The sequence below is a fragment of the Balaenoptera physalus genome, assembly GCF_965194825.1.
Source record: "Balaenoptera physalus genome assembly, chromosome: 5".
Classification (NCBI taxonomy): Eukaryota; Metazoa; Chordata; class Mammalia; order Artiodactyla; family Balaenopteridae; genus Balaenoptera; species Balaenoptera physalus.
The window spans coordinates 31,730,845-32,255,952 of NC_138884.1; the positions used below are offsets into that span (position 1 = coordinate 31,730,845).

The 525,108-nt window shown below is 39.6% G+C and overlaps 4 protein-coding genes, 2 long non-coding RNA genes and 1 pseudogene across 19 annotated transcripts; 5 read left to right on the forward strand and 2 right to left on the reverse strand.

The window, feature by feature from the left end:
* The first annotated feature begins 42,047 nt into the window (after window positions 1-42,047).
* Window positions 42,048-67,649, forward strand: LSM6 (LSM6 homolog, U6 small nuclear RNA and mRNA degradation associated). Of its 2 annotated transcripts, XM_082463491.1 has the most exons (5): window positions 42,082-42,190; window positions 43,615-43,717; window positions 55,303-55,418; window positions 64,564-64,677; window positions 67,247-67,649. In XM_082463491.1, exons 3-5 carry the CDS (start codon window positions 55,325-55,327, stop codon window positions 67,279-67,281), a joined length of 243 nt encoding a protein of 80 aa, XP_082319617.1. In that variant the 5' UTR covers window positions 42,082-42,190; window positions 43,615-43,717; window positions 55,303-55,324; the 3' UTR covers window positions 67,282-67,649. The 2 variants fall into 2 exon arrangements, with proteins under 2 accessions (XP_082319616.1, XP_082319617.1); XM_082463490.1 differs by lacking the exon at window positions 43,615-43,717 and having other exon boundaries at window positions 42,048-42,190.
* An 18,420-nt stretch (window positions 67,650-86,069) lies between these two features.
* On the forward strand, window positions 86,070-117,274 carry REELD1 (reeler domain containing 1; the record flags this gene model as incomplete). The annotated part of the gene is given in 10 exon segments (XM_082463177.1): window positions 86,070-86,217; window positions 88,072-88,234; window positions 90,150-90,388; window positions 93,114-93,336; window positions 95,163-95,326; window positions 98,220-98,553; window positions 99,989-100,052; window positions 101,211-101,448; window positions 101,451-116,579; window positions 116,618-117,274. Coding segments are annotated over 9 exon segments (1,938 nt in total). The 3' UTR covers window positions 101,816-116,579; window positions 116,618-117,274.
* A 9,319-nt stretch (window positions 117,275-126,593) lies between these two features.
* Window positions 126,594-378,520, reverse strand: SLC10A7 (solute carrier family 10 member 7). Of its 12 annotated transcripts, XM_082463437.1 has the most exons (12): window positions 377,878-378,519; window positions 371,920-372,002; window positions 365,615-365,751; window positions 360,196-360,271; window positions 302,329-302,367; window positions 203,211-203,246; window positions 184,938-185,021; window positions 175,017-175,182; window positions 173,812-173,863; window positions 164,536-164,609; window positions 129,611-129,756; window positions 126,594-126,891 (listed from the first exon to the last, which is right to left on the reverse strand). In XM_082463437.1, the coding sequence occupies exons 1-12, from the start codon at window positions 377,975-377,977 to the stop codon at window positions 126,862-126,864; spliced, it is 1,023 nt and encodes a 340-aa protein (XP_082319563.1). In that variant the 5' UTR covers window positions 377,978-378,519; the 3' UTR covers window positions 126,594-126,861. The 12 variants fall into 12 exon arrangements, 11 of the variants coding, with proteins under 11 accessions (XP_082319563.1, XP_082319567.1, XP_082319569.1 ...); XR_014264085.1 differs by lacking the exon at window positions 164,536-164,609 and having other exon boundaries at window positions 377,878-378,518; XM_082463441.1 differs by lacking the exon at window positions 302,329-302,367 and having other exon boundaries at window positions 377,878-378,520.
* On the forward strand, window positions 247,737-256,908 carry LOC309661659. Its single transcript, XR_014264147.1, has 2 exons — window positions 247,737-255,694; window positions 255,819-256,908. It is a non-coding gene; the product is annotated as an uncharacterized lncRNA (long non-coding RNA).
* Window positions 378,521-378,555: 35 nt separating the features above from the next.
* LOC309661619 lies at window positions 378,556-394,863 on the forward strand. Its single transcript, XR_014264102.1, has 4 exons — window positions 378,556-378,994; window positions 388,701-388,836; window positions 389,126-389,206; window positions 392,628-394,863. It is a non-coding gene; the product is annotated as an uncharacterized lncRNA (long non-coding RNA).
* Window positions 394,864-459,014: 64,151 nt separating this feature from the next.
* POU4F2 (POU class 4 homeobox 2) lies at window positions 459,015-460,880 on the forward strand. Its single transcript, XM_082462035.1, has 2 exons — window positions 459,015-459,471; window positions 459,925-460,880. The coding sequence occupies exons 1-2, from the start codon at window positions 459,187-459,189 to the stop codon at window positions 460,864-460,866; spliced, it is 1,227 nt and encodes a 408-aa protein (XP_082318161.1). The 5' UTR covers window positions 459,015-459,186; the 3' UTR covers window positions 460,867-460,880.
* Window positions 460,881-475,372: 14,492 nt separating this feature from the next.
* Window positions 475,373-483,919, reverse strand: LOC309661587 (DNA primase small subunit pseudogene; annotated as a pseudogene). The gene has a single exon. The product of its transcript is annotated as a DNA primase small subunit pseudogene (transcript).
* Window positions 483,920-525,108: the final 41,189 nt, after the last annotated feature.

The window sequence follows — 525,108 nt, forward strand, 5'->3', positions numbered from 1 at the left end:
CAGAAGGCCCTGAATAGCCAAAACAATCTTGAGAACAAACAACGAAGCTGGAGGTATCATGCTCTCTGATTTCAAACTATACTGCAAAGCTATAGTAATCAAAACAGTATTGTACTGGAACAAAAATAGACACAGAGATCAATGGAACAAAATAGAGCCCAGAAATGAATGTACATTTATATGGACAATTAATCTATGACAAAGGAGGCAAGAATATATTGATACAATGGGGAAAAGACAGACTCTTTAATGAATGGTGTTGTGAAAACTGAACAGCTACATGCAAAAGAATCAAACTGGACTACTTTCTTATGCCATATACAAAAATAAACTCAAAATGGATTAAAGACTTAAATATAAGACCTGAAACCATAAAACTCCTAGAAGAAAACATAGGCAGTTTTCAGGAAAAAAAGCATGCTCTTTGACATCAGTCTTAGCAATATTTTTTGTATATGTCTCCTCATGAAAGAGAAACAAATGCAGAAATAAACAAATGGGACCATATCAAGCTAAAAAGCTTTTGCACAGCAAAGGAAATTCAACAAAACAAAAAGGTAGCCTACTGAATGGGAGAAGTTATTTGCAAATGATATATCAGAAAATGGGCTAATATACAAAATATACAAAGAACTCATACAACTCAACATCAAGAAACAAACAACCCAATTTAAAGGTGGGTAGAGGACCTGAATAAACATTTTTCCAAAGAAGACATAGAGATAGATGGCCAATAGAGACATGAAAATATGCCCAACATCACTAATCATCAGGGAAATGAAAATCAAGCCCACAGTGAGATATCATCTCACAACCGTCTGAGTGACTATTATCAAAAAGAACAAATAACAAGTGTTAGTGAGGCTGTGGAGAAAAGGGAACACTCATGCACTATTGGTGGGAATTCAAATTGGTACAGCTACTATAAAAAACAGTATAGAGTTTCCTCAAAATAATTTAAAACAGAACTGCTATATGATCCAGCAATTCCACTCCTGGGTATTTTTCCAAAGAAAATGACAACAGTAATTTGAAAAGATATATGCATCCCTATATTGATTGCAGCATTATTTATAATAGCCAAGATATGGAAGCAATCTAAAGTATCCATCAATAGATGAATGGATAAAGAAGATGTAACATATATATTTATATATAATATATATTTATATAGTTTTATATAATGGAATATTACTCAGCCATAAAAAGGAACGAAATTTGCAACATGTGAAACTTTTTTTTCAAAGGGTCTCACATTGTTTATAATTTCTTAAACATTTTATAGGTCTTAATATCTGCCTTCACCTTTTTTTAAAAAAAAAATAGAAAAAGTAAAAATCTTCCCTTCAGTTTGCAGTCTCTTTTTCCCAAGACAGAAATAACCAAAATATAAGCGCACTTTTAACACTGTAGAAATAAAAATGAAATCATCTGAACTAATGTCCTAGCACCTAATATTTTGTTCCATTTGCAATATCAATGGACTTAGAGGATATTATGCTAAGTGAAATGTCACATAGAGAAAGACAAATACTGCATGATTTCACTTATATGTAGAATCTAAAAAATAAAACAAATGGGCAAACAATAAAACAGAAACAGACTCATATCAGAGAATAAACTGGTGGTTGCCAGAGGAGCGGTTGGTGGTTGATGAGTAAAATAGGTGAGGGAGATTAAAGAGGTACAAACTTCCCTTTATAAAATAAATAAGTCACAGGGATGTAATATACAGCATAGGGAATAGAGTCAATAATATTGTAATAACTTTATGGTGACAGATGGTAACTAGACATCATATTGATGATTTTGTAATGTACAACAAAATTGAATCACTATGTTGTACACCTGAAACTCATATAATATTGTAAGAAAGAAAAAATATGCTGTGTACAATTAAAAAAAACAATATCCACCCCTAGTTTTATATTATCTTGCCTACTGGAGAATTTTCCCATAAGTATGCCACCATTGGCTACTCTCATTACCTGACTGATGAAGGCTGGCACCAAATCCATTGAATCTGTCTCACATAGCACTTATGAGGCTACTATGAAGCTACCACAATTAAGGCTACTATTAACAGGATTCCAAGCAGCAGGATGAGGGCAACCTACAGTGCTGACTTCAGCCACGCTGCCCAGAGTGCTGGGCCAACCAGCTTAACAAATCTCGTAAACCATCAAGGTCTACCTTAGAAAGCCAGGTGTCTTTCTCCTTAAGTTTCAGTATTGACCTTTCCACTTGGCCCTGGTATTACTCCAGGTACAGCAGAATGTATTAGTGATTGCACAGATTTCTCTTTGGCCCATGAGGAGGAAGTTTACGGCAATTCTATCATCCATAGCAGGTCTGACCTACATGCCTTCCAGGGCCTGGGTGGTGTCATTGACAATTTCAGCTAAAGTAAAGGACAAATTTTATACTACCTTTTCTAATTGGATCACTCCCATCTCCTATCATAGAGATTATTGCCTGCAAAGTGTGCATAAATAAGGAAGGAGACATCTGAGAAGCAAGCCCAAGTAACCAAGCCTAGCCTTGTTTTGGACAGGTCTCTCCAGCCATCTGAAGGCATTATGATCTACTCATGATACTGAGAATTAAATCCCGTTAAACCAACACTCCTGTGAGGTGCTCTAGCTGAAAATGGCAGGGATGTATGTCGCCTGCATTTTAGTAAGAGGACTTAAAGTGTTAGATCCTCAGTTCTCAACCAGGAATGGTTTCACTACCTCCCCTCGCTCTCCCCAGCCCACCCGGGACATCTGGCAATGTCTGGAGACACTTCTGGTTGTCACACTGGGGAGCAGGGGAGTTGCTCCTGGCATCCAGTGGTTACAGACCAGGGTTGCTTCTAAAGGACAGCCCTCTCACACAAAGGCTTAGATAAAAAGGGAATTTCATTGATAGTGTCTGGGCAAAAATTATTTGGAGGAAATACCCTTTGAAAAACACACACAGACACGTGTTGTGTCACCACCTCTTCTTCAAATTATGCAAGTGTGGGAGTTTCTGGAAGGAACAATGGAATCCTAGAGGGACCTGGAGCAGCCTGACTAGAGGGTTGGTCACCTTGGGGTGCTTGAAGTACAGTCAGCACCTTGCTTAGTCAGGTCACCCGAAAATATAGTGTTTCCTTAAACACTTGAAGGTCTCTTGAGACGCCCCATCCCTCAAAGTGCAAGTCATCATATTTTGGGAAGGGAAGCAAGTTAATGTCTGACTTCCACACAAAAAGTACAATCCTGAGGATGGACATGGTACCCTGGAAAGGAAGTTTTGTTTACAATTGTTGGGGACCCCCAAAGGGGACCTACATCAGTTGGGGGCACAGGCTGATAATGTTTCTAACGTGGACTTCTAGCCAATTGGTAAACCTTAGAGGCCACAGTTCAGTTCAAATAATTGAGTCTAATCCTTGTTTTTAGAGGAAAGACATCTATATATGTATCTGTTATCTATATCTATAGATACATAGATACATGATGTTGAAGAATTATCCATCTACCCTTGTTTTGTTAAGAATCTTGTTTTGCCCAGAATATATTTGAACTTGATCAAATGTTTTGAGCATCTGTAGAGATAATCATATGGTTTTTCTCCTTATATGCAGTAATATGGGAAATTACATTAAAGATTTCTAACTATTAGGGTATTCCTATGTTCTTAAAACAAACCCCATTTAGTCGTGTATCATAATTTCAGTGTGTTGTTGTATTCTGTTTGTTAATATTTTATTTAGGATATTTTAATTGATATTGATAAGTGAATTTGCTCTGTAGTTTTCTTTTATGTGCGATCTTTGTTAAACTTTCTATGTTATGCTCACTTCATTTAAGAAACACAGTCTGTATATAGTATTTGGAATTTATTAAGGTTTACTTCATGGCCTGCTACATAATAAAGGTTAAAAAATATTCATCAGGGATTTGGAAAGATTGTGTAATTTTGTGTATTGGATAGCTTGTTAATTGTGTGTGGTTTAAATTCTCTATAACATTCCCCTCTCTGCCTCTGACCTCTATCCCCTTTCTTTTAAGATAGTCAATGTCAACAGTTTCTGGTGCATAATTCCAGAAAAAAAATTTATGTATTTAATATCATATATGTGAATATCCTTTTTAAATATAAAAAATTAAATTGTTTTATAACCTATATTATTTTAATTTAATATAACTTGGAGATGTATTTTTAGCCACACACATAGATATACCCCATTGTTAATAGTTCTTTCTTTTTTTATTTTAAAGAATAACTAAAATAGTCTGTTCTTCCCATGTAGTTAGATTTATTTTAGATGTATTTTGTTCTTAACATCTAGTTTCCTTGCATAATGATCAGAGAATGTGGCTGTATATAATATTTGGAGTTTATTGAGATTTTCTTCCTGGTCTGATACATAATAAAATTTTTAAATGTTCCATCAGGACTTGGAAAGAATGTACAGCTTTTGTATCTTGCCTGGCTTATTAATTGTTTGTGATTCAAATTCTCTATAATGTTATGGAGTTTGACTACTTGACCTGCCAAGTTCTGGAGGTATGATTCTCCCATTATGACTGTGGTTTTGACAATTCTCCTTGCATTTCTAACCTTTTGGTTTTTATATATATTTTGATTACTGTTGTTTAGAATAAAATAGTTCTTGGCTCTTTTATCTTCTTTGTGTATTGTATTTTTAAGTCAATATAAAATATCTCCCATTGCATTAATGATTTCCGCCTTAAAATATATTTTTTTGACAAATGTATTTTTACATGCCATTTAGTTTACATTTGGCTGACATATATATTTGTCTGCTTTTTATGTCCAACCAGTTACAGTTTGCTTTATGTATGTTTCATGGAAATAGCACATAGCTGGGTCTAACAGCTATAAGAAGTCTATAGGGTGTGTAATGAAATTTTTTGGCATCTCCCAGACCCAGATCTAAACCTTGACTCCACCGTTTACTGGTCATGTGACCTCATAGAAGTTATTTAACTTCTGCAAGACTCAGTTTCCTCATCTGTAAAATGGGACACTACATTCTTAGTAGTTAGTACTCTGTATCGTAATAAAAAGGCAATTCAAATGAGGTTACATGCAAAGGAAATTTTCTGTGGTGTCTCATAAGAAGCAATAAAAACCAAACCATGAGGAAGGATGGGGTTATCCCTGTCCTTCATTCATTCCTTTTCTAAAACAGTGTCTACTCATGCCCTTGTTATTTCCAACCAGAGACCCTGTTTTTTCATAAACTTTAGCTCACACTGCATTTTGTTTATTGTCTGCCTTGGTGTTACAATGTAAGTCTGATGAGGGCAGCAAACCCATTGGTCTTCCTCACTGCCCTACTATGTGCCACACACTATCTCACCAGTGTGAGGCACATAGTAGGTACGCAATTAAACATATTTGTAGAACAAAAACAGATGAACTGAACTGGGCCAACATGGTGGAGGGTAGAGAGGGAGAGTTATGGGTTGAATTGCATCCCTACAAAAAGATGTGTTGGAATATTAATGACCAGTACCTCAGAATGTGACCTTATTTAGTGACAGGGTGTTTGCAGATGTAGTAAGTAAAGATGAGGTGGGCCCTAATCCAATATGACTGGTGTCCTTATAAAATGGGAAAATTTGGACACAAACACAAACATGCACAGAGGACTACGTGACCAGATACAAGGAGAACTCCAGGTAAAAATTATGCTGCCACAAGCCAAGGAACATCTGGGGTTACCAGAGCTGGAAAAGGCAAGGAAACATCCTTCCCGTGCACGTTTCAGAGGAAGCGTGGCCTTGTAAATACCTTGATTTGCGGCTTCTAGACTACAGAACCGTAAGACAGTAAATTTACTTTGTTCTACGGTACCTAGTTTGTGGCACTTTGTTTCAGCAGCCCTAGGAAACTAACACAAGTGGGTCTCAGGTACCAAAGACTCACCCCCAGCATCCCAGATGGTACATGGTTACAAGGTATTCACAGACCCCACCAGCTGGTGGCCTGGGTTGCTCCTGAGTCAAGACAGGATCAGGAAATGCATGCATGAAACTGCAGGTAACAGACACTGGTGAATCCAACGGGCTGTGCCTGAAAAACACCATTCCCGACCACAGACCACTGAGTTCAGCAGCGCGGAGAATGGTCCCTTTGGGGGAAAAGAACTTGTTTCTTACTCAGCACAGAGTTGTCTGCTGAGTGTCTGAGAAATCAGGATTGTGAAGGAAAACACTCAAACCTGAATGAGTATTCAATCACGCACCACTCCTGTTTCAGAAGTAGAAATAATGAAAGGAAAAGCCAGCCAGTAGACTATTCTGAGCAGCATTTGCAATGTCAGAGATAATTGTGGAATTAGGATTTTCAAGGTTTTTTAGGCAGAATAAATTAAACAGATTACTCGAGGAAAACCGAGGAGGAAAATGACCTGCCTCCCCACCTCTGACCTTTAATTAGCCATGAAAAGACAACGCTTGAAAAATTCCTGTGTCTTTCCCACCAAACTAGAACTTTTCAAAGTGCCTCATGAACGGTGCTTTTTGTGTGGAAAGATTCTCAGTGACAGTTTATTTTTATTTATTTATTTATTTTTCGGCCGTGCCTGGAGGCATGCGGCATCTTAGTTCCCCGACCAGAGATTGAACCCGTGCCCCCTGCAGTAGAAGCGCAGAGTTCTAACCACTGGACCACCACGGAATTCCCGCCAGTCAGTTTAGAAAGTTGATTGGACTGACTACAATTAATGTGATTTGAATCCCAGATAAGGAAATATCCTCATGTATAAGTCATTCTAATGAGCACCACTGGATTATGGACACGTGTTTCTATGCAAGAAGCTTAGAATACACCCACCATTAGAAGACGAATCATTAAATTCAAATGATTTTGCTTACCTTTCAATAAATGCACTTCAAGTCTGTTCTTTCAGCACCATCTCCAAGTATAATCTTCAAGAATATTCCAAAGGGTTTTCTTTTAGTTTTTGTTTCTGAATTCAAAGCTTTCCATTGGTTTCAAGTGAGTAGTCAGGGCCTTTTGGTAAAAGTCAAATAAACTTAGTTTCGATAATTTTAATTTAGCTGAGACTAAGAAGCTTTTGGTTTCATTCCCATCACCCTATCCTGATTTTGTTATTTTTAGGTTGACTTTTTAAAAATGCTATGCAAAAAAAAAAAAAAAAAAGTAGGGGAAGCTCAAAGTGAGTTAAGAGGAATAAATTAGGAGGTTGGGATTAACAGATACATGCTACTATATATAAAATAGATAAAGAACAAGGACCTACTATATAGCACAGGGAACTATACTCAATATTTTGTAATAATCTATAATGGGAAAGAATCTGAAAAAGAATATATATATCTATGTATAACTGAATCACTTTGCTGTGCACCTGAAACTAATAGGACACTGTAAATCAACTATACTTCAATAAAATAAAATAAATAAATAAAAAACTAACTCATTACTCACTTAGCATGGAGAGTGCATACATTCAAAAAAAAAAAACTGAGTTACACATGATCACATTTATTTTGACCACTATGTAATTCTTCATCTTAACTTTATGATTGAAATATTAGAAAAACATGAACACTTTTACAATCAGAAAGGGAGAGATGATGTAAACTTGGGTTCTGAGCAATGGCTTCCTCTCTTTGTACTCTGTGAAGAAATCCAATTCTTAATAAAGTGGAGTCAGTTCAAAAGCTGAGGGAGGCTGAACTGATGGGCCCGTATTCTGGTTCGTTGTCAATGAATTCAAATAATGATGCAACAATTCAAAGAGTGCATTTTAAAAGTCTTCAGACAGGTACTTTCTTGAAGTTTAATCAAAGCTCTATATTTGGGGGCTTCCCTGGTGGCACAGTGGTTGAGAATCCGCCTGCCAATGCAGGGGACACGGGTGCGAGCCCTGGTCTGGGAAGATCCCACATGCCGCGGGGCAACTGGGCCCATGAGTCACAACTACTGAGCCTGCGCGTCTGGAGCCTGTGCTCCGCAACAAGAGAGGCCGCGATAGTGAGGGGCCCGCGCACCGCGATGAAGAGTGGCCCCCGCTTGCCGCAACTAGAGAAAGCCCTCGCACAGAAACGAAGACCCAACACAGCCAAAAATAAATTAATTAATTAATTAATTAAAAAAAAAAAAAAAGAAAGCTCTATATTTGACTTTGTATGTTATCCTGGGACATATAGCTACATTGAGGTACAAATTTCATCTCCGCCAGTTATCTGTGTAGTTGTCACCTAGGTCCTGCATCTGATGACCCAGCATCTCTGTTATTAAGTGTTGGAGCCCCTCGCCTTAATTTTCTCCTAGGCTGTTTATCACCAGGTAATTTGAAGAAGGTCACTGCCGGCAGTAGAGGGAAACAGGGGTAATCTGTGCTAATGTACCTTTAGAATACTTCCCAAAGTCTTTCTTATTCTAATATGGTCAGGTTTCTCTTTTCTACACTAAAATTGGGTTGTTACTGAGCTGCCCTTCCATTGGAGGAAGACTTTGTATATCTGTACCAAATATGCAGTTAACGAGAGGACGGTGTTGATAGCTACGCTCTTGATGGCTGGCCTGCTGGGCCTACTTGCCGAGGAGATGGCTGATCCCATACGGCAGCTGGGGCATCAAGGACAAGCAGGAAGAGCCATTCCCCAGGTAGGGGGCAGTTATCTGCAACCACCCTCAGCAGTCCCCACTGTGATTAACCCAGAAACCCTCCATGCCGTGGCTTTGATTTCTCTGTATCTGCTCAAAGTACTCAGCTAGAAAGTTACTCTAATCAAGGAACTGCTGCTTGCATCAAAAAACCTTCTTGCACCCCAGCTGGCGGATAATAGCTATATCTTCTGGAAGTCAATAACCTTGACCCTTCCCGCTCCTCCTCAGGCCCGTACCTTCCTTGTTTTTTCAGCTATTTGGGGCATTTAAAAATTAATCCAACTCTGGGCTGCAGCAGTCACACTGATACCATCTTCTCCTTCTCCCTGGCACAGGAACTCAGCACAACTGACTGTTTGGATATTTCTGGCCTGAAATGCTTCTCCTACCCCGATCTGCTGTGCATACTGGTTCTCTGACATGTCTGCGCTCATACCCAACAATTAGTATGGCAGGATGCCCACTTCTACTAGGTATGGAGCCAATTTCAACAAGGCGATGTGCCAATCCCATCCTGGCTCAGACAGGGACTGAAGCAAGTGACACAACATGTCCATGGAGATCCTTGCTGGTGGACAGAGCTGCCAAAGTGGGACCTTGTGTTTCTCTCCAGGGAACTGTCACCGTGGAAATCTTTAATCACTGTGCATCATTTCCACGCTATCCTTTCTCTTGTTAGAAAAGAAATCTGCATTATCAGATACTGTGGATCCAAGACTCTGGAAAATTCTCTTGTACAACCAGAAGATAGAAACGTGGGTATTACCAAGCATGGAAGGTCACAATAAGAAGTGTGGGGTCATCCTTCCTCCCCAAAGCTGAGAACTGCCCTGACAGACAGGAAAGCAGGATCACAGACAGACAGCAAAGCCCTCTGTGTGCTGGTGTTGAAACCTAGAAAAGGTGACTCTGTTGGTGCTAGAGAAGAGAGAAACACTATTGTCAAAGTACCGTAGAGTTGCCCTTTCCCAAGAAGTTCTCCCCTCTGGCTCATGAAAAAAGGCCTCAAATGAATTAAGATGCTAAAAGAGCAGAAAGAACAGGTAGAATACAGGAGTAGGATGAGCAAGATAACCTCTCATTAGTTTAAATAATGTACAAAGAAAAAAAATCTGTGAAGCGTTGTTCTGACTGCCCCCCACCCCCCTGCAAAGACATAAAAAAGCCTATCCATGTAAGAAGTGTCCTCAAGGTGGAATGAACTTTTTTAGTAGTGAGTCCAGTTTAGGTGAGTGGCCTGGAGCCATCTGGATGCAGGAAAACAAGGGTAATAATATTAATAGTGTTTTCTCTTTTAGTGAAGAGGTTTGCTGTATGAATTTTTTATTTAACTCTGTTTTCCCATATTTTCCTGAAATAAATGTACGATTGTTTTTTTTAACAAGGAAAAAATACAAAAATAAAAAACTCACTTCAGAAACATAAGATGGCAAGGTATAAAAATGAGACAAACTATTGTCAAAGGAATTTGGGAGAAAGGAGCAAAGGTCACTAGGCATTTTCGGCAAGTAAAAGCATTCAAATAAAAGGAAGATTGGCAAAGAGGAGGAATCGCTAATGAAATGCAAGAAGACTTCCCCGAGCTTGTGTCTTGCAGTCTGTCATAGAGTAGACGTAATGGAGCCCTCGTTCACAGAGATGAATGAAACTCGGGGACTTGTGGCCACAAGTCACCGGGCTCAGGAGTGTTTCCAGTTATACTTAGTAAATATTTGCCAACGCAAACCTTGTGCATCGGAAGCTGTCTGCGCCTCAACTCTGGGTGCTGCTGATACCGCAGGCTCCTGATGCCCCAGGTGGGCTGTGCTCTGGGTCCCTGAGTCAGTGGTGTGCTGGAACCATGTAGACGGACAACAGCTGGTGGTGACATACTCAGGAATTTTGCCTGTGGTCCTCAAACACAGGCATTATTAAAATCTAAATTACATAAACTTACAATTAAATAAATTATATTAAAAACAAAAGCAATACATTCTCAAAACTCCTCAGTTCCTAATTATTTCACTACGATCGTAACGTTTACCTGACTCTATCGAATCTGTAGAATGAAATTATTATGTGAGGAGGGGTTACTGCCTATCTTCTCCCACCTCCATGTTTAATGACATCATATTGGCAGCTTGAAATTGGCCATGGTGGGAATGTTTACACCGTGAAAATCAGCAAGTTCTACACATTTGGACTATTATTTTTTTATTTTCTAGAGAGCTGATTGTTCAAATGTATTGGCACACCACTGCTTGAAATCCACAAAAGCCAAACTTCCGTGTTCTGTAATCAAGTGACCAGCCTCCTTCACACCACCTTCTACGTTCTTTGGCTGCATTTTCCCAAAGCTGAGGTTTGCTTTGAATTTCCAGAGCCCCAAAGAGGTGGTGAAAAACGTGCTTTTAGTCTTTTTTCTCTCCTGAGGACTCAGGCACCCATGTGATGTTGGGTGGGATGTGAGGGGGAAATGACACCACAATGTCCTCGGAGCTCCCTTCCTCTGAACCCGAGGGCCACCCGGTGTGTTGTCTCCTCTCTTAGAACCACCTTCCCCAGGAGGCTCCTCAGGTCCCCGTGGGCACGCACTCTGCCACCAACCCTTAAGTTCTGCTTAGCCTCAAAGCTTCCGAGGCGATGGGTGAAGGGAAGGTCAGGCTGCAGTGATGCCAATGGGAACAAAAGAGGAAAAAACAAAACAGGACAGATCTGAGCAAGAAGGAGGAAATGGTGATGCTTTACGTCTCATTAGTTACAGGTGATGAAAGAGAAGATTGAGTCCAAGATAACTCAGTTTCACAATCTTTGACCCCACTAGGAACAATCAGGACTACAGAGAAGAATAACTTCTGTCAGGAGCTCATACCTGAGAGTACAGCATTTCCATTTGGCATCCTAAGAATAAGGGGTGACAATGATCAAAGTGCAGCAGTGATAATATTGGCTTGAAATACTTCTCCAAAAAACATAGCCTTTTTAACTCATATATATGGAATCTAGAAAAAAAATGGTACAGATGAACCTATTTGCAGGGCAGGAATAGAGACGCAGATGTATAGAATGGACATGTGGACACGGGTTGGGGGAAGGGGGGATGGGATGAATTGGGAGATTGGGATTGACATATATACCCTACCATGTGTAAAACAGATAGCTAGTGGGCACCTGCTGTGTAGCGCAGGGAGCTCAGCTCAGTGCTCTGTGGTGACCTAGAGGGGTGGGATTGGGGGGGTGGTGGGAGGGAGGTCCGAGAGGGAGGGGGATATACGTATAAACATAGTTGATTCACTTTGTTGTACAGCAGAAACTAACACAACATTATAAAGCAACTATACCCCGATTTTAAAAAATGAAAAGCAGCTATTCGAAACTTCGAGAAAAAAAAAAACTTTAGGGAGAGTTTAAATGTCCATTCAATTTGATGACATTTCTTTTGCTCCTTATCTCGACCCCTTAGGGCATCGGACAGTTGGATAGTGCCGGTCATGGCCTCTTTGAAATATTCTCCTCGGTCAGCTTCCGCATCAGTCAGGGAGAGAGGAGGGGGGGAGGGTTTTATTTTCAGGAATTGGCTCAGAGGACTGTGGAGGTTGGCAAATCTGAAATTTGTAGGACAGGTCAGCAGACTGGAAACTCAGGCAGGATTTCTGTTAGTCTTCTTGTTCAGGAAACCGTGGTCTTTCCTTTTACGGAAGGCCTCCAACTGATTGAGTGAGGCCTATCCATATTATCCAGGGTGATCTCCTTTGCTTAAAGTTTGTAAAGATGAATCACATCTACAGAATACCTTCATGGCAACATCTAGACTAGTGTTTGACCAAATAACAGGGCACCACAGCCTCACCAAGTTGACTTAAAATTAACCATCACAGCTTCCTTCCTCCCGACTGTTGGGGTCCCTCCTCCTAAATCTCTTGCCAGCCTCTTCTTCTGCTGGACCCCTTTTAAATGTTGATATTCTCCAGTATGCATCTAAATTTGAGGTACAGTTTTTAAGAGTTAAAAGAAATTTTATAAACGTGTGAACGGACATAGAACTGTGAAAAACACATAATATGCCTAAGTAAATGGTGAAACTTAAGACATGATTTTATTTGTTCTGAGGCAGCATAGCTTTCGTTGGGATAGAAAATTAAAATAAGGACTCAAAATAAGGCACTGTTTGTTCTCTTTAAACTTTTCGGACATGACATGTCTAGAGTTTCCCATGTTTCATCTTCAGCCCTCTTTTCTTCCCATGCAACATTATCTTTTTGGGGATCTGATCTATAGCCAGCCTTCAGCGACGCTAGTGTCTCCAAAATGATGTTCCAAGGAACACTAGATTCCATGTATAAATAAGGTTGAGAAATGCTAGTTAGAGACCTCTTGTTCTTGGAGAATTGCAATCCGTATTGTCAAACTAAAGACTCTGTGAAGTCCTGCAGTAACAGGGAAACACGGTCCTGAATCTGCATTCTGACCCCAGTGCCCTAAGTTTCAGAATGATGCTTCCAATTGCTTACTGTATGTTACACTTAGATGCCCCATGCAATTCAAAGTTAAAATGATCAAAACTGGGCTTCCCTGGTGGCGCAGTGGTTGAGAATCTGCCTGCTAATGCAGGGGACACGGGTTCGAGCCCTGGTCTGGGAAGATCCCACATGCCGCGGAGCAACTGGGCCCGTGAGCCACAACTACTGAGCCTGCGCGACTGGAGCCTATGCTCCGCAACAAGAGAGGCCACGATAGTGAGAGGCCCGCACACTGCGATGAAGAGTGGCCCCCGCTTGCCACAACTAGAGAAAGCCCTCGCACAGAAACGAAGACCCAACACAGCCATAAATAAATAAATAAATAGAATACCATGGCCAAAAATTAGTAAAAATAAAAGAAAAACAAAAACAAAATGATCAAAACTGACATTATTTTGGGACTTCCCTGGTGGTCAAGACTCTGCGCTGCCAACACAGGGGGCAAGGGTTCTATCCCTGGTCAGGGAACTAAGATCCCACATGCCACATGGCATGGCCAAACAACAACAAAAAATAATGTCATTATTTTGCCTGACTCAAAGTGTCTCCTCTTATGTTCCTTTTCTCCTATAATCCTTATCTATTTTTCATAGTCGGTACCTGAGTTGTCCAAAACAAAAACAAAAACAAAAAACAAGACCTGCAAGACCATGCAGACTCTTTCTCTCCCCTCGTGGCTCCCCATTTGCCAGTTTACTTACTTAGGTCTGTTGAATCTACCTTCTCAGAGTGTCCTGTGTGCCCCCATCTCCACCCAAGCTGCTCCTGCTTCCCCTCTGCCCTCCATTTTCTGTTTATCTGTAACAGTAATCTCCTCACTGCTTCCGCTGCCTCCAGAAAGACGGTCTTCAACACAAAGTGATGACATGACTCTCGTGGTCCACACCCACGAGTGGCTCCTTGCTGACTCCAGGTAATGTCACAACTCTCATCGTGGATGGTGTTGCACATTTAATTTAAGATGAAGGGCTAAAGTTTTCTTTGTTCCTCCTGAGTAATTTAAAGAAAAATCCTCTACCTTCCTTGGAGATGCAAATGTGTCTCTGTTGGATTTGAAAAGGCGTCAACAGTATTCAAGTGAGGTTTGGGAAGCAGAAAAGTAGGGAGCATTACTGATGCCTAATTATTATTATTATTTATTTTAGTCATTTGTTTCTGACCATGGAAAATTGAGAGCTGACTGTTTAGGGAATCATTACATCAAATAGTCTGAATCAGGTGGTTGATTGACTTGGGAAAATGGAATACTTAATATTACTACAGTGGACTTCCTCACAGATCAGAAAAATTCTGACCGCTGTTTAAAAAAAAAAAAAAGACTTCTAAAAATTTCTAGAGATACAAGATGTTGTAATACAAAAAAGAGCAGGTTGCAAATTAAAAGTTTCACCTTGACACCCTCAAGTGGTGACACTAGTATATTTTGCTATACAAGGAAACACAAATTCTGGGAGAATACATCCCAAACTATTAATCGAGTTTATCCCTAGGGAGAATAAATTGGTGATTTTCATATTCCTCTATCTGCTTAATTGTGTTTTCTAACATGTCTACAATGAATATGAATTATTTTTATAATAAGTAAAAAAGTGTGGTTTTAAAAAAATTATTTGAAAATCTTGGCAGCTTACTAGACTGACTGATCTTAGTCTACTTATATCCAAGATGACCTCAATTTACCTCTTTTCCACATCCCTCAGTTTTGTTTTCCTTCCAGAAGAACAGCATGTCAATTTGAACTAGTCAATAGCATGCTTTCCGTGCTCATCCGTGTGGTCTGGCGTTCAACATATTTTCCAAGAGAAGACAGTACAACCCAACCATGATGACAACACTTCTAAGAAAACCCTGGCTACTCTGCCTGAGAGTTTAAAAGTAAAAATTGCAAACTGGCTTAATCTCAAAATATATAAAGGATGCATACTGAGATGCAGAAAATAATAATTTAAAGACCTCTTATCTAAGTTATGCTTACTATTTATTTGGATTTATTTGTATACCCAACCCATACTAATATCCTAGATATTTTATCATTTCTGCATGGATTCTCCCCCCTTTTTTTCTTTATAAGTGGTCTTATTATGGCTGGAATGCTTAATGATTAACTTTGCCTTTTTTTTTTTTCAAATAGATTTCAAGTTTAAGTACCTAAAATGTTCGTTTTTCTTTACCTTATTTGGAGGGGGTAGGTGTATGTCTTTACTTATTTATTTTCAAGTTTTTATTTAAAAAGTACTTTCCGGGCTTCCCTGGTGGCGCAGTGGTTGAGAGTCTGCCTGCCAATGCAGGGGACACGGGTTCGAGCCCTGGTCTGGGAAGATCCCACATGCCACGGAGCAACTGGGCCCGTGAGCCACAATTACTGAGCCTGCGCGTCTGGAGCCTGTGCTCCACAACAAGAGAGGCCGCGATGGTGAGAGGCCTGCGCACCGCGATGAAGAGTGGTCCCCACTTGCCACAACTAGAGAAAGCCCTCGCACAGAAACAAAGACCCAACACAGTCATGAATAAATAAATAAATAAATAAATAAAAAGGAACGTGAATTTCTAAATAAAAAAAAAAAAGTACTTTCCTTTTCAATATGCTAAAACAGAAATAATTCTGAATATATTATACATGACTTTTAAGATTTTTATCTTTGTCCCAAGAATTAATTTTAAAACAAATTGCTATAATGCTGATCCCAATATCTGAGGGGAAAAAAGCACACGTAGTTCATTCAATTAGGGAGACTATCTTTTTTCACTATTTTGTTTAATAAGTTTAACAAAATTTAAAGCACATACTTTAAAAATTTCTGAAGTAGGTCAAAGTCCTTTCTCCTCAAAAGGATCACAGCCCAGAACTCTTTTTACTTCTCCGTATAACATGACACACACTTAATAGAGTTCTCAGGCATCTGATTATTGAGTGCCCCCAAAGTTTAATAAACATGGTAGTTTAAAAAAATGCAACATATTTTGGGCTTAGTTCTTAAGAGCAATGTTATCCATAGAACGTTCTGCGAAGATGGGAAAGTTCTATATCTGTGCTGTCAATACTGTAGCCCTAGCCACTGGGACGGTTGAGCACTTACAGTGTGGTTAGGGTGACTGAGAAGCTGAATTTTAAATTTTATTTAATTTTAATGAATTCACTTTTAAATAGCCACGTGTGTCCAGGAGCCACTGATTGAACTCACAGCTCTAAAGTTATAATCGGTTGAATTATATTCAGATAAAAGTATTCATGGATATTTGCCACTTAGTAATGTTCCTTTTGCCTTAATAAAATCAATGTTGGGACTTGCCAAATTTCCCAAAAAGAGTAAATTACCTGTTTTCATTACCTCTTTACTTCCAATTCTTCCCTGGCAGATGGTAGGAAATGAGAGCTTCATCTATTTCCCCTGAGAATGCGTTGGCACTTCACTCCATCCCAGTAATAGTCTGGTTGAGCCCTGGGGGCTCTCCTGATGAGCCTCAGACTGATTAAAAAACTGAAGTCCTTTATTTTCTACTTATAGGAGCACAATGAGCCAATAGTAAAACTTTTATTTTTATATATGACTGAAGAGTGTTTACTAGTAATCTACTAACAGTTAGTAGGGCTTACTTTTCTGGATCTAGGGGTGATAATTAATTACATTCCTGTCCCCACCTGTAGGATCCCAATAGGAAACAGAAGGCACACACAAACTGTAATTAAAGAGAATTTTAAAAAGGACACTCTACAAATGCGTGGGTTGTGTTAAAGGAAACCTACAAGGAGTGGTGGGTATCCCAGGGTCAGCAGCAGAGGTGAGCTCCTGGACCAGATAGGGCAAGGAAGAAGGTGGTTTTGGAACTATTTGAGAGTTGCTGTAGGAGAAGATTGTTTGATAGGAGCTGTGCTCTTTGTTAAAGGGACACAGCCAACGGTGGCAACATTACTCTGGTCCTATCCTCTGAACTCTTGGTGTATCCCATTGGCTAAACCAACTAGAAGCTAGAAAACTGGGGAACCTCTAGATATAGTCTATATAGGCAGCCTTCCGGAGCTCAGACATTTGGATAAACATGGGTAGGAGATCTGGAGAGGCAACAGAAAATATCCAACTACCTCTCCCAAGTTTGGAACCAATTGAGAGAGGCACAGATGGTTCTAAATCAACCACGAGAGACCTTAGATGGATATAAAAATATCTGCTTTATTACTTATGAAAGCTGCATTCAGTGACAATGTTTTGATGTGTGCATTGGACCAGGTTTACGCATCTCCCCAGATTCACAGCCTCACCTGCCCTCATTGGAGAGCCTTGCTCACCACCACTGTCACCTAAGTTAAGCAGCACCAGTTTCTAACACCACTAGTTATCTTGCCCTCCTGGCTACAGAGTGACCCAGACTGCCTACCACTGCAAGAGCTACAGCAGCTTTACCACCAAGGGTTCGAGGCTCTGGATCATCCCACTTACTTCTGGACTCAGATGAAGGACCACACAGTGGATTATGGAATATGGCTTCCCCAGCAGCCACCTGGGAGTGTATGGGTTGCCAACTCATAGGGCAAACTTTGACAGTGAAAGACGACAGACAACATGGGGGTGAGGAAATAGCAGATAAAGTCTTCTTTCTTCCCAGTAGACTATTCTGAGGTGGTTTTCTCCAAACACCCTATCTGGAGACTGAAATGTTCAAATAACTGGCTGTATTTTCTTGTATAACCCTGGCCAGCTCAGTCATGTACCATCTTATATTTGCCATCCCTCTTCCCTGCCTGTGGCCTGTGGTAGATTACAGATGGCGGCATATTCTTGTTATGCTTTCCATTGAGAAGTAGAGTTTAATTTCCTCTCCCCTTGAATCTACACTGGCCTTAGGGACTTGCCTGATTAATAGAATGTAGTTGAAGCAACATTCTTGGACTTCGTCTTGCAATTTCTGCCTGGTTCTCCTGGAACCATAATGCTGAGAGAAGCCCAAACCACATGGAGAATCCACATGGAGAATCCACGCTGGAGAATCCACATGGAGAATCCACATGGAGAATCCACGCTGGAGAATCCACAGGGAGAATCCACGCTGGAGAATCCACATGGAGAATCCACGCTGGAGAATCCACATGGAGAATCCACGCTGGAGAATCCACATGGAGAATCCATGTAGCCCAGCTGAGCTCCCAGCCAAGAGCTAGCATCAATTACCAGCTATCCCAGACCATGTGAGTGGGGACGCCATCTTGATAGTGGATCGTCTATTCCAACCACCAGAGCTGATGCCATGTGGATCAGAGATGGATCACTCATTTCCAACCTTCCCAGGTTCCTCACAAAATCGGGGCAGAATAAAATGATTATTTTAAGCCACTAGGTTCTCGGGTAGCTTGTTATACAGCAATAGAAAACTGGAACACTGCCCTCAGTAGACTGTTGTTAGAAGGTGTTTCCTAACACAGATACTTCTCATTTGATCAAGCAGTTGGCTGTGTTTTCCTATGAAGCTGTGGCCAGCTCAGTGATGGACCACCTTCTGTGTATTTGCTGCCCTTCCTTCCCTGCCTCATTTCCCTTTTTTCTTGACCCTGGCTGTCCTGGGATTACACTACCAATAAATAAAGTATTTGCACACAAGTTTGCCTCAGGCTTTGTTTACTGAGAAAGTTAGTAGAAGAGGTATCCTAGAAAGAAGACCCTCAGAATGAGATTTTGGAATTGATTCTATACTTGATTGTCTAAAAACAATCAGGTAAGTGGGATGGTAACAGCCCTTCGAAGTGACATCACAGTAACCAACTCTTTCACCTGTGGTTAATTGGGATGAAGTATAGGTGGACGGCTAAACTTGGGAAAATCATGGTGCTACCATATTTGATCAGGAAGGGGCAAAGATTGTGGTGGAGGGGTGGCCGCTTTGAGGAATTTGAGGTCTTGATAAAGGCTTGATAAATAGGCTCACGGCACCTATTGCCAACTCAAGTCATACTCTGAAAGCCAAAGGACCTTGAGAGCTACTTTAAATGAGGCTCGCATCTTCTGCAGCTGAAAGACATCTGTACTGAAAATCAGTTCAGGGTGGCAGAGCTGTAAAGAAAACTAACAGTGCAGCCTCAACAGGTCTCCTAGGTCAAGGTCAGGGCCTTGATAGGGAAAGAGTGGGAAATTGAACCCAAGGATGGAGACATTGGTGTAGACAAGCCTGAATCTCCCTGGCTGGCAGAAACAGCCTGTTTCTCCCTGTCAGGGGTGAAGAATCACCCCTTTGCCTGGATGGCATGCAATGATGTCACCGGAAGCAGGTGCCTCCCCAAATGATGCTTGTTCTCAAGTTTTCCTCAAGACCCACTCTGGCTTCCCTTCCCTGACCCTGGGCTAATACAAAGGGAAGTATTAATACAAGCCCTGCTGGGGAAGGAAATGTCAAGCCTGATGAAACATCCTGGCAGGAACTGTGGGGACGCCGCGGGTGTGGATCTTGAGATGCTTTGACTGGAGGAGGCGGACAGAGGCTGGATGGGTGAGAATGGACTGCCACGGGCACTTACCTGGATTCAGGACACCTGAGCTGGTCCTTATTCACTGCACTAGGGTCCTTCCAGCCTAGTCACTGCGATGGCCTAAAGGAGATGATGTGGAGATATTGGAACTTCCTTGACATAGTTTAGATAAAGGAGTCAGAAGTCTCAAGAAGGTGGGCATGTGAGAATGGATTCATTTTGTAAGACCTACCACCTGACTATGTATTCCAGAAGGCCTGGGGGGAAATTGTGGGAATGATGGGGGGGCCGAGGGGAATGGTACCAACATCTTTGAGAAGCTCAGTGGTCAGGGATCACAGTAGAAGGTGCTACTATGGAATTGGGCCCCCTCTAATCCAATCCATGGTGGTAAAAGGAATCGGGACTACTAAAAAACCGGGTGGCAGCCCTTTACCATCAAAAGAAAGAGAGCCTGAATTAACATCAAGAGCAGTAAGGCCTTAGTATGGACGAGGGTGCCTACTTTCAGGGATATATGGCATTGGGAAGCTGACTAGGGTGCTGTTGATTTGAATACTTTAAAAAATCAATAATTATTGGGCAGGAGGCTATCATTGCCTTCCACGAGGGAAAACTGTACTCCATCATTGAGTTTCTAGATCTAAGTCAGTTAACAAACCCAGAGCCCGTTGATTGAAGGAGGTGCTGGATCCCCTTGAGGAAGGACCCTCTAATGCCACTGAAAGTATATACAAGTGTATATACCCGACCCTTCCCCGGAGGGAACTGAGGCAATTTGCCCGGGTAACTATACTCTGGGGAAAGGGTCAAACCTAGACTTTTCAAGGGCCATTAGCTACAGTGCATGAGATGATCCTGATATCAGGAGACCTGAATCACCAACACCGTCCTCTGGTTAAAACAGAGGCTTACGGAGACCAAGTCCATCTAATGGTGGGTCCAGTGGTTTTGGATACCCACTTTGTGATTATTTCCCTGGTTTCTGAATGTGTAATCAAGACAGATGTACTTAGCTTCTGGCAGCATCCTCAGATCAATGACCTGTCCTGTGAATTAGAGTGACTGTGGTAGGAAGGGTTAAACTCAGCACTACTGACATTTGGAACCAGACAATTCTTTGCTGTGGGGTATTTCCTGGGCATTGTAGGATATTTAATAGCATCTCTGTCCTCTCCCCATTAGATGCCAGTGAGACCTACTTGTGACAACCAAAACCATTTCCAGACATTGCCAAATATCCCCTAGGAGGGCAAAATCGCCCCTGATTGAGAACCACTGGCTATGTGTAAGCCCCTAAAACTCCCTTATCCCCTGCCATTTGCAGGAGTAACACCACAGTCCTTGAAGAATGACAGAGATTAACACCATCATTAAAGATGGAGGGGTTCTCATAACATTCTCTTTTGAGTCAACTCTCTGGCTTCTGTAAAAATCAGAGAGATCATAGGGCACAACAGTGAACTACTGCAAATTTAACAAGTGATGGAGCCGAGCACAGCTACTGTGCCAGATGTGGTGTCTCTGCTTCAGCCACCACGCCTCTAAGGCTCTGACACTACCTCTGTCATGAGTGTCACAATGAAACCCATAACAGCTTTGGTTCCTAGAACTAAACTGATAGGACCTGCTGAGGATCTGGCTCTTCTCACCCAGTGGGTGTGGGATCTGACTTCCCCATCAGTTGCCTGGAAGGGTGGGTGATACAACCTCCAAGTGTTAGGGAGTACATGACATCTGGAGCAAACTTTGACCAATGCGAAACAGTATACAGAATGGGAAGGGGATGAACTAGTAAATAATTTTTCTCCCTTCTCCCACCAAAGAACTTTTCTGAGACAGTGGTTCCACACAGTTTGTGACATGTGACAAGGTAATTGGCTGTGTTTTAATTTTTTTGTAACGCCATGGCCAGCTTAGTGATACATCTACCACTTTATATTGGTTCTCCTTTCTTCCCTTCCTCACACGTTTTCCCTCATTCCAGTTGCCATGGGATTGCACCCCTTCCCAATAAAAGTTAGCATGTAGGTTTCATCTCAGGTTCTGTTTCCTAGGAAACTCATGCTAAAACAAATTGCAACAAAAATAAGTTTCTGGGGACTTCCCTGGTGGTCCAGTGGCTAAGACTCCGTGCTCCCAATGCAGGAGGCCTGGGTTCGATCCCTGATCAGGGAACTAGATCTCACATGCCGCAACTAAGGATCCTGCATGCTGCAACAAAGATCCCGCAAGGGGCAATGGAGATCCCAAGTGCCGCAACTAAGACCTGGCACAGGCAAATAAATAAATATTTTTTTTTAAGTTTCTGAATATTTCTATCAGAATAAAATTTACCCATCCAATAAAAGGCAGAAGTGGAAAAATATGGTATTGCCAGTTGAGACAGGCCACCTTTTTCATGGTAGAGAAGTGTAGAACACAGAAAGAAGTGGTGTTGTCAGAGATACTTAATTCCTTCTCCCAAACTCACCAATCTAATTATTGACTTCTCCTCCTATTGGGACATGTGAGCAAGGGGCAATGATGGTCCAGGAGAGATTCTGTCCTATGTTGCATCAAGGCACATGTGAGGTCAGGAGAGTTTTATCCTCCTTTCACCATGGTGACTAATGCTTGGCATTTATACCTTTTGTAATTGTCCCACAGTTCTTAGATATTCTGCTCTATCTTTTTCACTATTTTTCCTTTTTGTATTTCAGTTTTAGAAGTTTCTATTGACTCAAGTATCAAGCTCACTGATTCTTTCCTTGGCTGTGTCCCATCTATTGCTAAGCCTATCAAAGGCATTCTTCATATCTGTTACAGTGTTTTTGATTTGTAACATTTCCTTTTGATTCTTTCTTAGAATGTCCATCTCTCTGCTTATATTACCCATCTCTTCTTGTACGTTGTCCACTTTTCCATTAGAGCCCTTAGCATATTAATTATGTTGTTTAAAATTACTAATCTGCTAATTCCAATGTCTCTGCCAGGGACTTCCCTGGTGGTGCAGTGGTTAAGAATCCGCCTGCCAATTCAGGGTACACGGGTTCGATCCCTGGTCAAGGAAGATCCCACATGCCGTGAAGCAACTAAGCCTGTGCGCCACAACTACTGAGCCTGCACTCTAGAGCCCGTGAGCCACAACTACTGAGCCCGCATGCCACAACTACTGAAGCCCGCGCGCCTAGAGCCCATGCTCTCCAACAAGAGAAGCCACCACAATGAGAAGCCTGCACGCCACAACGAAGAGGAGCCCCCGCTCTCCGCAACTAGAGAAAGCTCGGGCGCAACAATGAAGACCCAACACAGCCAAATAAATAAACAAATAAATAACTCTTTAAAAAATAATAATAGATAAATAAATACATCTAATACCTCTTTTCAAACAAACAACAAACAAAGTCTGCCATATCTGAGTGTGGACCTGAAGCTTGCTCTGTCTCTTCAGGGTGTGTTTTTTGTCTTTTAGTACACCTTGTAATTTTTTTGTTTAAAGAAGAACATAATTTGCTGGATAAAAAGGACTAAAGTAAATAGACCTTTAGTATAAAGTTTTATGTTTAGCTGGCTAGGAGTTAGGCTATGTTTACAGTTTGCTATAGCTGTAGGTATCCGAGGCTAAAATTTCCTCTGGTGGTTTTGTTGCTTTCCCCTCTGTGTTTTCCTAGAGACTTCTTCTTAAATAAAGTCTGAAGTGTGCAGTTATTTCAGTTGTAATCCCCTGATATTATACCGGAGCCCTACTTATGTGTTGGTAAGATGTGGGGGAAGGAAAAGCATTCTATGGTCCTAGGATTAGGTCTTAGTCTTTTAATGAGCCCATGCCCCTGGGCTGTGACCCTCACAGGGGTTTCTCAGCTTTTTTTTTTCCTCCCTCTTAGATGAGACAAGAAGGCTAGATGGGACTGACATTGGGTATTTCCCTACTCCTAGGTCATTAGGCTCTGGTAAAAGCCATGTTGGTTAGGCTTTTGTAAAATATTTTCCTTGAGGGCAGGACTTACTAAGAACAGGGAGTTCTGGTCTGTTTCGAAATGGCTACATTTGCCCTCTCCATGGTAGAAGCACAAGGGGATTTTTCTCTACTCTTCACTGTGAGAACTGGTTCAGGATTCTGGAGGTAAAACTCACCAAAGTGTGGAGACCACCTAAGACTGGGAAACCCTGGCATTTTTAACTCTCAGACTTGTCCACACTGAACTGCCAGCAATTATCTACTTACAGTTTAGGTTTCCTGACCCCTGCTCTGGTTTTGCAGAGCTCTCTGCTCTGGGAAGCTGTGACTCTCTATCCACCTGTCTGCCTCTCCAACTTTGGGGGCAGAGGTTTGCCCTGTGACCTCAGTTCTCTGATGGATCTAAGAACAGTTGTTCATTTTCCATTTGCTCAGTGTTTTTTGTTTGTTTGTTTTGTGGATAGGTATGTTAACTTCTGCTTTATTTATGTTAATAAAGTTTAAATAAAGTTTTGACTCAGTATTTTACTAATAAGCCTGCCTCCCATGCCTGGCAATATTGTGAAAGTCTTCCTGTGTGTGTATAAACATATGCAGATGAGGAAAAACAGAAAATGGAACTAATAACACATGAAAGGTAAGAACTGGTATGGCATGTGTGCCATGAAATATTGCGCTCTGCCTGAGTGAGCCAGGGTCCAAGTTTAGGAGCCCCTGTAGTATATTATGACCTTGCTGCCTATATTCCAAGGATATTGTTTGGTTCCCATGCCTTGACTGAATCCAAAATCTCACCCACTACCTCCTGTCACACTTAGAAACTAAGAGACAACAACAAAAGATGTTCCAGCCATATGCACAGCCGTGAATATTGTGCCAAGATTCCAGTCATGTCCTCATTTCCTCTCCTACTCCAGCGAGACATCAAGAAGCCATTCATCCTTTGCCCTTAGAACACAGGAAAGAGGTGGCCTGAGAAATCTGCCTTGTCTCTTCTCTCTCGACCCTCACCGGGACCCCTTCAAGCCTCTAGATCTGAAGGTACCTCCTAAGTAGAAGGCAATACCAATCCTACCAAGAAAGAGAAGGGAAACTACATATCCTTCCAAAGGTCCATCCTCTCATCCTTGACACGTGGGGGCCAGGGCATCATTCTCCGGTGAGCTATTAGGACCTCTATGTACCATCTGCCTCAGAATCAATGGTCTACCTACTAAAATCGCACATGCCTGGGCCTCTGTCCAAGTTTACCAAACCAGAATGTCTACATTAATAACATGCTCCCTTCATTCTCTTGTGCACATCAGAGTGTGAGAACCACTGGGTTATAGCAGCATGGGGGTGGAAGGGCAGGTGTGTGGGGTAGTAGTCGCCATTAATATTTGAATGGGTACACATTTTTATGTCAAAGTCATCATTCAAGGATCAGTAGCCCAAAGACCTAGGGCCACATGTAGTTGTTTAGAGCCTGAAGTATGATCCTTTGAGCAACCGTGAAGAAAAAATTTCCATTACAAACTATATACATAAGGTAATCTTACATGTTCTGAAGTATTACAAATGAGATCTTAGTGCAAGACACATGACTAATATGGATATTTATCTTATTTTAATTAAGATCAATATCTTTTTTTTTAGAAATTCACGTTCTTTTATTTATTTATTTATTTATTTATGACTGTGTTGACTCTTTGTTTCTGTGCGAGGGCTTTCTCTAGTTGCGGCAAGTGGGGACCACTCATCATCGCGGTGCACGGGCCTCTCACCATCGCGGCCTCTCTCGTTGCGGAGCACAGGCTCCAGACGCGCAGGCTCAGTAATTGTGGCTCACGGGCCCAGTTGCTCCGTGGCATGTGGGATCTTCCCAGACCAGGGCTCGAACCCGTGTCCCCTGCATTGGCAGGCAGATTCTCAACCACTGCGCCACCAGGGAAGCCCAAGATCAATATCTTATTATATGTATCTTTTTTACTTAGGAAAAATATCTTATTTTAATAATTTAACTTAAATATCTAACAATAAAATTAAATTAATATTTAATTTAATTATTTTAATAACAATAATAGTAGTGATAGGGGCTATCACTTATTTATTCTGGAGTATAGTCGATTAACAATGTTGTGTTAGTGTCAGGTGTACAGCAAACTGATTCAGTTATACATATACATGTACCTATTCTTTTTCAGATTCTTTTCCCATTTAGGTTATTACAGAATAATGAGCAGAGTTCCCTGTGCTATACAGTAGGTCCTTGTTGGTTATCTATTTTAAATGTAACAGTGTGTACATGTCAATCCCAGACTCCCATGCACTCCCATGAGTGCTTAACCATGCTTTAGACATGGCGGTAAGTGGGTTTCAGTGATTATCTCAATTAATTCTCACAGATACTGTGAGGTAGGTAAAACGATTATTCCCATTTCACATATAATGAAACTGAGGCCTAAAGAAATTAGGTAACTTTTCCAAATCGTATAACTTGTAAGTGGCAGAGACAGAATACAGCCCAGGACTGCCTGCCCAGGCTCATAACCACTGTTTCACTGCAGTAGAATTAATTAGATAATAACATATTAAAAAAAATTATAGCCCTTTGTGATATTCGTCATTTCTAACCCTTGCCTTTACTGTTTGGCTCCTTTACAAGATAAATCTTTGATACTTAATTTTGAGTGTGTAGATGGCTGAATGTGCCTCCATTTAATTAAAGAGAAGTACGTTTAATTGCGCTGGCAAATTTTAAATGCTCGGCTATCCTCTGAGCTGGCAAAATCTCCTAAGTTCTTAAGTTAACCCTCGGACTTCCAGAAATTTTGCTTAACGAATGAAAGTTTATTTGAAGAGTGAGAGCCCCTCTGGTTTTGGAATACAGTATTAGGGTTTTCCTTGCTAAGCCGCATCAGACTCTTCTCTGACGTGGTGGAGGTTGCTTTTAGAATTTCACTGGGAAGTAGCTTGCAGGAGGCCCTTTCTCCCCTTTCCCAGGTACACGGGATTTAGCAACGTAGCAGTTCTCAGATGATTTGATAAAAATCCTTCCTGCTCAGTTAGGAGTGGGCAGCAGTGTTAATTAGAGGACTTAGGACAAGGACATCTGAGTATCTGCCTCTGAGAATGCAATGCTCTTTTCAAAACCACAACCAGTATTTTCTACACCAAATACTATACCTTTAAGGCCTCATTTGCAAACAAAAAGATTGCGAGTTTCTAGCATTTGTTTACTGTCGTTTCTCCAGGCACAATAATCAGGCACCCTCCTAATGACAGAGGGGCTGTCAATATCATTTTCAAGTGATGAGACCTCTTCCAGGTAGGAGAGCAGGGAGATGAGATGGTCAACAGGCAATCCAGCTTTCATGTTAACACTCCCTGGAGGATTTTCATTACCCTTTCAGTATCAGGACTTACCTTTTCCCTTCTCAAGGTCAGCTCTGTCTAGACAGTTCAACTTCTGGTAGCTAAAGCACACTCACAACAGACTTGTGCCCAGGACCTTGCAGGGCGCCCTTCCACCTAAATCTGGAGAGTCCCTTCCTTCTGTCTTATTTGTGACCTTTCTCTAGGTGAGAAGGTCTCCTACGAAGCAGGCAGGTCGGCCTTGTTATGGTGATGGCACTGCAGAAAGTGGCTTCTCCCTCGTTAGAAGTGACATCACTGTACACTAAAGACATCATATCTCCTTTCATATTAAAATGCCTGTCAGCTCTCCTGCTCAAAGGTTGTAAATCTGCCAGAGTCTCCTGAGCTTGGGGAGTTTTCATTATGAAAATATGAAGATAAGCACTCTGTTTTCCTGTCAAAGGGAAAAAGGTAAGGCTTCTGGTAAATGACATTACTTTAAACAATAAATATACATTTTCTTAACTGAGTGTTATAGGAGCACATTTGGAAAAGATAGCTCCCCCCTTTTTTTTTTAAGTTTTAAAAATTCAGGCTTAGAAAGCGGGCTGGCATAGCTCAGATACAGCTGGAGTAAGATTTATTAATGCATGCTTTTCACACTTACTCTTAGAGTAAATCATTAGACATTTTCAATGATTTTAGCCCTTCCTTTTTTGTTGTCCAGTCTAGAAAGTGACCAAAGAATACTTAATCCACCAGTCACTTGTAATTCACAAATGAAGTAGCCGTTGTGTTGGATTTAAGCTTTTCCTTAACATTTCCAAAGACTTGCCAAATCATCTCTTGCTCGTAGAACTTATTTGACGACGGCCTCTCGCCAACACAGGGAAAAAGATAGTGCCAACTACAGACTGGCACTTGCCATCTACCTCTACAAGGATTAAATCATGAGCCGCTTCAGCTGCTGACTTTCAACACCCCCTGGAAGGAGTTCAGGGTGGAGATCAGGAATGAGGCACTCTGTGCTCTGGGAGAAACTGGTAGAACAGGTCTTTAGATAGTTAGATATTTTCAGGAGAAGATTTTATGAGCCCAACTCTTGCAATCTCCTTGTACATAGAAAAGCACTAAAACCCTTCCTGGTGAGGTCTGCTCCTCGTGACTCGCAGTAACCTTCACGAGACTGGAAGAAACCTGCAAAAAATATGTGCTTGATTGCATGTATTCCCCCTTCCCCAAAATCACATCTTTACTGACCTTCCCCCCTGCCTCTCTGGAGCAGTTTCTCAGAGCTATCTGGGATACTGTCTCCCGGGCTATTGTCCTCATTTTTTCCCCAATAAAACTTAACTCACAACTCTCATGTTGTGCTTTTTTTTTTTTTTTTTCAGTTGACAAAAGTGAGTTTAGGGAGCATTATCCGTGGAAGGTGGGGTTTCCTTTCCACCTAAACACATAAAATAGAGAAAAATGGTTGAGGAAACTACAGTATAACCCTTTGCCTCTGTGAGGCTTCAGGTTCCAAATTAACACTTTCCAGGCAGGGACATTTGCATTTTCTGAAAGGTCTTACAATCAAAGACCTAAATTAAACCCTCAAACACCGCTGCCTTCAGGAGTGGGGTTTGATCAGCTGTCTGTGAAGCAAACTAGTGATTCTCAATTTGGCTTCTAGGTTCATCTCCGAAGTTAATTCTTACTTGGTAGTTTGTGAAGAGGAACTTAGATTTCAGATACTATCATTTCTCTCTGCAGAAATGACCATTAAGATCAATGCCAGGTTATTCAGGGCATCCCATTAGTGAAAAAAAAATGGCACAGCTGTATTTGGCAGTCAGCTACCCTGTGGATTCATAAAGACTCAGAGAACTCAGCTTCTCAAAGCTGACAAATCAAAAACTTTTCATAGGACGGAATTAACTCCTCTTTCATTCATAAAAGGCTAAAATATCAATATCTCTATATTCATCCCACTGACAAATGAATAGAAATGCCACAATGCTTCCCTCTCTTGCTTTTGACACAATGCTGTGGACTGTACTTTATCACTTTCCAAGGTAAGCTGTGAAATGATTTTATGGATGTGTTTATCTGTAATTCAGTAAGTCTAGGCCCTATGACTGGTGACTTTCTATGGATTAATTCAAATGAAAATAACCAGACTCAACAAGCCCAGGAAAGGCTTGGATATGAGAAAAACTATCCAATTACCATGAGCAAAAAAGAAAACCTCCAGGGAAGTGGCTGAAGCCCAGACATCCCACTGCACCTCTGTTTGCTGTGTTCTGTGTAGTGTGTCTCAACACCAGCCTTGCTTGCTGGGGCCTGCTCTGTGGCTTTCTCGGTAGAGGAGGAAATCTAGGTGAGATTAGTCAATGATTGCAAATACCTAGAAATAAAACTAAGTCAGGGAACAGGCTCTGTAGTTCCTAGTGGCAAAGAATTGGTTCCGGCAATGTTATAAGTCAAGGAATTTGGGGCACTCAACTATCTAGTGAAGCGAAGTGATGTTTTAAGTTATCAGCAAAATTCTCAAGGGCAAGTTCTGTCGTTTCTCCACCCCCGCCCTTAGAAAATTTAGACCATGTTACAGAAGTTCACAACTTCCCACCAATAGCGGTGTGCCTTGTGCCAAGGGGGGAGTCCCAGTTCAAAAGGAGACCAAATCTTCACTCATCATCAGATCCAATGAGCATTTAAGGGGATCCCTTACTTTATAATCCTTCTGTTGAAGGAGAGGAGGGGGAAAGACTCTTGGCCTTTTGGGGATTTCTCGGAGTTTGGTTTGGGGCTGGGATGCTTTTCTCCCTAGCTGTGCTACAGGCAGTCTGTACTCACAGATGTTGGTTGTTGGTTCCTTTTGAAGTCACAATCACAAGCTCACATAAAATGGGCCTAAGCCACTTTGTGCCACTGAACATAGTCACGCACTAGAGTGTTTTGGACTTGTCCAGGACGGGTGGGATAATTTAGCACACACAGGCAGTAGTGACTTATCAACCAGAGACACTAACCTACGCAGAAACGCAGTGCTCTCAGACTCCACCGGTTTGAAATCAATGACAGGGTTTAGAAAACAAACAAACAAACAAACAGTAAGTACCCAATATCCCCAAGGCCGTCATGGAGGGCTGATTTAATCACTCCGAGCTGGTTTCCTTTTGGGGGACTTTTATTTCTTTACCTACAGCCAAGAAGTAAATAGGATTGAAATCTCTAGCTGTCACTACTTGGGCCTCCTAACGTCTTCCTAAATCAGCCTTGTTTGGTAAATGAAATCACAGCTGAAAGGGGACAGGCCGTCTCAGTGGGCATCACTGCATGGGGAGGGGGTCAAGTTGCCTTCGCCCTTCTGCTCCCAGCCCTTTATTGCTGGCCTGCTGCCTTCGCCCTTCTGCTCCCAGCCCTTTATTGCTGGCCTGCTGCCAGAGGCCAGCACTTGCCTGGGCACCAGTGACCCTATATAGAAAGCCCAGCACAGTAAAGTCAGCTACACTGAATCTAATTCGTGTATGCAATAAAAAACAGTTTTGCAATAAGGATAATTTTTTAGAAGCAGAAAAAGTATATCTTTCCCATTTAGTTGAAATTCTGCATTAAAATCCTGGACATTAGGTCAGGGTCCCAAGCTCAATTTATATAAAGTCTGGTAATTTCTCTTTGGTCCAGAGCTGTAAACTATACCTCCATTCTGTAGATATACTCTGCCAATGTGCCATTTTATAGGCATGTTTTATCAATCAGAAGAGTGGGTTGCTGACAAACAAGAATGAATCAGCACACAATCAGCTCTATATGAAGTATGAGTTTTAAAGCATGTTTTATGGGCAAAGAAATTTTTAGTTATGTGGCAGATTGTATTTCCCTTTTTTTTAATTTACTTTTTTTTAATATCTTTATTGGAGTATAATTGCTTTACAATGGTGTGTTAGTTTCTGCTGTATAAAAAAGTGAATCAGCTATATGTATACATATGTCCCCATATCCCCTCCCTCTTGAACTTCCCTCCCACCCTCCTTATCCCACCCCTCTAGGTCTTCGTCACAAAGCACCGAGCTGATCTCCCTGTGCTATGCAGCAGCTTTACACTAGCCAACCATTTTACATTTGCTGGTGTATATATGTCAATGCTACTCTCTCACTTCCTTCCAGCTTCCCCTCCCCACCGTGTCCTGCGTCTTTATTCCTGCCCTGCCACTAAGTTCATGAGTACCGTTTTTTAAGATTCCATACATGTGCGTTAGCATATGGTATTTGTTTTTCTCTTTCTGACTTACTTCACTCTGTATGACAGACTCTAGGTCCATCCACCTCACTACAAATAACTCAAAGAGGGCAGCAACAAGATTTCCCATCCCATGGGTTCTTGAGATGTGACTTTGACGTACCTCCCACTGAGGGGAGGAGTCTCCCTTAAAAGTGGAGGTGCTTTGTGACTTTTGACCAATAGACTACGGCAGAACTGACGCTGTGACTTCTGAGGCTGGTTCATAAAAGCCTTCAGCCTTGTTTGCTGGAACACTCACTCAAAAGGTCTTTAACCACCTTGTAAGTTGTCTGCCATTCTGGGAGGAAGCACAATTAGCTCATGCTCAGAGACTATTATAGAGTGGACTCACGACCACATGAACGGAGAAAGAGAGAGATGCCTAGCTAAACCCCAGCTGCATAAGCCCACTGTAGTTCTAGCTCTAGCTACCATCTGACTGCAACCTTGAGGGAGACCTTGAGCCAGGAACACACAGGTCTGTCCCAAATTCTCACCCACAGAGACTGTGGGAGATAAAATGATTATGATTTAAATAACTAGGTTTTGGGGTGATTTGTTATAAAACAATAGATAACAGAAAAGAACTTAGCTATTTGGCCCATGACTACTGCAGTGCACAGATTAGTATCTGCAATTTAAAAGAAATCTACTGGGCATATACCCTGAGAAAACCATAGTTCAAAAAGAGACATGTACCACGATGTTCACTGCAGCACTATTTACAATAGGCAGGACATGGAAGCAACCTAAGTGTCCATCAACAGATGAATGGATAAAGAAGATGTGGCACGTATATACAATGGAATATTACTCAGCCATTAAAAGAAACAAAATTGAGTTATTTGTAGTGAGGTGGATGGACCTAGAGTCTGTCATACAGAGTGAAGTAAGTCAGAAAGAGAAAAACAAATACCATATGCTAACACAGATATATGGAATTAAAAAAACAAAAGGTTCTGCTGAACCTCAGAGCAGGACAGGGATAAAGACACAGACGTAGAGAATGGACTTGAGGACACGGGGAGGGGGAGGGTAAGCTGGGACGAAGTGAGAGAGTGGCATGGACATATATACACTACCAAATGTAAAATAGATAGCTAGTGGGAACCTGCTATCACGGGGATAGCACGGGGAGATCAGCTGGGTGCTTTGTGACCACCTAGAGGGGTGGGATAGAGAGGGTTGGAGGGAGGGAGATGCAAGAGGGAGGAGATATGGGAACATATGTATATGTATAACTGATTCACTTTGTTATACAGCAGAAACTAACACACCACTGTAAAGCAATTATACTCCAATAAAGGTGTAAAAAAAGATAACAAAAAAATAAAAGAAATCAAGGTAGTTAAAGATCATGGACTCTGCCTGGGTTCAAATCTCAGATCCACAACTGTGTGATATTGGGCAAATTATTTTTCTGAGCCTCAGTCAACTCATTTACAAATCGGGGATGACAGCTGTAGTAACTTCACAGGGTCTGGGTGAGGATTAAATTCATTCATACTCATAAAATGCATAGGAGAGTGCCTGGCAAAGAGTAAGTGTTAGTAGGAGAAGTCCAGGTTATATAGGGCCCTGAAGCATATACAGTTTGGTTTCTCTTAATCCCAAATACATAAAATTACAAATACTAGACATACTCAGGGTTAGGCATGTTCCAGGAGCTAGGGACATAGTAGTAACCAGGAAATCTCGCTGTCTTCCAGGAGCTTATACACCACAGGGGAAGGCAGGAAAATAAACAGAAATTTACAAACGAGTCAGATTATTTTGGAAAACATCTATCTTTGGGCACTCTCATTTATTTTTTGAGGAGTATAAATTGGCCTTCCTGGAGACACATCTGGCAACAACTGAAGAAAAATATCCTTTAAAACACGCAAATCTTTGGAAATACTGATTCTACATTGGGGGATTTATCTAAGGAAATAGATAAGCATTCAAAACAAAAAACAAAAAACCTCACACACATATTTAAATATATGGTGTTATTGTAGCAAAGAATTTAAAATACAAAGTTGTTTAATAATGACAGGATTAACTAAATTGTGGCGTGAGTATTATGCTGTTATTAAAATGATTTTATATTCACTGACATGTAAAGATCTTCACTAAGTCTAATTAAACGAGAAAAAAGTTATACAAGAGTGAGAATCATCCGGAGTAAGAGAGAGCAAGAGACACAGACAATGGCAGTGGCCCAGGGGAGCTCTGTACTCATACACTGGTTTGCTCGGAAGTGGTGAAATAATAGGCAAATTTTGAGTTTTCTCTTTTTGATCTGTATTTATCTACAGAAAACATGTCATATTTGTGTCTTTTAAAAAGTAGATAAGTTTTTTTAAAAGAATGACTACATTTCACTCAGTGCTTTTTCTTGAAGAGTAACAAACCCATCTCGTTAAATATTCGTATTTGCCCTCACTTCTTGGTCCACCTTAAATAAAAACACATATTTGATAAAGCATTAGTTTTTGCAGACTTGGAATCACCTTCTGGCTTGGATGGAGATGTATTGGAACAGGAGGTGAAGTGCAAGTTTGTTAGCCAGGACCGGACATGAGCTAAGAAGACACACACCCTTCCTGGAAGACCTTCTGTGCTTCCACATCCAGATTCACTAATGGAGCGTATCTACAATCTGAAGTGTGATATAAAATGCTAACAATATTGATAGAGAATAACGCATCATCTCTGTGGTTTAATTGGATTGATTTCCTTGGAAGTAATCAGGCATGTTCATCTCGATCATCTTTGCGGCTCTCACCATCGTGACAGCTGCCACTATTCTAACTGGCGGGTAGAAGCCTTTCATTTTTGGAGGATGGAATAAGAGGCTTAAATCTTTGGGCTTATAAATACTGAAAGTGTTCGAGTTAAATAAATTATACGCCATGCCACCTTCATGTCCTTCCTCTCCACCCCCTCCTTTTTTTTTTTTTTTTTTGCAAACAGGTGCTGTTTTATTCCTTGGTTTGAATGAGATGGACAGAGTCTAATGTGGTCCACTCTTAGCCCTGTACAACAGGAGGGCTAGGCAGTAAGGCTGCTCTGCGTCTTTGGGCAAGTGGGCACGTCTCCTGCTTGTCTGGGAAAGCATTGCACCTATAAATACCTGCACTCTGTCCCCACACCTGGCACTGATGCCAAAGCTTCCTGAGAGATTTATGACTCTAAGTTATTAAAGAACTCCACCTTACAAATGCACACGAGCAAAATCACATATTGGATCTGCTATTATCACTTTATCAAAAATGAGTTTATAAGGTCTTTGCTATGACAACGTTCAGCTGAAAAACTGGGGAAGAGACCGAAAGCACAGGAATTACCTTGGGGAACATTTAGAGGGTAGAAGTGCAAACTCAGAGCCAAGGCTCCGTTCCTGGGGACACTTGAGAGAAACAACCCGATAAGAATTCCAGTGTTGTCAGGGGATGGCCTAGGACACCAGAAGGAGCAGCATCTTGGCAAGGAGACTTTGGGAAGACGTCAAAGACAACAACTTTCTTCAGACAGCTCTTCCCTTGGCACTCATTATTCACATGGGAGGCTGAGGGTGCCGTCTCAGAGGCTTATTTCCCCAGCTGAGAGGCAAGGCTCACCCCTTCCTCACGCCCTTCTCTACAGAAACCTTGCTTCTATTGTGTCTTCCAGTGGACGATCTTGTTCTGTGGCACCATATCTGACTTGCCAGGTCCCTCTCAGACGGAGGGGTGGTGAGCTATGGTGGCCTACCTAACCATTGCCACCTTTTTAACCATCCTTGCAAATCCCTGTCAGATGCAAATACTCAGCTTTAGTACTGGGATAAGTCTTGCAAATGGTCAAAGGCGAAAATTAATCCCTGCCCGAGTTTTGTCCAGCAGCTGTTTCCATACAAAAAGTTTCACTCTTTCTAATATGGCACTTGGTGCAGGTTTGTGTGAAATTCACGGCCTCACACTTTGTCAATCAATACCTCTAAGTTAGGTGAGCGCTCTTGGGCCAATGACAAGTTGCCAGAGGTTTAAGAATGAAGGAACTTCAATGATGGAAAGAGACCGTGCACAGAGCTTAGCCAAGGCTTCCTTTGCTCCAGCTAGTGGGGACTAATAAAATATTATTGTTTAAAACACATGCATACACTCTAAGAATACAAAAGTCATCTACCTTTGTATTTTGAAAGAACAATCAATTTTCTGTATAATAGATTTCCTCCAGAATCTTTTTTTCTCTTGATTTTTGAATTTTTAGGAGTGTACTATTGAATTTTGCTCACAGTAAGTTATTCTTGAAAAGCCTCTTTAAGTTATTTGGGGTGGGGCAGTTTGCATCCGTAAGACTCTAGTTTTCCTTCACATGTAATTAGGAAGTAACTTATGTGCTGGAGGAGGCACTGGTGTGGTCTTTGTCCAGTTAGGAAAGTGAAAAGTAAGCTTCGTTGAAGGTTCTGCGATCTTTGCTGCCCCTGAAGAGGAATGGATGCAAAAAGTCAGATTCGGAAGCCATTACCCATTTCAAGTACTTAATCATTTATGAAGAAATGTTTATTAACTCATTGTGTGATTTGGGGATGGAAGAATAAGGCTCAAGAAGTGTTGAAATTCTGATTCCTGTAGAGTTCACATCAAGGAACTTCATATTCTCTCATATTTTATTTAATATTTATTCAAGCTGTGGTTCTCTGAGGGTCTTACTCTAGGACCAACTGAGGATGCGCCCACGTAGTCGCATTTATTCATCCATGTATATTTAGGAGTACCTTTTCTTTGCCAGGCACTGAACAAAGACATAAAACTTTAAAAGGGAACAGATTGTCATTTGGATATAATGTTAGGATGGATCCTAATCTAGCAAATGCCTAGATTATTTTTTCAGTATCTCCCCCACCAGGTGTGAGAAGAGTATATCCAGCAATTGTAATATACGTCCTGGCTCTTGACTAAATTGGAAGCTGTGAATGTCCTCAACATGTATTGTGTCCTCTGCAACCTATTTGTCTCAATTCTTCAGCATAAATCCAAAGGCCTTGTTTCTCCCTCTAACAAAAAGCAGAAAGGGACTTCCCTGGTGGCGTAGTGCTTAAGAATCCGCCTGCCAATCCAGGGGACACCAGTTCGAACCCTGGTCTGGGAAGATCCCACATGCCGCGGAGTACCTAAGTCCGTGCGCCACAACTACTGAGCCTGCGCTCTACAGCCCGCGAGCCACAACTACTGAGCCTGCGTACCACAACTACTCAAGCTCGTGTGCCTAGAGCCCGTGCTCTGCAACAGGGAAACTACTGCAACGAGAAGCCCGTGCACCGCAAGGAATAGTAGCCCCTGCTCGCCGCAACTAGAGAAAGCCCGCATGCAGCAATGAAGACCCAACACAGCCAAAAAAAATAATAAATAAATAAATAAAAAGGCAGAAAGGATTCTCCTCAGCTGAGTCTGTAGAAGACCCTCAGGGAAAGAGGGTATTATTCTTTTCTCTAGTTACAATTTATAAAATGGCTGTCAGTTCCCCAAATTCTTTTTTGGGAATGTTATGAAATGAGGACAGTGTGGTGTTTTTGAGGCAGCTGCTCACCTTCTACCTATGGGTGACCTTCTAGAAATGTGTCCAGACGTTGGTGCAGGTCTTGTCACACCAGAAGGAACTACACAGTCTGCTCCTCAAGAGTTTTAGGTAGCCACAGATGTGTTTTTTATTGCAGTAACTTCAGTGAGAGAAAAAGGCAACTTTTTCTCTTTTGTTTTAAGAAAAACAAAATTGGAAGGAAAGAGCTTATGCTACCATATTGGTAATTTCCAGCTGTATTATGTTCACTAATCCAGAACTGGGAAAAAACAGCTTCTAATGCTAAAAGTTACAGAGAGATAGCATCTGGTCTTAAATTTTTGCTTTCTCTCTGTACTGAAGGCCTGAGATTCTGAAGTTGTTCTTGAACTTGACCCTGTTAGTTTATAATATGCTGTATTTTAACTACACCACAGTGCTGGTGAAAGAAGCCTTTACACCAAAAAAGCATATGGATTTGATAACCCACCCTGGGAAATCAAGGACACCTGTTTTGTTTTTTTTTTTTTTTTGCTGTAAACATTTTTTGAAAGTCTAAACATAAAGCACTTCTCCAATTCATTAATATTTTGGAATGAATTTAGTTATGTGCCATAATAGAAATGGATTGTGGCGTTTTTTTGTAGTTGAAAAGATCAAAATTTTCACATTATCAGTTAAAATCACGTTAGTAAGAAACATTTTGAAAATTGAATTTATCTTAAATAAATGTGGTGTCAAGTATTCAAGCAGAGAAAATCCCTCAGAGATGTAGATGTGCATTTTTAAGAGCGAAAAGAACCGCATACCTTGGAAATCATCTGCTGATATCTAAACTATTCCTGAATTTTTATAGACTGTAATTTGTTTATTTCAAATGGCTGTACAGTTTTAATTAGTTCCACTGTGGTAGAATTAGTTCATTGAAGTAGATTCACTCCACTGCAAGATGAACAGCAGCCTTATGGACCACAGATTTCCAACATAAACTATAATTCACAAAAGGCCAATACAACTCTTTTCTTTGTGGCTGGGTAACCATTTATGTCTGAGGTGAAGATGTTAATATGGAGATTTTGTAAGCTAGGAAAGAAGACGAACGTTAACATTCTAATTTATGACCTTTCATATAAGGCCAAATGTAAAGGCAACTTCAATTGTTTTATATCTCAGGGCCAGCACACAGCAGATGTATGAAATTTGGAGTGTTAGACATAAACTTTTATTACTAAATTATAAATAATTTCTCCCACTTATACTGTTCACCTTTCAAGTTCATCTTGATTAAAATACAAGAGCAGCGTCACACCAATTTCACTGAATTTTACAGCTGAGAGCGGTTTTCTAGAGTTCAGAGTGGCCCATAAAGCATCACTGCATTTGGAAGACTTTCCTCATAGGAGTTCAGACCCTGAGCCCATCTCTTCTGAAATTCAAGTTATACCAAAATGATGGTCGATGACGTCTGAACATTTATTTAAACATCTCAAATGTTATATCTGAAACCCAGTGCCCATGATGTAGAATATATCACATCTTTTAGGAAAAATAAAAGGCACACCACTGTTTATTCTGAGAAATTTGGCCCACAGTCAATAAGCTTATATTACTTCTCAGAAGATATTCGACAACAAGAGTATCTTTTTCCTTGTTGTCTTTAACAAAAAATTTTCACATCCTATGATAAAAGATAGATAACAGTGGTCCAAATACCCAAATCTAGGATGTGACAGGTGTTTTTATTGTCCAGTCTGAAGCTCCAAGTGTAAGCCAGCACTTCATAGAGTTAATGCATCGCTGGAACAAGACGGCCAAAGTTACTAGAAGCATAACACTAATTTAGATATTAAAATCTGCTTTGGAGACTGTTGACCAATCCAGTTTCATGTTTGCATTTCTCATCATCAGTGTCATGAACATAACACAATCACCCACATGTCCACAGGGCTGTTGGGTGTTTCATAAAATAAGCTAGACGTGATATTGTTACCCAACTGGGTTTGTTTGCCTGAGGCTCAGCAAGCCAAATGCTCAGATGCTGAGGTTTGCAGCAGAGAAAAGTTTATTCACAAGGCAGCCAAGTGAGGAGAAGGGAGAATAAATCTTAAAACCGCCTCCTTCAAAGGCGAGGGGCTCAGGATATTTATGGGATAAAGCTGAGGCATAGGAAGCGTGGAGAGAGGTGACTGGAGATAAGAACAAGGTGAGGTGATCATCATTCTGTGCAAGCGCAACTATGCTACAGGCTTTTACATGGGACACATGTTCAGAGAATGGCGGTGCCAGCATGTTTTGAGGGTGGAGTTTTGGATCCTCTGATGTCAACAGGTCACCTATTGGACAGCCTAATGGGAAGGTCAGTGGTCCTAACCAGTCTTAACCTACCTGAGCTTGAACTGGAGACACAGGTGACTCCAAGTTTCTAAAAAAACAACTTGGGCAAACATCTTATTGTTTAGGCTGCATGATGCTTGGAAGACATGCAAGTTTTTGTAAAAACAAAGTGAGTTTGATCAATGAAGGCAGGTTACAGTTTATTATTTATTAATGGCTAATTGACGACTGCCCTTGATTTCAATACCTTCTCTTATGCACATGAAACACTGAAGGACATAGTTTTTCAAAGGCATAAGTACAAAGAACTATAGAAGTTTGGAACAAAAAAACGAAGTGGCAAAAGTTCATCTCAGTATTTTTATGTTAGCATTTGCCTATTTTAAGAATAATAAATTCAAGAGAATGAAAAGACAAGCTACAGATTGGGAGAAAATATTTGCAAAAGACACATCTGATAAAGGACTGTTATCTAAAATATACAAAGAACTCTTAAAACTCAATTTTAAAAAATGAACAATTGGATTGAATAATGGGCAAAAGATCTGAAAAGACACCTCACCAAAGAAGATGTACAAATGGCAAATAAGAATATGACGATATGTCATTAAGGAAATGCAAATTAAAACTGCGAAGAGATACCACTATATACCCATTAGAATGGCCCAAATCCAAAATACTGGACACACCAAACACTGGTGAAGATGTGGACCAATAGGAACCCTGAGTCATTCCTGGTGGGAATGCAAAATGGTACAGTCACTTTGGAAGACAGTTTGGCCATTTCTTACAGAAGTAAACACACTCTTATCATAGAGTTCAGCAATTGCGCTCCTTGGTATTTATTCAAGTGAATCGAAAACTTATGTCTATACAAAAACCCACACACAGACGTTTATAATAACTTTATTCATAACTGCTAAAACTTGGAAGCAACCAAGATATCCTTCAGTAAGTGAACGAATAAATAAACTGTGGTACATTCAGACAATGGAATGTTATCCAGAGCTAAAAAGAAATGAGTCATCAAGCCATGAAAAGACATGGAGGAACCCTAAATGCATATTACTAAGTGAAAGAAGCCAATCTGAAAAGGCTACATACTGTATGATTCCAACTGAATGATATTTTGGAAAAGGCAAAACCATGAAGACAGTAAAAAAATCAGTGGTTGCCAGGGGTCAGTGGGGAGAGAAGGATAAATACACAGGCGAGGCACAGATGATTTTGGAGACCCTGGAACTGCTCTATATGATACGATAATGGTGGATACATGTCATTATATGTTCGTCAAAACCCATAGAGTGTACACCATCAAAGTGAACCCTAATATAAACTATGGACTTGGGTTGATTATGATGTGTCAGTGTAGGTTCATCAATTCTTACAACTAAACCATGTAAGCTAAACTAAATCTTGTCATGCTATTTTTATGACTTTAAAACTCCTTAATAAATTAATGTTTGTGTTCAGGGTTTTGAAGACTTGTTCTCAGTGGACTAGTATTCCGAAAAAGTCTTGCACATGTTTTCTTTGTATAATAAAAGATGCTGGGGGGGAAAAAAAACCCTGTAAAATATGGAAGGTTGCTTTGTGCGTTAGTAAAAGCCAATTCTAAGCTGCTGAGGGGGTTCTGGGTACAACTACATTTTGGTAAACATTTTTGGCTTGTGAACTAATTCATGGTGCCCACCCTGTTTATCTACTTGGGCCCTTACATATCTTTGCCCCTTGGAAAAGGTTGCAGCTGCTCTGCAGATGAAACGTGTCCTTAAAATTCTTCCTTGTCCCCTGCCCACCGTCATAATGACTCCATGAAGGCTCTCTCGTAAAGGGAAAGAGGCTATGAATAAAAAATTCTGTTTTGAATAATTGAAACAATCGGTGCAGAATATAGTACAATTTGATGTCTTTTGTGAAGGGTTTTGGGAATGGGGCTTTATATCCTATTATGTTGTGGGGTTTTGGGGGGCAGCTAATTAATTTATTTAAATGACACTTCACCTAAATTTTTAAAATTTACATTATATTTTATATTGCAAGAACTTCAAATACAGCTCTTTTCAATAAATCTACAATTATGTGGTCTTTACCCAAAGGGAGCTCTTATAAAAGCATATAAGGAAGTCCCTCTTTTCTACCAAATCACACCTAGTCATTCTCTGTCCCCTGTGTCAATCAAAGGTTCATTTCTTCTGCCTTTAGCTAAGAGAAGCTTACAAGAGGGTGAACTCATTTTTGTCTTAGAAAAAGAATCTGTATTTTAGATCCTGTAACACTTAAACAGGATTAAAAATCTGTTTAAAGATATCATCGTTTTGTTTATAGCATTACAAATTTGAAATAGAAGTAAAGTATAAATTTTAAGCTGATGAGGGTATGTGTGTAGGAGAAAAAGGAATCAAGTCCTGGCATACTAGTTTTCTTCTTTTTCCTCTCCATTGAATGGCAAGAATATTGAGAATTCATGCAAAGTTCCAAACCAAGTTCCCATAGCAGCACTTAAATAATGTCTGTACACCATTTCCAATTAGAACTAGTTTGTAATGCAAAGCACTTTATGCCTTTATAATACGAGTTACTTAAGTGATTTCAATTTTTTGTGTCGATTATCGTCGCTATGGAAACAATCTCTTGCTAAGAAAGACTTCGTCTTCACACATTTAAGCAAAATCCAAAACTGGATTTAAAGGTCCGAGACTGCTTGTTTTATTTATTTATTTGTATTTAATTATTCAAATTCAGGACATTTCTTGAGTATGTATAGACATTACTTTCGCAGTGAATTCCAGTTTCTTATGCCTTCAAGTTCTTTTTTAACATTTCTGCCTAAAAGAAATCCTGGTTAAAATATCCCTTCCAGTGTTGCTTTTTCCTTTGCGGGAGTGGGGGAGGGAGAACTGGTGGTGTTTGCTTTCTGTTAGAAAAGAGCCCCAGCGCTTTCCACCTTGACTCCGGGCGCCAACTTCGCCTTCAGGCAAACCAGGATTCTGGGATTAGAGCGCTCTGGCGCGGTGGGGCTTTTCGGTCCTCGCGGGCTGCCGTAGTCATGGAAAGCAATGATTGGCTGAGACAGAAAAGCGCCGCCGCCTCGGCGATTTCAGTTTCAGTTTCGCCTGGTTGGTCGGCTGAGGCCGGGCTTGTGGGGTGCCCGGAGTCGGGGTGCCGATTCCGGCCGCGAGGTGAGCCACGCGGCCGCGCGGGCAGTCCGAGGTCTCAGTGTTCCGTCGCCCCGGGCAGGGTTCGTGAGCGGCACCCCTGGGCCGGGCCGGGCCTGCAGCCCCTGGAGGGCCCGGGAGCGAGCGGGAGCGAGCGCGGACTCTGGAGCCTGCGGGTGGCGGGTCCCCGCGCTCACGCTCGGTCCTCGGCGCCTGTCGTGCCCGGGAGATCTGGGACCGCCGGCGCCGGGCTTCCCGAGCTCGGTCCTGAGAACCCCACCCCGAGGGCAGCTTAGATCGCGCGGGGAGGAACGGCATCGGCCGGGCCCCACGAGGTGGCTTCCGAGACCGCTCATGGTGGTCGAAGTACGCTGGGAAGCCCCACATGAGCCCGGGGATTCGGCGGGAAAGCGGACCCGAACACAGGGCCAGGCTTTGCCTGGAATTGCCTGGCCTCCGCTGCATCGGGGTGGCTGCGTCTGACTCCCAGGAATTAAGGGCTGGACTAGCCCACCTTCCCGAGTTGTCAGGTTGGGGATGCCCACAGTTGCATGGTGTTAAGTCCTGTCACCACGGCTTTTGTGAGCAGGCGTGTGCGCGCGCGGTCAGCCCGTATTTTCGTTTAAGGTGTCTAGAACTGGGATGATGCAGATAATCTTGAGAGTGATTTGGTGTGTCCTTTCCCTATCCCTTATTAATACAAGACGGTTATAGAAAAAATGGAAATACAGAAACGTTTAGTGAAGAAAATAACTTTGATGGCACCCTTCCGCCTACAGTCTCTGTTCTGGGCTAGTTTGTATTTGAGCTAAGGCTGTACCCATTTTATCACTTAACAGTGTATTTAGTTTTTCACTTTCATTTAGAAATCATTCCTAAATATAATTTCTAATTTTGTACTTTCTTTTGATTGGCTGCCTAAATCATCATTGTGTAGGTCGTATCCATTATTTAACCATTTCCCGGCTGTGGGGCATTTAGGATGTTTGTGAATTTTTGCTTCATTTTAGTATACCAGGTAATACTTTGATAAACACTTTTAAAAAAAATATTTCAGATGATTAACTTGGACTGATTCTGAGGAGTGAAATTATTAGAATAGATGCTGTGATCTTGTGGGGTCTTTTTTAGGTCTTCATACACATGGCCAGATTGTTTGCCAAAAAAAGTTTTAGTAGTTTCCATCATTCACGTTTGTGCCTTTTTCACCAAAAGTAATTCTTTTCTAGGATATCAACTGGCAAGGCTGAGCCTCTTTGGATTTTTTTTTTTTTTATATATAGTGGTATGTGGCAATTCCACTTGCTTGAATTTTGTGCAGGATTCTTCAGGGGATGTTATTGTGTGTGTGTATTTGTATTATTGGAGTTACTGCATAGGCCCTGACTGAATGTTAGAGCAGGATGATCCCTTAAGCGATCGTCTGGCATAACTCCCTTATTTTGCAGGTGAGGAACCTGGGGCCTGAGAGGTGAAATGATGAGTTATCCAAGGCACACAACTAATTAAGTAGCAGAGCTGGGATTAGAACTCAGGGTTCCCACATCCCAAGTGAGTACTCGTTATGCTGCCAACAGGTGGTCTCTCACTGAACTGTGACATACGTAGTATTAGAATTTTAAAAGATGTTTACATCACTTGGATTATTCAACAGTTTATTTTTTTATTGAAGTGTAGTTGACTTACAATATTGTGTTAGTTTCAGGTGTACAGCAAAAGTGATTCAGCTATGTATATATAATTTGTATCTATATATAATATGTATATATATATTTTTTCATATTCTACGGTTTCAGATTTAGGCCAGGTAACAGAGATTGTAATCATCTGAGTGATCTGTAGCACTGAAAAATGGGAAAAGTGACGTTTTCATGGTCAGGACTAGCAATTCATTATTTGGAATGGCAATCCCGTCAAGATTTTTTTTGACAGTTGTTTTCATATTCTTTATATGTTGGAATAAAATATCTAATAAGTTATGATTTATACTCTGTCATGTGGTTAGAACTTAGCTGTTGGTTCTCATTTGTTAGCCCTTGAAGGTTTTTTAAAAACTCGTTGCCTTAAGATCAGAGAACAATGGTTTTAGGGCTTATAACAGAGTTTCTCAACCTCAGCTGACATCCTTTGTTGTGGAGGACCTCCGTCCTATGCTGTGTAGAGTGTTAAGCCGAATCCCTGGCCTCTACCTACTAGATATCAGTGGCACCACTCTCCGCAGTCAAGAGAATCCAAAATGTCTTCAGACATTTCTGAATGTCCCTGAGGGTGGGGTTTAAAATCGCTGCTGGTGGAGAACCACTTGCTTATGGAAATTATTTGCGGAACTTTATACAACATAAATTACAGTGCTCCTTACCTAGAGTGTCTGACTGGGAGTTGGCTTCAGGAATCTGCATTTAACAAGCCACCTGTGTTGATTCGGATGCAGCTGGTTCTTGGACAACACAGAAACATTTCTGTTTTCTCCATCTTACTTTAATTTGGTGGTCAGTAATAGAGATATTACTAGGTTATAGCTGTTTACTTGCTTGGATGATGCCGTCGTCATCACTGTGCCCATAGCTGGGAGAGGAGGGGAAGGGACAGGGCTTTTCCTTGGCACTGCCCTTAAGTGCTGCTTCCTCAGGCCTGGGCAGTGTGCTTAGGTACCAGGGTTACTAAATGAGTAACACGTTTTCCTTGTCCCCGAGAAGCTTAGAACCCCGTGTGGGAGACTGGTCAGCAAACAGGAAAACTGCAGAACAGCCCGCCCAGGGCAATGACTGCGAGTGGAGAGAGGTGCTCTGGGCGCGCAGAGGGCCAACTCAGCGTGGCCCCTGGGAGAGAGGGGAGGCAGGTAGCCCCCTGTGGGTGGGGAAGAGGGATTGGTCTGAAGCCTTCAGAAGAGGGCTGTCTCGGAAGGGAGATATACAGAGAGCTGTGTTTCTCCGTGTCTGATGCCCTCTCTGACAATGACGTGTTAGTCTACAGCTGTGTTTACTTGGGTTGTAGTGTTGGGTTTCATTGCAGTTTTTTCCTTTTCAATTTTTTTCACCCTAAACTGTAAATACTTCAAGAGTAGGTGAAAGTTTACAGTGAACATTGCCAAGAAACAAGGATTTGCATGTCTCCTTGTATATTTCTTTCTGTTTGACCATTTTTAAATATCGTCACAGGCTAATTTACAGTGCTTTGTCACTTTTGGTGTTTCCTCCCCCCCCCCCCCCCGCCCCAAGTACTGCTACTCTCCAAATAGATCTCTCACTGTCTCTATGGCCATTCCCCAGGTTTAACACCTATTCAAAAGGGCAGCTGTACCTCTGAAAGGGCTTCGGCTTTGGGGTCAAGCCTTAGTTCTGTGCACCCCCTCTCAGGGTTGCTATGTGAATTGCTGAGGAATGTAGTGTGGCCTGGCACATAGTGGATGAATAAAATTTGGTTCTTTTTTCCTCCCCATTCTTCTAATTAAAAAAATCTCTGCAAGGTAGTAGGCAGATATTCTTGTGCCAGACCTCTCAGTAGCTTCTACCAGAAAATATACTGCTTTTGACTTAATAGCCATTTATGAAAATAGGTCATTTAAAAGCCTGAGTAGGAGTCAGGGAAGGGAGAGGAGGCCTAGAGGGTGATTATGGCTTTAATTTTGAAGAGAAGTTTTATCAAGGTGACCCTGAAGCAAGAAAGCCTTTTTCCTCTTATATGTTTATGGTTCGAGAGGCTTTTTTCTTCCTTCAGAAACAGAACTGTTCCTTCTGCCTTATCCAATTTAAAAGATGAAAACTTAAACTTACGTGAGCCAAGTCGGGAAAATTGTGGTGTCGAGACCAATTGACTCATACAAAATGGATTTATGGGCGAGTCATTAAGTAACAGGGAGTACCATGGAAGCCTAATGAAGATGAATGTAAAAGATATGCTCTCCTAAAGTAATGGATAAAATGTGTTTGAAGCAACCATCCTCTTTCCAAATAACTTAAAACAAAATTTTTTTTCAAGAGATTTAGCACAATGTCAATGTTCTAGAGAGTAAATGAGAAGCTTGGTACTAGTCTCTCCTTTCACATGGCTTCCAGTCTTTTGAGGGAGAAAAGACTCCTATTTAAAAAAAGTAAAGCATATAAAAGAGAGTAAATAGTGACAGGTAACCAAATGGGAAACTCTGACGCCAGAACTCAGTGAGAGGGCCTGTCTCCAATCTGCAAGCATGCAAGTCTCTGCTTCAGACTTTCCTAGGGTCCCCATCACTGACACAAGTATTTCCCTTGCTTACCAGTTCATAGGCGTCTTCTAGGCTTTTGCAAACAGATTCTAGGTCCTGCCCCAGAACTACCGAATGAGGATCTCCAAGTGATGCCGATGATTCACTTTTGGGAAACGGGCCTAGAGGCTCACGGCTGCGCGCTCTCAGCCTGACTTGCTCTGCTCCCTTGATGGTGGCCCTGCTCCCTTCTGCAGCTGTTTGTCCTCCTTGCCTAGGAAGCATTTTCCCCTCAAACCCAAACGCTGTCTAATGCCTTTGCTAAGATTTATCTCCTTTCAGGCTGGTGGACTCCTTTTCCTCCATACTCAGCTCAGGTTCACCTCCCGAAACCTTTCTTTCATCTCCAAGGCCTGATCTAAGCCACTCTTCCGTGTGTGCTGTTCTCTGCATCATTTTATCCAAATGCATACAGCTTTTTAAAGACTTCTCCATTTGTATGTTTCTGTCCCCTTTGGAGTGTCAACTCTGAGGGCCCAAGGCCATGTCTTATGGGTGTTACATCCCCAGCCTAAGTGCCTGACAGGTAGGTGCTGCGTAAAAATTTGAAGCGTTGAGTGCCTTCAGGAAGAGACTGATGTTAATTGGGGTAGAGATGAGACTTCATGGCAGAGGCATGATCTTTGATGAGTTTAGAAGAAGAATATGTCCATGCTTTTTTAAAAGGTGAGGAAAGATAGTATTAGTAACATTTTAAAAATAACTAATATCATCAGTTAAGCAACTATCAGTCTAGGTTTGTATTCTTTTATCTGTCTTTAACTTTTTTCTTTTTTCTAAAAAATGGAAAATTTTATTTGAGCCAAATTTGAGGATCCTAACCCAGGAAGAGCATCTCAGAAACTTTCAGAACTGTTCTCTGTCATTAACTTTTTTTTTTTTTTAACATCTTTATTGCAGTATAATTGCTTTTCAATGGTGTGTTAGTTTCTGCTTTATAGCAAAGTGAATCAGCTATACATATACATATATCCCCATATTTCCTCCCTCTTGTGTCTCCCTCCCACCCTCCCTATCCCATCCCTCTAGGTGGTCACAAAGCACCGAGCTGATCTCCCTGTGCTATGCGCCTGCTTCGCACTAGCTATCTCTTTTATATTGGTAGTATATATAAGTCCATGCCACTCTCTCACTTCGTCCCAGCTTACCCTTCCCCCTCCCCGTATCCTCAAGTCCATTCTCTACGTCTGCATCTTTATTCCTGTTCTGCCCCTAGGTTCTTCAGAACCAATTTTTTTTTTTAGATTCCATATATATGTGTTAGCATACAGCATTTGTTTTTCTCTTTCTGACTTACTTCACTCTGTATGACAGACTCTTAAGTCCATACACCTCACTACAAATGGCTCAATTTCGTTTCTTTTTATGGCTGAGTAATATTCCATTGTATACATGTACCACATCTTCTTTATCCATTCAGCTGTTGATGGACACTTAGGTTGCTTTCATGTCCTGGCTATTGTAAATAGTGCTGCAATGAACATTGTGGTACATGACTCTTTCTGAATTATGGTTTTCTCAGGGTATATGCCCAGTAGTGGGATTGCTGGGGCATATGGTAGTTCTATTTGTAGTTTTTTAAGGAACCTCCATACTGTTCTCCATAGTAGCTGTATCAATTTACATTCCCACCAGCAGTGCAAGAGGGTTCCCTTTTCTCCACACCCTCTACAGTATTTATTCTTTGTAGATTTTTTGATGATGGCCATTCTGACTGGTGTGAGGTAATTCCTCATTGTAGTTTTGATTTGCATTTCTCTAGTGATTACTGATGTTGAGCATCCTTTCATGTGTTTGTTGGCAAACTGTATATCTTTGCAGAAATGTCTGTTTAGGTCTTCTGCTCATTTTTGAATGGGTTGTTTGTTCTTTTGATATTGAGCTGCATGAGCTTCTTCTATATTTTGGAGATTAATTCTTTGTCAGTTGCTTCATTTGCAAATATTTTCTCCCATTCTGAGGGTTGTCTTTTTGTCTTGTTTATGGTTTCCTCTGCTGTGGAAAAGCTTTTAAGTTTCATTAGGTCCTATTTGTTTATTTTTGCTTTTATTTTCATTTCTCTAGGAGGTGGGTCAAAAGGATCTTGCTGTGATTTATGTCATAGAGTGTTCTGCCTATATTTTCCTCTAAGAGTTTTATAGTGTCTGCCCTTATTACATTTAGGTCTTTAATCCATTTTGAGTTTATTTTTGTGTATGGTGTTAGGGAGTGTTCTAATTTCATTCTTTTACATGTAGCTGTACAGTTTTCCCAGCACCACTTATTGAAGAGGCTGTCTTTTCTCCATTGTATATTCTCGCCTCCTTTATCAAAAATAAGGTGACCATATGTGTGTGGGTTTACCTCTGGGCTTCCTATCCTGTTCCATTGATTTATATTTCTGTTTTTGTGCCAGTACCATACTGTCTTGATTACTGTAGCTTTGTAGTATAGTCTGAAGTCAGGGAGCCTGATTCCACCAGCTCTGTTTTTCTTTCTCAAGATTGCTTTGGCTGTTCGGGGTATTTTGTGTTTCCATAGAAATTGTGAAATTTTTTGTTCTAGTTCTGTGAAAAATGCCATTGGTAGGTTGATAGGGATTGCATTGAATCTATAGATTGCTTTGGGTAGTATAGTCATTTTCACAATGTTATTTCTTCCAATCCAAGAACATGGTATAACTCTACAACTGTTTAATTTCTTTCATCAGTGTTTTATAGTTTTCTGCATACAGGTCTTTTGTCTCCTTAGGTAGGTTTATTCCTAGGTATTTTTTTCTTTTTGTTGCAGTGGTAAATGAGAGTGTTTCCTTAATTTCTCTTTCAGATATTTCATCATTAGTGTATAGGAATGCAAGAGATTTCTGTGCATTAATTTTGTATCCTGCAACTTTACCAAATTCATTGATTAGCTCTAGTAGTTTTCTGGTAGAGTCTTTAGGATTCTCTTTGTACAGTGTCATGTCATCTGCAGACAGTGACAGCTTTACTTCTTTGCCGATTTGGATTCCTTTTATTTCTTTTTCTTCTCTGATTGCTGTGGCTAAAACTTCCAACACTATGTTGAATAATAGTGGTGAGAGTGGGCAACCTTGTCTTGTTCCTGATCTTAGTGGAAATGGTTTCAGTTTTTCACCATTGAGAACGATGTTGGCTGTGGGTTTGTCATATATGGCCTTTATTATGTTGAGGTAAGTTCCCTCTATACCTGCTTTCTGGTGAGTTTTTATCATAAATGTGTTGAATTTTGTCAAAAGATTTTTCTGCATCTATTGAGATGATCATATGATTTTCCTCCTTCAGTTTGTTAATATGGTGTATCACATTGGTTGATTTGAGTATATTAAAGAATCCTTGCATCCCTGGGATAAACCCCACTTGATCATGATGTATGATCCTTTTACTGTGCTGTTGGATTCTGTTTGCTCGCATTTGTTGAGTATATTTGCATCTATGTTCATCAGTGATATTGGCCTGTATTTTCTTTCTTTGTGACATCTTTGTCTGGTTTTGGTATCAGGGTAATGGTGACCTTGTAGAATGATTTTGGGAGTGTTCCTCCCTCTGCTATATTTTGGAAGAGTTTGAGAAGGTTAGGTGTTAGCTCTTCTCTAAATGTTTGATAGAATTCGCCTGTGAAGACATCTGTTCCTGGGCTTTTGTTTGCTGGAAGATTTTTAATCACAGTCTCAATTTGAGTGCTTGTGATTGGTCTGTTTATATTTTCTATTTCTTCCTCGTTCAGTCTCAGAAGGTTGTGTTTTTCTAAGAATTTGTCCATTTCTTCCAGGTTGTCCATTTTATTGGCATATAATTGCTTGTAGTAATCTCTCATGATCCTTTATATTTCTGCAGCGTCTGTTCTTACTTCTCCTTTTTCATTTCTAATTCTATTGATTTGAGTCTTTTCCCTTTTTTTCTTTATGAGTCTGGCTAATGGTTTATCAATTTTGTTTATCTTCTCAAAGAACCAGCTTTTAGTTTTATAGATCTTTGCTATTGTTTCCTTCATTTTTTTCCATTTATTTCTCATCTGATCTGTATGATTTCTTTCCTTCTGCTAATTTTCGGGTTTTTTTGTTCTTCTTTCTCTAATTTATTTAGGTGTAATGTTAGGTTGTTTATTTGAGATGTTTCCTGTTTGTTGAGGTAGGATTGTATTGCTATAAACTTCCCTCTTAGAACTGCTTTTGCTGCATCCCATTGGTTTTGGGTTGTTGTGTTTTCATTGTCATTTGTTTCTAGATATTTTTGATTCCCTCTCTGATTTCTTCAGTGATCTCTTGGTTATTTAGTAGTGTACTGTTTAGCTTCCATCTGTTTGTATTTTTTACGGATTTTTTCCTGTAATTGATACCTAGTCTCATAGTGTTGTGGTCGGAAAAGATACTTGATACAATTTCAGTTTTCTTAAGTTTACCAAGGCTTGATTTGTGACCCAAGATATGATCTATCCTGGAGAATGTTCCATGAGCACTTGAGAAGAAAGAGTATTCTGTTGTTTTTAGATGGAATGTCCTATAAATATCAATTAAGTCCATCTTGTTTAATGTGTCATTTAAAGCTTGTGTTTCCTTATTTTCATTTTGAATGATCTGTCCATTGGTGAGAGTGGGGTGTTAAAGTCCCCTACTATGATTGCGTTCCTGTCGATTTCCCCTTTTATCGCTGTTAGCATTTGCCTTATATATTGAGGTGCTCCTATGTTGGGTGCATAAAGATTTACAATTGTTATATCTTCTTCTTGGATTGATCCCTTGATCAGTATGAAGTGTTCTTCTTTGTCTCTTGTAATAGCCTTTATTTTAAAGTTTATTTTGTCTGATCTGAGAATTGCTACTCCAGCGTTCTTTTGATTTCCATTTGCATGGAATATCTTTTTCCATCCTCTCACTTTCAGTCTGTATGTGTCCCTAAGTCTGAAGTGGGTCTCTTGTAGACAGCATATATATAGATTTTGTTTCTGTATCCATTCAGCCAGTCTGTGTCTTTTGGTTGGAGCATTTAATCCATTTACATTTAAGGTAGTTATCAATATGTATATTCCTATTACCATTTTCTTAATTGTTTTGGGTTTGTTATTGTAGGTCTTTTCCATCTCTTGTGTTTCCTGCCTAGAGAAGTTCCTTTAGAATTTGTTGTATGGGCTTCCCTGGTGGCACGGTGGTTTAGAATCTGCCTGCCAATGCAGGGGACACGGGTTCGAGCCCTGGTCTGGGAGGATCCCACGTGCCGCGGAGCAACTAAGCCCGTGTGCCACAACTACTGAGCCTGCGAGTCTGGAGCCTGTGCTCCGCAACAAGAGAGGCCGCGATAGTGAGAGGCCCGCACACCGCGATGAAGAGTGGCCCTCACTTGCCGCAACTAGAGAAAGCCCTCGCACAGAAACAAAGACCCAACACAGCCATAAATAAATAAATAAATAAATAAATAAATAAATAAATAAATAAATAAATAAAACAAAAACAACAAAGAATTTGTTGTAAAGCTGGTTTGGTGGTGCTAAATTCTCTTAGCTTTTTCTTGTCTGTAAAGGTTTTAATTTCTCTGTCGAATCTGAATGAGATCCTTGCTGGATAGAATAATCTTGTTTGTAGTTTTTTCCTTTTCATCACTTTAAATATGTCCTGCCACTCCCTTCTGGCTTGCCGAGTTTCTGCTGAAAGATCAGCTGTTAACCTTATGGGGATTCCCTTGTATGTTATTTGTTGTTTTTCCCTTGCTGCTTTTAATATTTTTTCTTTGTATTTAATTTTTGATAGTTTGATTAATATGTGTCTTGGTGTGTTTCTCCTTGGATTTATCCTGTATGGGACTCTCTGCACTTGCTGGACTTGATTATATATTTCATTTCCCATATTAGGGAAGTTTTCAACTATAATCTCTTCAAATATTTTCTCAGTCCATTTCTTTTTCTCTTCTTCAGGACATAATTCGAATGATGATGTGTTTAATGTTGTCCCAGAGGTCTCTGAGACTGTCCTCAGTTCTTTTCATTCTTTTTTCTTTATTCTGCTCTGCAGTAGTTATTTCCACTTATTTATCCTCCAGGTCACTTAACCATTCTTCTGCCTCAGTTATTCTGCTATTGATTCCTTCTAGAGAATTTTTAATTTCATTTATTGTATTGTTCATCATTGTTTGTTTGCTCTTTAGTTCTTCTATGTCCTTGTTAAACGTTTCTTGTATTTTCTCTATTCTGTTTCCAAGATTTTGGATCATCTTTACTATCATTACTCTGAATTCTATTTCAGGTAGACTGCCTATTTCCTCTTCATTTGTTTGGTCTGCTGGGTTTTTACCTTGCTCCTTCATCTGCTGTCATTAACTTTTAACTTTGGACAAGGTAGTTAATAATAGATTTTCACATCAGAATGCATCTTAGTGGGTTTTTTAGCACAAAATAAACAACTAGTTTTCTCTCAAGTTTGTAGATGAAGAAGCTGGCACAATGGGACTTAGCATCTGATGGGAAATGAATGTAAGTCTCAGTGAATGAGTCTCTGTAGGGCCTTCAGTATGTCTCTGTAAACCTGTCCAACTACAGAACAATGCATGTTCAAGACAGAAATAAAGCACTTTGTAGATGAATGGGAAGATTTGTTTCCTTTTACTAAAGTCATTAATGGTATTGAATCTGCTACAGTATTTACTTTGTAATTTTTTTCTTGAGCTCAAAACACCATAAATAACGTTGTGTGGTCTGTGTCATGAATGAATAGTGATTGTCCTGAATAGTAGTCATAATTTCAGTTATCTGTTGAGACAGTGTAGCTAAAGAAATAAACTGGCAATTCAGTGGAAAAATTAAAATTTGCCACGCAAAATAATTATTTGATCACATTAAAAAAATCCTTCAAACCTTGAGGAGATGGAATGGATGATGGATGGACCAAATGTCAGCCCCAAATTCAAGAATAGTTTTTGAAATTTGTATTTTCTTTTGTTTAACTTGGGATGTTGACTTTTCTTGTTTAAAGAAAATTATTTTACTTAAATTACGATTATTTTTGTTTACTCATGCCCTTTAAACAAGAGTTTAAGTCCTTCTAGATTCTAAGTTCTTTAGGGTCAGAGCCTGTGTGTACATTTTAAAAATTTTCTTGCAGGGCGTGTCCATACACATAATTGTTAAACAAATGAAAAGCCAATACTCTAGCCTTCTAGTTTATCCAAACTGCTGAATCTGCATGGATTTACGTTGAGAAAATCTCCAAACAATGATCTTAAACCTGAATTCAGATCATTGAGTGGATGGACTTGGAGTGAAATAAGCAGTGCTATTTACCATAGAATGTTTAGTGAAAGTTTTGATTGAAAACAAAACAAAAAAAAAGAACTTGATTTTTTTTTTTAAATTTATTTATTTACTTTTGGCTGTGTTTGGTCTTCGCTGCTGCGTGCAAGCTTTTTCTAGTTGCAGCCAGCGGGGGCCACTCTTCACTGTGGTGCACAGGCTTCTCGTTGCGGTGGCTTCTCTTGTTGCAGCGTGTGGGCTCTAGGTGTGTGGGCTTCAGTAGTTGTGGCACGTGGGCTCAGTAGTTGTGGCTCGCGGGCTCTAGAGCACAGGCTCAGTAGTTGTGGTGCCGGGCTTAGTTGTTCTGCGGCATGTGGGATCTTCCCAGGCCAGGGCTCGAGCCTGTGTCCCCTGCATTGGCAGGCGGATTCTCAACCACTGCGCCACCAGGGAAGCCCCACAACTTGAGTTCTTGAGGAGAGTCCTTCAAGTATTGTATTCATACTAATTTTTAAATGTGAATGTTTATATGGCTACTAAATAAAATTGATGCTGAATTTGACTGAAACAGAATAATTAATTTCCAAAGTTTTTACTTAAATAACAGTTACGTTTTGTTACGTTTGTTTACCAAAGTATTTTGAGAGAGAGAACTTACAAAACAGGATGAGTTTTGAAAGGAGTGATGGGTAGCTATGTATGTCTGTGATTGATTTGGGTGTGTAATGCTCTTTCCCTATTTTAGATTCCTCGTATACTTGATTTTTAAGATTTTTTTCTTTGTTATAGAGAGTGTATATGTGCTATAATTATAATATACATAATATAATAAAAATATTTGGCTACATTAGCAGCTTTCAGGAGGCTGCATAAAGGTGTGATTAAGACATGGGTTGGCCATCTACTTACTGGCTATGTGACCTTGACCAGGATGTTTAGCCCTTTCTTTGTCTAGTTATCTGTAAAATGAGGTCAAAACAATACCTACCTCAGTGAGCTCTAAGTGGATTAATACATGTAAAGTGCTTACATAAGTGTCGGCCTGTAGTACACTCAAATATTGGCTCTCAATTATGATTATTATTCTTTCTGGAGATACTGTCTTGGCATATAGTATTTACAATCAGCTGTTGTAAATACTATATAAACATTATGTAAACAGTGGCTTTAAAACATGCCTGATTGGAACTTGAATGTTGATCCCCTCATATTTGGGCGGCACGTAATTTCATCCTTCTGGGCCTTTAATTTCATCAGCACAGTGGGGATATGAAGACCTTCTTCCCAGGGTTCTTGTAAAGATTAAATTTGATAGTATTTCTAGGGATCTTAGCAGAGCGCTCAGCATGAAGTGAGCGTTGGGTAAGTGGTGGGGGTGGTCATGGTGGTCGTGGGTATGTTGACTGCGGACACAGTGGTGACAAGTGGTTAAGAACAGGGGCTCTGGAATCACAGGGCTCTTCTGTGGCGAGGCTGTGTCTGAGGATTCTTGTGGGCCTAATGAGGTAACTTGTGTCAGACGCTTAGCATTAGCTGCCGTGCTGTGGGTGTGGTGGTGGAGTAGTGTTGGCTCTTTGCATGTGGTCCTTTGACACTTGATTTCCTACAAATACATTAAGGGCTTCCAGGCTTTTTTGTTGAATAATTAATTATTGTCTTTACCTTTATTGCTCCCTTTCAGATTTCTGATCAGGATTGTTAAAATGAGTCTGCGGAAGCAAACACCCAGTGACTTCCTGAAGCAAATCATCGGACGACCAGTTGTGGTAAAATTAAATTCTGGAGTGGATTACCGAGGTAAGATTTCCATGCTTCATCCTTACTGGTGTTCACCAAAGAAGTAAAGGTGACTTAACTGCTTTTTATTAACCTTTTTGAAGTACCCAGTAGACCAAAAAATCACTGGTTGTCAACAGTTTCTATACCCATTTCTTTTTCTACCTCTGAGATGGTTCATTTTAGAGAGACAACTCTGACAGCAGAGCGTGTGCCTCTGACTTGTGTGATCTGGGGCTTCTGTCTCCTGTCTTCGCTTTGAGATTGGTGCGCCTGCATCCCCTGGTGATAGCCAGGCTTGAGTAACCGGATACTAAAGAACTCCTTGGCCGAGCAGCATTTGTTTTTGTGGAAACAGTCAAGATTGGCAAGCAACGGGAGGAACCTTCAAGATGGCAGAGGAGTAAGACGTGCAGATCACCTTCCTCCCCACAAATACATCAAAAATACATCTACATGTGGAACAACTCCTACAGAACACCTACTGAACGCTGGCAGAAGACCTCAGACTTCCCAAAAGGCAAGAAACTCCCCACGTACCTGGCTGAGTGTCTGACAGGGTCTTGGTACTCCGGCCAGCTGTCAGACCTGAGCCTCTGAGGTGGGAAGCCGAGTTCAGGACACTGGACCACCAGAGACCTCCTGGCCCCACGTACTATCAAACAGTGAAAGCTGTCCCAGAGATCCCCATCTCAACGCTAAGACACAGCTCCACTCAACAGCTAGCAAGCTACAGTGCTGGACACCCTATGACAAACAACTAGCAAGACAGGAACACAACCCCACCCATTAGCAGAGAGGCTGCCTAAAATCATAATAAGTTCACAGACACCCCAAAGCACACCACCAGATGCGGACCTGCCCACCAGAAAGAAAAGATCCAGCCTCATCCACCAGAACACAGGCACAGGCACCAGTCCCCTCCACCAAGAAGACTACACAACCCACTGAACCAACCTTAGCCACTGGGAGCAGACACCAAAAACAACGGGAAATATGAACCTGCAGGCTGCAGTTAAGCAAAATGAGAAGACAGAGAAATACACAGCAGATGAAGGAGCAAGGTAAAAATCCACCAGACCAAACAAATGAAGAGGAAATAGGCAGTCTACCTGAAATAGAATTCAGAATAATGATGGTAAAGATGATCCAGAATCTTAGAAATAGAATGGAGAAAATACAAGAAACATTTACCAAGGATCTAGAAAAACTAAGGAGGAAACAAACAGTGATGAACAACAGAGTAAGTGAAGTTAAAAATTCTCTAGAAGGAATTAATAGCAGAATAACTGAGAAAGAAGAACAGATAAGTGAACCGTAAGATACAATAGTGGAAATAACTACTGCAGAGCAGAATAAAGAAAAAAGAATGAAAAGAATTGAGGACAGTCTCAGAGACCCCTGGGACAACATTAAACGTACCAACATTCGAATTATAGGGGTCCCAGAAGAAGAAGAGAAAAAAAAAAGGGACTGAGAAAATATTTGAAGAGGTTATAGTTGAAAACTTCCCTAATATGGGAAAGGAAATGGTTAATCAAGTCCGAGAAGCACAGAGAGTCCCATGCAGGATAAATCCAAGGAGAAACACACCAAGACACGTATTAATCAAACTATCAAAAATTAAATACAAAGGAAAAATATTAAAAGCAACAAGGGAAAAACAACAAATAACATACAAGGGAATTCCCCATAAGGTTAACAGCTGATCTTTCAGCAGAAACTCTGCAAGCCAGAAGGGAGTGGCAGGACATATTTAAAGTGATGAAAGGGAAAAAACTACAAACAAGATTACTCTATCCAGCAAGGATCTCATTCAGATTCGACGGAGAAATTAAAACCTTTACAGACAAGCAAAGGCTAAGAGAATTTAGCACCACCAAACCAGCTTTACAACAAATTCTAAAGGAACATCTCTAGGCAGGAAACACAAGAGACGGAAAAGACCTACAATAACAAACCCAAAACAGTTAAGAAAATGGGAATAGGAACATACATATCAATAACTACCTTAAATGTAAATGGATTCAATGTTCCAACCAAAAGACACAGACTGGCTGAATGGATACAAAAACAAGACCCATATACATGCTGTCTCAAGAGACCCACGTCAGACCTAGGGACACATACAGACTGAAAGTGAGAGGATGGAAAAAGATATTCCATGCAAATGGAAATCAGAAGAAAGCTGGAGTAGCAATTGTCATATCAGACAAAATAGACTTTAAAATAAAAGCTATTACAAGAGACAAAGAAGGACACTACATAATGATCAAGGGATCAATCCAAGAAGGAGATATAACAATTGTAAATCTTTATGCGCCCAACATAGGAGCACCTCAATATATAAGGCAAATGCTAACAGCCACAAAAGAGGAAATCGACAGGAACACAAGCATAGTAGGGGACTTTAACACCCCACTTTCACCAATGGACAGATCATCCAAAATGAAAATAAATAAGGAAACACAAGCTTTAAATGACACATTAAACAAGGTGGACATCATTGATATTTATAGGACATTCCATCCAAAAACAACAGAATACTCTTTCTTCTCAAGTGCTCATGGAACATTCTCCAGGATAGATCATATCTTGGGTCACAAATCAAGCCTTGGTAAATTTAAGAAAACTGAAATTGTATCAAGAATCTTTTCTGACCACAATGCTATGAGACTAGATATCAATTACAGGAAAAAAATCTGTAAAAAATACAAACAGTTGGAGGCTAAACAGTACACTACTAAATAACCAAGAGATCACTGAAGAAATCAAAGAGGGAATCAGCAAATACCTAGAAACAAATAACAGTGAAAACACAAGGACCCAAAACCTATGGGAAGCAGCAAAAGCAGTTCTAAGAGGGAAGTTCATAGCAATACAGTCCTACCTCAAAAAACAGGAAACTTCTCAAATGAACAAACTACCTCACACCTAAAGCAATTAGAGAAAGAAGAACAAAAAAACCCCCAAAATTAGCAGAAGGAAAGAAATCATACAGATCAGATGAGAAATAAATGGAAAAAAATGAAGGAAACAATAGCTAAGATCTATAAAACTAAAAGCTGGTTCTTTGAGAAGATAAACAAAATTGATAAACCATTAGCCAGACTCATAAAGAAAAAAAGGGAAAAGACTCAAATCAATAGAATTAGAAATGAAAAAGGAGAAGTAAGAACAGACACTGCAGAAATATAAAGGATCATGAGAGATTACTACAAGCAATTATATGCCAATAAAATGGACAACCTGGAAGAAATGGACAAATTCTTAGAAAAACACAACCTTCCGAGACTGAATGAGGAAGATATAGAAAATATAAACAGACCAATCACAAGCACTCAAATTGAGACTGTGATTAAAAATCTTCCAGCAAACAAAAGCCCAGGACCAGATGTCTTCACAGGCGAATTCTATCAAACATTTAGAGAAGAGCTAACACCTAACCTTCTCAAACTCTTCCAAAATATAGCAGAGGGAGGAACACTCCCAAAATCATTCTACAAGGTCACCATTACCCTGATACCAAAACCAGACAAAGATGTCACAAAGAAAGAAAATACAGGCCAATATCACTGATGAACATAGATGCAAATATACTCAACAAATGCGAGCAAACAGAATCCAACAGCACAGTAAAAGGATCATACATCATGATCAAGTGGGGTTTATCCCAGGGATGCAAGGATTCTTTAATATACTCAAATCAACCAATGTGATACACCATATTAACAAACTGAAGGAGGAAAATCATATGATCATCTCAATAGATGCAGAAAAATCTTTTGACAAAATTCAACACATTTATGATAAAAACTCACCAGAAAGCAGGTATAGAGGGAACTTACCTCAACATAATAAAGGCCATATATGACAAACCCACAGCCAACATCGTTCTCAATGGTGAAAAACTGAAACCATTTCCACTAAGATCAGGAACAAGACAAGGTTGCCCACTCTCACCACTATTATTCAACATAGTGTTGGAAGTTTTAGCCACAGCAATCAGAGAAGAAAAAGAAATAAAAGGATTCCTAATCGGCAAAGAAGAAGTAAAGCTGTCACTGTCTGCAGATGACATGATACTGTATATAGAGAATCCTAAAGACTTTACCAGAAAACTACTAGAGCTAATCAATGAATTTGGTAAAGTTGCAGGATACAAAATTAATGCACAGAAATCTCTTGCATTCCTATACACTAATAATGAAAAATCTGAAAGAGAAATTAAGGAAACACTGCCATTTACCATTGCAGCAAAAAGAATAAAATACCTAGGAATTTACCTGCCTAAGGAGACAAAAGACCTGTATGCAGAAAGCTATAAGACAGTGATGAAAGAAATTAAACAGTTGGAGAGATATACCATGTTCTTGGATTGGAAGAAATAACACTGTGAAAATGACTATACTACCCAAAGCAATGTACAGATTCAGTGCAATCCCTATCAACCTACCAATGGCATTTTTCACAGAACTAGAACAAAAAATTTCACAATTTATATGGAAACACAAAATACCCCGAATAGCAAAGCAATCTTGAGAAAGAAAAACAGAGCTGGTGGAATCAGGCTCCCTGACTTCAGACTATACTACAAAGCTACAGTAATCAAGACAGTATGGTACTGGCACAAAAACAGAAATGTAGATCAATGGAATAGGATAGAAAGCCCAGAGGTAAACCCACACACATATGGTCACCTTATTTTTATAAAGGAAGCGAGAATATACAATGGAGAAAAGACAGCCTCTTCAATAAGTGGTGCTGGGAAAACTGTACAGCTACATGTAAAAGAATGAAATTAGGACACTCCCTAACACCATACACAAAAATAAACTCAAAATGGATTAAAGACCTAAATATAAGGCCAGACACTATCAAACTCTTAGAGGAAAATATAGGCAGAACACTCTGACGTAAATCACAGCAAGATCCCTTTTGACCCACCTCCTAGAGAAATGAAAATAAAAACAAAAGTAAAGAAAGGGGACCTAATGAAACTTAAAAGCTTTTGCACAGCAAAGGAAGCCATAAACAAGACAAAAAGACAACCCTCAGAATGGGAGAAAATATTTGCAAACGAAGCAACTGACAAAGAATTAATCTCCAAAATATAGAAGAAGCTCATGCAACTCAATATCAAAAAAACAAACAACCCAATCCACAAATGGGCAGAAGACCTAAACAGACATTTCTCCAAAGAAGATATACAGATTGCCAACAAACACATGAAAGGATGCTCAACATCATTAATCATTAGAGAAATGCAAATCAAAACTACAATGAGGAATTACCTCACACCAGTCAGAATGGCCATCATCAAAAAATCTACAAAGAATAAATGCTGTAGAGGGTGTGGAGAAAAGGGAACCCTCTTGTACTGTTGGTGGGAATGTAAATTGATACAGCCACTATGGAGAACAGTATGGAGTTTCCTTAAAAAACTAAAAATAGAACTACCGTATGACCCAGCAATCCCACTATTGGGCATATACCCTGAGAAAACCATAATTCAAAAAGGGTCATGTACCACAGTGTTCATTGCAGCTCTATTTACAATAGCCAGGACATGGAAGCAACCTAAGTGTCCATCAACAGATGAATGGATAAAGAAGATGTGGGATATATATACAGTGGAATATTACTCAGCAATAAAAAGAAATGAAATTGAGTTATTTGTAGTGAGGTGGATGGACCTAGAGTTTGTCATACAGAGTGGAGTAAGTCAGAAGGAGAAAAACAAATACCATATGCTAACATATATATGGAATCTAAAAAAAAAAAAAAAAAGGGTTCTGAAGAACCTAGGGGTAAGACAGGAATAAAGATGCAGATGTAGAGAATTTAGTTGAGGCCACCAGGAGGGTGAAAGGTAAGCTGGGACAAAGTGAGAGAGTGGCATTGACATATATACACTACCAAATGTAAAATAGATAGCTAGTGGGAAGCAGCCGCATAGCACAGGGAGATCAGCTTGGTGCTTTGTGACCACCTAGAGGTGTAGGATAGGGAGGGTGGGTGGGAGATGCAAGAGGGAGGAGAAATGGCGATATATGCATATGTATAGCTGATTCACTTTGTTATACAGCAGAAACTAACACACCATTGTAAAGCAGTTATACTCTAATAAAGGTGTTAAAAAAATTTGATTGGCAAGCAACTATTTAGACAGTATCTGTTTTCAGTGTAAACTTCTCACTCATATAATATGTGGGGTATCCAAAGACACCTTTCTGGTCTTGTAGAAAATGAAATGCTCTTTTTAAGAGGCTTGACACTACTGAAACTAACTTTGTGTAAGGAATGGTATCCAATTCCATTTTTTTGAAGTAACTAAATTCCTAATCTTCCAAAATTAAGATATGTTAAATTACTGGGAATATTTCAGAGGTATGGATAATAACTAAGTGATTAGCAAAGTTTTAAAGCCTTTTTTGGCCTCTTTCCTGAATAATTCATGGTCTCTTTCCTGAGTAATGATCGAAATCTCTTGAGATTTTTCCACTTTCCACATGTGCAAACTTAATTTTATTGAGAGCTTACTGTGGGTCCAGTGTGCATGAATCACTTTAATTTTCATTTTCTCTTCACATAAATCCTTTAAGATCTCTGTTGATTATCTCCACCTAGTAAGGGAGGAGCTAGGACTCAAACTCAAGCTTGATTCAAAAGCCTTGCTAAAAAAGACTCTGCTTTTTATGTACTGCTTTAGTTTCTTGACATTAATAATGTAGCTCCAGTTTAATTTGATTTTTACAGTGGAATCAATGGATTTATACTGAATACTGAGCTATTATAACATCTCTGTGTGCCGCTTCTCACCCCTGGACTTTTGATGGGCCCAGAGGAGGTAATAGACTCGTAGAGAATATCCAGCAGCTGATTAGGGTGGCAACATGTGTTCAGTATCTTCTCAGTACCCCCTTCATTGAGGAGATCCACCAGCCTACTCTTTAGGGGAACATTTTCTATTTTTAAAGGAAATATATATATATTTAAAGAATTTTCAAAGCAAATAATGGAGAAAAGTATATAGAAGAAAGGTAAATCTTCCCCAAATTCTACCATCCAGAGATAACCACCCTTACCCATTTAGATCTGTCTCTATATAAGCATAATTTTACATAAGTGGGATCAATTGTACATGCATTCTGATTTTTTTTTTAACATTAAAGAAATTCATTCAGTTCTCTGACAACATGGAGTGTTTAATGGCTACACAGGAATACCATGAGTGGATGGACCACAGTTTTGTTTTTGTTTTTAACCAGTGTCCTATAAATGGACATTTAGGTGTTTACCAGTCTTTTTTCTATTGTAAATGACTGCTCCTCTAACATGTATCTCAAGCACTTGTCCAAGTGTCTCTTTATAATAAATTCCCTGGGGTTTGGTTTCAGGGTCAAAGAGGGTGCAGATGGCCCTCCATCAGGGCAGGTGGCTCATTCATCTCTACATTCTCATCAACCCTTGCGTTAGCCTTTAATGTCAACTTTTCCATTCTAATTGGCAACAAGTAATATCTCATTTAATTTATATTTCTTTGTTTACTAGTAAGTTTGAACAACCTTTCACATGGGTAGTAGTAACCCTAATTTTTCTCTGTTTATGATTGTCTGGTCATGGCTTCTATACTATTAAAGCAAAACGTTGTACACTATTGAGAGCATACTATAAAGAATGTGGTTAAATAAAAACAAACAAACAAGGAAACAACCCAGTTCTCTGTAGCAATTTCCCTTCAAGTTTGAAGAAACTTGTTTTCTGTTATTCATTGTAATTTAATCCCTTAGAGAAGGGAGGGGGTTGTAATCCCAACCTCCAAGAACCTTTTTCTTTAAAAAACCTTTGCTATGAGAATATTTTTATTAGAAGGGAACATTTCATTTTTAAATGCTTTTAATTAGTTTTCAAACATTTGCATATCATGTCTCAGAAGTTTCTTGCTCATTTATGATGGTGGTTTAGATATAAAGTAATACAGCAGGAATGAAACTAAAGTTGTAGCTTCAGCTTTCTTTTGATAGGAAATAATTATTATTAATTATTCACAATGCATTCTGATGCTTCGAAAGTTTGCAGCTTCTAGCAGAATTTTGTTAGCTTACTGTCTTGCACTCTCATTACACACGCACAATTTTGAAAAGAAACTTTTGTTGAGAGGATAATGGGGGCAGAGGCAGGGAGTGAGAAGCATATTAATGAAGTTGAGACTACATGGAGCTATCGACTTGGTTAATTGAATCAGATTTGTAGTATTTGTTTTTACTTAAGGTGTCTATCTAGAAAATACCACTTGAAGTTAGAGGCTCAGAGTTAATGGTTTACATATCTTCATCTTTTTTAAAAAAGGATCATCAGGTCCAATTTTGCAAAATTGATACCATCTTAACACAATTAAAAAGGTTCACTTGAACAGTTTCCTCGAAAGCTGCCTGGAATGTTTACTGTTTTTCTTATTAGTGTGGATCTGCAAATATTCTAACTGGAACAGCGCAGAGAGGGATGTGCTATAAAGCAATATGGTGCCCGTGTTCTCAAGCTGTTCCTTACTGGGAGTCACAGCTTTAAGATGTTCTTTCAGGAGCACCTGCTGTCTCCTCTTTTCCATTATTCTGACAGACTGTGGAGCCTTCCTCTTAACCTTGGAGTACATTCATCTGCTGCAGGAGATGTTGTGAAAGAACGAGATCAATCTGCCAGACCCGTATTTCACTTAGTGGCCAAAGTCAGAAATGCCACTGGGCATGAGGAGTCACGGCTAGTGATCATTTGTTCCTGCATAATCGCCCACTCCTGTCTTTAGCTCTCGAAGAATGGTATCTTACTTGGAATATTCTTACCGTGTTACTTTTGTGAAGGCTTTAAAAGTTGCCGTTGTTGCCACACATGCCATGAGGGAGGCGCCAGCCCATTGTTTTCCCTGCCAGCAGTGGGTGCTTGACGGCCTTCATGCTGTACACGTCTTAGCCTTTCATTCAGACGGGCAGAGAGCAAAGACTTTTTTTTTTTTGTGCCTCGCTGTATTGAATTTCATTTACACTGTGAGTTTTTATATTAAGCATGTAAGAGCTAGTGAGTAAAGAGACTGTCAGCTCTAAGGTGTGCCCTGTAATTTTCAACTCTGTGCTTTGTGTGTCTTCTCTTTGTCTGAATGCATCTCCAGGGGTCCTGGCTTGCCTGGATGGCTATATGAATATAGCCTTGGAGCAGACAGAGGAGTATGTAAATGGACAGCTGAAGAATAAGTACGGGGATGCATTTATCCGAGGAAACAATGGTAATAGCCCTTCACTCTACAGTTATACAGCGTCCAAAATAGGATCACCAGCATGTTCTCTAGATAATTTAAAAGTTCAGTTTTAGTTTTGCTTCGTTTTTAAATTCTTACTACATCTCAGATCTTCATTGTAGCTAGTTCTTTTTTGGGTGCTTCATGGCATTTTGGAACTAGAAATTCTCTTCTTCCCTCCCTTTGCTGGCGATAAATTGAGGGGTCTTGGTACATTGACCCAGAGCTCTGTTCTCGAATACAGTGTGTTATATTCCCCCAACACGGCCTCTCACACTGGCAGTTGGTGCTCTGAGAATGGCCACTATTTCCCTGCTACCTTTGGTTTACCTCATTTGGCAGTTAGCTTGTCTTGTTTCTCTATTAAGCATTCAAATGCTTTTTTTCTGTGGGAGATTTGTATCCTTTAGTTTGGCAAAAATGACAAAAGAGGAAATATGGTTCTGAAGTTACCCAGCTTTTTTAACAACTTATTGCTATGATTATTATGGTTACTTTCAAGTACCTGGTTTAAAAACACATTATCAGTAAAGTCATATTTGAATTTTGGGGTTGGGAGGAAGACATCAAAACTGTGGGAATTATCCCTTGATTCATCCCCACTTTTTGGTCCCATCCCCCAAATGGAGCTCTGTGACTCTTGATTCTGGGTTTTTTATTGATGTGCATTCTTTAGTTCTGGATAACTTCTTCAACCCCCGTAACACTTGGATCTCTTTGCTGTGAACTAAACATCCTGACTTTTATTGTAGTTATTCTATCTCCTGTCCTTACAATACCATATTGCTTCATATTATGTCTTCATTTTATTTTATTTAAAAATTTCTTATTAAAGTATAGTTGATTTACAGTGTTGTATTAGTTTCCGGTGTACAGCAAAGTGATTCAGTCATATATGTGTGCATATATAACTGAATATATATATTCTTTTCAGATTCTTTTCCATTATAGTTTATTGTAAGATACTGAGTATAGTTCCCTGTACTATACAGTAGGACCTTGTTGTTTATCTATTTTATGTATAGTAGTTTATATCTGCTAATCCCAAACTCCTAATTTATTCCTCCCCCCACTTCCTCTTTGGTAACCATAAGTTGGTTTTCTTTGTCTGGGAGTCTATTTCTGCTTTGTAAATAAGTTCATTTGTATCATTTTTTTAGATTCCACCTATAAGCGATATCATATGATATTAGTCTTTCTCTGTCTGACTTATTTCACTTAGTATGATAATCTCTAGGTCCATCTGTGTTGCTGCAAATGGCATTATTTTATTCTTTTTTTTAATGGCTGAGTAATATTCCATTGTATATATTTACCACATCTTCTTTATCCATTCCTCTGTCAGTGGACACCAGGGTTGCTTCTATGTCTTGGCTATTGTAAATATTGCTGCTGTGAACATTGGGGTCACATCATGTCTTTATATATATACCTTTTTAGTCCTTCCAATGTGTAGAATTTCTTTTCCTATTTTTAATATTGTTCTTATTTGACTCTTTCCATTTAATAAGAAATGTTAATGATATTTCCCCATCTCAGTACAGCTGATAACAACAGTCAGCTAGCTGCAGGTTCTGTGAGAGGTGATAGGATGCATCCTGTCATATACAGACTACATCTTGGACTTGGCCAGTTTCCTAGAGATGTTTTTACTGTCATACTGATGCTTTCCTTTATGTAACTTTTTCCATGGGGTAATCGGTGGTAGTTAGTTATCTTTAGGCTCCATAATTCACATCCTAGGCTCTTGAAGAGGATCCTGGCTTATTTGATTAATCTGTGCTATGTCCTTTAATCAGGATATCTCTTAATGCTCACTTTGCACAAACCTGTCAGAGTCTGAGTAGGCGTGGGGGGTAGGAGGGGAGGTACACCTCTGGTGAAAGCTTGCCTCTAGTGACCAAGACATTAGATGTGGTCTGATTCTCATGTACTACATATTCAGTATACCCTGAAGAGTTCATGTGGGTGGTCACGAGAGGACTAGCTGAGCAAAACTTCGGATAAACCCAAGGTTGATACTTTACAGGGAATTCAGAATAAGGACAAAATAACAGAATTCAGAATAAGGACAAAATAACAAACTCCTCACCTCTTGTTTATCCTGATGCAATTAAAGAAGTAAACAGGAAGTTTAGTGATTATATCAAGGAGATGGATGAAAATATTTATTTTTTATTTATTCTTTATTTTTAATCTGAAGTCTGGCCTGGTAGATTTACTAATTTACTTTAACCACAATCATAATTGTTATACGTAGAATTATAAAACATTCGAAGATTCCGGAGACTTTCGCATACATTTTATTTTATCCCCTTGGTTGCGATGTGCAAATCCAGTCAGATGTATAGCTAAGGTCAGAACACAGCCCTCTAAGACATCAAACCCAGGTCTAGAGTCATAAAATTGGTCTTACAATAGTTCTAGAATTTATTGTGTGGTTTGAGAATTCCTTTGAAATATGCAGAGGTGTCAGACTAAAGTCTGCTTGCTTTTAAAACTTGCTATTATGATACTTAGAAAAGTTTTTTTCAGTTTGTTCATTTTTTCTTTTCAGTGTTGTACATAAGTACACAGAAGAGGAGGATGTGAAGACACCGAGAGTACCATACTTTTCACACTTGGATATGTTTTTTATTAAGTTTTTTGGTTCTTCTGTCATATAATTTGTCCTATTTTGTCATAGTTGGTTATTTTTCACTGACATGTGAGTGAGATAAATGTATAAAATTGTGGATTTAATTGTAAAGAGTTCTTTCATATTTAAGTTTCAGTCATTTTCTTTTACCTCTATGTCAGTGAGCAGAAAGCAAAAAGAATTTTCAAAAAAGAGAAGATCTTTTTCTCCCTACATGATTTGTAACTGAAGTCTTAAACAACACCATTTGATTTGCCTGCTTTGCTTGTGGGACTGACTGGAATGATGGACGTGAGGACAATTAAAACATTTGTAGAGACGGCTTCCTCTATCCTGCTCTGCTCGCCGTACAAAACGCTTCAGGGACAATGTTCCACGAGGCATCCAGTTTCAGTCTCAGGCTGAAAAGGGTCCCTGAGACCAGATGCTCAGCCTCCGTTTCCATTCTCTCGATAGGAAATAGAATTGGGCATCTAACCGTGGCACTCGCACAAAAGGAGTGGGAATCCGAATTGAGCTGGGGGAGCGATTCTAAAGGTTCCAACCTGCTAGGTGTAGGTGTAAACGTTCCTTTTAAGCCAAGTCTGTGCGCGCTCAGCTTGCATCTCCCCCGGGCGGTTCACGCGGTGGGTTTTCTTGCTCCCTTTCTGGAGACCCGGGCACCCACGCCGTCCTCTCACTTTGTGAACACGGTGGAAAGCGAGGCCTGGAGTTAGTAAGCTCATTCAGGTTCCAGTTGCTCCGCTGTGGCTGGAAGAATTTCTCTGCGCTCTGGCTTAGGGAGGGGCTCCCGGGAAGCCTTTCTCTCCAGTCCCAGCTGGGTTTGATGTGACCTCATTCGGGAGCAGAGCACAAGCATCCACGTTGCTTGGCACGAGGCAGCCTCTCTGCGTCATGTGGCTCCTGCCAAGAGGGTTTCCCACTCTATTCGTGACGTTTCCACAGCCCTGCTGTATTCCCTGAACAGTTCACGCTTTCTCTCGGAACAACAAATATATCTGGGCACTGCGGTTGAACGAACACCAGACAATTGTGTGGCCTTCCTCCTCCGCCCCTCCCCCCTCTAGGCAGCAGTCCTGTTCCAGGAGCGCCGTGTGAGTTTCAACAGTTTCCTGGTTGAAGGATGTGCGGGCAGGATGGGGAAGGAGGGGAGGGGAGGGGCGGTGCTGGGTCTGGAGAGGCATGTGTGGTATTTTGTCTGGTTTTAGCTTAAAGATCACAGAGTAATTGGAAACAATTATTTTTTAATTAATAACTTAGGAAAGGTGAACGGAAACATTTCACAAGGTATTAGAGTGTGCACACCAAAAATAAAACTATGCTTCAATAATTTATCACTCCTTGACAGGGGCTTGAAAAGGGTCCGGTCTGTAAGTACAAATCAACAATTTGCTCTTTTATAAATGACTTCTTCTAAGGGGAAATGGATGTGCCTCCAAGTGGAGCATACGTGTTCTGATTTGTTTTGCAGAACATGGGGCTGCCAGGTTACTGCAGCCCTTCGTTTACTCACATCAGCTGCTTATAAAAGCAATTCCATTGTTACCTCCCACCGATCTGTAGCATCCGGTTTTTACTAACTTTTTCCTTGACCTCCCTTTCGGTATGTATCTTTATTTTCCCCTTGCCGTCTCTCTCTTCTAATACCTGTACGGTGGAGTAGTGTTTTCAACCATGGAACTACTTTTAATCATGATCGACTTTGGGAAATGCTACCATTTTTATGGTAATAAAGGACTGTATTATTCACTTGTACCGATGCAAGTTGTCCCCTGTGTATACCTTCACATAGTAGAACCGTGAAACAAAGTATAAAAGCTAAAATGACTTTTTTTCTTAACTGGAGTCCCCTAGAGGTCAGTGAATGATTTCCAGTTGCATCGTAGCAAAGACATTTGTTCTGGGTTGAAGAATTTTTCACTTGAGTAAATACATTTTTCCCTGTCTCTCTGCCCCCAAACTTTGGCCACCAGGCTCTGTCTCTTGGGCTGTGACAAAACAGTGTTTAGCGAGAAACAGAAAATTGTGCTTGATTTTTTTTTTTTTTTTTTTTTAAGACTATCTGACTTCATGTTCTGTTTTGGTCTTCTGAGCTGTTCCTTGGTTAATCTTCCAACAAGTCGAATTGATTCTTACTTCAAAACTGTTTATCCCAAAACAGAGCTGTTGACAAGTACAAATACAGATGGCAGACATGTGCTGTGATTTCCACATTCACATCTCAGCATTCAGGAAGGGAATGCTATTGAGAGATGGTTTACATCTTCAGCTTTTTTTATTCAGGGCGATGTGGAGTGCATGCTGGGAGTGCTTCATGATGTGACAAATAGTCAGTGTTTAAGGGATTTCCGTAAGGTCTGAGAACTCAGCGGCGATGACTTGCGTGTATGGCTTATCACCTGGGAGGCTATAATAATCTACTTTATAAGAATAAAAGCGACCTCTGGGGGAAACATTGTCTTCGATAATCACACTGACTCACGAGTGACCTTAGTACAGCATTCCAGGCCGAAGGGCCAGTCTGTCCTCTTACCGTGGGCTGACACTGACCTTTGTCCTCGTAGAAAATGATCCTCAAAGTATTGGCTAGCTCTTCTATTCAGAGGCAAATCCTGGCCCATTCTGTGGCCAGGACTAGTCTCCACAGCCAAACTGCATTAACTACCTTTTTTCTCTCCACGGAAAGAAATCATTGGTGAAAGGAAAACAAACTACAGTTTTTATCTTCCGTGACCTTGTTTCTGGAGGGCCTGCACTCAACAGCATGGCTCTGACTACCTTTACTAAGATTGCCCCCATCGTTGTTGAGCTAAACTCCACCTAAGAGTCAGGCTTGACTTCTGGGGTCTGAATATCCAGCAGCTACTTTTATTCCAGTTTGTACCAGTACACACCAGTACGCAGCAGACATGCGGCACCCACGCATGTCTCCGTTGTTGACCGACCAGCTTTGCCTCACCAGTTGGAGTCCAGTTAGCCAAAGTGGGGAAGAGACCACAGAAGTGGGTGGGCAGGAGTGGCACATGCCAAGTGGCGGGACAGCGGTTGTGACCCTGATACTTGCTCTGCTCCTCTCTTAGCCTGCTTCCCTGATTTAGGGGATGGGCGAGGGGGCCAGGCAGTTGGGTTGGCGGAAGTGGTAGCAGAAGTCAGTTTCACATTTAGGGAATGACAACAGTAGGCAGGCACTGTGCTAGGTCCTGTGGGGAGAGTAAAGTAAACGTGACCCTGTTCATGCTCTCCATACGAAGTGTGTAGGTTTAGGTGTTTATGGGAGAAAATAGTGCCATCCTTTTTTTTTTTTTAAATTGAGCCAAATTTTGAGAATTCTTTTAAAAATCTGAACACTTTAGATGGATTTGATAATCTCAACTGTATGTTCGTATCTTGAAATTCCAGATAACCTCAGGACTAGATAATTTTGAAATCTGATTGTCTCCATCTGTTTATCCCATTTCCTCACAGACCCATATGGTTCAAACTCCCATCTTTATACTCTTTTTTTCCATCTAGCAAAAGCCAGATTTTTGGTTTCGATTCATCTGTCTTATTGAAAGATTATCTCTTCTTAGTAGTAATTTGGGAGTTATAGCAAATAGAAGGTGGACATATTCTAGGACCTTCATAAAATCATAAAACACTGGAGCAGTTGAGATAGAACATTTTGTAAACAAGATAGGTCTTGTTTACAAAATGTTCAAATCCATATGGACTCCATTTATTCCAAGTTTCATAATGGAATGGATGCTGGTGGGTTTGGCAAAATATTCTACCAATAATTTGGATTAAAGGCGAGGCCAGTTTGTGAAAAGTTTACATCAAATAATTTTAGAGAAACTTTTACTACCATCATGTGCAGCATTCCAAATTACTATTCAGTGTTTACATCAAATAGAAGTCCTACTGAACTTGTAATAAAGAAAAAATAAAAAATTTGTAATCGGCATGTTGAGTGGATGTTGCTAGGATACCAGACAACTTTTTGTTTTTCCAGGTGGTGTGTCAGTCATAAACAACACCCAAATCTCAGTGGTTTGAAACAAATGACTTCACTCATGCTGTACATCCACAGGGGCTTGTAGGTGGGACTCTGCTTATGTGGTCACCTGGGGCCCCAGGCAGAGGGAGGCAGCACCTTATGTTTCTAGCATCTCAGCGTGACTCGAGGCTTGGTGCCCTGGCAGAAGAGCGTAAAGCGTCATGCCCTGGCTCTTAAATGCTTCTGCCTAGAAGTGACACCATTCACTCCCACTCTCATCTTATTAGCCAAAGGAAGTTACATGGTTTACCTTAAGTTTTCAGTAAAGTATAATCTTTTCATGGACCTAGACGGAGAAGAAGCCAGAAATATCGGTGAACAATGTTCATATATATTACAGTATGTGTGTTAGGGTTCTCCAGAGAAACGGAACCAATGGGGGTGTGTGTGTGTGTGTATGTCTGTCTATCCATCCATCCATGGGGGGCAGGGAGGGGACATTTATTTTAAAGGACTGGCTCACGCAGTTGTGGAGGCTTGGTATTTCAAAATGCACAGGGTAGGCTGGAGACCTGGGGAAGAATTGCAGTTCGAGTCCAAAGGCAATCTGGCAGAATTTCTTCTTCTGGGGAGGTCAGGTTTTTTTCTATTAAGGTCTTCAACTGATTAGATGAAGTCTGGCCACATTATGGAGGGTAATTTTGCATTACTCAGAGTCTGCTGATTTAAATGTTAACCTCATCTATAAAATACCCTCACAAAAACATCTAGAATATTTGACCAAAAACTTCAGTACCGTGGCCTAGCCAAGTTGACTCATAAAATTAGCCATCCCAGAATGTTAACTACATCCTTTGCATTATCAGTTTTTCTTACAGACTGCAAAGTCTCAGATTTTTATTGCCTTGAAAAAAATCCTTTTTTCGCTGACAGTGGTTGAGGGACCTGTGTTCCTAGTGCCTTAACTACTTCTTCACTAGATTCCAAAGGACAGTAGTGATCGTTCCTTCCATAGTTTCTGAAGCTGGTTGTGGGTAGGTTGGTTTGGTTTTGTTGCAGGATAACTTCAAAATTCCCTATATTTCTGGATTTAAAAGAAAATGCAAAAGGTAAAATCCTTTCCGTGGAGCAGGTAAACATGATCCCAAGCCAGACAAATATGTTTTCTGTCCACATGCTGTGGAGAGCCATGGAGCCTTTCATGTACATCCCAGCCATACTGTGTGTCAGCTGCGTCTCAGAGGCACAGGGTATATTACATCTAAAACTGAACTTCATCACTTTTCAAACATTAGGTTGGTATGGCTCTCACTTTCAGTATATTTGAAACCCTTTTTAAGTATCTTTATCCTGAGAAAGAGAATGTGCTTCCTATTTGTCCCGTTGGTAGGACCTGACCTTTGAGTTGGGCAGGCCTGCCTCACACCCTCTTCCCAGTCCCTCTGGCATGAGCACAGATGCAAAGATTTCTGGGATGATTTCCCCGCCTTGGGAGTGCGGTAGAGGATCCCCACGGGGATCACGCCTCCGCCCTGATCTCAGGAGCCGACTGGGCTAATCCTCGCGGTCTCCCTTTGTGGTCACTGAACAAGGCAGTCCCCTTTCCCAGACGCTGAAGCCTGAAGCAAAGAAGTTCCGAGACTTGCCTGGGTCACTTGGGGAGTGGCTGCGACTAGAATAACAGTTCCCACTGCTATTTGATCAGGCTTTTAAGTGCTGAGTTCCGTCGACTCCTCTGTTGATTGTGCATTTAATCAATAAATCAATGTTCTCTTAACTCATCCTCCCAGTAGTCGCAATAAGAAGGTCCCAAGGTGTGTGCACAGACTGCGGTCCTCTGCATTCAAAGATGATGTTGCTGACTGACTTGTTGGTGCTCCGCTTGGTTGTGACAGAAAAGATCAATAGGCAGCCAGCAGCCCTTTACACCCCGGCCGAGGTACAAGCTGCCCTTTGGCTGTGTGTGCAGGTGCTGCGTCTTGAGTTTTTTGAGATGACTGTCTCTTAGGATTTGTTCCCCCGCCCGCCCGCCCCCCGGAGTCTCCTGAATCCTAATTTCTACACGCCAGGCTGTTTCCCAGCAGCCCTTTGCTGCCTCTTCATGTTAGAAGCTGCGTCGTCGGACCCAGTAAGTACATGAGAGAGATGGAGACAGACTGTGTGCGGTGGGATCTGCTTTTCCTCCCCGACCCAACTCTGGCTGCATCCATTGTCCTTGGTCACAGGTACATGCACTCAGATGTCAAATAAAGACTGAAACAGTTTGGTGCCCTTTCCAGAGTGAGATTTGCCGTGCCGCTTGACCGCCCTCCTCCGCACCCCGTCACCCCCACAGTGTGAGCTCAGGGGTCCCTCGCCCCCCGACCCCTTGAAGCAAGACCCACCCCATGAAACCACCGCCCCCAACACATGGGCTTCAGAATCCAACCAGGTCGTGTTGTGTTTCCTGTTAGATACATTTTACTTGACAAGTTTACTGATGACTCCTCTTTTGCTGTTCTCCTTACCATCTTTCACTTTATTATATAACTTTAAAAAAAAAATGCTTTTCACTGAAGCTGATCACTTTGAGAATTGTGATGGAAAAGTCCAGGATGTCGAGAGATGTAGCGGGCCTCCATCAAAATGTCCTATTGTGTTTGCATTTTGGAAAAAAAAGAGAAACATTCTATTTTAAGAACTATTTAAAATACTTCTTAAGAATGGGTGAGAGGCTGAGTGAGAATAGATGCTTTTCGCCTGATTAGAACAGTGTTTTCCCAAATGAACCTGTTTTGCCCGTTCAGAGAAATGAAAGTATTGTTTTAACTGAAAAGGAAAACTAGGGTAAATAATCAAGCCGTCAGACAGAGAATTTAAAAACCATTCTTTTTATTATTGAATAAAACCCAGAACAGTCTCTTAATATGATTCCTTTTATTATTGTCATTCATTCCCCTTTAATGGAGTGAAACTTAACTCCAAACTAAGGCGTTCTCTTCTCTTCTTGCACCATCTCTCCTGTGTTGTGGGAGAGACCAGCCTTGAGACTACAGTTCCTGTTCCTGACACTACCCCTCCCAGCTTATACAGGCATCATTTCTCTCCAAGTTGCCCTTCTTCTGAATGTCATTGTCGATTTCTGTATTTTTCGAACAAGCTGACCCTACCTCGAGCTTTCCGTGCGGGGGGAGGAGATGTGCCGAAGTCACGGCTGACCTTCAGTGGAGGAAGGACCCATCCCACAGGCAGTGACCCCTTGGGGGGCTGGTGGGTGAGCGTCACTGACGTGGGTGCTTTAGGAATTTAACAAAACATGAAGAAAGAAGTTCCTCTCTGGCACGTGTGGACGCATGAGAGACAGCACGCCAATTTAGATAGAAAACAGCGAGGAGACTAGATGGATTTTAGAGCCATTGTAGACTGGAGGCTCCTTGCAGGAAGGGCTGTGTTTGGTTTGTATTTCCAGTGCCTGAAAGTGTCTGGCTCTTTGGTGTTTGTTTGCTGTCTTCCTGATGACAAGTAACCACACAGAAACACAGTCCTGACGCCCTTAAATAATTTACCTGGGTCGTTGGCAAGCATTTTTGCTTCCAGATAGACATGCTCTCATCCTCAGCATCAGGCCCACTATTATATATTACTGGAAAGTTTGAAAACACTGGCAAAGGCAGGTTACGGCGCTATTCCTTGATTTTCTAACATTTGCTGGCAGTTCATCCAGCTACAAGGAGGCCACCTGACACATTTTTGGCTTGCCGGGCTGATAGTTTCATCGCTTAGAAATCAGAAGAAACACCAAGGAGGGTTGATGCTGGGCTCAGAGGAGGAAATGCTCACCGACAGAGAAGTGATGGGAATTGGGGAAAGTGACTTTGTCACATAAAATAAACATGAATGTAGTCAGACACGTATCCCAGCCTTTAGGAAGGCAGATATCCAAAAGTTCAGAGAAAACATCATCTTGTGAGAGGAGACTCCAGAAGGTTAGAAACCTTCGTAAAGTTGTTTCCTGTACTGAAACTCCAAAGAGAAAGTGAAGGATCGGCCTTCAGAGAGTTCCCCATGATACCGATACCAAGAGCAGCTTACTTCATGCTGGGCACTGTGCTAAGCTCCTCACAGCAACCCCACGAGATCGACATTATTCTTCCTTTTGCAAATGAGCAAGTTGAATCACAAAGAGGGACTTGCTCGGCATCACCCAGCTAGTAAGTGGCAGGGGTGGGATTTCCACCCAGCAGTCTGATTTCAAAGACCCTAACCCACCACCTGAATATGTCGAGAAGCCCAAACCACAAATGAGCTGAGGCTTTTCAGAATAAAGTGAACCACCAAGGGACGGGCCACTTGTTAACGGGGTGCTACGAGGTGGTAAGAAGACCAGGCTATTCTTTATTCTTAAAAAAAAAAAAAAAATCTCCAAGCTGAAAACATTCCTAGGAGAGAAAGAGAATCCACCAAAATACAGGAGACTGTAGCTCATCCAAGTTAACTCATTGAATTATGTCCCCCTGCACAAAACAACTTGCTGGTGACCTTGAGGAAACGCTGTTAGGAGTCTGTGAGATCCAAGAAAACAAGAGGCGAGCAAGTGCCCTGGTTTTAAAAAAGGAAGAAAAGGTTAGGAAAACAACGGATCCGTGACTTGAGGTTACAACCTTTCAAATTCTTCTGAGGTTACTCAAAATAGAAAAAGAGGAAAAAAGGGGTGATTTTTAGGAGGCACTTTGGGTTCACTTGAAGAAGGCATGCCAAGACCACATTAGTATGGTTTTGAGCAGCTACACTAGAGGAAGATCACTGTGACACCACCATCATCACCATCAATGTCACCCCAGCTAACAGCCATCCAGTCAGGCACTGTCTAGAGCACTCGGCTTACATCACCTCATTTCATCCGCAGAACCAGCCACCCTAGGGCATAGCCATGGTCTCTCTCTCTCTCTCTCTTTTTAAATATATTTTATTAAAGTATAGTTGATTTACAATGTTAATTTCTGCTCTACAGCAAAGTGATTCGGTTACACATATATATATTCTTTTTCATATTCTTTTCCATTATGGTTTATTACAGGATATTGAATATAGTTCCCTGTGCTATACAGTAGGACCTTGTTGTTTATCTATTCTATATATAATAGTTTGCATCTGCTAACCCCAAACTCCCAGCCCTTCCTTTCCCCACCTGCCCTCCCCCTGGTAACCATAAGTCTGTTCTCTATGTCTATGAGTCTGTTTCTGTTTCGTAGATATGTTCATTTGTGTCATGTTTTAGATTCCATATATAAGTGATATTATATGGTATTTGTCTTTCCATGGTCTCTTAATCTTACCACACTGAACAAAATTTCTCAACCTTGTGGACAAAAATAAAATAGAGAAGTTGTTGGTATGCTTGAAGGATTTGTAACTGATTCTTGGAAAAGAAACTACGTAAACACACGTGGGTGAGCAACTACACTTAAAATGAGTTGCAACCTTCTGTTCTTGGTTCTATACAGTTTCATATTTTCATCAGTTACTCAGGTAAAAGAATCAAAGATGTTTCAGATGATGTAGTATAAGTAGGAACAGATAATATTAGAAATAGAATCAAGAATTGAAAAGCTTAATAATCTAGAATAAGAGAAGGAAAGCAGTAAACTGGAAACAAAAAAGCACTTCAATTAGGGTTTGGGTTTTTTTTTAAGCTACATAACACAGTTTGTATTATTGAGTGATTGAATCTCATTGTAGGAAGGAATTGTTGGCTCTCTAGCTCACCCAAACAGTCCCACTCAATAGTTCTCCAGGCCAATGTTTTTCAGTCCGCATGATATGGCACTGGAGATGAAATCAATTTAGTGGATGAAGTTCAGCATTTTAAAAAAGTAAAATAGAGGGACTTCCCTGGTGGTCCAGTGGCTAAGACTCCCCACTCCCAATGCAGGGGGCCTGGGTTCGGTCCCTGGTCGAGGAACTAGATCACGCATGCATGCCTCAACTAAGACCTGGCACACCCAAAATAAGTAAATAAATATTTTTTTTAAAAAAAGTAAAATAGAAAGAAAAACCCAAAGTGCACCATAGCAATTAGTAGTAGTAGTAGTTAGACGTTTGTTTCCATTTTATTCTCAATCACGTATGCATGTATATGGTGGTGATATCAAATATATTATCTACTATATGTATCTACTATATGTAATATATACTATGTATAATATATATATATATATAAAATTTTCTGAAGATTGTGGTTGAAAATTTGAAAGCCACTGCTATGGCCCATTCTTAAATACCTTTCTTTCATTGCTTCATAAGTAAGACACTATCTACATGAAAATCTGCAGACTTCTACTTTGTCTTTGTACAGATTTGACTCATAGGAGGATTTTTTTCTATTAATATTGAATTTAAATTTGTTCTGAGCTTGAGCACATTCGTTGTCTCTCAGCCCTGCCACATACTGGCCAGAAGATCTTTGCTGAAACCATTTTATGTCTTTAATCCAAGATATCCAAACCTGTAATAATACAAATATTACTAATAATAAAGCAATAATGCTTTCCAAACTTAATGTGACAGTAAAATCTTTTTTTTTTAAGAGAAGACACTTTTAAAAACTCAAGGTTTCACAAGTGCTCTTCTTCTTCATAATCCTTAAGTTTACCTTGGACAAACCTAATCTCTTCTTGTCAACCCTTCAGCTATTTGAAAACACCTCTCATAAATCTTCTCCCCTGTCCGTCCAACTGCTCTTTGGAAATGCAGGTTCAGAGTCCACAGGCCACTCCGGCCACTCTCTTCTAAATGCTCTCCAGTTCGCATATGTTTATTCTGTTTTATTTATTTTCTTCTGTATACTCATTTTAAAGTAAGTATGCAACGTGAAAAGTGACATGCAAGCAATGAAAATAGCCGTGTTGGGTGAAGGAACTTATTGACAATGACTTTGCTGTTTCAAAATTGTTTGGTTTTTTTTTTTTAACATCTTTATTGGAGTATAATTGCTTTACAATATCAAAATTGTTTTTCATGTTAGTTTAGACCCATCTTCCACAGAAATAAAGCAGGGTGCCCAGAATCTAATTCCAAATGTAGACTAGTGATCTCAGAATATGAAGAACATATTCTTGTTCAAAAGACAAAATTGCACTAAGAAGTTTTGGGTTGTTTTTAGTGACATGCTTGTAGTTTAAAACTCTAAAGTTTTTTTGTTTGTTTTGTTTTGTTTTTTATGCCTGCTGGTGAGCTATATCTCTACCATGTTGGGTTTGTGCCATTGGTTTTTTTCTGACCTAAGAAAAGCACTTAACATTTGTCCTTGTTTAATTTCATCTTGTTAGATTCAGCTCATTGCTCCGGCCTGTCAAGATCGTTTTTCATTATTATTCTGTCGTGTAGTCGTCTGCCTGCTCATCCCAGGGCTGGTCACCTACAGGCCAGAGTCACATGCCCGCCACACCTCCCTCCCTCAGCCTTGGGGGGAAGGGGCCACAGGGAGCCCCTCGTCAGATGACATGAAGAAGCTGACAATCAGCATCCTTTTGGAGAGATCCTGCAGCCAGTTTATCATCTCTCTAGTTATCCTTGTGTTATTTTAACCCATTTTTCTCCTTATGGCCCATAAAGATAATAAGTAGGCAACTGGTTATACTTACCTTTCTTACTTAGCTGCCAGGAAGCTCAGAGCCTGGGCCAATTATCCATTTTCAATGGGTCTAAGCCATTCAAAATCGATAGAAATAAACTAATAACATGTGTGGTAAAAAGCTTTTTGTTTTTAAATGATGAACTTCTATAATATATGTAATTTAAAAGAATCAGGCTATATAAATTCCACTTGGGACTGTTCCTATCTTGTATATTTCAAATTGGGTTATTTTTATACACATGGCACAGAAAAGCAAAACACTAAGGAGCTGCCATATTTGAATTTTGTTTAGACAAAAACTATGTTCGAATAATTAATATTTTCTGCTGAACTATAGATCCTTCAGTAACACACGTGTGAATTTGACTTTGGGAGGGAGGTAGAGGTGCTGTGGTGGAGGAATTAGTACTGATGCACCATCTTATCATGTGAGATAAGCAAACAAGTCAGCAGGAGATTTAGTGAAATGATGGCGTTAAAGTGGTATTATTGGCTCAGCTCAAGGTAGACCTTTCATTAAACTTTGAAGAGTGCTGGTTGCTACATGGATTTTGTCCCCTTTACATCAATGTTTTTATGGGAAGGAGGAATTAAGTACTGGCCTAGGAATTGGGAAGGCTGGTGTTTCTCCTTCCAGCTTTCCTGATCGGAAGCAAATGAGTACATTTCTCTAAGAGGCCTCAGACTCATGCAGACGTGGGCCCCCCTCACGTATTAGAGGTGTGTGCAGAGGACTTCAATGATTCGCTGAAGACACTGGCCAGTCTCCCGGTAGCAAGTGCAGGTGTAGTATTAGCGGCTGTACGGCACTGCCCTAGAGGCCGACTTCTACTGCGATTTAACAGGAGGCCAGTGAGCGAGGCTTGTCCATTTCAGGTGCCCGTTTAGTAGAAGAAAGGGCTGTGTTAACAGAATGTGACAGAACTCCAGTGGGTCTGGGGGGAATTTGGACCCGGCTCCGGAGTTGGGGGTCATAAAGCCAAAGAAGGAATTTGTCCTTCAGAAATTGTGAACCAGAGAATCGTCTTTGGAGTTTGGTCTTTGTAGGTGCCCTGAAAAATATTTTTTAACATTTTCTCAATTTTGATGAAGGGCCTTCACATTCAAAGATTCTGGTATTCTCCATTGCCAAGGGAGGACAGGGTAGAGAGTGCTAATCAAACAATCTGCTTCTTTTTGATGCAGGCTGGATAAGAGGTTTGGATCACTTCTGTAAGGAGGAAACTTAGAGAACCCTCCTTGTCGGGACTGCTTCTGTGATGGGACAGAAAAAAGAAGTGTGAAGGGCGAGAAAGTGAAGGTTGATATTTAGGTACTAGACTAAGCATGTTCTTTATTTTAAAAAGAGGGAGAGAAAAAAGGGAAAAAGAAAATACATCCTTAGAATTCTAAAATTTCTTTAACTTGAGAACATCTGCCATGGATGGAAGGATGGAAAACGTTTGACAATGTGCAGTACTGGGGCACCCTTACCTCCAGTTATGCTGCAGGCTTTTTACCTGCATCCTTTGAAGGAGTGGGTTTGCCCGTTTATGTTAGGTTTGCAAGTTCAGGATGCGAGTTCCTCCGTGAGGGGAAGTTCTCACGGGGTGTCCTACTTACCCAGAGGGCCTTCCAAACCCTGGTCCAAGAAGCAGAAAATTGAAGTCTCGCTGCCATCCTTAATTTACTCTTTAGAACCATCAAAACCCTCACTCTCTGTATACTTCAGTTTTCTGGAACATTGATGGCAGCTGTAACAGCACAGGGGTTGGGCCACAGGTTCCAGAGCTCCTCCACTTAGGAGCAGTGTGACCTCAGACAAGTTGTCATAATCGGTCTATGCCTCAGGCTCCTCATCTGTAAAATGGGAGAGCATTAATACATAGTTTATAGGGTCGTTGTGAAGATTAGATGAGCTCATACAAGTAGAGTTAGATGTGTGCCTAGCACATAGTAAGAACTCAACAATTGGGAGGTATTATTCCTCCTTCCCTGGGAAGGTTGGAAGAGGATGATTAAAATAAATGAAACACATAGAGTTCTGAGCACAGAATGCATGCACCTTGATCTTCCTTAGCTTCTGTCTGTGCTAAATTATTTAACAGATAGCCTCACAATAAGCATGGTACTGTGCTATGTATTGGAGCTTAGCAACTTTAAGATGAATCCTACCCTCCAGGGGTTTAGCGCTTGGTTGGTAGAGAAGATAAGACACACAAAGCCGATCAGTTGCAATGCAGGGCAGTGAGGGGGACCAAGTGCCCACATGAGGATAAAGAGTATACATGGTGTAGGACACTTACAAAAGGCTACAGAACAGTCATAAACGAATTATTTGAAGACTGATCTTTGAGACTAATTTTTGGCATCCAATCACAAGATGTGAGTGTTTGGGTTTTTTGAAAAGGGAAAAGGAAATTCTTCACCAACCCCCAGATACTCCTTCTCTGTACTTCCGTAGTCATATGTGATTCTATCTCTGCTGATCATTTATCCCATAGTTTTGTGATTATCTGCTGATGCTTTAGTCTCCATCTCCAGCATTACAAAGGCAGATGTTGTGTTATTCATCTTGATAGCCCAGCCCTGTGTACATGGCCTGCACTTAGTAGGCATTTAGGAAAGGTTGGCTGAGGAGTGGATGATGCTGAGAGGGCATTTTCAGCATGTCTAAGATTGAACGCTATCTTCCCTATTTCAGGTGTAGGTTATATTTTTCGTTCAGGCTTTCTAAATACCAATTTTTTTAAATATACAGTCTATTAATTTTTTTTAATTAATTAATATATTTTTTTTGGCTGTGTTGGGTCTTCGTTTCTGTGCGAGGGCTTTCTCTAGTTGCGGCAAGCGGGGGCCACTCTTCATCGCGGTGCGCGGGCCCCTCACTATCGCGGCCTCTCTTGTTGCGGAGCACAGGCTCCAGACGCGCAGGCTCAGTAGTTGTGACTCATGGGCCCAGTTGCCCCGCGGCATGTGGGATCTTCCCAGACCAGGGCTCGCACCCGTGTCCCCTGCATTGGCAGGCGGATTCTCAACCACTGCGCCACCAGGAAAGCCCAAAATACCAATTTTTAAAAACCCCTCCCTTGTCTCCATACAAACAGTCTCCAAATCTTACTGACTCTTCCCTTTACTTCCATTTCCTCCCAACAGCATCACTGGCTCCATCACCCTACATCAGGAGTGCCTCATTTTATTTCCGGATAATTACAACTAACGCAATCCGTTTTTTCCCACTTTCACACCATTGTTCAATCTCTTTCTCCGGCTTTGAATGTTCTACTACGCTTCTCTATCTATCCAAACCCCACCTAACCTCTAAGATCCACCATCTTTTCTTGTTTCTAGTTGAAATACCTCTCTCTGCTCTAAATTCTGGTAGCCTGGCTTTAATCTCCCTTCTGATAACAGCTGTGATTTATTGCTATGCATCATTATACAAGGACACCTAGTCCTTACAGTATCCTTGTGAGAAATCTAATCATCTCCCCATCTCGCAGATGGGAAAACTGAGGTTCATCAACATTAATTAGCTTGCCAAGGCCACACAACTAACTTGCCGTCTGACTTCTTTCTTCTATATCCTGCCACCCCACCCCAAGTAAAACGTTAACTCCTAGAGAGAAGAGATACTGCTGATACTTTCTTACATCAGCCAACTCTCTGTGAGTACTTTTTTGCAAATTCAACTATCCAACTATTGATTTGTTTTAAAGTCCTGTTCGTCTGTATTGTTCTTTAACAGGGAGAATACAGGAGAGGATAATTGGGTAGAAAAAAAGCACCGAAAGATTCTTTTTTTCCAATGGAAGAAAGTGCATGGCAGCATGGAGAAAGAAGCAAGTCGACAAGCCTGTGACATTTACATAAATGTCCATCAATTTCCCATTTTTAAGTAAATTAAAGTCGAGTTCAAAGAAAATTGTGAAAATTTTTCTCTTTTCTTACACTGATTGTCCCAGAACTCCAGAAATCTGTAGGTTTTTTAATAAAATTTTTATTTCTGAATATTACAATGATCACCACAGTAACGATACTAGAATAACCATATCTGCCTACAAACACCAATCAATGTCAATGGAAATTCATGACCAAGGCAGGAAAAGGGACAAAGGGTGTTAATAAGTTACCAAAGGCAGGGCCTTCCCTGGTGGTCTAGTGGGTAAGACTCCATGCTCCCTATGCAGGGGGCCCAGGTTCGATCCCTGGTCGGGGAACTAGATCCCGCATGTATGCCACAACTAAGAGTCCGTGTGCCAGAACTAAGAGTCTGCATGCTGCAACTATGAGCCCACATGCTGCAACTAAAAGATCCCTCATGCCATGACTAAGACCCGGCACAGCTTAAATAAATAAATAAATATTTAAAAAAATAAGTTACCAAAGGCACATTCTCCATATCTCCCTTTCAGAGACCTCTAAACATGAAGAAAATGTCCCAAGGATGGGACTGGGCTGGTGAACTTGGCAGGTCCTTCCTCTCTGAGGATTCCATGGAGGTTGGGAAACACTTTTCCAAGGCTGCTCCCATACCTGGAGGATGCAGGTGGTGTGGCTGTGGCCATCATCATGTGCCAGACTTGGTCCATGTCATCCCAAGAGGCTCTAAGTATAGCTCATTCTATGCCTTCATGACTAAAATAAAAGTAAACATATGTATAATTTTCTAGCTGGAAGAAATCTGAGGGATCATTTAATTCAAACCTTTTATTTTACACCGGAGGCAACACAGAGAAGTTAAGTGCTTTACCGAAGGACACAGAGCTGCCGATTTATAACCATAAAACCCACCATGAAAGAGAATTTTCTTGTGTGTGACATTAATGTAACTCTTCTAGTCGGGGGCCATGGGACGTTAATGTAACCATTTAGTCACTTAATGTATCAAGTCCAGCCAGATTGCCAGTGTGAAATGACTCCAGCAGATTCAAACAGAAAGCAATGTTTTCTTGCTTTCCCTGTGCACCCAGATCCGAATGGGGATAGGAACGCCCGCGGAGCCCAGATGCTGGATACCCTCTTTCACAGCCCCACTCTGGTTCTCGCTTCCTCACAATCACACCTCTCACACCCCCACCCCCCGAGGGCTGCCTGGCACGGAAGCCTCTCCTCTCTGTGAACCAGCTCCATCCTCTCTGCAGCTCAGCCCGCTTTCTCCTTCCCCAAACAAACATGCTCTGAGCCCTTCCTTTGTGTCCAGCCCATGCCGAGGGCTCCCTGGTTACTCTTTATCACCTCACTGAAACCTCACAGAACATGGGGATGCAGGTACAAGAAGGACAGTTGTCCTCATGTTTGGAGGAGGTTATAAAGGGGGTCAGTGGCAGAGCTGTGGGGAGAGACCGCGTCTATCACAGCCTGGAAGCTCTGGAACCTTTGGCAAGTTAGACACAGGGGCTCAGTTTCCTCCCCTGTAAAATGGGCTAACAGTAGTACGGCCCTCCAGTGGTGTGAGTGTTCGTGAGCTAATTGGCTAAATGTCCAGAATGTGGCACAGGGAGTCCTGCCAACCCAGCGGAGGCTGTGAGTGAGGCAGGCACTGAAGGTCATGCCTCGGATAAGGTGTCCTCCTGGTTTCCACCAACAGGAACACTTAGTACCTGGGTGAATGGCAGGATTATTTACTGAGCCGTGTGTGGGCTCTCTCCAGCTGCTTGCCATCCCCTCTCTAACCTGGGGGCTGGCCTTTTGAGAATCACTACGTCAGAGGGCGTATTTGTTATGGGGCTAAAGCAGAAGTGTTGGCACCTTACCCCTCTCTCTGTGGTAGGTAGATTATACCAGGTGACCGGGGTGGGGAGTCCGCTGGGGATAGTCGGGAGGGTCCGGGGGAGGGGAGATAGCCAGTTATCCCCAGACTAGGAAGGGAGTGGAGAGGGGTGAAGAGTTGGCCACACCCCCTCTTTCTTAGCAGCAGGAATCTGTGCCCCACTCACGGGGGACCTGGCAGAGGGAGTGGGAGACCCTCAGAGGGCAAAGGCCACACGGTGCATCTGGGGAGGTCGAAGCCCAGCCTGGCTGGAGACTTGAGACTTTCTTTGCACCAGAGCACCTGAGCCAGAGCCTTCAAATGACCTTGTGAGCAGCGGCAATGGAAGACCCTCACCCTAGGTTTCTGAGCCCCCCAGAGTCTCTGCTGACTTAACAGAAGATTGAGATTTCCTCCTTCCTGGTGGGACAGAGGCTTGGAGAAGTCAGAGTCTAGCAACGCGATTTCACCCTGCACGGGGAGCACCGGCGTCCTGGCCGAGGGAGCTCGACCTCCTCTGGTGTCTGCAGGGCAGACGGTCTCGCACTTGCCGTGACGGCCTGAGCAACTTGGCCCCCAAACCGACATTACGGGCGTGGAACTGTGGTCTCCGAGTTGGTGCTTTGCCCATTAAGTCACTCACTTCATTACCTGGAGCGGAGACTAGGCCTAACGGTCCAACTGCTGCCCTTTCTGGAGCCCCACCTCCTGTTACCTGGCACCACCCATGCTAGGATTCTCTCTAGGACATCCTGCATTTATTTTTTTTTAATTTTTAAAAATAAACTTTATTGAAGTATAGTTGATTTACATTGTTGTGTTAATTTCTGCTGTACAGCAAAGTGCCTCAGTTATACATACATACATTCTTTTTAATATTCTTTTCCGTTATAGTTTATCACAGGATATTGAATATAGTTCCCTGAGCTGTACAGTAGGACCTTGTTTATCCACCCTGTATATAATAGTTTGCATCTGCTAACCCCAAACTCTCAATCCATCCCTCCCCCACCCCCCTCCCCCTCGGCAACCACAAGTCTGTTCTCTGTGTAGGACACCCTGCCTCCAGTCGGTCACCAGATGCTACCAAGTCCATCTCCAAATGGCCTCCTGGGTCCCTCCCTCCCGTTATCCCCACTGTGACTGTTCACCTCACCCTTTCTGACTGACCTGCAATACCGTGGCCTCCTCCACAGCCCCTGGGCTCCCTTCTCTTCCAAAGTTGTCTTAAGGGATCCCACTGCCTGTCTGCCTACTCTACTGCTTAAACAGCCATGGAAGCTCCTGACTTCCCACTGAATGCGGCTGAACCTCCTAATACTATGATGTGCAAATCCCTTCAGCGTTTGGTTGCTACCACAGTTCTCAGCCTTGCTTTCCTCTCCCTCAGGACCTTCTTTCTGGGCATCTCTCAGACATGCCAGGCCCTTCTCAGGACTCCATGGTCAAGTCTCAGAGGCGGAAAAACAAAGACAAACAAGCAAACACACGAAAGCGCTCTCACATAGTTGCCATAAAGGGGAAAGAGGACGTTACAGAGAGAGAGCTCTCAGAAGTGCAATTTGGTTGGGCTGGGCATGTCACCTGTTCCAGTCCTCACTTTCTGTATCCTTTTAGCTCAGATGATGTGTTTCTTGAAAAGTCTGCATTCTCAAGGCAGCCTGGTCGGTTGCTTCCCCATCGGTGATTGACTCGTCTTGGGTAAAGTGACCACCTCTGACCGATCAGTCATGGTAGGGAGGGGGCAATGTCATACAGTATAAAGGGGCTCTTCCAAGGGCTGAGATCTGGCAGGTTCTCTGGGGAGCCTGTGAAAATGCAGAAACCGACTCAGAGGCTCTGCCATGGGGGCCAGAGATTCTGCATTTCTCATGAGCTCCCAGGTGACACTGGTGCTGCTGGCCCTTGGACCACACTTTGAACAGTGACACTCTACAATGGGCTGTAGTCAGGAGATGTCATAAACAGTATTCAGTACATCCTTCTTATTCTAGAATGTTCTCCATTCTTTGTTGGCAGGAAAAATGTTGCTCACTGTTTAAGGTGCAGTTCAAATGTAAGGTCCACAGGGATGTCGGGTTCTCCTAGAGTTAATCTCATAAGTCCTTTCTGGAATCCCACGTGTCATTTGCCTAATAGTTACTTGTGTAGATTTGTCACGTCCGTTTTTGCTTATTCTACTTTTTTAATGTACATACAGTAAAATCCACTTATTTTGGTGCACAGTCTGTGAGTTTTAACAAGGTGGTACAGTTGTGTAACTACCACCACAATTGATTCAGATTCACAGTAGTTCCATCCCCCAGAAGATTCCCTCCTGCTGCCCTTTGAAGTCACCCCTCCCCACTGACCCCAGCCCCTGGCAACCACTGACCTGTTTCTGTTCTACAATTTTGCCTTTTTCAGAATGTTATATAAATAGAATCATGCACTCCGTAGTCCTGTGAGTCTCCTCCATTTTGCTATATCTATGGATTGGGATTCGTGTCTGATTCATCTTTGTTTTTGCCTAAATAAGTGCCTAACACCAACTTAGAGTTCAGATACCCATATGCATGACGCTTGTAGTGAGTCCAATGTCTTTTCAGAAGCCTGACTCTTTATTAATAAACCTCCAGGTGGGATGGAGCCTCTAGAAGTTTGGTGGTGATTCTTCAACTCAGTGTTTTCCTAACTTGCCTGGTCAAAGACTCTCCTGTCTCCTGGGTGTGTAGTAAAAATATGGATTTCCAGAACTCTCTCCTACACAGTCTGATTTCACAGGTCTGGAAAGAAACCTGGGGAATCTATACCAGTGCTTCTCAAATTATGCTCATGTCAGAATCACCTGAGTCACAGATTGCTAGGTCCCACCCCAGAGTTTCTTTTTCAGTGGGTCTGGAGTGAGGTCCAGGAATGTGCACTTCTAACAAGTTTCCAGGTGATGCCAGTGTTGTACTCTGGGGATCCCACTTTGAGATCCACTGATCTACGGCTCTGCGCTAGTGTCAAGTGTCTCCAACGATCTTCATACGCATGCGCATGTGTGAATTCCAGCTTAAGTGCAACTGATGGGGAGGGAGTGTGCTATGTGGGACATTTTTGTACCAAACATTGCACCCTGGCCAAGACCTCAATCCTACCTCACCCGGGACAACTTCTTCAGCCCACGTTGACCCAGAAGCAGAGATCTCTGAGATTTGTTTGATTCGATCATTCTCCCCTTGGCAGGGGGGACCAAGATGAAGGCATCCGGCTCCTGCTGAGGATGCCAAAGGAAGTCGTATGCAAAACCAGTCCCAGTTCTTTCTAGTTCTTCAGACAGGCTTGAACAATGATGATGTGGAAACTGTACATGAGGATGTGTCTCTGATCTTAAAGAAACCAATGCGATTAAGGCTGGATTTGGACTCCGAAGGAGAGTTCCTGGGGACGCTGAGGATTAGTGGTAACAGCTGTTATCCTGCCCATTGGAGGAGAAACTGAAGGGGGAAGAAAGGACTTGTTGAAAGGATGTGTCTCTGCAGCTCTGAGCGTGGAAACTGTTGCGTCAATCCTGGAGGAAAGTGTATTCCTCGGTAAGTGGATGTTTTTCTGGTTTAGGTAGACAACAAAGTGCTGGTGGGAAAGAAACTTCGAGATCTAAGGAGGGGGGGGAGGATGAAATTTATGGCTTCGGTGGTGATCTGCGGGATGTGGCGCTCACCCCGCTTCCTCCGTAGGCATCTGTGTTCAATCTGCCTCTGTGGGGAGGAGACCAGCTTCCGCCATCAACAAGAGCTCCCCGGGGCTGTCTACGTGGCCCCTCTGAAAGGAAACGAGAAGGGCCCTGGGTCTCCTCAGCTGAGAATATGCTTTTACAGCTCCTTGTTCATCATCTTCTAATGTGTCTGGAAATCGGTAGGAATGGCCCCTTGTGGTGAAAGGGTTTTGACTTTTACTGCCTTATGGAGAACAAACCTAGCAGAGAAAGGTATTGTCTGAGGACTCTTAGGACAAGTCCGAGAGATTCCCATTATACAATAGATCATACTCTGGTCCCCTGTGTCTGGTCGGTGTAAAGGTGGCGGTGGTGTGTGCACATAGGATGGCAGTAGATGACACGATGATTTGGTTGTATGGTTTACCTCCTTAGTCTACTGCTTTTATAGCTAATTTCACCAAAGTTTTACATTTTATTTTTACCTTTTCAAACCAGCTTGTTAGAGAGGAGAGTTGTTGTTTCTTTGCATTGCTCCCTAGATCACAATATTAGCAGAACTTCTAAAATTACATGTACATAGGACTATAAAAACAAATGACTATTTTTAAAAAATGCCTGCTAGTCCTGGATTTTTACTCAGAGAGGTTTTCATCTGTCTTATTTGCTATTTCCCACTTTACTTTCATCTGTGAACTTCTTTGACAATCAACTTTTAATTCCTTCTGTGGATGGGCGTCCGAGGTGTAAACAAAAATATTTACTCTATAAATGTTATTTTGCCCAAACATTTTATTCTATTTCTGAGCCAGTTTTTTTGTGGGTTTTTTTTTTTTCCAGTATATTTAACAAAGTATAGAGTGGATGGGCTTGGGTATAACTTTCTCTGCTCATCTTCTCTGTGAGAAAGGAGTGAAATAATTAAAAATCATCAACAGGAGAAAGGACAGGGGCTATCAAAGCATTGCAAATTTAGCAGTCTCCTCTAAATAACTGACAGTTGGCAGAAGATATGTAGCAGTTAACTCTGTAATCTGCAATTAGAGAGATAAACCAAGTCACCATATGCCAAGCTGCCTGCCCATATTGGAATATTGGGTGTCTCATTTCAGCAATAATATATTACAGCTCACATTGTCCTTGGATATCAGGATGTAAGGAGTCCACATTAGGATTCAAACATTTTCTGGTCTTTTTTCTTTGATGTAATTAGTATAGCCTCTCTTTAAAAAGAAACATTCTTACAAAAAAACTACAAGAAGAGAGGTTTAAAAAAAAAGGGTTTAGAAATGAAATACTTCCTACAGTCTGGCACATCTTTTTTTTTTTTTCTTGTGGTTTCATTTTTCACATTTAAACTTTAGTTCAATTGAAATTCCTTTTAGTTAAAAGTTGTTCTAGCTATATTTATTGATCATTTCCACATTGATTTTTTTTTTGTTTTTTTTAAATGCTATTTTAAAGAGATATACTTTTTTTTTTAAATTGAAGTGTAGTTGATTTACAAGGTTGTGTTAGTTTCAGGTACATAGCACAGTGATTCAGTTATACATATACATCTATTTTTATTCAGATTATTTCCTTTATAGGTTATTATGAAATATTGAGTACAATTCCCTATGCTATTACAGTAGGTCCTTGTTGGTTATCTATTTTATGTATAGTAATGCGGCACATCTTTTTGATCTTGACCTTGAGTGCTTACGATCTGGGGAGGTGATACCAAAGGTATTTCAGGTTTAAAGGCAGTGTGGGATTCAGGTCAGGCCCATTCAGGAAGACATCGTATCGTTTTCCTAAATAGCGTCTGAATTGAAGCTGCTGTTTATCAGGGCACAGGAGAGGGCAGGATGAGGGTCCCGCTGCCCTCGCAGGCTGGGCTTGTGCCACTCTCTGCCTGGCATCCAGCTCCTCTGCCTTTTCCCATGGGGCCGGCTCGGTGGACTGTGTGGACATGCACCCCCAGCACATTCCAGCCCAGCCTCAGAACCCCAGGACCCACCACATCACCATTCTCAGCGGCAGCTCTTCCTACTCACCGGGTGACACAGCTTCGGGTGTGTATGTGAGAGGCTTTGAGAGACCCCCAGGAGCCCCTGGGCCCTAGTGACAAATTCCAAGTTGTGTTTGTCCCAGGTAGGAGTTTCCTGGGCTAAAGTTTGGCTTAATCTTAAGAAGAAATTATGTAGTCAAAAATAAGCAAGAAATATTTGTGGGTTTAAAAAAAATTTTTTTTTATTGAAGCATAGTTGATTTACCATGCTGTATTAGTATCTGCTGTACAGTAAAGTGACTCAGTTATTCACATATATACATTATTTTTTATATTCTTTTCCATTATGGTTTATCACAGGATATTGAATATAGTTCCCTGTGCTCTACAGTAGGACCTTGTTGTTTATCCATTCTATATGTAATAGTTTACATCTGCTAACTCCAAACTCCCAATCCATCCCTCCCCCATCCCCCCTCCTCCCTGGCCACCACAAGTCTGTTCTCTATGTCTGTGAGTCTGTTTCTCTTTCGTAGATGGGTTCATTTGTGCCCTATTTTAGATTCTACATGTAAGTGATATCATATGGTATTTGTCTTTCTCTTTCTGACTTATTTCACTTAATATGATAATCCCTAGTTGCAGCTATGAAGCATGAAATACTTGTATCATGAAAATCATATAACTAATCTCTATATTGATACTAATCTTTATAAGAGAAGAGGGCACAACTGGCCTTATAATAAAAAATTATTTTGTCTTTATTATAAGGTATAAATATAGTTACCCTGAACAAACGTCACATATCAAGGATGTGTGAGAAATAGGCTTTTTTCCTCCTTATTTAAAACTAAAATTATTTGAGGAGTGAAAAGAGCGTTTCCTGCTGTTTTAAGTCAGGTGCCTACAAATTCAGAGCGAGAACTTGAGTGCAGGTGGTTTATTTGGGGAGTGATCCAGGAAGCATAGATGAGAGAGAGGGGAAAGGGTGACAGGGAATAACGAAACACTAATAACAGGTGTCAAATAGAGTGGGTGACTGCTGTGGGCAATGCACTGGGGCCCAGTTCCAGTGGGGACCCTCTGAGAAACCACGGGAAACACACCTGTGACTCATCCCTTGGGAGGATGGAGGAGGGGTATTTATTGGTTGAGGGTAGCCCCCCAGGGGTGTTTCCACCATCCATCCCACCTCCCAACACACATACACACACTTCAGAGTCACACCTGCCCACCTTGGACCAAGCTCCCAAGATGCCAGCTGGAAAAAGCAGGAAAGACAGCTACTCATGCAGAGTGAAGGAAGTCAGAAAGAGAAAAACAAGTATCGTATATTAACGCATATATGTGGAATCTAGAAAAATGGTACAGATGAACCAATTTGCAGGGCAGGAATAGAGAGGCAAACGTAGAGAACGGGCGGGTGGACACAGTGGAGGAAGTGGAGGGTGGGATGGTTTGGGAGGTTGGGATTGAAATATATACACCACCATGTGTAAAACAGATAACTGGTGGGAACCTGTGGTATATAGTGCAGGGAGCGCAGCTCAGTGCTCTGTGATGACCTAGAGGGGTGGGATGGCAGGGGGTGGGGGGGAGGTCCAAGAGGGAGGGGGTATATGTATACATATAGCTGATTCACTTCCTCGTACAGCAGAAACTAACACAACATTGTAAAGCAATTATACTCCAATAAGAAAAAAGAAAAAAAAAGAAAGAAAGCTACTGAGGTGATTCAGTTATACATAGATATACACACCCCTGGGGGGGCTACCCTCAACCAATAAATACTCCTCCTCCATCCTGAAACTAACACAACATTGTTAATCAACTATACTCCAATATAAAATATAAAGTTAAAAAAAAAAGAAAGCTACTGATGTTGAAGATAGTAGCTAAGCGTAGACAGGAAAGTATCTATTTAATAGCTACAGTGAACTCAAACACATCAGCACGGTTGGCTCCATTCCTTTTTGATGTATGCTAACTCTTTTGATGGGAATTAGAGGTGATAAATGGAAATGAAATTTACCCTCTCTATATGGTTTTATCCAATCATTTTGTTCTACTGATTAGTGTGAGGAATAAAAAAATATGGAAAATATTGTCGGGTTACCCCCTCAAAGAGTTGCATAGTTTACAGTTCCAGTACTACTGAATGAGTGCCCTAGTTTTTCTGTTGGCCTATCAATACTGGTTATAATTACACATTTTGAAATTTGTTAACATGATAGGTATAAAATAGTCTCATTTATAATTGTTTTAAAAATTATGATTGAGCTTGTTTATTTTCTGTTTGTGTCTGTTGATAATTTTCAGTTTGGCCATCTTTTTGTTAATTCACCATAACTCTTTGTATATTTGTCTGTTGTATCTTACAAATACCTTTCTCATTTTATCATTTGTTTTTTTATTTCTTCTGTATTGAGAATTTTAAGAAATCATCTTTTCCTTTATGGCTACTGAATTTGCTTAGAGAGGCATTCCTAACTCCAATATTAAAACAAAAACAAAAACAAAAGCCAAAACAACAATGAAAAAAAAAGCCAAACTATTGTTTCTAGTCCTTTTGTACTTCATTTTTACATATTTTTTATATTCCATCTTTACAAATGGGATTTATTTTGGGTGTGAAATAGCACTTCAACCTTTTTTTTTCCCCTAATGAATTGTTTACTTTTGGGGGGCTGGGCTGGTCCTAAGCTTTTCATTTTGAAAATACACATGTAAAGTCACCAAGTGGAACTCCCTCAAGTGTGTTGACCTTGAATGGATGTTTTCTGTTGAAGTGGCTGTGAGGAGCAGTCGTGATTTCATGGGCTTTCTACTTCAGGCCCGAAGAGAGTCTGATCATCAGATAGCTGGCACTTTTGTTTTCATTCCTCCTCATTCCAAACCGATGGCTTGTTTTGAAGAGGCTGACACAGTCACCCACGTGGACAAGTCCCGGAAGAGAAATCTGTCCTTTGCCTGGTGGGCCCCCGCCCACCCCATAGGGGACGTCAGGTTCCTGTAAGAAAGTCAAGTTCTGGTTCTTGGTAACTGAGCTTCCACTTTGAAGAGAGCGGGCTTCTCCTCCCTTCCTTCTTGTTTCCTACCTCCCACCCTCCACCTTATAACAAGGACAGGGTCACTGGGGCTGCCCCAACTACAGTGTCTCTATGGGGGGGACTAAAAAAATTTGTCCCAACTCCCCTCTGTGCTGTTATCCATGGTCCAGGAATGTGTGACGTCCCTCCTCCCTGTGCACAGATGAACCTTGGCCAGTCTCTCCAGGAAATTCTCACTAGGGGACAAAAGAGCTGCTGGTGGGAGAGTCGGGAGAGAGCCCAGAAAGAGAGAGACAGAGGCAGGCAGACAGTGGGCACTTCCTGTGCCTGGGCAGAGCCACTGAGGGCTCCGTGCTTCGGCCTAATGTCCACCAGATGGGTGTGATCATGACAGCACCCACCTCGTAGTGCTGCATAAGGACGAAGGAGCCAGTATATGCCAACTGCATGGACCAGTTCCCGGAAACTGTAAGCATCATACAAACATCATCGGTCCTCAAAATGAGACCATGGCTTTGTCCCTCTTTTCACTCACATGTACCAAGAAAGCGAACTTCTTTTTCTTTTTTTTTGGTTTTTAAGAAAGGGTATGTATTCCTCAGTTTCTTTCCCCTACACCCTCATATACAGAAGAGGGAGGCTGTGCCCAAGGGTGGAGACATCCAGACCCCATGGTTGTCCCCTCTGCACTGGGGAACGTGAGAGATGAGGTGTGTGTCCCCCGCCCCTCAGGGTCCTCTTTCCTTCCATCCATTCCTGGTGGCCTAACACAGCAGGAAGGACAAACAAGGAGGATGACACTGTGCCCTGACGACTTTGCCCATCTGGAAAGTCCAGGACCCACTCGACTGTTGGTGTAACCGGCTCCTGCCAGGACTTTGGTTCCAATGCAAGGGATGTGTGGTGTCTGAAGGCCTTCAATCTGTACAGTTACTTTTTATTTCTCAAAGCCCCTCCGTTTGTATTTTTAGATTTACTGTCATAGTTGCTCTGTGCTACAGCAGAAGTAGTTCAGAAACTGTTATTTCCTTTTGACAGAAGCATCTCTCAAGTCCTCCTACATTCTCTCACCTCCCAGGATCCTTTCCCACCATAACCTTGACATGACAACGAACCATGACTTTTACTTGCCCCTTAACTCTCTGGGTGATCTCAGCTAAATTCATCACATTTTTATAACTGCCTTCTGAATACTTACAGTGAGAAAAATGGTACTTGCCAATAATCCCTAATTCGGTGAAATTTGGGGGGGGATGAATGAGATCATGTTGGTGCAAATGATTTTTACTGAAGAAAGGCATTATGTATTCAAAATATTATTTAAAATATGAATGATTTATCTCTCATTTTCAATAGCATTTACAATTCCAATAGGATTATACAATTGTACAACAGATTTATAAAATTTTCAATGAAACGTGTAATTCAATTCATGACATACCAGTAATGGCAAATGATCACAGTTGAAGATGAAACATTTTGAGTCGTCGGTTCTAGAAGACACCTTTTAGTCAAAAGGAGATTCTTAATGATTGCATTTATTCAGGAGGGTAATTGATTTGTACCTATTGTCTCTTATTTTAATTATTTGCTGCTATTGAGCTTTTGTTTTTAAAAAGAATGAAGTCACCCGAGGGAGTAACACAATCATCTCTCTCTAAGTTCTATCCATGTAGACTCGGGTTCTTCTTTATCTTTTTGTTTCTTCTCTCCTTTCTATCAGGACAGCCCGAGGTATGATTTAAGGGAAACTAAATCCTCGAATCACTCTGCTTTCTTTTTCCACAGTTTATCAGTGGTCCAGTCATATTTCGTTTACTGGGCAAGGATTGAATCACCTGTCGTGTCTCAACAGACACACAGTAGAGCTAGTTCCAACAGCCACGTGGAGCCTGGCTCACCTATGCCAGCCCCTGGGCAGAGGCCGGAGGGCGTGGAAGGAACCGCCCCAGGTACAGCTTGCCACTGCATTCACCAGCCTGGTTGGCAGCATTATTTTCACAGTTACGAATTTTCACTTAAGAGTGACTCCAGCCAGTTTCCAGTTCCTGGGACCCAACCAATAGACACCTGCCTTGGGAGTGTCAACAGTTCCTGGGGACGTGATCCCACAGCCATGGGTGGGGGTCGAGAGGACACTTGCAAGTTCAGCGTTCGCTGCAGCAAACACACTCTGTCCGGCTCAGTCTCACAGGTGAAGGTGGGCCACGAAGCATTGGAACTGAGCTGCAAACCAAAAAAATAGCCATACACCTTCCCCCACTCCCACGCTTAACAAATCACCACGATATTTCAGCTGTTTTCCCCAGTCCCCTGAGGCTGCACAGGGAACACCAGAAAGAAATAACCCTTTTTTCTTTTTTTACCTAAGTTCATCCAGTTTTGATTGTTACTTTCCGAGGTAGGTAGATGGCTCTTTGCAGCTTGGGTTGTAGAACAGAATCAGGAACGAGAGGCTGTTTCGATGGCAATGGATGTTTTTCCTGGCTCACCACGTGACTTTAGATTCCATTGGCCCATGAACTTCTGAGAAAACAAACAAACAAAAATAGACAATGAAAAAAACCCTAACCAGCTAGAGAATGTCTGACCCACCTGAAAATTCCTGGTGAAATTGAACTCATTTTCATTATTTATTTCTAGTTAAGCGCTCTGATGCCTTCATAAAAGCATCCAATCACCTGCACAGAAGATCCAACCTTTAATCCATTCAATTCCACTTTCCTTTCCGGGCTAACATGGTGAGGCCAGGATCCGATATGAATCCCTGACTTTGCTAGTCTAGCAGACCCAGGCTCAGAGCCAACCCTGGACCACCCTCCATCTCTGCCTGTGACCAAAACCTTTGTCTTCTCCACATTGCCCAGCACTGCTCCTCCAACCTTTTCACCAAGATACTCCTAAAAGCAGAGAAAAGGTCTCAGGGTCTGAGAGGGTGGCCTTAAGAAGACCCTGCAAATCCAACATGGGTTTGAAGTCTCCTGTTTCATGTTATAAATCATGTGAAATGTTGCATTCTGATCCCAGGCATGTTTGTTTTAAGATGAATAGGAATAGTAGTGAGGCTTCAGGAAGACGGGTCCCGTTGGTACTGTAAAGTCTCTCCGATGGTTGACCCCACTGGCACCTTGTCCCCTGCGGGGTGGCGGACGCCAATCTGAGCAGCTACAGGGTAGACTCCTTATCATGCTTCTCACATTCGTCCGCTTGGCTCCTGCCTGTTTTCTTACCCATTCCTCTACGCAAACCCCAGCGCTTCCCAAGGGAAAAACGAATGTGTGTGCGCGTGCGTGTGTACATGTGCACACATTGGGGGAGGTGTCATCTAACAAAGTTAAATGGATTTTTTAACTGTAAGAAGACTTCAGTTGCCAAATGTGAGTGACACATTGTCCCATTGGGAAGATAGTATATTGTATCTCTCAAACTTATTTTCCAGCAGAGCCTTGCAACACTTTGGGGTCCTACTCAACCGCACCAGGCATGACCTACTTTTATATCTCCATGTTTTGCCTTCTGATATTTCCTTAAACGGAACTGTTCCTCATGATGAACTATTTACCTTTCCAGGAGCAATTCAAATATCTCCTTTGTGAGCCTTTTCCCCTTACTTCTTGGTAGGCAAATGTAATTGCTTTCTTTAGCTCTGGTATTGAAGCTCTCATCACACTATGATTTATAAGGTTGGGCATCTAGGAGTCTGTCCCCTAGATTTTGAATTCAGAAACAACAGTTAGCAATCGGCATCACTTCTGCACTGCATCCCCAGCACCTGGAATGATGCCCAGCACGCAGTGGGTCTGCAGAAAGTGTCTGAAAGCATTTAGAGTTCAGGCAGCAGTTAAAACTGTCAGAATTTTTGCTAAATTCTGCGTGTCTGTGTAAGCCTTCTTTATTTTTCACTTCAATCTCGATATTTTTGAGTAATGAAGACATTAGTACAAAGTGTCACCAAAAAAAAAAAAAAAAGAGAGAGAGAGAAAGAAAGAATTCAATCCAACCCAGTAGGAGCCCTGGCCAGAGAAACTTCTGCCAGCACTTTTCTGTGAACAACATCGTGGTCGCCCTACTCATCATCGTGGTAAACACGTAGTGCACGTCGTATCTGTACCAGGCACTGTGCTGCATGCGTTTACATCAATGATTTCACTTTACCCCTGCCACAGTCCTAGGCTGTAGGTACCATTACTGGTCTCATTTTGCAAAAGAAGAAACTGACACTCTGGAGGACTTACCCCAAATCAGGAATTAGCAGAGTGAAGAGCTGAACCCAGACAATGATTCCAAAACCTGTGCTTGTTTGTTTGCTGCCCTCTGTGAAGCTATTTCTAATGCTCTGGGCCATCATGTCATCTAATCACCGATGGGAAAGGAGACAGTGGAGGGCAGTGATCCCACCTCTGCCCATAGCAGAGGCTCGAGTCCTTACCATCACTGGGGAAATTTTTACGTTAATATACTATGGCAAGAATGATCTAGGGCTTTAAAAAATCCGTGATTTGTGGGATTCCATTTTATTTTCTAGCTAGAAGCAGGTTTTGGCAGAAGTGAGAACGCATAGAGTGGTCACAGCGGTTTCTATGTTCGCTGATTGGTGACTGTTAAGAATGCACAAGCCCAGAAGGGCTAGGAGCTTACTCTTTAAAAAGACATGAGAATTCAGGTGCTTTGCTGCTTGGTCAGGAGTTTCTACTACTGAGCAGATCATCCTTATGGTGATGCTTTTGAGTGGGTCACACTTAACGGTCTGTCCTCAGGCACGTTAAAGTCTCTGGCATTCAGCCCATTGTCCTGGCTGTGTGTGCTAATCGATAAAAGGAACCATTTCTCCTTCTCTCCCTGTAGTGTCTCTGGGCCTCCGCTTGGCCCCCAGGGTGCCCGTCACTCTTCCTCAGCAGCGCACAGATGTCTCTGCTGTGGCCGTCCCTGGAGCTGCAGAAGAGGACAGCTTAGATCCAGTTCCTGCCAATGTTCGGGTGACAGAATTTCCTGGGGCTGCAGAGACTCCATTCCAAGCATCTTCACACATAGCTGCCGTAGTCAGCGATGGCCCCCAACCCAGCGGGGACAACACCCCAACCCTGGAACCATCCCTGGACGTTTGTGGGCTGGAGAGGTTCATGGCCATCAGGGGATTCTCCTCAGAGAGCTTTGCTTCCAGCCCTAGCACCCACCACGGGTAATGGGCCAGGGGGTGGGCCATTCGGGACAGGTGGTGGGATGAGGCCAAACACAAGGGTGCTGAGGAAATGGAACCTTCTTGGAGTCAGACAGAAAAAGATCTCAACCATATTTATTCTTTAGTGCGTGAGAAACACTGATTGTAGAAAAGCCACCGGTCAGAAGGGCTGGATATATAAATTACCTGGGGAAACTGTACTGTCTTGGACAGGGTGAGGTCTTTGAGATGCTGCTATAAATAAAATAAAATATAAATATAGGTTTTATATTTTAGATACATACATTTATAATATGTAAATATATATAATATATAAATATAAATTATATAAATCAATAAAAGCATTCACTGAGTCTTTGCTGCCATCTTCACGCACCACCCACCCCCATTCCCTCTCCAACTCCAAACTCCGGTGTTCCAACAAATGTAATTTTATCAGTATACACAGCAGTGACAGGAAACGTTGCTCTTATTTATTTATTTATTTATTTGTTGCGTTGTGTCTTCGTTGCTGTGCGCAGGCTTTCTCTAGTTGTGGTGAGCGGGGCTCTTTGTTACAATGCACAGGCTTCTCATTGCGGTGGCTTCTCTTGTTGTGGAGCATGGGCTCTATAGGCACGCAGGCTTCAGTAGTTGTGGCTCGCGGGCTCTAGAGCACAGGCTCAGTAGCTGTGACGCACGGGCTTAGTTGCTCCGTGGCATGTGGGATCTTCCCAAACCAGGGATCGAACCCATGTTCCCTGCATTGGCAGGCGGATCCTTAACCACTGCGCCACTAGGGAAGCCCCCAGAAACGTTGCTTTTTGATTATCATATAAAGTGAAGTAAAGTCAGAGAAAGACAAACACCATATGATATCACTTATATGTGGAATCTAAAGAAAATAATACAAATGAACTTATTTACAAAACAGAAACAAACTCACAGACTTAGAGAACAAACTTATGGTTACCAGCGGGGAAGGGCAGATTGAGAATTTGGGATTGACATGTACACACTGCTATATAGATAGATAGCCAAAAAGGTTTTAGTGCAGGGAACTCTGCTCAGTACTCTGTAATAACCTAAATGGGAAAAGAATTTGAAAAAGAATAGATATATGTATATGTAAACTGAATCACTTTGCTGTACACCTGGAATTAACACAGCATTGTTAATCAACTCTACTCCAAAATAAAATAAAAATAAATTAAATAAATTAATTTCTGAAGGAAAAATCAAACAAACAAAAAAACCTGGCAGCAATTAGGTAGGTAGGAATAAAGATAAAATAAGATTGGTCATGAATTAATAATTTTTGAAGCTGGGTGGTAAATATTTGGGGATTCATTATATTATTCTACTTGTTTCTTTTGAAATTTTTTATAAGAAAAGGTAAGAAAAAAACCCCTAATACTTATGGACTCCTTCTCAGCCTTTTTCCCCTTCCCTTTAGGACTCAGAATGATCCAAGCTTTGATTCACTGGAAACTTCCCTACCCTCGGATAGGGATGAACAGGTAACAGCCAAGTTGTGCATGGGCAGTGAGTTTGGTATTTTTGACGCCAGAGTGGGAAGTTCCAGGCTGGGAAATCGGAGCTATTAGACTAGTAGCCAAAATCAGAGAGAAGGAGGCAAGGGTATGATATATACACAGCATCTTTTTCCAATCAATATCAGCCTTTTCATTATACACAGCGTCTCTGAAGTTATCGGCAATTGTAGAAATTGATGGTTTTAGTGAGTTGTTTTCCTACTTAGCTTGGGCTAATAAGCCCTCTCTCCTCTTCCCCCCACCCTGTCCTTCATAACATTGGCCTCAAAATACCATGTATGGTCCCAGAGGTTAGATCAATGGAAAATATAAAATATACATGCCCAATGATATACTATTCCTTTGAACTCTTAAAAGGAACATAAAATAAAACATGGTATAATATCCTTACTCAAATTTATTGGAACCTACAGCAAGATTCAATGGTCCCTCTTGCATAAAAAGACACACTCAAAGCTTTCAGCCATTGGAGATGACTGTCACCCATATTGGTCTAGAAGCCTCTTAAAGGACCCTAAGTTTATTCTTGTAAGTGGCCTCCATGCTCTCTCAGTGGAGTTTCCATTAGCTTCCCCGTCCCCATCAATAACAAGTGCATGTTTATCTGCATGGACGTTTTCCTCTGAGCTCTTTATTTTTTTTTTAATTTATTAATTTAATTTTATTTATTTTTGGCTGCATTGGGTCTTCGTTGCTGCGCGCAGGCTTTCTCTAGTCGCGGTGAGTGGGGGCTACTCTTCGTTGCGGTGCACGGGCTTCTCATTGCGGTGGCTTCTCTTGTTGCAGAGCACGGGCTCTAGGTGCACAGGCTTCAGTAGTTGTGCCTCACGGGCTCTAGAGCGCAGGCTCAGTAGTTGTGGCGCACGGGCTTAGTTGCTCCGCGGCATGTGGGATCTTCCTGGACCAGGGCTCGAATCTGTGTTCCCTGCACTGGCAGGTGGATTCTTAACCACTGTGCCACCAGGGAAGCCCCCTCCGAGCTCTTTTAAGAGCAGGCATGAGGCTGGGTTTTCAGCTGTGATCTGGGATTCTCTAAGGAATTCAGGTTAGTTGCAAAGTTCAGTGGCTGCTTGGGGGGAAGATCAGCCCCTTTGATTTCTCTTTTTCCCTTTGCTTTTCTAGGACAAGATGAAGGCCTCAAATAGGACGGTGATGAGGCCGCCTCTGTACACTGTCCGTCTTTCCTATTCTCGCCTCTGGTCCTCTGGGGCACTCACTGGACATGGGGCCAGGGCGGCCAATCCAACCCCTGTCCTCCACACCTCTGCCACCTCCAGGCCACCCACTGCCAGTGGCCAGTCAGAGGCATCAAGACCCTCTGCCAGCTTCCTGCCTCAGTCACAGCACAAGGAGCCCAAGGTAGGGAGGGCAATGGAGAGAGCGGCGTGGGACACCCCAGGAAGACCAACCCAAGGCCTGAGCTTGGGCAAGATGAAGCCAGGGCCCCTTTGGGGATCCAGTTCGGGACTCTGCAGCTGGGAATCCTGCTTTGCCTTTCGGCTGCTTTGGGCATGGCCGTGGCTGTTGGCCTTGGCTACCTGCATGCCCAGTCTTGCCACAAGCGGACGGAAGTATCCTTTAGTGAGCCTGCTGGGGACGCAGCTGCCAGGAGCGATGGAAGCGAGATCGTGCATGTCAGGAGGATTGGGGAGAACAGTTTTGTTTTGGTTGAAGCAGAATACAACTGGATCACTCCCGCTGTGGGTAGCAAGAAAACAGTCCTCTGAGAAGGCGTCTTAGTGTCCCCCTTAGACCCTGTAGAGTGTCTCAGCCAGAACAGAGCTACTGAGACTAGCTGATGAGGATGGGGATTCACTGTGCCTCCCATCAGGGAGCAGTTAGTGGAGGGAGCAGCAAAAGGACAGGTTTATCAACAGAGGGAATTATTTTCCAGCTTTGTTGTCTTAACATCTGTAATTTAGCAGCTTTTTTTTCTTTCTTTCTTTTTTTTTTTAGCAGCTTTTTTTCTTTTTGCAATTAGACGTTCTGTTTGAAGAGTTAAACTCAACACAATGAATATTGTATAACCTGCTCATTAACTAGACTCCCGTGGCCACTGAGCTTCCTCTGTTGCCTTAAGGAACCTGCAGAAATAGAACTTCTGTCCCTCCTCAGCGTGTCAGCCTCATCGACTCTCTTTGAAAAAAAAGTAACGTCGAGGTTGAGTCTCTTGCAAGAAAAAGGACTGCAGCCCTCCCTTTGCCTCTTCAAACCACCCCCAAAGAATTTCTGTTTTCCAAACTGGAGTTCAAAGGCGGCTCTGATGTCTTTGCCTGGGTGAGTGCAAGGGTATTCAGCCTTCTTGGACACTCAGAAGCCTGGCAAATCTGCCATGGAAATTGATCCAAAGCAAGGAAGAGTTTAGAGAGTTTGATTACCCACATCTGTGGGAAAACATACATGCAGCAGGAGGCCATAAACACCAGAGAGGGGTAAGCAAGCCTCTTCATCAGAGGTAAATGGATCTGAGATCGCCAATCCATTTACACTTGATGAGAGATTTATGTATCCCAACGACTAGCAGACATCTTGCCTTTTGCGAAAGGTCAGGCTGAAAAAAATGATGATACCAACACAGTTTTAAGAAGAGTCTTTACCCGTCTAAGAAAGCAAGATGGACGAAGACCATCTACCCGCCCTCGTGACTTCATGAAGATCACTTTGATTTAGCAGGAGTCCCATAGATACTACATGAGGTCAAAACAACATGTTTGAATATAACTCTCGAATATGCTCACCTAATATAACACATGGAATTAGCTGCCTTTTCAAAGATAAACCTATTACAGAGTCACGATCCATTTAAATGTGGAAACAAAAACCACTATAAATTTGGAAAGCGTATTTCTTAATTGATCACCTAAATCGTGCAGGTACTGTGCTAAGAACTGTACATTTATTTTCACATTTAATTCTCACAATAACTTCATGAGGAATAAGTTCAGTAAATCACTAAATAGAAGGAGGCATTCGTGACATCTCGATTCAACAAAAACATTTAAAAAAAATTGGGTGTGTAGGAAAGAGCTGCTTCTGTTTTTCCAGCCCCTGTTAGCTCACTGGGCATCAATTCCAACACTCTCTCCTCCTGGATTCTGGGGTTGACAGACCTGTCCCCTGACTTCAGTCAAGCGCCTCACTGGGCACGTGGAGACATAGGTAATTGTATGTTCACAAATGAAGGTGTTCTGGGAATGCCGTGGAAAGAGACACATGTACTGTACTCCAGTGGGGGCCACAGATATCCCTCCTACATACCCCACGCTCCCCAGGGATGCCCCCCGCCAAGATGCAGAAGACAAGCCATCTCACTAGTGGAGAGCTCCCATCTGGCCAGGTCACATCAGAGCTGGGTGCACCACATATACACTACCTTCCAGATCTTTCCTGTCCAAGAGGATATTATCCTGTGTAAACAGACTGTTTTGATTATCTATTGCTGTGAAACAAACTACCCCTTAACCCAGTGCTTTGAAACAACGCCTACCACTGATGGTCTCACACGACGCTGGGGTTGCCTGGGCTCAGCTGGGCAGCTCTTCCGCTCTGCCTTTTGTCAAATGGGCTGGAACATCCGAGATGACTCACTCACGGGGCTGGCAGTTCACGCTGGCTGCCGGCTGGGTACTCACTGGGGCCGTGAGTGAGTGTGGGAAACAATTTGCTTCTCCTCTTTGTGACTTCTTACTGCATAGCGGCTGGGTTCCCAGAAGGAGTGTCCCAGGCAGACAAGAGCAGAAGCTGGGCATCTTGTAAGGCTTAGCCTGGGAAGTAACACGGTTTTACTCCCGCCACGTTCTGGTGGTCACAGCATGTCACAGCCCTCATTCTTCCAAGGGAAGGGCAACAGATTTCAGTTTTCAAAGGAAGAAGTGGCAAAGGAGTTGAAGCTATGTTTGATTCACTGCATCGCTGGTTGGACTGCTGGCCTGCCACGGGGCTTGTGTGAGAAGAGACGGGCTGCTCACCTTCAGGAGATGCCATGGGTCACCCTCTCTGCAAAGCATCAAAGGGGCCGAGGGAACTCTCCAGGCTTTAGGGGGTTTTTTTGGTTTGTTTTCTTGTTTGTGTTTTTGGCCACACCGCGAGGCTTGCGGGATCTTAGTTCCCGGACCAGGGATCGAACCCACGCCCATGGCAGTGAAAGTGCTGAGTCCTAACCACTGGATGGCCAGGGAATTGCCCAGGCTTTAGGAATTAGGCACCTCCTCTTCCCCAGCTGGGAACTCCAGGTCAGGCACGATAGTGACAGGTGCAGAAGAGTCAGCCAGACTTACAAGCCTCAGCTTCCTCAACAGAGATAAATGGATCACAAAATGATTTACCTCTTTCGGCTGTTGTGAAGATTAAATGCATGTTGAATACTTAGCTGCCTCTAACCGACATGCCATTGTTATTAACATCATCCTGCAGCTGCAACACTATCTTTAAATCTAGTCCATTTAGAGAAATCCCATGGCCACCAAAAATGTGATTCCCTGTCCGTGACAATTTCTCCCCCTGTGCCCTCACTGCCCCGACCCAGCCAGTGGAGGCATCACGTTGGTTGTCATGGCAGCCACTGGCTACAGTTCCTGCTGGGGGTCAGACATTTTTGCTGAGACATTCTGAGTAAACTCCGTTTTGGGAAGGGCGGCTGGAATCCCCAGGCCTGAATTCAGGACACATAAAACCCCTCGGTCACTGTGATCTTGAAGGTTCTCTAAGCCTGGCTTCAGAGAAGCCCCAGAGGGGAGTGAGTAGGCAGTGTTAATTTAACCTGAAGGCACTTACTAAAGCACAAAGCCCTTAAAAGTTATAAAAAGGCAAAGGGCTCAAATGCAGCATCTTAAAATAACTTTTTTGTTTTGTGGGAACAGCTAGAGAATTGCTCAGCCAACCACTTCTTGGAGAAGGAAGTTTGGGGCTAAAGACACATTTCAGGGAAAATAACAGAAAAACAATTGCTAAAAACTCTATTTTAAACAAATGGTTTTACATCTATTGTGCTAATTTCATAATCACAGATTGGGGCTAGGGGTGGGCTTTAACCTTTTTACATTCAGAGACTATTTTTGATATTTCTAATTAATTTCTCCCCTTGGATACAATAATCTTGGTAAATCACAACTTAACGCTTAACTGTAGCCTGGCCGAGTTATCTCACTGTCAAGGCTGTCTGCATTAATTTGCTGTTACAATGTTTGTTTTCTTTTTAAAAAAAATTCTAATTAACAACAACAAAAAAAATGGGTCAACAAGCCAGTAAATATTTAAACAAGTGTCACGTTTTATTTGAAATGTTGTCTGGGAAGAGCTGGCAATTTATGAATAAATTACAGATAGCATACCCTCTCCCGGTCTTGGACTTCCGGTATTAAAAAGTGATCCCAGCCTTTCTGGAATGCAGGCTCTGTGATTTGATTTCATGTCACCCCGACGTATTCCCCTCTTCTAAAAATGGTGTGTGGCAAGGAATTTCTTCTATTCAAGTGAAATGAATTTGCATTAATTTGTTTTATTAAACTTGAGAATTTCTCCGTTTTCTTAAGCTATTCAGAACTCAGCTCCATCTGGCCATTAGGGGTTTGCAAAAACAGCCATAATCATCTCTGGCTTAGAATATCAGGAGGGCCTTTGTGACGAAAGGCTGGCTGATGTTTTGTGGGTTTGTTCTGTTCTTTAAATGCAAAAAGAAAAGTGAACATTTTGAGACTCTGCTCCTTTGAGCAGATGGGTGGAGTGGCCGAGACAACTGAAGTCTGGCAAATGTTTTTTGGTTTTTGTATTTTGCTTTTAAAACATAAATCGTTCATGCTACGCTGTCTCCACAGTCTCTAATGGCTTTCCATCTCGCTCAGAATAAAATGTCAATATCCGGACTGGGCTGACCGGGTACTGTGAGACCCGGTCCCCCGACCACCTTCTTGCACATTCCCTGAGTTTCCAAGAATGGTTCAGGGCTGCTGCACAGCTCCATCCAGCTCCCTTGGTCTGGCTGCCTGTATTGTCTGGAAACTGGTTCCCCCCAGACATCCGCAGCCTTCAGAACTTTGCTCCCATGTTGCCTCATCTGAGCAGCAGCTACTGTCCACTGCCCGCCCCCCCCGCCCCACTCTCTATGCCCTTGGTTGCTTTACAATATTGACAGCACTTCTTACCTCCTGAGTCTATGCATTCATTTGTGTGTTTATTTTCTGACTCGCCTTGACTAGGATGCTTTGTAAAGGCAGAGACATTGTTTATTCATTGCTAATTGTTCCCAGTACATAGTAAGTTATCAATAAATAACAAGTGAGTGAAAAGTTCAGGGTTCGTGTTACTGTCACCACTGCCTGGTCTGGATTGAACTTGAATATGCAGCACCTTGGGCCGCTGCAGGTGCCTGGGTGTCAAGCAGTACGAGTTTCTCTCCAAAGGTGAACTAAAGAGTGCTGTGTGCCACTGTCCCCAGGAGGGGAATATTCTGTGTCTCAGATCCAAGGCTTGGAGAGTTCTTGGTGGGGAGGAGTTGAGAATGGACTTACCCTTTCAATCTTGGCTGGGCAGAAGATAAACTGAAAGGAGTCTTCCCACTTCACCTGTGAGCATACTTTCTTCGGTTTATGTGGTCTGGCATGGGGTTTCTCATCCTCCATGCTATCAACATTTGGGGTTGGATCATTCTTTGCTGTGGAGGACTGTCCTGTGCATTGTAGGAGGTATAGTGGCACCCCTGGCCTCTACCATTGAGATGCCAGTGGTACCCCCAGGCGTGACAACCAAAAGCATTCCCAGACATTGCCAGATGTCCCCTGGGGGGCAGAATCACCCCCAGTTGGGAACCACTGGCCTAGCAACTAAGAGCTGCAACGATAGGCCCTAAGACGAAGCAGCATCTCCTAAATCATTCCCATATTGAGTGATGGAGTGGGCAGTATTGCAATAGAGAACTACAGGATTCAAAAATTGGAAATGGCTTTAAAGATAATCTGACTTAGTGGGTTTGAATTTTTAATTTTGCCTATTAGGTGGGACAGTAAAGGCTGAATGCTCTAGTTGAAGGCTGAGTATATTTCCCCTTCCTCCTCACCCTATCCCAGCACCGCCCTCCCCCCGCCTTCTCTCTCACCTTGAGGCACTGCCTGAGAAATGCAGGGCTCCAACAAGCATGGACGGAAACCATTAACAACACCTCCTCGTTACAGATGAGGCGAGCAAGGCCCCCGAGCCGTCACAGTCAAACAGCAAGATAGGGTCTAGGTGGTCCTCGGATTCCTGCCTCTCAGCTCGACTTCCAACGCACTTTTCTTTCGCCATACTCGGCAGATCATTTATTTTCTTGGAGCATGTTGGGTGTTGTAAATATTTCAGTAGATCCAGAGAGAGCCTGGAATCAAGCAGAAAAATGGCCTAGAATGATTAATCTACAGTTGCCATTAGGACCAGAAGGATGAAAGGACTTTGGGCAATGGCCACTGTGGTGGGTTGAGGGTGTTACCGGGTCTAAGCTCATCCTGCTCGGCCCACGACAAGCCAGTAATGGAGAGATGAATTGCTGGGGCAAGGAATAACGACTTTATTCGGAAAGCCAGCAAACCGAGAAGATGGTGGGCTCCGTGCCCCAGAGAACCATCTTGCCTGAGTCAGAATTCAGGCTTCTTTTACACTAAAAGGGGGAGGGAGTAAAGTCAAACACTTCCTGGTTCCCATCAGCCTCCGGAAGGGATGTGTTAATTTCTTCCTTCCTGCAGCCATTCACAGGTGGGCCTGGGCAGGATGTTTCCTGCGAGCTAAACAAAGGTATTTTAGCTTAATGCTCATGACCTGGGAAGCAGGGTTCCCAGAGATGGGCCACAATGTGCAATTTAATCTTATAGGCAACATCCCTTTAGTGATTAACTTGTAATAGAATACAAAAGATTCTTCCCTATTACAAGGGGAGGAGACATAACGGAGGGAAAAGAGACCAATAGGCCCAGATAGGGAAGGTGTTGGCTGTCACCGTCCACTATGCAGCTAAGAGACACCACTTGAAGATGTTTCCTTGGTTTACAGCCGCCATCTTGAACTCACTGCCTCCCTTCCCCTGGGCTCCTGCATTTTCCTTCCTTCAAATAGCCCCTTGGGAGAATCTTCCCCCCATCAGCTGGTCAGAGACGGTTTCTGCCAAGGGTTTTGTTAGTTACTTCGTCGAGGAAAGAAGCTGCCTGGAGATACATTCCATTGGATATTAAAGAATGTGTTTTCCTGATTTATAGTCAGGCTAGGCAGGGTTGTCTGAGAGGCAAGGAACCAATGGGGATATATCCACTTTGACTAATGATTAATTATTATACCTAAAGTGATGTTTTCCTATCATCTGATAGGCTAGAAAAATAGACTACAGCTTGCCCGGTTAACATCACGGGGCACAGATGTTGCCTCTGCATTTTCAGATTGTATTATCCATTACAGGCGGCATCTTCTCATTCAGAAACATAATTTGTTGTTCTCGCAGACAAAAAAAAACCCTGACATTTCACTTGCAAGCCGAAGATTAGAATCACAGCACAGGACCACAGATGGGAGTACATTAGGATGTGGTCGTGGTGGTGTCCCTGAACCAAGGACATGAGGCTTGTGCCAGGAGAGCTGTAGAAGGCGGTGACTTCTGATCTTTATTATGTAAATGTGCAGCCCCGAGCCGGGCTGTTTAACCTCATCAAGGGAAATGTCACTGATCATTTCAAGCTCCAAATGTAGCACAAGCATTAGTACTATTATGTTATGATTATTATTATTTGTAGGGCATGATGTAAGCCCGAGCCCTCTGATTAAGCTGAGTCTCTGCTTGCCCAGACCCTCTGGGGCTGAAAATCAACTCTTCTTGATATTAAACAATTAAACAAACAAATATATTTTGTTCTCTCTCTTTAATGCTTGTGGAGGGGGCGCTGTCCATGTCTGGTGTCTGCCAGGCATGGGGAAGATGGTGAGAGTTTCACAACGTCTAATTTCCACCCCCAGATGCTTCCTCTCCTGTCTCCTGCAGGAATTATGCCCCAGTGACAGAAGTGTTTAGAGAAGCTGGGGCAGGAGAGGGGGACAGATCTGGGGGTGGAAAATGGTGAGGATGGAAAAGAGAGAGAGATACTGCAGGAGATTAGAGAAGAAAGGGCTGAAGGAGGGGAAAGGTCCTTCAGCCCCGGGCATGGGTCCCTGCTATCTACCGGAGCCATAAAGCAAACTGAGAAGGCTCCCGGATCTAAGAGGTGGAGACAAAAAGAGATCGGAATCAAGCAACAAAGAAAAGGAAGTCAGTGAGAAGGGGAAAAGTCAGAGGCAGTTGATTTGCAGCCCGGGGTGATAGAAGGCAAAGGCTGTGCATCTCTGAATCCGGATTTCAGGACCTGAACTGGCAAGGTCCTAGCTTCAGAAGAAAAGACTCCCGATGTGGGAAACTAAGAAATAGAAGTAAAACACACAGATGCAGTGGAATTCTGGAGGAGACACAGAGCCCAAGTGTGTTCTTGCTTTCCCCTCCCACAGCCTGGCAGTAGGGGAAAGGTCCAGCTTCACAAGTAACCCAGGAGGGAGTCTGATTCACTGCACAATTGGAAACACTAGACACTTCTCCGCAGACCCTCAGAGACCCTCCCATCTGGACCCAAATCCTTCAGACATAAACACTGACATCAGGATCCCAGTACAATTAAATCAGACTTCTTAGGAGTAGGGCCCACGTCCATAGTTTTTAAAGCTTTCCAGGTGACTCCAATGGGCTGCCAGGGCTGAGAACTGCTGCTTTAGATTCTGATGGATATAAACTCCACAAACTCTTGTGTGTTTATTTTCTGCTGTATCCTCTGGCATCTAGCACAGTGCCTGGCAGAGAGTAGAAATTGAATATAGATTTACTACATGAAAGGATAGTGGGTAAAGCACGGCATTTCTGTAATAGAAACAAGTCATATAATTAGGGCATGTAGGGCATCTGTGCAGAGGAGTTACCTCCCAGCCCTCCAAGAGCCATGGTCTCGGGGGCACGTTTGTCTCTTGTTGTGCCGGCGCAAGCAGACACACAGATGTTGGACTCTGGGTGTGTGTGGTTTAGTTGACAGCAAATCAACAGCCCTACCACCCAAGGAGTTGGCCCAGTTGTCTTCCTCTCTTCTCTTAGGAGCCCTGGTGTGACAACATGGCTTTCAGAGAAGAGGCTCAAACCATCACACCACCATCTGCAGGCAGCCCGCTACGGGTCATTAATCTTTCCCCACCGGCAACTGAGGAATAGACAAGGGTCACTTCCAGTGGACTTTTCTTCCTTCCTCTTCCTGCTCCGGTCAGGAAGCAGGAAGGTCCGGTCAGTGATTAGTTCGGCAGAAGTGTTGAGTGACCTTTTCCCAGAGGCAGGAAACCTGTCCCTTTGGCTGCTGAATGAGAGAAGCCTCGCGAAGGGAAGCTAAGGAGGGTCCCCGGGTGTGGACTTGGGTCTGAGTTAGTTTGGTGGAGGAGCATCTCATCAGCATCTCTGCAGGACCGAGGTCGAGGGAGTCTGACATCAACTGCCAGACTTGTGTACCACTGTCAAGAGCCAGAGAAGCGACACGTTTGATTGGAGCTAGAGCCAGTGTATGGTCTGGGTCCTTCCTCTACTCTCGTGGGAGTCCTGCAGCAGATGCTGAGAGGCAGGGAGCCGCGTACTGTGAACCCACTTCAGACGGTGCGGGATGCCCGTTCGAAACCTTCGGGCTGGGAGAGACTTTGGGATCTCATTGTTTACCTCCCCGTTTCCACCAAGAAACAGGGCATAGGAAAAGAAAGATAGACACTATTTGGGAGTAAGACGGGCCTCAATTCCAAACTTGACAGTGCTACTGATGAACTCGACAACGTCTGGCCAGTCCTTTCAGACCTGCACAGCTATAAAATGAGGATGACACAATTTACTGGGCAGATTTATCTTGAGCAATAAATCTTAGGGCTGTTGTGAAATCTCACTGTTTGAATCTTATGGAATTATCATTTCACCGTTGCGCTCTGAGCTCTTTGAAGGTACAGACGGCATTGTCTTTTTATCTTTGTATCCTTAACCTTTAACGCAGCAAACAGCTGGTACATCATAGATGCTTAATGTAACCTTCTCAGAGCAGTCTGCCCAAACGCTTCATCTCGCGATCCCCCAGTTATTCATTACACTCTCTTGGTTTCCTTCAGAGCCTCAAAATGATATATTTGCTTGTGTATCATCTATCTCCAAATTACACTGTAATTTTCATGAGATCAGGACCTTGTCTGTCTGGGTGGTCAGAGTCTAGAACAGAGTGCCTGGGGCCGAGTAGGTGCTCAAATATGCTTCTTGAATGGGGAAAGGAAGGAACGGCAGCTATTTTATTACTACCCGTGGTAGCAATGGTTGCAAGATGAATTGGAATCCATCCAAACGGAGAAAAGTTCATTGACTCTGGAAAGCGGACCAGAAAGGGAATGGGAATGGTCAGAAGCCCTTTGAGTTTCCCCCGCACATAATTCTGCCAGGGAAGCTTTCTTTAGGGCCGGCGATTTCCTCAGGCCTCCGCCAGGGGGCCCTTCATGCTAAACTGAGCCGCGTGAATGGGGTTTTATGACGTGGACAAGGGCTGCCTCGGAGCCTGAACTGGGGCCCTCTGGGGGGAGCGGGCGGGGGGGTCACACCCGCTCCTGGGCTCGGCACCAGTGGAAGGCTCCAGACGGCTCGGGCGCTGCGCCAGGCTGCTTGGTTCCAGTGGGAAAGCTGACCTTGGCCAGGAAGAACCAGGAAGAGGCACAAATGACTCATTGTCCCACATCCTCCAAGGTAAAAACCCAGCAGTGTGTGTGGCCTTTGGGGCTGGACCTTATTGCAGCCTTGGCTCCCTCCGCAGCCAAAATAAAAGCCGTCGGCCAGCAACCCAGGCGCAGCCTAGGAATACAACCCAGGGATCTCTCCCATTGTCCCCTTCCACACACTTCCCTGCACGGAAAGTTCCTGAACACTGTGTGTAATTTCCAGTTCTAAAAGTGGAGCACCATTTCCTTTTAAAGACTTAAGGCGGCCTTCATTTCCAATCGAGGCCACGTGACATTTTATGGACTCGTGGAAGAAACTGGCTCTGTTTTCAGGTCACGTGTGAAGAAGGTCTGGGTGGAAGGTGCTTTATTTTTATTCAGGAGTTTGGGAGCCAAGTCACTTCAATTTGTAACGCGTGCCACTGCCTTCAGATTTCCACTAGAGGGCACTCTTGGAAAATATTTATAAATATATATTTTATTGCTCTGTCTAGGAAATGCTGTTTGTAAAAAGAAGGGGGGAAAAAAAAAACCACCGGCAGCCCAGTCTAAATTTCAGGGCAAGCCCTTTGCTTTCACTTGGAACTATTCCTGAGCCTTCCAGAAGGACAGCTAGAGAAGGAAGCTGGAGAGCCCACAGGCAGCTGCTACCCTTGTCTTCTGTCCTTTTGTCCACATGGGATGCCGCTGACCACCCCCTCTCCTTCCTCCACCCCCGGGCCGCGGCCCAAATCCCCTCCACGCTATAGGGGGCCACCCCTGGCCTGCCTGGAGAATCCCCGTGAAAAGGGGCTTAAAGATGCTGAATTTGGGGGCCTCTGGTTTGGTTGGGGGCCTTCCCTCACGAGCCAGCAGTGGCCAGAAATCCTCAGAAAAGTGCCAGGAAGGGTCAGAGGGGTGGCTGGAGCGTCAAACAATTAAAAATAGGGCTTCCGGGCAGGCAGCCATGGAGATCTGGCTTGATATGTAAATAAGTGTAAATAAGAGCAAGCCTTGGTGCTAGGGGGACGCTGTGCACATTTTGTGCAGCCAGGGCTGTCCGGGGCCGTGGTGGGCGGCCTTTATTCTGCACACGGCCCAATTTAGAAAAAAAAAAAAAATTTTTTTTTTTTCCCACCCAAAAAGAAAATAGCTTCACTGAGTTCCACTGGTGGGGTAGGGGTGGAGGACAGGAGATTATTCTTACAGCTTAAAGTTCGTAGTCAATGAATAGAAGAATGTCAATGAATACATTAGGACTGATTTTTGGCCACTATAACTTTAATTCTGGAGCATATTTGATACACAGCATTCAACTTTCCCATCCCTGACATTTCTGTCACCTTTTAGAGCTGACATTATTCACTCATGTGAGTGACCTCATTTCATCCTGGAATCAGCTCTGTGAGGTGGGTATTACCATCAACATCCCGTTTTACAGACGGAAACTAGACTCAGGGAGGAACAAGGGCACACAGCAGCGGCACAGAGGTAGAGACAGTTCAGTTTCAGCTGTAACGTTTTACTGAGCATGCGCCGTGTGCCAAGCTCAGCGCTAGGTGTGAACCTGCCGCTGCTTCGTGCTCTTCCTCAGAAAACAGGCTCTCCAAATGTCAAGGCAAGTCTTCGACTTCCTTGGAACCGTTCCATTCTTCCAGAATGAACCGTTCCTCATTCTTCCAGAAGCACAGCTAGGGAAGGAAGGGAGAAGTACAAAGGCAGCTGCTTCCTTTGTCCACGTGGGCATCTTCCCCCGTAGTCACAGCTCCTGTCGGTCTGGGCGGGGCCAGCAGGGGGTGCCCCCTCCTCGGGGCATCCCGGGTCGATCAGGGTAGGCCGGATGCCCAAGACCACAGCTTGCTCCAGGTTCCTCCAGGCAAGAAGGCAGGCATCCGTCCACTCCTTGGCCATCCCCCCGCTGACCTTGGCCCCATCTGTGCAATCCCAAGGGGGCAGACAGCAATCCTCAGAAGGCTTCTCTGTCCAGGGGTTTGCGCTGCAGGCTTCTTGCTCTCTAATTCCTCTGTCTGGAGGGAAGCTGCATTTGAAAGTAGCCTTAGGGTTCTCAAGAAGCAAGGTGGCCGCAGTGACTCCTGAAGAGCTCCCCTGTGGCCTACGGGCTAGGGCGGTAGAGAAAGTCGGAGAGGCCAGGAGCACGGAAGGGCTCTGGGCAGTGGTTCCCAAAGTGTGCTCGGCAGATCGGCTTTCCCTTGGCCCCATTCTGGACTTCTTTCCGTGAGCACGTATTAGTTTATAACTAAACACACAGGTGCACGCGTGCGAGCACAGACACACACACACACTCACACTCATGCAGCTGTGAAAACCAGCCCCTGTCCAGTTTGTCAGGGCGAGTAACACCATCTGCTGTAACAGCGACTGCGCTTGCAGATAGATCCCCCCGCCCCCGAAATTCGGATGCCGCCGGGAATCTATATTAAAACTGTTGATACCTGTGAACAGAAACAGACACAGTAGGTTGTCTCCATTTGATCATACCAAGGTGTCTAAAAGCGTGGCAACAGAATGAAAACGCAAATTGGGAACCTGGGGGCTTCTTTCTGCTTCAGAACCCCGTCAGAGGGGCTGGGTAGGAGGATTGGGGGAGTGAGAGAAGGGAGAGCAGAGGCTCTGGCCTGCTGCGAGTGGTCCCGAACTCTGGTCTTTTCTCGATTCATCCAAACAAAGGGTGAGGTCAAGCTCAGGTCTAGGAACCACAGGCTCCTGTCCTAACAAGCAGGGCTGGAGGGACCCGGAGAGAAGGAGGTAATGGGTTTCTCGGGGCACAGAAATGTGGCAGTGGATTTCCTGGTTCATGGCTCTTACAGGTGGCTCAGAAGGTCCCTCCACACACCTTGGCCGGGTTTCCCAAAGCCAGGTGAGCTCCGGAGGCGCGGGACCCATGGTTCGCATCCTCCGGGCCCATCCCCTGCGCTGCGGCCGCCGCGGGTCGGCAGAAGGGGCGGTGGGTGCGGTCTGCCCCCTGCCGGCCAAGGGGATGCGGACGGCGAACTGGCGAGGTTGTTCCTCAGCAGCCCAAGGGGGCGCCTTCTATTCGGAGCCCCAGAGTCTTGGGAGGACTGGGCGCTCCTGGGATGACCCAGGAGGGGCCACACTGCAGCCGTCCCGGTGGGGTCAGAGGAAGTGCAGCTCGGACCGGGAAACTCTCCGAGGCCCAGACCGGGGATGCTCGCTGCTGTAGGTTTCTCCACCCGGCGAAGAGGAGGGGTTTAGAAGTTTGCAGCGAGTCAGACCGCACTGTGCATTTGCCAGAACAATCCAGGGTGGGTGGGAATTCCTCCCCCTTGGTGGTGAGGAGGGTCCAGTCTATGGGCGTTCCATAGACTGTCTTCCGAGAGTCTGGCAGGGCCTGTCTGCGCCCAGAAAGGGACGACGGGTCTTTCTTAGCTTCAGGTGCTTTTAGGCTGGTGGCTTAGATAGTTCTACGAGGGAAGAAGAGAGGCGAAAATAAAATACCCTTAGAGAGGATTGTCCCCCGTGCCCCTCATCCAGGGAGCTAGTGGTGAAGCCACTGTCCCTGCCTCCCCTGCCCTGTAACTCACACCTTTCGGGGACGCGTTCAGCCGCCCAGCCCCGCACTGCGCAGTAGCCAAGGATAAAAATGTCTTTTCGGTATTTTTCTGCTGTGATTTTGGCCGCTCTTCTTTTGATGCTGCAGAATTAGGTTTTCTCAGTTGTCCCATTACTTCTGACTACTTTCTAAACAATGGCCTCAGGGGGAAAAAACAAACCTAGATTAATAAAGTGCTCATGAAGGGGGTGAGATGAGAAAGCTGTCAGGCCCCCCGAGCGGAGGTTGCTGAGACGCTGGCTGGCCTGGCCTCAGAGACCTGCCAGGGACGGGGGCCAGTCGCATGACTTCTCCTCCGTCTCCACAGAGTCCAGGGCTGCTTAGTGCCAAGTGTGATGTGGACCCTTGCCTGCTGGATGGTGACGGAAACTCATTTTCCATCTGTCAAGCAGCCTGACACAGAGCCGCTAATGATTTTCTGCCAGGCGAGGCCTGGCTGGATTTGAACCAGTGACCCAGAGGTAAAAGGCCCCGATGCAGGGCTCCCTTTGCAATAACTGGCCTGCCTCTGCCTGGCCCTGTGCTCTCTGTTCCTCTGCTCCTGTGTTCTCCTCATCCAGTTGAGTTTTGGTTGGATCCTAACTTAGCATTTGGGGCTGCGTGGTTAATGTCCCAGGAGGGCAAGCGGGGGTGCATTTCTGTCCTGGGGGGGCCGGGAGATGGAAGGCAGTTGGAGGGCAGAGGGGCGGGGCCATCTTGATTAGCCTGGGCCCAAAAGCCACGCGCTCTTCCCAACCTGGGTGCCTGATCCTGACCTCAGGACCTTTGCACGCATATAGAGCTGGCCTCCACAGCAAAGGCTACAGCAAGAAATGTACATCTGAGGGGTACTGAGGCCTAGATGCTCTGGGTCTCAACTACTCTGAGGTCAACATTGTCATCATATTTTTTTTTTTTTTTTTGCTGGTAGTTTTCATGAAAAAAAAAAAGTCCTTTCAGGAGCATTCATAGGTTGATTAACATGATGATTCCCATTCACTGAATGATAATCGAGTCACATGCCACTCTCCAAAAATAGTGTTTTATAATCTGAAGATGTCTCCTCCAGAATCAGAAAAGCAACCTGGGGGACAGTAAGGGCCAACCCATCGTTCAATAAACATTTATTGGGATTCCTGCTATCAGGCAAGCATTCTTCTAGTTATCAGGGTTACAAAGATAAACAAGACAAGGTCCCCATTGAAGGAATGAATCATTTAGAGGGAGAGAGGCATGTGGACAAAAATGATTTGGCACAATCTGATGGGTAATCAATAAGCAAATGAAGAAATTCAGTACACATTTGAAAACCGAGGGCCGTGTCTCACTTAGGGGTAGAGGGTGTCGGGGACACAGCTGGAGCCCACAGATCAGGAGTCAACACTGCAGAGGGGGAGGGAAGCACAGGTGCTGGCCAGGTCAGAGCCCAGGTGGGAAGCCAGGCTTTGCCACTTATAAGCTACGGCATCTGAAATTTTCTCTCTTGGAGCCTCCACTGTCTAATCTGTAAAATGGGAATAATTACACGAATATAAAAAATCTTCGTAAGGATTAACTAGGATCATTCATGTAAAGCATTGAGCAGAGCACCCAGCACCTGGTAGGTGACTGATAAATGTCCGCAAGGGCTTCCTGCTTTGGAGAAGGCTTTACTGGAGGAAAAAAGAATAGTAAATGACAGCAGCCCAGTGGACAAGACAGTCGAGATTAAGGAGAGGTTTTGCAGATAGAATCAAGGGAATCTGGTGATTAGCTGAATATGAAGAGTGAAATGGAAAGGCTGAGGGGAGGACCCCAGGCCTGGTTGCTATGACAAGCCAGGAAGCTGGTTGTGGAGGACAGTGTGTAGGGAAAGATGTTACTGACTTTTCTTTAGGGCCAGGAGTGCCTTGAGGATGCCCGGGGGTGGGGGTGGGGGGCGGTTGGGGGAGGGGGAGTGGCGGGGAGGGGTGGTCTCCAAACGCGATTGGAAATGTGAGCTCAGGGCTACAGGACTGGGAGCTCTGGCTGAGTTACGGTGGTGGCTGGCGCTGCAAGAGTGGCCCACAGGCTCCCAGTGGGAGTGCATGGGGGGTGGGAGGAAAGATCGGAGACCAGGATGCCTGGAAATGTCAACATTAAAGGTGTGAGTGGGAAGGGGGCCTGTGAGCAGGACACCCAGATGCTCCAGGGCCACGGGGGCACCTGACGAGGTGGAACTGAGTGGCTGCCCAAGAGGACTGTGGTCACAGGGGGACAGCCCTGGAGCAGGTGTACAGTCGGAACTCAGATCAGCCGGGCGTTAGCAAATCAGGGTCCGTATGGGGCAGCTCTGTCTGCTGCATTGTCAGGTGGATCTCAGCCAGAATCTGTGCTTTTTGGGGAGTTGGGCAAAATTTCTGCTTGGAGTTCTTTGGAGTAAGTAGAAAAAGGCAAGACCCAGGCAGCAATGGTGGGCTGGAAAGGCCTTTCAGTTCCTGCTGGAGGCCAGGGATGACTGCAGTCGTCTTACAATTCAGAATCAGGTGTCTTCATTAACTGATGAAGTAGGCACTCATGCCCTGGTCAGGTCCTGACTTGATTGGTGACATTTAATGGACTGCCTAATAGATTTTTTGCATAGATTACAAGTCACGCAGAATAGACCCTGACAGCTGACCCCATACATCCGATACAGTTTACCCAGGTCCCATCCCTGTGGAACCATAACAATAGCTGTCACTGATTGGGTTCTTACCAAGTGCCAGACGCTGTGACAAGCCATTTGCAAGGATTCTCTCATTCATTCCTAATAACGAACCTGTGGCATTACACGCTTTTCACTTTGGCTTCATGAGCAGAGAAGTGATACAGATGGTATTCTGCCCCGTCTTCAACGTGCACAGGTACAGAGGTGCTCTTTGATGTGGAGCTGGCGTGGCTGCGGAGGGGAAGGGACATTGTCAGACACACCACGTGTGAGATGGTGAGAGCAGTGGGTCCCAGGGTAGGAAGTTGCTGTAAACATTTAGCAGTGGATGAGCTCTAGCTACGTTGGCAAAACCAGCCCGGGAGGCCGCACTGACAGCAGAGCTCTCAGTGAACACCTAGCATCAGGGTCTAGAATGCCCACTAGGGACCCCAAATCAATGTGGTTGTAAGGATTTCCAGTCTGGAATAGCCAGTAACAAGGGAACGACCCATGTCTAGGGCTGAGGCCAAGACTTGTGTCCTCCGTGTGTGGTCTTTTCCTATCAGTGGACTCCGAGGCCTGGCACGTGTCAGAAACCCTAGGCTCCTTCCTGCCAATTCTCTGGAATTTCTGAGTTGTGGGGCTTTTGAGTCACTCCAGTGAAGAGAAAACAACACCCTTTATGAAAACCTTGGTTGCAGAGTTCAGGTAGAGTTCAGAATCATTGCTAGTTTCTAGAATTTTAGAATATGAGAAAATAAGATCTTGCAGGGGGCATGTAGTTTCCGAGGTGCAGCAGAGTCTACTTAGTGGTTAGCAGTGTGGACTCTGGAATCAGGAAAATCTGAGTTCAAATGCCAGCTCCACCACGTAAGCGTTGTGAGGCTTGCACTCACTACAGATGTTTTTCGTCTTGGTTTCCTTATCTGTACATCGCCGATAATAATGGTACATATCCTCCTAGGAATGTTGAAATAATTAAATGAAAAACTGGAGTAAAGAACCTAGTATCGACCTGGGGGGCAGAGGTAGGCTGGAGTCGGCTTGTATCATCTCCTGAGAGCCAGTCGAGGGCATCCTTTCCCGATGCCAACCCAGGAACAGCTTGCTGGTAGCTTGAAATTGGCAAGGGTGGGACTGTTCACACCCCAGAAATTGGCAAGTGCCACAGATCAGAGCACTGAATATTAGTTATGGTTGTTGCAATCCCCCAGTCCATCTGAATACATATTAATTTATATTTAGATATAATGGTTTGAGAATGAATTGCACGTTCTGTGGGAAGCATTCTACGCCTCCCAAGATTTCCAGGAGTTTCCATTTTTATCATCTCATGCACAGAATTCCTGCTTGTGACTTGGTGTCTGTATTACTGGAATGTTCTTTTTCTCCCCTATGTAACTTCCTGGTGGATGTTGAAACTTTTACTTCATTTTCCTCCAAATGAACAAAAATATCTGCTGTAAAAACGGATTTGTACTAAAAGTTTGTTTGTTGGGGGGGTGATGGGCAGCAGGTGCTTTAAAACTGCAGAAGCAGCCACTGTGGAGAACAGTATGGCGATTCCTCAAGAAATTAAAAATAGAACTACCATATGATCCAGTAATCCCACTTCCGGTTATATATCCAAATGAAACAAAATCACTAACTCAAACAGATACCTCCGTGTTCATTGCAGCATTACTCACAGTAGCCAAGGTGTGAAAATCCCTCTGCCCCCCCAGGTCGATACTAGGTTCTTTACTCCAGTTTTTCATTTAATTATTTCAACATTCCTAGGAGGATATGTACCATTATTATCGGCGATGTACAGATAAGGAAACCAAGACGAAAAACATCCGTAGTGAGTGCAAGCCTCACAACGCTTACGTGGTGGAGCTGGCATTTGAACTCAGATTTTCCTGATTCCAGAGTCCACACTGCTAACCACTAAGTAGACTCTGCTGCACCTCAGAAACTACATGCCCCCTGCAAGATCTTATTTTCTCATATTCTAAAATTCTAGAAACTAACAATGGTTCTGAACTCTACCTGAACTCTGCAACCAAGGTTTTCATAAAGGGTGTTGATTTCTCTTCACTGGAGTGACTCAAAAGCCCCACAACTCAGAAATTCCAGAGAATTGGCAGGAAGGAGCCTAGGGTTTCTGACACGTGCCAGGCCTCGGAGTCCACTGATGGGAAAAGACCACACACGGAGGACACAAGTCTTGGCCTCAGCCCTAGACATGGGTCGTTCCCTTGTTGCTGGCTATTCCAGACTAGAAATCCTTACAACCACATTGATTTGGGGTCCCTAGTGGGCATTCTAGACCCTGATGCTAGGTGTTCACTGAGAGCTCTGCTGTCAGTGCGGCCTCCCGGGCTGGTTTTGCCAACGTAGCTGGAGCTCATCCACCACTAAATGTTTACAGCAACTTCCTACCCTGGTACCCACTACTCTCACCGTCTCACACGTGGTGCATCTGACAATGCCCCTAAGTGTCCATCGACAGATGAATGGATGAAGAAAATGTGGTATATATACACAATGAAATATTATTCAGCCTTTAAAAAGAAGGAAATCCGGCCATTTGTGACAACATGGATGAACCTGGTGGGCATTTTGCTAAGTGAAATAAACCAGAAAGAGACAGACAAACGCTGCATGGTATCACTTATATGTGGAATTGTAAAAAGAAGAAAGTAGAACTCATAGAAGCAGAGAGTAGAATAGTGGTCGCCAGGGGCTGGGGGTGTGGGAATGAGAAGAGGTTGGTAAAAGGGTACAAACTTTCAGTTACAAGAAGAATAAGGTCTGAGGATCTGATGGACATCGTGGTGACTGTAGGTGATAACTGTATCATATAATTGAGATTCTCTAAGAGACTGTATTATGCATCCTCACACACACACACAAGTAACTGTGTGAGGTGAAGGGTGTGTTCATTAATTGTGGGAATACTTTCACAATGTATGTGTATATTGGATCATCACTTGTACACTTCAGATAGCTTACAACTTTGTCAATTACACCTCAATAAAGCTGGAAAAAGATAAAAATGTTGATAATGATAATTAACCACTACCACCACTATCACTTAGGCCATCACACATTTCCCACTGGACTGTCTTTTCTCTTTGGCCCACTTTCTCTCTGGTTCCTCTTCTTCCAGTGTTTGGACCTCTCAGCCCCCTTTCCCATGCTGTTGACTCCGACTCAAAATTCCTCTCACCTCAATACATGGGACAGTCAGATTCCCTTGTCCGGCCCTTACCCCCCTAGGATGTGCCTAGAGGCCCATCTTTCTCAACCAAAAAAGGTTTTGCTTGACAAGTGCGCCACGGCTCAGAAGTAAATTATGCCATTCGCTCAAGAAGTAGCAGAAGTAGCCCCTGTTTGTGCTTTATGCTTGTTAGAACTCTTCCAAAGTGTGATTAAAAGAAAAGGTACAATTAAAAGTATGAACACCTCTGCATTCCTGGTCCTAGGAATCATCACTGTTTAAGTAGTCTAAGAGTGGTTAAAATGCGCCCACTTCTTAATTTTGTGGCCTTGGCAAGCCACTTAGTCTGGGACTCAGTTTCTCATCTGTAAAATGGGGATAATACCACCTACCTCATAGAGTTGTTGAGAGGATTAGATGAAATAATGTACAGTGTGTGAAATAGTGTCAGGCCTAAAGAAAAAGCTCAATAATGTTACTTATAATTATACCTCTAAACATTTTTTATGTGTGGAGTGTCCCTACACATATGTAAAACATATATTTTAACTAATGAAAAAATAAGATATATAAAAATAGTATGACAAAATGCATATTCTTCCCGGAAATTTATTCTTCTTCCCACTCAACAATATATTGTTATTACACAGTAACCCTCATTTCTTTTAATGCCTAAATAATGTTCTATGATAAGAACATACCATTGAGTGTTTAAACATTTCCTTGAGTTGGGGAATTTGGGTGGCCTTTCAGCCTTATCAATGTTCTGAAATGTCCTTGTCAGTAGATTCTAGGGCACTTATTTCTGGATTCACAGAAGCCAAAGAGCTGGGCTAAAGAACACGTATATTTAAGCTTTCGATGGTACGGCTAAATAGCCCTCCAGAAAATTCCATCCCCATTTATGTTCCAACTAGAAGGGCATGAGGTCCCTCTCCCCAAACCCTTATCAATATTTGAATATTATCCAACTTTCAACTTTTTGTCAATCTCATAGGTGAAAAATAGTATCTCATTTAAACGTATATTTCCCTGATCTCTGGTAAGACTGAATATTTAAAAATATGTCTATTATCCATTTTGTATAAATTACCCATTCACAAACTTCGCCTGTTTTGCTAGTGTAGAGAGAAGTCACAGCTCCTTTTCCATCTCCTCCCCGACGTTTGGGCTACAGCTCAGCCAGGACATACACAAATCCTCATGTTGCCTCATTCCAACGCCCAGTTGGCGAAATGAGAGGAAAGTGGAAATGAGGAAGTTTCTGTTAGGTTATATAGCCGTTGGCCCCAGGGCAAGTTCAGGAAGTCAGAGAATGAACAAAGAGGTGGCTGAACTTCTGTGAACTTGGGGGCTGGGGAGAGAAGGGAGAAAAGAGCGAGGGGAGAGGAAGAGCTGGTAACAGGGCAGCTAGATGGGGTTACGGGGAAGGGCGGTGAGTGAGAAATTCCAGGTGGGAGGGTGGCTGGGAGGTTGGTGGGAACAGGAGGTCTAACATTCCATTTTTTTCCTAACGTTCCGTTTTAAGTTTCTCTATCCCCCCAAACCCAGTGTGTCCAGACTTTGGTAGAAATCAAGGAACTGGAGTGGCATTCCATGTGTGGGTGGTGGAGTCTGAGATGCTGGAGAGTTCGGTGGAGGAGGGGGGTCTGGAGAGGCCTGTGGGCATCTTCTGGGTGACCCCTGTGACTCAGCTCAGCCCTGTGACTTCAGTGCTCTCGTCTGCACCTGTGTTTACAAGCACATTGGCACCAACCGATTGTTAGAGTGACGTTTAATGTTTAATACAGTTTCTCATCATCGGCTCTGTAAACAAGTTCTCCAGGGTCTATGAGAAATTGTTTTCCCTTTACATGAGGTCAGTATTTTACTCACATTTGAGAAACTGTCCTATAGTGTAAATAAGATTAGCTGCTTTGCTAAAGAGAGTACTCTTATAAGACCTTTCGTATGTATCTACATAAACCAATAATATGATGATAATCATAATAATTTGTATCTAGTCTTCATAGTAAGTATGTCAGAATTCCGATAAGGAAAACCCTTTATTTTTTATGCATATAAAGTATTCACTAATTCAGATCAACCCAAGCTGATTTAGCCTGAATTATTGAGGGCTTATTGTTCTGTCAAAATATAAAAGGTGAAAGTTATTTGCATATCACATCTGCAGCTTCAACTTGGAGAGCTAGTATTTACAGTTATGAAGCCATGCATTTCTCTCAGCAGCACCATGTGACTTCACAGTTTCCCTCAGGCTAGCTAGGAATAGTAGCAAAAAAAATCAGTTTTTCTTGTAACTGAGTAATAATCTCTATGTAGGGAAGAGCTTTCATAATTATGAAGGTTCATGTCTTACCTATTAAGATCACAGTTTGGAAAATGGTTTTTTGTTTGTTTTGTTTTTTTTTGGTTATTAATCTGAGTCAGGCACTGTTCTAGGCACAGGAGGAAAACAAATGAGGACCACATTGGAGGAGACAGGAATGTAAAGGGATGATTAGACAAGCAAAGGTTTTGGAAGACTTGAGGGACTTGTTCTAAGGGCACGTCACAGGGAGTAAGTCTAGAACCGACTGGGGGAGCAGGAAAGCTTCCTGGATGAGGTGACATTTCTGTCAGCCTTCCAGGGAGAAGAGGCTTGCTAAATCAAGACAGCAAAATGAGAACACAAAGGTATGGAATTCTACAAAAGGGAACGTACCCATGAAGAAACTCGGGGTTTGGAAAAGGCATTCTGCATTCTAAGGGTTCATATTTCTATCCCTGAAAAAATTGACAAGGTGGCTAAAACTCAGATCACCTATGTTCTGTCCCTTCTGTTGGGTATGTTTCTCTTTTGGTCCTCAACCCTGATGCTGAGAAAATCTCTAACCAGCAAGGGCTAGTTCTGGATTTTAACGTTATGGTGTGGTGGGAGTATTGAGATGGATACCTGAGAAGACTATGAAACTTATGTCCAGCTAACCACAAATAGTATAAGAGGACTGGAATGAATTAAAAGAAATCTACAGATACTTGGAAGGCATTATGAGTGTATATCTGAAATCAGGTTAAAAATAAGCCGCAGGTTCTCTTGTGATTTCTGAAACATCTTTGTTTAATCATAGAATTATGTCCATCTTCCATTCATCATAAATAATCCATTTCGTTACTTTACCAATCCTTTTGAAAAAATTTGGTATTTAGCATAAACAAACACTGAACATTAGCCAGGGGTGTGTTAGTTTTAACCAGAAGAGGGAAGAATAAAAAGAAGAACCCACAAAATTTTAAAACTTAGAAAAGAGCACATGAAAAGATGAGCATTCGTATCCATTTAAAAGATCAAATTTCATAACAACCATTAAAAAAAATACAGGTGGAAAAACAAGCAAACATAAATATAATCTAACGTATTTCTTTCATAAATACATTCAGACAAAACAAATGCATAAAAGAGATAGAGCATAGATATAACAACATATTTTAAGATATGAATAATTAAACCCCAATAAGCATGAATTAAAAATATATTTTGATTTTATTTTTTGTCCTTTATGGAAAAATATGCACAGCATTTGTGTAAAAAAAGAAATAGGTATACACATGTCAATAAAGCCACCAAAATTCACTATGTAAAGAAGATTATTTGAAAACAGAACACATTTTTTTTAAAGCAAAAGGTAAAATGTTATATCATTTTCAGTTGAATTTTATCCCATAGTCACACCTACTATAGGTGTTAGATAATAGAGGTAGATAAGTTAGGGAAAAAAATCAGTATTCTAATGCTAGGGAAAAGATTTTTATGATAGCTCAGACAAACAATTCCATTCACTCTGAAATTCAAAGAAGCTTGTAGGAACAAAACATGAAAACCTTTCTGTGCTCCATATGTAAGCATCAAAAGTATCAAGCAAAATTACTGTAGTTTTAGACACAAGTGAAATTCTTGACAATAGGAATCCTTGCCAAACGGCCTGTTTAGCATAGCTTTTTGCAGGGTCTGGCACTAGCCTTAAAACTTACACCCAGGCTAACTCTTATGAAATTTATGAGGTTCAGTGACATTGAAATGAGTCAGAAGTAACACAAGATGGGAGCTGGTAGTAACAATAATGCAAATTTACGATACTGATAAACATGGTGAGTTTCTAAGGAATGATTTTTTGTTGTTGCTAAAACAACAAAACAGCTGCTGAAGATATGGTGTGACTCATGATGCCAATATCATCTGTCAAATCATGAAAAGACATGTAGAGAGGATGTGACAGAATGGTGTGCAGGAAACAGAAAAAGTGTTCCCTTATTTCTGTACATTGCTTTATTCTCTATTTGGGTCGTGAAAGCTCTTCCAGACATAGTAGAAGCAAATATTGGATACTCCATGGCAAGCTGATGCCCAATTGGGAGCTAATTTTACTTGATGTTTTGGTTGATGAATGGTTTTGCATCTTCTGTGTCTATTTGTCTTTCCATCTAGCTAGACAGAATGTGTATATGTACATTTGTTTGCCTCTATGACCTTTATATTTTCATTTATTTGTAAGAGCAATGTGATTTAATTTTTTTAAAAAAGTGTTGCAAACATTTGTCAAATCTGCCAAGGAAATTCTCATTAATAACTTGTCTCAAATGCCTTAAGTGTGCTTAATTCAAAGATGTAACAGGCTGCTTCTGGCTAAAAGGGGAAATTTGTGCTCAGCACATCTGTGTAACAGGAAACAAATTTTGGTCTCCGTTGTGGAATGTGAAATAATCCATCATTAATTGTTGCTGCTCTCGAACTAATTGTAACGTTTTTGGGTCTCACATTTGGTTGTTATGAGTTTGCAAGTGTGCTGGAAAACAGGTAAGAAAGGAATAATGGAAGAAAAACGAAAAACATTTGAAATATAATTTTAAAAATCCTGAAACCCAAATCCTGTAGTTTATCTGAAAACTGCACGTACTTTGACTCATAACTCAAACATCAGGCCCTTTCTTTGAAGCAGCTTATAATAAATTTAAGACATAGAACACCACAATCTCTTGTAATGGAACTGAGGAATTTCTGAGTGGAAACTATTTGAAGGAATGTCTTAAAAACTGATGTCAAGAAATGCAGATGACTTATACTTTTCAGCATCTATTCAATCTATGACCCCTGCTGAGTTGATAAGGAAGAGGCATGTCACAGTTGCAGAAAAAAAGAATCACACGGGAAATCAAAGTATCCGAGAATAAGACTTTGGAAATCTTCACTGTCATGAGAAGGGCATTTTCCTGATGGTGTGACCTCATTCCAAACAGTACAGTAGCTGGTAGAGAGCTGTATTGCACAGAAGGTGGTACGAGGAAAACGTGTTTGCTTTTTGTCACTTATGATGACTGTCTCCCGTGTTAGGGAAAAAAAAAAAAAAAAAAAAAGAACAACTCCAAAATACTGAACCACCCCTGGCAGTAACCAACAAAGTAGGTTTTGGAAATAACGCTCTCGTTAAATCCATTTTAAGGCACTTAAACAGTTATGTCATATTTTTTGTGTAAAAAAATAAAATATGCATTGAAGCAACGTTCACAAATACACGTCTTCAGAACTGTTTGTATGTACAACCCTGTACGTATATACATCGCTGCGGAAAGACCACCTCCTTCCTTATACTGTTGGCCTCGTCAACTTCACTCCCTACGAGAAAGGAAAACATGACATCAGAGTTGGACGGTATCCACGAGCAACGTGAGAGCATCAATTAACACCAGATAATTTATGCTACGAGAAGGAAGAAGAGGCCTGCCTAGATAGCATTATATAACCCATGATCCAAACCCCTGGATCCAAATACATTCACCCGCCCACCTCACTGGCCCGCGGAATCTGGCATCTCCCCCGCGCCCGGCATGGCTATTCATCCCATCTGCTGTGCACTAGATGGTGCCTGTGGGTCTCAGTCAGTATTGTCTGTAAAGCAGAGGAGACACTCAAGGATACCCTTACGATGGACACTTTGTTTTTGTGGCCAGGTGGGAATGGCTAAATATTCCAGGTCTTCTGGGTTATTCTACATTAGCCAGTGGCCCCCTGGTTTGGAGGGGTTTCTGTGCAAAGGGAAAAATGAACAGCGTCCAGTTTAGTTTCCCTTTTGGAAATGCTTCTGTTACTCTGCAGGATAAATCCCGGAGCTTTTAAACATTTAGAAGAAAACTTCATTCTGATTAATTTGCCGTTCACTATGACTGTATATTATTGACGGAGTATTAGGATTTTCAAATACTTGTCTTCATTCTTTGTTAAAATTTATATGTATAAATTCTGGTCTATCATGCACATACACATTGTTAAACACGAGCATACATACAAATTAAGTTTTCAAAGGGGATAAATAGTAAAAGAAAGAAAATGACTAAACTGCTCCTGTACCAATTCTGAGTGGGAACCCCAGCACAGAATGGTGTTTGCTAACATTTTGTTCAACGACAAGAGGAGGGAAGGTGCTGGAGGGCTACCTTCTCAGGCAGGATTCTGGGGACCTAGGGCTCTCCTTCTAAAAGCAATCTTGGGGGTGGTGGGGGGAGAGATAAATTAGGAAAGTCTGGGATTAACATATACATACTTCTATATATAAAATGGATAAACAACAAGGACCTACTGTACAGCACAGGGAACTATACTCAATATCTTGTAATAACCTATAATGGAAAAGAATCTGAAAAAGAATATATACATATTCTTATATATATATATTTTTAATTTTTATTTATTTATTTATGGCTGTGTTAGGTCTCTGTTTCTGTGTGAGGGCTTTCTCTAGTTGCAGCAAGTGGGGGCCACTCTTCATCGCGGTGCGCGGGCCTCTCACTATTGCGGCCTCTCCTGTTGTGGAGCACAGGCTCCAGACCCGCAGGCTCAGTAATTGTGGCTCACGGGCCCAGTTGCTCCGCGGCATGTGGGATCTTCCCAGACCAGGGCTTGAACCCGTGTCCCCTGCATTGGCAGGCAGATTCTCAACCACTGCGCCACCAGGGAAGCCCTATATTTTTATTCTTATATATATAACAATCACTTTGCTGTACACTTGAAACTAACACAACATTGTAAATTAACTGTACTTCAATACCAAAAATTAAACAAAAGCAATCTTGTATTTCTGTTTGGAGCATCGTTGTGGTGTAGGGGAAAGATTCTGGGGGACACATAGACCAGGGTTCAAGTCCTAACTCTAGCACTGAGTAAACCCACCCCCATAACCCTGGGCAAGTTGCTCAACTCTCTGGGCCTAGTTCCTACGTGTTCAATGGGGACAGCAGAGCCTGCTACAAACAGTGTTGTAGAAAATCAGGAACATCAGTGATGATAACAGTGATTATATCAGATAGCTTTTGTCAAATACCTGCCACGTAATCCTCCACAACTCTAAAGAGTAGATGTTATCATGAGTCTTAGTGTGGCAGAGACTGAGGTACAGAGACGTGAAGTAACATGGCCAGGGTCACACGGGGGTAAGGTGGCAGAGGTGGCAGAGCTAGAAGGACAGCTCAAAGGCCTACACTCCGAAGCTGGTGAAGGCTGGCACATGCTTAGCATAACACAGAGCTTAACAGGCTGTAGTGGGGCTATTCCGTTTTCAGGACACTAAGGACACGACACACAGTGCTCTGTCACTGGCTATCTCCTTGCCACCTTGTGAGCGGGCGAAAGAAGTCTTGCAAAGTCTGAGCCTCTGGGAAGAAGCCAGCTCTATGGGCACTTCCTTGGTATGTGCTGCATCTAAATTTTGTATGAGTCACTCAGTTTATTTTATTTTGGCTGATAATTTAGAAAATCCAATCCACAAACATCAAATAAGTAACAAGACTTCTGAGCCAAGTGTGGCGAAATTGACGTCCTTGTGTGGCCTCCTTTGCTACTGAAATTTTATTTTTTAATTCCCAAACGCATAGTACAAAGAAGTTATTATGTGTCTGGAAAATTAAAAATAAAGTAGACACTCTGGATAAATCCAGGTGCTATCATATTTAGAAAGGCATGTGAAATCAGGACACATACAAATGATCAGGTGGGCAAAGATGGTGGGCACCCGAGCAGAGGGGCACATATATTTTGAGTATATTTACTGAAACTTTAATCCACTGCAATATGCCCTTCAATATGATCAAATTAAAAAGGGCTTTTAAAAACTACCTTTTAAGTATCATCGTGCTTTTATAACAATATAGAACAATTAGCCCTCAATCCTCTTGTTCAAATTGAATTGGATTAATGTGTCATTATTATCGTATTTAGTTAAGAAAATGTGTACTTGAGAAAAAGGCTATATGTGTAAAAGTTAAAGCATATGAACAGCTAAGATTCAGAAAGAGCATTTCAATCTGACTTGGATCCAAATAAGATTCTTCTAGAGTCTCACCTTCTGCCTTGACACCATCCAAGACTTTATTGTTGGCACCAACACACTTCCCAGAAGGATCTGCACCGGGTGGTAGATCAGCAAGGGGACGGATATTAAAGAGAGGTACTCATGGCCTGCAAACACGATCTTCAGCATTGGAATCCCTGATGAACAAAGAAGACAGAAAACCTAGAGGCAAATTCAGTCTGTCATCAAACTAAAGACATACGCAATTAAAACTGGACTTCGGATTGCGCCATCTTTCCCTTGTGTACATTCACAGAACTAAAAAGGGAAGGTCTGGAACGACTCACCAAATCTTTCCATCTTCCTTTCACTGTGTAAACCTCTAAGCTCTACCTAGAACAGATTAAAACTGAAAAGGTGGTCGGTTCAAGGGCACCAGTAACTCTCACTGCAAGTTAGCAGCCTGTCCAACAAGAAGAGGAGAGAAGATAGTGGGGAATAGAGTTTCTTTTTTTTCTTTTTTTTAATTTTTTAATTTGATTTTATTTATTTTTTTATATAGCAGGTCCTTATTAGTCATCAATTTTATACACATCAGTGTATACATGTCAATCCCAATTGCCCAATTCATCACAGCACCACCCACACACCCCCGCCGCCTTCCCCCCCTTGGTGTCCATAAGTTTGTTCTCTGCATCTGTGTCTCAATTTCTGCCCTGCAAACCGGTTCATCTGTACCATTTTTCTAGGTTCCACATATATGCGTTAATATACAATATTTGTTTTTCTCTTTCTGACTTACTTCACTCTGTATGACAGTCTCTAGATCCATCCACGTCTCAACAAATGACCCAATTTTGTTCCTTTTTATGGCTGAGTAATATTCCATTGTATGTGTGTACCACAACTTCTTTATCCATTCATCTGTCGATGGGCATTTAGGTTGCTTCCATGACCTGGCTATTGTAAATAGTGCTGCAATGAACACTGGGGTGCATGTGTCTTTTTGAATTATGGTTTTCTCTGGGTATATGCCCAGTAGTGGGATTGCTGGATCATATGGTAATTCTATTTTTAGTTTTTTAAGGAACCTCCATACTGTTCTCCATAGTGGCTGTATCAATTTACATTCCCACCAACAGTGCAAGAGGGTTCCCTTTTCTCCACACCCTCTCCAGCATTTGTTGTTTGTAGATTTTCTGATGATGCCCATTCTAACCGGTGTGACATGACACCTCATTGTAGTTTTGATTTGCATTTCTCTAATAATTAGTGATGTTCAGCAGCTTTTCATGGGTTTCTTGGCCATCTGTATGTCTTCTTTGGAGAAATGTCTATTTAGGTCTTCTGCCCATTTTTGGATTGGGTTGTTTGTTTTTTGAATATTGAGCTGCATGAGCTGTTTATATATTTTGGAGATTAATCCTTTGTCTGTTGATTCGTGTGCAAATATTTTCTCCCATTCTGAGGGCTGTCTTTTGGTATTGTTTATGGTTTCCTTTGCTGTGCAAAAGCTTTGAAGTTTCATTAGGTCCCATTTGTTTATTTTTGTTTTTATTTCCATTACTCTAGGAGGTGGATCAAAAAAGATCTGGCTGTGATTTATGTCAAAGAGTGTTCTTCCTATGTTTTCCTCTAAGGGTTTTATAGTGTCTGGTCTTACATTTAGGTCTTGAATCCATTTTGAGTTTATTTTTGTGCATGGTGTTAGGGAGTGTTCTAATTTCATTCTTTTACATGTAGCTGTCCAGTTTTCCCAGCACCACTTATTGAAGAGACTGTCTTTTCTCCGTTGTATATCCTTGCCTCCTTTGTCATAGATTAGTTGACCATAGGTGCGTGGGTTTATCTCTGGGCTTTCTACCTTGTTCCATTGATCTATGTTTCTGTTTTTGTGCCAGTACCATATTTTATTGATTACTGTAGCTTTGTACTATAGTCTGAAGTCAGGGAGTCTGATTCCTCCAGCTCCGTTTTTTTCCCTCAAGACTGCTTTGGCTATTCGGGGTCTTTTGTGTCTCCATACAAATTTTAAGATTTTTTTGTTCTAGTTCCGTAAAAAATGCCATTGGTAATTTGATAGGGATTGCACTGAATCTTCAGATTGCTTTGGGTAGTGTAGTCATTTTCACAATATTGATTTTTCCAATCCAAGAACATGGTATATCTCTCCATCTGTTGGTATCATCTTTAATTTCTTTTATCAGTGTCTTATAGTTTTCTGCATACAGGTCTTTTGTCTCCCTAGGAAGGTTTATTCCTAGGTATTTTATTCTTTTTGTTGCAATGGTAAATGGGAGGGTTTCCTTAATTTCTCTTTCAGATTTGGGAATAGAGTTTCTTTGAGAAGGCTGAGGCATACTAGTAAGGTAGAAGTTAAAAATGGATCTTTTCTGCACAACACTGTAAAGCAACTATACCACAATTAAAAAAAAAAAAAAGGATCTTTTCTTGCTTAGTAGTGAAACACTCTGTTGGTCTTTAGGGAAGCCTGCCTGGCACCATTTCACAGCCCCCAAGTTCACTTTGGGGCTGAAAGGGTATGGTAAGATAAAGTATGGTATATACGGGTATAAGTAGGAGGGTACTTTAGCCAAATAGACATTAATAAAGGCTTTTGCACATTCTCTTTTGGCCAAGAATCTCGAAGCGCTTTAAGCAGTATTGTATACGGCAGATGAATTCTAAAATGTGTGCTGAATGATTAAATCCCACAGTGAAGGGTGTAACGGAACTCAGGTAAATGAATACTACTTTTGAGTCTACCGCTCTGTTATATCCAGGGCAAGGCGTGCATATTTTGTAAGCAGCTGCCTAACATATGTAACTATTAAGCTTCTGTAACAGAATTCAGACACTGGTGATTTGACTGTTATCACCAATTGCTTTAATGTGGTCCAGTTGGCAGTACGGCTGTGTATGTACATCAGTTTTTCAACTGAATAGTTTTAACAGCTTAGCTTTCTTTTTGTTTCTTTGAGAGCAATCACTGAAAAGGACCCAGGCTCCTAAATACACACAATGACGGCACATAAATAACATTTTAGGATAGCCCGGTGAGGAAAGCTCTGCTTTTTCAATTATTTTTACCTTCTAATAAATTTCAAACCTTTATGCAAAAATGTATTTCACGGCTGCTTTCTTTTTCATAGCCTCACATATCATTGCCATAAACTGCAAACACTTAACTCTTCCCAAACAAAGTCTCTCTCAAAGCTTCAAGCGTACGCATTTAGATTTTTGCACAGTTTCTATCTTCTCACTAATATAAAGAACAAAGGAGTTTTCTTTTTAAAAGTAATATGCTTAATCCACTTATTGGATTTGAATTAGATCAGTGTTAGATGTTGAAAAGCAGCATTTAATATTATAGTCGCAGAGGGCTTCCCTGGTTGCGCAGTGGTTAAGAATCTGCCTGCCAATGCAGGGGACGCGGGTTCGAGCCCTGGTCCGGGAAGATCCCACATGCTGCAGAACAACTAAGCCCATGTGCCACAAATACTGAGCCTGCGCTCTAGAGCCTGTGAGCCACAACTACTGAGCCGCGTGCCACAACTACTGAAGCCCATGCGCCTAGAGCCTGTGCTCTGCAACAAGAGAAGCCACCACAATAAGAAGCCCACACACCACAACGAAGAGTAGCCCCCAATCGCCACAACTAAAGCCCACACGCAACAACAAAGACCCAATGCAGCCAAAAAATAAATAAATAAATAAAATGAAATGAATAAAATCTAAAAAAAAAAAAAAAAATTATAGTCCCAGAAAGTTACTACAATGAGAAATGAAGAAGACCTGAACATATACCACTCCAGTTTTTAGGAAGTGTTATTTGGCCCAAAAGGATGATGTGAAGGAGTTGGGGGGTGGGGTGGAGTAATAGTGGGGCTAAAGGGAGCAAATGATAGAAATATGGAGGTACTCGTCTCTAAAAACTGATCAGAGCAGGGGTTTCTGACCCGAAATTCGAGGACGATGGCTGCTGGGCTAAATCACCTGAGTTACACTTTCTTGGCTAAGTTCAGGCTGGCTCTGGGTCGTTCTTCAGCAAGCTCAAGCAAGCTCACAGATACGGTCACAGGGCTGCTGTTCCAATACGCAAGTTCACAAGGTATCTTAATGGAAGCGACATCAATTCACTGTAGTGTGATGAAAAGATAGCAGTAATAATGATAACAACGGTTTGTATGCAGTGAGTGCTTACTAGATGCCAGGTGCTGTCAAGGGCTCTCCCGTATGAACAGACAACAACTCTTGGTGGTTGATGAAACCTATTGTTTGCACCATGTTACTGACGAGGAGACTGAAACGCCTCATTAGTGGTTAGAAAACTTTCCCAAGTGGTGGAGTCTTTACTGCAATCCAGGCCACCTGGGTTGCCAGTTCTCTGTGTCAGGTAAGGGTCAAGGCCTCCGAGGTCTTCAGTTCAAGATGCCACAGGCATGGCAGCTCCATGAAGCAGAAGAGGGCCTGGGATGCAGAGAGCTTTCTAGTCCAGAAGTCCTGTCGGAACTCGCTCCCCTTGGGCCCCTAACCCTCCCAGCAGCACTTCCGGGGCCAGCAGACCTCACACTCCCCTGCTACCCACACCGGGGTGTTCCTGTGATTTCACAGTGGCAAGGAGCTCAGTAACCGCGAGGCCTACCCCAACAGTGGCAAGGGAACCCCAGACTGACACTGCCTTCAAGAAACTTCCAGTGTACAAGTGAACTTCTACCTTCTGTGGACCCTGCTATCACTTTGTATGAAGTTCTCTTCTGGTCCTGGGCTGGTTCTTCAGCTCTTCCGTCTCATCTTTGAACACACCCTTCTGTACAGACCGGGCTGGGACTTTGCAAACATCAGTCCTTCTCATCAGCAGGCGGCCCCCTGGACACTAGAGGAAGGCTGGAGAAGGAGCAGGGGCCTGGGGTTCAGCCCCAGCGGCTAGCCCATCGTGCCCCTCCTTGAAGGTCTGACCTGTTTCCTCTCCAGACTTCTAGGTTCTGAGAACCGCAGCTTCTTCCTTTGTTCCCACAGCTCCGGCTACTTCCTGCACTTATGACTCCTTCATTTCCTTACTGTCCCCTCGCCGCTTTCCCACACCGTTTTAGTGCCCTACGTTGACGGCGTGGTGTGTTTGCCTGACTCACCCTGGAGACACAGGCCCCCCCTCACTTGGCTTCTCATCCCAGTCATCCACTTCGCCTGGAAAAGAGACGGCTCCCCCATGACTGGCCGCCGCTGCAGACAGCTGTCGAATGAAGTAGGGATTTCTCTTCACCACTTTGTGTGCCTGCAGTACCTTCTTGTCGATTGTTAATCAGATTTCCTATCACCACCACTCTCAGTGACTAATGTTAAAAGTATGATTGAAAATCACATCAGAGAGAAAAACTTAGCTTCCGGAGATGAGGGGCCAGGTCCCTTTGCTGCGTCTTTGCCTGTCACTCTCTCAGGGTGGATTGACCACCGGCTAATCCCCGGATGAGGGGAGGGGGACTCCAGAGATTCAAGTCAAGCTATTTGTTTTGGGAACCTTTCTGTTCCCTCTGTCAGAAACTCTACCTTACTTCTCGATCATTCAATTATCCACTTTCCTTTTCAGTTATTAGTTTCTTCGCAATCTCTTCTTTATATCTCAGTCTTTCCCCTGCTTTTCTTCAGTTTCTCCCCATCCGCCCCCCTGGCAGCTCCCACCCTGTGCATTTTCATTTTCTCGAGGGTCAGAGTAGGAAGAGAAGTTGGGAGAAGTGGGGCGGTGGAGGGGGAGGTAACTATTGTACGATTCCACGTCCGAGTGGTCCAGGCCACCCTGGCGACGTTTGGAAGCGGTGAGTTTACGATCTGTTCTAGGGCATCTTTGCCGTGTTTCCGGCACTATCAGGACGAACGCTGGGAATGCAGTAGAGAGAGTCCTGGGACTGTGGAACTCACCACACTGCGATTTCTTCCACCTGGCCACGAATTTGGCAAAACTTGACCTTCAAGTCAAATCAGAGAGCATCGCTATGTCTTCTTCCAGAAGCCCATGTAATGCACCACCCTTTCATCCTCTTCACCCACCCTTGCAACAATTCACTCAATCGTTCATCCAATTAGCACTCACTTCACAGATTAACTAAAGGGCGAGGCATGTGCCACGACCCTCACTTAGGTAACTCACCAGCCCCTCCGTGACCACTCACATCGCCTCCCCGTGACCTTCCTTCAGGGCTCGGTCAGCCCTCACCTGCCCCACACCCTCGCCCCAAACCCATCTCTCTGCCTTCAGGCTTGTCCTCTGCAGGGTATTTTCCAGTCTGCAACCAGGCTGAGTACAAAATCTCTCTACGTCTCACCACGCTCCCCTGGGCTCTCTCTGTGCTCCAGCCATGAAGAGTGTGGTGCCCCTTCCTCCCCTCCTCTCCCCAACCCGGGCCCATGCCCACGCTCTAGGCTCTAGAAGTCTCACCTCTTGGTCTTTGCACATGAGTTCCTTTTGCCCAGGATGCTCGCCACCCACTTCTTGACCTGCCCGATTCCTTAGCCCGCAGTTTCTAACTCGCCTCCTCTGGGAAGCCGTCCTTGATGTCCCAAGGCTCCTTTCTGCTCTAGGCTTACCCAACTGGGGCGTGTTCCGGCCTAGCGTTTGCTGCATTTATTATCTCTGCTTGATTCGTGTGTGTGTGTGTGTGTGTGTGTGTTTCCCTCACTAAGCTGTTAGCTTCTTAGGGTCAATGACTGTTTTGTCTTCATCTCTGAGTATCTTAGTGCTTAGAGGAAGAGCACTGAAGGATGGGACTTGTGCTTTTCCAGAACCCGTCATAAAGTTACTCTGCAGCCTGTCAATCCATTTTCACTCCATTCATTAACTCGAGAGAAAAAAAGGGCAATAATTTCAAAAAACCAAACAAACTTACTCCAAAGAGTTTTCTTTTTCAAGTAAAATTTAAATATAGGACTCTTTTCATCTTGTGATCACTGCAGTAATATAAATGAAGCAAATTAATTTTAATGCTCCCAGGTACTGATTCTGTGTCACCGTGGTTGACAGGATCCGACTAGACTTTATGAGACGGCGATTGACTTTATGGAAGTGAACACCATGCGCGCATTTACAATTTTACAGGGACTTTAAGCTGTCATGCTGAAAAATGTTTATAAAACATTAATCAAAAAATGCCTCTTTAATACAATGCATTGTCTGAGAGATGTTAGAAGGCGCATATTGTAAATGGATTCTTTTTCTGACTAAAGTAATTTCCACCAAAAGCATTTCCCCACTGCTCTACAAGTACACTGTGTGGAGAGATAAAGAGCACTTTCCCAGCACATTACTACCTGCTCCAAACACTTGGGAAATCACTAATGTATGGCATGCCATATTTCCATGTCACACATGACACATTCGTCTAAAATTATCCAACAGACTTTGACACTGCGGCATATTCCATAAGCAGAGCTTTCAACTGACATCTGCCAACTAAGAACTTCAAGTGAGAGCTTTCTTCTTCTAACAAGCAAATAAAGGGTTTCTTTTATCCTATACCCAGGATGGAAAGGATAAAACAATACGTACCAGAACAAGTGGGGTTTTTTCCCCCCTATTTTAAATGTTTATTTTATGTTCTCTGAATTAGAAAATTCCCTTTGTATCAGTGTTCCAAGTTTCAACAGTTACTACTTTCTACTGGATGGACAGTTTTTAAATTTTTCCTTGAGAAACAGACATTTTGCTTCCTCGATTAAATATGGACCTTTATATACCTCTCACGGAAGGCTGCTCTATTGCTCACAGTATGAACACCATCTACTTTATATCGTGGTTCAGAGTTTACTTGTAGGTGCATGATGCTCTCACCACCTACTCATTCATTCATTCATTCATTCAAAAAATACTTTCTGGGCCTCTGCTGTATGTGACTTACTGTTCCCAGTGCTGAGGATATAAGGAAAATAACAAAGACAAGGCCCCTGCCTTCTTGGGGCCCACTTTCTGTAGCACTTGCCCCAATCACCTTGGCTTTCCTTCGTCCAGAGGGTGAGTGCCGGCCTGGTGCATGCTTACCAAGTTTCTACAAGTCAGAGTTTGGGGATCATCTTTGACTAACCCCATTTGTCTTTCTACTTGTAGATCAAGTCACCAAGTTCTGGAGATTCTTTCCTCTATTGAGCACTGTCCTTCCCCCTCAGTTTTCACTGCCACCTTCCTAATTCGGTTCCTCATAAAATCAAGCCAAATGACTCTTTCAGCCTCCTGACATAACCCCCTGTCTTCAGACTCTTCCCTTCATCAATCCTACAAACCACAGCCAGATTAATCTTCCTAAAACCCACATTAATTAAAGCCAATACCCTGCTCAAGAATTACAATGACTTTCCAGTGCCCATTCATCAAATCCTCTACCCCTTCAATGTCAGTAAAGAACGACTGCAACTACCGCCATTTTGTAAGTGTTTCCTGCCTGCCAAGTGCTTTTCCTGCACTATCTCACTTAATCCTTAAAACAGCCCTAAGAAGTAGGTGGCAATTTCCCCACTGAAACACGAGGCAACTGAGGCGTAGAGCAGTTATGTGACTTGCCTAACATCACACATCTGGTAGGTGGTAGAGGCAGAATTAGACCACAGTCTATTTACTTTTAATCACTAACCTATGTTAACTCCATTAAACCAAACTCTCAGTTGCCAATTGCTGTCACTGGCTCAGGCCTAGCACTTTCTTGTCTTTGTAAAAGCTGAGCCCCTGCCTTGATCTTGTCCTTTCTCTCTGGGTGACTAAATGCTATGGCTTGTTTTGGGCTCAGCTTTACATTTTTCTCCATGGTGAAGGTGGCCTCCCTACTGATTTCTTCCTCTTTTGAAGAATGAAGGCTCTCTTCCTCGTTGCACTCCATAATTTAGCATTTGCTTATGTTGCCATTATTTTCTTTTGTGCAGGTTTTGTTTTCCCCTGAAAATAGGCAAAGCCTTATATTTTTCTTTTAATCTCCTGCAGTGTTTAAGCACAGGACTGGTACTCAATACATGAATGATTAATTATTTAAGAATAGGTGTTAAAGCAATGTTTCCCATCAAAAAAGACAGGACAAGAACAAATACTACTTGCTTCACTGGACTAAAAAGAGAATCCTTTGCACACCCCTCTGGGAGAGGGTTGTATTTCATAGGAGAAAAATATATTCAATATGGCAGGAAGGAAAGAAACCAGACTGACCGTGGAAACCAAACTTTGAAATGAGTATTGAATAGTGGAGTAGGAGAGGAAATATATTGAAAAACACCCTTTGTGTTTTTGAACTTGAATATGTCACTTACTTTCCCACTTCGCTAAGAGAGAGTATACTCCAATCACCTGGATCACTTCCTGTCTTTCAAAGGTTCATTCGCCTGAATTCACATGACTTGTTTTCCATTTAAATTCTTTCTCGGATGTTCCACTGAGTTCTGGAGAGAGCTGCTGGCAAATCTGGCATCGAGCTGCTTAGTTCTTTAGTCGTCATGGAGATTTCCCACTTTTGTTTAGTTTGTTCTTAGTTAGAAACATCGATAATTTTACCCTCCAAACATCTTACACATTGTTATTTGAATTCTAGCTCTTCCTTCTTAGTGCATCTCTCAGTTCAAAAGCCCATGTTTGCCTTTAAGAGTCATTAAGATAGATGGTCTCCCCAATCATAATGTAATTGAAGAAGGCAGCCACTTCTATGTTAGAGGAACATAGTCACTCATTTCTGGCATCACTAAATGCCAGTCTGGGTCCCCTTCCCCACCACACGCACACACACACACACACACACACACACACACACACACACACACACACACACACACACACACACACACTTTCTCTTCAGAGACAAACAGTCACAGAAAGTCAAACTTACTGGCGCTGATTTATCTCAGTTACTAAACAAAGGGTTAATTATATGCCATTTCTAGAACATGAAATGGTGCCATGATAAGGTACACCAACAGTTTTGGAATTTGTTTAGAAAAGGCTTCAGTTAGGATTTTCCTAAAGCAAGCTAATTTTCAGTAATATAGCTGTCGTTTCATGCAGCAATTTATAATTTATTATGTCCAGTAGCCTACACAAGGCAGTACAGGTAGCTGTTACGAGGCCTGATACAAGACACAGAGAGCCCTGGGTTGGAATCCCATGCTTACCACTTACCACCTGTGTTACTTTGGTTAGGCAAGTGATTGAACCTCTGTTTTCACATCTGTAAAATGTACCTACTTTGTAGGTTTTTTTTTTCTTAATAAACAGTAAATGAAACAATACACAATGTCTGGTAAGTAGTAAGTCTTCAGATACCCTTCTAGGTGCAGTGAATAAGTGGGTAAACCAATACCCCTCCTCCAACCCCGCCTTCATGGAACTTATGCTCCTATTGACTAGGGAGAGAAGATGGAGAGTACCATGCCAAAGCTAGGAGAAGAGCAAATTCCACCCAACCACAGAATCATGGCACAGGGCAGTGAGGAAATGCAGCACTGCAAAGCTGTTAGGCAAAATGGATGCAGTGAACATTTGCGTTATTCTAATTTTTGTCTCTCTTTTAGAGTGGGTAAAAAGAAAGGCCACCTACTTCCAGGTTGATGGGTATGGTTTGGCTTGCTGTCCATCAGAGAGAGGGCCACTAACGTGTGGCCTGTTGGAGCAGGTGGTACGTCTGCACAGCCCCCAGAATTACATTCTGCTCGTAATGCTGGCTATTCTAGGACTTCCCCTGAAACCCATTCTGGAATGTTCCAAAGGCTGGCAAGTCTACTTCCTGCAGATTCCCTTAGGAAGGTAGACAGGATGTCACGGATCATGTGCCCTGCTCTCATTCACTCCCATCTAAATGACTGGTCTTTTGCTCAAATTCTCCAAGGTATTTTAGTACACAGATTGGGCTGCCTTACCCTTGCCAGTGATTTACATTTTATTTGCTTCCCTGTTCTTTTCGTGTCATTCCATCTGTAACGGAAAACTGCTACATTATCTTTTTTTTAAATTTATTTATTTTATTTATTTATTTTTGGCTGCGTTGGATCTTTGTTGCTGTGCGCGGGCTTTCTCTAGTTGCGGTGAGTTGGGGCTACTCTTCGTTGCGGTGCGCAGGCTTCTCATTTCAGTGGCTTCTCTTGTTTTGGAGCACGGGCTGTAGGTGCACGGGCTTCAGTAGTTGTGGCTCGCGGGCTCTAGAGCTCAGGCTCAGTAGTTGTGGCACGCGGGCTTAGTTGCTCCGTAGCATGTGGGATCTTCCCAGACCAGGGCTCGAACCCGTGTCCCCTGCATTGGCAGGTGGATTCTTAACCACTGCACCACCAGGGAAGCCCGCCATATTATCTTTGATGTGACTCCACCATCAGAACCTCTATTGTTGCTTTATGAGACACAGAAGGAAAGATTCTTGTCCTTTCTGTAGAAGGAGTCATCCAAAATGATGTACAACTAAATAATATATGCAAATAAGAACTCTCTAGTTTTCTCAGTGTCCCAGTGATGGGTTCAGGGAACCCACATAGACTAGGGCATTTCTAAATCGCTGAACACAAAGGCAATAGCAGCAGCTCAGGGATGGCTAACAACCAACCCCCTTGGCTAGACCTCTGGCAGAAAAACAAGACAATCTTATACCAGTTTCACAGGTAAGTATAAATGGAATTTTAATTTCCAACCTCTGAGGCCTGAAAAATGCCCCATGGTTATCTCTGTAGATTGCACATGAGAGGGAAAGGGACACGTGGAACTCCAACACAGGAGGTGTCAGAAATGCACTTCACATATTGGACTCAGACATCCCCTCTGCGGTCCTGATGGGGCTCTCCTGCTACCCTTCCCTCCACAGTTAGGAAGACTCACAGCTCTATTACTTTTCGGTATAGTCAGGAGCTATTAATATAGCTATGCTAAATTGATGTTTATGTAAAACTTTCCTAAGAGATTTATCCTTCCTTCATATTTCAAAACCAGAATTCAAAAACATAACATTTTTATAGATTATAAAATACAGACTGTGATAATATATAAAAATACATCTCCCTTTATCCAAAAGGCAGAGTTAGGCCTGGAAGAGCAGGAAAATGAACAAATACAAGGGTATAAACTAGAAGTCCGAGGCCATTATTAACAGAAGGAACAATCTTTCCAGTAATTGAGAGTTTTAGAAAAAAAAGAGCAGTGTTCATGTTGTAGTCTTTCGGTCATCCCACCTCAGGCAGGACTTCAGAAGCCATATCTGGGGTTCACGGACCTTTCTGGCTCTTAACGGTATGTTGGTAGGTGGAATACAGATTGTGGAAAATCATTACACAGGTCTTACTATGGGTCAGGCACTATTCTGAGAGTGTGCCAACATTAGCTCATTCACTCCTTATGTCTACAGTGTGAGTAAAGGCTACCGTTATTCTCTCCATTTTTCAGATGAGAAAACTGAAGCAGCAGAAGAATAAAAATCTCCCCAAGGCCACGCACAGTGAGCAACAGTGTGTAGCTGGGATGTGAACACAGACAGACTGGCTCTGCTTCTGGGCCCTCTACCACATTACGTGCCTCAAATGGTGATTTGTCAGAGTACCTGGAACCCGAGAGAAAAAGAGATGCTTGATGATATTAACACAGAATAATGGAGGGTGAAAAGGAATAGAATACAGAACGTAAGAAATAAAATATTTACACAGGAAAGGTCTGCAAAGAAGAGAGGCATTCCTTTTGACAGAGGAGCTCATATGACCAGCTTTTACTCACTTTGAATAAAAGTTGGTCGATGGGGCTTCCCTGGTGGCACAGTGGTTGAGAATCTGCCTGCTAATGCAGGGGACACAGGTTCGAGGCCTGGTCTGGGAGGATCCCACATGCCGCGGAGCAACTAAGCCCGTGAGCCACAATTACTGAGCCTGCACGTCTGGAGCCTGTGCTCTGCAACAAGAGAGGCCGATATAGTGAAGAGGCCCGCGCACTGCGATGAAGAGTGACCCCCGCTTGCCGCAACTAGAGAAAGCCCTCGCACAGAAACGAAGACCCAACACAGCCAAAAATAAATATAAAAATAAATAAATAAATAAATAAGATTACTATTAAAAAAAAAAAAAAAGTTGGTCGATGACCATTTTCTGACCATTGTCAGCCCATTCAGAAAATGAAAGATAGTGGTTTAGCCTTCAGTCACCTGGGCTGTAACCCTACCCCTTTGCTGCAAGTTTTATGTAATAAAACTTGCATAAAGATGCAAGAAAAGACCCAAATGAGCAGCTGGCGTTACTTCCGTTTTGAAGCAGGTACGTTCTGATTGGAAAAGGTGTTTAATGAATGGCCTGAGCCGGCTCACCAGATGCTGATGATGAAACATTTAACTCTACCAATCGAAGGGTTCAGCCTCGGAAGATTACGTACATCCTCACCTATCTGACAGTATTGTAGAAGTAATTAGCAGACGGGGAATTCAAGAATGCATTGAAGAGCTGAGCCATGGAGGCTTCATTCAGATGCCCATGGTGGCTTCTGGGAGGGGTCACCATACTTACAGAGACAGGTGGGAAGGAAGTAGAGTGAGCTTACCTTTTTCCTTCTCTGGGCTGTGAAGGAAGAGTCATTTGTCTTCTAAAGAGAATAATCTGCCTAATGTTCACAATCACAGGATGTGAAACCTCAAAAATAGAATGAGAGCTTCATACGACAAAAATAACCCAAAGTCATCAGAATAGATTAAATGTCATCACCAACACAGGGCTGGTCCCATCTGACTGGCTCTGGAAAGCCTTGCCTAGTTTTACAGATTGTTTTTTAAGATGTGTTTTTATATAAATGAAGAAAAACACTTGGAACTTTTTAAGTGTGAGCCAATGAGAGGCTGATGAGTGTGACATGCACTTTCACTGATTCTGCCACAGCTTCCAACACCCTAAACTTAGTTTTCCCTAAGATTTTGCATTGATAATGTTCTTAACAATGGACAGAGGAACTTCTGGAAGGCATCCAAATCGTAGTTAAGTTGTAAATGGGAGTAAACTGTGACCCAACTGCACATACTCCTTCTGTTTTGTCAACATGGCCATTAATCACCCTCTGGTGGTAATTTTCTTCTTGATGGTACCATGTTTATGATAAACCTAAACCTCAGAAGAGATATCTTCTGACACAGAAAAACAAGGATGTTTTGATTTGGGGATTAGAAATTAGAGTTATTTACCCATAAATCCATCTCTCTTTTAAAAGGCTGACTCAGAGACCTTCAAGATGGCGGAGGAGTAAGACATGGAGATCGCCTTCCTCCCCACAAATACATGAGAAATACATCTACATGTGGAACTGCTCCTACAGAACACCTACTGAACGCTGGCAGAAGACCTCAGACTTCCCAAAAGGCAAGAAACTCCCCACGTACCTGGGTAGGGCAAAAGAAAAAAGAAAAAACAGAGACAAAAGAATAGGGATGGGACCTGCACCAGTGGGATGGAGCTGCGAAGAAGGAAAGGTTTCCACACACTAGGAAGCCCCTTCGCGGGCGGAGACTGCGGGTGGCAGAGGGGGAAGCTACGGAGCCACAGAGGAAAGCGCAGCCACAGGGGTGCAGAGGGCAAAGTGGAGAGATTCCCGCACAGAGGCTCGGCGCCGACCAGCACTCACCAGCCCGAGAGGCTTGTCTGCTCACCCGCCGGGGCGGGCGGGACTGGGAGCTGAGGCTCGGGCTTCAGTCGGATGCAGGGAGAGGACTGGGGTTGGCGGCGTGAACACAGCCTGAAGGGAGCTAGTGCGCCACAGCTAGCGGGGAGGGAGTCCGGGAAAAAGTCTGGAGCTGCCGAAGAGGCAAGAGAAAATTGTTTCCTGGTGCACGAGGAGAGGGGATTCAGAGCGCCACCTAAACGAGCTCCAGAGACGGGCGCGAGCCGCGGCTATCAGCGTGGACCCCAGAGACGGGCATGAGATGCTAAGGCTGCTGCTGCCGCCACCAAGAAGCCTGTGTGCGAGCACAGGTCACTCTCCACACCGCCCCTCCTGGGAGCCTGTGCAGCCCGCCACTGCCAGGGTCCCGTGATCCAGGGACAACTTCCCCGGGAGAACGCACGGCGCGCCTCAGGCTGGTGCAATGTCACGCCGGCCGCTGCCACCGCAGGCTCGCCCCACATCCGTACCCCTCCCTCCCCCCGGCCTGAGTGAGCCAGAGCCCCCGAATCAGCTGCTCCTTTAACCCTGTCCTGTCTGGGTGGGGAACAGACACCCTCTGGTGACCTACACGCAGAGGCAGGTCCAAATCCAAAGCTGAACACCAGGAGCTGTGCGAACAAAGAAGAGAAAGGGAAATTTCTCCCAGCAGCCTCAGGAGCAGCGGATTAAATCTCCACAATCAATTTGATGTACCTGCATCTGTGGAGTACCTGAATAGACAACGGATCATCCCAAAACAGAGGCAGTGGACTTTGTGTGATTTTGTCTGTATAGCTTTGCTTCTACCATTTGTCCTAGGGTTCTGTCTGTCCGTTTTTTAGTATAGTTTTTAGTGCTTGTTATCATCAGTGGATTTGTTTTTTGGCTTGGTTGCTCTCTTCTTTCATTCTTTTTTTTAGATTAGTTTTTAATTTTTTTATATTTAATAAATTTTTAAATTTTTTAATGACTTTATTTTATTTTACTTTTTCTTTCTTTCTTTCTTTTTTTCTCCCTTTTCTTCTAAGCCATGTGGCTGACAGGGTCTTGGTGCTCTGACTGGGTGTCAGGCCTGTGCCTCTGAGGTGGGAGAGCTCAGTTCAGGACATTGGTCCACCAGAGACCTCCCAGTGCCACATAATATCAAACGGCAAAAGCTCTCCCAAGATCTCCATCTCAATGCTAAGACCCAGCTCCACTCAATGACCAGCAAGCTACAGTTCTGGACACCCTATGCCAAACAACTAGCAGGACAGGAACACAATCTCACCCACTAGCAGAGGGGCTGCCTAAAATCATAATAAGGTCACAGACACTCCAAAACACACGACTGGATGCTCTCCTGCCCACCAGAAAGATAAGATCCAGCCTCATTCTCCAGAACACAGGCACTAGTCCGCTCCACCAGGAAGCCTACACAACCCACTGAACCAACCTTAGCCACTGGGGGCAGACACCAAAAACAACGGGAACTATGAACCTGCAGCCTGTGAAAAGGAGACCCCAAACACAGTAAGTTAAGTAAAATGAGAAGATAGAGAAACCCACAGCAGATGAAGGAGCAAGATAAAAACCCACCAGACCAAACAAATGAAGAGAAATAGACAGTCTACCTGAAAAAGAATTCAGAGTAATGATAGTAAAGATGATCCAAAATCTTGGAAATAGAATGGAGAAAATACAAGAAACATTTATCATGGAACAAGAAGAACTAAAGAGCAAACAAACAATGATGAAAAACACAATAAATGAAATTAAAAATTCTCTAGAAGGAATCAATACCAGAATAACTGAGGCAGAAGAATGGATAAGTGACCTAGAAGACAAAACAGTGGAAATAACTAGCGCAGAGCAGAATAAAGAAAAAAGTATGAAAAGAATTTAGGATAGTCTCAGAGACCTCTGGGACAACATTAAATGCACCAACATTCGAATTATAGGGGTCCCAGAAGAAGAAGAGAAAAAGAAAGGGACTGAGAAAACATTTGAACAGATTATAGTTGAAAACTTCCCTAATATGGGAAAGGAAATAGTCAATCAAGTCCAGGAAGCACAGAGTCCCATACAGGATAAATCCAAGGAGAAAGACACCAACACACATATTAATCAAACAATCAAAAATTAAATACAAAGAAAAAATATTAAAAGCAGCAAGGGAAAAACAACAAATAACAGGCAAGGGACTCTCCATAAGGTTAACAGCTGATCTTTCAGTAGAAACTCTGCAAGCCAGAAGGGAGTGGCAGAACATATTTAAAGTGATGAAAGGGAAAAACCTACAACCAAGATTACTCTACCCAGCAAGGATCTCATTCAGATTCGATGGAGAAATTAAAACCTTTACAAGCAAGCAAAAGCTAAGAGAATTTAGCACCACCAAACCAGCTTTACAACAAATGCTAAAGGAATTTCTCCAGGCAGGAAACACAACAGAAGGAAAAGACCTACAATAACAAACCCCAAACAATTAAGAAAATGGTAATACGAACACACATATCGATAACTACCTTAAATGTAAATGGATTAAAATGCTCCAACCAAAAGACATAGACTGGCTGAATGGATAGAGAAACAAGACCCGTATATATGTTGTCTACAAGAGACCCACTTCAGACCTAGGGACACATACAGACTGAAAGTGAGGGGATGGAAAAAGATATTCCATGCAAATGGAAATCAAAAGAAAGCTGGAGCAGCAATTCTCATATCAGACAAAACAGACTTTAAAACAAAGACTATTACAAGAGACAAAGAAGGACACTACATAATGATCAAGGGATCAATCCAAGAAGAAGATATAACAATTATAAATATTTATGCACCCAACATAGGAGCACCTCAATACATAAGGCAAATGCTAACAGCCATAAAAGGGGAAATTGACAGGAACACAATCATAGTAGGGGACTCTAACACCCCACTTTCACCAATGGACAGATCATCCAAAATGAAAATAAATAAGGAAACACAAGGTTTAAATTATACATTGAACAAGATGGACTTAATTGATATTTATAGGACATTCCATCCCAAAATAAAAGAATACACTTTCTTCTCAAGTGCTCATGGAAAATTCTCCAGGATAGATCATATCTTGGGTCACAAATCAAGCCTTGGTAAATTTAAGAAAATTGAAATTGTATCAAGTATCTTTTCCGACCACAATGCTATGAGACTAGATATCAATTACAGGAAAAAATCTGTAAAAAAATACAAACACATGGGCGCTAAACAGTACACTACTAAATATCCAAGAGATCACTGAAGAAATCAAAGGGGAAATCAAAAAATACCTAGAAACAAATGACAATGAAAACACGACGACCCAAAACCTATGGGATGCAGCAAAAGCAGTTCAAGAGGGTAGTTTATAGCAACACAATCCTACCTCAAGAAACAACAAACATCTCAAATAAACAACCTAACCTTACACCTAGAGCAATTAGAGAAAGAAGAACAGAAAAACCCCAAAGTTAGTAGGAGGAAAGAAATCATAAAGATCAGATCAGAAATAAATGAAAAAGAAATGAAGAAAACAATAGCAAAGATCAATAAAACTAAAAGCTGGTTCTTTGAGAAGATAAACAAACTTGATAAACCATTAACCAGACTCATCAAGAAAAAAAGGGAGAAGACTCAAATCAATGGAATTAGAAATGAAAAAGGAGAAGTAATGACAGACACTGCAGAAATACAAAGGATCATGAGAGATTACTACAAGCAATTATATGCCAATAAAATGGACAAATTCTTAGAAAGGCACAACCTTCCAAGACTGAACCAGGAAGAAACAGAAAATATAAACAGCCCAATCACAAGCACTGAAATTGACACTGTGATTAAAAATCTTCCAACAAACAAAAGCCCAGGACCAGATGGCTTCATAGGTAAATTCTATAAAACACTTAGAGAAGAGTTAACACCTATCCTTCTCAAACTCTTCCAAAATATAGCACAGGGAGGAACACTCCCAAACTCATTCTATGAGGCCACCATCACCCTGATACCAAAACCAGACAAAGATGTCACAAAGAGAGAAAACACAGGCCAATATCACTGATGAACATAGAGGCAAAAATTTTCAACAAAATACTAGCAAACAGAATCCAACAGCACATTAAAAGGATCATACAGTATGCTCAAGTGGGGTTTATCCCAGGAATGCAAGGATTCTTCAATATATGCAAATCAATCAATGGGATAAACGGTATTAAGAAACTGAAGGATAAAAACCATATGATCATCTCAATAGATGCAGAAAAAGCTTTTGACAAAATTCAACACCCATTTATGATAAAAACCCTCCAGAAAGTGGGCATAGAGGGAACTTACCTCAACATAATAAAGGCCATGACAAACCTACAGCCAGCATTGTTCTCAATGGTGAAAAACTGAAACCATTTCCTCTAAGATCAGGAAAAAGACAAGGTTGTCCACTCTCACCATTATTATTCAACATAGTTTTGGAAGTTTTAGCCACAGCAATCAGAGAAGAAAAAGAAATAAAAGGAATCCAAATCAGATAAGCAGAAGTAAAGCTGTCACTGTTTGCAGATGACATGATACTATACGTAGAGAATCCTAAAGATGCTATCAAAAAACTCCTAGAGCTAATCAATGAATTTGGTAAAGTAGCAGGATACAAAATTAATGCACAGAAATCTCTTGCATTCCTAAACACTGATGATGAAAAATCTGAAAGAGAAATTAAGGAAATACTCCCATTTACCATTGCAACAAAAAAGAATAAAATACCTTGGAATAAACCTACCTAAGGAGACAAAAGACCTGTATGCAGAAAACTATAAGACACTGATGAAAGAAATTAAAGATGATACAAACAGATGGAGAGATATAGCATGTTCTTGGATTGGAAGAATCAACATTGCGAATATGACTCTACTACCCAAAGCAATCTACAGATTCAATGCAATCCCTATCAAACTACCAATGGCATTTTTTACAGAAGTAGAACAAAAAATTTCACAATTTGTATGGAAACACAAAAGACCCAAATAGCCAAAGCAATCTTGAGAAAGAAAAACAGAGCTAGAGGAATCAGACTCCCTAACTTCGGACTATACAACAAAGCTACAGTAATCAAGACAGTATGGTACTGGCCCCAAAACAGAAATATAGATCAATAGAACATGATAGAAAGCCCAGAGATAAACCCATGCACATATGGTCACCTTATTTTTAATAAAGGAGGCAAGAATATACAATGGAGAAAAGACAGCCTCTTCAATAAGCAGTGCTGGGAAAACTGGATAGCTACATGTGAAAGATGAAATTAGAACACTCCCTAACACCATGCACAAAAATAAACTCAAAATGGATTAAAGACCTAAATGTAACACCAGACACTATAAAACTCTTAGAGGAAAACACAGGCAGAACACTCTGTGACAGAAATCACAGCTAGATCCTTTTTTGACCCACCTCTTAGAGAAATGGAAATAAAATAAAAAATAAACAAATGGGACCTAATGAAACTTGAAAGCTTTTGTACAGCAAAGGAAAACATAAGACGAAAAGACAACCCTCAGAATGGGAGAAAACATTTTCAAATGAAGCAACTGACAAAGGATTAATCTCCAAAATTTACATTCAGCTCATGCAGCTCAATATCATAAAAACAAACAACCCATCCAAAAATGGGCAGAAGACCTAAATAGACATTTCTCCAAAGAAGATATATAGATTGCCAACAAACACATGAAAGAATGCTCAACATCACTAATCATTAGAGAAATGCAAATCAAAACTACAATGAGGTATCATCTCACACCAGTCAGAATGGCCATCCTCAAAAAATCTACAAAGAATAAATGCTGTAGAGGGTGTGGAGAAAAGAGAACCCTCTTGCACTGCTGGTGGGAATGTAAATTGATAGAGCCACTATGGAGAACAGTATGGAGGTTCCTTAAAAAACTAAAAATAGAACTACCAGATGACCCAGCAATCCCACTACTGGGCATATACCCTGAGAAAACCATAATTCAAGAAGAGTCATGTACCAAAATGTTCATTGCAGCTCTATTTACAATAGCCAGGACATGGAAGCAACCTAAGTGTCCATCGACAGATGAATGGATAAAGAAGATGTGGCACATATATACAATGGAATATTGCTCAGCCATAAAAGGGAACGAAATTGAGTTATTTGTAGTGAGGTGGATGGATGTAGAGTCTGTCATACAGAGCGAAGTAAGTCAGAAAGAGAAAAACAAATACCATATGCTAACACATATATATGGAATCTAAAAAAAAAAAAAAGAAGAAGAAGAACCTAAGGGCAGGACAGGAATAAAGACGCAGACGTAGAGAATGGACTTGAGGACATGGGGAGGGGGAAGGGTAAGCTGGGACGAAGTGAGAGAGTGGCATGGACTTATATATACTACCAATATAAAAGAGATAGCTAGTGCGAAGCAGCCACATAGCACAGGGAGATCAGCTCGTGCTTTGTGACCACCTAGATGGGTGGGATAGCAAGGGTGGGAGGGAGATGCAAGAGGGAGGAGATATGGGGATATAGGTATATGTATAGCTGATTCACTTGGTTATAAAGCAGAAACTAACACACCATTGTAAAGCAATTATACTCCAATAAAGATGTTAAAAAAAAGTCAAAAAAATAAAAATAGAAACAACACAACTAAAATAAATAAATAAATAAATAAATAAATAAATAAATAAATAAATAGAAGTCCGATTCACGTTTCCGTGGTTTAACTTGGCTAGATGTTGTCCCGCTAACCTACTTCTGCCCTCATTTGTTTTCAGTGATATAAAAATTGGGGAGTGAAGACCTCATTCAGAAGACTTTTAGGTAGAGGAAGAAAATAAGAGAACCCTGGAAGCCATTTCTGGAAATAACGATGTTTTTCTAATCCCCTTGGTTTTCTTTAAACTCTGAACAGTTTAACATATCTAATCACAACACAGAGAATTGTGGTTTTCACAAATCAGCACAAATGGTTGTTTTTATTAACAAATGAGCAGGTGTAATCCCACCTGGATCCTTCTGGAACAGTGGAGCACGCATACGCACAAATGAAGGAAGTAGCACGATGCCGTCAGTCTCAGAGGCAGCTGCTCATTAGAATCACCTGGGTAGCTTTTAAAAACTGTGATACCTGGGTCTATCCTGAGAGATTCTGAGCAAACAGGTATGGGGAGGGTCCCGGCACAGTTTTGCATAGCTCTCAGGTGATTCCAGTGTGAGCTGGGCTGAGAAGCTCGGTCTGGTAATAAGGGAGAGCAAGAGGATTCTAGAGGTTTCTGGGGGTTTCTGGAGGTAGACAGATGGCCACTGTGTGTTGGCTTTGCCATTTTCCTCACTGTGTAAACTGGGGTGATTTACTTGACTTCTCTGAGGCTCAGTTTTCTTGGACAGTGGGATCAATAATAGCTATTGTGCAGGGCTGTTGTGAAGATCCAATGAGATAATAAGGCAACCCATGTGCTTGATGCAGTGCCTGGCACGTAGTAGGTGCCATAGGAATGCCAGACCCTTTTCATTTAATGTTTCAAAGTGGTTTTATATCTACTTTCTTATTCAATCGTCACCTCAACCTTGTGAGATGGGAGAAAAATACAGGCTAGCCAGTTTGGACGTCTATATGTCTGGCTGATTTCTAATTTCATTATCATTTTATTCTCAAAGTAATTTCGTAGCCTCCCTAACCTCTGGAGGGCCTCAGGGCCCAGTGCTCGAAGCCTTTTTCTCTTCTGTCTACCCATTCTTTAGTGATCTCATGGAGCCTGATAGCTTAAACTAACATCTATATGCTGAAAATTCCAGCCTAGACCAGAATTCTAGACTCATAAGACAACTCTTCTCTGGATGTTGAAAAGGCATCTCAAACTTAACACAGTCAAGATGGAACTCTTGATCTGCCCCACATCCCTCTTCCACCAGTAAAATCTGTTTCTCATCCAGTCTAGTAAATGGCAACTCCATCCTTCCAGCCCCTCAGGCCAAACCCCTTGGAATCATCTTTAATTCCTCCTTCTTTTACATACAAATCCAATTCGTCAGCAAATCCCAGTAGTTCTGCATTCAAAATACAATCAGGATCCAATGCTTCTCACCACTCCACTATTACCTTTAACCACACCACCCCAGCTTTCATCTGGATTAAAGGCTCTTAACTGGCTTTCCTGTTTCTCCCTGCTGCATCCTTCCCCCAGCCAGGCCCAGTCCTTGTTCAACATAGCAGCCAAATCCTCACAACGGGTCGATAAGGTCTCACACAGTATCACCGGCCCTCTCCCGTGACCTTTTACCACGCCTCCTAGAACTCTCTTCTCACCCCTTCTGCTCCCTGAACACTGGCGCCTTCCTCTTTCTCCAACTTGCCGAGCACACCGTGGCCTCAGGTCATTTGCCCTCGCTGTTCTCCCTGGTTGGAGCCTCCTTCCTCTATATATCACGTGGCTTGCTCCCTCTTTCCTACAGGTCTTTGATCCAAAACCCCCTATAAGCCTAAAACGTCCCCAACTCCCTCTGGCACTCCTTATTCTCCTTTCTGGTTTTCTTTTTCTCCACACACTTCCCATCATCTGATGTGCAATATGTCTGAGTGTTTGTCTGTTGGACCCACTAGAAAGGAAGCTGGATAAGGGGGAGTGCTTTTTCGTGTTTTGCTCACTGCTGTACCACCCTAGGGCCTAGCACAGTGCCTGGTGCACAGTAGGCATGAAATAAACACTTGTTGGATGAACGCATGAATTGAGCAAATGATGTTGGCAAAGCATCTTTGCATTGGCACCGTTTATTCCTGCACATTTCTGCACTCGCTGTCAGTTGCAGAGGAGTTGGTTTTCATTATTATTAATATTTAGAAAGCTTGCTCTAGCAGTCCTAGAGTACAGTAGGAGTACTAGCACAGAGAGTAGGGTACGAGTACGTAGAGCAAACCTGAAGCAAAGGCAGCTCTGGGAAGTGTCACTGCTCCAAAACCACGAGCGTGCTCAGCTTCAGGAGAGGTGACATTCCAGACGAGCTGGCTTCCTGGGGCCCAGGAATCTTTTGAGTTATGTCCAATTTTAAATTTATTTATTTATTTAGGCCGCGTTGGGTCTTTCTTGCTGTGGGAGGGCTTTCTCTAGTTGTGGCGAGTGGGGGCTACTCTTCGTTGTAGTGCACAGGCTTCTCATTGCAGTGGCTTCTCTTGTTGTGGAGCATGGGCTCTAGGCACACGGGCTTCAGTAGTTGTGGTGCACGGGCTCTAGAGCACAGGCTCAGTAGTTGTGGCGCATGGGCTTAGTTGCTCCGTGGCATGTGGGATCTTCCCAGACCAGGGCTTGAACCCGTGTCCCCTGCATTGGCAGGCGGATTATTAACCACTGTGCCACCAGGGAAGACCTATGTCCAATTTTATATCTCCTCCTGCCTCCAGGGTAATTTGTCAAAAACCTACTGCGTCCCCCATGGCTTTAAAAAGTGGGCAGCTAACTTTAATATCTGGCTGGAATTGTTTGGATAGGTCTATAGATGGGGACAAGGAGGCAGTGGGTGTCACCTCATTCTGCAGCCGTGGAGTCCTTTATTCTTTATTGTAAAGAAGCATGGAGCTGGCTGTCATCAAATCCATGCAAACTGGTTTATAGTGTCTGGTTCAATTAAGGGAATTTCTGGGAAGAGTTATGACCAAATAAATAATGTGAGAGATGCAACTCTGAAACAATAATTGTTATTCATCAATCTCTGTTGGCAAGTAGAGATGGAGAGAGAGAAACTTCAAGTGAAGGAGCTCTCCTGGGTGAGATCCTTCACTTCAAACACAGTAAACAACTGTTGTTCTGTGATGCACATTTTAGTACCGCTAGAGGCAACCTTTCTAAATATTAATAATAATAAACAATCCCCTCCGCAACTGACAGCAGGTGCAGCGATGAACAGAGAGCCCTGGGAAACGGGCCGTGGTCGGCCCTCCTGGATGTGGCAAAGGCCTCCTCAGAAAGGACAAGCTCCAAGACAACGGAATGTGGTCCCCTCACTTCCTGTTTTCAGAAGCACGGAGTGCATATGGCCTCGGGCATGTGAGTTGATTATTAACATGTAAAATGAATCTCTTTAGAGCTCCTTCTAACTATGACACGGTGGTTTTTATTTTGAAAGAAATATGAAACTGCAGAATTAAAAGCTTCCACCACTAACAACTGACATTAAGAGACACACAGGGATAAGGATTTGGTGTATAGTTTGAGGGGCCGCTGTATAATATGTGGGATTTTTTGTCTCCTTGCCATTGAGCTGTAGGGTAACAACGGCGAGTCGAGCTCGGCTGCAGTGGAGCTGCCGCATGTAAGCCTTGGCCGCTCTTGTTCCTGCTCCAATCCTGAGACCGAGAGAGCAGCAGACGACGCACCCCTGGAGCTATTCCTAGAGGACTCAGTGGTGTGATGGAAAGGACCTGGGCTTTGATGTCAGAGACCTGGTTTTCAATACCGACAGTGCTACCCACCAGCTACGTGATCGGGTGACCTGACCCGAATACCCTCGGTTTCCACATCTGCTCAAAATGAGGTCAAAATAACTATCTCAAGTGGTAGTTGGAGGTTTCGGTGAGACAGTGTACGTCAAGTACCCAGTACAGTGCCTGGCATAAAGTCGGCATCTCCAAAATGATAGCTATCATTATTATTATGAATAGCATTATGAATCCGTATGGTGGGGTTCAAATTCGGTAGTCTACAGGACTGCGCAGGGAAGGGGTTTGTCACTGAAATCATCTAGGATGAGGTTGGAAGCATTCCTAAAATTTTTGAGAATGGGGACTGCCGAGGACTGCCACGGGAACTGAAACTTCTACCTCGGATGCCGCGCAAACCTCCATTGGCCTCCATCTGTTTACAACTTTTTTTTTTTTTTAATTTATTTATTTATGGCTGTGTTAGGTCTTCGTTTCTGTGCGAGGGCTTTCTCTAGTTGTGGCAAGTGGGGGCCACTCTTCATCATGGTGCGCGGGCCTCTCACTATCGCGGTCTCTCTTGTTGCGGAGCACAGGCTCCAGATGCGCAGGCTTAGTAATTGTGGCTCACGGGCCCAGTTGCTCCATGGCATGTGGGATCTTCCCAGACCAGGGCTCGAACCCGTGTGCCCTGCATTGGCAGGCAGATTCTCAACCACTGTGCCACCAGGGAAGCCCTGTTTACAACTTCTTGATAAGTGCTTATGATTCTATCTGGCCTGCTGTCCCTTTTGGAGCACTGACTTCTGGAAAGCATGATTCTATTTTGTGTGTGTGTGTTTTTTTTTAATCTTTCTACAGTATCAATTACACTGTGAGACTTTTGGGGAAAATCATATATATTTCCTTTCATAATGGGTTTTTTAAAAGGATAACTTTCAAATAGTAAGGCATTCTGAAATTGTTTTTAAATAGGCTTAAATTTGACCATCAGCTTGCCAGGAAGACACGGTTTTAAAGGAAGAAGGTCCCCTCTTTTGGAGTGAAATACTGGCACACTTCCACATCCAAGCACAGTGGTTTAACCAGACTGGTAGAAAGGGGACTCAAGAGAACATCTGAAGGCAGAAATATGGGAACCCCAGCTACAGATTAGAAAAATCAGTACAGGTTTTTATCCTTCCTAGAGATGACCATGAGGCCATGGAATGAAGTGAGTGATTCCTAGAAATCAGGGTCCAGGTCTACTGACTCTTTAAAAAAAATGTTTGTTGTTTATCTTTTTAGAGCACTTAGTGGTGTGTCATAAGCCTCTATGTCCTAAGCATCTCATTTTGGCTAATGATGAGATAAAAAAGTATCTGAATGTAGGGCACACCATGGCCAGGCTAAAGTTAAAAAAAACACAAAAAAACAGAAAATCAACAACCTTGGTTGGTGCAAACTGGATCCCACTATCATCACTAAGCACCTACACAAAGTTTGACCGAATGCTCTGCTAGGTCAAATGCTCACCTAAGAACCTGGGTGGGTGAGCTAGTTTCTCTGGAAGCTGAGAGGTGATTACGGATGTATGTAATATGGTGGCTCTTACACTTTTGTGTGCATAATACCCTTTTTTTGCGATGTGTTACAATCAGGCTCCAGGGTCTTATTCTTAAAAATTCTGAATCAGTAGTCCTCAGATGAGGCTCCGTAATGTTTTTTTTTTTGGAAGCAATTTGCTATATTTTTAAGGGCCACCCTTTGAGAAATGCTGATCTTATGCTGTCCCTCTGAATGACTCAAGATTCTAAAGCTAACTCTTAAGTCTTTCAAAATCAGAAAATTATTGAATGTTAGAACTAGAAGGATCCCAGAGATCATCTAGCCTAGACTTCTCATGTTAGCAACCAAGGGCTGATACAGGAGCCTGGGTTTCACAGCATAGGACCTTCCCCAGAACTCTCATTACAGCTCGGCACAGTGGCTAAGAGTCAGACCTGGCTTGACTTCTGGCTTTGCCACTTGGGGTCATGTGACCTGGGCAAGTTGTTTATCACTCTGGACCTCACCTCCCTTGGGGGGGGTGGTGACTGTGGTAGTGATGTGAGCTGGTGCATGGAAAGGACTGTTGGAACGTGACCTGCACCAGGCTGGTCATGCATAAGCTCCAGATTCTTCCAGCAGATAGAGTACAGCGGCTGAAGACATTTGAAGGGTAGGTGAAAATTACCTGTACTCCCCACTCCCACCACCTTGCCAGCAGCTTTGAATGAAAGCAAGCTGCCACAGGTACAGGTATTTTTAGGTTAACACATATTAGCAGTAAAAGTGTCAACTAAAGTCCCAGCTCTGACCTTTCCAGTGCTGTCACTAGCACCTTGCATGAGAGGGTCTCTCAAAGCAGGATTCAGTAACCCTTACGGTCAGCCTCAGGCGACTACAGGGCCTACGGACAGAGGCTGAGCACGAACTGGTAGGGATCAGGCCTTCAGCACAGCCCTGGGGATTTCACATTCAGGATAAGGGATTTGCTAGATTCTTCTAGCAAGTGGGAAGTGTGTCTCTAAAGTTTTAAGGCAGGCTACATATCAGTGAGGGTCCGTTTATTACATTTATCATGCAAGGCAACAAGTCAGTAATTTCATCAATAAAAACCTATTTCTGAATTCATTATGCTAATTAGTAAAGTCTCTGGTTGATAGAGATATAGATAACAAAAGCATCTGTTGTAGCTGCCTCTGGAGTACTTTCTTTTTGATAAAATAATAGCTGAACACTCCAGTGAGAATTTTCCATGAGAGTAGTGGGCTCTCCAGGGCACCGAAGTCTACACTAACCATCAGCATAAAATATTTTCAAGTGAATTACTTCTTGTAACAAGCATGTAGTCTATTAAGTACCCAATTAATCTCCATTGTTATTATTATTATTACTAATTGAAAACATGTTGAATAGAGAAACAATTTAAAAAATAAATCAACAAAAGATATAGAAACTCTGTTGTATAAGCTGGATTAATAAAATCTAAATGGAGGTGATCTGACTGCAAATCAAGAATTATTCCAAGTCTTAAATTAGCTCTGGTTCCTACATTGTATCAGAAATTTGGGTTAAAGTTCCGTGAAAAAGGGACAGCAGTAGCCAAAGCCTATATGGTAACTATTTGAGAAAGGGGGTAAAATTTCACCAAGCAAGATGTGAACTAGTATTTTTCAGACCTTGGGTCATGACCCATTAATGAGCTGCCAAATCAATGTAATGGGTTTTGATCTAGCACTTGGCTAGAAGATGGAATGTATAACGGGAAGTGAGAGTGAATGTTGTTTTGTCAAACTTTTACACACATGCAAATGTCTTCTGGATCACACTGTAAAATATATTTCTAACTACAGGTTGTGGTTAAAAATGTCTGACAGTCCCCGGCACAGGAAACATGGAGAAGGAGCAGAAATGTGAGAGTATCAGGGCATTGGTCCTGGTGAACACTGCACACTGCGAACATCTTCTGCAGTATCGTTAAGAAGAATGGTACCTGAGCATCAGGCTAGGGAATCCCCAAAGAGGTTTTAATGTCTTTTATTTGATGCTTATGCGGAACCTGGGGACTTCCTAAATTTTTATTACGAAGTCTGGATATGCTAGTAATGAAGTTCAGACACCAAATTCAGAATCAAAAATTCAAACCAAAATAATCTGCAAAGCTCCAAACATAAGTGTATCACTTTGTTTGAGAACTTGCATCTCTCTCTTTCTTTATGTGGATCAGAAAACAGTACAAAAGGACAGACACTACCCAACTTGTTTTCACTATGGTGGTAAATCCTACTGGGCCTTTAATTTCAGTGGCATCTTTAAGACTCTGTCAGATGCCAGATGAATGGATAAAGAAGATGTATATATATATATATATATATATATATATATATATATATATATATATATATATATACATACAATGGAATATTACTCAGCCATAAAAAAGAATGAAATAATGCCATTTGCAGCAACATGGATGGACCTAGAGATTACCATACTAAGTGAAGTAAGTCAGACAGAGAAAGACAAATACCATATGATATCACTTATTTGTGGAATCTAAAATATGATATAAATGAACTTGTTTACAAAACAGAAACAGACACCCAGACATAGAAAACAATCTTATGGCTACCAAAGGGGAAGTGGGGGAAGAAAGGATAAATTAGGAGTATGGGATTAACAGAAACACACTACTATACATAAAATAGATAAACAACAAGGATCTACTATATAGCACAGGGAACTATATTGAGTATCTTGTAATAACCTATAATGGAAAAGAATCTGAAAAAGGATATATGTATATATATTAAATCACTTTGCTGTACACCTGAAACTAACACAACATTGTAAATCAACTAAACTTCAATTAAAAAAAAAAAATCCGTCAGGTGGTAGAGGACCCTATACTGTCTTTCCTTACAGAACTGAAACGCCAAGAGCAAACTGCAGGACAAAAAAATATATTTACGCTTATGCCTCAGAGACGAACTTCTATTTTCCGTCTTTACCCAGGACTTCGATTTCTACTTTGATCATTTATTGTTAAGCAGCACTGTGGTCCTCAGTTTGCAAGAACAGGGTGCAGACACTGATGCCCCCAAAAGGTAAGGGCTGGCTCATCAAGACACACTGTAACTACAATATAACCTTTTGTTAATAAAGAAAATATAAGGACTGTGTGCCAGTTTATGACGGGCCATAAGGAATATATACATATGGCCACAGTTATGGATACCGAAGATTTTTAAACTGTCTTATAACTAGCAATGTAATCAGAAGTAATTTTCTTTTTTAAACCATCAATAAAATGATTCAAACCCACACTGAGAGTGTACACTTAGAATACTCAGAATCAGTCTAGCACTTTTGGGTCTTCAAAGAGCTTTCACATCCTATCGTCCAATGCAGTTCTGGAAGTTAGGAGACCTGGAATCTAGTCTCTGTTAGTTATATGCCCTGGCATAAATTTTTAGAATTTTTTCTACGCTTCACTTCTTTGTATGAAAAATAAGATAATAATTACTGATTTGCTAATATTCAACGTTATTTAGGTAACACGAGTTAATTGGTTAAAGGCTTTAAAAAAGTTCTTCCCAATTGTAGGGCAGTTTCATCAAGATAATAGTCTTCATGTGCCAAATAGAATTGCAGAGAAGTTTTAGGGGAAAAGAAAAACAGAAATGCAAACTTTCCTATTTCAATTCCATTTCCTCTGGAGAAAGTAACCCAGATGTTATTAAATGATCTTTTCAGCCCAAGCTGCAGGGTAATCCTTTAGCACTCTTGAAAAGCTTCCAAGTAAAATTGAAAACGAGATCCTTTTCAGAGTTTGTGTCTCCTATGAAACTCTTTGGAGAGTATGAAGACAATTTTTAGCCTCTTTAGGAAGATGTAACAGTCATATTTCCTTTCTTGTAATATTGTAACATTATTTACATAGCTGTTCCTTTCAAGAACCCTTTTCCTTTTCACACATAGCAGGGAAACTGTTATCTTATAGAATGGTGGTAATATCAGTCACTGAGCACAAGACTCATAGGAACTTAAAGCTGGAAGGAATCTCAAGTATCATCTTGCCCATCTTCTCATTTTACAGATTTGGAAATTGAGGCTGATAGCAGTTAAGTGATTTGTTCAGCTTTTGGTGAGAGAACTGCAACTTCAATCCCAACTAGAATCAGGTACGTATTCTTTCACTCTTTCCAGAATTCTATGTCTACCAAAAAGCTATATTCTTTTTGCTTAATGCATAGTTTCTTATCACAGCTCAGCTTTGTAACTGCAAGCATAGACTGATAATGAAGTTCAGTGTGAGGAACAGATGCCTTGATTGGTCTTTGTACACAAATGTCTATAAATGGTAAGACCCATAGTGGACTTTTAATACACATTGATCACGACACTCTATTTAAAACTTAAAGAGCATTCTTTCAATTCAGAAAAGCTTTTGGAAACAAACAACTGGTCTTACAATTGATTGCCAATTGTCAGTTGACATGCTCTAGGAGTATACGCTTTCATTTTGCCATTTGGAAACATGAAAAACTAATATAAACATATGCTCAACTTAAGGATCTCAAACATCCTTAAACATTCTCTTTCTAGGAATAGTGAGAAAGCTTTCTATATATATTAGAACTCTAGATACCAAAGTGATTTGAACACTCAAGAGAAAAAGATAAATAAAATAAAAGTAAAATACTAATTCCACAGGGTCCCTCGGATCGAATTTCTTTTGTGATGAGCTCTATTGACTGAGTGAGCACTGAACCATTGGTAACTAGGGTGCAAGCTGTTCTCCCACCTCTGCTATGTAAAATATCTTCTCATCATTATACAAAAATCATCATCAAACTAGAAAATAATTTGGGAGAGTTCATGGCTTTTGGAGCAACCCATAGCCAGTGATGCTGTCTTGACAAAATATAATTATCTCCAACCCTGAGGTGCAACTACAGGAGAGCAGCAAACAAGCCCTGTAGTATTGTTTCAGATGGAGCACAGTGAAAGCTCTGCACTTCCTCCAGGCCTCCTCTTTCTTCCTGAACGAACTCCAGGGAATGGCATCATGTCAGGCTTTCCAGATGGATTATGTGAAGCCATAGCTCAATGTCATTTTCAATAGGAAGCCTCATAATTAAAGGTCAAATAGTCACTTCATCTGCAATCAATCAGTAGAAAAAGTACTAATACGAAGAACTAATCAATCAATGGCAAATGCACTAATAAAAGCAATGAATCAAATTCAGCATGTGTGTAGAGGCAAGTACATTGAAGAGATTGAGACAGGGCAAAAGCAAGAACAATAAAATAAATTTCAAGTGTATGTACAAGGGACTATTCAGAAGCCTTCTCAAAGCCAGAGGTTTCATCTCTGGTTCATTAGTTACCTGGGTACCACCGGGCCTGCAATAATTTATTCTTACAAATACTGGATATAATAATAAAACATGTTATTTCATAGGGTTTTCTTAATGTATTCTATTTGAGATGTTATGTGTGTGTGTGTGTGTGTTTAAAATCACTAGAAGAAATATTTTGACAGTGATGACAAAAGGGATAGATACATTTTCTACATGCCAAATAGATGCATTTTAATCTGCTGTATTTCATCTTGGTGAGAAGTAAGAGAAAGTATAACTCTGAGTGATATTACCTGAAATTTGCCCCCTGCTTTCTGGAATATGAATTCTTCACACTTACTGTGATGTTCTTTCATTGCTATGCAGATGAGAAGTTCCATTAGGATAATTATCGGCCTGTAGCTCAGGTCACTGCCAGGCATATCCTCTGTACCAGAGATGTCAGGTCACCAGTAGAGAGAAACATGCACTGGATCTTGTGAAAACCGACACACTAAATTTATAGGGCTTAACAAGTCCATCCAAGCAACAGGACCCAAACACCCCTTTGCTGTATGTAGAAATAAGGGTGGTCCTGCGACAAGAGTGATTCGTGCCATCTCACTGAGATAAGGAAGCAGCAAAGAGGTCATTTCTATAAATGCTACCTAGGCGATTGCAGGCAGGAAGCCGGGTCTGATCCAGGCATGATAGAATAGCCTAGCTGGAAGTAAAATTCCCTAATCTAAGAGCTACGGAAACTGAGGCCTGGGGATGTCTCAGTGGAAGAGTCAGGATGAGTATTTAGGTCTTGCAATTCCAAGAAAGCACAGGTCTACCATGTTATGGAAATAACTAAGGATTTACACTACGATGGTTACTTAGATACCACATTAGTGTCTTATTGGAGGACCCAAGTATCTATTTCACGGGAGAACGTTGCAAAAGCAAAGTGCAAAAGCAGAAGTCCAAGTTAACCCAAACATTTTTAGCACAACAGCTACTTTTGATTGACGTTCAGAGCACCTGTTTGCCTGAAAATTAGAAAGCATCAAGGACAGAAGGATACGGCTTTGAGATTAAAAAAATGAAAAGAAAAAAAAAAGGATAGGATGGGTAGGTATTCTGCTTACAGAAAAGAAAAGAATACTGATCACGGTGCAATATGCTTCTCGGGCAGAGCTTTGTTCACCACCGCCAGCTCCAAGCACAGGAGAAAATCATGGAGAAACAAACACAACCCATTTTGGTTGTCCTGACAAAAGCAAATCCTAGGGGTGGGGCAGGTCTGAAAGGCCACTGCAGAAATGCGGAAGCATATGTGGTGTAGCCAGGACTCAGCATCTGCTCTAATGACACAGGCTCATTTGATCCCTGACTCGTGACCTCTGAGGGGCCTGGCAGCATCCGCCTCTGGCCTCCCTACCTTTGTAACAGCCCCTTCCTTTTCAGCAGACCTGGAGCACCGGGCATCACATCACACCGACCACATGAAGGAAGAAGGGCAAGATGATTTCTTTGAGGTCAACAGTTGAACCACACCTGTTACATGAACATCTGCAGGACCGGGGTCAGGGGACCAGAACCCTGGGAATGGTAATACCCGTCATAACCAATACAGTTAATAATAACTAATAACAGCTGCTGCTTTAAGGGTATGTGTTACGTGCTATGTGCCAGGCAGCACACCGAGCTCTCTAGGTGGGCACTCTCATTTCGTCCACAGCAATCTACATACAGCACAATTACTGAACACATTCTGTCATGTACTGACTTGTATTAGGTACAAGTCCTGTGCTGGGTACTTAACAAAATGTTATCTTTAATCTTTACAGCAGCCTTAAGAGTTAAGAAAAAGTAAGAAAATGGCTTACAAAGTGAGAAAGCTAAGGTTCAGGGAGCTTAAGTGATTTGTCCAGGATCACAAAATCAGGACTGGAATGTGGCTTCCAAAAAGCTCTTTCAACTTCTATTTGGTGATGATTATAAAGAAAACCTAACAGTCATAATGCAACATAGGGACAGTATATATATATATATATATATATATATATATATATATATATATATATATATATATATATATATATATATAATTTCTTCAAATAAGCTGAACCCCTAGATAGCAATTGCTTCTTTAAGAGTATGTCCAACTTCTAAATCATTTCCCAAACTTTGCAAGACTGAAAATAATTCTATCAGACAAATATGTTTGGGGCTAGTAAAATCATTATGAAATCTCTGTTTCCTAGTTTACAGACTGAACTTTAACACGAGCAGACTTAGAGCAATGTCATTCTCTTTAGCCAGTCGCACATCAAAATGTAATGGAAGTTTTAAAACTAGTTTTACCACAATGTGCCTACTACCGCAAGGAGTTTGTTAATGATGTATATTTCAATAAAGTTTCTCATTACTTAACGACTTTTAATGACTAAAAACATGGATTCCAGATGTCTGGACAGGTTATTGGGATGATGTCATTAAACTGGATAAAGCTAAGTAGAAAATAGCACTTTTCTTGATCTATTTTTGTCCATTAAATACGTACTTATTTCATTTTAGGTTCTGATCAGATTGAGTTAATGATAACTATGTCGTGTTTCTTTATAGAAATAACATTCTGAAACGAACTTCAAACTAACGTCAATATCAAACTAGATAATAACATTATTTCCACCTTGCTCCAAGCTTCCAGAAAACATAAGGTGACATTTTCCAGGGGTCACTCTAGAGCCTTCCAAAGCCAAGTTTGTGCTCATTGCACCCCCCGCCCCCAACTACGCACCCCCAGACTTTTAACATGAACATTCTACATTGAAAATCTTCGATGAGAATCGAAAACATGATTACAAATAAAGCTAAATCCTACACTATTAAATTTAGGCCCTCAAAAATGGGTTCAATCCAATGATGGTATTTCAAAGCTATGACCCATCCTCACTTTGCTATTGTTCTTTAGGTCACAGAGTGGAAAATACCCCCATTCCATTTAATTTGAAGAGTTGTTTGAATTTCAAAATCATAAGATGCAATTATCTGAGGGTAATATTAAGTTGGTTTTTAAGTCTGTGGGTCACTTACCCAATGTGAGGGATTTGTGTGTAGAACAGAACATGACAGCCACAGTGTCTGCTGGTGTGAAACCTGAATTATTCCTAGTGGCAAAAGAAAAAAGTGTTTTACAAATAAAAAGCATATTTAATACATCCTCAATCAAACGTAGTACCTACCTTTGTGCTAACATCCCTTTGATCAGTCCTGGTGACAGAAGTAATTCTATACCCAAATGTACAGAAATGTCCAAATTTCTTTTTAGAGAATAACTTCTGAGTCATTTATCCATGAAAAGGAGACAGTCTTAAAAATGTGTGGTGGAGGTCTTCTAAAATCACATATGTAATCAGCTTGTGGCACAAGACTTTATAAAAATCACGCAGCAAGGAAAGTTAGCTCAGTCACTAGGCAATCACTTGATTTTAACCCAGTGGCTTGAAAGAGTTAATGTATCTCAAAAAGGCTTCCCTCAAGGGGCAACACATCCCTTTGGCAGCAAACAACACCTTTGAGAAATACACCGTATGAACAAAGGTTTAACATCATATGTTTTAGTAAAAATAATAAATTACCAATTTTTATCCGTTACTACGTACCAGGTATTCCCTTAAGGTCTTTGCATATAAAGACAAAAACCCTATCAGGTAGGCAATACAATATCATTATTTACAGATGAGAAAACCGAGGCACACAGGAGTTGTGTAACCTGCCCAGGACCCCATAGCTAGGAAGTGACAGAGCCAGGATTTAAATCAAGTCTGGCTCCTGTGCCTGAGCTTAACTGCTATTGTTTTATTGTTATATAATATGTTAAGGATAAAAAAAATCTTGCGTAGTCAAAATCCATTAAATGTTATGGGGATCAGTACTGGTGAATATCATAATCAGATTTCCTATTTTAGATCATAAAGATTTAGAGAACCAGGAACCGAAAGGGTTAGAAATGTAACTATTATTATTGCATGCTTAATATGTTAGAAACTATTCCTTCCTGCAGGATCAGTGTTTGAAGATACAGTGAGTCTGTTCATTCCCGCCCTGAACGCAGACAAGAGAGCTAGCAAACGGAAAAATGTCCTAGAACCCGACTGCATACATATAGTTGTAGATGTAACAATCTATCCAATTGTCAGGGATCTCTAAAGAAAAAGACCCCACCATTTCCCTTAGTAACCTCATCCTTATCCACAACTTTCACTGGGAGAAAAAGCTTCCCTCAACAGATCCCACACCCTGTTTCTTTGTTATGTACTCACCGGAGGGGGGCAGAACCCTCTCCTCCACCACCTGCTCCTCTGTACATATGTTAAGAGAATATTTCAATTGCCCTGTAGTCTCCTCTCCTTTGAAAAATCATGTAAGCTCATGCTTCCTAACCAGTCTTACCTGCAGCCGTTTTTTTTTTTTTTTTAAATAACATCTTTCCAAACTGAATTTTTGGTGTCTCACCTCAGTTGAAAGAGAAGGAGGGAGGGAGACAGAGAGAGAGAGAGAGAGAAAGAAAGAAAGAGAGAAAGAGAGAGAGAGTCTCTCAAGAGGATGATCTCAAGCTTGGCAGGGGGGTGGGGGATGATTACGAAGCCTGTAGAGAACTTCTTGGAGGAAATTACAATTGAGCTAGGCTTTAAAGAACAGGTTTAGACATGCGCAGATGCGGATTTTAGGTCAGGGAGAGCAGAACGGAAGCATGCAAGTGCGGGAGGCAGTTGGCAAAGCACAGACTCTCCAGGCTGACTTGTGTGCAGGGACACTCGCTCACGTCCAGGAGCGTGGACTCCATAAGACAGGATAAGGGGAACTACTGAAGGACATGGGACAGTAGAATGGCATGGTCAGACCCGTTCTTAGAGAAGAGTAGTCACACAGCCCCGTATAAGGCTGAAGTTGATGAGCCCAGGCAGGGAGCAGAAAGCTATGAGGACCTGAAGAATCACAGTGAGTACAGGAGCTGGTGGTAAGAGACACGAAGATAGAGTTAAAAGAACTTGTCAACTGGTCACTTCTACGAAATATTCCCTCCCAACAGCTTAAGAGCACAGGCAGTGCGGGAAACACACTGGAATTTAAATCCAGACCATCCTTTTGCTTAGATATAAAATGGGGATAATACTGTCTGCCTCTTGGGGTCATCGTGAGGATAAATGCCAATGTCTGTTAAGAGCTGGGCACATAGCAAGTGTTTAAAAATGCTAGTTTACACTTTTATTGTTATTGTTGCCTTGAGAGAAGAAGAGAGATTGAAGAGAAATTAGAAACTTTGAGAGAAGTATCAAAAGCATTAATGGAAATAAGGAATGGAAGAGGAAGCCCAGTAGGGTCTGGGCAGGAGACCCAGGAGTTGAGGTTTAAGTTTACTGAATTTGCAGTAGTGAAGGGGGCTGTGTTTTCAAGAAATCTGGTGAAGAGAAGAAAAGGGCCATGGAGATGAACCTGTTTATACACAGAAAGTGATGATACAGCAGGTAGAAATAATGGACGAGACCACGTCCTCAAAGGGGCCTGAGAGGATGAGACTGAGATTAGCCGGAGAGGAGAGTATCCTACAGTCTGAGAGTCTGTGAGCTGGAAGCAAAAGAAGACAAGGTGAGTGAAAAATACAGAAATTTTTCAGGTGGAGAATAAGAAAGGGAAGGTAATTTACATCAGAGAGTTTACTTTCTTTGCAAAGCATGAGGCACTTCAGTCATCTACAGAGAAGTCTGAGGGAATACTGAGGCCTGAGAACCTAAGAAATGAGAAAAACTTGACATAAGCAGATTGGGGAATATGACCTACGGTCAATTCACAATGAATAAAAAATGTCTCCAGGAATGAACGCCCAGCTGTGACTGTGGAACACGTGGCAGAGCCAGCTGGCCTAGTCTGGGGTCTTTCTCCAGCAATGCTCTGGTGTCAATAACGCTGCAAAGGCCTTTGAGGTCTTCGGCTGCCCTTGTTTGTAACCAGTTGTTGCTGCACCTGGATTTACGCAGTTTGGTTTTCTTCCAAGGGAGTCCGGCAATACACTTCTTCTTTGGTGAACGCTGTTCTGCTTGACCCATTTCTAATGTGTCTAGATCTCTCTGGCCAAGAAAGCTCTGATTTAATCTGGCGCTGGCTGCCACGTCGGAGCAGCGTTTCCAGTGTGGCTAAAGAGGATGTTTGCAAGATATGCCTACTTGTCCTCAGCTCCGGGGCAAGGAGACCGAAGGTAAGCCCACACGGGGAGGTATCTGGCCTGATGTGGGTTGGAACACTGCCCTAGGGTCCTACTGACACAAAGCCCTTCAGTGGGGAGAGAGAATCAGGACGTAAAGATGGAATGTTTGAGGTTAAAAACAATATTCCACCTAAATAGGGCTGACTTATACTCTATGTCTACAGTAACAGACTGTTCCACATCACAGATCTTGGAGAAGCCAGCAGAGCACGTGCTCACTTAACCTTCCATCCAAGATGAGGAGGAGGAGGAAGAGGATGGTGAGTAACCACAGCAGTAAACATTAAAAAAATTTTTTTCTATCATATATATATATATATTAATTGAAGTATAGTTGATTTGCAGTCAACATTTACTGAGCACTTTTCTAAGCACTTTGCATCCAGTTCTTCTTTCTTCATAGAACAGCCTTATACGGCAACAGTATTTTTGTCTTGTTTTTTCCGAAAAGGGATCTTGAAGCACAGTTGCCTCAAGTCACACAGCTAATAAGGAGGCTGCCCCAAATTGTGAAGACAAGTTTGCCTTCAGAGAAGAACATTATAAAAACTCAAAACCATAACCAAAATCACCACACAATTTAGTGGATGAGAGCAGCTATCCCAGTAACTAACCCTCCCTCACCCATGCTCTGTTCAGGGGTGGTTAAATGGTGAAAAGTCATGACAACACCCAGAAAAACAAAGCATCCTGCACATTATATTAAGTGGTAATGACTATAATTATTTTCAGTGATTATCATCTCTATTGTGTCTGCTCCCATTCTTGAAAGGAATCGCATTACTATTTATTTTCGAACTCTACCTTATCTCTATTTAATATTGATTTTCTTTTTATCTTGTTTTTATAATTCTTTTGATTACTTTGGCTTCCCTCGAGATGTTTATTTCCTTTTCTTCCCAACTGGTCTTTTTATTCTCTCGCAAAGCTTTCATTCAGTGTTTTCCACATAATATTTATTTTGCCTTCCTTTGAGTACCCACAAAGGAAAACATGTCAAAAGGTTTTACTAGCAGAATTACAGAATGTGGAGCAGAAAAGGTCCTCTGAGATAGTCCCGTCTAAGCCCACTGTTTTTACAGGGGGAAACTTCCACGTGAAATACTTTCCTTTGTTAACCTCTGTACCTGTGTGGTGTTTTTTTGGTTTTTTTTTTTTTTTTTAACAGAACATGGTTTAAAAATCTTTACCTGGGCTTCTCATCTTTTTTTTTTTTTGAAATTTTATTTTATTTTTTTTATACAGCAGTTTCTTATTAGTTATCTATTTTATACATATTAGTGTATATATGTCAATCCCAATCTCCCAATTCATCCTATCACCCACCCCCACCCTGCTTTCCCCCCTTGGTGTCCATACGTTTGTTCTCTACATCTGTGTTTCTATTTCTGCTTTGCAAACCGTTTCATCTGTACCATTTTTCTAGATTCCATATATATGCGTTAATATACGATATTTGTTTTTCTCTTTCTGACTTCACTCTGTATGACAGTCTCTAGGTCCATCCATGTCTCTACAAATGACCCAATTTCGTTCCTTTTTATGGCTGAGTAATATTCCATTGTATATATGTACCACATCTTTATCCATTCATCTGTCAATGGGCGTTTAGGTTGCTTCCATGACCTGGCTATTGTAAATAGTGCTGCAATGAACATTGGTGTGCATGTGTCTTTTTGAATTATGGTTTTCTCTGGATATATGCCCAGTAGTGGGATTGCTGGGTCATATGGTAATTCTATTTCTAGTTTTTTAAGGAACCTCCATACTGTTCTCCATAGTGGCTGTATCAATTTACATTCCCACCAACAGTGCAAGAGGGTTCCCTTTTCTCCACACCCTCTCCAGCATTTGTTGTTTGTAGATCTTCTGATGATGCCCATTCTAACCGGTGTGAGGTGATACCTCACTGTGGTTTTCATTTGCATTTCTCTAATAATTAGCGACGTTGAGCAGCTTTACATGTGCCTCTTGGCTATCTATATGTCTTCTTTGGAGAAATGTCTATTTAGGTCTTCTGCCCATTTTTTGATTGTTTGTTTGTTTTAATATTGAGCTGTGTGAGCTGTTTATATATTTTGGAGATTAATCCTTTGTTGATTCATTTGCAAATATTTTCTCCCATTCTGAGAGTTGTTTTTTCGTCTTGTTTATAGTTTCCTTTGCTGTGCAGAAGCTTTTAAGTTTCATTAGGTCCCATTTTTGTCTTTACTCATTTTAGGAGACCTCGTCTATCACCAGCTGTGTGGCACTAAACAAGTTACCCAGAGTTCTGGCTTAGTCGGCCCATCTCTGAAATGGGTAGGAGACTTCCCAGGAATAACAATGCTCCTCTTCTCTCCTTCCCTCCCTTTCGCCCTCTCCTGCCCTCCAGGTCACCCTCCTTCCCTCCCAGGGCTGTGGCCTGAGGCTGAATGAGACATCTGGTTGAAAATGTACTAAGTGCTAAAGCACCTAATGCAAATGTTTATATTTGTTTTCTTCCTTTTCCTTTCTTAATAGTTTCTTTTGTCACTCTAGGGACACTCTAGGTTTCTATTACTCTAGTTATCAATCTACCAAACTATCTTGTATATACTTTTAAAAGGCTCCCAATTACTGCTTTATTTTTCTAAGCTTTTTCAACTTTTTTTCTTCTACCTTTGAAGCTTCTGAAAGTTGCAGAAAGCTTAGGTCACTATGGACAGTGGACTCTTGGTTTGATGAATCAACTCCCCATTCCCAGCAACTGTGACAGAGAAACGTCCAAAAGAATATATTGCAAAACTAGAAATGCTAATTCTCTCTCTTCCATAATTAGTTTTTGAAATAATATACACTACTGTGATATAACAAATATTTTACAGTAGCTAACATTTCTTGAGCACTTACTATATACTAGGTATTATGCTGAGGGCTTTATGTGCATATTATTTAATTCTCCAAATGACCCTATGAGATAGGTACTACTACTATCTCCATTTTATCAACGAGGAAACTGACAAAAGTTATAAAGTTATTAAACAGGATTGAAACTTGAGTCTGTCTGACTCCAGAGTTGGAATTTTTAACCCTGACGCTCTTCTGTGGACAGATAAATGAGAACACAGATTAACCACTCTCAAATGTATTTTAAATACTCAAAGTAGAAGAGGCTCCCCTGCCAGACACAATGACATGTTACACAATGGTAACATGTCAGGTCTGTAAACCTAAGAAATATTAACCAGGTAAACAAGTGTTGCAGGGAAGTTGAATTTTCTAGGCTGGGTCTCTCCTGGTTTATGCTAAACTTCCACCATCAGAGGTCAGTGGCATGCTGTACAAAAAAAGACAGACTGATTTCTATGTTGAGATTTTTGTCTCTGGATATCTGGATTGGTTTTAGCTTAATTGAATAGGCAAGTAAAAGAAAAGAAAAAACCCACCACAGGCCAATTTCACTAATTTTAAGAAGGAAGGAACAAAAAGTAGGAAAGGAAAAGAACTCAAAGAATAAACCAATGGGTCCTAGTTCTAACTCTTGGTATCTTTGACTAATTTGTGTGTGTGTGAACTTGGAGAATCCAGTTATATGCTCTCTACAAATTTCCAAACCAAAACAAGTATTGTGAACATTAAAATTAATTGAAGTAGTTTAGTGCAGTGTAAAAAGCACGGGTAAATTCTTTTGGAAATGTCAAATGAGATGAATTTCAATTCTAAGTGCAGTATTTGCCATCTGATTTTGGGTAAGTTACTAAACTACTAAAATCTGATTTTAGGCAAGTCCCTAAACTACTCTAAGTGTGGGTCACCATCTGCAAAATAGCAACAAAAATGCATAGTAACCTAGTCTTTTGCTGTCAGACTTACACAAAATAACATATGCACAATCCCTAGCACAGTGCCTGGCACAGAGTAGGGTTCAATAAATGTTGGTATTTTTCATTCCTCCAATAAAATCCTCAGGTGCTATGGGGTCTTCCAGCATGAAAATAGAATGTGAAAATCATAAATTTTGTCTAAATGAAACATCTCCAAATTTTAATGGCATATTTTGGGGCTACACAACCACTACCCAGGAGCACGATTACATCTACTCCATACTCTGTTGTTTACCAAAGAAAATGCATGTCTGGCCATGGGCCAAGCAAGTTCAAAACACAACAGAACTTTAGTGAAGGCAGCATAAGGCAGAATAGAAGGGCCTCAAAACCACAAGGCTTTATGAAAGTCCAGCCTACTCCATGCTGAAAATTCTCACTTCGAATTCAACTAGTTGCGATACGCCCCTCCCCCAGCCCTCCTTCAGCAATCCCAGTAGTGGCTGTTCTGCGCTTTCCAAGGAATTTTTCAGTCACTGACAGTCTGATTTGATAGGATGACTGGGTCTGAGGATTACTTCTGCCACAAGGACCAGCAAACAAACAGCCAGCGGAAGGCAAACATCTTTTCGAAGGTGACGTAACAAGCCATTTACAAAAAGAACTTTAAAATAGCTCCTACTCTCAGACTTACCCAATTAAGTCACATTTTCTCTGTGACTTAATGGCTCCAGGCTCTACTCTTACTTCATAAATCACAACCACAAGCTTGGGAAAATGCTTCAGATTACACCAATCAATAAATTTTTATTGACTGTTTACAACTGGCCTCGTGCTATAGCAAGTGCTCTAAGAGCCAAGTGCCTAATGTGAGGTCTGAACCATCCATGCTCTGACGCTATTTCAGGCCCCAAAAACAGCACAGGCCCCTTCTCTTGTGGCAGCTCATCGCCAGCTCCTGGCATTCAAGGCCCTCGCAATCTGGCCCAAGCTTACTTTTCCAGTTACTATTATTATTTTTAATTTTCCTCTACTCCTATTGTTCCACAAGGTCTTTGTGTGTGTGTGTGTGTGTGTGTGTGTATGTGTTTGCATGTCTACATTTGCTTTACTATTTCTTCTCCCAAGAACTCCCTCTTTGCATCTGTGCTTGCTGAATAATTAGCTATTCTTTATGATTCACGTCAAATCCCATCTCTTCCATGGAGTCTTGTTCTACCACTCTCTTTGGAAGTGCCTTCTTCTTTGAATTGACTCCAGGTTGTGTTACTGTCGCACTAAGAGAACACTCAGCTACCAATGCATATATCTAGTCTATAAACTCATACAGGATCAAAATCATTATTTGTGGTATTCACTATGGTAACTTTCTCCTACCAAAGGCTTAAGTCATATCTGTTGAATGTATAATACTGGTGGAAGAAGTGAGGCTTTAAGAACAGGAAAGATGAACTAGGACATGGAGATCAATTTTGACATGGGGTCAGCCTAAGCAAGGGACAGAAATGAGACTGCTTGAGGTTCTTCCAGGGAACAGCAAAGATTTTACCTCAACCTAAAGCTTAGATAGTGTGAATGCTAGTAGTGGTTCACTTAGCCCCCCAACAATGAACCTCATTCTGCAGGCACTGGATGACCACTGAAGGTCTCTGAACAGGAGACCTATTATCAGGACTCTGAGTTATTGGAAGTAGTATGAAATACACAAGAAGAGTTCAGTCTGGAAATGAAGAATAACGGTAAGACATCCATGGCAATAGTCTAGGGAGAAAGAGGCAACGAGAGCCTGAATTAGGGAAGAGGCTTTGAAAGTGCAAGAAATATCATTACTGAGGTAGGATAAAGACATTTAAAAAATAATAATGTGAAGGATTACAGTCTGAGTAACTCCGTGGATGGTAGTTCCATTAAAAAATATGAGAGAAAGAGGAAGTACTGGGGAAAAAGATTAATTCCATTTTGGATATTTTGAGTCTGAGGTCTTGTTAAGACAGTCAGGTGAAGATATCCAAATGGTAAGTGACGAGCAGTGCCAGAGCTCCAGAAAACAGTGCAGTGGAAGGTCTCGGCTTCATCAGCAGGAAGCTGAGAGCTCGAGCCAGTAGAACGGAGGAGGCTGCCTAAGCACAAAATGTGAATAATGAAATGAGGGCCAAGAACAGATCCTTTGGTAACTTCGACAACTTGAGGGCGGCAGGAGCACGATGGAACAGTCAGGAGACAGGAGACCAGGTAGAAGAATGTAGGGGCCTAGAAGCCAAGTCAAGAGCATGATTTGTCAATTAGGAAATTAACAACAAGAGATACCAAATCACTTACCTCGTTGAAAAGATGAATGTTAAAAGCATAAAACTCAGCTGAATGGAACAGACTGAAGAAAAAAAAAAAGATTAAATCTAAATTAGCACTGTAAAATCAGTATCTGTAGCATACTTACTGGTATGCTTCGTTTTATCTGAAACTTATGGGAATTCAAATAGAAAAATAAACAAATGAATAAGTGAAACACACACACATTGCTAAACTGACAGAATCATTTAAACTAGTGGGACTCAACTTGTTTTTTTTTTTTTTTTTTTTTTTTTTTTTTTTCCACGCCTCGCAGCATGTGGGATCTTAGTTCTCCAACCAGGGATCGAACCCGGGCCCCCTGCAGTGAAAGCGCACCTGGGCCCCCAGCAGTGGAAGCGCAGAGTCTTAACCATTGGACCACCAGGGAAGTCCCTCAACTTGTTCTTAGTGAAGATATCCTCAGATATAACCTATGATATTTGCTACTCAGGGTAACTCTAAAACCCTCTTTTATTTAAAGTTTGGTTATTTGTTCAATTTAGGAAGAGCTGGTTTGTTCTATGAATAATAGCAAATAGCATAAATGTGGTAGCATATAACATATATTTTGGAATGACTCATGTTGATTTTAATAACAAAACATTCTTTGATATTATAATTACCAAAGTAGTCTTTGGTATTACTGGGTAAATAGAACAAGAGGTTACTTTTGGACCCTAGCAGTTACTTGCATTTTATAGCCTGCTGCTTCTTAAAATGAAATGATATTACTTTGGGTATATTTTAATAGAAAACATTATGTAAATAGTCACATTTTAACCAATGCAGCCAATTACTATACTTAGAAAACAACAGTACCATATATTATAAATCCTACTTTTAATTCACAATAAAGGGTAAGATTAGCCTCAAGTTACAATAAAATAAATTGGCAAAAAAGTGTTCAATCTAGCATTTGAATTTGACAGATATTATGGCTTCTTTCATCTGGCATCAACTATTGTAAATCAGACATAAAAAACAAAGGAGATTATGTCATAAGTGCATAACTGATGTCTTTTTCAAGAACAGATACATACGATAAAGTCACTGAGTCCGTACATGCAACACAAAACCAAGTATCCCTTTCTAATCAAATGAACATTGGCAATGAATTTAGGGACCACAGATGGCTTGGCTTTGCTGTTGAGGAGGCTGAGGAGACAGCAAGGATATCCCACCTTCCAACTTACTTATGAACAGTATGAGAATCAGACTGAATTTATCCAGGTCGATATTTGGGTTCGAGAACGTGTCGCAGAAGGTTGTGTAGATGATCATGAGCAGTACACTGCTGCTGACAGCACCAAAAGGAGGCTTCTTTCTTTCAAGCCAGTCCTTGATGTATCTTCGGACAATCTGAAACACAGAGACCAACAGGTTGCCTCTTTTCAGAGATGGAGGGAGTTGAATTGGGCATTGCAAAGTGATTCTGACAGCAGAAAGACATAAAGGAAAGAGAATAATTTGGATGATGGCCACAGTGGATTTCAAAGCTTCCCTGCCACACCACTCTTCTCCTGAGGCATTTAACATTTGCAGTGCAACTTCCACTGGTGTCCATAATGAGAGTATATTTTCCACTGCATTCAAACCCATCCTTAATCATGCCAAATGCTCTTTGCTAGCTGTCACTGAGACATGCCCATTAAGCCTCCCCAAAGTTTATCTCCTCTGCTGATCCTAATGGATGTGTGTAATTATCACAGCCCCCTTTGCCTCGATGGACAATTCCAAGTGCAACTTTGGGAATCTTAACAATCTGACATCTTCAAGAATTTCAAGACAGTAGATAATCGAAAATGATCCATGGAACATATTAATATTTAAAATGCTAGCAATGCACCAGAAGTTTTTAATTAAATTATAACTCATGCTTGAAAAGCAAAAGTGCATGTGTTGTGGGAGTTTAAATAATTCAGACTCTGAATATCTAGAGTTTTTGTGAATCCAAAGACAAATGCCATTTGCATGCTTTTAGAATTCCAGAATTAACACTTAAAAATGAATAAACCTGTCCTAACTTTCCTACAAAAGGATGAGTGAAATATGAAGTTATATGGCAATCCTCTCGTATTTTAAAATCAAGTCAGATGTTTCAAATCAGGACAGCCTGAACATTGGCGATAACTTGAAGTTTGGATATAAAAGGGAACCACTCTATTTAAAACCTTTGGCTTTTGAAAGAAGCTGAACAAACCCGATAATGAAGACTAGAGTTGAGAGACATTAAGTTTTGAGTCACTCATTATCCTGCATAATTGAACATGAGATTTCACAACAGGCTGAATTACCATGATCCATTAGCAATAATGAGGTCAGGGAACTTCTCCTGACAAGGCTGATGGGGTTCTGTCATCTTCCACTCTGTCACTAAAAAGGCTTAATTCACAATGAGGCATGCCTTCACAGATACTCAAGAACAAATAAACGACTCTCCAGAGAACCTGTGAACAAACGGCTATTGGATCGATTTCCTCCGCTCTCAAGGACTCAGTAAGTAAAACAAGTGTTGAAAAAGGGTGTCAGGGCAGAAAGCTGACCAGTTGGTATGAAGTACAGGTGCAGCACCTTGAAGGTTGGGTGGGGTGGGAGGAGAACAAGGGTTTTATATATAAATAGTGGTCAAATATTTTTAAAAAGTAGATCTTGTAATTAAAGTTACAGCTGCATTTATAAAAAATCATGTTTTGTTTTTGCACAAGTGATCTGAAACCATAGTAATTTATCTAGTGTTCATTTCTTTCTTTAAAGTTTAAATGTAGTGAGGTAGAGAGAAATAAGAGTAAGTCTGTCACATAGTATTATGGACTGATGTATTAGCACACAAATTTTGGTGCCCGAGGGACCCAGATAGTCCCATGTTCAGATATGTCACCATGGGGGTAGTTGCTTAATAGAAGGCTACAGAGACTTCACTTAAAAGGTCATTTCATAATCTGTTGTTTCTGGTAGCATAAAGCTGGTAATTGGTCCAATTCAGTGCAACCCAACTTCTTTAGGAAATAAAATAAATGGAAATTACACAGAGTTATTGAAATTGATACTGTCCTCCAATTTTGTTTTAATATATAATGGTTAAAAACACAGAAGTCCTCTCTTTGCAATAGGTTATAGAATGTATGATCCCAATTCCAAAAGTATTGGGTTGGCCAAAAAGTGCCTTCGGTTTTTAAGTAAAAATAAAAGACACATCTTTCATTTTCAAAGAACTTTATTGAACAGCATATTCACCCTTTTGTTCCACTACCTTCTGCCATTTTTCAGGCAACTTCATAATTCCATCTTCCCAAAACTTTTTATCTTTTTGAGCAAAGAACTGTTCCAGGTGCCTTTTACAGTCTTCCAGGGAATTGAAATTTTTTCCATTAAGAGAATTTTGTAAAGACCGAAATAAATGGAAATCTGAAGGTGCAATGTCTGGTGAATGCAGAGGATGAATCAGAACTTCCCAGCCAAACTGTAACAGTTTTTGCCTGGTCATCAAAGAAACATGCAGTCTTGCATTATCCTGATAGAAGATTATGCATTTTCTGTTGACTAATTCTGGGCGCTTTTCATCGAGTGCTGCTTTCAGTTGGTCTAATAGGGAGCAGTACTTGTTGGAATTAATCGCTCGGTTTTCCAGAAGGAGCTCATAATAGAGGACTCCCTTCCAATCCCACCATATACACAACATCACCTTCTTTGGATGAATACTGGCCTTTGGTGTGCTTGGTGGTGGTTCATTTTGCTTGCCCCATGATCTCTTCCGTTCCACATTATTGTACAGTACCCACTTTTCATTGCCCCTCACGATTTGTTTCAAAAACGGAATGTTTTTGCATTTATAAAAAATCATGAGACTTTGGTATGAAGTACAGGTGCAACACCTTGAAGGTTGGGAGGGGTGGGAGGAGAACGAGGGTTTAAATGTTAAATGAAATGTTTAAATGTTAACATTTAAATGTTTAAATGTTAAATGTTAAATCATGTTTTTTAGTCATGTTTCAAAAACAGAATGTTTTCATCACGTTTCAGTAGAGAATCGCATGTGGAAATATGGTCAAGAAGGTTTTTTTCACTTAACTTATGTAGAACCCAAACATCAAAGTGATTCACATAACCAAGCTGGTGCAAATGATTTTCAGCGCTTGATTTGGATATTTTGAGTATGTAGGCTCTCTCCCGCGTGTTATAACATTGATTGTTCTCAATTAATGTCTCGATTTGATCGCTATCAACTTCAACTGGTCTACCTGACCACGGGACATCATCCAGCGAGAAATCTCCAGCACAAAACTTCGTAAAGCACTTTTGACATGCTCGGTCAGTCACAGCACCTTCTCCATACACTGGACAAATCTTTCTTTGTGTTTCAGTTGCATTTTTATCTTTCTTGAAATAATAAAGCATAATATGCTGAAAATGTTGCTTTTTTTCTTCCATCTTCAATATTAAAATGGCTACACAAAAGTTCACCAATTTTGATAAGTCTTCTTTTTAAGTGCATGCTGATATGACAGCTGTCACATACAATCTAACAAAATTGTTTCAAATGAAGTTAAAGACAACTAAGTGCTACTAGAGCCATCTTACAGAAAAAACTGAATGAACCTTTTGGCCAACCCAATAAAAGCGTCTTCTCCCACTACCATCGACCCCTCTGACAAAATAAACAAATAAATTTGAATGAGGTGTAACTCGAAAGTCAAAGCCATTTTAAAAACCAAGACAAATCTGTACTCATCAGTCAACTTTATAAGCTGTGATTTGACTTAGTCAACCTTATTACCTCTTTCTTCATTACAAAGTACTCAAAGTCTCATAGTATATTAGGATTCTTTCAATAGGCAAGAAACACGGGCTCCAAATCCTGCATCCTGCATCCTCCTAGCCAAAATGCCTTTCTTCTAAACTCTAGCTCACAGAAACGCATGCATTCAAAATTAAATGACTTTTTTGCTTTTCCCTGTGGAGAGAGAAGGGGAAAAAAAATCCTCCTCAGGAAACGTTTTATTTTATTGTCTCACCGTCTAAATTTTGATTTTCTTTATTTGAAATTAACCACAAGGAAAGGTTAAAGGGGAACTAAAATTTGAATCCCTGTACTTCTGATAAGCTGAGTGACACGTCAATTACTGCATGACCTCCAAGCTGAACCCCTGGAAAAATAACACATCTTAGGTGAAGAAGGTTGATATGCAGAGGTAAGTGAGAAGTGTAACAGCCATCATTTTGTTTTCTTCATTTTTTTTCTCAGGGTATTTTCTTGTGTTTTTCTTTCTACTCTGTCTCTACACTTATAAACTGATTTTTGAGTGGGGATATATAATGGATAAGTTTTCATGTTAAGTCTGAATTTTAAAATTTCTTCAGGTGGCTTCAATTTTCTTAAGATTATTTTCTTCGTGTGTTTTTATTTAAAAACTTTTTTTTAATATTTTAATACAATTTTTAAAGGTTGCTTTCCATTTACAGTTATTACAAAATATTGACTCTATTCCCCGTATTGTACAATACATCCTTGAGCCTAACTCACCCCCAATAGTTTGTTCCTCCCATTCCCCCACCCCTATATTACCCCTCCCCCTCCCCACTGGTAACCACTTGTTTGTTGTCTATATCTGTGAGTCTGCTTCTTTTTTGTTATCTTCAATTTTTAATCCTCTATTCCACTGAATCCATACATTTTCATAAACTGCTTTGTTTCTTCATTAATATTCTGTTGAAATGTATAGTAAGGGATATGATATCAAATACAATTATGTAACGCTTATTAAATATTGAGTAGATTCAAAATAATATCTGTACACTTTCTAAAAAAGGAGAAACAATAATAATAGATGAATACAAGAAGCACCCATCATCTACTGCACTTTTCAAAAATTCTTTCCCTCTATTATTTACTTCCATTCTCAGGAGCAAGGTCATGCAGATATTATCCTGCTCAGTTTACAGTTGTAAACAAGGGCAGAGAGACCCCAAACAGCTTGAATAAAATGTTAAAAAGCTAGTCAGGTGGATGAGCAGGTCTCTGACCTCTATTTCCTGAGGGAATAATAGCGTAGGGGTTCAAGGTACAGACTTTGGAGCTTCTTACTTTGTCATCTTGGGCAAATTCCTTAACTTCCCTACGCCTCATCTCTAAAACGGATGTAATAGTAGTTGTAGTGAGGACTAAGTTATTAAATAAATACAAAATGCTTTAGAACCAGGGACTGTACACGGTAAATGGTGGCTATTCTTATTTCCAAGTCCCAGTTTGGTGATGTTTCTCTCACAGCACTGTTCAGCAATACATCCCACTGCATAATGTAAAAGTCACTCTTCTCTCAAAGCAATTCAAGTGAAGCCATGAAAACCGTTCATGTCTAATTTTATAAATGCAAAATTTTACTAGCATTAATAACATTAACTGCAGCTCTAGCTGGATATTAGTTAATATGAAAAGCCAATCTCAAACTGTGAAACAAATCACTAATGAAAGACTAGAGAATGCATAAATGATAAATAATATGCTTTTTTTTACTATTAATTTATTTAAAGAAAAGTGGGGTTTAGCGTGCTGTTTTAAAAAATATTTTTTAAAGGTGCTGGAAATTCAATTTCATTAACATTTATTCATAAATCTCTCAAATTTAATGCATAAAGTATTTGTCACAAGCACTTAGATATATTGAAGGCTTTATCAGAAGAGAAGAAATATTACAATAACACACATTTTATTTCTTTCTAGAATTGACAGAAGCAACAATCTCCCAACTATCTATGGAAAGACTAATCTTATCTCACAGAGTCACAGCATCTTCAAGCTGGAAGATATTAAACTACTCATCCTACAAATGAGGTAAGTGAGGTCGTAGAAGTCGTGTGTATAGCCAAGCAGTGGCAAAGACCAAACTGGACCTCACGTCACATCACAGTCAGTCAATAATGATTTCAACCCCAAAGAAGTACTCTTTGGAGAAAACACACACCAAAAAAAGAAAAGAAAATCCACTCTCAGAAATATAAATAAAAAAATGGAATGATGAAGTTTTATCATCACTAAAAGATTATGGAAAATATTTTCAACTCACCCTTCCTGGTCTTTTTCTTCTCCCTCTAGTTCCCATTGTTTATTTAAAAGGTAACAATAAAATCTCATTTAAAGATACATGTAAAAGTCTACGGAGATGTTTATTTTCACAGTGTGGCATTGTAACCATGATGTGATTACAGTGGAGAAATGAGGCTACGTTGCCAGGAATCTGATTCCTCTGAAGTAAATAGTACACTGAGCACTTCTAATGAGGGCTTCAAAGTTTGCATCACAGAGGTTAGGTCTGTCAGTCAATTACAAATGAGCAGAGAGATAAAAGAGCAGACAAGGTCCCTGGTCTCATGGAGCTCATGTTTTTGAGGAGATAAATAAAAAGCAGAAACAACAAATAAATGAGAAGCAGATAACGATGCATACACAGGAGAGGTTTAAACTGGAAAATACACGAGTGATCGAGTGGGTAGCCTCTGGAGGAAGGGCGAGGAAAGGTCTTTCTGAGGAGGTGACAGGTGAGAGGTGCTCCAAACAGAAGTGCCAGTGCAAAGGTTCTAAGGCAGCATCGAGGCTGGCCGCCTTCAGAAAACAGAAGCAAAGTCCGTGAGACCCAAGGGTAATGGGCAAGTGGGAGAGTGTTAGGGGAAGTAAAAGGGACTTGAAAATAGAAGACAGGGTGAAATAACCCTGTAAGGAAGCAGAGTAAGATATCTGGAAAGTACTGAATGACATTTTAAATGTGGGGTCATGAATTGAAAACAAGATGAGAACCGATCGTATGTTTCTCTCTAGTGAAGCTGGAGACCTAGGGGAAAAGGCTGCTGGGGGCACTGAGGGGATAGGTTCAAAGCTTTCTTCAGCCAATGTTTTTATACAGCCTACACCCAACTACTGAGTATGCTATTAAATATACTTATGAGAGAGTTTCCGCTTCCTGGAAGCTCACGGGTACATTACTGTCTCTCCCGATAAATATGACAGGTGAAGTAAGATGGGAGAACTGGAGTTTACTCTAGGCCCAGGGAGTCAGAGCACATCAGAGGGCATCTCTGTCTTGAGTCTTTAGGAATGAAGAGGAGTTTGCTGGCAGAGACGATGGCAACAACGAGATAAAAGGCACGGAGCAGTGAAGGGGCACGGTCGGGTGACGGGGTAGTGGGCACACCACATGGCAGAAGAGGAGCCCATGTGAAGGGGTCGTGGGAGGGGACAGGCTGGGGTCAAACTGTGAGGGGATTTGCGGGCCACACGAGGAGTGGGCGGCAGGGAACCATGAGGGAAGCTTCTAAGGAGAGGAATAACATAATCTGGTTTGTTTTTTAGGACTACCCTGGAGCGGTGAACACATTAGATGGGGACTGGAAGAGATTCCCAGCAGAGAGACAGGGTTGGGAGGTGCAGTGATTTAGACAAGAGATGGTGAAGGTGTGGCACCCTCTCTGGCATGCACGAGGCTGCTGAAAGATTTTGGAGGCAGAAATGGTGGCATTTAGTGCCTGCCTGGATGTGAGGGAGTAAGGACGTGAGGAGGCAGGGTGGCTTCTAGGGGGAGAGATCGGGGGTGTGACTGTGAATTCCCAAGACTAGAATATAAGAGGTAGATGCAAACACAGAGAACTGTTTGTTTGTAAGTAGTTGCAAACATAAAGGTTTCCTCTTTGAAAAAAGCCATTAGGGTACTTTGGTATTAGAGAACTTTTCAAAAACCAGCCCTCTTGCTTTTTGACTACCTTTACTGCTTTATAATTTACTGTAATACTTTACTACTGGGCACGCAAGCAATCTAACAATTCATTCTTCTCTCTGGATAAATAGTCTTAATTACATAAATAATATAATACTATATATTTAAAAAATCCATTGAATAGTGTAGACAAAGTTTGTTTTGTCCATATAATTGAAGACAAACATTTATTATTAAGAGAGATTGTTTCTGAGATCCACTAAGAGAAGAATGTGTGAGCCCCAAGTTATTATATGGAATTAATTTCAGAACCAAGAGAATAAGTATGGGTTTAAACTAATACTGTCCAGAACTGAGCAGGGCAGGTAGGTTCCTCTATAAGACACAGCATTTCCCTAAGTGATCATAGACCTCTCACGCACTCCCTCCCTCCCTCCCTCCCTCATCCAACACGTATTTATTGGGTGCCTACGGTCTGGGTATGTGACGGCAAACAAAGCAAATGTGGTTCCTGTACTCATAAAGCTTACCGTCTAATGAGGGAGACCAACCATTAACAAGCAAACAAAAGATAAGTATATATTGTGACAAAGGCCAAGAAAGGACTCAAACAAGGTGTCACAATAAAGAGTAAAAGGGAAACGTACTTCAGGTAGGTGGTCCCAAAAAGGTATGAATTAAAGAGCCCAATGAGCAATGAGTTGCAGTGGGAGGGTGGGTAGAAAGACATTCTAAACAGAAAAATTAAGCAGCAATTGAGAAAAAGCCAAGGCTAGAGTTTAGGAAATGGGCAGAGTTAGAGAGGTAGACGCCGTAAGATTTATTCAGAATACCTGTTATGCGAGCAGCACTGTGGGAATATTTTTTCAAGGATTATCGTATATTTAATTAAGTGGTATTCTCTGAGTGCTTTTAAACCCTCCCCCTTTACTGTAAGTTTAGTCCCTTTCCTAAAACTAAAATTAAAATTAAAAAAAAAAATAGCGCATGTGTAGTGGATGCTGTGTTGTGCCCCCCAGACCCATCTCTTCAGGAACGAGATGCTTATTCCCATATCTGCAGGGCATGTTGATCGACTGAAAGATCTCAGTTGACTTCCTCTTTGGGAACTGCTGCTAAGAGGGCAGACTCACCCAAGGGCATACCGCGGAGGGGCAAGGAAGCCAGCATCTGATGACGGCTCAGCGCAAGAGGAGAGAAACCAGGCACGCGTGTCTTAGGCAGGACAACTCTGAGGGGGCGGTCCAGCCTGAGGCTGTGGCACCTTCATCTCCGTCCTACTTGTCCCACTCTCCCAGGTGTTGATCCCAAGGGTTCTCCCCCATTCAGCTTCCTGCATGGAAACCTCTGTCTCAGAGTTGGTTTCCCAGAAAACCTAAGACAGCATGTAAATATTACATGTCTATACACGCACCATTTTTTATTGTTAGTGCCTCAAAGAGTTGCTTCCTGTTTCGTATCTACAGGGAATTTGAAAACGATGATGAAACTATAGAGCACTTACCTGTATCAGGTTCTATGAGGACAGAAACTTTACATGCGTCATATTTCATTTGACCCTCACAACAACCCTTCAAGATAGGTCCCATTATTACACAGTTTGATAAATTAGGAACCTGGAGCTAAGGAGATTAAACGACTTGCCCAAGGTCACACAGCAAGTAAAAGGCAGAACTAAGAGCTAGAGTCTAGTTGCTCTTAACCCAACATCTGTGCTCTTCGCCATCCTAATGCACTCTTTTTCTAAGACTCACTCACTTCAGCAGTACATTAAATTCTGTACGCTGTTACTGTGGCTACCTATGATGAAAACAACGACAACCTTGCTTTTGAATCTGTATGCTCATAACTGAATTATATGCTTATCATCAGCCTGTTATAAGAAGTTAGGAATTTCTTCTACGAGTCTAATTCAGTAAGAATGATAAGGGAAACTAAACTTTCTAAGGTCTAATTTTAAGAGCTAATAGAATTAAATGTTTATTTTATCAACTACAGGGTCACAAATATGATCACTGCTATCGGAGAAGCCTAAGAATAAGAAGAAGCCAGTCAAATGCAGATGGTTGTCCCCCAAATGGTCATAATTGCTGAGACCTTATCAGAAATCAAGGTAATGATCTGCTAGATGTTTCCAAGCTAGCTACATAGCTACAAAGAAGGGAAGATAAATTTAAAAAATCAAGATTGTGTGCTGGTGTCCCTATATAGAGCTATCTGTAAAGCAGATTGATGTTAATTAAAAAAATAAAAAGATGAGACCTTTGTGGCTGAGGAAACCTTGTGTTTGACAGTCTTAGATTTTCATTTAACCATCTCTTCCTCTATCTTTTCTCTCGATTGTCCTGACATTACATAAGAATTCACAATTTGATCTGTAAAGAAAAGAGCAGAGAGAATTGGAGACCTTACCTGTCCAATAATGAGGGGAACCACAACGGTCATAAAAAGCTGAGAAAAAATAGATGTAAAAGGCACAGAAGAGGAGGAGCCAAGCTGTAAAACAAGAATATGAGGAGTTAGAATTACTTTAAATCAGTTCTCAATACTGCTGTTAATTAGTGTCATAAATGAATTCTCTGACATGCACAAAAACTTGGTAGCTATATACAAAGAGCAAGTGAAGTTACTTTTATTTTTGAAATTCAGCACGAAATAGACTGAGTAGTTTAATATATAATTTTTATTGGGAGACTAAGATTGAAGAAAAATAACCATTGTTTTGCAATTAACTTAAATTTCTTATTATTAAATACATTTCTGAACTGTAAAGTCATTCTGTGTTCATACTGTCTGTACTCATATGGCATATTTCACCTGTAATTATAGTTTATGTGATTTCTATTTCACCCGTTTGCAGATACCTAAAACAAACAAGTGTGTCTCATTATTTTATCATCAAGATAATATTTTAATTTATGTAAATGAAATAGTTTCTAACTTTCCTACTCCTCCAAAACAAAGGCAGTAATTCTCATATCCTTTAAAATTCATTCTTAAACAAAATCTTGGAAATGGGAAATCCTGAAACGGAACTTATTTTTCAACTTAAAATTTCAATATACCGCTCCTAAATCTGTACGTTCTTAATTGTTGTTCAGAATTCCTGTTTTGACTCTGTCCTCATTTTTTGATGCTTTCTTTGCTAATGACTGCAGTCTCAGCTTCATAAAGATGCTACTGCCAGCAGCACAAGGCAGTGTTTCTCTGTGAACACAGTCACACACTCACATTAACCTCAACTGCCAGGACCTGCTGTCTTCCTATTAACTTTCTAATGTTTTTTCAAAATCTCCTTTCTGGACAAATAGTAGCCTGTTCCATAGTTGTTTATCCCTTTCACGAGTCCCTTCTGCAAACAGGTTCTCCCAAGCCATCAGTGACGATCCCCCTGGCCCTTGGAAGTTACTTTCACCTTCCCCTGCAGACCACACCTCAATTTTCATATTTACCTAAGTTTAGTTAAACTTGAAAATATCTTTCGGAACGTAATTTTTGTGAAAGATGTGGAGGCGGTAATGATGGAGGGCAGAGAATATTAAATAAAACATATCAAATATTTAGATAAGTGAAGTCAATAGCTCAGAATGAAGTGATGTGGGACCAGTGTTTTCACTGATTTCTGATTTCTGTGTGAACTGGCTTACCGAAATCTTTTCTACGCCCTGGTCTATTTTATAAAACTCTGTCCCCCATCCTCGGCCCCAATCTATACGCACTCAGAAGGTCAAGAATGTATGCCCTGTCCGTCAATGGCCTGCATCCACTTAATACTGCCTTCAACACTGACCACTGGCTGTCAGTTTCACCCACAAAAAGTGTAGCCTCTAGCTTTTTCCTCTAGAACAAATATAAACGAAAGAAATACAAGCAGAAAAAATGAAACTGGTGAAGAACACATAGGATTTGTGGTGTGTTAAATGTTACATGGCTGTTAGATATTTCTTTTTAGGCAAAACCAAAGTATTAAAAGCTAATGATTACACCCTATTTTAGAGCAACGATGTCTTTGAAGTGCAAGGTATTTAACAAATCTATTCTCTCCACAAATATTAACCCTAAGGATGCTCCTGGGGCAAGGACTGAAATAAGGAAAAATATATTTTACAAAGAAACAGAGGCACTGGAAAATTAGAAAAATAAACCTTAAAGAACGAAGTTTTCAAGTTCAGAAATGTTCAGCTCAATGCTCTATCCATAGGGTTCACAATGTTTGAAGATACGCAGTAGGGTTCAAGGTGATAACCCTCAAGTAAAAAGTCTCAATTCTTGCCTGAAATCTCATAGGTGATCTCACATATCTCTGTTCCTCTTTTTATCTCAACTTCATTAAGTTATTTAATGTATTTTAAAAATGTTTTCATGAATAATCATATGAAGCTATATTCCCTCTGTCAGCCGAGTGCTTATTCCAGGAACTGGCACAGAGAATATGTTTGCAGAAAGCATAAACCTGTGCAGAATGAACAGATGAACTAATTTGTAAACATGGGGTGCTAAAAAGAGAAACACTCTTATCCAAAATCATATCCCTGTTTTTTTCTAAAAAAACCACACAAAACTTAAGTATATCTAAAAATCTCTTATTATCACGTAGCATTACAAAATCAGTTGGTATTATTCTTTTCACTGCTTGTTTATCACTAGTAACAAAACGAATTCGAACGTGCACCTGGAAACTAAGGGCATCTATTCGTGATAAAAACCAAGTGAAGAAAGGACCAGCTCACACGCACGTGTGCCCGTGTAAAACAACAGAGCGAGCCTGGTGGTGCATGTTCCCTCCCTCAGTTCTCCTCTACCCCACCTCCTTAGCTCCTTAATGCTGCTCTGGAAGGGAAGACCTAAAACTGATAGAATCCTAACCGGCAAGAGACTTGTAGTCCCATTAGCTCTTTTTAAAGATTGAAAACTGAGGTCCAGAGAGAAGCAGCTTGTAATGAACACTTCTAATACCTGTGTTATGATGTGAAATTGGCAGTGCTTCTCAAACACATGCAAGCAACTCTTCAGCCAGATCTGCTCTGTGATAGAAGCCAGATCCACACTGGGAAGGCTGGTTAGTTTAACCATAAAGTATTACTGCAGAGCAGCAAACTCAGATCAAATGGAGAGAAAAGTTAAAATGTGATTTCATGTATTGGGTCCATTTTGGGGTTTCTTTTTCATCCTAATTCAATCTAAAAGGGAAGTAAAGGAAAACCCATGTCAACTTTGGTGTTGAAGAATATTCTGTGTTTCACTTTCTAGATCCATCACGTAATAGACCACCTGCACGTTCAGTGTTTGGAAGCCTCTTGTTCCTAGAAGACAGTGGAAAAGGCTATGGGGTGAGGTGCAGGGTGGGAGGTTGTCCATGATCCCCAAGGTCCCTTTGTCCTCGAAAACACCCATGATCTCTGATCCGCTTGATTAGGAGCACAGGTTAGAGCAGCCCTCCTCTGAGGCTTTGTCAGATCAGAGGCCAGAGCAAGCTAGCCAGGGATGTAAGTAGCTGGGTACACGAAACCAGACTAAGTACGGTGGAGACGTTGGGGAGGAAGTCCTGCAGGGTGGCTTCCTTAGAAGTGGCTCTGAAAGGAAGGAAACCTCAGTCCTGGGGTCTAACTTGGCATAAGTCCTTTCTTTTGAATCGGCCACCAGACCTATCGCTGTGGTCAGTTTGAAGATGCAGAGGTCCCCTTGGGGAGGTTCCTGATGCTATGAAGTATGCCCTGGCATCCAGAAGAAAGAAGAGTGAGCATCTGCATTTGAGAGTATGACCAGAAAATTACAAGACCCAGTCCTTTTGCACGCAGAGTTGATTTTAACTAAAGCAGAAGGAAATACGCTGCCTGGGCTATTTGGTTCTTCACATTTTAATGAGGAACCTCATGTGGTTTCTATTTCAGAGACCAATGTGTTTGGTCTCTGAAGCATCAATTATTGAAGCATCAATAATTTGCACGTTTGGATAAAGTTGCGGGTTCAGCATAAGCTTGTGTCAAGCCAGTGCTCTGGGCTTCGCTGAGCCACCCGGCAGGTTTAAAGGTCCTACGTCTCCCATTGCCAACCCGCGCTTTAAGATATCGCATGTGAAATAAACAATCCAGGCATTGGCTGATCTCTTTCAGGAATATAGTGCTTTAAAGCAGAGAACTCACAATTAGGTTTATTTGTTTTAATCTCATGCTGCGAAGAAACGTTTCAGTGAAAATTAAATATGTGGGAATTTAAGACCTTTGTGTTCAATCATTCAAATGGTAACCGGTGCCTCCTGTGGGCCAGAGGCATGTTCTCAGCCCCAGGGATCCAACAGTGAACATAAAACCAAACCCCCCCTCTCCAGGAGCTGCTTTTTCAAAGTTGGGGTCTGTATGCGGTCCACCCATCACCAAGTGCACACTCCTTTCTTTCCCCCGCTTATAACTGGAAAAGTTCTAGTCTTTTCCTAAGAATTATTTCAAGCATCACTTCTTTGGGGATTATTTCCAAACCCTGCTCCCCAAATGCAGGCTCGGCCACCCCTTCTTTTGTGGTTCTGTGTTGCCACTGTACCGCTCAGAATCCTTGGTTGTTCTTGTTTACACATCTGCCTCTCCCAGTAGACTGTGTGTTCCTGAAGGTCAGGGACGCAGTCCTTTTCATGTTTATGTTCCGGATGCCCAGCAGAGTGACTACGTTCTACATCTAGGGTGGTGGTTCTCAAACGTTAACATACCAGACACACCTGGAGGGCTTGTGGAAACACCTGTTCCTTGGCCCCACCTTCAGAGTTTCGGATTCGTAACACCTAGCAGGAAGGACGAGGGGAGGACGGGGAGAATTTGCACTTCTAACCAGGCCCCAGGTGATGCCGTTGCTACTGCTGGGCTGGCGTTTACCTTTGAGAACCACGGAGTTAGTACACAGTATGTGCTCCAGAACGTGTGTTCACCTAATGAATGGCCACAACACACAGGTAGAAAGAGAGGCTTGACAGTGTTTTTTCTTCTTTCCATCCTTCCAGCTTTCGGTAAGTTACAGAGCCCTGCTGAATTCACAGCCCCAAGAAAGGACCAGGAGCCTCCCACCCAATCGTCTCGTATAATTACAGATATGGTAACATTTATCGTGCGCTGCTCTGAATGCTTAATGCATTGAACGATTTAATACAGCGACCCCTTGAGGCGGGTCTCATTAGTACCCCCATTTTCATATGAGGAAACCGTGGCACAGAACACTTGAACAGCTTGGACGTGGTCACCGTACCTAGAAAGTGACGGAGCCGGGATCTCAACCCAGAAGGCTGGCTCCACAGCCCTCACACTTAATCCTTGCATTCCACCGCACATTAACGACAGAAGGGACGGAGCAGTGAGATGGGGAAGGGGGCAGGAGTGGAGGCCAAAGTTGGCCTCCCCTTATCTTGTCCATGTGAGAGAAAGCGAAGAGCGTCTGTGTGTCTGTATGTGTGTTTTGTGAGGGCTGCAAGGAGATAGGGAGCTGGAGGGCAGAAGCAAAAAGACAGAGGGGAAAAAAAGAAAAAAAGGGGATGGGAGGAAACTAGATAAGCAGTGGACGACGGTGCAGCCTTTCTCACCTGGGTTTCTGGATTTGAACCACAGGACACCGAAAATTATTTGAGTAACTCTTTTCTTAACTCCCTCAAGGATGGCACATCAGTAGTACCAGGGTAGATGTATCAGAAAGAAGTTAATCCAGTACATACAAGGCCTGCTTTAGGGCATTAGGATTTAATTTTCTAACCTGGCAGAGAAAGGCTGAGTCAAACGAAGCAAGATTGGCTGCTATCGATCCACTCAACTTAGAAATTATTTGATTTGGAAAGAATCTGGGGGGGGGGGGGGTCCAGTCAGTGAAATTTTACAGGGCCAGACTAAGCAGACTCAGAAAGACAAATAAGTAAATTCTTGATGAAGAGACATTGACCGTCTGTAAAATCATAGTTATCAGCCTACAGTTAGAAAACAGATGGTGCGTTTTAAATCACTCCTGTAAGTGAGCTGACCTGTAAATCGTCATTAACGCACCAGGTCCTCGCTTGCTCCCTGTGTAATCAGCCTTTTATCTCCTACCAGGGAAATCCATTAGCCACAGGCATTGCAACTATTTGTGTCCCTTCTCAGCTATTAAAACATTATTGTATTATATAATTCACCCTTGATGATTGGTCTTTGCTTTCATGAGTACCACATTCAGAGAAAAATAAGAATAGATATTTATAGGTTATACTGTAGAGTAAAGAATGTTAAATCTCATTTGAGAGGGAATCAGGAAGAAGCCACTTCAGACCTATATAGAGAGCAGGATGAGTTCCCTTCCGGCCCAGTTCTGGCCCCCACCTACAGTACCCAGAGCCCAGCCCCAGGCGAGGGAAAGAAGGAGGGGACTGGCTTACTATTGGATCTAACTTTCTTGTACCCACACACAGACATTATGGATGTTCATAAATACTATCCCCTTCCCGTCACAAAGACAAGGCATTCAGACAAAAGAAGGGAGAGTGTCCCTAGACCTTGATCCCCTGAGCCCTTCTACAGTCCCGTCTTTCCCCAGAATCTATAGTCCAGTCTGTCTTTCATTCCATGCGAACTGAACTGATTACTTACACAAAATCAATGACTTAAAGGTATACCAGCTGACGGGCTCAGTGGAAAAGTGACTGTCATTTTTATGAAAATTAAGAATATGGTTGTTAAAAAGCCATATTGATTTGGCTGCATGTATCAAACTAAAGATGGGTTACGGCATGGAATGTGTATATGTAGTTGAGGAAATGATCCCTTTTATTTATTATTTATATATCTAGATGCATGGTAGTTTTCCTTCTCTGAGCAACAAAGAACAAAATAGGTTTTAAATGATTTTTTTAAAGATTAAAAAATATGTAAAACATTTCTTTTTGTTATCTGCTAATTTAAAACTTAAGATGAAAAGATTACCTTCCAATAAGTGATGGAAACTACGTACAATTGTAAGTTCTGTTTTTTCAAACAACACAAAAATTGTAGTGAAATGTGCCCAAATGAACTGTAGATCGGCTTATCGCCCACAGAGGAAAGCTGTGCAGAGATGGGCTTCCAGGACATGGCGGGCTAGAGGCAGAGATACGCAGAGGCATCTAGAAACAAGCCTTGTCCCTTATTCCCTGACCACAGGACTCGGTCTTGTCAATCCTGAGTTTGGTTCAGGAACCACAGCTCCTGCTGTTACTAACAGTCCCTTAAGCAGACGAAGTTTTAAGTTCCTCCAGAAGAGGGACCAACAGGCAAGGGTGGTGTAAGGAAGCAGTGTCCCTCTCACTTCAGCCAGATCGTAACTGCTTGGGGAGCAGCCGCTGGTGTTGCAGGGGGGACCAAGGTGCAGGGAGAAGCCTGGCTAGGACAGCACTGCACCTGAGCTCATCCCTTCAGATAAGTCTGCCAAGTCCCTCTAGAGCAGCAGTGGACTTGGCCTCTCTGGGTCGATGGTCCTTGAAGGGGGGTGGGGGTGGGGGGAGTTTATCAATGTTGCTTCTAGAGCATTTGAAAGTGGCTTACCAGGTGCTCCCCTGCTTCCCCATGATTTCAACAAGGTCTGGGGGAGCCCCGGGACGAGCATTTACAAAAGACGCCACAGATTATTCTGCGTTACAAAATTCTCCCGGCGTGAGAAGCATCCCTGTGTGATTTATACACGCAGTCAGAGGATAAGCTGCTCTCAGGCTCGAGGAGATGAGATCCGGTCTAACTTGCTTTAGGAACAAACGCTCCTGGGCACATGGTGGAGAGCCCGGCTCCGTGTGGAACAACTGAGGCAATCAATGGGATCGTTTCTCTTCAAGTGCTTTATGTTTTATCATCATTTTATACGTCGCACATGTATGTGACCATCAGTTCCCATCACTGGGAACATACTACAAAAAATAATCAGAGTACTGTACATGACACTAATGTCTGTATTTGTTGTTTTTGTTTTCATTGATGGGATCAAAAGTTGAAGGACTTTCTATCACAGGTAGCCAAGTACCAGAGAAACTAATGATGACCGTAGCCTTGAAAGCTGCCACTGACGTCTCTCCCCGACCTTGACCTTGCTCTTCTGTGAACTCCTATGAAATCCAGTCTGAATCACATAGTTTAGTAGTTAAGTTTTCCTCTAAATGTCTTCCATAGTCTCTATTCTTCTTTACCTACATGAGGTTTAAGTTTCTTCAAGGCAATAATTATGCCTTATTCTGTTTATCTTTCCTATGTTACCTAAAATACATATGTCCAGGAAATAGTAACTGAGTGCTGATAAAATGTCTTAAAATCACCTGTCTCCTAGGAGGCATGCTTTGTAAGCAAAACCTGGAAGGAACGCTGCCTGAAAGCGCCCCGTGTTCTTGACTAGTCTTTGAACCTAAGTTTTCTCATATAGGTGAGGATACTACCAACCTCTAAAGCTACTCATGCTATTCACATGGTAATATGCATAGAGTATCCATTATACCTACTCAATAAAAATTATTCTCCCCCTCTCCCCACCGTTCCCCTCCCCTTCTGGAAAAACAAGGTTTCTTTTAAAGTGTCCTGAGAATTCCAGCTGATTGGATTTAAGAACTGTTAAAATGGAAAGTAACAGAAGAGACAGTCCAACGAATGGAGCATACAGTTAACCTAGAAACAGGGCCTGGTGTGCATGCATGGAGGTGCACGTACATGTTTGCGTGTTGTGCACATGTGTGTATATATGTCCAAGTATCACAATGCCTTCTAAATATCTACTTGATGAGGGGCCAGATTTCTAAGAAATCAAGTCATATAAAATCAATTGATATAACAGCAGAGCTGGTGGTGCTTCCACTTACTTAAGGGGCGCTTACATTACTATTGAACGGGTAAGCATGAAGGTGAATGTTTATTAAATATCCTAAGCGGTTGATGTGACCATCCCCACATATGAAGATGGGCTGATCTGTAACTCTGAGAACATGACTTTCAGCAGTGGTCCAAGTTTCCGCCCTATGTGTTTCCAGGGGTCTTGATGTTGAGCTGAACTTTGTGGCTGGGGTGGAAGTGAGGCCTTGATTTGTTGTTCCAATGGCACAAGCTCAAAGCGCTACTGACTCTCCCCTGCCAGGCAGGAACTTATTTAAATAAAAGTGGTGGTCTACAGAATTATGGGGCTTGAGGCCATGACAATACCAGCTAATATATGGCTTCCTTAGATCATAATTGCATAGAATTAGACTGACCTGTTCCATGGTGTGAACATAGTTATCTTACCTTCTCTGTCTTAACTTTAGAGGGAGTAAGAGAGAAGTTTAGACGTTGCTTCCTTTCATTCCTCACAGTCGCCGAGATGTAGTTGGGAAGAAGGAGCTGCTAAGGAGACCTGGGGGGACAGGGGTCTACAAAGGCAGGAGCTTCACGCTGCCCAGTGGACTGTCCCTGACCTCACAGCCTAAGTGCTTGACTCGGCACCAGGGCCTCTGCATCTTCATTACCCACAACACTCCACTTCGAGTTTTCAAATCTCTCTCTTTCAGTCTTCTCTATTATTTGCTGCTGAATAAAAACTGTAATAATGGTTAGTAAACAGAGTGTTGTGAGAAACCACATCAGAGGAAAGGAAAGATCTGCAAGTTTTAAGTGATGTTAGATATGACCGAGAATCAGAACCACACACATGAAAAAAACTTGAAGTAAGTAGGAGATCCCTGGAGAAATATTAGAAGTTTCCATCTACCTCTCAAATTCAAAGTTTTCTTTCAAAAGGGAGCTCTACTACACTGTTGGTGGGAATGTAAATTGGTGCAGCCACTCTGGAGAACAGGATGGAGGTTCCTTAAAAAACTAAAAATAGAGTTGCCATATGATCCAGCAATCCCACTCCTGGGCATATATCCAGAAAAGACAAAAACTCTCATTGGAAAAGATACATGCACCCCAGTGTTCATTGCAGCACTACTTATAATAGCCAAGACATGGAAGCAACCTAAATGGCCATCAACAGATGAATGGATAGAGAAGATGTGGTACATATATACAAAGGAATATTACTCAGCCATAAAAATGAAATAATGCCATTTGCAGCATCATGGATGGACCTAGAGATTATTATACTAGTGAAGTAAGTCAGACAGAGAAAGACAAATACTGTAAGATATCACTTATATGTGGAATCTAAAATATGACACAAAGGAATTTATCTGCAAAACAGAAACAGACTCACAGACAATAGAGAAGAGATTTGTGATTGCCAAGAGGGAGGAGGAGGAGGGGGAGGGACGGATTGGGAGTTTGGGGTTAGCAGAGGCAAACTATTACATATAGGATGGATAAACAACAAGGTCCTACTGTACAGCACAGGGAACTACATTCAATATCCTGTGATAAGCCATCATGGAAAAGAATATGAAGAAGAATGTGTATGTGTATATATATATAACTGAATCACTTTGCTGTACAGCAGAAATTAACATTATAAATCAACTATACTTGAATATACTTTTTAAAAAAGCTTTCTTTCAGTAAAAAATTATTGTAAAAAAACCCATTTCTCCTATTAAATAAAATGTTTTCTTTTTTAGTAACCTCCTTTGAAATATTATGATACTTGTGATACAATTTCTACCTTGGATTTTAATTATCTGTGAATATATTCTATTTTCTCTGTTAAATCATAAATTCTTTGAAGGAAGCATCAATGTCAGACTGATTGTTGTAATATTCACAGTGCACAGTAGGCATTCAAACACTGAATAAAAGAATGAATGTTTTAATATTATTGAAAAAAGTTGTAAGTTATTTGTCATAGCAAATATAAAGTAAAATTTTATTGCTCAGGCTGGAATCCTAACCTTCGAACCACTTATTTATCATGTGAATCATTCTAATCATTGTTCACCCATCTTTCTATTCCCCTCCTTCCAACATTTATTGAATACTTGGCACCAGAGATAAGTTAATGAATAAGATATTCACGGTTCCTGGCCCAGGCGGACAAAATCCAGGGGCTGCTTACCACTGGGAACATTGTTTCAGAAGGACAATTCACATGGAATTTCAAGTAATGAACTTATAAGTATAGTTTTTAACTAGACAAGGCCTTTGTTTACCCTTACAGATTGGAACTTCGTGGTCTGATACACATCCACTAACAAAATAAAGACAATCATTTCTGCCCCTGCCAATGGCAAAGGTATGTTATCCAGAAAATTGAGGTGATATATGTAAAAAACACTTTGAGTCTTGGGAGTTAATGGTGCTATTTCAGGAAGTTTCACTGCACTCATTGCCAGCCATGGTAAATATTGGATTCATTTATACACAAGTTTATAAGATTATAGATGATTATAGAATCTTAAAGTTTTAAGACTCAGCCCATCATTAAGGTCTGGACTAGGGACCATCGCTGCATTTCATCAGATAAGTGCTTTTGCAAAACCTTGACATCCTTCCTGGCATTATTTTCTATTTTCCTTTATAAAGTGTCAAATCTAAATAACTAGCATTTGCTGGTTCCTTACAGTTTACAACAGGCTTTCCCATAAATGAACTCATTTCATCTTCTCATAATTCTCACTTTACAGAGGTAAAAACCGAGGCTAAGAAGGGTGAAAGAAAATCCACTGTTCACAACAAATACTGGCTGCAGATTGAACCAAAACGGGATGCTTTCTCCCCATACCATGCCCCTCCTGCACAACAGACTGTGAGGGAAGTGAAGTCGGTCCCTTCAAAATGGCTTTACAATAAGGAATGTGGCCCTGATGGTAGAGCATGTGATGCGGATGTACAAGTCTTAAAAGTGGTCCTAGCCCGACTCTTTGAACAGAGGCACCTGTCCACATGTCCAACTGTGATGTAGTGATATAGTAAGAAATATATATTTGGTCTTTGTCCCCAATTCCTAGCACAGAGCTTCTAAAACCCTCAGAACTTCCTGAGGGATGGGATGATAATAGCGTCTTTTGTTACATTATTTGGGTTTTGTCCCCAGTACCTGGCACAGAAGGGTTCAGAGAGCTTCCGGGTTGGTGAATGCACCCATATGCAGGGTGGGTGGCGCACCCCAAACTCCATGGGACAGAAACTCCTGCACTTGGGACCGTTCTGGACCTTGCTCTATGTACCTCTTCATCTGGCTGTTTATTTGTTTCCTTTATAATTAACCGGTAATAATAAATAAAGTGTTTTACCGGGTTCTGTGAACAGTGGTATCAAATTATTGGACCTGAGGAGGGGGTTGTGGGAGCCCCCTGATTTGTAGCCAAGTCGGACAGAAGTGTGGGTAACCTGGAAACCACTACTTCTGATCGGCACCTGAAGTGAGAGGCAATCTTGGGAGACTGAGCCCTCCACCTGTGGGGTCTGCACTAACTCTGGGAAGTTAGTGTCAGAATGAATTAAATTGTAGAATACCCGGTTGGTATTTGCAGAGAATTGGAGGATCGCTTGGCATGGAAAACCCACACCTTTGGTGTTAGAAGTACTGTGAGAACAGAAACAGTTTTTCTTTACCAAGCATCCATTCCAAAATGCTTTCAAGTGGCTTCCATAGCCAGGCATTATTTTGAGCAGTGGGGTTTTAGCAGTGACCAAAACATAAAGTCTCTGCTATCTTGTGATGCTTTGCTCTAGTTAGGGAAGATGGATAATAAACAAATTAACCAGTGATTAAGATGTTACGTGAGAAGTGCTAAAGAGGAACAATTAAGAATGGTAGGTGGGGAGAGAGTGATGGAATATATTATTCCTAAATAATAGGAATTATTGTTCTTCTCCTCTAAAATGACATCTGACCAGAAACCTGATGAAAGTGAAGGAGGGAGCCGTGTGGATATCCAGGGCGGGGAGAAGCCAGGCTGAGCCAATGTCAAGTGTAAAGAGTCTGAGGATGGTCCTCGGTGCTGCTGGACCATAGCACTGCATTTGCCCATTCCATTCACTCTGCAGCATGACTGTTTCATGTCTTTGCCTTTCTCATCAAATCTCCAACACCTCCTTGCCTTTTCTCGTCCTCTACCCCTAACCTTGCTTGCCACTTCACTGAGAAAACAGAACCAGAGTAGAACTTAACAAGCTCCTATAATTACATCATCCAATTTACTTGCATCCCTGACTATATCCCATGGCTTCCCTTCCATGACTCTGGATGAACTATCTGTGCTTAGGAGGCCATACTCCCTTTACACACTAGAACTCATCCCTTTCTCCTACTCAAGGACACGGGTCCACGAATTCTCCCCTCTTTTTTCTGTATCAAATTTTCCTTCTCTAACTGGATTAATCTATCGATACAAATATGCTAATAATTTTCCCAACTTAAAAAAGAATCCTCTCTCGGTCCTTCATTAACTTTGTTGCTCTCCCATTTTCTGCACACTTTACAGCAAAATGAACTCTGTCTTTAACTCTTCTTTCTTCATTTATTCTTGAACCAACTTCAATAAGGCTTTCACCTCCAAAACTCTGCTGAAATAGCTCTTGTTAAGGTCTCCAGTGGCCTCCATCTTGTTACAATCAATGGCCAATTGTTGGATTTCATTTTATCCAAATTATTACCAGCATTTGAAGTAGTTGACCATGCTCCCCTTTTTGAAACACATTCTCTGCTAGGCTTCTAGGACATTACAATCTCTTGGTGTTCTTCCTAAGCAAACTGGATATCCTTGGTCTTCTTTGCTGCCCTCTTAATATGAGAATACCCCAAATTCAGTCCACTGATACCTCTCCTCTATTCTCTTTTGGTCATCTCATCCAGTCTAACTCAAAATCCATCTCTATGCTGAACTCTCCCAAATGTGTATCTCTAGAGATACATACACACAGAAAGTCCAGGCCCTTTCTCCTGAATTCCAGATATATAGTCAACTGCTTACTTGACTTCTCTACTTAGATGTCTGAAAGGCATCTTAATCCAGACATGTCCAAGACTGAATTCGTTGTGAGTTCCATCAACTTGTTCGACCCTACAGACTTCCCTATCTTAGTAAATGGCAATTCCATATTTCAAGTTGCAGAGGCGTGGAGTCATCCTTGATTCTTATCTTTCCCTCATAATTTTCATTCAATCTCTCAGTTCTTTCAAGAAAATAAAGAACTACTTCCCACCAGATTTATTCAATCACGCTGGCCCAAGCTAATGGCATCTCTTGCACTAGCTTTCTAACTGGTCTTCCTGTCTCCACCATGATCCCCTTAAACAATCTACTCTCAACCCAGCACCCAGAGTCACCCTTTTAAGGGGAATGTCAGAACATGCCATTCCCTTGATCAAAACTCTTTCAATGGTTTCCTGTCTCCCTTGAATTACAATTCAAAATCCTTACAAAGGACTTTAAGGTCCTCTATCTTTTGGCCTCTGCTATGTCTCTGACCTCATCTCCATCTACTCTCCCCCTGCTCACTCCATTCCAGCCACACTGGCCTCCTTGCTGTTCCTTAGACACCAGGCACACTCTCAGGACCTTTGCACTTGTTGTTCCTTCCACCTGGAACATTCTACCACCAGAAAGCTCACTCTGTTATCTCCTCTAGGCCTTTGCTCAAATATTGTTTCTCAGTGAGTCCAACCTCCCAAGCCACTTCCCTTCCTTACTTTATTTTTTCTTTAGCACCCATCTTACATAATATATTTTTACTTATTTGTTGGTTGTGTCTTTCCACTAGTATATAACCTCTATTAGAGCAAAGATGTATCTGTTTTGCTCACTGCTGTATCCTTGGCACCCAGGAAAGTGACTGGTATATTGGAAGAACTCAATACGTATTACTGAATGAGTGATGAATAAGTTAAATAACTTTTTGGAGGAACTGTGCCATAAAAGAGTGCACAGAAATGGAGTGCAGGTAGGATAAGGTGAAATTTAATTTTTAAGATGTGTAATATTACAGAATGCTTACATACTGATAGAAATGATCCAGCAGAGAGAAAATTTAATGACATAGGAGAAAGAGGGAAATTTGTGTGGCTCCTATTGTTAAGTAGGCAATAAGGGATGGCACAACTGGAGGGACTGGCCTTAGATGGGAGCAAAGATAGTTTATCTACGGAAGGAGGAGAGAGGTGAAAAATATAGATGCAAGTAGGTGGGATTTTGTAAACTTCTCTGATTGCTTCTGACTTCCTCATCAGCTGGTTTCCTTTCTGCATCAGTTGAGATGAAAAAAGAGAAGAGGCACTGGAGATTTGAGAAGCAAGGAGAAGGTGTGAAATGATTCTCTAGAGATTGGGGATGTGCGTCAGTTCGGGGAAGGGAGTAGGATTGCCAGGCTCATTTACAATTAGTGGTCATGAATTTCGAATGAGATCAGTCAGCATGAGAGTGGGTGTTCCCGCGTGTTCAGGTACAAATACAGAAAGGTATAGAGTTGGATTAAGCAGGCCTGGCACTTGCCAGACAAATAGGAAGCAGTAAGAGATGAGCAAGGTTGTTGATGGTGTATGTAATAAAGTAATTACAATGATGGACCATGAGATCTAGGCTAGGTCAGATGGAATCTGAGGGTAAGAGGGTGAGGGTAGGGTGGATTAGTTAGAAGCATTGAAGGTGATAAGGTAAATAAATGAGCCCTCCTGGCAAGTTTGAAGAATTCTTAATCTGGGGAGTAAGTCACAAAGATAGCAGCTGCTAGTAGGAGAAGACATTTGAAAATAGGATTATGGAAGGATGCTATTATTGGCAGTAATAAGTCAAAGGTCTGACTGCAGGGGTGACTGGCTGAGATGAGGGGGAAGGCAATCTCACTGGTGAATGGGGTCAAGAATTTAGAGGCCAGCGTATTGGGAAGGTCAACTATGTGAATACTGAAAACACCAAAAATCAATCCAAGTGTATTGTTAAAAAGAAGACAATGGAAAGATGCTAACATTTTTCTGGACTCTTAGAGCGTGACCTGGCGTTCCACTGACAATAACAACGAAGAGCAGCAGCAGGTAATATAGGTGTCCTGGCATAACCTTTAAATGTAACAGGAGATTTTATGGAGAAGGCATGGGAAGTGATCTGGGATTGGTAAAGAGGAACAAGAAAGACACCTTATCCCATTTCAAGGCTCAGTGATATGAAAGATGCCAGCAGCAAAAACATGAATAAGAAGACAGGTTTCAGTTGGAGCGATATGGTAAAGGGAACATTCTGAGAAGATGTTAAGAATACAGGGAACTGAGACTCCATCAGCAAAAATGGCTTTTACTAGCTACTGTGCCTGACTATCCAGAAATTTACACTTTCAAGATACGATTTAAAAAAAAAAAGACAATTCAATTTTCAGGGGTTGTATTAGCTTTTTTGACTTCTGTAATGAAATATCATAAACTGGGTGGCTTAAAACAACAGAAACGTATTGTTTCACAGTTGTGGAAACTGTAAGTCTGAAATCAAGCAAGGTCATGCTCTCTCTGAAATCTCTAGAGGAGAATCCTTCCTTGTCTCTTCCAGCTTCTGATGTTTGCCGGCAACCGCTGGTGTCCCTTGGCCTGTAGACTCGTCTCTCTAATCTCTTCCTCCATCATGATGCGGCATTCTCCCTGTGGTTCTGACTCCTATTCTTTATGGATAGCAGTCATACTGGATTAAGGACCTACCCTGTACCACTATGACTTCATCTTAACTAATTACATCTGCAACACCCCTATTTTCAAATAAGGTCACATTCGGATGTACTAGGGATTAGAACTTCAACCTATCTTTTGGAGAATCACAATTTAAGCCACAGCAGGGGTGTTGATGAAAAACACTACATCTTTAATGAAATGTGTTCATATTTTAAGTTGCTCAGGCTTTTCTCTCCTAAGTGAAGCCTGGTCACCCAAGTGTTTAAGCAATTCCCATTGTTCGTAAAATGCACAGGCAAAAAGTATTAAATACTGTGCATGCGATTTCAAGTCATGTAACACAGAAGTAGCTATTGATGTCGTGTGATGGTGCCATTGAACCTAGTGGGACAGCCTAGTTAGCTCAAAAGGGAGGCATTAAACTTTTAAGTTGAGGGTCTTGGGGTCTCTTTCACTATTCCTGTAGCTTGATGATTTAAAAAGGTTGAACCAACTAAAGCTCACAAGTCTAGGGTCTAAGAGTGGAGGCAAGCTTGCATGATGCCATTAATATTAACCAGCTGGGAATGTCTTGTTACGGCATGGAGATGGGAAGAGAGGGAGAAAAGTACGCATCTGGTTCTTTTAGTCACAGCTGAAACAGTGTCTCAGGGATTCCAGACTCTGATATACTCAAAAGTGCTACCTAGGTCTTAGCCCCCTAGTTGTGGCTGTGACTTCTCTCGTGATCTTCTTCAAAGAGTCCCCTGAGTAGGAGATGCTACTCTTCTGCAATGGAGAAAACCTAGGCTACGTAGTCGTTTATTGGACACTTTCTATATGGCCAGCTCTATGTTACACCTCTGACTCACTGCCAGGGGGGACCCCAGACTGGCCTGCATCTTGTGCCCACTGAGTGCTGCCCCTGGGAAATTACGATCCCAAGGCTTGGAAAAAACACTGAGGGACGATCCCAGGTCCTCACATCTAGTGACCAGGTAGGTACATACCAACCAAGTCTTTTTTTCCCAAAGAGACATTCACTTCAGTTTCAATTTGACTCACTGCATATTCTGAATTGCTGAGTCTAAATTAATGAGGTTTGTGATGCTGGGGAAAGTGATCTGATTATTTGACTCTCCTTACCTTGTCAGGATGGAGCTAGCATTTCAGAAGGGATGGTAAGGCTGAGGGTTATTACTGGAAGGTAATGTCTTTCATAAAAGATGCAAAATCCAACTATTTAGTAGGGCATCTCTCCCTCTCCACTTCCTACACAGCTTGTAAGAAATGAAGTCCCACATTCTATTACTCTAATTGAATTTCAACTTGGGTAATTACCCTATAATTAAATAAATTTGCCCCATAGTTTTAGTTCACTGACAAATAGTGCTAGTCAAACAGCTACATTTCACTCCCAGAAACGCATCCCTGCTCTATTTCAGTGATGAGTGGAGTGATTTATATTTGGGAGATGTGTGTATGAAAAATGCACAGTTCATAAAATATTTTAGGTATCATTCATGGTTACATATGCTTTTCTCAGCATGAGATAACATTAATTTCTATTATAATCTCTCATCTAATTTCTCATATGCTTAGTGCCAAAAGAAATAAGACAGCTAATTAGCATTTCTTATTTTCAGAACAATTTTTGCTTGGTTTGCCAGTAGCTTGTATTTTTTTCTTTCTAAAGCACATTTCATTATCCCTGGGAGACAGACTGGGGTAGGTGTTATTGTTTCCCATTTTACAGATGAAAACACTGAGGCAGTATTCCCCAAAGTGAGGAAGCCAGTTCCTATCAGTACCAGCACAGGAAACTAAGCTTTGTCTGGTCCCCTGGACCAAGGCTCTTTCAACCAAACCCTTGGTCACTAGCAATCACTTCAGTCTCACTAGTGAGAAAATAAAGTGCAGCACATTTTTGACCTACATCACAGGTCATTCATTTGTAATAATTAATGATTTATCCAGGAGTCAGAGGCCCAAGAACTGGGTTCTGTTGCTCTCCTTGGGCCATGAGACTACAGAGATTCTTTGTGTCTCCATGTTATAACTTGGTACAGCTCAACTGGAAGAACAGTTCAAAATATGATGCAAGATTCAAATTTCAATTTATTTCTAAAGACCTTTCTTAAAGGGTTGTAGATGGCTTTTAATAAAGGATATGAAAAACAACATCAAAATACTCACAAAAAGCAGCAGTAGCAGGGGTGTTACAACGATGCCCTGAAAGAAATGAAAGAGATGATGATCATTTATCAGCCTGGAAAGCAGGACACTTTCTTTGCCATTTTAAACTCTGATGCATGGAAATGCTTATCCTTCTCATTTCTGTTTAATAAAATCTAGGAGATAAAGAAGAGGGAGCCCCACTCTTGGCTCTCCCGACCATAATGCCTTAGCATCTCTAGTATAATTATTCATATCTGGCATCATTTAAAGTACAACCACCAATCTTCCTTAAACTCGTCTTGCCTTTTTAAAACTTAAGTTCCCTTCCACGTTGCATATGCATCACTTGGGTGGAAGCTGGCAAGATTTCTCACTCCAAGGCTTTCAACTCTAACTTGGATAAAGTGCCCCTTTTCAAGAGAAGACAGGTGGTTTAGTCCCAGTTGGGGTCCTCTCCTGAGCAAAGACCACGTCAGTTGTGATGAATGGGATGTCATGATTTTGTAATGTGAACTGATCTCCCCTAGGAAATGAGCTGGGATCTCAAAACTCATTTCACTTGATTGGACTCTATGTCTCCATGGTGGAAGGCAAGTCTTTCATCTAATTCAGCCACCCAGGACCACCTCAGTCCCTCTGCCTCCAGAGGCAGGAAGGAGCAAAAGATTTGTTTTCTTCGATGACAGGGAACAGGTTGAGGCTGTTGTTGATGAGGCAGGATACAAGCTTTTAGGATTCTTGAAGGTAAATCTTTAAAACTAGGTGTTTGAGTTGGGAGTTAACATGACAGGTCTCGGTTTTACAGCAGCAGCTGATGATTTGCCCCCTTAGTTGTTCCTTTATCTCTCAACACTTTATTATGATTTATACAAGAAAAAGCAGTTCATATTTTTATTAATGAATTCTACTTGGAACTTTAAAATTCCAAAGAGTCTGTGTGTGTGTGTGTGTGTGAGAGAGAGAGAGAGACAGAGACAGAGACAGAGACAGAGACAGAGACAGAGATAGACAGACAGACAGACAGACACAGACTATACTGTGCCCAGGATCGAGGTCTGGGACCACTTCATTACTTTTGGGAAAAACTCCTTTTGGTATTAATATATGGAAACCCTTTTGTCATTACAGTAACTAAATTCTTTTGGATGTGGCCCAAAGGGAATGGCTTACCATATATGAATATTGCTACCATAACTTTCTTAGGCATATACACATGTGAATATCCACACACAGACTTGTTTTATTGCTAAATAATAGAATAAATGCTTCTTTATTGTGCAAACTTTCACAGCTAGCTGGCAATAAGGAATACCGCATTTTTATTCAAGTGTTATATTTTAAAATCTACTTATTAAAACATGTATTGTGGTTTATCAGCTCCACTGGTGCCTCTGAAGCAAGGTCTCATCAGCACCATTTAGAAGAGCTCAATGTGCAAAATGCCAAAATAATTTTTAAGAGTTACTGTCCTTCAATAACATGGAATCTATTCAGACTCTAGGAGGAATTCCGAACTTTGTGAGGTCATGTCGAAATGGAAATATCTGGCTGTTTCAGTCTAGGTGGGAGCCATCTGATTTCAAGTCAATTTGTTTAAATGTCTATTGAATATCCACTTACATGCCAGGCATGGTTCCAAATAATTAGAAGAATTAATGAAAACTGATCCGGTAGAAGGGGTGTTAGGATATTGCAGGAAGAAGGAAGGGCATTTGCAAAGCTATGAAGTTGAGCAGGGAGGGAAAAAAAGTATCAAGTGGAGGATTCAGATACCAGATCATCAAAGGTCTTGGAGGCCAGGAGAGAGAGCTTGGAGCTGATCCTTCCAACAATGTCAAACTACTGGGTGGGCCAAAGGTTCGTTTGGTTTTTTTTGTAAGATGGCTCTAGTAGCACTTAGTTGTCTTTAACTTCATTCGAAACAATTTTTTTAGATTGTATTGTGACAGCTGTCATATCAGCGTGCGTTTTAAAAAAGACTTATCAAAATTGGTGAATTTTTGTGTAGCCATTTTAATATTGAAGATGGAAGAAAAAAAAGCAACATTTTCTTCATATTATGCTTTATAATTTCAAGAAAGGTAAAAACACAACTGAAACACAAAGATTCGTGCAGTGTATGGAGAAAGTGCTGTGACTGATTGAACGTGTCAAAAGTGGTTTGTGAAGTTTCGTGCTGAAGATTTCTCACTGGACGATGCCCCATGGTCAGGTAGACCAGTTGAAGTTGAGAGCGATCAAATCGAGACATTAACTGAGAATAATCAACGTTATACCACGTGGGAGAGAGCCGACATACTCAAAATATCCAAATCAAACGCTGAAAATCATTTGTACCAGCTTGGTTATGTTCATTGCTTTGATGTCTGGGTTCCACATAAGTTAAGCAAAAAAAAACCTTCTTGACCATATTTCCGCATGCAATTCTCTACTGAAACATAATGAAAACGTTTCGTTTTTAAAACAAATTGTGACAGGCGATGAAAAGTGGATACTGTACAATAATGTGGAATGGAAGAGATCATGGGGCAAGCGAAAGGAACAACCACCAACCACACCAAAGGCTGGTATTCATCCAAAGAAGGTGATGTTGTGTATGTGGTGGGACTGGAAGGGAGTCCTCTATTATGACCTCCTTCCAGAAAACCAAACAATTAATTCCACCAAGTACTGCTTCCAATTAGACCAACTGAAAGCAGCACTCCACGAAAGGTGTCCAGAATTAGTCAACAGAAAATGCATAATCCTCCAACAGGATAATGCAAGACCACATGTTTCTTTGATGACCAGGCAAAAACTGTTACAGCTTGGCTGGGAAGTTCTGATTCAACTGTCGTATTCACCAGACATTGCACCTTCAGATTTCCATTTATTTCGGTCTTTACAAAATTCTCTTAATGGAAAAAATTTCAATTCCCTGGGAGACTGTAAAAGGCACCTGAACAGTTCTTTGCTCAAAAAGATAAAAAGTTTGGGGCAGACGGAATTATGAAGTCGCCTGAAAAATGGCAGAAGTAGTGGAACAAAAGGGTGAATATGTTGTTCAATAAAGTTCCTGGTGAAAATGAAAAACGTGTCTTTTATTTTTACTTTAAAAACCGAAGGCACTTTTTGGCCAATCCAATATTAAAGGGGGGGTATAATGAGTTAGTAAAATAATTTAGTAAATGGAGAATGAATTTGACTTTGCTTCTAACCTAGCCACTTTTACCCTTGTTATCTATCAGTTCACCTAAATTCAGATAAAAGAAAATAGAAACTTATATTAATGTTAATTATGGAATTTCAATAGCACTAATAACACTTCTGAGAAACAGTATGATATCTGTGATAGGATAAGAATTTTCCCCCAGGAAGAAGGTTGAGCATTGTCACCACTCTGGGACCATCCGTCTTGTATTAGAGGGGTCGAACCCACACTGGTGTCATATAACACGTGGGCACCCATATTCTTCCTGGTGCCCGTTTCATTTTCCTTTGCAATAGTGGAATAGTAACAGTATTAGTAATAATACTAGTACTACTAATGGTATTTTGCTTCAGTACTTTTATGTACGTTTAAAAATTTGACCTTCCTCTACTGAAATAGTTGGTTTCCATAATAGCCCCACTTTATGGATGACGAAATAGGTTCAGAAAAGCCAAGCAACCAGCCCAAAATCACACAGGAAATAAATGTCAAAGCTTGGACTAGAGCCTGCTTTGTCCAGCTCCAAATCCTGAACTGACTCCAGTACGGCACTGGTCCCTGGGTAGCAGATTAACAACCAGTACAGTTTCCTACAGAGTTCTGCTAAGGACATATATGTCATGATTAGTTGCTATATGACCTTGGCTTCCAGCTGATCACCAGTTCTTAGAGATGGTCTCATTCTGGAAGGGAGAGCACTATTATCTCCAGATTTTCCTGCTTGAATATTTCAAGTGTATGGTCACCAACACACGACAGTTCTTACAAGGACTTACGATATTTGTTGCTAAGACATTAAGTTTCCTAGTGAATAGGATGTATCTTCTAATTCTAGATTCACAATTCCTCATTATTTTCTCAAGAATGGCTGTTCAAGTTCATTAACTAAGAATGAATTGTTGCACAAAGCTGAAACTTGCTTTACAGTTATATTAGGAAATGAGTCAGCCATGGTGTCATTAATCCTGACAAGAGCACCGTAATTAAGTTTTGGTGAAGTTGTTCTAATTATTATAAAATAATAATAGCTAATATTTATGGAGTACTTGTATTAGATGACGCGCTAAGGACTTTATGTGTGTTATCTTATGTAATCCTTACAACAACCCTATACAGTAGGTACTGATATTATCCCCATCTATTAAAGAAGGAAACTGAGTCTCAGAGACACTGAGTGAATCAGGAAAAGGCAATGTCAGGGATTCAATCTCTATCTCCCTGACTCCAGAGCCTGTGATCCTGAATTGTGTAAATAAAATCTTCGCAATCTTACACTATTTCCCCAGGTTTATATTTTAAGAGTAAACCTAAGAGGAGCTTCAAACTCAGTATGTCTTTTTGATGACATGAAACAAATTGAGATATAAGCCTTTGTGTGACATGGCTGATACATTTTTTTCAAGTCACATTTTTGCAAATATCAATGGCAAATATCAATGGTAAAAAGGGTAAACTAAAAAGTTAAACTGTAACTGCAATAGTCACTGGAAGCTGGAAAATCAAATAAACACGCTATTTGCTCTTGAATATATCTGATTCCTTCTCCTTTCTCTTTCCCAAGTAAATTCTATACAGATGGTTAAAACCAAAGAAGTGGTAGATGGGCACTTCTAGCAAAAGATGTTACCCAACTCCTTGCAGATTCAAGGTCAAGCGTAGTTTTAGCATCCTTGCAACTGAGATGATAAGCTTTCTTTTTGCAACACCTAAAGAAGTCAAGTCACAAAGTGTCTGACTTTGATTATCTCTTAAAAACCTTTAGAAAATCCATTTACACCTCTGATGTGAACGACCAGTGACTTTAGTGGAAAGGAAAAGAAAGTGTCAAACCTGAGACACTGATATTTAGTCACATTAAAATACAAACCAGCACCCCCTCCCCAAATAACAACAAAATCAACAACAAAACTGTAAATGCACTTCTCTCGGGAGTAGGGCTTGTAAAAAAGGCAAAACTGAAGTAAATTATCAATTTTTAAAAGGAGAAAAATTATCAAAAGGCTTCGCTGCACTAACTATTGTGATCACACAGCTACTAAAACTAACATAAGGCTTCTGTCTCCAGGATATTAAATGTTGAGCCTTGGAAACGGTGCTTTTTATTTTTTAATTAAACAGCAATAACTCAATTTTCACAAAATAACAGAATCTCAGTTTTGTAAAGGATCTTAGTTGAGGCTGGTCCAGTCCTCTTCTGAAAGGTGACCCTCCTCTGTCTCCCTCACTTGCTCCTGATGTGAGGCTGTGACGGCCACGCCTTTGCCAGAGAACCTGCAGACAGACAACTGTTCCTGCTCTCAAGGCCCACACTGCCCCGGCTGACGTTCTTTCACAGTGAGAAGCTCTTTCTCAATCTGATACCCAAACCACTTCCACTGATGCCCTGTCTTCCCCTTGGAGCAACTTAGGGCACATCTCACCCCTCCTTTCTTGTGATGGCCTTTTAGCTGCTGCTTTTGAATGGCGTACATAAAATCTCTGCACTCTAAAACTATTTCCTCAGGCCTGTATTTTAAGAGTAATGCTGCAGTGAGCATTTGGGTCCCCACACTGTCTTGTCCAGGCTAAAAGTCCTCAGGCCCTCACACTGTTCCTCCTGGCGGGGAGGGGGGGTTCCAAGCCTTCTTTTAGACATCATCTTATCCAGATGAATTTAAGAGTCCACAGCACTTGCTTAATAAAAATTGACCAAAACTTGGAAATAAGGCCAAATGAGGACCGCATGTCCTTTCAAAGTCACCCTGGAGAATTGTCTAACGGGCCAATCCAAGGATTACTTACTTAATTTCCTAGAGGGATATACCTTTGTTTGACTTCTACTTACTAGTGATTAGGGCCCAGACTAAAATTACATGTTAACTTACAAAGCTTTGTCCAGTAGAGATGGAAATAATCTCTATCTAGTAGAAGAACAACCACAAAGGTTATGGTTTGATTACCCTGTAGAAATTAGCTGGGTTTGTCTCTAACTCAGCAAACTTATTTCGGTATGCTTTTCTGATGGACCAAATAACCCCTATTTCTATCATTTCCTTGAAACCATCTTTACCATCCTGCCGGCTCCCTCATTATTCAGTTAAATAAATATTTGACAGGTGTCCATTCTATATTTATAAAAAAGTCGTGTTTTCAACTTTTGAAGATTATGCTTTGACAACTCCTTTACTCTGAACCTTGCATTTATGTTAATGCAAAGATCACTTTTTTTTTTTTTTTTTTTTAAGATTAATACTAACTTAAACTCGCAGGTTGTCTTCATATTTTGTTCTGTGGTCAGTATGTAGTGATATCTTTAAAAAGTAGTAGTAAAGTTTAATCTTCAAGAATGAAATTGTATCAAACCAATATGTAATGAGTGACATTGGCCAACACATCCTAAGCAATAAATTAAAAAGGGGTGGTATGGGGAATTTTGGAGACACCTAAATTAAACAAAATGGTCAGGTTATATGGCCTCAGGGAATATCACCTTATAAATATGGATCTCAAAATATGTAGTTGAGGAAATTTTATAGAGGAAAGAAAAATGCATTAGGAATCTAGGGAAGGGCAGTTGGAAAGAAGGCGGTGGTTAATTGGTAGGTGAGGGCCTCTTCCCTCCCCTCTGCCTATATTTTCCTCTTTAAAACTGGGCCTTCACAGAGTCAGTACCTTAAAATGCCCAGCTAAGCATTTCTCAGTATGTTCATAGCTCTGTCAGGGGACGGGTATATCTTAGCAGCTGATAGGAGCGTTCTGGCTTGTTCACCAGGCACGGTGCACTAGAGTAAAGTCAGACGCATCAGACTATTTGAGCTTGATAACACCAGCCACTGAAAACATCCAGTTAATTCTCTCTAGTCGGAGCCCATGCTTGCCAAGAAAACACTGAATAATAATTTTGTTTTCCACGTAGTATTTCTGATAGGAAGAGAAGACACTGACTAGTTGACACCAGTCTCCTAGAGCACAACCACATTGGGGTGTGCTCATGATAGTTGAGTTTCTGGACCTGCAAAGCAAACGGTCTATTTCTGTATTCTGGTGACCCCATAAAGCAATGTCACCCTGTGAGGCCTCGCAGCAATAGCAGTTGGCTTGCCTCAATGGCATACATTTAATTAAACAGACATTTATTGAGTGTCAACTGTGTACAGACATGATGGGTGCTGAGGGAGAAAAGATTCCAAGTCTCCTGAACACATAAAACTTTATAGTCATTTTAAAGTGGACTTTTACCTAAAACTCCAGAAAACAGTTTCTGTGAGGTCCTTGGGGTTGTCTTTAAAGACTGTCTTGGAAGATCTTTGTTCTTTCTTTTCTGTTCTTCTTTTCCTACAACCACTGTTAAGCACTGCTTACCCTCACTAATATACTTAGAGTGATTTTTGACTTTTCAAGCCAAGTCTCTGATATGTACATATTTAATCTTTCATTGATGGTCCATGCCCATAAGGAGTTCCCATTATAGAAAGCAGTTCTACCTTGTCCTTCTGTAACTTCAATGCTTCTGTTAAGAAATGCCTCTACCATCTTATTCTCAAAAGATTGAGACTTTTTTTTCAAACCAAAATTAAGATATATATATATATATATCTCACCACTCTGGCTATAGTTTAGAGAAGAAATTAGAGTGGTGAAAAATTAAAGGGAGGGAGACTAACTAGGAGATTGTTCAGTAATCCAGGCAGGATTTGATCTGGGCTAAGGAGATAGAACCTTAGAGATCAAATTAGAGAGACAACACATTCAAGAAATATTTGAAATGTAGACTGGTAGGTTAGCTAAATATTGGGGGAGTGGTGATAAAAAGAAAGGAAGGATAGTATCTTAATCTTCTGAATGAAGGGATTTTTAACCAAATAGGTAGATTGTAGATCCAATTACTGAGCCAGGAAAGAACTGGGATGTATAGGTTAATTTTTTCTTGGGGAAGATGATGAGTTTGAGGTGTCTACAAGGCCTCCAATTAGAGATACTATAAGCAGTTGGATATACGGGACTTAGGCTCAGAGTACTCTGGACAGTGGCTACAGATGAGTGAGTCCTCAGCATTTGGTTGGTGGTTTACTGTTACAGAGAAGATAAGCAGTTTAGGAATATAGAACATATATTAGAATTCAAAGGATGCCTAGAAGAACACAGTTTCAATGGGATGACTAGAATGAAAGTTCAACTGGAGTAGATTGAGGACTGAGAAGGAAGAGGAGAAAGAAAAACAGAGTTTGGACAACTCTTTCAAGAAATCTGGCTGTAGAGAAGAGGAGAGAAATAGAGCTGAAACTCAAAGGGGAATAAAGATGAGGGAAAGGAAACTTGCTGTTTGCTTTGTTTTTGAAAGGAGAAGCTTAAGAATTTTCAAAATTCTTTAAAAGGGGGGAGGGGGATGGAGATTTAGTAAAGAAAAGGGGTTATACTTACTTAGGTGTAGACCTAAGGAAGCAGGGAGAGTTCCAGTGTACAGCTGGAGGGCTTAACTTTGGAAAAGAGGTGGGGCCGACACCTCTTCATTGTAAAAGGAGAATAAAGGATAGATTAGGTACAGATGAAGATAGACTTGTATGCTTGATGTTAGAAAGCTGAAGGGACTTTCATTTAAAGCTTCTTTTTCCTATATTAAGTAGAAGGTGAAGAGTTTTACTAAAATGAGGTGAAGGCAGGTTCAGAGAAAGGGGAAAGTCAGTGATTGGAAACCTGGGCTGTGACTCATGGGAGAGGGTATCTAAAACTGTGAAGGGGCTGAGATTTTACCAAACTTGAAGATCACAAGTTAGCCTGCCATAGCTTCATGGATGCTGGAAGCAGACACAAGACTCCCGGGTCAGAGCCAAAGGACTGTGTCACTCACACACATCAGAGCGAGCAACCTAGCATGATGTTAGCATCAGTTCCCCTTGCCCCCAAGTCAAGGGGGTGGTACAGATGGGCTTGGGTGGATGCCTGCACCTATAGTGGGTTACATTACAGGAAAGGAATACTGAGTTTAGGGAACCCAAATCTTTTTTAATGGGCAGTAAGCAATCTTGCCAGTTGTTCCAGAGGGAGATACTATTTGTATCTTTTAAGGCAGTTCACTATACAGACATCCTTGAAAAGAGAGTTGGGTAACAAAGAGCAGTCAGGGCACAAGATGGACAGAAATGTAGGAGACACGTGGAGAACTGTCTTCCAACAGAGGAAATGTCCAGCAGACCAATCCAGTTGATACTGGACACCTAAACATTTGAGCTATTGAGCTCATTATTGCTCCCTTCAAATATCGTCACTGAGCCAATGTCCTTACACAAGGAAATGATCATTAGATAATCATTTTTTTAATTGGGGTATAGTTGTCTTACAATGTTGTGTTAGTTTCTACTGTACAGCGAAGTGGAGTTCCCTGTGCTATACAGCAGGTTCTCATTAGTTACCTATTCTATACATATTAGTGTATATATGTCAATCCCAATCTCCCAATTCATCCCTAGATAATCATTTTTAAATGATCAGAAAAACTTCTCTCCAAGATAACACTGATCCTTTAACAGTCCTTGGGCACTATGATTCAAATAAGTAAGAGTCGAACCAACTGAACTGACTTCCAACTCATAATTCACTCTCTTGATTTTTTTAAATGGGGAAATTTTAAACCTTTTTAAAATCTACATCCTCATCAGACTGAACTGTGGTCTGTAGACCAGCAGCACTAGCCTCACCAGGAAGTTTGTCAGTAATTGCTTAATCTGAGACCCCACCCCAGATCTACTGTACCATTATCTGCATTTTAAACAAGATTTCCAGATAATCTGTAGACACATTAAAATTCAAAAAGAACTGATTTAGGCTCTAGAGCAGGGGTAGGCAAACCTTTTCTGTATACGGTCAGATAATAATTATTTCAAGCTCTACTGGCGATACAGACTCTTAAAATTACTCAACTCTGCTACTGTAGCTAGAAAGCAGCCCAAACAATAAGTAAACAAATGGACATGGTCAAATTTGGCCCAAGGGCTGTAGCTTGGACCCCTGCTGTAAGCATTGTTTTAGATTAGCAATTACATTTAAAAAAGAAATGTTATTGTAACAAACTTTTACTTTTAATAACTTGGTTTTTAGTGAACCCAAGCTGGCTTCTAAACATCACAGCAGTTCCTCTGTAACTGCTTATAACACACTATTTAATTATCCGCTCTTCCAACTTTTCTCCAGACTGAAAACAAAATTATCAGTTAATAGTGTGTAAAATCTACTTTTTTCCTCTTTTTGACATTTGCAGTGACATTTGCACATGGCCAGCTGCTGCTTCTACTCCTTTTCTTTACGATTTGTCAGAGATAGAGATTCTGTAATCTCAAACATTAGTTTTCTCAGGACCCTACAAAGTAATTTGTCTGGGCCAGCAGATAGAGTCCGCTTATCTTGAGCCTACTTTCCTTTCACCAATATTTACTTTAGCGTTTCTAATCTTAAGATGGTTCTCTTTGCCAAAGATGATGGAAGCAAAGGGAAGGGCCAGCAGGGAGGGAGAAATTAATTAAGGATGCTAAACAGCACGCATAATGTGTGGCGTTTAGGGTCCTAATATCCAGAGCTGTATAAGAGAAAAACAATAACACAAGAACACAAAAGGGGAAAAACACGTACATTGCTAATTAGAACTATATAGTGATTATACAGTAAAGCTGAAATACGGTGTTCAAATTCATGATTTTTCCTTTTACTTTTTAACTGAAAAAGTCAATCTTTTGTTCAGACTATGTAAACTCATAGACCTGTATTAAAACTATTAACTATTAAGTTGGATTTTTCTATCCAGATTGAGAGTGATAAGAACAATTTGAAATTCACCTAAAGCCCACAGTGAGACGGATGTGGGAATTTTCTGTATTTTCCAAGAATCTTTCATGTAAATGACTTCTAAGTGCATAGACGTAACATGCAATAAATATTTTCCAAAGGACTTTCTTAAAAATGCTTATCTGTAGAATATATATTAGACCAAAAATGCAGCAAAAGGAAATTAAGTCAAAATTTCTTTTTTGATGACACAAGCTTTCATAGCTGAGGAAGGACTTGCCAGGGTTCACTTTGGCTTGTAGGTCTCCACTGTGGGTACACAGCTGCAAGCCAAAATGTTGAAGTTTTATTTTCCCTGGGAATGCACATGGCAGCCTATTAAGGGTCATCAGTAGCACAACAAACATTTTACACAAGAAGCATAACTCTCACAAAATGTCAACAGGATGGTCCCACGTTACCCAATGGTCAGCCCAAGTTCCTACGGTCTGAATCTTATACATAGGAGCTTGTAGTATCTCTTACTTTAGAATCACTGCTTCAATAATACCAAACCACCATCATAACAAGGGCCAACATTTACTAAGGTATATTATGTACTAGGAACTGTGCTAAGTGCTTTACAAACATTATCTAGCTTAAAATTCCAATAAGTAAATTGATTATCCCAATTTAATAGGTGAGAAAAGAGGCCTATAGAGACTAGGAAATACCAGGAGGCAGAACCCCAGCCAAAGGAATAAAAACAAAAGTTGAGAAGTCAAGAGATAGGCCAAACATAAGAAAAGTTTGGAAAAGAAAAAAAAAAAAAAGCAAAGGAGGAAAGAGGAAACTGAAAATAAAAAGATATACAGGAAATGGACTGTCAGAAACCAATACATAATATGTAATATAAATTAAAAATAGGGTCAAAGATCACACATACAATCTACCAGTGGTGTATGAATATATGAAAAGAATGCACCAAGTAACTCTCTCAGGTGACTAGGGAAACACTGAATATTTACTACTCAATGGCTTAAAAGATTTAATGTGTATCTACCATTATGCTTGTTGATGCCTATAAGAGAATAGCACCTGGCATATATTAGGCACTCAATACATTTTTTTGCTGAACAAATGAATGAATGAATGAATGAATGTATGTCCACAAGTGCTTCTCTCAGGGACCAGCATATCCATTTGATGAGAAACACACACTTTCTGAAATGCTTTAAAACCCTTATGTTTGTAATAATAACAAGACTAGTTGACATTTATTGAATGCCTACTTTGTATGTGTCAGGAACTATTCTATGCTCTTCATATGTACTAACTTGTTCAGTCCTCACAACAAATCTATGGGAGGTGCTGCTATGATTCCCATTTTAAAGAGGAGAAAACTGAGGTGTACAGCAGAAGAATACAAAATTCCCAAGCAATAAGTGGCAGAATGGGAAGCAAGCTATGCATCTGGCTCCAGAATCCATGGTCTCTATCATTATATGTTTACATAACGGTTAAGAGTTCTCTGAAAAGAGATATCAGAGAATTTTAGCTGAAAGGAATAGTAGAGATAATGTGCTATCTCATTTAATAGATTGCAAAGTTGAGGCCAAAGGTGGCAGAGTCTCTCACCCATAGCTTCAGAGTTGGTGGAAACAACAGGACTGGGACAGGACGTGTCTCAAATCCCCTGCCCAGTTCTTTATTTCTGACACCACACTGCCTCTTACAAACCAGCTGAATAGAGCAAAACTCACAAATGGAAGACTTGAAAGCTATTATATTATTAACTATGAGTAATTATTTATTATTTTATTTATCATATGCATAAGACAAAAAAGACATAGATAATAAAACTAGAATGGACTATAGAAGGGTTTTTTGAAGGAAATCAAATCTTGAAATAGATGCTCTTCCCGCCTCTCCAAAGGCCTATGAATTGTCAACACGGCTATGGGAGAACACTTTTGCAAAATGTTGCAAAAGCAAGGAAGAGATGTGGAAGACGGAGGAGAGAGAGAGTATGAGGGTCAATGAGGATGGAGAAGGGAGGCAATGAAAGGCGATTTATGGGAGATTTGGGGAAGGGGCTTTTAATTCAGGTCTCTGGATGTTAAAATAAACTTCTAGAACAACTGTACATTGATTTTCTTTTAAATAAGATATTCAAATTAATGGTTTAGTGAAAACCAGTGTTCAAACTTATAACAGACCTTTATCATAAACAAACAACAAACAAAAAACACAGACCATGTGTACACATGTGAAATGAATGGGTTTGGCATAGGTCATCCATTTCTTTTGGATGTGTCTAAATGACAGCACACGCTGCCACTAGATCTAGCTGTGACGATCAATACTGAGTGTAAAGATGGACAAAATGAATGGAGACAGCTGCAGTCCACTTGCCTTGTCTCATGTATCAATGGTCGGATTTACTCTAGTTTTTATAATATTCCTAAGCCAGAGCCAAGTGGCCCTGAACTTTATGACTCAGAGAGGCTTCAGCTCAGGGATGAAGGTGGATTAACCGATGGCCCCTAAATAACATCTGTTCCTCATGTAAGCATCCTTGGTCCACACCATCACCAAGGCAGAGGCAGTAGGATCCTGATATTCAGGCTGACTTTTGGGAGTCTTTTCTTTCCTAACACAACTCCCACCATCGATGTCTATTTTAAACAGGTTTCTCCTTAATAACATGTTTAGTTTTATTAAATACCAGAGGGCAGGAGAAGAAAAACATACAATGTGATACTGGGGTCTGAAGAAGAGGGATCCTAGACCCTGACCCTCTCTAGGGCAGTGCTATCCAAAGCCTGACAGGATTTCTGGAAGCAGATAGAAAAGCACTGATGAGGTGCAGAAGAACACTGTCGTACCAGCTTATAAGAAGTGGTATATAGACCTTGCCATTTTCTGATCATGTGATTTTTTTTGGTATAAAAAGTCAATTAATATAACAAGTAAATCACTTATGCACAATTAAATTTCATCTTATGACCCAGGAAAATGAGAATGAGCTAGCTAAATTTTTTTAGAGTGCTTAGACTTTTATCTTCAAAATTCCTATGGTGAGTTGCTAAAACAGTCCTGACTCATTTTTGGTTATGTAATTATATACAGCTAATTCCCCTTAATGCTTCAGTAAAGATTCATCTTATACAGTTATTTCTGGAGCTACACTATTGGGTGTTGTCACTAAGGGGTTTTTAAGAAGGAAAAGCCAATGTTTTCACTCAGAAATGGCTGTAGGTATCTTCACATCAGATATTTATTTTGAAATGTACTCTGTTAATCACTTCAATATCTTTAAAACTTAAAAGTGCCCGAGAGCAAGAAGTGATCATCGGGTAAATCACATCAATGAACTTAACTAAGAGTCTTTAAGAAAATTGGAAATCTATGTCAACATAATTTTTCTAGTTCCCCAGTAGAGGGCAACTTCTACACACTTTGACAGTCAAAAAAAAATCTATGCACACCACATCAGTAAGAACCATTGTATGTTTAAAATAATACAATTTGTGTCTATGAATGGATTTTCACTAACAGGTAGCTATAAAATGTTATGAAATTTTAAATATGTAATTAGAAATTGAATATACTTAATAATGAGCAATTAGCATTTTATGATTAATATAAGTGTTATTGTGGGAACTTTAAAGTAGCAACCATTTAGGTCACTATGACAGATAGTAACTGAAATATAAAAGGTAAATGATGAGAGTACTGTTCCTTAGTAAACATTTTGATTGAATTTCATTATGACTGAGTTCCAAATATAGCTAATGTGAATGCATAAAATCTAAGAGTAGGCAAAAAAAAAAAAAAGCCATAAACATCTCAAAGTATAATTAACTGCCTTTGTTACTATAAACTTTGAAATAATATGTATCAATGTTCATATTTTAAATGATGTCAGATATAAGAATGCAACTACACATGCGTATTTATGTATTTGCAAACAGTAAAATCCTACTACAACACATCTCATTACTATAGAGATTTGGACATAATGTGTTATATTCTCATTCATTCACCCATTCAACATTTATTTACTGAGCACTTACTATGTGCCAGAGACTATTCTAGAAGTCAAGAATACAGTGTGACAAATCTGACAAAATTCCTTACCTTCTTGGAGCTTACACTCCCCCTAATAAAAAATACTATATCATGAAGGCTTCTGAAAAGATAAGCTTATAAGATAGATGCTTACCATGTCTTATAACACTAGTTTCATATTTTTATTAGAAAATTAGGCTTTGTTTTTAGAGAAATATTACAAGGAAAAATGAAATGCTTCATAATCTTAATATTCAAAGACTTGTTGACCTTAAATAAAGTAATAAAGTTAATTAGAAAAATAATAATTGTATGGAAAAGTACAAAATGAAAAGTGAAATTTTCTAGCACCCCACTCTCCCCAGAGATGTTAACAGTTTCTTGTGACTCTTTCCAGAAAAGAATATACCAGTGTTCATCCATCGTTCTTTCCACCCATTCATCTAGTCTTCTTAAATTATTCAAATTTATAGTTTTCTTAAGACAATCATATAATCAGACAAAAATACTTGCTATACTCCTACTTCACTATACTTCTTGGAGTGCTTTCCATAAAAGAATATATAAGTGTATCTCATTCTTTTATTTGACTCATTTTATTTTTTAATGTAGAAGTATTTTATAACATTCTATCTCTAAAACCCTCAAAATTCTAGTTTTAAAAGTGGTTATATAATTTTGTCTGAAACTGATAAGAGCTGTGGAATGTGTCGTTACTTAGTGTGTTTTAATTTGTGGAGACTGGGAATTTATGGATTTCAAAAAGAAGCCTGGAAAAATTACCTTTCCTATAGAGCAGTAAATGAAAAAAAAGGAATCAACATCTGCTTTGGGTAAAAAGTTTACCAATAACTCCATTAGATCACACACAGTGTAACATCTTTAGTTGTGAAATAGAAATTCTAATACTTTTTTTTACTAGTCAATTTTTATAATAGTTCTGTGTTATACAATCATTTTTTTGAGTTCCACTTAAAAATTTTCAATTAAACATGTAAGAATTACTTTCTCTCTTTCTATTTATAATACTGCTTAAACCATATATTTATTTCACTGCAAGATTTGATATTAAAATGTGATCATCAGAATTTTTTAATTTATAAAAATATTATGCAAAATAAAATACAGGGCACTAGGTGGTGCTGTGGGACCTTCCAGATAAACCAACACCGCAACCTGCACTTGATAAGTTAGTTGTGTGGTTGATTCTATATATTTAAATGTACATTACATATTTTTTTCTAGATAAACTAATACCATGTAAACAATAAAAATAACATAATAGAAAAGCAAAGTTTTGATGATGACCTCTTTCAAAAAGACATGACTCCCTTTCATACTCTAGCTTCTATGTTAAACTATTAAAAAAATCTCTATATTATAAATGTCACTTTTGAGGCATGCTTCTTAATCAGTTATTTTTCACTTATCTTTAATGTTATTTTTTCATATGTGTGCAAGAATAAAAAAATCAGTGAACTGATGAGGATGATTATAATTTTTGTGACTTTCTGTTTGAATTAAAAAAAAAAAAATCCCACAAGGACTCAGAGGCAAAAAATATACAAATCAGTTTTCACTGCAAAGTAAAGGAGCTGTTACAGTGGAGGATTACTGGACTGAATGTCAATATTATGACATAGTATGAGTGTGTTTAGTGTTTGGTAATTGCAATAATTGTTCCTTTTGTTGTGGTCATCCATTTACAATGCTTGGTGTCAGTTTATTTATCTCTTGTAAAAATAAAATACAGTGTATGTGTGTGAAAAAAAAAAGAATAAAAAAATCAGCAATTATATATTTTTATCAAATAATTTTCTATTACGCAATTTCTTATTTCACAGTACATACTGTGTTCTTGGGTTCTATTTTTCTGTTCTCCCTAGATGTGACTGCTTGTTGTAGAGCTGTGAATTCAAATGCTGACAGTGGCCAGACTGACAAGGTAAATGTCTGAATCAGGCCATGTGTAAAATAATAGGGAGTGAGGGCACCCTAGAAAAAACAGAGTATAGGCTTTCAAATCCAGATGAAAAACAAAACCAGCTGTTTTGTTTTTCATCTGTGAGTGACATATTTGAAAAGAAAATCCAAGAATTTCAGTTCGAATGAAGGAGGGCCAGTGGTGTTTCAGCTGTCCTTCTAGAATGTTTACATCACTTGTATACATATCCCTCCTTAAAGAACAGAAATCACTAATGATTCAGGAGATAAACTGTAGTGGTCAAGAGAGTTAATTCTCCGCGACGAGCTACTGGTTCAATGAAAAGCATAGATTTAGCAGACTCCCTCTAGCGGCAGGGTCTTCTCTCCCTGGAGCCACCTGTAAGACCGGGGGTGTGGGTGGAGGGGTGAAGCATTTACTATTGAATGCATAGAAATATATGATTAACATACATTTTAAAAGGGCAGGTGGTGATGGTGGAATTTATATTACGGTACAAGGTGTGATTAAAAGGAACAAAAATAAATTTTTGAGAAAAGCAACAAAACTCATCTAAAGGAATGTGGTCCTTCGAGCTTGTTATTGAGAGAAGCCAAACTCATTTTTAAATGATGTATCATTCCAAACAGTCTTAGCTGTCTTCAGAAAGAGTTTGTGTGCCACATAAGAAAATAATATAAAATCATGTCATTCCTGAACTGGAAGAGAGCACAGAGATTAACAATACTCTTGTTACTTTAGCTACACCTCACAAATCAGTTCTTCTTGAAAGATAAACACGGTGAAGCTGCGGTCTCCAGGAGAGGCTGTGCCGTAGAAAGCTAAGTGACCTGATCCTCAGAGGAAGCCAAGAGGGAATCACAATTTACTTTGTATGGGGAATAAGCCTTACACCAGAAACCAAGGCAAAACCAGCATGTTTCAGGAATTTCAGATATTGTCTAAACATCCACGAGAATCTCTACTAACACTAAAAATCATTTGGAATTTTTAGAGAATTGAATGCGTTCAAACCCAGATGTACAGAAGAGGTGATGAAAGGCAGAAACAGATTAGAGCCACACTGCCGAATTCTTTTCATTCACTTTTTAGATTGCCTGAAATGCCATCTCACATGAGCATCTTTTGACTTAATAAGCATCTTGGTTTTCTTTTAATTGCATGCCTTCTTCTGGAGCGGCAGTTCCCACAGTGTGGTCTGGGGACCCGGGGGTCCCTAAGACCATTTTGGGGGCTCAGTGAGACAAAACACGACTTTCATGATAATACTAAGTAAGACACTCTCTGCCTTTTTCACCTTCATTCTTTCACAGTTGTACAGCGAAGTTTTCCACAGGTCACCCAACATGTGATACTGAGAGATTTTATACAGAAACAGATATGAGACTCCAGCTGTCCTGTATTAAGCCAGACATTAAAGAGATTTGCAAAATGTAAAATAATGGTATTGTTCTCACTTGGTTTTTCTTTTTGTTTTGGAAAATAGAGTTATTTTTCATAAAAATATGTACGTTTGCATATCACGGGGTTTACTGTTATTTTAAAATGAATTAATAATTTCCCAGATTTAATTTCAAACCTGGTAAAAACAGATAGATCTAACCAATACAAATGAAAGCTCCTTGTGGTTTTCAACAAACCTTAAGAATGTAAAGGGGTCCAAAAAGCATGAGAATGCTGTTCTTGAGGTAAGCTGCTCACATCTTAGTCTAAATCAATTCTGTTAGGGTGCTTTCCTCTAAATATTAATATGAATGTAAAACTTCTATCGAAATGAGCTTTGTTAGAAATCAGGGAAGGTAGAGAGCATCTGGGGGTAGGAAGCACTCATCTGGTCAAGGTGAGCCTGCCAAGCTTGATGCAGAGGGGTAAACAGAGGCAGGAGAGCTAGGGGCCCAGGTGAAATGACTCAGGTTGAAGAGGGAGCAGAGAGGGAGTCAGGAGGGTGCAATGGCAAATGTTTGGATTTCAAAATGTAGCCTGGGACCAATGCTACATCTAGAAAGGGGTCATTGCTCTTCACCTTCTCTTACCTCTTATACTTTGGGAGACTCCAATCCATTCTCCACACTGAAATGCAATCCTTCATTGGTTTCCAACTCGTCTTTAAAGACCAGGCATGACCTACAACATCCTGTATGATCTGCTTCTGCCTACCTCTCCATTTCCATCCCTCCTCATTCTCCACTGGGCTCTCCATGCTCCAGCCCCGGGGCCCCTGGTCTGTTTCCTTGACTGGGCTATGTTCCCTTCCACCTACAGACTTTGGTTTCCTTCAGCCATCAAGGAAGGCTTCCTGCCAATATCAATTTCCCCTGAACATGCACTCTTATGGTATCATGGATCTCCTTTGTAGTACTTCCCATAGTTGCAATTTTACATTTATTTGTATGATTTTTAAATTATTATCTGTGTGTCCTACACTAGACTGTAAGCTTATGAGGGCAGGGGTTATTCTTATTTTTACTCCATCTTGTATTCCCTGTACCTAGTAAAATGCCTAGGACATAATACGAGTTCAATTAATATTTTTGAATGGAGGAATAAATGATTTCTTGCTTCTAGGACTGATTAATAATTATAATAACAATAATAGGGAGTATTTACTGAGCATAGACACGGTTCTATGTACTTCACGAATGTAACATAATTCTGAAAACAAGCCAGTGGATAGGTACAATTATTATCCCCACTTACAGAAGAAGAAATCGAGGCACACAGAAGTTAGCCAATTTGGCCAAGGTCAAACAGTCATTTCTGAGGTCAGGATATGAACTCAACAGTTTGATTCTAGAGCCTGTAATATAATAACTGTCGTCTGTGGGCCCAATTTCTACTCATAACATTGCCATTCAGAATTATTTCGCATAGAAATCAACAAATGATTTACAAAGTTTAGGAAGCTAATTAGCAAATTGATGAGTGACTCTAATGGGGAACTGCGGAATATGTTCTGGAATTAAAGGTATCTAAAAAACAACAAACAGTCATTTTTGCATTAGTGCTTTTGTAGCTTTCTATGTTTCATCGGTTAAAAGAGAAAAAAGACATTTGTACATTCTGTTTTCCAAAAGTAAAAGGGGATCCAAGAAATAATGACGAAAACGATGTTCTCTTCTAGACCTCTAGAACTAGATAGTACACGTTAGGACTTAGAAAAAAAAAATCTCTGATCTTTGAGAAATTGTATTTTTTAAAAAGGAAGTGAACCCAAATAAAGCAATGAGCCTAAACTCTCCAAATTAAATAGATACATGTCCTCCTCCCCAATCTGGTTTAATTTCATTAACAATTTTCAGTATGTTTATTTCTTAACAAACACAGGTTTTATTTATATTAACCTGGTCATTTGAAATTACAAATTAGTCTCATGAGTCTTTAAATACGAAACATAATTGTAATTCAAATCTATTTTTTTCTGTTATCACAGCATTCTTAAGAACGTATGTTACTATAAGAAAAACAAAGTGCAAATCTAGGAATACTACAAATTCCGACGACTTATCATCTAAAACCTAACAATCAATTTCATCATTTTTATGTTTAAGTTCAATTTTATATTGTTAGTATCTTTGTAGTTCTGTTCAACAAATAACTGTTGGACATCACTCTATGTCAGCCATATCCTAGAAGCTGGGGAAACAATGTTAAAGGTGCCCTGGTCTCTACTTTACAAGAAATTATGGGCTAGTTGTGGCAAAGTAAAAAGCCAGAGGTCAGATAATGGGGGGAGGAAGGGCTGCTCACCTCACCTAACCGAATGAGGGATTCTGAAAGGGGTGATGTCTAAACTGAGGCCAGAATGATGAGTAGGAAGGGCCAAGAGACGGGTGGAGGTGGAAGGTTCTGGAAGTGACCTGGGAAGTGGGGGGACAGCGTGTACAAAGGCCTAAACACAAGAAAGTGTGCTCATGGCACTTAGGATAGGCAGGATGAATGGGATGTAACAAGCACCATTCTGGCGACAAGAATCTCATAAGATAACCAGTTATATCTACTAGCCTTCTCACCTTCTAGTAAATCAAAGAACCAGAAAGGGCAATTCGATTAAGGGATACCTCAAAAAGTGCCATTTGGAATTTTAACCTTCCTCAGCACTAAACTTTTTAAAAAATATATTACCAAAATGTTCGCCAAACCAAACATTTCCAGGGCTGCTAGGTTGAGAGATGGTTGGAGTGGAGGGTAGGGTAGTAAAGTTAGGAGCTTAAGACCGTCCGAATCTTCTATTGCTGGCGAATGTTTTGTTCTCTGAAGAATATTTATTAGTATGGTAAACTTACTCCTTCTGGAATTTTTGTTACTTGGCAAGGAGTTATTTCTATTCAAAACTGGAAAATTCAAAGACCTAAGACCCCTCACTGTATGGTAATCTATATGGCTTGTGTACTGGTGCTGTCTGCTGGGCCTCAAGTCATCAATTATGTATAGAAATGTACAGCTACAGCAGTAGCCAGTGTCGTGGGCCGGTCAGGGATTTCTTAAGAGGAACAAAAACATTTGACTGTGTCTTCTTTTAGAAAACACAGGCTAGGTGAAAAGAGGAAAATCTTTGAGAGAAGATATGAGTAATCTTCAATATATAAATTAACTTCTTATAATAACTGGAAAATGAATTTTTAAAAAAGTACTTGAAATGAAACCAAAAATATAACTAGGGGAAAAAGTGTCAAAAATAGATATATGAAAGGCTGACATTAATTCATTAAAACCACACACTTTAGAATACACATCCATTCCTTACATATTTGAGGAAAAGTAACTAAATGGGGTCACCAAGCTCTAGGCTCTCTGAACCAAATTCAATGGATTCTATGTTTACAACAAGGAGTCGTCAACGTTATTTGAAATAAAATGTCTTGTAATCAATCCCCAAACCTGGCTGGCTTCTGAGGTGTGAGATTCCATTCTAAATGAATGAAGCATTATTTAGACACTGACCAGAGATCACAAGGAGTATGATTGAAAATGAGATCTAAGATATCTTACGGAATTTGCCCTATTATCCCAAACACAAAAGCTTTCACTGGGATTTCAATAAATGTAGTTCTACACATTGCTGCAGAAATTTAGTTATTCTCCCTTTCTCTAGTGGATAGCTGGGGTAGCAGCTGGTGTGTTTTGTACTTAAAACGTGAGAAAGATCTCTCTCAGTACCTACATAAATGTGCTCAAGAAAATTTGGAGAAATGATTGACTTTATAAGTAAAATGACTCTATTTCCTTTCCTGTAAGCTATATGACAAGCTTTTAAACATCTAAGAGTGAGAGTCGTGCTTTCAAAAAGCATACAGATTTCTTCTGCAGGAAACTATCGTGCATAAAAACATATTTACATTTATGTAGATTTAAATGCACATGTTTGAATGTATATCCTGATTGTTCAGCACTATCTGGGTGGAATTTTTAATGCCTGACTTTTATAAAATAATTTAGGTGACATATAAATATTGTGAAGTAGCTAGAAAAAGATGTCATAATTTTATATTACTTTAAAGAGTATGTAACAGTCTCATTTTGTCATTTCTATAGAGGTTAGATCAAATGTCATATTATTTAGCCAAATCTATAAAATTGAAAGCATGTTTAAAAATCAATGCTAAGTCATTAGGGAATGCCTGAAACAGATAAGAACTAAATCAATTTCCTTATTTCTTAGATTTAACATGGAAATAATTTGCTGATCATTCATAGAAACTGTAATTTAGCAAAACAGTCTCCTGTGAATGCTAAAATACCTGATTTTCTTAGCTCTTATTTTTTAACACATGATCTCTGCCAGTTTAAATGTGAAAATTCTGACACATTTAAACACATGACATATCAAATTAACTACTTACTAATACAGTCTGTTAAAAAAGACAAAGCTACAGTTCCACAACAATTATACTTTAACTTACTGACTTCCATATTTTGGCTTACGTACAGTTAATTGAAGATATTGCAAATTCAGTGAGAAATGGAATTGAGGCCATTTAAAAAATATCTTTCACTGTAAATTTTTAAATTCATGTTTTATTACACACATGAAATGTGAAGAAAATCTTCAGTTACCGTCTACTATGTGACAGGTGATTTACATAAATTATCTCAATCCTTAGAAATTTATTATTGAATATTGCTCCAGTAAGGTACACAACTTGTCCAGGGGTCGCATGGCTCCTGATAGGCCCTCATGTTAGCCATCACTCAACAGCATATGACTTCCTCCTTCTTGAAACACTTTGTTCTTTGGCTTGTGGAATATTACAAACTCCTCTTTTACCTTCTTCCCCTAGATCTTCCTCCCTCACTTAATTCAGGTCTCTTAGAAGACCTTCCCTGACTGCCTTACCTACCCCAACCTGCACCTACTTTCTATTCCCTTATCTTGCTTTATTTCTGTTCACAAAATTTATCACCACTTGATATTATATTTAGTTATTTGCTTATGGTGTTTATTACCCCTACTGTTCACCTATTCCTAGCCCCCAGCGAAGGTCCCCAAGGTTGGGATCTTGTTTGTCTATTTCTCCCTGTATTCTCAGTGCCTACAACAGTGCCTGGCACAAAGGTGGCCCTCAATAAATATGCTGACTGAATGGCTAGAAGTGTGAAGCTGGGATTCAAATTCTGGTCTTTCTAAACTCTAGGGATATGATTATTTTACCACACCTGGTTTAATTTCAAATATAGCACACCTTTATTAAAAGTTTCCAAATAGTAAACTCCAAGGACACAATACGTCTTTACAATGAATCCTAAAACCCTGTCCCTCTCTGCTCTACCCAAAGCCTATAACTAAAGAAAGATGTTTTACTGAAAGAAAGGGAGTGAAAAGTCACCTAGTCCAGGAATAAAGAAGAAAGAAGTTAACACTTTTTGCACACTTACCTTGTTTTAAGTAATATGTGTATAATATATATGTGCACGTGTGTATTTGCATGTCTGTTTCTGTATACATATAATTCATTGCTATTTTATCCTCATAGCAATAATATAAAGCAAGAGAGTGGGCTCTGGCTCCCTCCTTGAGAAGCTTAAAGCTGAGAGGCTGGGAGGGAGAGAGGCTAAAATGGGAGCGAACTGTAAGTTCTCCACTGGCCAGGCAAAGACGTGTCATTTTTCCTCTGGGTCAAGTGACCCAAGGAAGAGATGGACTTGAGTCCTTCTGACTAAGACTCCAGCCGGAGGAGTAGATCACTAAAGGCCAAGGGCTGCGGCTGGCGTGGTAAGAGGATCACTGCCCATGCCAGGCAATGCTGTACTGGGAGGTTCCTAGTGAAGCAGGATTGCTGAAAAACCTGCAGAAGCATCCCCACGAGAGAAAGAGCTGGCCTTTGGAGATGTGCCCCACTCGGAGGGCAGCAAAGCCCGATTATAAGCCAAGACACATCACTGTGTCCATTCCTCTCTGGTCCCTCCTACCCCCCATGTACCTGATCCTAGAGGGGACAAAAACAGTGGCTCAAGAATGGAACAGGAGGTGGCCCAAGGATGAGAGAAGAAACCTATCACAGTTCTCCCTTCCTTACTGCAGATCGCTGATTGTGAGTCGATGGGGGAGGGGAAGAAAGGGGAAAAGCTTTCAATTAGATAAGAGACTGAAGTTTTGACATTAGACGGGACTAGGCCTTTTCTCTATTTATTGAAGTACATCAAACATAGTATAAATTTTTACATATATATCTCATACACATACATACATGCCTGGGTAACTGTCACACAGATCCAAACATGAAACATTTCTAGTAATCTAGAAAGATCCCTCATGCTTCCTCCTAGTCAAGTCCCACTCAGCCAAAGTCATCACTCTTCTCACTTTCATCGCCATGGGTTAATTTTTCTCACCTTGAACTTCATATACATGAAATCATACGTATAAACTCTTTTGTGTATGCCTTCATTGGCTCAATCTTGTGTCTGTAAGAGTTAACCATGTTTTTGGGTGGCGCAGTAGCCCATCTTTTCCATTCACATGTTGTGTTCTATTCTATGAATACATCACAACTTACTTATCCATTCCCTAATGATGGACATTTGAATTTTTCCCTTTTGGTTTATGAAAAATAGCTGCTACAGAACATGCCTTCCGGTGGACATGTGCACTCGTCTGTTGGGTATATACGTGACAGTAGAACTGCTGAGTCAGGGGTAGGCATGCATTTAGCATTCATAGATATTGCCAAACAGTTTCCCAAAGTACTAGAACCATTTTCCACTCCCACCAGCAATGTATGAGAATTTCAGTTACTGGGCATCTGCATTAATACTTGCTATTGACCATCTCTTTAAATTTTAGCCATTCTGCACTTTCCTGATGACTGATGATGTTGAGTCCTTTTTTTAGATGCTTTCTGAAGATTTGGATATCATTTTCAATGAAATGTCTATTCAAATCCTTGCCCATTTCTTATTGTGTCACCTATATTTTTTTATTGATTTGTATGAGCTATTTACGTAGTCTGGATACGAGTCTTTTGTTGGATACCTGACAATGTGTGTACTCGAAATATTTTCTCTGACTTGTGGCTTGCCTTTTACTCTCTTAATGGTGGTTTTTGTTGAACAGATGTTTTTAATTTTAACGAAGTCCATTTGATTAATCTTTTCAGATATAGTTATGATTTTGTGACTTGAGAAGATGTTCTCCCGTGTTTTCTCCTAGTACACTGGACTTTTTAATACCTGGAAGTGACTGGAGAAACTATGGGTTTTTTCTGAAATTTTATCCAAAAAGGGGAAAGAATTATTTCACAGAACAAGTGTTAAAAAAAAGTACTGAGTGACAGTAATATTGCTTTATGCTTGTACCCAATAAGAGTCTAGCTCATCAATAAGTCAGTTATACTTGGCTTGACTATGAAGATTCATTTGAGAAGGTATAGCACTCTTTTTTTTTTTTAAATGAACAATCCTCCCAGTGAGTGTATGAGACACTCTTGATTTATTAGCTAAGTTTATTATAGACATGAAATAGCTATAAAGAATCAAGACTTTCCATTATTGACTATATATCGAGTGCCTTAGGGCATTCCATACAAAGATATGCTTCTTCTCTTATAATTTGGTTTTCTTAGAAATGGTATTTGCTATTGAAGTTTAGTGTCATACTGAAGAGATGTTGAGCAGGAATTCAGAAGTGTTTCCAGTCTACTCTGTCACTGACTACCTAGCAATAGCTCATCCACATCCATAGGGTTAATTTTCCAAAAGTGTACATTACAAGGTTGGATTTGGATTTCTAACCTGTCTTTCTGTCCCCACCCAGTGACCCCAAACTAGAAACCTAGGAGTCAACCCTAACTCCTCTCCCTCTCACCTGCTACATCTACACCCACCAAGGACTCTATCCCACCTCTGAAATAACTTTGCAATACATATTTGCTTCTCATCGTCCCACTGCTACTTTCCTCTAGGCCAATGTTGTTTTTCTCTTGAATCACGGTACCAGCCTCCTAATTAGTCCACACCTCCAGTCTAGCCCTGCTCCAAACCATCTTCCATATGCAGTCAAGGTGGTCCCTCTAAGTTAATAATGACGAAGCCTTCTACAGCACTTACTCTGCGCTTGGTCCTGTATAAGGCATGATCTCGTTTGATGTTTCTAACAACCCTAAGAGGGAGGTACTGTATTTCTCTTTCCTTTAAATGGAGTCATTGAAGCTTAAAGAGGAAGAGTAACTTCCCCACGATGATTCAGACACGGAAGGAGTCTGCAAGTCTGATCAGGTTGCTCGCCCCACTCGCCTTTAAGTTCATCAAATGAACCAGGCTCCTCGCCTTTAAGTTCATCAAATGAACCAGGCTCCTCGCCTTTAAGTTCATCAAATGAATCAGGCTCCTCGCCTTTAAGTTCATCAAATGAACCAGGCTCCTCGCCTTTAAGTTGTTCATCAAATGAACCAGGCTCTTTCTCCGTGCTGGCCCCTGTGTGTGCTGTTCCCTCTGCCTGGAACATTTTTTTTTCCTACTCTCTACTTCCCACACCCCTTTTTCCTGACTGACGCCTCATCTTTCAGGCATCAGCACTCCTGAGGTTCCTGAAGGTTAAAGTCTCTATTTACATACTCAGATAGTTCCCTATCTTCTCTCATAGCACTGCCCACATTTCATTTTGATACTTGTTTAACTGTCTTCTCCACTAGATGCAAATTCTGTGAGGGGAGGGATGATCTATCTCGTTTATTACTGTTCCTGCGGGCCTCACCACGCACTGCCGAACTTTTAGTAGGCACTCAATAAAGGTTAAAAGAAAAAAATGTCAGCAAAATATTTTGTGATTTGTGGATTGTTCAAAGAGAAATACAATGGACCACAAAACTGTGAAATAAACCATCAAATAGAAATTATATTCTTTTCTCAAACAGCCCCCAAATAGATCATCAGGAAGTACGTAAACTTGCTGTAAGTTCCTTGAGTGCAGCGTCTGTATCTTATTCATTTCTGTAGTGCTTTCCACACGACGGGCATTTATTAAGTGACTGTCAAGCAGAATTACTTGCAATGCCTCTCTTTGGATGATCTTCCCTATCCATTACTGAAGACACACTCAAGACTCCTCTCATTTGAAAATACAGACTAGTATGAATTCTGGAGCCAGACTACTTCTGTTCAAATTCTAGCACCATCTGGTGTATGATCTTAGATAATGATTAAACCCTTATGTACCTCAGTATCTTCATCTGTAAAATGGACATAATAGTTGTACGTATGATGGCTGTTAACATAACTGACGCCATCTTGGGCCCTTACAGTTTCTCCCGTCCTTCTGTGAACCTACCCAGTAATTCAGTTTTCTGTTGTCAAGAGCTTTGCAGTTAATAGATATTGTTCAATAATCATTAGGATCAGGTGGCCTCTATGCTGTTAGTCCCCAAACAATGATGAAAACTGCCGAGGAATTCTCAGTGCCCACAAGATTAGTTACTCATTCATGAGTCTTGACTTAGGAATGCACATCCTGTTTCCAAGCACCTACTCCATACCGTAGGTTAACTATAAAATTATCTCAATGGCCCCTTGGCAGTATGGAGTGCAGCTGTGAATGCTTCTGCATCATGGTCTGCCCAATCTCACCCTGTAAGTTACCCTATAATACACTGATCCATTGATTACATGGAGCTGCCTGCCTCATTTTTCAGTCTCAAGATGCCTTCTCAGTTCAGTGGGCACTTTTTGTTCCCTCCATCTTCCAACGTACCTACTTCATAGGGCTGATACAAGGATTACATGAGTTAACATAAAGTATTAGAATAGTGACAGACACAGAGAAAGTACTATGATACTGCTGCTACTATTTATAATACTACTACTGCCACTAAAACTAATCCTTCTCTTCTCTGAACTTCTTGAAAGCAAATGTGTTAATTACCTTTCTACCTCCATCCACAATGCCAGGTATAATGCCTCACACATCGTTGGACCATAATGAGTATTAGTTGGGTAGGTTGAGAGATTATTGCATTTCTAAAAAGAGCCAATGTCAGAGAGTCAGATGAAGGGTTTTTTTAGGTAGGTCAAATGTTCACTATTTATTTCAAGCTAAGTCAAAACTGTGCTTTGTAGGTAAGTTGGAAGAATGGGCTTGGAAGGCTTTAGAAGAGTTATTTTGATGGAGCCAATTAATATGAGGCTGCCACAGCAAAATCACAAAGAGGATTTAGGTCAGTGATTCTTGTTTCTTGTCCAAGATCCTGACAAGTACACAGTTTAAGAAAAAAAAAAAAAAAAAGCCAATACACATAGTGGAAGCTCTTCCATTTCCTTTTTAATACTACTTTCATTGAAGAGTATCCAACAAGGTAAACCGCCCCCCACCCAAAAAGCAGACTTCCGATCCTTGGCAGAAACTGACATCATGAGATCCATGAACCGAGCAAAGTATCAAGGAACTCTGTAATTCTAACTCTGCTTATTATATATTAAGATCACATTATTACAGCATAAAATCCAGTAAATATAGAAAATATAAAATTTTGCCAAAAAATTATGGTTCACTAATAATATCTTTTGTACTCCTAGAAAGCACAAAACAAAACACTATCTTATATTTATATAAACACTGAATTTAATCAATAATAAGTCAGATATTTGCTTCCTTTTTCAAATATCTATATATGCATTTTTATTTTTAATTTTTATCTGGGTTTTTTTAAACTGTATTTTACTGTGTAAAATACAGTAAAAAATCTCATATAATGATTTAAAAATTACAAAGTTATGTCCAAATATTATTTTAGTGTCTCATGATTGATGGTTACTGACTTTATGACTGAGTTTAAAATTAAAGTTTATCTTTACTTAAAGCACAGGTAACAGAAGTTTTAAATTAAATCATTAAATTAAATTAAATCATTAAATTCAACCTCAGATATTTAATAAACCAAAATTTTCTTATTATTGATAAATAATGCTTCAAAATTATAGGGATGGTTACCAACTTATCAATATCTGAAAGTCCTGCTCCAGCTCCAAAAGGTGGGTAGGTATATATTTACTGTTTCTCAATATACAGTAATTTTATTCAAATGAAGCAATGTTTTAGGCACTCAAATTCTGGAATCAGAGAGTCTGAGTCTTAGCTCTGTTTCCTAATAGCTATGAGGACTTCAGCAAGTTATTATTTTTCTTTTTTTAAACTTCTAATTTTGAGATCATTGTAGGTTCATATGCAGTTATAAGAAATAATGCAGAGAGATCAGTGTACCCTTCACCAGTTTTCCCCAGTGGTAACATCTTGCGCAAGTTTAGTATTTATAATATCACAACTGGGAAACTGTCAGTGATACAATCCACCCCTCTTATCCAGAGTTCCTCAGAGTTTACTATTTTTAGAGTAAAATAGTTTTATACAACTTAAGAAAATACTTATTCTCCCTTCATTTAAAAGGGTCTACTTTCTTAAGTATTTCCTTCTAGATTTTCTTGGTCTTGCCTTTTATCATGAAGACAAAAATTCTTCTGAGTATCCTGTGTTGAAAATGTACTTGGGTTATAAATACATTAGGGGCAAAGAAACTTTAGCCTTTGACTCTATATTCAGATTTTTTCCTCTTCTGAGCAACCTATAAGCAAGGCTTTTTTTGCTACGTATCCTAAAAAACATGGCTTAGCTAATCTACAAGGTATTTCTTCAGTTCCTGAGTTACTGGAATAATGTATTTATAGATCTGTGAGCTGTTTAATATCATAACAGTGAGATACCAAGATGAATACCAAAGTTCTCACACTAATTCTCCAAACAGTTATGGTCTCTGCCTCCATAAAAAAGTATTGTAAAATGATAACTAAAAGCCAAAACCAAAAACAACAAAACAAAAGAAGCAAATGAAAACTTATTTGGCTTTCCCTAGTAGCCAGTAGCCACATGTAGCTATTTAAACACTTGAAATGTGGCTAGTGCAACCAAGGACCTGAATTTTAAATTTTATTTAATTTTCTAATTAATTTAAATTTAATTAGCCACATGCAGTTAGTTAGTAGTGTATTAGATAGTGCAGGTCCACAAATGTCAATTGTTCATGAATTCTTCTTCAGTGGAGACACTGAACGTCACTTCTATTTTTAAATGATTTGTAATGTTATCCATTGGATAAAATTTGGGAGCTCTCTTCTACAATTTCACTTGAAAAGAATCACTGAAAATCAAATTGTCAGAGCCTGCATGAATAAAAGTTTCTGTTTCATTGTGCTATGTTGGTGGGAGTTGGCTAAAGAATTCATCGCTTTATCCAACATTTGTCTCTATCTATTATTCTCTGGTTCTTTAGGCTGTTCTGTCCACCCTGCATTACCAAGTGGCTTCAGGCAGACAAACATTAAAAACAAAACAAAACAAACAACACACATAGTCAATATAGCAAATGAGTCTGCAATCAGATAACAAAAGTGGCAAGTGACAAAAGCCAAGTCTCTACTCAATATTCTGTAATAACCTATATGGGAAAAGAATCTAAAAAAGAGTGGATATATATATGTGTAACTGATTCACTTTGCTGTACACCTGAAACTAATACAACATTGTGAATCAACTAGACTCCACTAAAAAAAAACAAAAAACAAAAAAACAAACCTATCACTGTCAAAAAAAACCACTTTAAATTCCACCACAGTACACTGACCCTACTGCTCAGTATTAAAAACTCTACTCAAGTTTTGAAAACCTCCAGAAAGCTTTGGTTTCAGCAGTCATGATACTGCGGCTCACAATTAACACTGCCAGACTCCGCTCTAATCAACTGTTCGCTCAGATGTCCAGCATTTCTTTGGAGCTCCTTACCTCCATGTCACCATGGTTTAGGAGATGACACATGCCTGTGTACTTTTCAGAATGAAGGGCGGGCTTTAAGCGGGTTTTAACACTAAATGAGAACAAGGGTAAGAGAAGAGAAATCAACCCTTTTAGTCAAAGTTGAGCTTCCGGCTAGCTGCAGGCAGGGCACAGCGTGAGAGAATCTGGCTCCAGAAAGTGCCCATGTGTTGACAGCTGAATAAGAGTTTGAAGCCTTAATGGTACAAATGTTCTGTCACTGGTACAGTTACACGGGGCTTTACTTCACCAGAACTGCCAAAATATGCAAAGCTGTTGACAACCCACGATGTGAAATTAATTCACTCTAGACTTTGACATTAAATTAGCAAGTTATTTTTACATAGGTAGTCACCCTGCACTGACTTGATTAACTGAAGAAAAAGAAGGATCATTTCGTTCAGCCTAAAACTTTAAAGGAGTAAGACTAGAGACTATGAAAGAATACAACTAGTACCCGTTCCTTCCTTCTGGAACAAACCCACTAGATAGCAAGTTGGCATTGTGTAACATTTTTATCAGGTGTAGATTCAATTTATTTCACAGGTGAGAGATCTACAAATGCAAAGTTCACCCCAAAGTATAAATATTCAAAATAATCTGGGAGTAAATTAAAATCACTAAGAGATACTCCAACCAGTACGTAGAATCACGTGTAAAACATAAAGATACCGCAGCCTATAAAATTACTTCCAGTATTAACATTCAGTGTTCAGGAATTTTAAAGTTTTTCTAGGCATCTCAGTTTTAACTAAATAATGACAAGTTGTTCTGAATGCTACCCAGCCTATACTAGTCCTTTTGTCTTCTTGAATTCCTGCAGCACCGATCTGGGGGATGTATTCTGCAACTTAGTAGTTGATCTTTTATTATGACTTCCTGTTCATGATTATTATCACCAAAATGAGAAAGTGAGCCACCGAGGCCAGGGACTAAACCTCTCACACGTGCCTCCTGCAGGTCTGCTATATTAGTTAGGAGCATGGGTCCTGGGGCCAGACATCCTGGGTTCAAATCCTGCTCTACCACTGACAATCGGTGTGACCCTAGCAAGTTGTCTAACCTCTCTGGGCCTAGGTTTCCTCAGTAAACTGGGGATAAACACAGTACCTACATGCCTTTCTGTTATTGTAAGGAATGAATAAATTTATACATGCTAAATGCATGGTGCAGTTCTTGGCACTTAGTAAGTATTCAAAAGATGTTGGTTTACATTATTAGTAGTAGGTTTTTTTTGGACGAGTATAGTTAAAAAATAACAAAACAACTTTTTTTTTTTTTTTTCTGGATTGCGGGATGCATTATGGAAACTCTGATGTGAAGCATAAAACAGCTTCATTTTTAAACATCCAATGTTGGGTAAATAGAAAGAAAGGTTGATAAAGGAAATGAGGTTACCCTTTTGAATATATCATTGTTGGTAATACTGACAGGTAAATTCTACTATCCTAAATTATGTTTCTATGAGCAGTCACCTTGTGATTCGTATAATATGAGGGCTCTAGAGCAGACAAATGAGGCTTATTCCTAAGGCCTGATTACTGATAGACCATAAAATGAGTAATGTTAGAGGCATCATCTTTGTTATTACAGTGGATGATTTATTCTACACCAGAGCTCAGGAATCCTAATATTAACGTATCTCGCAGCAATCAATCATATTCAATTTTGACTTTCAAATCTTTGTGAAACATCAGATGCTACTGCTAAGCATACAGCTTAATTGTGGAGACTGCTGATGTGGACAATAATGCCATTAGCGGGCCCAAAAAGCTAAATCAGCAGTACCGAGCCTGAAGATAAAAGAGGGTGGCATTCTGAAGAAAAAGAGTTAACCCACCAATTTAAACAAGATAAACCCACTAAAAATAATTTGCAAAACAATTTTCTTCCTGCATTTAATAAATATGTGTCAGAAGAAACAAAAATCACAGAAGCTGAAAGTAAAAAAAAAAATCAATTAAAATAAAGTCACAGGGCATGGTAGAGAATTCTTTCTGGCAGTTATTTCATACAATGTGGTTAATATTTCCAGTCAGTCAAATTAACGCCATTTTGCCACTGTAGATTTACAGTCGCAAAATGCACACTCCCAAGAGGCTTATTTTATTCCAAGAATCAGAGTAACAAATTCCTTTTAGGCACAGAACAACTTGACCATTTTCTTCTGAACGTAAGTAATGAAAGAGAAACCGTCCCTCAGAAAAAAAATTAATTTGCTATACATTCACATTTGGCCATCATCTTGTCCCTCCTTGATTTCCCCTTCAAAGTCCTTGGATAGAAACCCATCCATTTATCCATTTATCGCTCCATTTGTATCAACAGATATGCTTTTATTTCTTATCGGCCTGCCTATTCATATCATGTGTACTCTGCCATGTTATTGATTGAAAGAAACTCAGGCAAGGTGGTGTCAGCTCATATTCCTAAAGGGAGTCCCCTGAGTAGATTGGTGAGGCACTTAAGGTCAAGTCAGAATTGTCTGTTTCTACATTAAAACTGCAGGGCACAGACACAGGAAGAATGTAGATTTCTCAAGCATGCCAAACAAATACCAACACTCAACCTTCATGGTTTTATCTTCCCCCACAGAGTTCAGAGGTACTTTTCATGGAGGAAAACTTGGTTTTGTAAAACAAAAATTATTTTAAACCGTTCTTCCTACTTTCCATGCTTTCTTCTTCCTTTCTTTCATCTCTTTTATTTATCTATCCAAATAGTTACTCCAAACAGAGAGAAATCGTAAGGCAAATAAAGTCACTGAAGCACACAATGGCTGGAGAGACAGGATCTAGTAACTCCCCTAATAGCTTAATCTGGTGTTTTCCTAATGACTTGTGAGATAATCCTTTTCTCCTTTGAACAAGGAGAAAGTAAAGTTAACCACATTTGTCAACTATATGCTTAGCACCATAAAAATTCCCAATATCTGGATTATTGGAAGAACCTCAAAATTCATTCATCAAACACTTTCCAGAGCACATATATGCACAGCACTTTTTCTGGAACAAGGGTTTCAAAGATGGATATAATATGCTTGCATGATACGTGCTGTGATAGGACATAAACCACATGCCAAGGGAGAGAACAGCATATCATGGCCTAAAGAGCTAGAGTTAGACAGACTGGGATTCAAATTTGTCTTTCTCCACACAGAGGGGGGCTCTCAGAAGTCACCTACCTTCTTGAATCTCATTTTGCCCAAATATAACATAGACATCGTATTATTTATCTTACATAGTACTCTTGGTAGATGGTTAATAAACAGTAGTTTGCTTTTCCTCTTTGGATACAAAGTCAAGGACAATTCATTCGGTCTAAGGGCAGAGAAGATAATGGGACAAGGGGCCAAAGAAAGGGCAGAGTTGGCGCTGGCTTTGTAGAAAAAGTAGGATTTCAATAGAGAAAATTGGGAAGTAAGGGATCCTTGGCAAAGAAAGCATCATGAGGGAAAAAAATGGAACTGTATAAAGTACATGTTTTTTTTTTTAAAAAAAAAGCACATGGCATGTTTAGAGGGAGCAGAGCAGAGTGGGTAAGAGTGGGGTTATGGGGTCAGCCTGCCTGAGCGGGGCTCATGATGCCTACTTGGGATGACCTGGGGTAGGTAACTTGCTTATTCACTTTCCTCCTGTATTGCCCACATATAACAACACCTACGTCATAGGGTGTACTGAAGATTAAATGGAGGATATATACATATATCCTCCATATATATGTGTGTGTATATATATATATATAAAACAGGGCCTCCTGTAAAATCAATGTTACTGCCATTATTGTTAGAGCTATTACTACTAAAGACCTATTATTGTTAGAGAAGTCTCAGTGGGTTGGGGATGGCGCAAGTTTAAGGAAAATGGAAGAAATATGGGTCACCAGAGGGGTATTTTTCATTCTTCCTTTTGACTACCAGGCATCTGATTACTTAGTACTCTAAAAGCAATATTTTATCTCAGTTGGGTGAATGGGTTACTTCTATCGATATCAGGCTACTCTATGTCTCCTCCCATCGCTAAATATATTCTGGTCCAGTGGTTGCTAAGCCTGGCCGTGCATCAGAATTCCTTGGGAATCTGATTTAAAAAAAAAAAAAAAAAGAGAGAGAGAGAGACTCTTGGGTCTAAACCTAGAGATTCTTATTCAATAAATTTAAGGTGGAGCTGAGAAAACTGCATTTTTTAAAAAGCTTCCCTGGTGATTCTGATAAACACCTAAATGTGGAGACCTTCACTGTAGTCTACTCAGAAGCCAGGTCAATATGTTTTACTCTTATTGCCCATTGAATAAAATAACATCCAGCTTATCTAATAATAAGAGATTCATAAAAGTGCTAGCTTCCTTTTATTTTTAACCTTACAAAAACACTGATTCATTGAAAGAAGGCATTAATAAGAGTATAACTTCTTTGTTAATTAGTTACTGAAGCATTTTGCAAGGATGATACCATGAAAGAGCTTGGAATGACAGAGGTAAGTTAACTTTTCATCAAACATTAAAAAAGAAAATACCCTTTTCTCAGATTAAATATCACAATGCTTCCAAAATAAGTTGTTTCACCATTATTTACTCTACCCTCAGATACATTTAGGAATGTAAATTATGAAATGAGAATCCAAGGAATTCATGATGGTTTCAACATTACAACTAGGAAGACTCAAATTTTGATTGTCCAGAGTCCGTTTGTTCTTTCAATAGATCTGTCTGAAAGAATATCAGTCAGCCATATCAGAGAGCCCTATTAGCTTCACAAAATAATTGTTTATTTTATTAAGATCATTTATAGCTTCTTAGTGCACCTAAGGGTTTATTGATCATTATTGGATAGGAAGTCCTAGAGGAAGAACATTTTAAGCAAAAGGCTGATTTGGAATACAAATAAACATCCCTGAGGTTATAATTTTAAAGTAATTTTATGTGATTTACAAATAAATTCAAGGGCAGGGCAAGATACAAGGGCTGGCAAGGTAAGCCCAGGGACCAGGTCAAGAACTGCCATATTAAGTCCAGATTTTATCCTGAGAGAAAGGAGGAGCTACTCAGGGATTTTAGTGGTAAAAATTTACATTGTAAAAGGGTCTAATACAGTAGTTCTCAACACTGAATACATATTCGAGTCACCCAGGAGCTTTAAAACAATATCAGTGTCTAAACCCCCCTACACCAGATTATAATTTAATTGGTCTGGAGTGGGGCCCACACAGCAGCAATTTTCTTTAAAAAACTACCCCAGTTATTTACTATATGGCCAGGGTTGAGAACTACTGCTCAGACTGGAAGCCAGGAAATCAGCAGGGCTGTGGAGAGACGATGGCTGAACAAGGGCCCTGGTGGTGGAGACGGAGAAACGTGAATAAATTTGGCAGATACTCAGGTGATAAAATGAACAGGATGTATTGATTGGTTACCTGTGGCAAGTGAGGGGAATACATGAAGTAAAAATTACGTACAGGTTACCCCAGGAAAATGGGCAAATTGTGATGCTGTTCATTGGCCTTAAATTCTATTGAACCTGGGTTTGGATCTGGCTTGTCCATTTTCTATTTTGAGCCTTCGGCCAAGTTATTTAATATCTCTTTGACTCCTCATACAAAATGAAGTCAATATCACTTACTTCACAGCAGTAGAGATTATACAAGATAACCTATATAAAGGACCTAGGACAGTGCCTGTCACATAATAGGTGCTTAATAAATGTTTTTCCCTTCCATATTATAACACAGCTACTCCAGGTGTCCCATTTAAATTCCTAAAGGAACTAAATTTGTTTCAATACATGAAATTATTTTAACATAGTATTTAACAGATACTATGATTTCTACTTCTCAAAAGATGCAAGACATTTAAAAAGGATGTCTTGGATGTCGGGAAATAGTTTACTATCATTTCTAGAAACACAGATACATTGAGGGAAATCTGCTTCTAATTTTGTTAAGTTATTTCAGAAACAAACAGTAAGGATAGAGAGAGCTTGATAATGAAAGACTGATCTTAGGAAAAGCATTCTAGTTTTAATTTATCAACACAGGGTCTCAATACCTGGAGGGATGCTCTCACCTCGTGGCCTTTGCACTGGCTGTTCCCTTTGCCTGGAATGTTCTTCTCCAGAAATCTTCATAGCTAACTCCCATGAGAGCACTCAAGGTTTTGCTCTCCCTAAACGAGGCCAACTTGATCACCCCACTTAAATCACAACCTCCCCACCTCTGCCTCAGCACTTCTGGCTTCCTTTAACCTTTCACTCTTCTTCTTTTTGTTTCTGTAGCTCTTCTCTCTTTAACAAACTGTATAATTTACCTATTTGTTTATTTTTTATTGTCTGTCTATTCCCAACAGGATGTAAACTCCCTGAGGGAAGAAATCTAAGATTGTTTTATTAACTTATTATCATTGTGCCAAGGACCTAGAATAGTGCCTGGCACAAAGTAGGTATAAAATGAGTATCTGCTGAATAATAAAAGATTTAAAAATTGCCAACAAAATTCAAAATTCATAGAAGTATATGCTAATATTGTAAGTAGGCAGGCGACTAATATAATATCAAGTCATCAAAACTGGTTAAAAAAGAAAAGGATAGGTGAAGGGGTTGTTGAAACCAAAAATTTTTGTTCACTAGTACCAATCAGTGCGCTGTTCTTAGAGCATCTGTGCCAGGACTAGTGGAAAACAGGAAAGAGTATATGTTTTAGGGGGAAAACTAGCTTTGGAAGCAGTACTTTGGGAGTGAGGCATGATCTAGTGATGAAAACAAAGATTAGGATTTAAGAGTTTGCCATTTTGCTTTTAAGTTTGCAGGGATGCTTTCATATGCCAAAGAAGGGCATAAAAATACACTTTCTTATTAACAATTTATCAGGGATACTACCTGTCTAGCTACAGAGAAGATTATAACTTATAGCAGGCCAAAATGTCATTAGTGTTCTCCCTCTCTCTTTCTCCCCCCCATCTCTTCCTTCCTCTTTTCTTATGTCCCTTTTTCTCTTTGTTTCTGAAAACAGGAGAGGATGATGATAATAGTCTGGTCTTTGACAAAAACATAATTCACAATCCAGCCTTGATTTCCTAATCCACAGAAAACTGACTCACAGAGAACCAATCTTTCTTCTGTCTGAACGACAGCTGCCTTGAAGAACACAAACAAGCAAGATTACCAGGGCACCAAAGACAGCCTAGGCGGGAACGACTTTATGAATTTCCAGAGAAGAAATTAAATTACATCGTAATGCTCTATCTACATTACAGAGAACACAAAAAAAGGAAAGGTGTTGGAATAATTCCATTTTGCATGGATTTCATGATACATCTGTTCTCTAGTCTAAAGATTTCTAGGAGATAAGAGCAAAATAAATGGGGTTCAGGCAACTCTAGAGAATACAGATTAAGATAGAGAAAATGCCAAAGCAAATAAGCCTGAAGCCATTTAACAAAGCAGTGCCTGTTGATTGATTTATATTTGGTTTACTAATGGGATTGCACACAGAGTCCACTGTGCCCAACTTCTTGCACTTCACATTTGAGACCCATACTTGGCAACTGAAAGCCCAGTAGGGAGGCTGATGAAAGAAGATCAGATAATCTGCAAAGCAGATAATCTGCTTCTCACAATTGAGTATTAGAACAGTCTAGTGGGCCACCTGAGCCCCCGTAATATACTCTTTCCAGGCCCACAGACAGAGTCTCTCAGGTTATTGACCTGAGCCCAGAGGCATCATGGAGGTTCACAATTAAAAGGCTTTGACCCAACTTCTGACCTCAATGTCTGCTTCCTGTGGAGAGGGTCTGAACTGGCCTAACAAAATTGCAGACTTAGGAATGCTGCCCAAATTGCTTTCATTCTGTCTTCTAGTTCACCAAACCATTAGGATCCTATTTGTTCAGATATATGCTGGCCCACCAGCTCAAAACAGTCCATATTAGTCTTTGTTGTAGAGGGCTTTGGTGTTCTCAACAATTACTTATCCTTTACTCCTATCAAAAGTGACAATCTTTAACACGTGTAATACGTGTGTTTGCAGCTTCGACTCTATGCTTGATCAATGAATACAACATCTTTTATTGATGTAGATTTATCAGAAGATTCAGCAAGATCATCAGAACAAACAGGTCTTAGAGGAACAAGACCTCCAATAAAAAAATTACTGGTTACCTTAATTTTGTAATTGCTGCTGCTGATAGAATAAATGATATTCAAAACTGACACCTGGTCTAAAATGAAACAAATATTTCACCTCATTTAATTGCTTGTGACATTGCCTGAATAACTAAGAGGATCAGCCCAATGGGGAGGCTGCGAAACAAGCATCTTCAGAGATGAAAATCCCAATCTTGACAACCTCTCAGGCAGAAAAAAATTTTAAATACACTATGTTGATACTAACAATTAAGTACTTTGCTCAAAATCACTGTATTCTTTCTATATTTTTAATTCTCTCCAAAGAACATGGCCATAAGAGACTATACTCTTTCACTGTGTACTTCTAGACCATCCCACCATTTGAGCATTGAGTCAAGAATTACTGCTAGCTGAGAGAGGTACAATTCCTGAGAGCTTGGAGGACGGCCCCAGCTCTTGTCAAATTATGTACTGATAGCTCATAGTTCATTCAGTGACTCAAACTATACAAATACCTGCTTGTCAAAAAACTATCTGTGCATGTGGATTGCTTGTGTGTGTGTGTGTGTGTGTGTGTGTGTGAGAGAGAGAGAGAGAATGTGTGTATAAGAATATGAGTGAGTAAGCAAAAGAGAGCTAACTTCCTCTGTTACAGAAAGCTGTTGCAGCAAACTTTGATATCCACTGGGAAGAAAACTATCAAGGATACAAGTTTCAGATACAAGTATATAACTAATCAAATAAAATTTTGTCTAAACCCAAGCACACTCCATTAGTTATCATTTCTCCAGGTCAATTTACAACCCTATCAAAAGCAGGAAAAAAATCAACAACAATAATAAAAAATAAGGAAAAAAATATCCCCAGATTTCAGGCATACATGAATTTTCAGACTAGTCATATAGGATGCCTGAGTTAACCATGGACCCACTTACCAAATAAAAATGTGGTAGCGGGTTTGTGATCTTATGTTAATTATACTTGCCAAAGGATGACTATGAAATTTCTGGTAAGTAGAGAGTTTTGCTTTGTAAAAGTTACTTGCCATCAATATGCATACAGCTACATTTAGGTTAAGTGTTTTATTTTTTTCACATCAGCCAGATTCTGCTGGCTCTTCTTTTTAGTAAAGCAATCCAATTCACAACATACACTTAGTTTCAATTCAACAAATGCTTTTTGACCACCTACTGTATACAGGGCACTAAATTAGATATTGCTAAAAGGTAGAAGGAGAAATTGTATCACAATTCAGAATACAGGAAATCTGAGTCTTTTAAAAACTAACCCATTGGATTCTTATTTATAATTATGTACCAGTACACAGAAATATGTAAAAAATGGTACCTCTATATTATTATAGCATATATTTTTTTTCTACTTTTCTTTTTTTAATATTACTAACACTCTATTTAGGGAATAAAGTAATCACTGTACTCACAAAAACATGTAATTAGCTAGGATATTGTTCATCTCAACTCCCAGAATTTCAAAAACTTGATAATTTAGAGTAAACAGATATAGGTCTAGGCATTTATGAAACTTAGTTCCTGAATCCCTAAGGAGTGAAGAAATGCTGGCCTTCATTTTGGAGAACTTTTCAATTTATGCCAATCACTCATTTATTATTGGAATTTTATCAGCAGGGACAGATGTAGGTTTTGCGGGACTCAAGGCCTATACAATCTGGGGCTTTTCTTTAAGAAAGGAATGCAAAATTAGTTCCAGGGTGAGGGGTCCTAAAGTTTAAGCTTCATTAGCTTCTCAGCAAATCTGTCTCTGGTTTTCAGCCATTAGTAACAAGCTTTTATTAGTGACATGATGTAAAACAGAGCAACAAGTATCTGAAACTTAAGTTGGGGCGGAAACGTATTTCTCTGAAATTTAATTATAGGAGCTATGTGGACTTTTGTGAAAATGAGCTCCTAAGGCACCGCCCAGAAACCTCTAACATTACCATGCACAGCGTCAAGAGAAGGCTTAAGGTTAATCACTCATTTCCCCTTTCAATCTGTCTCAATTACTGTTCTGGGATGCTTCAATTAGTCATTCTCCTTCTCTCCAGGGATAGGGAGAGATTGCAGATAACTCATCCCAAATAGACTTCACAATTTGAATCCCTCCACCCCGCTAAACAAAAATCTTCACTAGAGACAAGCAAGATTTGCTATCATCCATTCTGTATTCCGTCAATGCCACTCTTTCATCAGACAAATAGAAGCCATAAGTCTTCTGGGATACTGGGTCTTCTTTTCCCTTCCCCCAGAGGAGTGAGTTCTTTTTCTGCCACACATTCAGCCCAAGACAGCCGTAGGCAATTGTTCTTAAAACTGCCCTTGGACGGCCCTTTCCAGAAGCTAGCCCCTGAGACAGACAACCATATTATCAATCACCTAGACAGCATTTATCCTTTTTTCTATGCCTACTCTCCACCTGTCATAAGGAGACTGTTTAGCCCTAGAGTCTAAAATCTGCAAAAGGAGATATTCCATAACTCTTTAATAAGCATGTGTAGTATCAATAGTTTACAGAAAACTACATAGAAAATAATGATTTCTAAACCCAGAAAGAGTAATGCCTCCTATCATTAGAGAAGGCATTCAATCTCTCTAAATTCATGCCACGAGAAAAAATTCTAATCCAACAAAAGGCTGTGTTACAAGGGTTGCTTTTTCTTTCTTTGCAAACAAAAACAAACAAACAAACAAAAAACTAGGTTGTTTGGGTTCTGCTATCATGATATGGAGATTATCTACAGCAGTAGTATAAATTGACCCTAGGAATGGATAAAGATTTCTAGTTATGTTGACATTTTGGTAATTGTTTATTTTCCTGTAGAAGGACTAAATGTGCTCAAGCACTGTGTAAAGTGGTCTGTTTCTGATCGGTCATTTCTTCCTTTGTGCTATCACTGGATTTACACTATCACAGCAGTTGTATCATGCTGCAATTACTTTTTCTCATGACTGATACACCCATAGACTATAAACTTCTGGGGCTAGGCTGCAGGGGGAACACTGGGGCTGTATTCATTTTTGTCTCCTTAGTGATGAGTAGAGTGCAGACACACAGTAGATGCTCAACGTACTGAAGGAGAGTCATGGAATGGATAATAGTAAATGGCGAGATTTAAGTATTTTAAACATTGGCTTGGAATTATGCTCTTCAATTAAATGTGAATGGCAGGGAGCCCAATATTTTAGGAATCAACATGGTATTTTGAAAAACAAATAATGAAGCTGCTTTATAAAGACCTGGCACAAAAGATGTTCTCTATGGAACCAAGCAGTGTTAAGTATGGAGTGATTTTTAATACATAGTAACTTCTCTTTCTGGAAAAACCTTTCAAAAACTAGAGATTAAAAAATTCCAGATGTGTTTAAAATTACATCATTTATTTCAAATTTCTTATAAAATTGACACCATAAGTCCTGACTTTCCTTTTCATAACATTTGTATTTCTGCACATAAGAAAAATAACAAAACTCAGTCAACTTACGAAACTCTTCTCATTTATGAACCCAGGATATCTCAAGACAGAATTATATCAATATTGAAAGGATGGAAAGGAGGATTAAATCTAATCAATATTGATGACACTTTCCTTTATGTCTTCTAACCTCCTCTTGGTACCACCTTCTCTTTGCATGGCTCTAACTTTTTTTTTTTAAATTAATTAATTTATTTATTTAATTTTGGCTGTGTTGGTTCTTCGTTTCTGTGCGAGGGCTTTCTCTAGTTGCGGCGAGCGGGGGCCACTCTTCATCGCAGCGCGCGGGCCTCTCACTATCATGGCCTCTCTTGTTGCAGAGCATGGGCTCCAGACGTGCAGGCTCAGTAGTTGTGGCTCACGGGCCTAGTTGCTCTGTGGCATGTGGGATCTTCCCAGACCAGGGCTCGAAACCCGTGTCCCCTGCATTGGCAGGCAGATTCTCAACCACTGTGCCACCAGGGAAGCCCTCTAACTTGTTTTTGCAAGCAGGCCTCAAAAAAATTTCAATGTTCAATTTGTCTCCTTATCTAGTTTGTGCTCTGCTCTCTCATCACACAATTTAAGTATTTTTATTGTATCAGTGACCATTGTAGATTGTGCTTACAATCACGACTCCAGAAGGAGGCGGGAAGCAACTAGACAAGATTAGTTGGCTCAAGTTGATTCTAGGAGACTAAGTGGTTCTATAATAATATTGGGAGGAGGTCACAGCCTAACTCCTGGGGACAGAAGGTCCTGCATTCAGGATCCTTCCAGACCTCACCCTATGTGCCTCTTCATCCACTGTTCATTTGTACCCTTTTTAATAAACTGGAAAAAAAATGGAAAAAAATATTATTTCATATAATATTTACATAATTATTATTTTGATACAGGTGCTGCTCTGTGTTCTGCATATTAAAAAAAAACAAAAACTGTTTCTTTCAACTCCCTTATGAGATAGCTTCTTCCACTATTGTCCTCTATTATAGTTGAGACACCTGAGGCTCAGAAAGACTAACAACTGACTGCTAATCTCACTGAGGTTCAATCTCAGTCTGCGTCCAGAATCTGTTCTCTATGAATAATGATGAACATACTGATGACAACAGTGAAGTAACAATAATAGCTAATACTTAGGCAGCACTTATTAGGTACCAGCCATGTTCTAAGTACTTATATGTATTTATTCACTTACTGAAGAATCAACACTAGACTGAAAGTCAAAAAGACCAGAATTCCAGTCCAACTTCTGGTGTGATTAACTCCAAAATTTGGAGGAAGTCTCTTCGACCAGTCTGGGTCTCATTTTCCACAGATACGCATTGAAGGTATTGTACCAGATATCTCTGAGGTCTAACATCATATTTATAGTTGGCCCACTCAGAATAGGACAGAAGAGGCCCTTGAGATGAGTGCGGGTACTCGAATGAAATTATATTCTTGTTCTCAAAAAAGTTTTATACTAAGTCAAACAACTGAACACTAACAAAGATCTCACACAGTGCTCAAAACTGCCATTTGGTGGATTAACACAGAATGCAATATTACACTTGGTAATTGCTATGGCTGAATTGTGTTCCCCCGACCCCAAATTCACATGTTGAGTCCCTAATTCCCACTGTGTCGCTATTTGGTGATAGGGCCTTTAGGATGTAATTAAGGTTAAATGAGGTCATAAGAGTAAGGTCTTAATCAATAGTGCTGGTGCCTTATAACAAGAGGAAGAGACACCAGAGATCTCAGTCTCTCTCTCTCTCCACCATGTGAGGACACAGTGAGAAGGTGGTCATACACAGGCAAGAAAGAGATCCTTCACCAGGAGCTGAATCAGCTGGCACCTTGATCCTGAACTTCTTAGCCACTGTGAGGAATAAATTGATGTTTTTTAACCTACCCAGTCTACAGTATTTTGTTAACGGCAGCCTGAGCACACTAAGTAATTAGAAAAAAAATTCCTAGAAGCTATAAAGGAAGAGACTGCTGAATTTAATTGCATATTAAACAACAACTTTATATGAAAAAAATACAGTCAAAAGATAAATGAATAAAAAAATATTTGCCACACATGTAACAGGCTAGATTATTATTATATGAATAGCTTATGAAATCAATATAAATGATTAATGATAAAATTGGTAAAAAGATACGAACATTTTTCTATCTTTGGTGCCTAGCACTGTTCCTTGAGAGAAACCTATGGTAAAGAAGCTAATGATTAATTGAATTAAATACATAAACTATGTAATTTTATCATCCCTCTTTGTTAGGTTTTTTAAAGCACATAATATATATATAGATATACCTATATGGATATATATATATATATATAGTGATTTAGATAATAAGGTTAATTTTACACATAGAATTTTATAGGAATATAAAATCAGAATATTGTATTAAAAAAGAAAAAGGTAGGAAAAAGTTAATGAAGATTTTAAAAACTGTTCAACCTCACTTATAATTAACAATAAATAATATAAGTTATGCCATAATAAAGAATTGATAAATACACATCTAAACAAGGTAATATTTTCTCTTAATGAATTTACAAGTTAGTAATACCCACTATTGGTGAGGGTGTGGCAAAAACCCTCTCACACTGTTGAAAGGAGGGTAAATGGTAGAGCCTTTTAAGAGGGAAATTATCAAAATTAAAACTATAAACACTTTCTGGCCCAGCAATTCTACTTCTAGGAATTGTTGCTAATAATATGCTCCAAAACCAACCAACAAAACATCAAGATAAATGTACACTAATGTTCATGACCAGTTATTCGTAACAGTAAAAAACTGAAAACAACCTTACATGGTCATTCACGGGGAATTAGTTAAATCCATTATGATATACCTTGTCAGTGGACTCATAAGCAGATGTTTAACAGAACAAAGGAAGATTGGATTGAGTTAAGAAAAAAAAAAAGCAACACCCCTAGATATATTACCATTCATGTGAATGTTTGAAAGTACACACATATGCATGTGTGTGTACACACAGATATGATACTGGTATTGTCATAAATATTTTTCTGGTAGAAAACATGAGAAACTTAACAATGGTTATCCATAAGGAGAGGCTGGGGAAGGATACTTTCATTAATCGTTCTATTTTGTGTGTGCACCTGTAATATATGTTTAAGAACATAATTCTTAAAAACAGAGCATTTATATAAGATGTCTCTAAATTATGGGTCTATCTTTAATAATTTCTAAGGATCAACCACCCTTCCTGAAAAGAATTCCTCAGCGTGTTCAACAATCAGTGTGGCAGACAACTCAGTTAAGCCAGCATCTTCTCCTTTCCTTAGCAATTTCTCTTCTACAAACAAACACACAAGACCTGGAGTTTCTCCTGAGCTCTCTACCCTCCTCCTTGTTCCTTCAAATGCAATCAGTTGCCAAATCCTATGGATTCTCTCCCATTCCCCTGCTTCTCCCCTCGTTCAGGTGTTCGGTATCTTCAACTAGATAATGGTAGTAGTAGAAGGAGATGTTACTGAGTTCTTTTGCGTGCCAGGTACCTCATATGCTCTGCTCTTGAATCCCTACAGCAATCACAGAAGGTCGGTATTAACATCTCTTTTTTTTTCAGATACACACAATATGACTACACTTTAAAAATGCGGTGAGCAGGTGGGTGAAAAGTAACATCTCATTGTTTTGAATTACATTTCTCTAACTCCTCAGAGATTAAACATATCTTCATTTATGTATCGGTCATTCCTATAATCTCCTGTGGCATTTCCTGTCATGTTTTGCTCATTTTTTAAGCTAGGTAATTTGTTCTTTGTTTATTGATTACAGGAGTTTCTTATGTGTTTTTATTTTTTCCCTCAACTTAAAAAAAAAATTCAAACCTCAAGAAAGCTTCCGAGGATAGTATAATGAATACCCAGAGACCCTTCACTTCTATTCACCAACTACCAATTATTAACACTTGGCCACCTCTCTCTCAAACTTCCGCCCCCCCCCCAAATTCTCTCTCTGTTACTTGGGGACTTTGAGACATTGCAACACTGCTCATGGAAATACTACAGCATGTATTCTGTGCCTATTAATACCTTCTGCTATCCTGGCCCTTCAGAGATCCTTTCTCAAGCATGATGAAGTCTCACCACTTCTGGTATAATGCATTTACTGTTTCCTTTCCTTGGAATGTCCAAATATCTATCCATCCTTCAAAATCCTGTAGTCCATGAAGGCTTCCCTTCTCACTTTTCCTTCTGATGTCTGTGCCTCTATTACACCACTTTTTGCTTTCTTCTTGGCACCACGATTAATTATGTATATGTCTCACATCCCCAAATAGTCCACAAACACCTGAGGACAAGAAGTGTGTCCAATAGCAACTTGTATTTTCATAGGGCTTAGCATAGCTCCTTGCAGAGAGGAGACACTCAACAAATGTCTGCAAAATCAACCAGCAGGATCACTGAATAAATGTTTGTTTATGAGAGAAGCAGAGGGAGACTCTGACCCTGTCAGCAACTCTTTCTGATTTTCTACAAGTCACTTAACTTTAGTAGTGATAATACTGATGATAAAATAATAGCTCTTTCTTTTCCAAGACTAGGCACTTTACATATACTGTGTCATTCAGTCCTTTCAACAGCCTTATGAGGTAGACAGTATTACCATATTACAAGAGGAAACAGAAGTGTAGAGAGATCGAGTAACATGTCCAAGGTCACACAGGTGAGGTGTTGGCTTATGATTTCTGTCTTGTTCATCTTTGTATTGTTTTTATTGCTTGCCTGACCTTTCGTATGTGTTCAATAAATGTTTGAAGAATGATTTGTTTAAAAGTGGGTATTTCTTCAAGGAGAAAACTTTTTTCTTTTTTCCTTCTTTTCTTTTTATTGTATCTATATGAGAGGATGGAGGTTAGCTAGACCTCCTGTGGTAATCATTTCATAATATATGTAAATCAAACCATCATGCGGCATGCCTTAAATGTATACAATGATGTATGTCAATTATTGCTCAGTGAAACTGGGGAAAAAACTAAAACTAAATAGATATAGAGATAGATAGATAGAAAGACAGGTAGATAAAATTGGGTGTTTCTTTGTGCCTCCTTGGGCTTTTATGAATTCAATGACTCATGCTATTGAGCCAAAAAACCCCAAACAGATAATTAAAGAAAAGCTGATACTTTCTGTTATACACAGAAAGCGACATATTGATCTTTGGGACTCTATGATAGGTTGGTTTGGCTTTTAACTTTTTGATTTATCATGAACAGCAGCAATACTTAGAGAGGCACTGCTTGAAACATATGCAAAATTAAGGGGCTTTTTCTTTGGGGGGTTCTGGTGATGAGCTAGGTAATTTTAGCTCTGCTTTTATAATTGGCAATTCCACCAAAATCCCTCAGATGGGCATCTGTGATTTCTCTATTAAACATTTTATATTACCTTGGACAATGCTCAGGCCAAGAGTCTAGTGTCAGGGCCCTTTGTTACCAAACTGGGGATCTGCTGCCTATTTCTCACAGGTCTGAGAGTCAGTGGGCCAGGTACAACCTTTCTGGCTGACCAGCGTTGTGGAACCTCAAATAACTGGGCTACATTTTGAGTTCTCTTAAATTCTGATGCCAAATTAACTGATAGGTTTTGCTCTTTAAATGAAAAAAGAAAAAAAGTTATGTGCATAGAACAACTTGCATCAAATTTTGTTTCCCTGAATTATATAGACATTCTCCCAAACTATGGCTATGTTTTAGTTTTGAATATATATGCTTAATAAGCTATATTAACTCTTTTAAGAGCAGTAAGTAGCCAAGACAAGTAGCAGACCAACACCTCCAGAGAGAACTTCAGCCTCCTTGTCCAGTCTTTATGGCCAAGGTCAGGGGATCAGCTTCAAAAATAGTGGCAGGGGGCAGGGAAGGGGGAAGCGAATGGCTGTTGTATAGATAGAAACTCCAGGTTTGGAATTGGGAAGCCTGGTGAGATGGTCTTCTGGCTCTGAGATGTTGGGCACATCACTTATCTAGCCTCTATAACCCTCAGTGTCCTCAGCAAGAAATGCAGGGGTCCATTCCTCCCTGGGGCAGCTGATAGGATTTCTGACTGTGGGTGTGAAAGCACATAGCACAGTTACCTAGCTTAATAAATGCTCAATAAATGTTGGTTGAATGCAAACTATGGGGACTCAAAACATATTTTTTTAGGGATTAGGACAATAAAAAGTGTAATAGCATATGCATTACTAAAGCGTATGTGTTTGAGTTTTAATCTTTTAGTAAAATTTGTTGTAGACATCCTAGATTCTGCTATTTGAAGGATGGCATATTTTATACCTCACCCTGAGCCAATAATAAATGTGTGTGTCCAGTGAATGAACAAATGAATACATGACTGAAAAATGGGATTTTTGGTTATAAACATACCCGTTCACAAGAAACTGTATTAAAACTAACAAAAGGCAATTGGAATGTTTTATGGTTTCAATTACTGATAATATTGCTAAAGCTAGTACTTATTAAGGGCTTAAATTATGCTAGCTTTGGGGAGTTGTAGGGTAAGGATATGGAATATATAAAAGATAGTCATTTAAATCAGAATCCTAGAACTGGGAAGGTTCTGAGTAGGAAGAGTCAAGAAAACATGAGCCATTTTCCCTTCCAACTTTACCAGTTATATTACTTGTAAGTTGTTTAAAGTTACTGAGTTTAAACTTGCCTGCATTGCAAATACTTTTTTGCTTTTAATTCTAACTTCAGATTTAGCAGACATAAAGACACAAAATTCAAAATGCAAAAAAAGGAAATAATGGAAATGGTGGTATAGATAGAGAATATAAAAGCAAGAAGGCTTTAGGAGAAACTGATGCTCAGAGCGACTTGAAAGGGAAAAGGAAACAGACAAACAAAGCTTGATCTATTTTCAGTAAGAAGAGAGATAGATACTGAAGCTAGAAAGGGCAATATCATCCTACCAGTAAAATGTCAATGTGATATGTAATTGAAATTTCTAATTGTTTATAAAAGACGACATATACATGTCATCTTGACTTGTAAAGAAAATTTCTGCTTTGCTCAAAATAGGATATGTAGACCATATAAACTCATGCACTTAGTACAACAATTAGTAACGACCTAGAATTTTTATCTTTATTGTAATTCTCATATCCATATTAATATAAAGCATGCCAGAGCTTTTAAATACTGGCCCCCCAAATTTGAACACTACAAATGTGTAAAGAGGAAAACAATGTCAGGTATCCATTTGTGACTGTGCAAATCAATGTCTCTAAAAAGAGCAGCCTGGACTATGGGTTATTCTTATTACCAAAAAGGAAAACAGCCAGTGTGACCATCAACAAGGAGAAAAAGCGCAAAGTTAAAACACTGCTAAAAGCAAACAGAATTCTTGAACTCTTTGACCTAATTTGCGTTGAGAAAGTGTCCTTCAGCCCCTCGGTTCAGAGCCCACTCACATCTTTGGGGCCGTGGAGCTGGATTTCACTGAGTAACTAACTGGTCAGTGGTGGGGCTGAGCTACACAAAAGACAGATGAAGTTTCCTTCTGAAAGTTAATACATCTGCTCTTAAGGTCCCCAAACATCCCTAACTCCAATCAGTAATTGTCATTAAAAGCTCTCATTATGTGAAGTAAGTGTAATTAGAGCATCTTGCCCTCACGGGGTGTACTGCACGGAGAAGGCTGGAAGCGTTCATAAATTAGTGCCAATTCACTCTGCCTCTATCTACCATGCATTCTGCTGTGAGGGAGAAAAAATTGTATTTATACACATTAAGGCAAAAGCCCACTGGCCCTTACAAAATTAGCCTCAACGCTAACTGTGGTTATTTGAGGGACTCCCTATTTCATTATGTGTCTCAGAAATAAAAGAGATAAAGTTTGCTGCCATCAATAACGCTGAACATATCTGCTGAATCCCGCAAATTCCAAGAAATTAATTATTCAAAATCTTGTGGGAATTTTGTCATGGTGGAGATATGACTTGTCTGCAAACGGAGCTCAGGGGATGCTCAGTATGATCGAGCCCTGTATATGTGCACAACTGCTGCATTCATCACGACGTGGAGAACACAGCATTCTCCTACATCCCTGCAATTCCTGAAAACTTGGAATCTATATTATAAAATAGTTATGCACATCACAATACATTCCCAATCTCTTATGAAGAGTAATCATGATACGTCATTATAGCTTATAGATTAAAGGGATTGGTAAATATATTTTCTCTTCCTCATCTCTTAAACATACATGCCGTAACTCAAAAAACATCGAAATCAAATGGTCAGAGGCAGAAGACAGGAGAGAAAAACATACTGGTCTCTCTCTTGGGAGACAGAATGTGTGTGTGTGTGTGTACACATACATACATGTGTGTATATTTATATGTATATATGTGTATACATGTACACACATAATGTGTTTATATATATTTGCACATATATGCATATACTCATACATACACACGCTCATATAATTCTGAACCCCAGATTTACTGAAAACCTAGAAATTGGCAATGCCAATTTTATCACTGACTGGTATCCCAGGGGCCAACACCCAAGAAGGTGACACTAGCGAAAAATCCAATACTTCCCCCAAAAGGTCCCTTTACAGATGAGCCAGACCTTCAATCCTTGATGAAAAATTTCGAACCATTGTCAATACTTAAGCCAGAATAATCTTTCTAAAACTCAAATCTAATCATGCCATTCCCCTGTGGAAATTCTTCTTATTGTCCTTAGAATAAAGGCCTAAATCCTCCTTAACGAGGCCCACAAGACCCTGTGTGATCTAGCCACCCCAGCCTATCTCAGCCTCATTTAAAGCCATTCTTCATTTTCTGAGCTCTAGGCACAGTGGCTTTCTTTTAGTTCTTTGGACACATCATGTGCCCTGTCTCAGGGCCTTTGAACATGGTGTTCTTTCTTATAAAATGTTCTCCACTTAGCAAATCCCTACCATTGTTCAGATCTCAGTTTAAAAGTCAATTGCTCACAGAAGCCTTCCCTGACCCTCCCTCTCCCCCTCAAAAACAAATAGGTAATAATCACTAAATGTTCCTATGTGTTAGGTAGGCACCATGCCCAAATTTTCACAACAACCCCGTGAAGTTAGCGTTATTATCTCCATTTACAGATGCGAAAATGAGTCCCAGAAAGATTAACATGCAAGAGCATACAGCTTGTAAATGGTGGAAGAGGAACTCACTGATGTCGTTCCCTTGGTGTAGTCTCTCTTCACACCCTATACACTTTGGTTAATACTTAGCACATAATCAGTTGCTTAATGTTTGCTTTCCACACTAGAATGTAACCTCCATAAAGGCAGTAAAGGCAGAATGGGTTCTACCTTGTACTAAGATACTGTGCTGGTACTGGGAACGAACACAGAGGTAAACACACAGTGGTGTGTTTACACACAGTGGTGATGGTACTGGGAACGAACACAGAGGTAAACAAATGTTTCTTGTTGCATGAATGAACGCATGACATATCAAGTCATTTCGAACACAAAGAAAAGAAAGGCTAACAAAATGCTCATGATAAGTTGCTACCTATGCAATTCTAGCACTGAATTTGGAATGCTGAAATAGGCATAACTTATTATTAAGTACTGTATGAAGTCAAATCAAGTCCATAGTAAATATAATCTGAATAGGAAATGCATGAAGCATGTGTGAGAAAAAGGCAAGGCAGTGTACACATCTAACTCCATACCGAAACCTACTAGTAAGAGCAACTACTCAGGGCACTTTTTGAAAATTCAGTTCTCTGTAGTTTTCAGAGTCAGCTTGATAGCTCCCAATTCCAACTTCAAAGTATAATTGGTACGGCCACTGTGAAAAACGGTATGGAGGGTTCTCAAAAAGCTAAGAATAGAACTACCATATGACCCAGCAATTCCACTCCTGGGTATATATCTGAAAAAAACAAAGACACTAATTTGAAAATATACATGCACCCTAATGTTCATAGCAGCATTATTTACAGCATCATTTACAATTACCAAGGTATGGAAGCAACCTAAGTGTCTATCAAAAGATGAATGGATAAAGAAGATATGGCATATATATATATATATATATATATATATATATATATATATATACCACATCTGAATATTTATATTCCATTGTATGGAATGGAATATATTCAGCCATAAAAATGAATGAAATTTTGCCATTTGCAGCAATGTGGATGGACTTGGGGGGCATTATGCTAAGTGAAACAAGTCAGACAGAGGAAGACAAATACTGTATGATATCACTTATATGTGGAATTAAAAAATACAACAAATTAGTGAATATAACAAAAAAGAAACAGACTCACAGACATAGGGAACAAACTTGTGGTTACCAGTGAAGAGAGGGGAGGGGTGGGGAATATAGGTGTAAGAAATTAAGAGGTATAAACTATTAAGTATAAAATAAGCTACAAGAATATATTGCACAACAATGGGAATATAGCCAATATTTTATAATAACTATAAATGAATTATAACCTTTACAAATTGTGAATCACTATACTGTACCCTTGTAACTTATGTAATACTGTACAACAACTATACTTCAATAAAAGTAGGTAAATAGGGATTCCCTGGTGGCGCAGTGGTTGGGAATCTGCCTGCTAATGCAGGGGACAAGGGTTCGAGCCCTGGTCTGGGAAGATCCCACATGCCACGGAGCAACTAGGCCCATGAGCCACAACTACTGAGCCTGCGCGTCTGGAGCCTGTGCTCCGCAACAAGAGAGGCCGTGATAGTGAAGAGGCCCGCGCATCATGATGAAGAGTGGCCCCCGCTTGCGGCAACTAGAGAGAGCTCTTGCACAGAAGCGAAGACCCAACACAGCCAAAAATAAATAAATAAATAAATAAATAAATAAATAAATAAATAAATAAATAAATAAAAGATTATCATTAAAAAAAAGTAGGTAAATAAATAAAATCACATTGAAAAATTGTGTATAATTATGGTAAAATCATCTCAAAGACCCATAGAAGATTTATCTCAATGAATATAGCTAATCCTAGCATCTAAACAATATTACTCATATTATAACAGGAAATCTATTCAGAATAATTGCAAATTTTCTTGAACTTAATATGTAAGGCCAATACCACTGACTCTGGAGATTGGTCAAGGTCAGCTCTAGATTCCAAATTCTCATAATCCATGGTTATAACATGAATGAAAACCTGACTTATGTTATTTATTTCAACATTTCACCTCATTAAGTCTTTTTTTGTGTGTGTGTGTGTGTACATATATTTTATAAATTTTAAATTAAAAATTATGTAAGTGAGACAATGTAAACACCTAATACAGTGCTTGACACGTACTCTACGTAACATGGTAAACGGTCACTATTATTATTGTCGAGGGTTTTTTAATATTATTATAATTGTTGGTATAATAAAATAGAACATTTTTTGTGGCCATAATAAATAAATAAATAAATAATAAATAAATAAAGGAGGCGAGAGCACAAGAAAACAAATTACAGCTTTCACAGAAATCACAGTTTTTCTTTAGAATCGTAACCTAATGTTACACATGTATATCAAAGACTGCATACATTTGTTCCAGCTAACTACATGATCCGTCATTTAATAGATGTGGTTTTCACCTCAAGTTTATGTAATTTACACATTATAGTTGTTGGTTACATTTCCATTTTCTTTATTATTAATATATTACATCTATATCTCAAATTTATGAAAGCAAATCAATAGCTTCAAAGCAGTTTTACAGTACTAAATTAGTGAGAAAAATATTTAAAACATTATAAATATATATAGTAAACAAGACAAATGAAAATATGAAATATACATGCTGGCATAAACACATCTGTAAATATAAAAATTGGTATAAGCACTGCAAAAAAAAAAAGGGAAGAAAAAATTTGGAAACTAACTGATTTGAGCCACAGAACCCAGGAAAGCCTCAGTACTTGAGAAAGTAAGCGTAAGGAGAGGGAGAATAGGAGAACAGGTTGAAAGCCTGTATAAGAAGCAATTAGAATTCAAGATCCCCTCCCCCATCCCATATACTCCCTGGGACTGAAAACAAGATTTTTATTTTCTATGGAATTGAACCAGAATGATTCTAGTGTAGGGGATTCCATGTACAATGTAGAGTGAGCAATAACACACCATACTGAAAACAAAGGGATTAAATGAAATTCTACATTATGAACAATGAATAATGACCCTCAGCCTCGTTTTCCAGTCAGGTTCTAGAATGTTTGCAGCAGGTCAGATACTCCCCAAACAGGAAATTCTCTGAAGGGTTACTAGCACAAGAGAAAAGACTGGGTGGATTTCCAATAAGCTTATTTTTTTTTTAAACATCTTTATTGGGGTATAATTGCTTTACAATGTTGTTAGTTTCTACTGTATGACAAAGTGAATCAGCTATATGCATATATATATCCCCATATCCCCTCCCTATCCCATCCTTCTAGATGGACACAAAGCATCGAGCTGATCTCCCTGTGCTATGCAGCTGCTTCCTTCTAGCTATCTATTTTACATCTGGTAGTATGTATATGTCAATGCTACTCTTTCACGTCATCCCAGCTTACCCTTCCCTGGCCCAATGTCCTCAAGTCGATTCTCTACCTCTGTGTCTTTATTCCTGTCCTGCCCCTAGGTTCATCAGAACCTTTTTTTTTTTTTTTTAGATTCCATATATATGTGTTAGCATAGGGTATTTGTTTTTCTCCTTCTGACCTACTTCACTCTGTATGCCAGACTCTAGGTCCATCCACCTCACTACAAATAACTCAATTTCGTTTCTTTCTATGGCTGAGTAATATTCCATTATATATATGTGCCACATCTTCTTTATCCATTCATCTGTCAATGGACACTTAGGTTGCTTCCATGTCCTGACTATTGTAAATAGTGTTGCAATGAACATTGTGGTACATGAATCTTTTTGAATTATGGTTTTCTCAGGGTATCTGCCTAGTACTGGGATTACGGGGTCATATGGTAGTTCTATTTTTAGATTTTTAAGGATGCTCCATACTGTTCTCCATAGTGGCTGTATCAATTTACATTCCCACCAACAGGGCAAGAGGGTCCCCTTTTCTCCACACCCTCTCCAGCATTTATTGTTTATAGATTTCTTGATGATGGCCATTCTGACCTGTGTGAGGTGATACCTCACTTTAGTTTTGATTTGCATTTCTCTAATGATTAGTGATGTTGAGCATCCTTTCATGTGTTTGTTGTCAATCTGTATATCTTCTTTGCAGAAATGTCTATTTAGTTCTGCCCAGTTTTGGACTGGGTTGTTTGTTTTTCAGACATTGAGCTGCATGAGCTGCCTGTATATTTTGGAGATTAATCCTTTGTCAGTTGCTTCATTTGCAAATATTTTCTCCCATTCTGAGGGTTGTCTTTTCCTTTTGTTTATGTTTTCCTTTGCTGTGCAAAAGCTTTTAAGTTTCATTAGGCCCTATTTGTTTATCTTTGTTTTTATTTTCGTTTCTCTAGGAGGTGGGTCAAAAAGGATCTTGCTGTGATTTATGTCGTAGAGTGTTCTGCCTATGTTTTCCTCTAAAGGTTTTATAGTGTCTGGCCTTAAATTTAGGTCTTTAATCCATTTTGAGTTTATTTTTATGTATGGCTTTAGGAAGTGTTCTAATTTCATCCTTTTACATGTAGCTGTCCAGTTTTCCCAACAGCAGTTATTGAAGAGGCTGTCTCTTCTCCATTGTATATTCTTGCGTCCTTTATCAAAAATAAGGTGACCATATGTGCGTGGGTTTACCTCTGGGCTTTCTATCCTGTTCCATTGATCTATATTTCTGTTTTTGTGCCAGTACCATACTGTATTGATTACTGTAGATTTGTAGTATAGTCTGAAGTCAGGGAGCCTGATTCCTCCAGCTCCGTTTTTCTTTCTCAAGATTGCTTTGGCTATTCGGGGTCTTTTGTGTTTCCATACAAATTGTGAAATTTTTTCTTCTAGTTCTGTGAAAAATGCCATTGGTAGTTTCAGAGGGATTGCATTGAATCTGCAGATTCCTTTGGGTAGTAGAGTCATTTTCACAATGTTGATTCTTCCAATCCAAGAACATGGTATATCTCTCCATCTGTTGGTATCATCTTTAATTCCGTTCATCAGTGTAATAGTTTTCTGCATACAGGTCTTTTGTCTCCTTAGGTTGGTTTGTTCATAGGTATTTTATTCTTTTTGTTGCAATGGTAAATGGGAGTGTTTCACTAATTTCTCTTGCAGATTTTTCATCATTAGTGTATAGGAATGCAAGAGATTTCTGTGCATTAATTTTGTATCCTGCAACTTTACCAAATTCATTGATTAGCTCTAGTAGTTTTCTGGTAGCATCTTTAGGATTCTCTATGTATAGTATCATGTCATCTGCAAACAGTGACAGTTTTACTTCTTCTTTTCCAATATGGACTCCTTTTATTTCTTTTTCTTCTCTGATTGCTGTGGCTAAAACTTCCAAACTATGTTGAATAATAGTGGTGAGAGTGGGCAAACTTTTCTTGTTCCTGATTTTAGAGGAAATGGTTTTAGTTTTTCACTTTTGAGAATGAAGTTAGCTGTGGGTTTGTCATATATAGACTTTATTATGTTGAGGAAGGTTCCCTCTATGCCTACTTTCTGGAGAGTTTTTATCATAAATGGTGTTGAATTTTGTCAAAAGCCTTTTCTGTATCTATTGAGATGATCATATGGTTTTGTCCTTCAATTTGTTAATATGGTATATCACATTGATTGATTTGTGCGTATTGAAGAATCCTTGCATTCCTGGGATACACTCCACTTGATCATGGTGTTTGATCCTTTTAATGTGCTGTTGGATTCTGTTTGCTAGTATTTTGTTGAGGATTTTTGCATCTATGTTCATCAGTGATACTGGCCTGTAGTTTTCTTTTTCTGTGACCTCTTTGTCTGGTTTTGTTATCAGGGTGACGGTGGCCTCTTGGAATGAGTTTGGGAGTGTTCCTCCCTGTGCTATATTTTGGAAGAGTTTGAGAAGGATAGGTGTTAGCTCCTCTCTAAATGACTGATAGAATTTGCCTGTGAAGCCATCTGGTCCTGGGCTTTTGTTTGTTGGATTTTTAATCACAGTTTCAATTTCAGTGCTTGTGACTGGTCTGTTTATATTTTCTATTTCTTCCTGGTTCAGTCATGGAAGGTTGTACTTTTCTAAGAATTTGTGCATTTCTTCCAGGTTGTCCATTTTATTGGCATATAGTTGCTTGTAGTGATCTCTCATGATCCTTTGTATTTCTGTGGTGTCAGTTGTTACTTCTCCTTTTGCAGTTCTAGTTCTATTGATTTGAGTCTTCTCCCTTTTTTTCTTGATGAGTCTGGCTAATGGTTTATCAATTTTGTTTATCTTCTCAAAGAACCAGCTTTTAGTTTTATTGATCTTTGCTACTGTTTCTTTCATTTCTTTTTCATTTATTTCTGATTTGATCTTTATGATTTCCTTCTGCTAACTTTGGGCTCTTTTTTCTTCTTTTTCTAATTGCTTTAGGTGTAAGGTTAGGTTGTTTATTTGAAATTTTTCTTGTTTCTTGAGGTAGGAATGCATTGCTATAAACTTCCCTCTTAGAACTGCTTTTGCTGCATCCCATAGGTTTTGGGTCGTCGTGTTTTCATTGTCATTTGTTTCTAGGTATTCTTTGGTTTCCTCTTTGATTTCTTCAGTGATCTCTTGGTTATTTAGTAGCGTACTGTTTAGCCTGCATGAGTTTGTATTTTTTAGTTTTTTTTCCTGTAATTGATATCTAGTCTCATAGTGTTGTGGTCAGAAAACATACTTGATACGATTTCAATTTTCTTAAATTTACCAAGGCTTGATTTGTGATCCAAGATATGATCTATCCTGGAGAATGTTCCATGTGCGCTTGAGAAGAAAGTGTATTCTGTTGTTTTTGGATGGAATGTCCTATAAATATCAATTAAGTCCATCTTGTTTAATGTGTCATTTAAAGCTTGTGCTTCCTTATTTATTTTCATTTTGGATCCATTTGGTCCATTGGTGAAAGTGGGGGGTTAAAATCCCCTACTATGACTGTGTTACTGTCGATTTCCCCTTTTATGGCTGTTAGCATTTGCCTTATGTATTGAAGTGCTACTGTGTTGGGTGCATAAATATTTACAATTGTTATATCTTCTTCTTGGATTGATTCCTTGATCATTATGTAGTGTCCTTCTTTATCTCTTGTAATAGTCTTTATTTTGAAGTCTATTTTGTCTGATATGATAAATGCTACTCCAGCTTTCTTTTGATTTACATTTGCATGGAATATCTTTTTCCATCCCCTCACTTTCTGTCTGTATGTGTCCCTAGGTCTGAAGTGGGTCTCTTGTAGACAGCATATATACAGGTCTTTTTTTTGTATCCATTCAGCCAGTCTGTCTTTTGGTGGGACATTTAATCCATTTACATTTAAGGTAATTATCAATATGTATGCTCCTATTACCATTTTCTTAATTGTTTTGGGTTTGTTATTGTAGGTCTTTTCCTTCGCTTGTGTTTCCTCCCTAGAGAAGTTCCTTTAGCATTTGTTGTAAAGCTGGTTTGGTGGTGCTGAATTTTCTTAACTTTTGCTTGCCTGTAAAGGTTTTAATTTCTCCGTCGAATTGGAATGAGATCCTTGCTGGGTAGAGTAATCTTGGTTGTAGGTTTTTCCCTTTCATCACTTTAAATATGTCCTGCTACTCCCTTCTGGCTTGCAGAGTTTCTGCTGAAAGATCAGCTGTTAACCTTATGGTGATTCCGTTGTATGTTATTTGTTGCTTTTCCCTTGCTGCTTTCAGTAATTTTTCGTTGCATTTAATTTTTGATAGTTTGATTAATATGTGTCTCGGCGTGTTTCTCTTTGGGTTTATCCTGTATGAGACTCTCTGCGCTTCCTGGACTTGATTGACTATTTCCTTTCCCATGTTAGGGAAGTTTTCATCTATAATCTCTTCAAATATTTTCTCATACCCTTTCTTTTTCTCTTCTTCTTCTGGGACCCTTATAATTCGAATGCTGGTGCGTTTAATGTTGTCCCAGAGGTCTCTGAGACTGTCCTCAACTCTTTTCCTTCTTTTTTCTTTATTCTGCTCCCTGGCAGTTATTTCCACCATTTTATCTTCCAGCTCACTCATCCGTTCTTCTGCCTCAGTTATTCTGCTATTGATTCTTTCTACAGTATTTTTAATTTCAGTTATTGTGTTGTTCATCACTGTCTGGTTACTCTTTAGTTCTTCTAGATCCTTGTTAAATGTTTCTTGTATTTTCCCCATTCTGTTTCTGAGATTTTTGGATCATCTTTACTATCATTACTCTGAATTCTTTTTCAGGTAGGTTGCCTGTTTCATCTTCATTTATTTGGTCTTGTAGGTGCTCCTTCATCTGTAACATATTTTTTTGTCATTTCATTTTTTCTTTTTGATGGGTGGGGCTGTATTCCTGTCTTATTGGTTGTTTGGCCTGAGGCGTCCAGCACTGGAGTTTGCAGGCAGTTGGATAGAGCCAGGTCTGGGTGCTGAGATGAGGACCTCCGCAAGGCCCCACTCTGATTAATATTCCCTGAGGTCTGAGGTTCTCTGTTAGCCCAGCAGTTTGGACTCGGTGGTCCCACCACAGGAGCTCAGGCCTGACCTCCAACCTCGGAACCAAGATCTGCAAGCTGCGTGGCATGGCAAAAGAAAGAAAGAAAAAAAGGAGCAGTACAATATCAAAGAATAAAAGAGAAATAAAATTAGAAAGATAAAGAATATATTAGGAAGGTAAAAATATAATTGAAACAACTCGTTGCTGGGGGTTCCTCCCATCCCTTAGGTGTCCGTGGTCCCCCACCGGTGCCTGGTAGGTGCACTAGTTGTGCGGAGACGTGAATTCCTCGTCTTCCTAGTCTGTCATCTTGACTCCACCCTCCTCATTAAATCTTTTATCTACCAGTGCTGCAACTGAAAAGCAAAATAAATAGGTCTTGCTTCATAATTTTCCTTTCTACCTTTCTGTAACAAAGTGGTTAATGATTACTGACATGGTCAAAGTCATGAGGCAGCTTGCCATGAAAAATTTTCAAGGATTACAAATATTATACCTTAAATCACATATTATAAAGGCTAATTATACTAGATCAGCACTTATATGAGGACACTAAGACAAAAGTCTGTCACTATACCTTTAGCAATGTACCTACTTAGACAGCCTGCAGTGCCCACCATGTACACATATGCTAAATATGAACCACATGAGCAAATGAAAATATGGAGGACCTGGAAAAGATGTAAAGACATCTCCCTTCTAAATCCTTTTTCCATTCATGTATCTGTGGGATCACATTCCTTCATATTCTCATTCTTCAAGTGTAAAATGAATTATCTGTATTTTTCAAAACACATGCCTTAATTGACATACATGAACTTTGTTCAGCTATCAGAATTGCTTAGTACTGTTCTCTGATCAACAGCTCTACTTCTTCCATGGAGCCTTACCTGAATATTTCTCTCTTCCCTGTTAAATCTCTGAGCTCTTACGCCTTGTTTCCATGGTACCTGTCCCTCAGTTATATGCTTCCCTGTTAAAGCACACAGTTTCTACTTTCTTGCTTTTCATATATTTATGTGTACATGTCTCCCTTTTTAAAGTAGAAGCTCTTTTGGGATAGGTTTTTCACCTGAATAAAATCTGCCCTGCTTCCCCCAAGCACTTGTCATAATGGATGCACATAATCGATAGAACAATTCACTTCACAAGTAAATGAACATGGCCGTCTGTGCGTGCAGTAGAGATAGGTGTTAATATATATTTGCTCCAACATATAATAACATCAGAGATGAGGTTATAACTTGATAAAATGTTATAATGCAAGTAAAAAACCAAAACAATGTGTGTATGGATGGCATGACTATCTTGCTAGACGAGTGTTTCTACTTTGATTATTCAATATTTCAATGTATTTTCTATCCCCTGGGCTCCCCCCACCCTGTACCTGTAGATAACCGTATATGTCATTTATTTTCCTTTGCTCAATTTGGACTTTATAGAATTTAATATTCATAAAAATGAATAAGATATCCTCATAAATGTAAGCCAAGCTGGCATTGAATTCCAGACACTGACATTCTCTTTGCTATGCATCATGGATTATTCTCATTATAGGTCAATTTACAGGGTTCCCCCCCGCCCTTTACATCCTTCCAATAGTAATTATACTTTCTTCTCTCTAGTCTGGATCTACTATCCAACAGGTTGCTTAATCATTTCTATCTGAAGAAAACTGATAAGGTAACTAGACTCTAGTATCATTTGATATTCTATTCTCCAGTTTAATCACCCTGCTTAGTCCAATTCTTTGGCCACAATAGGGGATCATTATGTTGTTTTATTATAAATAAAGAGATAACTAATTAATCCAAAGTAATCCAAAGGGCTTAGAATATTGGAAGACACCCAGACAATGGTAGAAAAGCCTATTTCAATGGAGGGGGCATATTTAAATAAAAATTTTCCCTCCAGTAATGGACATTTTAGTGAAAGCTTTAAATAAAATGCATTATTTCATGCATTGTGGTGTGAAAGTCAAAAGCTCATGAAAGTAGAAAAGGTTGATAGTTTCAGATTACATTACTCTAAATAAAGAAGGAATTGTTGCTGACAGCACCTTAAATATACTGTATATTGACATGCTTTTGAAGGAATTATAGTTGTGTGGTACAAGTCAAAATCAAATTTAGTTCAATCAGCTGCAGCATATTTTTTAAAAATAGAAACATATTAGGACACAAATATATGAAAAGGTCCTTATCAACCTTGCTTTTTACATACCAAATTTTTTAATCCCTTCTTATTGGCAAGCAAAATTGTGTACATTGGTGAAATTGTGGGATTATGCATATATTCATAGAAAAAGTAATTTCACTCACACTCACAAATTCCTGTCCACTACCTCCTCAAAAGTTCACTGAGAATAAAAAGCAGGGAGGGACCTGCCCCTTTAGAATTCAGTACTAAATGTTTAAACCCATAAAAGGAAAAGTCACCAAGATTTATACATACGTAACAAAGGAAAAAAGAGAAAAAGAAATAACAGAATTAAGTCAAACACTCTGTAAACTGAATTCAGACTTTAGGGTTTTACAGGGCATTAATCTAATATATGCCAAATTAGATTTTCAAATTCCATAATATTTGATTTCTTTTCTAAAACTGCTTTACCCTCAGTCCCAGAAGTTTTTCTTTCAAAGATAAACTACAGTTCTATGTAAGATTTCCGTTCAACTAGGAGTGCTATTTGTTGTTTTTTAAGTATTTATGAATGATATTTATGATTTTACCCTCTCTAAACATTATTTTTGACTTTAATAAAGTTAAGACAGTTGTAAGAACTAAAAGATGGTTTAATGTGGATTAAATAATACTCATTTAAAAAGCAGGCCATCTGTACACTATTTGTCAACTAAAATAATGTCAGAAAAGTTTTCAGACATCTGGGAATTTCTTCCAACTTAACAACTAAGTTACAGCAACAACAAAGTCATCCAGGAATTTCAGGATAAGATAGAGCTGCTTTCAAAACACAATTCCCCAAATATACACAATTGATCACAGGTAACTTTTCTGCTTTTGCTGTGGGACCTTTAGCTTGAAAAAAAAACCCCATGACTATGTTTTAGTCTACATCAGGAAGAATTTGCACAGCAGCCTGGGATTTTTAGCAGTTGGACAGCTTGAGCTTTCCTTCACATCCTGCTTAATGGGGCTTTTCACTAATATCACTCCTGAACATCAAGTCTCAAAGTGAGACTGTAAAACAGAAGTCCTTCAATTTGGCCCATCCTTTTATGCTGATGTGGTGTTGAGACGTAAGTCTGTGGGTTGTTCAAGAACAAATAAAAGATTGCAGCAGGATACTCAAGGATGTAATCACTGTACAGTGAGTAGATCTGGGGTAGCATCAAGATAGAACAGCAGAAGAAACACCTTTAAGAATTCTCTGGAGTATGATTTAACAATACAAACCAGAGTAGAAACTAAAGCTGAAAGAAAAAAACTGGATAAAGCAGTAACAAAAGAAGTTGTTCATTTTGGGCAGAGGCTCTAGGGACCAGAGTTTAAGAGGTAGAGCTGTAAAGCACAGTGAGCTCTTCAGGCAGTGCAGATGTATATAATGCACAAGTGTTCAAAGTGTTAACAATAGAGCATTGGCATTTTCTGCAACATCATGTAATCAGAACACCCTGAGATTTCTGAAAATATGTGGAAATGTGTGGACATGTACAAATGCCTGAGAAAGAGTAGAACTCTTCTACTGGACCCTCTCAATCAATAAAGGAAAAAGATTCTGTACTGAAAAAAAAATAGATAAATCTCTTTACCTAAGTCAGTGTCCTACAATTTCATATTTATTTCAGCAATGAAATATCAAGGTAGAACGAGCTATGTGAAAACTGGTAACAGTTACATACACTTATACACACAAACAGTGAATGTGTGATATCCACTACAGCTTAAATATTTGGTTATCTTTCTAGTTTCAGTATAGTAAGAGAAGGAGTATCAAAAAGATTCTTCATCGTAAAAGAAGTCAAAGAAGACAGATGAAGATCAAGAAAATCAGAAACTCCGAAGGAGAATCTATACGAGATTATACTGTAACAACAGTGGAACATTTGTTTTAAGAAAAGTAGACAAGCCTTGGACCAGTGATCAGGAAGTCCTTTAATTTGATGTAATAAGAAACAGCTTTATGGACCACTGCATGCTGGACTTACTTTCCTTCAGAAACGAATCTCTGAGTGATGTCAAAAGACCAGAAGGATGAAATGTGGCCTTGGAAAGGCTGTTTAGAGATGGAAACAAAGACAAGTCCATCCTGAAGAAGAGAAAAGAAGGGAGAGAAAAAAACAGCAAGGTGGGAAAAGTGAAAGCTTACCTGTGAATACGTAACACAGACAGACTGCTAACTGGTAAGACTTGAACATTCCCAGGCTTTTTGTTCTACTCTGAGTCCTGGAAAATGGTTAATTTATTCTATAGCTATTTAGCACAGTATAGGTGCCAGGCACTATATAAACAGCAGGAATATTGGGATGAAAAGGGCAGACAAGGACCCTCCTCTCTCAGAGTTTACACTCTAGTGGGGATTGACATACAGCAGATAAATGAACAAGATAACTTTGATAATAATAACGGCTTTGAAGAAAATAAAACAGGTTGATGTGATAGAAAGTACCGGGGAAGCACTCAGGGAAGGTCAGTGAGGAGGTGCCATATGAGTTGACATCTGCATGACAAGACGGAGCCAATCCAGTGAAGACTGGAGGAAAGAATGTTCCAGACCGGCGTGGGGGGGGGGGGGCGGGCTAGTACAAAGGCCGTAAGGAAGAAATGGGCTTGGTGTGTTTGGGGAGAGAAACTTTGTGCTGCTGAGGTGTGCTGAGTATGGGGTGTGGTATAAGGTAGGGCCAAGGAGGAAGGCAGGGCTACGTAATAGGACCTTATTGGTTGGGATAAGGAGTCTAGATTTTATCCTAAGGGCAACAGAAGACACCAGAGATGTCTTAAAACCAGGGAAGAGCTGGGAGAGAGTATGGTGACACAACATGAGTTTTACATTCTGAAAAGATTACTTTAGCTGATATGTGAAATCAGAATTTTAGGGGGATCAGAGTGGAAGCAGGGGAACAAATTAGAGCATAATTGTAGCATAACAGGCAAGAGTTGATGGCATCTTGCATTTGGGTAGTGACAGTGAAGATGAAGAGAAGATGATGAAATCAGAATGTATTTTGAAGGTAGACCCAATAGGATTTGCTGATGACTTAGATATGGGGAGGGGGAAATGCTGAAAAGAGAGAAATCTAGGAAAACTCTTAAATCCAAGTAATGGGTAGAGCCATTAACTGAAATGAGAAAGATTAAGGGAGAAGCAGTTTAAGGATGTGTGTGTGGGGGGGTGTGATCAAGAATTCTATTTTGCATATGGTAAGCTTGAGATGCTTATTAGATATCCAAAATGAGACATCAAATAGGCATCTTGATGTATGAGTCTGGCATTTGGGGGAGAAGTTGGAGCTGAAGACATCAATTTGGTAGCAGATGCATTTTGATGTTCCATAAATCCATGAGATTGGATGATCTTTCCTAGGGAGTTACTGTAGACTAAGAAAAGACCAGGACTTGCCACCAAATCCTGACACAATCTAACATTTACAGAAGTTAAGCACAGCAGAGAACCCACATAGGAAACTGAAAAGGTGCAGTAGGAACCTCAAGAGAAGGAGGTAGCATGGAAATGAAGAAAGAGGAAAACATGTTTCAAGGAGAAAATGACTGACTGTGTCTAGTAGTGCCAAGTGTTTGGGTAAAACAAGGACAGAGAAGCCACCAGTGGCTTTGGCAAGATGGAGGTCACTGGTGACCTTGACAAGAGCAGAGTCAAGTTCTAAGTAGAGTGCTAGGGAGGCTTGATTAGAGTCAACTGAGGAGAGGCAGTGCTGTAAGGAGTAAAGATTGGGACAGCTATTTCAAATTTTGCTTGCTTGGAAGTTGAGCAGTGAAATGGGGCAGTGGCTGGAGGGAACTTGGAAGGTGTTATAAGAACACGCTCCAGTAGAGGCCCACACTCAATCCTATTTTGGTTTCTAAGCTCAGTATAAATATCTGGGATGGAAAGCAGGATCTTGAGTTATTTACTGAGTCACTGATACAATAAATACTTGTGAAACATCTAGATGCAAGATATTCAGTGTGGTAGGAGTCAGAATAGAACTAAGGACATGGGCTTGAAATCAAAACTACGATGATATACACATATGCATATAACTGGATCGCCTTGCTGTACACCTGAAACCAACACAACATTGTAAATCAACTCTGCTTCAATTTAAAAATCTTTTTAATTAAAAGAAAGGGATATGGTCTTGGAATTTCAGCACTTCAGCTCTTGCCAGGCAGCAGAACCCTAACCCTAGAATTTGGTTCCAAAAAAAGAAGGCTAGGCTTCAGGTCTCACTGAACTTACTGTACTTCACATCTGATGACAGATGAACGGACAGGCTGTCAACAAGAGCTCCTATTCGCCACACATACAACATTTATCAGTCTGACCTTGCAGATATATATTTTTTCTTTAGATTTTTCACCTGAATGTTTGTGCCTTTTGACCACCTTCGCCCAGTTACCGTGCCCCCCGACCCCACAGATATTAAAAGAAAAAGAAGAGGAAGAATATGAAGGAAATAGAAATGAACTAACATGTAATAAAGATTGAATAAAATGTATGTGGACATTTAGGGAATATATATTTACATATAAAAGTGTAAAGAAGGCTAGCAATAAGGAAAATACCCCAAAAAGAACAAAGGAAAAATGGAAGCCGTCAATGAAAGGGAAGAAACTGCAAACACTGAATGGCCTCAAGACTCAGAACAACTAAAATTTGCTTACTGAGTAAGGAGTCAGAGAGGAGAATCAGACAGTCATTCGGCCATGATCAATCAGTATTTTTCTTAGAGATCGTAAGCTGCTGTAGCAGCAGAGATAATAGTCTCCAGGTTGGAAAGACCTGCTCTGCTCTATCCAAGCCTCCTCACTGACACTGGCTGCTGGTCCCCAGTAAGCCTCTCCGGCAATCCTCTCGTCCTCTCTGTGCTCTACTCCCATCCTCCCCCCAAAACTGTGATCACCATCTGGCTTGGGTCATCTTCTGGATGATGATGGATGACTTAATTACAGAAATAAGGCAAGAATCAGCTACAAGGAGAGAAGCCAAATGTGAACAAAAGGGCAGGGACAGAGCCCTTTCCTATGGTCCCTTATTAATAAGCTTTGTGCTTCCCTATGCCCGGGAGGCTTGTGTGGATGCTTTTGGTGAGAGAAGGAAGAATGAAGTGAGGAAAGGCAATGCTTACTGCATGTCTCTTACATGCCAGCAACTCTGCTTAGGCTTTTCATAATTCCACATTTGTTCCTGACAACAATCCTGAGTTGCCTATGGATGAGGAAACTGTGAACCCAAAAAAAAAAAAAAAAAAAATGAGAATTTTGCCCACAATCAAACAGCTAGATAGAAGCAGAAATGGTGGGGTGTGAAACCAAGTCTGTCTGACTCTAAATACCATTATTTCCTCATTATAAAACACCAAGGAGTGGATTGCATATGTTTAAAATACATTAAACTAATGAGAAATTATGAACTTATATACCATCGTACATCAACTATATATCAATAAAAAATTAGAAACAAAAAATACAAAGCAAATAAATAGAAAGAAATTATGTGAAAATAATAAGTAAAAAATGTATAAATGTAATAAATTTGTGATTTGGGGTACTCTGAATCAGTATTTTTTGTTGAGATTGCAAAGGTCAACTAAGCTCAAAACTAGATCAATAGAAACTTTATGAAACATTTTTAGAAACCAGGTTAAAGGGTTACATAGCATGCAGACCTGTTTAGAATGAAATAAAAATTTACATCTACACAACCACCACAAAAGAGGTATGAACAGGCATACACACTTGAGCACACACACACACACACCACACACACACACACACACACAGAATCATTATCTTCAGAACCAACTGAGTGTAAGTTGCAGACGTGATACACCATTAACACTTCAGAGCATATTTCCGAAAAGACAAGGACACTCCCATATACAACCACAGTAAAACCTGCTAAATCAGGAAATTATCTTGATAATGATGCCACCATCTACCATCAATCCAGTCCCACCAAACTTCACCCAACTGTCCCAATCTAGAGTCATATTTTGCACTTAGTTGTCATGTCTCTTTATCTAGAACAATTCCTTAATCTTTCCATGCTTTTTATAACCTTGGTATTTTTGAAGAGTACAGGCCAGTTATTTCGCAGTCAGAGAGGAGTTTGTCTGTATCATTTTCATCTTTAAATTCAGGTGATGCATTTTGACAGGAATGCCTCAGAAGTGATGCTATACTCTTCTTAATGTACCACATTCGGCGACAATGATGTCCATTTGCCCCACTACCGGGGATGTTCACTTTGCCCATTTGGTCTAAAGGTGGTATCTTCTAGGTTTCTCCTCAGTGAAGTTACTGTTTCCCCCTTTTTAATTAAAATACTTTGAGAATACTACCACCCTGTTCCTTCATTAACTTTCAAGAGCTAGTTTTAACCTCCATGGATGAGTCATGCCTGAATCAATTATGCGTATTACTTCTACAGTAGTTGCCAAAGGGTGATTTCCTAACTCCATCATTCTTTCTATGCTTATAGCCTGGAATTCTCCCCATTGATTTGTTTATTCAGTTATTTATTTATATTAGTATGGACTCCTGGGTTCCTGTTTTATTCAGTGGAGTATAATCTTTTACAATCATTATTTATTTTGATGCTCAAGTAATTCCAGATTTGACCAGTGCATGTCCTTTCAAGTTGGCTCCTGTATAACTTCTGACATGGCCTCATCATTTTTTTTAAGTGTTTTTAATTGAAATATAGTTGATGTACAATATTACATAAGTTACAGGTGTACCATATAGTGATTCACAATTTTTAAAGGTTATAATCTATTAATAGTTACTACAAAATACTGGCTATATTCCGTGTGTTGTACATCCTTGTAGCTTATTTTATACATAGTAGTTTGTACCTCTTAATCCTCTATCCCTACCTTGCTCCTCCCCCATCCCCTCTCCCCACTGGAACCACTAGTTTGCTCTCTAGGTCTGTGAGTCTGTTTCTTTTTTGTTATATTCACTAGTTTGTTTTCTTTTTTAAATTCCACATATAAGTGAGATCACACATTCTTAGCACTAATTACCCTCAATTTAGTCATATCCCCATACCTCCTACGTACAATGGGTATCCTGGCCCTCTCAGCCCCCGCGGCCTCTTCAGTCTTACCTCCACCCAAAACCCAGTCCCAGTCGCCTCCTCAGCTTGACCACTGACCAGCCCTCTTGGTCCTGACTGCCTTCTCAGCCCTGGACCTGAAGGTACCCCAACCCCAGCTGCCTTGAGGAGGGAAGGAAACCCAAATTATTTTTTAAAGAAATGATGAGGAAAGGAAGAGAAATAGGAGGAGGATAGGAAGAAGAGCTCAGCCTCACTCTTGAATGATTATTTGTCAATAATCTTGTGGGGGAGGGAGGTAGGGGTAGAGGATTAAGAGGTACACAGCACTTGAAGATACTTCCCACAGCACTTGAAGATATTCCATTTTATTTTGTCCTCTCTTACTACTTTTGAGAAGTCAGCTGCCAGACTAGTTGTTCTTGTTGCTTTAGAAAGTTGTCTCTTCTCTCTGGTTGTTTTGAAGATTTTCTCCTTGAGCACTGTGTGCAGTGGTTAAGAGCACAAACTTGGGAGCCAGATTATCTGGGTTCAAATCCCGGTTTGGCCACATAGTAGCTGAATGGCTTTAAGAAAATTCAGTAACTTCTTTGTGCCTTATTTTCCTCTTCAATAAAATAGGAAAAATTGTGAGTTACTATCCATAAATAAGTGAGTTAATATGTATATAAAGCACTTAGATGATTACCCAGCACAAAGCGACCACTATATAAGTGTTTGCTAGTACTTTTAGTAGTAGTTGCAGTCGTAGTAGTCTGTGTTGTATTGAACTTTTATTCTGACTCATTTATACTCATCCTACTTGGGACTTGGTGAACTTCTTCAATCTAGGGATTCATATCTTCTAATTCTAAAAAATTCTCTCTTTTTGGAACTCCTGTCTGAAATTAGTTTTTAGATTAATTTCTAGGCTTGGAGTTTCTGGGCCCATAAAAATAGTATAAATTCATACTCCACAACCACCTGTAGAACAGGCTTTGAGTTTCCATTGTTCACAGGAGATTCCTTTTCTTCCATTCAAACTCCCAGCCTAGGACAACACTATCACTTATCTTGGCCAATGAGTAGGTTTTTTTCCAGTACCCCTTTGACTGAGGGGGCAACTTTTAGGTTCCCAAGTTTCTTCAGTGGTCTCAGTTCCCATTAACTGCCTTGAATATGCCCAAGCTACATTTCATGTGGGTGCATGTATACTTCTCACCTAAATATGAAGGTATGTAACATTCTTGTACGTACAACTTGGGCATTGATGATTGTCTCTTTTTTTTTTAAGATTTCTTTTTGATGTGGACCATTTTTTTTTTAAGACTTTATTGAATTTGTTACAATATTGCTTCTGTTTTATGTTTTGGTTTTTTCGCCATGAGGCATGTGGGATCTTAGCTCCCCAACTGGGGATCGAACCCGCACCCCCTGCACTGGAAGGCAAATTCTTAATCAATGGACCGTCAGGGAAGTCCTGACGATTGTCTTTTTGATATAAATTCCTAGCATTGGAACTGACCCACCAAGAGCAGGCTGAACTACATAGTGGTTATCACTGTGGAATCTGGAGTTAGAAAGATATAAGTTCAAATCTAGACTTCATCACTTAATAGCTATATCACTCTGGGGGAAGGGGGAACTCAAACTCTTTAAGTTCTGGTTTCCTCATTTATAATATAGGAGTAATAATAATTATTGTGAGGAAAAATATAATACATGCTAAATGTTTAGCACAGCTCCAAGTTCAAGGTAGCTTTGATAGATGCTATTATTATTGCTGTTATTATTTTAAGTGTTTTCAATTTTGCTTCACACTGTGAAACTACCATCTAGAAAGATTGTATATACGTACACACCTACCACCAGTGTGTATTTCTAAGTCTTTCCATTCTTACCAATAATAGGTCTTGTCAATCTTGTTCGACTCTGCCAATTTTATAGACGGAAAATATTTTTTATTTGCATTGGTCTGACTGGCAGTGCAGTTGTTCATCTTTTCATAGGTTTATTGCTCATCCATAGTTGTTCCTCTGTGAATGGCCAGTTAAAGATCTTTGCTCATTTTCCTCCTGGGATATGTATTTGTTTCTTCTTTATCTATAAGAATTGTTTATATATTAAAGATAAAAACATCCTTGTGTATATTTTGCCCCTTTGTTATGGTGAACTTCGGATACTGAAAGCACTTTCTTTACAGAGGATGAATTGGTTACATATCACTGTCAGAATAAACTGAAGATGCAGTCTTCACTGATGTACGTTGCAGTGGTTTGGGCTATACCAATCTCATTTGCCAATTGCATATGAAAAGAACATAGGACCACATCTTTCTTTCTAGGTCAGATTTGACCTCATCTTGCCTAATCAGCACAAAATTCTGTTTCTAGAGGATGTCCCAGAGAACATGATTAAAAAAAAAACAAAACAGGAGGCCTTGTTTAGCATAATAACATTTACAATTACTTAGGATATGTTCAGAGTTTACAGGAAGATTTGCTACATCTTAATTTCTCTTTGGTGTGAAAATAAATTCACCCAAAGCTTTTAAAAATTACTTTTCTGTCCCTTTTAAGTAGCTCCACTTCTTATATTTCAAGAGAGTTTCAAGAATGTCCTTCCATCTTTCTGTTTCCAGATCTAGCATCTTGGTCCATGTTCACCCTACCCATGCCATTCATGATTTGATAGATTTCTACTTTCCAGGCCAAAGAGTCCTAATCTTTCACTTTGTCTTCATATGTCAATTCCTCTTCCCCCTCTCCTACTCCTCTGATCATTTTATAATGAATTGGTAACCACAATAATGAAATTTACAGGGAAAACTAAATTTTGAGATGCTGCCATAAATAATGGAGTCAGAGAAATGATGAAAAGGGCTTTAAGGAGGTTTGAGATATGGTTAGAATATTACAGATAGAAAATCAATTTGCAAAATGCTGTCGGCTTCGTCCACAGGGGGGAAATTATTTAAACACACATGCATCTAATGGGTAGGAGTAACTTTGAAGGCAACGAAGAACAAAGAATTGTTTTATAATAGAGAAAAATAGTTCTTTTTTATATCTATCTATCTATCTTTCTATCTAGCTACCTACCTATCTATCATCTACCACTATTTTGCTATGATTAAAAGTCTAAGTAGGTAAATATCCAGATACCTTGGGTATTCAAATTCCTGAAGCACTAGTAAATAATTAAGCATTTGACTATTATAACTAATTTACCCTTAACTCTACATAATCTTGAAGGTAAAAGAAAGAGTTTTATGGTTCCTTTGCAATATCACTTACAAAAACACTGCCTAATTTTGGTCATCTCATGCAATATATTTTATCTTCCCCAAGAGAAAAACTGAATTTCGTGGACTCAGGACTGATGAATATTTTACAGAAAAACATATCTTTTCCATAAAACCACTTATGCCATCTACTGCACATACTGTAAAGCACCATATACATCAAAGAGAAATTACTGTTTAAACAGATTATCAGGTCATAGAACAATTAGAAGCTGTAGTTCTCTTTAAATAACTCTAATGAGACTTGGAAAACTGCTTCAAGTCCGGGTTATTTAAGCATTCAACGGATTCTCTGTTTTTAATCTTTGAAAATTAGATGAAAGCTATGGTCTTGCTCTCTAGAAAAATCCATATACAATTACAGAATAAATTTTGAATATAAATTTTCAGAACGTACTAGGACTCCAAGCCTTCAGGCTAAGAAACTCTTGCTCTAGAGGAAATTTGGTTTTTAAAACTATCACTAAATACCTAATATACAAACTAATCTGTCTCTACCTTAGGTACTCCATCTATTTATTTTGGAGCATAGAAGAATTAACGCTTCACCATAAGTTTCACCTCATCCATAAGCTCTTCATCAGTGCTTTGCAGAGTAAAGCCTTGTCAACCCCTGAAACTCACTTCTGATGCAGCTTCTACCTGATCTCCACTCTCAGCTACAGCCGACTTCCAAGGAACATCCGAACTGACTACACTGGAGACCTAATGATTTGCCAGAGCAGCCGTTGCAGTTTGACATGTAAGCAGCCAGCTACCACCGATCTGCTCAGTGCCTGGTTCCTAGGATCCTTCCTTACGATGCCCTTCCGGTCTCTTACGTATAAACCTGGTTCACTTTGGTGATAGGCCCTTTCCCGGCCCTCACTTTCTCTTTACAACTGCCAGGATAACTCAACGTATGCAGAAGTCATATTACCGCAAGTGACGCTGAAAGCATACCTGAAAAAAAGAAGTCAACTTTACAGCTCCAAGCCTCCTTCACAGTATATAATAGTTTCACTATTAAAGGGGGGAAAAAAGTAACTTCGGAGAGTAACAGATACACATTTATTCAAACACAACATATTCCAAGATCAAATGTAACTTATTTAAGGGAACAGTTACTGTGCCAGACTCTATTAATTGGTTATCTAAAAGCCACTTCATCTTCTTATATGTTAATAGAACCCTGTTTTCTTTAGAGCAACAATACGTCTAATCTCGGATGTGACTCATTACTAGTCTAAACTAGTCATTTCCAACCAATATGAGTCTTAAATGCACCACAGATAGCCAACTTTTGTCTCCCTTTAACCCTCAGGGCAAAAGTGCAGGACCTAGAGGAGCAGGAACACTCTTTTTACCCCTAGGATGTGTCATGAGGGGAAGGGGTCAAGAAGCATAGTTCTAAGCCAAACTCTGTTCCCTTTGATACCCTACCTGTCTTCTTTCCTTACAGCTAGCAGTAACCCTGTGATTGAGCTCTGACCAATGAAAGATTAGAGCAAGTCTGCTGAGAGTCTCTTGGGAATGTTCGTTCTTACTTATTAAAAGGACAGAGATGAGAAGAAAGCTTCCCAGCAATGCCTTTCCCCTTCCATCCTACCTTGAACAACACACAATGCCTGAAGCTGCGGCAGCCGTCTTGCTACCACGAGGCCACAAAGCATCGATGCTGAAGCTTTTTGTCTTCAGAGCCAAAAGAAAGATACTTTAAACCTATACATCTGCACAGATGGAGTCAAAATTTTAGCAGTTCAAAAACTTTGAGTCTCAACTGAGGAAGGAAGGAAGAAAGGAAGGAAGGAAGGAAGGAAAGAAGGAAGGGAGGGAGGGAGGAAAGGAGAGAGAGAGAAGGAAAGAAACAAAAGCATATCTTGTTCCTAGCTTCTTCACCTTTAAAATGGGGTGTTTATGTTTTTCTCCTTGACATACAGAAAACCTCTTTGGGTGTCCTGAAGTGCTCTGAGTTCACCAAAAGCAGGTGTTTGGACACTAGTATCAGTCTCTAGGTACCAGTGTGGTACCCTGTAGCAAGGTTAACCAGTCTTTGAGACCAAAACGCAAAATGAGCCAAAATAAGAGTAGAAACAATTCCAGGAATTGTGATATTTCCCTTAAAATGTAAGTCTGCTTTAAAATTACATATTAAATGTTTAAAAATATCTCAGTTCTACCTTTTAAAAAACAGGAGTCTTAATTATAAGATTATAGAACAAATGGCTTATTTTTTTTTTTTAATCTTCTTACCCAGCACGGAATAATGCACACACAGGGACTTGAGAAATATTTCATGGTGAGGTTGATGGTAATGACAATTAGAAAGCCACTTTCACATTTATTCGTCTTTAGTGGCTTTCATTATAACAAAAATGAGAAAGAAAAACAATTTCCAGTTTCTATTGTTTTATATCGTCCCTTAAACCTGTGAGTTATCTGTTCCTCGGTGTATTTTTTTTTTTTTTTTCATATAGAGATGTAAGTCACTTGCTGGAACAAAACTTACAAAATGAAGTTCATTTTGCTTGTCAAGTACAGATAAAAGGAAGAAGGGGAAGAAACAGTTTAAATGTAAAAGGCACCTTTTCCCTAACTCCTGAACTAGTTCACACAATACAATGAATAATTGAACTGCCTGAAACTTCGTATGTGCAGAACGCTGCATGCAGACCAGTGGCATTTTCACTTCAAATTTGTATAGTCTTTAGTCAACATGCTTCATCTGCATTTCTAACACCTGCTTCAGTCAGCTGTGAAGTAGGCTGTTATTTCTATGGCTGTCTTTTATCTTTACTCTGTCCCTCTAACCAAAAAAAAAAAAAAAAAAAAAAATTGCATGATGGAATGTAATTACTTGGCCTAAAAGAGATAGGGAGGAACTCACATGATCTTCTGAAAGGCATTTTCCTTTACCTTATCCAAAGGTAATTTTAAAACAAGTTACTAATCATCATTCTTTATCATATACATCTTTAAACATAAATTTGGCAAAAATAACAGCATCAACACTTTTCTGCAATGAGTATCTGTTTTAGGAGCAAAGGAAAGTAAAAAATTAAATGCAATGACTGATACCATTTGTAAAGTACACAAATATCTCTTCTAAACTAGTTATTATTTTGCTGCTATTAAAATGATACTCTTCTAGCTTAGTGCCCCTAATGTGACCTAGGTTAAAGTTTTGTGTATATCAACATAAATATCAGCCAAATTTTGACTGTCTATCTATTAACAATGACTCCCATTATTTGTCCTGTATTAAACAACTTCATATGGATGATTTAAGCAAAAAAACTTAAAAGAAGAGTTTCTCTGATAAAAAAATTATCTTAGGAGAAGAGGAAAAATGGGGAGTAGTTGAAAAAAGAACTGGACAAAATGGAACAATTTCTGCTTTATCATTGCTTATTTCCTTCATAATTAAAATTATAATGTAATTATTTCATCTCTTGTTCATTTCCCTATTTGAGTGTAGACTCCATCTGGACAAGGACCATGCCTGGCTTATTGACCACTCTATTCCTAATGTCTAGCTTAGCCCTAGGCATACAGTACATACTAAGTAAAATTTTCTTAAACAAATGAATTAAAAATTTTTCTACCAGATTGAATTGAAAGGGATTCTGAAGGGCCATTTGAACTTCTCTATGGGGGGAGCAGATATCTCCTTAAAGTCTTAATTTAACACTCACAGAATCAGAACTTTAATTCCGAGTGTAAACAGTAAACAGTGAACAGTCGAGAAAACGATAGAAATTAAGCAATTCCCAGAGAAGGAATTATTTGATAATTCAAAGGAGGTTCAAACTTTTGGACTACTTCAAGGAAACAAAGCTAAACTTTATGAAAAATTAGATACATGGGGAAATGCCATCAGAAGGAAGGAATGTGGGTCAGGATGGAATACTGCAAAGTTCAAATTATAGAGAATTTTAAAAGAAACTTTTACTACCTTCTATAACTTAAACTATACTCTGATTTAAAATGGAACTCCTTCAGCTACAAAATATAATGGAAAGCAGACTGTATGAGAAGTAATAGGAACTGGATTCTAGCTGTGTTTCTTCTCATTACTAGCTAGGTAACTTTGGACAAACCAATGGACTTTTCTGACTCTTAATTTCATTATCTATTAAACGACAAAAATAATGACAGCTAGTATTTATTACTTACTAGTGTGCCACTCTACTAAACATTTAACAAAGAATGTTTCATTTAATCTGCACAACACTATACAAGGTAGGCACATTTGCGATTCTCAGGGATGGGACGCACCTAAGGAAATACACACCCAGGAAGTTGCTCCAGAATTAGTCTCATTCAAAACTCCAGTCTCACAATACTGTGCTTGCCTCACAGGAGAGGCATGGTGCTTGCCTGAGAAAATATGTGTACAAGAGCTCTGACATTCATAAGATACTATATACATATAAGCAATCCAGGGAACAGCCTGTGAGAATGCCCAAAGCTGTAACAAGCTTGGTTCAGTAGCTATCACTTGGGTTCCAGCCATTATCATCTTTTGGCTGAACTAGCGCAACTATTTCCTAACTGGTTCCTCTGCTCTTGCTCTTAGTCCTACAGTCCATTCTCAACAAAGTGGTGATGAGATTATGTTACTGGTCTGCTCAGAACTCTCAAATGTCTTCCCATCTGCTATGAATTGAATTCTGTTCCCCTAAAATTCCTATGTTGAAGCCCTAACCCCTAATGTGACTGTATTTGGAGATATGGTCTTTGAGAGGTAATTAGGTTAAATGAGGTCATAAGGATGGGGCCCTAATCCAAAGGACTAGTGTCTTATTAGAAGAGAGACACCAGATCCAATCCCTCTTTCTCTCTCTCTCTCAAGTCATCCAGTCCACGGCATTTTGTTACGACAGCTCAAGTTGACTAATACACCATCTTATTCAGATTTAAACTCAAAGATCTTTCAATGGCCCACATATAATCTGGCCCCTTGTCACATATCTGAATTTATCTCTATTGCCCACCCTATTCTGGCCCTTCTCCTGTCTGGCCCTTTCAACTTTGGGGACATTCTCTTTATATGGACACTATTTCCCCAAATATTCTCATGGCTTTCTCCCTCAGCTGCTTCACGTCTCTGTTGAAACATTCTAAGTGAGACCGTCACCTGTCACCTTTCTAAAAAACTGCAACCCCTCTAGCTTCCTCCTTGTCTTTCTCCCTTCCTGCTTCATTTTTCTCCATTTTCTCCATATGACATATACACACATATAGATATAACTAAAATATATAGATAACTAAAATATATAATATAAAATGAATATGTAATAATCACATGAAATATATATACACATAGAATATATATACATGTAATATATACGTTTAGTCACAAATCTATATATTTTAGTTGTTATAGTCCCTCACTAGAATGTAAGCTCCATGAGTTTTTGTCTGTTTTATACATTTCCATAGCCTCAATATAGAGTATGTGCTCAATAAAGTATTAGTTGGATGAATGAACTGGAGAAACTCAAGTATGTCCGCATGGAAGCTGCCTTGTGGGTGAAGAAGGTGGCATGGGATGAAGCTGGAGAGGAAGGCAAGGCATAGATCATGCAGGACCTTGTAAGCCATATAAGGAAGTTGGGTATTTATTCTAAGAAACACTCAAGGATTTTAAGCAGGAAAATGTCATATCAATTTACATGGTTCAAGATCATTCTCACTGCTATATAGAGAACAGAACGGAATGGGCCAAAAAAGAGAGGGAGAAATCCAGAGCAACTTCCATTTCTGGGGTTAATGCATGTTTTGATGTCTCTTCATGTGAGGATGTGTACATCCTTAACACACGTTGATGTAAAAAGAAGGTATTGCTCACATTATCACAATTATATTTGCAAAGCTCCCAACACTATCTCTCAAAATTTAAATGTTTCTTTCCCATATCTTTTCCTTCTGAATAAGCCCTGCAAGGAAAATGTACTTATATAATGACTTTTAGGAAATTCTAATTACTCAGCCCCCAATGCATAATGTAGTCAGTACTTTGAGCTTACACAAAACATATCTCTGAACAAGGTGAATAAAGGTTATGAGGAGCCTAATTTTCTGAGGTTCTTTTCGCTATAAATTTGGCTAAGAGCTTTGGTAGTATGGGAAAGAAGATAAGTAAGAGAAGCACTGGTGATTTAACCTCCAGTGTTCCCTTAAGGATAAACATTTGTCACCTTGACAGCAAGGTGAAAGGTTTGCGGCGAGTGTGCTTATAACAGGACTCTCCCCACTCTCCCCTCCCTGGGGACCTGTGATTTCCGAACAGGCATGATCTGAACGGATGATGATGATGATGATGAGCCACAGGAAAGGCCAGGGGAGGAAAAGAGGTTGAGACCCACATAACTCAGAGCCTCAAACTGAAATGCTACTCCAGGGACCATCACAGAGATTTACCATTTGCTGCTCTTCTTTCTAAGGTTCCACTTGAAGCTGGAGTAATCAACCCTGTAAATTATCACAGAACATTCAAACAGCATCCAATGTTTACAGCAAGGATCCCGTTGCTAATAATTATGAGCCTGTTATAAAACTGAAGTAGGTCCTAACCATATATACCTCCACTTTCTATACACATCTCTAAATTTCTAATTCGAATATGAAAGTCTGCTGCAGGCTCAAATCAGGTGCTAAAATAAGCCTGATTCTCACTCTCAATGAACACACATAACCCAAATTAGCATTAATGTCATGACACCTATGCATCAAAAAGAATAATAAGATCTCTATTTTGGCCTATGAGCTAAATTGTTTACTATTTTCAAAGTGAAATAGGAAGAGGTATTTTGAAAGCTAAGCACTTTTTAAAAAAAAGAATTAAAATTATGAATTTATGAGCATTTTGTGTTCTAATTTCAGGAATCAGTAGCAACTATTTGTCTCCCTTTAATGAATGGAACTTTGGCTATGATAATATTTTACACTTTTCCTTTGAAAAACGTCTTAAGCTGAAATCACTATAAAATCAAAATTGAAGCTATCATCCATCCCATTTGAATATTTATCCATTACCTAATCATCACTGACTCTAAGTACTGTCAGATGGGCCAAACTATTTTTAATAAAAAAATAAACTTTAACCTAATCAACTCAAATAAACACAATTAATAGAAAAGTAAGGTTAAAAAATGTATAGGAGTAGAGGGGAGTGGCAACAGAGAGGTGAAGGCTGGGATACAGAAGGATGAGATCAGAAGTTTAATAAAAAAAAAAAAAAAAGAGGGAAGGGAATTAATGGTCAACCCCAAAGAATCTATATTGGTTTAAGATCCATGTATCCTCCATTCATGAAGGAAAAACAGATTCCAATCATGTCCATCCCTGGACACCTGCCTTTCAACGTCCCACCACCACCATGTAACTAATAGGTATCAATTCAAACTTAGTCATCTCACTCAAAATTAGTCTCTTGCTTAAATTCCCTGTTTTTCTTCATGACACCACAGCTTTAATCCTAAGATCCTTGAGTCTCCTGTCTATGTTCCTTGCATTTCCTGGCCTTTCTACCATAAAGATATCCCAAACTCCTTCATGAAAAACTGGACCAGTAAAAGTCTCTAAGTGGGAAAACAGCATCATAGTTATATTTAAAAAAGAGAGCCCTTACCTATTAAATTCATGTTGAAATGAGAAGACGTGTGGGGTTTTCTTCAAAATAATACCTGAGAGAAGAAAAGTGGATGCGAGTGTAGAGGAAACAAGAGTGGGCTGAGTTTACAATCGCTGAAGCTGAGAGATGTGTACACAACATTCATTAATATTATCTGATCTACTTTGTATAAGTTTCAGAGTTTCTAACTAAAAAATGTTGTTGTTTTTAAGGGTCCAGAGGCTTAGGAAAACACTGTTTCTAGGGACTAGATAAAAAGTCTAAATACAGGATTACAGAGAGGGTTTTGGCCATAGGGATGAGGAGGGTCAGGGTTTCTAAAGTAAGCTGGATAATAGTAATAGGCACTACCACTTATAATTCTTGCTAATGTGCCAGACAGTCTGCTAAACATCTCAGAGACTCAATCTTACTGAATCTTTTTAACAGTGCTAGGAGGTAAGTATCCTCGATTCAAAGCTTCGTAGTGAGACTCCTATGTCAGGACCTTCATACAGTAGGCACTAGGTTAATATTAGCTATCTAAATAATTTAATAAATGTCTAAGAAAGTTTTTCCTTTTTCTTTTGTGCTTGTGGTTCTTTCTTTGAAAGAAAATTTAAAGGCTCTAGCCAGGGCGTTCATCACTGTTTGTCTACACTCAGAATGGTGTACGTTCGTCTTTCGCATACAAACTCACCAACAAACACACTGCTGCCAGGCTACTTACCTTAAGATACCACTTTTGGCATGATATACTCCTAGAAGACACCTCAATAATGGCTCACCTGGTATCAAGTTCAAGTTTTGCTTCTCATTCAAGGCTCTTCATTAACCTATCTCACATAATTTCTACCAGTCACCAACAAGAATTGGCTTAGTCCCATAAACACCTCTCTTTTCACTGTGCTTTACCTGCATCTACCCATTCATTTATTTATTCATTATATATTGATCATCTACTATGTACCAGGCACTATATTTGCCATTACATCTACATATAGAGATAGAGCAATGAGCATAAAAAGCACGGTCCCTGCCTTTGCTGGGCCATATCCACTCTCAGGTTGACCTTCTCTGCTTGTGTTGTTCTCGATTTTAAAGATCTTACATTGAACATCCTCCAGGAATCCTTTCCTGATCACTTTACCCTGTCTTGCTCTCCCTTTCTGAATTGATGGTACCACACATTTAAGCACTTGATTATATTTTTTCTTGTTTTTCTCCCAGCATTTTACTTATGCCTGTTTCATTTCCTCCATTACACTAAGTCTTTTAAACAGAAATTGTGTCTTATACTTTTCTTCATCACCCAACTGAATGTAACTCAACTGAATTCATGGATATGTATACAGCATGTCATTAATCAATAGTTTTTGGTATTGAAAAGAGTTTAGAATACTAAGTCAAACTAAGACCAAGATCTAATTTACCTTTGCAAATAGAGATATAAGAAAATCTCTAGAGAAGGAACAGGTATATAAAAGATATAGTTATATAACTGTCTCCCAATCATGTGTGATACTTGATAAGTTCTATGAAACATCAGTCTTTTTCTTTAATTCATGTATTTTATATTTATTTTGTATAACATAGAGACCGTACTATAGCCCAAATTTAATAGGGTTCTACTAAGATGTCAATAATATTGATAAAAGTAAATGAGGTCTTTACTTATTTAACTTTTTTAAAAGAAAAACTATTTTCAAAGCAAGCAAAGATTAATATTCTACATGTTGAGACCATTTTCATTTTCTATATATAGAGACTACTGTCTTTTATATTTACCTAAAAAGAATATTACAACAGTTAAACCATGTGTAAAAGTGTAACTAAAAAGTCTAATAAATGAATTTGCAGGCTTTTCATGTCAATTATACCTTTCTTGCAGAAGTTCAGCTATGACAAATATTAGACCAGGCCTCCTTCTATGTATTACTTGTCTCTGTTGGATTATTATTTTGTATTATACCAGATTTTTGTCTACAAGACACTAACATTATAACTCATCAAAAACTTAGCCTACTAGGTAGACTTCTGCATAGAGAATCAGTAACAGTAAGATCCCCTTAGCCTTAGTCTGGAATGAGCATCACTATATTCCCAAATTCTATTTTTCTGCAAGGCTTCTTCTCATACCATCCCTGCTGGGAAATATTCCCAATCGCGCATACTGTAGCTATTCTTTTACATGTACTTTTGTATGTATTTGGTTACTACAGTGTAAGCCCTCTGAGAGCAGGATCTGTGCCCGGAGACATCTTGGTCTCCCAGCAGCTACACTGAATCCATTACCTCTAAAGTACTCAATATCAAGTGACCTTTTCTAATGATAAGAACAATTGTGTATAAGAATATGGATGAATAAATATTTATTTGAGTGTATATACACACTCTCCAATAAGTTCTTTCACAAGTCCACCAAGCACATTAAAATTCCACAGGTAAAAATTATATATATATGAATTATATGTTACCTTAAAAAATATTTTTCCAAACTACATATCTTTTTCTAAAATTCTAAGTTCCTAAAAAGTGAGCTATATTATCCAAATAGTCCCCAAATAGACTTTTCTTTGAAAATGAATTCTTAGGTCTACTTAAGAATTTACTTTGTCTTTATTCCTTTGTTTTCATCTTCCTCCAGTTCTGGAAGAGATATCTATTTCTTCCTACTCCCTACAGACTATAACTTGGACAAACATAGAGTATAACTCAGACAAATGAAAATTTGGTTAATAGTTGCCATGGTTGAGATTTAAATAACTTTTTGATAAATTACTACCACTTATTAAATGTTCTGACTGGCCTGATTATATTATAGGATTTCCTTGAATAGAGACAGTCTTTGCCTAACTAATAGCATAGAATCTATGTCAAAATTATAATTCAAAATACCAGATAGAGGTGGTAAAAATATCAAAAAAAAAAAAGAAGAAAACCAACAAAGGTTGGTAATTTTAACAGTGAAGAGCTTAGGCTTGTGACTAGTCAGAAGCTCCAAAAGAATAAATGGGAAAAATAAGAAGAATGTAGTATGACTATCATAAAGCTAAATTTATTCAAGGATGTCTGAAATACATCCTTTCAGGTTTTATTTTTAAATGTCCATTCTTCCATGGATTGAAAATGATAATAAATGGTAGTTCCTATTTAGCAAAATAAAGAATTAAAGACACCGGGCACTCCCCAAAATTTCTTTTGAAATTTTACTGATCAAGAAATCCAAATGTTCGAAAATCACTGACCTCGTTAAACTACCATGTAAGAAAGACCAGTCTTATTGAGTATGATCTTTCAAATGTGCAAGGGTAAAGCAGATTTTTAAAAAATTCTAAGAATCCCATGAGAACAGTTGTTAAATGCAGAGGAAGGCACACAAATTAAAAATAAAATCATATTCAGACTTTGAAAATGGATTGACTTTCAGGCCCCTCTAGCTACAACACTGTACTATTTTCCAAAGGATATCTCTTATACATTTATTTTCCTGGCACTGTCAGCATTTCTGAATGAGCTTTATTAATTTAACAAAATAGCAAAGTGTTGGAAAAAGAAAGAAATCTACCATTACAAGTCAAAATTATGAAAATTATAATATAACCATTTAAAAATGTTTTGGCTGTGCACTGGAGTTTTTTCCAGTACTCCAAAGTAAACAGTACTCTCAGTAACTGTAGGAGAATTGCAAACGAAATTCATGAGCACTTGTTAATAAGCAGAGTAGTTAAGTGCTGGATATATAACCAACAATTATCTTAACAACAACAAAATCCCTGTTGATCGACTTCAAATTCACTAAAGAAGATCGGAGTAGTTAGTTGGACTATATCTGAAATACATATACAAAAATGAAGACATATAAACATATCAGACACCAAATTATATTAAAATAGATAATGCAAACTATTTTGTCAATTAAACATCTCTTCAGTGTTGTCCTACAGAACTTTCTGCAACGATGAAAATGTTCAGCATCCTGCACTGTTCATTACAGTAACCAGCAGTCACATGTGGTTACTGAATCCCTGAAATGTGTGACTGGGGAACTGAATGTTTAATTTTGTTTAATTTTAACTAATTAAATTTTAAATAGCCGCATGTAGCTTGTAGCTACCTTATCGGTCAGTTTAACCATAGATGATACAAAATGGGATTTTATATTTGTATTTCTTCCCTCTTTGAACTTGGAAATAAAGGAAATGCCTTTACAGCAAAGACATGCAAAATCACTTTAAAACATTAGAATGGTTTCAATGTCAGCAAGATTTCACTTTAAGGTATAGGTAAGTCTATAAAAAGGGAAACTAGTCAGCAATGAAAGCAGTGAAAGTACCTTAAAGTAATTTTTAAGAACACCTACCTAAGCACCATCTAGGAAAGAAGATCCCTGATCCAAATGATGGACCTGTCTGTTTCCAAGGGCAACATATCCCTCGTTGTGGAGCCAGACACATTCACTTACAACAGCCTGATAGAATCAAACTTGGGAATTATCTCCCTATCTCTCCTTCCTCTAATTCCAGTCCCACCAAGTAAACTTCCTTTTCTTTTTTTTTAAAGTAAATTTCTTATTAAAATATCTTCTCGTGTGAATTTAGCCATGAGGACAGAAGGCATCAACCCAAGTGTCTAAGAGCTTCTCATAATTATCTTTCCCACTCTCAATTAATAAATTGGCAATCTGCTTGATATATCATTATCTATGAGTATGATTAATGTAAGTCCATCCCTGTGAGCTGGAGACACAAAATCAGTTTCTGAAACAGGACCACAGTAAATTTACAAAGTATACGTCCCTTAGAGCTCTGGCAATGAGGAGCTCAGTATCTTAAAAGTGGATGATTCAAATAGACAAAGAAAAAAACAGTAATGTTACTGGAAATGATTCTGCTTAAGGGTGACATCATGCCGAGAAAAGGCTTAACCCAAGAAAAGAGGTCTCAGATCTTTGAAGCAACAAGAGTGAAGCAGAGAAAGAAAAACTTCCTTTAAGACTATATGGCACCCAACTTCTTCTTAAAGGAGAAAAACTTCCCCTTCTAGTTTGTTTGTATTTTTATAACACATATCAAAACATATATGTTAGGTGACTCACTACATATAGTTCCCATATAGAAATGAAAGGCTAGCAACATCTAGGAAATCTAAGACAGCGATGCACAATGCTACTTTAGATTTCCATTAGTTTATGATATTTTTGTCGCTAGAAAACCCTTAGTGATTGTGGCATCAGGTTAATAGAATTTGGGGAAAAAAGCCAGACATAATGGAAGATTCGTTTCAAGACTAACGATTGTTGAGATTGCTCCTTAGGGAGATCTTGATGCTACTTTTCAAATATATCTTGAAGCTTCATACAAAAAAAAAAAGCACTCTAAGAGGAAGCATTCTTCCTAATGTAGATATTTTCTACTGTTACACATTTAAGCCTTTTTTTAAGACCACTTGTTTGCTATGGTGGGAGTTTTTATTCAATTTTTTTAAGAGTTGGAAATTTAACCTTTTGACTTCAACAGTTGTGTAGCTTGAAACTACATGAGATATGGATCCAAATTCTATAGAGACATTTAATGATACAAAATCAGGATTCAACCATCTTTGACGGAAAATATCTATGAATTAAAGGGCAAAAGGCAGGGAGCCACCACATACATTTCTCTAATATTTTCCATTATTTCTACCCATTTTTTCCTCCTTAGTTTAAAGAAGTAGAAGTAAATGAAGAAAAAAAAGTAACATGTAAGTCTACTTTCTTTGGTGGGGGGCAGTAAAGAAGAAATAACCTTTCCTATTGCTTTAGTTATTGAAAAAGATTGAAAAGCTGTCCTTCTCCAAATTTGTATACCTCAGCAGTTACTGATCAGGAATTCTGAATGGCTTATTAGGCTGCTATAACAAATATAAATGGCACAAAGGTATTTTTTAGGTTATCGTAAGAAAATGCAACCAACTCTTCTGTGAAAAAATCATGTCTGATTAACTATACATCTCTTCCTTTAGTATCTTAAAATTCTCTCTTCTTTACTCCATTATATAGAGGTATTTCTCACTCTCCAAAGCTCTGCTAGCTAAAGTCACATCTTCATTATTTTCTATATCTCACTTAACAAATTTTAACCTCTGACAAGATAATAAGACCAACATCAAAGCAATATTCTGAATCATGAACCTACCAAACTCAAGTGCAGACGGCTGTAACATGATGCTTCTAAAGAAGGAACTGCATTAGCTTTCATTTGCTGTCATATCATATTGCAAGTTCAAGCTATCTGCTTCCTCATTATCACCTTGGCTTTTCTTTCTTTCTTTCTTTTTCTTTTTTTGGTCATTTCTATTTCCAGAGTACTTCTAATGCCTCTCAGTCATGGATTTGACCTCGTTTTTATACACCATTGAATTGGTTCTTCTATTTTTCAGACTTACTTTCATTTTTACTTCTTCTCTAGGATACTGTACAATTTCTTTTTCAGCATTGTCTAGAAATTTGGCTCTCATTTGTCAATTTAATTATATATTTCACAAGTTGTGAAAGGTTAAACTTTAATGATATAATCCTTTTCCTGAATACCAACAGTGCAACAATTCTTTAAAATGAACTCACTTATTATAGCCCCTTATTTACAAATCTCCAGCTCTTTATAAATATATATATATAGTAATCAAACTTGTAGCAATTTTTCATGGAAAACTTTCTGATATTTAAAATAAATTATTTGAATCATAATAGCATATGGGTTGGTAATCTATTACATAGAGACGATCTGCCCTAATCTACTCACAGGGAGTTATTATAAGAAAATCTTACAAATCACCCAATGTCAAATTTAGATGTAGGAATGAGTTTGCATCCTCATTCCAAATCAATACTGTGAATATAAAACAATACGAATTTCTATGGCTATAGCAGTTTTTTTTGTTTTTTTTTTATAGCATATATTTTATTGAAACTAAAAGTTTATGATTTAAAATCACTTTAACATAAGTAAGAAAAATTTGGTGGATAACCAATTAAAGTAATATTGGGATTTTTGTCAAACTAATTTAACATATAATTAGCATGCATTTTAAGTGCATATTATACATAAGATATTTTACAATCTTAGATACATGAAGAAGAGAGGTTAAAATAACATTCACTGAACCTACTTATTCATTTAACAAATATTTTTTTAGTGCTGACTATGTGCCAGGTACTACATGTGCTGTGGATAGTGCAGTGAACCAAACCACCCAGAAGAAAAATACCCACCTTCGTGGAGCATTTATTGGAATAAGGAGAGACAGACAATAAAAATAATAAATATATAATGTTTGAAGGTAAGTATTTTAGAAAAAAATAATAAGAGCAGGATCACAGGAGGAGCCAGAGGCGGGAGACAAGATCAGAATTTTAGGCTAACTATATCAAGCAGTTGCAATCTAGATGGAAAGTCATCCCAAGAACTAAATAACCATAAAAGAAAAGCTGGAGAACTTGCTTGAAGGGGCAGACAGGCTTTTGAGAGATGGATAGGATATGGAAAGGATGGGGATAGTATAAGCAAAGAGGTGGGAGCCCCAAGTGTTGGAGGAAAGGGAGGAAAGAGTAAATCAACAGTTAAAATGTGAATGTAAGAAGGATGCCGGAGAGAGAGGGGATGGGGTTGCATTGAGAAGACTCCAGAATGGTCAACTGGGTGGTGGGCAATAAAGAGCCACTGAAGGCATTGAGGCATAGGAGTAACAGATAAAAGTAGTACGTGAAGATAGTTTATCTTACAATAACATATAGGATGGTGAGAAAGAATATAGGATGCAACACTTTGGTTCTTGAGAATAACCAAAAGCACAATAATGTTAATAAACATTATCCTTCTTAAATAAATGGATAAAAAGAACATCATAAGCTTTCAAGTGAAAACGTAGGAACACTTTAGGAAATAACTACTTTTAAGAGAATTGCCTGAATAATGAAAAACTAAACCACAAATACAGACCACTAGACCAAGCACTGTTACAGTAAAACTATAAACACAGTGGACATTTTTAATTTAATTACTCTACTTATTAGAAACATCACAGAAAAAGCTACCCAGGAAAAGTAAACACGTATGTGGTTCTGTCAAAAGACAAAGAAAATGTACAAACTGCATACTCGGAGTACAACCACCAATGGACATGTAAAATATGAATCAATGTTCATCTCATGAGCCTGGAGAGCTGTGATGCTTTGACTTTAATTTCCAAGATACCATGTTCTCATCATGAAAAATTTCTTTCCCCCGACCAGTACAGTTTGTTCAATTATAAAAGTTAAAATCAGGGCTTCCCTGGTGGCGCAGTGGTTGAGAATCTGCCTGCCAATGCAGGGGACACGGGTTCGAGCCCTGGTCTGGGAAGATCCCACGTGCCGCGGGGCAAATAGGCCCGTGAGCCACAACTACTGAGCCTGCGCGTCTGGAGCCTGTGCTCCGCAACAAGAGAGGCCGTGATAGTGAGAGGCCTGCACACCGCGATGAAGAGTAGCCCCCGCCTGCCACAACTAGAGAAAGCCCTCGCACAGAAACGAAGACCCAACACAGCCAAAAATAAATAAATAAATAAAATTTTAAAAAAAAAGTTAAAATCAAATTGATCAGGGTTTTTAAAATCATATTTTATTTTTTAAAAGTCCTCTATTATTTGAAACTCTGCAACTAAGAGAGCTATTCACCTTACTCAACAATCCTCCAAGTAGAAACATTTTACTGTTAGTTTGTGTGAATATTTGCAAATTAAATTGATAGAGATCAGAATGAGGTTTCTATAATTTTCAATCACTATTCTATGTACATCTCCATTTTATACTTCAAATGAATAATTTTATCTTAGGTAATTATATTAATGTCATAGGTAATATCCTAAGATAGAGAAACCATTTTTAACAGTCATGAATACTGATCTAATTATTTTCAGGGACAAGCATATATGTCACTATGTAGATATGAGAGTATCACTACAAAGATGGACTTACATGAAAAGAAAACAAAAAACAACAGTAGGGCCAGCAACAACAGAAATTGACTTCTTTAACCAATGATACCTTAATCAGGTGAAGTACTTTCAAACTGTTATTTGTATTTGTTAACTCCTGTATGACAGGCTTTACTTTTAAACATACATTATATATGCATTTTGTCTATAAAGCTAAAAGAAAATACATGTGAAATTTTATCTGATACTGTGATTAAGGAAAGGCTTTATAAGTATAAAGACTGGAAAAATCCATAAAGGGAAAGATGGATACATTTGACAGACATAAAAACTTTAAACTTCTACAACTATATGCAAAATAATGAATCCCAACTCATATAAGGCATCATGTACAAACATTAATTTAAAATGGATCACAGACTTAAAATAAAAACAAAAACTATAAAACATCTAGAAGAAAACATAAAGAATTTTATGATTTTGGATTAAACAAGAATTTCTTAGAGGACACAAAAACCAAGAGCCATAAAATAAAAAAAAATGGATTTAATCAAAATTTAAAACTTCTGCTCTTCGCAAGACACCATTAAGAAAATGAGAAGACAAGCCACAGACTGGGAGAAGACACTTGCAAAATACATATCTGATAAATGACTGGTGTTCAAAACATATTTAGAAATTCACAATCCAATTATAAGAAAACAACCGCATTAAAAAATAGACAAGAGATTTGAACAGACACCCCCAAGAAGATACACAGGTGGCAAATAAGCACAAAAAAAGATGTCCAACATCATTCGCCATTAGGGAACTAGAAGTTAAAGCTATGATGATGTATCGCTAAACACCTATTAGAATGGCTCAAATAAAAAATATTGCTAATACCAAGGGCTGGCCAGGATATGGAGCAACTAGATTCCTCAAACATTCCTGATAGAAATGGTAAAAGGTACAACCACTTTGGAAGACAATTTGGTGATTTCATATGATACTAAACATATGCAGGTGTCCCTCAGTATCTGCAGGGAATTGGTTCTAGGAACCCCACAGATGCTAAACTCCACGGACACTCAAGTCCCTTATATAAAATAATGTAGTATTTGCATATAACCTATGCACATCCTCCCATATACTTTAAATCATCTCTAGATTACATATAATACCTGATACAAGGTAAATGCTATGTAAATAGTTGCAGCAAGTTCAAGTTTTCCTTTTTGGAACTTCCTGGAATCTTTTTTTTATTTTCTGAATATTTTTGATCTCAGCTGGTTGAATTCTTGGATGTGGAACCTGAGGATACAGAGGGCTGACTATACTACAATTAAAATAGCTTTAAAAAAGTTAATTTTTAACACAATGTTCCCACAGAATAAGTTATATATCGTAAGGTAATTTTCTAAGTCAGTTTTTGATACACGTACAAACTGAATGTAGTATCTGATAAGCTGCTTTTTAAAAACATCTATATTGGCAGACACATACACTTAAAATTCAGTTTTCTTTGGAGTTGCAATAAAAATGAAAGAGTTTTATTTTAATAATTGGAGATGCTAATCTTCTGCTTTACTTGAAGTTATATAGTCAGAATAAGTGGTCCTCAAACTCCGTGAGAGCAAATCATCATTTAGAGGTAATTAAGAATCAGGTTGCCTGGGTAATCACACTGTGAAAAATGACATTTAAAATCCAGGAAGTTTATACGCCTTGAAGCTAAGACCTCATATATATATATATATATATATATATATATATATATATATATATATATATATGTGTGTGTAAAATTTAGTTAGTTAGCTCTAAAACCTAGCCAAAGCCTAGCACATAGTAGGCTACTTCCTAGCAGGAAGTCCACAAATGTTTCATTAATAAAATTGATATAAGGGCAAACAATGACACACAATGAATTGAGCTAAAAAAAAAAAGTTTGATTTCTTAATTTCAAACTACAATCTGCCATTTCCAATAACACAGACCATTGTTTTTTAGAAGTGCTAAGTTTACTTGAAAACCTGAGTCCATAATGGAGTTTAGATGTCTAACTTTGCTTTCATCCTAAAGACCAGTAATTAAAGGGAAGGTTCTTTCTGGTTGGTAGAATCCACAAGTTTAAACAGTTTATGCATGCTCAGATGCCCTTCTGCTTCTTTTCCCATGCCCAGATTTATTTTGGAATGGCAGTTCGGTCTGAATCAATGAGGTATATTGAGAATGGAAAATGATTACCTCCTCCCTTCCCCCCACCATGGGACATGATATTCTCACCTTAAGAATCACTAATGCAGATGAAGACATGAAACTTAATTGTTTGGCTCACCACAATATTATCCCCAGATCCCCCAAATATTAGCTTAATAACTGGGTTAATCATGGTAAATTTTTAGTTTGGAGAAATAGAAACAGAGAAATGAGAACTATCTAACACATTATCATCATTTAGCAGTTAGTGGGTATCTCCTACTAAAGGCCATAGACTAAGCAATTCTGTAGTTAGGTTGGATTCAAATTAAGGAAATAGTCTTGCTTTTAACCAACTACTAGGATTGTGTTTCTTAGGAGGTCCTTTACAAATATCCTGCGCCCCGCCCCCCAAATTTATATTTATTTATTTTTACCTAAATCGGTATAGGAGCAAGTACTTTTCCAGTTTGGGAATGATGACATTTTAAAAATTAATAAAAATAAAAATGAAAGTACATGGCATATGTTAAAGGGTAATAAAATAACTTCAGTCAATTGGCTAGTTCTACACCAGTAGATTTCTTTAAATAGTAATGAAATCATTGCTTTTAAAAAAATCCATCATTATTAAAATAAAAAAAAAAAAGTTGCCTCAGCCTCCACCAAAATTAGATTTGTAAGTTGCTGGTCATTCCTATAATTAAATCTATGTCACAAATTTGCAAGAAAAATGGTCACTGTGACTAATGCATTTACTTGCTACACAAGTCCTGTCAGACGGCATACAGCATTATGCTGCTATAATGGAGTAGGTAAGGATTCTATACATTTTTATGAAGTAACGAAGACCATTTTTTTTATTTACAGTGACTGTACTTCAGATAAGAATTTGTCTGAGAAATGAATTCAAATGCAACTATCACGGGGTTTTCCTTACTCAAGCAATATTGCATACTTTTACGTCTACAAACATGTTTGGCACACATGCATCCTGCTTTTCTGGACAAGCGTTAGGTAGAAAATACTCTAATGAAAGAAACACGAACATATTCATGTTGCCAGAGTCCCTGATTCTGGGGGTTTCCTCATTTGACCTCCCCAAATGGTTTTAATTCACCTCTTTGCTGAAATGATTTGAGAAATGACCCTAGAGAACAGTGCTTCCCAGAGTCTAAGAACAGTGAAGCCCAAAGTGGAAGTCAAAGCAAACGACACAGAGACAGAGAATTAGTAATAAAACTTACTCTCTTTACAAAAAATCTTTTTCAATCCTTCAGATTGAAGGAAGAGACAGTTCTTGGTTAGGTACTGATGCTAATACCACTTCTTATCAAAAGGAGGGTAGGCATGGACTCAAAGCCTTGTGTAGGCAGCAGAGTACAAATTAATAATAGCTTTTTCCTATTTGATTTAACTTCAGTTACCTTCTCTTCATGACAAGATTGGTTTTTTATTTGACGTGCTGATGTAGAGTTTCACTTTAAAATAAATTTAAATTTAAAAAGTAAGTTTTATTTAACTTAATAATACACATAATATGTTGACATGGCGAAAGTCATAAAGGTGCCTGAAATTTGGAAGACACAGCCTTCAAGGCAATTCCTGTCCTCTTAATTCTTTTACTGGTAGTTATTTTTTTCACATATTTATGTATTGTGCATTTGCTTCAGTATCTGGAAAGTGCCTTGAATCTAACTGACTCAGTATATGTGTGTTAATTTTATATGCTATTTTCCTATTTTGTGCCATACTGCTAATTGACACAATGGCATTTTTTAAAGAGAAAGTAGTCTGTTCTCAGCAATCCACCTTTCATGGTGTCCATTTGCCCAAAGAGATGAACAAATGAAAGGCATAGAATGATGATGGATTCTGTTTTATAAAGGTAGAAACTAGCTTCCTTTTGTCCAAACATAGTTCATAAGTTACTTTAAAGCCCAGGATGGGTTATTTAAAATCCTGGTTTTATTGAGTCCTTTGCAATAAAAGGATAAATGTAAGAAATAACACCCTGTAAGGTAGTACTGAATATTGCTCAAAAATTCAGTTGTTTGTTTGTTCTGGTGTTTAAGCTTAATGAAAATAAAAACCTGTGTTTTAAACAAGTCATGAACTTTTGAGGGGAAACAAAGATCTCAACTGAATAATACAGGTTGGTTAAGATTTTAAACAAATTAAGGAAAAAATTGGCATAGTTTTCAGTATTGCACAAAATGAGTATTCCGTAAACATAAACTGAATTAAAAACTGACATCCTAGATTTAGATGAAAGGAAACCCAAATTAACAATTAAGCCTTGTATGGTACCACCCTTAACCTTCTTCGTTAATATTTGAGATTCTTGATCTGAGTTTTAAAAAGCAGGGTTGCACAGCAATCAAACAAGTTACAAAGTTAATGTGCTTCCTCTCTAACCGTTCTGAGTATGGCTGAGCACATTTTCGTATTTACAAGGAAGGAAGAATAAAGAAAGTGATAAACATATATCCCAAGTTATTACAACATGGCATTTGTGTTTGAGACTTCTTTTCGTTCAGCAACTATTTTCTTTCAGCATCAGTTAACTATTAAATCTTTCTACAAAGATGGGTAGTAATGGAGCATCAGCCAAAGCAAAGAAGGAAGACAGAACAATTAGGTAAGGCAAGAAAAATATGTGCTGGCTACTTCTTCAGCTCTAGGTAAGGAGTTTCTTTTAACCCTTGGTCTGGCATAAAAAAAAATAAAATTATTCATCTTAGAATAGCTTCTGCTGGTTCTGGCAATGACTATTTTAAAGGAGAATTATGTAGAAGCAACCCATTTCTTGATACTTTAAATGACGAGATTTAGAAAGTAAACAGTGACTCTTAAAGATCTTCTTTAGACTAGGTGTTATCAATTCACAAAAATGATTTAACTTTGCTTAGAATTCTTTGCTGCTGTTTCAGAACTCCTTACATTTATGTTGCCATGAATCGCTATAATGCTGTATAACATAGTTATTCGAAACTCAATTTGACATATCGACTTTGTTACTCACTAGGGTTTCCCTTTAAGATTAGGAGCTACCAAAAATAATAAAATAGGCTAAGGAATCTAAAAGGAAAAAATTCTACTTCTTCCTTTTAAACTTTAACTTATAATTCTTGAGGACATGGAAACACTGAATTTAGCCTCCAAACCAAAAATGCTCAGGGTCTAACAAATAATGTGATCAATTTTTTTTCAACATAGTTGAATCTTTTTAAGTTAAAGAAATGATTTTTCAATTGGAATTTTTCAAAAAGTTGCCAATATCTAAATCTATTTTTAAAAAATCTTTCTTTTGATGAGGAAGCAACATATGAAATGGTTGAACTTGAAATACATGGTTTTACATAGAAAAAATATACATATAAATTTTCATAACATTTTCGTTATTCAGGGTGGTTGACTATCAAATTTTATTAAAATCTCATCAAGAGGGAAATCTCAAAACACTTATTATGCTCCACAATTATTATAAACCAAACAATTTAAATGAGAGGAGGAGATAATAACATTAACTTCTTAACTTAAAGCAATCCTCTGTGGCATAATTTTAAAATATTTTCTTGGCCTGAAATTTATGTAAATTGAATTCATCTATCATTAGTTATTATCAGCCTAGCTACATTAAAAAATAGTTTTCTGTGACAATTAGTTCTTAAAAACACTGTTTTAATTAGACCTGGGACATTATTAAACTAGCTATAAATATGTACAGTAGTTTATTTGGTATACCCAGATGTCTGAAAATCAACAAGAATGCCCAAATAGTTCTTTCTTCAAAAATTCTTGGGCTTCCCTGGTGGCGCAGTGGTTGAGAATCTGCCTGCCAATGCAGAGGATACGGGTTCGATCCCTGGTTTGGGAAGATCCCACATGCCACGGAGCAACTGGGCCCGTGAGCCACAATTACTGAGCCTGCGCGTCTGGAGCCTGTGCTCCGCAACAAGAAAGGCCGCGATAGTGAGAGGCCCGCGCACCGCGATGAAGAATGGCCCCCACTTGCCGCAACTAGAGAAAGCCCTCACACAGAAACGAAGACCCAACACAGCCATAAAAATAAATAAATAAATAAACCCAAAGTTTAAAAAAAAAAAAAAAATTTTCTCGCAAAAGGCTTTCATTCAAAGCTTTAATGCAATCCAAAATAAATAGCCTTTTCACACTCTATGCTGTAAATACAAAAGAAATGGTCACTCATAACCAGAGAATAATCATTGAATCAGTGTATCTTAGAATTACAGGGCTTAGTCACAGATAACCAATTTCTTCATTTTATGAATGTCCATGGTCATGCACAAAAAATTCATGGTAGAACTTGCACAAAACCTAGACCAGTTATTTCTACTACATCATTCAAGCATTTTTTATAGATTATCCCATTTAATCCTTACCTCAACTGTAGAGTTTAGGTACTATCATTACCCCATTTTATATATATGGAAGGTTTTGTGGTTAGAATAGTATTCAGTCAAGTAAGGATTTAAACCCAGTCTGACTCTAGACACCATCCTACTACCAATAATCCTAAATTTTAAGGATAGGTGAATATTTTTCATTTATAAAGAAAATTCCAAAAAAAAAAAAAAAAAAAAAACTCTTAACAAGTACCACCCTTCAGGAATAACAAAATAAAACATGAAGGTTATAGTTTGGAATTTTCCTCCTCTAAAATAAGTCCTTTTTCCCAAGCCCAACTCAAGCACCAACTTCTCCCTGAAGCTTTCTCATATCATTCAACTAAGTTTAATCTCTTTCTTCAAACTCTTGACAAATGCTATACACTGCTCTTTTGCACAAAGCACTAGCTGCCTCTTATACATTCTCTTCTTCCTTAGTTACAGAAATTCAGTTTGTAGCTCTTACCAAATTGCCACATGTCCCAGCCTCTCCAGTAGGTGGGTAGGATCATATGACTAAGTTCTGCAATAAGATATTACTGCAACTATGATATTGGAGTTCCAGGAATGCTGTTTAAAGAAAGCAGACTTAGCTTTTAGGGGAGCTCTTTTGTGCTTTCCCAAGGTAAAGACCTTGCTATCCAGGTTTCTTTTTGGCTGGAGCTCCAGCAGCTATCTTGGACCATAAGGTAACATTGATGAAGGCAGCTGTGTGCTGTGGATGGTGCAGGAGAAAGATGGGTGTGTCTGTACACAATGAGACCAGGAAGCTCCCATGACAGCCTCCTTCCAGATTTTACATAATAGAGAAATAAACATTTACCTTTGTCCAAGCCACTATTATTATTTTTTTTCTGGTAAATAAGCTGAGCCTAATTCTAACTGATTTAGGTCAGACTTGCGCATAGTTCATAATCCAAGGTTTGTTGTAACTATGGTGGAGAGGGAAGAAAAAGAAATAGAATTATTTCCCTTATAACACTGGAGCAAAACATCTCCAATCATAATTTTTATTCTCAACCCCTTCTGGTAATTTTCAGCTTTCGCAAAGAAAAAGGAGGGAAAGGAAGGGGAAGGGGAAAAAAATGGAAGACACTTCTGTCTCTCTGCCACTGTTCATGCCTTTTTCCTCTCCTCTCTTCTCGACTACTTCAAGGCCCAACAGCGAAATTGTTTCTGTCTGACCTTTCAACCCAGAGTTCATATCTGACAATCATACATCACCTAGGAACATCTTTTGTTTGATTTGTTAGCTTTTACATTGTATTTCTTTTTCTATGTGTTACAGCAGAGTGGGACCATGTTGTATTTTTTTGCACCTCTACAGCTATTAGAAAACCACCTCTGTGTGCAGGAAATCAATAAATACTTTCGATTGACTCATTAATGTAAGAAAAAAAGGTGAAGAGAGGAAAAAGACTAAGGAGTGAGAATGCATAACGTTTTAAAAGTGAAAGAGCATAACAAAAATCCGAAAGAATCCCTAGAACAAGTTTTACTTCACTGGATCTTACCAAAGAATTGTGCCTGGTAGAACAAATAACATGATACATTTATTGTTCATACAGTCAGTCAGTGCAAAGCTCAAACTGTACTTAGTGAGCTTGTCCTCCAACTAAAGGACTGTATTTTGCTTTAGTTACTCAGACAATTGCCTCAAAGTTATTTTCTCAATTACATCAGACATTTTAAAGAGTAGGAGATCCAGCTTAGGAAACCATGTTTCGATAGTGGATGTATACAAATCCAAACCTTGTAAAAAAACCGGCTTCCAGCAAGAACATATCTTACAGATATTATTTTGTCAATTGTGACAACATATAGAAAATAATACTTGGATATGTGAAATAATAACAAGAAAATATCACTGAGTCTAAAATAAGTAGCTCAAGAGATCATTTGCATTAAATGGACTCTATTACCTCTCTTCTAAAACCCAATAATAATAATACAACATCGGGAATAATATTACTACTTCTTTAAAAATAAGATAGAATCTAAGCATGTATTTTGCAGAAGCTACATCATTAAAACTCTGTAACATTGGGACATTAAAAGCTATATAGGACTGTACAGAATTAACACTATGTAACAATATGTTTTAAAGCTTCAACTACATTTAAATACATACAATAATAAGTGACATAAAGAGCATTTTAAACAGAAGTAATTGATATTTTGCCTAGACTCATGAACCAGCTTATATACCTTGCTGATTTCATTCTCAATTTTTTGTAAATCACTGTAACCACATATCTGTTAATGAGTTATATATCTAAAAATACAATATTCTAATTTGTTTTCATCAATTTAGCAAAGTTTTAGGGAGGGTATAAATAAAATATTCAGTTGACAGAAAACTCAGTTTCCTTCTCATTCTTTCATAACACAAACCAAGTCTTTGTTTATATCATCTGTTTAAAAGATAATGATTAAAAAATGCTAAAATAGTATTGTCCTTATAATTATATTGGTTCTACTTATGAAAGATGAACTATTTTTAATCTTTTTATATACAATTGATAGTTCACATGTCAAAAAATATTGTATTTTCTTGCAAATTACTCATTAGTTATTTCCTCATTTCAAATTTTTTTTCACATAGATTTCTCAGAAGTATCTAAGACAGTAGCTTCTTTAACAGTGAAATGTACAAAATAAATGACATGTCAACAAGTAAATTAGCATTCCCTTTCTGACCAGCTGGGTCATGTTTCCTTTTCAAAATCCTCAGTCCCATGACACAAAATAATAATAATCTAAAAGACCTCATTAAATGATCAATATATTGACATACCTCTATAAGGAGACACATAGTGTTTTAATTGATTCCTTGAATCCATTAAATGGAATATTAAACCCAAGCCTCCAAATTATATTATGAGAGAACATTTCCTTTATTTATTAATTTTCTTTAGGGTATGGATAATGGCATACGACAGGATTCAAGAACTTTTATATTTAACCAAATAGTAAAAAAAAAGTCCAATTTTCACTAAATATTTCATACAAACATCACAACAAAAGTTATAAAAGACATATTAAACCATGTTTACTTACCAAAAAACTTCCGAAGGCTGAATTAAATATTGCAGCTGCCTATAGAGAAAATAAATGGGGGGAAAAAACTCACTGAAAGTAAATAGGAAAAGGAAAAGCAAAGACTATCATTCTCCCATCCCCCACTATTCAAAACCTTAAAACACTGACTCCGTAAAGCAAAGTTAGTCACTGCTTACAAAACTTGCCAGTAGCCTGTAGTTTACTAAGATAGATGAGCTACAGCTTAGGAATTCATAAATAATGGGTCTCAAAAGCAAGCAAAAAAGGCTTGCCATAAGATGCTTTGAACCTATATGACAGTACTGAAGAATCATCCTCAATAGCAAATTGAAACATTGTTGTTATTGATTTTGCTACTAGACTTAAAACAATCAGAGGTTGATTTATTCACCAAAAAAAAAAAAAGAAAAAAACCAAAAAGAAAAGAAAGGAAGAAAATTCATATTATTTGGAAAAGGAATACCAGAATTATAAAGCAAACATTAACTACTCTCCATCAGGGAGCATAAGACCTATGAGCTACGCCCACAAAGTGAGATCTGTAGTTCCCATACAACACACATTAGAAATATGAACAATGCTGTTAAGACCATGGAAGTTATTGCTACACGATTAATTCTAAAGTAGAAACAGGCAAGAGAAACTTCTGTTTGGTGTTCAAAATTCAAAGAAGAAATACTTGACTTTGAGCTTACCTAAATATCCCGGGAATACATAGTAGATATAATATAGTTCTTAACTTTAATTCAATCATTATAGTCCATAAAGCTACACCTGAATTCTGAAAGCTTCTCACATGACCTCCAAAAGATAAAAACTCGTATAATATCCAATTTGATGAAAAAAAAGAGAGAAAGAAAAATAATAAAAAGCGGAAGGAGGGGCAGAGAAAACCTACTGACATCTCCTGTGGATCCAGAGCAGAATTAAATTAATCATCATGGACATTAGCAGCCACATTGTAGTAAGAAGAGGATGTCAGTTTAGCAAGTTTGAATAAAGTCCAAAGCCAGGCTAAGAGCTGTAGCTGAAAATGCCTTCTGCCCCAGAAGAGAATGCAATGAGAATGCATGGGTAATGAGATCCTTGGCTCCAGAGAGCTTAGCTCTCCTATTCAAGTTCATAATTAATTCAAAGCTTTGATAATTTCATTAGATTTCTCCTTTGCTGGCCTTATCAATAAAAGATGGCACTGGACCACAGCTCCGCTGTGGCATAAACATAGGCACATGCACAGACCAGGGAAACCTTTGCTTCCTGACAGGGACAATGGCATATGGTATTTCATGTTGTACAGGGAGCAGTGAAGAAAAAAAAAAGATTCGGCTAAATAAAACATCACAGATGACAAATGTAAACTGTAGCAACATATTTAACACATCTTCCTAGAATCCGATTATGGATGATTCAGGAAAAAGTTTTATGTGCAGAGAAAAATAAGTAAAACTGTATAAATAAATGAGTTGTGGGGAGATCAATAGGGAACACTGCCTTCCTTTTGATAATAATGTACCTTTCCCCCAAACAATGTTTATTTCTAGACCCTATTCTGTGCTTAGAACGAATTTCTCTCTTTTTAGTAAAGAAATTAGGTATTCCTGTTTGAGGTCCTCTCTTCCAAATTTGTTTCTTTCCAGTGCCTTTCACCAGCCTTATACTAGATCACTAATAGTTTTGCCTAGCATTTAAGAAAACAAACAAACAAACACAGAACATTAGAAACAAAAAGACTCAGACGTCAAAGTAAAATAAGTATTAACTACTACTGATTAGATCAAATCGCTATACTCCCACCCCATCCTGTTCTCTTTTAACGCAAACCCAAGCAATATATTTTATGTGGATTGGCTATGTTCCTGCATTTTATAAAATGATGGAGATGACAGTGATGAGATATCTTAGGTATCCAAAGATGCTGCAGGCCAACTTCTTAGCTATTTTCCTGACAGTGGTGATGGATTTGAAATCACTCACCATGCAGTGGGCTCTGGCAACCATTGGTGACTTGGCTGATTAAGGTTCTGGGTTCTCTGAAGAACCATGTGAAATCGGACACCGAACCAAGGATCCTGGGCTCAACAGCAACAGATAATTAAGCTTAACAGTTGGCTCAATTTTGCCATTGCAGCATAGGAAGCCATTACGTTTTCCAGAGTTCCAAAACATGATGACAAATATTTAGAGAGCTTATAATTGATATATAAAGACAGGCGTATCTTTTGACTTAAGGGGGAATTCCCAGCTCCTCAGCATGAACTACAAGGCCGTCCATGAACAGGTCTCTGTCCATCTCATTTATTGCCTCAAAATGTATATTCTGACAGCACTAAACTACTTGTGATTCCCCACACTCATCATGCTGTTTCTTACCTCTTTGTGCCTTGGCCTGGAATGCCCTTCTGCCTGCCAGGGAACTCCCGTTTATCTTAGTGACTCAGCTTAAGCTCGTCCTTCCAAGAAGCTTTCAGTCACCTCCTCAACACTCACACATCCATACTTCTGGGTGGCCTGAGTGTCCCCATACCTGCTGTCACAACATCCTGGGCATACTTCTGCCCTGGCACTTGTCACACTATTGAATGACCTATCTACACGCCTCCCTGCCCCACGAGAGACTCAAGTCTTCTAAGGAAGGAATCTGATGAAGCTCATCCTGAACACCTCCGTGTTTGCTAATTGGATTTCTAAAATAAGTAGGATTCCCAGAAATGTCCAAAGTCTACTTCTCCAACTACGTTATTCTATGTGTTTGGCAGAATCCAAGGATTGGCAGACAAAGAAGACTGGATCTGCCACCTGGCACCACAGCCAAGCAGTGGAAATGACATTTAGACTTTGGTCTCTCACCCAGTATAAGTATCTCTCTCACAGCATCGTATTTTACTTCTCTTAACCTCCCTATTCTTATATAGTTATATACATACGCTTAATGTAATATAAAAAAATGTTTTAAAATTTGCCACTGCTATATAGCAATAGAGTTAGTTAAATAAAATCTAGAATTACCAAGGAATAACTCTATAGCCATTAAAAAGCTGATCTGCATATACTGATATTAAAGCAGGCTAAGATATTTTAAGTAAAAGAAGCAAGCTTCAAAACAGTGTGTGTAATTCCTTCAGTATGTGTTTCTCCACACCACCATGAAATTCACCCACCACCAGCTGGGTTTTCTACAATTCATCTCATTTTCTGACATTATCTACCCTCAAATAGCATCAGATTCCTCAGGTTAAGGGTTCAGAACCACAAGGTTGTCCCCACTTCAGATGTCAATCAAAAGTCAAGGCTGTCACCTGTGCTTCTGACAAACTGACTATAAATCGGAGGTTCCACAACCCAGTCCCCTCCAGTTTGATTAATTTGCTAGAGCAGCCCACAGAACTCAGCTTACTCACTAGATTACTGCTTTATCATAAAAGGCTATAACTCAGGAACAGCCAGATGGAAGAGATGCAGAGGGCAAGGTACGGGGCAAGGCTGTGGAGTTGCCATGCCCTCTGATCGCATGCCTCTCTCATCACCTCCAGTGCTCACCAACCCAGAAGCTATCCAAACCCATCCTTTGGGTTTCTATAGAGGCTCCATTACATAGCATGATTGATTTCAACATTGGCCATTGGTGACTGAACTCAGTCTCTAGCCCCTCTCCCCTCCCCAGAGGTCCAAACTTCTAATCTCTGGTTGGTTCCCCTGGCAACCAGCCCCATACTCAGGTTAGCTAGGGGCTTTCCAAAAGTCATCTATTTAGCATAACAAAAGACACCTTTTCCAGCTCTCTTCACTTAGGAAATCTAATCATTTTAGGAGCTCTGTGCCAGGAATTGAGACAAAGACCAAATATATATTTCTTATTATAATCATAATATCACATTCCTATTGTGTAAATGTGTACACACACACACATATACACAGACAAGTATAAAAAAACACTTTTTCTGAAAGGGATCACAGAAAAAACCTCTTAACTCTGATTAAATTTGTTTGAAAGGAATTGGGTGGGGGTCATTTTTATTTTTCATTTTCTTCTGTCTGTCCTGTTTGTCTTCTTCTTTTAAAAGTGTTGCATTTCTATATCTGGGCAGGAAGATGTTGAGCCATTTACTGTCCGCATTTTAAATCCCTTTGTGTTAAAAATGGAATACATATTTTATTTTTAAATAAAATTAAGATTTCAATCCCTACTTTGCACGTTAGTGATAGCTCTTGCTGGCTGCATGACGAGCTAGAGGTTGAGAACCCTCTGGAACATACATCAGTGTGCTGGGGGCACAAGAAGCCACAGGATGAACAGAGGACACCTTCCACAAGTACCTGTAGCGTGCGAATATTTGGTTTTGAAAATAAACCAAAAATGCACTTTCATTTTTATATTAAAACAAACATGGCTGTACACAAACTTCATGTACTGAGATCAAACGTGAACCACCAAAGACAATTTGTTCTGAAGGGAGGACCCCTCAGTTTATATGACCAGACTGTCTTAGGATATGAGTTTCCTCTCCTCTGTCTTCTAGAAGACATACCTGAGAGAGTCCATTGATTTTTATTTATTTTTTTAAAGATTTTTAAAAATTTTTTTGAAGTATAGTGGATTTACAATGTTGTGTTAATTTCTGCTATAGAGCAAAGTGATTCAGTTATACATATATATATTCTTTTTCATATTCTTTTTCATTATAGTTTATCAGAGGATATTAAATATAGTTCCCTGCGCTATACAGTAGAACCTTGTTGTTTATCCATTCTGATTTTTAAATAGTGCATTTTATTTATTACCTCTTTTGCCAGAAACAACTTAATTACCCATTCCCCCTCTAGAATGTTCCATCACAAGAAGAATTTTGTCTAATTTGTACAAGATTGTATCTTCACTGCCTAGAACAGCACCTGACTTGTAGTAAACCCTCAACGAATATTACTGAACCAAAGAATGAATGAATGAATCAATCAATAGTTTTTATGTTAACTGAATGTCCTGAACAGTAATGTTTTCATTATTAACTCAGGAATCCCATGTGCAAAGTACATACCTTGGTGTAATCATGTTCGATGGATAATTTGACCAATGCTAACTAAAAAAGTTCATATTGAGGTGGTTTTTTAATACTGAGTAGATTGGCTTCCTTTATATTGTACATTTTTAGATAATATATTGCTTTTAGTATCAGCCCAGTTTTACTTGATGTATGGTATTTTACTAATGTTTCATTATATATTACAGCATGGCTTTATTAAATTATTTTGGAAAATTGAGCAAGTTCAATAACAAATTAATTTCTTCATAACTTACTTGGAATTATTTGAAATAAAAAGGTAAATTAAAAAAAAAAAAAAACACTGAAAAGCATGGCGACAGAGTGTTCTCTAACTCAGGAAATCAAGTGCTTCCATTGCTGAATGCCCTTGAATGTTATGAAGTTCTACCTGACAGTAAGCCCAAAACTTTCACCTTCCGTAACTGCTGTGCACTGACCATGTTCCATGCTCTGGAGTTACATAAACATGTGGTCCCCTTATAAAATGACTGCACTCCAAATATATGACACTGTTGGCCCCTACCCAAGTCTTCTCCTCATAACACTATATCTACAGTTTTCATAATGCTGGCCCAACAACCCTCTTTTTCTTTCCCTCATCAGTCCACTAAAAAAAAAAAAAAATGAGATCCATTGTTTACACTGAGTGTGAATGATCTGTTACAAATTAATTTATGAAACTTCCTGTGTGGTGTCTGGTGTTCGCCGTTGCATAACCTGTTTCCCCAGCCAACATATATAGCAATGCTTACTAAAATGCTAAAATGGAACATTTATGGTTGTCTCGGAATTTCTAATAATGCTCCAAGCTAAGGAGAATGTGTGGCAAGTATCCCACTAGTCTAAAGTAATATTCCGGACATATCAAGGCAGAGCTTATAAAAAGACATGAAAACTAAGCTAGGGACCATTTCATATGCAGCCTATATAAGAAAAGCCTAGATGTTCTGGAAGAGATTGATAAAAGGAAATTTCTAGGAGTAGTGGGTTTTTTGACTTTTTCTTCTTCCTCTAGGGGAGAAAGCTGACGTGCCTGCCATGCCTCCCAAACTGGGGATGGATGTTTACTGAGGGAGAAAGTGCTCGCCAGGCTGCCACAGGAGTGGAGTGCACTCTGTGAGCGCTCGTGGAACCATCACGGTCTCTTCCCTCGAACTGTGCTGGGGGGATAGGGAGGGTGTGTAATGAACCAGAGACAGGTACTTGCTTCCCGACTAGAAACAGCAAAGCTGGGGAGGCTGCCTAGGGTAGGGCAAGGCCAGAGGTAAGCAGTTGGGCAAAGTATACTTCAGTTCAGTGATGGGGCAAGGTTCCGTCAATCCCAGGGGCCAGGTAGGTGCCTCAGAGGACTGCCATAAAACTTGATTCATTGTGAGAGACCCTACATAGCAGCCTTCCAGGGCGAAGAGACTCCAGCAATGCGAGGCTGAAGGGCTGTGTTGAGGGTTGGAAGCTGCAGATGTACTCTGAAGAACTCCCTCCCCAACCTGTCCTGGAAAAAGAAATAGAAGGTGGACACCTGCTATGACAGAGGGCACTAAGGGTCAGATTAGAACAGCACCAGTAAGATCAGACTCTGTCCCTCTCCCTCTAATCCAGTGGTCCTACTCTCATCCCTGACTCTACAGAGTAGGGAGGGTGAGAAAGTAAAAAAATAGTGAAACAGACCATACCTTCTTCCCCACTGGTTCTACCTATCTGTTTATTTAAAAAAAAAGATTATATTTGTACATGTGTATGTATTCATTAAGAAAAAAGTACAATTTTCTGTGCTTTACAAACACAGATCAGGGCCTCTCGCCTTCTGAGCTGGTCCTCACTCTGTGGGGCGTGTGTCTCCCAGGGCCACTCTCACCTTTAGAGAAGGACCTCATTCTGTCCATGGTATGTGACCTCTCTAAATAAATCCACTTCCTACCTATCACTTTGTCTCTCACTGAATTCTTTCTGCAACGAGACCAAGAACCTGAGCTTCAGTAAAGTCCTGACACCAGGAACTAAGGCTCCCACCCAGGTGGAGGATGGAATGATGAGGTTGACCCTCCTGACTTCAATAAACTAAAGCTTGGACTCTGTCGATCTTTGCCCCAATTCTAGGCTGAATTCTTCTCTGCTCAAGCCCCCTTATGAATATGCACGTACCCGTAGTTTAAAACTTCCCCAATTTTGCAGTTCAGGGAGACACTGCTTTGGGAAAAGAGCCCCGGTGTTCTCCTTACTTGCTGCAAGTAATAAATCCTTCCTTCTCTCCCCAACCCCCCCCCAAAAAAAACAGAAAACAAAAAACACAGATTAGGCCTAGGTTGGCAAAGAAGAGAACTTGTTTAAGCTAGACTGTCCCGAATCATATAATACCAGAAAGTTAAACTTAATTACTAAATATATGACTGTTTTTGTAACAAACTGACCAGAAAAACCTTGAGATCTGTCAGAGATGTTGCCCAAAGAGAGGGTAAGGGTGGGGAAAAGGAGTATGTAAGACGGCATTTCATGTATATAATCCTCAAATTCACACCACTCAATAGATAATAAGAACATAACATTTTAAATGTACAGTTGAGCCAAAACAAACCAAAAACCCTGGTAGGAGACATATGGAAGTTAGTCAAAGACAGAGTGGTCAAACAGGGGGGTTGAGGCTGCACTCTCCCAGGCGATACTGACGCATGCGGAAGAAGCACTAGGACGCACTGCCTTTGGCTGCAAAGGGTGAGAACCGGAGCTGAAGCACCTGTGGCCAGCAGAGCAGGATGCTGAAGGGGCTTCCCACCAGGCGAGGGCAACTAGAAAACGCTCCTCAGACAGTCACAAAGGTAACACAGGGCCTGGCATCAAGGGCACGGAATGGAATTTACACCACCCAGGTGACTCAAGAATCCCAAACTTAACGATTAATTCGTAGAAAAGAAAAGACAAAACGGATCAAAGACCGGTGGAACCCCTGAGGCCAGGAAAGAAGCAAACGCAGAACTTCTCTTTGGAGTCACTTCAATAATCTGGAACAAAGCAGATTCCCAATTAAACTACCCCCAGTGAACAGGAGTTTACAATAAAAAAAGTACAGACAATGTGAGAAAGCTGTATATGACAGCAGCTCCACCGTAACACAGTTGGGAAAGGAGGAGAAACTGAGTTTTTCACAATATGCTAGAAAAGAAAATACGACATAAATTAGAGACCTAGAATTGGAAGGCACAACTTTAAAACCCTTAGAAGAAAATATGAGACTCACTGTATGCCTCCTGAAAAGGAAAAAAAATTTTAAATAAGACGCAAAAAGTACACGTGAAATAGGAAAAGCTAGGGTGGCCACGCAACAAGCTCCTGGCCAGTGAGATATAAATTGGTTTCCGCTTGATGGTTGGGGGTTAGGGAAGTTAGTTTCTGGCACTGCCCTTCTTCCGTTCTTCCTGCCTAGAGCAGTGAAAGCTACCTTGCATCCAGCAGAGAAAGGCCAAGAGCAACGCAGAGATAACCACTCTAATATCATTAAGCCACAGAACAAATGCCAGCCAGCCGCACCTCCAGGCATCTTGGTATATGAGAAAAATAAGTCCCTGCTTGTTTAAGCTACTTTTAGTCTGATTTCCTATTACTTGAAGCCTAACTGATACAATCATGTTCCTAAACAAAGGAGTAAGTAATAAAGTACTAATGAGGCAGGTTAGATAAATCAAAAGCGTTTCCAAGACATAAACTTGACTAGGCTATTAAGTTTTATTTAGCATAATCTCTTGTTCCCATTGCATATGGCATAACACATCATGAAAAACCAACAGAAAAAAAATTGACTATTGGTGACGGTTGTTGGAGATCAAAGCTGCATTATCCTAACCTGGAAAAGTTCCTCAACTATGTGAATTTATATCACCCGCTGCCTCTGAGTCACAAGAAGGAGAACTAGCCTAAATATTTATTCCCTTTCTAAGCTTCGGTGTAGTTAGAAAAAGCATAAAGACATCAAAGACTGAATTCCTATCCTTGGTCTCCAATTAAATAAGGAAATACAAAACATTTTCTTTTTACTTGTAAGGTATTTTGCAAAATGCTATAGAAAGGCCAAAAAAAAAAAAAAAAGAATTAAGAAAAGCTTTTTCTGCCTGTTTTTAAAAATTATAATTGGCTGACAAGCACCTTAGTTGCTAGGACATTTTAGTACTACTTAATTACCACTATTTTCACTGTATAAATCTCATAGCAAGTAAAATTTGAGTTATACACTTCTATATTACCTTTAAGTATTATTGAACCATACGACACAAAAGTATATATAAGACATCAATTTAAATGTGACTTTATTTACCATGCTCAATATTAAAGGAGCATTATTCATTTGATTCCATTATTTGTGTTGTATTTTTTAAGCAGCAATGGCTAAAAAGTAGAATATTGTTTTAAAGTCATTACTGAATATTTCTTCTCAACAAATACATCTAAATGAAGACTACAGAACTGCTACAAGGCATTCTCCAATTTAAAGAAAGATTATTTAATATACCATTAAAATTCACCATCTTAATGACCGCTTTCATTCTTTGTTTTGAAAACACTACAGGAATGAAGAGACGTTCATCTATATGCAAGTTATGAGAAAATGCCATCCAGCTGCTTTTCTGAGAGTAAGCAACATTTCTTGCCTATTTCTATGGGTCCATTTCTTGATATCAATGGAAAAAAATATTTAACATCCCTAATCTTGAGGTGAATGTGGGGGGATGGCTATTCTTGTTTGTAACTATTCATCTCAATTCAGGCAAGGAAAAAATATATTCACGTTACCGCTTCTGGGTGCCAAATTGAATCAGGTGTCCTCTCCTCTTAAGAAAATTAAGTTGCTTTTGTGCAAGAGTGTTTTAATGAGAACCGAGCCCGCCGACAGTGATAAATGGGAATGACACCAGAGAGAGCATGTAAGCAGGACAATATGTGCATGTTACAGTCTTACAGCCTATTTTTCACTGACAATTCTGAATGACTTCGCTGTTTCTTAAGGGGCCTATTAATCTCAAATTTAGTTATTACACAACGTTTATTTGAACATATATTCTGCGGATGATGACAGCTAATAAAGGAAATCTTTCGCAAGCTGTATTTTTACATATTGTTCCAACTCCAGCTCCCAGTCATTTGATGGTATTGATGGAATAACCTACATTGTGCTGAAGCTTTAAAAAAAAAAAAAAAGGCACATACATTCTGATTCCTTTCTAAGCATATGGGGACTCTTAAATAACAGTTAAAATGCATACCAAAAATCCTACTAAGAAATGGTGAAAGTAAAAGGACATCTTAACTGTTCAACAAAAATTGTTTAATGTGAGAACGGACCCTTGTAAGATAAACCAGACACCTTGGAACACTTTTAAAGCTTTGGTGCATCATATGCAATAGTTCTTGCATACCAATCTACATTTTTATAATATGCATGGAGGAGGGAAGGGGAGACAAAATCAATTTTCTTGAGGTGCAAAAATAATCAAGTAAAATAGTTGCTTTGATTTTTCTCCTTGGTATGCTTTTTTGATAAAATACCATGTACTGAAAATAGTGGCGATACTGTATATCTTATTTCTGGTCACATACCTAAAGGCTGATGAGAATTATTTTAACACTTTCCTACAAACATATTTATCAGCTCAAATACCTTCATCTGGAATTCAGATTGTGATTCTTGTTCCAAGAGAAATTTGCTACTTTAAGTATAACTGCTTCATAATAACAAAAACCTAATGATATTAGCAAGAAATATTTATACCAGTTTAAGATTTTTAAATCTGCCTCATAATTAAGATGAATATAGACTTAAACACTTTCGATTTCATCCTCCGAAATCTGTCTTCAAAGGTGTTCAGTTTCAATGAAATCAGAATTTCAAGTGAGAAAAGGCCCTTATATACTGGGACAATCCCTTTGTAAATGAAGAAACAGAACTCTAGAGATAAAGGATCTTTCCCAAGGTCATACTGGCTAGTGGCAAAGCCAGAATAGAACTCATCTCCAGATGTTCCCTCTACCCTCTCTATAACACCCACACGGCCTATTTTATATATTATTTTTAATATGATATTTGTAGATTTATAGTATAAAAAGGGCATACACCGAAACACTCATAGTGGTTACATTGGGGTAATAGGATTATGGATATTTTTTTCCTTCATGCTTTTCCCAGATTTTCAAGGTTTTTTGTACTGATTATGTATTTATTAGAAAAAAAGCATATAATAAATGTTATATGTTAAATATAACTAGCATTTTAGAGGTTCTCTCTTTAATCTTTAGGCAACCTTGAATAATGTTGCACTCAATTGATATCAAACTAAAAGCTGAATGATACTGAAGATAATACCAAGAAGAAACTACCTAAACAGTCCTACTTGTTATATTAATGCTGAATACTCAGAGGAACAAAGTGTGATTGTAACTCATAATATCAACTATTAAATTGAAAATATATGTTACTTACTTATTAATAGCTTATTAAACACTTGTAAATATCTAGGATGAAGCTGAACAAAATGTACTTGAAATATTACACACAACTTGACATTACATCTTTTTTTTAATGCCAATTTTCTCAATATTTCTGAAATTTAATTGTGCTTAATCTTTTGGGTTCCCTATGTCCTGCCAAAAAGGAATAAAATAAATGTTCCTTTAATTATTCATTCATTCAACAAAAATTTATTAAGCAGTTTACAACGCTAAGCACTGAGAATACAAAAACAAATACAATAGAGTATCTGCTCACAGTATCGGGCTAGAAGAGAGACATCATAATGGCTATAACACAAGAAGATCAATGGGATCACAGCTACGGCAGCACAGAAATTAACTACTAAAATTTCCTTTTAAGTGGGCTTTTTCAATACCTCCTAGTGATATACAAACACTTTTCTGATCAATTAATGGAAGCTCTATTTAATGCCAAACACATGAACTAAGCTCTCAGCACACCAACAGAGAAATTGGCCAAGAATTCGCCTAACACTTTGCTTAGAAGGGCATCCACAAAACATAAGTGACAACTTATGTCAAACCATCTAATGTTTCTTACAAATTTTAGGCTTGAGCTACCTAACTCTGTTATTTCTGCTCTTTTCCATCCATTAGGTCTGGGAATCTCAGAGCTTCTTAAAAGGGCAATGGATCAATCCCTCAGCAATAACTCACTCATCAGCTTTTCATTAGCAATAAAATAGCTTTCCTACCATCTTCTGGGAAATAACTTACCATAGATTCACAGAACTGCAAAGGACTTCTACAGATTATCTAATCAAGGCACTTTTCCTCAAAAAGGACTACACTGAAATCACTAACAAATGGAACCTACTATCCTATTCTTCATGACTTCAGGATCAAGACTGCATAATCTCTTTTAGAATTTTAGATTTAAAATCTATATTTAAATCACATTTTTTCACTAACAAGTCTTTTCCTTTTCTGAATTAACTTTTAAGATCATCTTTTTATGTTAGGTGCCCTGAGAGGATTAAAAAAGAGCTGTGTTGATGGCCAACAGGCACATGAAAAGATGCTCAATATCACGAATTATTAGAGAAATGCAGATCGAAACTACAATGAGGTATCACCTCACTCCAGGCAGAATGGCCATCATCAAAAAGTCTACAAATAAATACTGGAGAGAGAGTGGAGAAAAAGGAACCCTCCTACACTGTTGGTGGGAATGTAAGTTGGTGCAGCCGCTATGGAGAACAGTATGAAGGTTCCTTAAAAAACTAAAAATAGAGCTACCACATGATTCTGCAATCCCACTCCAGGGCATATATCCAGAGAAAACCATAATTCGAAAAAATACATGCACCCCAATGTTCATTGCAGCACTATTTACAATAGCCAAGACATGGAAGAAACCTAAATGTCCATGGACAGATGAATGGATAAAGAAGATGTGGTATATATAAACAACAGAATATATTATTTACTGAGCCATAAAAAAGAATGAAATAGTGCCATTTCCTGCAACATGGGTGGACCTAGAGAGTATCATACTAAGTGAAGTAAGTCAAAGACAAATATATGATATCACTTACATGTGGAATCTAAAAAAATGATACAAATGAACTTATTTACAAAACAGAAATAGACTCACAGACATAGAAAACAAATTTATGGTTACCGAAGGGGAAAGGGGGGGAGGGATAACTTAGGAGTTTGGGATTAACAGATATACACTACTATATATAAAATAGATAAACAACAAGGACCACTCTATTCAGTACCTTGTAATAACCTATAATGGAAAAAAATCTGGAAAAAATATATAAATATATGTAAATATATATGAATAATTTTGCTGTACACCTAAAACTAACACAACATAAATCAACTATACTTCAATTAAAAAAAATTTTTTTAATTAAAAAAAAGAGCTGTGTTATTGCTATTATAAGTAGTATGCTGGTAAGTTTAACAACTGGCTCTCAGGATGAAGGGAGAACCATCAGTTTGCAATATTTGCTGATTTTTGTGCTATAAGTGCTCCTACCATGGCCAATTTCAAGCTGCAAACATGATGTCACTGAACACCAAGATGGAAAGAGATGGTATAATTCCAAAGGCGTAAAAATTAGGAATAGAAGGGCAAATTGAACACAAAATAAGCATAAGAGGGAAATTAAATAAAGATATGAGCAGAAACTAATGAAATCAAAATGAGAAAGATTATAGAGATCAATGAAATCAAAAGCTGGTTCTCTGGGGGGAAAGAAATCAATAAAACTAATATACCTTTAGAACAGGGATTGGGATACTTTTTCTGTAAATGGTTACTGTTCCATTTCAACCCAACTGGTCTAACACAACTGAATATACTGCAATACAATTCTGACACTAACCACATGGAGTTATTGCAGACCCCACAAGTTAAAGGCTCAGTCCTCCACAAAACTGCCCTCACTTCAAATGGCAGCTGAACTTTCAGAGTCCCCAGGCCACTTGCACTTCTGACCAACTGGCTATAAATTTAGGGGTTCCCATGATCCCCTCTCGTTCAATAATTCAATAGAACAACTCATGGATCTCAATGAAAGTGCTATACTTCCAAACATAGTTTTATATAAGGGGTACATATAGAGTGAGGTCTGGGAGCTTCCAGGCTGGGCCCCCATGGACTCAGAGCACATCACTCTCTCAGCACATCAATGTGTTCACCAACCAGGAAGCATCACTGAGCTTCAGTGTCCAGGGTTTTTAATCTGGGTTTCATTATGTAGGCATAATTGATTAAATCATTGACTATGTGATTGAACTCAATCTCAAGCCCCCTCTCATTCCCCCGAGGTCAAGTGGTTAAAAGTTTCAATACCCTAATCACATGTTTGGTCTTTCTTATGACCAGCCTCCTTCCTGAAGTTATCTAGGGGCCCATGAGAGTCACCTAATTAGAATAACAAATACACTCTAATTACTCAGGAAATTCCGAGGGTTTTTGAAGGTCTGTACCAAGAACCTGGAACAGAGATTAGATATATTTTTTATCATACCATGGCAACATCATAAATGTTATAGGCTTTGCAGCCCATATGTGCTACCGTTATAGCACAAAAGCAGCCATAGATAATGTACAAGATAACGAGTGTGGCTGTGTTCAAATAAAACTTCATCTATGCATACTAAAATTTCACGTTCATTTAATTTTTGTGTGTCATGAAGTTTTATTTCCTTTTGATTTTTTTCTAACCATTTAAAACATGTACAAACCATTCTTAAGTCATCTACTGTTCAAAATATGTTGCAAGCCTGATTTAGCCTGCAAGCCATAGATTGCCCATCTTTGCTCCAGGAGAAAAAGAGAAGATAGAAATGATCAATTTCAGGAATAAAAGAAGTGACATCTTGAGGTACTTCAGATATTTAAAGAATAAGGATATTGTGAACAACATTATGCCCCCAAATTTGACAACTTAGATGAAATGGACAAGTTCCTTAAAAGGCACCAGTAACCAAAGCTCTCTCAAGAATAAATAAATAACCCAAATAGCCCATTATAAGGACTTCCTTTGTGGTCCAGTGGTTAAGAATCCACCTTCCAATGCAGGGGATGCAGGTTTGATCCCTGGTCGAGGAACTAAGATCCCACATGCCATGGGGCAACTAAGCCCATGCACTGCAACTACTGAGCCAGCAGGCCACAAGTAGAGAAGCCCGTGCACCACAACGAACGATCCTGCATTCCACGGTGAAGATCCCGAGTGCCACAACTGAGACCTGACGTGGCCAAATTAATTAATTAATTAATTATTTTAAGAAAGAAGCCTGCATGCCACAACTAAGACCTGGCATAGCCTAAATAAATAAATAAATAAATAAATAAATAGAATATTTTTTTAAATAAAAAAAAAATAGCCCATTATATATTAAAGACATTGAATCTGTGGTTTAAAATTTTCCCACAAAAGAACTCTCCAAAACCAAATGGCTTCACTGGTGAATTCTACCAAATATTTAAAGAAGAAATAATATTAATTCTGTAAAAACTCACCCAGAAAATACAAGAAGAGGGAAAAATCATTTTATGAAACCAACATTAGCCTGATAGTGAAACCAAGTCAAAACATCGTAAAAGAACTGCAGAACAGTAATTCTCATGCACACAGGCAAACACAAAACTTACAAAATTTTAGCTAATTAAACTCAATAATATACAAAAAGGATAATATATCATGACCAAGTGGAGTTATTCCAGGAATACAAACTTGGTTTAAGATTTGAAATCAATCAAGGTGATTCACCTCATCAACAGATTAAAAGAAAAAACATATGATCAGATCAATAGATGGAGAAAAAGTATTTGACAAAACTCCATATATGTTCATGATAAAAACTCTCAGAAAATTAGAATTGATAAGAATTTCCTCCAACTGATAAAGGGCATCTTTATCAAAAACCAAACAGATAACATCATACTTAATGAGAAAAGACTGAATGCTTTCCCCCTAAAATCAGGGACACGATAAGGATCTCTACTCTTACTACCACTTCTATCCAACATTGGCCTGAAAGTCTTTGCCATGTAATAATGCAAGAAAAAGAAATAAAAGGCAGAGAGATCGGAAAAGAAGAAATAAACCCATTTTTTTCACGAATTATATGATCCTAGAAAACCTTGACCAAAAAAAACCCAAAACAAACTCCAAGAAATAATAAGTGAATTTAGCAATGTTGCGGCATAAAAGGTGTAAAAATCAATGAACATCTATATCCTGGCAAGGACTAAATTAAAATTGAAATTAATAAAAATACCATTTACAATAGCACACCAAAACCATGAAATAGTTGAGAAATATTTAAAGTCCTAAATAGAGATGTATGTATTAGAATCCTTAATTATTAAGATGTCAAATTTCCCCAGATTGATCTATAGACTTAATGTAATTCCAATCAAAATCCCTGCAGGATTTTTAGAAGAAAATGACAAGACGACTAAAATGTATTTGGAAATCTTCTTCTTGGAAAAAGAAAAAACAGTTGGAAGACTCACACAACTTGATTTCAATACTTAATATAAAGCTATATTAGTTAAGATAGTGTGGTACTGGCTTAAGGACAAGTATATAGATCAATGGAACAGAATAGAAAGTCCAGAAATAGATCTATATAGAAATGGTAAATTGATTTCTGACATGGGTGCTACAGTAATTCAATGGGAAAAGAATAATCTTTTCAGTAAGTGGTAACTGACATCCCTATGCAAAAAACAACAATAACAGAAACCAGAACTTTGACCCTTACACACTGTACACAAAACATAAGCTGGAATGGATTATAGAACTAAATGTAAGAACTAAATCCATAAAACTTCTAGAAGAGAACGTAGAGAAAATCTTTGTGACTTTGGGTTAGGACAACATTTCTCAGGACACAAAACTTGTAACTTTAAAATTAAAAATTGATAAATTAGACTTTATCACAATTTAAAACTTTTTTTCCTTCAAAGACACTGTTAAGAAAATGCAAAAGCAAGCTACATATTGAGAGAATATATTTACAAAACACACATCTGATAAAGGACTTGTAGGTAGAATATATTTTTAAAATTCTTACAAGTAAATAATAAGATGACAATCCAATAAAAAAGTGGGCTAATGATTCGAACAGACACTTCACTAAAGAAGAGATTTGGGTGACAAATCAACACAAGAAAAAATGCTCAACATCATTAGTTATTTGAGGTATGTAAATTAAAATCATGAGATACCACTACACACCTGCTAAAAGGGCTAAAACTTAAAAACAAAACAAAACAAAACCCTGATAGTTCAGGGCTGGTTAGGATGTGGACCAGATAGAACTCTCATATATTTCTGGAATGAATCCAAATGATACAGCCACCTTGGAAAAGGTTTAGCATTCTCTTTTAAAGTTGCACATATACTTACCATATGGCCCAGCTATCCCACCACTGGGTATTTATTTACCCAAGAGACAGATATTAATATGTTCATACAAGAACTTGTACTCAAATATTCAGAGCAGCTTTATTTGTAATAGCTCATAAATGGAAATTACCCAAATATCCATCAACTGGTGAATAAACACATTATGATACATCCGTACAAGAGAATACTACTTGGCAACAAAAAGGAATGAACTACTGATACATGCAACAATATGGATGGATCTCAAAAGCATTTTGCTGGTCAAATGCAGCCAGACACAAAAGGCTACGTACTATATGAGTCCATTGATATGATATTCTGGAAAAGGCAAAACTATACAGACAGAATTCAGATCACTAGCTGTCAGGGACTGCAGGTAGGGAAAAGGAAAAGAGGCACAAAAGAACTTTTTCGCATGATAGCAATGTTCTACACAACTTTATTTTCCAAACTAATCAAACTACATACTTTAAAAGAGGGAATTTTAATATCTATAAGTCATACATCCATAAACCTGACTTCTACACAACTTTATTTTCCAAACTAATCAAACTACATACTTTAAAAGAGGGAATTTTAATATCTATAAGTCATACATCCATAAACCTGACTTTGTAGATTTATAAAAATTTTGAAAGTAAACAGAAAAGTAGAGAAATGTAACTATATAATATTATGATTTAGCTTTTTCATGTTTACTTTGTTTTGAGGTTTACAGAGGAAATTTCAATAAATAAGCATTAATAGGTCTTTACTTAATAAAAACATAAATTAATCAAAACCACAGAATTACTGTTACTACTTACTACCTATGAAAACTGAAGCTTCAGAGCTCTGCTTGTAATTTGTAAAAATGTCTTTCCAAGTCACTGTTTTAAACATTAACATAATGTGGATACTTAAAGACTCTATGGGCTTATCTGATATTCAAAACAGATACCCTTGTTTTAAAGATGATAAAGATATCATGTTAAATAACCTTTTTAATTTAAAATCATCGGAGACAGAAATGGCACAAATGAACCTATTTACAAAACAAAAATAGTCACAGACGTAGAAAACAAACCTATGGTTACCAAGGGGAAAAGTGGGGGGAGGGATAAATTGGGAGATTGGGATTGACATATACACACTACTATTTATAAAATAGGTAACTAGTGAGAACCTACTGTATAGCACAGGGAACTCTCCTCAATACTCTGTAATGACCTATATGGGAACAGGCTCTAAAAAAGAGTGGATATATGTTTATGTATAACTGATTCACTTTGCTGTACACCTGAAACTAACACAACATTGTAAATCAGCTAGACTCCAATAAAAATTAATTTTAAAAAAAGAAATGGTAAAAAATAAAATAAAATAATCACAGAGACATATCTGAAAAAGTAGAAAAAGCAATGATAATGAAGTCAGAAGACTTAGTTTCAAAACAACCTGATCACATACTCGGCTATGAAAACTCTTTAAATCTCAGTTTCTTCACTTTATTAAATGGGAATAACAACATCCACTTCGTAAAATTTTTGTAAGGATTAAATAAGATGACAAATATAGACCCCCTGGGTATTCTACAGCCATAGAAAATCTCATATACAAATGGCCCAGCAAGCCCTCATCATACAAGTATTCATTCTCCAAGTCCCTGAAGAATTTAGGTTTAGGTTGTACAGGGAAACCAGAGACATCACAACAAGGAAAGACTCACAAATGAAATGACCATTTCTTTTTTCTTTTTTTTTAACATCTTTATTGTAGTATAATTGCTTTACAATGGTGTGTTAGTTTCTGCTGTATAACAAAGTGAATCAGCTATATGTATACATATATCCCCATATCTCTTCCCTCTTGCGTCTCCCTCCCTCCCACCCTCCCTATCCCACCCCTCTAGGTGGTCACAAACCACCGAGCTGATCTCCCTGTGCTGTGCAGCTGCTTCCCACTTTTTACGTTTGGTAGTGTATATATGTCCATGCCACTCTCTCACTTTGTCCCAGCTTACCCTTCCCCCTCCCCATATCCTCAAGTCCATTCTCTAGTAGGTCTGTGTCTTTATTCCCGTCTTACCCCTAGGTTCTTCATGACAATTTCTAAAATGATTCTCAAGAAAATATTTTCTCCTCCCACACTCACACTCCAACTACTTCGCAATAATATCTATCTCTGTACCTCAGCTTTGGTTGGTTTATTCTCACCAACTGTCTGGTACTTTAAGCCACCTGACAATACAACACAAATAAAACACAAATAGGTTGCTAAGTATAATTGCAAGTCCTATAGAAGATGCAGGATTTCATTAGTCAGTGAAATCAGAACAAAGTCAATGACAAGTGAGAAAAAAATGACAGGATAGGTATTAAAAGGAGAGTAATTGAAATATTTTTTTAAGTGAGAGCACTTGTGAAAATTGATGAAGCCTCATTTTTTTTTTTTTTTTGCAAATTTGTATCTTTATGATTGTGTTACAAAAATAAACAGGAGAAAAAGATGTGACATCATGTCATCATCATACAATTCCTTGGGAAAATTACATTGATCCCTGCCCTCCAAAACAACACTTGATTCTTTCTTCATTCACTCCAAGAATTAGCAGACAGTTATAATATAACCTGAATTTTGTTCAATAAATAAAAAAATAAGCTTATTTCCATAATTTACAGTTCCATTTTTTCAAACTAAAAACTAATATTTTTCAGTAATTATTACTAAATGCTAATTCTTTTTTTAAAGTTAGTTGACTTTAAGTGAGCTTTCTTCTATATCATTTACCATTGAATAATTGGATTTTTTTTCATTCTAGTTACTCAAACTTTTATGGGGGGGCAGAATAGAGCAATTCTTTTTATTTCCTATAAAAGCATCGCTGAGGTTAAAAGTGTTTCAATGTGTTACATTCAGCAGAATGTAATTTACATTTTCTACAAATAATAGAGTAATGCAGGAAGAAATATCAGCCAATATCTTCCCAATTTCCTAAATTTTACATATAAGGTTTGGACAGAAGCCCAGCGTGGGAAGTGACTTGCTCAAGATCACACAGTTTCTGGCAGTGGCCAAGCTGGGATTATAAGAGCTCCCAAACACTCTTCCTTCTCTAGGCCATTAATCTTTATTTGATTCTAATATATTATGTAGATAAGATCTATGTGAATATCAAAAAAATACATGGAATGGAAATTACATAGACAAACTAAAGCGTAAAACACTAGTCAGCAAGCAGTGAAGCACTAAATCGACTTCAAATTTTTATTAAGGTTATCCTTCTGTTAGTGATTGAAGGTATATTAGCTTAGTGAGCCATGCAATAGCTGTAGCACCACAACTAATGGACTGCCAAGAGATGATTTAATAAAGAGGCCCAGCTGAACAACAGTGTATAAGTAACTCTGACAACCTGAGGCTCTCTTTTGGTCAAATGTTTTATGTCTGTAAGTGACTTTCTCTAAAAAAATTACCTGAGAAGATACTCTCAGAAGGTTTCACTGTAATAACAGCAGCCCAAACATTCTTATATAAGTTCAGGTTCTTTGAGATCTAAAGATGTGATTAAAAACAAAAAAAGCTTAAAGGTCTTGTCCCCAGATCCTTCTACAGGCACCATTTATAACATGGTTAGAGATCTAGTTAAACAACTCATTCAGCAACCACACTGTGTCTTTCTTCTGGTTGAAATAAAAGAAATAGAACAACTTTTAAAATGTTGCCCTCAAGATTTTACTCTAAAATATGAGCAGTAGAAATTGGGAGAGAACTGGGGAGGATGAAATGAGAAAATTTACTAAATACACTGTTCTATAAAATATTACATGGACTCCTCATCTTTACAACATGGACCAACCTGTAATGGGAAGAGAAAAACAAAAGTCATGTGGGAAGAAAATATCAAATGAGCAAAGAATTAAAAAATTAATAATGCTGATGATTGATCAGAGTTGAGGGAAAAGACACCTTGCGTCCTTTATAACCATACTGGACGTGCTGCAGTAAGTAGTAAAACCTTAACTATGTCCGTACACACCCCTTAATCCAGGAATTCCACTTTAAAACATTTATCTAAGAAAATAATACAGATACAAGAAAAGATTACTAAAAGGGTCTTCATTTTAACATTATTATTATTTTTTTAATAGCAAAAGTTATCCAGGGCTGAAATGAACCACTGAACAGCCACACATGAGAACGGTCAGTAGTCTTTAAAAAGAATGTTTCAGAACCCTGTTCACAATGTTCACAATGTATTGTTAGGTGAACAAATAGGATTACAAAATGGTGTATATTATATGATCTCATTTTATTAAACATATGTACAGATAAAAAGGTCTGGAAAATACACATTCAAATATCCCTATGGTTGTCAGACCAGTGGGATTATGATATTCCTTTGTTTTGTTTACCTATATTTTCTCGATTATCCACTAGGAATACATACTGCTTTTGTAATAAGAAAAAAACAAGTTATTAAAAATTTTTTAAACAGTACAAGAATATAAAATTCTATATAGTCATTTTGGAATATTGTATGTGACTTCGAAATGCCACAATACAATGTGCTTTAGGGCAGTGAATGAATGGTAAGCCTTTCCTTTGATATGCCACTGGTCAAAAATTATGTTTATGTGAAAAAAATTATGTTTATGTGATAGTGAGAATCTAACCCAAAAGAAAAATAATCATTTCATTGAGAATAACAGTAATTTTATGTTATTAGAAAAAGAAACCATGACAGTCATTATCAAAGTAGTCACTTTGGGGAAATTAAATTGCAAATAAATGAAGACATTTACATGGAATGATTTTAGGTTGCAAGCAAAATAAATGAGGATTTAAATACTTAAAGTCACAAATAGTACCTTAAGTAAAAACAGAGTTTTTATTTCCTTTAAAACAGAGTTTAGTATTTACTCATTTAAAAAAATGTATTCCCTTAAATACTCCTTACAATATAGCACAAAGTCAAAGAACTCTGTTCCAGATGTAAAGTCAGATTCATGTTTCTATTTTAAGGATGCTCAACTTCTAATGAAACAAAGACAGAGCTTCCCACATGAATTTTCACATGAAATATTTCTACTAAGAGACAATCTAAAAGTCTTTGAAATTTGGTTTTTTTATATTATGTTTATAGAGTCCAATAAATATTAGGTAGCCAATGTGTGTAACTAACATACACACACATACACACTGTGGTTTGTGTATCACATTTACGGTATGACTCATTCAAAACAGGTTTATGAAGTAAGTATTTTCCTCTTCTAGACACATGTGAAAATAAGGAAATGACTTAAAAGTAGGAATAATACCATTGCATTTAGAACTGTGTTTAGGGAATTCCCTGGCAGTCCAGTGGTTAGAACTCCATATTTCCACTGCAGGGGGGCCAGGTTCGATCCCTGGTTGGGGAACTAAGATCCCGCAAGCCATCCCACAATTCTTTTGTTGGCATGGCCAAAAGAATAAATTAAAATAAAAACAGAAAATTTAAAAAAACAACAAAAAAAACTCTTTAGATCATCTTAAAACAAACTCTTGGGACTTCCCTGGTGGTGCAGTGGTTAAGACTCTGCACTCCCAATGCAGGGGGCCGGGGTTCCATCCCTGGTCAGGGAACTAGATCCCACATGCATGCAACAACTAAGAGTTCACATGCCACAACTAAGAGTTCACATGCCACAACTAAGGAGCCGGTGAGCCGCAACTCAGAAGCCCATGTGCCACAACTAAGGAGCCAGCAAGCCACAAGCTTGCCACAACTAAGACCTGGCACAACCAAATAAATAAATATTAAAATAAAATAAAATGTGTTCCTGGGAAATTTTAAGAATAAAATGAGGCACAACGTTACTCCTTTTTAAAAGCTGTTTTCAAATTCAATATCAAATAATTAATTGTTATACTTCATTCTCCCAATCAGAGACATATGACTGCTCAACATTTTTTAAGACCTTAAATCTCAAATTTTAGTATTCTATAGAAATTAGGGGGAAAAAATAAGGTATTTGTCTTTCTTCCAATACTACTCTTCATTTCCATTAATATAATGAAGTTATCATAGAAAAGCACTGCTTAAATCTGAATTGTCTATGCACAAAGTGTCTATTACACCTAATTATTCATAAGACACCCCCTCGACCAGAATATTGTAAGGAAAATTGAAGCATCAGGTAACAGGTGAATTGAAAGACCTCTGTTTCTATCGACTTCCTTCCCAATCATTCTCGGCAGTTCTTAAAGAGCTCAGGTTAACTGAAGTCTCTATCAGACACCAAGCAAGTTAATATGTACTGGAAGACTCTAGGGATATAAATGAGAAGGCTACTCAAACCACCCCTCCTTCTTTAACCACAAGTAGCTTAAATTCAGGACCCATATTGTGAACACAGTTTTAAAATTTTTCTAGTATGTCCTTTAACCTGCTTCCTCCCCTTCTCTTCCAAATGTCCTTTATCTTTCTAACCTTAAACTTGAAAGAGGTTTACATTTTTCAGAAAAAATATGGATGCTTTTTCAAAATGTATTCCCTTAACTACTCCTTACATCTACTTTCTAATCCCCAACTCACTTAATTAAATTCAGCGTGAATTTAAATTGCAATTAACATCTTTTGAGGGATTACATGTTCTAATCACAATTAGGCAGTGAATACTTGAAACACATACATTTTGTTATATTATCTGACATGCAAATTGGAGTCCAAAAAAGATGTTTAATAAAAATGTATACTACTGAAGACTTTATTATGGAACCCAAGGGACTAGAAATGAGATTTAAAAGAGTAAAAGCACAGATATAAGTACAAAAACAAATTGTTTCACCTCCAAGACCCCTGGAAATGGCCCCACTTGGCTACCATTTAACCTAGTTTCATCACAGTTTAAAAACTACCTTCTAAGAGTTTTCATTAACCAAACTAAATTTCATTTTATCCCCTACATCAGGAGCTCACAGGGACTTAAATGAGAGATGACGCATAATATTCTATAAGATCAGGAGATCAAACCTGTTTTCTGACCCAGGAATTTACAGTGAAATGACCTCTTTCTTACTTTTCCTTCAAAATAGCAATTCATAAGCAGAAAAAAAAAAAGCTGACCTTTTCTGAGCATCTTCTATGTGCCAAACAATAAGTGATATTTCACATAATCCCCAAAATAACCCTATGAGGTATTATTCCATTTTATAGATTGTGAAAAATAAGGCTCAGAGAAGTAAAGTGGTTGAGAGAAATAAGTGCAATGAATCAGTGGTGACATTGGGACTCCTAAACCCATGCTCTTGTAAAAGGACAGTATCATAAATGTGAGACCTTAGGAAGAAAGCCTAGGACAGAGCACCTGTTTTCAATTGTCCATTTTAACTAGAATCCTCTCAAACAGGCCGCTGGGATTTCAGGCACCCCAGCAGACACCTTCCTCTCGGGTTAGGAGCCTGGATAAAGTGATTCAAAAAGTTTCATTCTTGGGACTCTCGGGGCTTTTTCTGCAAAATCCAAAAGCTTGCTGAAAGCCAGGCTTACTTCACTGACTTTTCAATCAGTGTCCGGCAATCAGGACAGGCTTTATCAGGAAGTCAAGATCTGACTTATTAACTTATACACGGTTTCCTTTTGATAACTTTTCTCTTCAAGGTCTCTCTGTGCACTTAGAAGACTGTTACCTCCAAGGTGAGGTTTATCTTTAAGGAAACTAATACAAATTTCATTCCCTTCAACTGTCAGCTTCCTATTAGCTATTTACTACCCACACAACATTTGCTGTCAAGCTTTGCTAGTAAAAGAGGGACTAGTTAGCCTAGCTCATAGTTTTTCCTTTGAGATCATCATTATGAGATAATACCAAGTTACTAAGCTGCCTACCCAGTCAACCCGGAAAAGTAGGGTTAAAAAAAACCTACTAACGTGGTTTTCCTTTTATTTATCCCTGATCCATCCTCCTGGACCTATGTGACATGATTATGCCTAATGTGACACAACCTCCTGTGCAAAAATAGATACAGACAGAACCCAAAGACTGAAGGGAGACAGGTGGGAGAAGAGGGCTATGTTTTCCGTATGTAGTTTACCACCTAAAATAGCCATGAGATACACAGGCACACACAAGAGGGCACTAGACTTAACTGACCTAGGTCCGAATCCAGCACCAAAGCCAGAGGTACCTCCAACAAGATCAGTTTTACCATCTCATGCCTGTTTCCTCATCTCAAAAATAGGTGTAACATAGGACTGAGTGAACTGATGATGATGAGTATAATTTTTGTGACTTTCTGTCTGAATTAAAAAAAAAAAAATCTCACAAGGACTCAGAGGCAAAGAACATACAAATAAATTTTCACTGCAAAGTAAAGGAGCTGTTACAGTGGAGGATTACTGGACTGAATGTCAATATTATGACATAGTATGAGTGTGTTTCATGTTTGGTAATTGCAATCATTGTTGCTTTTGTTGTGGTCATCCATGTACAATGGTTGGTGTCAGCCTATTTATCTCTTGTAAAAATAAAATACACTGTGTGTGTGTGTAAAAAAAAAAAATAGGTGTAATATTAGTATCTACTTGTGAGTACTAAGTGAGAATTAAATCAGACAATTCATGTAAAGTATTAGCACCGTAAATGCTTAATAAAGGTTAGTTATTATTATATATGTTATATTATTATATTATATTATATATATTATATGATATATAATATATAATATCATCAATATTATCATATTATTAAGTGGTAAGAACCATTAATCAATGACTTGCCAAATTAGAAATCCAGAAATAGAGATAAAATTTCTGGTAAATCTGAAAAAATAGAGACAAACAATTTAAGGTCAGAAAAAGAAGGAAGGATGAACATTGGGATGTGAGACAAGCAAGCCTTTTTAAAAATGCAGTGTTTCATATATATGGAATCTAAAAAAAAAAAAAAAAAAGGTTCTGAAGAACCTAGGGGCAGGACAGAAATAAAGACGCAGACGTAGAGAATGGACTTGTGGACACGGGGATAGGGAAGGGTAAGCTGGGATGAAGTGAGAGAGTGGCATGGACATATATACACTACCAAATGTAAAATAGATAGCTAGTGGGAAGCAGCCGCATAGCACAGGGAGATCAACTCGATGCTTTGTGAGGACCTAGAGGGGTGAGATAGGGAGGATGGGAGGGAGGCTCAAGAGGGAGGGGATATGGGGATATATGTATACATATAGCTGATTCACTTTGTGATACAGCAGAAACTAACACTCCATTGTAAAGCAATTATACTCCAATAAAGATGTTAAAAAACAATACAGTGTTTATTTTTTACAACATAACTCACTGTGTTTTAGAATTATAACCTGTTATGTAAAATTCTTTGTTAATATTTAGAGATTTGTCAGACCTCAGAAAATATTCAACAACAGAATTTTTTTTTTACCACTTTTGGGGTAAAAACCTGAAAGAAGTCCTGGAATGGGGTTGGGAGAAGAGGTGGAAATGAACCTTTATAGCAGAGTGGGTCCTAACAATCCTAATTAGGATTGGGGTTTGGAATAAACTAATCATTCACAGTGCTCATAAAGTCTCCCGAAAGCCAAAGGCTGAATGGGGAACACAGCCAGAGGGATGGCACGGTCACTGGAGAAGCTAATGGCTTCCAGGAGAACAGAAACCAACCCATCTGGCAAGATCTTTGCATCTTTCTAGGAAGTGAATCTCAATCCAGTCATCATTTCTCCACTTCTGGCCTTTCTTGCACCTCTGATAAAATAACAATGTGGGGAGGGGTTAAGGAGGTGCACGTGGCCGGTAGAGGTAGGAAGGTGGTCAGGAGAAGTTACCACTGGCGTCAGAAAGGTTGAAAATTGAACTCAGTCAGCAGCTTCATGAAGCTGCCAAAGGGCACATGGATAATGCTTCCTTGAAAGCAGTACTAAGGAAAGGTAAGAGAAAGCAAGGAATGCTCAGATCCATGGACTTAAAATCTGAGTATTACCATCAAAACCAACCCAGTTATCTGGTCAACAAGTATTTGATGAATTCCTTCTGTGTATAAGGAACTGGGATTCCTTGTTTAAAATATAAGCTGTGACCCCTGTCCTCAAGAATATTTCAACCTACCAGGGAGTATAGGATGTATCAAATCCAAAGCTACTTTAGAAGAAAGCAGGCATTGGACAAATGTTTATTTAAAACAAATAGATGCATAGATTTTCTTCAAACTCGACTTCCTTTAAAACAGTTTGTTATTTACTCTGTGATGGGCTTCTTTCTGTGCACAGTGGCTGTGTCTGCGGCAGATGTATAACTGTGTTCTGACTATAGGCAGTGTACACAGCCTGAACTGTTGGTTGGTGGGAAAACAAGGACGTGAAGAAAGGGGTAATCCTTCGACTATTTCTCTACTTACCTCGTGGTCTTACTGCTTCTACACACACCCCATACATAAAACACATTACATATAACATATATAACGCATTACCCGCAATGTGAAGACATGTTATAAAATTTTGCTATAACCACAAAGGAGTGCTTAGAACTGGTTCCTTCTCCCTTATTCTGTGTATGTAAACGCACAATTATCTTTTTAGAAAAGAATCTTTTTGCTAATATAACACAAGGTACCTATCTTAACCTTTAACAAAGTTTTCAATGGAGTAGTAAAATGATTTGAAAAAATTACAAAGAATCATGTAGACCCTTTTTCACCAGATATATATGGTAACTGTCTTACTAGCCTGAAGAGCCTCAACTAGACCCAGACTTTCTGCATTTGCTGACCTTGAGGATCTCCCTGAAGTTCCTCCTTTTTAATCTGCAAAGTTACTAACACAGGCTGGTCTGTCAGTATGGAACATGCACTACCACTAATATCAGTGACCGCCATCTCCCAATCCCTCCATGTGTGTCAGGCACTGCGCACAGATCATCGTTACACAGTCATCTCGTGCAATAGGTACGGTGCTAAGTAATAAACACAAGAGATATATTTAAAATAGTTCCCAATCAAATACTGCCATTTTAAGCTAGTTTAAATATATGTATTAGCAAGTTACACATACAGGAATATTTGGAAACTTTCCCGAATTTAGGCAAACACTAAAAGTACCTCCAGAGCTGTCTAGAACACTGGCCCAACTAGATTTTCTTTTCCATTCAATATTCTTTAGCATTTGAAGGATGACTTATTATAAAACTAATTGTTTAAGAGCATATTCTAGCATTAACCCTTTCAGTTAAATAATGTCTATCTGAATAATTTTCTGTCTCAAATTCTGGTTGAAGCTAAAGTTACTCCCACTTGGTGAGGCTTGGTGATAAAAAGGTAGATAATCTAGGAGAAAGATAAAAAATCTTCAATCCATTGAAATCTACTGAAAGTATAGAGCCATACATATTAAAATAATCATCTAATAACTGAAAATTATTACTGTTATGATGGCAATTAAGTATCATTATTATGGCAAGCATTTGTGAGTACTCACTCTAGGTCAGACTAAATGATTTATATTCATTATCCTCTCATTTAAAATTCATATCACACCCATTTTACAGGTGAGGTAGATGAGTGGTAAAGTAATTTAAAGTTAGACGGCTAGTAATTAGTAGAGCTGGGATTTGTATAGGTCTGGACACACCAAAGCCCATACTCTTTTTATTATGTTACAATGGCAACATTAAAAACCTCAACTGAGGGCTTCCCTGGTGGCGAAGCGGTTAAAAATCCACCTGCCAATTCAGGGGACACGGATTCGAGGCCTGGTCCAGGAAGATCCCACATGCCGTGGAGCAACTAAGCCTGTGCGCCGCAACTACTGAGGCTGCGCTCTACAGCCCGCGAGCCACAACTACTGAAGCCCATGCGCCTAGAGCCCATGCTCAGCAACAAGAGAAGCCACCGCAATGAGAAGCCCGCGCACCGCAACGAAGAGTAGCCTCCGCTTGCTGCAACTAGAGAAAGCCCGCGCGAAACAACAAAGACCCAATGCAGCCAAAAATAAAATAAACAAATAAATAAATTTTTAAAAAATAAAAATAAAAATCTCAACTGAAAACAAAATGCTACTGCAATTTGAACCCCTACTCATATCAAACTCATAACCCGCCAAAATATCCCTCCAGCTCATTCAATCATTTCCTCACATCCACCCCTACCTACTCCCAAAAGAGGTTTAGGCAGTTTTCTAAAGCTGCATCAAAAATAAAGAGAAATAAAAGTGATGTCAACACAAAATATAAATCCTTCAGCATCTTAAAAAAATAACGTTTCTATAAAATATAGTGCAATAACTAAGGGACGAGTATTAAAGAATAATGAAGGTGCGAAAAAAATGCATTACTGTCAGCACTCTACCTGGGTACCAATGTGTTAGAGCACCTTATTTGAAAACAAATCAACCTAAGTGCCTATTTTGGAAAACATTGCCTGTGCTGTATATACCAGTGTTAGGGGAAAGCAAACCCAGAAATTAATTAAGAAATGAGTAAAACCACTCATTGTGCTATGAGAGAAAGTACTTTGTAATAAACTTTCTCTCTACACTTAGAGTGAAATCTTCCTACCGATTGCCTTCCCTCATTTACATATCTGTGCAGGTCTATTCTTTTTTTTTTTCCTTCCAAGCCCCTTTGCCCTTTCAATCATGAAGCATATTACTCCACTGTCAGTGCAAAGCAGTTCCTAACAACAGGGAACCCAGCTGGGATAGGAAGAGGGCAGCAGGCTCATGCATTAACATAATAATCCAACTGTGTTCCCATAGGCCCTTAGGGCAGACAGCATATTAGGTAGGCCTCCTGTGCAGACCCTGGTGGAAGCTGCCGGATCACCTGCCTATCAACCTGTGGCAGCTACAGCGGGCTCAATAGCACCAGCTCCTGCCAAGCAGTGGTGCCCAATTACCTTACTACAAAAGACAGAAATCCATTTTTCTATGTCTATTTAATGTACTCAATGCATTTCCTTATTTACGATTTGAATCTACGTTTCTGCATCGTTTCCAGGGGATTGACTTATTGCCTTTTAACTTTTGAAAGTCTAGTTGTCCAAAGGCCGTATCACTGCAGTAGGCAAGGAATGAGAATGAAAACCAAATTTCCAATACAAGAGCCCAGGTTGGTAAAGCTAACTGCTTGGTCACCAGTTGTCGAAAGATTCTTTCCTCATCAATACAGAGCACTAGAGATGTGGGGAAGACCTGAAAGGCCGCCATCTCTATTTCCTCGAGGCGACAGAGTTGGGGGGAATCCTACCCCCATGTCTTCTCGAAATGTAGTTTTTCTTAATTCTGACCCAAGCATGTTTTGATTTAATGCTGCTCGGTTCCCGGAGCCTTTGATTTACTCTATGTGTGGTTTTCTTTCCAAGCCACAATATCTATCAAATAAGGAAAAGCCCAGGGGTATATTCCACTAAAAAGATATTATTTATACATTACACAAGATCACCTTTAAAACGTCATAAACATATGTTTGAAATTATAATTCACCTCAGTGAATTAAACACAGTAGCCTCATTCTCTGATGAAATTTCTCCTTAAAAAGGTTGCAAGGAAGGTGCATAATTTGACATTTAATTTAATATGGGAAAAAGTACTTTTAGAAGCATTCCAAATAATGCTATTTAAAAGATCACGACACTACCAATTTGATTAAAGAAGCATTTTCTATTGGTCAAGTATTTCTTAAAAAAGTTGAGTTTCTAGAAATGTTATATTTTGGGTTTTTTAATGGCTATTTTAATAAAAAATGAATCCTCTAGTCAAACAAAAGTGCATTTATCTAACATTTCTATGAATTTTAAATGATATGGAACTAATACTATTGTTTAAGCCAACCAACCTGATGTGCTTTACGTGTGTCCTAATAATTAAGTAAAAATTAAGTACAAGGGTCAAATCTGCACATGCCACGGATTTTCACTGTCAAGGTTACCTCTGTTACCTTAGCACGAACAGTTTGTGCATTACATTAACAGATGATGGTGACCATGCAGCAACTTGTCAGTTCTTTGATTACTTCCACACATACCAGACCAGGTTTTATATAATGTAAGTCCCCTCATCAGGAAGAAATCTGTTTGCTCTTTACTAAACAACCTAGGGAAAATTCAAATAAAAGAGAGAAAAAAAAAAACCTAACATTTTTTTTTCCTCTTCTGTGAATAAATCGTGAGCTGTTTAACGGCCTCTAAACAATACGCTATAATATATTATACATTGATGGGAGTGTAAATACAAAATACTAAACTCAATAATAAATATTAATGCTTATATATGTGTTAAACAGCAAAATTATACACATCCCCTCCTTGATCTTTTGGGGATTCCAGAGGCTCTTTATTCTTCATAAATTCTTATATTTTGACAAAATGTAATGCATCTTCCAAGTCATTAAGTACAGAAACTTGATTTTTGATTAAAAAACAATAAACAACAGCCACGTGGTGACAGAATAAATGGCAGCCTAGACTTTACCATTTTAATTCCTTCAAGGGGTATGTTTCTATTCTAGCATAAACAAAAGAAAAGCATTTATAGAAAATAGAAATCTAGCTATTCCATTAGTAAGAACTTGATTTTAACTTAAACAGCAACTTATACAGCTAGAATAATTCAGCCTCTAAAGAATAGTAGAGAAGGAAATAAGGGACAGAATTGTAGTATCATTTCTAGCATGAGATATTCAATTTTGCATGAGGTTAAAAAAAAAAAACAAAAAAAAAACACCTAAGCATAAATGAAAGAAAGTGTTATTTCAAATGTAAGTGGGAATAAATAGAAATAGAAAATAATGCAAAACAAACCATAATACACCAAAGTTTAAAATCTCCCCCCCACCTCCCTGCAGCCATTCCTTTAGGTTGTATATTCCTATATTTGAAATACACCACATCTTCATTTTTATTCTACTAGAGTAGTCCCTTCCCAGCAGAGAATTACCTAGAAAGGACCCTCTTCCCCCGTGGAAAACTACTTGATTCTTAAAGACTTTACCCAGTTCAATTTGATAGTGTAGATATGGCTTCAGAGATGGTTTGCAGCTAGTATATTCTGACATTTCTGCCAAGGATAAGATTAAGTATGAAATATCGAAATTACACGTTAAAATAGATGCCATTTTACTTTGTTTCTTCCTGAATAGCCCTTCAGCTGTTGAGGCACATACATTTTTCCCCAGGCAAAATCCCCAGGCTAAAATAACTAAGTCTCATATCTTCAGGAAACCCAGGTTCCCAAACATTATTCTTAGGTATCTGATTATCTATGGGCTGTAGTTTCATTTCATAGTGAATCATGTAAATCTTACTTGAAAAAGGAAAACTACTCCACTGGAAACATTTCTCTTCAGTCAACTGCTCATACTGGATACCCTCAATGACAATACATAGTTTTCTACAACTTCTTAAAAAAAATTTTTTTTTATTTTAGTAATAGAGTTAGAAGTCACAAGGATTCAAGAACGGATCATTTGTATTCAAAACATAACTTTCCTGGGGCTTCCCTGGTGGCGCAGGGGTTAAGAATCCGCCTGCCAATGCAGGGGACACGGGTTCGAGGTGTGGTCCGGGAAGATCCCACATGCCGCAGAGCAACTAAGCCCGTGCGCCACAACTATTGAGCCTGCACCCTAGAGCCTGTGAGCCACAACTACTGAAGTCCGCGCGCCTGGAGCCCGTGATCCACAACAAGACGAGCCACCACAATGAGAAGCCTGCGCACCTCAAGGAAGAGTAGCCCCTGCTCCGCACAGCTAGAGAAAGCCCACGTGCAGCAACGAAGACCCAACGCAGCCAAAAATAAATAAATTTTTTTTTAATTAAAAAAAAAAAAAAACCCATAACTTTCCTTCCAGGACTGCCCTCTCTAGCAGCGTGCTACCCTACACTTACCACTGGGGAAAGGACCTTCCCATCTGCTAAGATCTAATCCTATCACTTTGCAACCTCAGACTCTCAGGCAACTTAAAGTCAAAGACCACCGCTTTAAACAGTAAACAGATGTTCCAAGGCTATTACTCCAAACCTCAGGTGAGGATAAATACAACTTTAAATTAAAACTAAAGAAATTTAGCAAGCAAGTAAAAAGGTAAGTAAGTCAGGAGCTCTTAAGATCTTTCAGACCATCATAAATTAAAAAGAAAAGTTTAAGATTCTACCTTTAACCTCAAAGCTTTTAAAATTAAGACGAATTAAAATGCATATTATCATCACATTCTAACAAAGCCAACTTGAGTTATATTGCAAGCATTTTTATTTAGCACATAATCCCATCACAAGAAGTTTATAGATTACTCCCTCCATGCCCACTCAAGTACTGAATCATTATGCATTAAGTTATTAAAAGAATTTTTTAATATAGGTCTTAATTGCCTGCTCTTAACAACTTAGTTCTTATTTCAAATCAGAACCCATCCTAGAAAGCTGTAGGCAGAATGCTGAAACAGAGTTAAGAAAAGTAAAAGATGAAGAAAAAGAGAAAATATGACAGGGTAGAGGAGGAGGTCATAAAAAAAGAAATCTATGAATGAGAAGATCAAGGGGATAGATAAAAAGCAGGAACTAGAAAACCCACACTCTTCACCTCCTCAAATGTGATAATATCTAATTTTTAAAAAACATAATTAAACACATCTCTGTACACAGTGTTGCGGGAGAAATGACCCACGAAGAGCTGAAACACACAGCAATGGTTCATAAGTTATGGGAGGGGGAGAGGAGGCAAAGAAGGTGGGCAGCGAGTGAGATGAGTGCCCCAAATGTCAGTGGAGCAACCCAAGGTGAAGGCATTCACAGGTTCATGGTCAGCAAGGTTGGTAACTTCTGAAAGATAAAAAGAGTGGTTACCTTTTTGTCTTCTCCTTAGCAAATCCCTATTTTACGTGTGTGTGTGTGTGTGTGTGTGTGTGTGTACATGAGTCTGTGTGTCTTGCGGATGAGGGGAAAGAGGGAAACAAGAACAGCCCCCCTGGGGGCTTCCCTGGTGGCACAGTGGTTAAGAATCTGCCTGCCAATGCAGGGGACATGGGTTCCAGCCATGGTCTGGGAAGATCCCACGTGCCGCGGAGCAACTAAGCCCGTGCGCCACAACTATTGAGCCTGTGCTCTAGAGCCCTCAAGCCACAACTACAGAGCCTGCGTGCTACAACTACTGAAGCCCATGCATCTAGAGCCCATGCTCCACAACAAGAGAAGCCACCGCAATGAGAAGCCCGTGCACTGCAACGAAGAGTAGCCCCCGCTCGCCGCAACTAGAGAAATCCTGCGCACGGCAACGAAGACCCAAACGCAGCCAAAAATAATAAATAAATAAAAACAAAATAAATAAATTAAAAAAAAAAAAAAAAAAAGAACGGCCCCCTGGGCTACAAAGGGTGGAGTGCTACTTCTACCACTGGACCTCAGTCCTGGAACTATGACTCTCATTCCCTCAGATCAAATCTTGCCAAATAACCAACTCCAAGGAACTGACTAATATTGTGGTCCTGGGAGGTGTTTTGTTACTCTGAATACTACTTGCTTAAGGTAAGCCATTAATTGGGGCTTAGAAATACTTACGATATAGCGGTCATAGCTGACAACTTGCATTCAAAATAGGAAAACAGAGTTTCCTCTTCCCATAAGCGGCGAGGTGACCTCTGAAAACGGTTCACTATTCATTTGACCTAGAAAACCCCACAGAGTCATACAAGTCAAGAGGTTCAAATCTTTGTGTTCACTCTAAGAACACTCGTGAAAGCACCCAGGCCATGAAGGGTATGCGTATCCGAAAAGCCACCACGTATGTGAAGGACGTCACTTTACAGAAGCAATGTGTGCCACGCTGTGGTTACCACGGTGGAGTTGATAGGTGTGCCCAGGCCAGACAGAGGGGCTGGACGCAGGGTCGATGGCCCACAAAGAGTGCTGAATTTTTACTGCACGTGCTTAAAAAAGCAGAGAGTAATGCTGAACTACAGGGCCTAGAAGCAGATTATCTGATCACTGAGCACATCCAGGTGAACACAGCCTCGGCACAGAACCTACAGACAACCCGCGCATGAGCTTTCCCTGCCACGTTGAGCTGACCCTCACTGAAACACAGCAGGTTGTTCCTAAAGCAGAAGAAGAGGTTGCACAGGAGAAAAAAATATCCCAGAAGAAACTGAAGAAACAAAAACGTATGGCCTGGGAATAAATTCAGCATAAAATAAATGCAAATAAATAAAAGAGAAAAAAAAAAAGAAAGACAAATAAGCAGCCTCTGGTGATAGCAAATGGTGTTCACAATGGTAGCCAGTAAGAGAAACACAGGTGGAAAGAGTGAAAACGCAGATCGCCCTTTGTCACGGAAGTAACAACAAATTCTGCTCTGAAAAAAAATAGTTTCCTCTCCAGTTCTTTGTGCAAGAAGCCAATTTTATTCTTGCTTCCATACTTAAATCTAGAGACAAAGAGATCTATTAATCCTTATAAACTGCTCCTAGGAGCTTCCTTTTCCTCAAGGAGTTAACAGAAGCCTTGACCATCACACAAAGGAGATGAAATCTCTGCACTACATAGCAAACACATAGCTCCAATTAGGTTTAAGGACATTTTTACAGCTTTTATGCCAAGTTTATATTACCAGATGTTAAAGAATGTGTGGTAGCACTTAAAAGCGCTAAAGCTGGCTAATCACGCTCTTGATAACAATGGTTTATGATTACATCTCAAGGAAAGCAGGAAGAAGGCATTTACACGATTTTGTTGTTACATGATGATATTGAACAGAAGCAAAAACAAGGGGCAAGGTCAACCCAAATCTTTTGTTCTCTCTTTTGATACTCTCATCTACGGACTAAGACATGGGAAGTTATCATTAGATTTTTCCTCGTGCCTTAGAATAAATTCAGCTAAAAGGCTTTAGAGGCTTTAGGATTAAGATTAACTCTAAAAAGCAAATGTATTCATATTGTCCAAATCTGTATATGTCTAAACAATATAAAATTATACCTATAAAGCAAACAGGTAAAGGATGGCAAGAATTTTTAATTAGCATTTCATTATAATACCAATGTGAAAAGAAAGAGGTCAACTATTAATAAGGGACAGATTTCCCACCACTGGGATTTATTCTGAATTCATTTTAAGACCAGAAAGCTGTGATCTTAAAAATCTCCACTCCGAAAGGGTTAAAAGTTGAAATAACGGTACTTTAAGGATTGGGGCTTTAAGAACAGCTATTTGTACGTAAAAACCATGTAGTTCCAGACTCTTAATTTGTAATTTTAACTTAGAACCATAATGCCCACTTATTTCATGAATAAATGATTACACACTGGATAGCGTATCTATTTTGGATACGGATAAAGGCTTAGAGATTTCAATCAAGCATGTGACTTCCTTTTCATTTCTCTTTTTTGATACGTGCACTTCTCAAAATTCCACAAAAGAATACATATCAAAAAAGAAATATACTCACTAAAATTTAAGGTTACTCCAACAAAAGGGTTAATTAGAGAAACAAATTTTCTCAGACTGTTAATAATGGGAATGACACATACTATGTGCCCATAAGTAATTCTCAGGTATCTTTGATCTTCAGCCCCATGCGGTTTCTGTTGCCTACCGTAGCCTGGCCTCTGGGACTCTCTCAGAACCAGACATCTGGCTACTTTGTTGTTTTAGACTAATCTCCTCCCAGGAGAGCTCAAGAAATGACACCAGGCAAGGAGGGTCCTGGCAAGGGAAAAAACATTACAGTATTAGCAGATTTCTTTTTGAGTGGACGAGAGTATCAAAATTGTCTTCAAATTTCTGCAGTGGTCTTAGGAGTGCTTCTGTTCTGTGGTTTTACTCCAGCATAATTTAAATAGGATGTATATATTATATCCTTAAGGCCCATCAATCATCTTTAAGAACTCACCGAATGTTAATCATAGAATATTACAATGTGTAGGAGAAAGTTGTGAGGAAAAATACAAATCAGATTAATTCTTCACCCATCTGTTAGGGTTGGGTGATGACTGATAAAACAAAGATTTTAACTGTCAGCTGAAGGGTTACACCAAAACTGTGGGATAATGTCTAAGATTTGCAAATACAGTTGCATGCCTCTTATTACGCCAACTTCCTATCATGTTTCTTCTTTTAACTGGGATTTTTTTTGAAAGAATCTTAGCTGCCAATCTACCAGAAAGGTCTGATTAAAGTATACTTCTGTAATGTGCCTCTGAGGAAAGCAAGAGGGTGCAAGAAGTGATGTAAGCAAAAAAAAAAGCCGAACAATTCAGTCAAGGACAAAATATTATTTTTGAAATGATAAAGATTATCAATATTTTCCCCCCAAGGCAACAAATAATCATCTTAATTCCTTTTTAAGGATTATTGTTTAATCCCCCAAGTCTATACATTCTGAGAAAAAAAATAATTTACCACTTATTACACAAATAGAATATAAGCCAAGTGGGATAATGGCTTAATCTGTGAACTTCAATATTTTATCCTAAAATCACATTTTACCTATTTGCAATACATTCAGATAATATATGAGATCAAGTGTTATACTACATATGACATTTATGTTCTTATACAGGGTGACAGAAAACTCATGAGACTGGCTAAAATACCTGATGCATTCATCTCATACCTGTCAAAAGAAGTCCTTGTTTTATGTTTCACTTTTTTTATAATATTCAAAACACATAACTATATAAAGACTTCTACCTTGTACTGTACTTCGTAAGTTAACGATTCTAATATCCTATTTTATCCTAACACTATCTACTCTGTTAACATCCATTATAATTACCACTAGAGACAAAAATTTTCAGAGGATGAATGTAAGAAATACAATTTAAGCAATAACGATTCATTTATTATCAAGTAAAGCAAAAGAATTATGTTAGTGTGGAATAAGCCCCTCACAAAAAGACAAATATTGTCTGATTCCACTTATATGAGGTTTCTAGAGCAGTCTAATGTATAGAGACAAAATAAGAAAGTTGGTTGCTGAGGGCTGGGGGGAGGGAGAAATGGGGAGCTATTGTTTAATGGGGATGGAGTTTTATTTCGGGACGATGAAAAAGTTCTAGGTGGTAATGATTACATAGCAATGTAATTAATGTCAATGAACTGTATACTTAAAAATAATTAAAAAGGTAAATTTTATGTTATGTATGTATATTTTACAACAATTTTTAAAAGATTTATGTTAGATATATAATAATATGAAAACTCCAAGATAATGAAAATTTGGAGGTCTTTTATTTTGAATGTCTTTCCTTGACCAAAGATACATAAATGAGAAGCATCCGCAATCACGTTTTAATTTATATACTCTTATCAGCATCACTCAAGAAATGAAAACACAAAACAAAAGCCTCAAATCAGTTCCAGAGCACATTAGCAGAATGGATTCCAAAAAACATATTTCCAAAATTTCCCCTAGATGTCTAGAGTTTGGGACCTCACGTTAGGAATACTGCTGCTAAGTAACAAAACTATTTCTCAATATTAATCTGCATTTCCAGAATCAAAAGAGGTAGAAAATTCAAGACAACCAATGAGACTTTTTTACAATACTGTGAACTATTAAGATATAATGGACCCAGGAATTAATCCGGCTCTCCAAGTGCCTTCCAAATATCATATTATTTTAAATTATATTCAGTGTAGTTCCAGTGCTAAGTTTACTTTATTCTATTCTATCATTTGAAAATTATACAAATATATTTTATATTAATTGTGATTAAGTTTAACTACATACACACACTAAAAAAGAAACTCCAAATAATAGTAGCTTATACAAGAGAGAAATTCACTTCTCTTTCACGTGAAGGAAGTCCAGAGGTAGGCAATCCAGGGCTGGAATGACAGCTCCACAGACAAAAGGACCCAGAATCCTATTCTTGCTGCTCTGCTATCATTAGCAGGTCAAATCATTAGCATGGCCGAAGATTTCTCCTCAAGCTCTAGTCATCAAGTCAACATTCCAGTAAGCAGAGAGGAAGGAAAAATGAAGGCCGTACCACCTACTTTTAAAGAGGTGTCTTGGATGTTGATATACAATATTTTCACTTACATTTCACTGGCCAGAATTTAGTTACGTGGCCACTAGAACACCAGGAAGTCTAGTAAACACAGTATTTAGGTGGCAGTGTGCCCACCTGAAAGTTTGGGTTCTGCTCTAAAGATGAAGGGAAAAGGAAATTAGAAAGCAACCAGAGGTGTCTGACACATATATTAACCAGAATATTCGCTTAAATACAACTACTATTGTAGGTAAACAAACAAGTCGAAACAAAGGGAAAACAAATTCATTAACTATTACTGGTATCTGACTCGTATAATTCACATAAAAGAATGAGAATTATCAACAAATCACCATGATGAAAAAAAGAAATTTGAAATTAGTTTTCAGTTTGAGAAAATATCAATACTATCCAATTAAAGAGACAGAGAATCAATTCATTTCCTTGCAACACAGTGAATTTCATTTATTTCCTTAAATATGAATAGAGTACTAACTAAATAAATGAATCAGGCAGATTCTCCCAATGAGTTAATATTGTGTGTTGGCTTAGACTGAGTCAATGTAGAGATGAAAACATAACGTTAGGTCTGGATTGAAGACAGTGTTTTTCCATCACCCCACCCCCATCCCTTGCCACTACTGAGGAAAAAAAAATGTTGGAAAAGAAGCAAAAGAGTGAAAATCAGAATAACCAAACCAATTCCCCTTAAGGCATATCTTCCAGATCAAATGGAGAATTATTTGTACAGAATCATGGAGGAGGGAGTTTAAGAAGATTATATGATTTGACTCTGACTGGAGATTTTAGGGAGTTCCAGTTATAGCCCAAATTCCTCTCATTTGGCTATTGATCTCCGTGACTTCTGCAACATCCATATAAAGCTGCAATGATTCATTCTGAGAAGGCTTTGGAAGCAGCACTTTAAAGAGTAAGTGGCTGCCAAGGAGAAAGGCCCAAAGGTGCATGACAGTAGCAGCATGACAGTAGCAGCAAGCACAACAGGGTCACACATTCTAAAGGAAGCTTCCTAATATCTTGGTGCTGAGGGCAGAATGATTGAGAGTCCCACGGACCCTGAAAACACCTGCTACACACAGAGCTGGTGTGGAGGGCAATCCCCTGTCCCAGGAGACCTTCAAAGACTATCACTGCCGGAGCAGACTGACCAACCCTAACAGCTTTTGGAAGAATACGTAGGGCCAGGAAAGTAGATACTTTCGTCATTATAAGGCCCAGTTCAGGATTTGGAAACCTGAGTGGATGTCCCACTCTGGGCTGAAAAACAGTTACTCCCAGAGCTTCCAAGAGACCACAGAATGGCGAGATGACCATGAGGGCAGTGACAACAACAAAGGCGCCAGAGGACCATGCAGGAACCTATTGAACAGTCTAGCTGGGTTAAGACCTAGTTAGTGGAGGAACTAAAATTCACCAGCAAAGAGAGGGAGAAACAGTGATGAAAGAAAAAGAGAAGAAGGACAGGAAAGAGAAAGGGAGAAGCTCAGATGATAGATGCATAGATTTTTAAAATATAAATATAAAAAATGAATAAGCTTTAAAAAATCAAGTAGACTATCATGGCATCCTCTCTTCCCAGGCTTTTGAGGCAAAAAGAAATATGTGAAGCAACTTAGGCAAGTAAGAGAGATAATAAATACTAAATGTTTTATCAGGTATCATGATAAAACTAGTTTTATCAACCAAGGTGAAAAATGCCACATTTAACTTCTAACCCCCAAAGTAATAACACAACATTCAATAAGACATTCAATACTCAACTAGAAACTATAGGCCATTCAAATAAGCTGTCAAGAGAGCAATGATTAATTTATGAACAATTAGCTATATCCAATAGACTTTCCAATCAACAAAATTTTTAAAAGCCAGTCATCTATAGCAATAACGTAATTATATAATGTTTTGTAATTTGCAAAGCATGTACACATTATGCTAATTTAATCATTTAACAAGCTAACACTGTGTATCTATTGCTGGGAGATATTTTATATAACTTAATCTATGGTGTGGATTTAGGGGGGAAAGTGGGTATGTACTTATAGGGTTTCTAACACTGAAATTAATTTTTTCTATTTAAATAGCCTTTAAAGAAAAAGCATGTACATGGTATCTTACAGTTTCAGATACTGGAATAACATTTGCTAGAAAGGGATATATTTGCTGCTGTGTTTCTGGGTGGAACTGGCTTCCTGGTGGTAGAGTTTGGGTCTGTGGTACCCAAACAAATTCAAGACAAAAGGCCTCTCATGTTTGAGGCGTAGAAGGAAACCTCAGCTTTGCTTTTCACCTTTTCATCCTGCAGGGAATGGAAGTTGCTGAGATATACGTGAAGAATCTCCCTGTGATTAGGGCAGTGGTGAGTTTTTCTTTTAACTCTGCAACTGCCATGAAGCAGGGCACACAGGCTTGGCCTCCCTGTGCCACTGACCTGCCCACACCACCCAAGCGTTTGGTTATTCCATTCAGATTTGGTACCTATGTGGCACAGCAAAGCAGTAATTCTGCCACTAACTCACTAAGTATAAAGGAAGCAACATTTGCAGTCAAATCGTCAGCCACAATGCAATTGCTTCCTTGGTCAGTCTGCACTCCGGCTCTCACATGCAAGTCAGGTATTTTGCATTGATCAGGCCACTGGGACAGGATTTGTGAGCGGCACCCCTTCCATCAGACCCATCCATTCTCTTGGATCTTCCAACCAGTGTATTATCTTAACCCTAAGGGGGAGGCCTTTCAAAAAGATACCCTAAGCACTAGGAGAGAATTTGAAAGCCTATCACTTCCAAGAACCAACTTGCCAACCAGGACCTGTGGGCCCAGCTCCAGCTCTAGGGACCTCCCCTGCCCCCTCCTGACTTACCCCACTAGCTCACTCACACGCACCTGTTGTTAACGCTCCCAGTTTTCCCCATTTCATTACCAAACTCTGTGAAAGCACACGACATTGCATTCTCTTTGTACTCCATCTCCCCACGCCTCAAAATACTAGCTCAGTGCTCTGTAAATTGCAAATGCTCGCTAACTTGTTTTAATTTAATTGTACACTGACATTCATCTCTTGGAAAAATATCAAGCCATCCACCTTTAACGAGGAGCCAACACAAGATCTAGGTGTTCCTTCTTATGTGACTGATTTCTAGAGTTTTGTTGGTTTTGCTGAAGATATTGCATAATTGGATGAAAGGGTCCTGGAGAAGGAGTCTATACTTCCCAGCTGTGTGACTTTAGTCAACTCACCTCTAAATCCTAATTTGACCAACTACGAAAATCAGGATAACATAATACCAGTCCTATCTACTTCATGTAACTGTTGGGAGGTTAGAAAAAGAAAATACAGGTAAAAGCATTTCATAAGATATGCAAAATAAATATATTTATCACAATAGGAGATGATCTAAAGAAGTACTGTCATATGTTTTGATTCTATATACAGTTGACCCTTGAACAACAAGGGTTTGAACTGCCCATGTCCACGTATATGCAGATGTTTTTTTCAGTAGTAAGTGCTACAGTATTTACTGTACTACAGTACTAGACAGTCATTGGTTGGTTGAATCCGTGGATGTGTATATGGTGTTGAATTCATGGATATGGAGGAACCAAGGGTATGGGGTCTGACTATAAATTACACATGGATTTCAACTGTGAGGAGAGTTGGCACCCCTAACCCCTACGCTGTTCAAGGGTCAACTGTATACTGAAACTTCCATACAGAAATCACTATTTATTTTAAATAAGGGAAAGAAATTTTACCTTATCATTCATGCAAAAAAATATATTTTAAGTATCTACTAATGTCTTTAATGTCAAAATCATTTTTCCCACATGAGATATTTACTAGACTAGTTAATTTAAGAGCATCCAAAATTTAAAAGGGAAGAAAATAGACTAAAAGGTCCCATTCAGCTACTAAAATGTCTGTGTATCTTTTTCATCACTTAATAGGTTTGAAAATGCAAGATCAACCCTATAGAAGTCTTTTATTCCCTTCCAGGCCAGATCAACCATATAAAAGTCTTTCATTCCCTTCCAAGCACTAGAAATCTTGTATTTCCTTCTGGGCATTATGCCAGCCATTTTGGAGGCTGCCACCATGTAAGTGGCTATGACTGCTGATGCTTAGACAAAGCAGAACAGGTGTGAATAATGGAGAAAAGCAGAAATATTACAAGAGACAGCCAATTATGTATCCTGATTTTTTACAAAAATTTATGATTTTTCTATAAAATTTATTTAACATACAACAAAGTAAAACTAGATATCAGATATTACTTTAATAAGACATTTAAATCAAGACACTGATAGGGCTAGATTTAAAGTCCTTCAAGAATATTAATCTATTCAAATATATTTACTGTGGCCCCAATACATGCCAACTGCTGCACCAGACACAGAGGACACAACTGTGAATAAGAAATACACATTTCCTGTCATCTCATGACGACAGTGAGATACATAGGCATTTACAATACTCCGTGCTATACGTGCCTTGATGGGGTAAGTACCACAGAGCCCTGGTAGAGAGATGGGAAAGCTTCCTCAAGGGAGGCTTGCAGTCAAGTGGGAAAGTCAATACCTATACAACTTCTTAGTTTTTTACCTAACTCCATTTTTTTTTTTTGCTAACTACTGGCTTTTTGGTCTACTCGTAGATCAACCCTTATTTTTCTTACCTAAGTAGTTCAGGCACTAAGCCATGTGTAGATGGAGAGCTTTTAGTACCATGGGTCCTACCTCCCGTGTTAACTGAGAGTCTAGTATTGAAGGGAAGACTAGGAGCGCAGGCATTGGAAGAGGAGCTCCTGGGTTTACATCCTTGCTCTTCCTCTTTTGCGCTACATAACCCTGGGCAAGTTTCTTAATCTCTTTTTGCGTCAGTGTTCTCATCTATAAAATGGAGATAATAATAATAATAGTACCTAGCTCAAAAGGTTGTTAAAAGGCTTAAAGGAGTTAATATATAATATAAAGCACTGAGAACAAGGATTGACACATATCGTGAGCTATAAACGCACTGGGATGTTATTATTTTGATGGCAAGACCTTACTGTGATTGCAGTTATCTCTTGCTGTGTGGGTCAGCAGCTAAATAAATCCACTTAGGGCAGAGGAATTGCCCACAGAAGTTAGGAATGCTTCCCGGAATTGTGCGTTGTTGCCGTCCTGTGTCATTCCATTGTCCTGCTGTGCCCTTATTTTCTTTTCCAGGTCAGAAATTGGGAAAGCGTAGAAAAACGTTAGCAGTTCTTCACATGTCTAAGAGGCTTTGTAAAACCTGAGGTCAAGCTTCTTCCAACCAGTAAAAGGCTCCTTTAATTAAACAAACAAGCTTCTAACTCAATTAACTTCTTTCCTCTTTCTATATTGACAATCAATTTATAATGAATTGGGCCTGAAGTTGTAAAACTTCATCAACCACAGGCAAATTGTTTCTTGAAGTAGGTTCTTTTTTTTACCCTCAGAAGTATTTCAAACACAACTTGAAAATAAAAATTTTTTCGAGAGAGCTACATAATCCTCCAACAAAATTTCATTTTTGGTTATCCATAAAAAGATAACGATATCAAACCAACGGAATTCATGTCTCTCTTTATAAACTACTTGAGCATGGTAGATCCTGTTTTAATTTTAATGCCAGCTTCCATTTTTCATATGAAAATGTGACTATGTATCTCACGTTTAACAGCAAGTGTGCAAGCACACAGCAGAATAATTGGTAATTAAAACTATCTGGGAACTGGAAACATCAAACGTTGGAGGAACTAAAAGAATAACGCATGTCAGCAACTCCATTGCATAAATGCAATGAGTGTCTACGATGGCTTATTTTGACAAGGACTTAAACTCAAACAAGAATTAAGGCATATCAGTCCCCGCTGTCCTTGATAAGGAGGGCCACAAAAGTTGAAAAGCATTTTTCATAGGCTAACTCATTATGCACTTTAAAAAAAGATTAGTATGTATAAATATATAAATACACTTTACCTCATATAGTTAGTTTCTCAGACTGGTTTTCAGAATTAAAGTAACATGATCTCCCTATTTGAAAAACTATACCGTTCTCAAACATGAACTTAATGTAATTGTAATAAGACTGGAAGTTTGTAATAACACTGTCTCTGAGTCCAGATCTAAAGGACTGTTTAATGAGAAACACTATGGAGCATAAACTCTGAAAACTTCCCATAAATAAGCGCTCTTAATGGGATCTAAAATGTACGTGCATCAATGAGAAAATATGTCTAATCTAGACAGAACATTGTTCAATTCTATCCCACTTTAATCTGGCACAGTAAATACAAAAAGATACTTGAAAGAGAGATTGAGAACATATGCTTATGAAAATTACTGCAATGTAAGTGACCTCACATTGTTCTAAACAACTCTGCTGGGACCATTGCACGACTAAGAGTCATACAAAGCTAGAGTCATTCTCTAGCTTCCCCAAGCCTTTGCCATTTTTATTATGGATACTCTTGTACTGCATTAAAGGGATACAAAGAAAAGCAGTTCCTGCCAAGAAAAGTCAAAAATTGATTAAAGAGCCAAATACATGCAAAAGTATCTGATTAAGGGTACAAAAACAGTCTCTCCTGTGGAAGGAAAAGAAAGATTAATATTTCTGCCTGGGCATCTGCAAGGCTTCTTAAGAGGGAAATGATTATTTGAGCTGGGCCTTTGACTGATGGGCAGGACTTCCACTGGAAGTGGAAGATACCGGAAGATGAGGAGGTCTCTGTTATAGGGGCAGAATGGTCAAGTGAACTGATCACAAGCGGCAGAAGACCTTCTCAGAAACACAAAGTTCTCACACTGGTCTGAGGGCCAACACCAAAGGAACTGTCTGCAAGTAATAGGAGGCCAGGAATCTCCTTGAGAATAGACCAAAGGCTAGAAAATCTGTCCAGAGGATCAGAGGAGCTGACTCAGGAGGAAATACAGGTGGCACGTTTCCACTACAGTTTAGGGTTGTGTTTTTCAAACTGTAGTTCCCAAAACCAATTAGTAAATTGGCATTTATTTTACAAAATGAAAGAAAGTGAAGTAAAAGGAAGGGAAGGAAAGGAGAAAGGTGGAGGAGGAGAGGGAAGGGAAGAAGACAAGAGAGGAGAGGAGAGAGTGAATGACACATAGAGTAACTTTTCAGTTTCTAGCTGTGGATTGTGTTTTTTTTAAAAAAATGAAACTCACTCATTTAAAGGGCCCTTCAGGTCTAATATCTTGGCACTTGATTAGAATGCAGCTCAGTCTCACTCAATATATTCAGACCATTAGTTTGGGTCTAAGTGTTCTTGGTCATGAATAATTGACTTAAAAAATCTTACTGCACTAAGCAAGATGTTCTCATTAGATACTTAGAAGACACAGTCTGATGTCTTCATAAAGCAAGGAAAGTTTAAAAGAGTCATTTCCAAAGTTCATAGCAATGCAGTAAAGATTATGCTTGTTTCCTTTAGACTGACAGATGCTAAGCATCTTCATATGAAAGATACATGGATAATGTAATTCTCTGTTACGAAGTGGATAATCTCATAGGGAGAATAAATTGAGAAAGCATAAAGATCTACAATTAACACAATAAAGTAGATCATATTTCACCAAGAAGTAAACAGCTTAAAATGACAGATTACCTCCTCTCATTTATATAAGTCCTTATATATTTTTTCCCAAAGTATATTCATCTAAAACAACCCTGCCTACATACAACTGGTTAAAAAGCTGAAAAAGAGAATACCCAAGATCACAGAGCTAGTTAGCGATGGGGCCAAGAGAAGAAACTAAGTCTTCTCAGATTTAATTTATTAGTATTACCATAAGTCCATGGTTTAACAAATTATTGAGAATGTCTCCTTTTTCAATAGTAACAACTTTATAAACACATACAAATATATATGTAACTGGCATGTAGTCAATGCACAGATAAGCCAAAGAACCTAAAAAAGGTACTTGCCCAGAATTTGGAAATGAAGGTATAAATAATCAAATTCTCTATAATGAGATACAACAAATGTGAACATTAATCAAATAAGATTAACTAAGAAAAAAGTTATGAGTGTGTTGTTGTTTAGACTAGTGTTTCCTCAAAATCACTAATGGACCCAGGGTACCTCCCTAAAAAAGGAAGTTTGATTATTAAAATGTAACTAATAGAAATAAACCAAATAATTGAAAAATGTTTTATGTTAGTCATAATATATGCAGACAATCTGACATTGAAAAAGAATTAGATAACAAATGTCCAATGTTTATGAAGAATTGTTCAAAGGACACATGGTACCTGATTGTTTCTGTGGTCTGTTTGTTTGTTAGTTACAATGGAACCCGGGGTGGTTTTCCAGGCATTACAGTTTAGAGGAAACATCCTGCAGGTCTGTTCAGTCCTCTTTATCTGGTTCTAAATTCCCAGAGCAATCTTTCCATAAGTAACTTGACTTCCCGTGCCCTTTAGTTCCCAGAGGGGGTAATCTCGGATATCTGACATGAATATTCCATGTTATGGTAAGAAATATTTATACAAAAATGTTGAGGATCTATAATACAAACTAATAAACTGGGATTACCCAGTTTGTTAAATTTATTTAGACACCTGCCATCTTGTAAATTTATTTAAACCCCAACCTTCTTATATTGCAATTTACTGTTTATGTTTTATATCACTTACTCAACTGAAAATTCTATGAAGGTACGATATACAGGAAGCTATAGTAAGTACTCAACATATATTTTTGAATGAATGAATGAATAGAGTAAATGAATGGACTTAGATCAAACTTTGACGAAGCAATGATAATGACTCGGAAAACTAGGTGATTTCATCAGTGACAAACCTCTACAGTGAGGATAACGTTGATGCTTGCTTGATACGTGCCCTCACAATTTATAAGTGCTTCTGCATATGATTTCATGAGATCCTTGTAAGCAATTCTACGAAATAAGGATGCAAACACTATTGATCCTCAGAGGAGAAAACCAAGGCTCAGAGAGGTCCAGGGCTTACCTGGTGACCACTCAGACCACTAGGTGAGTAACGGCAAAAGCAGGAATCAAACACCTGCTTTGATTTCCCGGCAAGTGTATCCTTTGCTAAAAGGTCAGGTGGCCTAGCAGCTCAGGTGTGATGCTGCGCCCAGCATGTTAAGCTGGTGTTGTTTAAATACTTCTCACCCAAGATCAGGACTGGTCCTTATGTCTGAGGCAGAGTTGGACCCAAAGGTGGGGGTCAAATGACTTCAGCTATAGAAAGAAGGGCTCGGAAACAGGAATCTGGCGATGCTGAACAAGGTGTTTCAAGATCAAGTCCCTGGAATACACTCCCATTCAGATGGGAAAGGAGCCAGGTAAGAAGAAAAGGAGTGATGAGAAACATAGGAAGAGAATTAGGAGAGAAGAGGGTCAGAGAAGCAAAAGGAAGTTGGAAGCAAGTAGGTGTGGTGTCACAGGTTGAAGTCAGGTCCATGAAGGATGAGAAATGGACACTGGATTTGGTGAACAGACATCACTGCCAACCACTGAGAGGACCCATTTGGTTGGAGTGGTAGAAATGGAAGACAATTTGAGAGGCTTTAAGGGGTTAAATGAGAGAATTCTAAGTTACACACAAAAATCTTGGGAAATCTAGGTATGTTTCAAGCCAGTTTTATAGCAGCTTCAAACAAACCCAGTCAACTCTTCTGAGGGCTCCTAAGAATGCTAACCCAATCCAGAAAATGAGACTAAAGTTAAAAGGTAGAAATGGAAGACTAGTAGGGACATGGAATTTCTGGCTGCTATTACTTCTGTTCTTTCATCTGTCAAAGAGGAAAAACTGTTACCATTTCTCTGAGAGCACAGGAGGCTGGAGGGTAGAAAGTACACATAGGCCAGCTTGCAAGAGGGCTCAACACTGACAGCCTTTTTCAGGCTGTACAAGATTGCTCCAGGAGGCCAGTAAACTCCCACTGCAAGCAAAAGCAGTGACCAAGCCCATTTAACAGGAGAGAAAGGCAAGGCACACAAAAGCCCAGTGATGGCTGAAGCTGAGACAGTGACTGACAGATCAGATTTCCTTCTCACTTCAAGTCCTCTCTCTGCTGATCAGATCTACTCTAAATGCCTTTATAAATGTTTCAGTGAATCTTATCTTCATGCATTGGATTAGCAAGATCAACTCCCCACTGATAATGCAGAATAACCCTGAAGTGTTTCATGCCTTGCTGATCAGCCAGAAATTGAACATTCCGTCTCCATTTGGACTGTGATGATCTTGATCTTTCACCTCTAGCAAAAATCTTCTTATAGCTATAATTTTAAAGTTCGTAATGAGTGCTTCATTTGCTTTCCAAGCACATAGAACACCTTTTTTAAATACACTCAGACTGCCATGACCTTCGTCAATGACTTAAAGAGTTCACCACATGTAATAATTTTCTTTGCTCGGGAGACATTCTTAAGTTTTCTTTGAAGAGATTTGGGCAATAACTCCATCCATGAAATTAAGCGCACGTGCGTGCACACACACACACACACACACACATTTTCAACTTGTCACCTTTCTACCATACCTGAAATCAAAACTTTTCCTTAAAATGTACTTGGAATTCTGCATGACTACCAAAGGGTTCTAAAATCCTTCAGCTTGTTAACTGAAACACAATAAAAACGTCAGCTAAATCTGTTTACACTAAAAGCAACACACCATCTTAACTCTAGACTAAGCAAGAGGACAGCTTAATGCCTACAGGAAGCAACCACAGTCCACAACCCCAAATGGAACTTCTGGCTGCCCTGCACAGCTGAATGAGACTGAACTCACTTGGGGTACATTTTGGTTTTTTTCTACACTAAGAAAGAAAAACAATGATTTTAATGATATGGGCCAATGTAAAGCCATTCTACTCTGTTTTGCCTACCTTTGTGAGGTTTTTAATGTGAAATAGAGGTTGTGAATAGTGTAACATGACACTGAATGTAGGCTTCTTGAAGGCAGGCCCCAGATCTTACTCTCCTTTTTTATTCCCTATGGTAAAAGGCAGTGTCTACATAAAGTGGGTGCTAAACTACCGTTGACTAGCACATTCTATTTCTAAAGCTGGATGGTAGGCACAGTGGTGTGTATTATTATGCTTTAAACTGGATATATGTGTGTTTTTTGTAGATATATTTCATAATTTTAAAAAAGAGGGAGAATCCTGAGGCCCATCCACTACACATTCTAATTCAATAGTTCTAAAGTGGAGAAAACGGATTTTTTTTTTCTAATCACCCCAGGTAACGCAGATGTGGGCGATCTATAGAATTCACTTTGAGAAAAAAAACAACAAAAAATAAATAAACAGACCAACATAAACAACATGCCTGTTATCAGTACACTGCTATTAGTGGTGAAGGTGTTTTACTTTCCTGGTTCAAATTATCAGGCTCAGACTTAAACACAAAGAATATAGTATTTAGCATAAAATATTACTCTCAGATATGCCTGGAAATTCCTTCCTAACTTGCTCTGATTTTCCTCTATTATAATTCTTAATGCTTTTGTTTTCCTTTTCTTTTTTCCTTCAGATATTTGAAGGTAGAAATCCTTAATTACATTTCTCTCCTACTTGGTTTATTGCCCAGACTCACAAAATTTTACAAAGTTATACAGCTTTGCAACTTTACTTGGGAATTAAGACCTCATATTTACTTCACATTTTGAGGAAGGACTTTTAGCTGAATCCTTCCCTATCTCAGTTTGCAAAAAAAGAAATAGAGGTAAAAGGAGATAGTGCATCTTTTCCCAAACCCTACCTCTCTTGCTTTTTCATTAAACAACAGTATAAGTGTCAAATGAAATAAAAATACCTCTATAACAACAACACAAAAACCACATGATACCTTCTCTCCAAACTTAGGGAAATAATTTTCCAGTTTTTTTTTTTTAAAAGAAACGCCTTTTATAAAAGAAATCCCTGTGGTAGTTACTATAAGGCAGAAGTTACTTGAATTTAAGTACAATGATTTTTTTTTTTTTTTTTTTTTTTTTTTGGGGAGGAGGAGAGGGGGGAGTACAATGATTTTCTTAGCAAATCCCATAAAGTTTAAAACCTATGTAAGGCTTTTGGGAAAAAAATCATGTCTTTTACCACCTAACTTTACATTTGGAACAGAACTGTATACAGTTTTAAACAAAAAATATGTGTTTATACTATGTCTCCCACGTTAGAATAAAAAACATTTTGACCTATCTTCTTTTTTATACTTGGCAATGTAATTAGGACACACACACACACACACACACACACACACACACTACCACTATCACCACCAATCAGACCATGTCAACATCACACACTACAATCCTGCAGGTTTGAAAAATTGCATTTAAGACACTGGAATGAATAAATAACAATCACAAAAAAAGAACCTAACCAAGTTTCCAATACTTAATTGAAAGTAGTTTAAAATTTAAAAGCCATGTCAGCTATAACCCTTAAACAGTCTCACTTTAATACCTAAAGGATATGCTGGCATTCCAGCGTACCTGCGTTGTTATGCACATACATTGAGTTCCCTCTGCTGCTAAAAATGATTACAAATTTTAATTGGCTCACTGAAACAAAAACAATCTAAGTTATAAAAACAGAAATTGTTTTTTAACTTTAACAAGAAGTAAAAAGGCTATTCTCACCAAAGTACAAGATGTGAGTTTAAGGGATGCAATAACTTTCAATCCATGACAAAAACCTTTCAGTAACAGTTTTACGGAAAAAAGCATTTACAATGAGAGGTATATAAGTAACAGAAAAAAAAAATTCCTTCTAAGTTATACAGCAACTTTACAAAATAAAATGAAGAGAATCATTTCAAATGACACTATTGTATCTGCATACGTCCCCCAAAATCATTAAATACAAATATGCTACACAGTCGCACATTTTAACACACGAGAGCATATGCTAAACATGTGTACAGGTATTAAAAGATGTATATATAAGTATTTGAGAGCATAAACTCAAGGTCAATAAGTTTAATAACACAAAATCTGGAAAGAAAAAAGTTTTCTTACATGTATAAACACTGCAAAGAATAGTCAGCTGGAAAGAACAGTGTAACATGGAAATGTGCCCCAGTAATTTTCCCCCCATGCTAAAATCCATGTGGGTACATAGCCGCTGTGTGTGAGACAGAGCAGACAATCATGGCGAAGTAGAATCGAAACCTTCACCTAATGGCACCTGACACTGCACTCAGCTTTTGGATCTCTTCATTTACATGCACCAAAAAATTCATTTTCTATCCTTAGATTAGATTTTTCCAATATATGATACAAAATATTAATATTCCCTTACATTTATTTCAACAAAAGCCTATATTCGGTTACCTTACAACAGTATTTTAGAAAACCATGAAACTTAAATTTATCTAATATTTTTACCTACAGATCATTTTCTTCCATAATCTGACATAAATATAAAATAGTCTATTCACTGCACATTGGAAGACATGACCAAAATGGACTTTGAAAGCTTCATTTCTGAAGCTCAGTGTTCAATATTTATGAAAAATTGTGTCTTATTCCCCAGGACTTCAGAAATGCTTGACAGGGCTTCCCTGGTGGCACAGTGGTTAAGAATCCGCCTGCCAATGCAGGGGACACGGGTTCGAGCCCTAGTGCGGGAAGATCCCACATGCTGCGGAGCAACAAAGCCCGTGTGCCACAACTACTGAGCCTGTGCTCTAGAGCCTGCGAGCCACAACTACTGAAGCCCGCATGCCTAGAGCCTGTGCTCCGCAGCAAGAGAAGCCACCGCAATGAGAAGCCCGCGCACCACAACAAAGAGTAGCCCCCGCTCGCTGCAACTAAAGAAAGCCCGCGCACAGCAACGAAGACCCAACGCAGCCAAAAATAAAAATAAATAAATAAAATTTTTTTAAAAATGACAATCATGAAGCTGCACAATATAAACATTTAAAGAACTAGACCAATGATGCTAGAAAACAAAGGAGATGTTCATAAATTCAACAGTATTAACATGCAACATTAATGTAAATAATTTAAATATCTACTGGGGAATGAACATATAGATACAATTCCAAATGTTATATGTTAATGTCAAGAAAATGAGTGAACTTTGAACTTCTGCCAAAAGTCATTTGAGAAAGAAAAGTTTTTTAAGGGAATCACATTAGAAAGAAAGAGATAAATGACACCTTTAAACTAATTACCATTAGTCGCAGATATACCACAGGAGACCCTTTCCTCAAATTCTTTCAAGGCAATAGAAAGATAATCATAGCAGGTGCTAATCCAAGACTCCAATAACTTCTCTACCTCACTAATTATGTGGCAACTGAAAGAATTACTTGGCATACTGAAATGCTGGTTAAATCCAACTATCTGCCAATTCCATTCCTACACCGAGAAGTTAAATGTGGCTTAAAGAAAACACATATCCATGATGCCTGGCTTCACTTTAAATGCATGGCTTGATTTCAGCTGGGTCCTTGGTGCTGCCTGGCAATGCTACTATCTTCTCCATTTGACTCACTCTCCCCATCTACATGGCAATTCCACATTTTCTCCTCTCATCTCGAACATTAATAGCACTTATCCCCATCATCACTCTCTGTTGCTGAGAAAAAATGAAAGTCATCAGAAAAAACTCCCAAGTGTATCCTTTCTACCCATCTACGTGGATCTATAGCCAAGCACTCTGCCTTCCCTCCTGTTATTATGAATAAATGGTCCAAGCTCCTACTGAAACTCATACAACCCAATACCATTGTCTCCCACTTGATCAAATAAACTACTCCAGCACTCTCTCTTAAATCCACAGCTTGCTCTCTGCTCTACGATTTTCATCATGATAGAAATACACTATCCTTTCTGCATTAAAAAAAAATATCTTGACCCTGCATCTCTCTCTAAATATAGTCCCATTTCTCTATTCCCTTTTATCACAAAGGACCTCATAACAGTGGTCTAGACCTCCTGTCTCTAATTCTTCTCTTCCTGTTTTCCTTGAACCCACTCTACAAGCTTTTGCCCCTATGCTCCACCAAAACCACCCTGGTCAAGGTTACCAGTAACCTCCACATACCTTAATTCAATGGTCAATTCTCGGAATTAATCTTACACAACTCACATCAGCAGAATTTGATACCGCTCATCATACCCTCCTCCTTCAAACCCCTTCTTCACCTGGCTTCCAGGATACCATGCTCTCTTGTTTTTGATTTAGTCTCACTAATTATACTCTGTTGCCTTTGCTGGTTATTCCTCATTGTCCTGACCTCTTAATGTTGGAGGGTGCCAGGACTCAGTCCTTGAACCTCTGCTCTTTTCTACCCATGCTCTCTCCCTAAGGAATCTCATCCTCAATCTTGGCTTTAAATACAATTTATTCACTGATGACTCCTTAATTTATGTCACCAGGTTTAGGCCACTCCCTCAACTCTCAACCCCTGTATCTCTAATTGCTCACTGACATTTTTGTTTGGATATTTAATAGGCATCTTGACACATCAAAAAAATAAGCTCTTGATCTTTACCATATGGCTGACATTACAAGTGTTCATCAACGTCCAGCTCCCCTCCCCTTCAGGCCACAGGAATGACAACCCATGATAAGGCCACATGACTTGTTCTGGCCAATGTAATGTGAGCAGAAGTGCCATGTATCATTTCCAGCCTGGACATGAAAAGCCCATTGTGATTCTCCAATCTCTCTCTTTCCCTGCTGTGGCAACTGAAAATGTTTTGTGTTCCATCCAGATGGTGTACTTCAAGACATGGAGCCTCCACCAACCAGGCTTCCTTAGTGATGGCAAAGACCTTCCCATTGACCAACATGGAACAGGTACCATTAGCAAGAAATAAACTTGTATGCTTAACAAGCCATTGAGATTTTGGAGTTCTTAGTTATCACAGTATAGCCTTGCCTACCCAGACTAAATACCCCCCAAAAACGTCTCTCACATAGTAGTCTTTTCCATCTCAGCAAACTCCATCCTTTTAGCTGCTCAGTCAAAAACCTTGAAGTCATTCTTGACCCCTTTCTTTCTCTCATACCCCACATCCAATTCATCAGCATATCCTGCATCTTCAAAATACATACAGAATCCAACCACCCTTTACTTTTTCCACTACCATTCTGCTCTTCAAAAGACAAACACAAACTGGGAGAAAACACTTTAAAAGCATATAGATAAAATGAAGGGCTTGTATCCAGAATATATAAAACTCTCCAAGCTCATCAATAAGAAAACAAAACACCCAATTTTTTAAAAAACAAAATTTTAATAGACATTTTTCCAAGAAAGACATGGATAGCAAATAAACACATGGAAAGATAAGAATGCTCACCACTATTAGTCACTGGAAAATGCAAATTAAATTAAAACCACAATGAGATACAACTACATACATATTAGAATGGCTAAAATTAAAAAGAATGACAATACCAAGTATTGATGAGACGTAGAACACTGCAATTCTCATATATTGCTATTTAAAATGTAAAATGATACAACCACTTCAGAAAACACTTTGGCAATTTCTAAAAAGTTAAACATACACTGGTGGTAAAAGAAGAGTGTTTATATATTGACAGATATGGTCCACTCCAGAAGCTGTTTATAGATGACTTATATTTATTGGTGATTCTTCCCTTGGCTGAAAGGTGCTAAAACATACACCTATTAGATGATCCAGCCATTCCACTCCTAAGTATTCTCAAAAGAAAGAAAGTATATGTCCACTTAAAGATTTGTACACAAACGTTCATAGCCCAAAAGTGGAAACTGCCCAAATGTCCATCACCAAGTGAATGGATAATCAAATTGTGGCATATCCATACAAAACACTACTATTCAGCAATAAAAAGGACTGAATTACTAATACACACAACATAGATGAATCTCAAAATAATTATGCTGAGTAAGAGAAGAAAAGGAAAAAAAAAGAGTACACACTGTATGATTCCGTTACAGTAAGTCCCCTACATACAAAGGAGTTCCATTCCAAGAGCGCGTTCGTAAGTCCATTTGTTCGTAAGTCCAACAAAGTTAGCCTAGGTACCCAACTAACACAATCAGCTATATAGTACTGTACTGTAATAGGTTTATGATACTTTTCATACAAATAGTACATAAAAAACAAACACAAAAATAAAGAAAACATTTTTAATCTTACACTACAGTACCTTGAAAAGTACAATACTACAGTACAACAGCTGGCATACAGGGGCTGGCATCGAGTAAACAGGCAAGAAGAGTTACTGACTGGAGGAGGGAGAGGAGATGGGAGAGGATAGAGCTGTCAGCAATAGGAGACGGAGGGCAAGGTGCAATTTCACTCACGCTTGACATCGATGGAACGCACGTTCGCATCTTTGAAAGTTTGCAACTTGAAGGTTTGTATGTAGGGGACTTACTGTATATAAAACTCTAGAAAATGCAAACATCTATAGTGACAGAAAACAGATCAGAGGTTGCCTGGGGAAGATGACAGGAGGGAGGGATTACACAGCAGTACAAGGAAACTTTTGAGGGTGATGAACACGTTCACTATCTCAATTGTGTTGATGGTTTCCCAAGTATATACATATGTCAAAATGTTAAATTGTTTAAATTTGTGCAGTTTATTGTATGTTGATGATACTTCAATAAACTGTTTTATAAAAGGAATATAGCAGGTACTGAATAAAGTGACTAAAGATGAAAACAGATGCAAAGAAAGCAAAATCCTAAGAACAAATTGCAGTGGGAACATTTATATCCTCCCTCATTCAATAGTATTCTTTTCTGAATGATAAAATATTAGTGGAAAAGGAGGAATAAGCTACTACAAAGCAGAGTCCCTCAGTATAAAGTCGTAGGGTCTTTCAGCCAAGAAAAACCACCTATAAGTAGCTCCCGAAATGGACAACTGCCATCCCAATATATAAGCACTCTTCTTTGGCCACAGTTTCCTAGTAGTTGAATAATTTCTTTGAACTCATCTTAGAAACCTGGCCTAATTTCTCCTTTTTTATATCATCTTCATTTGCCATTAAACTTATATTGACCCTTTTTCCATGAATTTAGTTTGCTACAAATTTTTTAAGAACTAAGGAATGGCCGTAGCGGGTGTCCTCAGTTCATGAGTCTCGGATGTGAAAGTCCCTTGCCTTGGATTCACTGTCTTCTGTCTCCTCATTCCCCACTGAGGTAGAAAAATCACCATCTCTATTTCATTCACCTCCCTTGCTCTTCTCTTTGAAATCCTAAACTCCACTCATTATTGTCAATTTTAGCATCATCCTAATACATGAATCCACCCACTTCTTTCATAAGCTGCTCTGGTTATGTGTTTTCTGTGACATGACTCCATCATAAAATAGAATAGAATAGAATAGAAAAGAATAGAATAAAATAAAATAAAATAAAATAAAATATAAAATAAGAGCATAGCACCCACTTATGTTTAAACAAAGTTAGCCCTGTGACTTACCTCGTTTCCACCAACTGCCTTGGTTAAAATCACTGCAGAAGACACAGGGGGAGGCATGCAACCTACTGTCTGCAACCTGAAAAAGAAAAAAATAAGCAACTATAAGTAGGCTTTTGTTTTCAATTATAAATAGTTTTCACTACATTCATTCTAAAATAGCAGAGCTGAGTAAATGAAAGTAGGAGAACGTTTACTGATGCACATGCCCTTTTGAGTTTAGACAATTCTATATGAGGCAGCGTGGCTTAATAGAAGCGCTCACTCCATTCCACAGACTTGGGTGATTTTATTTTTTAAATTATTTAAGCTCTTATACAATTCAAAAAACAGTCAGGTTATGGTGAGTGTAGTCATTGAAAGATAATCAAAATGGTTAATCATTTGGTAAGTGTATATAGTCAGTTATTTTCAGGTATCTTTTCCTTACATTTTTTATAGGAAGGTTTTTGGCAAAAATAAAACTTTAAAACCTCTTGCAGATTCTTTTCCATATAACAGCAATTCTCAAACTTTCATCTCATAAAAGACATTTTCATGCTGTTGTAATATCATTATAAAAATAGGCATGACACAATCATGTACTTCTTAGATTCAGACCCTATAGAAAATTCTAGTGTCTATTCTAAATTTGGTTTTTATTAAACTATGTGTATACTCCCAAGATCGTGACAAGAATTCTATTCTCTTAGTTTAGAATAGAAAACACATTGCATGACAAGCAAATGAAATTATGAGTAGTAAATCCAAGTATTAAAGATAAAAAACATTCCTCAGCATTCATACAGAATATATATTCTGGGGACAAAGCCCAACTAAAGTGGAAAGTTTATACAAGGAATCAAGGACACAGAGTATCTGACTAATATTTTGAATGTAGGATCACAGGTCATTTTTATTCACTTTTGTAATAATATATTGTCTAATCTTTATGCAATGAATTTATATTGGCTCTGAAGTAAGAAAAAATAAAAAGTTTTCATTAATTTTTGACTGAAAACTTAAGAAAAAAACTTATAGGGAACTTCCAGTTCAATTCACTTTAACGTGGTCTTCTTTTAAGGTCTGTGTTCCCAAGTGATGAAGTAGTCTATCTGATTATGAATTCCCAATCTCTGAGTCTTCCTTGTGATCATTACCATCAACATCACTAATACTACTGAGATTTTACCGTCTGTAGTAGATACTGTTCTAGACACTTTACTCATTTATTCCTCACAAGTATTTAAGATAAATACTATTATTATTCTCATTTTTCTGAAAACTGAAGTTAAGAAAGGAATTAAATAATATGACCAAACTCACAAAATCACCTATCTTGGGTTAAACTTTTATTCTGGAATCCAGGGCCGAAGCCTTACCAAGGCCTACCCCTCCAGGCTCTCTGCCTTCTGGCTTCTCTACCACCAATACAAGGAACAGATCCTCTCAGGTATTTTCAATCTAACTTTTTCAATCTTTCCCTCTCATCTGGCCTCTTCCCCTCTATGTACAAAGAAGGAGAGTTCTCCATATCTTAAAAAAAAAAAAATCTCTAAGATATATACTGAATACATATACTTTCTATAGGTAGGACACTACACAAGGGTATAAAAAAAAGTATAAGACATCATTCCTGCCTTCAAGGAGGCAGAATATTCAACACACAAATGTAGATAACTAACCTCAAAATTAGTACTGTTGCCTCGTCAGGATGTAATCTTACTTTTTCCACTGTGGCTCACTGTTGTGCTCTACCTCCATGACCCCAAAGCTCATTCTCTCTTTACTCCCCTGGAATCTGACTTATGCCCCTTCTAGTAAAAGCAGTAACCTTATAAGTAACCAGCAATCTCCCAATCACCAAATCCAACATCCTTTTCCCTATATTCATTCTCCTTACCTCCTTGCTTCTCAAAGCACTCTATTCTCTTGGTTGCCATAGTACAGTATCATTCTAATTTATCTCCTGTCTTTTAAACCAGCCCATTCAAGTTTTTTCCTGTCTTCTTCTCAATCTTATTTGCAAATGTGAATCTATATGAATACTTACAAATTTCTATTGCTAACCCTAACCTCCATTCCCAAATCCGTAGCTGCCTATGACTGCCACCATAAACAAAACATGTCTAATGTTGAATTTATGTATTTTCTAAGAAATCAATTTTGCCTCTCAATTAACCTATTTCTGCCAATGGGACAGTTTTTTCCTAATGATCCAGTCTGAAACTTTGGAGTTAAGTGGAGCTCCATTCACTCTTAATAAACCAAACAATTGCCACAACCAACTTTCCATTCTTTTCCATGACTGTTGTCATTATCCCCCTTCAGATGCTTTTCGCCCAAGTCTGGACATTTCTAAACGCTTACTCAGTGCTCTCTCCACCTTCACTCTTCCTCTTTAACACAGCAAGGTAAGGAGTGTGTGCTCAGAATACATTTATCTCAGTGATTTAAACAGGATCTTGATGTAGAAGTCGGCAATTCCCTCCACTTAACATACTAAGTGTGTACTCTCAAATTGGGAGGGGAAGGGAGAAAAAGTGAGTGAGGAAGAGCTTTCTCTAAGTGAGATAGACTAAGTTTGTACTCCGTTAAGTTTAATATCCTGAGCTGAGAATTGTATGCTTTTTTTTATTTAGCATACTGTGATTACAAACTCTGCTCTGCTTATATACCCAGGAAAATACTATCAGATAATCTTCTTTAATGACCATTTTTTAGCATGTGGTTCTCTTGTTTAGCACATTTAAGAACTCTGCATCATCTACAGATTCAAACTCAAACTCCTCAGCCCAGTAGTTCCAGTCTCTTGCAACTTGGCCTTAAGGAAACTTTTTATCTTTGTCTCCCACTAATGCCTCATGTTTGAATTCTCTTCTTTAGGAGTACACAACACCTGCTGAACCTCTTCCCCTTTAACTGATTACACCACTTATCTAACAAATCGTATGCTGCCCCATTTTATTGGTTACTGTTTTATATATATGTATATATATCCTACCTATCCAACTAAATTGGAAGTTCCCTGAACACAGTGAAAATGAGTTAATATCTTCCAATTTCTTGAGTGCTCTATACAGGGCAGATACTTGGTAAATACTGGTTCTTTATATGCATCATACCTTGTTGCTCTAAACTGATGTCATCACATTTATGTAGCATTTTACGCTTTCTGGTGAAATTTTATGTTCATTCTCTCAAACTCAATCTGCCCAAAACAGCACTCTTGATTTCCTGCTCTCGTCCCAACCTATTTCTCCCCCAGCTAAGAAAATGATGCCGCCAATCAGCCAGTGGTTCATACCCTAAATCCAGACTCCTCCCTGGCCTTCTCTCTCCACAACCTATCCAGCCATGGATACTGAGAGCCCTAATTTTAAAATATATCCTCCATACATCCATTTCTTTCTTCTGAGCAGCTCCCTCATCACACTAGCCTCCAAGATGGTCTCCTAGCTTTCTCTCAGGCTCTTCTACTATCTATTCTTCATACAGGAACTAGAAGAATCATTTGCAAACGTAAATCAGAACCATATTGTTCTCTCATTTAAATCCCTCCTGTAGCTTCCTGCAGCACTCAGAATAAAAACTGAATGCTTTACAAGCCTACAAGGCTCTGCATGACCAGGGTCCTATCCATCTTTCCAACCCCAAGTCACATGATTCGTCCTCTATATCATCAGGCTTTGGCCATCATTGTCACTTTCCTGACCCTAGAATACACCAGGCTTGTTCCAGTCCTTACACATTTTGTTTCCTTTACCTAGAACATTCTGCCCCCAGAACTCTGCAGTCTAAATTAATCGCCAGCCTGTCCTCTCAACCATCCATATCACACAGTTTTACTTCAGATCACTTATCTCCATCTTGATCATCTATTTACTTATTTATTGACAATCACACCTAGAGTGCCCTTGACATGCAAAACTAACTTGCCGATTTTGTTCACTGTTGTTTCTCCAATACCTATGATAATTCCTGGCATATAGAAGGAGCTGAATAAATGACTTGAATAAATGAATGAATAAGTGATTTCAATTGATATCCCCACAGCATTACTAAGCAGGCAATAAAAGTATGATTATCCTCACTTTATACGCAGGGAAATTGAGGTTCAAGACTATTCAATGACTTTCCTCAAAGTCACATAGCAACTTAGGGACAAGGTCAGAGTGCAATCTTTAGGCTTTAAGTTCAGTGTTACAGTTGTTATACCATGATGCTAAAATGTGGTTAGTTTTAAACCACTTCAAATAATTTTTAAAAATCATTAAATCCTTTTAACAAACATGGCAACATTTTAAATGGGAGAAAAGATTCTAATAAAAAACTATTGCTCTATTTACAACAGTCAGGACATGGAAACAACCTAAGTGTCCATAGACAGATGAATGGATAAAGAAGATGTGGCACATACATACAATGGAATATTACTCAGCCATAAAAAGAAACAAAATTGAGTTATTTGTAGTGAGGTGGATGGACCTAGAGACTGTCATACAGAGTGAAGTAAGTCAGAAAGAGAAAAACAAATACCATATGCTAACACATACATATGGAATCTAAAAAAAAAAAAAAAAGAACCTAGGGGCAGGACAGGAATAAAGATGCAGACGTAGAGAATGGACTTGAGGACACGAGGAGGGGGGAGGGTAAGCTGGGACGAAGTGAGAGAGTGGCATGGACATATATACACTACCAAATGTAAAATAGATAGCTAGTGGGAAGCAGCCACATAGCACAGGGAGATTAGCTCGGTATTTTGTGACCACCTAGAGGGGTGGGATAGGGAGGGTGGGAGGGAGACGCAAGAGGGAGGAGATATGGGGATATACGTATACGTATAGCTGATTCACTTTGCTTTACAGCAGAAACTAACACACCATTGTAAAGCAATTATACTCCAATAAAGATGTTAAAAAAATAAATGAAAAAAATAACATGAAAAAAAAATCTATTGCTAATTCAATTATCCTATCAAACATAAAACAGAACAAGTGAAAAAGTAAATGTTTGTCCCCTCTATATATTTTTTCTTTCCTATGCATTTTAAAAACACATATTATAGTCAGCCAGTATCTATATACATTTGGTAAGATATAGAACACAAAAGTTAAAGCACCCAATTGACAGCCTACATTACACACATGCACACAGACCTTACATCCTGTAGTGCCTTCCATTTTTCTCCCAACAGAAAATTGTCTCTCCTAGAACCTTATCATTTAGCAAGAGTGTATATTTTAAGATTCTTGTTATAAAATTCTTTAATGAAGTTCCTTGGTGAAACACTATCACTTTAAAGAATAATAATAACGTTATAAGTGTTTTTTTTTCCTTATATGACACATAAGCCCTTTTGTGTATAGTTGCCACAGAAATAATAATGTTACTAAAGATACCCCATTAAAAGTGGACCCTTCAAAATATTTAAACATACCCTTTTAAAAGCCATTCATTGATGGGTGTGATTGACAAAAGCTGAAGAAAAAGCCATATTGCTGCTGGGAAGAATGCAAGTGTAAAGATCTGAATAAAAAGATGTAGTTTTATATGCACCAAAGCACTTGTCAGCTCCTGTGAAAATGAAGGACACAAAATAACAAAGGTAAGAAAACTATTTCTGAAGACAGACTGCTACCAAAACAACATCACATGAATTAGGTTTTTTTTTTAATTGAGATATAATTGACATATAACATTATATTAATTTTAGGTATACAACATGAACATTCATTGTGTATACTGCAAAATGATCACCACAATAAGTCTAGTTAATATCCATCAATGTGGAGTTATTTCATAGCTAAAATTTTTACCTATAAGCATATGCATAAGAGACAGACTTTAAGAAAAAAAAAGTTGTTCATGATAAAGTATTTTTCTATAAAATTTCTGAAGCATTCTAATTTCTTTCAAATACAGTGTACCCCAACAATTCAGATTTGTAAAATTCTGGAACAGGACTAAGCTAACTACCTTTACACTAGTATAGATTTCAGAATTGTTGACACTGCAAACAAACATGTATGTTTAACTATTTAAAACAAAATCTTGTTTAAAAATTTTGGCAGGACCTAGAATTTTAATTAAATTTGATAATTAACCTCTATTCATTACACCAGACCTAGCAAGGCCTCAATTTGGCAAGATGTTACTAAATCTACACACAAATCATAATTTTTAAAAATGTTTTCCCCAACAATATTCTACAATTCAAAAGGGCTTTTTCCCTAAAATCTACTCACTAGATTTCTTGATTAACATTTACTGAATAGCAGCTCTGTGCCATGCTCTGAGCTTGCCACTTTATGTATGTTATCTCATTTAATCCTGACAACAACCCAGTTAGGAAGATATTATTATCCCTATTGTACTGATGAGGAAATTGAGATTGAGAGTGAAGCTCAGAATCAAACCCATTTCTGGCATTCTATCAAACCCATTCACTCCTGCTTCTCCCACCATGTCACACCGCTGCCCCAGGAGAGAAAAGATTTGCATGAATCATGACACACCAGGCACATATTGAGCTGTAAGTCTCACAGCTAAAAAAGGATACTCTGGTAAACTTTGGGATTTCAATATGTACAAACCAACAAGTGTTTACATTTGAATTTCTTTGAGTTATGTGGTTACTCAGCAAAAATAAAACAAATTCAGAAAGTAGTAGAATATAAAACATGCAGGCAGTCATTAAACACATTCAAAGTTGCCAGAGATTCACTGGTTTATAAACATAGCACTGTCATGTCCCCCACCTCCCTTAGTTCAAGTAAGTCATGAACTAGCCTCAGAGACATTAGCCAAAGTTCATGTAATAAACAGTAAGTTAATGCAGACTCATTCACTGGTTACCACTTTCTGCAATCTGTCTCATCAGCTCCCACCATTAATCTCCCTTCATGTTACACAGCAGTTCCAGTTTAATCATAATACGTCCCTAATGGCATCTATGGAACTTCTGGAAATCTGGGTCGAATGCAGGGCAACTGGAAAACACTGTGCAGACTGGAGGCCACACTGGGTCCATGGATCAGAGCTAACATAAAAGGAGCCATCTTTACAATGAACCAGAAGTTGCACCCCAGAGAAAACTTGAGCACCAGTAGTTCCAAGAATTCTCAGCAGTCTTGAAACCAAATCTCACTCAAATACACTCTGAGGCATTCTTAAATAACCAAATAAATATCAGTGGGTTTTTTATTTTCAAAAAATGAAAATAAAATGATTAGCCAGAAGGCAGTAACAAAGGCATTTGCATACACTTCTCATAGGAATATAAAACGCTGTAACTTTTCTGAAAAGTAATTTGGGAGAATATCTCAAGGACTATAATAGGATATATATTCTTGGACCCCGAAATTTTATGTCTAGGCATTTCTCCTAAGGATATAAAAAGTGGTTACAAGCATTTATATATAGAATTGGTTGATAGTCACAGCATTATCTATTACAGTAAAATCTGGAAACAACTTATATGTCCAAAAGTGAGGAAATAACTAAATAACTTAAGGTAGCAACAGAGTGTTAAGAGCTATTAGAAACTATGTTAAAACTGTGTAGACAAGGATGTAGAAGTTCAGGGTCTCTCCCTACTTAACCAACAGGTGTCTCGTTGGCACAGCCTACGAGACCAACCTAGCAACTCATTCCTTCAGGCGGCAAACACTTACCCAGCACCTGCCTCCTTTCTAGGTACTTGGACTATCTCTCACAACTCAAACTTCACATATCATCTGACCCAGCAATCCTACTTCGAGGAATTAACCCTTCATACATATTCCCAAATGTAGGAAATGACATATTTTTAGGTTATCCTTTGCAGAATGTTTATAATAGCAAAACCCCATAAGTTACCTAAATGCCATTCAAGAGAAGATGAGGAAAATATATCAAGACACATTCAAAAATGGAATATTTTTCAGCATCCAAAAAGAAACAGGGAGTTTTTTATGTGTTGATATGAAACAACCTCCAAGAATGTGTTTTGAGTAAAATAAGGTAAGGTGGCAAACGGTATAAAACACCACAGTTTGACAGGGGCAGGGGGGTGATACACATATGTATGTTTTGCATAGAATATCTCCAGAAAGATACACAGGAACTGTTAACATTGGTTGCCTCCAGAGACGAGAACTGAATATTTAGTAGAGGGGTAAAAAGAAGACTTCTCATCGAATATACTTTTGTACCTTTTGATTTATGTTCATAAAAGTAAATAAAATATAAATTATCTTATTTTCAAATATGAAGAAAAATTAAATGAAATATATTACATGGAAAATTACTATTATACACTGTCACATATTAAAAATAAAACTGTATGCGCATATGTATGTGTATATTTATGCAAGTATGTGTATACCTATATACACATATATACGTATATACAATTTTTTAAATATTTTATTTTTAAAGTAGTCTCTATATAAAAAATACGTTTAGGGAAAAAAGGGCTTAAAATACACACAAATGTTAATAGCAGTTATTTTTACTCTTTCTAATCTTTCTACATGGGGAAAGACTACTTTTGTAATCATGAAAAAAGTTATAAAAAATAAAATGTAGTTAGAAAACACTAGTTGATCTGAAAAATGACAGTAGAAACAACTGATATTGTACCAAAATAATGGAACAGTAAAGAACCCAGCAAAATGAATCACAAGGGGCCACTATGTATGTTGGGTCCTCAAGGGCTTCTTAACAACAGGCAAATAACAGACATGAAGTGTTTCCAAGAAAGATTTTCAAGACTGTCACAAAAACCCAGTGTTCTATATTTTCTATATCTTCTTCATACAACCTTAAAGATAAAATAAGCTTGCCCTGGAAAAGAAAAAGCAAGTAAACACTATAAAATTCAAAATAGTATTATTCCATACATAACCATGTAGAATTGAGGGCCACATACTCAAATAAATACCATCATGAATAATTGAAGAGTTGATTCCACATGACATTTTATTTATTCACATGTAATACAGGTCGAATTCCATTAAAATAAACTTAAGGAGATACTCCACATACCAGGGCCTCACTGACAGCATCAAGAATCGCTTAAAATCAGAGGCTCTGACTGGGACTTAGAAATATTTTCATTACATACCAATTTCCCTCCTAACCCTTATTTGACCTTTATTGGATTTGCTTTCTGAGAGTCAGCCTCATAGCTCTGGGCTGGAGACAGGCAGCAAGAGCCTCAAGTTTAGAATTTGCTGTATTTATTTCTAAGCTGATGGGATTTTTAAAAAATGATCTGTTTAGGAAAATAAAGGAAAGCCGGTATATTCTGGCCTAGTGGGGACCCTTTTCAGGCCCTGAGTTTCCTGCTCATCTTTGCTTCTGTGTCGAGCCAAGTACAAGTGCACAAGGTGGCAGTGCCTTGTGGCCACAGGAGCTAAATAGGTACTTGTTTAAATGAGATTGGTCTTGTCACAGTCTCTTAAGTAACAAATCCTCTGAAACTGTAGGTCTGAAGTTAGCTAAATATGAAATATATTTCGAATGTGACCTTATTTCATTTCACTACGACAAAATTTCAGAAACCATTTCAACAGGTATGTCACAAACTAGAAATCAACAGTCATAAAACCGAAGATTTAGCATTAAATCTTTTCAGCATGAAGTATTAACACAGAGTCCTTTATAACTTTAAGAAATGAACAAAACAAATTTTAGAATACACATCATTACATCAATGTATAAGTAATACTACATGAAATGTTCACTATAAATCAAACTTGAGTGGGGCCAATGTAAATGCTTTCAAATTAATGCAAGTTAATTATAACCTACCGTCTCCTGTGTGCAAAAATACACTGTTCCAAGACCTAACAGGATACAAAACTAGTAGTCCTAGCTGAAATTAGTTTAAGATTGTTAACTAGAAAACAAATAACAAGAAGTTCACTACCTCCTAACTTACAACTGTTTGGTTGCCCGGGAAATTAACAGGGCTTAGAGATGGCTTAACATTCCATCATGATGCAATCTAGGGCATCTTAAGTTAAACGGATGTTGAAAATGACTTAATGTTGTATTAGTTTGAAAAGGGTCTTTAATATGGAAGAAGTGGCTTTGATGGCTACTTAGATACCACAGTAAAGCACAGGATCAAGGCATTTCATCATTAGACCCAAATTAGCTGGATGATTCTGAAGGTTTCCTAGGTGCTTACAGAAGAATTCGGTCCTTAGAGAAATGCTGGTAAGTATGACATTCTTCCTTCTTCAGCTCCTGCATCCCGCAAAGTTGGCTGCTTGACAGAATAGCATTAAGCAAGAAGCTAAAGGAGTGAGAGAATCAAATCTTGCCGGATTTCCCATGGCATAAAGAACAGCTGTAGCCATTAAGCAGCCATCAGGGGACGTAGTTAGAGCAACGTCCCAAGTAGAGGACTTGGGTAAGGCAGCTGTTCCACAAAGAGCATCAGCCAAGGCCAGCAGGAAGACCTCCAGGGAAGATCAGTCCAGCACCACCGGAGTGGCAACTATCTTTCTGTCTCACCGGGTTTCACATTTCAGAACCAGTAGGAGAACTCAGGTGTTGACAGAAAAAGCCTGGGCCCCCTTCAGCACTAATCATAGTCCTTTCGTGGCAATATAATTTCCAAAAACTAGAATTCAACATATTTACGAAATCCCGTTCTAGGTCCGTTTTCAAAAGAGCAAGTAATTAGTGAGAATATTTCAAATTCTTGAGACAAAATTTCTCAGACACTACACGGGGATCCCATTTACATCAAAAATGCCCCATTGATAAGATTTATACCAACCTGACAACTACAGAATACATAAATTTAGTAAAACCATGCTTTTTCCACATCACTATTAGGATGGTCAAAGAAGAAGGTAACTAAGTTTGGTCTTCATTCAAAGCACATTTCAAAGAAAATAAACTTAAAATAAATAAAGGCAAGACATAATGCTGAAACAAATTTTACAGCCATTTCTAAAAAAACCCAAAATCCTGACATAGTATGATTTCCCTATCTACATAAGAATAAGCATCTTAGAATGACAACTTTAGAACCTCAATGTAATTTCTTCAAAAGTAAATAGGTATTTTCTCCTCTTTTTTTCTTCTACTACAATTCAAAAGAGAATCATAAATTCTACGCATTCCTCTCTTGGATGTAAAAATGCCTGGATTTGTTTAATTCTATAAGAATCCCATATTTAGTGACACCTAGATCAGTAAATAACATTACCTGTGTGTCTTCATAATAGATCGTGGCTTAGTATGAAAAATTCCAGCATTTCTCTTAAAACATTTATTAATATGTAACAGATATACCAGCAAAGAATATACTTTAAAAAAAATTAGTTAAAAATTATAACATAGCAAGCATCACTTGAGCAGCGTAAGTCCTGGAAGCAAAAGATGATCCACAAGTTATGGAAACCTAACTAAACATCAATAGCTCCAGTGTGCCTCAGTGCCACTATAGTGACCACCACAATCTGAGGAAGACCTGAAGTAGATGTTTCAGTTCAGTTGTTGTACTGAAAACATAACCACTATAAACACACCCTTATTCTCCATGCCGCCCAGCTATGCAGTATCTATAATACATAGGTACAAAATGCAAGTCCTTTGCTGCAGTCCAAGTTCTCTTCTGTGATAGTGAAGCTTCAGACTGTACCTACACACGGCTCTACAAAAGGAATCTGAAATTTCAAAAGAGTAAGCACGAATTAAATTTTTCTCCCTGCTTTTCATGTGCCCCATAGTTGACAGTACCTCCGTATTTAATGATAATCCACTGTTAAAGAATATTGTTGCGACAGCAATGTAGGAGACAGTTATTTCTGGCATCAGTGGTCCTAAAGAGAGAGAAATGAGTCACTGTTAGATAGGCATTTCCTGTAGATAACTTGATATGAAAGGAGAATCCATTGGAGGAGAATAAATGGTACTTTAAATCTCAGTGTCGCCACTAACATACTAATGTCCTGACAGAGTTAAGTGTTTGCTGTGATGCAGCCTAACTCCAGAGAGGATTTTCCAGAAGGCGAAGACCATGGTTGTCCAGTGCAGCACAGTATCCTCAGAGCAGAAAAATGAAAATAAATGCTGCTCTCACACGGGAGAGCAAATAGGCCACATCCTTCCATATTAGGTTCTCTAATTTTATCTGCCATAGTAAATGTCGGCTCTGCCGACATTTTGATTTCTGAATTCTAGCCACCAGAGTAATTTCTGGGAAAAAAAATTTCTATTGTTTGAAGCCACCCAGTTTGTGGTAATTTATTGTGGCAGCGCTAGGAAATGAACACATTCCCTCAAGCCAAACAACAGGACCACATCATGGTTCCTCCATTGCCTGTAACCCTCCACCGTTCCAATAGATACTGCTCAGCAAATAAGACCAAGCTGGGGAAAAATCACCACTCAGTCAGTCAACAAATATTCATTGAGCAACCACAATTCTACATTTTAAGCATTTGTAGCACATCAGTGAATAAAAGAAACAAAGAGCTCCTCAAACACTGCAATACCTAAGTGTCCATAAACAGATGAATGGATAAAGCAGATGTGGCATATATATACAATGGAATATTACTCAGCCATAAAAAGAAACGAAATTGAGTTATTTGTAGTGAGGTGGATGGACCTAGAGTCTGTCATACAGAGTAAAGTAAGTCAGAAAGAGAAAAACAAATACCGTATGCTAACACGTATATATGGAATCTAAGAAAAAAAAAAAAGGTCATGAAGAACCTAGGGGTAAGACGGGAATAAAGACACAGACCTACTAGAGAATGGACTTGAGGATATGGGGAGGGGGAAGGGTAAGCTGTGACAAAGTGAGAGAGTGGCATGTACATATATACACTACCAAACGTAAAATAGATAGCTAGTGGGAAGCAGCTGCAGAGCACAGGGAGATCAGCTCAGTGGTTTTTGACCACCTAGAGGGGTGGGATAGGGAGCGTGGGAGGGAGACACAAGAGGGAAGAGATATGGGAACATATGTATATGTATAACTGATTCACTTTGTTATAAAGCAGAAACTAACACACCATTGTAAAGCAATTATACTCCAATAAAGATGTTAGAAAAAAAAGATAATTATGTGAGGTGAAGGATGTGTTAACTAACTTGATTGTGGTAATCATTTTGCATATTTAAAATCATAACATTGTACACCTTAAACTTATTCAATGTTATATGTTAATTCTATCTCAATAAAGCTGGAAAAAAGAAAAAAAAAAAACACTACAATACATTCTTTTAGATACCTGGCATTTACTCAAATCATTTTGCTGTGATCTGAGAAAAGGCAGCAAAAGGGAGAAGGCAGGGAAAGAGGCATTACACTTCAGGGCAGTGAAAGTGGTTCAAAAACTTAAAAAGAAGTACATTTTCCCCCCCATACTTGTGAGTGAATCTGTCTCAGCTGCTCACACTTCAAAATAATATTTCCTCAAAAGCTGAGGAAGGCGATTCAGGAGCAGATTTGAAAGTCAAGGAATCTGGCTTTTTTTGGAAGTAAATGCCTTCCAGGAATTTTTAATATCCTGTTTGTTTTTTTTCAAACTCATATCCTTTTTCTTTTCCTCCAACCCCTTGCTTTTTGTGAGACCCATTTTTGTCAACTGTGCTTCCATCCACAGTGGTACCCCAGATTTCCTCTATAGGATGGGTTATAGTTAGCAGTATATTTGCAAGCAAGAGCTAGGCGATGTGTCCTAAGATGCATCTCCATAGCAAGCACATGGCATTGACTTAGACCACATGTTTCTTTGGGGCAGCTAAAGCATCTACCTTAGCTAGCCAACAACTGGATTTTTTAAGAAGGTAACTCTTCCTACACTCCATGCACATATATATATAAATACACATGGTAGCTACTAACTAACTGGCATAATTCAGTGGAATGATTCCTTACTTTGAATGTTTTAAATCCTAGAGACAGGGTATACTGTTTATTTTTATATTTTTTTTTTGTATTAGATGCACATCCAGATAACTAATCCATGAAAGGACCTGGTGAGGCTCTTCCAGGGCTACCTACAATGTACCTTTTTAAAAGGGAAGGAGGAATTAATTCTGATCTGGGGAAACCTAAGGCCCCTTTGAGACAGCTGCTAATGGATTGCCCACGGTGTGAATGAATGCAGAACTAGAAGCAGGCAAGGCTGAAATAAAAAGCTGGTAAATATTTGCACAGAGGTGAGAGTTGAAACTACGCTATGAAATGGGATGTGGCCCCTCTCCAAGGTAATGATTATATCCTCCAAGTCATGAAAATAACCAGATTCAGATCTTGAGAAGGCTACAAAGTGCAAAGTGGAAATATAAGTTTTAACTCTTCCTTAAACCAAAGCAAAAAAAAAAAAAAAAAAATGTTTATCAGTGAAAATGGAATGGAGTAGCAACACCAAAAGAAAAATTGGCCGTAAAAAATGAAGCGATTTTGGGACTTCAAACCCATGTTTTTTAATGTGGGAGTGGAGTGTGGGGAAAGAAGATGATCTGGAATATTTAGGAATGCAAGGAACTATTACCGTTTCATCAAATCTACTTATCATCTAGTAAATTTCATTCCTAAACCTAATCTAAGGTATTCATGCTAATATTCTTAAGTTTATACAGTAGCATGTTTCTGGTTATGTTTTCTTAATGCAAAAATGAAGCAATTTCCTTTTTAGGATTTATGTCTTATTAATGGCAAAAATTTTAGTTAAGATGCAGGTAGAAATGAGACGCTTAATCTGTACTTCCAAAGAAGTAAGCCTTTCTCTTGGAGAATGAATGGCACAGTGTTGAACTCTGGTAAACTCTAAGATGTGCATAGCTCAGGGCTCCCTGGGTGGAAATGAAACAGAGTATCTACACCTCAGGATCTACAATTTACATCTCCTGTGGCTCTTTACTTTCAACCTTCTATATATTTTAAAATGAAATGTAACTGAGTAAAAAGAACAGGGAACTAAAAATTAAATTTTCCATGCTAGTACCTGTTACACTTTTTCCCATGTGGAAAGTCATTCAACCTCTCTCACTTCAGGGTTCCTACCTCTATAAATTTCCTGCCATACATAACTCACCCACTGGCTATAAAGGTTGTTTTTAAAGGGAGGGCAGAGCAAAGGTGTGATCCTTTAAGTGTAGAAGTCTTACACTTCAAAATAGAGTCATTAAGGTATTGATCCAGGTACAGGTGAAGTGAGCATCTTAAGTTGAAAACAATCAAAACTTTCTACTGAAGAGAAAAGAATGTCTAGAAAACTGTTCGACTGAAAATTGTTCAGTCAATGTGAGCACATTAAAAATGCACACGCATTCTAGTGTACAGACTCAAAAATGGAACTTCTGACTAAAAGTGGCAAGCAAAAAGAGGTGCTTTAGATCATTCTGTAGAGCAGAAGAGGACAGACCACTTTCAGCCACCATTACTCTCCTTGTTCCTAGATTTTTGTTGTTTTAACTGATGGGGTCAAAGTGTTATTTGGTACTATTAGGAAGTTAGTTTTTATTGACGAAGTTTTACAGGTGGGAAGGTCAACTGAAGTACCAAGAACTTAGCCTGACAGCTTATATAAAAAATCTCAAACAATTGTTTGTTTAACTTTTGTTTTTAGAAACAGTAACTTTTACACTTGGAGAGATCTCAAAAAATCACATGAATACACGGTTGTCTAATATTACCTGATTCTGCTCAGCTTCTTTTGGCCTAAAAATCAGGGCATGGAAACCGTCTTTATTACAGAGAGCCTTTCTTTATAACGGTTATTCATTTTTAGTGATTTTTGCCAAGAATATTTGGATGGATGTTGCAACTGGTACGAAATAAGGGGGAATCCTGGTCCCCAGTCCTTCCTCTTCCCTAAGCTAGCTAACCTGACCTAGGGTGAGTCACGTGACCTGAGGTCTCAGTATCCTCAGCTGTAAAAGAAGCATGTTAGCTTAAAATAAAGTTCCCTCAGCTCTTAAGTCTCCTCTTTTATAATTAAACAAACAAATGAACTCTCCTAGATCAATGGCATTAAGGACTAGTGAAAATGGGAAACAATATTTCTAAGATACAATAATTCCCAAAACTTCAAGAAGCAGAGTCTGAGGGAACAAATAAGATTACAGAATCCATCTCACACATGCCACTGTGGGGAAGCCCTAGGGAAATGATTCAGCAATCGACAACTCTCCTTCCCACTGAGCAGCCCAGGAATATAAGAGAAAAGGAATTTTACCAAACCTAGTCTCTGCAGATCTCAACTTAAAGATCACACATCACCTGTAATTTCACCTTAACACTGAGCGAATCAGAGATCTAACCCTAGAAGCTATAAAGTCTGCAAGTGAAGCTAGTGAAATGTACATTCCAGATCACCACAAAGACGCTCTCTAACATTCTTACTACCTGGCTAGCTGCAGGGACAGGGGAACTCATTGGACAGAACCTAAATACCAACCTTCACAAGTTTCCCCAAAGCTCACAGAGAAACTATGTCAAATGAGAAACTGGTATCTTCAGCGGGGTAACCCCAAACAGCTTTACTCTCACAGTTACCCACCCTCCACATTTTGTACTAAGTTGAACACAGAAGAAAAGAACATAAAATAAACCAAAAAGTTTGAATCCCCACTACTTTTGTCCAAAAAATTCCTTTTAAATGTTCTCTGAAGCTACCTCTAAATGGAGGTATTGAGGGTAGAGGGTAGAAGGAACCACTGTTCTCCTGAGAGATCATTTCATTCATTTCCATCATGTTTGAACAAAAAGGTTCAAATAACTTCAAATATCCTCCTGACAGCTTCCTAGCATAAAGATTGTGTGTGCTCACTTCGGTTCTTATCTGTCCTTGCATGTGTAAAACCTGTCAATAAGCGTGAAAACTGCTAAACAAGGTCAAACAGACAATGAACTGAAGAAATTCAATTAATGTTTATGAAAAGTGGGACATGATTGTCTAAGGGTGGGAGGAGGGGGTCGGGGGGCATGAAAGGCTAACGATATTTCCAGTCGTTTCCACCAGTGCCCATCCACACATGACAAGGATCCCACAATTCAGAGATCTGAGTGTGATTTTTAGCCCGCCTACATTTCCGTGCCAAAATACACACTACACATGGTCTAACACAGCCTGGATCTGTGAGACTGCTAAAGGTAGCAATTGAGTCCCGGCAGCACACGGAAGCAGTTGAGTGCAACGTGTCAGTCGGTTTGAGAGTTTGTGGAACGGCAGCAACTGCAGCAAATCATCACCCTCCAACATGTGGGCCAACAAATCTCAGTTGGAAGAGGCATGGGTGTCCTTTTTTCTTCCTCCACTCCTTTTTTTTTTTTTAACATGGGGGAGGGGAGTGTCGGAAACAGACAAGGTAATGGTGTCCACTCCAAGATAGATAAGGAACTCCTGGCAACCTACCGTCCCTTGGGATAGGATGCTACTTTGAAGGCAAATAAGTTTCATTCTCGGTAACCTCACTCCTTGACACTAAGGATACTCATTGATCGTTCGCGGAAAAGGCAACCTGCGTTCAAATTCCCTTGCCCCGTTCCAAATTATAAATCCTCTCTGGGGCTGGCAAATTAAAAAATCAGCAAGAGGGCCAAAAGACACCTTGGACTGGTCAGTGCCCCTAAGAGAGGCAGACACTCCCCGATTCCGGTCTCCCCTCCTTCCCAAGACTCGCAAATTAGTTCTGAAGTGGGAATCGCGGTGGAGCATGCAGAGGTGCAGCACTTACCCCCATTCACCCCTATGGACGGCTCCAGCTTTGCTCCGGCGATCGCCAATACTATTCCAATCATGAACCATTCTTTCCTCATTCTCTCCAGTAGCCTCATGTTTGTTAGGGCGGGTGGGTTTTGTTTATTTGTTTGGCTTTTTTTCTTTTTAAGCTGCTATCGCTTAATCCCCGGGGCGTCTCCACACTTTCCACGGTCCCACCTGACATGCAGCAGAGCAAGTCAAATTGCTACTCGTAAATTAAAGACCGGGGGATTGCTCCGGCTGCTTTGAGGAGGGCTGGGAGTAGTAGTATCCAGTGACAGGAAAGTCTCACTGAGCGCCGCCATCACTACCGTGCGCCTACTAATAGACGCGCACAAGCCGCCGCGGCTCCGGCTGCGCCTCCCAACTCTCTGAAGCGGACGTTTGGGCCAGGCCGGCCGGCGCAAGCGATTGAGGAAGGGAACCTGGCCGCCGAGTAGGACTGACAGACTCACCACCGTCAAGACCTGTGGAACCTTAGGAATGACAGGGGCGGGGAGTGGCGTGAGGCGCCACAGCCTCCCAGCTCTATCAAGGGTCCGGCTCCAACAAACCTTTAGACACAGCCCCCCGCGCCCCTGGAATACATCCATGGAGAGACTCTTTTTGGCTTCGCCTTGAGCCTGCGGTAAGGGCTAGCGTGCGCTTGGGGCAGGGATTTCTCGGTCGGCAGCTGCGGCGGCGGGGTTCAGGTTTTTTTTCGGTGGCGAGCTTCTTCGAGGCATTACGACGCTTCCTCGACGCCGGCGTTGACGTGTACGCGGGGGGGGGGAAGGGGAGGACGCCGTCGGTCTCCTAGTCCCGGCCCGAGCCTCTGGAGTTAGCCATGCTCATACCCCGGCGCGGGAAAGCGGCACCCCAGTGCGGGTAGCTTTAGCCCCGGAAATGGGTTGAAAATTGGACACCGAGCCGACGCCCACATACGTAGCAGCGTTGCAGCCCGGGAGGGTGGGCGGTACCCCCAGGTCGGTCATCCGCGGGTGGGCGCCGGGCCCCGACCCCCTTCGCCATCACCAGCCCCGGAGTGGGGACTGCAGAGGTTCAGCCCCCTACCGGGAAGCGGGGACCACATCTTCGTTTGGGGATGGTGGGTGAGTGCTTGAGCTCCCTCCCTACCTCCCAGCGAAGCTGACGGGGTTGGGGGGGGGGGCGGTGAGCGAGGTAGGAGTCTGAGCTGGCGAGTCTGAAGCGTGCACGCTTTCTCTTGACCCCCAGAACTTGCCCCACCCAAGCAGCAGGGCAACTGTGGGAAGGAGGTCAGGATACCCAAGGCAAAAGTGGTGAGGGACCAGGTAGAGGCAGGGCTCCTGCCTTCCATGCCCCACGTGCTAGATCCTATCCGTCCCCATTTCTCCCTTGAAGTGTTTTCTGCCAACCAGTGACATTGATAGTTTCATGAATGGACTTCCTACCCACAGACCCTGCAGGAACATCAACTCTTTCCATTATGCACCCAAATAAATCAGGCAAATGCTGTGTTACAGTTTACTAAGAACTCAGATCTATTTACAGCAGAATCAAACTCATGGAAATGATTTTTGTTTTGGTGGTTACTTAAAAGGAAAGAATACAGTGCACTGTGAATTCTGTATTAGTTTCCTGCGGATACTGTAACAGATACCTAAAACTGGAGGCCTTTAAAATAATGGAAATGTAGTCTCTCATAGTTCTGGAAGCTAGAAGTCCAAAATCAAGGTGTTGGCAAGGCTACACTAACCCTGGAGGCTCTAAGGAGAGAATCCTTCCTTGTCTCTTACAGCTTCCGGTGGTTGCTGGCATAACTTGGCTTCCTTGGCTTATGGCCACGTCACTCCAGACTTCGCATCTGTCTTCACATTGCCCCCTGCTCTTCTGTGTGTCTCCTATAAAAACATTTGTCATCAGATTTAGGACCCAACCCGATAATCCAGAATGATCTCATTTTAAGATCCTTAACTATATCTGCAAATATCCTTTTACCAAATTAGGTAACTGTACTTTGTTGAATGGTGTCCCCCAAATGTTCATGTCAATCCAGAACCTAAGAATGTGACCTTATTTGGAAATGGAGTCTTGCCCATGTAATTGGTTAAGATGAGCTCATACTATGTTAAGATGGGTTTAAATCCAATGACTCATGTTCTTATAAGAAGGTCACGTGAAGACACACAAAAGAGACATGAAGAAGAAATCATGTGAAGATGGAAGCAGAGATTGGAGTGATGTGTCTACAAGCCAAGGAATGCCAAGGGTTCCACTTTGCAACCAACCACGAGAAGCTGGAAAGTTGCAGAAGTGGGGCAACTGGAAGCTGTGGTAAAGGATTTAGATTTTATTAAACACAGTAGGAAGCCACTAAAGGGATTAAAACTAGCTAGTGAAGTCCTGTCCAGTTTTGCTGGAGAGATTACTTTAGAGGCAGTCTCTGAACAAATAGTTCAGAAAGAAGTGACTAAGTCAGTGGAGCCGGAAAACGTAATTAGTATAAGAACTGTTAAGCAGGAAGAATCAAAAATAAATGACCAGTTGCCTATAGGGGAGTGGCGAAACAGTCTAAAATGACTCCCAGAGTATGTCTGTCAGACAGATGCTTGTGCCAGTCACTCAGCCAGAGAAACTTTATATAGTAGATTTGGGGAGGAGATTATAAATTCAGTTTATATCTTGTGTTCAAGGCCATTGGAGCATACAAATAGAGATGTCCAGAGGGGGTAGAATGGATGTTTGAGTTCATGAGTACAGAGTTGCTGTAGCTCTGGGATTCTTCAACAATACATTATGGAAATCATAGGCAGTAATGTAGCAAATATTTACTTTTATACTTTGTCGCATTGGTTACTCAATCTCTGAATATAGTTCACTTACTTATAATATTTATGAATGTTTATTATGTGCTAAGAATAGGAGTACACCTTGTGATTGAACCTGTCCCATCAGGCTATTGAAAAGATTCAGTGGGACGTACGTTGTATGTACGTTGCTTTGCATGGAAAAAATGCTCAGTTATTCATTTATTCCACAAATACTTATTGAGCTCCTACTTTGTGCTAGGCGTTATTCTGTAAATACTGGGGTTACAAGGAAAAGTGAGAGACAAGGTTTCAGCTTTCCTTGTGTGTTCCAATAATGACATAAAAGAGAAAATTAACAAGTAGTGATAACTGCCACAATGAAAATAAAACAGGTCGCTTGAGAAAGTAACAAGGAGGCTACTTTGAGTGGTCAGGGAAGGCCTTTCTGAAGGATGCAATTTAAGCAGAGACCCAAATGATGGGGGAACATTCATGATGCTGATATCTGAGAGATAAGCACCTCAGGCAGAGGGAGAACTGGTGAACAACCTTTGTAAATGCCCTAAGGTGGAAATGATCTTGACATGTGTATTAAGTTTCCTATTGCTGCTGTAACAAATTAACTCAATGGCTTAAAACAACAAATTTATTATCTTACAGTTCAGGGGCTCAGAAGTTCAAAATGGCTCTCACTGGGCTAAAAATCAATGTGTCCACAAGTCTGCATTCCTTTCTGGGTTTCTAGAGGAGAATCTTTCCTCTTCCTGCTTCTAGGGGCTCCCTTCATCTTCAAAGTCGACAACGGCCCATCCAGTCTTTCTCATGAAGAATCATTCTGGCACCGCCTCCCTCCTTCACTTACAGAGACCCTTCTGATTCCAATGTGCATACCCAGATAATCCAAGGTGGTGTTCCTATTTAGTTTAATCCTTAATCACAATAACATAGTCACAGGTTCTGAGGATTAGCATGTGGTCATCTTTAGGGGCCATTATTCTACCTACTACAGCATGTTAAAGGAAGGAAAGCCAAAGGACTGGGATACAGTGTGCTGGGGAGCCAGAGGAAGCAGGGCCAGAGCCTTCGGATCACGTAGGTATTTGTAGACCAGGTAATAAAATTTAGATTTTATTTAAGTGTGGTGGGGAGCTATAGGAAATTTTTAAGCAAGGAAAAATCATTCTTAGGTCACTCTGGCTGTTGTGTGGAGGAGGAATTTTAAAGAAGATGGAAAAGGAGATAGGAGGCTTTTGGAGTAGTTAAAAGAAGAGATCCTGCTGGCCTGTGCTGGAGGGGCAGTGGTAATGGGGAGGAGAAAAGACAATCATTTCCAGTTATGTCACAGAGGCAGAGACAGCATTTGCTGTTGGACTGGATGTAGATTAGTTAGGGAAAGGAATCAGGGATTTATTATTTATTTAGCTAAACCTAAGGTTTAGCTAAATCCACTATTTGGGTGAACATTGGTATCCATTTACAAAGATGAAAGAGATAGGGCAGAGCAGACTTAGTGAGGAAAATCAAGATTTATTTTGAGATAGCCTTGAGGGGCCTGTTAGAATTTCAGGTGGAGGGAATTCCCTGGCAGTCCCGTAGTTAGGACTCAGCCCTCTCACTGCTGGGGCCCTGGGTTCGATCCCTGGTCGGGAACTAAAATTCTATAAGCCACGTGGCACGGCCAGAAAAAAAGAAAAGAAAAGAAAAGGAAAGAAATTCAGGTGGAGGGAGATCAGGCAGTTGACCAAACAGTTCACAGAGGGAGATCAAAGCTAGAGAGAAAAATGTAGGAGTCATAGGCGTGAGTGGTCTTTAAAGCCATGGAATTGGATAAGATTACCCAAACAGAAAAAAGTTTAAATAAAGGACTATAAGTCAACTACCACCAACTAGAAATCTCACCCTCTTTCCAGAAATATGGCCCCACTCGACTCAAAGATCTTCAATGGCTTCATATATCCCACAGAATAAAAGTTTAATAAAAAGGCACCTGGCAATGCACAGAAACAATTTAGATGGTAGTGTCTGGTTCAATAATCAACCCATGTAATTTATCACTGATGAATAATTTGTGAAAATTATATAGGGTGTGGTGATATTTTATATTTTTCTTTTGAGAAGTTAAGTCATTTGTATTCTTTTTAATGATTGGAAGTAATTACAAATTAAATGAAAAATCCATAAGGACATAATCTTCAACATGTCATGTAATCTTCCCACAAATGTATATAACAAATGCAACTGTTTTGATCAGAGAATACTTTTACACTAGTGAATATTGTTGGCTCCAAAATGTTACCATGAAAGGAAATGCTGACTTATTTTCCTGTACAGTATTCTAAATATAGCAAAGATAGAGATAAATAGTGGCCTCGCCAATTACAGCAGAAAACTACCAATACATGCATAATTTGAAAATATATCGTAGCTAGCTAGCTAATTTCCAAAATAAATATCTGGTAGTCCGCTTCTCTGAGCGTTGCTAAAATGCTTTATGGAGGTAGAGTATTATTTTCTTCTTTGCTATTGGCTCTCCCTGGAACAATTCACAGACTAATATTAAACAGTTATGAAAACCAACTCAAATATAGGAGGCCATGCTTTACATTAGACTAGAAGTATAACCACTTCGGTTTTTCCTGCACAGGAATTTAGGCACTTAGCTCCTATTGTACTTGTGTTAATGAGAGTTATGCATGTAGATTCCCTCAATTTAAATGTGTTTCTGCCCTCTTCACATTGATAGGGACTGGGTTTGTCAGGTGGAGATGTAATGCTACTTTCTTTAACCCATAATGGGTGAAGTGTCTCTTTGCAGAAGACCTTCTGCTCCTGTGGTTTGTGGAAACTCTCTAATAGTTTCTCAGTCTCTTAAGTGGAAATCTGTCTCAGGAAATTAAGGACAGAGAGGAGAGTCAACAGCCATGGATGATAACCTATGGGGAGGCCCAGTAAATAATGGCGGGAAATGCAGCCCAAAAGAGAGGGATCATTTAAGGCTATTAGATGACAAATCCACTTCAATGCAGTTATTATACCTGTAAATATAGAAAAATGATAATGTTGACAACTCTTCGTCACACAATCTGGGTCATTAATAAATGATGAAGGATAGAAAGAGTAAAAGAAATAAAGCTGAGACTTCCCTGGTGGCGCAGTGGTTAAGAATCCGCCTGCCAGGGCAGGGGACATGGGTTTGAGCCCTGGTCTGCCGCGGAGCAACTAAGCCTATGTGCCACAACTATTGAGCCTACGCTCTAGGGCCCATGAGCCACAACTACTGAGCTCATGTGCCACAACTAATGAACCCACGTGCCTCGAGCCCATGCTCCACAACAAAGAGAAGCCACCACAATGAGAAGCCCGTGCACTGCATCGAAGAATAGCCCCCGCTGGCCTCAGCTAGAGAAAGCCCGCACGCAGCGATGAAGACCCAACACAGCCAAGAAATAAATAAATAAATTTATTTATTTAAAAAAAAAGAAAGAGCAAAGATCTAAAAGAAATTCAGAGAGCCTTAAGTCTCTGTGATGTGGAGACCTGTGTGTATTACACTAGTTTCACGGAGCTCCCCAAAGCTGCATGTTTCATAGACTTGATTAATATAAAGGCTGTGTACGTAGTTAGAATGGGTGCTAGGACCCATTCTTAGTGGCAAAACTCCTGATTCCAGCTGGGCATATGGCCACCAAATAAAGATTACAACTTCCTTTGCAGCTAGTAAATGGGCATGAGACTAAATTCCAGGAATAGAATGTGATTGGAAGTACCTGATTTCTAGGATGATTCTTATAGGAAGGCAATGTTCACTTTATACCCTTCTTCTTGCTGGCTATGATGCAGATGTAAAGGCTAAAATCCCAGCAGCCAGCTTCCACCAAGACTGGCAGAGCAGCAAGACAGCGGGTGCATCCTGGAGCTACCATAGTAGCTCTAGATCACCTACTTCCAGACTGTATGTGTGTAAGTAAGAAACAAACTTCTATTGTGGTCATTACTATTATTGTGAGTTTTCTGTTGCTTATAGCCAAGCCTAATTTTAATTAATATGCCATACATTTTTGAAAACTTGAAAAGTAAGCAGTGATCTCTTGACCTAATGAGTGATCAAAAAAGTGAATTGCTAACCCTAATGCCTAATTGCTTGCTTTCTACTTATACAATCTTTTGAATTTACACATAGTAGAAACTGAATCATCAGTGATAAATTAATTTTTTTGGTTTGTTTTGGTTTTATTTTTCTACATAATTTATTGTGAGGTTATCAATATCAGATAAAATATTGATTTTCATCACTTGCTTCTGTTCATCTGATCCAGTTCCTCATTTTTCCTTCTAAAACATTGCGTGCCACACTTGAGATAATGAAGAATTTCTGAACACCACAGCTAAGAACCTGGACATTCATCTGTAGCTACCTATATACTCCTTACATGCAGCTGTGGTCCTAGTGCTTTTTTCACAGCTCTCCTCTATGACAAGTCCTTGGAAAACATTTATCCCAATGACCTTCACGCATCTTCAAAACTCAGGCTTTGTTGCACCTTGAAGGCTCTCCTGCTGCCTGGCTGATGTGACTGATGGTGCCTCATACACCTTCCTTCCTTGGCAGCTTTGCAGAAAAACAATAGATTATTAAGTAGGAAACTAAGACTGGAGTTTGCTGTTGTGATTGGCCTACCTGTCTTGGTGGATCCAATTTCTGCATACTATTTGGAGGAAGAAAAAGTTTGACCTAGGGGCCAGAAGCTGTATCTGAAGACACTTTAAAGCCACACTGGCCAGGCATCTATAAATATTATTTTTGAATACACTGCATCTCCTAGCATCATTTGTGAGGCTGACTCATGATCTCTTAAGTGGCCTGGGTACTGGTATTGAAACTCTTGAACAGTGAGGAGGAAAACAGGTGCCACTACCATTCTCCGAGGAAAGTGTCACTTTATTCTTCGACTGGAAGGGCTGTGGCAATTGTGTTTCCCTAGAAACAAAGGATTGAATAACTGGACCAATGGCATGTCCTAATTCGTTCAGTTGATCAAAGTGGAGCTCTTAAATTCACATCTCCAAATTACTAGCCTAGTATTTCTCTTATACCAGCAGTGAGCAAACTAAAGCCCAAACCTTGTGTTTTGTTTTGTTTGTTTTTTGTAAATAAAACAAATCCTGAGGCTATAAATAAAGTTTATTGAAACATGGCCACAGCTCTGCCTGTTTGTTGGGTATTATCTATGGCCGTTTTTCCTGCAAAGTAGGGTTGAGTAGTTGCACAATGATCTCCTTACCCAGCAAAGCCAAAAATATTATCTGGCCTGTTCCAGACATTTGTCTCTGTAATAAATATTTGCTGCCCTCTCCCTCCCCAGACAGCACTGCCTTAGATAAGAAAAACTTAAGGTTCTTAAGATTCCTCTTTGACTTTTAAGTCCCTCCTATGCTAAGATAACTCCCCACCTCTGTCTACTTCTGGGTGCAGCTGACATGCTTTGCTAGGGCATGAGTAGAAATTTATTGTCAAGTCTCACTGTCAAATTTGCCTGCAACACTTCCCGACAATATAAAGACCTGAAGCCAAAGATGGTATCTATACAACTTAGTACTTGCGTCTAGAAAGTTATGTCCTTGGGTAGCCAGACGATGTCATGACGTAATTTTTGTTCCTTTCTGGAATGTAGAAAAAAACGCAGAGGAAATGAAACCAACAAATGATCAAGGAAAGAAACAGAAAAAGGATTCAGCTGACAATATATGGCTGAAGGAAAGAAGTAAAGTTAAAGATAGGACCATTGAAAATAGCATAGAAGAAAAGCAGTGCAAGGAGGTATATTAAGGTAGGCAGAAATAATTCCGATAAGGCAAATAGACTTTCCTGATCAAGTCATTCGTTTCTGGTTGAAAGTTATTCACATGTTTCTTCCATGTGTTGCAGGAAGGGGACCCTTTCCAGGGCCCGAGAGTGGGCTCTTGTCTAACACTTGGAAATGAATTGTCCGCGGAGACACACGTGCTGACAAAACTAGAGACTTTGTTGGGACGGGGTGCCTGGGTGGAGAGCAGCAGAGTAAGGGAACCCAGAAGGACTGCTCTGCCACGTGGTTTTCAGTCTCAGGTTTAATGGTAATGAGGTTAGTTTCCAGGTTGTTTCTGGCCAATCACTCTGACTCAGGGTCCTTCCCAGTGGCACGCGCATCTCTTAGCCAAGATGGATTCCAGCAAGAAGGATTCTGGGAGGTTGGTAGGAGATATGGACTGGCGTCTCCTCTCTCCTTTTGACCTTTCCCGAATTCTTCTGGTTGGTGGTAGCTTGTTAGTTCCGCGTTCCTTACCAGGAGCTCCTGTTGTAAGATATCACATGCAAGTGGTTACTATCAGCCTGGCCAGGCTGGGTGGTTTCGGTCAGTGGTTCCCCTAACACAGGAGTGCTTACCCAAAAAAGATCAACCCTATTTGGATGTGTCACCATATTCCTGGGATTTTAGAAATTTAAAACTGAAGGTAAAACTGATACCTAGCAGGACCCTGTGGGGCTCCTGGGCACAAAAGCCTTTCTGTGTCCCCCATTTCTTTATTATAGGAAATAGGCTTCATTCAGCCTCCATGACCTTCCCTGAATTCCAGTGAGCAGGTTCAAACAGTTGCTAATCAGGGAAGGGAGGAGATGCGGAGACAAGGGAGGAACAGTTAAAAGAAACAATAGTGCAGCCTTGGGGCAGGGTCCTGGTTCCCCCTCAGGGATACACATAACACTATCTTTGAGCTGTTTTGCAGATGCTGAAACGCCCACCAGGTGGGAGAGGTTAACGGTTAATGAAGGTATACTGTCTACAAGCACACAGACCCCAGACCAGTTGGATCCAGAAGGTTGATGATACTGACTCCCACTTACCACCAACCAATCAGAAATTGTCCACTAGCTGATCATGCCCTCTTTGAACCACTACTATAAAACTCCTCACTACCCCCTCCAGATTGGGACACACAGTTTTAAGGACATTAGCCCGCTGTGGCCCCCATGGCAAAGCAACAAATCTATTCTTTTCTGCTTCACCCAAAACTCTGTCTCTGAGATTTCATTTGGTATTGGGGTACAGAAGCCAGATTCGGCTTCAAAACTAAAACAATTTTTTTTTTTTTTTAAATTTTTGGCTGTGTTGGGTTTTCGTTGCTGTGCGAGGGCTTTCTCTAGTTGCGGCGAGCGGGGGCCTCTCTTCATCGCGGTGCGCGGGCCTCTCACTGTCGCGGCCTCTCTTGTTACGGAGCACAGGCTCCAGACGCGCAGGCTCAGTAGTTGTGGCTCACGGGCCCAGTTGCTCCGCGGCATGTGGGATCTTCCCAGACCAGGGCTCGAACCCGTGTCCCCTGCATTGGCAGGCAGATTCTCAACCACTGCGCCACCAGGGAAGCCCTAAAACTAAATTTTAAAAGTAAAAATAATTCTAGTCCAACATGCTGATTATACCAACAAGAACCAATTGTACACCTGCTGAAAATCACAGCATGGTGACAGAGCTGGGACAAGCAATCAGAGCCCTCAGTCACTCTGTGCTTTCTCCCATATACACTACAGTAGGACATATACCCTCCCAGAAAGCTATTTTAATGGTGAAAATTATTAGACACAGAATTCAGTTTGGGGAAAGAAAGTACAAAACCTTTGGAGATTTAGAGTTGTCTTGAACAATTGGAAGATAAGCCTTTAGAAGTTCTTTTGAAAGATAAAGTCAATTCCTAATGTACCTGTGCTAGCTGCAAAATGAATGAAATGTAACAGGACTTTGATAACCCAAATATATCTTCAGATTAAGAACAGAGAAGGGGAAAACTCCACTAATATTTTTCCTCTTTCCTCATGTGGTAAACAAATTAATAAAACAATTTTGAGTATTTTAATTACTGTAACTTTTTGATGTATTTCCCTGAACTGTGTGCCATCTTCCTTTTACCATCTACTTCCAGTAATTAAAATTTCTTATCATTTCTTTATTTCCACATTCTTTTTTTTTTTAAAAATTATTTATTATTTATTTAGTCTGTGCCGGGTCTTAGTTGCAACACGCAGGATCTTCGTTGCGGTATGCATGCAGGATCTAGTTCCCCAACCAGGGATTGAACCCGGGGCCGCTGCATTGAGAGCTCGGAGTCTTACCCACTGGACCACCAGGCAAGTACGTATTTCCACATTCTTAAATGCCTGAGCTTTTATTTTTCTTAAAGTGATCTCAATTACTGTATTCCCATAGTCCTTTATGGAACAGTGTTAGAGAGTATGGAGTGTTTTAGAGATAGAAATGAGAATAAAAAGGTAAACCATGCTACTAGATATATAGGAATATTAATTAGGTCGTAATAATACTTAAATGCTTCTTTGTGGTGGCAATAGCACATCTTCCTTACAAGTTCTCTTCTTTGTCTTACCTTGAGTGGCAGGTAATATTTTTTGTGTCTCCTCTTCAGCTGGGTGCCAGCTGCATTGTCTCAGTGGCTTTCCAAAGGAGACTGATGGACCTACTCCATAAATACTGACTGGAAGCCAGAGTAAGGCAAGAGGCTCTGTTTATTGGCCATTAGTCATCAATAAATAATAGCAGTGTTAAACAGTAAACACAGAGCTCTGAGAATATCATTAACATTACTTACAAAATAAATGTTTCTGTGATACATCAGTGTGTGGCAGTCAAATCCCCCGAGGGCTCTAGGACTGAATTTGTCATCTGCTGTGTTTTAAACTGAAATATCTTCTTAAAAAGCTCTTTCTGGCTCTCTGCTCGATTGACTTGTAAGAAGACTGGGATTTTCTCAAAGAATAAGATCTTCATTTCCTCTGGTTATGTGTGATGTCTTTATTGGGTTGACTTCGTGAAGAGCTGGGAATATCTGACAAATATTTTGGGTCCCTATACTTGAGATATATGTTATAGGAAGCATGCCTAACCCCATTGACTACCTAGCCCAAGAAAGCAAAGTATAAACCTTGGGGCTTTAAGAAATAACTAACCACAAGCAAGATATTGTAAATCTTTTTTTGTATTGCTTTCTAGAAGAACATGGGGAAAAGCAATAAAAAAGTACTTTGTAAATAGTCTGTTTCTCCGCACCCCCTTTTCCTTGAAATCATATGCCTCCTCACTTGGTACCACGTTGCAAACAGCTGGAGTCTATCACTTCTCATGGTATTATTCCCACTTGTTGAATGTCCTAAAACCAAACACTCTAAAAGCAATAAAGAAGGAAAGAGTAAACATGTTCTAAATGATTCCATTTTCATGCTTTATGACTTTCTCATGATCATTTTAGTCATCTACCTGAAGATTTATTTTGAAGGCTAAGTGGTGATTACACAGATGAATCACCCATTTGAAATGCCTTACTTTAAAACACAAGAATGCGAGAGAGTGAAAACCTGGAGCCTTCAAACTCCACATCCACCATTTGCGTAAATTACCTGACCACAGTTATAGGTCTGTTTCTTCATTGGCAGAACAGAGTCATCAAGGAGCAAGGTTGCTATCTGGCATATGTGAGTTCTCAAAAATGATAGGGAAGACATGATTTTGTTGTTACTTTTAAAAATTGTATAAAAATCTCATGCTGTCTCAATTGAGAGGCACGTGAGCCTCTTATTCCCCAGTGAAACTTGTTATGGTTAATAATACTTACTTCACAAGGTTGTCATGACAGTTAGATATAGATAAATTACCTAGCAGTAGAGTTAATGGTCAATAAATGTTCATTCTTATCCCCTTGTGTTTTGTCTTTCTTCCCATTCTATTTTGTTTTAATATTTATTTATTTATTTTATTATTTATTTATTTATTTTGGCTGCACCTGGTCTTAGTTTCAGTGTGCAAGATCTTTAGTTGCAGCATGCATGCAGGATCTAGTTCCCCAACCAGGGATCGAACCCAGGCCCCCTGCATTGGGAACACGGAGTCCTACCCACTGGACCACCAGGGAAGTCCCTCTTTCTTCCCGTTCTTAAAAAGGAGAAAAGTCAGCAGTGATCCTAGACATGAATATTTGTGGAATGGACTTAAAAACAGAATAAGAGGAAAGTCTCAGACTTTTTAATGATAAACATAAAATGATAGCAAGACATATAATGCCTTTCTAATGCCTTTTGCACAGGGAAAATATCATACGATTTCCCTCATTTTGAAAACACAGACAAAGAAGCATCAAAATGTTAATACCTTCCCTGAAGTTACCTAAGATCAGATACAAAAAGAATGTCAAAATCTCCAAATTGAAATTCAAAATTCTAAAACCAAATACATTATTTTTAAGATATTATTTGGTGTACTGTATGTGTGTCAGCAACCAGTAGTAAAATCACTAGTTAATTTTAGGTTGTGATTTTCTTCTGCGCTTTTTTGTTTCTTTTCTTTTCTTTTTTTTTTTTTTGCCATGTCACGCGGCCTTTGAGATCCTAGTTCCCCAACCAGGGATCGAACCCAGTCCCCAGAAGTGAAATCGCTGAGTCCTAACCACTGGACAACCAGGGAATTCCCTCTTCTGTGCATTTTTAAATGGATATCTCATTACAGGTTTAGATCAGGAAGGCAACAGGGCCTAAGGAGACCCACAGCGGAGAGAAAGAATGAGGCTATAAGCAAGCAAGTACAGGTGCAACTGCCATGGCTGTCATGGTGGAGAAGCTGTTTTGTTTCAGTAGTTGATATCATTCTCCTCTGCCTCTTACTGAACTTCCTGTGTTTCTATAGCTGAGTCTGTGAAACTTTATTCTCTGCTACCTTAGAGCCAGGTCCCACTTGCCTAGTTGCCTGGGGTCTCTCCCAAGACTGCACTCTTCAAGACTGGTTCACTTCCTAGTTCTCCCTATTGCATTTGCTGGCTTGGCCCTCTGTCAACTTACACGTGCTTCACTGCTGCCAGGTTATTGCCCTCTGCACCCAGGATGCTAGCCGTGTGATCTCTGCTAGTCCTAGGACACCCTTTGCTTGATAGAGTATAAAACACATCAATGCCCTGTGACAGTGTTAGAACATCCCCCAGAATGCTATAAGTGGGTGACATACAGTGTTTGCATGCAAAGATCTCTAAATATGTTCCAGGACGTGGCCTCATTCTCAGACCATGGCCACCTGAGGGATGAGAATTTTGCTCCTGTCTCCAGGTTGAAGGTTTTCCAGAGAGTCACTTTGATCTGGTTTCAGAGGGTCCCTGATGGGATAGCTTTAACGTACCCCTATAGCTTGGATCCTGCTGTAGTTCACTATCCTCAAGATGTCTCTAATCCTAGTTTTCTTGAGATAGACATCCTTGGAGGTTCTAAGGCCAAGCCATGCTTCCAGATGTTCATGGATCACAAAGAACACGGGACCAGGCCACTGCCTTTCGATGCTTCCAAATAGCAGAGCAAGATGAACTGTACACAACGATCCACGTGAACACTTAGCCTTATTTGCAGTAAGGACCCAGATAGGCCATCAGCCTGCTGCTACTTGGCAAAGTGCACTTCAATTTCAAGCTGATGGGTTTACTTTCCAAGGCTGAAATTGTTGTCAGCAATTTTTATTTTAAATAGAAGTTGCAGTCACTGGTCTTTTAGAATATGTCATATTTACAAAGATGCATTTTATAAGAACATCCTAAAGTGCTGTATGAATATCATTTCATTTATCTTTATGACACCTCTGTGAGGGAAAGTAGCGCATATCATCCTTCCCATCATCACCAGGCTTAGTGTTCAAATGAAAGCACACAAAGGCTTTCTAGAGAGCAGCACAGAGCTCACAGTGGACCCAAGAGTAGGCCTGTTAGGGTTGTATATGAATATTCAGCCTCCGACAAAAGGCTTGGGGCATAATTCTATCAACCCAAGAAAATAACACTTTCTTAAGTGTTCTTAAGGGCAGAAGAAAAGGGTCTCACTACAAAATGTGCCCGTGTGTTGAAGACACTTTCTTTTTGATTTCTTGTTTCTCTGGTTCTCCAGTTACCAGTTATTATTATCACTATAGAAAAAGAGTGGCAGGGAGACATGGAGCCACCTGGACCGTGAACCTGTGAAACTGCTGCAGGAAAGAAAGTGGGGTGCGAGAGGATGACCACGTCCCAGGTCTCAGGCAAGTCATTGGATGGCTGCCAACTGTGGGTTCTTGGCTTTGTGCAGGAAAGAATTCAAGAGTGAGCCATAGTAAAGTGAAAGAAGGTTTATTCAGGGAAATACACACTCCATAGACAGAGTGTGGGCCATCTCAGAAGGCGAGAGGCCTCAGGATACAGGATTGTAAGTTTTTATAGAGGTGGATAATTTCATAGGCTAATGAGTGGGATGATTTTTCCAACAATTTGGGGGAAGGGGCGGAGATTTCCAGGAATTGGACCACCACCCTCTTTTTGGCCTTTTATGGTGGGCCTTGGAACTGTCATGGCGCCGGTGGGTGTGTCATTTAGATGCTAATGTATTACAACGAGCACATAAGCAGGCTCAAGGTCTAGTGGAAGTCGACTCATCCACCATCTTGGACCTAGTTGGTTCTAACTAGTTTATATTGTGTCCTCAACAGCTGTGTCATTCTTTTAAAGGTTGTGCCCTGCCCCCTTCCTGTCTTAAAATGTTGGTCCTGTTATTTGAAATACTCACCTGTCTCTAGATCAGAGACCAACATTTTTATTCGGCATCACTTCCAAGTAATTAGGATAGTCCATTAAACATATCCTAAGAACCTTTTATTTCCAAGGATTAAATCAGTCTGATTTGACTGTTTAGTAGAGGTCTTGATAACTGTACAGAGTATTGACAAAAAAAGTTGGGAAGGGTGAAGGTAATAGAAATTTATCTCTTTCTTTTACTGAGAAGTAAGGAAAAGAGTATTTATTGAGTATCTACATTGTACCAGTAGCTCTTTTAGATGAGCTCATTTATGCAATGAATTTTCAGAGTTATAATTACCATGCTACCTGCCAAGAAACCACGGCTCAGAAAAAATAGATTACTTACTCAAGGTCACACAGCTAGTGAAAGTAAACTACAGAGTCTGGATTCAACCCAGACCTTTCTAATTCTTTTTTTTTTTAATATAAATTTATTTTTATTTATATTATTTATGTTTGGCTGCATTGGGTCTTCGTTGCTGCTCATGGGCTTTCTCTAGTTGTAGCGAGCAGGGGCTACTCTTCATCGCAGTGCATGGGCTTCTCATTGCGGTGGCTCCTCTTGTTGTGGAGCACGGGCTCTAGGTGCATGGGCTTCAGTAGTTGTGGCACATGGGCTCAGTAGTTGTGGCTCACAGGCTCTAGAGTGCAGGCTCAGTAGTTGTGGCTCACGGGCCCAGTTGCTCCGCGGCATGTGGGATCTTCCCGGACCAGGGCTCGAGCCCGTGTCCCCTGCATTGGCAGGCAGATTCTTAACCACTCTGCCACCAGGGAAGTCCCCAGACCTTTCTAATTCTTAAACTCCAGTTAAGAGCTGCTTGGGGATTGTCCTTATATGCTAATGTGAAGTTACTCAAGAATATAGCAGAAATACTCTTACCAAGAATCAATTGTATTTGTTCCCAAACCAGCCTGTCTTTTGTACTTGTTATTTGAATTATGTTATTTAATTAATTAATAACACCCTTCTGGACTAATAAAATAAAAATACAAAAGAAAGAGGTTTATGTTTCTATGAAGACTAACTAGAATGCTTTGGAAATACAAACTGAGCAAGACCCTGTGGGCCCTTTTGGGTACAAAAGCCACTCCATGTTCCTCTTTTCTTGTTTGAAGGAAAAAGGCTTTCAGCCTCCTAGACTTTCTGTGAGTTCCAAGGGCAGCTTCAAACAGTTACTCATTAGGGGAGTGAGGGAATGCAGAAACAGAGGAAAGGCAGTCAAGAAACAATGGCTCAGTGATGGGGCAGGGTCCTGGTTCCTCCTTAGTGAATATACATAACAATCTGATATGTGTCTCTGAGTTCAACTAAGGCCCCCACCCAGGTGGAGGATGGCAACTTCAGGCTGAGCACAGGCACATGGACCCCAGACTGGTGGAAACCAGAAGGATGATTCCTGGAACACCGCCCTGTTGCCTCACTACCAACCAATCAGAGGAAGGTCTCACACCCTCCAGCCCTTCCCCCAGATCTTGCCTATAAAAACTCTTCCCCAAAACCCCCTTGGGGCTTTTGAGCACGAGCCACCCCTTCTCCTTGTATGGTCCTTGCAATAAACCTTCTCTGCTCCAAACTCTGACGTTTCGGTTTGTTTGACCTCAATGTGTGTTGGGCGCACAAACTTAGGTTCAGCAACACTCTATATTCTGGATTTCTATTTGTTTTTATAGATGTGGTTCATCTTCTCTTCCCCCAGTAGCTTTGCTCTTCTGCACAATTTCTACTCACGCTTCAGGACTTGCTTTAGGTGTCTCCTCCTCTATGAAGTACTGCTGACGCCCCTGGGACAGAAAGTGAGGTCTGCCTCCTATTGTGTCTCCAACCCCCATACACCTAGCCTCTGATACGGGGAACACCGTGTGCAAAGAAGCCAAGGAGAATTCGCCAACAATAGATGGAGAAGATCAAAGGTCACTGTGCTCTTGGGGAATCAGGTGTGCTGGACCAGTGTCTAAGCAGCTGCGGACTCAAGGAGAGCAAAACAGGAAAAAAAAAACCCATCTGTGGGACCCATCCTCCCTGCCTGAGCCATCCTCTGTGGAGATTTTTTTTTTTTTTTTTTTTTTTGGTTGCGCTGCGTGGCTTGTGGGATTTTATTTCCCTGACCAGGGATCGAACCGTGGTCCTTGTAGTTGAAGCTCAGAGCCCAAACACTGGACCACCAGGGAATTCCTGCTCTGTGGGGGATTATCCCATAAATGCTGAGAATCAGTTTCTTTCTTTCTCTTTTTATTTTGGCTGCACTGTGCACTGTGTGTTTTCAGGATCTTAGTTCTCCGACCAGGGATGGAACCCAGGTCCCTTGCAGTGGAAGCACAGAGTCCTAACCACTGACTGCAAGAGAATTCTCTAGAATCAGTTTTAATCTTGTGCTTTTTATCAGAATCTTCTCTTTATTCACACTGAATATCACCTTATTTTTTTGTATTTATATTAATCTGCCCAGTTAAATTATCAAGGGGAAATACCAAAGGATTTACAATTTCCCAGCAGCTTGACCTTGCCTTTTGGCCTTCTGCAAGAACTATAAATTCAGTCTGGCAGCAAAGTGAATTCTCAAGTTTTTCTTATGCTTATACCATCTCTAAGACCAATGTAAATTTGAAATTGGTTATTCTTAGTGTCTGGCATTTATTTCATGAAGGTGGAGCCTATTTGGAAATTATCACTAAATTTAATTTTTCTCATTCTAAAACTATTTACGTATATATCAGCTGTTGTTAAGAGGCTCCATTTTTATATTCTTAAAATTGCACCAAGTAAACATTATATTTACATATAGTTATATGCAGTAGTTTACAGTTACAGAAACCACATGAATTCATTCACTTCTCATAGTGGCATAGACAGAGCAGGTATTATTTCCTCATTTTATTTAAAGGAAACTCAGGGTTGTCTGAGGTCTCTGCCCAGGCTTAGCATTGATTCAAAAACAAACAAACAAATCAAGTTATCTGGTTCCTGAGAAGAGCTGGTGAATAGGCAGTTGCAAGCATTCTTTTTTTCTAAGAAGGAAATGTATTGGATATAGTATTTTAAGCTTGGTAAAACCATTTTTCAAGTGTTAAAATCTATCGATAATACCAAGGAATAGAAAATATGGGCTCGAAATTAATTCTTCCTTGACTTCTTTATCATGACCTTGTATATAAGAACAATGGTTTTATTAACTAGACATATCTATCATTAGCTTATAAGAAGTCTGTTTTACCTCTTCAGCCATCTGAGACAACTTACGTATAGAATTAAATATTTACAAAAAAAGAAATGTAAAGGTTTTTTTCTGATTTCTCTAATTCTCAAAGTAGCATATCTACATTTTTAAATACTACAGAAGGAAATCAGGACAGTGTTTACATTTGTTACTATTTTTATGGCAATTAGTCAAACTAGGTGGAAAAAAAAAAGAACCTAAGATTTTAGTGACTAAAAAGTAAGCTCCATACGACCCAGCAATCCCACTACTGGGCATATACCCTGAGAAAACCATAATTCAAAAATAGTCATGTACCAAAATGTTCATTGCAGCTCTATTTACAATAGCCAGGACATGGAAGCAACCTAAATGTCCATCGACAGATGAATGGATAAAGAAGATGTGGCACATATATACAATGGAATATTACTCAGCCATAAAAAGAAATGAAATGGAGGTATTTGTAATGAGGTGGATGGAGTTAGAGTCTGTCATACAGAGTGAAGTAAGTCAGAAAGAGAAAAACAAATACAGTATGCTAACACATATATACGGAATCTAAGGAAAAAAAAAAAGGCCATGAAGAACCTAGTGGCAAGACGGGAATAAAGACACAGACCTACTAGAGAATGGACTTGAGGATATGGGGAGGGGGTGGGGTGAGATGTGACAGGGTAAGAGAGTGTCATGGACATATATACACTACCAAATGTAAAATAGATAACTAGTGGGAAGCAGCCGCATAGCACAGGGAGATCAGCTTGGTGCTTTGTGACCACCTAGAGGGGTGGGATGGGGAGGGTGGGAGGGAGGGAGATGCAAGAGGGAAGAGAAATGGGAACATATTGTATATGTATAACTGATTCACTTTGTTATAAAGCAGAAGCTAACACACCATTGTAAGGCAATTATACTTCAATAAAGATGTTTAAAAAAAAAAAAAAAAAGTAAGCTCCAAGGAAGCAGGAACTTTGTCTCTTTGTTCACTGGCACATTCCAAAGGCCTTGAACAGGGCTGGAATATAGTAAGTACTTAATAAATATTTGTTGAGTTAATAAATGAACAAACAAAGAGACAAAGTCGAGGCTCGCAACCTTACGTTATTGGAGAAATAAAAAGAATTCATTTATTCGGCAAATATTGACTGAATGCCTAAGAAGTTCTAGACAGATTCAGAGGCTCTGGACTAGAAACACCGTGCCCCTACGGCTGCCCAGGGGGAGGTGAAGCCGAATCCAGCCTCTGTACCCCGACACTAAATTAAATCTTGGTGACAGAGTTTGGGTGAAGTAGAAAAGAATAGCTTTATTGCTTTGCCAGGCAAAGGAGGCTAGAGGGAGCTAATGCCCCCAAAACTGTGTGTCCCAACCTGGAGGGAGTAGTGAGAAGTTTTATAGTAATGGTTCAAAGAAGGTGTGATCAGCTTGTGGACATTCTTCTGATTGGTTGGTGGTAAGTGGGAGTCAACATCATCAACCTTCTGGGGGTCAATCCCAACCGGTCTGGGGTCTACGTGCCTGTGGGCAGCATACCATTAACTTCTCCCACCTGGTGGGCATTTCAGTATCTGCAAAACAGCTCAAAGATATTGTTATGTATATCTTGAGGGGGAACCAGGACCTTGCCCCAAGGCTGCACCTTTGTTTCTTTTAACTGTTCTTCCCTTGTCTCTGTATCCCCTCCCTTCCCTAATGAGCAACTGTTTGAACCCACCCATTGGAACTCAGGGAAGGTCATGGAGGCTGAATGAAGCCTATTTCCTGTAATCGAGAAATGAGGGACAGAGAAAGGCTTTTGTGCCCAGGGAGGGGCCCCACAGGGTCTTGCTGGATATCAGAGGTATTCTAATTTAGCCTGAGTGACTAGGGAAGGAGGAGCTGCCCTTTGGGATCTGAATGAAATGAAAGAGCCAGCCATGCAAAAATAGTATGACCTACCTGTTGTTGCAGCATTAAATTAGATGATGCATAGAAAGCACTTATCTCAGTGATCAGCAACTGGTAGTGCTGAGGTTCAGGACACAACATCCTAAAATGTGATCCCTTGGCATATTGAATATTTCAAGCTGAAGGAATATGAGAAATGGCAGGTGAAGGAAGGACTTTCTGACTTCCCCTGAGGCAGGTCACAAAACCCTCATATGAGAGGTGCCTCCCTTAGAAAGGAACATCCTTATCTCCAAAAACGGAGAGACACCAAGAGAACCCCCCCCCTTTTTTTTGGTCTTATCACATTTTCCCACTACTCTCCTCTCTTCATCAAACCTGGCATGAAAACATTCAGGTTTAACTGCTTCTTCAGGTCTTATTTCCTTATGAAATCTCCAGTGTCCTGTAAAACCTACATTAAATAAACTTGTATGCCTTTCTCTTGCTAATCTTTTGGGACACGGACCCAAGTCGAGAACTTAGAAGGGCAGAGGAAAAGATATTTTTCATCTCCTATAGTAGATATTATTGTTATTTCTATAGATGGCAACCAAGATATTTATTCACCATGTTCAAAACCGAGACAAGTCCATGGTGCTATGATGCATATGTATCTCTAGATGGCTTTTGGGGGTTTTTGCAAACCTTGGGCTTGCGTGCTCCAAATCCTTGGAAGGAACGAGGACTTAACTCCGGCCCCCGGAGGATCAGGATCTGCTATACATTCTGACTTTCTATATCAAAACCCAACATTTCAAAGCCTGCATACCCCATTTTGACAGATATTCTAGCTGGTTTTAATGACCCTTGAACAGGATTAGGCTTTGCAAATGGTCTGCTTTTTGTACTTGGACCATAACATATCAGCATAATATAAATCCTTGATGCAATGTTAAAGATTTGCCAAATCAAAATATTTCTTACTGGTTATCTGGAGAATATATGATGCCTTATATTTGAAAACATAATATTAATTTTTGGCCTTTCGAAAGCCTGTTTATATATTCTGTATTTTACGGATTTGAAAAGTGTTTTCTTAAATTGAACATTAAAATTGCTACTGGTAATTCTTTACACTTCTTTCCATCTCATTGTACAAGTAAAATATGCTATGTTGTAATCAACTGGGGCAAAAAAATTTAAGAAAGAAACTAAAAAATCATCTGAGATAACCACTATTAAAACTTTAGTAACCATCCTTTAACATATCTCTTCAGACTAATATATGCAGACTTATATATAAAATGTTGAGGGAATTCCCTGGGAGTCCAGTGGTTAGGACTCTGCTCTTCCACTGTGTGTGTGTGTGTAGGGGCCTGGGTTTGATCCCTGGTTGGGGAACTAAGATCCCACAAGCCACGCTGTGCGGCCAAAATAAATAAAATTAAATTCTGAAAAAATAGGATCATATTATACATGTATTTTATTAAGAATATTCTTTAAAGCATTTCGTTAAGTTCTTTATGTATTTCCTCTCCCTCTCTTATCCATCCCTCCTCACCATTCCTATAAAAAATGTTAGAAAACTGTTTTTCTCACTTGAACACACAGTGTGAAAATCCCTCCAATCAACTAATACAGACCTAACATGTTTTCTTTAGTGAATGCATACCATTTCGTGGTATGAATGAACCCCAGTTTATTTATCTATATCTCTAGTGATCAGCACTCCCTTTATAGTCCTGTTTTTTACCCCAATGAACAAAGCTACAGTAAACATCTTTCACATGCACCCTTACGGGCTGGTAGATTAGTTTTTATGGTATTGCTAGGAGAGGGGGTGTGTGTATGGTAATCTTAGTAGAGATGTCCAGAATTGCATTCTCAAAAGATGTTAACAGTTTACATTTCCCCTTTTGTTTTATCCAATGTTTATTTTTAGTGTTTATATGCATATATGCATACATAATTGGGGGTAATTACTGTAGACATTACTTCCTTAGTGATGCTAGAAAAATTGAGTGATTATTCGAGTGTCACCAGGCTCATTGATCCTGTCACCTGTATTTTAAAAGTAAGTGAGGGACTTCCCTGGTGGTCTGGTGGTTAAGACTCCGTGCTTCCACTGCAGGGGGCACGGGTTCAGTCCCTGGGTGGGGAACTAGGATTCTGCATGCTGCATGGCACGGCCAAAAAAAAAAAAAAAGTAAGTGAAACAGGCCTTCAATAACCATGTTTCTGAAGCTCTGACAGGTAACAAAATAGAGCTCTAACCGCCAACAGTTCTGAGAGCCGCAGTGGGAAGTTATTCACTCATTCCACCGGTTCATTCATTCATTCATTTATTTATTTATTTATTTATTGTTGGCTGTGTTGGGTCTTTGTTGCTGCACGCGGGCCTTCTCTAGTTGTGGCGAGCAGGGGATACTCTTTGTTGCAGTGCGTGGGCTTCTCTTGTTGCGGAGCTCGGGCTCTAGGCGCGCGAGCTTCAGTAGTTGTGGCACGTGGGCTCGGTAGTTGTAGTGCACGGGCTTAGTTGCTCCGCGGCATGTGGGATCTTCCCGGACCAGGGCTCAAACCCATGTCCCTTGTATTGGCAGGCGAATTCTTAACCACTGCGCCACCAGGCAAGTACCTCCACTGGTTCTTGAAGTTACGAATGCTCTCTGAATCTCATTTAGCAGAGGACAACAGCTCCGTTTTGCCAGCATTGCTTTCTGATTTTCATCCTGCTGCTATGCTATTTGCTTCTAGCCCCTGAAAGCACTGTAAAAATGCATTTTAAATCATTGACTAGAATTTCTGTGCTCTGATTTGCATTACAAACTTTTTTAAAAAAAGACAATTTAGAGGTATGAATCGCAGCATCTTGGTAGCATTCTTATTTTTTAAGTGCTAGAAAAAAAAAATTAAGATCATCCATCTAAGAAATGTAATGCCATTTAACACATTGTACGGATACAGGATGAATTATTTATAACCTAATTATTATAATCAGAATTAACGCGCCAAACACATTCAGGCTCGGGTTTCACAACAAAGTTCTGATTGATTTTCTGAAATACGCAATCACTGGCATGTATTTGCACAGGTGGAAATCAGTGTCTCCTCGGTGGTCCTCCCAGGTATAACAGTCTGTTAACCTGACTCTTATGCTAAGCTCTGAACTGTAAACTGAAAAAGGGCAAAAGACTATTCATCCTCAAACACCATATTTTCAGTCACCTCTTCAAGTAGGAAAAATTAAGTTACCTTCTACTGTAATCACAGAAAAAAAATGTCTGAAGATGCCCTATTATTTTTTAAATATTTTAATTTTCTTGGAGTATAGTTGATTTACAATGTTGTGTTAGTTTCAGGTGTATAGCAAAGTGATCCAGTTATACATATACATATATTCATTATTTTTTAGGTTCTTTTCTCATATAGGTTATCACAGAATATTGGATAGAGTTCCCTATGCTATACAGTAGGTCCTTGTTGGTTAAAAGATGCCTTCTTTTTAAAAGCCTGCTATTGGGCTTCCCTGGTGGCGCAGTGGTTGAGAATCTGCCTGCCAATGCAGGGCACACGGGTTCGAGCCCTGGTCTGGGAAGATCCCACATGCCGGGGAGCAACTGGGCCCGTGAGCCACAACTACTGAGCCTGCACATCTGGAGCTTGTGCTCCGCAACAAGAGAGGCCGCAACAGTGAGAGGCCCGTGCACCGCGATGAGGAGTGGCCCCTGCTCTCTGCAACTAGAGAAAGCCCTCGCACAGAAACGAAGACCCAACACAGCCAAAAGTAATAAATAAATTAATTAATTAAAAAAAAAAAAAGAAGCCTGCTATTGTGATTATTGGATCCACATCGTAAATAGCTATTCATCTCCAAGTATGATAGAAAAACAATCTTGGGATATAAATGAAGCCCAGACTTCTTTTTTTAAATCATCTGTCCATTAGCTGTTTATAAACAGCTGGGTGAGCCCCAAATGAAACGCCCAGCAATAATCACTGCATATACGCCAGTCCCCAGTGAGCTGTGTATTAATGTCTGGCTGGTAATTTAATGGCACCTCTAGGCATAAACAAAGGTTTATTAAAATAGTAAGTAAAATATTCCTGAACACTGGATCACTTTTAAAATTTTCCTATTCTGCTTTTGAAAATTAAGAAAGCCTATATTGTGATGCTAAAAGACACTGATTGAATCCACACTTTGTGTCCTTTTATTTAGGTTGTATTTAACATAGCCCAAAGCAAATAATCTACCTATATTTATATTAAAGTTTTTTTATTTCTGGGAGAAAAACCATAATGGGAAAGAATAGAGTCCCTTTCTTCAGGTTCGCTTCTTCAATCTACCTCCTAGTTTTACTTCCACTTTCTCCCTGCACAGTTTCTACCCTCTTCTCCATGGCAAAATCCCTGAAAGCTTTTTTTTTTTTTTAAATGAAAAACAAATAATTAAAGTAAATTAATCTTACAGAATCTACCTCATGAATCCATCTTGGATCAGCAACTTTGGAGTTCTCATGGTCTCCTTATAACAATGGTATCCACATGGCTTCTGGTGGGTCATAGATCAGAATAATTCTTAGTTTTTCAAACTAATAGGGTTAGGGTTAAGGTTAGGATTAGGGTTAGGATTATTAAACTTAGTTTTTCAAACTATTTTCCTTTTTTTCAAAGGAAAATAGTCTAAAGCTATCGCCAGCATCATTGTGCATTTCTTTGTAGACTCCCAGCAGGTAGAATACACTGATATCCTGAGAATATTGACTTCAGAGAATGTGGTTATAATTTCTTCTGTGGATATGTTACATCACTATACTCATAGTTTAGGGTCTTTCAGCTTAAAGAAACATCAAAACTGTACCTAATGATATGATCTGTCCCACCCTCTTCTACAAGTGACAATACAACTCTTTTTTTTTTTAAATTATTATTTATTTATTTTTGGCTGCGTTTGGTCTTCGTTGCCGCACGTGGGCTTTCTCTAGTTGCAGGGAGCGGGGGCTACTCTTCGTTGCGGTGTGCAGGCTTTTCATTGAGGTGGCTTCTCTTCTTTTGGAGCACGGGCTCTAGGTGTGCGGGCTTCAGCAGTTGTGGCTCGCGGACTCTAGAGCGTAGGCTCAGTAGTTGTGGCGCACGGGCTTAGTTGCTACGGGGCATGTGGGATCTTCCCGGACCGGGGCTTGAACCTGTGTTCCCTGCATTGGCAGGTGGATTCTTAACCACTGAGCCACCAGGGAAGCCTAATACAACGCTTTTTGAAGAGACTAGAAGCTCATAATTCTTAACTTTCTCTTAGATATCTACCTGTCTATCTATCTATCTCTCTACCAATCCAGAAGTTAACCCAATATAATAAAACACTGATTTGTAAAAGTTTGTCACCAAATCTTTTCATGTAGATTTTACCTTACACTATGAAATTCTATTGCTACTGGTACTTTACCAATGGATAGTGCTCAGTATACATCTGGTTGACTTTTCAATAACCAAAAAAGATATTTAATGATGATATTTAATGAAATTTGATATACATTTTTAAAATAATAGCAGTTGGTAGTGACCTGTGTCAGAAGTTTATTTTGCCTGCACGTATAGTTACAGGTAGCAATTTTAGCTATGCAGCCATACCAAATCACTTTGAGTAACTTTCATGAGATAGTTTTAGCAGTAATGACTGGTTTAGGTACAGTTTTCTGACCTAAGAATATATTTAAGGACCTCTGGGGGATATCTTCTTTCAGTCCTTTGAATTAATATTTTAATCTAAAATCTGTTTTATATAATGTCTCCCAAAGCAGACATTGTTTTCCTTCATTAAAAAGGATAATTTTCCAGTCTTCATCCAGAAAACGTAGTTTTGTTTTTTGGCTTTTTTGGTTTTTTTTTTTTTCTTTTTGACCACTCCCTGTGGCTTGCAGAATAGTTCCACTGCAGGGGGCAGGGATCGAACCCGGGCCCCCTGCAGTGGAAGCACAGAGTCTTAACCACTGGACTGCCAGGGAAGTTCCCAGAAAACTAGCTTAAAATTATTATCATGGGGGTTGAGGGGGGAAGGGATAGACTGAGAGTTTGGGATTAGCAAATGCAAACTATTATATATATGTATAACTGAATCACTTTGCTGTACACCAGAAACTAACACAACATTGTAAATCAACTATACTTCAATAAAATAAATTTTAAAAAATTACAATCATGAGCACAATCTACTATGTTGAGTAATACTTATTTGGGTGATTTATTTCCCCTCCAAAAATGTATACTTATTCTTTATATCTTTCAACAATGCAGAGTGTGGGCAAAACAGTGTCACTTTATGAGCTCTGTCCATAGGTTTTAGTAAAAATAATTGCTTTACCAATAAAAAGAATGACAGGAAGTTAAGAAATAAAGGACAGGCTGGTCTCAAAAAGAAGAAAATTGCCCAACATGAGGATAAAGTTTAATTAGGGAAGCTCTGTGGTGCCCCATCTCATAAAACTCATTTTATTAAATGTATGTCCCATATTTTTGCCAGACTATATTGCTTTCTGCCCTTAAAATCCAGGCATGAGGATATGAAATTATCTTCCCACTCAGTCACTGGCTTCAGGGGACAGGGTCCTGATTTCACCAGGGTCTTTGGTCCTCTTACCCTTTTGTATCTTATTCAAAAATTTCAGCAAATTTGACCTCTGAGAAGGTACAATTTCCTGTTAGCCTTATAGTTTGCCTTTTCTGTTTGCATATTTGGACACCGCTCAGAAGTAGAAAGTCTTAAAGCTGAGCTTGGGGGTCAGCGCCAATATCAAGTGAAGTTTTGCTGTCAACGTATTTCACAACTCAGCCAGTTTCCTTACTTAGGACTTGACATCTGAATCCTATTCTTCTTACGGTCCGTTTTGGAGTGACATGTTTGTATAGTTCTCCCCATAATCCACTCTTGAGTATTATCTGGTTAGTTCTGCAAAATGTCTTTGTCTCCAACATTGAGCCATGCACTTGAAGGGGAAAAAACCCATGCGTTTCAGAAGTATTGGTTACTGGGGAGGTGGGGGGGGAGGTGCTGTCTACACTGCTAACATCCAGACAAGTGCTCAGCTCCCCAGTCCTTCACTGGTAGCGACCCAGGCAGACCAGAACATTCTTTTGTCGAATTTGGTCCTATTCGAGAAGAAGCAATATTCCCAATTTCTACTTGAATTGTATTTCACAGATTCACTTGTTAGCTAGCTGCTTGGAATGCACTGTCCAGTGAAAACAGTGTTAAAAATCGGAGGCCGAAATGCAAACACAGGTGTTTGGGAACGGGCAAGAGTGAAGTAGTCAGGGTGGAATGTGCATGATTTTTAAAGATTTCAGTGAAACAGAAAATACTGGACAAAAGCCCTGACCTTTATTCCCTGTCAAATGCTGAGAGATAAGCAGATAGCCCTGAGCCCCTCTTGGCCTGATGAGGAGACTCAGCTTTGACGGAACAACAGAGGGTCACTCATGACTGGTTTGCATAACTGGGTGATGATTGGGAGAGAGGAGGTGAAAAGGTAGGATCAGGGGTTGGGTTTTGACTCATTTTAGTAGTAAATTAGGGCAGAAATGATGGTCCTGTGTGAACTTCCAACACAGCTCTCTTACCCTGTCTGGGGACACTGCAGGGAGATGGTTCCCCATTCCTTTTATAGAAATGCAGAAAGAAATGAGCAAGGTTTTTGCATAAAGCAGCTTTAAGCAGAGAATTTTCAGACATAACACACTTTCTTTCCTTGTGATCTATCTTCTGAAAAGAAGCGCACAGATTTGGATCTACCTTGTTTACAGTAATCCAGTTCATTAATCCTACTCACTTCCTGTAAGAAGAGTCACTATACAGTTGTGTTAGGGGGTCTGAGGCCTTATAAAATGTCTATAAAATGCTATGTAATAAATTCTAACATTCATATAGAAAATACTAGAAAAATAATTTTATTATATTAGTCAAAATGCACAGAAAACAGTGAAAACTTAAAGAAAACCCCTCAGGGACTTCCCTGGCAGTCCAGTGGTTAGGACTCCATGTGTTCACTACCGTGGCACGGGTTCAATCCCTGGTTGGAGAACTAAGATCCTGCAAGCTGCTCCGAGCAGAAAAAAAAAAAGGAAAAAGAAAAACACCTCAGATGCTAGAACTTGAGGAACAGTAGGTTTAATGTGGATGAAATACTGGGGAGAAACGTGAGGAAATTCTGAAAGTGACTATGTTTAATTTCAAAAGTTATGAAATTGTTCCTAATACAAGAGTTGCCTAGCACTGTCTGGGCAAGAATGGCAAACACATGGACTTCAGGCCAAAGCCTAGAGTCAGACTAACATTAGGATGAACTGACCAGCTTTCATCAAAACTGGGAGCCTGGCTCCAAAAACTGTATTTTTTTACATTTTCTGAGCTAACATTATTGTATCATAGATTAACATTTAAAATTGCTATAATAATACTATGTGAGTGTAAAACTACTGGCTTTGTGAGGGGATGTTTGTGAATTTTTTTTTCTCTAGTGTATAATAGTGTTGAATTGATTAAAAATCTCCCAGAATTAATATTCCCTTTTATCACAGTTTAAAAACATAGTAAATCACTTGTATCTATGCCTTCGGGTCTCTAAAGTATTGTGGAATTTTCAAGTGTCTATATCTGATTGTCTAAAAATAATATTCACAATATAGCTGATAAATAAATGTTACTCCCCTAAAAAAATTTTAAAAAATTAAAAAAAGAGGTGTGTTGAGAGGTGTGCTGTTTAACCTTTTAAAATTGGAATTTGAATAGTTTGGGGCGGGGCAGACACACTCTACCACCCCTGTATTTCTACTCCTAGTTGCTTCACACATTTATAGTGTACTGGGGTTCTGAGGTGAATTTTTTGGCCCTAGATTATGTTACTCTGGAACTCAGAAATGTTAAGAAAAGCAGTCTAAGACAGAAGACCAGGAGGGGAGAGATGAAAATGCAAGGGTTAGAGAAAGATAAAAGGAGAGCTGCATGGCAAATAATTATTTGGTTCCTTTCCTGCACTGAGCACTGTTCAAAACACTAGGTAAGAAAAAATAAATAAAACAAAGTCCCTACTCTCATGGAGGTTATATTCTAGTGGAAAGAAATATAAAACAAAAAAATCAGTACTGTCAGTGGAGGTAAGAAACCTGAAGAAAAATGAAGGAAAATAAGAGCTGTAAGTCATGGTGGGGATAAAGAAAGATGCTAATATGTGGAGTGGTCAGGGAAGGACATTTTGACAAGGCTACATTTTTTAAAAAATTTATTTATTTCGTTGTGCTGGGTCTTAGTTGCGGCAGGTGGGCTCCTTAGTTGCGGCATTCGAACTCTTAGTTGTGGCATGTGTGTGGGATCTAGTGCCCTGACCAGGGATCGAACCCCGGGCCCCCTCCATTGGGAGCGTGGAGTCTTAACCACTGCGCCACCAGGGAAGTCCCTTGACAAGATTACATTTGAGCAGAGACTTAAAACATGTAAAAGAATGGCATTCCAGGCAGAGAAATGGGAAGTGCAAAGGTCCTGAGGCCAGAGCATGGGCAGTGAGTTAGAGGAGAAAGGAGACCATGCTGGGGGCAGAAAGCATGAGTGGGGAAGTGATAAGACATGTGGCAGTGGGCCAGATGATGTAGGGCACAGCTGTTAGGCTGCAACCCAAAGGCCTACAAGGCCTATACTTGCCCAGCTTCAGGACTGAAGAAAGAACTCGGAGTCAGCGACAGAGACATCAACAGTTTAATGGATGGAGGATCTTACACATCTGAAACAAGGTCCTGGAGCGACATCCCACCATGTGGGGCAGGACACTGCAGCAGTCTTGGCTCCAGGGAAAGGGGAAGTTACCAGTTAAAGGGGGAATTGATGTCAGGTTGGCTCATTGGTTACCAGGGAAACTAGCAGAGGGGCACGCTCACACAACCCCTTTGATAAGCTCTGGTGGTGGAGATATTCTGATCTAAAGGTTAGAACAATCACTAGCTGGGTCCTTGGGCAAGTATGTATCAATAGGAAGTCAGTCATTGAAGTAGCGTGTAGGTGAAGCAGGCACTGGTCAAGCAGGGGATGTACAGAGAGCAAGAGAACAGTCATCTTGGGTGGCCTGACCATACAACAGCCATCCCAAGACCTTTGGCATTTCCTCTGAAAGAGATGAGAATTTTGATCAGAGTAATGATAAGATCTTGCATGAATTTCAGAAGGATCTGGTTGTTGTGTTGAAAACAGAGTCAAGGGCAGAAGTTAGTAGAACAGTTAAGAGTTTCTTGCAGTACTAATTCTGGGTCAGGAGGGTAATAATGGTAGGGATGCTGAGAAGTGGTCTTTTTAATCTTTGATGGTAGAACAAATAGGATTTGTTGGTGGATTAGGTGTAGAGTATGAGCAAAAAAAAAAAAACGGAGTCAAGGTTCACTCTACTTTTGTGTATGTTAAAAATGTCCATAACAAAAGTGAAAAAAGAGTCAAGGAAGACTCAAGATGTTGGGCTCGGGAAACTAAGAGTATCAAGTTTCCATTTACTGTTATGAGCAAAACCAGGGAGAGGAACACATTTGAGAGGGTGGGATCATGGGTCCAGTTTGTGATATGTTATTTTTGAGATGTCTGTTTAGACTTCCATGTGATGATACCAAGATGGAAGTTGATTATTTGAGTCTAGAATTCAAAGGGGGAAGTGTGAGCTACAGATAGAAATTTTAAGTTATGTACAGCTAGTTGGCATTCAAACTTAGAGGACTGAGTGAGATCATGTGAAGAGTGAATGACAAAGAAGAGATCTGAGGAGGAATACTTTGGCACTCTCCAGTTTGGAGTCTGGAATATGAGGAGGAACCAGCAAGAATATGACAAGAGGAATGACCAGAGAAATAGGAAGATAAAGAGACAAGCAAAGAGAACATTTTAAGAGGAAGTGATCGACTGACACAAATGCTACTGATAATGCAGACGATGAGAACTGAGAAAAAACCATTAGCTTGGCAACATGGGAATCACTGTTAATCTTTGAGAGCTAGGGCTTGCAAGTGGAATTGGCTCAGGAAATATTAGAAGAAAAGCAGACAGCAAATGGAGTTCACCGTCTGGAAGATTTTTGCTATGAAGGGGAGCAGAGAAATGGGGTGGTATCTGGAGGTGCACGTGTGATCAAGGTTAGGTTTTATTTTTAAAGATGAAAGAGATCTAGTTAGAGAGGGAGATATCAACAACGCAGAGAAGACACGCAACTGCAGGAAGGATGCTCTTGAGTGGAAGAAAAGCCATTTTATTCATGGGGGGTGGAGGTTGTCCTTAGTTAGGAGCAATGTATTCGGTGTAACAGAAGGGAAGGCAGAGGTTGGGCATCAAGGGAGGAAAGTCTGTGGATTTGGTGGTGGGAGCATGAGGAAGTTCCTTCTAATGGCCTCTATTTTTTTAGTAAAATGAAAAGCAAGGTCATTACAAGTAAGAGTGAGGGTAAAGGATGAAGTGCTGTAGGTTTGAGGAGAGAAGAAAGTTGAGAAATAGTTGTCTGGGAGAATCAGAGAGGAAAGGGACCAGTCAAAGGCAGTAAAATTTCCTGGCAACAGTAAGGGCTCACCTGAGGTTAATGATAAGAAATTGAAGTAATATGTTCCAGCACAAGTGTGTTTTCTTTCAGCCATCTTCAACAGTTCAGGGACAGGGAGGAGTAGGTGGAAGTTTTGATTGAATTAAGAATGAGTGGGGCTTCCCTGGTGGCGCTGTGGTTGAGAATCTGCCTGCCAATGCAGGGGACACGGGTTCGAGCCCTGCTCTAGGAAGATCCCACATGCCGCGGAGCAACTGGGCCCGTGAGCCACAACTACTGAGCCTGCGCGTCTGGAGCCTGTGCTCCGCAACGAGAGAGGCCGCGACAGTTAGAGACCCGCGCACCGCGATGAAGAGTGGCCCCTGCTTGCCGCAACTAGAGAAAGCCCTCGCACAGAAACGAAGACCCAACACAGCCATAAATAAATAAGTAAATAAATAAATTTAAAAAAGAAAAGATGATTACTATCTTAAAAAAAAAAAAAAAGAATGAGTACATTTGATGACAGGAGAGAAGGACAGGAAATTGGGATGTATGCAAGGGAATGATCATCATGTTGAGCCACTGAGTCTTAATTAAAGAAAGAGGTAAAATAGGACCCAGGGAGGTGGGGGACAAATGCTGAGGTCAATAGATAGGTGTTCCTCTTGGGCTAAAAAAATGATGAGAGTGGGAGTGCATGATGTCTGAAATTAACATTATGCAGGGGATGCAGTTACTAGTAACAATACCGTCTAGGGCGTGACCCTGGAGCAGGTGGCTGTAGTGATACGGAGAATAAGATCAGAGGAGAAGAGGACATCAAGAGCCTGAGGTGAGTTTATTGCAATGATCTTTCCAATGATTTTGAAATCACCAAGAATTATGAGAAGAGTGCTGTTGGAGAGATTGACAGTGGGTCATGCATGAGACCCTTCAAGGAATGATGAGACGTGACTGTAAAGTCTGTAGATGCTTGACACATGGAGAAGTGGATGACCAATGGCTGAGCTTCAAAGGAAGCAAGAATGTTTAGGGAGAAGAAAAGGGGGAGCATCTGGAACTGGCAGTGAGTACTCACAGCTGTAGGAAGAACAGGTTTCATTTAGAATAAAGAGGTGGGGCTTCCCTGGTGGCGCAGTGGTTGAGAGTCTGCCTGCCAGTGCAGGGGACACGGGTTCGAGCCCTGGTCTGGGAGGATCCCACATGCCGCGGAGCGGCTCGACCCGTGAGCCACAGCTGCTGAGCCTGCGCGTCTGGAGCCTGTGCTCCGTAGCAGGAGGGGCCGCGATGGTGAGAGGCCCGCTCACCGCGATGAAGATTGGCCCCCGCTTGCCGCAACTGGAGAAAGCCCTCGCACAGAAACGAAGACCCAACACAGCCAAAAATAAGTAAAGTCAGAAAACATCTTAGAATAAAGAGGTGGAGGTAACATGGAGAAGACCTTGAGGATACAGGAAATTTTGCTGATGACAGACAATGAGTTCCAGAGGGCACAGTGAAGAGTTTGTGTCAACCATGTGCAATTAAGAGTTTGGGAAGAGTGTGAGATTGGGTCGTATAAAAGGAAGGACAGAGCTGTAGGGGGATGTGATTTAAAGGATGAGTCGTGTTGGGGCTTCTCTTGATGGCTGAGATAGCATGTGGGCGTGTGATTTGCAACTGAAGAAAAATTTCTAAAATGATTTACTGAGTTTCGAATGTAGACAACATGGGAGAATATGGCTTGTGCGTGTGCTAAAGCCATTTCTTTAGACAATTTACCACCACGACCGGTAGACAGTGCTGTTGACCCAAGATAGCTTGGTTGCTCTTCAGCATAGAGAAGGGAAGGGAAGGAGGTCACAGGTTGGGTATGATGGGGAGAAGGCAGTACATCTGCCACGAGGTAAAATGCAGAGGTTGCTGGTAGACTTAAGAGATCTCCCTTTCTGGATTAATCATTCTTATACAAAATTAATTTTCTGTAGGATAGACAAACAAGCAATGATTCTCAGAAAGGACTGGGACTTAAAAAAAACAAAAAACAAAAAAACCTTTGAGTATAAAGACAATTATGGAAATATATAAAGTGAACATGATGGTGTGTTTGCTTTTTATCTTTTGGATTAAAAAATTAGAAACAGAGCAAGAGACAAACGTCAAGAACCACTGAAGACAATTCAGGATGCCAAGCCATTGGGATTTCTCTTATTTCACCTCTGGGACAACCATGTGCAATTAACCCTGGTAGACAACTGGATGAGAAATCACTGGCTAAATCCTGATATTTGTCTGAAAACACATGCTCTGTAAAAGGCAAATTCAGTTTTTGATATAAAAACAAACAAAAAAAACTCTCTCCCCTTCTCTTCGCTCTTCTCCTGCTTGCTTTGGGGATTCAGAACACAGAGCTTAGAAAGCCGGGGGCACAGCGACTTCCTTTTCAGAAGGAGGAGCGGCTGAGAGAAGAAGTTGCTGATCAGAGACCATGAGCTTCACATATTCATATTCCTCAGTTGCTCAGCACTAGAAAATTCTGGTAATGAGCGTGTGAAAACTCTAGCAGCCTTTGTATAGCTTGGGGGTTTGCTATTCTCGTGCTCTCTGTGTAGAATTGCCTCTTATCAGACCAGGAGGATCTCACTCCTCAAACTGAAACAGCACTTGTACGTTGAAGTTTTCAACATCACCCACAAGATTTTTAAGGGCTTGTCAAAAGACTCTTCATAGTCTCTAACCATGAATAAAAATGATTTCAGATATCATCTCTATTGCATATTTTATTTCATGGGATTAATTTAATTGATTGAGCTGAATGGTTAAGGGCTGTTAAGTGACTGCTAGTAATAAGGAGAAGTTTTAAATTTTTAGGAAAATATTCCAAGTACATACTGACATGTTATTTAAATGGTTGAAGCTCTTCTTTAATGTTAACACAGTTACACCTTGATTAAACAATCTTCTAAGGCAAAAAAAAAAAAAAAAAAGCCAACAAACTGCTTTACAATGAAATCAGCTTTATTAAGAAAAATATCTGCAACTATCACATGAAGTTGCTTCGCTTGGGATTTATTTGCACATTAAAAATGTTATATGATTATCTCTGCCCACATCTCTTATTTGGCCAAATATAGTCAAAATTAATAACACTAGCCCTGGGAAAAATTACTATTTTCTAGTTTCTCCTGGGTACATCATCCTGGTTAGGCATTTGAGGGCCAAGTTTTTATTTTAAAATTTGTCTAGTGTTTATGAGCTAAGCTCCAGGAAATTTTTTGGAGAGAATTGCTCTTTCTTCTCCTTATTAAAAATTACAACAAAAAGACAAGAAATCTTCACTTTTCCCCCACTGTTAGGTAGACAGTGGGGCCTGACCTACTTCTTCCTTAAGTGTGATTCATTCTAGAATAATGGAGGACATTCTAGAATAATGGAGATCTTCAGCATGTGCTATAATAAAACTTTCTGTCTCTGAACCTTGAACAAAAGCTGCTCTTCAGCGGCAATGTCTTCTAGAACAAATCAAGGGCACCCCACACGATCAGCAGCTGTTTCTATCAACTGTTCCAGTCTGCAAGCAACTCAGAGCAGTGTTTATCACAGTGTTCAAAATTATCCATGGTATTTGTTAAAAATTCCTGGACCTTACCCCAGACATAATGAATCGGGATCACTGGGGGGATGGGCTGAAAATCTGCATTTTACAAACTCAGAGTTGAATCTTTGCTTACATCTCCTATTGGCAACTAGTGTGCAGCTGTGCTCCCAAAAGAACTTTTAAACAGAACTACTTTAAATGTCTGCAGAGAAGACAAACAGTATGAAATATCATTATGTCACAAACCTAGCTCTTCGTCTGACATATCATGAGTGGGCTCAGAGGAATCTTTTTGATGACCCATTTAACTTTTACTAATTCCTCAAAACCCCTTACTCAGCCTTCTTTACCCTTCTTCTCGGCACTTTACCTTGTGTCCTACTTCATCAGGAAACTAGAGGTGATCATCAGTAGACATTCACTCTTCTTTCTTTCAATAATTATATGAGCTTCTAACTCCCTGGAATAATTCAATCCTGCTCAAAATCCCTAGACTATTATGACTGATACAGGCTACTTCCAACCTTCTCCTTTTATTTACAAACAATGATTTTAAAAAATATACCATTCTAGACTTAATGTTCAAAACTCTCTCATCCAGAGTCACATAGCCAAGTGTTACTTGAAGTTTTAATTGGGTACATGTATAATAGTCATCTCAGTGTAAACATATTGAAAACTGAGCTCCTGTCATCTTCTTCTGCAGTCTTCATCACCTAAGTTTATGACAATTCCCTCCCCATAGTTGCTCAAGTCAATCACTTTGGTGTCATCTTGGACTCCTTTATTTTCCTAACAATCCACACAAGCCCATCTACAAAAGCTGGCACCTCTACCTTTAAAATATATCTACCATAAGATCACTTTTCACCACCTGCTTTACCATCTTTCTGTCCCAAACCACTCATCCCTCATCTGGATTATTAAAAGCCTTGTTCTCTTCTGCTCTTACCTCTCTGCAGGCTATTCTCAGTGCAGTGGCTAGAGTTAACTTGAAAAACTGAAGACAAGTAATATCGTTTATTTGCTCAAAACTTTCCAGTGTCTTCCCATCGCTTACAGTAGAAGACAACTTGCTCACTATTATCTGCAAGGCGGCCCTTTCACCTCTCTAAGCTTCATCACATACCCTTTCCTTTTTCTCTTTGCAGCAGCTACACAGCCCTCGTTACTGGTCCTAGAGCATGCCATTTATGCTCTCAAGGTCGTTGCGTATGCTTTCTTACTTTGCTAGCTCTCTCACATCCTTCAAAAAATGACCTTCTCTTTGAGGCATTCCCTGGCCACCCATTTTAAAATGTCAATTTCCTCAACCCCTGATATTTTCTATCTCCTTTCCTTAATTTATTTTTTCTTTTTAGCATTTAATGTTATCTTACATGCTAAATATTTTACTTATTTGTCTTGTTTATAAAATATCCTCTTCTAGAGGGCTCTCACCAGAACCTGACCATGCTGGCACCTGATCTTGGGCTTTCAGCCTCTAGAACTTGAGAAATAAATTTCTGTTGTTTGGAAGCCAAAAAAAAAAAAAAAAAAAAAAACATCACGCAGTACAAGTTTTGACATATTCTGGCTTATAGCAGACACACGAATAAATGACAATTTTTTTTGGTAAAAAATATGTGCATAATTAAACATGCCTCCATGAAATCATAAAAAAAAAAAAATCCTCTTCTAGAAGAGCCATGAGAGTAGAGTATTTTTTAGTTTTGTTTAATATTATAGCCCCAGCACCTAGAATGATGTCTGGCACATAGTAGGTGCTCAATACATATTTGCTGGATTTTGACTAAATAATTCTTTGAAATGTTGACACAGATCATTCCTGTCATAGTTGGTATATATTTCTGGAGAAAGACTCATTAAAGTAAGAGAATAAAAGCGTCTCCTGTATTTGTAGCATTTGGACTATTCACGTCAATCAACAGATATTTATTAAGTGGATGGAGTGGAACTATCAAATGATGATAATAAAAGTGATGAGAATATGATATAAAGTAATGGTGACAGAAAAGTCACTGCTTTTATGGAGTGAAATGTTAGGATGAACTATAACTTTTATTCTTGTGGGAGAAGATAGTCATAAATAAACCAACCAACAAACAAACAGATAAAGGACAGTACTAATACACCAAATGATAAATGCTATGAAAAAGAAAATGGTGGATAAAGGGAAAGATAGTCATGGTGTGGATGCACTTTATTTATTTATTATTTTGTTGAGGTATAATTGCCATATAACATCATATTAATTTCAGATGTACAACATAATGATTCAATACTTCCATGCATTGCAAAGTGATCTACACAATAAGTCTAGTTACCATCAGTCACCACACAAAGTTACACATTTTTTTTCCCGGTGCTGAGAGTTTCTAAGATTTACTGCCTTGGCAACTTTCAAATATGCACACCAGTATTATTGACTCTGGTCACCATGCTGTACATTATGAATGTGCTATTTTAGAAAGCCTCTCAGAGGAGGTGATGTTTGAGTGGAGACCTGAAGGAAGGGAGGAAGGAAGCCAAGTGGATATTTGGAGTGAATGTGTTTCACACAGAAGAGATTGCAAGCACAAAATCCCTGAGGCAAGTGTATACTGGGGCGTTGAGGTGACCATAGTTAGGCTAAGGAGGATGGGGCAGAGAGAGCCTGAAATAGAGAGAGGGACGTTGAGGAAAGTCAAGGGATGCCCTGGGCTCAGCTCATTTGAGTTCTTGTAGGCTGGGGTAAAGCTTTTGGATTGTACTTGGAGTGAGCTGGGAAGCCATTGGAGAGTTTTTGAGTAGAAGACAGTCATGATCAGACTTGCATGTTAGAAGGATCACCCAGGCTTCTGAGTGGAGAATAGGATGTGGGGAGTTAAGGGCAGCAAGAAGGAAGCCAATGGCCATTGTCAAGAAGGAGTTGATGGTATTAGTAAAAGTAATAGAGAGTGGTAAAATTTGGAAATGATTTGAAAGTAGAGCCAACAGAATTTGAGATTAGATGTGGAATATGATAGAAAAGATTTAAGGCAACTCCAACATTTGGGGCTGAATAGCTGGGAGACTGGAGTTGCCACGTCATAAGAAGGGGCAGACTTTGAGGGGTGGGGTAGATACCTCAAAACAATAATTTTTTTTCATGCTAAGTTTGAGATTCTCAAACTCTCAAGCCAAGAGTTTCAGTATGTAGTTAGTTGTATGAATCTGGAGTCCAGAGAAGAGATAGAGGCTGAAGATACAAATTTGAGGGCCTCAATAGATAGTATTTAAAGCCATGAAGTTTCCAGAGAGTGAATATAATAGAGACAAGATCTGAAGAAATATCAAAGATGAGAAGGAATCAGCAAAGAAGCTTGGGAGTTAGAAAGAGAATCTAGAAAAGGTAGAGTCCCATAAGCCAAGTGCAGCAAGTGTTTCAAGAAGGAGGGAGAGATTTTCTGTGTCTGACAGGTAAGACAGTAAGAGGAGGACAGAGAAACACAGAGACCATTAGTGACCTTGACAAGAGCAGCTTCACAAAATGGGGAGACAAAAGCATGATTAAAAAGAGTTCAGGAAAGAATGGGAAAAGAGGAAGTGAAGACAGTGAGAGTAAGACAAATTAGCCTAAGAATTTTACTACAAAGAGGAGAAAATAATGAGCCTATAGCTGAATGAAGATGTAGGATCAAGAGATCTCTTTTTAAAATTTAAGTTGGGCAATATTATTGCACGTTTATAGGCCAATGGGAATAATGCAGTAAAGAGGGAAAAAAGTCAATGATTCAGGAGAAGGGACCACTAGGAGAGTGAGATCCTTGGATGAAAGAAGGAATGGAAATGGAATTGGGGATTGGCTTTAAATAGGATAAATAAATATAAACTCACCGTTTTGGGTTTGGTTTTCTCACAACAGGAGAGAAAGCATAATAGGTGGGCACCAGTACAGGTGGCTTTGTAAATTTGGTTGTAGGAACAAATAGTAAATGCTTTCTGATCGTTTCTATTTTCTCAATGAAATAAAAAAGGTCAAGGTCATCAGCTGAGTGTTGAGGAAGGACAGGGAAAGGAAAGAGGAAGGACTGAGAACCCATGATCTGGGGGAACTAAGAGCGATTGGACTGGGGCAGTGAGGTGGGATCACAGAACAGTACTAAGTGGACACAGAGAGCGGTGATGAATTTGCAGTGAGACCAGCAGGGGAGAGGAGGGGTTGGATTTAACCACTTGGGCATTTCCCCACATAACCACTGCTTGAAGAAAGAAAAGCAAGAGATTTAAAGGTATGCCTAAGGAATAATTTTAATGAAGGATAACTGGGTTGGAACTATGTCAGAAGGGAAGAAAAGACATGAGGGGAGTGGGAATCCTCTGGCAGTCCAGCAGTTAGGACTCGCTGCTTTCACTGCTGAGGACCCAGGATCAATGCCTGGTCGGGGAACTAAGATCCCACAAGCCGGGCCATGTAACCAAAAAAATTTTAAACAAAGATATGAGGGAAGTGAGGCTGAGTGAAAAGGTGGCCAAAACAGTCAAATTGGAGTTTCCAGTGGGGTTGATGAATCATCGGTGTCAAGATATCAGAGGGAGTGAAGTAGAGTTGGAGTGAAAGTGCTTGAGAGTGAATTATGGCAAAGGCGGTGATGAGGTCTAGATGACCCTGGAGTTAGGTGGCTGAATGGCATGAAGGACAAGATCCTTGGAGAGAGGCAATCAAGGGACCAAGAACTCACTTTAATGGAAGGATCATCTCAGTGATAATGAGATGACTGGAGAGGCTGACAGTGAGGCAAGAGCTAAAATCTTTAAGGACTGATGGAGAGTGACCTGGAGAACTGTAGGTGACGGCAACTTGGAGGCATAGTGGCAGAATTGACAAAAGTATGAGCTTCCAAGGAGTTGCTGGGTTTAGGGAAGAGGAGAAAGCATGGTCTGGAAGTGGCCATGAAGTACACAAAGGACAGCTACCCCTTCTGGGCCCAGGGATAGGAGACAAAAACAGTCACTACTTGAGGGGATTTTAGGGGAAGTAGTGTTTTCAGGGGAGAGCTGGGTTAGAGTTGCAGCAAGATGAGATTGAGGGTATAGGAGATTTTGTGGGGTTTTTGTTGTTTTTGTTTGTTTTTGGCCACGCCACACAGCTTGCGGGATCTTAGTTCTCTGACCAGGGATTGAACCCGGGCCCTTGGCAGTGAGAGCGTGGAGTCCTAACCACTGGACCACCAGGGAATTCCCTAGGTGATTTTTTTTTTTTAATTTTAATTTTTTTTTTTAAATTTTTATTTTTGGCTGTGTTGGGTCTTTGTTTCTGTGCGAGGGCTTTCTCTAGTTGTGGCAAGCAGGGGCCACTCTTCATTGCTGTGCACGGGCCTCTCACTGTCGTGGCCTCTCTTGTTGCGGAGCACAGGCTCCAGACACGCACGCAGGCTCAGTAGTTGTGGCTCACAGGCCCAGTTGCTCCGCGGCATGTGGGATCTTCCCAGACCAGGGCTTGAACCCGTGTCCCCTGCATTGGCAGGTGGATTCTCAACCACTGCACCACCAGGGAAGCCCCCTAGGTGATTTTGTTGATACAGATTCGAATTCTGGAGGTTACAGCAAAAGTGACCGTGACTGCAGAGGGAAGAAAGATTGGGACAGATTATTACAGGATTCCCAGAGCCTTAGGAAGTGGGCACTGGAGTAAAGCAGCATGATCTGGGAGTCTTGGCTTTCTTGAGTTTGCCGAAGTTAATAGGGATGGAGAATATGATGGGATTTTTCCTAGTGGATTCTTGGGCAGATAAAGGTGCAGAGGCTGGGAGTGCATCGAAGAGTGAAGTCAGGGTTCCTGCCCACAGCAGGTAGAGCTCTGAGGGTTCACGGTTCAGTCATCCTGACGGTGGCTTTGAGGCTGACGCAAATGTAGAGGCACCAGGGACCCTGGGGACTTTGACAGAGTCAGTGTATGCAATGGGGCCTTAGTAATGGGCAGAGGGAAGTTCTTGACGACCTTCCATCAGTATGGGCAAAATAGTTTTCTCCATCTAAAAGAATAACAAATGTAACAAATGTTCCCCCTGGAGTTCACTCTTGGGAGCGTACACATCACTCTACGAAACCGGGGTGCAGGGCGGGTCAGACTCAGCCATAAAAAGAAACAAAATTGAGTTATTTGTAGTGAGGTGGATGGATCTAGAGTCTGTCATACAGAGTGAAGTAAGTCAGAAAGAGAAAAACAAATACAATATGCTAACACACATATATGGAATATAAAAAAAAAAGAAAAAAAATGGTACTGATGAACCTAGTGGCAGGGCAGGAATAAAGACGCAGACGTAGAGAATGGACTTGAGGACATGGGGAGGGGGAAGCTGGGGGGTAGTGAGAGTAGCATCGATATATATACACTACTGAATATAAAATAGATAGCTAGTGGGAAGCAGCAGCTTAGCACAGGGAGATCAGCTTAGTGCTTTTCGATGACCTAGAGGGGTGGGATAGGGAGGGTGGGAGGGAGGCTCAAGAGGGAGGGGATATGGGGCTATATGTATGCATATAGCTGATTCACTTTGTTGTACAACAGAAACTAACACAGCATTGTGAAGCAATTATACTCCAATAAAGATCTATTTAAAAAAAAAAAAGGAAGATGCATGTTCCACAAACTACATAATGGAAGCAAACTAGTTCATTTAAAACATTACTGGGGAATTCCCTGATGGTCCAGTGGTTAGGACTCCACGTTTCCACTACAGGGGGCAAGGGCTCAATCCCTGCTTGGGGAACTAAGATCACACAGGCCGTGCAGCCCGGCCAAAAAATAAAAAAAACAGCACAAAACAAAAACAAATGAAACAAACAAAACAAAAACAAAAAGCCCCCAAAAACCACTTAAGATTCTTGGTTTTGTTGGCTTAGAATTTGGGAGATGAATAACTCTGAGATGGCTTAATATGAGTTTCATAGAGAAGGAGATGACTTTTTCATGGAAAATGTTCACAGGCTTATGAAGTTGGAGCCCATCTTAGCAGGGCCTGGAAGAGTGTTTCCCAGCACAGGAAGCTTATCTGTGTTGCTGAATGTCCTCCCCGTAGGGCACTGATACCAGTCAGATCATCTGGTGGTTTTCTACCCATTACTTCTGCAAAGAAAATGTTAATGGTAAATTGAGGAATTTAAGACTCTGAATATCTTCTTTTCAAGGAGAATGACATTTAGGATGGAAAATAAAGGAAAGCACTGCAGGGTAAGGGAAAATGCGTAGGACTTCTCTCTCTCTTTCCAAATCAGAAACTGCTTCAATCTGCCTTTTCCCTCATGAGTCAGAAAAATAAAGTGATACAAAATCCAGTCTATTCCTATGCCTTGAGGCATGACTATAACTAAACCATTAGGGGATGCAAATTGAATCCTCTCTGACTAAAATTCAGTGTATAACTTACTGTTTGGGCCGCATGCAGAAACCATCCATTCATAAATGGGCTTTTCCTCTGAACGTTCACAGGCAGGCTCTGCTCAAGCAAGGAGAAAAGTTTGACTCACAGGATTATTAAAAATGAAACAATACTTTAAATTTTTCCTTAAGTTAGCCGATAATATGCTGAGAATGATATCAGTTTTAGTCACTGAATTTTGAAAAATCAGACCTTTTATTAACTTGATAGTTTATGAAGAGAAATGCAAGTGATGAGGAGTAGATAGCTTGTTTCTTACCTCATTGTTTGGGAGCCTGGAATTAAACTATTGTCAGACAGTTTTGTCCTGCCTCCCCACCAGTGATAGATAGGATTGAAGCATTCATTTACTGTAAGCTCCTGTGACTCCTTACAAATGTTAATGGGAATAGTACTGCTGTTCCTTATAAAAACTAAAAATAGGATTACATTATGTCCCAGCAAGTCCATTCTGGATATATACCCAAAAGAACTGAAAGCAGGATCTCAGAGACACTTGTGCTCTCTGTACACTCAGGTTCATGGCAGCATTATTCACAATAGCCAAAGGTGGAAGCAACCCAAATGTCCATTGACAGATGAATGGCTAAACAAAGTGCGGTGTATACATACAATGGAATATTATATAGTCTTAAAAAGGAAGGAAATTCTGACACCTGCTACAGTGTGCATGTATCTTACATATGCCAGGTGAAGTAAACCAGACACCAAAGAACAAACACTGTTATGACTCCACTTATATGACTTGCCCAGAGGAGTCAAATTCGTAGACACAGAAAGTAGAAGGGTGGTCGCGAGGGGCTGGGGGAAGGGGAGAATGGGAAGTCATGGTTTAAGGAGTATAGAGTTTCATTTGAGGATGATGAAAACGTACTGGAGATGGATAGTGGTGATGACTGAACAATAATGTGAATGAAATGAATAACACTGAACTTAAAACTGGTTACAATGGTAAATTTTGTGTTATGTGTATTTTACCACAATTTTAAAAAATGCTAAAGGCTCTATGGATTTGCCTGTTCTGAGCATTCCATATCAATGAGCTCATACAGTATGTGGTCTTTTGTATCTGGCTTCTTTCACTTCCTGTAATGTTTCAAGGTTCATTCATGTTATAGTATGTGTCAATACTTCATCCACTTTTATTGCTGAATAATAGTCCATTGTATGGATAAAGCAACATTTTTTTTCAGGAGCTGGATGGAAGAGGTAATGGAGAGTGACTTTTTTTTTTTTTTTTTGGCCTCACCGCATAGCTCGCTGAACCTTAGTTCCCTGACCAGGGATTGAACCCGGCCCCCAGAAAGGTCATATCAGGTTTGGAAGAATGGTCTGATCTTTCCTTCTGGTCCTCTCTTTCTAATCATTCTCTTGATCCCTATAGAGCCAGGAAGGAGACTTAGTCTTTAAGATACAGTCAACACACACTACTATATATAAGATAGATAACCAACAAGGACCTACTGTACAGAACAGGGAACTCTACTCAATATCCTGTGATAACGTATATGAGAAAAGAATCTGAAAAAGAATGAGTATATGTATATAAATAACTGAATCACTTTGCTGTACAGCTGAAACTAACACAACATTGTAAATCAACTATACTCCAATAAAGTTAACAGAAAAAAGATACAGCCATTTCCTTTGCCCCACCTTGATGCTGCTCTCCAAAGACAGGGGAAGAGTGCCACTCAACCAGTTCTCCAATTTCCTCCCCAACATTTTATATTCTATTGTGAGCTATTATTAGGAAAAATGGGTCAATGAAAGAATAATTGGCTTTTCCCCTCTCTGAACATCTTAGGGATAGTTTAGATGCACCTCCTGCTTTTCCTACTTAAGAGAAAGACACTCAGGGGAATTCCCTGGTGGTCCAGTGGTTAGGACTCCACACTTCCACTGCCGAAGGCCCTGGGTTCCATCCCTGGTTGGGGAAATAGGATCCCGCAAGGCTCGGCCAAAAAAAAAAAAAGACACTCAGAGTGTGTGCTCAGAGGACAGGTCTTTATTATGCATCTTGATTTAAGAGACAACTTACCAAACAACAAGTCTTGAGATAAAGCTGAGCTCCCCATCCATCCCCAGAGCTGGTGATTCCTTAGCTAATTAGATTGTACATTGAAGATGGTGGGCAGGGGGTATTAGTATTCCTGTAGTTGAACATACTGAATTGATGTGAAATTTAGTGTTTCTAGGACAGCAGAAGGTAAGAGAGTAAAAGAATAGGAATGTTTGCCGAGAAGCTTAATCCTTTAGGTTTGAGGCATTTACTGGCAGTAGAAAAGGGACATTTTAGTGAGAAAATCTCAGTTTTATGCTATTTAATGTAAGAAACTTCAAGTATGTCAGATTGCTGACACCTCAAACTTTCTATGGCCAGCTGCTCAAAATATTTATCTCTTTATGAAAACTCCTTAAAATATTGTTTCAAAAAATTCTGTCCATTCAGGTATCTTTGCAGAGGTGAATAATATTTCAGTATGTTTGTAAAAGCCAAATGCTTGGCCTGTGGCCTCACTGGGAGTGGGTGTTATCATGCTCCCACCAAAGAAAAATATCTATCTTATTTAAAAAAGAAATCTTTCATTGTATGCTCTATGGGAAAGTTTAAAATAGAGAAATATTATTTTCCTTAGAAGGCCTGATAAATAATTCAGACTAGCTATAAATCTTAATGAAAAAAAATCTTTTTTCTTTTTCAGTGAGTCTCAGTCCTCTGTCTGTAATGGAATATAGTTGTTCTTTGGCTATTCCACATCTAATCACAATAGTTTCTGGAAATGGCCTCTGGTTTTCTTCTCGTTCTCATTCTCAATCTTTGCGATTCTGGTGAAATATATTCCAAGGGTGGACATGTGACCCAAGTCTGGCCAATCAGACTGGGGATAGTGATTGGTTCAGAAAACGAACATGATCCAAGTTAGACCAATTAGAGACAACAATGTCAATTTCAGGACATCATCGGTATCAGCTGGTACATTTTCAAACAAGTTACCATTATAGGTAACTGGGGCTTAATCTTGCTTTGAAATCCTGGAAGCAAATGTAGGACACATACCTCAGAGTTATCCCACCCTAGGGGCAAAGGAATTGGGTATTTTTACCCCACCTCCCATCAGTCATTTGTTGAGGGCTACTGGTGGTGGTGGGAGAAGATCATTAATCCCTTGCATTTTGGGCTTGGGTGATCAGAGAAAACCCTCAGGCAAAGAAATACATTTGGAAGTTGGTCCTGTGTGTACTGAAATAGTAAAGGCATGGGGAATATGGGTGGGGCATATCCATCTACTGCCATAAATAATGATCTTAGTACAATACTTATTCCAACTTATCCTAAACGCTTGGTAAATATCAATTACTGATGATATTTAGTCATTCAACAAATATATATTGTACTATGTATCAAGGTGGATTTATTGTGCTAGATGCTGGGAATAAAACAAGAGAGAGAATATCCCATCCTTCAAGAAGCTGACAATCTATAATAGAGACAAACAAGTAAGCAAGAAATTATGTGCTAATGATAGGAAAGTATGGATTGCTGGGAGAACATGCATGAGAAGAACCTAACCCAGAATGTGTTTTCTAAGCACCTCCTCAGCTTTTGGCAGCAGGAAGAAGACAGTTGGAAGAAGATTTAAAAAAAAATAGGAGACAAAGGTGGGAAGGAAGTGGAGGTTTCACTGTACATCCTTTTGTATTATTACATTTCATACTATGTGCATGTATTAGGTATATAAAAAAGTTAACTTTTTGATGCAGACCTACTAGAGAATGGACTTGAGGACATGGGGAGGGGGGAGGGTAAGCTGGGATGAAGTGAGAGAGTGGCATGGACATATATACACTACCAAATGTAAAATAGATAGCTAGTGGAAGCAGTCACACAGCACAGGGAGATCAGCTCGGTGCTTTGTAACCACCTAGAGAGGTGGGATAGGGAGGGAGGGAGATGCAAGAGGGAAGAGATATGGGGATATATGTATATGTATAACTGATTCACTTGGTTATAAAGCAGAAACTAACACACCATTGTAAAGCAATTATACACCAATAAAGATGTTAAAAAAAAAGAAAAGAAAAAAAATTGAAAAAAAGAAGTTAACTTTTTAAAAGAATAATCATTTTATTTTAAAGGAGTAAATCTAGTAAGCACCAACATAGAATAAAATTACCAGCTGTGCTAGTAATCTAAGCGACCATCTGTGAAGGGTGGCAAAAAAAGATCTGCAGACACAAGTTCAGTTTGGGTGATGTGGACACGTGTCACACAAAGGCACAGCCGGAATGCAATAGCTTCTAGAAAGTTTTGAACTAACATTTTGCACACTGCTGGTCCAAGGGAAGGACCACCAGAGGTGTGGCAGTAGGAAGGTCAGAGAGTGGAGAGGCAGAGATGAGGTATCTGTCACCACGTCTCCAGGGCTGTCAGAGAAGAGGCTGCACAAACAGGCCATCACAATTGCTAGGTCTTCCTTGCGGGGCTTTGGCGGATGCTCAGGAGACAATCACCGAATTAAATTAATTCTATTTGAAATGGATAAATTAACTTAATACAACGCAATAGCATTAACCATTAAGAATATCCCTGGCAGTGTATATATGTCCATGCCACTCCCTCACTTCATCCCAGCTTACCCTCCTCCCTGCCCCACCCCCGTGTCCTCAAGTCCATCCTCTATGTCTGCATCTTTATTCCTGTCCTGCCCTTAGGTTCTTCAGAACCATTTTTTATTTTTTTTTAGATTCCATGTATAGATAGCTAGTGGGAAGCAGCCACATAGCACAGGGAGATCAGCTCAGTGCTTTGTGACCACCTAGAGCGGTGGGATAGGGAGGGTGGGAGGCAGACGCAAGAGGGAGGAGACATGGGGATATATGTCTATGTATAGCTGATTCACTTTGTTATAAAGCAGAAACTAACACACCACTGTAAAGCAATTATACTCCAATAAAGATGTTAAAAACAAACAAAAAAAAGAACATCCCTGGCTCAGGAATTCCCTGGCAGTTGAGTGGTTAGGACTCCGTGCTTCCACTGCAGGGGGCGCGGGTTCCATCCCTCGTCTGGAACTAAGATCCCACAAGCTGCGTGGTGTGGCTAAAAAACAAAACCCAAGAATGTCCCTAGCTCCAATTTCACACTCACTCAGAAGCAGAGTTGGCTCTCTGAGTGAACTTCCTGGCCCCTTTGATAGTTATAAGTTTCTTAAGTGAATGCATTGGCTCTTCTCTGCTGGGTTAGTGTGACTCAGGGACTCTAAACCTGACCATTACCTCAGGGTAAACTGACAAAAATCATGTTTCTTGACCTACAGAGCCAAGCACAGGACTTGAAGTACACTAGCCCCACCAAGGTAAGCACCTGGTGAGTGAGGCCCTAAATCACATCTCTATTTCATTTCACTCTAACTACAAGTGCACACCAAGAATTTTGAAGGTATCCACGGCTGTGATGAAGTTCATTCAACTCAGGGCCATCCCATTGCTCAAACTGGAGGCCATAGTTCCCAAGGGCAAAATCCATGTACCTACCTAAGGATTTAATCAATGTTAACATTTTACTGTATTTGCTTTATATATATATATATATATATATATATATATATATATATATTATATTGTAGGAAATAAAATGTGCTATAGTGAACTTTGTACCCTTTTATGATCCCATGCTCCTTACTCTCTCCTTTTCTTCTGGAAGTTAGATTATCTGAGGTTAGTATGCATTGTTTTTACCCATGTTTTTATATTTTTTACTACATATTTTTGAACCTCTAAGGAATATAATATGGATTTGTAAATTTTTAAGCTTTAGATGAGTGGTATTCTTTTCTCTATATTATCCTGCCCTTTGTTTACTTAACATTATGTTTCCTAGACTTATGTAGCTATAGTTGGTGGTACTTACATTTAAAGTGTTTTCTTTAATTAATTAATTTATTTATTGGTCTGGGTCGGGTCTTAGCTGCGGCACACAGATCTTTCCTTGTGGTGTGCAGGCTTCTCTCTAGTTGTGGTGCACGGGCTCCGGAGCATGAGGGCTCAATAGTTGTAGCATACGGGCTTAGTTGCCTTGCAGCACGTGGGATCTTAGTTCCCCGACCAGGGATTGAACCTGCGTCCCCTGCATTGGAAGGTGGATTCTTAACCGCTGGACCACCAGGGAAGTCCCCATTTAACGTTTTAATATGCATACTCAACAACAAGTTTCTCCAGTCATCTCAGGCTATCCACTGTCTCTGCACTGCTCCTCAAGACAAAGACCCTGGTCTGCTCTAACCACACACTGAAAACCCTTCTGTCATCTTTCCTGTTATTGTTGTTTGGAATTTAATTCTAACTTACGAATACAAATTGCTATTATTAATTTTTCCAATTTATACGTTCCCTGTTTATTTCTCTGGATCCAATTTCTTTCTCCCTGAATTATTTTCTTTCACTGTTGTTTCAGATCATCATGAAGTTTCAGTGTCCTCTTGACTGGAAATCCACACCACATTTTCCACAAAATGAGATTATATTATAAATGTAGTGTTGAAATTTTCTCTTTTTGTTGAATGATAAATATAGTTCTACAGATTCATTTCTAAAGCCCATTTAGTTCCGTGATTTAACCCACTAATCCCCTACTGATATTTAAATTGTTTCCAAATATTTGCTAATAAAAATAGCGTTACAGTGAGTGGCCTTGAATACCTGGGTCTCTGTGCATTGGGCTGGTTCTTGTCTTTGGTTAAATTCTTAACCAGGGCATTTCATAGTCAAAACTACATACATTTCAAAGTTTGATACATACTGCCAACCTGCCTTCAGGAAAATTATTACACTCCTGCCAACATTGTGTGTTTTCCCACTTTCCAAACATTTCATCTAAAACGGATTATCAATCTTTTAAAATTTTTGACCCACTTTTCTTCGATTATTAGTAATGTTGAGAGGCCACACTGACCTCCCTCTGTTCACAGAATGCACTTTGATCCTCCTCACCTGGGAGGTCTTCATGTGTGCCCTTTCTTCTGCCCAGAACATGCCTCATTTTTTTTTTTTCATTAAAAAAACTCTCCAATAATTCCATGACATTGAAAGCACAAAATGTTGGAAGCTGGCCCATACTTAGAAAGGAGTATGACGATTTGCCAAGATGTAGAAAAGATGCTTGCTCCATATTGTAAATTTACCTCACTTTCTACTCAGCTTTCAGAGGCCATCTTAAGCATCCCTCAGAGAAGCCTTCCCTGGATCCCAGATTAGTTTAGGTCATCCTGTTACAGCTTCTCAGAGCACCCTCTGCTTCCTCACATGAAACATAAGTGTTGACATAGTAATCTGAATGAACGTTTATCTCTGTTTATTCTGCGAGATTGTGAGGCCCATGTGGGCAGGACCTTGCCTCTCTCATTCACGATATCCCAGCACCTGGGACAAGTGATCTATGAATCCTTTTTGGCGAGTGAATGAATGAAGCATGCAGCCATTGGTTTGCCAGAGAATATTTTGTATCATATTAAGAAAGTATTCAAACTCTTCCAGTTTTTAATATTAAACTTTTGCATTAGTCTGCTTCTGAGACAGCAACAAAAGTAATAAATAAACAACTAGTTCTTCGAATTCCCAGTGCTAACATAGTTTCCTCTTTTACCTAACAAGCTACTGACATACAATAAAACCTTTGTTGAAGACCTTGTATATGGTGGGCATTGAGAATACAAATCTTTAAGAAGATGTGTCGCTAAGAAGTTCTTCATCTAGTACAGAGAAACAGGCTTATAAACAGCAAGGTCAGTAAAATATGCTATTGAACTTGAGGTAGGGTATGGAGGGAGCACAAAGATTTCATCTGGGGGCAAGAGCCCTCAACGATCTTGAAAGGTTTTTTCCCAGCAGAGAGAACAGCAGGAGTAAAGTCATGGGCATCTGTTGACAGATTCAGGCAAACACCACAATGAGAAAGAAGATTGAAGAGTTAAGTAAGAGACCAGACCTTGGTGAGCCAAGTGGGCTATGATTAACAGTTTGGACTTTATTCTTTAGGCATCTACTCTTAGATGTTTCAGCAGAAAGATCTAAGATTGTTGGTGATTTTAAGAAGTAGTTGGAAACACTTGCTTAAAGTAAAAACCTAGCGGATACAGCCTTGCAAATGTGTTACAATGCTGTCTACCTTTGTAATCCTGTTTTCTTCAAACATTTTCAGTGCAGTCTATTAGGAAAATGTATTTCTGATTTTATCATGTTGGTCATCAAGAATTCAATTCCCTTCATCATGTGTTTATTGAACCCCTATTATGTCTAGGTCATTACAGAAAGTACAAAAATAAATTAGACATGGTCTTTCACTTTGTACGACCAAAGGCAACAAAAATTGTATAACAATAATCTTATGGTCACATGGGGCAGGGAGGCCTAGTTCTGAATTAGTTTACCAAAATTCATTTACCTTCCTCTTTACTGAAATACATTTATTTCCCAATAGGATATCTTTGGAGGGAGAAAAAAGGAAAATATACAAACAAATCTCATACGTAAAACCTGGAATCTAGGGACTTCCCTGGTGGCGCAGTGGTTAAGAATCTGCCTGCCAATGCAGGGGACATGGGTTTGAGCCCTGATCCGGGAGGATCCCACATGCCGTGGAGCAACTAAGCCTGAGCACCACAACTACTGAGCCTGCGCTCTGGAGCCTGCGTGCCACAACTACTGAAGCCCACGTGCCTAGAGCCTGTGCTCCGCATCAAGAGAAGCCAGCACAATGAGAAGCCTGCGCACCGCAACGAGGAGTAGCCCCGCTCACAGCAACTAGAGAAAGCCCGCGTGCAGCAACGAAGACCCAACTCAGACAAAAAACAAACAAACAAGCAAAACAAAGAAACCCCTGGAATCTAAGGAAAACTGCTATCCATGTGACACAGAATGTTTCTCAACATCCCATTTTTTCTTTTCTTTCTTTTTTTTTTTGCCACCCCACCTGGCTTGCGGGAATCCTAGTTCCCTGACCGGGACTCGAACCCATCCCCCCTGCGGTGAAAGCGCCGTGTCCCAACCACTGGACCACCAGGGAGTTCCCTCTAACATCCTATTTATGCCACCTGTAAACAGAGCCCGCTCCAGCCGGTACCTGCCACAGGTCTGCCCCCACCCAAGTCCCTGCCTCCGCCTCCCACACCCAACTTATAAACTCTTGGGCCAGGCTTCTCACTTCTTTCATGCCCCAGCTGTTATTGGAGCCTCCTCTTAACCCACAGCATGCTGTGGGAGCCACCCAGATGCTGATTCTCCACCAGCCCTGATCCTGTTCTACATCGTATCCGGGTTTAGAGAAATGCTAGTCTGGGGGCTGCTCCAACCTTACAGGAAATTGGGCTCTGGACTGAGAAAGATTCAAAGTTAAAACAGTGCTCAGGGTTTGGAAAGGCTTAGGGGGAGTAGGTAAACTCTGACTTCTTAGGAGTAATATTGAAGCTGCATTTATGACTTCAATAGCCTTTTGGAGCTTGCCAAGAATGGTGTGATGAGGGCAAGACTTGAAATTGACCTGCATTAAAATCCCAACTCTGCTATTTGTAAGCTGTGCGAGCATCAGCAAGTTACTTAACCTCTTTCAGCTTCAGTTTCCTCATCTGTAAAGTGGGAGTAATTTATACACTTTAAAATATTTTGTGGGAGACTAGAAAATCATATTTGTAAAGCACCCAATACATAGTAGACACTTTATAAATGCTGACTATAATTATTGTTTTATACGGAAATGCAAATGAGATTTCAAACTAATTTTGGGAACACCACCTATTTATAAATTGGGACTACCCATAATCAATACTTCACTAACATTTTTTATCACTCTTAATATTTAATAAAAAAGCTGTTTAATGTGAGACAACCTTTCAAATCTTTCACCCTTTTAATACAGAGTTTTCAACAGCTATTAACTTAGAGTTGTAATCATGAAATGCAGAATAGATACTATATATGTTTATATAACAATGGAGTATATTCATAGAAAAATTGAATATTTTTCTACCCTAACATAGCAAAAAAGAAAAAAGAAGGAGTTTCTATCTTTACAATTATTCCAATTTTGTAACATGCTTTGTAGTTTCAAGAACAGAAAGATAAGGATATTTAAACTTGCTTTGAAATATAACACAAACAAGCACAGAATTCCCTGGTGGTCCAGTGGTTGGGACTCCATGCTTCCACTGAAGGGGGCACCGGTTTGATCCCTGGTTGGGGAACTAAGATCCTGAATGTCACGTGGCCAAAACAAACAAACAAACAAGCAGACAAAAGCAAGGTGATTTTAGATCCCTGGTTCTTGAAGGGATGATTTATTCCTGTTCTGAATCATAGCCCTTTGGCTCAGCTATCCACATTGTGGCCTGACTTCTCACCTTCCTGATGCGTTAGGTGTCCGAGCACTTAGTCTGCAACTTTGGGTCTCCCTCCAGGTGAAGCAAAAAATCTATCTGACAGGATTCTTATGAGGATTAAAGGAGAAATCCATTTTAAGCCCTACTGCAGTGCCCTGGCCCATAGAGACCTTCAACTGATATTAGCTATTATTTATGGTTAACACACATTGAAGCCAGCTACACTGTATGAGACAGTACTCTGATTCCATCTTATGCTGGGAAGCAACTGCACCTAATTTTCTTATTGCACCCAATCCATCAATCTAAGCCTCCATGATTGCTTTCCTGGACCAGTGCCAATGCCTCCTGACTGGTTTCATCATATCCACGTTTGCCCTTCCTACCCTCCATTCTCCTCACAGAAGCCAAAGTTATCATGTTAAAGATAGATCAATATAATTTGGGGAGAGGACAATTGAAATAAAATTGTTCTAAGGCACTTCTATTTTTGGGGAAGAGGAGTTAATATATTGATTAACTTTAAGCTTTTTCAAGTTGTTAAGTAACCATGGTAAAATTTCAAAGATTACTACTAACAGAATAAAACAGTAAATAATGAATTGAGAAAACAAAGAAACAGGAAAAAAAATTAAAATAAAAATTTTAGAAGTCAGAAATGTAACCAAAAGAGAACCCTCTTGCACTGTTGGTGGGAATGTAAATTGATACAGCCATTATGGAGAAAAGTATGGACGTTCCTTAAAAAACTAAAAATAGAACTACCATACGACCCAGCAATCCCACTACTGGGCATATAACCTGAGAAAACCATAATTCAAAAAGAGTCATGTACCAAAATGTTCATTGCAGCTCTATTTACAATAGCCAGGACATGGAAGCAACCTAAGTGTCCATCAACAGATGAATGGATAAAGAAGATGTGGCACATATATACAATGGAATATTACTCAACCATAAAAAGGAATGAAACTGAGGTATTTGTAGTGAGGTGGATGGACCTAGAGACTGTCATACAGAGTGAAGTAAGTCAGAAAGAGAAAAACAAATACCGTTTGCTAACACATATATATGGAATCTAGGGAAAAAAAAAAAAGGTCATGAAGAACCTAGGGGCAAGATGGGAATAAAGACACAGACCTACTAGAGAATGGACTTGAGGATACGGGGAGGGGGAAGGGTAAGCTGTGACAAAGTGAGAGAGTGGCATGGACATATATACACTACCAAATGTAAAATAGATAGCTAGTGGGAAGCAGCCGCATAGCACAGGGAGATCAGCTCAGTGCTTTGTGACCACCCAGAGGGGTGGGATAGGGAGGGTGGGAAGGAGGGAGATGCAACATATGTATATGTTTAACTGATTCACTTTGTTATAAAGCAGAAACTAACACACCATTGTAAAGCAATTATACTCCAATAAAGATGTTAAAAAAAAAAAAAAGAAATGTAACAAAAAGAAAGCTGAGTTTCTATACAATATCATACGAAATAGATTTTATCTTAGAAATTATTTTTAAGGATAAGAGATGTCATTATATAATGATAAAAATTCACTTCTTAATAATGAAAGATATAACAATTCTTAAGTGATACACCTCTAATAATAAATTGACCTCAAAATATGTAACAAAAAATGTATGAAGCTATAGGAGAAACTGAAAAATGCACAATTATAATGGGAGGTTTCACCACCTTTCTTCTGAAGCTTGATAGATAAAACAACAAAAAATTAGTAAGCAAATAAGACTTGAAGAACACAATTAGCAAGCTTTATTTAGTAAACACATACAGAAGTCTGGACCCCCGAATTAGTGTAAACTTCTGCCATGCAAGACCTAATGCATCATTGGCTGCTCACACAGTTAAAGATTACCGAAAAAGACAGCTGCCATGCCAACATCAGATGTGTTTAGAACAGAGCTGGTAAACACCAGAGACTTAGAGGGAATGCTCTGGGTCTGCAATCAGTGCTCCCAGATGAGCTAGAAACACCAGGAGACCTTTTCCGCCCTGATCATCTGAGAATTATCTTAGATGATTTATTGGCTGAAATCTTGGAGTCATCCTTGAGACTCTTTTTCCTTTCATCTCGTACCCAATCTATTAGCAAATCCTATGGTTTCTACTTTCTAAATATATCCTGCAAATGAAACGGACCGTTTCTCACTACTTTCATTGCTGATATCCTAATCCGAGCTGCATTCATCTCTTGTCCGGACTACAGCTATAGGCTTTCAATTAGTGTCCCCACTCCCAGCTTGATCTTCTATAGGCGACTCTCAACACAACAACCAGACTGATGTTTTAAAGCCAAAACTTACTTTGAATCACATTCACTACCCTGACTTCAGTTCTCCAGTGGTTTCCTGTCACATTGGGAATGAATCCATTTTTTCCATGGTTTACAAGGCTCTGCACGATCTGTCCCTTGGCGACCTCTCTGAGCTCATGCCCTGCTCCTCTTCTTCCTCCTCCTCCTCCCCATCCCCTTCACTCCACTCTAGTCATACTGGCTCCTTGCTGTCCTTCAAGAATCATGCCCTCTCCTGCCTCTGGCCTTTGTGTAACTCTTCCACCTTCCTGGAACTCTCTTCTTCCATAGATGGGCCTTCCCAAACCCACTTTACCTAAAATAGCACCCCTTGATCTTCTCTATATCTTTACCCTCTTTTATTTTTCTTCATTATTTTTAAGCATCTGATTTTATACATCTATTTAGCTATTTGTTAATTATCTGGTCATCCCACTAGAATGTAAGTTCTGGAGTTTATCTTCTTTGCTGTTGATTCCATAGCACCTAAAATGATATATAACACTTAGTGAGCATTCGATACATTTTTTTCAAATGAATGAACTTTTTTTGTCTTACAAAGCATGTATGGTTGAATGACTGGTATGAAGAATATACAGCACTGTAAACCTCCATTTTTCATCTTCCCTCCAATCCAGGCCAAACTGAGAATGTTTTAAAACATAAGTCTGTTCTTTATATATTAAAATACATCCACACCTCAAAACCTCTGTATCATACATCTAAAGTTGAACTTTCTGAAGATGCATTCTACTTCTGAAATAAAGGATTCCAGAGAAAATTATTATTTTGGGGGTAAGGACATAGATCATGAATCGCGTTACTGATGATCATTCCTATACACTTACCCAAGAAATTCTCTCCACCGTGGAAAACATTTTCTTGGCAGCAAGGACCTTTAACGTGAATGAGAAAAAATGAAAAATTTGAATACTGGGAAAAGACCTCCACACAGCTCTGGGTTTAAAGATTTCTTTCTCTTCCTACCTATATCCATGGTAGACTATAAAATCCTTCTCCAAGTTTTAGGAAATAGACAAGAGGAGAAAAATATCATGTAGAAAGAGCGTGACCCACGAGAGCCTTCTTCTTGCATGTCTTGAGTTATACACATTTGAACAACGGAAATTAGGGACAAGATTAAAACAAAGAAGGCAAAAGTGAATGAACTCTGCCAAGAAACAGAAAGCCTATAATCTAAGGAAAGAACTTAGAACAGTTGCAGTCAAAGTAACTCACGTTCTCTACAACTACTGAATAAATGTTAGTATTTGAAAGTGGCCAGACAAATGTGGGTCAAAGTAAAATGAGGAATACATGGTGGGTCAGAGGCACACAGCTAAGACAGTGAGCCATGAACATCCTGTTGGACACTGGTTCATAAATTACTACACCCTCAAGACAGGGGCTTGGAGGTAAACTACAGGTCAACACTGGGCATCATGGCCGGTTCCTTCTTTAAATTACCTGAAAATAAACTGCTCATAATAGGGTTGCAGTTAATTTATCCATTTGTTGTCTCTGTAAAGAACTGAGCAAACACAATTCCTTTAGATGTTAAAGAGGTGAGCTGGGAGGTCTGCTCTGACATTTGCATCCTCAGAGACAGAAATATAAGTGTAAAATGGCTCTTTAACCCTCATTTCTGTTTAGGAGATTGGTCCCTTCAATTGACACAATATATCTGGATTATTTAGTATTTAGACTAATTCTTCCTTGAAAGGAAACAGACTGAGAGTATATATTGAATTTTTCTGAATAATTACACAAATTTCCCACATTATTCTGTATGTCTGTATATTCAGGCAGTTTCTTCAAGTTTAATACATTTTTCTAAAGTCCAAAAAACCACTCCATCAAATTTCAGTGTTTTGATTCTCAGAAAAAAACTTTAGCCAAAATACACTTTTTTTTCTTTTACTAAGAAACTGAGATAATAGTAGTGCTTTATATCACTGGAGATGAATAAGAATTACTTAATTAAAATTAACTCCATAAATAAAAAATCTGGAAAAAAGAAGTCTGCAAAATCTCCATGGTAATTTTGACATGAAAGCCCTATTACCTAAAACTGAATATGTCCATATTTAGTTTTCAAATATAGAATTACTTGTCCTTTTAGAAAAAAGGAACCAAACAAGGTGTCTTACAATACATATAGTCTGATACCATTTAAACAAGCCTCAGGCATATAAACACATATGTACTTATACATAACAACATTTATCGTTACTGGATTCCTTATGGCTGAACATTAAGGATGTTTCTTTTTATTTTTTCCTATTATAAACAAGCTAAAGAACACAGACTTGATTTCCTAAAGAAAAGCTTTAACACATTATGGAGATTAGACATTAAATTTTCAACTAACCATCAGTATATCAGTGTAGGGGGATTATGGTTGATTTTTTTTTTTTTCTTTGTGGATATCACTCTGGACTACACTTTTATTAAACATTTTTATCGTTTGTGTATCATGGATTTTATATTAATTTTTAGTTTTATAAAATATTGCGTTAAACTATTATCTTGGTTGCTGAGTATTTTTAAATTAAAAAAATTTTAATTTAAATTGGAATGTAGTTGATTAACAATGTGTTAGTTTCAGGTGTACAGCGAAGTGATTCCCTTATACATATGCATGTATCTATTCTCTTTCAAATTCTTTTCCCATTTAGGTTATTACAGAATATTGAGCAGAGTTCCCTGTGCTATACAGAAGGTCCTTATTGGTTATCTATGTTAAATATAGCCGTATGTATATGTCAATCCCCAACTCCCAATCTATCTCTCCCCCTACCCTTCCCCCCTGGTAACCATAAGTTCCTTCTCTAAGTCTGTGAGTCTGTTTCTGTTTTGTAAATAAGTTCATTTGTATCCTTTTTTTTTTTTTTTAGACAGCATATAAGCAATATCATATGATAGTTGTCTTTCTCTGTCTGACTTACTTCACTTAGTATGGTAATCTCCAGGTTCATCCATGTTGCTGCAAATGGCATTATTTCATTCTTTTTAATGGCTAAAAAAAATTTAATCCGCATTATGTACTTTCTCAAAAAATAAATATATATTACTTGCTTAATTACACAATAGTAAAGGGGACAAAAACAAGCAAAAAAGAAAAAGAAACAAGGTGTCTTAGCATCTCCCGAATGTTACTGCATTCTGTCCACAGCTGACACCTATGATTTTCCTTACCCTTCTAACAACAAGAATCTGCATTTAATAAGGCATTCAGAATTCTGTGTTAACAAGAGATAATCGAGGATCAGGGCCCCTTCCCTAGCTTGTCCTCCTCCCCACAGTTAAATTTTGTAAAATACCCTGCAGATATAGAGCATGAGAGAGAAAAAAGGAGAAACACCATGTGGTATAAGCTAATAATTATTTATATTCTTAATCAAAGGCTTGGCATTTTACATGCATGGTTCACTACTCTGACCCACCCAGGCCCTGAAGCTATTTTTCTTTCTTCAAATTAGGAATTTGCTGATCAAATCAAATGCTGATTCTGTATCTAAAATGATATGTTTTCTCTTTGTGCAAGTGATTAGTCCCACTAAGAAACTAATTGCTGCCATTTCAAATTGCACAAGTCGCAAAAAATCGCTTTCCTTAAGAAAGAATTCCAGCTATATCCCTGATATTTTTTCACCATTTTATTTATTTTATTTTATTTTTTTGGCTGCGCTGTGTGGCAGTGAAAGCACAGAGTCCTAACTACTGGACTGCCAGGGAATTCCCTTCACCATTTTAAAGCCATGTTTTCCTTCAGCTCTGTTGTTCCATCCATAAAAATGGCAAAGAGTAATTGTGAGGTAATAAGGCCAACATGGGTTAAATTTAAATGTATATTTCCTTTGACAAGTGTGTTATCTCTTATCAATCTTATATGCATGTGGACACTTACATGCACGTTGAATTATTGAAGATAATACCTCAGTATTGTCTTCAGTTTTACGTATTGCCTATTCACAGGTTTAAGTTCTTTTGGCAATAGGTCAACTAACTGCTTATTTTACCAAGTGATCCTAAGCAGTTTAGCCTCTTTTTGTCATGTCCACCCTAACAAGTAGGTAGACTAAACAGCAATTTGCATACTATGATTTCAGGGCTGCTTCTCTTTCTCCACCATTGTCTTCTTTGCTAATGTTGGACCCTTTACAACTAGACATTCACTTTGAGAAATTCTATTAAAATGCAGATTTTCCCAGAAAAAGTGATTCATGATACCTGCCTGATAGAGTAGCAAGTCAATTACACCTCAGTGTGAACGAATATATCAGAGCCTTTTCTGAGAGCTGGTTTTGAGGATGATGGGAGCAGAAGACCCTGAAAGAAAAAGGGAATGAAGGGAATGAAGCAATCAGGATAAAGAAAGAGAAAAGACAGAGGATCCAGACAGTTCTTTTAAAGAGGTGTGCAGGCAGAGTGATATATATATATATATATATATATATATATATATATATATATATATATATATATATATAATATCACATCTTCTTTATCCATTCATCTGTTGATGGGCACTTGGGTTGCTTCCGTATCTTGGCTATCGCAAATAACGCTGCTATGAACACTGGGGGCATGTATCTGTTTGAATTAGTGTTTTTCTTTCCCTCTGATAGAAACCCAGGAGTGGAATTGCTGGATCGTACGGTAATTGTGTTTTTAATTTTTTGAGGAATCTGCATACTGTTTTCCATAGTGGCTGCACCAATTTACACTCCTACCAACAGTCCATGAGGGTTCCCTTTTCTCCACATCCTCGCCAACATTGTTATTTGTTGTCTTTTTGATAATTGCCATTCTGACAGATGTGAGGTGTTATCTCATTGTGGTTTTTATTTTTTTTAATTTTATTTATTTATTTATTTATTGCTGTGTTGGGTCTTCGTTTCTGTGCGAGGGCTTTCTCCAGTTGCGGGAAGTGGGGGCCACTCCTCATCGCGGTGCGCGGGCCTCTCACTATCACGGCCTCTCTTGTTGCGGAGCACAGGCTTCAGACACGCAGGCTCAGAAATTGTGGCTCATGGGCCTAGTCGCTCTGAAGCATGTGGGATCTTCCCAGACCAGGGCTCGAACCCCTGTCCCCTGCATTGGCAGGCAGATTCTCAACCACTGCGCCACCAGGGTAGCCCCTCATCGTGGTTTTGATTTGCATTTCCCTGTTGATTAGTGATGTTGAGCATCTTTTTTGGTGCCTGTTGATCATCTGTATGTCTTCTTTGGAAAAATGCCTATTCAGATCTTCTGTTCATTTTTAAATCAGATTGTTTGCTTTCTTGCTACTGAGTTGTATGAGTTCTTTGTATTTTTTGGTATTAACCCCTTACCAGATATATTGTTTGCAAATATCTTCTCCCATTCAGTAGGCTTCCTTTTTATTTTATTAATAGTTTCCTTTGCTGTGCAAAAGCTTTTTAGTTTGATATAATTATGTTTGTTTATTTTTGTTTTTGTTTCCCCTGCCTGAGGAGATACACCCAAAAAAAATGTTACTAAAGACCCATGTCAAAGAGAGTACTGCCTGTGTTTTCTTCTAGAAGTTTTCTGGTTTCAGGTCTTACATTTAAGTCTTTAATCCATTTTGAATTTATTTTGGTGCATGGTGTGAAAGAGCAGTCCAGTTTGATTCTTTTGTATGTAGCTGTCCAGTTTTCCCAACACCATTTATTGAAGAGGTGTCTTTTCTCCATTGTGTATTCTTGCCTCCTTTGTCATAGATTATTTGCCCATATAAGTGTGGGTTTATTTCTGGTCTCTCTAGTCTGTTCCACTGATTTATGTGTCTGCTTTTGTGCCAGCACCATACTGTTTTGATGACTGTGGCTTTGTAATATTTTTTGAAATCAAGGAGTGTGATATCTCCAACTTCGTTCTTCTCTCTCAAGATTGTTTTGACTGTTCAGGTTCAGGGGCGGGGGGAGTCTTTTGTGTTTCCATACAAATTTTAGAATTATTTGTTCTAGTTCTGTGAAAAATGCCATTGGTATTTTGATAGGGATTGCATTGAATCTGTAGATTGTATGTTATACGTGAAAGTTGTTAAGAGAGTAAAAGTCATGAGTTCTCATCACAGGAAAAAATGTTTTTCTATTTCTTTAATTTTGTATTTATATGACATAAGGGACATTCACTAAACTTACTGTGATAATCATTTCATGATTTATGTAAGTCAAATCATCATGCTGTACAGCTTAAATGTATACATTGTTGTATGTCAATTATGTCTCAATAAAACTGGAGGAAAAACAAATAAATTAAAAAAATAAAGAGGTGTGCAGGTTGTTTTCCTATGGAAATTGTCTTTATAGGGAAATCTTCAGTGAACAAAATGTACTGCCCCTGAAACTTCTTTGAGGGCTGTTGTTATTGAAGAATAATTAAAAGCTGCCAACTACTGCAACCCCAAATGTTTGGTCTCAGTAAGAACATCTCCAGTGACTCCTCCTCTCTTCTTGTGTTGCTGGAAGAAACTCAGCCAAATGATAGGGACAGTTATTTGGTAAGAGACTGAAGTTGCCAGAGGAATGAAGACTGGAAACAAGCAAAATTAAATGAATTTACCACTGGGGCTTTTAAACATCCCATCTGTAAGGGGATGGAAACTTTAAACTTGCACTTAAATATTTAATGCCAAAGGGAATCAGACTTTTTGTGTGTGTGTTCACTGTAGTAATGCTTGATTCACTTAATGGTTTCACATATGTAAGTGATTTACTTACAGGGTTTAGTGTTGCACAAAATGAACTGAGATTTAAGGGGAGACTTGTTTCTTTCTGATGCTATAGTATCTCTTTTCAGACTTACTTCTGTTCAAAATAATATTTTAAAATATAACACTAGTGCTTACTTTAAGAGCTAAATTAACTCTCAGGGAGAAATCAATAAGGACATGATATTACTGAATATATTTTAATTTATTGGTAAAATTGGCTCTGGAAATAGTCTGTATCCTAGACTTTGTATGGTAAAATTTTACTAGGACACTTTTTAAATGCCTAATTTATAACTCTCAGACAATATACTTCAGGGTCTTCTATATACTTACAGTACATAAAATGCTTAATTGAACATTTGAACCTCAACTAAAAATTCATTGCATCCTGCTATCACTAATGTTTACTTTTTTAAAATTTTATTTTATTTATTTTATTTTTGGCTGCATTGGGTCTTCGTTGCTGCGCACAGGCTTTCTCGAGTTCCTGTGAGTGGGGGCTACTCTTCATTGTGGTGTGCGGGCTTCTCATTGTGGTGGCTTCTCTTGTTGTGGAGCGCGGGCTCTAGGCACGTGGGCTTCAGCAGTTGTGGCATGTGGGCTCAGTAGTTGTGGCTCGCAGGCTCTAGAGCGCAGGTCCAGCAGTTGAGGCGCACTGGCTTAGTTGCTCTGCGGCATGCGAGATCCTCCCGGACCAGGGCTTGAACCAGTGTCCCCTGCATTGGCAGGCGGATTCTTAGCCACTGCACCACCAGGGAAGTCCACTAATGTTTACTTTAAACATTTTCTTTCATCTGCCTTTTTCTAAAAGAAAGAAAAGGGTAAAACTAGTCTTCACACTTATAGTTATTTGTAAACTATACATTTTAATTGTATCCACTTTTCTTCTATAAGATCTTTGAGAAATAAAAACATTCAAAGATTTTGAAGATGACCATTTGTGTATTGATCTTGGATAAACATTTAAACATTACACACTAGCTAATAAAGACATTAACCTGTAATTTGAGCAAGAAATGACTTTATAGTTGTTATTTTTTTTAAAAAACACACAGAAAACATTATTAGTCGAGACATAAACTGCAACTTTACAAACTTCCAAAACATTTTGAGATTAATCTAGGCCACTTGCTACAAGAAATTTATAGGCCAACATGCTATAGTTGATCCAGGCCTATCTGTAAGATCATAGAAGTAGAACAGGCAGTTAACTAGATTGTCTTAAAATCCAATGCAGATCAGCATCATACTGGGACAACGGGTATCTTAGAAATGTCCTTTCCTGAAGACTGAAAATAATTTAAATTTGATAAAGGAAAATAGATTCTGAGCTACCACTAAAAGTGGCATAAATCAACAGCCTTGATTATTGAAAAACTCAATAATTCTTACTGGAATCTGGACATTTTTTAGGATATTTCAAGTCCCCAACTGGCCCTAATCTCTAGCCTTCAGATGCAAGATCCTTCTAATCATATGCTACTGTTTTCCTGTGGAACACACATTAGCCAGGCATGCTACTAATCAACTCAATAAGAAGGTTAACTCTGTAGCCAGACTGCCTGGTTTTGCTATTTTACTCACCGTAAGACATAAGCAAGTTAGTTAACATAACTATGCTTCAAGTTCCTCTTCGGTAAAATGGAGATTATAGCATTATAATAATGTGAAATAGATATTTAAATGAATTTACACGTATAATGTTCTGATAAGTGTTCCCAGTACATAGTAGGCCCTAAGTAGATATTATTATGATTATCATCATTATCATCATCATGATTGTGTAGAGCAGAATTGGCAAACTTGGGAGCCAAATATTGCCTGCCACCTAAAGATAGTTTTTACACATTTAAAGGGTTAAAAACAAAAAACAAAGAAGAATATGCAGCTGAGACATATGTGGCCCTCAAAACTTAAAACACTACCTGACCAGTTACATAGAAGTTTGCCAACCTCTTGTCTTGTCTAGAGGATGCCTGTTTAATTGGAATATTTAGTCCATTCACATTTGATGTAATTACTGGTATATTTGGTTTAAATCAACCATATTACTATTTATCTTCTGTTTGTTGCCTCTGGTCTTTGTTTCTTATTATTTACTTTCATACTTCGTTTAGGTCAATCGGGTATTAAAAAATTCTATCACCCCTCTCTACTAGCTTTTATTATTCTTTTAGTAGTTACCTAAAGATTACAGCACGCATCCTTAACTTAATAGAGTTAACTATACATTAAGATTTTTATCCTCTCTTGGATAATGCAAGGATTTTAACACACTAACTCTATTTAATTCCTTCCCCCTCTTTTGTGTTATTGTTGTCATATATTTTGATTCTGCATACATTTATATTCATTCTGTGTTAATCTGTTACAATGCTCATCAATTCTTCATGACTTTAAATGCTGCTTTTTTTGAATCATTTTTCTTCTTCCTGAAGAACTCACTTTAGAATTTCTTTGAGTAGAGGTCTGTTGGTGAAAAATTCTTTTGGTATTTGTCTGAAAAGTCTTCATTTCAAAGCACCTTTCCCAGTTATTGGGTTACAGACTGGCAGAAAACTGTCTTTCAGTGCTTTAAAGATCTCATCCCATATTTTCTTCAGAAAGTCTGCTGTAAGTCTTATTGTTGCTCCTTTGAAGTTCATATGCATTTTTCCTCTTGTTATGTTAAGACTTTCTCTTTGCTTTCAGCAGTCTTACTATGAAGTGACTAAATAATGTTTTCTTTGTATTTATCCTGTTGGAAGTTCATAGAGCTTTTTGAAGCTGCAGGTTTTTTCTACATACTCCATCTTTTTTCTCTCCATGATTCAGTCCAGACCCATATTCCGGGCCAATAATCCTCTCTTCTGATGTGTCTAACCTGATATTAAACATATTTTATTATTTTATTCACCTCCAGTATTTCCATTTGATTTTTTATGGATTATAACTGTCATCTACTTTCTTAAGACTATTAATCCCAGTTATTTAAAAGTGTTTGTCTGATGACCAAATATCTATATCACCTAGAGGGTCCATTCTCTCATCTGTTTTTTTCTCCTTATTTTTTGGTCTTTTGGTCCTATTTCCTTGTATTATTGATAATTTTTTTCATGAATGCCTTACATTGTTTAAAAAAAGCTCTCCATTCTCAGGCACAGTCCATCCTGGCAATGCTGCTTTTAAACCAGGGCAAACTAGGAACTATACCAGGCCCACACTTCAGGAGCCTTATGCTTTGGTGTACCTTCCTTAAAAGAAAAAAAAATTTTTTTTTGGGCTGTGCTACACAGCCTGCGGGATCTTAGTTCCCTGACCAGGGATTGAACCCAGGCCCTCAGCAGTGAGAGCGTGGTGTCCTAACCACTGGACAGGGACTTCCCTACCTTCCTTGAAATTTTTAAAGTCATCCTCTGATGCCTTGAGTTGGCAAGGACCAGTAGCATTATCCAGACAGGGCTTGCCATGCTCAGACCCTGTCTTGCATGGGTCCTAGTTGCCAGAAGCACTTTGTGAAAAATTCTAATTCCTCTTCTGTTGCCAAAATGGGACTTAGCCAGCAGGGCTGTCTTCATGCCTGTACTGGGATCTGCATGGACCCTGGTCCCAGTTTTCATCCTCAGCTTGTTTTAGACCTTCTACCTTCTACTTTATCCATGGTTTCAACCAGATACCCCAAAGACCCCCAGGACTGGAGTCTATGGGTTATCCTAAATTACTGTGGCCTTATTCTTGTTCCAGGAGGGCAGCTTAGTAAATGGATTATTACTGCTGACCTGTGTAGTATTTCTTTCACAGGATAGTATGAGATTGGGTCACCAGAATGCTGTTGACACTCTGATTTGGGACTTGAGTCAGGTGTCTCATACTGTGTATTGACTTTTGCCCATCTGTCTTCTAACCACAATGTCACCTCTGGTGTGCAACACCCAAGGGCAGTGGAGAAGGGGAGGGTGTCAGGCTTTTACTGATTGTCTTCTGTCCCTGAAACCAAAAGTGGTTATCTCACCATCTTTACCATCTTGTCAGGCATCCTCTGGATGGCCATGCCTTCCTCCTCTGAGAGATTTTGAAATCATGGGTCCACAATGCTAAAGCTCTTCTGATCAATGTCCTCTCTTGGCATTATTCCCAGGTAGATGCCATTTTCTCCTGGACTGGTTTTATGCCATGCTGAACTAGGGATGGATATCCTTGAGTGAATAAGACCACTCTTTTTCTCTGCCCATAGGGGCCTCACCTATCCTCCTTGTTAGTGTTGGTATGTGGAAGGCAGGGGTACAGTTAACACTGTACAATCTAGAAAGGCACTGTTTATGGCCTTAAAAAGTTCAAGAGAAAACAGGGTTGGAAAATATGTTATTCTACCTTTGTTCTATAAAATTCTGAAAGGTAAATTTAACATCATCAGAAAACAAATTATAATTCACATTTTTCTGCATGCTCTGAGTATGACTTGCATTTGAGGTCATCATCAACAAAGCACAACACAATGTTTGAGAGAGTCAACGGAAATCAGTATTCATGGACGGCAGGATGGAGAATGCAGACTCATGAGTAATGATGAAGCTAACATTAAGTAAATGGTATTAAGACACTGCAGAACAAGAAAATCTGTATCTCATGAACACAAACAGATTCTAAAGAGCTATCATTTTCTTATCATGGGAGATATGAAATCGGCCAGGAAGAGCATATTTAACAATAAAGAATGTGAAGAGATGGTCCTGGTCATGTACAGGAAGAGATGGTGCCTGCATAGATGAAGAAAGAATCTTCACACATACTGATTGGACAATAAGCACTATGTAAGTATCTCTTCTCTATCCATCATTCTGAATTTTCATCAGTAAATCCCTCCATCTCACAAGAGACCATGAATCTCATAATACATTTCTCAATCAAATTATTTATATAGACAAAGCCCTATGAGGTTTTCTTTTCTTATATTTTATCTAACATTGCCGTGTTGGCAACTGATGGGGTAGTCAAAGATTGAAGTTACTGCACCATCTTGAGCATAAATCTAATCATCATTGTGTGTTAATTTTTCAATTAAAAAAAAACAACTAGTTTACAAAAGTTCTCCTTTGTGTATATCAGCTAGGGAACCAAGGTAGAGAATATAATGGATCCTGCCTCTGAGAACAGAGATGCTATTTTAACACTTTCTCAATAAAGTGCATTTTTTCCCTTAAACTAATCAAGTGTGTATTTTTTTTCCCTAATAAAATATTGGAAAGGGTGAAAATAAAGAGTCTGATAACATACCCCTTCTTGTCCCTGTCTCTTAGCTACCTAGGGAGCATCTTGGACCCTGCTTTAGGCAAAGAGAGGCGATATGGATTGCAGTTGAAATGATTTAGGCCATATTTAGAGGATCATTTTGTGGGGTCCCCAGCTAAGCATGTGATAGTCAAGTCTGGCTTCTCTATGTAATCCTGTGAGCTTTCCCGCAATTCAGAGATGCACTATAAAATTTAGATGGCAAAATGCATCTTTCTCAAGTCAATTAAATACCATTTCCAATCTATAAATATTCACTACAGCTAGTGTTAGTGAATGAGTTCAGCTGATGGATCACTTAGCTTCAGCACTTTAAATAAGAGGTGCAATGAATCTTATAGGAAAACGTATACAACCTAGGAAAGATATCTATAACTACATCTAAATCTGTACACACATGTAATTCTGGTAATAAGAGGAATACAGTTCATCATAGACAATTTGGGAAATTAAAATCTCTCACAATGCAACACTCAAAGTACTTATTTTTTCACTATTTTCTGTGTATCTATATACTTCTTTTGAACAAAAAGAATCTTTGTTTTGTATCATGTTTGCTCTTTCTTGAAGAATGTATTTTCCCATGTCATTAAAAATTCCCTGAAAACATGATTGCAGTGGCTGAGTACTATTTAATAATATGGCTGTACTACAGTTATTAAACTATTTCTCTGCTACTGGACACTCTCCAGTTTTTACTCTTATAATCAAAGCTGCCTTACATCTTTGTGGGCATTGAAAACAAATTGTTTTCTTAAGAGAAATTCCTAGAAGTGGGATTCATAGGAGAAAATGAACCTTTAAAGCCTTTGATGTATCTTAATGAATTTATCTCCCAGTTACATTCCTACTAGACAATGACACTTATGCTAATGAGTTGAATCTATCTTTGTGTGTATATATATATATCCTTGAAAAATACACAGCTTTTTTTTTGTGTTCAAGTATAAAAATAGCATTATATTACATACAGTGTTCAGTTTTCACTCAACTTTTTAAGGCCTTTCTATATTGCCATAAGAGTCATTGTTTCTATCTGCTGCCTCTACCTCTCTGACATTATAAACAACACTGATAGGAACATCTTCAAATATTACCTTTTGGATCTGTAGGAAAAGTTCTTTGGAGTATAACCCAGCAATGGAATTGGTAGGTCAGAGGTTATCTGCATAGTCGTGTTACTAAAGATTACCAGTTTGCATTTCACAATGGCCATCCAATACTTATACTTCTATCAATATTGTGTTATGATTTCTATCCTACATCCTTAATAACTTTTGGTATTATCTAACTTTTCAATTTTATGAAGATGATAGCTATAAATTGGTACCTCACTGTTCGTCTTTTTTTAAACTGTTCTTAAATTTATTTATTTATTTATTTATTTATTTATTTATTTTTGGCTGTGTTGGGTCTTCGTTTCTGTGCGAGGGCTTTCTTTAGTTGTGGCGAGCGGGGGCCACTCTCCTTCACAGTGCGAGGGCCTCTCACTATCATGGCCTCTCTTGTTGCGGAGCACAGGCTCCAGACGTGCAGGCTCAGTAGTTGTGGCTCACGGGCCCAGTTGCTCTGCGGCATGTGGGATCCTCCCAGACCAGGGCTCGAACCTGTGTTCCCTGCATTGGCAGGCAGACTCCCAACCACTGCGCCACCAGGGAAGCCCCCTACCTCACTGTTTTAACTAACATTTGTGTGGTTACTTAAGCAAGATTTGGCACTTCTCCAATCTTAGCGCTTGGCTTTGCCAACCTATAAATTGCCTATTTATGTCTTTTTCTATTATATTTCTTTTCATGTTAGTTTGCAGGGGTACTTTGTATGATCTAGTTTTTCCTTTGTCGTTTTTAGCCAATACAAATGTTTTCTCCCAGTCTCTCATTTACCTGTTAATTTGAGGTCAGGTTCTAAAAAGATTCAGAAAAGAATAAGCATTGGTGAGATTTTAATGCACAGCAGTCTCATCATTTGCTATCATAACAATCATCCATTGTCAGCCAGCGAATAAGTGTCAAGCACCTACTCTATACAGGATGCGATGATAAGCTTGTTAAGGGCACGGAAGGAGTTAAACATAGACTCTGTCTTCGGGGATCTCACAGTCTCATCTAGGAGATCAGACAAGAATAAAAAATTATACAAATGGAAAGTAATACATTTCATAAGTGAATTATTATAAAGTGGTATGGGTCTGTAGGGATTGAGTTTGAAGGTAGAGCAGGCATCCAGGTGGAGAAATTGAGTAAACTGTTGGAATATGAAACTGACTTTCAGAAGACATCAGAGTAATATCGTTTGGGGAGGCATTTGGGTGAGAGTAGAAGCTATGAAAATGCTTTAATTAGCAAGGGAGAAGCAGAAATAGAGTTTATAGATCCTTAGGTAATCACTACCTTCAGAAAATGGGAGAGTAGCCAAGGAAAAGTAGAAAGGAAACTGTCTCAGAAGGTAGATGTGCAGAATACTCTTGACTTGAGAAAGGGACCCATATGCTCAGGTGTAGATACTGGGTATGTTATTCTTTCAAAATTTATTAGCTTTTTAAGGAAATAAGTTAGAAATCATGTTAAAATGGTAGGGGAAGCTTGGTGACAAAATTTTGGGTCTTCTGAGCAAGATAAAGCATTTAATCAATAATAATTAATCCCTGGTTTCTCTGAATGTGTCTCTGAGTTAATGAATAAATGATATATAAGCCTACATTTTTGATAGAACAGCCTTGGGGAGATGGAGCACTGGGGTGCTGGCCTTGTTTGATGGGCAGGAGAGGATAGGAAAAGAATAACGAGAAAGGCCAAAACCTGGTTTAAAGGATGATTCTGTTGAGGTTGGTAAATCCTGCCTTTACAGACCATAGGCTGAGATCCAAGCCAATCCATTTCAGGAAAGAGAGAATTGCCAACCCTCACATTCCATAATGACTATTATTGGTATTGTATTATTAGCTAGTATTTATCAAGTACTTATCACATACAAGGAAATATCCTAAGCCCTTTACATGTTATGTGTTGTTTAATCCACTCAGTCCTCTGGGGGAAGAATATGCTATTATTATCCACGATTTTCAGAGGGGTAAAATGGGAATTGGAGTCAATAAGTAGTAGAACTAGCACAAAATTCCAAGTTTGAAGCCTACGCTTTTGGAACAAGTACCGCAGAGTGTGTAAACTAAGAGACCATTGGTATCCTTTGAGGCAGCATCATGAGTAGAGAGTTAAGAAGTGATTGGCTGGTAATAAGATGAAAGCAGATGAATGGTAGTAAATGCAACTACCATTTGCAAAACTCTGATGGCAAAAGGAAGAGAGATATTGGAGGAAAGAAATGTAAAGAGTTTTTGCTTTATTTAAATTTTATGGCCAAAACATCTTGAATATATTAGTAGGGTAAGGAGAGAGAGACTGGAGAGGAAAAATTGAAGATGCAAGAAAAAGAATAAATTGACAGACCAAGGTTCAGAAGGTGGTGAGAGGATAGAAATCACGAGCACATTAAAGGGTAAACTTGAAGGAGGAGGCGAACACTTATGGGAGAATCGAAGGAGGAGACACTGTGTAAAAACACAGAAAACATGCCTAGGTGGCAGTAGAAAACTTAAAGGAATGTGTGGCAGTAAAATAATTTATTTGTAAACTGTGAGGTGAGGTTTTATGCTCAAAATCATGATGGCAGAGGTAGAAAATGTTTGCAGTAGACACTGTAGGGCATGAGATGGAGAGTCAATTAACAGCGAGTAAAAAGGATACTAAGCAGTAGAGAAAATAAGGTTAAGGCTGGAATATAGGTCGGGGGGTAGCTGCAAATAACAGAAACTACTTTGTTTTAAACAAAGAGAGATTTCATACAGGCAGGTGCTTACACATCTTTGGAAAGAATGAAGTCACAAACTCTACACTGAACTTTCTGGAACAACACCCAGAGCCACAGTGCAGAACTAGTCTGCCAGGAAAGCTGTGGGCTCTCCCACAGTTAAGAAGGAGGAGAATAAGAAAGGCACTGGTGAAACTCCAGACTTCAAGAATATACCATCTTAGCAGCACGTAACTGTTGGCTCTAAGGAAGTACCACTCCTCTTAGGTTCACACCAAAAGAGAATAACTGAGCTACACCTCTGCCTCTCGGTCACAGCCAGTACCTGAACTGTAGGAGAGTCTGGAAAATGTAGTTTTTAGCTTCACAGACTGTGCAGTAGAGAAAGGCACATCAGAATGAAATTGAGTTTCAAGCTATTACAGATATACGTATCTGTATATATCTGATATATATATATATATCTCAGATGGATAGCATGAATATATAATAAATTATAATTTAAAGAGAAACTAGCCTATCCTCCTATCGCCAGTGAAATCAGCAGCCTATTGGCAAAAGTGGAGAAAACAGGAAAGGTAAGGTTGATATGGGAAAGGTAAGGGAGCAAAGAGATTAAGGGGTCTAGCAGGGTTACTATAGAAATGACTTGTCATATGGTCCAGACTAGACAGTGGAGTCCAGGAGAAACCAGTGGAACATGAGTATAGGAATATGCCAGATAAGCACAATGTTGACAACGCCTTCTTTGGCCTTGCTTTGACAAGCAAAGAAGGGGTGTAATAAGCACATGACATCACAAAATATATAGATTTTGTGTTTTGAAGAGGAGAGATCTTAATGCTTTCAAATACAGCTTGCTTGTCATAGTGCTAGAGCGATTTCATGTCTTAAGTGCATGTCAGGAAAAACTAGTCAAGGCACTAGTCAAGTTATAACATCTTCCAGAGCACATGTTAGCTGAACTCTACCTTGATGATCTATTTATGAGTATAAAGGAGAGAAAGGAAAACAGAGACAACAACACATCCTTAGGTACAAATATTATAATTCTATGATTGATTGCTCACTTCTATATATATGAGATTGACACGCAAATCATAGGCAATATGTAACATTTCAAGAAAGGATAAAATGTTTAAATGTGAGTTTGTTGTCATTGTTGTCATGGTGTCCTTCTGCTGCATTTAAACAAAAACAGAGTGGATGCCTACATGGACCCTATCATGCTTTACGCACTCAGGTCATATTTATACAGCTAAGAAGTATTTATAATCTTTGTAGGCAATCTATTAGCATTTCTCCTTAGGTTTTTCTGTTTCCTATAAAAGGCATGTTGTTTTGTTTCTAATTTATCTGGGGATGGGGAAGGAAGGAAGCTTCAAATTCTTTAGATTTAAAAGATTTGACATGGGCTGTAGGTCTCCACTTCCTGGTAGCTTCCCAGCAGATGCCTCAGCCATGACTTCATTGAATTCCAGTTGCATGTCTGCAAATCTCTCCTTTTGTAAGAATTCCCTTTATCTCTGAAAAGAGGCAGTGAAGTTTGCTTTCCGCCAGGCTGCTTTGATTTCCTCCCAGTGTCTCCAAACATCAACGGAGCACTCTAGGGCAGTCCCATGTGTCTCTCAAACAAAATAAAGAAGAATATGCAGTGAAAATCAGAATGGAGTCACTGTATCTTCCTTCCCAACATCTTTTTAAAATTCTAGTGCATGATTAAAAGTTTACTGCATGATTAAGTGTAGAAAACTGCTCTAAAGCCTTGGAACATTGAAAAACACATACTGGAAAGAAAATAAATATAATTTAGGTAAAAGAAAAATACACACACATTTAAAAAAAAATACTGGAACATAACACCTCAGGTGAGAAGTACAAGAAAAAGGATGACAATGAATCCTTAAAGGATGACTCATCTTTTTTAAAAAAGTGATCACAAGCAAGAACAGGGAACAAACTGCTGTCTTTAGAGGGTCATTATTTTGTGAAATCCTTGTGGGATGGGATTGTCCACCCAAAATCTATTACAGAAGCATGGATCTCTTAGGCACCTATAAATATTTGTCAGTGAGGATAGTTAATAGACAAGCCATCTGGTGCCCCTGATCTCCACAATTCGATAAGGTCTGTATTGTAATTGCTCAAGAGATTTCTGTTGCATAAACTCTGACACTCAGTGTATATGAAGAGGAAGATCCAAGCTAACTCTGAGAGAATTAAAATATGTGGGGACAGTGTGTGGGGGGGTGGGAAACAAGGAAACTCCTCTCCTTTGACAAATGCACAGTCCTTCGTTAACTTCTCATTAGCAGTCTGTTCACATCTCATTCCCATTAAGAGTATTCCGTTTTCTTTGTCTAAAGTGTTGAGTGGTTATGAATAGTAAGGATAGACTATCTGTAATTATTTTTTAATTATTAATGGTTTTGTTAGATCCTTTCACTTTTACATTACATTTCTGTTAATGTAAGTTAAATCAAAATGTACTTCAGTTTCCAAGCTGTTCCTCAGTGTATTTTTTCATTCTTTCATAACATTACTTCAGATTTCTATAAGGTGCCTATGAGAAAGCTTGTCTTTCTGGAATCAACCTCACCATGCTAATAGATTCAGGGACCATTCTATTCTGCAAATCCACTAGCCATAGCTTTAGTAATCATGAAATTTCTAAATTCCCAATAGTACTTAACGTCAGAGTCACAACATGTACAAAAGTCATTTGATATTAGCCAGTATCTTTAAGCTGAATGCAGGAGCATCTATTTTATTTAGTGCTCCCACATGAAGATCTTTTGGCACTTTATATATATGGAGATTCTCAAGTAATTAGAAACCAAAGGAGAGGAGAAAATGAGTGACTCTGAAAGGAACAGATATCAGAGCAAGAAACTACTGTCCTGGGTTTGTGGTCCAGCTAAAAATACTTTGAAGAGTAGTTTAGTCAGAACAAATATTCAAGCAGTGTGCCTTAGGAAGATAAAGACGAAAGAGAGAGAGAGAGAGAGAGAGAGAGAGAGAGAGAGAGAGAGAGAGAGAGAAAATTTCCCTGGAGAGAAAGAAAAAAAAAGTCCACCTTTTAATCAATTTTTCCATCACCAGCAGAATGGCACTTTTTGATGGGGCACTGTTCCTTCAGAGAAATGTTCCTGCCTTGTATTTACTAAGGGTACTGATTTCAGATCTAGTATTAAGCAACTCACACAAATTCAAGTACAGCCCCAGTGAGCAAAAAGAAGAGAGAACGGGTGAGATTTTTTATTTTTAAACTACACGCAACACTCAGCCCCAGGGATTCTTGTACCGTTACAGTTGGTGACTTCTGAAAAAAGTTACTAGATCAGCTCTGAGGAGTGGGAAGAAGGGGGAGCCCAGTGCAGGGCAAAATTCCTGGCTGAGGCCGGCTGCAGCTACCTCCAAGGAATCAACGAAGGAAGCCAGATCTTGGCCCAAAGTATAGAGTTAACATACACTGCACCGAACACCAACGCTACGAAAAATGACTGGATAAATTATGCAGAGGGATTTCTGGATTTCTTTCAAGTAATTAAGTTTCGATTTCTTGCATTTATTTTAGTTCCAGGAAGCGCAAGGCGCCATGGATCGCAAAAGTCTTCATTGATTGTTCCAATGCTTTAAGTTTGATTTCGTGACTGGACTTAACTTTGGGAAGAGAAACACACGGACCAAGGAAATTCACTACGACGAAAAATAACAGTTTCGTCGGGGAAAGTAAACACAGGGGCTCTTGCATGCGGACAGAACGCGGAGCTCTGTCTCTTTCCCCCCAGCCCCTTCCACGGAAGGTGGGGAGGGGAGAAACAGGTGTGAATCTGAGTGAGTGTGCGTGAGTGTTAGCACTTGTGTGTCTGCATGCGCGGGTGTGAGCGTGCCTGTGTGTGTGTCCGTGCCTGAGTACGTGCGTCCCCGCGCTCTGGGGAGTGCGGAGTTGGAAACGGAGGACTCACGCTTTCCCTCCGGCCGATGTTAATTTCTCGGCGCCTGTTGTGTTTGCTCCAAAGGTTGGTCGACTCCAGTGGGTGAGTCAGCAGTCCCCGCGCGCGGGTTCCTCGCCACCCTCGGCCTCAGCCAACCTACCCTGCGGAATCGTGAAGGCGTCTAGGAGCCTCGCAGACATCCCGCGGGCCTGGGGCTGGCGGCGTCCCGCGTCCCTTCTTCCCAGTCTGCTTTTTTTGAAATTCAGCTCTGCGCCTTTCCCTCCACCGGGGAAAGAGGGAGCCGTTACTTTCCTTTCTACCTTGCCTCTTCTCATCCTCTTGTCCCCTGCCCGGCCACTGTCCTCAGTCCACAATTATCTAGAGAGAGCCCCACTCGGCTCATTCGGCGACTACAGGGGCCTGGCCCTGGCGCAGGTCTCTCCCTGCCCTCAAAGTGCGTCCTCCCGATCGCCAGTGGCCATTTGTTTTTACCCCCGCCCCTCCCTTCGCTCTGCCAGGCCTTGATGGGAGGGCAGGAGTTGGCGAGCCGGAATTTTGATCTAGGAGGGCCTGGGAACTGCCGGATGCAGAGGTTTCCGGAGACACTTGCTGAGTGCTTGCAGTGAGAGGCGGTGAGAGAGAGTTAGCCAGGAAAGCACTGAGGCGAGGCTGTGCCCTCGGCCACAGGGGGTGCCTGGCAGCTTTGGGCGAAAGAGGGGCTCCTTAGAATCTCTAAGTGAGGTGGACTTGGGGCTCACGGGGGAGCCAGTAGAGAGAGAAAGTTAGAGACAAACACAAGAGCAGAGGTGGACGTGCTCGGAAGAGGAAAGGTGTTTGAGCAAAACGCACCCATACTCCCCGAACTTAGCCCCAGGACGTACGAAACCCAGGACAGCTCTCCCTCCCGGCCCTTCGCTCTGTACCAGGCTCTCTGGGCGCTCCCAGAGGTCTCAGTTTCAGGGATAATTCCCTCCTTTTTTTCTTTCTTGGTACCGCCGAGGCCATGGAGGAGTTTAATCATCCCATATCCTTCTGCCCCAAGCTACAGAGTGCAGAGAGCTCAGACGATCTGACTCTATTCAGAATCCAGAGCCGATTGACCTTGAGGAGATGGGATGGGGGAGAATCCATCCTTTCCCTCTTTCCTCCCTCAAACCCTGTTTACCCGAGATGGACATGGTGCATGAACAGGGTCAGATCTCTCTTTTAAGAAATCTTCCTTGTAATCCAACTCAGTTCTGTTTGACATACAGAGAAATCACACTGCCCTTAATGGATTAAAATTTAATAAAACACATTAGGTCCAGTAAAATATGAATGCACTGCTTAAAATTTTAGTACTAAATTAGGTCCCAGATACAGGAGAGGAGACAGTGATTTCTCCCCTCAGGATGGCTGCGGGCCGATTTCGGGGTGTGGGGGGAACCTTCTGCAGGGACCCCGCTGCCCGGGAGCTTGGGTGGAACCTCAAGCGATTCCTCGCCTATCGGAAGGGAAGCTTGTCATGTCTCTCCACATCTGGCAGCGGGTGGGACAGAAGCTATTGTCAAACAAAGAGGCTTGGCGAGAAGAAAAGGCGCCCCTCGTGTAGTCACACAGTTGATTCATTTTCCATTTCTCTACTTAAAAAAAAAAAATCACTTCTCTGTTTTCGGTTTATTAGGTAGATCTGAGGGTGTGCATAGGTGCCAGCACAGATAGGTGCTGGGACATAAAAGTGTACGTTGAAGTCATATGAAGCAGCTTTCCAATGTTGGGCCATTTGTTGCCACCCCTTGGGTTTATTCCCAACTTTCGGTTGTTTAGATGGTTTCCGCTACCTGGGGGGCTGGAGTTTTACTTCCTCAGAAAGCAGCTTCCACGCTTGCTGGAGCACTTCGCAACATTGCCTGTGGACAAAACCGAAATGGGTTTTATTGATATCACCGCAAAGACGTTGGTATTCTGGGCACTTCTGGTAGAAGAGATTGCACGATTGCAAGTCGTGGTGATGAAAGAAGAATTGCATTTTCACTCTAATACAACACAATCACTGCTATTCACTTTTCACTTTGAGTGAGAAAAGGAGAAATCGAACTCTGACCTCTTTTTGAAAACATGTATGTTTTCTAAGAGGAAGTGAATACGGGTAAATAAACTCTTGACTTGCTCTACAACTACATATTAATTTATCTCACCTTGATAATTAGAATAAAGGGCTTCCTTTTTTCTGTCTGGAATTAGAGATATCACTGAGAAGTATCTGAAAGATTTTTCAAAGTTATATTGAATTAATTTAATGATATATTGATTTCAGCCACCAGGAAAATATTCTCTTGGGAGTTGTCCTGCTTAAAATAGTTTTCATCACTAAATTCCACATCAAACGAAGTTTGTCCAGTCATTTCAACAGTGCCCTCTTTATTTCATGAATTTATGTTACTCCCTTATTTACCATATGAAGTGGTGACAAGTGTTTAGCATTTTGGAGATCAGTTGTCAGTTGCTATTAAAATCAAGATTAATTCGTATTAACGACATGCATTTCTCAATACTCCCGGGTGACAACATACATTAAAACAACTATTGCAAGTAATTAAGCTCAATGAAGGGGGAGGGGAGAGGGAGAGGTTCAAAACACCCCCAAATATTTGATTTTGCAATCCAAGTTCAGCTGACGGATGCCACAATAATGCTTGGGAAACTCCTCAGGGTTGCTTTTCACTTTACATCTAATTAGGCACCTAATGAAAGAGAAGAATTTTTTCCCCTTGTGGGTTTTTTTTTCTCCTTGATATTCTTATGCCTTTATTTAAACACATAAACACCCTGTTTAGGAGGTGCAATACCCAAAAGTTTCTCCCGTGATTCACTTAGTATTATAATCTGGGGGAACTGGTAGATGCAGACCTTTGCCTTCCATTTATTTTCCTCCTCCACTCTCACTTTTAGCCCTTTGGTTCTTACACAGTATTGATAGAATACATACCGAAAATATTTTAATGGATTTTTTTTTTAGGCTTTAGAGATGCTCAACAGTTTATACTAATTAGACCATCCAAAGCCTTTTGAAGATTAAGCAGATTGGACAACCCTTGTTAATTAGAACATAATTTGAAGTTTGAAATTATATCACTGATGAAGTAGTCTAATTAGTATGACGATACGTTAATGGACCAGTGAGACCCAGCAACACTGGAGTTTGGCGTGAACCTCTCCAAGGTTTGCACGAAAATCCTCCCGCCTATACCGACGTTAATACAAGATTTCTATAGACTTTAGCCTTTCCACGATGACATACAATTTATAGTACACACAATGCATTAGCCCATAGTACTGCTCAATTTTTTCACTATTATGAAAACTAATAAATTCGTCAAGCTGAATTAAGCATACAAATCAGATGAGGCATAGCAGATTACACAGTGAAGCGCGGTGTCTCCCGAGCCTAAATGAAATTTCAATCTAATAATTCCTTCCTGGCCCAGTCATAATTTGTTTAGAGATGTTGTTCTACTTCTTTCAAAGCGCTATTCGCACTATAATTAAATGATACTCAAGCCTTTAACTTTGATTTATTTCATTTCTCGAATCTTGAGACAGTGAGAGCTGTGCAATGTCATTTTTTTATTTCCTTGAAATTACCCTGGCTGTTGTTGAGGTAGAAATTAAACACCTAAGCATTTACTTGAACCGACCGGCGCAAGACACATTCATTCATGTCAACACCCCCTCTCCAGTCCCGCGTCCAGGCTTCTCCGGGCTTCTGCTCAGGAACACTGCTGGTAGGAATTCCCTTCGGCTGCTATTTATTATTTTCCTCCACATAAGGTAGGAGGAAGGCATGCCCCGGGGTTGCAAGGGGGTTAAGCACCATGGACAGAGCCCGTCGCGCGCCGTTTGCGGCAGCCTGCCTGGTACTCTGGCGACTCCCGAGGACTGAGCTCCCGACTTGAACCTGCCATCTCGCCCCGCAGGGGTCATGGGTGAACGAGAGACCCCCTACTTGCCGCCGCCGCGGGGCTTCCAGGCGCTGACCACTCGAGGGTCCCCCTTCGCCACGCTCGTTCCCACTCTGTTTCGTCCCAGCGCGCGCCAGCGCCTCTCAGGCCTGCCGCCTGCTCTCGCACCTGCTCGCCTTCCCCAGGCACCGTGTGCCTGCACCTGCTCCCAGCCATCCCCGTCCGGGTCGGGCCACCGGCGGGCTCCAGCGTCCCGGTCTTAGGGCCTTCCACCCTCGCTTGTACCCCGCTCCTCCCGCGCTCTGGGGAGGTGACAGCAGCCCCAGCACAGAGGAAAGTAGAGAGAAGACCGGAGCGGGGAGGAGAGGAAGGCGGCGCGCGTGTGTGTAGGAGAGGTTGTCTGCTTCTTTTACAAATGGAACTAAGAGTGTGTGTCCACTTCTAAGAAAAGTGGTCCACGATGGGACAAAAGTGCGAGCAAAGTGTTGGCTAAAAATAGGCTCTCTGCACCGAGCGGCTGTGGAAATGAAGATAAGTGGGGCTTGTGCCAGCCCCTGAGGGCGTGTGTGTGTGTTTACTAGGGTGAGTGTGTGGGGGGATATTCTGCGGCACATGCGCTCTGTGATCTCTGGCCCTGCCTCTCCGTCAGTTGCCCCTTCCTCCTTTGATTGTGGCTAATGAAGTGGCAGGGTTTGCCAGTGGATCCGCCCAAGACCCAACTCACACTGCACTGGAGACAGGGAGGAGGAGGAGGAAGATCTGGAGGAAGAGAAAAGAGGGTGGAGAGGAGTGTCTGTCGGTGGTGGCGTTGGGGGAGTACACGGGGGTCTGGCTGGCGGGGGTGGGGGGGGAGGAGTCGCATGCGCACAGGCGACCGGAGCACTCTCCTCTGCCGTCCAATCCGCTGAGAGCTGTGAGAAACCGAGTAAGAGAAAGCCCTGCAGCCCTGCGGACCCCAGGTCTCTTTGGCACCAGGCACCCGCCAGGCCGAGGGGGCGCGGAGAGAAGCGCCAAGGGCTGCTCGTACCAGCCGGAAGCGCAGAGCAGAGCAGAGCATCCAGGTCGGCGGCAGGGTCCGCGTTCTCCACTGTGGTGGCGAGCCAGGGATCAGGGTCACCCGAGCTGCGGGGAGAGGCGGGCCGAGTTGGGGGCGGAGGCCTGGAACTTAGCGGTAAGCAGGAGGCGGGGGAGGCAGCTAGGTAAGAGGCGTTCCTTGTAGTCTAGGGAAAATCCCACCCAAGGCTGCCTTGGTCCGCAACTTTATTTAGTAGTTTCTTTTCCCCGCGAGACGGAGACGGAGTGGGAGAAGCAGGAGGGGCAGGAGGCCGGCTCTTAGGTAGGAAGTGCTCCGCGACTGGAGCGCAGACCTGGCCGGGGGGGCGTGGGTTTGAGCAGGGGCACTGCTGTAAGTGAGAGCTGCGGGGCGCAGGGAAGGGGAGGCGGCATCAGAGCGCCGGCGGGGGCAGGAAGGGGAGGTGGAGGGCGCGGCGGGGGAGCGGGAGGCGGGTGTCGGGAGAGCAGAAAGGACCAAAGCCTGGAGGAAGCCGAGAGGGAGAAGGGGCGACGCCAGAATCCGAGCAGGAGAAGCCTGCGCTTTCAGGCAGGGGAGGGCGGGGGCGCGCGGGAGGGAGGGAGGGCGGGCGGGGGTGCGGGGGCAGGCGCGGGGAGAGGGGAGTATAACTCGGCGGCCGCGAAGCGCGGGGCAGTTTCGCGTGCCCAGGTCTGCAGCCAGCGCCAAGCGGAGCCCAGCATCAGCGCACACTGACCTCGTAGCCAGCGGTGGAGCGCGGAGCCGGGGCAAGGCGCGCCGAGCTCGGAGCGCCGGCGAGTGAGAGCAACTCTGCCTCGCCCTTCCCCGCTCCGGCTCTCGCCCAGCGCTTCTGCGGAGGGTCCCGGCAACCGGGGCCAGCTGCGTGCGCCACATACAAACGCGCGGGCAGGCCGGGAAGATGATGATGATGTCCCTGAACAGCAAGCAGGCGTTCAGCATGCCGCACGGCGGCAGCCTGCACGTGGAGCCCAAGTACTCGGCATTGCACAGCGCCTCGCCCGGGTCCTCTGCACCCGCGGCGCCCTCCACCAGCTCTCCTAGCAGCTCGAGCAATGCTGGCGGCGGTGGCGGCAGTGGCGGGGGCGGTGGAGGCCGGAGCAGCAGCTCCAGTAGCAGTGGCAGCAGCGGCGGCAGCGGCGGGGGCTCCGAGGCGATGCGGAGAGCGTGTCTTCCAACCCCACCGGTGCGTATTTCTGCATAATCACCGCTTAAAGGCACATTTTGACAGCCCCCTTTATCTGCTTGATGTTTTTTTCATGTCTGCACAGCAAATCACCCCGCACCTCCAACCCATTTTCCCCCCTCTCTCTCTTATGTATTCAGCGGGTCTTTCCTTTCATATTAATTTTTAAGACCTGGAATGTTGCCTGTGCGCGTGTTGTGTTGTGTTGTGTTTGCAGGCTCACTTTCCTCCTCCTCGTGCACTCGTGGCTTCTCTCCGTGGCTTCCCTTCTCTCCTCCTCACCTGCTAGTTTCAGGATTGTTATTATTATTTTTTTATTTTTTAAATTTATTTTTAACGTTCTGGGAATGTTGTAGGCGCGGCGGCGGTGTCGAGCTCTGGGCCGGAGCTTCCGGAGAGAGTGCGCACAATTCCCCGCTGAGAGTGATGTGTGCCTTTTACTTGCAATTGCAGAGCAATATATTCGGCGGGCTGGATGAGAGTCTGCTGGCCCGCGCCGAGGCTCTGGCGGCGGTGGACATCGTCTCCCAGAGCAAGAGCCACCACCATCACCCGCCCCACCACAGCCCCTTCAAGCCGGACGCCACCTACCACACCATGAATACCATCCCGTGCACGTCGGCTGCCTCCTCTTCGTCGGTGCCCATCTCGCACCCGTCCGCGCTGGCGGGCACGCACCACCACCACCACCACCACCACCATCACCACCATCAGCCGCATCAGGCGCTTGAGGGCGAGTTGCTGGAGCACCTGAGTCCCGGGCTAGCGCTGGGTGCCATGGCGGGCCCCGACGGCGCCGTGGTGTCCACTCCAGCTCACGCGCCGCCCATGGCTACCATGAACCCCATGCACCAAGCCGCTCTCAGCATGGCCCACGCGCACGGGCTGCCCTCACACATGGGCTGCATGAGCGACGTGGACGCCGACCCCCGGGACCTGGAGGCGTTCGCCGAGCGCTTCAAGCAGCGACGCATCAAGCTGGGGGTGACCCAGGCCGATGTGGGCTCCGCGCTGGCCAACCTCAAGATCCCCGGCGTGGGCTCGCTCAGCCAGAGCACCATCTGCAGGTTCGAGTCTCTCACGTTGTCTCACAACAATATGATCGCGCTCAAACCCATCCTGCAAGCGTGGCTAGAGGAGGCGGAGAAGTCTCACCGCGAGAAGCTCACCAAGCCGGAGCTCTTCAACGGCGCGGAGAAGAAGCGCAAGCGCACGTCCATCGCGGCGCCGGAGAAGCGCTCGCTCGAAGCCTACTTCGCCATCCAGCCGCGGCCCTCTTCCGAGAAGATCGCCGCCATCGCTGAGAAGCTGGACCTTAAGAAGAACGTGGTGCGCGTCTGGTTCTGCAACCAGAGGCAGAAACAGAAAAGAATGAAATATTCCGCGGGCATTTAGGAGACCCACGGCCTCTCCAGGGACAGGCCCCTCCTCATCTCCTCTTTTCCCTCCCTCTCTCTCCTGCCTTTCCCCCCCCCCCACTCCCCCACTTTTCGCGACGAGAAACAATTCCATTAAATGTGAATCCAGAGAAAGCGAGGATTGGAGAGCGAGCGAACGAGCAAGCCACTGAGCCCAAGCCCGGTGAGAATGTGAAACGATTTCTCAAGGGAAAGAGTAACAAAAGAAGGGATTTGTCAAGTTGTAGCAAAGTTGCCCCTTTCGACCCCACCCCACCCGGAAAAGGCACCTCGGCCTCTTCAGAGGAAGTCTGGAGCTGGCTGTTTGCAGGAAGGCAGACGAGACAGCCTTTTAAAAGGCCCCCAGAATGATCAAGTAAGATTTGTTTTTATTCCTAAAGACATCACCCTTGTTCAAGTTTAAAAGTACACTTTGCAGCTATTTTTCAGAAATAGAAATTGATTCAGGACTGAAACTTTAAACTAGAGTTGATGCTTAATGTGATAGAGACATCTCTAAAGTATTTTGAATTTAAAAAAAAAAGATGGCAGATTTTCTGCATTTACACTGTATATTATATATATATTTTTATTGTGGTTCTTACCCCCTTCTTCCTTCTCTAAAGTGTTAATGCTTAAGGAAGGAGTTGCGCCTGCTGTGTTCACTGATCTTGAAAGCTATTATTAGATTATTGCTGAACAACCCTCTGTAAATTATTAATTTATCTCTCTAGCAACTTAATTTGTGCACATTCTAATTAATTAAACTTATTTACTCTTCAAAAACGGGAGAACGTATGGCTAGTGAAGTTAAAAAATTTTTTTTGTTTGATGAGTTTACTGAATTTTTACAGCTTTCCTCTTATACTATGTTCCTTTTGGCCCATTTGTATATTCTCACTTTGAATGAAGATTGCTTTTTCTTTGTTTTTACTGGTAGTGTTCTGATTTGTGAGTCGACACTCAGTAATGGATGTCTTAATCGTGTAGACCTGATTCACTGTCCAAAGTATTGTTTACTTCGTTACATATTTAATGGGGATTCCCACATTGTCCCTGCTACACAGGCACTCTCTCACTCACTCTTAGACACACACACACACACACACACACACACCTCTAATGGAAGAGAAGAAGTCAAGCAGTTGGAAGCATGACTATGATACATCATTTTCTAGCTTTAGGTGCATTTGTCACTTGGTGTTTGCCCTTCCAGATTCTAAGATTTCACCAAGGTATTTCAGTCTTCTAGTTTTCAATTGCTCTGTTGACTACATTTTAACATTTACAAGAATCCTTCCGTTTTTCCTTTCGGAGGTTTGTTTGTAGGAAAACAAATTTGAACTATAAGAAAGACAGTGCACTGCTTGTAAATTCACATTGTTTGGTAGAATTCTTTTGAAACAACAACAAAAATTAGGTACATGATGACTGGTACCTTATCTACTGTAAATACTTCATTCAAAATGATGCACATATAGATATATTCTTACAAATTTTGCTGTATTGCTGTTCCATTTAAGGCTCTCTGAAGTCTTGAGTTCTGTATATGACCTGGTTTCTTGTTTTTGTTAATAGATGGTTTATTTACTATGGTAATGTATTAAGTTATTTTTGGTGTTGTTTGATTGTCTTTCATGAAGAGATGATTTTAATGTTTTATTGGCAAAGTATGCTGCTTTTTTTTTCATTAAAATATGCTATTGAAATTAAATGGCTTTTAAAATGTGATGTTGTTTTAAATCATTTACATGGGAGTTATTTTGATGGGGGATTTTTTTAAAGCAGAAACACATTTTAACGGTTTATAATGCAGTGGTTGTTGCCAAAGTCTGGCTTGGATTTAGTAGAGGGTGTTTCTCTAGGAAAATATAAAAGAACAGGGTTTATAATAGCCTTCTCATAGCCAGAGCTCATCTCACAGGGTGCTTTGCTTTTCTGCCCAGATGAGGTCACAACATTTGGCTCCAAATACCTCTCTTGAAGTTCTTTCTCCAGATCAGCAAAATTCTGCGAAGACCATCTTTGTGAGCAGAGGTATTGCATGGGTAAAAGAAAGGAACCCAGTTGAGTTTTTGGCAGCACTGGGAGACTGGGTGTGGCAAGTGTCAAGGCCTGGTTGGTGGAATAGGACACCCTGGCTGAGACCTAGGGGATGGCCCACCAGAGTTCTCAGTTCAGTCACCACTCCTGGAGAGCAGTGCCCCACAGCCAGAGCACAAAGCACCTAGGTTACTGGGTTATGAAGTAAAGCACCTCTCTCTCTCTCTTTCTCTTGCCCTCTCTCTCTCTCCATTGCCATGACCTTTAAGGAAACTCACATTCTGCAAGAGGCAGAGTAGGGCTGAGGAAGAAATCCTGGGTGGTTAGAGGGAGCAAAATTTTGCCCCCTTTCTATGACTCATCCAGACGCCAGAGTTGGCGGAAGTCTGTCTACTGGTGGTTTGGCACAAAGAAATTTTGCCTATTTGATACACTGACTTTTATTTTTCTGATCTTAGTTTAAAAAAACCTCCTCACAAATTTTAATAATTTTCAGACTTCCTACAATATTTGGGCAACATGTTAAGTTTTCAAAGTTTTTATTTTTCAGGAAAGCTCTGGTTTAGATATTTACATTATTAATGATGAAAGCATCATATTAATTATAGGTACAACAAGAGAGAGGAATCAGGCCATCCTCCATGGGTAATTCTGCTAACCAGAGCTGTTACCTCTCTAATATGGAACTGTCTTGGAATATTTCTTATTTTGAGGATGAGGTAAGGAAACATCCCATGAGTCAATGAAAATTGTTATAGTGGCTCAAGTTGGAATGAAATGTTGTTGGAAAACTGATTATGACTTTCAGATGTAACAAAAAGAGTTCTGAAAGTTGGATGGATAATGGGTGGAGGGACTTCTTTCCCTATAACTGAATAAAAGGCACCTGAAAGAACAAAATCCATATGTCCATTTAGAAATAATGAGATACATTGCATAGATATCTAAGGAAATACAGAAAGTTGTGGAGATTTAAAAGAAAGAATTGTAATTTCATATATAGTGATATTGATAGTTCAATTTTATTTCTGTGTTGTGAAGGCTGAGTGTCCTTTCTTCCACTTTACACCCTACTATTAGATTCAGTTTTCCTGAAAATCTTTTCAAACAGCCAGTCTCCAATCTCACTGTACTAGGTACTGGTTTCAGCACCACGGATAGTAACCACATGACTCAGTCTTGCTCCAACACGTTTGACCATACAGTTCTAGCCAACTGGAGAACTTTCTGCTTGCTTACTTTTTCTGGAGTGCGGAAAATGAATTAAATGGCTTGAATGTATAGCAAACCAGACTTTCTGATCTAGAATAAAAATTATCTTCAGTAAATAACGCCTCCTCCTTCCCATATGTGGCTGTTAACTAAGCATCCAGGAAATGTGTGTTAGGAGGAAGGGGAGTCAGTTAGGGGAAAGACAGGTGTGCTTGTGTTTTCTTTCTACAAATATAACATCTTTAAATGAAGAGAGAAATACTGTAAAAGTAGTAGAAATTAAGAAGTATAATGGATAGAAATAAAATAGGTGTTCTTTTTAGTGCATTTTGAAATATATGATAGCTTGCGTGTATGCATGTTTGTCCTAGATTGTTGTAAGGAATGTGACAGGAAAGCAGCTATCCGTTTACTTCAACAGTTGATAGTGAACACCTATATTTCCCCCTTCATTCATCAACTGTTCTTTGTCTCCTGTGTTCCTGGACTTCTACAACTATCACATTTTAAATTCATCTTCTTGATGTTATCACAAGGGTAAAAAAAATTTCTTGCCTACAAAACGGAAATTATATCCATTATTTAAGCCTGCTTAAATGTGTTTGTTTTATGAGAAAAGCAGAACTTTAAAAAGAAATATATTCTGAAAGTTTTTAAGTGAATGATAGTTGCAGAGATATACCAAAACAAAGAGATTTGAAGAGGATTGGTCTTAAAGAAGAAATTAAAGGTAAAACTAGAAGAATCTGTTTATAAACTGTTGAGAAATATCCAGTTGGTATTGGATTTCAAAATACTCAGATAGATAAATAGCAAATTGTGTCTGAAGACCCTTGTCATATCAATCAAATCCATTGGCATTCATGACTCCTTTCCTAATTTTTTCCCCTAAAGGTCCACAATGACGATTTTATCAGAAAAAGGTATTTTATGAATTGACTTAGCTGCATACCTAATCTTCCTCAATATGACGTTTCAGAATTATGTAGTTTATTTTCTTTTAACTTCTTTAAAGGCAAATGATCCAAATGATTCAATGGGTAATCATTTAAGTCTAAAATGGAATGGAATAGTGACTAATAGCAAAGATCATTGTGGCCTGGTTGAGAGCTAAGTACTCTCTACACCAATTGGATAATACTATTATCTGCAATTTTTTTTGAAATTTGACATTAAATCAGTTGGTCAGTTCTTTATAGATTAAGTTTCATTGATACACAGCTTGGGGAAAAATAATGGAAATATGAAAAAGCAAATGAAATAACTGGGCTTTACATTCAATGTAACACTCTCCTATCTTCTATAAAATGTATTTTAAAAATAAATAACAATACGTAACTAAGTTTTTTTTTTACTATCAAGGACAGATTCTGGGACCTCTTTTTGCCAAGAGAATTGGAATTTGGGGGGTAAAAATGCTTTATTTTAAACTTTAAATGAATCAATTCATTTTGATCTATGTGTTGGGGAAGCCCTTGAGGAGATGGTGGAAAAGGCATTAAAAAATTCACTTGATCTTAAAAGGTATATTATTCAGAAGATGAAGCTCAAATTTTTCTAAGCAAGCCATAACAGTAAGTTTAGAAATTCATCCTTTCAATTGTTTGGCAACAACAATTTATATTTCTAGGTAAATGGTCCACATTAGAACTCAAAACTATGCTTTACTTTTTAGTTAGCCTTGGAGGGAGGGGCTGCAACAGAAGGAAAAAAAAAAAAAAAGAAGAAGTTGGATTGGTATCCTGATAGGACGAAAAGGAAGACAAAGGTTCCTGGATAGTTATGATGATAGAAATATTCCTGAAGTCTGCATTTGTCAGGAGACAGATTTATGACAATGTAAAAAAATAATCACTAAAATTTCCCTGCTTTTCTCCTTTAAAGGAGACATTCCCTGTCCTGAAAGGCTATTATGAGCGAATTAATAAATTACACAGCGTATTATTAAATCCAGATAATTACAAGGAATAAGTAAGTAATCATTAGTTATCTCAGCTAATTACTGTGGGTCACAGCCAGCCGGAATGTGAAATCCTCCTCGGGAATTGAAATTAAGTTTGCACAGTGAGTCTCTCTGCTTGACATCCCCAGTCTGTAGGCACATGGCAGCTCCCTTGTGAGCCAGTCTTTCTATTTAACTTGGAGAGAATAGAAATAAAATTAAGTGGCGATGTGATAATAGGAAGCTGCTCAGAAAGCAAACTGTGGGTTTTATTCTACTTAGAGATGAAACGCTTTATTTACACCAGTTTCAAAATTTTTTGAAGTACCCTTGTTGAGACAGGCTTCCTGAATACTCACACTGACACACACACACACACACACACACACACACACACATACAGGCATCTGGTGTGACAGTCCGATTAGTAGCATATGAAGAAGGCTCAAGAAGAACAAACGTTTTGAGGTGTCTGTGTGTTTGTGCGTGTGTGCGTGTGTGTGTGTTTGGGGGCAGCAGTGAGAAAGAAAGAAATAAAATGAAAATAGTACGCTCTGCTTTCATCCCACGCAGTGGAAAGGCTGTCGAAAAGTGCAGCCTGGTCTAATAATCTGTTTGTTTTGTTTGGGTAACAATATGCTTTCATCTTGCTACAGGAAGAACCAGCTTAGTGCAAATGTTGTCTCTCGTTGATCTTTCGCCAGATGCTTCAAGAACTGATGTCACCTTTTTTCTTTTTCCCCCATATAGCATCACTTTCTGAAACCAGTCTCCACTACCCTTTCTCCCTCCACTCCCACCCCACCCCTAGGCCTTCTCAAAGGGCAGAGAAGACAGTCAAGCCTGGTGCCTGCTGGAAAGTGGAAAACGTATCTGTGTGATAAAGTGTGTGTATCACAGGGCTGGGAAACACTGGACGTATGAAGAAAACTACTGTTAATATATTAAAATGAGGGGGGAATCTAAGAGCTTTTTTTTTTTTATCAATTGCAATTAGATGGACAGTCTTTCCGCTCATTCCCTGCTCTAGTCTGGGATGATAATAAAAATTTAATGAAGCCTGGGACGAGCAGAGAGCTCTGTCTAGGGACTGTGGAATAGAATATTTTAACTGTACATTTATACCAACTGTCTGGCTTCAAAGACGTGACTGCTTTTAATCTCGAATTAGAAAACCACAGACTTGAAATTAAATATTAGATACCCTCGGATCCCCTTCCTTTCTGAAATATTGTCACGACTCTGTTTTCCTCCATTGGCCTGTAACACACATATCTTAGGTCTCCAATTACATTTCCGTGAATAATAGATGGCTTTGATAGGGTGCAGTATTCTGGTGCTTTTTTTTGTTTTTTGTTTTTTTTAATAGAGTTAATGCAATATTAATTGGCTGTAGACGTTATAAGAATGCACAGCCCCCTTTTCAGGAACAAATCGATGAGATAGGGATGTGAGAGAGAGAGGGAAGGCGAAGGCTTTCCCCAGCCTAGGTCACTTCTTTGTGGAGGGGAACCTTCTTAGAGCTTTGGGTAAGTGAAGGGGCGCCTTGAGTTCCGCGACCCTGGCAGCCTGGAGCGAGGACCTACCGGTGAGGGCAGCGGTAGCGAAAGGGAACTGTGCGTGTGAGAACCAGGGCGCGGGGTCAGTGGTCACCGAGAGCCTTTCCTCTCTGTTCAAGGCTAAGGCTTCGTGATTGCCTGGCCGGCTCTGGCGGTGCACAGGAATCAAGATCTTTGCACCCACCCGCTGGCTTACCATCACTTACACCCGCCGGCCTTGGGTTGCCTGCCAGTCCCAATTCCCCTCTCCTCCAGGTCCGGGTGCACGTTGATGAGAAACTGATTGGGAGGGGGTGACTGTTACAGTGCACAGCTTTAGGGGGCGGGGAGCAGAGCCGCCCTCTGCGCCGGACGAGCTTGCCCTGGCCCCGCGTGGCCCCCAGAGCCTGCGGGGTGCAGGCGCCTTGCCAGGCGCGCAGCCAGGAACCTGCGAGAAAGAGAGGCCCGGGCGCCTCGCCCCCTTGCATTTTACTAATCACTTCTATTTAAATTCTAGCGCGGTCCGCCGCGCTCTCTCCGGGAAAGCTCTGGAGAACTGGACCCATCAATTATTCTGAAAAAATCCCAGACTACGTGAGGCTTCCAGCCTGCGGGAGGGAGGCGGCGGGAGGAGGTGGAGAACCTAACTCCTACCCCTCTCCCCTCCTCTCCAACCTCCCCAGCGCGGATCCCTCGGTGTACACTTAACTTCAGGTTCGGGGCCCAAGGGAGCGCTTGCGCCTTCTGAGGGTTTGAGCTTTGTGGACCGGGAGGAGAGGTGGTGGGATTAGGCTGGCACCTGGCCTCGCTTTTCCTTCCACCCGCGTGGAAGGGTTTCAGTCCTGTGCAGCCAGATCAGATGGACCGCTGCTTCCCGGGCTGCTACCCCCTTCAGCACCGACCCCCACCGCTCACTTTCTACCGGGTCCCTAATGCGGGCCGAGGGGTGGAGGGCTGCTGGGCGCGGAGCAGTCTCTGCTCAGCCTTCTTTTACTCCACAGCCCTGCCAGGCTGAGACCTTGGGGACTTTCTAGTTCAGAAGCCTTTTAGGAACCTCGATTTAAAGTTCTCTAGCACTCACCCCTGCTCTCCCAGCGATTCAGGCTCCAGGATGCCCCGAGGCCGAGCAGCTAGCCGAGCGCGCAGCTGGACGCGCAAAAGGAACGCATTCGCTCTAAAGTAGGGAGGCGGGTGAGCCTGGCTCGTAATTACTGCCCCCACCCAGCCTCACCACCCCCCGCCCCAGCACTGGGTCTGCAGCCATTACTCCAGCTGTCACTCGGCGGAAAGCAAGAGCCCTCCCCCATCCCCAGACTTCGCAGTAGCCAACGGAAGCCTGCGTCCGCTCACCCTCCCCTAGGGTCTGAGTCGTGGTTCTTCAAATTTTGTTATAATTCTTCATAAACACATTAGTTCCTCTTTCCCCATAACCCTCCCATTTTCTGGACCTTGGGAGCATATTCAAAGTCTTAATGTGGGCCTATTGGTGAGTTTTTTGTTGCCGTTGTTGTTCTTGTTGTTTTTGATGGGCGGGTTCTCTTGTAGCTTCCCGATTTCCCTAAATAATTTGAGGCTACAAGAAGATGAGAAGTATGCGTCCAATATTTTTGAAAGAAGTCAACTGGCTTCTGGAATACTTGTAAGATGCCAAAGTCGTCCCGTTAATCGGTAGGATTTGGTTTAAAAAATCAAACAAGTAATTGATGGGTTTGTAAGTGATTGGAGGGCATAAATCAACACCCTCTGCACGAGTGGCTGGGGTAGTGACTGCATTTTCAGAAGGCCTGTGTGACTCGGAGGTTGGTGGACTCACCAGGAGATGGAGGGTTAATACACACAGGGCCAGACAGTCCGACTTTCCCAGTGGGCCCCCAGGGCTTTGCTAAATGGCAGTCTGCATCTTTGTGCATTTTGGTTAAAAGGGGTGGAGGCTCCCTGATTTCTAGGGACAGAGTAGGTCCTTGGCTTGGGGAGTTATTGGCCTGGTTGTGTAAGGTGTTGGAGGCGAAGGTGGCAGAAGGCAGTAATCCTGTTGTGTGGGGGGCAGTCACCGTATGCTCCAAGTTCAACAGCAGTCCAGGGCCCATATAGGTAAGGGTAGATGTCACAGGAAGGCCCCTGACTCTTGCCCGGAATAGTCACCTTTTCTGTTCCAATCCTAGGTGAACCAAATCACTTTGCAGTGCGGGGGAGGCATACCTCTGACGAGAGTACACGGAGCCTCTGCAGGCTTGGCCTGAAGCCACAGACTGGAAGAGAAGTGGAGATCCCCTGCTGCAACGCGGGCATTTTCCTCGTTGTTTGTCATTCAGTAACACACATGTAGCTGGACGTTCACACACCAACACACAGGTTCACTCAGAGCCATTCCCTGGGGCCCGCATGCCTTGGTGAAACTTTTCAAACTCACTCAAAATCTCTCCTTCTTAGTCTATCCAAGACACGCGATTCGCCTGGGAAGATTCTCGAGACTCCGTGCGTGCCTCTTCTTAGTGCACCAACAGGCTCTGACCTTCTGTTTGCCACAGGTGTACTTCCTGCCCATCCTGCCTTTACGCAGAGCTCAAACATGGTGTCTTTGGGGCAGCACCTCTGGCTCCGAGAGGGAAGCGGTCTGTGGCTCCCAGGATGGGCGTGAGGACAGGACCTGTGGCTGGACTCAGCGGGGGTGAGGAGCCAGAATTAGATCGAGGGTTCCCTGCGAAATCAGGATTCAGTGCTTCAGGCTCTGGGCTCTCCCGGACTTCAGCGTGGCTTCCGGAGAGGGCGGCCTGGCTCACCGGTTGTAAGTGTCATTTTGGTACCATCTTCGAGGTTCTAATTAACAACGCCACTCACGTCTTCACCTGGAACCAGAATGAGGGCAACCGCTTTCTCCTCTTCCTCCAGAGTCTTTGGTCTTTGGGGTGGGGTTAGGGGGTGGGTGGTGAGTGGGGAAGAGAACCCAGACCCTGGCTGCCCAGCTAGGATTTCTGATTCCTTTTGAGAGGAAAGTCGTTTCTGAGGACGTGGGGTTCACGTCCCTAAATTAAGTCTCTAACTTCCGCGAAATGGTCCTAAATGGGTTAGATAAGAATCAGTTGGCAACTTGCACTTTTCTTTCATCAACTTTTCACTTTGGAGCCCTGAGAGCTTTTAATTACAGTATTGTCAGAGGGGCCCATTCTTCCATTTCCTAAATCATTTCATTGATTTTTTTCCCCCTCATGCTGCCTTCTTTTTCAGTAAGACTTATTTTTATCCCCCTTGGGATTCACTCAGAGTTTGAGAGGTGAACAAGGAAAAAGAGGGAGTATGGGGGGAGATGGGTGGTTAATAGGAGATGATCTCTACTTTTCCCCGGGGAGAGGAAGACATGCAGAGTGACCACATCTGCCGTCTCCCTATCTTAGATAGTGTAGATGCCCAAAAGAGAAAAGAGAGCTATAATGAAATAGAAAGGGCACATCACAGGGAGCCAGAGCGGCCCCATTTGGTCAGGTATCCTCTATGTGTCCGCAGGAGGAGTGGAAGTACCACATAGCTGGGAATTAATCTGGAGAATATGAGTTCATTCACTGTAAATAAAAATCACAAAATTCCCTAAAGGTGACATGATTTATCCACTCTGGGCAGGAGGAAAAAGTGGAAGAAGAAGCAAATCCAGCTCTCTAAGCTGTAATGTGCCAAACATCGCTTGGCATTCTAAAAAGCTCAGCCACTTTTCTCTCTCCCAACCCAGTGAGATCAGAATTCTGCAGTTTTGTGATTAATTTTGCTATTCACATAATTCTAAGTTTTATTTTTCCAAGTTAGTTTTTACCATCCAATTCTGCCATCACACGGAGCATCCAACAGCCAGTGGAAAACAGAGGGGAGGCTGGATGTTGCTGTCAGACAAAATGAGAGCTGAGTCTGCTCTTTCTACTTGCTCCCATTGCTGCAGAATCTTACACTGGTGGGTAGAAGAAATGTCCAGATGTTTCCCCCGTGTCCTGTTAGCCCTAGAAGTGTGTGTGATTGGGGAGGAGGGTTAGAGGGAAGAGTAGACAGATTAATGGAAGATGAGAGCAATCGTATTTATTGTACCCCAATTTAAAACTACTTCATAACTCAGTAATGATGGTTAAGAAGCATCCTTACTCTCCACCATTTAACTCCTGGCTATTAGGTATCAGTTACTGCAAGATAAAATGATTTAATCAGTCTAGGAGAAATCTCTTTAATGCTCAACGCCTCACCCTTCCATTTTCCCCTCCCCTGTGCTCTTCTCATTACTCTTAGCTCTCAAATGGCTTGGATGAGGAAATCTTAGAAGCTGGTGTCACTGGTAGAAATAGCTCCCTTATTGAGGCAGGATTTCTGTATTAACTTTAACACCGCCCACAAATTGCTTATGAAAAAACGACCCCCTCCCCCCAAATCCATATTTATATTGTGTATGTAAGGCAGAGAAAACTGCCCTGAGATGCAGTAATGCTTGAATTTCCTGCAGCAGAAAGGCTGAGGTTTTGTTTGTTTGTAATTCATAATAAACAAGTCATTGACAAGCTAGAGTTTGCTGGTTTTTCAGGTTATGCAAATTCACTCTTACGCAAACTCTTTCCCCTTGTTCAGGAAAGGATGTTATCTCTGAAACTGCAACCAGAAATAGCTCTAAGCAATCCCAGTGTTAAACGTGGCAATCACCCCAGCTGATGTCAAATAGACATGATAAAGCAGAAACTGGACACAGGTAACACAGTCTTAGGGTAACTCCTCTTCCAAGCTTCCCATGAACCACCAGAGCAGGAATAGGCTGGAAGGAAATCAACTTGAAGAATCAGTCCCCAAACCCTTTTATACACTCTGATGGCTTGAGACTTAACTCTTAAAATGTGGAAGGCACAGAAGGAAAAAAGAAAGAAAGAAAGAAAGAAAAAGCAAAGCTACAGATGTCTCCTCCACTTTAAATTAGGTAGGTATTAGAGTTCCTCCAATCTTTCCTATCTGAACTCTTCTGCTCTCACATTCTTTTCCACTCCCCTTCTTCCCACCTCACCATTACCATCATCATTTCCCCCTTCCTCCTCCCCCTCCTCCTCCTCTTCACTTTCCTCCTCCCAATCCCTTCCTCTTCCCAGCACTGTCTTAGAGAACCTGAATTGTGTGCAAAGCTAGGAATGAGAGCTCAAGCAATTTCACAGCAAAAGGATTCTAAAAAGTGATCAATAGAGCATAGATCCCAGTACAGTTGACGGTGTCTTTGAAGATGATGCGGGGATGTGTGTTTAGGGAGCATATAACGCAGATGTGGGTCCCAGTGAAGGAGAAAGTTGTGGCTGTTCTGGGTATCTCGGTGGGTGTGAGGTGCAGGTCTAGGGAGATGAGGCTGAATGATCTTCTTTTGTGAACCTCTTTAACCATGTGGAGGAGATGCCAAGGACGTCTTTTACTCTTTCGGTTGAAGAAGAAGCACACATTGACTCTAGAAGCTATCATATTTACTACCTAAACACATTGACTTTTAGATGGAAATGCCATCAGTTGTCTCTGCCCAGTTCTCTTGCAGATCTATTAATCATATCCACAAGGATTGCCAAAATGGCAGGGCTCTCTTCGCTTTTCAGTTTATACAGAACAGAATCATTTACATAAAGTCCTTAAGGCAAATAACTGTTGGGGCTCTAATTTATATCTGATCGAAAATTAGCCGTCATTATGCGCTCCATTAGCAGCGTCTTTAATGTGCTTCTAAGCACCATTTGTCAAGCGGCTTGTTAATATCTTTCAAGTCTTTAAAGTTGAGAGCTCATTAAAGAGTGCGGTCTGTTATTGATGTAATTTAGATGAGTTTGGAAGAGCAAGTACACCATGCCTTGAATGGGCAACCTCCAGAAGCCAGGGCAAGGGGGCATGTGGTGGCCAAGTTCGCTATTAATGATTTCCCAGAAGCCTTCATGCTCCCTTGATGGAAGATTTCTGGATCCTGCAAAGGTGTTTTGGAAGCCCCCCCACCGCTCCTTGACCTGGATGTAAGTCATTCATTTCTCTGGGAAGGAGTATGTTTGTCTTCAATGTTTCTTTTCTTTTTTTTTTTTTTTTTCTTCTCATCTATTCACTGAACCTTATGAGGTTTGGGATGGGGAGTATGAAAAAAATGGGCTCTAATCTAAAATCCTTTATAAGAGAATTTGCCAGTTTTCTTTTCTTTTTTTTTTCTTCATACCTCCATCCCTCACTTAGTGCCTAGTTGTTTACTTCCTGAGGTTCTGCCCTTTATTCCACAGGATGGAGGAAGTAAATATCCATTGAGAAAACCATAGGCCTAAAGACAGAGCTACTGCCCCTGAACCTATTTTGACACAGGTATAGTAAACCTGCTTAATTATGTACATATTATTACATTATCTATCAACCACACCATCAGAAGAGCATAGAGGCCAATAAATTACCTCAGTTATTTATCTGAAAATCTATATATTTTGTCATTTTATTTTCTGGAGGAGATTATATTAGTGTAACACAATAAAGACAAACATTAGTACAGCCAGAAAATTGCAAGTGAGTGCAACGATAATTCCACTAGAAGGAATAAATAACAGAAAGCTGCATTTTGTCCTGAATTTTCTGGTAGGTTAGATCAGCCTCCTTTGGATTCAAGTACTGAGTGTATCTGTGAATCTTGCTATCAGGGGTTTGTTTGTAAGATATTGCACCCCATTCTAAATCTCACGTTAAAAGAAAAGCATTCCAACCACCATGATTTTTTAACCCCACTTCTTATCACTACTCTAAATTCACTTCCCCTCCTGAGACCTTCTGGGAACTCAGAGATTAATGCAAGATAATGAATGACATTAGGCATTTTATTCTCTCCTCCAAATTTCTAAGATTCTTTCAGCCTTAGCTTGTGTGTGAAGATAGCGCTACTTTATCAGATTAAGTAAAAAATAAAACCAAGAGTTTAGGAACTGGACCTGGATGGGGTTGGTTCAAATACCTCAAAGTCTTTTTAGGGAAGACCCATCTCCCCCTTTACCTCCTCTTCCAAGAATAATCTTATTTTCATCATTTGTTACACTCCACACCTCAAAAGAGTTCATCACATACACACGGAGAAAGAGAAGAGAGAAAGATATAATGGGATCAATCTAAGGACATATTGAGGTCATATAACAGCACAAATATTCTCAAGTGCTCTGTATAATGTGCAGTGGGGATTTTGGGCAGTTTTATTGTGTGGTAGGATCCTCATCTCCGTTGTTTTTTACAGGATTCCTTCAGGCTAAAGCAATAAAGCGAGTAATTAGAATGCTAAAGACAGATGTAAATAACAGGAATGAGACAGCGGTGACAGATGAGCGGCTGGGTCAGGAAAGAGCCCGGTTGGTGTAAATGACACCGCTTCCTCGCTCCCGATCCCCTCCCCCACCCCATTCCCTTTTTCTCTTTTGGCCTCGCTGTCCTCCCAGCCGTGGCCTTAGGCGACCGACCGGGGACACACCGGTCAAATTGCACTCGGGAGGCGCAGCGCGGCTGCCGGGTTGGACAGCCGCGCGGGGGGCGTCTCGAGCCTCGGGAGCCACAGGCTCACCCACCGATCGGCCGCGAGGCGGGCGCCAGTCGGGTGCCAGGGCCTTCGCGGGGTCCCTCCCTGGCCGCCAGGACTGGCAGGTCGCCGCAGCCCCCGGTCGCGCAGTCCGCGCCTCCCTGCAGCGCCCCCGCCTGCGCCCCGCCGGGGACCTCCGGCGCGATGGCTGAGCGCCGCAGCCGCTTCGTCCTCCCATCCGGCCGGCTGCCCTCGGGCCTTTGTCGCCTTTTCTCCCAAACCTGAGCGAAGAGGCCTGGGAGGTGCCTTCACCGCCCACTTTGGCGGAGGAAGACGGGCCCGCCCAGGCGTCTAGCTGGCCATACGGCTGCGGCCCGATGCCCTGGAAGCGGCCCAACTGCGCGCCGGGGTCTCCAAGGCCCTTTTCCTCCGGTGACTCCCACCCTGGAAGTGCATTGTACGGCTTCCTTGGACTCCCCAAGGCCGCCCCTGGCAGAAGCCAGCCCTTCCTGTTGTAAATGTACAAATTACCCCACGAAGAACCGGAGAAAAGCAACTCACCTTGCCTTTTGATTAAAAGATGTAGCAGCAGTTTGCCTTTCCCACCCCTGACCTATCAACAGCGAGACGCGTAGGAGAGCAAATACAGTAATTAGTAAGTGAATGCATTTCATTCCTTCGCAATAATTTAAATAGACCGGAGCAGCCTGGTCCCAGCTTGTTATATGGAAGTTGAAAAATGTAAATCCTACTTAACCACTATCTTTGGCGTTAAAGAAGGAAGAATAATCAGACCTCATCCAAATCTCATTAACAGGTCGTTTAGTCACGAAAACCTCATAGATAACTTTACGGGTCTGCTTTACAGAAAGACCTCTTATTCCTTCTTAGAGGAGCCTTAGCCCTAAAATTGGGGCCTATGCAGGTATGAAGATTCATTTTAAGGAAAATGACAATTCTAGGGACACTGCTGCCCTTTGGAGTGGCATTGGTTAAGAGTAGACATAAGTGAGCATTCATCCTCACCTTCCTGGTTTAGCTTTAGAGCATTAAATGCCATCAGTATTCTTCAGATTACACACACACACACACACACACACACACACACACATCAGACAAACAAAAAACTCCTGAGTGAGCCAAATTGACCAGGAGGCAGCTCCAATCTCCCCTGGTAATGTTGGTACTGGGGTAGGTTAGCAGGTGCGTATGAAACACAGTGACATATATGTCAGCTGAGGAATTCCCCTGTTCCTTCCCAGATTGTTAACATTAGTTATGCCTATCAGCAGACTAAGATGACCATTCTTCCAGACTTTTAAAGGAGGCTTGTAAATGGTAGGGCAAAATGAGAAATGTATATTTATTAATTTGGGTTTTAATTTTTAATACCTGATCAATAAATATATTTTCATCATTTGTATCAATAAATGCAATGGATGCATTTCTGAACCTGATTCCTGCCTGATTCAGACTGATTATTATTTTGTTTTGAGTTAACATTTTATTTTTAGACAACTCTCTCTTCCTTAAAAAAGAAAACACTGAGGAATGTCTGTGAACTGTTTATGAAGCTGGTGATGACGAGCACTGTTCCTCTTAGGCTCTTAGGTCAAATCTATAGGGCAAATTTTTGGAGGCTTTTGTTAAGTCTATTCTTGATGAAAGTGAGTATTTCAGTTAGGCATGACTAAAGAATGAGAGCTCCTTCCCAGATGAAAAGTTTATCAACATTGGTGGGTATTGATGTGGGATCACCATAAATTTGTGGAAAATTGGTAGCCTGCTTTGCATGATATATATTTTTCTATCTTTAGTAACTGGAGGTCTGATCAATTTTAAAAAGTCTGACCTTGGAAAACTGAATTGGGTCAAAAACGAATGCTCATGAAGAAACATATGGGACTAATGGATAAATTCCCTCTGTTTATGTGTAGCCTCAGGACCTAAAATGTAGGTCTGATCTGAAATCTTGATCTAGTCCTCTGATAGCAACCTTCACTTATGCTCTTGTGAAGCAGCTTCATGCATTCCGACTAAGAATCAGGCTGGTGCTGCTGGTGGTGCTAGAAGGTGGTAGGTTATCATGTAAATATGTGATGTAGCCACATTCTGGGTGTGGATTGCTTATTGCTAAGGTAGCTATGCAACTGGAAATGAGGAGAAGCAGAAGGAATGGTGGAAAAGAGTTAGAGGTCATGCTGGCTTGGATCACTTTTGTAGGAGGTGAGAATTACTTTTGGGTTTCCTTTTATTTCATGAAGGACCTTTACTGTGTGCAGAAATATTTTCTGTTAGAGAAATTGCCAATGTTAGGTTGTGACTCATTAGTGGGTAATGAACTTAATTTAGTGGATTGTGACCAGCATAAAGAAAAATTTAAGAGAATGAAATAGAATAGAAACAATCAATTGGATCTCATTTTGTGAGAACAAGCTTTGCTTCATGAAACTTGTTTTACTTTTATTTATATCTGTATGTTTATATTGTGCCATAGTTTAAAATATATATTTTTCAATTTTTTAAAAATTTTATTGAAGTATAGTTGATTTACAGTGTTAATTTCTACTGAACAGCAAAGTTGACTCAGTAAAATGTATTTCTTATTGTGTGTTTTAGTCAAAAACATTTTAAAACCATTGTTGTAGGGTCTACATCCTGTCCTGCTTTCTCTGAGAACTCTTTCTGGGTTACACCAGCTCCTAATGATTCATCAGTCCCTTTGCCTTTTATCACTTATTTGTGCCACATATTTGATGCCTTTCTAATGCTTTCTTGTATTAAACTTCTCATGTGTACACGTCTTTTCTGTGTAATTGAATTTAAACTTCTTCAAAGTTGTGAATGTTAGGCTTCTTTGTATACTTAATTCTTGGTCTCTAAGGTGACACTGTACACATAATGACTAATCGGCAAGCAAGTCAGATCTCAGCTCATATGTCATTTTTCAGGGATGCATTTCTTTTTTTTTTTTTTTAAGTTCTGCTATATTTGTTAAATGGCTCTTGAAGTATTTGATTCTTGGTTGAAGGTAGAAGATATCCACATTGGTATAAAGGGAGTAGTTATTTTCAGAAGTCTTTTTATAAATCACTCTTCTTGAGAAGTTCTCCTTTTCGAGACTTATCCAGGTTTTCAAGAAACTGGTCAAAAACTTTTACAAAAGGAGCTAGACTGGTCTTCTTATAATCTCTGGTTCTATGTTTGATATCAGTTTCAGCGCTATTCTGTTTTTCTTCTTAATTAGTGGAATTAACATCCAATTCATGGCAAATGGAACTTATGGTTGGGACAATAAATGGATCAAACTGATCCACTTTCTGTAAATCAATAGGCACAGAAATGCAACCTGTTTTAGGATGAACACTAAAAGGGCTCTTCAGTAAATGATTGATTCCTTTGCTAACATTAAAATCCAGTTGTGGAAAACAGTACTGGAGCATGATCTCCCACTCAAGCCAGGGTCATTTTTGCTGTTATTCTGATATCTGCTGGCTGCTTTCTTCAAATGCCCCCAATGCTGAAGTGAATTGTGATGCTTTTGGAAGCTTTGTTGAAGTTCATCATGCATTGTTTCAGGAACAAGGGTTAAAATCTTATCTCAGTTTTCTTTATTCTCAAGAATATCTTAATCAACCAAAGCATATTCTTCAAAGTATTTTTCATTATGTTTATAGATTTTCTGAAAAAAGGGTGAATTTTTGTTACTTAGATGAACTTCCTTTTTAACGTCCTGACCACCCTTTACAAGATTCAAATATTCAAATATCCCAGAACGTACTGCAGAGGACAGTTTTCTAACTGATTCATCACAGACCCAAAAATGAACATCTCTCCTTCCGGAATATACCCAGAGATGATGTTTAAATCCAAAGTCCTCCTTCAATGCTCAGTTGATGATGTATATGGCCATCGTCATGAGGGTCCAGCACTTAGAACACATGTCTGCACAACTACAGTGTCTCCTCACATCGTCATAGTCTGTCATGCCAATGTCAAACACCAGTTCTTTTTCCTGAGCCTGGAAAGCTCCCAGATGCACTGTGTTGTGTTGATTTGGTCTGTGGGAGTATACTAAGCCTATATCAATCTTGTATGGATTCATTTTCTGCATCTCCTTTTCCAGATCACTCTGGTTGTTGAAGGATTGGTACTGAATGTAAATATCACCTTTCAATGTGAATGAAAATTCATGATGTTGCAAGTAATTCTTTACCACTCCGCCATAGTTGAGCCAGTGATAGTACTGGGCTTAGGGAAAGAGCCTCTGGTAATAAAGCTTAAGCAGCTTGCGCAGCTGGGTGAGGTCAAATGCCTTCATGGAGCGTGGAACTCAGCTCAGGGAGGGATGCATTTCTTAAACCTGTTCTCTGCCTCTGCTCTAAGCTAGATCATGTCCCTATTACTGGCTCTCAGAGCATTTTATTTTTATTTATTTTATTATTTATTTATTTATTTTTCATTTTATTTATTTATTTAACATCTTTATTGGAGTATAATTGCTTTACAATGGTGTGTTAGTTTCTGCTTTCTTCTCCTGGCACTTTTTTAATGCCTTCATAACAAGTACTGGAGTTTGAATATAAGTATTTGGGTGACTAGGTAAACTGTTTCCTCCACGAAAGAGTCAACTTCCTCAAAGTGGACAAGATCTGTCGAGCTCACTTGTACCGAGCACAGTACTTGGCACATGATGGGCACTCAATAAATATTTGTTGACTGACTGATTGATTGACGGGCTAAATGACTTAAAGAATGACCAGTAGTTCTGGCAGAGGCAGCAGGCCCATTCTTACTTGTTATCAGAAAGGTGTTTTGCTAATGAATGTGAGATGAGAAAGAAAGACTCAGATCTAATGATTTGAGGAAGTTAGAGCTTTGTATGGGGACGTTGTTTTTCTTTAGTTGTGCTATCAGCGCCTTATTTTTGGTTTGCCTGTACCTGGCTATGGAAGTGGGTCTGTGAAGAAACAGCTATGTGAATGACACCTCCGGATCTTTGGATAACTGCTACAGAGAAAATGGATTCTACTGTATGAGGTTCAGTTTGTGACATACATAAGAAATCCCCCTTAGAACTTGTAAGCTGTTTCTCCTTCTTGATAGACTGACAGTCTTCTTTTTATTAGATAAATAATAGCTGCTACCCCTCTGATTTCCCTCTTTGCCTTGGCTCATAATGCAGACCTAAGATTTGGGTTTAAATGCAATAGGTTTTTTTCAATATGTGTATTTTGGGAATATGTATTTATCTTCTCTTTCTCCAGCCTTTTATAGCTTGCTTTTTTTGCGGTTTGTCTTTTATTTATTTATTTATTTATTTATTTATTTATTTATTCATTTGGGATTATGTGCTTCTGGTTTAATTATACCTATGTTAGAATACTGTAGAGGAAATGGTATCAGCCTTGGTGTTGGAAAGACCTGGGTTCAAATTCTGAACAAATTTGGATGGTAATACTTCCTAGCTATGTGATCCTGGAAAAAACACCCCTCTGTGTCTTAGTCTTCTCATGTGTAAAATGAGACCAACACTACTTTCTTCATTGTTTTAGTTATTATCTGAGTTATTAGCACAGCGTTCGGCACATTTTAGGTACTCAGAAAACATTAGTCCTGAGTACCATTTATGGTGTATAACTTCAAATCCTTTTTGGAGGGAGGTAAATAGGATCCGTGATAACCAGAGGGTTTGGTGTGTTAATGTTACATTTTCTATTTTTTTTGAGAACTTGGGAAAATAATCTTGTTTCTCTCAATCACTTTATCTACAAAATGAAGAAAATAATAATTATATACTACCTCAGGGAATTATTTGTTAATACTATTGATGTGTACAATATTTGAAGATGCTCATCTATTGTCTCAAGGATAATCTTGAAAAGGATAAAAGAGATAATTTGATATGCTGAGAAAGTCATTTCTAGTTTCAATAATTAGGTTTTTGTATTAATCACGTAAAATGTATTTTTTTAAAAAACTAGCGTTTTAGGTGGAAATTCATCTTATGTTTCTTGAGAAAATTGAAGATAAAATAATTCACATTCTATGCTATCCTAAATGGTTATAATGTAGAACCAGGTATCAGAAACAAGTCAAATGTCTGGTATCTAGGAGGTCGATAACCAGGGAATGAGACACTAGTATCTGATGTTCCAGGTAGCCAGGAGTTCATTGTGTAGAGTATGAAGGTAGTTCAAAATATGATTCCATCAACAGATGCATAGAAAGGAAATTAACAGAGTATTTTTCTCTAGTTTCCTTTGCACTTTTTGGGCTTTATATATGAACCTGTGGTTATAGGTATATTCTGGAAGTAATTGTCATTTAGGGAATTCTGCTATTATATTTATGGTTTGAGTGAGATATGAGACCTTGTTTTTCCCATTATATGATTTTTTAAACCAAGATTCCTGGAATTACTATATTAATGAGTAAATTGAACATTTAAATCATTAGTTTAACAAACTTTGAGTTTCAGGTATTTTGAAAGATGCTGGGGATAAAAGACATATTTTATCTTTGAAAAGTTCGTGGATTTGTGGGGAGAGAGACACCTGAAGAAGATGATGAGCAAATGGTGAGAGCCGTGGAGTCAAGTCCCACGTGCTCTGGCAGGAGGGAAGCTGGAGCAGCAATTTACATTTTATCAGATAGCGGTTTATACCAACCCACTCTTCCCTTCACCCTGCAGCACATACCCTGAAGTGACACAGGTAGGATGAAGAATTTCCTTTCTTTGGATCTTATTTTGGCTTATGTGAAACTATAATTATTTGCTAAGGTCAAGTGGAGAAATGAGATAACTGTCATGGAGGTTCAGGGAAAGATTCTGTTTTGCCATTGAACTTTGTATGCCTTTGCCATTTCAACTAACATATTTTTTTAAAAAATTAATTAATTAATTAATTTTATTTTTGGCTGTGTTGGGTCTTCTTTGCTGCACGTGCTTTCTCTAGTTGCAGCGAGTGGGGGCTACTCTTCATTGCAGTGCGCGGGCTTCTCACTGAGGTGGCTTCTCTTGTTGTGGATCACAGGCTCTAGGCACGCGGGCTTCAGTAGTTGTGGCTCATGGGCTCTAGAGCACAGGCTCAGTAGTTGTGGCGCACGGGCTTAGTTGCTCCGCGGCATGTGGGATCTTCCCGGACCAGAGCTCGAACCCGTGTCCCCTGCATTGGCAGGTGGATTCTTAACCACTGAGTCACCAGGGAAGTCCCTAACATGCTTTTTGATACATATATTTGCTCAAGGATTTTAGGTTTACCCACATTTACTGTAAACATTCTTGGCTCAGCAAAAACAATGCTCCATCCCCTATCCCTTTAATGAGAATCGATCATTTCTTTTGGTTTCTAGAAAGCAGAATATTAGAACTAGAAAAGATTTTCCTTTATTTTACAAAAATGGTAAAATGGTTTTATGTTTAGAATCAACACAGTTTTGAGAAATTTAATAGGTCACCAACTGGGCAAAGTTTCTCTTTTACTCTCTTTGTGGAGCTGTATGATTGTATTTTCTGTGCTACTGCTTCAAAGATGGTTTCACTTTTATTATTTGCAAAACATGTCAGTTCAATATCTGGGGAAATGTTTTGGGGCGAGAAACAGCCACTGCATGCTTTAACAATTGTGGATGTGAAGAGTGGTGGTTTTGCGTGATGAGAACCTCATACTGCTAATAAACTTAAGAAAATGATAACATGTTAGTAAGCGTCAGTTATCTATTAAAAACCTATGTTTTATTTGCTTTTAACATATAGTAATCTGGCCACTATGTAATAATCTGAGCACCACATTTCCCAGCAGCTGGGGAGCTGGCTTTGGCAGCTTTGGCTGCCCTTCAGGACTTGGCTGGGAGCCAGGCCACAAGAAAAGGCCATGTGGGTGAGGAAAATTAGTTAAGCTTTTAATTAACTCACCCTTTGTTGTTGCAGGGATGGGTAGAGACTCAAATCTTCAGTTATCCTTCAAATGCTCAATAAGCCCACTTATTGAAGTAAGCGATAACACAGTTTACTGAGCTGTAGGTATGAGAGTACAGAGGTATAGCAAGGCTTTAAAAAGATACTCAGCAGACCTAGGAACCTGCAAGAATTTGTATAGAGATGAGAGATCTGAGGCACCTCAAGGAGCTGGGAGCTCTGCTCCAGTCAATTGTAGCCACCCTTCTGGGCATGGAAAGCAGTTGCTTTCAAAGTAATAAGACATTTGAACATGTTCCACTTACATATTTGTATGCAGCTAACCTGGGTATTTCCAGACATTCAGTTTATTTACACCCATGGACTATAGCCCTTGTAGGGTCCTTAGTCTGGGCATGTTATCCATACAAATCTCCTTTTAAATCCCCCAATTCTTATAGGTTACAGTTTTGAGTGGTCATATACTCAAGTGACCACCGTCTCTGAAGTCAACTTTTACATTTTTAATAATAAGAAATGTTTATCGTTCTCACATAATAGGAAGTCCTGAGAAAGGGCACTCTGAAGTTGGTTCACCCAATGTGAAAGCAAAATTTTACCCCCTGAAGGCAAAGCACGAAGAACCATACTGCTTAGTGCAATGTCAAGCATGATCTAGAGAGCAGAATTGGTCATTTGCATCTCAGACTCCTTAACGCATGCAGCCCAGCCCACAGTGTAGGTGGCTGGCGGCTAAGTCAGCTGCCTGTGACTTTTGTATTGTATTGGGAGGTTGGGGAGGAAGGTGAGGAGCACGAGTGTGTATAATAAAGACAATTTGATCTCTGTTTATTGTCTGGGAGATTTAGTAGACATTACATATGATATAAGGGATGGTAAAAGTTGCCTTCCGAGTGATGTCAGCACCCAGCTCGGTGCCTGCCCGGATTCCTGACATGGTGTAGGGCCGAGAGGGTGGGGAAGGCGGGAGCGGGGCGGGAGAGGACTCGGGGTAGCCAGCCTGTGGCGGGGCCAGAGTGCCGGCGCTTTGAACTCCGGGCGAAGGTGAACCAGAACTTTTGCAAGTCGTGCAGGCGGCTCTCTTCCCTCAGGCAGTATAAGAGAACTTTATGGATCAGATTGCTAATCAGTACATGGAAGATTTGAAGAGCTGAAGGAAGAAACAGTATTAAACTTATTTTTTTAAATAGCCGTGTGGACGAAAGGCTCTTGGTGCTCCAGCCAGGCATCAGGGCCGTGCCTCTGAGGTGGGAGAGCCAACTTCAGGACACTGGTCCACAAGAGACCTCCCAGCTCCACGTAATACCAAACGGCAAAAATCTCTCAGAGATCTCCATCTCAACATCAAGACCCAGCTTCACTCAACGACCAGCAAGCTACAGTACTGGACACCCTATGCCAAACAACTAGCAAGACAGGAACACAGCCCCATCCATTAGCAGAGAGGCTGCCTAAAATCATAATAAGGCCACAGACACCCCAAAATACACCACCAGACGTGGACGTGCCCACCAGAAAGACAAGATCCAACCTCATCCACCAGAGCTCAGGCACTAGTTCCCTCCACCAGGAAACCTACACAACCCACTGAACCAACCTTAGCCACTGGGGACAGATACCAAAAACAACAGGAACTACGAACCTGCAGCCTGTGAAAAGGAGACCCCAAACACAGTAAGATAAGCAAAATGAGACGACAGAAAAACACACAGCAGATGAAGGAGCAGGGTCAGAACATACCAGACTTAACAAATGAAGAGGAAATAGGTAGTCTACCTGAAAAAGAATTCAGAATAATGATAGTAAGGATGATCCAAAATCTTGGAAATAGAAAAGACAAAATGCAAGAAACATTTAACAAGGACGTAGAAGAACTAAAGAGGAACCAAGCAATGATGAAAACCACAATAAATGAAATTAAAAATACTCTAGATGGGATCAATAGCAGAATGACTGAGGCAGAAGAAAGGATAAGTGACCTGGAAGATAAAATGGTGGAAATAACTACTGCAGAGCAGGATAAAGAAAAAAGAATGAAAAGAACTGAGGACAGTCTCAGAGACCTCTGGGACAACATGAAACGCACCAACATTCGAATTATAGGGGTCCCAGAAGAAGAAGAGAAAAAGAAAGGGACTGAGAAGATATTTGAAGAGATTATAGTTGAAAACTTCCCTAATATGGGAAAGGAAATAGTTAATCAAGTCCTGGAAGCACAGAGAGTCCCATACAGGATAAACCCAAGGAGAAACACACCAAGACACATATTAATCAAACTGTCAAAAATTAAATATAAGGAAAACATATTAAAGGCAGCAAGGGAAAAAAAACAAATAACACACAAGGGAATCCCCATAAGGTTAACATCTGATCTTTCAGCAGAAACTCTGCAAGCCAGAAGGGAGTGGCAGGATATACTTAAAGTGATGAAGGAGAAAAACCTACAACCAAGATTACACTACCCAGCAAGGATCTCATTCAGATTCGATGGAGAAATTAAAACCTTTACAGACAAGCAAAAGCTGAGAGAGTTCAGCACCACCAAACCAGCTTTACAACAAATGCTAAAGGAACTTCTCTAGGCAAGAAACACAAGAGAAGGAAAACACCTACAATAACAAACCCAAAACATTTAAGAAAATGGGAATAGGAACATACATATCGATAATTACCTTGAATGTAAATGGATTAAATGCTCCCACCAAAAGACACAGGCTGGCTGAATGGATACAAAACCAAGACCCATATATATGCTGTCTACAAGAGACCCACTTCAGACCTAGAGACACATATAGACTGAAAGTGAGGGGATGGAAAAAGATATTCCATGCAAATGGAAATCAAAAGAAAGCTGGAGTAGCAATTCTCATATCAGACAAAATAGACTTTAAAATAAAGACTATTACAAGAGACAAAGAAGGACACTATATAATGATCAAGGGATCGATCCAAGAGGAAGGTATAACAATTGTAAATATTTATGCACCCAACATAGGAGCACCTCAATACATAAGGCAAATACTAACAGCCATAAAAGGGGACATCAACAGCAACACAATCATAGTAGGGGACTTTAACACCCCACTTTCACCAATGGACAGATCATCCAAAATGAAAATAAATAAGGAAACACAAGCTTTAAATGATACATTAAACAAGATGGACTTAATTGATATTTATAGGACATTCCACCCAAAAACAACAGAATACACATTTTTCTCAAGTGCTCATGGAACATTCTCCAGGATAGATCATATCTTGGGTCACAAATCAAGCCTTGGTAAATTTAAGAAAATTGAAATCGTATCAAGTATCTTTTCCGACCACAACGCTATGAGACTAGATATCAATTACAGGAAAAGATCTGTAAAAAATACAAACACATGGAGGCTACACAATATATTACTTAATAACGAAGTGATCACTGAAGAAATCAAAGGGGAAATCAAAAAATACCTAGAAACAAATGACAATGGAGATACGACGACCCAAAACCTATGGGACGCAGCAAAAGCAGTGCTAAGAGGGAAGTTTATAGCAATACAAGCCTACCTCAAGAAACAGGAAACATCTCGAATAAACAACCTAACCTTGCACCTAAAGCAATTAGAGAAAGAAGAACAAAAAAACCCCAAAGCCAGCAGAAGGAAAGAAATTATAAAGATCAGGTCAGAAATAAATGAAAAAGAAATGAAGGAAACAATAGCAAAAATCAATGAAACTAAAAGCTGGTTCTTTGAGAAGATAAACAAAATTGATAAACCATTAGCCAGACTCATCAAGAGAAAAAGGGAGAAGACTCAGATCAATAGAATTAGAAATGAAAAAGGAGAAGTAACCACTGACACTGCAGAAATACAAAAGATCATGAGAGATTACTACAAGCAACTCTATGCCAATAAAATGGACAACCTGCAAGAAATGGACAGATTCTTAGAAATGCACAAACTGCCGAGACTGAACCAGGAAGAAATAGAAAATATGAACAGACCAATCACAAGCACTGAAATTGAAACTGTGATTAAAAACCTTCCAACAAACAAAAGCCCAGGACCAGATGGCTTCACAGGCGAATTCTATCAAACATTTAGAGAAGAGCTAACACCTATCCTTCTCAAACTCTTCCAAAATATTGCAGAGGGAGGAACACTCCCCAACTCATTCTACGAGGCCACCATCACCCTGATACCAAAACTAGACAAAGATGTCACAAAGAAAGAAAACTACAGGCCAATATCACTGATGAACATAGATGCAAAAATCCTCAACAAAATACTAGCAAACAGAATCCAACAGCACATTAAAAGGATCATACACCATGATCAAGTGGGGTTTATCCCAGGAATGCAAGGATTCTTCAATATACACAAATCAATCAATGTGATACATCACATTAACAAACTGAAGGAGAAAAACCATATGATCATCTCAATAGATGCAGAGAAAGCTTTCGACAAAATTCAACACCCATTTATGATAAAAGCCCTGCAGAAAGTAGGCATAGAGGGAACTTTCCTCAACATAATAAAGGCCATATATGACAAACCCACAGCCAACATTGTCCTCAATGGTGAAAAACTGAAACCATTTCCACTAAGATCAGGAACAAGACAAGGTTGCCCACTCTCACCACTATTATTCAACATAGTTTTGGAAGTGTTAGCCACAGCAATCAGAGAAGACAAAGAAATAAAAGGAATCCAAATCAGAAAAGAAGAAGTAAAGCTGTCACTATTTGCAGATGACATGATACTATACATAGAGAATCCTAAAGATGCTACCAGAAAACTACTAGAGCTAGTCAATGAATTTGGTAAAGTAGCAGGATACAAAATTAATGCACAGAAATCTCTTGCATGTCTATACACTAATGACGAAAAATCTGAAAGTGAAATTAAGAAAACACTCCCATTTACCATTGCAACAAAAAGAATAAAATATCTAGGAATAAACCTACCTAAGGAGACAAAAGACCTGTATGCAGAAAATTATAAGACACTGATGAAAGAAATGAAAGATGATACAAATAGATGGAGAGATATACCATGTTCCTGGATTGGAAGAATCAACATTGTGAAAATGACTCTACTACCCAAAGCAATCTACAGATTCAATGCAATCCCTATCAAACTACCACTGGCATTTTTCACAGAACTAGAACAAAAAATTTCACAATTTGTATGGAAACACAAAAGACCCCGAATAGCCAAAGGAATCTTGAGAACGAAAAATGGAGCTGGGGGAATCAGGCTCCGTGACTTCAGACTATATTACAAAGCTTCAGTAATCAAGACAGTTTGGTACTGGCACAAAAACAGAAATATAGATCAATGGAACAGGATAGAAAGCCCAGAGATAAACCCACACACATATGGGCACCTTATTTTTGATAAAGGAGGCAAGCATATACAGTGGAGAAAAGACAGCCTCTTCAATAAGTGGTGCTGGGAAAATTGGACAGGTACATGTAAAAGTATGAAATTAGAACACTCCCTGACACCATGCACAAAAATAAACTCAAAATGGATTAAAGACCTAAGTGTAAGGGCAGACACTATCAAACTCTTAGAGGAAAACATAGGCAGAACACTCTATGACATACATCACAGCAAGATTCTTTTTGACCCAGCTCCCAGAGAAATGGAAATAAGAACACAAATAAACAAATGGGACCTAATGAAACTTAAAAGCTTTTGCACAGCAAAGGAAACCATAAACAAGACCAAAAGACAACCATCAGATTGGGAGAAAATATTTGCAAATGAAGCAACTGACAAAGGATTAATCTCCAAGATTTACAAGCAGCTCATGCAGCTCAATAACAAAAAAACCAACAACCCAATCCAAAAATGGGCCGAAGACCTAAATAGACATTTCTCCAAAGAAGATATACAGATGGCCTACAGACACATGAAAGAATGCTCAACATCATTAATCATTAGAGAAATGCAAATCAAAACTACAATGAGATATCATCTCACACCGGTCAGAATGGTCATCATCAAAAAATCTAGAAACAATAAATGCTGGAGAGGGTGTGGAGGAAAGGGAACACTCTTGCACTGTTGGTGGGAATGTAAATTGATACAGCCACTATGGAGAACAGTATGGAGGTTCCTTAAAAAACTACAAATAGAACTACCATATGACCCAGCAATCCCACTACTGGGCATATACCCTGAGAAAACCATAGGTCAAAAAGAGTCATGTACCAAACTGTTCATTGCAGCTCTATTTACAATAGCCAGGACATGGAAGCAATCTAAATGTCCATCGACAGATGAATGGATAAAGAAGATGTGGCACATATATACAATGGAATATTACTCAGCCATAAAAAGAAATGAAATGGAGGTATTTGTAATGAGATGGATGGAGTTAGAGTCTGTCATACAGAGTGAAGTAAGTCAGAAAGAGAAAAACAAATACAGTATGCTAACACACATATACGGAATCTAAGGGAAAAAAAAAAAAAAAGGCCATGAAGAACCTAGTGGCAAGACGGGAATAAAGACACAGACCTACTAGAGAATGGACTTGAGGATATGGGGAGGGGGTGGGGTGAGATGTGACAGGGTAAGAGAGTGTCATGGACATATATACACTACCAAATGTAAAATAGATAACTAGTGGGAAGCAGCCGCATAGCACAGGGAGATCAGCTGGGTGCTTTGTGACCACCTAGAGGGATGGGATGGGGAGGGTGGGAGGGAGGGAGATGCAAGAGGGAAGAGAAATGGGAACATATTGTATATGTATAACTGATTCACTTTGTTATAAAGCAGAAGCTAACACACCATTGTAAGGCAATTATACTTCAATAAAGATGTTAAAAAAAAAAAAAAAAGTTGCCTTCCTTGATTGTATTTTTCAAATTCAAATTACAGTTTTAACTGAGCTTTTGGTTTCCAAAGGCTGTTCCCACATTACCTAAAGCTAAACAACTTATTTCTCTCCTTCCTTCACTTCTTCCTTGCTTCCTCTCCCTCCCCATACATCCTATTCCTCTTATTCAGTCTCTCCCTTAAACCTGTCTTCTGTCTTTTCCTTAGGATAGATTTTACCTGAAATCTATTTTACATTACAATGGTTATTTACATTTTAATTATATAGCTAAATTTTAGTAGCTAAAAATTTTCTGTGAAAGTGTTAAATGAAAGTGATTCTTTTTGTTTTTTATACTAGCATTTTGATTTTAGAGCTGAGCTTAAAGTCTTAGTATATATAAGAAGCACATTGGTAAACTGAAAAGTTTCAAATTCATCCTGTGAGAAGGACTCAAGGGGAAGAGAAGCAGCAAGCACTAACAAAAGAGGTTGGATTTATTGTGCCCTATATTTTTGAAGCACAGTAGCTAAAGCTTTGTAAAAACACTTCCACATAATAACAAAATGTTATAGTCAAAAGAAGTTTGAGAGATGATTTAGTCCAAACTTCTTATATTATAGGAACAAAGAGATGAAGTGACTTATCCAAGGTCACATAGCGAGTTAGCAATAGTTTGTGCTGGAATTCGGGTAGAAGGAGCTTTTATTATGTGCCTTTTCATCACATAATGACCTCATAAGAAATTAGGATAACATAAAAGCAAAGTAAATAATTACCAATGTCAACCTATGTATTTTCACCTTCATTACAATTATTTTCAAAGCAGTTTTTCATTTTTCTGACTGTGAGGCTGAACTCAGAGAGACCATGACAAGAAACTAGTCTAGTCTGTCTCCGTAGCATAACTAGAAAGGGGTAGCTGTTGCGTGTGCCTCTGCCTCTGAAGCTGTTTCTTCCCTATTGCCCTGACTTGCCTTGTTGACCTCTTGACTAGAAGATAATTCTTTTTTTTTTAATTTTATTTTTTAATTGGAGTATAGTTGCTTTATAATGTTGTGTTAGTTTCTACTGTGCAGCAAAGTGAATCATCTATACGTATACATATATCCCCTCTTTTTTGGATTTCCTTCCCATTTAGGCCACCACAGAGCGTTGAGTAGAGTTCCCTGTGGTATACAGCCGGTTCTCATTAGTTGTCTCTTTTACACATAGTAGTGTATATATGTCAATCCTAATCTCCCAGTTCATCCCACCCACCCCTTCCCCGCTTGGTATCCATACGTTTGTTCTCTACGTCTGTGTCTCTATTTCTGCTTTGCAAATAAGTTCATCTGTACCATTTTTCTAGATTCCACATATATGTGTTAATATATGATATTTGTTTTTCTCTTTCTGACTTACTTCACTTTATGGCTGAGTAATACTCCATTGTATATATATGTATCACATCTTTATCCTATTTTTTTAAATTTAATTTTATTTTTTAGAAGTTAATTCTTTTTTTTTTTTTTTTTTTATAAGAACACCAATGAGTTAGATTTTACAGGTATCACAAGGGTAATTTTTTTTTTTTAAATTAATTTATTTATTTAGTTTTGGCTGTGTTGGGTCTTCGTTTCTGTGCGAGGGCTTTCTCTAGTTGTGGCAAGCGGGGGCCACTCTTCATCGCCGTGCGCGGGCCTCTCACTGTCGCGGCCTCTCTTGTTGCGGAGCACAGGCTCCAGACGCGCAGGCTCAGTAGTTGTGGCTCACGGGCCTAGTTGCTCCGCGGCATGTGGGATCCTCCCAGACCAGGGCTCGAACCCGTGTCCCCTGCATTAGCAGGCAGATTCTCAACCACTGCGCCACCAGGGAAGCCCCTAGAAGTTAATTCTTAATGATCTTTCTCATCCTCCTTTGTAGACACTTGAAGAGTGTTGTGAATTACACTCTGCCTGGGACAACTGAAGTTCTGTATGTCAAGCATTCCTTTCCCGTCTTCTGGTAAGACTACCTGCCATGTGTTGATTTATCTCACCCTATGATGTCATTGATGTCAAGCAGTGGCATACCTGTCTGGGTCTTAGCAGTTGATCTAATGGGACATGTGACCCAAGCCTGGCCAATGAGACTTCTTTCCCTGAATTTTTATATACTGAAAGTTGAAGTGCTCTGTCCTTTGGGGTTTCTGAGCTGTGATGCTATAACTTGGGGCTGTGTGAAAGAGTAAGAGACATGAGGAGAGGGGAGAGGGAATGGGGAAAAGGAGCAGAAGAACAGAGGAGAGAGGAGTGAGTTGAATTCCTTAATTCAGTTATTTCCAAGGTCAGTGGCATCCATATGCTTCCCAGTTACATCAGGCAGTAACTCCTTTTATGTAGTTAAGCCAGTTTGAATAGGATATATTTGACTTGTCTCTGAAAGAGTCCTAATATACATCCCCACTTTTATCTGTAGTTCCAGGTTAAACTAAAGGCCTATAATGTAAATTTCCCACTCTGCCTTGCTCTGATGCCAAGTGTTAATCATAATCAGCATCGGTATTAATTACAATAGATCTTCATGCTTAAACTAAAAGTGCTGAATTGGTCAGCATTTGAATCCAGATTAGTGACAACAAATAAATTACACTTTAAATTAATAAACGAGGTGTTGAATGAGTATTAAAATTTATAGGATGTTTATTCTCACCTTGAATTTAATATGATAGGTTTGTTACTTTTTCTCTCTGCATCCCTCTCTAAACTGTCTATTCTCAGGTAGAAAGATTCCAGGAAAAGATTATTTTTTTTGCTATCATTACATTCTTGATTTATTCATGAAAAAGAAAATCTTATATTTATTTCCTTCAAGAGTATCCAGTATATTTCTTAGCTTTTTGTAATGTTTGGATTGTATCTGAGACCGTATTTGAGGGTAAATTATGTCCATTCCAGGTGTCTTGAGTTGCTCCCAAAGTGGGCTGGTAGATATATGTCATCGATTTGATCAATTCCTAAAAGACTTCTACCATAAAGTAGATGTGAGAAGGTCTCTGGGGGGTGGGGAGATGTGTGTGTGTGGGGTGGAGTGGTGGAGGGGTGGGGGTGGGGGGGTGCGGAGGTGGGCGCAGCTTGCTTAAAACTGTAGCTTCTCAAAGCCTTTAAAATGCTAATTTGCACAGTTAATCCTCCAAAGGAGACTGCAAAAGGTAGCATTTCTCAAACTTTTTTTTTTTTTAAACCTGGGGTACCTCTTTCATCATCAGTTATGTGTTTGGTCCTGGAGCCATAGCAGTGAACAAGGTAAGAAGTTTCTCTGCTTTCACAGAATTTGTAGAAATTACAGTGGATCAGTTATTTGCCTTGCTGAAACATAAGTACAAATGAGCACCTATATATCGTATGCCAATATATTTAAGAGCTATACATTAAGCTAACAAATTGTTAAAATGTGTTCCATGTTCTTACCTTGACTGACATACCTACAAAATGACCTGGAATGCAGACTTTCATTTAGAATTTTTGGATTCCTTGGTATTTTGTGCCCTGGCTCTCTGCTTTCTGAGTCTCTTTCCCACTTCTCTTCCCACCCCAGGAGAAGTTTTGCTTGCATGTTTGCGGACACCACAGTCTCTTCATCCAAAGTCTACCCTCCTGGTCCTGAGGAAGCCCCGAGCACTGAGGGTGATGGGGAGTGCCTAGGGTAGAGACCCCCAGAGCTGGTTCTAAGTAGTACTACTCACTATATCACCTATGAATATCCTGTGTTCTGAGGGATGCGCTTTGGGAACCTGACGGAGTTCATCATTTTGAAAGCAGTGACAACCTTGAGAAGATTATGCCATAGAATTTTGTTTCATTTTGTTTTTGTTTGTTTTGTTTTTTTCATGCCATAGAATGTTTTTAAAAAATATTTATTTATTTATTTGGGGGGTCTTAGTTGCAGCATACGGGATCTTTAGTTGCAGCATGCAAACTCTTGGTTGTGGCATGTGGGATCTAGTTCCCCGACCAGGGATTGAACCCAGGCCCCCTGCATTGGGAACACAGAGTCCCAGCCACTGGACCACAAGGGAAGTCCCCAAGCCATAGAATTTTGACTTAACTATAGTGTTGTCTTTTGTGACAGTATGCAGGTTAGAATGTTGAAACAGTTAATAAAATTCTGGAATTACATTAAATTAATCCACCACTTTTCCAGAAGTCAGATTTAACCTATAACATATTTTGTCTTAAGCCTGGAAGTAATTGACAAAAGCTTCTGAACACCAAAGACCTGCCCAGAGCACACTGGGATCTGTAAGAGAAGTTGAGCGCTACCATTCAGGTCTCACCCAGTGTCTGAAAAACAGGCAGCACGTACTGTTAGTAAGTTGAATTAATAGCAGATAGCAGGGAGAAGAGAGGAGTGCAAAAAGTTGACAGAAAAACTATAAAAACACAGCCCAGCCATCAGTGGCATGTAGCATATAGGAACAGACAGCCTTACACCCCTCAATCCTTGCTTCATAGGACTTTACATGAGTCTCCATAGATTTAAAGAGTGAAATTATGTTTATAATACTCTTTATTTAAAAAATGATAATGTGGTGCGATAGACTCTTTGTACATGTTTAGGATGGAAAAAAAACTGCTTTGAGATAATGGCTTCTGTAATTAGTAACATTCACTTATGTGGAATATCTAACAAAGAAATGAATGTATTTAGTATTTGCTGAAAACTTCCAGATTAATGGCATTCACCAGCATACGAATTACCATGCTTACACTTAAAATGCTGCACAGCATGACTTGTTTTTCTTTTAAAGGAGGCTGTACTTTTTCAGCCTTCTCTTACCCACACTGCGCAGAGTTCTAGGAAGTCCTTTGGAGACAAGTGTTTATCTCTTCACTGAAGGACGTACTAGGAAGAACTCAGGTCATTCCTTGATAAGGGCTCCTTTAGCACTTGATGGGAGAATCCTTCCTGCACACTGACAGACCAGTTTTTTGGGAGCTGGAGCAGTGTTTGTTGAAGGATATTGGATCATTGCTTATTGGACCTGATTAAAGGCTCCTTTTATTTCCTTTAGAGTATGTTGCAGACATTTTCTGAAAGCATTTTGTGATCTTCCTCTGGCAAAATGCTTATTTCCCAGTGTATCTAGTGGACAAGGAGGGAGAACAATGAATGTGCTAGTATTATGTATGTACCACGAATTTAAATTGTTGATAGACATTGACTATGACAATACTGTGCTGCAGCTTTCCTTATTCTTTGCAGCTGAGGTTCAGAGAATTACACTTGATTGCACACTATCTGTTCACAGAAATTATAAGAATGGCATGCCCTAACAGTGCTTATTTACACAGAACACCCTAGTTTGCTGTTTCCCCTCCAGCTTTTCTTAAACAAGCAATTTATTCTCAACAGTTTTAAATTTAAAATCAATATTTCTAATAAAATAGTTTTACTCTTTTCATCTTATGAATGGACAAGTATTGGAAGAGAATCCAAATGAGTTTAAGCAGTAAAGACGAGACTATCGATAAAACATATTCTAGGGGAGTCTGTGAAAACGAAATATTTGTTTTATCTTTCAACACAAAAATAAATGTGAATGGACATATAATGCAACTTTCACCCATTAACTAGATATTAAGTAGTGAAATTGGTTTCTGGGAAAGAAAGTAGATTGGTGTAAAATTTAAAAAATGATCGCTTATATGTGGAATATATTTTTAAAAAAAGATACAAATGAACTTATTTCCAAAATAGAAAAAGACTCACAGACATAGAAAACAAACTGATGGTTACCAAAGGGGAAAATGGGGTGGGGTGAGGGATAAATTAGGAGGTTGGGATTAACAGATACACACTACTATATATGAAATAGATAACCAACAAGGACCTACTGTGTAGCACAGGGAACTATACTCAATATTTTCTAATAACCTATAAGGGAAGAGAGTCTGAAGAAGAATATATATATCTATTATAGATATGTATATATATCTGAATATATATATATATCTGAATCACTGTGCTGTATACCTGAAACTAGCATGATACTGTAAATCAACTATACTTCAACAAATAAAAAATGAAAATAAAGAAAAAATAAAAATTTTTAAAAATGCATTTGGTAGTTTGAAAATAATAAGCAATTTGCTCTTTTAAGGTTCGTACTGAGTACTCTTCACTGACAGGATCTTCAGCAGAACACATATAGAGAAAATTTACTTTGCGGAGCCAGGTATTCATAAGCATTCCTGAGGTTGCTCAAAGTGCTTATACTGAGATACTACTGAATTATTCTCCATTAATTTGGGGAAGTCAGATGATAAGTTTTTGAAACTACTTAAAATTACACAGATAATACATATTTATTGTAGAAAACTCACAAAGTACAAATAAGTAAACAAAGAGAATAAAAATCATAAATAAGTAAATGAAAAAAAATCACAAAAAGATAAGTGTCTTTCATATTTTGCTCTATTATATCGGTGTGATTATAAAAAAAGATTATATTATATACTTGCTACTTTATTTTGTTATGAGTTGGCAATACATAATTTTTGTGACACAAAATTTAAGAATCTACTAAAGTATACGTTTCCAAGTCTAGCTTTCATTCATGTCTCTGTTTTCCCTATTACCCAGACCCACTTTTGTTAGATTTGTGTGTAGCCTTCCACTGTTTTGTTTTCTTAAGTTAAATTTAAAAATTAGAACAAAACAAAACAAAACAAAAAAATATATATATATATTTAGGGCAGTTTAAATTGACAACGAAATTGAGAGAAAGGTACAGAGATTTATATACCCCCTGCCTCCACACATGCATAGACCCCCAATATCAACGTCCCCTGCCAGAGTGGTACATTTGTTACAATGGATGAACCTACATTGACACATCGTTATCACCCAAAGTCTGTTGTCTATATAAGGGTTCACTCTTGCTGTTGTATATTCTGTGGGCTTGGACAAATGTATAATGAAGCGGATCCACCATTATAATATCATACATTGTATTTTCACTGCCTTAAAAATCCTCCGTGCTCCGCCTATTCATCCTTCTCTCCACCCTTAACCCCTGGCAACCACTGATCTTTTTGCTGTCTCCGTTGTTTTCCCTTTTCCAGAATGTTATATAATTGGAATCCTACAGTATATAGCCTTTTCACATTGACTTCTTTCCCGTAGTAATATGCATTTACTATTACTCCATGTCTTTTCATGGCTTGACAGTTCATTTCTTTTTAGTGCTGAACAGTATTCCACTGTCTGGATGTACCATAGTTTATTTAAGCATTTACCTACTGAAGGACATCCTGCTTGCTTCCAAGTTTTGGCAATTATGAATAAAGCTGCTATAAATACTTACGCACAGGTTTTTGCGTGGACATAATTTTCAACTCCACATACCAAGAAGTATGACTGCTGGGTAGTATGACAAGAGTATGTTTAGTTTTGTAGGCAACTGCCAACTGTCTTCCATTTTTCCATTCCCACCAACAATATATGAGAATTCCTGTTGCTCCACATCCCCACTGGCATTTAGTGTTATCATTTTTCTGGATTTTGGCCAAGAATGACCAAATAGTTATAGTGGTATCTCATTTTTTTTTTTTAATTTGCATTTTCCTGATGACATATGATGTGTAATATCTTTTCATATGTTTATTTTCCTTCTGTATATCTTCTTTGGTGAGGTATCTCTTTGGTTCTTTGGCCCATTTTAAAATTACGTTGTTTGTTTTCTTATTGTTGAGTTTTAAGTGTTCTCTGTATATTTTGGATAACACTCCTTCATCAGATGTGTCTTTTGCAAATATTTGCTCCCAGTCTGTGACTTCTCATTCTCTTGATGTTGTCTTTTGCAGAGCAGAAGTTTTTAATTTTAATGAAGTTCTGCTTAGCAATTCTTTCTTTCATGGATCATGCCTTTGCTATTGTATCTAAAAAGTCATCATCATACCCAAGGTCATCTAGGTTTTCTCCTATGTTATGTTCTAGGAGTTAGTTTTGCATTTTACATTTAGGTCTATAATCCATTTTGAGTTAATTTTTGTGAAGGGTATGAGTTTGGGTCTAGATTAATCTTTTTGCATGTGGATGCCCAGTTGGTTTAGCACCTTTGTTGAAAAGATGATTTTTGCTCCATTGTATTGCCTTTACTGCTTTGTCAGAGATCAGTTGACTGTATTTATGTGGGTTTATTTCTGGGTGCTCTATTCTGTCCTAATGATCTAATTTGTCTGTTATCTTGCCAATACCATACTGTCTTGATTACTCTATAGTAAGACTTGAAGTCGAGTAGTGTCAATCCTCCAACTTTTATGAAATCATCATTTGTTAAATTTTGGTATAGTATCAAAGAAGAATACCCACAATTATCTGAGAAGAATGTGAAATACTCCACCCTTTTTCAACTGCACATCTATGTGAGGTTGGATTTTCTTTATAATAGTTCAAAGCAATATATTGCTAATAGATTGAATTTAGAAGCAGATATGAGCATCCAATTGTGTTTTATTAAGCCAGAAATTAAAGATACTTGCAAAACTTTAAAACACTTTCACTAAATTTTTTATTTTGGAAAATGCAGTTATTTTCATAAAAGCATACCACTTGTGTTAACATGTAATGGGTTTATTAAAACATTTAAAATAAACATTTTTAAAATTTCTATTTCAGGGCTTCCCTGGTGGCGCAGTGGTTAAGAATCCACCTGCCAATGCAGGGGACATGGGTTCGAGCCCTGGCTGGGGAAGATCCCACGTGCCGCGGAGCAACTAAGCCCATGAACCACTACTGAGCCTGTGCTCTAGAGCTCGCGTGCCACAACTACTGAGCCCGCGTGCCACAACTACTGAGCCTGTGTGCCACAACTACTGAAGCACGTGTGCCTAGAGCCCATGCTCTGAAACAAGAGAAGCCACTGCAATGAGAAGGCCGCACACGGCAATGAAGAGGAGCCCCCACTCGCTGCAACCAGAGAAAGCCTGCACACAGCAACAAAAACCCAATGCAGCCAGAAATATAAATAAATAAATAAATAAATAAATAAATAAATTTATTTTAAAAAATTATTTTTCAATTTCTAATATGGTAAGTATCAATATATATAGCCTACATAAACGAAATCTCTTTGGGGTCATCAATAATTTTTCGGAATCTGAAGCCCCCTGAGACCAAAATGCTTGAGAATCATATTCTTGCTTCTCTGTTAGGGTTGGGCAATTTGAAAATGGGTGAGGTCTAAAGGTTCAAGGCAAATCATTCGTTAGGGTGGTTTTTTTTTCTTTTTTTTTAATGTGCATGATCTATTCTCTGAGTTAATTCTCATGTCTCCATTGATACAAGTGGAAGTTTGTTCGCTTTAGAATAGTGCACAAACTGAGCTAAACTATTGTGAACGTGTTTTTTTCTTTTCCTCTTCTCTTTCTATTTTTACCATTTTGCTTCTAGCCCAATGATTCCTACTTATAGTGATACCTTTTATGCCTTAAATAATCTTGTTTTTAGTCTTTTATTCAGAATTCACCAAGAAGCCTACTTTGTCCACTCTATTCTGAAGCAGTGCTATCACCATGGGGGAAGTACACTGAGCATGGGATATGGCTATGTGTGGTGAGAGGCTGCTATGAAGTTTTATAAGTGGCAGAGGGTTATGGATAAGAAGTCATCATTATCAACAAGAACAAAAACAACCATAAGACAATCCATTGAGCATCTTTATATTCCATCTCTATGTTTTTGTATCTGGGAAAATTTAGTTTGGAGATAAAGAATTTCTATATATATCTATGTGGATATGGGGTATAATGTTCTGTCTAGGAGACAGATGTTTGGTTACATACTTCCTTTTAGGGATGCACCATAGTTTGGTGTTAGCTAAAATATTTGGCCAACATTTTTGTCTTTGGTTCAGGCTAAGGCTTTTGGAAGGATGACTAGACAAATGTCTACTTCAACTGTCATCCCTAAACATTCAGCAATGTGGTCATATAAGTTAAACCATGTTGAATCAACATAACAATGCCAAGAACAAAGCATATAATTCAGATTTACTACTACTACCTGCATATTCACTTTCAAACAGATTACATTCTATATGTAGTTTGGGATGAAAAACATCTCTGTAGATTCTAAATGTTGATAGTCTATCGATCTGTTGAAGTATAAATGTAAATGATATTGCAAAAGTAAAATGCAACAATAATTAATGATTGTAGAAATTATTTTATATACAAAAATAACCAGAATATTTCAAATAATAAATGTATAAGGAAATAGATATAAAATAAAGATTAATATTAAGATAGAATATGTTAGCTAAATAACTTTAGGAAGAATATTATATCTTCTTAGAGCCAGTGAATATTTATAAAATTTAAATAATACAAGAAAGAATAATAGAAATCATAGCATAGAGATTAGAATTAATCTTTGAAGTTGTATTAGTATTCAAATATTAATGAAAATTACCTTTAAAACTATTCTTATTGTACAGTATTTTTTAGTTATTTAATTCCATTTAGGCCATGAGTCTTTCAGGAAAAAGTTCTCTTTAGAAATTCTTCACATCTTGAAGGATGGATAAAAAGTAAAATGTTAAATTTGCCTTGTTCAATTTGACAAGGTGGGAAAACAACCCAAATCATGTACAACATCTGTAATAGATCATCTTTGATCTAGACATAACAAAGAATATATAGAATAAAGGAAGACAGTGTTAAACAAAAATGAAGAACTTCTAAATATGTCCATCTACCAACCTCAGTTGAAAAAGTGAATCTATTTAGTATAACAGATGAAGTGTATGAAGTGTATGGTGAACTCAGGATCAATCCATCAGCTGACAGTATTGAGGAACTGATTTTCCTATATTATGTCAAATTTAAAAAAAAATTTACTAGTGGCTTTAATGAAAAATTATAGTAAAAACTACTTTTGGGGTAAAATCCCAAGATTCTGACATCTGAGAAGTTCAATCTATGGTGGTCACCTAAGGGTTTGGTCTTAGATTTGGCTGAATGTTGATTTTAACATTTGTTTATTTTGTGTTACCACGTAATTTGGTGCATCTCTACTTTTTTAAAGTGTCACCCACCCCCTTTTATAATAAATGAAAAAGGAAGAGCTAATAGTGCTACTAATGAGGTAGGACATCTTTCCTCTGTGTTTTTCTTTGTTGTTTATTTGTTTTGTAATTTTTTCTTCTCTGAAATGTTTATTTGCTTTCTGTCCATTTTTTTTAGGGAGTGATGGTTATCTTTTTTACTTACAGTTTTGTAAGAGTGCTTCACAAATTCTGTTTATCCTTGTTTTATCATTCATTTTGTGGCTTTTGTTTCCCCACTCTGCTTTTGATGTCTTTTGATGAACAGAAATTTAAAATTTTAATGTGTCACGTTTATCGGTATATTTTGTTTGAAAAGTTCTTTCCTAACGTGAGGTCATAAAAGTATTCTATTGTATGTTTTTCTAAAAGTTTTGAAGTTTTGACCTTCACATGTAAATCTTCAGTCAGTTTGGAGTTTATTTTTTGTGTGTCTGTATTAAGGTAAGGATCCAATTTTATTTCCATTTGAATAGCCAATTCTTTCAGTACTAGTCATTGAGTAATCTGTTTCAGTGATTTTCGATGTCATCTCTGGCATAAATCAATGTTCCATCTGTGTGTGGTTCTGCTTTGGGCCTCTCTATTCCATTGGTCAATTTAGCTATTCATTTATAAATACTACATTTTAAAATTACGGTGGATTTATAATGTCTTGATTTTAGTGCAGAAAGTGTTTTCCTAACTTACTCCTTTCCTCCTTATTCAACAGTGTCTTCACTATTTGTATGCTTTGCTTCTCCTCATAAATTTAAAACTTGGGTTGCCAATTTTTTTGAAAATTTTGCAGTGATTTTTGTTTCTTGAAGTAAATGTTACATACCATAAAACACAGATTTTTAATGTACAATTCAGAGTTTTGAAAAGTGTATAGCCTTATATAGCCAGTAGCCAGTCAAGGTAGAGAATGTTTCTATCACCTCAAAAGTTCCCCTGTGATCCCTTTCAGTTAATCCCTACCTGCCAGAAGCAACCACTGTTCTGGTTTTCTGTCATCATAGGTTAGTTTTGCATGTTACTGAATTTTAAATAAATAAATTCATTTGGTATGTACACTTTTGGGTCTGACTTTTTTGCTTAACTTAATGTTTTTGAGATTTATTCATGTTTTGTGTATATCTGTACACACAAATATTTTTTTTTTAATTGTTGAGTAATTTTCCACTGCATGGATATCTCACAATTTGTTAGTCCATTCTGTTGATGGTCATTTGCGTTGTTTTCAATTTTTGGCTATTATGCATAAAGCTGCTCTAAATATTCACATACTTTGTATGGACATACATTTTCATTTCTCTTGGTAATTACCTAAATGTGGAGTTGGAGGGTGATAGCATAGGAATATGTTTAAATTTATAAGAAAATGCCAAATAGATTAATTTTTTTTTAATCAGTCATAAATTTTATACACATCACTTTATACATGTCAATCCCAATCGCCCAATTCAGCACACCACCATCACCACCCCACCGCAGTTTTCCCCCCTTGGTGTCCATATGTTTGTTCTCTACATCTGTGTCTCAACTTCTGCCCTGCAACCCGGTTCATCTGTACCATTTTTCTAGGTTCCACATACATGCGTTAATATACGATATTTGTTTTTCTCTTTCTGACTTACTTCACTCTGTATGACAGTCTCTAGATCCATCCACGTCTCAACAAATGACTCAATTTCGTTCTTTTTATGGCTGAGCAATATTCCATTGTATATATGTACCACTTCTTCTTTATCCATTCATCTGTTGATGGGCATTTAGGTTGCTTCCATGACCTGGCTATTGTAAATAGTGCTGCAATGAACATTCGGGTGCACGTGTCTTTTTGAATTACGGTTTTCTCTGGGTATATGCCCAGTAGTGGGATTGCTGGGTCATATGATAATTCTATTTTTAGCTTTTTAAGGAACCTCCATATTGTTCTCCATAGTGGCTGTATCAATTTACATTCCCACCAACAGTGCAAGAGGGTTCCCTTTTCTCCACACCTTCTACAGCATTTGTTGTTTGTAGATTTTCTGATGATGCCCATTCTAACTGGTGTGAGGTGATACCTCATTGTAGTTTTGATTTGCATTTCTCTAATAATTAGTGATGTTGAGCATCTTTTCATGTGCTTCGTGGCCGTCTGTATGTCTTCTTTGGAGAAATGTCTATTTAGGTCTTCTGCCCATTTTTGGATTGGGGTGTTTCTTTCTTTAATATTGAGCTGCATGAGCTGTTTATATATTTTGGAGATTAATCCTTTGTCCGTTGATTAGTTTGCAAATATTTTCTCCCATTCTGAGGGTTGTCTTTTCATCTTGTTTATGGTTTCCTTTGCTGTGCAAAAGCTTTGAAGTTTCATTAGGTCCCATTTGTTTATTTTTGTTTTTATTTCCATTACTCTAGGAGGTGGATCAAAAAAGATCTTGTTGTGATTTATGTCAAAGAGTGTTCTTCCTATGTTTTCCTCTAAGAGTTTTTATAGTGTCCAGTCTTACATTTAGGTCTCGAATCCATTTTGAGTTTATTTTTGTGTATGGTGTTAGGGAGTATTCTAACTTCATTCTTTTACATGTAGCTGTCCAGTTTTCCCAGCACCACTTGTTGAAGAGACTGTCTTTTCTCCATTGTATATCTTTGCTTCCTTTGTCATAGATTAGTTGACCATAGGTGCGTGGGTTTATCTCTGGGCTTTCTATCTTGTTCCATTGATTTATATTTCTGTTTTTGTGCCAGTACCATATTGTCTTGATTACTGTAGCTTTGTAGTATAGTCTGAAGTCAGGGAGTCTGATTCCTCCAGCTCCGTTTTTTTCCCTCAAGACTGCTTTGGCAATTCGGGGTCTTTTTTGTCTCCATACAAATTTTAAGATGATTTGTTCTAGTTCCATAAAAAATGCCATTGGTAATTTGATAGGGATTGCATTGAATCTGTAGATTGCTTTGGGTAGTATAGTCTTTTTCACAATATTGATTCTTCCAATCCAAGAACATGGTATATCTCTCCATCTGTTGGTATCATCTTTAATTTCTTTCATCAGTGTCTTATAGTTTTCTGCATACAGGTCTTTTGTCTCCCTAGGTAGGTTTATTCCTAGGTATTTTATTCTTTTTGTTGCAATGGTATATGGGAGTGTTTCCTTAATTTCTCTTTCAGATTTTTCATCATTAGTGTATTGGAATGCAAGAGATTTCTGTGCATTAATTTTGTATCCTGAAACTTTACCAAATTCATTAATTAGCTCTAGCAGTTTTCTGGTGGCAGTTTTAGGATTCTCTATGTATAGTATCATGTCATCTGCAAACAGTGACAGTTTTACTTCTTCTTTTCAAATTTGTATTCCTTTTATTTCTTTTTCTTCTCTGATTGCCATGGCTAGGACTTCCAGAACTATGTTGAATAATAGTGGTGAGAGTGGGCAACCTTGTCTTGTTCCTGATCTTAGTGGAAATGGTTTCAGTTTTTCACCATTGAGGACAAAGTTGGCTGTGGGTTTGTCATATATGGCCTTTATTATGTTGAGGAAAGTTCCCTCTATGCCTACTTTCTGCAGGGCTTTTATCATAAATGGGTGTTGAATTTTGTCAAAAGCTTTCTCTGCATCTATTGAGATGATCATACGGTTTTTCTCCTTCAATTTGTTAATATGATGTATCACGTTGATTGATTTGTGTATATTGAGGAATCCTTGCATTCCTGGAATAAACCCCACTTGATCATGGTGTATAATCCTTTTAATGTGCTGTTGGATTCTGTTTGCTAGTATTTTGTTGAGGATTTTTGCATCTATATTCATCAGTGATATTGGTCTGTAATTTTCTTTTTTTGTAGTGTCTTTGTCTGGTTTTGGTATCAGGGTGATGGTGGCCTCATAGAATGAGTTTGGGAGTGTTCCTTCCTCTGCAATGTTTTGGAAGAGTTTGAGAAAGATACGTGTTAGCTCTTCCCTAAATGTTTGATAGAATTCACCTGTGAAGCCATCTGGTCCTGGACTTTTGTTTGTTGGAAGATTTTTAATCACAGTTTCAATTTCATTACTTGTGATTGGTCTGCTCATATTTTCTGTTTCTTCCTGGTTCAGTCTTGGAAGGTTATACCTTTCTAAGAATTTGTCCATTTCTTCCAGGTTGTCCATTTTATTGGCATAGAGTTGCTTGTAGTAGTCTCTTAGGATGCTTTGTATTTCTGCGGTGTCTGTTGTAACTTCTCCTTTTTCATTTCTGATTTTATTGATTTGAGTCCTCTCCCTCTTTTTCTTGATGAGTCTGGCTAATGGCTTATTAATTTTGTTTATCTTCTCAAAGAACCAGCTTTTAGTTTTATTGATCTTTGCTATTGTTTTCTTTGTTTCTATTTCATTTATTTCTGCTCTGATCTTTATGATTTCTTTCCTTCTGCTAACTTTGGGTTTTGTTTGTTCTTCTTTCTCTAGTTTCTTTAGGTGTAAGGTTAGATTGTTTACTTGAGATTTTTCTTGTTTCTTTAGGTAGGCTTGTATAGCTATAAACTTCCCTCTTAGAACTGCTTTTGCTGCATCCCATAGGTTTTGGGTTGTCATGTTTTCAGTGTCATTTGTCTCTAGGTATTTTTTGATTTCCTCTTTGATTTCTTCAGTGATCTCTTGATTATTTAGTAATGTATTGTTTAGCCTCCACGTGTTTGTGTTTTTTACAATTTTTTTCCCTGTAATTCATTTCTAATCTCATAGCGTTTTGGTCAGAAAAGATGCTTGATATGATTTCAATTTTCTTAAATTTACTGAGGCTTGATTTGTGACCCAAGATGTGATCTATCCTGGAGAATGTTCTGTCCGCACTTGAGAAGAACGTGTATTCTGCTGTTTTTGGATGGAATGTCCTATAAATATCAATTAAATCTATCTGGTCTATTGTGTCATTTAAAGCTTCTGTTTCCTTATTTATTTTCATTTTGGATGATCTGTCCATTGGTGTAAGTGAGGTGTTAAAGTCCCCCACTATTATTGTGTTACTGTCAATTTCCTCTTTTATAGCTGTTAGCAGTTGCCTTATGTATTGAGGTGCTCCTATGTTGGGTGCATATATATTTATAATTGTTATATCTTCTTCTTGGATTGATCCCTTGATCATTATGTAGTGTCCTTCCTTATCTCTTGTAACATTCTTTATTTTAAAGTCTATTTTATCTGATATGAGTATAGCTACTCCAGCTTTCTTTTGATTTCCATTGGCATGGAATATCTTTTTCCATCCCCTCACTTTCAGTCTGTATGTGTCCCTAGGTCTAAAGTGGGTCTCTTGTAGACAGCATATATATGGGTCTTGTTTTTGTATCCATTCAGCAAGCCTGTGTCTTTTGGTTGGAGCATTTAATCCATTCATGTTTAAGGTAATTATCGATATGTATGTTCCTATGACCATTTTCTTAATTGTTTTGGGTTTGTTTTTGTAGGTCTTTTTCTTCTCTTGTGTTTCCCACTTAGAGAAGTTCCTTTAGCATTTGTTGTAGAGCTGGTTTGGTGGTGCTGAATTCTCTTAGCTTTTGCTTGTCTGTAAAGCTTTTGATTTCTCCATCAAATCTAAATGAGATCCTTGCCTGGGTAGAGTAATCTTGGTTGCAGGTTCTTCCCTTTCATCACTTTAAGTATATCATGCCACTCCCTTCTGGCTTGTAGAGTTTCTGCTGAGAAATCAGCTGTTAACCTTATGGGAGTTCCCTTATATGTTATTTGTCATTTTTCCCTTGCTGCTTTCAATAATTTTTCTTTGTCTTTAATTTTTGCCACTTTGATTACTATGTGGCTCGGCGTGTTTCTCCTTGGGTTTATCCTGTATGGGACTCTCTGCGCTTCCTGGACTTGGGTGGCTATTTCCTTTCCCGTGTTAGGGAAGTTTTCGACTATAATCTCTTCAAATATTTTCTCTGGTCCTTTCTCTCTCTCTTCTCCTTCTGGGACCCCTATAATGCGAATGTTGTTGCGTTTAATGTTGTCCCAGAGGTCTCTTAGGCTGTCTTCATTTCTTTTCATTCTTTTTTCTTTAGTCTGTTCCGCAGCAGTGAATTCCACCATTCTGTCTTCCAGGTCACTTATCCGTTCTTCTGCCTCAGTTATTCTGCTATTGATTCCTTCTAGTGTAGTTTTCATTTCAGTTATTGTATTGTTCACCTCTCTGTTTGTTTGTTCTTTAATTCTTCTAGGTCTTTGTTAATTATTTCTTGCATCTTCTCAATCTTTGCCTCCATCCTTATTCCGAGGTCCTGGATCATCTTCACTATCATTATTCTGAATTCTTTTTCTGGAAGGTTGCCTATCTCCATTTCATTTAGTTGTTTTTCTGGGGTTTTTTCTTTGTCCTTCATCTGGTATATAGCCCTCTGCCTTTTCATCTTGTCTATCTTTCTGTAAATGTGGTTTTTGTTCCACAGGCTGCAGGATTGTAGTTTTTCTTGCTTCTGCCGTCTGCCCTCTGGTGGTTGAGGTTATCTAAGAGGCTTGATTGGAGGCTCTGGTGGTGGGTAGAGCTGACTGTTGCTGTGGCGGTCAGAGCTCCATAAAACTTTAATCCACTTGACTGTTGATAGGTGAGGCTGGGTTCATTCCCTGTTGGTTGTTTTGCCTGAGGCAACCCAACACTGGAGCCTACCTGGGCTCTTTGGTGGGGCTAATGGCAGACTCTGGGAGGGCTCATGCCAAAGAGTACTTCCCAGAACCTCCGCTGCCAGTGTCCTTGTCCCCACGGTGAAACAGAGCCAGCCCCCGCCTCTGCAGGAGACCCTCCAACACTAGCAGGTAGGTCTGGTTCAGTCTCCCCAAGGGTCACTGCTCCTTCCCCTGGGACCCGATGCGCACACTATTCCATGTGCGCCCTCCAAGAGTGGGGTCTCTGTTTCCCCCAGTCCTGTCGAAGTCCTGCAATCAATTCCCACTGGGCTTCAAAGTCTGATTCTCTGTGAATTTCTCCTCCTGTTGCCAGACCCCCAGGTTGGGAATCCTGACGTGGGGCTCAGAACCTTCACTCCAGTGGGTGGACTTCTGTGGTATAAGTGTTCGCCAGTCTGTGAGTCACCCACCCAGCAGTTATGGGATTTGATTTTACTCTGATTGTGCCCCTCCTACCGTCTCACTGTGGCTTCTCCTCTGTCCTTGGATGTGGGGTATCCTCCTTGGTGAAGTCCAGTGTCTTCCTGTCGATGATTGTCCAGCAGCCAGTTGTGATTCTGATGCTCTCACAAGAGGGAGTGAGGGCACGTCCTTCTACTCCGCCATCTTGGTTAATCTCCCAAATAGCTTAAATTTATAAGAAACTGCCAAATAATTTCCAAATAGTTTCCAATAGTTTCCATTTTACATTCCCACAGCAATGCATGAGAGTTCCAGTTGCTCACATCCCTGCCCAATGTTTAGGGATATCAATCTTTTTAATTTTAGCCATTTTAATGGGTGTGAAGTAATATCTCATTGTGTTTTAATTTGCATCACCCTGGTGACTAGTAATGTTGAGCACCTTTCCATGTGCTTATTGTTCATTTGTAGATGTTCTTTTGTGAAGTGTCTGTTCAAGTCTTTTGCCTATTTAGTAAATTGGAATTGTCTTGATATTGAGTTGTATGAGTTCTTTCTGTATTCTATGTATAAGATCTTTTTCATATATTTGTATTGTGAATAGTTTCTCCTAATCTGTGGTTTGAGTTTATTTTCATAATAGTCTTCATTACCAGTTGAGCGCTGCTGATCTTGAGTTGTCTGTGATTTTGTTCATTTTCAAATGTCTTTTTTAAAAAAAAAAATTTTTTTAATTTATTTATTTAGGTTGCGCCAGGTCTTAGTTGCAGCAGGCGGGCTCCTTAGTTGTGGCATACAAACTCTTAATTGCAGCATGCACGTGGAATCTAGTTCCCTGACCAGGGATAGAGCCTGGGCCCCCTGCATTGGGAGTGTGTAGTCTTATCCACTGCGCCACCAGGGAAGTCCCCTCAAATGTCTTTATTCCAATCATTTGGGATATATTCACTTGACAGAGAGTTCTCTTTGACAGTTTTTTCCTTCAGCAGTTTAAAAATATCATTTCATTGTCTTCTGGTTTCCATTATTTCTGATGTGAAGTCTGCCATGACTTGTGTTGTTGTATATTATGTACCTTTCTCTCTATTAGATTTTCTCTTTAACTTGGATTGTCAGTAGTTTGACTATGATGTACCCAGGTTTTGTCCACTTTGTATTTATTGTGTTTGGGTTCACTGAGCTTGTTGGAGCTGTAAGTTGATGTTTTCCAACACAGCTGGAAAATTTTGGCCATTATTTTTTCATATACATATATATATGTTTATGTATACATATGTATATATATTTTTTCCTTTGTCTTCTCTCTCTTCTCCATCTGGGACTCTATTTATACTATATGCATTAGACCATTTTATATTATCCTTCAGGTCACTAAGTTTGTTACCTTTTTTCAATTATTTTTCTCTCTGTTCTGTTGGATAATTTTTTTTGACTTGCCTTCAGGTTCATTATAACTTTCTTCTACAGTCTCCAATATACTCTTAAACCCATCCGGGAATTTAAAAATATATATCAGCATAATTTACAGTTATAAGACTTCCATTCAGCTCTTTTTTTTTTATAGTTTCTATTTCTTTGCTGGATTCTTCATATGCTTACTTATTTTGATCATCTCTTCCTTTAGGCCCATGAACAAATTTATAATATCTGCTTTAAAGCCCTTGTCTGGTAATACTAAAATGCACATCATCTCAGGTCTGTGTCTATTACCTGCTGTTTTTCTTGGTTATCAGCCGTAGTTTTCTAATTTTTCATATATCTAATAATTCACTATTGTATGCTGGACATTGCTATGGTACATTTTTGAGAGACTAGATTTTTTTTTTTTTTGAATGCTGTTGAGTATTGTGTTGTAAGACACAACAAATTACTGGCAGATCATTTTGGTTCTGACAAGTCTGCTTTGATATTTTTCCCTATATTACACTTATTTGTGAAAATTACAAAAATCTCTCATATATATATTTACACACACCAATTTGCATGAAGCTGAAACATCTTGTACCACTTAAAGATATTTTACTAATCATGAAATTATTACATTCTATTATTATTAATTTCTTTGTAAGTATATTCTATTTCCTTAATTACATTGTGAGCCTCAGGGATGGATCTTCATTTTATAGCTTTTTGTAGTCACGGGATTTGACACACAGCTGGCACTCAATAAAAGTTATTATTTTAATGAATATGAAGGATGTCTTGCTGTGGTCCTTTGGGCTTTGCTCCAGTGTTTCTTCCATACCTAGTTTTACTCCAATTTTATGAGTATCAAACTTTGAGTTTATTCATTCATTCACTCACATACATCCATTGATCTGTTCATTCAACAAATATTTATTGAGAACCTACTATATGCCAGTTCCTATGCTGGTGCTGTGATTACAACAGTGAATAAGATGAACAATGTTCACACCCTCAGAGAACTAATGTTAGTGGGTACTGAGAGTTTAGCCTCGCTACTCCAAGGTATTCCTGGCTTGGCATCCATTTTGTTTGGCTAACCAGCCCGCAGGGGCCTTAAAAGGACACTATTCCCTTTATGCAAAAGCATGCCCTAGATAACAGAGTCACAAGTAATTTTAAGTTCTTGATATGATTTCCCCAACAGCCCTTGTGATAAACAGTCTTCTCTACTTCCCAGGACCTTCTCCTTGTGTGCCTCTTAGATAAGAACCTATGTGGAGCTTACTGAAATCCTGCTTCTTTTGATTTGAATTGACCAATCTGGTCTTAGTCAGAACCCTAGAGCACTCCACCCATGGATGCTCATAAAGGCATGTGCCTCAGGTCCTGCCCCTCTCTCTGCTTGTACCCTGCCTGGCCTCCCAGTGTGGCCCTTCAAAATGTGCTGTGTACTGCACAAGACCTGTGAGCAATAAACTTCTTTATTTCAATTATTCTTGTGGTCTTTTGTTCCTTGTCATCTGGCACTCTGTGTTCTACTTAACAAATGTTAATTTAACAGTGAGGGAGACTAATAATAAGGAAATAAACAAGTAACCACATAGATAAAGTGAGTATTCTATGAAGATAAAGAGTAAAGGAGGTAGTTATTGTGATGAAGATGCATGTGTATTTTTAAAAATAGAGTTGTGAGTAAAGGCCTGTCTGAGTAGGTGATATTTTAGCAGAGACCTTAAGCAATCAGTCAAGCCCTGATTGGTAGCATTTGCAAATATCCATGGTGTACATGGTTCCAGTGTTGCTGAGTTCAAGCTGCCAATGTGACATCAATGAAAGTGGAATTGGGATGAGATGTACAGTAGTACAGTGTTATATAGCATTTCCACTGTTCAGTTATAATAGATGTAAATAGCATCTAGAGCATGGGTAACAGTGAAATGAGGTAAAATACATTGTAAAAGGTAAAGTAGTAAAATGAATACAATAAAATGAAGTTTAATTTTTAATAATGGCTGTATTTAATGATAAACTTGTAAAATTCTTAAAATTTAACAATTAGCTCTTGCAAAGCTGTGTAAGCTGGCTCCAGCACACTACTGGGGGAGGGTAACTGGTGCAGTGCTCTTAGAGAACCTTTGGTGAACCCTCTGTAACATTATCTGTGTGCCCTTTGGCTGATACCCCTACTCTGGAGCATACCTTTCAGACCCTTATACATAGTCCTGGAGGGGTTTGTACAAGCATCCTCATCGAAGATTGTAGGATGGGAAATTGGAAGCAATTTTAATCCTAGGGGAATGGAAAGCTATAATGTGGTGGACACAAGATCTGGCACAGTCTCCTCTCTGTCCATTGAAGACATAAACATACACCTAACAACACTTTATGTTTGTCAAGGACATGCACCTTAAGGCACACTAGAGTAGGGGGTGACGTGCCTAAGGAAAGAAGTGAGCTTTGGGATTGATGGTAGAAGGAAGAAAAATAGACTTGAATAAAATAAAATCAGAATTGGGCCTCATCCCAATCAATGAGGACAGCAAGCCCTGATCTGAAGGGTCTGGATTTCTGACCTCTCCATGGCCCAGGTGCAGAAGGAGGGCCTATGAAATGTGAGTGGATATGATATATATATATATATATATATATATATATATATATATAACTTATAAGCAGAAATTTTTAAGAGCCACCGTATATGTCCACCACTCTCTCTTTTCTCTCTGTCATGAGAATGGTGATGTCTCAGTTAGGGGTTTCCTCAGCTTGGATTCTGGAGTAAGGAGATTATGGAGAAGAACAACACCCAAAGCCAGCATATAATATGTGAGAAATCTAGTTTGTTGTTGTGAGCCACTGAGATTTCTTATTGTTGCATTATGTAGCCTAATCTTACTGATACAAAATAATAATTATTATTAGCATGCTTATTATTAAACATGCTATTTTAAACTGATGCATAGTGTATCTGACCCATATTGTAAAATAAATAAATAAATAAGATTTTGAGGGTGTCTGGCTGTTGAAGAAAGACTGGAATAGAATTGCAAGTGTCTGGGGCAGCAAAGCCAAACTTTCTGAGTACTTCCTGATTCTGCCATAATCTTGTAAGCTAGATATAAAATATAATGATGTGTCATTATTCTTAAGATCTGAAGTGTATATTAGAAATAAGAGGTTGGATTTTAATAATTTGCTAATGTGTTGCATCGTATTTACAAAGTGAATCTTATGCAGTCTTTACTCCTCAGCTCCTATATATGCTGCTTAAGAGTAGAGATTGTGGCCTATTAAAAAATATGTACTCACAGCCTATTACACTGTTCTCACAAAACAATCTTTCTCTAATGCTTTTTGACTAACTGGATACCCATTAGAAAATATTAAATTGTGACAGGCTTCCCTGGTGGTGCAGTGGTTGAGAATCCGCCTACCAATGCAGGGGACATGGGTTTGAGCCCTGGTCCGGAAAGATCCCACATGCCACGGAGCAACTAAGCCCATGTTTCACAGCTACTGAGCCTGCGCTCTAGAGCCCCCGAGCCAAAACTACTGAAGCCCACATGCCTAGATCCTGTGCTCTGCAACAAGAGAAGCCACCGCAATGAGAAGCCTGCTCACTGCAACGAAGAGTAGCCCCCACTTGCCGCAACTAAAGAAAGCCCACGCACAGCAATGAAGACCCAATGAAGCCAAAATAAATAAATAAATAAATTAATTAATTTTAAAAAAGAAAATATTAAATTGTTAATCCGGAGGGTTTGAAAAAAGGAGAGTTCTGTTCATCCTGTATATATTTGAGAGTGAACTTGATTTTCCTAATCACATTCTATTTGCTTTGTTAGCTAAGTTATTGTACTAAATTCTGAATCTTATGTTTCTCCATAAGTTTTTTATTGGGAATTTAATGGTTTCTAAGTTATTTTCACATAATTTGGTTCTTGTGGATTAACTGGGTAAAGGAAGAATGAAGACTTTTCCTTATTCTTTTTATGTTTATCAAAAAGTCAGAGTTTTAAGAATATATTAGAAGTTGATTATAGCAATAATACTTTTTTAAAAGGATAGATTAACCTAAATTGACTAAATTGTGATTAAAGAATGATGTTAAAATTTGACTGAACAATTTCCCCGTTCAATCATTGAATGACATTACAAATGTCTAAGCTGCTAAAAAAAAAAAATTCTACAGTAAGTCTAGAAATGGAAGGGCAACTAGAGTATTATTGATACATTCATAATAAAAATTCAGTGCATGAAAGGAACTTTATTGCAAACTTGTAATTATCTTGTATAATATCATTTTTTAAATGTTTAAAATATCCTTAATTAAATGGTTATTTAATTACAACCAAAAGTACTTAGCCATTGAGGCTATTAGGGAAGAAATTCCACCAAAAATGGATGAAATATCAAAAAAAATTAAAAAATTAGTGCTTGTGACTCAAAAAAAATCTTTTTGATTGTGGGCTGGAAGGCATGAACTTCTTAAAAAATTTTACTTCTTAAAAATTATTCTTTATTATTGTTAAAAACTAAAATTTCACTGAGTAAATTTGAAGATCTAATTGGCTTTATTCAACAATTCATGAGTTGGGCAGCATCCCATCTAGTAAGAAGTGTGCTCCAAGGAGCTGTAAAAAATGGAAGGTTTGTATAGGCAAAGGGAGGGTGGGGTAAGGAAATTATCAGGAAAAGAAAAGAAAGATTGTTTCCAGCCAGGTCATCTTTTGGGGGGAAGGTATGCAGATTACCTCACTAGAGCTAATCAGGAAATTTCAGATTATCTGTTTAAAATTACATTCCTGGGAGAGGTTGAAACTGCAATTAGGTCTTGGTTTGCTGTTGTGGAGACAAATGAATCCACCCTGAACCTGTTATTTCTTTTCTTTTCTTTTCTTCTCTTTTCAACAATTCCCCCTTTTGATCAAACTCTCAGCCTGAGAGATGTGGTAAAAAATTAAAGAATTAACACCATTCTCATACCTCTCCGTAGTTATCTCATCTTTCTTCATATTTGATGTGATATCCATAGGTCATGATGCTTTTCCATAATCTCTATGACATTCACGAGTCAGGTTCATTATCCTTAAATCCGTCATTCTCTTTGTTTCTTTTCTGATGTTCCAGTCTTAGAGAGATTATTTCCTTGGTGGTTAGTGGCTTCACATGCATTTAAACCTTTTGAGAGAATACAACATGCCAGGGGGATTATTATGATTACAATAAGCAGGATAATTTCCAACGTTTGGAGTGCAATTTGGAGCCATAGTCGCCAAGACCCAAACCAATCAGAGAAAGACCCCCGTTGAAGGAGTCACCCTTTTAAGCCAAGTGGCTTGATCAAGTGATCTTACATAACTGTGTTTCAACTTCCCCAAAAGTGTCAGTCCTGGTATAGCAGGTGGTGTTGGCCACAGAATAGACACCTCTTTGTTTGGTAAAAGATAATCAAGGGCCATCTTTTATCAAGAAAATCTTTGGCCAGAGAGGCTAATGATCTATTCTGGCAAGCCAATGCCTTAGCAATGGAATCTGTAATATCGTCAAGAGTTAAGAAGAGGTTTCTTAGTATATTCTCATTTGTATTTACTCCTAACCAGGGAATGTATTTAGTCACAGGTATTTCTGTGTTTACCTGTTCAGTCCAGGAGATAGTCAGGTTTTCAGTGAGTGTGGGAAGAGAATCTCACAGCCTGAAATAAAGAGTCATCCTAAATCCCTTGCAAAGATGGGAGCTGCTGGTGAGATCTCTTAGTGAGTGGGAACAATTATGATCTAGATAATTATGGATAGATCAGAATCTTTGACGATAAATTCAGCAATCTGAAAGGTTATCGCCCCCCCCACCTCCAGCAATGGTCTGGGAGATACAGATGAAGGTGTTAGCTTTCCAGGCAAATGCTGGAGTAAAGAAAAGGAAAAGAAGGAGAAAGCATTTCCTGTTTAGTTAACATATAAAGTTTAGATCCATTATCTTGGGTGGAGGCAGTCTTACCTTGTAGACTACCTGTCAGCTATTTCCTTTCCCCATCAATTTGATTCAGAGGTCTTCAGTGTCTGTATCAGATATTAGGTGGAGCCTTCTTTAGCTGTGAGATGTATATAAAAGGCTTAATGCTTTCTAGTTTTTCAGCAGCCTCAGTGTTCAGGAGTACTTGGTAAGATCCCTTCTGACAGGGCTCAAGTGCTATCTTTGTTCTTAGTGATTCCAAATCAGAAGGGTGGGAACATTAGTTTGGTGAAGCATAGCCAGATATTTGAGGAAACCAGAAGAATTTAGGATCCAGTCCAGTTTACAGGTATGTAACAGAACCTTGAAGACAATTAACAGGACTAGAATCTTATATATACAAAGGTGCAATTGTAATTTTTCTCTCTACAATTAGCCCCATTTTTTACCAAAGATAATCACAGTAAAACTAATTTATTTGTATTAAACTTGGCCTGATTATTTATATAAGTGCAGCTAGAATAGCGATTGGTCATATAAGTTCTTTTTAAGACTGATTTGTTGGTAATAAGAACACTCACTGAGAGTTTCTGAATTCTGGAGGGACCAGATAGGGAGAAAAAAGTAAATGTTTCATCTTTGTTCCCAAAGGTATATCTTACCAAATCATTGATAGCTTCAGAGAAAAGATTTCATTAAATCTGGAAAAACATTAAGGATGTTCTGAACTTTTTTTAGCATTTTGAGAGGAAAAGGCACGGTTTGGGGAATTGGTTAAAAAAAAAATGCAGATGACCTTTGAACTTTTAGAGCCACACCTTTGGCCCTGCAGCAGAAATTTGCAAGACAAAGACAATTGCTTCCAATTCCCCAAAGAAATGGATTGCAGCCTGAATGATAAAGAGGTTGACTCACCCTTCCAACTACATTTTCTCTAATTTACTTCTTTCCCTCTGGGCACATAGTTTTATTTTAGCTTAGAAGAGAGGGCTTGAAAAAATTTTCTATCAGGCTCTGGTTGCCAGCTTCCAATTTGGCCAAATTTCTGATCATAAAGTTATTAAATCCTTTCAAATATCTTGTCAGGTTTCAGCTGGGACAAACAATAAATATTTCTGGCAGTTTTAAATAACCTCGTAAATTTTAATTTTAGTTTCCTTTCCCTGTTTAAGGGAATAACAAAGCAGTTTTACCAGAAAAACCCTCAGAGTCCCATCAACTTTGGGAGGGGCCCATCTGGGGCCTTTCTGAAGGTAGATAAGAGGGCACTGAAGAATTTGCATAGGGCCTTTGAGGACAATCTCGATTTCTGAGCCAGTGTTTTGATGATAAACCCTTAGGAGGGTGTAATGGGGGAGACCTAGGAGTTGTTTTAGATGCCTTTTGCATCTTTAATTTTTCATTAGCCTTTTGTAATGAATCTTTCAATGAAGACATTTTTGGAACCCTGAAGCCTTTTGTAAGCGTCTGTGTACCAGTTAAAATAGGCATCCCATTCTATTTGTTCACCTTGAGATCCCTTGCTCTCAAGTACATTTCTTAAATGAGTGATCTTGTCTAATTGGAGTAAAATTTTGCCATTTTTGTAGATATCCACAGTTTTCGGCACCACAGTTCCAGTCATAAAATAAGCAGGTGTGCCAGAAGGTGGAGTGCCCAACTCTGAATATAAAGGATCCCATCATCAATTAGCCTTTATCTACATGAAACAAGAAATATGAACATGTGAATATACTGGAAGGAACCAAGAGATGTTACTTCATGCTGGCCAAAAGAAGGCCCTATGTGTACCACTACCAATGCCTGTGGAACCTTGGACATGGAAAAGGATTGAACCAATAAACCCCAAGGACTGGGAACTGTGGACTGATTTGAAACAAAATGCAGAAATGCGGCTGCCCCCAAATTCCAAGAGTGGAATCTGGGGATGGATTCCAAAGAAATAGGGAATTGTGGACTAAACCATCAGCAGTTCCCAAGGTGGAATCTGGGAGCAGAATCAAGGGCTGGGGTTATCCACTCAAAAACCTGGGAATTTCAGTCTGAAAGGCTAGGGGCTTGAGTCTAGGCAGTATGGTTTGCCAGCTCAACTGGGCTTCAGGCAGAATCATCTACCAGTTCAAGTTGACCTGTTCAGTAAAGGAAAACCAATTAGATTGGGAGCTTGAATGCAAGAAGAGCAGAGCTCAAAACAAGAGGAACTCAACGATGGCCCCTTGGAAATAGCGAGAAAGAGAACACAAAAAGCGTTCTCAGGGTGCCACACTTGTGTTTCTCATTGACCCCAAATGCTGATCACATCACTGCCACCAAGTCTTGTAAAAAGCAAAATTCAACTGAGTAAATTTGAAAATCTAATTGGCTTTTTTCAACAATTCATGAATCGAGCAGCATCCCATCTAGTTCTTAGAAGGGCAGTTCGAGGAGTTGTACAAAATGGAAGGTTTTTATAAGCAGAAGGTGGAGCAAGGAAATTATTAACAAAAGAAAAGACAATTATTTCAGGCCAGGTCATCTTCTTTTTGGGGAAAAGGAACGGCAGGGGTCTTATTATACAGATTACTTCACTAGTACAGATCAGGAAATTTCAGATTGTCTGTTTAAACGCCACGTTCCTGGGAGACATTGAAAATACCATTAAGTCTTGGTTTGCTGTCTGTGGAATAACTCCACCTTGTTATTTCTTTTTTAACATTGTATAGGCAAGTTTGGAAAATATAATGTATACCCATGTTCCTACCAGTCACCTTTAGCAAATCTTTATCTTATTCTGTATTTACTTCAGTTAGGAATTTTTAAAGAAATACGAAATTACAGATATAATTGCTGCCTCATGTGTATCCCTCCATGATCCCATTTTCCTCCTTCCCTCCATAGAGGTAATCACTAACCTGAATTTGTTGTTAATTATTTTCATGCTATTTTTGTTTTTTAGCTACACACATGTATATGCATATGTAAAGTGTACAGCATTGTTTCACATGTTAAAAAATTTTTAAAACTATACCCATCATTATATATATATACATATAATGTACAAATCACTCTGAAACATTTCTTTTTGTATAAATTATGTTTTTGGAGATTTGTCCATGTTAATACATGCAGCTCTAGTTCATTCATCAACTACTGTATATGGTTTCCATTGTAGGAGTACCACAGTGCATCCATTCTCATTTTAATAGTTATTTTTCAATTTTCATTACCATAAACAAGGATACAATAAAAATTCTGTCTGTCTCCTTACTTCTTTAGGGTATGTGCTTAGAAATGGAATTTCTGGTTCATACATTCTAAGTATCTTCAACTTTATTCTCTAGTATCGTGTCAAATTTACTAGATAGTGTCCAATTGTTCTCTAGAATGTTTATTTCTCCATATCCTCATCAACACTTGAGGTTATTAGAATTTTGTATTTTTTGCCAAAGTGGGTGAGTATAAAATGTATCTTCTTATTTTACTATGAATTTTCCTGATTAACTGTGAAGTTGATTATATTTTCATATTTTTATGGGCCATTTGGAGTTCTTTGCCTATAAATTGTTCTTATACTCTGTTCATTTTTCTGTTGTGTTTTTTTTCTTACTGATTTTATATGATTTATCACATCCTAAATACTTACATTTTTTTGGTTGTATATACTGCAAATTATTTTTATATTTACTCCATTAATACTATGTGTCTGGAAGGGGTGGGAATGTATACCAAAACATAAACTTTTACCTTGACAGGAAATTTTATTTATCACTTATGTAGCACTTACAATGGGTCAAATATTTTCCTTTAAGCACTTTATACACATTAACTCATTTTAAATTTGATAAAGCCCATGAGATAGATGAGATAGGTACTATCATTATCCCATATTATTTTTATTGTTACTTCAAAAATAATAGCTCTATTGAGATACAATTCACATATCATAAAACTTACCCTTTTAAAAATTGTACAGTTCAGTGATTTTAGAATATTCACAAAGGTGTGCAACCATTATACATTCCATTGTATGATAGACCACATTTTATTTATCCATCCATCAGTTTATGGACATTTGGGTTGTTCTACTTTTTGGCTGTTATGATTAATACTGCTGTGAACATTTATGTACATGTTTTTGTTTGAACGTATGTTTCCACTTCTTTTGGGAAGATACCTAGGACTGGACTTGCTGAGTCATCAGTTAACTCTATATTTAATTTTTTGAGGCACTGCCAAATTGTTTTCTAAAGCAGCTGCATCATTCGATATTCCTGTTAGCAATGTGTGAGGGTTACAATTTCTTTACATTCTCCTCAACTTGTTACTGTCTACCTTTTTTTGTTCTAGTCATCCAAATGGATGTGAAGTGATCTTGTAGGTTTCAGTTCAAATTCTACTTCCCCAGAGAGTCCTTCCCTTATGGCCCTTCTACATTATTATCTAGCACATCTCATTTATATCCTTCAAATTTTTATAACAATCTGTATTGTTTATGTACTCACTTGATAAGACATCGTTTGTGTTCTCCATCTTGAATATTGGCTCCACGGATGTAGCTTCTCTGTCTTGTCTACTGTAGTTTACAATATCCTCAGTGCTTGTTGCTTCAATAATGACAGTTCAGGACATGTAGTTTAAAAGCTAGAATAAACTACAGCATCTGGACAATTAGCAGACGTGAATAAATAACTGCATTGGGAACCTCAGTCTTGAATGAATTGTCACCTTAAAAAGCAATTATAGTTTTCTACAATGTGTGAAATTGACAAAATGAAGACAATTTCTTGTAATACCAATAGACTCCCTCCTTCCTGAAGATTCTCCTTCTTCTTTCCTTTTTTCTTTAAACCTAGATTGAATCTGAGTACCGAGTTGAGTGGCCGATTAAAAATCAGAAACCCTTGGAATTGGATAGGATGAGAAAAATATCATGTAGCTTATTTTACTGATTAAGAAACAGAGGTTCAAAAATGAGGGAATTTTTCCCCACAAGGTCACAACAGAAAAAGTCCAGACATTATTTTGTTTTATATTTATTTATGTATTAATATGCCAAAAGTACATGTTCATGGATTTAAATACAGAAAATTAAAAAAATAAATTTACATCACCTAAAATTCTACCTTTTATTTTATATTTCTTTATTATTATTATTTTTTAATAGTAATTTTTTAACGTCTTTATTAGAGTATAATTGCTTTAAAATGCTGTGTTAGCTCCTGCTGTATAACAAAGTGAATCAACTATATGTACACATATATTACCATATCCTCTCCCTCTTGTGTCTCCCTCTCACCCTCCCTATCCCACTGTTCTAGGTGGTCACAAAGCAGCGAGGTGATCTCCCTGTGCTGTGTGGCTGCTTCCCAGTAGCTAGCTATTTTACATTTGGTAGTGTATATATGTCCATGCCACTCTCTCACTTCGTCCCAGCTTATCCTTCGCCCTCCCCGTGTCCTCAAGTCCATTCTCTATGTCTCATCTACATCTTTATTCCTGCCTTGCCCATAGGATCTTCAGAACCATTTTTTTTAAATTCCATATATATGTGTTAGCATACGGTATTTGTTTTTCTCTTTCTGACTTGCTTCACTCTGTATGACAGACTCTAGGTCCATCCAGCTCATTACAAATAACTCAATTTCATTTCTTTTTATGGCTGAGTAATATTCCATTGTATATATTGGCCACATCTTCTTTATCCGTTCATCTATCGATGGACATTTAGGTTGCTTCCATGTCCTGCCTATTGTAAAAAGAGCTGCAATGACAGTTTGGTACATGACTCTTTTTGAATTATGGTTTTCACAGGGTATATGCCCAGTAGTGGGATTGCTGGGTCATATGGTAGTTCTATTTTTACTTTTTTAAAGGAACCTCTATACTTTTCTCCACAGTGGCTGTATCAGTTTACATTCCCACTAACAGGGCAAGAGGGTTCCCTTTTCTCCACACCCTCTCCAGCATTTATTGTCTGTAGATTTTTTTGATGAAGACCATTCTGACCGGTGTGAGGTGATACCCCATTGTAGTTTTGATTTGCATTTCTCTAATGATTAGTGATGTTGAGCATTCTTTCATGTGTTTGTTGCCAATCTGTTTATCTTCTTTGGAGAAATGTCTATTTAGATCTTCTGCCCATTTTTGGATTGGGTTGTTTGTTTTTTTGATATTGAGCTGCATGGACTGCTTGTATATTTTGGAGATTAATCCTTTGTCAGTTGCTTCATTTGCAAATATTTTCTCCCATTATAAGGGTTATCTTTTCATCTTCTTTATGTTATTCTTTGCTGTGCAAAAGATTTTGTTTCAATAGGTCCCATTTATTTAGTTTTGTTTTTATTTCCATTTCTCTAGGAGCTGGGTCAAAAAGGATCTTGTTGTGATTTGTCATAGAGTGTTCTGCCTATGTTTTCCTCTAAGAGTTTGATAGTTTCTGGCCTTACATGTAGGTCTTTAATCCATTTTGAGTTTATTTTTGTGTATGGTGTTAGGGAGTGTTCTAAATTCATTCTTTTATATGTAGCTGTCCAGTTGTCCCAGCACCACTTATTGAAGAGGCTGTCTTTTCTCCTTTGTATACTCTTGCCTCCTTTATCAAAGATAAGGTGACCATATGTGCATGGGTTTATCTCTGGGCTTTCTATCCTGTTCCATTGATCTATATTTCTGTTTTTGTGCCAGTACCATATGGTCTTGATTACTGTAGCTTTGTAGTATAATCTGAAGTCAGGGAACCTGGTTCCTCCAGCTCCGCTTTTCTTTCTCAAGATTGCTTTGGCTATTGAGGGTCTTTTGTGTTTCCATACAAATTGTGAAATTTCTTGTTCTAGTTCTGTGGAAAATGCCATTAGTAGTTTGATAGGGATTGCATTGAATCTGTAGATTGCTTTGGGTAGTATAGTCAGTTTCACAATGTTGATTCTTCCAATCCAAGAACATGGTATATCTCCCCATCTGTTTGTATCATCTTTAATTTCTTTCATCAGTATCTCACAGTTTTCTGAATACAAGTCATTTGTCTCCTTAGGTAGGTTTATTCCTAGGTATTTTATTCTTTTTGCTGCAGTGGTAAATGGGAGTGTTTCCTTAATTTCTCTTTCAGATTTTGCATCATTAGTGTATAGGAATGCAAGAGATTTCTGTGCATTAATCTTGTATCCTGCTACTTCACCAAATCCATTGATTAGCTCTAGTAATTTTTTGGTAGCATCTTTAGGATTCTCTATGTACAGTATCATGTCATCTGCAAACAGTGACACTTTTACTTCTTCTTTTCTGATTTGGATTCCTTTTATTTCTTTTTCTTCTCTGATTGCTGTGGCTAAAACTACCAAAACTATGTAGAATAATAGTGGTGAGAGTGGGCAACCTTGTCTTGTTCCTGATGTTAGTGGAAATGGTTTCAGTTTTCCACCATTGAGAATGATGTTGGCTGTGAGTTTTTCATATATGGCCTTTGTTATGTTGAGGTAAGTTCCCTGTATGCCTATTTTCTGGAGGGTTTTTATCATAAATCGGTGTTGAATTTTGTCGAAAGCTTTTTCTGCATCTATTGTGATGATCATATGGTTTTTCTCCTTCAGGTTAATATGGTTTATCACATTGATTAATTTGCATATATTGAAGAATCCTTGCATTCCTGGGATACACCCCACTTGATCATAGTGTATGATCCCTTTAATGTGCTGATGGATTCTGTTTGCTAGTATTTTATGGAAGATTTTTGCACCTATGTTCATCAGTGATATTGGCCTGTAGTTTTCTATTTTTCTGACATCTTTGTCTGGTTTTGGTGTTAGGGTGATCGTGGCCTTGTATAATTAGTTTGAGAGTGTTCCTCCCTCTGCTATATTTTGGAAGAGTTTGAGAAGGATTGGTGTTAGCTCTTCTCTAAATGTATGATAGAATTCGCCTGTGAAGCCATCTGCTCCTGGGCTTCTGTCTGTTGGAAGAGTTTTAATCACAGTTTCAATTTCAGTGCATGTGATTGGTCTTTTCATATTTTCTATTTCTTCCTGGTTCAGTCTTGGAAGGTTGTGCTTTTCTAAGAATTTGTTCATTTCTTCCAGGTTGTCCATTTTATTGGCATAGAGTTGCTTGTAGTAGTCTCTCATGATCCTGTGTATTTCTGCATTGTCCGTTGTTACTTCTCCTTTTTCATTTCTAATTCTATTGATTTGAGTCTTCTCCCTTTTTTTCTTGATGAGTCTGGCTAATGGTTCATCAATTTTGTTTATCTTCTCAAAGAACCAGCTTTTAGTTTTATTGATCTTTGCTATCATTTCCTTCATTTCTTTTTCATTTATCTCTGATTTGATCTTTATGCTTTCTTTCCTTTTGCTAACTTTGGGGAATTTTTGTTCTTCTTTCTCTAATTGCTTTAAGTGTAAGGTTAGGTTGTGTATTTGAGATGTTTCCTGTTTCTTGAAGTAGGATTGTATTGCTATAGACTTCCCTCTTAGAACTGCTTTTGCTGCATCCCATAGGTTTTGGGTCATCGTGTTTTCATTGTCATTTGTTTCTAGGTATTTTTTGATTTCCTCTTTGATTTCTTCAGTGATCTCTTTGTTATTTAATAGTGTATTTTTTAGCCTGCAGGTGTTTGTATGTTTTACAGCTTTTTTTCCCCTATAATTGATATCTAGTCTTGCAGTGTTGTGCTCAGAAATGGTACTTGATAAGATTTCAATTTTCTTAAATTTACCAAGGCTTGATTTGTGACCCAAGATATGATCTATCCTGGAGAATGTTCCATGAGCACTTGAGAAGAAAGTGTATTCTGTTGTTTTTGGATGGAATGTCCTATAAATATCAATTAAGTCCATCTTGTGTAATGTATCATTTAAAGCTTGTGTTTCCTTATTTATTTTCATTTTGAATGATCTGTCCATTGGTGAAAGTGGGGTGTTAAAATCCACTATTATTATTGTGTTACTGTCTATTTCCCTTTTTTTTAAATTTCATTAATGTTGTATCTATTTTATTTATTTATTTATTTTTGGCTGCATTGGGTTTTTGTTGCTGTGCGTGGGCTTTTCGCTAGTTATGGCAAGTGGAGGCTACTCTTTGTTGCGGTGCGTGGGCTTCTCATTGAGGTGGCTTCTCTTGTTGCGGAGCATGGGCTCTAGGCGTGTGGGCTTCAGTAGTTGTGGCTCACGGGCTCTGGAGCACAGGCTCAGCAGTTGTGGCACACAGGCTTAGTTGCTCTGAGACATGTGGGATCTTCCTGGACCAGGGCTCAAACCCATGTCCCCCTGCACTGGCAGGTGGATTCTTAACCACTGCACCACCTGGGAAGCCCTATTTCCCCTTTTATGGCTGTTAGCATTTGCCTTATGTATTCAGGTGCTCCTATGTTGGGTGCATAAATATTTACAATAGTTTTATCTTCTTCTTGGATTGATCCCTTGATCATTATGTAGTGTCCTTCTTTGTCTCTTCAAATAGTCTTTATTTTAAAGTCTGTTTTGTCTGATATGAGAATTGTTACTCTAACTTTCTTTTGATTTCCATTTGAATGGAATATCTTTTTCCATCCCCTCACTTTCAAGTCTGTATGTGTCCCTAGGTCTGAAGTGGGTCTCTTGTAGACAGCTTATATACGGGTCTTGTTTTTGTATCCATTCAGCCAGTCTGTGTTTTCTGGTTGGAGCATTTAATCCATTTACGTTTAAGGTAATTATCAATATGTATATTCCTATTACCATTTTCTTAACTGTTTTGGCTTTGTTATTGTAGGTCTTTTCCTTCTCTTGTCCTTCCTGCCTAGAGAAGTTCCTTTATTATTTGTTGTAAAGTTGGTTTGGTGGTG

Coding starts and splice junctions, on each gene's coding strand:
- LSM6 (XM_082463490.1), top strand. CDS start 55,325: ATGAGTCTGCGGAAGCAAACACCCAGTGACTTCCTGAAGCAAATCATC. Junction 55,419..64,563: donor TTCTGGAGTGGATTACCGAG/GTAAGATTTCCA, acceptor ATGCATCTCCAG/GGGTCCTGGCTTGCCTGGAT. Junction 64,678..67,246: donor ATTTATCCGAGGAAACAATG/GTAATAGCCCTT, acceptor TTTTCTTTTCAG/TGTTGTACATAAGTACACAG.
- SLC10A7 (XM_082463437.1), bottom strand. CDS start 377,977: ATGAGGCTACTGGAGAGAATGAGGAAAGAATGGTTCATGATTGGAATA. Junction 302,368..360,195: donor AGGCAGTTGGTGGAAACGAG/GTAAGTCACAGG, acceptor TTTTCTCTATAG/GCAGCTGCAATATTTAATTC. Junction 164,610..173,811: donor ACATTCATCTTTTCAACGAG/GTAAGTGATTTG, acceptor TTTTGCCACTAG/GAATAATTCAGGTTTCACAC.
- POU4F2 (XM_082462035.1), top strand. CDS start 459,187: ATGATGATGATGTCCCTGAACAGCAAGCAGGCGTTCAGCATGCCGCAC. Junction 459,472..459,924: donor CGTGTCTTCCAACCCCACCG/GTGCGTATTTCT, acceptor TTGCAATTGCAG/AGCAATATATTCGGCGGGCT.